The following is a 576716-nucleotide window of genomic DNA, read 5'->3' on the forward strand; positions in this document are numbered from 1 at the left end:
TTCAGATGGCAAACAAAAAAAGTTCCGTCAACGGGCATCGAACCCACGACCGCTCGGTCCGCAACAACAGGTGCCGGGCGCGCTATCCACTGTGCCATGGTCACAGACTCTAACGCACCTTTTATATCTACCACTCTCCCGGTCGGCGGGGTGGTGTTGCCCTCTGAGAGCGGTAAAGTAATTCGTCATTACTGTGGCATCTGCGATTAACACCTGCAACGCGTTACACGTCCGTCCTTCTCGGCACGTTTTCAAAAGAAGTTCAATTTTGCCAATGCCTTAACACACCGCGATGTGGCGACCTTAGCCCAAGCTCATAGCGTGACGCGCGCCTGCCTCACCTGGCTGTTACACCGCGTTCCCCGCTCACGCGCTCGCCCCGAGAAAAATCGCGGCCGGTGGGCTGCACGACGCGCTTTGCGTTTCCCTCTAGTCCGGCCGTGGTGTTCAATCACATTTTAACATGCCGCGGGATGGCGACCATGTTCTGCGTCCAATGTGCGACGCCCTTCTGGCTATCACACCTCGTTCTCTGATTATGCTTTCACCGTTACTACTACAGCTACCACAAGGTCTTGTGTAATCATTTAACATGGACGTTAGTCGTCGGGATGGACATCGATATACATTGTGCAAACTCTCTTATATCTCTGTACAGTAAACATTGTCACTTCTGTAAGGGCACGCTTTACTTTCGTGTTATTGCGATTCCTATGACGGAGGGATGAACCATCTTTTTTTTAAGCGCCTACATCGGTGGCGACCGCATCAAGGCGTATTGCCGCTCGCCAGAACTATTGCGAGCGGAAATGATGGCACAGAGCGCTGGCCTGCGGTTGGATAAATGTAACGTTAGGAGTGACCATGGATTTGCATCAAAAAGAAATTATTATTGGGTTTAGTTTTTCTGTAGTATGTTTTTTCACTGAACGCTGAATAGACTGACGATCTTAGACTTTTCCAGTTTTAAAACTGCAGTGCCCGGCAACGAATGCGCCAAACGCGACGGTGCTGGAGGAAACGCGTGGGGGACGCTCCAGGCGCAGTTGTTTGAAGAAATTGAACGAAAAAAAATGTAAGAGCGTCGATGTACACGTCGTCGCAACAAGAAAAAATTACACATAATCACCCCTACGGGCACCCATGATGGGATGCGAAAGCATCGCGGGGTGTGCGCATCGAGTTTCGGTTTGTCGTATGTTACTTATGTGACGGTGGTTCTCGAGGCGTTTGAATTACCGTTTGCCGGCGCTGACGTTTACGTTCGCCTTCCCGAGCCTTCCTCTGCTCCAAGTTGAGGGTAGGCCTTCATTTTATTGTATTTAGAATGTTTTAGGCTCAGGAACTTCGGACTGCGTGTCCCTATCGCTGCCGTTCTTGCTGCACTAATGTCTTAAGCTTTCAGTCTACGCAACCCGTAAGTAAAAAAGTAAAACAATGGGGTCTGGAAAAGTGTCAGAGGGTCCCTTTAAGAAACATTGTACTTTTTTTCGTTCGAAGAGGAGCGAATAAGCAAATAGTAAGCGGCGCGTTTCATTTCGTCTCTGCAGTAATGCAAAAAAAAAGAAGAGCTAAAAAGTGGTGAGCCTAAAGCGAGAGGATGGTACTTAAGTTGTCGTTTTTCTTCTCCTACCGAGCCGTGAAAGATCATGAGTCATTCCCATTCTGCAGCCCCTCACCACCCACTTCCAGTTTCTGACTACTTCGTTTCAAAAAATGCTCGTTCAACGGGATCCCATAGTTAGATCATTCCTCCATTCCTACGAAGCATAAACGTATGAATAATTCCGCACAGCCATAAACGTCAAATCCGCAGCCGTTTCTTTTTAAGTGGGTCGTAACTCATTTGTGTTATTGCCACAACCTAAGGCGGCGCACCACTAAAGGTACACTTTTAGCTAGCATTCGTGTTTCAGTTGTACGTTTACTGCATCTTTACAGAAAATTAAGATTAGTCCCCGCAATGACTGAGAACACCTCCCCCCCCCCCCCCCCCCGCCATGGGATGATCATGTACAGATAACAAAGATGTGCCTAACGAACGTCCACAAATAAAAATTATTTCTTTAAGCGAATGTTTTTTAGCTTATTATTTTCAGATGAATGAGACATATTCCTAATGTGAGCTTGAGATGCATTCGAGGGTGCTGACTAAGAACGCTGCTCCTGATGGTAGGGGTATTCTAGGCACTATAGTAAGGGTTATACGTAAAATGACACTCGCATGAATATCACACACACCATGCAGGATAAAGAGCAAAGAGCACGCATGCGGTCTAATTGAATAAGGTCACAGGTCGCATATTGAAAGCTGTCAACCTGACAGTTTACACGAACATTCAATCAAACAATCCAATTTTTCTAAATTAACGTATCACGTATTTTTCACTGAAAGCTCATTATTGAACTTCGTTGCAAGATAGTTCAAACTACAGATTCCAATGCGAATTCCACATGTCGGTAATCTCGAAGTTGTGAGCTGCGGGCTTACAGGTGCTGCCAGCAGCACCGCTGTGCGCCTCCCAAAGTAATTTGCCTCCGGGATAGATTGTTTAATTAAACGCCGTCACTTTCACAAAGGTGTCACAGGCAGCCCGCTTTGAAACAAGGTGGCGTTCAGGAGTTGCTGCCTCGAGATTGCCACTGGCGTACGGTGTTTAAACTCACTATATTCAACGCCTACGTTATCCTAAATGCAGACATAGAGTGCCGCTCAAGTAATAAGCATTATAAATGCTTTAGATTATCCATAATGAAAAAAAGAGGTGTGAGGCATATCAACATACTTACGGAAAGCGATATCCAATATGCCATTTGCTGTTTAAACTAAAAATAAGTTTGTTTATATATTGCAAATATAGTAACATCACAATGTTTCGCCGAACAAAATTACGGCGTACAACACTCTCATATATATGGAATCATTGTATGATACAAAAAAACAAAAGAAACTTAATTTTACTTGTGATAAATTACTAATGAGAACGTTTTCATACTAAAGCGGTAAAATACGTTTGCTTTCGCATTTTAATTGTGACGAATACATGTCTACAACGAATGCAAGCCGTAAAGTTTCCTTCGCGAAGTATACAATTAGTACAGAAATAATAAACAGATTTCAACGTAGAACGAAATAGAGAAAGACTACTACTTTGTAGAATCCTGACGCATAATGCTTAAGTGTTCGCGAAATGACAGATTTCCGTCGTGTGCTTTTACTTTCTCTTAATCATTTACAGCGTAAGTTGTGAGCCATGAAAGGCCTCGACAGCCCCACGCACTGCTCATTCTTCATGGCTCATATTTTTCTGCCAATATAGCCCGATACATCACTCCATGCGCTGGATCAAAACCAATATCGTAGTTATCCATCAACAATACCAGCAATGCCATCAACAATACCAGCTTCCGCGTGGGTGCCAACCGGCACGAGAAGTTCTCGTTGCACTAAAAAGCACGAACGGAGAACGATGTAAACAGAGCGCCGAATAACCCCGGCGAAGACAGAAAATAACATAGTTCCGGCTCCTTTCTCCGGGAAGTGCGAGCCTTCGTGAGGGCTGCTTATGATTCTAGGTGCGCAACAAGGCCAGTTGTTTGCACAAGTGGCTCGCAGGGCGTCGATAGCCCGTCGCCGGTGTTTGCCCGCGTGGCTATACGGCGCCAATGTACACAAGCACTGGCAGGTCTTCGAAGGAAACACGGCTCTGCAACCGGCACGGCAGGAGAATGTGCCGTCGCTTTCGTTCGATTCTCTCATTTACTGCTTTCTTTTACGCTTGCCATCAATGCTTCCGATTGCGGAGCCGTCCACTGTTTCTTTTCTCGATTACTACAAGCCTTTCACCCACACACAATGATCCGGCCGCCTACAGCAGTAGCCGTTGCTAGTGTTTTGGTGGGCGGCAGCGCTTGTACTTGCTCTCTTTCCATCTCTTTTTCTTTCCCTCTCTCTCTGCCTCACTCGCTCCGCAACGGCTACATTGATTGATTAGAATCGTTCTTGCCAGAACATGAGAATGCTTTCAGTTTCCAATCTAACGTCTTTGTTTTCTTTCTGTAGGTTTGTCCGGAACGGATCGAAATTATTCTCGATGCCTGAAGTACACTTCTCTGTCTTCTTCGTTGAGCGAGAAATCAGCCACTCGTGTGGTACGAAAACAAGCGACCGTGTGATATCTTGTCGCGTTTTATATCTGGTAATACTAGTGCTCGCTTACTGTTCTTAAGTCTCACTTCGCACTTTTACGTTAAGAGGCTAAAAGCATTACGTTGAAAGGACCTTAAGAGTTCGAAGTATACTGCCTATTCTATCTTTGAATAAGTTCACTGTTGCTTTAATTTTGCTGTCCACAATTTATCCGGGACAATAATTGGAATGATTTGCTAAGGTCATTCCTAGTTACAAACGAAGCTTCTGTTTCCTGTTCACTACGTTCAACCAAGTCTGCATGAGTGCTGTCGGCGCAGTGCGATACCAGTGTGGAACTCTTCAACCTTTACTATATCATAGAAATTGCTGATGACACTACCCCATGCTCTTGCGCTGCAAACATATTACACTTTTTCTATGCAGTTGACGCTTGATTGCACTGATTCTTTGACACTGATTGCATGTTGCCCCCCTGTTTCCAACTTCCCCAATTTTTCAGACGTATGATTTCAAATGCCGCTCACTTTTCTTAGTTATTAGTTTTTGGCAGTTTAAGAAAACACGGCCTGATTCCGTGACATAGGCACTTACATGCATTGTCATCCCTTAATTAGGCTGTTTTGATACTTGCGAGAGCTCCCCTACTTCTCTCAGAGCTCTAACTCGGACTTCAATGCTTGCACGTGTGAGTAATTACAGTAACATTAAAAGTTCTTTGCGCAGTTACTTTGTTCCGGGTGTAAACTTGCGTATTATTTCGTGAGCACCAGCCCCAATTTAACTGGTGAAACTTTGATTGCATCTAGATAGGCCTCGTTTTGTGTTTTCTTACTATCATTTTTCATTCAATATCGTTGCAATTATTGATGTCAGGAACTTGCGATCGCCACCTTGTACATCGTGTGGTACGGTGGTGTTTTCACAGAGAATCAAAACTATATTTAATTGCCTGGCCTTTCCCAGTTAGAGCTTTTGCAGGCCAATTTCTCGCTATTGCGCCCTGAGATGAAATTGTTCCTTACACAAACTCGATTTCTTCCCGCGAACTTTACCCATATATCTTCCATATTTACTTCTTGATTCAATGCTGTAGTTGTGTACCGCCCGTGACTTAATCTACTTTTTCGCGATATTCACAGTGAAGTCTTCATAATTACCGCATGCCATGTAAACGCCTTTCTTACTACTACCTAAAAATTGTTATAGTAGTGCGCCATTTCTCCATTATTGTGACTGGCACTAAGAGCGTTGTCTTCAAAAAAATCAAGCATATATCCCACATCGTTTTATTATCACGACTGTTACCATTTCAATGATGTGTTAGAATTCATCCTTCTTGCGCACTAATAGATCAGTTATCCTGCGCCGTAATCTCTATATCAGAAAGTACTTTGTATCGACAGACGTAGTCATTAGTCAGCGTTGTGCGACTTCGCCAGGTATTCTGACATCGCTAAGACCAATAATAACTTAAAAAAATGCCCGAACACTCCTTCAGAAGCCCTGCTAAGCGAGCTTGATTTGAGAGGTTTATAATGTTCAGCGCTGCAAAGTTCATTTTCTCGTGGCGCATTTGTACAAGCGTAACGGGGAATCAGTCAGCACAAGCCATAAGCAATTAGGGACACAGAAGAAGCCTTCCTTCTGCAGTGCACACAAATATGTAGTGACGGTGACCACAGCGATCTCAAGCTTTCTCGCAACATTCTAACGCGATAGAGGTAAAGAGCCCGTGCCACATAATGCGCGGCGGTGGCGTCTGTGTCGACGGCGTTGTCAGTGAGAAAAACAAAATTTCGATGGATGCAAAGAATAAAAACAGGGCTAGAAATTAAACAAAACCTAGAAATTCTGCGTGGTAGTCAAGTATTCGTCCACAGAGCTGTACCCAGAACTCGCCTGCATAGTATTTTTTGGTTCCTCCTAATGCTTGAAAGCCATGTCCGAAGCACCCTTTACAAGTATCTGCTGACATCCTTGTTTTGACAATGCCTGTAAAGCGTGCTTTGCGCAATGCTTTAGAGCAATAGAAGAAGCCAATTTTACCCATGCAGAACAGCTCAATTATATTAAGGCGAAAGCCTTAGGTGCCTAGGTTGGCGGTGATTTTGGCGACGACCTTGCGAAAACTGCTCTGTCCCAAGCATTTCCGATTCGCACAAAAAAAATGGTTTCTCGAACAGGAGTCGAACCCGGCCATTCTGCGTACCAGTCACGTATTCTACCACACATGAAAAATTCGGGAACAGGGTGTCAACACGGAGAGTTTACAACGGCCAATGTCACGCACGAGACGTTCCGTTCGTCACAGCCTCGCTTAGGTGTTCACTGAGAAGCGAAATATGGCAAGCGAATGAGAAGGTGATGCGAACAGGGCCCTATAATGCACTCTTTCAGGGGGAGCTTAAGTGTCCTTCAAGTCTTCTTTCTCAATTGAATTGGCAGAAATGTTCCTTAGACAGTATAATGCCCATAGCTAAGTCTCCTACTTTTATGGTCAAAGCTTTATATGGCTCCTTAAACACGAAAAGTGACCGTCGGCGTCGGCGGCGTCAACACGAGTGATGCATAAAATCATCATCACGTGATGACGTCACACTATGAGTCATCGTAACGTCCTAGGTCGCCAAAATGCATGACGCAATTATGACGTCATTACGACGTCAGAGCGTTACGCGACTTGATGACGTCATCTTCAAGTTGTCTTAAGAAAATGAATAACAGGCCGTGTGACTTTTATGCGGACGACTTTATGTAATTACATTTCTTCTACTCAGAGCGTTAGCTTCATATTCCGATAGATTGGGCTATATTCTCGTTGGTTTTGAAATCAGAGAATGGTGCATTAGTTCGGCCCGACCGGTAACGCATCCGGATTACGGAGGCACAATCAACGAAGACCTAAACAGACCGAGTCCGAAGGCGAGTCACTGTTAACGGGAGTCAAAGCAGGACAATGTTACATAAGCTCAACACCAAATCGGTGCCCGGGCCCGACGGAGTTACAGACAAAACACTCAGGAATCTCGACGATAAATCCATAAAGGAACTCGCGGATTACGTAAACGCGTGAGTCCACGTTATGTCGACGTCTCACACGTAGACGCACAATTTCACGTTGCTATTTCCGTCCGTCCACGCAAACAGATCTACCCTTCGCGGCATCATTCGGCATTCAAAGCTGTTGATTCAAATGGCCAGCCATACTTGACGAAACCCATACCCTGTGATAAGCAGACAAAAGCTACAGCACTCTTTCCAATCTTCCACTTTCTCACATTTGTCGCCTTCTCGACCACAACGATGGGCGTACGGAAAAGGCTGAGCTTGAAAACGGAACTCTAATGGAGTGGCATGAGTCGTATTCGTTGCGTCGCTCTTTTGCGGTCGTGGAAAAGACATACTCTGCTGTTCGCGTGCGCGCAAGGAGTCGTTTGCGGCTAGTCTTCTCGTTACGCGAAGCGTGAGAGATTGAGCGCCAACATTAAGCGACGAAGACTCGAGTATTGGAGCCGGGAATCATTTCGCGTTTCATGCGAAATACGCCCTCTCAGATTTTGTGTGCTGAACACTATTTGAAGCCCAAGAATGGTAATATTTGTCTGTTGTTTTTCTTCTTTTCGGTTTCCCGTTTTGATTTCTTTCAAGCCACTAAACTTCGGTGGTCGTGTCTGCGTACGGCACCTGACTTCTGGGTCGGCTATTCAGTTAACGCTGCTTTCTCTACTTCGCTTTCCTTTTGCCATCATCTCCATCTTTCTTGGCACTTGCTGCAATTGAGTAATTTTTAATATATTAAGATATCTTGCTTTGTCCGTTGGTTAGGAAGGCAATTAAGCGAGAGAGAGAGACAGAAAAAATGGTCGATTGGTTTAACAATACAAGGATGTGGTATTTTCAACGCTCTCGCGTTTGAATTGTCCCAGATTTAAATGTGAACGGCCTGTTCGCTTTCTTTCTTTAGACGGTTGCTTCGTGTGGTTTCTCGATAGATTTGTTAAATATGTAAAATAAAGTAAGCAATAGTTATAGTTGGCACAGCTTCAAAATTAAATGTCGTTGAGTTTTAATAAAACTATATTAGTAGCTTGTTTCAAATCCGAAGCATTTATTAGCGAACTAAAGACACTTTGACCGTTTCTATCTATCTATCTATTTAGTCGCCTACGTCTGGGTGCTTTGTGGTCGCGTCGTTAACATAGTACATGCCAAAAATGGCACAGGGTGGTGTAAGTGTATGACGAACATGACTGACAGGTCATGACATGGATAAGATGATATGCCTGTAGTGTACGTCAGGAAACCCTTTCCCACTGTTACGTGTGGCGCGTACCCGCAAACCACAGCCCGTGGATTGCGTGTATGCGGCGCAGGGGATTCACTATCTACGTCAACCTAGGAACGGCGACAATAGACCTTGGAAATCTTAACGCGACAGCGTCGAGGCGCTCGTGTCGCAGAAAATTCAGTGCCGTCGTCGGCGACGTTGTCGGTGAGTGAAAAATCTCGATAGGCGGAAAGAATGAAAATCACGATTCGAACCGGAATAGAACCCAGGCATTCGGCGTGGCAATCAAGTACTCTACCAAAGAGCCACGCCAGTGCTTGAAACAGCCTAGGAAAAAGACACAATACAGATGTCATATCGCGGCAACATCAATTGCGTCAGTTGTGTTGGCTATCCACTTTTATGGCAATGTAATATACTGCTGTGTGGAGCTATAGTCAAGCGTCGCTCTACCCTCGATAAATATTACGCCAATGATAGCTAATTATGAGATGCATGTTATCGCAACGTAGCTTACACTTCGTTTCGATAAACTAATGGCTGTGCTTTGAGTGAGTTCTGACGTTACGTCGGATCGTAAGCTACCCTTCGTGGTCCAAATAAAAAAGTCACAGTTTCATCGCAAGGGCGAAGCAATGAATGCGGTAGCAACAAATTGTAGTGTTATACGAAGTGAGCTTGGCAGCTAATTCTTTTGTATTCAATCTCGCGTAACTACAAAACGCTGGTGTAAGAGAATATACGGCCGCTCCAGGGAGATATGCTCTTTCCGCATAGTCACTTCGCGTTGAGAGCGCAGTACGTAGAAGGGGTATACGCGCCGCCAGCGATGGCTTCTGAGATAGCGCGCGCGCCAGCGATCGCGACCGCGCCCTTAAAATCGAAGTTCAATGTTGCTGCTCGAGTGACCCCCACCCCCTTGCCTCGCGTCTTTTCATGCTCGTTCAAGACGGGCGGGGCGTTTCCTCTCTGCTTCTATGGCAGGCCTCCCGAGCGGGGTAATGTTATCGCATGCGCCTTCCGAGCGACGGAAATGCCCCGGCTCGTTTGATCTCTGCTTCGGCCGCGTTCGTCGCCCCCGCTGACGCGCTTTTACCCGTGGTAGAGCATACGATGCGCTGGGGGATCTTATCAATTTGCACTTTATACGGGTCATGACGGCGACGGCGACGGCAAAAACCCGTCGAGACTGTCCATATAATTGCTATCGCAATAAAAAAAAGCGGCATAGGCACCTGCTCGCTGTCTTCTTCGCATGGAATTGATTCCCACCAGCGTGGGATCTACCAGAATTTCTAGTAAGGCACCAGTTTATAGAATGACAAAAAATTATGAAGTGCCGTTTCATACACTTAACACATATGAGAGAACCGCATGTTTGTTAAGGCGAAAGCCTTGCATGTCTCATACGAATGTGACCTCGAACAAAAAGACGGCGTGACAGAATGGTGGGTCTAAATTGTGAGACCATTATAAAAAGACAGGGCGTGCAAACACGGGCACAAGAAAGAAGTCAGGACACCACAAACGCCAACTAAACAACAGAATCGTTACATTGTCGAGAGTGTAAATGCACGCCAAAATTCAATGATTGCGCAGTTTTGTACCGACATAAGAATGAAGAAACGCGTCTGATGATTGAGGCATGGCATATCGAGAATAGTGGTAGCGCATGCTTGCGCCAACCGTCGATTCACTTGCATAAAGATGACATCAAATGCCTTAACAGTTATTATTCGCGTATGCCCCCACGCGTGCCGGATTGATAGGTTCGCCTATCGCATGGGCATGCACAGATAAGTTTTCGTGCCTTCTTTCTCTTCCGTCGTTGTGCATCTATTCAGTTGTTAGTCGGCGTTTGTGGTGTCCTGACTTCTTTCTTGTGTCCGCGTTTGCACGCCCTATCTTTTTAGAATGAATACTTACGAACTAGCTCAGCTCTCTGTTATTCTAAACTAAGTACCATGTAACCGTGCGAGCTGCGCGGTCACTCCGTCTTTGCAGCGTTCGCGTGATTAAAGAGAAAAGACTCGCACTAATGGTGCCAAGCCTAAAGGAAGAGCGGACCTGGACGGCCTTCCTTGTTTCTCTTTATTTTTGTATTTCTTTTTTCTTCTCTGTCTTTGTCTTTCTCTGTTTCTTGTATCTGTTTCTTTCTCTTTCTCGCTCTTTCTGTATTTCTTTCTCCCCTTTCTCTCTCTCTCTCTCTCTCTATTTGTCGCTTCCTCTTTCTTCGTTTCTCTTTCTTTCTCTCTCTGTCTATGTTTTTATATTTGTATGTCTTTATTCCCTTTATTTCTCTCTATTTTCCTCTTCCTCTTTCTTTTTATCGCTTTCTTTCTCTCTATTTACTATTTTTTTCTCTCACTCTTTTCCACGCGTTCGTTTTCGCTTGACGCTCGCACTTGCTCTACACGGTAGTGGAGCTTGCCCAATTCCTGTGGCGCATACCCACCTGAGGGTTTTGCACGACTGAGCACAAATTACCGATAGCTTAAGCAGCTTCACCGTAAAGAGAATGAAGAGAGCGCGTGCCGGTTCATGATGATGATGATACTTTTTAACGACAGAGAGCAAGCTACCGACAGTTTAAACAGCTTCGCTGTTAAAACTAAGAAGCGGGGCGTTTCCTTCAAGCGTGGCCCGAGGCGCTAACTGTGCGTTCACTTCGTCTTTACGGCGTTCGCGGGGCTCGGCTATAGAGTAACGCGGAAAGACAACGCCATGGAAGACGCTCAGCCGGTGCCTATAGTGGATTGTGTGGTAGGCCGAAGGGGTAAGCAGCGCTAGATAACGATGTGCAAGCACGAATGGAGCCAAGACGATCCGACCGGCTCGTCAGGTTGTGTGGCAAACGTTCCAACTTGTTTTTATTTAAAGAGATACAGAAAACGGGGAACAAAATTCTCGCTTTTTTTCTCGTTTCTACTCGGCGACGGCAGCAGCGTATACATTTTTCATGGACTTCTTTTTAAGAGAGTGAGCGTATTTCTCTGTTTTCATCCTGGAATAATTTTCTGGTAGATTCTCATCTCGTCATCCGATTCGAAATGTCACTTGTCATTCGACACAATAACCATAAACTAGAGAGAAAAAAAGCAGTAAACACGTCAGCAGCATTTGTACGACTTTGAAATGCATCCCATAGACCTTCAATTGCTTTGGTTATAAGTTACTTGGTGCCCCGTTACCGCAATATTCAACCTCTGTAGCAAGCACTCCATAAACTGGTCGTTATAGAGCCGCAACTTTGGGAAGGCATATTGCGTTACCGAGGCTGGCTGCGCTGAGTCTATGCAAAGGGCCATGCATTATTCATCAGGCGCCACTGACATTGTATGGCACGTCATTTCAAGCCAAGCCTTTGTGCTACGCCTGCCGTACGCAGTGTTTGGTAAAAGGGGAGATGAGACTCGCATACCGGCCAAATTGAAGGTGTTTGCCGTCATGAATTGCTTAGCTTTTCAAAAAGAGGGCTGCTAGCAAAGCGGATGCAAAATGGCAGCGCCATTTTGGTTTCGAGCTTCTTATATTTGAAGAGAAGTCTGAGCGCGAGCTAGTTGTCATTCCTATAGGACTAGGCGGCTTCAATTTAAAGTCAGTTTTCCGATGAACGAGTTATCAAGCCGGAATGCTGTTGTTCTGCTGTTTTCAGGCGGGATAAGTTTCTAAATCATCTCAGTCACTCACACGTGTATAGATCGTTCATTTTTTCGCTGATTCATTTGCAACACACACAGACACATACACGCACGCACCCGATCCAATACATGCGCGCACACGCACACACACCTGCATGCGCACATACATACATACGTACACACATACATACATACATACATACATACATACATACATACATACATACATACATACATACATACATACATACATACATACATACATACATACATACATACATACATACATACATACATACATACATACATACATACATACATACATACATACATACATACATAATTATCGGTCAACTGCCATTTAACTTTACTACGGGCACCAGAAGCACTTAGGAGAAAAAGTGGCATGTGCGCCATTACATATTCGCGGGACGTCTCAGAGTGTACTCAGGCTCTGGAAGCATTGTTTTTTTAGGCAAAGGCTCAGCGGCAACGCAACACGTCACTTTCGTGCACCAAGGCGTCATCAATAATAACGCAGTTTCCAAGCTTGGTCTGGGCGTAGCGGAAATGAGCCACGCTCGATAAAAGCACTCCTGAGTTCTATATTGATTCACCGTAGCAGGGTTATATATCCACTTTTCTGGCCCTCGTGAGCACTCTGCTTGACGGTATAGCACGCGCACAGGACTAAGATAATGTACATACAATCCATTCTATTTGTGTTTTGCATATAACATTATACGGGCAGCAACTCTGCACGCATTTTTTTATACCCAGGACCTTGTGTTTTGCCACTGAATGATGTTTCAGCCGTCGATTATTAAAGGATGGAAACATTTTCTAATGGTGTTCTTGCTTTGTGCCAAAGACAAATGTTAAGTCTGTCCATTAGTGTAAATTTTTATTCGAAAATACTGCTGGCCCAAGCGAGTGCAAGATGGAGCAAACGAACAATGTTCGCTGATTTAATGCGATGTGTTTGATAAGAATATAAAGATCCGCAATTGAAACCTTTCACATTGAGAACTCAATACATAGGATGTGATTCACGAAGGAATCGATGGAGTCAGAAAAAACGGCACTGTTTAGATGATGACTCCATTGAAAGGAGACTAACGGAAACAAGGAGAAATTGTGCCCCATCAGGAGACATATGGGTTGACTAATTGATTTTCTACGGGAAGGAATGCTTTAGAAGACATTAAAGTATGGCTTTTAGTTATGCCATGTACAGGTTAGAGCATTATGCTGTAAAGGGCGCACATCTATTGAACTTCTCAACTTGTGCTGAGGACTGCTTTACAAGCCGCGAAGGCGTGCCGTTGTGGTGTGGTCATTTTCCGATCAGCGCATTATCCTGTGAATATTGCACAGCCGGTCAACTGCTCAACGTATGGTGAAGACTGTCTTACGAGCAAAAAAGGTCTGCCGTTTTGGTTCGGCCATCCCTCGCGTACGATGTTGTCCTGTAACTGGTGCACAACCGCTGAGCTACAAAACGTGTGGTGAAGACTGTTTTACATGTAGGGAATGTTTTCTGTTTTAGTTTGACCATCTCCTGATTACAATACAGTTGATGCGTATATCGAACTCGCTAAAAAATGGAATTAGTTCGATATATCGTATAATATGATATAAAAGTATTAAGGAATTTAGCGTACTTCCGATGCGAATTTCGGTGCGGAAGTCGGCTTCCGACCTGCTTCACGAAAATGCAAGAATGGCAGCTTACGGCAACACGCGAGTATTTCTTTTTTGTTCTTATTTGTCCGCGGTTTGTGGTAGGAGCGGGGGTTATATGCAGGAATGAGTTGTGAGAGAGAAAAGGTTTATTATGGCAGAAAAGCTGAGAGGTCGGCCTGAAGCAATGTTCTGGCCTGCTACTCAGCAGTAGGAAAGGGGAGAGTGGTAGTATAGAGAATGGAGAGAAGATGCGGATGATGATGATGGAAAAAAGTGGCGACGAAGTAAGTCCTTGAATGTCCAAAAACTATTTACAGTCTCTCGTCGAGCTCTGTATCGCGCAAAAACATGTTCAGCGCTTTCAGAATATCGCGCTGATGACATGGTGGTGGTCCCAACAGAACTTTTTCTGAAACTTGTTGCTTCGATGACAACAAGACGGCCGCCATTGAATTTCTTTGCGTGAGGTATCGTGGGCAGACGCACAGGAGGTGTTCGATAGTCTCAGGAGTGCCACACATCTCGCAATTGGGACTGTCGGCACGGCCGATAAGGTGTAGGTAACGGCGAGTGAATGCCACACCTAGTCGTAGTCGGTGAAATAAGCTTGTAATACACCTTTTCATGGTTGGTGGGATTCTAACACTCATATTTGGGTCAAGTTCGTGAAGCCGGCGGTGGCGATGGCTTGGTAAAGACCAATATGCTGCTGTAGTCTCACTCAGGAGTGTGTACACTACGGTGTTAGTATCCGGTCGGGAAAAGGGGATAGCTAGTACTCTGGCGTTATCACGGGCCATCTTTGCCTCCGCATCGGCTTGCTCATTGCCCTGCAGACCGCAGTGCCCTGGAACCCACTGACACATGATACGGAATGAGTTGTAGGCGATAAAATATGGTATCGATGTAAACAGCGCCTCAACGTCGACGTAAGCGACGGTGTGTACTCGTCGGGCGCCAGAAGCCTGTTGTCTGCCTTGGCCCAAATGTTGGCGTTGTTTTTCAATATCATACTCAGCGTGCTTCTTAGGATGCTGTACGTAGCGGCGGCGTTTGACTGACACTCGTATCGGCACATGCTTGGCGCTTCCAGCGATCCCTCTGGACAGATGCCAGTCGCCAGTATGGGCCTGTTTACAAAACTGATCCATCGTGTGACTTCGATATGCCGCGATACGTTAACATACAAGAGGAAACATGCTTGCATCACATCAGATTAAACGTCGCCCACACTAATTACTTCAAGAGCAAAATTACACTGTTGGACTCACCATTGTGCGTTCAATGTAACGTCCCAGAAGACCTGAAACTGATTCTGTGTGAATGCAGGCGATACGCATCAGAGAGACGATCTCTGAAGGTGACCTCAGAGAGACGATCCTTGCACCTTAAACGTGCTTATAATTTAGACCTACTCTGGGCCCATGCCAAAGCAGCACCTGTGCGTTGCACGCCACGAAAGCGCTGCTGACTTCGGTATTTGGCCAATATGGCACCGTTCGACGTGGATGCACCCACGTCGACTCCTGTCGGGAACATCTCCATCCCGACAACTTACTTCGATGACCCTGACAAACTCGCATCGCATGGTCGTTTGTCACCTCACTAGCATCATTCAAGAAATTTAGGTCGATGACTACCCCCTATTGCTCACGCGGCATCGTGTTGGCGAGCGGCGTCCTGCTGGCTGGTTGCTTCGGCGGCGAAGGTACGACCACGTCGGTTCTGCTCCGTTGTGCGTATGGCAGCCAGTTGGGTTGTTACAACATGCTCAGCTTCAGCAATGCGAGAGGCACAGTACGTAGCTCGAGCCGTGAACGCGTGAAGACGTTCGGCTTCCCGCTGGCATGTATCCTGCTCCACCAAAGCAATCACTTGCGCGTCATTCGCCCGTCGGCGTCATTCGCTTTCTGCGGAAGTTTTCTTAGTCGGTGCTATTGGACTCGAAGCAGTAGGCGCTGGAGGAACAGTGCACGTGGAAGCTGCACTACGCTTGCGACGAGGCGTCACACGTTAGTACGAAGCGAAAAGCAAGGCACGTAACTACGTCGTCAGTGCCCACACAGGGTTTTACAGATAGCCTCCGCTGCGCTGAGACTACCGAAACGCTCACGGTAGGCGCTTGTTAGTATCATGACATGGCCTCCGAGATTTGACACACGGCTCCTATACGGCGGCCCTTTCTCTGCCAACCAAGAGCGCAGTGACAGGGGAGGAGGTGTGAAATTTAGAAGGCGCGTTTGTGAACCTTCATGCATGTGGTCCGGTAGCGCAGTGGAGAGAGCGCCCTGCTCTTATCGTCGCGGACCAAGATGTCGTGTGTTCGGTTTCCAGGTAAACCACGTCAACGTAAATTTTAGGGGCGAAGCTCCTTAAAGCGGCACCCGTTCGTCCCCGTCGTAGTGCGTAACCAGTCTTAACGCTAGTACCAGATCTTGACCTCCAAGGTGGTGCCGGTGGGAGATTTCTCCTGTGCGTTGTTGAACAATAAAAAACTCGCAGCGTGCGCGTTAACTTAAAAGCCGACTTCTGTCTCTCGTTCCCCGTTAGCAGCCATTGTTTACCTCCAAGGTAGTGCCTGGTGAGATTTCTCCTGTGCGTGATTAAACAATAAAAATTCACAGCGTACATGTAAACTTAAAGTGAACTGCAAGTCGATATGACTCTCATCGACCCTTTAGTATAAACCGGCCCGATCTCACGTCGTTGATGATGTACTGTGCGTGAAGCTGCGCGACGCCGCCGCCAAGATCCTGCCGTACGAGAGCTTCGCCCCACTCATCATCATTCACCCCGTGGATATGCTGTGGAATTTTTTCTTCTAGTTTTTCTTTGTCTATGTTCGCATGCATTTAAACCAATTCAGTGAAGTCTTGGTGGACCCCTGCATAAAATGATTTAGCGCGAAAAAATTGTGCACGATCAAGAGCACTCTAAGAAAAAAGAGAGTCAAAAGAGGGTCATGGAACCGTGACTCTCTTCGGGTGTCCATCTGACCCCTTTTGGAAGGTACAGGCAGAGAAAAAGAGTTCGCATTTGGGAAGGAGTCACTGGACCCTCCTGAAGCGCGTTTCGATTGGCTTCGGTATACGGAAGAGCCGCCGTATGCGCCATACATATCGCACGCTCGCCCTTTGGCGCCGTTGTGGCGCCTTGCTCGGCGACGCAGACGGGATTGGCGCCGGGGTGGCGCGTGGCGCGCCGCTCTCCTCTCTCAGTCGTCTCAGTCAGTCTCAGTCTCCTGGTCTATCGGAATGCGTTACGTGGTTGCGTAGGTTGCGCGTCTTCGGTGGTGTTGACGCCGGCTCGAGCCGTGCACGAAGTGACGCTTGGAGGGCGGAATATTCATGGAGCTGCGGATACCGACAACGGGCGCCAGTTAACGGTGAGTGTACTGCTTTCGTAGGTACTAATTATACAGCTTTAGCTGGGCGTCTGCAGCAGCTCTGCGGAACCTGCCAGCCATTTCCAACAGTAGCCTGTATCTGCGGGGCTGTTGCGGATGCCCAATTAAAGCTGTCAGTTAACGAGTTGCCACCGTTATGGGCGTTGCTGTACAAGCTCCCATAAAGTGAGCAATGGAAACAATAATCGAGGGTCATTTCTTGCTGATCGCACGTCGTGTCTGCACTACTGAAGGTGCAAGATGTCGTTTTGAGATGCACTTTAGTCTACTTCATAATAACATTTCCATCGACCTTGAGTGTGCAGCATGCTTCCACGCGTGGGAGCGTTAAAAAAAAAGCCTGTGTACAGAACGCTCAGACGCACTATATGTAATGGTTTTTGTTGGCTTAAAGACGGTAGTTTGAGGTGCAGATATAGTACGGTGGCTTCCAGAACGTACGCGGTAGTCATTCAAGTTGGACACGCCTCGCCGGTAAAGTGAAAAAGCTCTAGACTTTCGACGGCGCGCGTTGTTGCGGCCGCCGGCGCGCACTCTTTTCCATCGTTTCTGTTTGCTGTTTTCGTGGTTTGCATACACTGCGGTGACGTTGGGCGCTATAACAGAATCGAGTGAGCGTACGTGATTGTGGGAGTTATGTGCGCTAATTCTAGCATATGACATGTCTGATCTCGACGTAGGCGGCGTACGCACGCGCTGGGTGTCGTTCGGGGCCTAGTACACGCATCTGTTTATCTGAGTATTTAAGGATGGGTTACGTTTGTAAAACATGTGGTCAATAACCGCTCACGGCATGCCCCTGGCTGCCCGAAGGATGTGCTTTGTTGTTTTGTTGTTAGCCTTTATTATGTCTGTGTGAACCACTTATTGTGTAGGTTTTGCAAAGCTTTACTGCAATTTTATTTTCTCATCATAATATCACGTTCCGCTTTTCAGATACCGTTTTCCATGGTGCTCACGCTGGACAGAAGCGACAACCTAGCAAGCCACAAGTCTGATGCCTCAAGCCGTCACCACTTTTTGATTTATTCTTAATCACGAAGAATAAATATGGAAACATGACGGCGATTTCTGCTGTTCATTTAGCACCATACGACACTGTGCACATCACAGTCACACATTTTAGTTGGCTATACTCATAGAAGCATGTAAACGAGGAATACCCAAACTTCTTAATTGGAAATCACAGACCATCTTTTCGCGCTTTCTATATAACTTTGCTGGAAAATATGTGTTGTTTTGACGAGTTTTATTAAAATAATGCTAAAACTGAACTATTCTTTTTTTACAGTCGCTGGGCAGAACGGCAAGTATTATTGGACTTGCTTAAAATGAATACTCCGCTATTTTCAACAGTAGTCGCGCAAAAGTAGAGCAAGGATCAAATTAGTAGCTTAAAATACTTGTGGAGTCGCTTGATGCTTCGGTGTGGGTCCCTTGACCCCCCTAGGAGCGTTACCGGCAAGAGTCGTCTGACTCCCTATAAGTGGTAACATGATCCTCCCGATGAGAGTCTTTGCACTCTTTCTAGAGGATCAGGGGACTCTCCTAGAGCGAGCCGACCCTGACCCACCAAGAGAGTCACCATGACTATTTAAAGAGAGTCCTATACGTGGCAAGTCAGAACTCTCCGAAAAGAGTCACGCATGCTCTTTTTTTTCTTAGAGTGAGCGTTAGCTCTCATTGTCCAGGCGTGCTGTTCACTGATGAAAATTTTATGTTCAAAGGTAGCCCGCAAAATATGTCGTTCGCATTATCGACGTGAGAACGCTTTCTTGCGTTTCTAAAACCACGCTGGAAAGCAGAGCTTGGAAATAGAAGCCAGCGCTGTTTCTATGTGTCTATTTATAGGGAAAACTGAAAGATGTGAATAATGTTGACACACGGTGTATGCAACCACAAAAAATGATGCCGTTTTTTCTTTCAGCACAGCACACCCGCACGTCTTGAGAGAAATACAGAAAACTGGTCGCAATTTCTCATATATTGATGCGAATGTCGAATATGAGATTTATAATTTACAGAGAGCAGGGGTGCCCGCCTGTATCGACTGCATCTAGATATAGCGCACTCAAACGATATTCCGTACCGGTCGATATAGGCGTTTTCTGAACCTAACGAACTCACGCTGTCAAGGCAACCATAACGTTCAATAATTACCGCTATAGTGCCTTGAGCGAATAGCGTTTAAGCAACGTCTAAATTGTCATCTCAATCCACGCCATTGTGCGAAGCCCTTCAGGGGCCCGGCCTGTCGTATGCTGTCATCGTATGCTGTCATAGCTTGGCATAACGCAGGCAAAACCACGCATAGCACAGCCATCTGGAGCATGTTGAGCGCGCGCTCTCGCCAAGGAGGAGTCTTCTTCCTCTTGTTCTTCGAGCGCCTTGATGATGATAAGTGCAGATCACTTTAGGGGCCCGGGCTGTCGTATGTGTCGTCGCTTGGCGTAACGCAGGCAAAACCACGCATAGAAATAGAAAAAAAAAGAGGAAGCAAGCGAGAAATAGAAGAGAGAGAAAGAAAGAGAAAAAAAGAGGAAGAAAAATAGAATGAGCAAGAAAGAGAAAGAAATAGATAAAGAGAGAGGAAGAAATAAATGTAAACGGAGAAAGAAAAAAAGACAGAAGAAAAACGAAAAAAGAGAAAAAGAAGGAAAGAGAGAAGGAAAGAAGAAAAAACCGAAGAGATACAAAGAAGGCTGCCCAGCTCTGCACTTCCTTTAAGCTTTGATCCTTAGTGCGGAGCTGCTTTAATTTTTTTACTTTCCCGACGTGGGAGTAACCCGTTACGTGCTAGTTATCACCCCGAAGTACCTAAATAAAGTTATTACACTCCATTCCATCGCAGATATTGCTAAAATAGTCACCAAAAGGTGTGGCACCCAGACAAAGACTGCTTAGGAATGTTTTTACACAAAACGACCTATCTCCGCCGTAATAACACGTGATAAGGTCCTGTTTCAGTTAGTGCGTATTACCGCTACATAGTTTGGAAACACAGAAATAAACAAATAGTCAGGAAGCAAGAGATGGAGCCGAGCAGGCTGGTAGATACTAGAGCAAGGCACTTAAACGGGCAGTAGATAGTCGCACATTTCCAGAGAACGCAGTGAGGGTATATAATTCTTGAAACAGAGAAACCGCTTATCTACTAGACTCGGGGTCACAACCGACTGATGAAGACACATTGCCAAGCTACAAACGACGCTTCGAATAAGACAAGTCAGTCCGGTATTGTTTACAGAAGCGCGCTAATTTATAGCAGATAAAAAATTGAAACCAACAGAACCACAATAGCACAGTCGTTTAGTAATTCGTAAATTCATGAAAATACTTGTGAAAAAGAAATGCTACAAGCATGCGCGGCTTTAGAAGCCATATAATAACATTTTTGCTATATTCAGCAGCCGAATTCACAAAACTTCCCTTTCGTGAGCGCGTTGTTCCATTGGTCAGCCAGTTTCTATAATAATATCTCCCGCCTCGTGATTGGCTGAAATATTCACTTACGAAAATTTTTAGCGAAAGACAGTTTTGTGAACGCGGGCCTAGATCTATATAGTCACTCCACTCGTAATGTCCTATGTTATTGAAATTCTGCGTCTTCCTCGCAAAAAAGGAAATTACGATTCATATTCTTCAGATACGAAATCTTATTATCGTTTCTTTGTATTTGGATGATGAATGAAGCGGGAAAAGTCAGTAGGTTACTGTCGATTTCAGCGCTTCCGAAACGCCACGTGGGAAATAGCATTCATAATACGATGAAACATTAAGACGAATTTGCTTCCAACTTTATGAAAGTTAGCATCTTACTTCGTGAGAAAAAAAGAAAAGATCACCGAAGAACATAGCCAATCGCTCAAGCAAATGACTATCATCCGGAGCAAATGGGCGTTCCCGAAACACAATGAACAAGAAATATTACGTGCTCTCTAGTCGTTTCGAATGACTCGCAGATGGCCGCAGCATATTTTGAGAATGACTCGCACAATGCGAATGCATATTTTGATCGCACAAGAAGGAACTTGATTACCCGCTCGCAAAGTGCATCTCTAGCTACGTCTTGCTTCGTTCTTGCAGAAACAGTAGCAATCGGTGAAAGGACGGGAAATTTGATTCTTCGTTATTCTGCTTCGTGACCTACCCCGCGAACTCCTCCCCAGAAGAGCCAGAAACATTACACTGAAGTTATTTCGAAAAGAAAGCGGATGGAGGAATTCATTTTCTTTCTTTTTTTTTCAGTGAAATAAAGTAAGGAAAAGAAAGAGAGGAGCTGATGGGTACCTAGGCGGACCTGGCTCCTGCTGTTTCGCTAAGTTTTGCAAATTTTCTCTTTCTTCCGCTATTTCTTTCATTTGTCTGTCTTTTCTCTGCTTTTGTGCATGCATTTTTTGTCCCTATCTGCATTTCTTTCTTCATCTATCTATCTATTTCTATTTCTATCTTTCTTTGATTCTCTCTTCTTTGTCTTTCTGCATTTCGTTCTGTCTATTTCTCTTTTTATTTCTATGCCTTGGTTTACTCCCTCGCCCTCCTCACCCTCTAACCTGTCCTCCTCACCCTCAGTTCCCTTTCCCACCCCTTTGCTAGACTATACCATACAAGGCTATGCTGTGCTCTGCTAGTGTGTCTGAATAGCCGAGACACGAATTACATCAACAAGCACATAGAGGTAATAACAACAAATAGTGTTGATGAATAGTGAGAAAACGAGAAAGAGAGATAGATAGAGAAAAGGAGAAATCCTAAGGGGGAAAATTTCTTCGCGACGCGAGATTCGAACCCGCGTACAGACGAGCCGAAGGCGAGCGTGTTAACCCACTGTGCTATTCAGACTCTTTATTTTTTTTGCTTTATTGCCTGTTTCCGGACTCGAATTACATCAACAAGCACATAGAGGTAATAGCAACAAATAGTGTTGATGTAATTCGTGTCCGATTTCTTTCACGATGTTGACCTATTGTCTATTATTACGTACATAACGTCGGTGGCTTTTGTCGCTTCGCGATTTTACTCGTATCCATTTTGCTTTGCGTGCTTTTTGATTTCGTTTTTCTCTCTCAAACTTTTTTTTTCTTTTTTAAAGGCCTGCTGGACGTCTTTCGGCGGCGATTATCGTACTGCATTTGTGGCCAAGTGAGCGACTGCGTGCGCAGTTTGTTATTTTGTAGACCTAGTTCATTGCACACAAGTTCTAGGGCACCTAATACGTGCCAATTCACTATTGTATAATGATAAGCGTTTTCAGTTGTATGTGCACTACAGCCATGTGCCTTTGGTGATGTATAATCTTCTTTCTTAAACTACTGATAACCACTTAGTCGTGTGATACGCAAAGAAGCGGCTTATATATGTGCCCTGCGTGGCATCTGTAACCGTTCAATCTGTCGAAGGCAGGCACTCCTGCCGAAACGTTAGTAAAACTCATGTTTCGCACGTTCGTCGACCTCTTTTTCTACCGCATTTTCCACCGGATCGATTGAATTTCACCCCTCGATATATATATATATATATATTCTTTAAACGTTCAGGTATTTATGAGTGCAGTCGACATCAGTCTCCCTTCTACGGAGATTCGAGTCCAGCAGCGTCCCTATACGGTCTCGCTGGCCTCACATATCTCTCAAATTGTATTCGCTGAAAGCCTGTCATGTATAAAGTTCCATCAGACGTACGCTACACTGCCACACCGCCTTTCAGACTTCGGGAAAGATATGTGTACGGTGAATGCAGCCGAAGTTACATCTCCATGGTCTTGTCACTTCACCCTGTGGCTAGCGTTTATGACCAGGTGTTTCAACCGCAATCCGCCAGTTTTCCCCCTAACTCGGCATTACGATCTCTACGGGAGGTACAATGGGAGCACCCGGTTTCTATGACAGATCGCAGAATAAATGGAGTCGGGGGACACTTCTGGCTTTGTGCGATAGACCCGCGTGACCAGCGTGGAAGAAAACAGGAATGTCGTCACCTGCCTGCCACAAACTGTCAGGTAGTCTATGCACCACTGATTCGCTTGAGCCAGAGTTGAAAAGTTGGCGTTTCCAAGTTCTAACAGGGTGGCAGCGTAGCTGTGCGACAACGAGATAATGCGACGTTAGAGCTGAACTAGCTCACTGTATATACCTGCATTTGCACGATAACGCTTGAATGACAGGCGTTGTGTGCGCAAGGTTGTGTACCCACGAACCACGTGTATGGACGTAATCCTGCGAAAAAAAAAGTGACCAGGTAACACCTACTGTAAGCGTATGTGAATAGGATACATGCCTTTCGCAACCTTTCCGCAATATAAAACCGAGTTATAACTTTATGCACTATGTCACTGCATTTCTATTTCAAACATAACACTCGCTAACTCGTTGGAGGTTCGTTTGAATGTGGCCCAGTTGAGTGCTGTCTACAACAGTTCCAGAATAGCATCTCACGAACACCTCTTTGAGCTTCGCATGAATACGTGTAACGAAATTGCTCGTTATGTGAACGTTCTCGAAAGCAACGCGAAAAAAGGAATGGTGGTTTAAGCGGAATCATTATCATGGGAACAATCTACACTTAACTGTTCAAACAAATATAGAATGCAGAAGGACTATTTCGGTTACATTTGGGAATATTCCCATTTGTTGATCTGGGGCTTCGAATTTCTCACGTGTTCGGTATTGTTTCAGAACTTTGTCCATTTATCGATATGTCTGTAGCTGACTTCTATCACTCCACAACGTTGCCCAAAGGGCCATTGCCCTCACAGGCAACAAAATGAACTACAGGGCATTTCCGCTACATATATATGCGACTGGAACATGCCAAACATTAGAGATTCCCAGAAGGTAGAAGAAAAATATATTCTTCGGCATTACGTGTCAAAACTGCATGACTCAGTCATGGACTTCGAGCGACGTTGCTTTCCTTTAGAGTACGCTTAAATCTAAGCAAATTGGCGTTTTCGTTCCCATTTTTACGCCATCTAAATGTGGCCACAGGGGTGGAGACCAAGATAATCGATCCCCAGAGTGAGTATGTGTCCCCCCTCCACCCCCGAAAAAAAAAAGTTATCATATAGAATTTTTATGATGCTACGTTGCATGACACCGCGTCACACGTGCTCTTCAAGCTAGGCAGATGGACACTTTGGAGTATTACCATGAATGCACGTGCGAAGAGATGGAATAATTCCCTAACGGAATGGTCTGGATGCCGATTCGGAAAACAGTCATTTTGAGCAGCGGACAAACTCCCCCCAACTGAACGAAATTTGGGACAAGTGTAAGGTGTGGCCGCTATTTTTATTGCGATAGCAATTATATGAACACTCTCGACCGGTTTTCGCCGTCGCCGTCACCGTCATGCTCCGTATAAAGCCTAGATCGATAACATCGCCCCGTGCATCGTATGTTCATCGCACGCTCTAGTAAAAGCGCGCCTGAAGCAGAGGTGAAAAGAGCCGGCCGTCTCCGTCGCACGAAGGGCCCTTGCGATAACATCGCCCGCGTGCGACGCCTGTGGCGTCGATTGCTCGTCAAGCTGAGAGAAAACGACCCCCGAAGGAACCTGAAGGGGCGCCGCCAAGGGGGGGGGGGGGTTACGCGTCGTTCGAGCAGCGACTGCGAACTTTGCGCTTAAGGGCGCTTTCGCGAGTGCTGGCGCGCGCGCTATCTCGACAGCCATCAAGAGACTGCTCGTAAACTTGCTGTACTCTCAACGCTTACTTCGCGTTCAGAGGACTGACAGCACGAAAACCGCTTCGGTCCCTGGAACGGCCGTATTCCATTAAACCATCGTTTTGTTGAGTTACGCGAGATCGGATCCAAAAGAGTTAGCTGCCAGCCTTGCTTCGTATACCATTCCAATCTGTTGCTATCGCATTCATTGCTTCGCCCTTACGGCGAAACTGTTATTTTTTTAAATAACTCTTTCCATAATCTCCAAGGATTCCCAGCGTTGGCGCTTTCCAACGCACCCCGCATTTCGGAGGCCACGCGCAATCTTCGCAGTAGTGCCGCCATGTCACTCCGTGTGTCCAGGATGTAGAGCGAGACAGTAATCATGCAATATCTGGGGTTTACGTCCCAGAGCCACGAGCGAGAAAGTAACCCGGCTGCAGCATGCGCCTTATACATGACTATTTTCGACGACGGCAGCGCAGTGCACGCGTCGATACACTACGTCAACGATACAGCCGCATTAATGAAGACATTCATCGCGAGATGGGTTATTCGGCTAGAATTTTTTTTTCGCTCTGCTATAGAAAATGAGACGAGCAAACCTACAAAATTCTCGAACTTTGTATGAAAATAAGAGCTTGATTTCGGGAGATGTATTGAGTGATAATACTTCTAGGTAACGTCTGAAGCAGCCGACTCGGCACTCCAGTAAATTAAAGCACAGATCTGGGGATTGATTGAACCATATGCCAACGTTGCCTCCCCTCGTCCGAGTTATTTCATTGTTCTTTTTTTAATTCGGTGCTGGCTTTGCTCTCAACTCAAAAGGAGTTGCTGGCGTATTCAAGGGAACGAATTCTGCGTCCAGTCTGTTATGCCTAATTCCTTTCTAATGTTTTGATACTGTACGAAAATACAAAACCTTCAATGCACTGTATATGATTTTTCCAACCTTAGAGCTCACCTCCCTTGTCTCTTTAGTTCATTCTGTCGTTGTTTCTAATTATTGGGTTTAAATTACAGTCTTCGACATAGCGCACGTGTAGTCTTAGGACGTCAAACTGAAATGTGTACGAGAGTTTAGAATTACATTTCCATGGTATGCATCTTTAATAGGAGAGGTCTCTTCTGATTGGAAAGGAAAACCTATATCCCATAATATGATATTTTGTTTCTTTACTGAAGGGAAAATTACGATACCTTGATGCAGAAATCAGTTCGTCAATTGGGGAGAAAAAGCTGTTTCACAATCGCAATTCTTCAGGCAATTCTAGGGAAGATATTTCAGTCAGCTGACACACAGGAAAATGGGCAGGAAGTCGAGTGGCTGGGAAGAATAGGGGCAGTTGTATGGGTGCTACTCGATGAAAAGTCAAAAATGAGACGCAACAAAACAGTTATATTTGCTGGTGTGTGCTTGACAGGCCAATAATAGGAATGACAGCTGAAACTTTCGCAAACTGATGATTTTCTGGAACATGACCCTTTTGGAAGAACCAATCGCGAGTCCTAGAAACATATACGGGCAGGGATTGCGGGAAGGACTTCAGAAGAAATGGAAAACGCTGGCGATGAGGCACATGCGGCCGTTATCCGATAAAGATGGATTTTGACCTGTAACATTTCGGGGGTGAAGGACACATGCATCAGACGACACTAGTGGAAGAATTCCTATTAAAACTGCTGTTTTTACTTTCTCTCTTTTTTTTTGTTTTGCACGAACGCAGGCAAAAAACTCCGTTAAGTGCGAGCATCAAACAAGGAAAGAAAACAGAGTATAAAAGCTACAAATCAAGCTACCTAAGTATCTTCTCAACATTGTCCCGTAAGCTGAAACATTTCACGTAACACAACCTCCATTAGTTTCCGAAATATCCAAGCAAATGGTATACTTTCTGTGGCAGTAACTCGGCAATTATGACCAACAAAAATAAGTAAGAGATAGAGAACAGAATGAAGCTAGCTGCCTCGTTCTTTCTTTATTTTCTTCGTTTTTGTGTGTTTGTTTTAGAAAGCAGCTCTTAGGCGCCCGTTCCTACGTTGAGCTGCGTCGCCTTTGTTGGCTGGCGTAGGCGTAACCAATAGAGCGAACGAGGACGAAAGAGTGCGAACCCGGAGTCTCTCAATATCACGAGCCACTTGCCTCTGACCTCGCTTTCTTCCTCAGTCACGCGTGCTGGCCCCTCGGTCAGAGCTCGCCCTTGCAAAAATTGGTTTGACCATCCGGTCACCTATGATTCACCCAACAGTCACCCCGGTCACCTCCCTGTAGACTCCACCTTTCTGTAGACCTAGTCTGCAGAATGTCTGCAGACTGCAAGTAGACTTGTCTGTGTAACTTTTGTGCGAAGTGTATGTGGCTACATACACGCACGCACGCACGAACACACACACACAAACACATATATGTGCGTGCGTGTGTGTATGTGTGAGTATGTGTGTGTGTGTGTGTGTGTGTGCGTGTGCGTGCGTGCGTGTTACGTAGCAAAATGCCAGTTAACCTTTCCATTTGAAACAAGGCATTTCCCATACCCCATGTATTGCTGACTTCTGAGGAGGATTCGGCCTCAGGGTTCGAGAAAACCAAAAAACTGCAGATTCCACGCAATTTGCTAATCGATGTAATGCGAAGCAGCCAGCAAGGAGCTGCATACATCGTCTTGTTTGTCATTGAGGCTAATGAAGTCACTCATGTCGTAAGATCTAGTTTCCTATATATCGCGAGATTGTCATACATGCATGCATGTACAATCTGGTATATGCCATGCAATGAAACATATATTCTGCTACATATACATGATGCGTGACCTGCTATTTATCTTCGTCATGCACCCCTGTCATGCCATAGCAGTCAATCTTGGAATGTCGGAACGATCGAGCTTCACGCCAGAAAGCAACGAAGGCGCTGATGAAGTTTCTGCGAGCGACCCGCCTCGTTGAACGATTGTGACACTCCTGTGTGTGTGTGTGCGCGTTTGTGCTTCCCTCCCTCCCTATCCCATCCCTCTCTTTCTAACTTTTCTGTCTCCCCTTACCCCTTCCCCAGTGCAGGGTAGCAAACCAGATATGTTTTCTGGTTAACCTCCCTGCCTTTCCGCATTACATTTCTCTCTCTCTCTCTCTCTCTCCAGTTAACAAAACGGCTGCGAGGGCACCATGAGCGTGGCGTCTAAATCATACCCTACATGACACGCATGTCATGGTTTTCTTGTTACCACCTGTTATTTATGTTCGTCACACAGTCACGTCGCGCGATACCAATTTTGGTATATATCAAGCTAGCGAAACGGCCGCGACGGCACCATGAGCGTGGCACATAAGTCATGCTGTACATGACATGCGTGTCATGATTTGCACGTTAGGACCTGTCACTTATGGTCGTCATACACTCTTGTCACGCCATACCAATTTTGGTATATATCAAGTTAATGAAACGGCCGCTATAGCACCAAGACAGTGGCATGTAAACAATGTAGTTCATGACACGGATATCATGGTTTTCATGTTATGACCGGTCGTTTATATTTGTCATAAAGTCTTGTTACGCAATACCAATTTTGGTGTCCATCCTATTAACGAAACGGCCAGGAGAGCACAAACTCGTAGGCGGCTAGATAGATAGATAGATAGATAGATAGATAGATAGATAGATAGATAGATAGATAGATAGATAGATAGATAGATAGATAGATAGATAGATAGATAGATAGATAGATAGATAGATAGATAGATAGATAGATAGATAGATAGATAGATAGATAGATAGATAGATAGATAGATAGATAGATAGATAGATAGATAGATAGATAGATAGATAGATAGATAGATAGATAGATAGATAGATAGATAGATAGATAGATAGATACGCTCCAAGTCGCATAAGTTCGCTAAGAAATGCTTCCCATTTAAAACAAAAGCTATACTATATATGCCTTTTTTAACAATGGGCTCTCAGAATAGCTTCAGCCTTGCTGCAGAAATTCTAGAGACCAGGAGCCACCCAGGTGCGGAGTACGTGAGGACAAAGGACAACTTTCCGTCAGCCTCTGGCATTTTCCGCAGTAATGCTGCATTCTGCGGCTACTCAGGCTGTGCAGACTATCTGCAGAAAGGGTGTACCAGTTGCTACTCGGAGGTGATAGGGGGTGACAGAAAGTCTGTCACTTGTCTTCACGTGCTCCGCACCTGGGTGACTCATGATCTGTAGAACTTCTGCAGAAAGGCTGCAGCTTTTTTGGAGCACCATGCGACAATCTGCCAGCTGGTAATTGGAATTCGCTAATTAAAAAAAGCGGTGCGCATTTGACGGGTGTAGATTAACAGAGCTGTGTGTTTTACGGCCACCTAACGTCTGCCATAAATTTACATGTATTCTTTGAAGGTGTAAGTTTTAAAGTTTGAAGCATAGGAATTTTTCCACCGGCACTGAATGGCACGTAAAGACACCATGGTTATATGTGCCGGAGGGTCGTGTTAGGTTGTGAAGCGTGAGTGGTCAATGTGTGGTATTTATTTTGCTGCCGTAGCGTTTATGTTGTGGGCGTGTGTTGGTGGGTGTATGTGAGGCATTCTATCCTTCGATGCTGGATGTTCCTTGATTCGTAGGGCTAACGCAATAGGTAGCTTTTATTATTTTTATCCCCGACAGAACTTGTTGTGTGCACATAGTGTGCAGAAATGCTGCAGAAATTTTGCAGACGTTCTGCAGACATTCTGCAGGCATGCTGCGTCCTGCGCGGCTACAAATGCTCTGCAGACTTTCTGCAGAAAGAGTGTACCAACTGCCTACTGGGAGGTGATAGGGTCACAGGGGGCACAGAAAGTCTCACTTCTCTTCATGCATTCCGCATCCCGGGTGACTCATGGCCTGTAGAATTTCTGCAGATAGGCTGTAATTTTTTTTTGTAAGGGCGTGCGCATGCAGGGCGGGCACCTGCACTGCGGCTGGAGGAGGAGGAGGATAAAACTTTATTGTGAATATCCGGCGGCCTCGGTGGTGCTGATCCCACGCCTAGGCATCAACCAGGAGCCCTTGGGCCCTGTCGGCGTCCTCGGCCCGTCGGATTGCTCATTGCTGTTCTGGATCTTTGCTGAGGAGCACCGTCTCCGTGCTGCTCAGTAGTAATTCAGCGACCCTGTCGGACCGCCTTTTGACAGGCCCACAGGACGTGAGGTAGGACCGCCCTTTCCTTGCATAATTTGCACCTGTCGGTGTACTGATCTGGACGGGGCTGTCGGCGTTTAGGTTGGTTTGCGACGCCTGCAATGCACAGAGTGGTGTGCGTAGCACTCGAGCGCTGGCAGTTTCTGTGGCAATATGTAACAAATGTTATATAGCTACAACTGCGGATAGCCAAATCTTCAAACCCAGTTGGCTTTTCCCCAACAAGAAGCTGCGCTCAGAATTCGCATTAGGCAGTATCGTTATCGTCGGTGAAGTTTTTCTCGCAGTCTACTAACAAATGAATCCTCGTGTGACGCGAGTGATAGCTGCCGAACAGGAGGTCAGGGAGCGTATTACTTGCGTGAGCGATCTTATTTTCGGAAGCGTTGGGACGCAGTCACCCTGACGCCTGCTGCAAAATGAACCTGCAGTGCTGTAGATGAAAATGCAGAAACGTGTTCTAAGTCCTGATCGTTCGGTCACAGCGTGTTCTCCTCACTTTGTGCTTGTGTGTCATGGTCCTCACAATGTTACCTATACTAATCTCAGAAAAGGCAAACTAAAGCCTACCCTTCCGAACAACTATAGCAGCTGCTTACACTGTAGTTGTGTAGCTGCTTACACTGTATAGTTGTTCCAAACAACTATAGCAGCTGCTCACGCGAGGACGACAAGCAGCTCGATACTCACAGCGCGCCGCTAAAGCACAAAGAAGGACGACCGAAAAGAACGCACAGGTATACACAAGAAAAGCGTGAACTAACATCTGTCACAGTTGTTACGTCTGTGTGCTTGAGCAACGCGCTGCAAGTGTCGACAATGGAGAATCAGACGCCGGAGTTCTGTAGGCGCACATTTAATACAAATATACACAACAAATAATATGCCTTAAGGGCAAGTCGAAGTCTCAAATAAAAAAAATAATCAGACGCTCTTAGATATTATTTTTTCTTTAGAACTGCGGCGCGTGGAGTGACCCGCTGCGTCTCCTGCCACACGGGCGCGTCTGACGCAAGGTGTACCCGGGGTTCTTTTTTTTTTCGTTCCACATCACGAGTGGGTACAGAAAGGGGTCACATTGTCGTGCACGTATCAAGAGCAGTTTTCAAATTGAAAGAAAGTGTAGGAGCGTTGCGTGATAGAAAACACGCCCAAGCTCCTCCGAGATCTGCGTACCACAAGCGGTAAATGGTGCATAAAAATAGCTCGCCGTTATTTCGCCGGCGCATGCATGGCGTGTGGTTGAGTTGTCTAACGCAGTGCGCTGGAGAGCGAGGGGTCACTGGTTCGAATCCCCGGTCGTGTGCTTCGGAACTTTTTCTTGTGCGTTATTTTTCTTTGTGCCATATATATATATATATATATATATATATATATATATATATATATATCCGGGACATGACAGCAACGGCGACGGCAAAAATCCGCCGAGAGTGTCCATGTAGTTGCTATCGCAATAAAAGTGAGCTAACTTAATGTGTGATCCAGCTGTGCTGAAATACCTGCATCACACTGGACGGCATGAGCTTGTTCTTGTTGACCTAGTCAGTCTGGCTCACACCCACTGCGGGGAATTGCCCTAGAAATGGTTGGATTTTTCCAAATGATAGTGAAGGTTTACAATTCATCTATGTCCAAAATGGTAAAAATTGCTGCGTTGCTGTAATGAAATGTTATATTTGCATTTAAATTGCAAGTTATCAATAATGATTTATGTCAACGCCACAGAATTGAGCGAGAATTTTTTTAGACTTTGTAAGAAAGTACTCAATAGCGAAGCAAGCATCTCTGCGGCTGTACCGGTTCCAAAGAAGTACCGGTTCTGTTAATTCCCGGCCTAGATTTCGAAGAGAACTCTAATATACTTGATACTGGAATAGTAAAAGAGCGAAAATATAGAAAGAAGTAGTGACATTTTATCCTGATTAAAAGAAGAGCACGGAGAGGAGGCCACCAAGCCTGACCTGTTCAAATAAAAATTTGGGAGGGTACGCGGCAACGTAACTTCGAGATGGTGACATCCATGATTCTAGACCTGAAGAAATCACTACTACAGGATGAATATAAGGTGCCTATAATCTGAAGAAGCAGACAAATTAGGTCCTTCAGTCATTTTATTCCGTTTTAATATTTTTATGTAATTTTTTTCTCACTCTTCCTTTCTTTCTGTCCCCGATCCCCTTCCCCACGCAGAGTAGGAAGTCAGCGATTTATATACGCCGGCTAAATTCTCTGTCTTTCAATAAAGAGTTCTCTTTCCCTCTCTCTCAATGAAGTTTACTCCTTCACCCCTCTCTCTCTCTCTTTCTCTCTTTGAATGTTAACAGCCAAAATCTATCTACCGTGACGTGCGCTATTGGTAGCATTCAGCAATGGGGAACGGAGAATTCCCCTTCCCGCAGTCTTGTAATGAAGAATCCTGCTGTCATTTCCATAGATGCGACTTTGCCTTTTTTTACAATAGCGCACTGTCTTTGTTCCGCTTCGCTAGTTTCGCTTCGTGACTTTTTTTGTCGATGAATTTGACTATGAAGGAATGATACGTCTTTACTAAGCAAAAAAAAAAAAAGCACTTCCGCCGAGAGAAGCAGGCAAGTGTATCCCTGTGATGGAAAACATTACTGCTTATGTATTAAAGCAGCGTGGTGATTTTCAACCTGCCTAAAAATAAGAGAGCACGACTTCTCTCGGAACGCGGGGCGGAATACTGCGGTGAAAAAATGCGTAAACAGGACGTGGGTGCTCGAGCCGACGTTTCGACAAGTGGACTTGTCTTCTTCAAGGCTGGAACTGATTTCCTTAACTCCTTAAATATGCTTCGTTCCCCCTCCACCACAAGGGAAGTGAGGGCAACTGCCAGAGTGGGGCAGAGGAGGGGGAGAGACCGCCGTGACGAACTGGGGGAGTCATAAGGAAGGCGAAAAAAAAAAGAGAGGTGCTGCGGGTAACACGAGAATGCACTTTCGTGGTCGCGCTAAGTTTCATCCTTTTTTCTTCTTTCTTTTTTTCGTCTTGGTGCTGGCGCACAATATTTTGTATTCTGCGTGCTCGTTATTTTTTTCACTAGAGGGGCGATGTTTCTTGAGGTTGAACTTTTCAGAATTTATTAAGCGATGACGCCGAACAGCTGTTTTCAATTGCATGATTCCGCTCCAGGAGAAATTCGTGTTCGTGTGTGTTACCTATACCGCCTCTTTCAAATTTGCCCGCAGCGGAGTGTGACGCTGCAAGAAAGGGCTGCTGAAATCAAGGTTTTCATTGTTATGTTTCGTGTTTTTATTTTTCAGCTCGAACTTATACTAGTGGAACACTTACAAGCCCAGATAATAAATGAACAGACAACTGAAGGCAGCTTTGTACATTTTCATGATGCCACAGGCCACGCTGGGGCTTCTTTTTAGTATACTCGTAAGCAAACTGTTACCTTCACAAGCAAAACAGTTATTTAGAATACTTGTTTGATAACGTTGCATGAATTTTTGATACCGATTACAGAAACGGGTAAGATATGCACTAAGTTTATATTTATAGTGATTACAGGAAACGTTAAAAGTGATGTGTCAAGTTTGGTTTTGCAATGGGCTGATTAAATACGAGCTAATTTGAAAGTGCGAAGCCTTCATTATCGGTTTCTTTAGGAACACAGTATAACCGCTTACAATGGTTTCCAGCTGCCATAGAAGAGCGAACAGGGGCAGCAGTTTGAAGGAACTGGGAATAAAGATTACGGCTGACACGCACTGAAAGTTTGAAAGTTGAAACTAATCGCTAAGTAATCGTTTTCTCAATGTTTCCGCACTACAGATTCCGTAGTTCGCGTTAAGTTCATGCAAATTAAAAAATGATAATAAATCGGCGCTTAAGATTATTGCGTCCATGGCCTTGCTTGACCTTTGACGTGCAGGATAAGGAGTTAGCGAAAATAGCATCGTGTCTGTTGCTTTACGGTGGCAGGGTTTGCCACGTGAATTTTTTACTCGTCAATCAAAAGCGTAAGATTGAGTTGAACAAGAGCCATTTGCATGTATAAAATCTTCCACCCCCGCATGATAGCTTGCACTTCAGGCACTCGCGTTTGTCTTAGTTCGGTTCACTGTTTCTCATTACGTTGTTGCTTGCGCTGGTGGGCCTGTCTTCGTGAGAATTTAGCGTTCAATCAAGACACTCCGTCGCCCCTTCCTTCTCCTAAATCCTCAGGGTAGCGCATACTCGCAGGAATAATCTTAGCCTAAGGCTGGTTTCACTGATGGCCCGCCAAGCGTCTTCCGCACGAATCTGCCGGAAGCTGTAGCGATTAAGGCTGCGTCGTTATTTTGATGGGGTCATTCATATGGGAAACAAACAGCCCCTTTTAGAACTAATATATGGCTCTACATTTCACTTCTTGGGACTAAAGCGAACCTTAACGAAATGGCCAGCGAAATCAAGCGCAAACAAACTTCTTTAATGTAACGTTTTGCTGTTTTCATTAAGCGTTCGCTTTAGTTGTAGCGCTCTTGTGTGAATGCCAAGTCATCATTTGGAAAATTACAGAACAAGCCTGAGTAATCTGCCGACTTACAATGCGAACTTACAATGAGCCTTACTTTCCGAACTCATAATGGTCATTTACATGCGTCATTACATGCGTCGAGCACTGCGTCGGGTAAGCTTATAAATCTGGAGCAAGATTTTGATTTTTTGACTGACGTAGGTGATGTAGTGGGCGCGTTATACCAAATCTGCCCGTAAACAAAAATGTTCTTCCTCATTGGCCAAGACCGCAAGTTCCTTACCAACATTTCTCGAAAAATAAATCTCGATAAATTGTCGCTTGAGCAAACGTGAGCGAGCGAGTGAGCGAGAGATAGAGAGAAACAGCTTTATTTATCCCGTCTTGAGGGAAAGGGGCTGCGAGAAGGAGAGGTATTCTAGTAAATTTCGTCCGAACTTTGGGATAATTCGGACAGGTTCTTTGTGGCGAAGCAACGCCGGGCGCGAGATTCGCGATGGAGATCGCCATCGTCTTCGAAACGTTGCTCCGGAGGAAAACGCCTTCACCGTTGGACATTTTATAACGCAAAATTTATATGCAGAACTATTTACAAAGCAAATTGCAACAAAAAGAAGAACGACCCGCAGTGGGGCCTAAAGAAACAGTGCCGGTGTCCAGCCGGCAAGCTCCCGTAGTAGGCAATAGACGTCCAGGCTACCTCGGATTCTCCTTTTAGTCCCTCTCCTCGAAAGGTTCCGCGTTGCCTGCGGTCATCGACACCAGCCCAAACCGCGCAGGCAGTTCCGTTGAAGGAGAGGGGTATGAGTCTGTCCCGACGCACCTGCGGAGCTCGGGAATTTTTCAGCACATTTCAGCCCGGGAATGTGTGTATGGAAGATGGGAGGGGGGAGGGGGGGGGGGAATCACGTCGAGCGCCACCTTACAATCCCTCTCGCGGTTGGCCTCCTCTACCACCTAGAGCGAGAGCTTCCGTAGCAGAACGTAAAACCTTCATCCGCGTCAACTGAGACTTGCCACTGTGATTTCTAAGGAGCTTTGGTGCGCAAAAAAATAGTTTTTCTTTTTCGGCGAGCGGGTCATGTGCCCAGTGTGCAACACTGCTTCCCCACCTTTTGATTCTCCCGGGTATATTTTACATACACAAAAATGAAACACAAGAAATGCATGCCGTTTATTCAATGAAACGATGGCAGGACCACCGGTGCTCACTTGAAGCTGCCATTTCGACTCCGGTTCCGCGTCACACACGACTCGACAGCGTAGGCGTAGCGCGCGTAGGCATTTGCAATTTCAGAGAGATGCTGTTTCGGCATTGACTCGCGCCTACGTGTTGTCTAGCTTTCAGTGCAACAGAGTCATGACATACGATAGCGCAACTAACGAGGAGCAAATCACTATAGTGTGTGTGTGTGTGTGTGTGTGTGTGTGTGTGTGTGTGTGTGTGTGTGTGTGTGTGTGTGTGTGTGTGTGTGTGTGTGTGTGTGTGTGTGTGTGTGTGGTGTGTGTGTGTGTGTGTGTGTGTGTGTGTGTGTGTGTGTGTGTGTGTGTGTGTGTGTGTGTGTGTGTGTGTGTGTGTGTTGTGCAGGCGCGTGTTTGCGTCCGTCTGTGTGTCATCAGGCTTTCACACGAGCGACGAACGTGTACAGCGAGTTCGCACACGCCCCAGGAAGCGTCGTGCGGTGAAATAGGGCAAAATCAGAGTCACGACTCTCTGGCGCTTACACAAGGCGGCGTCAGTAAACAGGAAACAACCCAGGACGAATGCCTTTCCAGTTACCCCACCCGCTATGCCGACAGTTCTATACCAGTATGAAGCCACCGTGACATACATAAGCGCTGCTCTTCATTTATTCACACCATGCCGGTGCGCTAAAGTAATGCGCGTAGAGCACGCAGTGAAACACAAGCTGCTCGCACGGGCGTCGCGTCGTGTCGCGGACTCCGCTCTTCCGCGGAAAAGCGCTCACTTTGCCAGCAGTGTCAAAGCGCCAAACTATTGTATTTGCTCCTCTATCTACGTCGCCTACGCGCGCCAGTTTTCCCGAATCCGGCCTACCGGAAGCGGAAGCGTGCTGCCGACAGTGGTGGCACTGATGGTTTTACGCGACGAGAGGCGGGAACGTTGGCGTGGGCTTTCGTTCCCGCGAGGTTGCTTGACTGCTTTCGCCGAGCCCGAGTAGAAAACGTCGTCAACCGCGTTGTTTCGTGGTTGCTTCCACTAATTGCGAAATGCGCGCGTAAGCTTGCCGCGACACGCAGGATCACGACGAAAGGACAAAGGATTGAGAGATAAATGGAGGCGCGGTCCTGCGGCGTTCTCTTTAAGGATGTCGTCACAACAGTGTTCGTTTTGAATGTGCGTGCGGCACCGACGAGGGAGACAAGTCTACAGGGCGCGGTGCTCGCCTTAGTTTCCTTATTTTTCTAAAAAATTACTTCAGCGTATCTTCTGTGACCCTTTCCTTCTCCGGCGCTTCGTGCTCACTGAAGCGGGCAGTTAACACTGTTTTAATTATCCAGACAGCCGCATGCAACGTCGACATGCTACTCAGCGGCTCCCGTCCCGGCCGATGTGCGATACGACTTCGCTCTCTTCTGCCTACGCTTCGAGTTGCGAAAAGTGCGCTGGCAATCGCGCTTCGTTTCGTTTAAGTGTTCTGCTTGAAGAAGAATGCTTTGCTCGGGGCCAACCCCGATTCGTGCTTATGTATATACCAGGTGCCCCAGCTAACTAACTCTAGCCAGAGTTTAAACAATTGCCGACGCATTTTGTGATGATGCAACCAAATGCATAATGCTGACTATTGCATGCAGTATGCCACACTATCTTTTGTGTCCTGCTTAATTGCTTAATTAGGCGAGATTGATTAACTATCTTATTCGAGATTGATTAAGCAATGAAGCGGGGTTAAAAATTCTAATTAGAAAGTTGTAGATCAGTTTGCTATACATCCGATTAGGCAGTTTATAACTTTCTATCTATCAAGTATTTTTTTTTTATTAAATGTATTTTAGGAGAGGTTGGTGCCTAGGTATGACTCCGGCTGCTCCTCTGCTCTTACGTACTAATTCGCGTCATGAAGCTGTAAATATCAATAAAGTAATGCGAAATGCACGCACGAAAATGTCCATTCAGTGAAGCGATGTTCGCACGTCATAAACAATGTTCACGCGTCTAGAACAATGTTCACACACAAGAAACGTTCGCGCTTTACAGAAGAGTTAATGTTTCAGTACTTCACAGAAGATGATCACACAACAGTCACTCAACACTTGCCCGCATTTTAAACACAGCTGTCATGAAACACGAGAAACACACGAAAACAAGTATTGGTGTTTTTTTCTGCTTCCTGTAGATGCGCACGAAATACAAAAAGAATACTACGTTACATGCCCACTAGCGCGTCGTAATTGCAGTGCTGCCTGCAAACGACAATAGCATTCCGCCACGTGTTCAGCGGCTCAAAATGCGACAGGACAGCCACGATGGCGGTGGCTGTGCGATGACGAACCTGTTGCTTGCGGACGCACAAGCGATAACAGCTGCCTCCGCTTACCGCTGTCATGAACCGCCCCGAAGGAGGCATATCGTTTGTACGCGGAATGTTAGGGAACACTGCAGTGTGGTTCGCAAGGCGGCGTGTCACGTAGAATTTTATTGTATTTCGCGGGCATTCGCAGTAAGCGGAAAAACACGAACACTTAATATATACAAAGTTATAAAATGTCTAATCTGGCGTTTTGCCAACCGATCTGCAACTTTCTTATTTCATTATTCTTGCTCAAATAAACAATTAAGCTGAACACAAAAAGTTGTGTGACTTACACCAGGCAGTAATCAGAGACATGCATTTGATCGCGTCGTCATAAAAGGCGCCGGTACATTTTCAGACTTTGGCTAGGGTTAGCTGGGATGCCCTATATATATACATATATAGTTCTCATTTGTTAAACGATTCCACCACTCTCCGGGAACTTACACTGGAGTCTTCATTTGCTCAGTAAATATACGCATTTGTGTTATTTTGTCAGATTCAATCGACACAGGAGGCAGAGCGAGATTCCTCGTTTGAACATGCACTAAGAAGCTTTTTGTTTGTTTTGTTTGTTTGCCCCAAGGCGCCGCAGAGAGAGACAGTGAGCCATTCTTTTTTTCTTCTTCAGTCTCATTGCTTTCTTCATCGAGAGCAAAACACTCAGTTCGCTTTCTATGGCTCTATTCTCATGCACGGAGTAAAAAAGAAATAAAGCAAAGCGCCTAGCACCGTCGCTTGGAAAGGAATCGCTCGAGCGCGATCGCACGGGGGCGCTTCATTTCTAGCGCGATCAATTTCGACCGCTCAGGGTAACATCTACTTCACTCGTTTCATCGCCAGTGAAATCCGCGGCGCCATTGAAACGATGGTAAAATTGCCGAAAGCATATACAATGAAGGCTAAAGAAGACAGGAAAAAGCGTGCTCCTGAAATTGTGAGCTTAGGGAACGGAACGGATAGCCGAGTGCAAAAAATAGAAAATAAGGAGCGCGGAACAAGCGAAAGACACACCCAGTAGCGAATTAAGTCTCAGCACATGCTCGAAGACGAAAGCCTTGCTTTTTTTACACGTTCGAGCTGAAGGATCGAGACAAAATGCGAATGATAGTCTATGCAAAGAGAAACGTGAACCGGAGCAGGAGTATATATCGGAAATTATTCCTTTATATCCGTAAACTGACAAAGTAAATATCTGTAATGCTGTAAGGGAATATCGACACACTCTGTATCGACTCTTTATGTACATTCGGTTGCATGAGAGAAGATATCGGGTCCTTGCGACGATGATCATACACTGTCCGTTCAAGCGCTGCAGGAGATTCTTTGTGAAAGTGGTATTGTACAAACTGTTCACGCACGAATACAGCTCTGATTTGTTTTTCGTCGCCTATTCTGTATAGCATCGCATTGAAATATTAGCATTGTGAATGGTGATGAGTTCTCGTTATTTTGCGAATTGTGCCGCTCGTAGTTCTTGCCAGCTGTCGGAACGATGTAATATTGCCCGTTTGACAGATACAAATCCAATAAGAACGCAGCTGTGTGTTTGAACAAATAGCGTAGATTGATTTTTCATATTGGGTGCGTTCTGCAAACAGTAAACATTAGGACAGAACGACACCTTTTGCTCTACAAGCCGCTCTGAAGTCGGGTACCATGTTTGGTGCTCAAGGAAATCTGCTCGTAACAAGTTCTCGTTTGAGTTCTTATTATTTTGAGTTGTTCTTTATTTCTTCTTCGTTATTTTTTCTTTCAAATGTGAAAAGTTGTTTTTTATATAGCTTAATCGGTGGTGCTGTTTTCGTTTAACTAATGTTTACTACTGATATTCACTCTAGGTACAAAGGCCGGGGTCATCGCACTGTTTGTTCATCATGTGTCTAGTCTGGGTCGTTCTCTACACTGCTACGCGTATTTCGACATCCTACTGAGGACACAATCAGAAAACCCGTCCTCGACGAGTGCGTATTCTGAACCTCTCTGCAAACCTCTCTGCAAAGGTTTGTAGTGTGCACCTAAACTAAGCAAGAAGGGAGACAGAGACAGCGTTCGCTAAACGGCGACTCCAGACCACTCTATTTTTTGTTTTCCTTCAACTCGGCAAGCTTCTCGTCAACGTTAGCACTGTTTAGAAGTGGTATTGTAGCTTCCTCTGAGCAGCGAGAGATGCTAGACCATCAATGTTTTTTTTCTTTTCTTTTTTTTGGCACGAGATGCACCTGCTGTCAAATTATGTAGATGATGGTGCTTCTGGCATTGGACGGTTTAATACACACTGCGATAAAATGATGCGCGTAGTACATAAAAGAGGGTCGTCGCAGTATAAAGCTCTCAAGAGCAGCTGCAATAAACACTTTCTGCTGTGTCCTGTTTACTAAATACAAGAAAGCAGATAGAGAGGAAGAGAACTACATGTGTATTGTGTCAAGATGGTAAATAGGCGAGTTGGCCCTGCTGCAGGAAAAAGAAAATGGCTATTGTAATTTTGTGACACAGGCCATACCTGATGCTGCAAATTCAACCAGAAACTCGACCTTTCATTAAATTCTGTATGACTCTACGCGTTGGAAACTAACGCTGATTTCACGTTTTTATTTTAGCAGCTCCCCCATATGCCTCTATACGTTGCACCGCTTCCACCTTCATCTGCTTTTGCGACAGCGGCTTAGTTCAGACTGCAAAACTCGCAGCTTAGACGACTCTATAAAGCGGCTACGCGGAGCGATCAAATGTCGCATTTATGCCCAATTATATCAAACAGGCGCTATTACCCGTTGTTTTTTATGCTTAAAGCACGTATCGGAGCTGAGTCAGGCAACGAACTATGGAGCAGTATGGATGGTGAACGAGTGATGAGGCGTCAAGTAATAAAAAGAATAATAATAAATTCGCTTGAAGTTAACTTCAAGGGAAAGGAATTCCTTTCACCGTTTCTTTCGTCCTTGCTTTGCTTTATAATATTTCTAGATTCGACATGTAAACAAACCCTTGTTATGGGGTAACGATTGCTTTATTTCTTCTCTGAATATTACCAGTCTCCAAGTCCGAATGCGAAAAATACGTATAGTGCAATGTTTGTCGACGCAACTATTCGAAGCGTTATGTTCGTGTGAAAGGCCACTCCAGTTTAAAGAATAGATCAAATTACTTCGACTGGCAATTTTTATTAGCATTAAGAAGTGCAGATTAATTACCTCCCAGGGCTTCCTTAAAGTCCTAACTCATATTCATTGTCCGGATTTTTCCAATCACAGTGATTTATCGAGACAACTACATTTCTGAAATGTTTGGCATTTGTTCACTTGAGAAGCCAGAGAAATACCTTTGTTTTCTTGACCGTCAAACCTACCAGAGAGTGCAGCGAAAATTGTGTAAGCAGTTCATAAAAGTGCTTCTTAACTCCATTTATTACTAGCTATGAAGCGTGCCAAGTTGTGCAACTGTAAGTACAAAATCTCGCAACAACAACGCTTAAAATATGCGCAATTAAGGTGTTTGTTAAACCGCCTCTATCAGCCGCTTTACTTGGAGCTTAGGCTTGCGAAATCTACCCGATATATCTCCTGCTTGGCAGCTCAGAAAGCACGCAGTTAGGTAGTCTCTCCTAATGACTGTCATTCTTCGTACTCTGTTTCGCTTCCTTTAGAAGCAAGTTTATAAAGACCGCGTTTTAAAGCAAATACCTAAATAAAGGGCGATCAATAAATCCAGCAAGCTGTCTACGGAAAACAAACGCAGCAGCATACGTCTCGAGCTAATGAGCTGGACAACTTTGCGAGGAAAGTTTCGATTAATTGCCCCTTATTTTAGGAAAGGAACAGTAAGTTCCGATGGCCGCTTCAAATGGTGATGCAACCACCTTTAACTGTGGTAACTTTAATTTTGAGTGCAGTAAGTATGCGTGTGTTCATTAACTAAGATTCCATTAGGAGTGTGGACGTCAAGGAGGCTGTGGTGGATTACTAAGATAACAATGTTTCAAAAGGTGAGACGGAAGAAGCATTTATGAAACTGTCGTAACATCAAGAAATGTGTGGCGCTAAACTTAAAGGCAGCGGGACGACTTTCTTTTCGTTTTGTAGTATTTACGGGAATGCAAATGTTTAAAAGTTGAACAGTCGGTATGCGAGAAGATAAGTATGTATTTTGAGTAGTTTCCAAACTCATCATAATTGGCCCAGGGTTTCCCAATGCCGCGTGCATGTCACTCTCTCTCTCTTTCTCTGGACAACTGCAAAAACAAAATTTCTTCATCAGTGGCTCAAAAGGATTTAGATATATAAAAAGGGGGGCTTTTTCTCTCGGGCAAGTATTTACAGATAATATCGGTCGCAACAAAAAACTGACCTTCGATTTCTGCGCTTCCCTTAATCTATCAGGCGTACATGCCGGGAATCAGCGATGGCAGTTTAGGAGTCCCCTATACATTTGTGCATAAAAGGGTGCGTGCATGCATATGCAATGTGGCCGGGGTCAAGCCAAGAGAGCCGAAGCCATGCGTCGTGCTTTCAGTCACTGGGATGTGTTGTATCTCATTAGGAACACGAGTGGTTCGCAGCTTTCTTTTTTTTATTTTTAGGTGATTTATATCGCTCATTCGGTGACTTTCGACCTATCTACTAAAAGTCAGCTTTATGCGTCTCCTACCTTGGCTACCACATGCCCTTTAGGTTAGCTTGCTATGCTTCCAGAGGGTGTTCAAGGCCGAATAAAAGTAGACAAGAACTTCACTCTGAAGGCCTATACAACAGTTTGATGGAAACTTCAGCACGACGAAAGAATTGAAAAAAAAGCGTAAAAGAAATAAATGTCAAATTACCCTAACACTTCTTCCTGCGGACTGATAGCATAATATGCAAAGCCATAACAGTGTAAAATACAAAAGCAAAAATAACGGTAATGAAACGCCTTGCGACGTCTCTCCCTTCCTTTGGCAGAATTCTTTTGGTTCTAAGCGAAACATTATTTACCTGAATGTATGCTGTTGTAGCAGTTTGACTTCCTCCCAAAACGAAATATATTCATATTTATGATTTTACGTCCGTGTTTAGAAAGTACCCGTTGCTCTTGTTGACTGTCGTTACTTTACGGAATATTTCATTTGTAGTTTCTTTTCGTTTTCACGAGACAAAAGTATTCGCAGAAGCTCGTGTTACCTCTCTTGCTCTTACAATTGTTCCTTTATCACGTGGTAGAAACCTGACTCCCTAGCACACATTTTCGCTGGTTTTCTAGGGGAAAATGATGAGTCACCTAAGTGATAACGACAGCATAAACAGAAAGCGCTTTTTAGGGAAACATGAGCCAGATTCCAGCCAGGGCAATTTTGATTCCTTCGTACCACAGCTTCGGTCTTTCGTCTGAAGCACAAGCACGCAAGGCGGCTTAGTGCTGGGAAAATAAGTGTACATTTGTAGTGTCAGTGTTATGAAAATAAAAAAAAAAACACATTTGAGAAACATTTTGTACGAAAGCCGGCCTTAAGATGCATTAGTTCCGGGAAGCTGAAATAATGCGTTGACGAGCTCTGGAAACACTGCTTAGAGTTAAAAGTAAGCTCTCGAGGAAGAATTTTTCAGTGCTGCACTTACGCACTTGTAATGTATAACAGAATATAGGAATAGGATGTATTCCGTTCACAGCAAATTCCTTCGCAAACACAGAACCGTGTTTTTCTTTTATTAACAGATAAGGAATGCTTCAAAATTAACAAAAATTATTTTCTTCCTCAACCGAGTTTGCCGTAACACTGCACCTACGAAAGTCGAATTTCAGTAGAAATAGAATGAACCCACTAAAAAATAAAATTCAAGCAGAAATATTTCTACTGGGCAATCGCCAAATAGTGCGGATTCTGATTTAGAATTTCATTAGTTAACCAACACACGGCAGCGCTAGTCAACATTACAGTCAACGCCAACGGACATTAGCGGCCATGTTGCTGAGACTAGCCTATTTGGTATTGCTGCTAGTTGGGGCAGCTGTAATGAGATTCAGAGAAACAGACAAGCGGAAACATCCCGAACCTTACGCGCATATTTAAGAAAGTTAGCGTCTGAGATACGTTCGTGCAGATGAAAAGAAGTGAACACTTTTAAAACTAAGCGCATCCGACAGCCAGCGTTGATTGCGGGGCGTCGCTCGAAGCAAAAAAGCACAGAGTCGAGCCAGAAGAGAGAGAGAAAGAGAGATAGAAGGAAAGAAGCGCCGATTGGTGCAATAATGAGCGCATCGCGCCCAACTGTTGAAGCCAGTGTCGTGGGGATAACTTCTGGAGCTTTTTCGATTACGCTCAGCGGAATTCCCGGGTGGTTGTAATTTGATTTAGTGAAGACCTTCCTCACCTCCTAAGCGGCTGGCGTGGATCTCTGGCTCTTGCCCCTAATTGTCAGCTTGAGACGCGGATTAGGGGGTGCCTGTTGTTTCTCATCAATTGGTCCTTGAATACCTCATTGTACTTTTCGTTTTTTTTTTTTCCGGAAGGCATACAGAGTTGAGGGCTTTGTCTGACAGCTACCAACGCCAAATGGTTTCCCATTTTTCTTCTCTCGTTTTCTTCGTTTTGAGTTTCCTTCTCAATGAAGCTGCGGTACGGCCCCTTCGTGAAGATTTGAGGAAGCGGCCTGGCTGCTGAGGGGACGTCCACAGTTTTCCAACACCAGAACCTAATGTGAGTTCCTCCGCCTCAGAATTACAGCTACTGTTTTTCTTTGTTTTGCTTCAGTTTTACCCTCCAGACTATTAAGTGATAGGCTTGATAACTGGCGTGTTCAATATGAATGCCAGACTCTCCAAACGAAGTGCCTAGCCATGCCCTTTCACCTTTCTGAAGCGGAGTTTTGCCAATGGGGAATTTAATGGGAACACATATGTGAGCAATCTAAAACCGCTCACCATTCTTCCCGCGCCTACATAAGCGTAACATGTTTTTGTTTGGCATAAGATAAGACAAGCCACACGAAAACATAGGAATATACTGCAATCGTAGGTATCATTAAGGACATTTTCTTTAGGATGCGTAAGGTAACATAGCTCAAGCTCCCAAAGATTGCGATATTTCTGCAGTTTGAAAGTGCTAGCTCGATCGTTACTTCTTGTACAATGACTGGTTTATAGGCTGTTCGATGCCTCTGGTTCAGTACTACAAAAGCTAGTCCGATTTCGTCCATGTAGTTTATATTGTCAGTCATCATCATCATCATCATCATCATCATCATCGTCGTCATCCTGTCTACGCCCACTGCAGGGCAAAGGCCTCTTCCATGTTCCGCCAATCAACCCGGTCCTGTGCTTTCTGCTGCCACGTTATACCTACAAACTTCTTAATCTCATCTGCCCACCTAATTTTCTGTCTCCCCCTCACGCGTTTGCCATCTCTCTCACACGGTTGCCATCTCATATTGTCAGTACCCGTTTCTAAATGTGGCTAGTCTAACATTGCAGCGCTTGCATTGTATCCACAAGTTCGCCTACGTACTTCAATCACTTACAGCGTTGTTTCAACCCTTTCAACAGCGGTGTTTCAATCGCTTACAGCGTTGTTTCAAGCCTTCCCTTTCTGGGAAGAAAATATGCTGGACTGCCGACCAGTGTGCGCAGGGGCGTAGCCAAGGGGGGGGGTTGGGGGGGTTCAAAATTTTTCAGTTTTGCTTGCATATATAGGCACGCACACATACAAACGCACGCACGAACATACATAAAGTATGGTTGAACCCCCCCCCGAAAAAAATTTCTGGCTACGCCTCTGAGCTGAGTGTGCGCATGAAGTTCCGCTCATTTGAGGTAACCTGAATATCAGCCAAACGGGCCTGCCGCATTAACAACAGCAAACGAGCTCGAGCTTGCGATGCAGAGTTAGACTGCGCGACATTTTCCTACGAGAACTTATTCCTGCCGGTGCAAGCCATATAGACATGTCTAATATCCGAATACACGTGAAACGCAAAAGCTCCTGGGCACGTTGACCGTCGAAGGCGTGTTGTATGAAAAATGAAACTACATATTTGCTTCGCCTATACGTCTCCACCGTGCGCCGCGCTACACATAAATTATTCGATCGTATGATAATATAGTCCGCACGTGGGTCAATGGCTACAAGATGTAAAGTGGGTGTCTTGATAATTTTGGCAGATAAATGCAGGTAAGCTGGCAGCGCATATACTAAATATTATAGGCTATATATATACACGATAGAGGAAACGGTAGCAGTACCGTGTATCGATTATGACCGCAGTCATTGTGTATACGAATAAGAGGAAGAAGCACGCGTTCATTGAAATGGATCGAACACTAATTAAATGTGCATGCAAGCGGTGGATGTTTCCTTCCTTTTTTATTCTTTTTTTTTTGCGAAGTGGACGCGATACCTGAAAGCTGAACGTTCCAGCATAAGCCTGAGCGTTGCCTGTATGAGACACGCGGTACCCGACAAAATTATCTTAACGAGGAGCCGTACAATAATTTTTCGCTATGAGGAAAGATAAAATTTCGCCGTGGTCTCCATTTTGGCTTGCGTGGAAACCCACTAGCTGCTATGGTACGTTGAAATACACCGCTTTCGTGAATATCAAAATCGCGTGCGGGATGTAGGCAAATGATGCGCGTGATATCCGGGCGATTTATTCAGGAGTGTGGCGGATAATGCGAGGAACCAATACACGTACCATTGTGGAACGCGTTGAAAAATGATTGCTTTCACATGAAAGCATTGCGTGCGACAAACGTTCATAAATATCCCTGGGGGCTCTCAGCGAACGACGGACAGATAACTCTAGTGATGCTTGCTTTTTTTTTTTCTTTTCCATGCCACGTGCTCCTCAAAGGGAGGTCGAGGTGTACAAACAACGCGAAAGACTGTTTTTTTTTCTCTCGTTTTTCTTTTGTGGTAAGCATAGAAAAAATGGCCATGGTCCGGTGGGTACGGCCTCACACTGCTGAGCGCAGGCCACGATTTCAATCCCGTCCTTGGGGCCCGTACTTTGACGGTGTCCATATGCTCTTGTGCAGGTTGTAGAATAAAAAAGCATCTGAAATGACCCACTACGGCATGCCTCAGAATCAAGCCGTGATATTGCGCCCGTCAATACACGGAACTGAATTTTTAATACCTTAAATAAATGACGTCATCCTATCGTGTGACATATAAGTTACGGCTCAATGTTTATTGAGTGTGCCGAAAATAATGCGACTATTGTCCTGCAGAAATCTGAAATCCTTCTGATGAATCGAAACATTAGTCTTTTTTTTTTGTCCTCTGTCACTACTCAAGGATCTGAATTTTTCATGCCTTAAATAAATGCTGTCATACTATCGTGTCACGTATAAGTTACGGCTCAATGTCTATTGAGTGTGCCGGAAATTATTGCGGTCATTCTGCGGCACAAATCCATATTCTTTCTGACGAATTGAAAGATTACGTTATCTGCAGTAGGGTACGCATTTGGGCTTGGTGGTTCAAGATTAACAGTAGAAAACAGCGCTAAAAGACGGGGACGAAGAAAGGACACAAACCACGGCGCTGACTAACAACCAAGTGTGTTTTATTCGTCAAGTCCGCATATATGCACTCTGCCACAATCTCAAGGAAACAGATTTGTCTCTCTCTTCACACACACACACACACACACACACACACACACACACACACACACACACACACACACACACACACACACACACACACACACACACACACACACATATATATATATATATATATATATATATATATATATATATATATATATATATATATATATATATATAGGGGGAGGGGATATATATATATATATATATATATATATATATATATATATATATATATATATATATATATATAGGGCGAGAGGGGGAGGGGACGCGCATGCGCTGGCGCTTATCGCAGAGTTGCGCAGGAGAGAATGAGGCGCGCGAGAGGGGGGGAGCTTGGGACAGGAGAGAAGCGGGAGGAGGATGCGCATGCGCAGTAGGGTTGTGGACGCCGCACGGCGGAGGGAGGGACATAGCCCTGACCATAAGCTGCTTCACATCTAAAAAAATCGCCATGCCTTTGCGGAAAGCGCAGCACAGTCACAGCGAAAGCTGGAAGAGGGGCATTTCTAGAGCCCGTTATAAACTATCTTGTGGCTATTAATACAAGTACATTAGCAACGTACCCACTACACCACAAATCATAATTTTTGGGAAGTTGGGAAGCACCCATCACGACATAATTCGTTATTCTGCGGAGAAGCGAGGTACCATCTGTAAGGCATTATGTGCGTTTCGTTGATGCGGCGGTTGATGACGATGAAAAATTATGGCTGAGCCCTTTGTAATGGGTTGGAAGCTTTAAACGACCCACTAGTTACGTAATTCATATTGTATGACGCCCGCTCATTATTTAACTGTTCCACAAGGCTTTATAACATACGTTAACCGGAGAAACGGAGAGCGAAAGAGAGAGAGAGGGAATTATTTTATTGTGAACCTGAGGAAATGGATCATGAGAGCCTGATGGGCTTCCTTGGCAACCAATAGAAGTGCACTTGCGAGGAACCCACTACGCTATAAATTATCATAATGTTTGTGAAGTAGGGAAGCAGCCACTATGCAATTTTTTGTCATTCTGCGGAGAACCGTGGTACTCGCTAAACACCTGTAAGGCAATATGTGCACTTTGTTGATGCTGTGGCTGATGACGATGAAGAATTATCGCAGAGGTCTTTGTAATGGGTTGGAAGCATTCAACAACCCACTCGTTGCACAATTCGCATTGTGTGTCGCCTGGTTGTTATTTTACTCTTTTACCACACTACATTACATATGTTAATGTGGTTCCTTCCCATGACATGAATCCTGTATAGGCTCTTTTTGCAACGCAGTTTCAAGCACCGGCATGGCCCTGAGGTAGAACACTGGGCTCCCATGCAGAGGGCTCAGATTAGAACTTCATTCCATCCTGGAAATTTATTCTTCGAAGAATTATCGCAGAGGTCTTTGTTATGGGTTGGAAGCATTCAACAACCCACTCGTTGCGCAATTCGCATTGTGTGACGCCTGGTTACATTACATTATATTGCATTACATTATATTACATTACATATGTAACATTACATATGTTAATGTTGTTCCTTCCCATGACGTGAAGCCTGTATAGTGTCTTTTTTCAACGCAGTTTCAAGCACCGGCATGACCCTGAGGTCCCACGCAAAGGGTCCCCTGGGATCCCATGCAGAGGGCTCAGGTTCGAACCTCGTTCCATCCTGGAAATTTTTTATTTCCTTTTTTCTTATTTCGTGCGATAGCGGTTACGGACACCGGCGGCGGCGGGCAACTACGGCGCCAAAAACGGCCGTCGAAATGATCTTATAACAGCTTTCGCTGTAAAAACCCTAGCAACTTGAATGCTCGTATGTACAAGATACTGTACCGCCGGTTTCCTGCATAGTAACACGCACTCCGATATGTCGAACCCGCACGAACACTTCTCTCTGCCATCTGCGAACTTCCGTAGTTGCATATCGGACACATACAATGAGCATTTGTAAGAGTCATTAACGTAATCAGGGGTGTACGGCTGTCCTGGAAAGGTTTCAGTTAGGTATAGCTGCCCACTTGCGGGACGCCATAGTAAACCTAATGAAAACGTCTGCACGCCAACGGTCAGAATGCATTAACGCCGGGAGGAAGTTTTATGCAACTTCGTTAGCCGTGTTTACGGCGAGTAAGTGAAACTATTGAGCCGGATAATCAAACCATAACGAATGGAAATCAGTCATCTCGCAAGAACGCACTGAGATAGCAAATGCGTGCGCCTGTACAACTCCGTGGTATTTGCTCAACCAATGTAATTAGCCCGACGAGGCGAAGTAATTAGCCCGACGAGGAGAGGTGCATTTTCAGCCTGTTTTTGTACCTGCCGAGTGCGGCAAGCGAAAGAAAAATTATCTAAACGAAATTACAACTAAAAGGAACGTAGTGTGATGCGTAAACATGGGGGATAACTAACTCGGAAACCGTACTCAGTTAGCGCGTATACATTTTTTTAACACGAAAGTGTTTTATGCCGGGGTCCACCACGGCTCCACGGATGTATTTCCGTCACGGATATGATGTAAAATTTACACTGACAGATGGAAAAGAAAAACTAGAAGAAAAAGTTCCGTCGAAAATGTCGAACTTACGAACCCTCGCTCCGCAGCGCGCGGCGTGAAACGACTCGGCCATAGGCGGTCACGTCTTTGGCGATACTAACGGCAATCTATTTATGTACACCATTTGCCAGTGGCGGTACTCGGACATCGGTGGCACTTCAGCGTGTTTTCGTTATCACTAGCGAGGTGGCGCGAAGAGCTTTAAAAGAGCGCTTTAAAAGTCTTCGCCCCACGGGTTTAGATGAGCGCGCGCCTCTATACAGGACGTGGTAGCTCGTGAGCGTGCGCTTATCTCGGGATGGCGGTGGTTTGTACGTCTTGCGCTCTCACCGCATGTTTGCGTTGAAGTTGCGGAGAGCACGACGGTCCCTTCGCTAACTGAAGCGGTCGCTTTTGCGAAGGGAGCGCGCTGCTAATACACAAGAGTTACAACTGCGACAGTTCGCGCTCATCCTGTGTATACTTGTGAGCTCGTTTCGTGCGCCCTCCTTTGTGTTTGAGCAGCGCGCTTTAACTTTCGAGTGGTGACAGTTGTTAGTTCGCGCTCGTCCTGTGTATGTTCTTTCCATGAGTCTTTTCGGCTTGAAGAGCGCGTTGCAAGCGTCGAGGTGCTTGCTGTTCTTCGCGTGACATTACAGTTTGTTGCTATAGCATTCATTCCTTCTCCCTTGTGGCGAAGCAATGCAAACAAACACTCAACTACGTCTGTGATGACATGTTTCACTTTCGTGTTATACCGATTCCTATGACAGAGGGATCAGCCATGTTTTTTTTTTTTTGTCTGTGGCTAAACCTGCTTTGAATGATTTGTTGGAGTATTCCATGGAACTATACAAAATGAGTGTTGGCTATTAATTTTCTAACAAAAAGGTATTATTTTGACATCTTATAAGTTATAAGAACGAATCGCTATTGGCGAGTGATCACGTTGTAGAACGACACGCCTTTTTTTTTCTACCTCTCATAAAAAAATGATGTAGCAACACAATTGGAAACGGGTTCTCAACCGTTCTTACTGGTCTATCACTTGCGAATCGAAAACCTGTGTGTCATACGTGCGTTTGCAGAACACAGCGTACGCCTACAAAACACACTTATGGACTTAAGTTGATGCGCAAAAGAAGAATACGGAATACAGCGTCTTCGGGATTGAGGTGTATTGACGGCACTGAAAGTGAAATAAACAGCAATGTTTTGCCGAATGTCCTAATAACCGCATATCTGGCAGTGGCGTCGAACTTTCAGTGCGAGGCCGAACGTACGCCTGCGTACGGAAGGTCTCAAGAACTCGACGGACCCCGATTTACAAGAGTGAACAACTTGAGTGCTATGCCGCTTTGTGGGATATTTTCAACACGAAATGCCACCAAGTGCGCTTCAACAGAGGAATACAAACGTATATACCGCTTCGACCCTCTTCTTTCTTTGTATACCTATTTTACGTTTCAGAGAAGGTCTTCTTTCTCGTTCAGCATTTGCTGGAGCTGCATGGTGTGCAGAATACGGTATCTCCTTTTATTATCCAGAATGGCGAGTCAAGTGTCTACTGTCGAATCAACAGACTCCTGGGTCTCTTTCTTTTCGGCATGGCTGAGAAGGGCAGCACAGGAGCAGATAGCCAGACCGCTAAAAGACCAGAAGGGAGAATTGCCTCGTATTGGCCGGGTCTAATCGCGTAGGGTCAGCTTCTCCATTGTCGGTGGAGACCCTAAAAAGTAAACTACCAACAAAACAAAAGCCACGTGCACATCCCATTTTAACAGCGAAGCTGTTTAATCTGTCGGTAAATTGTGCTTCGTCGTACAAAAACTATCATCATGAACCGGCACGCGCTCTCTTCATTCTCCTTACGCTGAAGATGTTTAGGCTAGCGGTAACTTGTGCTCCGTCGTGCAAACATCTTCAGGTGGGTATTCGCCACAGGAATTGGGCAAGCTCCGCTGCCGTGTACAGCAGGTGCGAGTGTCAAACGAAAACGAACGCGTGAAAAAGAGAGATAAAAGAGATAGAAAATAAATAGTGAGAGAGAAAGAAAGCGACAGAAAGAAAGAGGAAGAGAAAAAGAAATAGAAATAAAGGGAATAGAGACATGAAAAGACAGAAAGACATAGACAGACAGAAAAAAAAAACAGAGAGAGACAAAGAGATATAAAGAAAGAGGATGCGATAAATAGAGATATATAGAGAGAAAGAAGGGGAATAAACAGAAAGACATAAAGACATATAGAAGGAGTGAGAAAGAGAAAGAAATAAATAGGGTGATAAAGAAAAATATAGGAACAAACAGATAGAAACACATAGAAAAAGGGATGGTTGATCCCTCCGCCATAGGAATCGGAATAACACGAAAGTATAGCGTGCCCTTACAGAAGTAACTGAATGCTTACTGTACATTGATACAAGAGAGTTTGTACAATGTATATTGATGTCTGGCAGCTATAGCACCGTTTAGCGTGGATGCATCGCGACCGACGCTGCAGCACGTCACATGGGAATGTCAGAGCAAACCTATGGAGGTACAGTCGCCTCTGATACTCACGATGCTCGGGGAGCCTTGGGAGGCCGTCCTCGCCCGAACGGACCTGAAGACCTAAAGGGGTCTCCTGGATCAAGCCGGGCGAGCAGCGGCGGCCACTGGTGTCCTGGAATGGGGAACCCACCCTTGAAATTTCTCCTCCTTTTATTTTTATTTAGTTTTCTTTCTCCTTCTCATTAATAAACGTTGCATCCTCCTCCTCCTCCACTTTGATGATTTGTGGTACATCTCCATCCCGACTACTAACGTCCATGTTAAATGCTTAAACAAACCCTTGTGCTAGCTGTAGTAGTTAACGGTCAAAGCGTAATCAGAGAACGAGGTGTGATAGCCAGAAGAGCGTCGCATATTGGACGCATAACTTGGTCACCATCCCGCGGCATGTTAAAATATGATTGAACACCACGGCCGAACTAGAGGGAAACGCAAGCGCGTCGTGCCGCCCCGGTAGCCAGGCCGCGTTTTCTTTTTTTCGGGGCGAGCGCGTGAACGAAGAACGCGGTGTTACAGCCAGGTGAGGCAGGCGCGCGTCGCAGAGCTATTTTTGGTTTAGATGAGGCGGACGCTTTCTCGCCGCTTGGGTTAAGATCGCCACATCTCGGTGTGTTAAGGCATTGACAAAATTGAACTTCTATTGAAAACGCACCGAATGGGACGGACGTGTAGGTGGTAATCGCGGAGGCCACAATAACGAAGAATTACTTTACCGCTCCCAGAGGGCAACACCTCCCCGCCGACTGGGAGAGTGGTAGGTATAAAAGGTGCGTTTGTAAAGCTTTTAGAGTCTGTGACCGTGGCGCAGTGGATAGCGTGCCCGGCATCTGTTGTTGTGGACCGAACGGTCTTGGGTCCGATGCCCGTTGGCGGAAATCTTTCTTTGCCATGTGATCGTGTACATTTTTTCGACGTCATTTCCGTGACGGAAATACGTCACTGAAGCCTTCGTGGACCCCGGCATAAAACACTTTCGTGTTAAAAAGAGATAGAAAACAGAGCGAAAGAAAAAGAGAAGAAGAGAAAAAAAGGGGGGAAAAGGGAAGGGCACTCAGCTCCGCTCTTCCTTCAGGCTAGGCACCACTACTTCGAAGCTGCCATAATTTTTTCTCTCTGTCTCACTCTCATTTCTCGTGACGCCTCTCCACGGTTTCGCATTCGCCAACCGCTCGCGCCACCATGTCAGCGCGTCCGCGTATGGTGGCCGGCGCGTCCTATTTCACTGCTGCTAGCGGCTTTTTTCCAGACGTTGTTGAGCTAAAGGACTAGGTTGAACACCATATAATTCCAAACAGTTCTTGTTGTCCGGTAGCATGAATAATGGTCTCAAACCGCCCTCGAAAGCGAAATTTGGGGTTAAATAGTGTTCGTAAAGGCGTCGATATTGAAAATTGGTATTTATAGGCACTTATAGGCATATGTGTGTGTGTGTGTGTGTGTGTGTGTGTGTGTGTGTGTGTGTGTGTGTGTGTGTGTGTGTGTGTGTGTGTGTGTGTGTGTGTTTGTGTGTGTGTGCTTTAGATGCGAAGTAGCTCTTTGACTAGCCTGTGTAACGCTGTCCCTCCGTCCGCACAAATGCGAGGCAACGCGCTTCCCTCGGCGCAGGTGTTGGAGCTGTGCCAAGTAGGTCACGCCGCAGCTGGGCCTTGACGTCACGCTCCCTTCGCACGCTTCCATCGCAGGTGAGCGCGTACATCACTCTCACCCTCACCCGCCGGAGCACCCGCAGCTGCCGGCTCCAACGCCCGCTCGCCTCTCGTGTCTGCGTTTCAAACAAACGCTTACACCAGTAAACACTACACCGAGTTTCGCTTCAAACGAATCTTCCAGCGCTCACCGCAGCACCCGCGTTAGCGCCGTTCAACCCGTGACGCCACCCGTGCGCAACGCTGCTGCTTCGCATCCCATCAGGGTTCCCTTCGGGGAGATGGTCCAATTTTGTTTTCTTAATGATTTTTGAATCTCTCTGATCTCTTTTCTAACCCCCCATTTCCCCACTTCAGTGCAGGGTAGCATACCGGATAATACTTTCTCGTTAACCTCCCCGTCTTCCTCTTCTCTCTCTCTCGACGTAAAAATTTTTGAAGAAGTTTCCCGTGTCCTCCTCAAACTGCGGTGCTCGCATTCCTCGCTGTACTTTATCGAGAAACATGCGCGCGTATGCGCAGGGAGAAAATATTGGCTCCCCCGGTCAATTTTCTCTTGAGCCGTGACCAGCGAAATTGCGGAGTGCGCTGCTTCTCAGTCGTCGCTACCATCATTCCGGTTGGCCCCGTCGTTCCACTCATCCGTGAAAAATGAGCCACGAGGAAAACCACTCATTGTTAGATCCCCATATAGTAACCACCGTAAGTAACAAGTATGTGCTCGCGTAGATCACTACATGCGAGAAAGGAGGGTTAGGGTATAAAAAAAAAAAAACTCACAGGGTCCCTATGCGTACCCCTAAGCCGACTCGAAGGAGAAAGCCACCTTCTTCCTTTATTTCTCAGTCGATGTATTGATCCTCCCCTGGCCCCTTCAGAAAGCTTCCTGCACCTAACGTGTTTTTGCACTGCCTCCAGGATCGGAGGCATTGCAAGCTTCCTGCACCTCACCTGCTTTTTCACTGCCTTCGTGATCGGCCCACCTTTGAGCAAGCGGAGATGTCACGGGGTGACGTCATAGTGACGCCATGAGGGCTTTCACAAATTTTTGCGCTCTGGGACGTCATGATGGTTACGCCATCACGTGATGATTTTTGCGTTAACTCTTGTTGACGCCGTAGACAGTCAATTTTCCCGTTTGATGAGCCATCTAAGGCTTTCGCCCTAATAAAATTATAGAGGAAGAAGCTCTCGCCTGCTCGTTGGCAGATCAATTCCATGCTCTCGAGAACTCTGAGAAATCGAAAATATAACAGGGCTGCTGAGGCGTAGGTTGTTCGCTCCCACGAGGGACGGAGGCGACCCAGACGGCCTCGCCTGGGTCTGCCGGGGGTGTGTCGAAGGTTGGTTGTTGTTTGATGCCTTCCTAACTATTCATCGAAGGAGGCACGCAAAAAACTGTACAATTGTTGCGATGAAACATTTGTGCCTTATTTCTGGAAGGTCCATTCCAGCATTTCGAGGGGGGGGCACATCACCGTACCGACAAGTAACGCCCATGATCATGATTTAACCCTAGCTGACGTCCTTAACATATACCTGCACACCGCATATGGTGAATTCCGCGCAAGGATGACATCAACAAGCGCATAATAAACGATGATACTCGATATACATTCATTTAGAGCGTCGTGAAACGCGAAGAGAAACGCGACACGCGTTGTATCTCCCCTCTAGCCTGCCCGTAATTCTCACAGGGATCTGTTAGAGGGAACACAGAAGCCCGTGGCAGCGCTCCGCGAAGCGCCACTGCCGGAGCCTGGCGAAGGGTTACGGCTAGGCGCAGTTATTGCGATAGGCCGAGGGCATGGCGCATCTTTAGCACTGCCATCAGTCCGCGTGAGTGTGGTCGGTGAAAAAAGGAACAGCACCATATTACGCCGATAGCGTTGATTGCGCCTGCGCTGCAGACCGCTGTCACGTGCTCCTGTGTTCTCCCTAACAATGGTTGCGCCAGTGCATTGGCGTTGTCTATTTTCATCTCCGTTTTGTCTGACTTCCCCCTACTTTATTTTTGAAGGTGGCCCACATTTGAATTATGCAAATATACCCTCGCTCAACAACCTACAGTATCGTCTTTGGATCGACAACCATTAGGCCCTATTTCTGCAGAGCCACAACTCATTAAAGACGTACGCTGAAGTGAGCTGCTTTTGCTATCGTGAATAGCATCCCGCAGTTATGGCTCTTTATGCGGTTCGATATGCCGAAGCATTCAGGATTTGCTTAGTGGAGACATAGCACCATGTTCCCCATGAAGCACCACCGCCTAATAGCGGTCATTCAGAGAAACAATCGAAGACTCAACCACACGTGCCCCCCCCCCCCCCCAAGTTTTGCAAGCAATATGAAAACATCTAAGAGCGTTTGACATTGCTGACACTGCGAACGCTTATACAGTGATCGAAACTAACTGTTCGAAAAGCAGTACAAAAATACATTTACGATTGGCGCGTTGATATATTTACTATCAGCGGTGTCATCATGCGGTAAAACTAGAGAATTAAAGAAAAATAACATGACCTGAGTGTCGACACGTGGCTTGCGTTCAAAGCACCGGGAATGTTTATACGGCGAACACTTACAGAGTAAAATAGGAAGTACCCGTTTGAAAGGGGCTAAAAAGAATGAATTGCGATTTGCCCGGTGATTTATTAAGTATATGCGGCGCCTTTATGAGGTAAAATGAGAAAAACGAAATAAAACATGGCCTGATTGTCTGCACGTGGCTTCTGTTCAAAACACATCGAACGCTTACAGAGCAATCAGAACTAACTGTTTGAAAGGTGCTACAGTAAATGAAGTGCAGTTTGCACGCTGATTTATTAACTATCAGCGCTCTCATCACGCTGTAAATGAAGAAAAGGAAACAAAACATGACCTGATTGCCTGCACGTGGCTTCTGTTCGAAGCACATCGAACGCTTGCACGTCGAACGTTTACAAAGCAATCAGAACTAACCATTTGAAAGGCGCTACAAAAAATCAATTGCGATTTGCACGTTAATTTATTAGGTATCTGCGGTGTCTTTATGCGCTTAAACGAGGAAAAAGAGATGACAAACACGGCTTAATTGTCTACACGTGGCTAGTGTTTAAGGCAGACTGAATGCGGCAGGGCGATATCGCGCGCCATAAACCCGCTATCATTTGCCGAGAATGAAACGAGGCACGCCGGGAGCTAGGGCGTCACGCCTTAAAGCCACGGGACGCCATTCTCGTGCCACAAAGCGCACGCGTTTCACTGGCAAGTAGGCGCCCGACGTAACACACTTATCTTCCTATATGTACCAGAACCGGAACAAAGGTGGAAGCTCGCCTACCATTGTTGTTGCGCCCGGCTTTTCGGAGATCGTCGGATGGACCACGTGTCACCGACGGCGCGCAGTGTGTACACTGAGTTTCCCATTATTGACCGCTTTTTCTACTTCCTCGCTCTCATATCCTTACAGAAGAAAAATATTTCCTCTGTTTCGCATTCTTACTGGGACGGACATTTTTTCTTTTTAAATTTTTTTTTGACTGCGGAGCTGTTAAAGCTTGTCGTTCCCCATTAACTGCTTGAGCGAGGAGGAACCACGTTAACAGAGGAGAGTCCAGACTAGCTATGCCAAGGCACGCAAAGCCACAAAATGAGCATGGTATGTATAGCAAGGCGGTGGAAATGGGATGTGAGAGTGAGGAGGGGAGAGTGTATAGCATGGCGTAGTCACCTTTAGCATGGTAAAGCAAGGGGTGGGAAAGGGAAGTGACGGTGAGGAGGAGAGAAAGGAGGAGGGCAACACCACCAGCTCCGACGTTTCCCTTATTCGCACAACTAGTGCGTAGCTGCCCATTGTCCTTCTTTTTTATTTTTTTCTGCTGCGAAGGTTTCAACGTGGCTCAATTGCGCGAAAGAACCACTGAAGCAGCTGAGTTATTTTTTTTTAATTGTTACCAGAAAAACAATGCAGATCGGACGTCCAAATGATGCTTGTTCTCATGAAAATGAGTAAGCTCGAATGACCGTGCTACGCTATCGCATATACGTATACATGTTAGGAGAGAAAGATGAAGAGAGAGATATATACAAATTTTATGCGGCACGTTGGGTATTCACGACGCGCGCACTGTTGAATGCCGTCGGCGTCGAACGCATTTGTATTGAAAGAAAATAGAGAACCTGCCTTGCAGTTACATCTAACTGCCCAGCAGTAAATGACAAGCGGCTAAAATTAGCATAATTTTCTCTACAAAGTCGTTTCCTGTACACCGCCATTACTTAAAAGAGCGGCAGAGAAATGACGCCTTCCAAGATAGTGAGCGCCCCCCTAGAGTACACTTTGCAAACACCTGTAATTTGGCCTTCCTGCAAAAATATTTTGTACACGAAACCTCTCGTTCCCAGACTGCTCTTTACGTTCTAAGCGCGTTCACCCCTCCACAATCGAGCAAAGTGCACGAGCACCTGAAATGCTCTTCCAGCATACTGCAGGAATGTCACGCCTCATCGTAAGTTTCCTTGTGTACAGAGAGAAAGGGAACCCGCCGAGATTATGGCGCTCGACTGCTGACCCGAAGGTCGCGGGATCAAATCCCGGCCTCAGCGGCCATCCTTTCGGTGGAGGCGAAAATACTATTGTCCCGTGTACTTGGATACAGGTGCACGTGAAAGAACGCCAGGTGGTCGAAATTTCCAGAGCCCTCCACTACGGTGTCCCTCATAACCTTATCGTGGTTTGGGGATGCGAAGCTCCAGGAATTATTAATATTATTAGAGGGAAAGTTAGAAACGCAAGAAACGAAAGGCAGGGATTAGTGGTGAATAAAAACACTGTCTGCTAGTCTGTGGTCAAAGCTGTTCATGCGGAAGCCTGACCTGCTCACGCATGCACTTTAACTGTTTTGCTGGCTGTCAATGCTTCATGCATTTGCGGGAGGCGTAATATACTAAATATATCAAGTGCTGTACAGAAACATCATTAAGGATGGATCACTGTACATGAGTAATGGTATCCGGCGACATCAGATATGCGTCTTTACTTGCGAAGTAGTCCTCATTGGCATTATAAATGGACACCACTGTTTACATAAGAACGTCGAAGTTTCTTATCTTGTATATTGCTGTTGTTGCAGGCAGACAGTGGTCAAATAGCAAAAAATTAATGCGTATATATTTGAGGGTATCTGTTGACTATGAGGCTTCAACATTTGCATTATTTACGGTCACGGTACCCAATAAAAAAAAGTATCACCGCATCTCCACGAAGGGAATGATGATGAGTGGGCGAAGCACTGGGATCGTTCGGGAAACGTAAATCACCCGTGACATTGACCACTCACGCATGTAAATGAGTGACAAAGCGGTGTACAGTTATATACGATGTTGATCGGTCATAAATGGTATGTCGTGTTGAGTTGTGGATTCCGTTTTCCCTTCATTATTACTGCTTTGTGGCCCGTGAAATGTAGAGCCAATGGTTCTTCAATCGGATCTAGCCTGAAGTTCGCGAAGACAAGGTCTATGCACACCCCCTGGTTGTTATTGGTTGTTTCCAGTCTTACAAAACGTATCGTAGAGCGTATCGAGACATCATATACTGCGCTAGCCAGTTGTTGTCCATGATGTCTCCGTTAAATTCACCGACTATTACGAGGGGCTTGTTCTTGTACTTTGATTCATAATCGCGCATTGCTAAGTCAATGTACGCGCTCTCGCCTCCGGAGTAGCAGCTTTTAATCGGCGTTGCCGTTTTGCCGCTGCTTCGCAAACTCTCGCCTCCAGGGTTGCTTGGTGTCTGCATCGGCGTTGCCTTTCGCGGGGAAGAGCGCGTTCACGTTCGGTTTTTTTCATTCATGGCAGAAAGAGAATGTGTGGTCTGGAACGCTCTTATATATGCATTTTGCACGAGCGCGTTCACGTTCGGTTTTTTCATCCATGGCAGAAAGAGAATGTGTGGTCTGGAACGCGCTCATGCGCCCTCTCGGCTATTTTCACTGCAGCGAGCATTGTGCTGTCATTTGCTTTGATTTATGGGCGCTTAAATGTCGGTGTTTTTACGGTGTTTTAGCCTTTTTTACTTTGTTCTTGTTAACCTTTTGTTGACCTTTTTGTTGTTCACAGATGTTTCGGTTTCGAATTTACACGGTGCTGTGCCGTGACGGACACACGGAAAGACGCCGGAAAAGCCTCGGCCTTAAGGTGCTTCACCCCTAAAATAAGATAAAATAAAATAAAGACAATGAAAGAAGCCTACTATTAAGCATGGACCCTCTATGTGTTTGTAAAAGTATTTTCTTGTTTTACTACTCAATCTCATTCTTTTCATGCACTATGAAAATATTCCTGAGCCCACCGACATCAAGATGTTTTTGTTCGTTCAGTGATTTTTCTTCAGCTTGTCATCACTTAACATCATTGAAAACAACGCAAAATTTTCTCTGTTCTCTTTGCCTTCGTGATATGTTCACTTCCAACATTTAGGCTATCTCTATTTCATTGTGTACAATCAAGAATAACTTGTTCTGTTTTGTTTCGTACTCATTTATGATGAGTGGTCATCATGGTGATCGAAACGCGATACTCGGAGTACGTGGCTGCCGGCGGTGAGGGTGACGGTGAGAGCGTTCGTGACTCATCGTGACTACATTCGGTATACAGTCGCTCAGTCTGCGGTTATCGGTGGATCTGGCGTAGTGTTGCAATCCTTCGTAACGCACGTCCACCCGCTGTAGCCGCTTCACGAACGCTCCCGCCATGACTCTCACTCTCACAGTCAGAAAGCCACACACTCCGAGTATCGCGTTTCAATAAATGAGCACCGTGCATAAATGTCTCTCAAATTCCTTGCTTCAATATGTTGCCCGCAGAAAGCACGCGTCAGGCTGCGCTCATATTTCGTAATGTAGAGTACCGTATTCATCGGTAAAATTATAATCGTTATTTTAGGCATATGATAGGTTTGCGACATATTTCCCATGGCAGGATTGCGCCGTTGTGCAGAGGCATTACCATGATCATTATAACAATAATAATAATAATAAACTTGTTGGTATTCTTCGTCATCGTCGTGTCATCGTTTTTATTTCTCTTTCTACGTAAAGTACCAACGTTGCCATGCCGTATTCCTCTTAGTGCACTTATGCGTAATTTTAGAGCCCAAATTCACAAGCCTCTCTCTACACTTTCCATGATTCTTTTACACTGGTACGCTGGTCTCATTGGTGTAGGCATAAAGGGTGACTCGAACCCCCCCCCCCCCTCCCCGCCCTCCTAACGAATTTTTTTTTTAATTTTGCATGTTGTGTATATATACAGGCACACATACAAACGCACGCATGCACAAACGCATATAAAAGGTAAATGGCATCCCCCACCCTCCACTCCCGCTTTTACAAAAATTTCTGGATTGGTGTGCTGATTTTCGGCCGATATCTTCGACTACGCTCAACTAGCAATGCACGCAGCACGAGTAGGGGCGCGCACACTGGCCAAAGGAAGAGAAAGAGTAACCGCCGGCCTCTTGGCTTCATTTCAGCGTTTTCCTTCACTAAGTGAATTAGTTTCCTAAGCAAAGCACCGTCCGCTTCATGGCCTATCCCCCGCACTGGGTTGAGCCAAAGTACTGAGGAACCAACCAACCAACCAACCAATCCCCCGTTGTGGGTGTGAGCTAAATGCAAGGAACAAGCAAGCAAGCAAGAAAGAAGAAGGATCGAAGGATGGGTGTGAGCCACCATAGTTGAAGGTGAACGAGAACAAGAACAAGGAGTGAGCAAGAATGGACGCCTCATCCAGCGTTGAGTCTGGCCTCGGCACCAGTGGTGGCGCAAGCTGCAGTGTACCGACGAGCGAGCTTGTCAACCGGCCAACTGGCGAGCGTACGCCTGCTAGCTCCAACCGCCCGCGATCGCGGTTCCCCGTTACGGAGGCAGTGGTGACCACGCATCACTACACCTTGGGCTGTGCCCTCGTCAGCACCTTAATCGTCATCGTGCTCTTCGCAATCACAGGCGCCGTCTGGTAAGTAAGCCAACGCACCCTTGTAAGCGAAGCTTTCATAACTCGCAGATTTCGGCGCAGCACTCGAAAAACTCGGCGCCCGCCAACGTACAGAAATGCGGTCCTCCAACGTGTGCCGGTCCCAAACGTATTTGTATGCGCTGGTTTTCAACTTTGCATGCTGTCTCGATTCTGGGCTTGTTGGCAATCAGCTGTTTGACATGGCAACCTGATCTTTCATCGAGGTCACCCGTGATTTCACGTTGCCACACTTCGTTGCGGCCTGGGTATGAACGCACGACCATCGTTGTTGCCTGTAGCAACAGAAGCGTTGCGTTGCTAAGCGCGTGGGTGAAGGTCGAATTCTCGGCATGGGGGAAGGAAAAGTTCGGAGGGTGCATTGCGCAATGCGAAAGTAAGAAAGAAAGAAGAAGAAAGAAGTAGGTCAGGCATGCACTCCCCAAGCTGCGTTTACCCCCATTTTGTTTATAGGGAAGGGACTCCTGATTATTTTTATTCCATCTTTTTGGTAAAGCTCTGTTGTCTCTACTGGAAATATCATGCGCAGTTGCGTGCCTCGGAGTGAGAATGTCGCCTAAGTCAATGTTAAGGAATAATTGCCCGCGGAACAGTTACGTACGGTAACGCAGGAGCTATGGTATTGTGCTGATTAGCGCGAGTTGGTGTTTTTGATAACGGGCTGTGAAAACTACACTTCTGCTTCTACTTCTGCTCGGGGAAAGAACCGCTGTGGCAGTCAACACGCATGGTGCCGGACCGCTAAGCTCGAGAGCGCGGGTTCGATTCCCGGTCACGGTGGCCGCATTTCGATGGGGGCGAAATGCAATGAACACTCGTGTGCTTAGATTTACCTGCACGTTAAAGAACCCCAGGTTGTCGAAATTTCCGCAGCTATCCACTACGGCGTCTCTCACAATCATATCGTGGTTTCTGAAACGTAAAACTCTTACAATTATTATATTACGTTCAGAGATAGGGTTTGCAAAAAAAAAAACAAAAAAATACATGCTTGTGTATCATTCTTTGCGCGAATATTTAAGAACATTTGGCTGTAGAAACGAGTGCAGTCTCCAACATTACGAATATCGTCGAAGCTCAGTATGCAGTTGCGAGATTGTAGTTTCGCAGTTCGTATTTAATTGATATTTAATATACATCCGCATACCCTATTCGTCATTTTCATTGAGCACTTGAGGATTGTGCATAATGCATTGTAGCATAAAAGGGCCGCGGGTGTGATTGACAGCTTGCAGATGTACGAATTCCTCTGAATGATTTTGACTCTGATGCCGCGGCCCTGATGCATTTAACCGTGATGTGACCCTGATGCATTTAACCGACCCTTATCCACATTAACGGGGTTGACGGTGGCTCGCTCACCTTCAATCAAAGTGCATCTTTCATCGTCTTAACTTTTAGTTCAACAAAACGACACGAGAAAGACCAAAGCACACAGCGCTACTCAGTTGAGAGCAGCGCTGTGTCCTGTCGTTTTTCTTGGGTCATTTTGTTGCGCTAGCCTGTCAACGCATCCCCAAGCCCGCATTTAGCCTACACTGTGCAGGTTCAGCGTTGAAAGTGTTAACGCTTGACGTTCACTGCGAAAAACTGACAGGTACCGCTACGTGGTGCGACCCGGAATCATGCTCGCGCACACCACGAGGTCGGGCGAGCCAGAGCCCAAGGTCCTGGTCATCGTGGTCGAAGCCACGGTCTCCAAGCGACCACTGGTGACCACGACACCTCGACTGGGCCGTCGCGGTCACGTACGCCGTTCCAGCGTGGCCGCTGTCTCTCTGACTCGGGAAGCTAGCGCAGGCTACGGAGGTGCCGCTACGGAGACGCCGACCACTACGGAGGCGCCGACCTCGCATGAGGATGATGGCGCGACTGAGCAAGTGTAACTGCGCTTGGATGAACCATCGTGAGCCGATGTCGTGGTGTCCGCTGGTGCGCTCTTTGTTGCACGCGAAGAGAATGCCACGGTGTAGCGCAGATTATCGCGTTGTCAGGTGTTGACTGTTGATTCCATATAGAAATTTTAGATGCTTGTAAAATATCAGAAGCGTTAGTAAAATGTATCTTGCATTCCATACGTGCGCTCGCTGTCTCCTCCTTCAGACATAGTGCTTTCTTAGGCTACTGTCCGCTTCCGTTATTCATTCCTCGAATGCGCACAAAATAGAATGAAATTACCTGAAATTTTGCATATCACTCGAGGCGTCTCTTGTATTGAATGATGTAGAATATACTACGAGGTATAGTATGCCTGTTGGAAAAACAGGCATGCCTTGCATTGCTGCGGACGGTGATGCGAATAGGGGTTCATTTCACCAGCATATTAGGGTATCCCTTGTAACCCACTACGTTGTTTCGGTACAGCATATCCTACAATATGCCTAATATATAGCAATCTTGCCGGAGAACCGAGCTTATGAATTCGGGTATGTTGAGCATAAACTTTGCTTTTGCGCTTTCCAATTCATAAAAAAAGATAGGTTATATACAGCTACATTTGTCATGACTTATGGTCTCTTTACGTTTGAATAGCACAGCACTGGCTTAAGCCCGCCAGTCGTAACTCCGCGAACAGCAAACACATAGCGAATGTATGTACCACAGGAACTGGGCCAGTCCTACAACTCACCACAGGTCCACCAACAAATGATGATGTCCGCGCGTAAAAACGTATGTGCCACGGAAATTGGGCAAAGTCCACTACTCACCAGCGGTACACTAAAAATTATGGTAACTCACAGACGGCAAACACCAGCGTATGTGCCACACATATTTGGTAAGCCCCCCTACTCAGGGCTGATCAACTGAGGATGAAGACCGGAACACACGGGCAACAAATGCCAGTTAAGATCGTGCACTAAACGCCAAGCGTATGCGACAAGTCAGACAAGACAACACATGTCACGGCAAAAAGACGCATGCTGCTCACTCCATTGCGGGTGAGCGCCAGAAAGAGGACATCACCATAATCATCATCATCATTATAATCATCATCACCATCAAATGGAAAACATTAAAGTAGCATAAGCTAAATTCAAAAGGGATTTTCTGCACCTTTCTGTACTTTTCATCGAAATTCTGTCTCTTTTTGTACCTTTCATCAAAATTATGTGTCACCTCTGTGCCTTGTGATACACGGCTTTGCTGGTCATTCACCTTCACATAGTGGAATGTCTCACGAATTTTTCGCAGTGGGTCATTGTCTTTGTGATGAAACAAGAAGAAGGGCGAGGGGAACACGAGACGAGCGTGAATAGCCGCCCAGGAAACGCCAAGGGCACGGTAAAGGCTTAAGCCACTCATTGTCTACCAAAGAGCAGGCGGCGGTACCACCACTGCGGGTATGGGCTCGGTGTACACCACTCGGGAGGGCATGGCCACCACACGCATGGGGACGAGCAGCTTGTACGGCCGCGCGCCTCCGGGCGCCAGCACAACGTCGGGAGGCAGCGGCGGCCGTCCCAAGGCGAGCGAGCTGTTCGCGCCCGTTGAGAGGACGAGCTCGACGTCAAGCCATGGCGAGCTGGTCGCGTGGTGCGTCGCCTGCGGCGCGTTTGTCTTCATACTGTTCGCCCTGGCCAGCGCGCAGGAGATCTACAGCCGCTTCGTGCACAGGCAGCATCAACAAGCGTCCTCCACGCGTCACAACTCGCTCGGAGACGCGGTCAGCCCGCGTCCCAGGATGAGAACGGCGGTCAACCTGACAGGAAACGGAGCTGCCAATCGCGCTGGTGTTGATCAAGAACTGGCGACGCTCGGGAAGCGTTCGCCCGCACGCTACAATGCCTCAAGCCGACGATAACCAGCGAACTCGTCGCTTTGGGCTTGTTCCCATTTTTATCTGTTAAGAAAAACTCGAACGGGACTCGTCCGTCAGCGGTGCAGTGGCTTTGAAGTTCTTGATAAGTTGCTGTTCATAGACTACAAATTCTAGAATACATTTGAAATCCAAGAATTCTGATCTGGGAAGCGGTTGTTTACAATAAAATGAGCTGCATGAAGATTATAGAGCGAAGCGGTGGCAAGCGGTGCCTACCAATAAATATCATCGCATTGAAATAGACCATTCATGCAGCAAGCAAGTGTCTGTCCCAAATTATGTGCCTGTATGGCTCTAGCCGAAACTGGTTAGAAGAAGAATATGATGGCGTTTAATTAAGAGGAAGAATCAGAGGTCGGCCTTTATGATACTGGGCAGGCTCAACAAGGTGAGCAAAGAGCCGCTCTAGCCTGCTTAGGCAGAACATGTGTCAGTCCGTGACACAAAGGTAAATGCAGTCTGGAGTTGCGTACAATATGTAAGACTTTCGGAATCAAGAAGGCGCAGATAATTTAGTCTTTATCTGGGGAAACACGCATTTGTATGTGCATGTCAGCACATGTATTATACACAATCGAAATCAGGGGGCTTTCTATGCTCGAAATTGCGTGACGCCAGTTTTCTGGATTCTGGAAGCTGCAGCGACACGTGCCTCGTGAGAGCCAAAGCAGATTAATCAGACTTACCGCCGCGAAATACAGTTTTGTCAACCTAGACCTAACCTGAGCTCGCGAGAAAACTGCTCGTTGTGGTAAGAAGCTTTACCGTCCTTTCGCCTAAGATATGTGCGTTGAAGTTTCTGAAGACTGTCATCAAGCTCAAAACCTGACTGTATGGTGCAAGATTTATAGTTACCCTCACAGCCGCGCGGAACCATCTATTGGGTTAGGTTTCCCATCGTCTAGAAATTTCATATTTCTTCACGAAAAGTAGCGTCACGCAGCAAGGAATGAACATATGCGAGTATTAACCTGCCTGGCGCCATATTAAAATTAAATGATTTGAGATGCACAAGATTATGACTAAAAGAGGAGGCGAAAGAAAAATTCGATCTTGCATAAAAAAAAGAAAAACACTTCAAGTAGAAGCGCGATAGTGTTTCTGAATAGCCTGAATAATTTATTTGTTCCAGTGTGTTCTATTCCCGCAACGTTGTTATGTATTCCAGTTGGTTTCTCAAATTTTGTATGTTAGATGATAATGATAACAACATTCTTCTACCGAAGTTACAAGTATTATGAAAGATAGGCAGGAATACGTTTGTATTTTGTCCTAGATAAGATTTATTAAGAAAAAAAAGCAATCATAATGAAATAAAATAATTCACGATACACTAGCACATCTTGCGTGAAGTAATCAATAAAAAGAATCTAAAAGTAGAAATAACCAGGATATAAGAGCGCCTGATGATACATATGTCATAGATCTCAGCCTTTTAGAATGTTTTGTTGTCATTTTAATTTTGTAATGTGTAGATGACCTGTTGATAGAAATGAAATAACATTGAAAGGGGACCTAATGAAAAGAAGAGAAAAAAGAAGTCAGCCGGCGCCCAGTCGTGTTTGCCGATACCTCATCGCATCAAGACACGGATGAAAAAGAGGGCACACGTCTTAATACTGACGACGCTTTTATCCTGACTGACACTCGCGTAGAAGTCGCACGTCCAAGGATCGACTTCAAGACATCGCCGAGCAGACGAGCTGCGTTAGTGCTACGGCTGGAACTTCCGAACCTCAAACGCTGACTGAAGGTGAACAGTCGGCGCCAGCAGCGGACACCCTCGTTCTGTTGCCATCAAGCCCGAGTAGAGCCGGGGTCGTGCAAAACGTGCAATGCCGTCACCACCCGTAACGGCGCCCCAGGGTCAAGAGGCGGAACGCTCGCGTCCAACCACTGCCTCTTCGTATGCAGAGCCAGAAAACGCTGCGGCCGCGACTAAAGACTCCGCAGCCGAGGAAAATGCGGCCGCTTTCTTTGAAACAACCAAAGATCACGAACGGGGAAGCGAACGCAGACGACGCGGGGGCCTGCAGTCTGCTGCGTTGAAGCCGTCGGCGCTACCGCGTTCGGCAACCCCAACTCCAGGAACGTCCACGCCTATCAGTATGATGGAAGAAAGCGTGGACAGGTCGGTGGACCGTCAGCGGTGGTCGCCCAAAAACTCGAAGCTCATGGCTGCTTGCTTCGCTGTCACCATTTTGATGCTCTTCGTGGTGTCTGCCATTGTTCTGTACAAGTAAGTCGTTACCTCGAGAAAAATAATTGCCCCGCAACAATGCACTCCCACGTGTTACTACTATGTGCCGTGGTAATTTGGCAGACGAGGTTTAGCGCTGCTAAGTTCGAGGGCGCGTGTTCGAGTCCAAGGGCGAGCGAGGTTGCAAATCACCCGTGTGCACAGATTCAGGTGTACGTAAAAGGAACTCCAGGTTTACTTTGACCGCCAGGTGGTCAACATTAATCCGGAGTCCCTTACCACGGACTGCCTCATCATTAGATCGTGGTTTTCCCACGTGAAACGCCAGCAATTCTTAATGATGTCTGAATACTGGCGCGTGCCACGTATCGTCAAGATTGTGAAGGAGAACGCTTTATAAAGACTATCTATCTATCTATCTATCTATCTATCTATCTATCTATCTATCTATCTATCTATCTATCTATCTATCTATCTATCTATCTATCTATCTATCTATCTATCTATCTATCTATCTATCTATCTATCTATCTATCTATCTATCTATCTATCTATCTATCTATCTATCTATCTATCTATCTATCTATCTATCTATCTATCTATCTATCTATCTATCTATCTATCTATCTATCTATCTTCTATCTATCTATCTATCTATCTATCTATCTATCTATCGATCTATCTATCTATCTATCTATCTATCTATTCTATCTATCTATCTATCTATCTATCTATCTTTATCTATCTATCTATCTATCTATCTATCTATCTATCTATCTATTCTATTCTATCTATCTCTCTATCTATACTATCTATCTATCTATCTATCTATCTACTATCTATCTATCTATCTATCTATCTATCTATCATCATCTATCTATCTATCTATCTATCTATCTATCTATCTATCTATCTATCTTCTATCTATCTATCTATCTATCTATCTATCTATCTATCTATCTATTGGATTTCCACTTCACAACTGTTCACAAAGTAGTCATTTGTCCATACTTGATAGTGACTTCAGTTGCATTCGTGTCTACACACAGGTACGTTGTGCAACCAGAGATGCTCGTGGCCGAAAGCAACAAATCGAAGAAGGCTCGCGTTGGAAGTGCGATCAAGATTAGTCGTCCGAGCGCTATGGAGAGGGACTGAGGTCTCCATTCCAGTTGGCGCGCCGAAAGTTTTGTGGGCAACTGCCACCGGCTCTATGAGAAAGCTGCAACCTTTTTGTGCATTTATTATTTCCTGATTTTTGTGGCGTTGGGGCGCGATGATTTTTTTACATTTGTGAGTACATGGCGAATATGTTGAGTACTAGACGAAGTCCACGGTGCTCCAACGCCTACGTCCATGGTTTTCTCTACCCGATTATCGCTTAAGTCTGTACTTAAGACACACTTAATTGGGTAGTCAATAGACAAATTTGTGTGATTACTACATATAGGCACGAATGAATTTAGAAATAAAAATTTTAGATTAGCATGGTAATATTGATTTTCAATTTATTTCCACTTATATCCACTCAAAATTTACGTTTGCCAACATTATTATCTTCGTTGCCTACAAGACCAGCGGCACTAACACCAAAATTAACGTTCGCACAACGCACTGATTCGCGCTCTCAGTTTGATTACAGACATTTTCGCGAATATGTTTTGTTACGCAGTGGAAACTACGTTGAACAAGAGCAATATATTCGGGAGTTGAGGCTTTACACAGGCGTAATATTTAGTAGTCACCATCACGTATCATAAAAGAACTTGAGAATATTAAAGAAGCACCGCGTCGCTACATAAGAATCTGTTGATTATTCTAGCACAGTCAACTTCAGAAGCGATTAAGTAACTTGAATTAGTGCTACTCGAGTTTTGCACTTCATATTCGTGGATATTCTCGGATCGGCCGTAAGCTGAAGACTTAGGGAACACGTCATTAAAACTAGCAATAACATATCGTAATGGTCATTTGGCAAGCGGTCTCAGCAGCTACCCAGGGAGACCATATAAGTCGCTGGAAGCGCTTTGGCAGTCTGCCATAGATTGGTTAATATTCAAATATATTCAGGTAAGCGTGATCTTTGTATGCTAAAATTCTTCTGGTTTAGATACTCCAACGAAAGCAGTTTACAAGACATTCATGTCTGTTTTTCGTCCCGTTATGGATTTATAGCTCATGATTCTATACCACTAACGATTTGGGGCATTTTAACAAAATTTTATTGTACTAAAGTCAATATTGTGCTTGACGTAGTCACCTCACCTTAACTTTCCCTGTCGAGCATAAAAAATTTCATCATAAAGCAAAAGTCTTTAGGCCTTATTTTATAGAGGTTTCTTGTGACACCTTATGCTATAAGTGAACATATGTCAAGACGTTGTTGCTAAATGTTACACAAGCTGAGCTGCCAAAAACAATCATTTCTCACAAACAGGAATCCGTGTATACCTCTCTGCCCTGAATTTTCTTCGAACGTCGTATATGACAGTGAGTGTGCGAATGGAGCCTATATGCCAACCGCATAAAGCACATTAAGGTACATGTGTTCTAATTTGTATACACGTGGCAAAAAAGAGAGAGAGATGAAAGAGCTCGCTTCAGAACTGGCAGAATTGACGGGGTTCCAACGTGACGGCATCCAAGTTACAGTGACAAACTTTGTAACAGTGACGAAGTTAATTTGAGCTTAGAAATTATCCTGTAGGGAAGCATGCACATTAGACGTGATTTCAGAGCAGTACACTGAACATTGTTATTTTACAGAAAGAAAGAAAGAAAGAAAGAAAGAAAGAAAGAAAGAAAGAAAGAAAGAAAGAAAGAAAGAAGAAAGAAAGAAAGAAAGAAAGAAAGAAAGAAAGAAAGAAAGAAAGAAAGAAAGGAAGAAAGAAAGAAAGAAAGAAAGAAAGAAAGAAAGAAAGAAAGAAATGACGGCTTTCTCAACTAACACGAAGTAAAACATTGGAGCAGGGAAGAGAAGACCTTGCGCTTCGGGTCAGAAGCAAACATGAAGGGAGGGTAAGCGGATCGGTGAACAGCAATCAATCTTCTTATGCCACGCGCGGCGCGCTCATCTAAGACAGCCGAAGTTTTGCATTTTCGGGTAATTTTCCCGGCTTCAACAGTCGTGCGCCCATATCGAAACTCATCCGTCATGTTGTTTCTCCTCCCTCCATTTACCGCTATATTTTTACACCCTATCCTAATGGTATTAGCACCCTCGCGTAGCTTCTACATCTAATAACCTTTGGTTAGGTCCGATGGGTGAAGCTCGCCTCGATCTTCAAAATCTTCTACGATGAAAACAAAATATTTAAGACAGCAAACATCGGCTGCTGTCGGCTATGACGTCGAGACCATTGACACTAATTTGGGCTGCCACCAAACCACAGAGTGCACTTGACGTGTATACTTTTATGTCATTTCCCCTTGCTTTTCATTTTCGCGCGTTGGTGAGAAAGTGCTGTTGTATTCACTTATGCAAATGGCAAGTCCTGGCTCTTCGATCCCCATGAGGGCGGGCGAAGGCGCTGCGGGGCCAGAGAAGATGCGATAAGCGGAAACATCCACACCACGCCAGCCTCTCAAGTTCTGGCGGCTTTTTTTGTTCTTTTTTTTTTTGCGTGTTTTGGTCAGAATCTAGTGGCCATATGAAAGGCCTCCCGTACCCACGATAGGTTCATGAGGGGCTAGCCGGTCACCTTGACTAATTCACGTGTGCGCGTATACTGGTGCGTAACAGAAAGTCCCTCGCGAACTTTTCAAGCCACCACGAAGAGAAGTATACTCTCGCATACGAATGTGACGGTATCAGATAATTATGTTCTTTTTGCAGCAAAGTTTTACATGGCTTGGCTCTGGCGGAACGCGTCCGCGGGCAAAAGGACGCGTAGAACAAGAATTTTTGGCGAGCCAATTAACTCCTCTAATCCAGCGTCTTTTTGTCGGAAAAAAAAAGATGGACATGGCGTAAAAGTGAAACATACAGGTGTATGACTTCGCCGACATGGCAGAATGACGGGAACAATTTTGCCTGAAGGCATAGGCGTGCGCAGGGTTCCCCTTCAGGGGGGGCGAAGGTTCGTCGCAGCGCCCCCTCCCCCTCCCAAATATGTCAATGTATGGCACTGACATTGCGCCCCATCCCCTCCCGAGTCGAAGCGCCCCCCCTCCCTATTATGTCAATGTGTGGGGCTGACTTTGCGCAGCCCCCCCCCCCTCTTAAGTGAATAGGGGGGCGGCCGCCCCCCCCCCTCCCCCGTGCGCACGCCTATGCCTGAAGGACAAGTCCACTTGCGTAAACATTTTCGAAATAACGGGGTTTCTTGTGCATTACGGGATTTCATTTTTGACAGCCGTTGGCAGCCGCTGATGAGATAATATGCGTCATGCACAAGAGAAACAGGGATCTATGAACGTATGTCGCTTTATTTGCTTACTATTAATGAGAGTATATAAATTCACTTTAGCAATATTCACTATACCAGGCCCACCGTACTCAGAGCTTCGCTATCTCCCACTTTCACACTTGTGGAAGGGCTCCGAGTTTTTGTTGTTTTGTGCATCAAAGGAGAAGGATTTCATACCGAATGCTGGCAGTTTTTCCTGAACGAAGTTTTCGGCCCTACTTTGAAGAAGTCGGACTTTCAGCGTCAATGTCTCAACCCTGCAATGAAGCAGCAAGCCACAGGTTGTGAAGTAATGCGATTGAATACGCGTCGACAGACTGCAAACCTGCTATAACGATCGGAGTCTGACGGTTGTCTAGCGTGGTTTTATAACGCGGAACTGTCTCAAAGTCATTACAGAGGTGCATATGCAAGCGTTACCATATTTCAGGTCGGCATAAACCATGGGCTACACTCACAGAATAGATCGAGTAAAAAGGGCGTCTTTTTGTCCCACAACAATAATCATAATTTATTTTGCCTTCCTTTCCTTGCATTACCGCCGCCCGCACGGCACTTTCTGGTCACGAACGGCACGCGCGCTATTAGCGTGACATATCATTCTTGGTGGGAAAGTGGCCAGCGCCGAGTTTTCAAGAAAGGAAACGCAAACAATCCAGATGAGGATTATTGTTGTGGTACAGAAAGGCGCCCTTATTACTCAATCTATTCTGTGTGTGTAAGGAAAAAGAGAATGTCGCAGTAACTGGCGCCTCCAGGCTTTTGATCGCCCAGTGTACTTAAGAGCTCGATATGCACAATGGAACAGTGCGTGTGTGTGAAGGCCTGGCGATTAGAGCGCAACGTTTGTCAGACTCACTTGGCACACTGCCCACTAACTTGTTCGGCGCTAATAAAATAGGCCGAATGTTTTCTTGTTTACGAACAAAACAATGCGTAATACATGGAGGAGACACCTTTCATCTTGCAAGATACATAAGTTCACAGGAGTCAAAGGTAAATGTAGGACAAAATTTGAAAACAACCGCTGCGCTTTTGGACAGGAACAAATGGGAGAAATAATCGAAAATATGACACCCTTTCCTCTCACAAACTCGCAACGTCACCACTTTCAGAAAGAGAAAGAGAATAAAGGGAGATGTTTGGAAAGAACATTCATCACTGTCAAATATGCGATACGCCAGGAAAAAGTTCTCTGTTGTAGTTCGCTCTGAATGAATGCCTTTATCTGCGCGTCAAAACTGCTCCGATGGCATCGATTTATGTCATATGGCTGGAAAAGTGACGGCCACAGAGCCCAGGCGCGGAATTATAGTGCGTTTTTTGTCTTTTTTTTTTAAGGTATACGAGTTTCACAAGGAGAGGATGGCTTATTTGTCAATGTATTTACGCAAGTATGCGTCATGCTATTAGATTCTATAAGTAACACTAGTGATGGCCAGTCGATTTCAAATAACTTTGAGTAGTGCATGATAATATTCGGGTAATAACGTTGTGTTGATTTCAGTTTTAAATACGAAATATCAAACTTTAGAATGAGAGTTTCATACCATCGTTAATAATAACATCTCTAGATGTAAGGGTACTGTGAAGCCGATGTACTGTGCACGGTAAGAATCTTCACTGAACGGAACTCTCGTAATGTTTCGCATTTGCAATAACCAAACAAAAAAGCTTTGCTTCACTTCTGTACACAATTTCTGTACACAAGGTACATAACTCTGTACACAAGGTGAAAATGTTTGAGGCCCGTGTACTTAGATTTAGGTGCACGTTAAAGAACCCCAGGCGGTCGAAATTTCCGGAGCCCTCCACTACGGCGTCTCTCATAATCAAATCGTGGTTTTGGGACGTTAAACCCCAGATATTATTATTATTATTATTATTATTATTATTATTATTATTATTATTATTATATTATTATTATTATTATTATTATTATTATTATTATTATTATTGTAGTGAGGAAGAGAAAGAAGAGCTTCCGCTTCTGTTGTTGCTGTGCGCGCGATCTACCTTCGTGTTCTGCGAGTGCTACCTCGACTGTTTAAGACGTTGCTGTCTCATAATAAATCGTCGTACGACATCTGGTGGAGGTTGCTGGAATCCCTGGCCTCAACCTGGAACTTCGCAACCGAACGTTGCCACCTGTTTCAAGCACTATGACCGACGCTGTCGACATTCAGCCTGAAGCCGTCGCCCCTTCCACCAGCTGCGGCGCCGTCCAGCGGCAACGGGACCCTCCAGTCTTTAGCGCAGCAGGTGAGACTGACGCAGAAGACTGGCTTTCAATCTATGAGCGCGTCAGCGAGCACAACAAATGGGATGACCCGGCCAAACTACGTGCCGTCATCTTCTATCTCGCTGACGTTGCGAACCTCTGGTTCCACAATCATGAGCGTCAACTACAGACCTGGTCCGCTTTCAAGACAGCGTTCACGGAAGTCTTCGGCCGACCCACCCTGAGAAAGCTCCGCGCTGAGCAACGTCTACGCCAGCGCGCTCAACTGCCTGGTGAGACGTACACCAGCTACATAGAGGATGTCGTGGACCTTTGTGCCCGCGTCGATTCCTCCATGAGCGAAGAGGACCAAGTGAAGCATGTCCTCAAAGGCATCGAGGACGACGCGTTCCAGATGCTCCTTGCGCGAAACCCTACTTCTGTCGCGGCCATCGTCACACTTTGCCAGAGCTTCGATGAGTTGCGCCGACAGCGGGTCCTTGCGCGCAGCGCTATTACACCTGCCAACTCGCTCTCGGGTCTCACGCTTGCCGCCAACCCGGCGTCTGATCTGTCACTCTCGGGCCAGATTAAGGACTTCATTCGTGAAGAGGTGGCGCGCCAACTGTCCATGCTTCCACTAGGCGATCGCCCTGTACAGCCTGCCACACCTCTGGCTGATCCCATCAGAAGGGCCATCCGCGAGGAGCTTGCCGAGTCGCTGCCCTTGGCTCAACCATTCGCTCCTGTAACAGCACCTCTGACCTATGCTGCAGTCGCAGCGCGACCTGCGCATCAAACCGTCGCGTTTCCTGCCGCGATGCGACCACGACCATCTCCACCTCCCTTGTCGCCCCAAGTTCCACCTCGCAGCCATTTTCAGAACCCCTGGCGCACACGTGACAACCGGCCCATATGCTTCGCTTGCGGTTTCGCCGGTCACGTCGCACGCTTCTGCAATCGTCGCATGCCTTCTGGTAATCCAACTGTTGCAGTACCTGGATACGGCTATTCGCATGATGATACCGGTAATGCCATGCGTTCCAACCCAGACTTTTCGCCGCTACCTCGACGTCCTTCCGCTAACCATCGATCACCCTCCCCACGTCGTCGCTCGCCTTCGCCCTTACGTCGTCGCCAGTCGCCAAGCGAGGGAAACTAGCAGCTGCAGTTCCGCAGGCACGAACTGCACGCTTCGCGACTTCTACAAGGCCTGCACAGTCGCCGCGCAATTTATTGGACGTTATCGTTGAAGGAACTGCCGCAACAGCGCTTATTGATACTGGGGCTGCCGTTTCTGTCATAGACGAGAAGCTTTGTAGAAAACTGCATAAGGTCACCACCCCGCTATCTGGCATGCTACTGCGCACGGCAAGTACGCAGCATGTAGCACCGCATGCTGCGTGCACCGCAAGAGTGGTCATTGACGGCGCTGTATACGTTGTCGAACTTTTCGTGCTCTCTTCATGCTCCCATGAAATCATCCTCGGTTGGGACTTCTTGTCGCAACATCGTGCCATCATAGACTGTGCTCGAGCCGAAGTGGCACTTTTCCCATTCTCTGGATCCGTATTGCCCGACCCTTCTGCAACCAAAGCCGCAAAGCTCACTGTTGTATCCGACACGGAAGTGCCGCCCGAAATGTCGGTCCTTGTGCCCGTATCTTGCTCCGCCGCGACAGACGCCACCGTACTTTTTACGCCGTCGCCTATTTTTCTGCGTCGGAAGGCTCTACCTCTCCCGTTTGCCGTTCTCGCCACTGCATCCGGATTATCATCTATGCTTGTCTGCAATCCGTTTAAGCACCCAGTAACCTTGCTGCGCGGAGAATCACTAGGTCGTGTTCAGCCCATTGACTCAATTCACATTATTGAGACTTCCGACAACACGCCCTGTTATCAGCTCGACGCCCTTACTTCCTCCGAGCATTGCACCTCACCATCACTGTCTTCGCCGTCGTCAGACGTTCTTGAAGCCGCCTTGGACGCCGATCTGCCGAGTCCATACCGCCGCCAAGTCCTCGCCCTCCTTCAAAACTTTCGGTCATCGTTTGATTGCGACCAACCATCCTTGGGACGTACGGCGAGCATCACTCACCGCATCCACACTGGTTCCCACCCTCCATTACGCCAGCGCCCATACCGCGTGTCGGCCGCCGAACGACGGGTAATTAGCGAGCAGGTCGACGATATGCTACAGCGTGGCGTCATTCGCCCCTCCGACAGTCCTTGGGCGTCTCCTGTGGTGCTAGTACGCAAGAAGGACGGGTCAATCCGCTTCTGTGTGGATTATCGTCGGCTGAATAAAATCACTCGCAAAGATGTATATCCGCTGCCTCGGATCGATGATGCCCTCGACTGCTTACAAGGCGCGGAGTACTTCTCATCTCTGGATCTTCGCTCGGGCTATTGGCAAGTGCCCATGGCTGAAAGTGACAGCGAAAAGACAGCTTTCGTCACGCCTGACGGTTTGTACGAATTTACCGTCATGCCTTTCGGCCTGTGCAACGCGCCCGCAACCTTCGAGCGTATGATGGATACCATCCTTCGCAACTACAAGTGGAAAACATGCCTCTGTTATCTCGATGACATCGTCGTGTTTTCGGCCGATTTTCCAACGCACCTCAATCGCTTGGGTGAGATACTGACCTGCCTCTCCTCCGCAGGCCTCCAACTGAACATCAAAAAGTGCCGTTTTGCTGCCCGGAAGTTAACAATATTAGGGCACGTCGTATCAAAGGATGGTGTTCTTCCTGACCCCGCCAAGCTTCGTGCGGTCGCAGATTTCCCCAAGCCCACTACTCTTAAGGCACTCCGCAGCTTCATAGGGCTCTGCTCTTATTTTCGGCGTTTTGTGCGCAATTTCGCAAGCATCATCGCGCCACTGACCAATCTGCTTACCGCAAGCAACGGCATCTCCGCGTGGTCAACCTCGTGTGACGAAGCCTTCGAGCAACTACGTCGCCTACTGATTTCACCACCGATCCTTCGTCATTACGACCCCACAGCCCCTACAGAAATACACACGGACGCCAGCGGCATCGGACTTGGTGCAATCCTAGCGCAACGGAAAGACGGCTACGACGAGTACGTTGTGGCGTATGCCAGTCGCACTTTAACGAAGGCAGAAAGAAACTACTCCGTCACAGAAAAGGAATGTTTAGCCATCATTTGGGCTCTCGTCAAATTTCGTCCATACCTCTATGGTCGCCCTTTCGACGTTGTTACCGACCACCATGCCCTTTGCTGGCTGTCCTCGTTAAAAGATCCGTCAGGACGGCTCGGGCGTTGGGCGCTTAGATTGCAAGAACACGACATCCGCGTTGTCTACCGATCGGGCAGGAAGCACTCTGACGCCGATGCGCTTTCCCGATCGCCGATGCCTGTTGATGTGGCCTCCGCATCAATGTCCTTTGCATCTTTATCCCCCATCAACGTCGCTAACATGCCGGTCGAGCAGCGAAAGGATCCATCCCTTTCAGCTATAATAACTTCCTCGACGACCCAAACACCACACCCTCTTCTCGAACGCTTCGTCGCCAAGCCGCTCACTTTGCTGTGCATGACAGCATTCTTTACCGGCGAAACTATTTACCCGACGGTCGCAAGTGGCTACTCGTGATTCCCCGGCACATGCGTTCTGAAATATGCGAATATTTTCATGCTGCTCCTCATAACGGTCACGCCGGTGAGCTGAAGACAGTATACTCGGCTACGACAACGTTTCTACTGGGCCGGAATGTATCGCTTCGTCCGCCAGTACGTTCGAGCTTGTACAGCATGTCAACGACGAAAAGTTCACCAACGGCCTACTGGCGAGTTACAACCGCTGCCCTGTCCGGCTCGTCCCTTTGATCGCGTCGGCATAGACCTATATGGTCCTCTTCCCTGCAGCTCCTCGGGTAACCGATGGATAATTGTAGGAGTCGATCACCTCACGCGCTACGCCGAGACCGCAGCACTTCCAGCCGCTACTTCGCGCGAAGTCGCATTCTTCATTTTGCGGAACTTCGTTCTTCGGCATGGAGCACCACGCGAACTGCTCAGTGACAGAGGGCGCGTGTTCCTTTCCGAAGTAATACAAGCCCTTCTCGCGGCATGCAACATCGTCCACCACAAGTCCACAGCCTACCATCCGCAAACGAACGGCTTGACGGAGAGGTTCAACCGTACTCTCGGCGACATGTTGACTATGTACGTCGCCTCGGATCATAGCAACTGGGACACTGTGTTGCCGTTTGTAACATACGCTTATAACACTGCCACACAAGCTACCACTGGCTTTTCGCCGTTCTTTCTACTATATGGACGAGAGCCCTCTTGCACAATGGACACCATGCTTCCGTACCGACCCGACACTTCCGAGTGCACAACGGTGTCTGAAGCGGCCAAATACGCAGAGGACTGTAGGCAGCTTGCGCGTACACTTACGACCGCCGCTCAAGGTCGCGAAAAGCTCCGGCATGACAACGAATTGTCTACACAACATTTTGCGACCGGTTCACTCGTCTGGTTGTCGGTCCCACCGCATAGCCCTGGACTTTCAACGAAGTTTCTTGCCCGTTATGATGGTCCTTACCGTATAATTGACCGCACATCCTCTGTCAACTACGTCGTTGAACCTGTGACGCCATCCCACGACCTCAGGCATCGCGGTCGTGACACGGTGCATGTCAGCCGACTCAAGCCATATTACGACCCTATGATCCTACCTGCGCCTTAGTCGCCAGGATGGCTCCTTTTCACTCCCGGGGCCATTGTAGTGAGGAAGAGAAAGAAGAGCTTCCGCTTCTGTTGTTGCTGTGCGCGCGATCTACCTTCGTGTTCTGCGAGTGCTACCTCGACTGTTTAAGACGTTGCTGTCTCATAATAAATCGTCGTACGACATTATTATTATTATTATTATTATTATTATTATTATTATTATTATTATTATTATTATTATTATTATTATTATTATTATTATTATTATGTACACAATTTTACATATTCAGCGGAAAACAAGAGCTGTATATTTGAAAAAGAAGGTAATTGTGGAAGCAAGTAGGGTAGGGCGGGGGAAAATGCGATAAAAATGTGAAAATAGCGAATATTTTATTTTATTTCGCTCGTTACCATAAAACATCAATGCAGGAAATTTCTTTTGGGTACAAGGTATGTGCTACATAAATATGGTGATGTTGCAACTGTTAAAAAGTTTAGTTTAAAAAGAAACAAAAAATGCACCAGATGTCTCATTTTGCCCCAACCTGCGAGGCAAAACGAGACAGTGTGAAAAAATTTTATCCTTTGAGTTCTTGCAGTAGAAGCACTTGAAATTCACTCCGTGGGCCCCCACGAAGTCTTCATGAGCCGAGTCATTGCACTCCACGCATTGAATCCAAAGAGAACCCGACGTTGTGTTGCTCCGAAACTCCTGAAAAGCATTCAGTGCATTCTTCATGTTGTTTTCCTCCCAGGAAACTCTAGATGATATTCTCTTGTACGTCCGCACCATCCTTAACAAAGAAATGTTATATATAATGAGCGTAAATAAATAGTTCCCTTTGTGGCTACACACTGCGCACAAACCGGCGCAGACACCGCCTCGTCATTAGCCAGCTCGGCGTGACCTGGCCGCATGCTGCACCACGCCTCCGATAAGGGACAGCGCCACCGCAGCATCACCGGAGGCCGACGTCACCGACGGCTGTTATAAACCCGAGCTGCTAAGCTCGGAGGTTATCATTCCTTCGCCACCCGACTAAGCGCAGCGTCGCTATGCTCGCCCCGCTGCTACTACTACGTTAATAACCAGTCGTTATGTTTTATGTTGGGATGCGTCCTTCCATCGACACGGCATCCCACACCTTAATAAGACACTCTCTAAGGCAATTCAATGCCTTTTTGTCGCGTTTTGCCCCTCTCACGTGCCCGAATTAAAAAACGTTTGCCTTTTGGCCCACGGCACCAAATGGACTAAGCTTTTGGGGGAATGTAGCTAGTAGTATAAAGTAACAATATAAATACTTACGTTGTTGTACTGACGCCGGAGTAGCTTCATGCACGGATCCGAAAATCTGGCCGAGCAGAATTTCGCCCCTTTTTGGCGGGTCACGAAGACACTGACATCAGCTGCGCAATTTTTCCGCCTGAACGCTGTGAGCAATCAACTTTTACACAAAAAACGTGGAAAACTACCGGCACCTAGCGCTGAAGTAGAAAAACAAAAAAAGGTACTTTTTGCATTAGCTGTAGAGGGCGGCAAAGTCAAAATGTCGCGTTTTCCCCCGCGTCTCATTTTGCCCTGCCTTACTCTAATACGAGGTACTTTAGAAATAGCAAACCTGAAGGTTTACACTCTGTGCGTACATACCATTTGGTCAGCTTAAACGAGGCACATATATAAAAAAAGGAAAGACAGGAAAACTCTGTGGGGCGCTATAGGAGGTATTCACTGAGCTCTTCCCGCCAGGCGGCTCTAGCGAGTGCGCCGCCATAGCCGTGGTCGTTCAGCGATCCGGCATATGACAGCCCGATGTTTCGCGGCGCTGCACCTCACTAAGCGGTTTTCTTAGAAAAATATTAACATAACACGTGCTGCCGAGAACTTTGGTGGTAGTCTGACGACGACGTTCGCTCGTGAGACCACGAGTATGGCGACTGCAGCGGTAGCGCCTCTTGCGGATGACGTTACGTGAATACCTCCTATTAATTGTTAGGTTCAGTACACGCATGGTTAGTCCACGTTGCCAGCTAACTCCAACCAGCTACGCTTAAAGTCACCGCGACACGCAGGAATTAATTTCAGAGACGTTGCTTTTTGCGTATGTGGCGTATACAGGCAGGCACTGCCATCTTGCCACTTAAATCTCGCAGATGAGTCATCACTCTTCTGGCTTGCTAGCATCTCGGTAATGATATCATCAGTAGCAACTAAAGTTTAAATTAATTTGCGATTTTTATTCCGCGACTAATTGGTTTCATGTTGAGGGTACTGCGTCGGGCATTCCATCATGGCACGACGTCTGAAGGCCGTCCAGTTTTCCCAACGACTAGCGCCAAGGATCACCGACGTACCGCAGTAGCGATCACTTGCTTTTTTTTTTCTATTTTCACAAGCACGCTCATCCCCTTCTCCTAGCTAGGTTTTCCTAGTTTCTCGTTTCAAGCTGATTTTTTTATTCGCGATGGACAATAAGTGTTCGCTACTTTTTTTCTTGCACCTAGAGGAGTCGCCTGTCGGCATACCGTTTGTTATCTGTTGTTGCTACGATGTTCAACTGCATTTTTAACACAGAACGTTAAGCCAATAGGACTTGAAACCGAATCTTCCCACTCACAGATTTCTCAGGCCGAGATTGCACATCTCGCTGGTGTGCAAAATAAGAAGAAAAAAAAGCAAATCTGTTTGTACACTAGCGCAGTCCTTGAAGTGCGCAGGCCAGGCTTTATTGACAGTTTATAGAGCTCCAGTGCGCCATTCCCCGTGCATGCAGTGCTCTCTCTCTTAATATCTATCTCTTTCCTTTCCTTCCCTTTTGGTTGCTTCGTTTATTCCAGAGTTGTGTGGCAAACCGGTGCTCGTCTGGACAACCTCTCTGCAATTCCTCTCCTTTTTTTTTGCTCTCTCGGACTCGTTTAACTACTTCGCTGAGAAACACGTCTGTCGTGGCTTTATGTAGTCTCTACATCTTCGTAGGATTGTTCACGTGCGTTTCCAGTTTGAACAATAATCAATTGAAAGCTAACGATGTACGTACGCATTTGCGTCGAAATAAACCCCAACGCGTAACTTCGTTGTAGCAAGCGCTTCTCGCAAAACAAACACTGCTACTCACGTGGCATTGGAAACACTATTCATTAGCAGAGCTGTATTAATAATCGTGCTATTGCAATAACGTAACTCATAATTATCGCCTATCAGGTGGAGTAGCATGGCGATCAACCTGACTAATAGATCCAACGCATCATTGAAGTTCTATCTTTCTCTAGCGCCATCTTCTTGACGTGTCACTGACGGCATGGTTATAGCAGTCACAGGGACGAGGGGCGGATAACGCACTCACTAACTTGCTCATGAAACTGACGCTATGCAGTAACTAATTAGGTCCTTGCACCGAAGCTCTAGTTACTATACTTTGACAGCGTTGTTGTGCCCGGTTCTGTCGCGGCATAGGCGGTTGTGAACGATGCTTCTTGCTGTTTTGATCTGGTGGCGAAGAAAAAAAAAGCTCGAAAGTGGAACGTTGTGTAGTATTGCTGCCTTCTTGTAAGGGGTGTCTTTAAACATAAACAAGGATGTTGATGATGTTTCGTTGGTGATTGTGTCCAAGTAGCTAAAATAGACCGATAGGTATATTGAATGAACTTTGTTTAATGTGGCCGTTATTGTAAAGCGAATACATAGACTAACGTGCACAAGGCGTTCACCGAAGCGTTTCAAGTTCGCTTAGTATGCCCGCAGGTGTATGAAAGATATACAGCACGTCTCGGCGCATGCAGTTAACCACCGCGTCACTTCCTTGGGTGCAGACTAACACTCCTTTTTCAGGGACAGAAGGGCCACGCAGCGCTCAGCAGATGTTTTCTAAAGCCATGGTTTTCTAAACAATGAAAATTCACAGCGTACATGTAGAAATTAAAGTGAGCTGCAAGTCGTCATAACTCATCGAACCTTTAGTATAAACGCGCCAGATCTCACGTCGGTGATGATGTACTGGGCAGATTTCACGGAAGATTCACGGTTTACCGATGAACCTCCGCAGCTTCGCCCACTCATCATCATTCACTCCGTGGATATGCTGTGATTTTTTTTTCTTCCGCAAATTGACAGAGTTTCAATAAAAAGGTGGCTTTTAGACGACGACCTTAGAAGCACATTTATTAAATTCAAAGTTTCTAGCATTTCGCCAAGTGGACATTTTATGCCTCCAAAAAATGTCATCTCTGAAATAAACATTCTTGCCTCTAATATGGTCACCCAACAAGTCACTGAATATTACGAAGAGATCGCCTAAATGGCAACACTACTTAGTGGAAAATTGAACTTTTTAATGAGCAAACTTAGCCTTATTTCTTCCAGTGCGAAGAGTGCTGCTACAGCCGTGCACTTTACCGAAATGTTCTGGTGTATGGAATGTTCGATGTGTCATGTTTTCATATTTCGTTGAGAAGAAAACGCGATGGTGGTAACCAATATTATTTTATTGTCCTTTATTCTCGTAATGTATGAACTTGATAACTAACGTGTCTACGCGCTTTGACTTCCTGATTTGAACAATTATTTTCAAGAAAACAATACATGAGAAACATGACGTCAGTCACAGCGCTCGATCTCGGCAGCCAATTACTGCGTTATTACTCGCTAGAAAGCACATACAGGATGACATTACGAATCTGAATATTCTTCTGAAGTTCGCAGCGCATCGGAATATCATCGTATGATTTTGATGCAATTATTGACATTACGTTATAATTATTAAGTTAGCGAAATAGATATCAAGACAGCACTGACATACGATTTGTTTGCTGCCGTTAAAATCTTCCGTGTTTTTGGATTTCGCGCGGAGTTTACAAAAGGAGTTCACAACGTGTAATCATTTTCTTCTTTGTCAGACCGACACAGCAGTCTAAGTCCGCTGCAGATGACAGCAATTCCAGAAGCCATCTATTTGAATAATTCCAACGTGATGTCTGGAATAAAGACGACTACTTGACGCCTTGGCCTCTGGCGTTCATCTGGCGCACTGTAAGCGCAGCTTGTAGCGCTATAGCACGTCCCGCGCATCGCACTGGCTTGTGAGTTTGTTGCTTTCAACGTACAGTCATCGCAGAGTGTGATCTGCATAGCCTGCTTAGCGACTATGGTGTTGAATTGAACGAGGGAGGGAAAGACGCAAGTGTTCCACTCTAAAGAGAACACTCCATTATGAGTTCCTCCTACGAAAACTCTGCATAGAAGCAATTCTCGTTCTGAGAAAACTGCCGCGGCATGTCGCGTCGTATTATTCAGGCAGTGGAGTGCCACCAAGAGTACCGGACGTGAATGCACCGTCATGTTTATTTACGACGCGCGTCAAAGCTATTTTCCCGCGCTATTCAGAGCGACGCTGGCTGACGCCCAAGTGACACTTCACGCGCTTCATCTCTCTAGAGGAGGAGGGGAAGAAGGTCAACGTCGATGTCGAGATTGGCTTCCCTAAGCTCAACGCGAGCTCTCGAAAACTCATGTTTGCATACACTTATGCGCGGCGAATTCAAACGACGCGTCTTCTCGAGCTCCATAAAGCCGCGTCGAAGTATGTTTATGTAAAAAGAAGGTCTCTAGAGAAAGTGGCCACATTGTCGTGCAAATCCAAGCATTCCTTAAGATAACCCGCCACTCAAAATAAATAAATAAATAAATAAATAAATAAATAAATAAATAAATAAATAAATAAAAAATGTTCCTCCTATCTCTCAATATTTTTTTTTTTTAGTGTACGCAGTGTGTGTACTTTGGATGTACATGTTGATCAATCTTAAGTTTTATGATCTTTTTGAAAGTAGGCGCTGGTAAGTACGTGAAGGCCACCTCTGCAAACGTTTCGTGGCCAGGCGGGCCTAGAATATGAGACAATAGTTATGGCTAGCAGCCGCCCAATTAGCCAATATTGAACAATGAACAGCAGTACGCGAGCTTGTTGGCAGCGAAAAGTTAATAATAATCATATATGGGGTTTTAGGCACCAAAACCGTGATATGATTATTCGGCACGCCGTAACGGAGAGCTCCGGAAATTTTGACCATCTGGAGTTCTTCAACGTGCACAGACATCGCACAGTACACGGGCCTCTAGCATTTCGCCTCCATCGAAATACGTACCTCATCGAACACGTGACTATCGGGTCAGGAGCCGAGCGCCCTAACCACTATGCCGCCGAGGTGGACAACGAACGCGAAATATCTGGCCTCAAATTTTAATTGCCGTTCGCATGATGACACATGCAAGACAGTGAGGAATGGCGTAACGATCCCTCCTGATTTGATGCCGCTGTTGCGTGCTACGTTCAGCCAGACAACGTAGTTTCTTGAACTCGTCAGCCGAGAGCAAGTGGAGAACAGTTACCATCTTTGCCTGTGCCCCTGCCCCGTTTTCATATTAAATGCCACCTCTCTTTGTTCGTGTAGCACGACATTTTGTAGCACTGACGCCATCAGCGCATCAACAGTCGCATCAACAGTCACTTCAACAACTCAACCATTTAGATTAGGCAAGTTCTTCCAACACCCGCCGCGTTGATCTAGTAGTTATGGTCCTCGACTGCTGACGCTAAGGCCACGGGATCGAATACCGGCCACTGCGGTCGCGTTTTCGGTGGAGGCGAACATGCTTAAGGGGCGTGTACTTTAAGTGCACGTTAAAGAACCCCAGGTGGTCAAAATTTTCGTAGTCCTCAATTACGGCGTCCATGATGATCATATCGTGGGTTTGGAGCATAAAAGCACGACTTATTATTATTAAATTTTTCCAACCTTAACTACCTTATGTCCTTGACAAACGAAAGCCCTGCATAAAAAAAAGACAGAAATAGAAACGGCGACGACGCGAACACTCGAACACGTTGCGTCCTTTTTTTAACGTTTTATTGCTTGAGAAAAAAAGATACTCGTGTTGTTAAGCTGTCGCCGATCGGTTACGCTGGAGGCGGCTGTGCGTCCGCCCATGCAGGGATCGCGTCTTCATTGTTTGACCTTGATGCCGGCTCTTCCATCAAGCGGCTCTCCACACTAAAAGCCTAATAACGATGCCCCAAGGATCGGCCTGTTTGCTTGACTAGCGTGTGCCTTTACGTCCCTAGGGTGCTCGTCCGGCTAGAATGAAAGAACGCTGCATCGGGCGGGGTCAGATGACGAAAGGGGGAGGCGACAAGAGAGGGAGAGGGTCGCTGCGGTCATCCTCGGACTCGCTCGTAAAAGGGGCGCCCGAGCTTCTTCCAGGTCATCGGAGAGTAGAGAAGCCAGAAGCCTCGAGAGACTATCCTCCATCCTGTTCATCATTATGTCCCTTTTATATATATCTTTTCTTTTTTAACATTACCTTCTCTCGTCTACAGCTGCTCAAATTTTTTTTCAGGGCCTTTTACGTAGGCATTCCCGCGGAGCAATTAATTTTAATGAGGTCTTTTCTCTACCGCGTGCAATAACTCCCCCGGCCGTGTTCCGACGTTGCCTTACAACCTTCGTCGCATACTCGTCATGTACTTTTATATTGTTTTTGATAGCTTTTGTCGCTACTGTGGGGTTCTTAGCGATAGCCTGAATACTGTTTCGATTTGCCGTATAGAGACGAGTTTGGGTTTCTACGCGGCTTCGCTTTACGATGTTTTCTTTTTTTTTTTCGTTTAAACTTCTCTTTTTCTCGTTCGAGTCGGCTACTATTCACGACGCTCGTAATCTCCTAATTTGTATCCTTTTGCAGCGAAGCAATCTTCATCTTTCATCTTAGTGTTTACTGAATATAAGATGGCGGAGAACGTGGAGCAATCAAATTCATTTGACTTTTTTTTTTTTCAATACGCGGATCAAAAGAAGGCGTTTCAGCAAGTTTTTCTTCTCTTGTGTCTAGGGACATAGAAGCAGCTCTCCAATAAATATTGAAACGTGTATCTAGGAAAGTACAATCTTCGTTTGCGGTTATAGTGTTCATTCATTCATTCATTCATTCATTCATTCATTCATTCATTCATTCATTCATTCATTCATTCATTCATTCATTCATTCATTCATTCATTCATTTTTTTAGTGTACATATCGTACATGTATTTAAATTTTTTTATTCATTCGAGAGATTGCACCTGATCTGAAGCCTTCGGAAAGCTGGAAATAGTTCTGTTCGCCATTGTCAACATTCTTCGTCGAATAACTGCATCTTTTACCGCTTTCATCACTACATTTGTGGCCAAGCGTACGAATTAAAAAAAAAAGGAAGTGGTTGACGTTAGGTGACCCTACTTAGCTCACCAAAATATTGGAAAGCTAGAGCACAAAAAGTTCGGGGACTTCAGCTACAATCTGAAATGACTCTTCTCATGCGAAACATTCGTCACATGTGAAAAAATAACGCTCACATTGGTCTGTCTTGAACCCGTAGATAGTATATGCAGTTCACTGCACGTAACTTGACAACAGCGCGTTCGGCATGATACGCAAGCGCAAAAAGACACAGTCTAAGCAAGCAGCCGTTGTAGTGTGCACTACATTGGACACAGCACGCATGAACGAGCAGTGTCTTCAAGAAAGGTAAGTGAAACCAATGAAGTGAAGCGAGAAAACAACAACAGAAAAAACCCCATAAAATCAAAAAGAGTACAGAGCGAGAAACCTGCGTTTCTTTAGAAGTGGAAATACGTGATAGTTTGCATCGGCGTAACGGTAAGTAGCAGGTGGGAGGACTGCGCGACAGTGTTCTTTTACGTTGGCCGCAGTGAATTCCTGATGACCGCGACAGCTTTGCGCAGCTTGAGCTTCGTTGCCATGGTAGCACTCGGTCACTCAACAAATAAAAAAACAAAGAAAGGGAAAGCGGAGAGCTATTTCACGAAGTACTTTCTGTGAATACTAAGCCACACCTGACACTTCCACTTAAGCTTGACTGCAGTACAAATTTATTCCTGGAACCAGCAAGGATACGAAAAGTCGCCCACGATCCAGCTGATGCTTAAGAGTGGCCAGCAGATTTTGCACATAGGCGTTTATAGCTCACTTTCTTCTTTCTCTTATTATGTCCCAATGATTTGCTATTTTTTATGTCGTTGCTTCATGCACCACCACTGCATTTTATTTGAATGGACCAAAAAAAACATTATTAGGACAACAACAACAAAACGCTAAGGAAGACTTGGCAGCACCAATGTCTGCTTTTCTCTAAAAAGAAAAAAAAGTGTTGAACGACTGTATACTGTCTTCGGCAATATACGGACGCACTTGAACCCCTTTGTTTTGCTTTCACTTTTTATAATGCGCGGCAAGCTACACTTGAAACAGTATGTTCGTTCTTCGTGACTTCTATTTTTCATTTACACACGCTGCGTTTTTGTGCAGTTCTGTCGTTTGCTCTGGGATCCCCGAGCGGGGCGTGTGTGAAGAAGGAGAATAATCCAGTGCTGATTGTTTATGCGAGGCCATCTGTCTTTTTCATGGTCCGGGATGAAACGGAAGCGTTTGCGCCGAAGGGCCACCGTCCTGCCTTCTTGCGTAGCTCGCCGATCTCCTCATATATGCGCATATGCGACCGCTCCTCCCTCTCCCCTCCGCCCTCCCCTCCCTCTTTCTGCTGCCCTAAGAGTGTACTGTGCCTGGCACTTCTCTGTAACGAAAGGAGAGCGATGAAAGAAAAGAATGCGTGAAAGGCGAAGAAAATGAATGCAGGGTGAAGATAACCGTAGTAGAGAATGGAGATGGCAAAAAAAAAAAGTGAATCGTACTGTTTTAGCTCCACACTTCCACTTTTTTTATATATCATACTTCAAGGTTCCCGTAAACACACCTTCGCATACCGTTATGCTGGCGTGATGAGGAGTCTTCCATGGCGCAGCTTTCAATCGCGAAAAAATTTAAAAAAAAAGCGATTGCACGCATGTGTGTCTTGGAGAGAGCGCTTGACCGGCAAAAGTGAAACTTTTGAAAACTTTAGGCTTCTCCGTACGAAAAGAACGCAGCAAAAACGCGGTCTTTGTTATCACGAGGATCGTGGTAATTTTGCATGACGATCGCGATGCCCAAGCTTTTTGTTTTGGCCTTTGAGAAGAAATGAATAGTCTTGTGAAAATAAGGGTTTTCAAACGAGAAATTAACACTGATTTCTACAGCTAGACAACTATCTCCCCCTCCATGCCACGGGCGTTGCTGACGAAACTAACTATTATGCGCGGGGTTTAGTGATGACAGCTGATGCGTACCACTTTTTATTATTACTATGATTAAAAAAAGAGTCACCGACTAAGATGAATAGCTTGACTACAAATATTGACGTTTTGGGCCCTACACGGCAACCTGGTTCAAAGTCTGAAACTTGAAATGGAATTCGTTCACTTGGGTCGGCGTCCGTTTTCTTTCTTTTTTTGTCTATTTCGTCTTTTTTCTTTTACTTCACATGACCCGACTAGACGAGATTTCTCCAGACTCTCGACTTCGTTCGATCAGGTTTTCCCTCAGACCTTCACCTCGCTCAACGTTCAGTGAAGCAAAATAGCGTACACGGGATCCGACTTTCACTACTAACTCCTTTTCTTCTCTATGCACGCAGGCACTGCGTAAAGGCACGCGCGTATGCTTCGGCCAACGAACGTCGGCACCATTTGTCGTCGGGTGGCGCTGTACGGCCGCCCATTAAGGAAACGCGTGACTAAAGACGCGCGAGCTTTATATCTCTCCATTCTTCCGCTACTTTGCGGTTAGGCGCGTGCCCGCGCGTGTCCATATATATCCAGACGCACGCACACTCGCGTACATGCTTTCTTATATACGGGAACCATACCACGCCGAGTATCTTGCGGGCTACAATGCTTCGTCTTTTCTCGGGCGGCAGCCTTTTCTCACGGCGCCCCAGGGAAAACCATCGCTGAAGGAAAATATGCCGCGCCGTCGTCGTCTCTGTCGGCGACGGCCGAAGCCCTCGCTTCGCGCAGTCGACGCCTCTGCCTCACTTTGTCTCCTTCCTCTTCTTCTTTTATTTTTCGTCGTCTCCTTTCTATTCTCCGAGCGCGCGCGCGTGCTCTTCTCGTAATTCGCGTGTATTTTATCGCTCGCCCCCTTTTTCCGGCTCGGTTCCTCTTCCCTTCCCTATCGCATCGTCGTAGCCCGCTCGCTACTAACTCAGTCGCCAAGCAGGCTGGAAAAGACGGCACGCGCATGCGCCTGTGTGCGCCTGAACGCACGTTCCCTTTCACTGCTGTGTTTCCGGCTCCGTCGTACGTATCTGTATTCTTCTATTGGGGCTCTCTACTTTTTTTTTCTTATAGAAGTCTTCCTTCTTCGAGGCAGTCAGTCCACGAGTATAAACCCGACTCTGCCGCCGTCGAGCCCGGCTGTGTCTCTCTCGAGACCAATGCATTTCGCTTAGGATCGGAGTATTACATTTCTTTCAATTACGGCGCGAGTGGCTTCCTTTCCATCGCTATCTAGACATTGGTACGGGTTATATGGAGATACAGAAATAAAAAAGTGAAGCGTACGCGTGTGCACGCGGAGAATGTTCCTTTGTCTGAGCTTTTAAGGCCGTTTCTCGATGCTCTCTTTTTGTTTTGCTAATCTTCGTTTTTCCTCAAATTCGACACGTTTGTTGTCGAAATTTTGCTTGTGTTCGCTCTGTAATATCCTTCGGGGTGTTGTTCTTCCATGCGAACTAACTTCTTTCGTGTTCGTCTCAGAAACACCGATATACAGGGTGGGTACCCTTTAATGCAACAGGCGGGTTCGTCTCAAGAGGTTCGGCACGGCGCCTGGCACAAGGGTCACGAATGCAAGACAGCGTCAGCACAGAAAAAGACCGAGCGCGCAACACGCGAACGTCATCGTCTTCACTTTCGCTGGCACAGAGCTGGCGCTGATGCGCACCGGTACAATACAAACAAAATGAAAATGGGCAACAAGAATACACTGTCTCCCTTATTTCGGATTTATTTGGATGTATCAAGTACGTCAAAAGGCTTATCTAAATTTTAACGCCGAGCAGTAAGCAATCGTTCCGCGTAGAACTGCTCCGAAGGATTTTTTAACGTTTAAAAAAAGGTCACAGTTTTGGCGCAAAGGAGAAGCAATGAACTCGATAGAAACAAATTAGAATGTCAGACGAAGAACGGCAGGCAGCTCGACACTTGCAAAGCGCCGCTCGAGCGCAAAGGACTGGCGAAAAGAACACACACAGGACGACTGCGAACTAACAACGGTCACATCTCGACACTTGCAGCGCACTGCTCAAACACAAGGAAGGACACTCGAAAAGAACGCACAGGTGCACGCAGGACGATCGCGAACTGACTGTTACTGTTCTTACTTCGTGTTTGAGCAGCGCGCTACAACCCAACGCTCCTCGACTTCTTTTTCTTTAAAAGTAAGGCATGTGGAGTGACCCCTCCTCGTCTCCTGCCGCGTGGTGGCGTTCGGCGCATCGTTTACTTAAACGTTTACTCGGCGTTCCACATCGTCAGTGGGTACGTAAATGGGCCACTTTTTAGTGCGCGTCTGAAGGAAACTGTCGGAGCGTTGCTTTAAAGCGCGCCCTTCGGGCACTCGCGCGGGTGATACTACACTGAAGCACCTCCGAGCTCTTCATGCCGTTAGCGTTAAATGGTGTATATAAATAGCTCGCCGTTATTATGCTAAACATGCGGTGGCGCGTGGCCGACTTGTTTAAAGCAGCGCGCTGCGGAGCGGGGGGTCGCAGGTTCGAATCCCGGTGGAGCGCTTCGGAAATTTTTTTCTTCTGATTTATTTTTCTTTGTGGCTTTGTTTATATATACATAGCTACTTATATCCGGGACAAGACGGTGATGGCAACGGCGACGGCAAAAACCAGCCGAGAGTGTGTATAATTGCTATCGCAATAAAAACTATCGTAAAAAATTCGGCAGATCCCACGTACCATGGGAATCGATGTTATGCGAAGCATGCGGAGGGAAGGTGACTTCATCAAGACTTCTGTTTGGGCGAGCTGGTTCATTGTAAAGCGAAGCGGCAATAGCGCGAACACACACCCACAAAAGAGACGACACGGACACACAAGCGCTGAGTGTCCAGCGCTCGTGTGTCCGTGTCGTCTCTCTTGTGGGTGTGTGTTCGCGCTGTTACACCTTTGCTGGAGGGAAGGTGACTGTGGTGTTTTTTTTTTATGAGCGAAACCTTACGAAATGACGTTAAAACATGTACAAATGTACGCACAGACATGTTGAACAACCGCGTAGGTTTTGCAGTGATATAAGCAGTTGTTTACAAATGCGTAACGATTCCAACAGCAACATGGGTGCTACCACCACCAGACGCAGTAAGCATATATGTAGCGCTTGTGCTGGCAAGCATCGAATCCCTGGATAGTGCTACGCAGACCAACTTCAGTGGATGGCGCTTAACCACAATTGACGTTAACCCGACGTGACACCTGTATCATAGGAGTACATTTGTGATGTTTATAAATTTAAATAGCCAGCCGTGCAACCACAATTGACGTTTCATCAACATTACGCCTGCGTAGGGCTTATTCCAAAGCAGTTACGAGACCTGGAGGGGCTCTGTGGTAGAATACTTGATTGCCACGCAGAATGCGTGGGTTCGATTCCTGCTGGGACCCTGATATTTATTATTTGCATTCGTCGGGTCAACGCTGCCGATTTCGGTTTTCTTAATCGCATTTAAAGGGACACTGACATAAAATTTCAAGCTCGAGATGTGTCCTTCATTCAATTGCTCGGTATGCATAAGTATTTTTGAATGAATTTGAGTGGCGTCCGTCACCTGGCAGTTATTTTATTTCGAGCGCAAAGAGCGTACGAAAGCTCAAAGGGGCTTTGGGCTTCCTGCGACATTGACACTACTGTGACGTGTTCGGTGTGGCGCATACCATCGTGAGTGACGATGCGCTAGTAGCGATGACGTCGACGAACCGAGTATTTTTATCGTGGCGCCGACGCCTGGAAACTCTCTCATTCTTCATGATTGATCTTCGTCGCGCCGCTTTGAATGATTTCGACGTGTGTTCTTCAGTCAGCATGTCGGGAAACCGTTGCGAGCTGCAGTGAAAATTGTGTTGTTGAAAGCACAGAAAAAGCGGAATTAGTGTGTCGTTTTGTTACACGTACGGTACACGCCAACACCACCGCAAGCTATCAATGTGGAGTAGCGTATAGATAAATATCATCGCTAAGAAGTAACACGCATCTAGTGTTAATAGTGAATTTTAGTTCGTGCGTGGACGTCCTTGCGCTAGCGTAATACCGGGTTGCTGCAGCCGTAACCGTGAGAGGCCGGATAGGTGGGGCCATCTGGCGGCGCGAAGAAGAACCTGGCAAGCACAGAATTGTTATTGTAGAAACCTATCGTATTCTATTTATCCGCTGGTGTGCATTCGCTATACCGATATTCCATAGACTCTTTTGCGTATACCGAAATGCCGTGCACGCTAAAATTCCCTAATAGAGCTAATCGAGACACACTAGCGAGTATGGCCCAAGCGTGCATCCCCGAGCACCACCTTGTTGCTGCTTGGAACGGCGTCCATTTTTGAATCATTGTTTTGCAAATGGTCGAAGCGAAAATAATTCGCGACGTCGCGTATCGCGGTGATTCTAAGTTCCATAATGTCGTCTTCAACACTAGTCGATACTTCTGAAGGCGACAACGGCGATGCTGGTGACAAGGCATGACTGAACGTGCGCGCCTAGCAGACGAAATGTTAGCTGAGCAGCTGATCCTCACGTCACTCCTTTCTGTGGACAAGTGGTCAACTGGGGCGCGGTCTAAAGTTGACTGCGAGGAAGCGCTGCCAGCGCTAAAAAATGGCGGGCTTGCCGGCTGTTTTGAATCGTGCTAGATACCGGTGATATAAATCAATAAAACAGATAGCTATTCGTCCCTCAGTTGCATTTTCGGTCGCGAATCGCTACTAGGGGGTAGATAACTACTCGTGGATGCAAAAATCTTGAGATGCGTAAATTTGATGTCAGTGCTCCTTTAAATTACCAATGTCTCTTGTCGCCGTTCCTGGGTAGCTATAAGCTGTCAATCACCTGTGGCGCATACCCGCATACCGCGGTCCGTGGTATATGGGTATGTGCCATACGTGCCTGGAGGAAAGTGTTTGACGACGTACGCCACGGGATTGTCACGTTATTCATTTCATGACCAGCCAGACATATTCGTTAAACCCTCTTACCCTGCCTTAGTAATTTTGGTCTATACCAAGTTAAGGAGGCGATCACGAGAGCACCCAGACGTAGGCGGATAGATAGATAGATAGATAGATAGATAGATAGATAGATAGATAGATAGATAGATAGATAGATAGATAGATAGATAGATAGATAGATAGATAGATAGATAGATAGATAGATAGATAGATAGATAGATAGATAGATAGATAGATAGATAGATAGATAGATAGATAGATAGATAGATAGATAGATAGATAGATAGATAGATAGATAGATATGCTCAAAGTGCCTTAGGTGCACTAAGAAATGCTTCGCATTTGAAACGCCAGGCCTGCGCGGAAAGCGCAGCAGACCGTCAGCGAAAGCTTGAAGAGCGGCATTTCCAGAGCTCGTTATAAACTCTGCTGGGGCTACTAATACAAGTACCCCACCCCCAAAAGTTTGCGGAACGCGAAATGTTCGAGAAAGCTATATTCCTGCTTTGTCTGACAACATAGCCTCCAAATAAGTGCTCCAGCCTGCAGTAGTGCCGGCGACCTATACAGCTACGCGCTAGGTTAGAAGCGCCGTGGACAAACAGAGCAGAAATTCGCATTTTCCGTGGAGCCCGCGTTCCGAAATCTTTTGTGGGCGGGTGTACACTAGCAACGTACCCACTACGCCACAAATCATCATTTTTGTGAAGTTGGGAAGCACCCACTACGCCATTATTCATCATTCGGCGACGGCTGATGACGATGAAGAATTCTGGCTGAGCCCTTTGTAATGGGTTGGAAGCTTTAAACGACCAACTAGTTACGTAATTCGCATTGTGTGACGCCCAGTCGTTATTTCACTCTCCCACAACGCTATATAACATACGTTAACGTGAGAAAGAGAGAGCAAAGGAACTTTATTGAGACCCCGAGGAAATGGATTATGGGGGCTTCCTTGGCAATCAATAGAAGTGCACTTGCGAGGAACCCACTACGCTATAAAGCATCATAATTTTTGTGATGTGACCTATAAGGCATTATGTGCACTTTGTTGATGCTGTGGCTGATGACGATGAAGAATTATGGCAGAGCCCTTTATAATGGGTTGGAAGCATTCAACAACCCACTCGTTGCGCAATTCGCATTTTGTGACGCCTGGTTGTTATTTTACTCTTCTACCGCGCTACATTGTGTGTTAATGTGGTTCCTTGCCGACGTGAAGCCTCTATAGGGTCTTTTTGCGAGAGAGTTTCAAGCACCGGCATGGCTCTGAGGTAGAATGCTGGTCTCCCACGCAGAGGGCGCAGGTTGGAACCCTGGTCCGGATATTTTTTCTTATGTCGTTTTTTTTTTCTGATTTCGCGCGATAGCGGTTAAGGGCGACGGCGGCAGTCAACTACGGCGCCAAAAACGGCCCTTGTTTTGTGATCTCATAACAGCTTTCGCTGTAAAACGAAAGTATGGAAGCAGGCTGGTTTCATCATTGCTTGCATCACAACGCAACGCCTGTTTCGCTTTCGCCACCTCTGTCTTTTCTTTCTTTTTCTTTTTTCTTGTTTTGCCGCATGGCAGCGCCTGTTAGATCCCTAAGCGTACGGCCGAGTCTCTAGTGGATTAAAGGGCTCTGCTTCACCGCACCGCACGACATGGCGATTTCAGTTCGCAGCGTGTTGTGGCGCAACTCAATAAGCAGATGCAGGAGTTCCTTGCCTATCATTTATCCTTATTCAAAATGTTGCGTTGATTGTAGCTGGAAGAGAATAAAAATGGTGTGAAAAAAAAGTATCATTTGCTTCTCTTCGCGATTGATTATTCTTTCTTATTCAATACGTATGGGAAAAGCGTAAGGGTCAGCAGGATGAAAAGAAAGAGATAGTATTTTTTTTTTTCTATCATAGACGCGTGCCCGCTTGCAGTTACGTCATGCTGCCACACAATGCCAGCAGGAAAAATCGCAGGCTGAAGTCATTGCAGCACTAATCTTATATATCTATTTTCATGGACTTTCCTGAAATTTTTCCATTCCATATATTCTTTTTTTTGTAGTTAAAGACACCATATAAAGGAAAAAAAAACTGTATAGAACTTCTTGCGTAGCAGAGGCGTATTGAATAGGCTAAGGTACTCCCGCTCCGCACCTTCTTTTCTGTTTGTTTTCCGCTCTTCTTTCAATCTTCTTTTCCCCTTTGCCCCTCCCCCCAGTGCAGGGTAGCAAACCAGATGTTGTAATGCTGGTTGACCTCCCTTCATTTCCCTCTTTTTTGTCTCTCTCTCTTCAGGCAATCGGGACAAGCAACAAAAAAGTTATTGTCTTTCTTTACTTTCCGGTTTCGCCGATGGCAGGAGACTTTTGTGACTCTCATTGTATGAGTGATTTAGGCATATCGTGCTGTGCGTTGCGTTGCTTATGGTATCATTCTAAAACAATATCCGAATGCATATCTCTTGTTCACCACAGATGGATGGAAAACTTTATCATGGTCCTCAAGGACGAACGCGAAGAATTTAGAAAGGTGAAGTGGTTTGTTCCTAAAATGAAAAAAAAAATCTCATATTTATGAGCCCCTGATCATTTGATAACCATGACAATTTAAAAAAGTGTCTATGATTGATTGCCTACTGTTAGTGCTGGTGCCCAAACGGATCTTGAAGTGAATACCAAATCTCCCTTTTTCCTCTATAGGATACCAAACCGGATGTGCGTCCCGTGAGCTTCTCCCCTTTTTAATTTCCTCGTCTGTCCCTCTCTGTTTTTGGAAATCGTAATTTTGCTTAATTGTTAAGCAAGCGCTTCGAGAACACCTCAGCCAGCCATCATGCCTCTCAACGCAGCTGGTGTGCCTAAAGGCGTCTGTCACCTCATGACGTGACACCGCAAATTGCTGAATATTTCCGTCCAAGATCTCGGCAGCCGTTTTACGATAGCACGTGGCACGCGACAAAAAACAAATTGTCGGCATTGCTTTAGACGAACGCTTGTCTCAACATTACATTTCTACGAGACTGCGTAGTATTTGGTTACATTGTGAAAATCACGCTTCCGTGTTATTTGCTTTACTCTTTCTTTCGCTGTTGGTTCTGCGTTTTCGCAAATTCGGATATGTTTCTGCATCGACAACATCCTCACTCCTTCAACTCCCGCATTAATGTTTATTGAAATAAACAAGAGCACCGAATTCTGCGTAAGCACTGCCAGAGCTCTGCCTTTTCATACAAAGTGTCATGGTCGCAGAAGAGAACATGATACAGCCGGCAGCATGCAGAACGCGTACATACACACATATCATAGAACCGAGAAGGCGGCTGGCACGTAGCCGGCGCGTGGCAGTCATGAAGTAAAACGCAAGACCAAAGCACGAAAAGAAAAAAAAAACAAACATTCCGTCAAACGAGCAGCGTGCCGGCAACAAAGGCAAGCAGCCGGCAAGGCACCGAGATTGCTGGCGGCGGCTGGTATATAGGCTTCATATTTTCGAGGAAATTTAGCGCCCTGACAACGAAAGCCTGTGCCCGGTATACGATGTCTGCAGCGTGTGCCGGTCCGTTATGTTTTGCACGGCGAAAGCGAAAGCGCCATCGTGTATGGGCATTGCCATGAACAAAAGAAAAAAAAAGGAGCATCGTTGCGGCACACATGGACGAATAAATCCAGGAAGAAAGAAAGCCGAAAGAAAAGAAAATATGACGCGGGTGGATAGGGAAACAAAAATACAAAAAAACAAGTCTTCCGAGCGAAAGAGGAAAAAAGAAGGGAGATTTGGTTAACGAAACCGAGACATAAGCGGCAGAAAAAGGTGCGTGAGAACCGCGGGAACGAGAGTCAAGCTGAACTGTAAATGCTGGGCAGCCATACAGGGTTGTGCGTTGGGAACATTCGAGAAGGCCTTCGCCAGAATTCAACTACCCTTCCTTTCCGGGGCGTGCGGCAAAGGACACAAGGGCCGCTTGCTCGAGGAAGACCCGAATGATTACGTCGTCATAAGAAGGAGAAGAAGACCACATCCTACTACCGTTCCCTTTCGTTCGATGTCTCTGTCTTTATACCTATCTGTCTTTCTATTTTACGTAATTTATTTTCGCGGCTTGTTATCCGTATTCGAACTTGTTTTCGGGGTTTCAGGGCCTCTTCTGTGCAACTACATACGTAAAGAGATCGGAAAGCGGCCCCTCGTTTCGTCTCTCCAGCGCCGCTTTATAGTCTTTGTTTGAGATCTTTGTACTCTATCGACTTTCGATTCAATCTGAGCGACTCTGGTGACGCTGGATGCAGATAAGAACCTGCAGGGTGGATGCCCGATTGAAAGAGGAGAAAGAAAATCCCGAAAGATCGGAAAAGACGAGCGACGGGTAAAATAAACCTGAGAGAGGTGAGGAGATGAGGTGACTGCAAAAAATAAAAAAAGGAGGAATAACGGAATCAAGCCGATGGCTCCGCCACCTCAAAGCGGCCTCGCGCGTCGCTTTCGCCGCTGCCTCACTCGAAGAGTTTGCTCGCGCGCGGTATAGGAGAAACGACATTCTATTTCCGAGCGCCTCTCTCGTCCGACGAAGGTGTCTCTCTCCTGGCCATTTCTTTCTCTTCTTCAATTTGAAGATGTTCTTTTGCTCTTTCTGTCTCAGCTCGTAATTTCTCTTCGACCTTACTTCTTTTCCCTCCTGGAAGCCCGAAGAAAATACTTCGGGCTCACGAACAGGTGGGATCTTCTTTTTTTTGTGCTTTTCTGTCTTCACGTTTCCTCGAGGTTTCTTTATCGGTTTTACTCTCCCCCGGTTTCTTCACTCTATTATAACCTCCTTTACTTTCTGAGCCGAGATATCGGGGGCCGCCTTCGATGAAAAAGTTGCGGCGCCGTGCAATTGCGTGGGGACGACGCTTGGGTGCTTGCCGATCGCCGTGGGCTATCGAGGATTTCAAGATAGATATTTAGTTTCCTTTTTTTATGTCTTGGCGCCAAACTTCTCACGTGTTCTACTGTAGGTCAACGACGTTCAGTTTAGGGAAGAAATGTGAAGACGCGGGAAGAGAAAGAATGTTTATTGAAAAGCAGAGCAATTAGCCGGTTTAAAAGCGATGAATGGAAAGTATATGCAGCGAAATTGTTTTCTTTTTAAGGCGAAATTCTTCGATGCCTCATCAAACGCGAAAATCGACCGTCGGCGTCGAAGGCGTCAGTGTCACTGTGAGCACGAGTGATGCAAAAAGTCATAATCGTGTGATGACGTCACAGATCGCCAAAATTTATTACGTCATCATGACGTCACTATGACGTCATATATTGACACCATTACACGACATCGTCGTTTGGACAAAGGTGGGCCGATGCCGGAAGCAGTGAAAAACGCCGTGAGATGCTGAAAGCTTGCAATGCATGCAGTCCCGGAGACAGTGAAAAACCACGTAAGATGTAGAAAGTTTTTAAGGGCGGTGGGGGGGGGGGGAGAATCAATGCAATTGACTGAGAAGAAAAGGAAGATGGCTTTCGCCTTCATGTCGTCTTAGGCGAACGCATAAGAGACTCTGAATTTTGCTGTCGGTAAGTGACAGAGGTTTCTGTCGACAGGGTTGAGAAGTTTAATATAATTTTCGCATCTGCGCTCTCCCATGGCCTCCCCATATGAGCCTCCTGGCACTAGTACTTTATGCGTGTTAACAATGTACACAGCTGATATATTACAAAAGAAAGGCACCGGAGCACCCGTGCACGTTTCTGTTTGCATTGGAAATGGATAGACAGTGGGGATTTGCGGAGATTAGTCAACTGTCCTCCCACGGAATCATTGTAAAAGTAGACGCCGTGCGGATGAGTCTGCAGTCGCTCTTTCAGTAGCCGCATTCCGCGACGCGGCGCTGACCATTGTGTTGGTCGACACTGCCGCGAGATTATTAAGCTGTTGGAGAAGTGGGCGTTTGACGGGCAATCAATCAATCAATCAATCAATCAATCAATCAATCAATCAATCAATCAATCAATCAATCAATCAATCAATCAATCAATCAATCAATCAATCAATCAATCAATCAATCAATCAATCAATCAATCAATCAATCAATCAATTTTATTATTACATAACATGTTGATTACGAGACATATGCAGTCGCGGGTCCCAAACTGTTAGACTGCAGCGGGATCCTCGTTCGGGATCATCCTTGATGATATTAGAGTTTATGCTTAGAAATGTGCCTTTGGTTGATGAATCGAGCCGGTTGATTTCAATAAAGTACATATGAAAACAAGCAGACGAAACATTTATGCCCCATCTTGATTAATTTGCGTTTGCTCTCGCTTTTGTCTATGTCTTTCGATCTCTCTGAACACATCGGAGGTACAACCTTTCTATCTCGATATGAATGACAACCGTTTATGTGCCGAAAGGTCCTTCGAAGCGCAATCAGTTCAATTTCTGTTCAGTAACACATTATCGTGCCTTAAGTTCAAGAGCTCTCGATTAGAAATGTGTTGCCGAAGATATTGTGTAGCTTGAAATCTGGGGGAAACAAATATATGGGCTTGCCCATGATAATTACTTGCATAGTGTTCATTGGACAGCATGCCTCTTTTGTCAGTGTAATACTCCTTTTAAAAGACCTCATAATCAGTGCTTAAGGCATACAAAATCACAGTTTCAACTTTTGCGTCGTTTCATGTCATCAGTAGGTTTTATCGTCATTTATCATGGCTGTTCAAGATTTAGTATGTGCACCAAGGACGGGCGCCACGTGTGCCTCGATGTCAAGCCCTGCCTTGTGTTTTTTGGTTTCCGGGCCTCTGTCAAGCTGCAGACCGCAGCTTTTAGCCCTGGAACCCATTCCAAATGTATTTGGAAAAAAATAAAGAATTTGAATTTGAATTTGAATTGAAATAAACGCCTTTTCTTCTCCCGTGTGACCCTCGTGCATATTGGAAAAAAAGAAAATCCCGCAATAACGCAAATAATCGATCAACATCATCGTGCCGTTTGACTCTTTAAAAACAAAGCCTAACCGAGAAATTTGAGTCTAAGTGACTTTTTAATTGATGGCATGGCTCTAGTGTACAGATGTTCCATTTGCACGGATTATGCGGAGCCCGACCCAACGTGTGCATCGGTGGATCGAACGAGTAAAACCAGGCAAGGGCCCATTTACCGGGTTCACCAGAAAGCGTCAATCCGTGGGGTGCCGCAAATTTGTAACCACGAACCTTCAAAAAAAAAAAAAAAAAAGAGAGGAGGAGAAGAGCTCGCGCGATTCAAACCAGGCCTCGTTAACTCGCTCCGTATGAACGCCCCGTTTCGGAGAGAGCGCAAAAACCAGTAGCGCAGCGGCGGTCGTACAGCGTGTAGCCGCAAATGAGACCAACCATCCCTTTCTTGCCCCTTTTGCGTTGGCCTAGGGTAAAGAACGACCACGTTACTCACTACTACCCTCCTTCCCGCATCCATTGGAAGCCTTTCCTCGGGACCCTCGCTTATTGCGGTTTGCGACGAAGCGACGAGCGGAGGATTTTTTGTGTGTGTGTGTGTGTGCCTGCCGACGCGAGATACCGCGCACGCCCGCGCTTCGCCGGCGTTGCGCGAAAAGCGGGCGAAATAACAGAAGCGGCAACCGCAGCGGCAAAGAACAAACAAACAAACGAAACGAAAAAAAAAAAGGAGTAAGAAAACGGCTCTCCGCGGGTGACGCGAAAGAAGAGCGGAGAAGCCAGCTAGCTGGGAGGGTTCGTGGCGTCGTCGACAGGCGGCGCCAGGCGGCGACGAACACCGGCTTTTCTCGCGATCCGCGCCGACAGGCAGGCCCGGACCATCGGCTCAAGCTGTGAGTGCCAGGTTGGAGCCCCGGTTGGAAGTCCGCGTGCTCCGAGTGGTGCGGAGCGCAGGTGTCCCGTATTATCTTTTTTCCCGCCGCATCACTCCGGTGTGCGTGCGCGGCGTGAGGAGCGCGGCGTGCTCGTGGTTCACAGGCGGGACGAGGCGTTGTCGTTTACCCGTAAGCGTGCTTCTCTGCGCGCAACTGAGGAAGCTGCGTTACCTCGAGGTGAGTGCACGTTTGTGTGCGTTCGTGACTTGTCACAGGTAGGGGCTGTCACCGAGTTGTTAGCTATTGTCATCGGTTGGCCACTGCGCTTTCTACGTCATCCTATTGCATCGTGACATGTCAGGCTGTATATGTGAGCCAACGACATCGGCAACAGTTGATGAAGGAGCAAGATTGTTATGTTGCGCCGCGTTTGAAACGAAGGTGCGATTAACCAAAGAGTACACAAGGTGCACGTGACTAGACCAGACCTACCTGTATCTTAGTTTAAAGCACTGACAAAGAACCGGCTCATTTCTTTACGGCATTTGGCTAGACGACATTCTGTTAACTTATTAAATGTGATAGTTACAGAATGTGCGGTTTTAAGCGGTTCTGTGCTTGACCATTTACTCTTTTGGCATTTCCTGCCGAACCGCGATGTAAGTCGTTTTGTCGTTGTTGTTGCTTTCTGCTTTAGGCGAAGTGTGGGATATCTCATAACATAGTATATATTTGGCGGTGAGGTATCTTGAAATATAACAAAATTTGTTTAGTGTTCTGAAAGCATTTTTTTCCATTTCTGTGAGAACACAGCAGCTCATTGACGCCACAATGTGAAACAGCATTACAACGTGAGTGAAGTCACATTTTGAATGCGAAGCATTTCTTAGCAAACTTTTGGCACTTTAAGCGTTGCTATCAATCTATCTAGCCGCCAACGTCTGGGTGCTTTCATGGTCGCCTCCTTAACTTGGTGTAGACCGAAATTGGCTTGAAGGGTAAGAGGATTTCACGAATATGACTGTCGGGCAATGACATGAATAACGTGAAAAACCTGTCGAGTGCGTCGTCAAACCCATTCCTCCGGACACATGTGGAACATACCCGTTTACCATGGGCTCCGGTGTTCGGGTATGCGCCACAGGTGATTGACAGTTTATATCTACCCAAGAACAGCGAGAACAGACAATGATAATTTAAATGCGAGGGCATTAAACAAAACCGACATGGCAGCGTTGACCCGACGGATGGAAAGATGAAAAATTACGATCCCAGCAGGAATCGAACCCAAGCATTCTGCGTGGCAGTCAGGTATTCAGCCACAGAGCCACGCCAGGTCTATAAACTGGTTTGGAAAAATAGCCTATGCAGGCGTAATGTCGGTGCAACGTCGATTGTGGTTGTTGTGCTGGCTATCTAATTTTAGAAGAAAGCAATAAACACTACGCATGTACTCCTGCGATACAGGCGTCACATCAAATTAACGTCGGTGGTTCCAGTGTTGGCTCTGCTTTTGTAGCAGTCTAATACATTTACACTCGTATTCCTATGATTCAGCAAGTTATATCGAAGCATTGCTCGACCCCGGAGGAATACATTAACAAAAGTTAAGTATGATACTTACATGATTGCACCATAAAGTGCACTTAGTTTCGATAACACTGGCGTATGTACTCTAACGTAAGGGCTGACATTACGTCGCACCATAAGTTACCCTTTAAACGCCAGTGTTGTCGACGTGCCTGGTAAGCCCACAATGTGCACACAGCTACTGCACTTACAAAAACACGTCGATCCACCTCGTAAGGCTTGGCTCAAAGCCATAAAATACAGCACAGAAGTACTCGTTGACTGCTTCGCATGAAACCGATTCCCACAACGCTTGGGATCTGCCGAATTTTGATGGTTGCTTATTAATGGAGATGTCGCTGCTCGCTTTTGCTCTGTTGTTCCGTTAGTTACTCTAACGTGTGAAGAGAGAACGGCATCTCTAGTAATCAGGGCTGCTGCGCCATTGAGAGTTGAGGAAAGTTCAAAGGTAACTTTATTTATTCATATTGTACTTACTAAAACTTGGGGTGGACTTTTATAACGGTAGACGTGAGGCCAAATTCGCGAAGCTTTTGTTTCGCATTTCTTCTGTTGCAATTGGCAGACTGCGTTCAGTGATCATATACACAGGCCCTGGTTATGGTACGTAAAATCTTAGAAATAAACTTGAATTTTGAATAGGTTAAGCGTAAGGACTAAGTTGCGTTCGCTGTGACGAACAAATGTAGAGCAAAAGATTTTTTGCGTACGGTCTCTTTCGTCTGTAAAGTACAACAACGTGGGCTGCGCCCGGTACTAATTGCGTGTACTCCATATGAATCTTATTAGACGTAGTCTACCATGTTTCTCCAATTAGCACAGGGCCGGGTTAATAGAAGAAACATGGGAGGGGCCTTTGTCCTGCAGTGGGCGTAGTCCGGCTGGTGATGAGATGTACTACTCAGGAACAAAGCAGCAGCAAATAAAGTACCTCAGCATGTCCCTGCATGCTCGAAATTTAGCACGCGATAGCTTGCTGCGCGACATCTCCTTGCGCCGCTATCTACAGATATCCTGCGTTCAAAAAACAGAAACGCTGTCATTCTGTCACATATAAGCGCTTAACGCCAAATGTCACTAAACCGATATCATTCGCAGCGAAGCCTTGTCTATTTGCTTCCCAGAAATACATGTTTTTCTTCCTGTCAAAATTCACCGTGTTTCGCAATTACCGTTCAGGCAAGAGCTATTCGCGAAGCGTCTAGGTTGGATTATGTGAAACTGCTTTAACTACTTCGCCAATTTATATCAACCGCGTAATAACGTTGTAAGCGCTTTCAGTGCGTCAACTCTCTTCATCTGTAAATAGAATATTCATTCCAAATATAAGGCGGTTCCTGTGATCTCACCAAGCAGAAGCGTTCAGTCTGCTTCCCGCCTTTTAACTTTAGTGCTGGAGGTGCTCCTCAATCCCTACATTCTATTCGTTACACGTTATTCCGGTGCTGCGCTAAAACCGAGCGGTGCGACTGTCCACCACGGAAACGCTGAACTCCAGCTGTTCCGATGTTACTAACTCTTACCGTTTCTACAATGTTCGCCGTACTGGGCAATCGTTTTCATTCCCTTCCATCTACTACAGCAATAGTAAATATAACTTTCCACCGGCTCGTATGCTTTTAGCTATCTACTAGTGCTCCTAAAACTGCTGCTCAAGTTTTCGCCAAATCGTTAACTGCTGTATTATTGAGAAAGAATCCGGGTGCTCGAATGCTTTGACTCGTTGCAAACGATATCCGCATGCAAAGTTTCGAGATGAGTTGCACGGAAATCACACATTCTGTTGTCATCTAGTCCCTCACTGAAAGGTACGCAGTTGCGCCATGTAATCAGCATGGGAGGTAATTTCAATGCAGTCCGGTCTGGCTATGAAACTGACGACCCAACAATGACTGCGTCTTCGTGACAGCGTGGCGCTCTGTCATTCGTTGGAGAAAAGGTGGATACACGCGGCTAGTGCGTCTGTGGCGCTTAAATTCACCACGTAACAAGACCCATTATTTCGAACTGCGACGTGAAGAAGAAAAGAATGTTTCTAGAGCGTCGACCGACGCACCAACGCGGAGCGTTAATTCTAACGCGCTACTCTCCTTGCCGTTCAATGTGTCATTGTTTTATTGCTAAAAACACAATTGCTTCGATTGCGAAAGCAGCGGACGGCGAAATGTATAATTACATTCCTCGTTCGGAGCTTGGCTAGGGGATGCATTTTCAGTTTGGCGCACTAAATGTTTATCCGGGAGTTTGTTGCAGCGCAAGAAGCACGATTATTTTGTATCCTTCGATGCCGCCGTGTTCAAAAACTTCCCAGTCCGGATCGTTAAGTCTGAGCATTCATGCACGCTCAGATAATGCCCAATCTTCTCGCTAACGCAGAAGAGCAAAGTCAACGAAGATGTTGCTCCCTGACAATGTCGTTCGCATTAGGCTGAGACTCAATCGACCAGGGGACGCGCGCTCCATCGCGCGCACAGGACGCAGCGTTGCGTGCTGCGTTAATTAGAAAATAGCTCGCAGCGATCGTATACTGTATTCACCAACATTAAACGCAGATAATATCGACCAATTAAATATTCTGACGGAACGTTATTCCGATGCCTTTTATGCAGCGCCTCATACGCTCGAAATTATTTTATCCGCGCTAAACACACTCTTTCAGATAAGAAAAGTCATGTTTGTTTCTTTCTGGCTCCTCGGCTTATAAAGATTGCGCTCTTTCATTATCAGTCTTACCTTTAATCAAATTCGTTTTTTAGAAACTCAATTTATATGACTGAGCAAATGCGTTAGGTACCAGAAAGGCGTGCGTGAGATAAGGAACATAAAAGCACGAACGAGCACGTGAAACACTGATTATCTGGGAAAGAAGGTGACTTTTTAAGGGCTAGTTTTTCTTTGTTAGACACAATATTAATGAGAACTAACAGACAATAATGCCAAAGAAAGTACAGGGGCTGATTAATAGGGATATAAATGTAAAGAAAGTAAAGTGGACGAAAGGATAACTTGCCGCCGGCAGGGACCGAACCTGCGACCTTCGAATAACGCGTCAGATGCTCTACTAATCAGCTACGGCGGCGGTCATCCCCCCATCCACTTTATAGGGTATATATGTGCATTTAAGCCTAGGAGTGTTAGTCAGCGCCGATCGCAGCCGTGGCGGCGATTGTGAAACACTCTTTTTCTGCCTTTCTGGCGTCACGTAGCACGTGATCTTTTGACGAGCTGGCAGCTGACCAATAATCCCTCGCATACTACCTCAAGGCACCAAGTCTGCCAGACCGAAATCCTCGCTATGAATGAAGGAAAGTAGATGACTTTTTAAGGGCTTGTTTTTCCTTGTTAGCCACAATATTAATGACAACCATCAGACAATAATGCCAAGGAAAGTACAGGAGGTGATATCTGTATTAATAGGGATTAAATGTAAAGAAAGTATAGTGGACGAAAAGATAACTTGCCGCCGGCAGGGACCAAATCTGCGACCTTCGATTATCTGGGATGATTTTATTGCGTGCAGTATTGCGAAAGCGCCAAGCGGGGCGGAATACCTCGATACACAAATACTGCTGTGAGCTGTACGCCGCCGCAAAAAACAACGGATTGCCAACGAAGCCAACCCTTCCAAGTTTTGCGAACTTAGAACAAGCCTTTCAGCTTCCCGAATCTTCGGAGCTGAAGCATGCAAACATCTACGTACCATTTTAGGTTGCTTGTTTCCTCATGAAATCTTTTAGCCGACATCATGACAGGGCGGAGAGTACCATGACAGGCTGGGAATCGTGTGAACATTACTAGCTTTCATTAAAAACACCAATCTCTCTTTCAAATTTATCGCCTTGAATGTGTTTTAAATGATCCAGTTCGCTTGTTTTTGCTTTACTCTTGGGTATGTAATGTGCACTGTAAAACGGGGCTGGCTTTGACTGTCACTGTCGCGTAACACATGTCCGTTTGTTTCATGATGTGAAGGTACGTGCATATACAAAAGTAACCGTTTTTCTAACTGCACGCTTTGAACGATTCCAGTAGACAACGGTCTTTGCGTGAGTTTCTACGACTAAGAACCCGTCATTATATCCGTCATAAAGCACATCTGAGAGTTTGACCGCTTGCCCTTTAAGCATTTTCATTGATTAGCTATGTTTTATGTTTAGTTTAAAGTTTCAGCCTTTGTTTTTAGTTTCATAGGTATTTACCACCGTGGTATTTACCTTAAAGATCCTGCCGCCCGGTTCTTGGACCATTCCCCTTTGTGGATGAGCGCCATCAGAGTGAAAACAACATCATCATCCTCGATGCAAGTTCAGTGACGTCTTGCGTGCGCACCAAAAATTAGAATACCTTTTTTTTTTAAATCGACGTGTGCCAGCATTAGCGTGTTCTTCGGAGAAGTCTGTCTCATTTTCGATATAACATCTCTCCTTGTTTCCTGGCAACACACGGATAACGTATGCCAGTTTTAGTGTTGTCAGTCCCGGAAGCCATTAGGCAAATTAAGGAACGGGAATATGTCATGACTATGCACTTTCATTCGCTAAAGGGTAAAAACAAGTCAGCTAAAAAAAAGCGTAACACAACTCACATGCAGAAGTTGTAACTACAAAAAAAGAAATAAAAACGAGAGCCAAGAATAATCGATGTGCAACGGATACTGCAGGGCAGGCTATGTGTTGCTCATCGGGAACGAAGCCGTGCACCGTAGCAGGCTTCCTTTAAAATCAATTCACTCCAGCCACTTAGGTATGCGCTGACACTAGGCTTTTTCGACACAGCGCTTTATCACAGGAGTATCGGAAATTAATTTACCCTTTAAACATTGTTTCGACTACTTCATTTCCCTTGCCTACAGAAACAGCTTCGTATGCTGCCCAGGTGTGTCTGTTTTTGTTGTGTGTATGATAGGCCGCGTTCTTTGTTGAAAAAACAAGTTTATTTTTCTTTGGCAGCTTCTGATCGTTTGCTTGAACGCTTTTGAGTAGCGCACAATATATCTTATTTGCAGGCGGGAACTAATAAATTTATTTTTATGGATAGGGAAAGAGATAAATATTAGCAATATGGCGTTTCTATTAGAATATACATTTGATTAAGCCTTTAAATTTGCAACGCAAAAGTATTGCTATCTTGTCGTTCTTCCTTGCTACATCTTCAAAACTTGAAGTATTAGGATATCGCACAACTTGTACCGGTACAAACTGTTGCAGAGTGACACAACAAAAGCTTTTTTTTTTTTTGCATACGCAGTGGTTGTAGTATTTTTGCCCTAAACTTTCGGGTAGAATAATGTTCAAAAAGCTATAACAATTTCATGCACCCCTTTTTCTCGAGTATATCCAGAATCATTGTCTGATGTCATCTGGTGATACTCTGTCTTGCTGATAACGCTGTTTTTTTTTTTAATAGTTCCGCACTTATGGATGGGGTCGTAGGCTATATTAGAGCCGGTTGTCTCAATGCACACCCAAAATGTTTCTATGGTCCACTTGCCTATAAATACATGTTACAAAGTTTGCTTTCTTTTTCATACATATAAACTTAGGACGTTCATCTAAAAAATTAACATATTTTTATAGAAATGCGATCTTGAACTACGTTTCTCTGAAAGCGAGGTAAGGGGAAAGAGCATCGTTCTCAAGGGCTTTTTCTCTATTTTTATCAGTTGACGCGGTAATTGCAAACCGTGAACTTCCACTGCTGGTTCTGTCACATCCATAAAAAAAGAACGTTATTATAATCTCTCCTGCACTTCTTCTTATCCCCCGTTTTTTCAGGCAATAGGTGCCCCTGGCACATCGCACAAACGATTCAAGATTATTGTGCTTAAGCGTACCTGTGCTTCTTTGTGCAGTGCAAAATGGAAGCACGCTCATTTTTAGCGTCTGTACATACAGAAGAATGAAAAAGGAAACACAAAAGCGATAGAGTTCCGCACTCGACTTCTGAAGCATTGTGCTCGTAGTTCACCGGTCGTGAACTTTCTCGCTTTTGCTGCGCATTTGGCCATGCGCAATCGCGACACTTCAATACGGGCTTCAGGAACCAAAAAAATAAATAATGAATAGGAAAAGCAGCAAAGGGCAAATTGAAACTGTTGCAAAAGCCCGAAGTGAAGTGAAGTTGGTAGCCGTCTAATGATCGAGCAAGCAGCCAGCTCATTAGGCTTAGGGTGCGGCACACGTAGCGAATTTCGAAACAGTTGCTCTATCCCGCGGGGTACTCGCCTTAAATTCTTTGGTTTCGATAGAGAAGGATCTGCTTGCACGTGTGTAAGCTTTGATACAATTTATTGGGCATATAACAGCAGAGAGCTTTCTGTATCTGTACATTTTCTAACATCTCGTGGCTAAAGTAGAAAATACGTTGAGGGCTTTCGAACAGGCAGCATTCAGTGAACTCGTCTAATTGTAGCATACAATATGGTAATATAGTACTCAATTCAAGAGAATAAAACAATTCGTATATATATATATATATATATACACGAAACACACTTTCGTGAGACGGTTCCCTGAGAGTAGTTGATATTTATACAAAAAGAAATGCCTTCCTTTCAACGTACGTTCACGGTTGCAAGGTGCCGAAGTTCGATAATAATGATTTTTGGGGTTCTGCGTCCCCAAACCACGCGGTGATTATGAGAGACGCCGTAGTGGAGGGCTCTAAATGTAGCCGCACGAACCTCTAGCATTTCGCCTTCATTTAAATGCGACCACGGCGGCCGCTATTCGATCCCACGACCTTCGGGTCAGCAGTCAAATACCATAACCACTAGACCACCGTGGCGGGTCTGTCCAAGTTCAATTTTACAGGGAAGAGCAAATTTTTTTTCGCTTTCCTTAAAGTTTTTTCCAGTTTAGAAATAACTTCGAAGTGCTAGGAGTGAAAAAAAAAGTCACAGTTTTGCCGCAAGGGCGAAGCAATGAATGCGATAGCAAGAAAAGCGGCCCGTGATGGACGCGCTGCTACGCTGCAGAAATATTTGCCCCCCGGCAGCAACTACCACGCGAGCACACAGCGGAAGGGCAAGGTTCTCCCTGCGCATATATTAGAAGAAGCGAGCGAGCTGGCCGACGATGTTTTAAATGCGCCCGGTGCGCTCCTCGCGCCATCTTGCTGGAATGAAGAAACGCTTATAAGCACCTGCCGTCTTAGAGTCCTGCCAGTGGTAAAGGGTGTGTATATAACGCTCGCCGTTAACTACCTGAAAGATCTGCGCTTTGTGGCGTATTGGTTAGCGCCATGTGCTGCTGAGAGAGAGGTCGCTGGTTCAATTCCGCGCTTCGGAAGCATTTTTATGAATATATATATATGTACGGTGCATGACGGCGGCGGCAAAAACCAGCCGAGACTGTCCATATAATTGTTATCGCAATAAAAGAGAAGAATATATGCTGACCCGTAAAGCAACGATAACAGGTACAGGCCCAGTTGCGTTTTCTGTTCTGTCGGTGTGCTTGCGCAGTTTGCTTTCCCTCATAAGTATTCTATATGTGGTAAAGCCACCTTTCTAGTGCATCATGAATAACTAATTGAACGAGTCGTTCGTTGTTTCAATTCATTTACAAAGTAACTATGAGCAACTACGGGCAGAATAACGTAGAATTGTTCCGTCTTGTTTTTGTTCCGTTCATGCTGACGTCACATTTGCGTCAACGCCAACAGGAGCACAGGTGGGAACCAGTAGCGTTTTCCGAAGGGGCCAATCAAACGCCCTCCCTGTTTACAAGATATCCCATTTTCTTTCTTGGAAAATGAGTATCATTGCCTGCTCTAACACAATTTATTATCTAACGGCTGACAAGACACGATAAGCGCGCAGAAGTGGAGAGGGTTTTGTGGGGCTGTGTTCTCAGAAATGAAGCGGGGGAGGAGGTTTGCTCCTGGGTCTCCGATTTGTTCTGCTCCCCATTGCTCATAGTGCGGAGGCTTGCGGCAAGGCGTTGAAAAAAAAAAAGACAACGTCAGCAAAGAATTTTTGGTGTCGTAAGGCAAAAAGTCGCCTCGAGGGTGTTATAACGCAGCTCAAAGTATTAGTTATAAGCAAAAAAAAAAAAAAAAACTCGGGGTTTATTATGCATTTCCCTAAGACGACTTGAAGGCGAAAGCGATCTTCGTTTTCTTCGCAGTAGATTGCACTGACCGCCTCCGGGATCGGAGGCATTGGGAGTTTTCTGCACCTCGCGTATTTTTAGCAATGCCTCCGAAATCGACCCACCTTCGAGCTGGCGACGATGTCACGTGATGACGTCATCATGGGACGTCACATCACATAACGTCATAGTAACTTCATGATGACGTTGCAAACATTGGGGACCTTTGACGTCATGATGACGTCGTAGGTGACGTCATTGCATAATGATTTTGTGCATCACCCGTGTTAACGCCCTCGGCCACTTGTCGCGTTTGATTACCCGTCTAAGGTTTTCGCGCTTATAAGTTCATTTTTGCGATCAGCTACGAGCAACCGCTGCCAGAGTGTTCTGCAGGCAGCCATCTTCGATTCTGTTTGGAAAGGGGCAATGCCCGGCTGTTCCGTGAAAGTGTAGGTCTGGTTCGGCATGTAAATGAGCTGTTCAATGCTTATAGGTCATTTGGACGTCGTGAACTCTCCCGGTTCTGTAACGTCGCTTGCGAGCAAAAATTTCTGACCACTTGCGAAGGACGAATGGTGAGGAATATGTAGTGTCATTATCATTTATTCTCTTATTTTGCATCTAATGATTCATAAGCAGCCATTCTTCCATGGAGCGTTTTCGGGGATTTAGTTGTATCACTTAACACACAAGCGCTGCGGGCCTAGATGGCCCGGAAGATGATTCTGGGCATGGCTCAGAATCAGGGAGCCAGTGAGAAATACGGAATACGGAACAGTGCTACAATATTCCGCCCTAGAACAGCGATGAGCATTCACTAGTATCACGGAAGTAAAAATAAATTTTAGAAAAATTGGCGAGGTCTTTGTAACACTACGTGACGACTCACATTTTTAGATAAAATATGGCTTTGATATTTAGGCCAGCTAAATTAGCGGGGTGACTTTTGTGAAGCGTTTGCGCTTTTCGTTAAAGGTGTCACGCGAGCATAAGAACACTGGAGTTATTATAACGGAATGACATTTAATTTAAGCATATGAGTAAGAATGCTGCTAAGGTTACACGGGACAAAGCGCAACGATAACACAGATAATGTTTATGCTTCTCAGGGCAACCGATGTGCTCGCGACACAACGGTCAACCTAACTCATGCAAGAAAAATGTTTCCGCAATCTCATGCACCGTCCTTTCTCTATACTTCGACAGCAGCTTTACTTCTGCAACATTTGGAGCACAGCCATAGTCCTTCGATTGTAGAGATAAATTTGATGGCATCCGGCCCTCCAGAGAAGCCAGTATGATCTATGAGGCGATTATTTAGACACTGCCTAGTCTGCCCAACTGAACACTGTGCGCAAAAAAAAAATTGCATAGCTGGCACCGGAGGCACAATGCTAAAAAGGCAGCGGAGCTGATGGCCACCTATGTAGTCCTGGATTTCGCTGTTTTGCTGTCTTGTAAATTTTCGCTTTCTTTCTTCCTATGTTTCTTTCTCCTTCTCTCTTCTTTCTGTTATTCACATGTCTTTTTTTTCTTTGTTTATTTCTATTGATTTATTTCTCTGTCTCGCTCTCAATTTCTCACTTGCTTCCTCCTTCTTTGTATATTTTTCTCTCTCTATCTCTCACTCTATTTCTTCCAGTCCGTTTTTCTCATTCTTTCTATGCTACGCTTTACTCACTCCCCTCCTCCTTTCCCTCCTCCTCAGCATCGCATCTATCTTCCTCACGCTTTCTTCCCTTTCCCACCTCCTTGCTACATTATACTATACAAGGCTATGCTATGCTCTGCTAGCGCGCCTGGATAGCCGAGTGGTTAGGACGCTCGCCTTCGAGTCGAGGTTCGAATCCAGCCTCGTGAAGAATGTTTTTCGCCAAGAATTTTTCTGTTTCTCTTCCTTTATATCTCGACGTTTCTTTCGCTCTCCCTCTTTCTTTCTCTCTCTCTCTGTACCCACCGGGGTTTTTACCGGGCACACCGGAGAAATCGGCGCGCGTGTTCTGGGAGCGAAGCAGAAGAGGACAAAGATGAAGAAGAGGATGTAGAGAGCGCGTGCCGGTTCGTGATGATGATCATTTCTGTTATCGACAGACAAATTACAGAGAGCTTCAACAGCTTCGCCGCTAAAAAGCGCAAAGTTGTGGGTGGCAATCTTCTGGTCATTCTGTTTGCTGCTATTGTATGTTCGACTCCCGTTATTTCCTTTAGTGCAGAACCTTCAGTGCTCCCATCCAAAGAATCTAAAGCCCTACCTAACTGATATTCACATCGAGATAAAGGACGTCGTTTAGGGACACTTTATTTTCTTTCATGACGCTTTATAGTGACGAGACTTAGCGCTGTTTAAAAAGTGGCCTCGTGAAACACAGGGTTACGCTGTAGAGACAGCCGTCGTCAAATGCAAGGAGTGCGGCTGCACTCGTGGTTGTTCGGAAACAAGTGTGCTAAGCACAAAAATGAGTGATAAAACGGTGCGTGAGTTTGTGGAAAACATTACATCGTGTGTAGGTCAAATGACGAGCTTGCCGTGAGGCTGTTTCTTGCACTGATCAGTATAGCAATTGATTACCTCGATTCGTACCTGCAATTTCTTGGCGTTTTTATGTCTCATATAGTGGTCTACTTACTGCCGCCCATCTAATAATGTTTTTTTTTTCGGGACACTACGTTCATGTCGTATTTTACGTCGTCGCATGCTGCTTTTACAAATAACCTAAAAGAAGTCATTTATGTGTTTTACCTACAATAATAAGACTTATAGCACATGTAAACGGAACTCTTGATTCGAATGCAGAGTTTAATGTACAAAAAATACCAGTGCATACATTTCATGTTACTTGTCGCTTACTTGGTTTCGGAGTCCCAAAGTAATTCGTTATTATCATAAGAACACACACTTGCTTTTCTTCTTACATTCTAACTCTTTTTTAGATGCCAAGTCAAGCCTTTCAATTTCATTTCTGCCGTGAAAAACAAGAGAATCAACACCCATGCCTACTTGCTTCAATTTTATTGCGTCAACGAACCATTCTTGTTCATGTAGGGGTAAGGACCAATCATTATGTGAAAGTTATGGTCACCACGCTGGATTTCTATTCCTACTTCATACAATGAACGGCAATTGTTGTGATATGGATTTATGTACAGAAGGACGGCGACCGGAATCTAATGGTTTGCCGAAGCTATTAGGCCAGTGAACAGAGCATATATGTTTTATGATTACTTGGTGAGGTTTTGTGAAATGTCGTATGGAGATTAAAGGAAGAACTGTAATGCCTTACGTAGTCAGTCCTTGTCGATGTCATAACCGAAATGAACAAGCACGATGTCGTGCTGTTTAGCCGAGTGTTTTCGCAAGCAACATTTAATTAAATGTACGAAATAATAACGGCGCGTAACTTATGCATAACGACTGCAAGATCAACGTGACATCAATACATAATCTTTCAAAACAACTTGTGCATTTCAGGTACAGCCACATTGCAATAGTGATTGAGGACTGAGCAATACTGTGACCTTGTACTGCTATGGAAGGATGTGTAAATGAAATAGTATGTTATGTACATCACTTACTATCGGACCACGAGTCGTCAAATATTTACATCGTCTTTGATTTTCACCGGCGTTCCTAGTGGACAAGCACCGACGGGTGCTTTCAGCAAAGCTTTCCGAGAAATTGATGACCTACTTCATTTTTTTTAAACATCACTATGCGTACATATATAATGTGAATATTGATTATATTGTTTTCACTGTTATGTTATGTCTTGACTGTTACGCTAGGTTGTATATTGTATGTACTGTGGGTTAATTGTGATTAGAAATTTGGACCCTATGTACTTTATGTTTATGAAGCCTATGTACTCCAAGAGCTAAGGAGTAGCCGGCGCCTTATTTGTGTGCCAACATCTCCTTACATCATGTCAATAAAAAAAAAACACCTACAAATCAGGTATGATCTAATCTACGAACACAGTACGGTTTATTGTGTAGAAAAGAAATAGCCACTGTAGCGAAGCGTTCGAACTCAGTAATGGGTCGTCCTCTCGAGCAACTTCTAGTGGGTCGCCCTCTTCTGCTCTTTTCGGATAGAACGCAGCTCGTGCTGAGAGTCGGCCCTGCCTTGACTGTCGCTGTCGTGTATCGTCGCCGAGTGCCCGCTAATAAACGCCTACATACCATGAATGTCTTTTCGAATAAATTGCGGCTGAAAGTCGTTTAAGTACTAAATCCTTGTTCCCCCAGCACACAATGCGGTTGCCGTAATGTAGTCCCGCTCACCGGTGTACAGGTAAGTTTCACGTACGTTGCAGCAGCTGCGCTATCGAAACTGAGACAGTAAAGTAAATAGCCTTCTTCACTGGTCGGAGAATTGCTGTTATGCTCTCACCACTGATGTAGAAGAGCCCATGAACAAATTGGCGGCGCGAATTTTGGGGGTCATGGGGAATACATTGGTGAAATGATTGCTCCTCCTTCTCATGACTCTGGGCACACCTTCGCACATTTTTCTGCTTTCTTTTTCGAGTTTTCCTCGATATGATACACATGACACGCACAAAAGAAAAGGTTTCGGTGAGGTGACATGAAAGTAGCAACGTGAATGATGGCACAGACTGCTCGCGCATCGCCGACCCCGAAAGAAAAATGGTTAGCTATAAAATATAACAATCCTTTTTTATATATAATGTCAGTTTTATTTAGCGGTTATGGAGGCACAATTATGGTGCTATCACAAAGGTAGATTGCGTTTGTAAACTCTAGCAGTTGTTTAGTGAGCTTATTGAACCCCGAGTACTACAGCTAAGACATAGAACCGCAAATACACTTCATGGTATTGGTCATATTTACTAGATAGTCCGCCTTTGTGCTCTTAAAAGGCTGTGCTGGCAACCTCCGTCGTACTATTGTGCTCTACCCACCTCTCTGTGATCTTGGTTATCTGCCATTCTGTCTGAACTTATGCTTTCTCCAGTGTTGTTTGAAGAAGCTGGATAACACTCTCGTTGATCGCAGCAGTCTTCCCGTACCGCCTAATGCTCAAGTCCTGCTTTGTGGCATGAATCTGTAAGATTTCCAAGCATTCCGGTATTCTTTTAACAGTGTCGCAGACACGTATGTGAATTGTGAACTACGGCCTATTGTGTAAACTCCTTCGCTTACTGAATGTTCACTTAATACCAGAAGGAGTTTCTTTCTGCGCTCCGCTGAATATATGCCGATCTGGCTAATTGCGAGTAATGCATAATTACGTACACGCAAATAGAAATCAGTCTTCGCGTAATTTGCCGACAAAGCACGCCACCTCTCTGTCCAATTAACAAAACGCACGTCACGACGCACGAAGCCGAATAAAGCCGCCGGAAATAGACTCGCCGAGTTCCCCCATCAGAGGCACTCACCGACGTGGACAGTGAAATCTCGTTTATGTTCCGATGGTCAACATTTCCGGCCCCCGCTGCCAAGGATTGGGGACAACTACGGTTGTGCGCGCCGAGGTCTGACAACATGCCACGCCGGCGTCAGATGATCGACTTCTAAACAGCGTGCGGTGGTGCATTTTCACATCGGTATGGTAGAGGCCTATGCGGCCCGGTGCACGTTCTGTCACTCCTTTTTGGTTTTGTCGTATGTGGTACACATTTCAAATGCGATGGCTAAGCTGGCAGCATGGATTGTGCGGCGCCAGACATAGAATGACGATGCACAAAGCTCTTGATTGAGGCAGCTCGCCTTAATCAAATTTCGTTCGTCAATATCCGCCAAACACTTCAGGTGTAAACACGTCGTGACAGCGATGTCCGTGCTTGTCAATTTTCAAAGATGCAGCGTGCGCGTATTCTGCATACTCAGGCTGCCTGGAGAAGACGAAGTGGTTCTGAGCCAGAACACTATTTCGTTCCGCTACAGTTCTTCAATTTTTCCCGTGTTATACTGGAAGACACCACTCCCGTTGCTTCGGCAATGGAAGTGGAACCTGCAGAGTGCCGACGCGACGTCACGACGTCGGCAGGAGCTGGCGCCAGGAAGAGAAATTGCCCCCAGAGTCAAGCCGGCAGTGAGGACACCGTGCTGTACTCGTGCTCAAGTGATGATACTTCTGACGAAGAAGGCTTCGAAAGAGTTTCCCACCGAAAGGCAAAAAGAAGAAACATCAGCGGAAGGTCGTCATCAAGTAAGTCAACTGTGATGCCACAACGTAGACCGTCAGCGCACACTATTCTATTTGTACCTGATACAAGTACGGACAATCTCAACCGGCTTAATCGGCAACGCATCTCTATGTCTCTGGAAGCTCTCATTCCAGGAGAGATAAAGGATATCAGAATCAATAAGCGAAAAAATGTCCTTGCAGTTGATGTTCACAACCGAAGCGCACTCGACGCTCTGATGAAAATAAAAACCCTCGGCGATGTTAACGTCCACTACGTCGTTCCACAGAGCAACGACACCACCGCTGGGGTTGTCTACGACATTGACGCAGCAATTATCGACAGCGACTTGCCGATTTTGATCCAGCCAGCGACAGATGGCGTTACCATACTACACACTCGACGCCTTGGCAGTTCGAATTGTGTGAGACTCGTCTTCAAAGGTGACTCCCTACCATCCCATGTTAAGGTAGGCCTCTTTCGGCATGCGGTACGGCCCTTCATACCCAAGCCCCTGCAATGCAGAAGATGTCAGAAGATCGGACACGTCAGCGCAGTATGTCGACATTCAGCAGTATGCCCACGGTGTTCCGAGTCACACGACTCTGACACTTGCCGTGCAACTGAGCTCAAGTGCCCCAATTGCCAGGGTCCTCACGCTGCATCCTCGAAAGAGTGCCCGCAGCTAAAGAAGGAGCAGCAGATATTGAGGAAGATGGTCCGTGACGGATCATCACACAGAGATGCTGCCACCGCCATAAGGCGTCGACGTCCACGTAAACGAAGGTCATCGTCTGGCATAAGGGAGAGGTCACGTCCTGCAACGACTCCTTCCACCCCTCCGCGTCCTCCTCCTCCAGCCAACCCAAATATAGACAAGACCATCCGTACGAAAAGCGGTTATGCCGCCGCGGCTTCGTCAGGTGAGGTATGGCCAGCACTACCGCAGACATGTCAAGCATCGGAGCCACAGCAGGGCATTTGCCCACTGAACTCTAATGTCGCAGCTGGTGACGAGATGCGAGAGAGAGACTCACAAGTGATCACCATGCTAAGGTCTCTCACGAATGTCATGCGCCTACTACTGACGAACATGGATACTCCGGCTGCTCGCAGCGCTCTACAGGTACTGGATGCTCTGACCCCAGTGCTTGAGACCATCGTTTGAAGTCATGGCCCACTCATCGATGTGTTTCCGCAGTGAAGTCAAGAAAGCGTCTCTTCTTCAATGGAATGCCCGTGGCCTCAAACCCAGAATATCTGACTTTAGGCCCTTCGTCTTCGAGAATCAGTTCCCGATTCTCGTAATTTGTGAACCGAACTTTCAGACCGTTCTCCGCATATCTGGTTATGAGGCATTCTTGTCATCGACCAGCGGTGAACGAAGCAAGGTTGTTGTGTATATTAGATGTGAACTTACATACGTGGAGCACCCAGTGCCACCGGACAATAGCAACCAGTACGTTTGCCTAACAGTGAAAACGAAGGAGATTACATTCACTCTTGTTGCAGTATATATTTCTCCTTCAAGCCACTTTGATTTCAAACGCCTGCACAACGTGTTAACATCAACGCCTGGTCCCTGGATTCTCACTGGAGATTTTAATGCCCATCATCCACTATGGGGCAGCGTGAAGATGGATTCTAGGGGAAGAAGATTGGCATTATTTGCGACACAGCACAATCTATGCTGCCTCAACGATGGTAGTCCGACATATCTGCGGGGAACTACATACAGCAGCTGCTTGGACTTGACCATGGTCTCTTGGCATTTGGAAAGACACGTAAAATGGTTCGCGGATATCGAATCTCATGGAAGTGACCATCTTCCTACTTATCTGAAGATAAAGGGACTATCCAAGGGCACCTCTACCGCTCTCCGACGAACTACTGACTGGTCGGCGTTCCGGCTGCACATGGAGGAAACCTGTGAAGGTACGCTTCCAACAGGTTTTGACAATGAAATTCGCAATGCCATAAAAGAGGCTACGCGCACCTTTCAGCCTTTTCCGAACTATAATGAATTTGAAGCCGAATTACAGCGCCTACGGGCGATTCGCAGACGCGCGGAAAGAAGGTACAGACGAACGAAATCAATACACGATCTCAGAGAGGCAAGACGGCTGCAAAAGAAGATTCAGCGCCGTATTGACGCACTTCAATCTAAAAGATGGAAGCTATTCTGTGAGTCCTTGGATCCACGTCAGCGTTTGTCTAAAATATGGAGGACCGTTCGCGGACTTCGTGATCTACCGCATCAGCGTTTCCCTTTCAAGTCTCTCGCTCTGAAGCAGGGTCGAAGAGAGATTGAGGTGGCTGAAGAATTCTGCGCGAAAGTAATTGGCACTCAGGCTACATGTGCACCTATACAATGCGCCACTCCTGCGTCCCGGGACTCCCGCATGGACCTCATGTACTCAATGGAGGAGCTTGAAGCGGCACTGGCAAGCTGCAGGCGCTCATCATCTCCGGGGCCTGACGGTGTGACATATTCAGCGCTCGGAAACCTTGGAGAGAAGGCGCGACGCATGCTGCTAAGTATGTACAACGAGTCCTGGAGGAAGGGTTTGGTGCCGCCAGAATGGAAGTGCAGCCGCTTGGTTCCGCTTCTTAAACCTGGCAAATCGCCGCTAGATCTGTCATCATACCGACCCATTGCTCTAGCCAGCTGCATTGGGAAGGTTATGGAAAGGATGGTGCTGACACGCTTGGAGTGGTATCTGGAATGGTACAGCGTTTACCCAGACTCCATGGCAGGCTTCCGACGTGGGCGCTCCTCTATTGACAACGTGATTGACTTAGTCACGTTTGTCCAACATCAGAAACGCCTGAAACGCCTCACAGCAGCATTGTTCCTCGATATAAAAGGAGCCTACGACAATATAACGCATGGCGCAATAATAGACGCGTTGACTGAAGTCGGAATTGGTGGCCGAACATTCGAGTGGATACGCAGCTATTTGACTGGTAGAAGTTTTTTCATGGTCACTGAGGAAGGCGCCACATCTTACCATCAGACAGGACGTGGAGTGCCACAAGGTGGTGTGTTAAGCCCGACACTATTCAACCTTGTGCTCGTTGGCCTCACGAAATGTTTGCCCAATACAGTCCATGTGTCTATATATGCAGACGACATCTGCATCTGGGCATCTGCAGTGACACGCCTACAAATACGAGCCCGGATACAAAAGGCAGCTACGCTGACCTCGTTGTACTTGAAAAATCAAAATCTAGAACTGTCACCCGAGAAGTGCTGCTTTGTCGCATTTACACGCAAGACAATGCGGCAGTACACAATAACGATCAATGGGCACGCAGTTGCCCACGACCGGAAGCACCGTTTTTTAGGCGTAATCATCGACCGCGATTATCATGGACGCCACACGTTTTGTACATGAAGAGACGGCTGACTACCATAGCGCATCTTCTCAAGTTTCTGGGTGGAAAGTCGTGGGGCACATCAGTAAGGTCTATGCTACAGCTCTACAATGCCTTATTTCTCGGTTTTGCGAGGTACAGTCTTCCTGTGATTGGAAATACCTGCAAAACAAATTTGAATGCACTCCAGGGCCTGCAAGCTCAAGCTTTAAGGACATGCCTCGGTCTTCCGAAATGTGCGTCTACAGCGGCAACAATCGTCATTGCAGGAGACCATCCTGTGTCAACGTACATAACCACTGATACCCTCAGGGCTCATATTCGACACCTTGCCCGGGTACCTTCGCACCATCTGGCATCTTTACCTGCACAAAGACCGCATACAACATTCAGCCGCATTATTGCTGACCATAGTACTTTTTTGCCATCGAACTATACGCCTGCAGCAAGACCATCCTCACCTATATGGTGCCTACATCGACCCGAAGTGCGCCTTACCATACCTGGAATTACGACGAAAAGAAGAATGTCATCGGTTGCCCTTAAACAGGCTGCACTACTGTATTTACATGAGGTGTACATCACTCACACCCATATTTACACTGATGGTTCAGTTATGACTGCAAGCTCAACCGCCGCCGTAATAATTCCTGCAAGAGCTACCACAATACAGCTCAAAATGTATCACGCAACCTCAACTACAGCTGCTGAACTAGTAGCGCTCCGTGCTGCTCTTCAATTTGTCATGGAGCAGTCACCTACTTCGTGGTCTATCTTCTGCGATAGCAAAGCAGCCCTCCAAAGTCTACCCTCTGCTTTGCGTCATGGCTCACATGAGCAGCTCGTCGGGGAAATTAGGCAAATCCACCATGCAGCAATAGAAAAAGGGCACCAAGTAATATTCCAGTGGCTGCCTAGTCACTGTGGAATTACGGGAAATGACCAAGCGGACGCAGCTGCCCGATCCGCTCACGACGGTGTCAGCAGTATCACCATTCCCCTCTCAAGATCGGACGCCGCAAAAGAGCTTCGTGTGCTAGCTCGTCGTATAACGTTGAACTTGTGGAAATCATCGACATTTACAAGTGCACGGCTGCATACCTTGGACCCTGATCTTCAATTACGCATCCCGTCCAGCTTATCACGACGTGACTCCACCTTGCTGGTCCGTCTATGGCTTGGGAGTGGCCTTCTCAAATGCATATTCCTTTATTATTGGAATGGCGGAGAGCCCGTCATGTGAAGTCTGCGGGTGCAGCGAAACAGTCGCGCACCTTCTTTGTGAGTGCACTCGCTTCAATTCCGAAAGAGCGGCCCTCTCAGCCGCACTAGGCCAGCTGGACAACCGCCCTCTCACGGAGAAGAAAATCCTAGGGCCCTGGCCTACCCGGTCTTCAGCACGAGCCGCTCTGAAGGCGTTGTTGCGGTTTCTCCAAGCAACCAGACTAAATGTCAAACTGTGACTGATGGAAGAAAATGACTGATGGAAGAAAAATGACTGATGTTGCTGTGTAGTACTTGGACTGCTGTTATGACTTCGTTTTGTTTGTTTGTTTTTTATTGTTGTTGTAGTATTTTTGTCGCATGCTGTCGTCAAAAACTCTTCTTCTTCTTCTCTTTCATTCTTTTACATCCCCTTTCCCCTCCCCACGTGCAGGGTAGCAAACCGGAGACTGCTTCTGGTTAACCTCCCTGTCTTTCCTTTCTCCCTCTTCTCTCTCTCTCTCAGGCTGCCTGGAAAGCAGCAAGACTTTTCTTAAAGCCTATAACTTCAAGATTATTGATATTATTCACACACGACATTGATTGTGGTCAAAAGTATGCGAAATTTGTTTAGACACGAGAAGAGCGGTAAAAGCCGCGTTCAATAGGAGGCAACAAAATAGCTTTGTACAGACGGGAGATTTAAATAATGTGTTACACTTTGTAGCGAACCCATTGAATTACATCTCGGTACGAAGTCTTTCAGCCCTGATTTGCTAGTTGACAAGTTCTTTTCTGTGTGTCGGGGAATAAAAACTTAACATTATTCGGCCATGATGAGCTAACAAGAAAGAGATGGAACAAACGTACCTTTTACAGGTATTATAAAGGCTGCAAATGCGTGGTTTTTTGTAAGGAACAAGAAAATGAAAAAAAAAATACAAAAGAAAAAGTACAAGGCAAGCAGAAGAAAATGGCGTTAACTAAATGTGAAATGCAGCTAAGAATGAAACATGGCATCTAGAGAAGCCATAATTCTTAAGTACTGCACGTATTCGTAGGAGAACGACTGGCTGAGGCATCTGCGGGAATACTGTCGTATAATCGATTAAAGTAAGCGCTGTTGCATACCAGGCTCATAGAGCATAGCACTGATGACAGCCGCTATCTCGATGTGTTAGTGCAATCACATATTTTAGGAGAGTGGTCTAATGCATACATTCATCTGTAGTTAGTGCAAACGTTAACCTAGATGGCAAGCAGACCACATGCCCATCGAAGGCTCCACAATCAGTCTGCCTGTACGTATACCTGCGATAACCATTTACGTCACTTCAACTCACTCCAAACCGCATTTATTTCTAGAGGGCCCGGAAACTTGTCCTCTCGGTGTACCTGAACGCAAGTTATATAGTTGGGCGGCCTCGTACGATGATAGATTGAGAGCATCTCAACAATGACAGAACATAAACCAGAGAGACAAACGCGACGACTCGCACCCAAGGCTTACTCCGTGTTTCTTTCATCGGCCGCGCTGTTTACGACGTGTCGCAACAACTTCTCCGAGTACCAAAGGAGTCGTACTGGTGCTGCAGTTCATCACCGTCTAGAATGGACGACGAAGGTGCGAGCCAATCGTATTCATTCCACCTCCCGCGCCTTATTCCTGTCTGGCGATGACAAAGTATGTTCCAGGATTGCTCAATCAAGAACGCGTACGAAACAATACCGAATTAACGAAACAAAACCTAACTGTGTTCTTTCAGAACCTTCAAGACCACATTCTCCAGCGATGCAGCTTTTTTTGTACAACCGCGGATGTCCCGAAGAGCCAACGCAGGGCCCAGACACCGAAAAATACACACAATAAAGGTCTATAAGTGCTACGAGCTACACGTTGATGACAAATATAGGCTGCGACGGTACACTTTTCTCGTTTTCTGTCCGTCGCCACTCGAAGCTCGCTACGCTCGCAATCAATTTAGTAGCGTCCCGGAGGTGGGCGCAGCGCTCCAATCAATGGCAGCCGCTGTGGGTAACTCCGCTGGACTTCTGCGTTAGCGGCTGCTGCAGCAACACAGCAGCACTGCAGCGGTGACGACGACGGCGGCGTTGACACTACGTAGAAAGGAGCAATCTCGGAACGTCGACGTTGCGTCCGCAGGAGCGCCCACGGGGTGCGTCGGCATGGAAGACGCCCGCGCGCGTGGTCTTCCTTAATTGGATGGGACAGGACGCTTTCCTCGTCCTCTTATTGCGTGCCTTCCACCCCAGCACTACTGCCGCTGCCCCCTCTGCGGCTGCTTTATATAGGCATGCCAGTTTTTCTTTAATTGCGCGTCTTCTCGTGTCCCAGTTTCCCGAACGCTGCACGCAACTATGCCACTCTGGACAAGATATTCCCCGGGGCTCCGCGGCTGGCCTTTGTTTTCTCTCCTGTGTCGAAACCTGACCTTCTTTTATTCCATTCATTTCCCGTTATACATTTGTGCTATGACCACGGGGTACTTTTTCTTTCTTTCGTATACCATTTCCCCCATATTCCGAAGAACTCTTTCAACGGAACCAGCGGGTGATTTGGGGAGCCCGGAGGTCGTTCTTTAATATTCTCCTTCTCTCCTTTTTCGCTCTCTTTATACACCAGTTTCAGCGACCTAATTCTGTTATTAAGCTGCTCTGAAATAAGTGGCAGGGGCAACAGTGGTCGCAGCTCCGTGCGTGAACGGGGAGCGCTAGGCGTTTGATAGCGAAGCTGCGCTTACATTTGGAGATAATTAGGTGCTAATTAAATTTCACCCACGTTGGCGTACTGCGCGCGCTCCCATTTGTCAGGGCGACCTGCGAATGCGGCACACAGAATAACGCAGACTGTGCGTTTGCTTGTCATGGCACTTTTTTTTTTTACGGCAGAAATGCAAATGCTGTTATCTTTTCGTCCAATTTGCTTTCTTCACATTTACGTCATAATTACTACAAATAACAACCCCTATACTTTCCTTGGCTTTCTTGTTTGTTAGTTCTAATTAATGTTGTGTCCAGCAGAGAAAAACGAGCCCTTGAAGTTTCCCTTCTTTCGTTCACTCTATGAAGGAGGCACCCGACATGCAACATGGTCCCTGTCAGCACCGTTAAGCGTTATACAGTCAGTTGAGGAAAATAGAAGGCTCAAGGTATATTTGCATTCGTCCGCGCACCTAAGGCGCTGCTAGTCTTGGCGTTTCCAGATGACAGAGGAAGGTATAGTTATCGTATTGACCTTCACGGATTAGCTCAAGCACACGGAGACAAAGAACAGGTGCAGAAGGACGAACGCAAATGAAGCAAGGACGAGGTATATCAAGTGTCTGTGAATTCGTTAATTACTCCGAGAAAACGCGTTACTTAGCGTGAAAACTGTTGCTTTTTTATATGTAGCCGGCGCATGAAGTTTCTTTTTTTATTGATATGATATGTAAGGAGATGTTGGCGCACAATTATGGCGCCGGCTACTCCTTAGCCCTTGAGTGAAACTTGAACACATATCTTAAAGTAGAACATACAAGGCAGTTCATGTAAAATAGAACACTCGGGCACACATATGCAAAAACACACTTATAGGCACATATCACAACAAAATGATAAAGAAATGTTCCAAAGACAGCGAATGAAGTCTCTGATAATGTCCGTCGTTAACATTTGGTCCGACCAGCACAAAACGGCAGAGCACACGTCTGGTCTTTAAGAAGATGTATTCGCTCGTGAGTACATAACAGTGGATACGTTATTCACTTCAGCACACACATATGATGGGTGTCATATGAGACTGCGCATAATAAGTACGACATGTGTTATACAAATGAAGTATATTTTGTCTCTTGCACAATGAAAACACACTTGACAACACTAGCCAGCTTAAACGCTCGTTTTTCGACTCGGCTGACGTGGTATATAAGATAGAGGCGAGATGTTTTCTTCTGTTCGTGTCCTCCTCTTTAAAGGGGCCATGACACCCAATTTTCGATCATGATCTGTGTTATGTGGATTAATCTTTGTGCATTCACAAATAAGCTGGCGAAATTTAAGCGCATTTGGTCGAGCCCTTAATTTATAATCGAATATCTTTATAAACACGCAAGCGGCCCGAGAGTCAGGCAACACTGGTGCACTCGCGAGCCGTGACGTAACAAGCAGCTAGCTATGCAAGTGTATGGATTGCAGCGAACGATATTGTTCCGTGGTAAGCTGCACGTGATAGCGGGGTATTTAGCTTTCTTCAGCTTGGCACGGAAATTCAACGATTTGCGGCGGCTGAAACTTTGGTAGAAGACGACGGCTCCGTTCCGTGCTGCACATGACGTCACACGCGCCATCGCAAAATGGCGGTCGCCGGCGGTGGGCGGGCTAGGCGGGCTTTACAGCTGGCGACTTCTAGGGCTTGTTTTGCACTGAAATATTCTTTTACGGCCCACTTTTGAAATCTGTATAGGCGTAATGGACCCTGTACTTCTAGTTTTCGCTGAAAACAACAAATCTTTGGGCGACCGTGTCATGGCCCCTTTAAGGCGCGTTCACACTTGGCCTCGAAAGAGGCAAAAGCGGCAAACCTCACGGGAAGTTCACTCGCTTTGTCGCCTAAGCGGCCGGAAAACCAGGCGGCGAGCCCGACTAAAAAAAATTGGTCCGAGACAGATTTTTCCGCCGCACGAAAGCGGATCACCTTTACGCTACACGGGAAGCCGAACTTTGGCTTCACTAGCTTAAACCGCGTGATGTAAACAACGGCCGGCCGCAAACTCAACATGGCGTCCAGGGCGTCGGCGGTAGCTCGCATCGGCGCAATTGCAAACTACCCGTGCAGCACGACAAAACTCACAGCCTCTCTACAAGGACGCGTTCCTCGAGAGCCTGGTTTGGATGAAGATTGCCGAGAAGACTGGAATTCGCGGAAGGGGAAGCAGCAGCGAGTCGGCGTGCCCGAACGTATCTCGCTTTTGCACAGCCGGGTGAATCCGCCGCCGCCGCTGCTGGCGTGCCCACTTTTGTAGTTTCTGCTGGTGTACCTGCCGAAACAACGGTCTGAAAAGGTGAAAGCTGTTCCTTTTCCGTGTTTTGAATGCATTACTTGAATTCGGTAAGAAATCGACTGCTTTGGAAAGGGGCAAAATAGAATTAATTCTCGAAGTGGCGAGGGCGGCGGCGGCATGCAGGAGGGGCAAAACTAATGTGAACATTTTCGACGCGCGCGAACAAGGTTTTCCGACCGCTGTGGCGTTTTCGCTTTCTCTTCGCCTCTCAAGTGTGAATGCGCCATTAAAGCGTAGGCCAGTCTGGTTTGCCGTAAACCGGACGCTGTGGAAAGAGTGTTGTAGTCTACACGGCTACTCAATTACGCTCCGTAGTTTACAGCGATGTGTAATAAATTATTAAACGAAGTACTGCTACAAGAGTTTACTCCTTACGTATTTGGTTTCTCGCCTTCGTAACAGCACCGAAGCGGTTTTCCCTATTGTGTTACTGTAACGACTGCCCCTGTACAATAGCGGTATACCTTATCGGGAGAAATATACTGAGAACGTTAAATAGCTAGTTGTAGCTTTTTGTGAACTATGAGAAATGAGTCTAATATTCCTCATGCCACATTATAGATCTGTCTTTTGCAAAAGTGAGTACACCGTAACAGGAACATTGCCTGTTACATTTTCTCATAAGAAAAATGTCTGAAATAAGATCAATGACTTCAGAGTACTTAAGTAAACTAAGTTATATCTCCAACTCATACTAATTCATAAGCGACTGACAACATTTACAGCGGTAAGAGAGCGTAGTTTCTTGCCACAGCTGTTCAATTAGAGTAAATGTTGCTTTATAAGAATCTTTCTTTCGAATCACTCACGCAAACGGTAGGACACAGTGTCCTTACAGAATACCATATACACTGCACAAGCATCCCGCTTTCGTATCAACATTTGACGTTGCAGAAGTAGTATAACTTGTTTGCCTTAGAAACACGAAGCGTGTGCATATATCTACGCGCAAGGCTACTAATGAAGCACTAGTGAACACGTAGAGCCAGCTCTCTAATATTATGTCGTGAGGTTGAAACGAGAGATGTGCATTACGTTTTAAGTGCTTTCGCGTGTTGCGTAAGATTCGACATTTCATCGATGCATAAAGGAAGCCTTCGGTAATCTTCGTGGGAGTTTCGGCTGAGAGCTAGTTTCAACAGTGTTTGAGGTTAGGGTAACTTCTACTCAACTACGCAGAACTCAAATTATGTGAAGAGTTTTTAATTATGAAGTAAGCAGACTTGTCCTAGATGTATTATAAATAAAACGTCTGCAAACTTCAAAGCTACTGAGTGCATTACCAGATTCGCGAGCGCAATCCTGAATCGTCAGGCGAAAAGTGAAAGATGAAGTCCCGTGTTTTAATCTCAAAAGTAATACTACATGTTTGGAGACCAAAAGCCACAGTTCTGAAAAAACTTTCTGTGAGACAGTTTTTCGTTTGTTTTTATTACAGCTAAGCATGTTCGCTTGCACGGATAGTAATTTTGTTTCTAAGGTTGTCGCGGCGTAGTTATGCAGAAGCTCGCTCCGTCATGCAGATACCAAACCTTATCGTCAGCGGCAGTGCTACAAGATACAACCAGAATTATAGTTCACCTTTGCGGGAGCTTGGCAATCTGTGCCCTCATATTGCCTTTGAACAGTGTGTATTAACATGAACACTACAATATCTAGCACGCTGTTTTATACGCTCACCTTTTGTTTGTTTTTTATTACGAGGCTATGTAGGGACGTGTTAACACATTCAAGCCCGACTATATCGAACTCGGGTAAATCGAATTATCCTTCATGTCGAACTATTTTTGACCAAGACAATGCTTTAACGTCAATGCATAGGAAAATTTAAGGCTAGATCAAACAAAAATAGCCGGAACGCTTGATAAATCGAACATCGCGCAGTGCGACACGCACAAACAAAATGGTTTTTCCTCAGAGAAGGGGACTATCCCGCATGCGTTTGTGAGAGTGAGCGGTGTGATTAGGCGGGCGCTACTCAGAGCGAGTAGGAACCATCACTTGCCGTCGCGTGCTTCCCTACCATGATTACTGGTCGTCACGGCCGTAGTGCGTGGTCGCCGTACTTCTCAGCTACCTTTGTTAGCGTAATCACGGCCGCAAAACGGAAGAACTTGGCTGTTCTCCACGAAGCTGGCGATAATCAACACAGTCGAACGTAGAGAAAACAAGTCTGACGTCACCGGTGCGCACAGAATCCCAAGAAACACGCTGAGAATGACAGTGAAAAACAGTGTCAACATTAAGGTCAAGACAATCGAGGCTTCCGGCGCCCGAGGTGTACGCACAACTGCGCTTGAAGATGTTGAGTCGTCCTTCACATCGACGCGGTACTTTGTCGCCTACAAACCGCCCCTGCATATAACCCGCGCCACCAACTACCCCCCAAACAACGAAAATATATTAAAAAAAAAAAAAACTTCCCTGCGTATTCTCGTAAGCGGCCTTTACTGCATTATCGTAAAACGGTGCCGTGAAGCCAACCTGCGCACCGAAATTCACATTTAAAATGCGGTAAACTCTTTAAAAGTTTTACATCAAGTTACAAGATATATCCAACTCATTCCCGTTTTTCAGCGAGTTTTATATATGCGGGTTCGACTGTATCAACTTACGTCATATTTGGGTTTTACAGGCACGTGACGTAACATATACACTAACTATTTAAAGAAGAGCCATGCGTTTTTTTTTTTTTTGGTAGCCTTGTAAAACTGCTTTTATTGTGTTTGTACTTTTCAATGCGTAAGGATTTGCAAGATTGCCAATTCGCAGGCCATTTAAAAGGTGATACATGCGAATCGGATCAGGTCATCGCAGCATATGGGAGACCATGGTGATTAAAGTGAACTCCGAGCTTCGCATAGTAGCTACCCCTTTTTTTATACCCAAGGAAACACATTTGAAAAGACTGCATTCCTTCTTGGTCACTAGCTCGTACGCTCAGTATCCGGTGGTTACGAGACACTGAAGCTAATTCTCTCGCGGTTAAATTATAATTTAGCGGCATAGGCTTCGACCCGACGGAGGAGCTAATCGGTCGCCAGGTTACCCCTGAAATAGCGCTCGCGAAGTGAAAGTCACGAGCTCTACGGTTCCCAATAACCGCGATTTCTGCCGAACAAATGGAGACGGATTCACGGTGTAAAGGAGTTACGTCAGCGCGCGTGACTAAATGCGATCGCTCTCTCCCGTTGTGACTCCTGTGCGCGAGTGTGGCTCACTGTGTAATCTTACCCGACTATGAAGCGCAGCGCCGGCACGTGGCGACACCCCGTGGCAAGAAGCGCATCTGATCCAAACGCCGCTCTTTATTAATGTCGAATATTGACCAATAGCATGCTATCTGCTCTTCGACGTCAAACAGCAAGTGCCGGCAGCTCAGAAGGGAGTGAGCACAGGCCTCTGCATGAGCAGAGGGCGCCTGAGAATCTGGCAACTTTGCGCTCCACATGTAAACTCTATTTGCCAATCACAGCTGCAGGATCTGACCGAGATGTTCACAGCAGTGTCCGCTTTTCGCGGGATGTGTTTTCTCACCAAGCCCGAGGGGTGGTTCATGACATCTCTAAATTAGCGCAAGATATGCGAGGCGAAAAGAAAGGCACGAACGGCACGAGTTCTAACTGCCCGACCTCAAATCAGAAAGCAAAGTGAGAATTGCTGGGTTGGCCTCTCCAGCTGGTTTCTCAGTTATCTTGAAATTCTTTTTTCATGGCCGCCTGAGCCTTCCTTTCCAACAGTCAACTAAGTCCATGACAGTTCAACGACAGCCCATGGCAGGCCGGCGATTTCAACCGAACTTCCTGGAAATGCAAAGACGAGGGCGTCCACGTTGTTTTCTCACTTGAAGTTAGCATAACTAACATTCGTTTCGTCACTGTTTATTTTATTTTTAGTCCCTTGTGTATCGAGCTGCTATAACTGTTTAGGAATTATGCACCAACTAGAACGGTAGACAAATGTCTGTTGAAACAATTCTTACATGTCGTCAACAGAAGACATCGCAGCTGAAGGCGACGAAGGCACTGCTGAGGTTTTTAAGAGAGACGGACTTGGACAAACGGCTGTGACAGAAATGTCGCGTACCACGCAAAAGTGACCGACTGTGACTGACTCTGTGTGTGCCGTGTCGTGTGCTATCTTTCTCACTCTCTCTTTCGTCTCCATCTTTAAATCTTCCCCACCCTGTTCCCATGTGTAGGGTTGCAAAATGGTTTTCCTAAACTGGTTAACCTACCTACATTTCCTTCTCTACTATTTCTTCTCTCTATGTACCAACTGGTTCAAACATCTGCCCTTCTGGAATCTTTACCTAATCAGCCAGCTTTTCTGTCCAAAGGATTGAAGAAACTCAACCAAAGAAATGCGACATTTTGCGACACCCGCAACTCTCGTTCTGCGCAAAGCCCTTCCGGATTTACAGCGCTAAGCCCGGCCCGCTGTAGGACCAACACTGCCACTGGCCTATAGAAACGAACGAGACCTCGCGCCAGCAACGCCCTGCACAAAGACGTCAAAGCGCCGCGCAACACGATCTCCGTCCAATTGGGAACAAACCGGAGCTGTCTATGCGTAGTGTATAGTGCGCTACCAGTGTTGACAACTGCATGTCGCGCTGAGCGCGAGCAGTGTTGACAACGAGACGCACTCGTCTCGGCGCTCTCATTACGGTACAGTACACATTCGCGCGCGCTAACTTGGCACGTTAGTGGGAGCCGAGAGCGCTAGAGCAAACAAGCACTGTCGGTGACGATCAGTGCCCGGAACCTCACGCCAAGCGTCGGTGCCCGTTTACCATACTACTACTATGTGCTGCAGGACGAGGAGAAGGAAAGGAACTATAAGAGGTACAGAGAGAAAGAGAGAGAGGGAGAAGGAGAGATAGAAGGGAAGCCCGTTGCCCATACTATACTACTGTCAGGCTATGTGCTGCTGGAAGCGGAGGAGGAAAGTGACTGTAAGAGGTAGAAAGAGAGAGAGAGAGAGTTACGGGGGGACGGAGCAGGCAACGGGCCGGTGGCCGTTGTGCCAGCTCCACTTCTTCGCTGGGAAGCGCGAGCGACGGCGCGCAGCCCGAGTGGGCTCTCGGAGCGCGGATGATGAATGGAGCGGACTGGGGCTCTGCTGATGCCGCCGGCTGCCGGAATCGCAGTGCTGCCGGCGCAATCTCTTTTTCTCCCTCCCCCGCCGAAGACAATCAGCCACCGCTGGGGTCCACCGAGTCGCAGAGGCCCTCCTTTCTACGAAGCGACCGAGTCAGCGTGCAAGGCACAAGGCACGCACAAAGCGTTCCGGCTTGGGTGCTTCTTCCACCAACGGCACCAGAAATAGCGGCCGTGGCGGCGACAGCTTCGGGCTGCTGCTTCCGCGCGTGGCACCCATCTCGCTCTGCGCTCGATAAAGTGCGCGGCCGCGTCTCGGTGGTTCCGAGGCGTGCGGCCCAAAGGCTCGTTACTGGTTTTGGCCCAGATTTCTCTAGAATCGCTGACGCGACTGCCAGGCTACGTCTTGCCTTATGTGTGTCGTATACTCCCGTTTGTTTTCATTCCCTGTGTGGCTGTCGCTTAGGCTGGATGACGGATGTAGTGAAAGAGCGGATTGGTTTCTTGAAACAAGAGAAGTGCAGAAGCTAGAAAGCGCTACAAGTTAGCTACTCCGTGCTGTTTCTCCTACTGCGATAGACAGAAGAGAAAAGAGAGACCGAGAGGGTAACCAGGCGCATGTCCGCTTTGATACCCTCTACTGGAGGAAGAGGATGAAGGCTAAAGAGAGAACTAAATCGGTTGAGCGCACACTGTTAAGTGCAGGCCAAGACTAAACCGTCACAGAGAGCAGTCAGCTTGAAACACTGTAGTAACGCCTCGTTGCTTTCTGCATCAGGGACTGAAACAATCTATACATCCTACATAATTCAAAAGAAAAAAAAAGAACGCTAAAATTTGTCCAAAATTTCAGAAATCCTCACACCAGACACAGTGACCATAGACGTACGCACGAATCTCATTGTATACATGAACATATCAATTGGCTCGATCACCTTCCTGTCCTTGGATACCCGTGAACTCCTTCTGTATTGGAGCTCTCCAGGCAGTACAAAAATGAAGCCACTGACGAAATTCACGCGCATTTAATGCCCTGTTTATCTCCTTCGTTTTACGTAGCCCAAATCGGGCGCACGAAATCAGCGGTAACTGTGGTCAACACACGGAAACACGCTTGTGCAATAGCAGGAGTGTAAAAAGGTACCTCAGATTGGCTGGTACACGTTTCAACAGGGAGGGTTGTTATTGTTAAAAGCAGCTTTAGCACCTTTGGTAAGTTATTTTTATAGTGTTGGTAGAACGTCATGAGCTGCCTCTTACAGAGAAGCCCCATGAGACACTCTATTAACCCCTTAAAGCTGAAACACAGCAACGCTGCAGCGGTTCTTGCGTGATGTACAGTTAAAGGATTTTACATGACTTTATTTTATCCTTTATATGCATTGCGGCAAATCCTCCAGAATATTATAAAAAAAAACATGAAATATATTTTCGGGACCTATCTTGGTGTTTTACATTCGTGGATGCTGAAAGCTCGGTGGATTCATAACTGCTGTGCTTTATTTATTAACGGCGATAATTTGAGGTTTGAACACTATCGCAAACGGAGACATGGAATCTTTCTTTTAATCACAAAACTGCCGGCTGAAGCACATAACATGATAGAAGTATGGGCGTAGTGTATAGTGTGTCTCACCGCTGTGTGACTCTTGTCTTGAGCCTGTCTAATAAGGCGATCGAGTGTGGTTTTTCGTGAAATGGTGTTGCAAAAACTAGCTGGATCACAATCTATAGCAGGTGCTCATCGCATTAAGAACGCCACACACCATATGCTGCACTATACGCAAACGCGGCCGAATGCACTTAAACGTTTACAACGCCCTGGACCTCACAAAAGCGATGAGCCTGTAGATCCATAAATTTACCTCTCAAAAATTATAAAAACAGCCTCGGTCATACGGGCCAGAATGGAGTTTAAATTAAGGGAGAATATGAAACGTATTATTTCTCCAATGCGACATCTGGTGCTTTGTATTTAATGTGATAAGGGTGATATAAACGATGGAACTTGTGTTTCTTGTAGAATATACTGTACTTGAAGTCCGGCAAAAGCGCAGTAAGAATTCACCTGTAAGACGCTTGCATTACCCCATGGCGATTTGGGAACGAAAAAGGAAATGAATGAATGAATGAATGAATGAATGAATGAATGAATGAATGAATGAATGAATGAATGAATGAATGAATGAATGAATGAATGAATGGACAACTTTATTTATCCCTGTTTAAAGAGAAGGGCGCAATGGCATGGAAGGTGAGGGGAGGAACTATATGAAGTAGGCCTTCTCTACCCTCTCAGCTCACTCCAGGATGGCCTCCTGAATTTCGGATGAGCTGCGCAAGGCAGCCTCCCACTGCTCCTCTCTAGAAATTGTTTCAGGAAAAGGGGAAGGGGGGGGGGGGGCTTAGGACACCTCCACATGATGTGATTTAAGACTACTGTTGAAGCAATGTTCATAGAAGTTGCGCAAGCTCTGAATATTCATTCATTTTTTTTTTCGTTCTTTCACTTTGCAGAAAAAGCCATAGAAGCAAGGGTACGAGACCATTGGGAAAAGGGAGTCATCGCCCTCGACTCCGTGCCGAAATAGACTCGCCCTGAGTGAATCTCTGCTTGCTCTTTACAGTATTTCCTTCCTGCATTCGCTATACGCCGTAAGAGTCCAACGTGGCACCGTGCAATGACAAGTGAAAAACTCCGATTTGCTACGGAGTAGTGGACTGAGAAGAAGACAGAAAAAAAATGTAGATATGGCGGTGCGAAAAGGGCGCTCGCCACGCCTCGAAAGAAAAACCTATGGTGGTTTGAAAAGATATCAGCTGCCAACTCGCGGCTGATATATGCAGCGAGCATCCCGAGGAAAATCCGCGAGCATTGCTACACCGAGCAGGATTTAGGGACAGATATATCAGAAAGCCAGTCGGGGTTCCTCCAAGGCATGTCGACTCCCATGTCGTCCCTTCGTCTGTTCGAAACTACATTTTGCTCCGTGTGAAGAAGCTCGCTGCGATCCAGTGTTCACTTTGTTCTCAACAAATGCTCCTGCCCCGACGGGTTGTTGAAGCTCATTTGTTGTGACTGCCGGGGACTGCACACAACCTTACAGGCTTCCAGACTTTATGCCGGCCACTGACCGGACACGGCGGAGACAGTGAATGACTTTGGTTCCCGCTGGAACTAGATTCGTGAGACAGTGATGTGCATTGAACCGTAGTGAAACCATATTGGTCTGACGCAATGGAGAGCAACGACAGGCGCTGCTGCTTCTTTCTTATACTACTGGCCTCACTCGCCGCCGGCTCATGTGAGTACACCTGACGTTTCTCGAGTAATGTTTCATTCGGCTCAAGCTTTCTAGGAGAGCTTGAAGGCTTCACAATGCAGTGGTGGTTCGGTGACATCTCGGCATTCGTTTTCGGGAAATCTGTACTGTGCAGCAGAATTCACGCACTTTCACACAAAAGTAAAACAGAGCTGACGATTTGTACAACATGCGTTCTGAATTTTCACCTCGTGGCGCACGTAACCGTACAAACGCCGTTGTCGCCTATTTACCGTTTTCTGTCAAAGTGCAGCATTCTCATGAGTTGTGCAAGGGAGATATATAGAGCGATTATGTAGTAATCCCTAGAAAATGAAACTTGCTCAAAACTGATTCCTTTCATGTGGCTGCATTAGTTTGCTGTACTAAAATGAATGATCAATAAAATTACACCATTTCTCGCTAAAGGGGACCATGAGGCGATGCGAAGCCGGAGCACTTTCACGATCGCATTCCGTTGGCGTTCGTTGGGCATGCTACCGACCTCGCATCGTGGAACGCGAAGAGGAACGCTACGCGCGTCTTGTCTTCCCTCTAGCCTGGCCGTCAATTCTCACAGGGCGAGCGGGGAACGCGGACGACAGGCGTGCGAGAGGGGGGCAGCGTAGGAGAGGAGAGAGAGGGGGAGGGGACGTGCATGCGCTGGCGCTCATCGCGGCATTGCGCAGGAGAGAATTTCGGCATGTCTAGCCCGCGTTCCACAGGAAGAGTGGAAAGGGGGAGGGGAGTTAGGAAGTGGAGGGGGGAGCGGGAGCGCAGAGGGAAAGAGGAGAGAGAAAGTGGAGAGAGAAAGTGGAGAGAGGGAAGGGGATGTGGACAGGAGGAGTGGTGAGGGGAGTGGAGAGGAGGTGTGTGGAGAGGGTACGCGCATGCGCAGTAAGGGTGGTCACGCCGCACACCACCACCACCACCGGTTTTAACTACGCTATAAGATGCTTCGCATCTAAAAAATACGTCACGTCTCCTAGCGTAATCTTCGTTTCATAGCCATCAAATAGTGCATTTAGCAACGTTTTTTTCATTGCCCAATTAACGTAGGCATAGCCAACGGACCACAACCTCTATCTATAGCTTCAGCAAGCTGTACGTAGCTCATGCAATACACGTAGCTCATGCAATAACGCAGGCGTGATGGCAGTATTTGCATTACAAAGCTGCAGTAAATTCCAGCATTGATGGTTCTAGAAAAATAAGAAAATGGAAGAAAGGTAAACAGGTATGCTTGAAATGAGGCCTGTATCTTTTTCATCAAAACGTAAACCTTCTTCTGGAGACTGAATCACAGTTTTACTTATATTAATGAGCACTAACAGACAATAATGCCAAGGAAAGTATAGGGGATGTTTTTTTAGTAGTAAATGTTAGTAAATGTGAAGAAAGAAAAGTGGACGAAAAGATAGCTTGCCGCGGGCAAGGACCGAACCTGCGACCTTCGAATAACGCGTCCGATGCTCTACCAACTGAGCCGCGGCGGCCATCCCTCCGTCCACTTTATAGGGTATATATGTATAGATTTAAACGTGGGAGCGTCAGTCAGCGCCGCCAGTAGCCATGACGGCGAGTGTGGAACACTCTTTTTGTTTGTTGGCGTCACGTGTAGCACGTGAACTTATTACGAGCTGGCAGCTGACCAATAATCCCTCGCATACTACCTGAAAGCATCAAGTCTGCCAGAACGAGACCGTTGCTATGAATGAAGGAAAGAAGTGTTAATTTTAAGGGCTCGTTTTCTTTGTTATACACAATATTAATGAGCACTAACAGACAATAATGCCAAGGAAAGTATAGGGGATATTTTTTTAGTAGTAAATGTAAGGTAAATGTGAAGAAAGAAAAGTGGACGAAAAGATAGCTTGCCGCGGGCAGGGACCGAACCTGCAACCTTCGAATAACGCGTCCGATGCTCTACCAACTGAGCTACCGCGGCGGCCATCCCTCCGTCCACTTTATAAGGTATATATGTACATTTAAACGTGGGAGCGTCAGTCAGCGCCGCCAACTAGTAGCCATGACGGCGAGTGTGGAACACTTTTTGTTTGTTGGCGTCACGTAGCACGTGAACTTATTACGAGCTGGCAGCTGACCAATAATCCCTCACATACTACCTGAAAGCATCAAGTCTGCCAGAACGAGACCCTTGCTATGAATGAAGGAAAGAAGTGTTAATTTTAAGGGCTCGTTTTCTTTGTTATACACAATATTAATGAGCACTAACAAACAATAATGCCAATGAAAGTATAGGGGATGTTTTTCTTTTTTTTTAGTAGTAAATGTAATGTAAATGTGAAGAAAGAAAAGTGGACGAAAAGATAGCTTACCGCGGAGGGATGGCCGCCGCGGTAGCTCAGTTGGTAGAGCATCGGACGCGTTATTCGAAGGTCGCAGGTACGGTCCCTGCCCGCGGCAAGCTATCTTTTCGTCCACTTTTCTTTCTTCACATTTACCTTACATTTACTACTAAAAAAAACATCCCCTATACTTTCCTTGGCATTATTGTCTGATAGTGCTCATTAATATTGTGTATAACAAAGAAAACGAGCCCTTAAAATTAACACTTCTTTCCTTCAGTTTTACTTATAGGCTTCCGAGGAAAATTAGTTTGTCAGGGAATACCTGAAACAAGCGTTCAGAATCAAGAAGCGTTTTTCTTTGTGTAAATATCACACGAAAAACCAATTAAGAAGGGAGATGCACTCGAGTAATTAGTTCCCAGTTTAATCTTAACCAAGGGCCTCCTTGATCATAATGCGATGCCGTCACGAAGACTAACTTATCGAGTAAAATTTAACGAATCGTTTGCACAGACTAAGAATGGTTTCACCCCTTCGCCTACTTCTTTAGAGACCTTGTTTCGCCTTGTGCTTCATCCCCCCCCCCCCCCCCCTTGGACTACTTACTTCGCAACGCGCGAGCATACACAGCCTCGCGTTTGGCTAATAACCCAGTGGATTAGCGTAGCGTCTGCTGAAACGACGACTCGCTTTAAAATTAGTCTTTTACGCCGGCAGCATCTAGCTGCAGCCAGCACAGTAGACAAAGAAGCAAAAAACACTGACCTATAGTGACGATGATAAGGGCGCGAGATGTCTGCAAAGTAGGCGGCGGGTTGCGTTCTCGCATTCTCCGAAAGCGGCATTTTCTCCGCCGTGAACATCTCAGCTTGCTGTCGGCGAAATCCCCGCCGAGGCGTCTGTAATGCGGTGAAGACGGCGACAACCACGAATTTCACTCGCGCGAGCGGCTGCACGTCTAATTGCAACGCATAAACCCACGCTACACGCGGTACACAAGGGTGGGTGGCATTCGGGGAACGCCGTGTGTTCTCATTTGCGTTTCCTCTTGACTCGCATTGCCCGGCACTCTAATAAAAAGAAAAGACAGAAAGGTATATACCTCTCTCTCTCTCTCTCTCCTTCAGCCTCTTTTGCGGAGGCCTAAAGCAATGTCTAAAGCGACGTCACCGAGGGGACGCGCTGGGGAAATCAACCGTAATGCGCTTCCCTCTCGGGAGCTCCTGTGGGGAAGTTTTTGGAATGCGCAAAACGCCTGACAAGCTCAAGCGAGCCCACTGAGAGTTTTTCTTGATGTCGTTTCGGAGAAGCCTCTTTTAGGCGTCTCTCTCTATCCTACGCACTCGGTCGGGAACGCGCTAGAGATGGGTTTGCTGAGCCGCTCCGCCATCACCGGCGATGTCAGCCGAGGGACTTTGAGAAATGACCACCTCAGGATGCGTATATACGCTCGGAGGCCTGAGAAAGTGGTGTGCGTGCGTGCGTGTGTGCGCGCTCTCGAGTACCAGGTTTCAGCGGTGCCTTTAGCGCGTCCCGTCTGTTTTCTCGGTCAAACCGGTGCATTCTTAACCTTTCGCTGCACCCGTTGAAGGATGTACTACGTTAAGCGCAGCGTGTCTTGGACGGAAAAATCGTCTTCGTAATCTCTCCCTAGGTGATCCAAAGCAGTCTGTGATATTCCGTCGGGCACTGACGAAGGCTAACACTTGCAGAACTTTATTGCCTATTCTTGCCCTTCCTCAAGGAATGTAGCAGCCATGTTAGTGTTAGTGTTTCTTGGGGAAGGAATAGCGTACAAGCAATGTCTGTTAATAAAACTGTCTCACCTGTATTTCCTCACAGTATGTGCCTAAAACATCTAACGTAACAATAATTGTCGGGGTTTTACGTCCCAAAACCTCGATATGATTATGAGAAATGCCATAATGGAGGGTTCCGGAAATTTCGACCACCCGAAGTTCTTTAACTTGCACCAAATGACATAACACCGGCATTTAGCATTTCGCCTCCACTAAAATGCGCCCGTCGCCGCCGGGATTCGATCCGAAGACATTCGGGTCGGCAGTCAAGCGCCATAACCACTAGACCACCGTGGTGGATGAAATGTCTAGTCCATGATGGTTTTGCGAGCTTCTGCATTCCAGAGCAGCGAGTAATCTCGAAGCCAACGCCGAAACACATACAGGACCGATCATAGTTCCTATTCCTTTGTTCCTCCGGATTTCGGTCAAGTCAAGGGTCAAGTTGTTGGAATGCCAACGTCAACTCCTTAAAGTTGGCATCCATCGTTGAACGTAAACTCGAAATCGAAAATTACTTCCGCGGGTTTAACGGTGCCTCCATCGGCGCGACCGCCGAGTTTTTGGGCACGGTGCCAATACGTGCGCTACAAAAATAGGCGCGCGAAAAGGCAGTGTAACAGCACGCGCTTCAGGCTTGCAACGCAAGAACGGAGGAGGAATAAACGTTTATTGCACGAAACTAGCCGGTGGCGCGTGGCCGAGTTGTAACGCAAGAAAGGGAAAAAAAAGGAGGGCATTGTTTTCCTGGACGCTGCAATTGGTCGGTCAGGGCTTCCGCCGTGCTGCGGGGAAGCGGCAGTGTCGCACAAGCCAAGCGGAGAGAAAGGCTAACGCTGACGTGCCAAGGACGCCGAAACAGCGAAGTCGCCGACGAGAGGGAGAGAGAATGCAAGCCACGTGCCCTCGAAAGGGCACTCGCAGTAGTGGGGCGGCTGTGGGAGGCAGTTTCGGAGGTTGACGGCGGTGCGCCCCGGAAAGCAGTGTCCCGGCATCTGTTCCTGACGTTCCCCTCCACGGGACGAGGGTTCGGCCCCTGTCGTGTCCCCTCTTCGCACTCCTCCCCCACCCTTCTCTCAAGCGTTTACCCCGCCAGGACGTGCTCTGCAGCCCGGGCCATTGTTTTGGGCCCGGTGAAAACCACCACCCCAGTTCTCCAGCGCCTCCAACAAACGCCACGCGACGCCTCCCGCCGCATTGTTTGCGGGCAGCCGCCGATAGCTTGCCGCTCGCTGGTGCGGTGGTTTCTCCTCTCGCATTCGCGGGGATTGAAGCTCCGAGCTCAAAAACGCTGACTCCGTGACGCCCGGTACTCTCGACGCAGCTGAGCTCGGCGTTTGGCGCCGACCGGGGTCGTCACGGAGACGTGGCGGCCCTAGAGAGAAGAGGGCTCTGGCCTGGGCTGGCTGTGTTTGCTTCTATGGCATTATTTTGATTTCCTGCACTGCGTTCAATGCCTCTTCTTCTAGAGAAGCTGGCTCTGCGAAGGACAGCGTGAAAAGCGGGAACCAACTTTCGGAAGGTTCTCCAACAGATGAGCCGGCTCATTGCGCAGGACGGAAGCACACCGTCAGTGCGTTTCATATAAACGAGGTTCGTTCTGGTGGAACCTTTGGCCAGCAGCTCACTAATGCGTAGGTATATTGCAAAGTGTAGCCGAGAATGTTGGTCAAGGTAGAACCTTTTAAAAGCTTGAGTGCTCGGTCTGCGCGAATGCCTCGTTTAGCATTGGAATCGGCGCTATCCAGCAGAGACCAGAACGTCTGCGTTTTATTAAAAATATTCTTGCTCTTGTCCACCTATTAACAATGGCTGACATCCACTCTGGGGGATTTCGACATTCCTTACTACCCAGAATTTCGCCAAACTCTCCGATTCACAATCATTTTTTAAATACAAGATTTCAATGGTGAGGCCAAGCTTAGTTATTTCCACACAGCTTAGTGTTTTCCTCGTGCTTCATGAAATTCGCGGGATGTCTCAGCGCTTATCAGCTGTTGATGCAATGAAGAGAATAGGTGTGATTGGTTACTGATACACAGGCGTTTTTGATATCGGTGTCGCTGGTGTGGCGTCCATTTATCTAGTTTCTGCTTTTTTTAATTTTACGGTATGGCAAACTCAAAGATAAACTTTATTTTAAACCTTAAGCAGCGCGAAAACTACGACAAAGTACTGCAAAAGGGCCTTCTTATATTTTTAATCTTGGAAGGTCTGTATTCAGTTCTATAGAGTCCTACCTCAAACATTTAAAACTTCTGATAAAATTAATTTTCTCTCATGCATGCTGCACAAAAACTCCTATTTCACAGCGAAAGGGATAGGTAACATCATTCGTATGTTGTGCATTCGGAATGCCCGCACGATCGTATTCGCCGAAGTTTTATCGCACACCGCTTTGGACCAGTTAAATTATACCTTTCTAGGCGAAGTACGTACATTTTTCAGGTGGGGGTGCTTGAACGCAACGGGAAAGAGAGAAAAAAGAGCTGGGTCCGAATTCGCCAAGCTTTTCTTTGGCAAGTGCACTCCGACGTGAGCAAGTGGAGTTCACTAATAAGGTCTCTAACATAAGGCTAGACTGATATTACAGTGAAACCTCTGTGATACGATCACAGTTGATACGAATTTTGGGGTGATACGCATTTTTCGTTGGTCGGCCGAGGCCCATTGGCCTGCAGTGTAATAGAGTACGGTTGTTGCGAACCGATTTACACCCAGCGACGTTTGATACGAACGTACGCTAACGCCCACCTACGACGAGGTGCTCTCCGCGCTGTGGCGGAAGACGCGCCAAGCACGTGCGAGCGCGGGAACGCAAGCGCGGGCATGCGCGCCGCACCGCCAAATCGTCAGAATCACAGTGCAAGAAAAACACCTTTCTTACGGTCAGAATAAACCTTCGGAGACGCGTCACGGCCTCTGAGATTGTGTGCGCGAATCTTTGAGGCTTTTATGTGCATCCGTGTGCCTTCGCGTTTAGATTACAGAGGACATTAGCGCCATGCTTTTTTTTCTAACGCGTCGACGTGGGCTGCTCTCGTTGTACTGTGTTGACACGTGCCTGCCTCTTGCATCAGACATCCGATGAAAGGTGGACGAGGACCGAAAGAAGGCGAGGACGGTCTTGGCGAAGGAGTCAGGCCTCACAACGTCAACATGCGCGACCGTTGAGTTCGCACTTGTGCGGGCACGGCCGTAAATCTCCCAAAAGACATCCCCAACAAATCCGCGAGGACAAAATCATAACAGAGGACCGTGGTTCTGTCATTTTGTGGCCTTGATCCATCGCGTCAAAGCGCTTTTTTTTTATTACTTTCGCTGCAATACTCCGGAGTCATGAAAAAAAGTATACTAAAATTTCGAAGGGGCTACTGCTGTCGCGGGTCACAACGCACCTGGTTCGTTAATTAAATACGCGCGTAAGGGCCGTAAATTTACGAGTGCTGGTATGATTGCCGACATCTAAAAACTTAACTGACAATTATTCAGGGTTCTTCCTGACATTGCTGCGGCCCTGAAAACCAATATATGAAAATGTACCCCAGCTTTCTTTTGTCACAAGCTAATTTTCCATGCTTTCTGGTGATACGAATTTTGGGTGATACGAATATTTTTGGTGGTCCCGTGAGATTCGTATCACCGAGGTTTCATTGTATTTTCTTGCGGTAATTTATAGCGTAACAGCGTTTTGTGAACATGAGCCTAGTTATTTGTTCTGATTCAAGCACGAGCCGTGGTGCCAAGAAGTATTCCAAGAAATGAATAACAAACAGACTCAGAGTGCCCTCTTAAAACCTACATGCGTGTATAGTCAAGCTCCTTCGCATCTTTTCCTTCTTACTTTTTCTCTCCATATCCAGTGCAAGGTAGTAGACGAGATAATTATCTCCCGGTTAACTTCCCTGCCTTTCCGCTTTACGTTTCTCTCACTCACTCTCTCTCACATCTTTCGTCGATCACCCAATTTCTCCGATGCGCATCGAACTTCTATGAGAGGCTTTACTTAGCTGGGTTATAGCCGGAAGTGAGCTGGAAACAGGAAGGTAATCGAGATTAGAAGTATAAACTAAGAGACAGGAAATACGTAACCGAGACTGAACAAACGACAGGAAGTGTGTAAAGCAAAAGAATTTGATGTTAGAGAGCAGCAGCCAGGAACGGCAGAAGAAAAACCAGGAGAGATTCACATAGCAAGCTGCGCTTAAATGCGTTTTCTTATTCCTGACATACCGCGACTTTCAAGCTTACTTTTTAAGGAATTAAAAAAAAAAAAACAAGAAGGGAAGAAACTTGATGATCCTGGAGATGCGCCGCCGCGCTGCGCAACAGAGACCTCGGCGACCAATTCTGGGCCGTCCAGAGTGCACGCGAAGCGGCATTGAGGCAAGATCTCGACGTCCCGTCGTGGGATGTCTGAACCCGGGTCTCTGAAACCCGTAGGGACTCTCAATGAAGTTATTTCCAACCATCCATTATGCTTCCTGCGATCGCGAGTGTCTATTCTTCTCGTCTCTCTCTCTCTCTATTTCGTTTATTTTTAGTTTTTTTTTAATGAGGTGTTCGGATATCATAGCTGGTCCCAGTGCGACACGCTAACACGTTGTATCGCTCTCGTGCCCAATCCTATTGTCCGTGGCTTCTGTCAAAGCTGACCAGTGCTCGCGAAGGCTGCTCCTCGTGAGCGAAAATAGGCCTGCAGAATGACGACGCCCGGAACAAGCAAGAGGCGGCGTCCTCGCGCGCCACACCGCCTTATGTGCAGCGCGATCGAGTTGAGCGTGCTGGCGTCGAGAGCGTCCCGCAACGCCCGAGGCTCGCAAATCCCGGTGATCGATGGAGCGCGCGTGTGAGCGGAGTAAATATTTGGGAGTGGTTTTATGGATCCGCGTGCATAAAGCGATAGGCGCCGGTCTGGCGCCGCCGGACAGCTGGACTGGTGTTGGGGGAGGGGGAGGGGGATCACATAGCGAATAGCGAGAGACTGTAAACTTACTGGCATCCTGCGTTGGGGGTGGTCGTGCCAGGGGGGGGGGGGGGGGAGCGTTTGGGGCGGAAGAATAACAATGGCTGTCCATTTACTGCGCAAACAGAGAGATATTTTGAACGCTTCCATGAATCATTGTGCGCGGGATCAAAAGAAAACAAAATATAACGGAAGTAATAAAGGCTAGCGGAAATATACGCCCGCAATTGAGAGACAAGGATAACGACAGAGAAAGGGAGGTGCCTGAGTGGAAAGCAGAAGAAAAGAAAATAAGAAAGAAGGAACGTTAAATTAACTTTTCTTCGGTATTAACGTGGGCGGTTGAGTATTGTAGAACTGGAACAAACTTTGAGTGACAAGTGGTGCAACCGCGCAATTTTGAAGAACAAATAAAATATTTCCTAAGTACTTAGAGAGTGCATTATTCAAAAGCAAGCTACGCACTCTTAATCAGGTTCCCACGTAAAGTACTGGGTATAGCCAGGAAGCTAGACTTGTTTGTCTAGTGTCCTGGCACTTTATCCGGGAATTGATGAAGCCGGCAAAAAGTACTGCAACGTATGGCATGCCTTTATAAAAAAATGATGGCTGATCCCTCCGTCATAGGAATCGGTATAGCAGGAAAGGGAAACGTGTCGTCACAGAAGTATATTGTTTATAGTGCATTGGTATATAAGAGCTCGTACAATGTCTACTGTTTGACAAATATAGCACCGCTTGATGTCGATGCATCTCATCTCACGGCGACGCCTAGTGGCATATCTCCGTACCGACGACTAACGTCCTGGATCATGATTTAACCCTTGCGGTAGCTGATGTTCTTAACATATACGTGGACACCGCATATGGGTGAATCCCGCTCAAAGATGCCATCAACGAGCACATAATAAACACTGATACTCGATATGCACTCCTTCAAAGCGTCGTGAAATGCGAAGTGAAACGCTACGCGCGTCGTGTCTTCCCTCTAGTCTGGCCGTTATACTTCTCACAGGGCGAGCGGGCAACGAGGTGCGACAGCCAGGCGAGCGTCGAAGAGCTATTTTTCGATACGGATGGGTGCTATGAGCGAGGCTTCGGCTAAAGCTGCCACCTTACGGTGTGTTAAAGCGTTGTCGAAATTCAATTTCTATTGGAAACCCGCCGAATGGGACGGTCCTAGCAACGGCGCGTTTTTTTTGTTTTTTTTTTTTGAGCCTGGTGGCACAGATGTCATCACCCCGTTATAAAGGGGACGCTCATAGCAGCCATCCATTAATCTAAGAGCACTGTGAGAGGAAAGTGTGAAAGATAAAAGGCGCGTTCATGTAGACTCCGTAATGTGTTTGGCGGTAGCTCAGTGGTCTAAACGCCCGCCAGCCATCATCACGGACCGCGAGGTCATGGGTTCTACTCCCGTCAACGGAACTTTTTCTAATAGTTTTTTTCATTGCCATCTGATGGCATTCATTTTGCTGACGTACTTCCGTGACGGAAATACGTCATGAAAGTCTTGGTGGACCCCGGCATAAAACACTTTCGTGTTAAAAAAATAAAGAAAAGGAAGCAAACGAAACCTATACTATAGTGCCTAGAATATACTTACTAGTGTGCCGACCGCGGGCGTCGCGGTGGCACGGAGAATGATGCCTTCCACCGGCGGCCATCAGACGGCGATAGCCGTAGGGACCATGCTATGCCGAGCGGCGTCTCATGCCGACGCGCGCTCCTGTGAGAGACAGCGACGGGCTGTCCCAGCCCGTTTTGCGCTGCGGGATGTTGGTTGGGGTGCAAAGCGTAATCGAAGGAATGTGATTTCGTAGCACTAACAAGCGATCGTACGCACAGTTGTCATAATACGCTGCGCGACACCGGCTGTTTCTTCGAAAAATACTATTACATGCGACACATGACCACAAATGCTAAATTCACGGCAATTTGTAGCTAATTACCATACATTTACTAATGGTCTGTTTATTTACCTAAGGACACATATTTTACTAATCATCTATTTAATCAAGTAGTGACACATGTTTTACTAATGATCGATTTAATCACCTAACGACACATATTTTAATAATTATCTATGTAATCACCTAACGACGCTCAGTGTAGCAATTATTGAAGTGTTTCTCACAAACGACAGCCGCCGGAGTTAGTCTTCGATTTGTGCTCTCTATATTATTCTCCCACTCGGCCAAACTTAATTAAACTTCCGTGTCCACAGGAGCGCTGAATAATGAGACCCGCTCGTTGTTTAAGCGGTAGCCACTCGTACAATATGGGACAAAACAGGTGCTGTTTTTAGGCCTCGTTTTCTGTGGCCACATCGTGGTTCTGTGAACAGAAACAAGTGCGAAGCGCGCGCACAGAAAAGAAACCTAGCAATGACATGCGAATACAACGAAAGCTACTGGCTCGAAAGCGACAACGCCCCACAAGTTTACCGCATTAACGGAATATTTCTTAACTCCGTGATGACAACCGACTGCGCTTACGAACGGGCATCCGAAGCGTAATTGAGCGACGCGCGTGCAACGCGCGCGCTTGGCTTGATGCGCCGCTCGGTTAGCATGGTTAGAGTACACTCTAGCAAGGTGCCTAAGAGTGTCGCCGTCTGGTGGCGTCCGGTGGAAGGCATCACCGTTGGTGCCAGCGTCTCCCATTGGAAACGCTCGGCGGTCGGCACATTAGTAAGTATATTCTAGGCACTATACCTATGCTCCGTCTCACATGCTGGTTGCAGCAGGATTGAAGCTACGAGGTGTAAATAAACCACGTGCTTGTGCAGCAAAACATAGTTGTTTTTGTTATTGCATTTATAATTGGAGAAGGTTAATAAAACAGCGTTTGTTTGGCCCGTCTACGTCACCGCAATACGTGATACGCTAACCGCGATTGGCATGTACACTCCATCTCACAAGCTGGTTGCAGCACTGTGGCTACGGGGCTGCTTAGCCAATAGGAAGAGTGAGCACTCAGCACGATGTAATCATCCGCGCCGCGTCGTCTGCTCGGCGCCCCATAGAGTCTGCGCTCACGCGTTCGGCGAGTAGAGCGAGCCCACGGCAGCAACCAACATGCGTAGAGCGGCAAAAAAAAAAAAGTGAAAAAAAATTGGGGGACCCTTAAGCTTCGCCTTTAAGAGTTGAACGCGATAGCGGAATCCGGCCCTTAGTGCGCACTTCAACCACTAAGTGCATATTTATTAATGTGTATTATTACACACACACACGCACACAGACACACACACACGCGCGCGCGCGAATGGTACAGGTTTTTTACCTAAAGCAAGAGTCGCATGGCCTCCAAGATATACACCGCGCGCTCGCCATCTCGGAGGCCATGAAGAGCCTCACAATGCCTCGCAGATGGCAGCACATTATCTAGAGTTTGCTGTTTGCTTGATCAATGCCTCTGCAAGCCGGCGTTAGCTTGATATGTTTTCCGCTAGATGTACATAGTTGTCCATTTTTGTTTGAAAGTTCGTGTGTTTTTAGCGGCGATGGTAGTTTGATGGCCTCCCAAATGCGCCTACAAATCGCCGAATGGGCTCGTTTTCGTCGTGACACCTGCCGAACAAAGTGCATTAGGAGACTCCTTCCACTACATGGCATTTATGTAGTCTTTTTTTCCGGAAGCAGCTGCAACTAACATCGTGGCCTTGTGGTAGGACACCTGCTTGCCACGAGAACGGCCCGGGTTCGATCCTCAATGGAACCGAAGATTTAATTTTATTTGCTTCTTTCTCGATTTTTCGGTCACGGACGATTTTTCGCTCACAACCAACGGGGCCGACGCCGACGGCGGAATTTCTGCGACACGAGCTCTCTAACGCTATCGCGTTAAAAAAAGAAAACGCGGCAACACGCTTTGGGCGAGTCAAGCGAGCACACAGTTGGGCAGCAACGCTATATAGCGCCGAAAGTCGCTGTCGTGAGCTGTTTGGCCCGTAAGTTCTAAACTGACGCTTCTGTTTGCGTTATATTTGCGTCTTGACGCTTCGACAGCAATGTATTCGTGTATATTTTCAACTGTTTCCTAGATTCATTTTCAAGTTTTTCGGGTACAAGGCTTAGCAGGCGTAGATGAACAAACAGCTAATCTCAATAACAAGGATGAAAAGTACCTGATACTTGGTTCGCAGCGTGAGATGACACAAAGCGACAGCCGATTCCACCGTTTATTCATTGTTGTCGGGAGAGTGGGCTAGTAGCAATCGCGAGTTCGGATCGAAGCGGGCGATCGCGTCTGCATGGGCGCTGCCATGTTGGTTCGTCATCACAATTATCGACAGTTACTGATACAATAATTAAATGCTTATAACCCACATGCGAATCGTGATTAGCGTTTCAAGTATTGCTGTGACGTAGCACGTTTCAAACAAACGTAGTTTCCCTAAGCTTCCCCAATTATAATGCGATTACAAATAGAACTATGTTTTACTGCGTGAGCATGCGGTTTGTTGACACCTCGTAGCTTCCACCCTGCGGCAACCAGCTTGTGAGATGGAGTATAAGTCATAAGCATTTAAATATTGTATTGGTAACTGCCGATAATTGCGATGACGAACCAACATGGCAGCACCCGCGCAGACGCGATCGCACGCTTCGATCCGAACTCGTGCTTCCTACTTGCCCACTGTCCTGACGGCAAGAAATAAACGGTGGAGTAGGCTATCGCTTCGTATCATCTCACGCTGAGAACCAAGTATCAGGTACATTTTGCCCTTATTATTGAGATTAGCTGTTTGTTCAATCATGCATACTAAGCCTTGTACCCGAGAAAACAGTGCAAAATAGATATAAATAGATTGATGTCGAAGCTTCAGGACGCATTTATAACGGAAACAGAAGCGTCGGTTTAGAATTTTAGGCCCGAACACACGTACGCGTTGACGCGCTGCAACGCGTACGTGTGTTCGGGCCTTTACGGGCCACACAGCTCACGACGGCGACTTCATAATATCGAGGCGCAAGGAACCAGCGCCGACGTGTGGCGCCATATTGTTGTTTTTTTATTTTCTTTTCGGAGCTGCCGTAGCTGTCCAACGCTAAAAGCCTTGTTTGCTACCGTGTGCTAGAATTCGTCGCCCAGAGCGTTTTTTGCGGCTCTGCTGTTGCTGCCCAACGCTAAGAGCGTTGGCTGCTGCCGTTGGCTAGGGAGCCTACTCGCCCAACGCGTGAGCGCCAACGCTATGGGGACGCCAAGGAGACGACGCGGCTTGGATGAATACATCATGAGGGGTGTTCGCTCTTCCTATTGGCTAAGCAGCCCCGTAGCGTCCACAGTGCTGCAACCAGCTTGTGAGATGGAGTATATAGGCACAGAAGCACTGCGAAAAAACGGCGATATTATTTTTTAACGCGATAGCGTTAAAGAGCTCGTATCGCAGAAATTCCGCCGTCGGCGTCGGCGTCGGAGCCGTTGGTTGTGAGCGAAAAATCATCTTGTCCCTGATCGAAAAATCGAAAAAGCTGCAAATGAAATAAATAATAAAAATGTTGGGTCCGAGTGAGAATCTAACCCAGGCCGTCTGCGTGGCAAGCAGGTGTTCTACCACACAGCCACGCCTCTGCTTGGAGCTGCACTGAAAGTAACTTTCATGCTTCCCAAAAGTACGCGTCCTGTATTCGGGTGTCACAGTACAAGATGTAATATCGCAGTAATATTGCGTTGTACAAGCGTACATTGCCATCGGGCGTCACACCATGTCAATATCATAACGACTTGGTGGTTTAAAGACAGCCACTCATTACAAAAGCCACACACATTACTGCGCGTATTCCCTTAAGACCACGTAGTGGGTGCATCGCAACTTCGAAAAAGTTTCTCGCGCATAATTGCTCCTAGAGTAAAGCATGCTACCCATTACATAAGGCACACATCTTAGTGCGCGCATTCTGTTAAACACTCGTAATGATCGAAGTGCGCACTGGGGGCAGGATATCGCTATCGCCTTCAACTCTTAAAGGCAAAGCTTAAGCGTCCCCCAATTTTATTCTACAACACACGCTTCGAGGGCCGCGTTTGTAAGCTGTATCTGTTTCTACGCACTCGATTTATTCCTATTTTCCTACCTTGCTTCTGTTTACGTCATCACCTCGAACAATCGCACCTGTTCTTCCTCCCGGTTTCGTAAGCTTCGCTATCTCTCCGTCGCCGTCACTATATAGTTCTGTCTCGAACAGACGTACTGATTAATAGGCGCACGCCGCTGGTTAAAATATGCAGTCGCGAGAAAGCGGCGTCCTGTAAACTGAGTCGAACATAACGACTGGTGATGTTACGAAATAGGAGGGAAGTCCGTGTCGTAAGCTTTAGTTGCGGCGACAAGGGATAGTCTTTGAATGTGTCGTAACGATAAGACGCCAGACTTGCGGAATGAAGTTACGTCGTCATAAGCGATCAAGTTTCTAAGCGAAGCTTGTTGAAAGTTACAGAGTTCGGTAGCGGCAGTGACGTCGGACGCCAAAAAACCGGCGCCTGCGAGAGTACAGAACAGCGGCCCTCGAAGGAGCGCCGGTCACGTTCGTGCGCCGTTTTGCAGTAAGTGATGCTCTCTCGACCGTGGGCTTGTCGGCGATCAGTCAATTGTTTCTGATAACGGCAATTCATCTTTTATCGAGGTGACTTGTAATTTCACGCTGCCAAATTCTATTGTTTCCTGTATGTGAACGCATGACCGTCGTTGTTGCCTGTAGCAACTGAAGCGATGTTGCGGCGCTAAGCACGTGGACGAATATCCTCTTTCCCGGCATGGAGGGGGGTGAAGCGCTAAAAGGGCGACGTGGACAAACAGCAGGCGCTTGTTCGCCTTCTTCCACGTCGCGCTTTTGGCGCTTCACCTACCTCGGTAATAATGCTACAAGAACTAACCCGAACTATCACCCGGCATGGAAGAAGGGTAAAGTTAGGAGGAAGCATTGCGCAGTGCGATAGAAAGAAACAACGTCCCTCATAATCATATCGTGGTTTTGGGACGTTGAACCCCAATATTTATTATAGAAAGACAGAAAAAATGGCGAAGCTTGCACTAAGTCGCGCAAGGCTTGAAATAGCGAAGCTGGACGATTCTGAAGTCTAACCTGGTTGCTTCTAGGTTGTTGCTAGGCTTTAGCTAGGTGATGTTAGGTTGTTTCTAGGTTGCTTCTCAGCGCAGAGAGGTTCGAGTTAAACCACACGCAGTCACAGACACGACACGGATAATCAAACTTCATAGGCAGAAACTCGCGCTGCAACCGAGCATTCGCACCTCCCATAGATCTACGGGCACGTCGTCGTTCGCGTAAGGTTTCCATCGCTTCGGGGTCTTCTGGCAGCCGCCGTTGCCTTTCCCGTTCCCTAGTATTATCTCGTTGTACGTACCGCTGCAGCACTCCGTACAGACGCTTCAGCGAAGCTGAAACGTGCGGCCACGGTTTTTATCACTGGCGTAATCCCTACGGTTTATTAATAATATCTGGGGTTTAACGTCCCAAAACCACGATTTGATTATGAGAGACGCCGTAGTGGAGGGCTCCGGAAATTTCGACCACCTGGGGTTCTTTAACGTCCCTACGGTTTATTAAAGCTTTTCTCAATTACTGATTACGTCTGTCTAGAAATATTAATTGGTGTTTGCCGCCCGTCTGTTACATTCTTCATTTTTAGTGGACCAGTGGTGAGTAGTGGGATTTTCACAATTTCTGGGGCACATACCCGTTCGTGATGAAGATAATTTTTGTACATATTTGTACACACCGAAGTTTTTACAGCCGGCTTAAACAACTTCGCTGTTAAAAAGTAGTAGGTCAAGCACGCACACGACAAGCATCGCTTGTCCCCATTTTACCGGTAGGGAAAGAGCTCCAGAATTTTTTGGTCAGGAAGGCGCAGAGGGATACTTTCTATCGTGAAGAAGTAAGGGACGTGAGAGTCAACACACGAAAAAATGTCCTGGCTGTCGACGTTGCGCATGAGACTGCACTGAGCACATTGCGCAAAATTATGGAACTTGATGGCATAAAAGTTCGCTCGTACATCCCACTAGCCAGTGGTACCACTACTGGTGTCATCTACGACGTGGACGTCTCCGTTTCCAGCACAGACTTGCCCAATCTGGTGAAGCCAACGATGGGATCCCTATAATACACATGTCGCGCATGGGCACTTCTCGCTGTTAAAACTAACATTCAAGGGTGAATCTCTGCCCTCGCATGTCAAGGTAGGCCACTTTCGGCATCCTGTACGACCGTTCATTCCAAGGCCACTCCAATGGCGCAAATGTATGAGGTTTGGACACGTGAGCGCCGTGTGTCAGAGCACAATCATTTGCTCGCGCTGCGCCGAACCACACGCTGCAGACTCTTGCGATGCCACGGTCCTCAAGTGCCGCAACTGCCTCGGGTCCCATGACGCTTCGTCAAATGAGTGCCCCAAGAAACAGAAGGAAAACGAAATCCTAAAGCAGATGGTGCGAGACCGCTCGTCTCGTCGGGAAGCTGTTGCTGTCGTCACAAAGCGACGCTCCCGACGCCGTAGAGGGTCAAGGAGCTCTGTGAAGCGCAGTTCACAGGTGACACCTTATCCTCTGCTTCCTAGACTAGACACACCCAAGTCGATTTCTGAGGACAAGACCGCACCAGAGCACATGGACACTGAAGCATGGCCGGCATTACCAAAGCTGCAGCCAGAGCCACAGCCAGAACAACAGCCACAGCCAAAGCCACAGCGCCATACACAGCGACTCTAATGTTCGCAGCAGACACAGACCGAGTCATCGACAGCCCTGGTTCCCCACGACTTGCCCGAGAAAGACAAGGACATTGCTGCGATGCTTCGCTCTCTTCTGAACACCATATTCATGCTTTTGAATAAGCTAAACACTCCGACAGCCCGAGCTGCCCTGCAACTGCTGGAGGTTCTCGATCCAGTGTTTTCAGCGCTGCAGTAATGACAAAGGCTCGCCCACGGCACTCTCAAAGGCCGCGATTCCCCAATGGAATGTCAGAGCGCTGATGTCATGTAGGTCAGAGAAGCTCCAGCCTCAGTGACTGATTGTACCCCTTCGCACGTGCAGTGCTGTCCTTCTCTCTCTTCCTCTTTCTATTCCCCGTTCCCTTATCCCCAGTGCAGGGTAGCAAACCGGACGTTCGTCTGGTTAACCTCCCTGCCTTTCCTCTTCTCTTTCTATCTCTCTCTCTTTCTATCTTGAAATCGGTATGCGTGTCTAGAGTTGCGGCAAGAGCGTCGTCCGGGAAACAAGCTTTCTGTTATCTTTGGGTATCGTGTTTAACAAATAAAATAAAATAAAATTCACGTGAAGGTTTCAGAGAGCGCGTTGCTCGCAATCCCCCTCCCCCCTTCCCCCCGGCCTTTCTTGCCTCCATTCCTGCCTGTTTTCTCAAATGACCTAACCTCCACTGCACTTCCAGCGCGAGCTCGGATATCTCGGTTACGTCCATCAACAGGCGCGAGTGGAAGTGTCTGACGAACTTCGGTAGAGGGAAAAAGATCACTATTGTTTTACCGGGCGAGTGTTGCCAAGGAGGTCGCAATATCTTGGGCAGCCACACCCGAGCGATTCTACGCCGCAGCACAAAGCCACAACGGTTCGATGAAGGGCATCGCAGCGTGCGTCGTTGCCGTTTTTCCCTGGATACGAGACATTCTCCAGCTGACAGAAAAGCGGTTACAAGGAATGGGCGAGCGGGGCGTAAGCTGTCGCTCCGGAAGACAGGCGGCCAGCGAGAAGGGGGTCGACAACAGTGCAACGCCCGGTGTATGTACCTACATACATATAAAGCCAGCCGAGAAGGCAATGAAGAATGGGAAACGAAGAAAGCCAGTGGAGCGATATCGTCTCGGACCAGGATAGGTCCCCCCACCGAATGACGGGAAATCGATGCGCTGGCTGTCGGCCGTCCGGTTAGAGGAGCAAGGGTCTTCTAAAAGCCACCGCGGCGAGTCGGAATGACGTGGGCGTTGCGGAACAGAACCGCTTGTCCACAGATCCAGAGCAGCTGTCCGCGTTTCTCCGCGTTGCTTGGCGGATCCGCAGAAGCCCTGCAGCGGAAACTGCAGCGGTTCGGAGGAGGAAAGGGACATGACCGGCGTCGTGCTCAATCCAGGAAGGAGGGGACAGATGCGGCCGCCGGAAGTCAGGAAAGGAAGGAAGTAGCCAGGTCCAGGAGGGAAAGAAGGAGGTGCGGGAGGACGGGAAGTCTGTGACCGGCTATGCTCTGAGGGCTTTGTATGCGTGTAGTATTCATCCTTTGTTTCTGCAAAATGCACGCCAGTCCTCGATTTCTTTGTGCACATGACTTTGTCCTATTGTAGTCTCACTCGTATATATGTATATGTGTACCCAGAGTTATATCCCGCAGGCGAAGGTTCGTTTCTTGTTTATTATGCTCAGGGATCGCATGCTGGGATTTGGGGAAGCGCTCCTTTTCGGAACAGCGCGCACGTGGAATGCGGCGTGACGTGTGAAGGCCTATAGGGTCTTTCGCTTGATGGTTCTTGTCGAGCTTGCCGATACGCACTGCCGTGGGATTGGCAGCACGAAAGACGAACAGTGGCACGCCGGACTTGAGTCCTTCGAATCTGTTGTTCGCGATGCTACAGATTTCAGCAGTGTAAGTATACAGCACCGGACACTTCAGGATTGTAGTACTGGGTGCTGTTAAAGTGTAACAAACGACTCAGCTACTTGCTAGTTCCCGCTTTCCTTCTGGGCAGCAAATGGTTGCACAGTAGCAAACTGCTGTACAGGTTTGACAGTATGCATGTGGGAGACTACAAATGGCACATGTGAAACCTTGTTAGCTTTGCCTCTTATATGTTCTCGCGTATTGAAGGCAGCAGTTATTTCCGTTGTATCGCAGTTGCTTTTTAGCATGGCCTGCAATGGTCAGCCTGCCCTCTAAAACAAAGGCGCCGATGCGTGGCTCGTGAAATCGCGGAGCCAAGATGCAGAACGCGATTGTTACAGAACGCCCACTACATTATTTCTGTGATGCGCACGGGATGTTGCAATAGAACTTCAGGTCGCCTGAAAGTTTATATGATAAAGTGGGGGAGCGCCCAGAAACAACATTCCTCCTCCGCATTTGTTACCTTATTTTCATCTGGCGGTTGCGTGAAAGGGGGCCGGCTGCTGGAGAGAAGTGTTGCATGTGCCTTCCACGCAGGCATCCACGCCGTTGAAGAAAATACATATATGAAAAATTGGCGCATGTGCGTGGCCATCCATACATGTCATCGCTACCTATGTGCTTCTTAAGGGCTCTGCTCACTACGAGATTGCGTAATGAAATAACAAGCCTTACCTTAATATTCTCGCACTATTCATTCAATGAAAAAAATATCTTTCTAAAAGTATTACAAATATTGCTTTCTGCGAAATTGCGCAATGAAACAACAAGTGTTATTTAAATATCGTAACACGTCATATGAATCATTTAATGAGACGGATATCTTTCAGCAGTGTTCAGCTCAGTAGCCTAGCCAGAGAAATTTTTTTTGTTTCGACCATACCTGAGGTATGTTAGTGTGTGTGTTTGTATGTGCGCGTGTATATATCGTCATGCCAAATTGAAATTTTTTCGAAGGGGGAAGGGGGGGTTGGACCCTCCCTCCCCGCTTTCTGGCTACGCCACTGGTTCAGATGTTCGCCTATATTTACAAACCTGGCAGACAGTTTCTGCACTGCCTCCTCTCATTTGTCGTTTGTTGATTGGGGTAGCATTTCCTGATGCCTGCTTTTACCACACCTAATTGGAATTGTCACAAGTCTATAATGTAGGTGCAGAGAAATGATTGCGCCCATTCTGTACGCTGTTTTCTTCACTTCAGTGGACAAAGAAAGGTCCTCAGCTTCAAACGTGACAGAATTTCGAACCGTTCGTTTACAGAAAGCATAAATCTTAGGCGTCCCTCCTCCCAGCCTTCAATGGACCGAACTTTTGTAAAAGCGCTAGCGTGATATTATAAAGGCGTCGGAAGCGAATGAGAAAACAATAGTATGCCGGCATATATTCTTTCTCTTCCTTCTCCTAGTCTTTCTCAGCTTACCTAATCATTCAGTGCAGAGTATAGCCAATCGAACAATAAACCTCATTAACCTATCTGCGTTTCACTTCTTGTTTTCCCCTTCAGTTTTTATTACAGACACGTGATTGTCGAGGAAATGGGATAAAGTTGGCAGTACCCTATTCTGTTAGGCGAAAACATCAGCTCAGCTCTTTAATTTTTCAGAACGTAGAAAAATAGAGTAGCCAAGGTTACTTGAGCCTCAACTTCTCCACAGCAAGCAATTTAGAACAGAACAGAACAGAACAGAACAGAACAGAACAGAACAGAACAGAACAGAACAGAACAGCCTGCTTCCATCGTACTATGTGCTTTTCACAGCGTGGCGAAATAAAAAGGAAGAAACTGAGGTTAACTGTAGTGAATCCTGAACGGTTTTTTTGCGTTTTCAGTGTTTAGCCTCCGGTCAAATGGCCGAGTTTCGAAAGAGAGCAATCAAGTTAGGCAGTTCGAGTATTGAACGCTTTAACTCATTACCACTTCATTGTTTCGTGCAGAATTCCCCGCTTCCTGAATGCGTTCCACAGCTTTCAAAGCTATACAATGGAACCCGGCAGAAAGGCGAGAAAAGAGGCGAAAGTCCCGGAAGTACCATAGAATTGTTTGCTTTTCTTCATCCAGACACCCACGTCATTCCAGCAACAAACATCTTGTAGTCAAGTGCGCTAACCACCACTACACTACAACGAACTGGCTTCCTATAGTGAAGCAACCACCCACACGCACATAAAGGAAGCTCCTGTGGACATAAAGATGTCTGAACATGGCTCGCATACTGTACTCCTTTTTTTTATTCACTTACCTTTAAACTTGGCAGTCATTGTTCCACCTGTAGTTTAGCTTAACCGTTACCTAGACATAGCGCGGTCGTCTTCCTTTGAATTGCAGCGGAATCCAGGAAATTACGGCGCAGGCTTTTGAAATGCGTTGCCTGACGATATTGTCAGTTTACTTCGTCGATGTCCTTTGAGGTGATAAAAAAATATCGAAAAGCGTTCTTCGTTGTAAGAAATCCAGTCATTTACTAGCATGCCGCTATGTTAGTTGTCTATATCTTTCTATTTCCCTTCCCCAGTAGCCAACCGGATGTTTTTCTGGTTAACCTCCCTGCCTTCACCTTTTCTATTTCCTTCCGTCATATGCTAATGAAACAGATCACATCAGTAATTCAACATAAAAGCTTACATACAGTACTCGTGAAGCTCTTGTGATCACAGACATGAAATACGCGGACTGACTTGAATAGAAGTGTTAAATTTGTGTACCCACTAACTTTAAAAAGAATGATGTATCTTACGTTTGAAAAAGAACAAACAATAAAGATAAATAACCTGCCAACCTGATCTCGGCTATCCGCTTGAGACCCTAATTGCGTGCGTTATACTTAATTTTGCGCGCTAGATATTCCCTTTGCTGTGCACGCCTGTATTGTGAACAGTTTACTGAAGCACAATCTTCATATCATCTTTACAAATTCTTACACGCTACCGATCAGGGTACTACAAAGCAGGACCGGAAGACAGGTGACAGGATAATTAGATTTTGTCACTTGTGTTTTCATAGGAAAGCGTATGTAGGAACCTTGCCCAGTCCTATCCCATCGACAGCATAGTTACTGCGTTAGCCGCAGGCGTAGATATTTGTCTTCTAGCTTAGAGTCCATAGCATTTACTTGAATTGTTGCTGAAAAACGGTATGTCTTCTTGATAGGACATTAATGCAAAACTTGTTAAGAACAAGGTAAAAGACGGCGCACTAATCACGGTTCTTTCTCAATAGATTTGTTTTTGACTTGGCATAGTACGAGGCATTCAGGCTAAGAATGCGCTTCGCCTTTCATAATGCGGCAACATTCTCGAGCTGTTTCGCCGAGCTTTCGCTTGTCGTCTGTTTGTCTGTTAGCCAAAAGCTCGACAGTCTGCATAACTGCGCAGCAAAACAAGAAACGATATCTCATCTTCTCACCATCGAAAGCACAATTCTTTTAATTAAATACACCTCTTTGCATGTTATTTTTCTACCAGGTTTCGTACTTGGAGCGCCTGCTTGATCGGTCTCGGCAGTGCAGCGCAAAGTAGTATTAGCACTGTGGTGTTCGTGAGTTTCGGGTTCAGTGCTGTGCGCGAGTTTCGGTTTAGGCCACAAGAGATTCCACCGCCAGAGGGCCGACCAGCAGCGCATGCGCCGAGGGCACGCTACCCTCTCCCGAAGAACAGACCCATTGTTTTCATGCATTATCAGTGTGCTTCTAATAAACGAACCTAACAGACGTATGTAGCAAGCACCATCTCCATTATCGGCCCACTGGTGTGGGTGCGCATATTCTGTAGGCAGAGAGAGAAATACAAGAGGGAAAGGCCTAGGTTTCCCGGAATTACATCTGGTTTGTTATCCTACACTGGGGGAGGGAAAGAAAGAAGGAAATAAAAGTGGAGAGATGAAGCACAGAAGAAGGCACAGACACAAAAAAATTAGGACAGCTTTCTGCTAGCGGTACCAAGCATGAAGGAACAGCGGAACTGGGCGGCCTTCCTTAGAAAATATAGGCTTAACTTGGATTGACAAGCAAGTGTGGCCACCTGGTGCACGCAGGTTGATATGTATCTTCATCTGCTTCTTCATTTAAAACGAAAGTGTTTTATGCCGGAGTCCACCAAGACTTCACTTACATCATTTCTGTCACTGCAGGGATGTCGGTAAAATGCACACGAACAAAAGGCAAAGAAAAACCAGAACTAAAAGTTTCATGCATTCGGATGACCTGGGAGTCGAACCCACGACTTTTCGGTCTGCGAGATAGGGGCCGGGTGCTCTACCCAATGGGTATACCGGCGCACATGTGCGAGGCTTCCGACAAATGCGCCTTATATCTCGCACACCTTTCTCTCGCATTGCTCTTGGTTGGCGGGCTGTGGTGTCGCCGTCTGGGACCGGTGAAGTGAAGTACTGCATCATGGCACTAACGAGCGCAGACAGGGAGCGCTTCCGTAGTTTGAACGCCACGGAGGCTTTCGATGCGTATGCGGTGATTTGGTTACGTGCCTTCCCTTTCGCGTCGTGTTAGCGTATGACGGCTCGTTGCCAGAGTAGTGCATCTTCCACATGCACCAACGGTGTTTCTCTGCCGACTACAACTTCGAGTGCGATAGCATCGTCTAAAAAAACTGCTGCAATAAGTGCCACAGAAAGGTAACGAGGTCGACGTGCGGATTTCGAGCATTGAGTGTTTTGGCGAAGCGAGAGACACGTCTGCGGGACCCGGAATGCCTTCGCGCGTTCCCGGCTCAAGCTACGGACTCCGCCTCTGGCATTCCTGAAGATCTATGTGGAATACGCATCAGCACAGGCGTAGGTTACCCTTTTACTGAGTTGCGCACACCTTGGCATTTCTCTCCTTAAATGATGACGCTTTGAATGAGTGCATATCGTTTACTAGGGTTTGTTATATGCTTGACGATGTCACCTTTACGCGGGATTCACCATATGCTGTGTCCAGGTGTATGTTAGCAACGTCAGCTACCGCAATGTTTTAATCATGACCGTGGACGTTAGTCGTAAGGATGCAGACGTGCCACTAGGCGTCAACGTGGATGCATCGACGTCAAACGGTGCTATAGCTGCCAAACACCAATAGACATTGTACAAGCTCTCGTATGACAATGTACAATGAACAATCAACTACTTTGGTGAAGACATGGTTCACTTTCGGGTTATACTGATTCCTGTGACGGAGGGATCAACCATGTTTTTGTTTTGCACATTTTGCCAAGCATGATGAAGCTCGAGAGGACCAAGTGAAGAATACATTAAAATGTCATCGTCGGCGTAAGCTGGTAGGGGGGGGGGGGGGGGGGAGTGAAAGAGAAGGGTTGTGTGGGAGCGTTGGCTCTGTCACATTTTGTCTAAAATAATTGCAATTTTCGTTCATCTGTCTATCTTGCTTTCTAATGAAAACTAACAGAGAAAAACGAGCCCTTAAAAGTAATCCTTTTTCCACCTTTCTTTCTGTGGCACGTATTTACTTTCTGTGTTCCCCTCCTCCTTTATTCCTCTTCATCCTTACATCACTCCTCCTCATCCTGACTTCGCTTTCTAACCCCCTTTGCTATACTATACTATGCGTGGCTATGCTATGAGCTGCTTGGCACATACCCGCTTTATGTGGCGCATACCTGTTCCTGTCCCTCTCACTTCCTCCTTTCCTTCCTTCTCACCTTCACACCACTCCTCCTCACCCACATTTTTCTATCCCACCTCGCAATATATGACGCATGTATATATATACATATTTTTTTTTTTTCGAGGTAGCGTCAAGCAGTGGCGTGGCTCTGTGGTAGAACACCGGCATGCCACGCAGACGGCCTAGGTTCGATTCCCGCTCCAAACCAAGACTTTTTAACAGCAAAGCTGTTTAAGGTATCGGTAACTTGTGCTCCGTCGTGCAAAACTCCTCAGGTGGGAATGCGCCACAGGAATTAGGCAAGCCCTACAAGCGAGTACAGCAGGTGTAAGCGTTAAACGAAAACTATGCTCGGCGAAGTGGAGCACGTGAGAGAGAGAAATAAAGTGATAGAAAGAGAAAATAGAGAAAGAGGAAAATAGAGAGGAATACAGGCAGAGATAGAAATAAAAGAGATAGAACAAACAGAGAGGGAGACAGAAAGAGAAGAATAATTCTTTTTTTATGCTATATGCTGGGAGCTGCTCGAGTTTTCTGGTGACGCGAACAGGCCTAACTGAAAGCTTAACACCTCCGTTGTAATAAATAAATGTGGGTGGGAGAAGTGAGGAACGCGAGCATTGTAGTCTGCCTCATAGGCCACTACTTCGTAAAAATCTAATGAAGCCTTCATAGACAGTTCTAGTCGGCATTCCATGACTGTCTGTTCCAACATGGCCCTGTCGTCAAGGCGGGCGAAGACGCCCGCTAACGACAGGCTGTTCGCGCTGTAGCGAGAACAGCGGCAAAGTATTCGATAGTATTCCCGCTGCCTCAGTGACTGCACGATGTCACTGTCATCCATGTTCATTCGGAAGGCAAAGAACTCGGCGAAAGCGACACCAAGACATAGTCGGCAAAGTACCGTCGTCTCGAGTCGAGAGAGTCCAGATGGGGATCGAAGTGGAAGAGACGGGTCCAGTCGGTGCAGGCGTGTGTGCTGAGAACTTGGTGTGTTCGATGAGGATTTTATAGCTTCCTTTACAAGCTCACGAATTTTCCTTGCCGGATCTGTTCTTGAGAACGGGATCGTTTTTGTACGCTAATTTCGTGTGCAGATCGAGCAGCGGCATAGGCATGTTCATTTCCCATTATGTCACAGAGGCTTGGGAGCCATTGTAGGCAGTACAGCAGAAAAATAAGCAGACTGGGGAGACAGTGTGATATGTTTTTCAAGGAATGTTATTGCATGACGCATCGACAGCCATTGGAGGTGGGTTCTATACTGTGTTTTCATTTAAAGTTGTCTTTTGTGTTATTGCTTTTTACCCCTCATTTCTAGTTTTCCTCACGGTACAAGTTAATTTCGATGCAGTCCATTGAATAAATTCACATTGAAAAGCTGCACTTGGTATACCATACCGCGATGTATTTAATCTTTGTTCATTATTGATACGTCCGAGGTGGTCGGACCTCAAGTGGACCTCAAGTAGGGAAACCACTGCGTTGGTTAATATACTGCGTAGGTTTTACTATGCACGGAGTATATTCTTCTCATTGAAGTATTATTCACTACGATTATGTAGCAAGACAGGTGCACTGCGCATGCGTGTTTCTGTTTTATATACTACCGACTATTTTTTGGAGAGTCGAAATGGCCTGTACTTTCGAAGCGCCATCCTCGAATGTATCTACTGGAACTTGGGGCAGCCTTTCAGGTGGCAACTCTAAATCCCCGGGAGAATTCTGAAGGAGCTCCTCTGGTGTATCACTGATGTCGACTTGAGAATTCGCTCGGCGACTTGTACTTCCTTATTTCTTTTCCATTCACGAGCCGTTGAAAGAACAGGAACAAGCAGTATAAAGCAACGTGCGCCCCGAAGTGCACGAAGACAGAGTCGGTGAAAAGTCCGGCTGTCAGGAGAAGTTGTCCGCCTTAGGTTTTGAATTAAACATTTGCAGCTGTTACTGGACACTGCCGTCGTTCGGCTTTCTTGTCCATTTTCCCCCCCTCAAACTCAAGAACCCTCTCAAAGCATTATGCCCATACCGACTTTTTGAAATAAGAAACATGTTCCCGCAATATCTTTTTTCTTTCTCAGAATCTCGCAGCAGTTGGTGCTGTTGTTATCGTCGTCGCCCACAGGAGTTCCACGAGGAAATGTCCCAGAGTATCCACTGAAACCATAAACAAACGGAGTCAGTGTACACCACGCTTTTTGGCTTTCAACGCCATTGACTAACTCTCGTGTCTTGCTGTCGCTTCGATGATTTAGAGATGTGAAAACTTTTAGGTGGTAGTCTTTCAACACTTAGACTTACGCATCGACAGTGAACAATCTTTATACTGTTCTCTATTTCTTGACCCAAAACATGACCCGCTGCGCTGCGAGCGATTTCATGATATAGACATGGCTTTGAATCTTTAATAGTTGCCGTTGATGTAGCGTCCACGCAGTTCCAGTTTGGGAAGCCTATCCCAGGGCAGCACACCCAAAAAGTTAAAGTTTAAAAACAGCGATGTCGTCGATCAGCATAGTATGCCATTTCTGGTCTGAATGTGGTAACGATAACATTAATTTAAATCACATGTCAGCATAAGCCCTCCCCGTCATTCGCAAACAGTTAAGCAAACAAAACAGGTCAACTGTTGGTAAAAAGACGAAGAATGTACAGTAATGATAACATTCTAAATAAAAATTCCGAAGGATTGTTGCAAAAGTGGCGTACCAATATTGGAAGTTCGTCTTCTTTAATTATAAATTCAATGTCTTCGTAAACTATTATCGTATATGTTGACGTTCCTGTTTAGCTTTAACATTAAGTGATACTGAATAAAGATGATTCCTGCTGGGATGCTGAGAAAGCAGACGACGTTATAATGAATACAAAAGCTTCTAATAGGAGAGTATATATTATTACGTATGCTGAGTTTATGCGCATTTTCTAAATTCAGACACAAGTATTTCGCGTGGTACACTTAGTAACGTGCAGCGCTTATTGTTCAAATTACTGTTAATACTCAGGTGCCTGCTGTGCATTCTTACTTTGGTAGAAATATCTTGCAAAATGCTGAACATTTAGAATAGTTTTGTGGTGTCTGGCCCAGAAACTTGCTGGCGCTCTACTTCACGTCTGTCACGTCACACGATACCTATGTTAAACCCCGCTGTCGGCAACCCTCTAGTTACCCATCCTTTGAACATAATGTGGTGGGGCAGATACCAGATATGATTTTCCGAAGTTTCAGTCGGTGCACCAGGCTGCTCTCGACATTCTTCATTCTTCGGTGTACACTGTGTGAACAGCTACCACGACTGAGACTGACACATTCTCCGCGCATCCTTGAATTCGCACGCATCGCGGCGCACGCGACCTTGGATCACGCGCGCGCTAATTCACGGACACACGCGCACGAGCGACCAATCCTGCGACCAAGCTTGCGTCTCTCTGGTTTCTGGCTCGAAACCACTGCACGGTCATTCGCAGGCTCGCAAGGCGGTAGCTGACGCGAAAGCTCAGAGTCCGCATCGCTTTGCCCGTGGGCTTCTATTCACGTTCACGGGTAACTCTGAATGGAACGTGTCGGCGGACCGATCTAACTTCGTCGCCGGGAAAGCGAATCCCAACTCCGTTGTGCGTAATGCGTAGAGCCGTAGAGCTGCATCACGCGGGCCATCCTTTCAACGCAAGCTGTACGCGATGCAATAGGGGCTGTACACCGTTCTTCTCTGTACGCGCTGTACGATCGGAGCATATCGACGCGTGCTCGACTATGAGCGAGACTTTGGCGCATTGATGTCGCCGGAATCGCGTCCAAGTAAACGTACAACGCGAAGCGACAGAAAGGTAAAGAAAGAGGACAACGTTCGCGCGAAATCTCGTTCCTGCCAGCGAACGCTGCATCTATTGTTGCGGCCAATTTCTGCTGCAGGCCACACTCTTCTCTTCGCGCACGGCTACCGCCAAAACCACCGCTTCTTCCGCTTAGGCAACGTTTTGTTGTTTTTATAACTTTATTTATCTCCCCTATACAGTAGCGATTCTGCACAATGGAGTTCTGTGTAGCAGCTCGGCTTCGCGGCCTTTTCTAGGCTCTTTTGTACGCGCCCGTGTTCGTCTGGCGAGCCGGCGCGCCAGGTCTGGTTGCGATTGACAATGCTCAGCCGAAAAAAATAATAACAATAAAAGGCTTTTGTCGCCGAACAGTGGTTTGTTACAAACAATCTAAATGTCGCTTCCTTTTGGCTAAAGCTGAAAGCAAGCTCCTCTATTTGTTTTGTTTTTTTGCAATTCTGTTGTATCCTGCACGGAACACGCTTTCTAAACTGCAATCTACTCGAAAAAAGAAAGGAAAGCCTCTTGGAATAACTTTACCCTTTTTGCTCCGCAGTACAAAGTTTTCTGGGGCCTAGATCTGAGCTAGTTGGTGCGGAAACATGTTAAGGCAGGTGAAGCGCAGATGACATGGAGGGTGAACAAATTGACATACGGGTTTTCAAGCGCAAAAAAAAAAAAGCCAGTTGGAAGTAGGGGTTTGTATACGCCTCAGTCTCTTCACCGTCGCTGTCTTCTGCACTTCACCTGCCTCGATGTGTTACAAGGTTTTGATTACTGCGGCACTTTGCAACCCCCTTAACGCAGCCGAGTGTTCTACGGAACACTCCCATTGAGGTGAAAGCTGAATTTAGTCAATTCGGTAATTGATAAAGGAGAAAGATAGAGCTGAAAACAGAGAAAAAGGCAAATAGAAACACAGAGTTGAACCAGGAAAAGTGGGAAATAACTATAATAAAATCGGGTTTGGAAATACATATATAAACATAAGTCGGCGCAGAAAATATTGAGGTGACACGCCACTGTCACCGCATAGTTTCACAGGCGGGTGCACCGCAGGAAGTGCAAAAGTGGCACGACTGGTTTGAGCGTCAGTTGTGACTAGACTCCTCATATCTAGTATTCTACTCAGCAAAACGCTAGCTCTTCAATATTTGTTGGGATTACTCTTCGTGACACTCGCATTTATGCTCTTGAGCTTCACTTTTGAACGTTTCATGTGATTATTACGCCATATTGTTTTTAAGGCAGCCTAATTTCTCAACATGCCCATTGTGGCAGCCATCTTACCTCGGACCAAATACAGAAAGGTTATTTTTCGTAGGAACAACTGTTTCTGATTTGTCGGCTGCCTTCAATAATATTATGTTCACTGCCCCCATTCGATGATTTTTTTTATTTGCGAGTTTTACTAGCGCAAGAAAATTTTGTGAATACGTGCTCAAGCCTCGTACAGCTTCCTGTTGTCAGGGGTACGATTGTGAAATGCCTCGTTTAGCGCTTATCTATATTTTTATTCCTATGCTGTTTATCTGAAAAACCAAGAAAGCAGTCATGTTGGTCACTGCCCATATTTGCTCTAAGTTTGGCAATTTTCGTAAATAAAATTAAAAAAAAAATGTTGACGGGCTAATGCCGTATCGCATTACATGGCATTTAGAATAATCTGTCCCGAGTACAATATCTCTGTAAGTAGTATTCTCACATTTTCGATCTTTAGCAACAGGGCAATGAGAGTAAGGTGTCTTTATAACTCATGGATATTGCGTTGCTCCTTCTTGCCTGTGATCAGACATGGGTTATTTCATGACCACCGCTTTCTATTACGTCACTGTCGTCGGTAGGGGTTGCGTGTACGTAACTTCGAGATAGCGATGGGGTTATTTGTGAAATCGCCTTTGAAGCAATGGGATAAGTTCAGCTAACGGCCTCGGATTCATGGCCTTTCGTAATGCGTCGTTTTTGTCGCGAGACATCTATTTACGACTCGTAATTTTTGTCCCGCAGTGTAAGCTACATTGAATCCGCAAGACAAATCCGCAAGAAAAATCTAAACCTGGCGCCTTCGCCATATTGTTTTCTTTTATATACAGGCAAGAAAGAGTATTTCGCTCCTATTTATTGTCTTTCTTTTTTCTTTATTTAAAAAGCTCGGTCTAGGGACAACAAAGAGCGCTTGTTTTTTGTTGAGCGGGAACCCGCCTGTTTTATACCTTCGGGGGATTTTGTTACGCAACGCTCACGCATGATAGCCTCGACCCGAAAACGGTCCCCGTTGCGCACCGCAAAAAAGATCAGGATTGTTCGTACCCGAGAAGATAGAAGATTGCGTGACCTTCTTTATTTTTGTTTCTATTTGCTCAGCTGTTGTACCCCGAAGCGTGAGCGTTTTGATGCTGCAAGCTGTCCGCCAATAGGCATTTTTTCTTCTCTTATTTGCTGACATCCTTTGGGCAAGCAAAATCCTGAACAGCACTAATGCCCAGGTTAGGAGCATTAAAGGTGATGCGAAGACACGGACGGGCCCACAAAGGGCACGTCGTGAGCCACAAGAGAATTCCTTGAGGATGAGAAAGGGTGTGTTTTGAGGGGCAAGGAGGTTGGGAGAAATCTGGGCTCCTATAGGTCAGGATTGTGATACAGAGAAACGCATCACATTCTTTCAGTCCTAGTACATCCAGCAAAAAACTAAGAAAAATATTAGTGCTTGTGATGTAGTGTGATATTCGCCGTTTGGTCGATTTCTGCAGCTTGTGGAAGGTCTCGCCATGTTGTACACGGACTGAAATTCTCCGCGCATCGTACGTCGTCACCGTGCTGCAAGATTTGTCACTAAATACCGTTTCTTGCTGCAAGATGCGTCCACAATTCCTGCAATTATTTTAACGTTGCTCAAGTATGTCTTCTATATAGCATTTAAGCTTTATAGAAAATTTCATAGCGCAAAATCGAGGTGTATATGCTTGAAAATGGAGGTTCGTTCGTCGCGATCAGGGTTCTGCATCTTAAAATGTGCACACGCACCAGGAATAATTGGGGAATGTGCGGTTACCCAAGCGTAAATAACTGACGCAATTTACTCGTGGGATTACAATTGACTATGAAATGCTGAGCTTACCCCAGGCGTTCAAATTTTAAAATGGCACTTATCTTAATTGCTTCCAGGTTTTTGCAATAATAAGTTAGATTTATAACTGCTGCGTTCGACAATGTTTTGATTTTTTCACTATCATTACTACAATGCAATATAAGCTATGTACGTACAGCGTAGGTTACAGAACGATGGAGCGTTTGACGTTGGCGAAATCATAGGTGTACTTAGGTGTCATAGAAATACATCTCGGTATAGTTTCTCGAAAACAGCTTGAGTAATAGCATGCCTGAGATTTCCTTGCCTATTTATCCACGCGGAAGAAAACGAAGTTTTGTACAAAAGAAATTGCGTTTATCTCTAACTTAGAGATACGGTATATTTGGAGAAGGTACAAAAAGATGACAAAGCGTAGGCTCATTCAGCTCAGTGATCAGCATCAACTTGCAATAAAAATATATGCTCTTATTTAACGTACCAAAACATTAAAGCGTGCTAAAAACTGCCGATACGTCTTATCCAAATAAAATTTATGATCCGATTGTGTTAGTTCATGGTTTAATATTGACCGCCCTAGGCTGCGATTATAGGTTGCGAGTTGTCCTATAGTTAAACGCTAAACGATCAAGAACGCGTCTGTGGAGTTTGATAGCGTTGTAGCCGCTAGGAACAAGGACTTTCTTTTACGAGGAACGTGTTCTCAATTTTTATGAACACCAGCCCGAAAACTCCAACGGCGATTCCTTCCCACCCACCTCTCCTTTTCCTTCTTTTTTTTAACGTTTACTGGCACTAGCCGGGCCTAGCTATCATTGTACTTTCCACCTATGGCAGAAGTTAACTCCGGCTTTGATATTTACTTCAGTTTTTTTTTTTCAACCGAAGATCAAAGTACGGGCTTATCAACGCAGGTAGAAGGGAATGCATTTTCGCATGTTGTTTTCACCAGTAAGTGTCCTGGTCTTTCACGTGCCGGCTCTAAGATAAAAAAAAAATCCAAGGAATGCGCTCATTCCTGCGCCTTCTTCGCATTCACTTTTAGGCGTTTCTTTTTGTCGATGCGCCTCACGTACAGCTAGTTTTCGTTGAGGGTGTGTCTTGGGTGCCATAAAAGGAGGGACGAGTTCTCGATCTTAGACCGACCGAGAGTTCTTTCCTTTGTCCGGCCGATCGGCCCATCGTATCCCGGCGTTTGAAGACCTGGTATTCGCCTTCAGGCGAGGAACAAAGCTAGTAGACCCGCTTTGCTTTGTTGCAGGTTTGGAGACTCCTGCGATCCGCGTCCGTAGCATACGTGCACGCTCACTAAACTAGGTACTTCGCGCATAGCGACGCTTTGCTCACTTTTTCCGTGTCCTTTCGATGCTATAGAGCCATTTCAGCTTACGTGCTTCTTTACTCATTTAAGTTATGACGACTAGGTCTGTTCATTTAAATTCCATGTCGTAGAATATTTTTCACCAGAGAACAGGCTACATTTCTGCTGGTTTTTCACATCCGGGCAGTCTCTTGCTGCACTGTCATTTCGAATGCGAAGGAGCGCCATACGAGCAGTAGCGTTACGTGTAATCCGAGATTTGTGGGCTGCCAAGTTGTGTGTCGGTATAGGCGCTTTTGTGGTATTAGACGTGGGTGTGCAAGTGTGCAAGCGGGTGTATGTTGGTTTGTTTGTGTGCCGGAGTATGTGCATGTGTGCGCGCTCGTATTGGATGTACGTATGTTTGCGTATACCAGATCGTTGACCTTATGGCTTAAAATTCTAATTATTCCAGAAAAAATGTGACAGAGTCAACGCCCCCCCCCCCCCCCCCCCGTTACCTCGGGACGATGGATTTTTATCTCTTTGACTTATTGGTCCACTCGATCTTCATCATGCTTCGCAAAATGGGCAAAAAACGATCACTTTGTATTGTCAGGCATTCTTAACTTCATACTACGAAAATTCCTCATTTTGCGATTCTTTTATTCAACCAATACCAAAATAATGCCTTCTGCTCTTTTAGAGTTTCTCACGATCTTACTGAAGACATTCTAGGTTATGTATAACCTAGTAATGCTGAAGAAAGTGCGCTTATTTTCTCTTAACCGATTTGTTCCTTTCTTCGTACACCAGTGAACTGTTCTAACTTTTTTTTTTACATTTATCTACGTCTTTTCTCCTTTTCTCGCTCCATCTAAATTCCTGGCAAAATTTACAAGCTTCTATAAGAACACGTCGAAGGGTGATCAGGCGGAGTACGCCCTCGTCGGTGGGAACGGGTGTGAGAAATTAAGCGTTTTTCATTCTTCGACTAGCAGTAAAGGCTCGCATTTTGATTTTGCGGCCCTCACTATTACACTTTCGTCGCCTACAGGCGTTTCCGTGGAGCCGCTCAGCCGAGGTGACAGCAAAGTAGATTACTCTGCGCAGCGGGTTCCGGGGATTGTGTTTTTCCTATTATATCGTTTCCGCTTGTTTTACGTATTTCTTTATTTTTAGATATATGTTCCAGCTTGAGGCTCTTATACAGACATTCTCATTAGTCTTGTGGCCTTTTGCAGTTCATTTTGTGAGAATTGTGTCTGCTCACTCACCTAAATTGTGCAACGTACACAAAGAACGCTATCGCTCTAAAAATCAGTGAACTTAGATTTAGCTGGTGTTGCACTGGTATACTTTATTGTATGGCCTTCTTCATGCAACGAAATACCTTACTTTGGTAACAATATGCTATTGTTTGGTGACCAACCCGCTGAGAAGAGTGTAGAGATCTGTTTGTTTCGTGTGTCGGGGTAAATGTGTATTGCGCATGAATGGCCTATCCCACGTCTTGACGCTTCCCCCCCCCCTCCCCTTCCCGCGCGTACTGTAATTTGGGGTACCATACTATCTGTATCACCACATAGACATCTCCGACCTCACCCACGCAGAGCCCCTCTTGTCATCATACGTTTTCTTGTTCAGCATAGCAATAATAAATAAATAAATAAATAAATAAATAAATAAATAAATAAATAAATAAATAAATAAATAAGCTAGTACCACTTTTGTTCCAATTACTCGTAATAGCATTACGTTTGGCGAATGGACCGACGCCCTACTCATTCAACAATTTTTAGCGTATTCGCAAAGGCAACGTGCTTGACGCAACAGCTTCCTGCGGCCACACGCCTCTTCCGTACAGCGACGTTTATGCGCCTGCGCAGACATTATTCGCGGCTCTTAACGGACGCTTTTATTACTCGTGACGCGCAGGGCGTGCAAGCTGGGGCCCCGCACATTTTTGTACCCGAGATGATCATGCAATCACGTTTTTTCCGAGAATGCGATGCATGTTGGATACTGGGGCTGAGGTTATAAATGTCGGCGTTTCGCCCGTATTCCGCGGGAATGGCGCTGGCTATGGCTGGTGCTTTCGCAAGATATTGCGAGAACGTTAGTGAAGTTCTGGTCATATAGGGTAGGGTGGCGCGACTTTCGCCGCACGGTCAGCGCCTCGTTTGTAATGTGCCGTTAAGAACAAAAGTTAGTGAAATCATTAAAATGATAATCTCGTCAGATCTTACGCAACGTGCTCGAACCTCTGTTTATCTCGTTACGATTCTCTATGTAGCGTGCACCTGTGAGAGATTTCTCATTTTGCGGAACAGGGCTGCCTGGCAGGGACGAAACTGCGATTACAATATTACGTTACGTCAGTCGAGCGTCAGTACTTAAGCACGGCGAACCGTCAAATGGTCTCGACGAGCGCATCGAATACGAACGTAATCCAATTTATGTTCAGCTCTTGTTACCTCGTACATTAACTACCTCATGCAACCATGGTTACCGCATTTAGTACTTTGGAGTACCTTGCATAAGTAACAACATGCCCATTTTTTATAATAACGAAGGAAAGGAAATAGTTAGAGGGGCTCGTTTTTTTTTATTAGAAACGACCATATGATGGGCAACAGCTGATAAAGCCAGAAAAAACGTAACCGGAAGGTTGTGGATTCGGTTCCCATCGGCGGCAAGACAATTTTCTTCCCATTTTATTTCCCTTGGTGTATCAATTTCCACAACGGAAGCAAATTACTTTTTTGCTCCACCTTCACTTTATTTTACGTCGTGACACTAAACTCTAATTCAACAGTAGAGACAACACTGCCTGTGATTGCCCTCGTTTCATTATCTGTGGTCTTCGCATCGTATCGCGTTCTATTATATATGTGATAACGTGGTAGCAGCCCCATTCTTATTGTTGTTGCAGTACTCCACTCAGTAGTCTGTCATTTCGCGCTCTACTGTTTCGAAAACCCACCACTGTGGTCTAGTGGTTATGGTGGTCGACTGTTGACCCGAAGGTCGCGGGATCGAATACCGGCCGCGGCGGCCGCATTTCGATGAAGGCGAAATGATAGAGACCCGTGTACTTCGATGTAGGTGCACGTTAAAAAAACACCAAATGATCGAAATTTTCGGAGCTCTCCACTACGGCGTCCCTCATAACCATATCGTGGTTTTGGGACGTAAAACCCCGGCGATTATTATTACTACAGTTTCGGAACGTCGAACCCCGCAAGTTAAATCAAAAGACAGAATGAGAGGGCATATTTCCACGAGACGCCGCTATTCAATTTATAAACAATGATCGACGCGCACATTCGTCGGCCTTGGCAAGACCGTCTTCGCACGTTGCACATTTTGCACGGAAATTTCGCATCGAGAGCCATCGCTGCATCGCACTTTCCGATAGTGCATCCGCGAAGGTCTAGGAACCGATGGGTCGAACATTTAAACGTAATTGCGAATTGTTCGCCCAGGCGCAGAACCCCGGGCCGCGCAGGTATTCCTACCTGCGCGCCTCGCCGAACGGCGAGCTTTCTGCAGAGAGCTCTGGCTGCACGAGCAAGGCCGCATCTAGCCGCCGGGTCCGGCGGACCGGTTTGCGCGATGAGATCGTTTAATTAATGGCCTGCAAGGTGCGGCCGAGCAGCCGTTTCTAACGAGTTGCCGACCTCTGGACCCGTCCGTACACTTCCCTCCTTTTTTCCTCCCCTGAAACAAACTGCGGGGCTCAGGAAATGAGCGCTTGGCGTTACATTCAGTTAGTTCAGCCTTGCGGACCCCACGCACGTTTGAATGAAACCCGGCGATTATGCATGGCGAAGAGTGGTGGCGGGAGGGGTTGACGCACCGGTGTCCTACATTCGAGTTGCGAATTACGGCTGCGTGGCAGGAAGGCTGCGTCCTATCGCCGGCGCAGATGACCTTCAGTTTCGGAGCGCTGGCCAGGTGTTGCGAGCGAATTGAATGTTTCTCAGGCCGGCTGCTCGTTAAAAGAAAGTAAATATGCATAGATATCTAGAGAACTTTACCGAATATAAATATTTGGTTATTTCTATCACTGCCAAAAGAATGGAAACACGCTTTCAGTTTTTGAATTGCACACGTGTTTAGCGCGGGACTCTGAAGCCTCTAAACTTTTCCAGCTCTTTTACTTCGACTATAACTATGTTCGGCCCTAAGATACGGTAACAGCGCCGTTTGCCTATTTTTATGCTAACCGTTAGCGTCGTATAATAACCAGGATTCTGTAGCCACCGAATTTATCTTTTTTACCCAACCTATATTTCAGTTCTTCAGGACTCAAGTAAAGTTCTTGTCATGTCTGTTTTCTCTTGGCCAATCGCAGTCATATTAAATCCATAGCGTTGTGGTCTGTTGTTTCTTCTGTTCGTCCTGGTTCTTTCGTGCATTTTATTCATTCAAGATGGAATCACACCAACTTGCCCAGTTAAACGTTCTAAAGCGTTAAAGAGCTCGTTTCGCAGAAATTCCGGTGTCGGCGTCGGCGGTTGTGAGCGAAAAAGCAGCGTTGTCCGTGAGCGAAAATTCGACATAGATGCAAATAAAGAAATAATCTTTGGTTCGAGTTGGAATCGAACCCATGAGTTCTGCGTGGCAAGCAGGTGTTTTTCCACAGAGCCATGCCCGTGCTCTAAGTAGCTTCGAAAAAAAAACAAACAAAACAATATGAATATGAATGTAATATTGTGTGGCAGAAGTGTAGAATTACGTCAGGCGTCAAAACATGAATTGCGCAACGAGTGGTTGGTTTAAACGCCCACCAATTACAAAGCCCGCAGGCATAATTAATTACCATTGTCAACAACAGCATCAACAACGTGCGCAGCTCCACAGGTGCGCGTGCTGCCTTACGGACACGTAGCGGGTACCTCGCCAACTCGCAAAAGGAACAATCATGTCGTAGTGGGTACTTCACAGCTGTACTTACAATAGGCAATCCAGGATAATTTGAAAGGGCCAATCTACAGGCGCACAGACGTTCCTTTCCTTGCGGCACAATTGAGGTGTCCGCCGAGAAACGAAGCCACCACGCTAGCGAATGAGAGGGCGATGTGAACAGGGTCCGATTACGCTGTCGCGTCTTGAAGGCGAAGCTCAAGCATCCTTCAAGTTTTTACCTTTCGCCAGCTCTTTATGTCGCAAGGGGAGTATTAATGGCACTCCAGTGACATGCTATCCATTCGGTGACAACCCAGAAATGAGGGGGAAAAAATGGAGCAGCTACGCACTAGTGATGCGAAGACTGAGGAAGCAGCGGAACTGGCGTCGTTGCCATCCTCCTTTCCCTCCTCCTCACCCTTACTTCCCTTTCCCACACCTTGCTTTACTATACAAGACATGGCTATGCTTCCTCTCTCTTTTTTGTGTCTGTTGCTATCTTTCTCTCTCTCTCTATCTATTTCTTTCTTTGTTTTTCTAATCTTTTTCTCTGTTTCTTCCTTCTCTCTCTCTCTCTCTAACTGTGTACTCCTTCTTTCGCCTTCTCTCTTTTTCTTCCCTTTCTTTCTGTCTATTTCTCTCTTTCTTTTTCGTTATCTGTCCCTCTCTCTGTACTCGTTCTCTCGGCCGTCGGAGTCATTGCATTCCAGAGTTATTCCAGAGTTGCATCAGAGTTACTGCCGGACAAATGGGCGCACGTGTTCTGGGAGCGAAGCAGAAGATGAAGAAGAGGAGGAAGAGAGCGCGTGAAAGTTCATGATGATGATAGCTCTTTTGCTGTCGCCACACGGAATAACGATAAGCTTAACAGCACACTCAGAGGTCCCTTATGCATTCGCATAAGACGACTCCGAGGCGAATGCAATCTGGTGTGGCTATCTTGCCGTGTATTTTATATCACGCGAACGTCGCTTTCCTTATTATTTTTTTGTAAAGCGAACGCCCCGAGGACGAAGTGAACGCGCAAAGCGCGCGCGTCGAGCTACGGGGCACGCAGGTGGTCACGCGACTTTAGGCCGATTAACGCGAACGCCGCTTTTTGCAATATTTTTTAGAAAGAAAGATAAAGGAAAGACAGGGAGGTTAACCAGAGCAAGCCTCCGGTTCACTACCCTGTACCTGTGAAGGGGAAAGGGGATGCAAAGGTATGAAAGAGACGGAGAAGTCCCGCGAAGCGCGCGTGTTGTCACGTGACTCTTTGTACCACACGCCGGCTTTCTGCCGATGGATCTTTCTCATGAGCCGTCGTGTATGACTTCAAGAGAAGAAGCGTAGCTTCAAATGGCAAACACATTACTCTCTTCGTGAATAAATGACATTTCCATAAGAGAAGCAATCATAGGGCAAAATCGCGAAACAAGCGGCGTAAAGACGGTGCACATTGACGGCGAACGAAACGAGGCTCCCCTGTTGCCGATAGAGGGTCCGCTTTATGTTAAATTCAAACGGACTCTCCGAGCCGGTCAAAAGGTATGGATAATAGAGCTTTTTTTGCTTTGCGACCTCTCAAATACCTCTATAAGCAAAGAGAACATTGATAGAAAACGCTGATGGGAAATGACCCTATTGAAACAGAACTCCGTGCTGAAAAATTCATGCGTATAGAGAGAAATCATCAACCGTAAGAAACAAGGGGAAATAGGAAACAAATATCTTAAAGCGACGTTTTCCATTTCAATAAAGAGAGGCTTCGTTTTTGAACAGGGGAATTGCTTTTGGGCTCCAGATGTTGGGGTGTTCTTGGAGAAGGTAAATTACCGACAACGTTCTAGGCTTTGCGGGACATGAGACTTATATTTCTATGCAGAAGTTTCGGCGGTCACAACATTTTTTCCCGAACTAGGCACACATGTTGCGTTTGATACAAATCGCTGTTTATTGCGAGTATGCTCTTAAACTTCTGTCCAGAGTTGGCTGATATGCGTGCAGGCCGATATACGTATGTGTATTGGTTTTGAACATTGATTGTGGTATATGTAGAAAAGATTCTGAGAGAACAGAGACAGGCGTTCGACCTGCACTGCGGTTGTCACTATGTAGTTGCGTGCGGTAAACGCTCTAAATTGGTGTTTTAATACGCACGCACGCGTACGAACGCACACTATTAGAGAGCGAGATAGAGCGCCATACTATCCTTAAAAATGCAAAAAATGCCGCGTTTTAATGGTCATGACCAACCGCTGATTTCGATAGTTATGTTCAGTATCACTTCTATAACTACCTTACATTCATAGACCATCGTAATAGGACGGCGCACTTATAGTAGTGATGCGTCTGTTGTGCTATTATTTTGCTGACTATATAGATTTTATTGAGGGGAAATCCTTAAGTGCCTCATCAGAAGAAAAACGCGGCGTGCGAAGCCGGAATCGAACGCAAGTATTCTGCGGGGATCGTCAAGTGTTCCACCACAGAACCACGCTAGTGTTTGGAACCGCTTTGGAAGAAGACCCCGTACAGCAGTCATGTCGGGGAAGGAGTAACAGCATGTATAACATCTTGCATAGTGAAGATGGGTATTATTAAAGGTAAAATGATACGCACAGGGGTGTCACAGGTATTACCGTGCCCGAAACTCTCACAACACGCAGTAGATAAGCTAAAATATTTCATAAGGACAGTATATTTGAGGAACGCTTAACGTAGCTTCGTTGCGCGACATGCACATGCTACATTACTCCATGGGCTAAGCACGTGTAGTACGAGAAATGTGATACTCTCCGTGGAAGCCTGTAGCAATCACAGAGTGCAAAGGGGATTCGCATCGAAGGCTCCTTTCATCGCACCACTCACGCAGTAGCTTGTTCTGATTCGTTTTAAACAGAAAAAAAAGAAAAACGATGCAAGAAGAAAACAAAAAAAGGAAAAAAAAGACCGGTTGTATCACTGAAAGTTCGGTGCTCTAATCTGCACGTCCGTGTCATGCAACGTGCTGTGGTCGGTTCTGCACACACGTCAGATAAAGATACAAACGATGGTGCCAGCAGCAGCGTTCAAGGGGAAACCAGAACAAGAGCCCAGAATCGTGGAAGCGAAACAACACCGCCGCGACCTATACGTACGATCCAAGAAGAATGCTCTCCCCTTTGATCTTTGTTTTTCTTTCTTTTCCATGGAAGCGTGGCCCTCTTCTTACGAGGCTGCTTATAATTCAAGCTCCGCAACACGGCCCGTTATTTACACAACCGGGCTGCTCGCGAACGTCGATGGGCGCTCGCCAGTGAAGCTATGCGTTTGTGTTTGCCCCCTTGCCTCTGCTGTACCGCCACATCATATACACACACGGTGCTCCGTGTGGCAGGTCTCCCTCTGCGTACAACGGGTCTTAACTCCGGCCCTCTGGTAGGAGGCGTATAGTTGGGCCACGGGAAGTTCTGGAGGAGGTGGTTGAAGCCATCGATGTGTTCCCGTCTCCTTTCTCCTTCCACTCCATCCTATTTTTCCGTCCTAAACGCTGCACCTGCCAGTCGCGTCGTTCGTGTTCTTGTTTTTTATTGTCTTGTTTTTTTTTGCGCACACTACATAGGTATATTTTTTTTGTCCAATATTTCTCCACCGCTTCCTGTTTTCCTTCTTTTTCTATTTCACACGGTTTGTGTTCAAGGAGTTCCGAGAGGCAACCCTAGGACGTTGAGCGACGCTCTCATCTCGCGCCTGTATGCACTTCGCCAGCGCTAAATCGGTGCAGCGAATAAGAAGCTACGACTTGATAATCTACAGCGAATCTTCAAGACAAGTTCACTAAGAGTTTTAACACGAAAGTGTTTTATGCCGGGGCTCACCACGGCTCCACTGACGTATTTCCGTCACGGATATGACGTTGTAAAGACTAACAGTGGGCAAAGAAAAAAAAACAGAAGAAAAAGTTCCGCCATTGGGAATCGAACTTACGACCCCTCGCTCCGCAGCGCGCAGCGCAAAACGATTCGGCCACGGACGGCATGCTCTTCGCCATGCTAACAGCGAGCTATTTATATACACCATTGGCCGGCGGCCGTACTCAAAGATCTGTGTTACATAGCGTGTTTTCGTCATCACTAGCCAGATGGCGCGAAGGGCTCGAATAGCGCGCTTTAAAGGTCGTCGCCGTTGCGACGAGCGGCCGCCTCTACAGGGCGTGGTCGCTAGTGCGCGCGCTGATCTCGTGATCGCGGTGGTTTGTACGTCTTGCGTTGAGAGCACGAAGGTCACTTGGCTCACTGCAGCGGCAGCTTTTGCGAAAGGAGCGCGGTGCTCGCGCAGAAATAAGTTACAAATGTGACAGTTAGTTCGCGATCATCCTGTGTATGTTCATTCCGTGCGTCCTTTCTGCTTAAGCAGCTCGTTGCAAGTTTCAAGCTGCTTGCCGTTCTTCGCGTGACATTACAATTTGTTGCTGTAGCATTCACTCCTTCACCCTTGGGGCGAAAGAATACACAACAAACGCTCAACTACGTCTGTGAAGACACGTTTGACTTTCGTGTTATACCGATTCCTATGACAAAGGGATCAGCCATGTTTTTCTCGCACTGTTTCTTCACAAATGTTTCTCGATAGGCTCGGGGTACACTGAGAAACCGTGGTAGACAATGACTTGAAGGCTATGCGTGTTACACCCAGTCATGACCTGCTCCTACGCGTGGGAACAAGTCTTCGTCCGTTTTACGGCACATTACACTGTCGCCACTCACGTAAGACTGAGTGCCAGAATGTTTTATTTATACCACTTGAGCTTATTCTTAATCCAGTCTTGCGTAGTATCATATAGTTGCTGTAGGGAACTGTTTAGTTTACAATGTACGAATTAAAAGTTTCCGTTGGACTGTCTCTTGCTAGTACCGCTATGCTTGACTGCATCGAGACACATTCTCTTTACTACGAGTGCTACATGCACTGTAGGTATCGCGCTTTTTGATTTAGGGACTATGAGCAGTCAGCGCCGTGAACAGCGCAAGGAATAAAGTTAATAACCATTCAAGGCTCTCCCAGTGCTGCACCGTTTTATCGCAGCCAGTAAAAACGTACTGTACGTAGTCCTCCTTGCCTGATTCTTGCCGCGTCCATCTCTCTTGTTTCATTTTTTCTTTCCTTCTTGGTTGCGGACGCTTCGGCGAAGGGCAGCCTGCCGCTCCTTTGATTGATTAGAATCGCTCTCGTCGGAACACGAGAATGCTCTCAGTTTGCCCCCTATTTCTCTCGCGCGCTTCTCGGAGGCCCCATGCGAACGTCGAACGCGGATATCCTTCTCCTTGGCATTCTTTTCTTTTTTTCGTTCTCGATCTCGCTCCCTTTACGAGATGCAGTAACTCGTGGGGCTAACGAGACGGAGCAGCAGCTCGTGTCGTTATGCTTTCTGTGTTGTTTCAGTCGCGCTCCGCCACCATTGCTGCGTGCATTGTAACGAAGTATATTCAGTGCCTGGCTCGCCATGTAGGATCCTTATCGCGTGCAAGATGTATTGCACTCCCCTCCCCTCCTTTACACCCCCCCCCCCACCCCCAAATGAAAGAGGGTCTGGCATTTTCGCTCCCCATGAATAATGCGCGATATGGCGCGCGCATTCGCGTATTTTCTGGTGTCGTTTGGGTTGTTTCAAAAGCGCGGCCGCATTCCTGCCCGTGTTTTAGTAGAGCATACGCCCGTACTTATTCGTCCTATGTGTGTTCCTTATATGGTCCGCAGCGGTGGTATAGTGGGTATACGGCGCTCGGCTGCTGCGCAGTTCGCGGGTTCGATCCTGGCCACGGTGGTCGCATTTCGATGTAGGCGGAATGCTAGAGCCCCGTGCACTCTGGGATGTCAGTGCACCTTAAGTAACTCCAGATAGTGGAAATTTTCGGAGCCCTCCAGCATACGGCGAGCCTCATTATTATACCGTCATTTTGGCGAGTGAGACCCCAGATATTATATCATGTTCCTTATATGGGTGGACGAAGATCATGAACATTATCGATTGTTCGAGAGTGGAACATGCTCGAGTGCTGTCTACAGTCATAATTAGACTAAGCGCGCAACGCGAAAACCAGTGTTCGTTTTGAAACATTGATAACGCTGGAATGTACGACGACCGCATGCATAAAAGCCGATGCGCTTCATCCTAACGAAGAGTTTCGAGCGCCAATGGGCGTGCTCGCTGATCGCATTGTACTGTGAGGGTTTCGTTTTGCTCGGCACAGGCTCGCCCAATAAATAGCTCAATCTGTAACGATTTGACTGCTGCGTTCTTCACTGTAACAATCACGTGACAATAAACAATGCAATACAATTTTATTTCTTCTCTACATTACAGTACAATACAAGTTTTCTTATGTTTGTTATATTCCATATTCGAAGTATTACATCCTATTTTCTTATAATAAGAAATATTTGTATGTCTTTTTTTAAGAACATAATACGTTAGCTATAAAATAGCAGTTTTCTACTTATTAGCCAGTCTTTAGAACAAAATACTAAAGGTGATTTCGTTCGTGTGTCCTCTCACGCCTTATACATGGCGCACGTTCTAAGCAGAAATTCTTTATATGAGGTTTTTCGTTAGTTTTATTTCTTCGTGTTACGAATGATGGATGCAGTACAGTGAGGGGCATCTATTTTCCCGGGACACAACCGTCGTCATGAAAGTGACAACAGGGAACCATTTCATCCTCAAGAGTACTCGTACACCCGACCACGCCCCTCAACGAACACCTCGTCTTTTTTACCAGCTCTAGGAGGTCTTGAATGACGCTTCATTAGAGCCTAATACATCGCATCGCAGCTGGCACCACGCCCTTTCGCGAGTGTAGATTACAGGCGCGCAGACACGCAAAAGGTAAGAACAAAGAAAAAGTGCTGCTCAAAGTACTGACTATGTGTTCACAGATGTCGCGTGCAAACGCAAGTATACACCGGCCGTGTAGGAAATCTTGCATACCCTCTTACTACCGGTGCAACCAGACCCTGATCAAGAATGCAGGAAGCCTGCGAAACGGGCGACACACCGTACAACCATTGTGGCGAAGCCTGGGTGTGCCGTTTACTGCGGCCCATTTCGCTAATTTCCCGCCCAAGACGTTTTCGCCTCAACGGCTCCCGCGCCAGGAGTGCTCGCAGTGCGGGCGCCAATGCGTAAACACGTACAAATGCAGCCGCAGATACGTACGCCACCCACACTCGCACACGCGCACACGGACCCACTCGAGCAAAGGGGAAGGCACGCAGCAGGGCGTGCTGTCTGAGAGGCACGCCCGACTCACTTGCTCCTTTTCATCCAAGATAACGCACGCAGTCTCGGCCTGCTTGCTTGCGTTGGGGAAGTAGTACTGTGACCTCCTAAGAGGTCACGGTGCCAGGTCTTAGCGTTACAGCCCGATGTCGTCGCCATATACAACACGCTTGAGTTGGGGACCACGAAACGATGCTGTGCTTTGTGATGCTTGTTTCTTGGCCCCTCCTCGCAAACCAGAGCTTACTGAGCGCGTGTTTGTGTTGGCCATCGATCAGGACCTTCTTTGCTGGTGGGGAAGGCAAAGAAGGCGAGAATGTAGAGCGGAAAGCGGGGGAGGAAAGGGGGGTTTCTTCTCTACGTCGTTTTGTGTATACACGAACGCGGCGAACGACTATAGCAGCGAGGTCGCATCGTTCCTCCCATTAATTAATGCGGCGAGCGTGCGACTTAATGAGACGTAGACTTTGGGGCGTGGTGTAGGTGCTGTAATTAGAATGGCCGCTCGCTAACAAGTGACGAGCACGATGCGGTGCGGTCGGATGTAGCTTCCGAGCCTTGCGCGGCAAACTCTGTCCCGTTCTCGAATGAGCGCTCGCTTCGTAGGATTACACGCTCCCCGCTAGGGTTAAATGGACACGTCGCTTTGTTGAGGCCGCCTGCGCTGCTCGACACGGCAGGCAATTGTGGTGTTTTGTAGCAAGTGGCAGGGTTTTATTTGAAGAAGTGTCGCGCTGAACTCGCAACGCACTCTCTTATGTCTCTATGTTCGGGAACTTTGACGCCGTGTTAAAGTAAGCTGGTTGATGTAGAGATCACACATACTGAGTGTGGCCATAATACAATGGTGTAAGCTGGATAATCCGTGTAGCCGGAAGATCACAGCATCTTTCGACATGCGCTACGTTAATCGCAATGTCCAACGTTTTGTTCCAGCTCATATGAAAGCTAATCTCGTGCGACAAGAAGCATTGTAGTGAAGTGGTTCTAGACAATTTTTTGTTAATGGGAATACTTGAATAACCCGCCCATGCAAATTGTCGTTTTTTTTATTCTTGTTTCAGTCTGCTTCCCTCGATACAAGCCAGTGGCGGTGAGAACTACGACAGTGATTTCATTCTTGGTGATGAATTGCTATGGCCGATGATCCATGCCACCGCGGTAGCTTGCCTCATTAATTTAGATCAAAGTGAGTTTCTTGCGAAGAGCTTGCAAGGGATTACTTCCAAGTTAATATCTCGTCCTTGCCGTCGAACTCTCTCAATCCTCGTGCTTTGTGATGCATCAAATGAGTTTTCTTTCACGGCGTGGTATTATCCGGCTTTTAAATAATTGAGACGTGTCTGCTTTGTACATGTATTAGGAAGACAGGGAAGAAGTTTACGCAACTTAAATCCGTTCGCTTGTTTTTATAGAGAACATAAGTGACCTGTCATGGTTTACGCAGGTATGCGCCTGGCGGCGACTGCTCGAGGTAGTCTAGCCAGGTGTATTCTGGCCAATCAGATACGTAACTGCGGACCCCTTGACTCGCGAACAGGGACACTTCATAATCGCTAAGAAGGTGCGCGAAGCAACATGTGATGAAAGCCATCTTACTGTACTAAACAGGCAGTCGAGGCATTTTTGTACGTAACAGCTGTCCTCACGTGTACGTGGTCGACAAGCCCCGTAATCAAACTCACGACCACGCGCTAATCAGCAGGAAAGCCATGACCACTGAGCGCACACGGCGTGTGGCTACAAAGCACTGCGTCATCCGCAAATATGTCAATCTCGTGATCACCCACACACCCGCACTTTAAGTTCAACTAAGCTACTGGCAATAGCGGCTCACTCGACAGCTCCTAACTGTACTGCTAACTGTACATCATAACAGCCACTGTGATGACGTCACTTGAAGTGGCGTAACGAAGGTGGTGTCATTTCATTCATTCACAGATGGGACAACACTGCGGGAAATATGCCCGCGGTGCATGAGTATGATGGCTGCCTATATGAAGTCGCAATGCAGCAGGGTGCATTCGTAATTAAAAGAACACCGAGTTCGAGCTTAGGGGTCAGAGGCAGGCAAGATGTGACTTCAGCGTCTCGCCTGTATACCTGCAAATAAACGCGACAATATTATCCCGGACAACCAGTTTGCTGAAGTCCCCTAGCATGTTCGCCAAAATTTTCTACATACCGTGTTGCGTCAACAATTGGTAAAGAACAGCTTTCTTGTTTGTAACATCGGCAGCTAACGTAACTCTAAGTGCACATTGAGCGGGTGATTCAATATTCTTTATAGAAAAAAGTGACATGAATGCTTGCGCAACCTATGTTTAAACAACACACAAGCGCTCACAGGACGATGGAGACTTGAAGGTACAATCAGTGGCGTAACGAGTAACATCGCTGGGGCCCTTTGCGATGCAGATCAATTATCTGCACAATAGCTATACAGGGTGTTTCAAGAAATGTTTCCAACCTTCTAAAAAAATCAGGAAAATGCGATATTTGCTCGGGGCTTTCAGAATTGCTTTTTCTGTAGCGGCAGGAATCTTAAGGTAGTTAAGGACATCATTTAGGACAGTAATTAAGAAAGTTACATTAACTAACTTTTTAATTAGTGGAGTTAGGTGATTGTGTCAAATGGGAGAATTGAAGTTCTTCGTGCGAGGAACCCATTCGAGCTTTAAGATTTCTAAAAAGCGTCCTCTAGTAATTGTTGTGGCGTAATGAAATTCAACCAAATGCAACGGCTTTCAACAGCGAAAGCATTCGAATTCGGTTGAATTTCATTACTTCGCAATTATTACTAGAGGCCGCGTTTCCGAAATCTCAATGTTGGGGTGGGTTTCTGGCACGAAGAACTTCAATTCCCCAATTTGACACAGTCACCTCACTCCAATAATTAAAAAGTTAATTAATTGAACTTTCTTAATTGCTCTCTGAAGTCATGTCTCTAACCATCTTAAGATGCCTAGCACTACAGAAAAAGTCATTCACTCATTTTGGACGTCTCAGAAGAATATGGCAGTTGCGTTCTTCCATGTTTCTGTTTAGGTTTCGCCATTGAATGTGGTTGAATTTCATTACTTCGTAATTATTACTAGATGCTACTTTTTCGAAATCTCAAAGTTGGGTTGGGTTTCTGACATGAAGAACTTTAATTCTCCCGTTTGACACAACCACCTAACTCCACAAATTAAATAGATTATTAATTTAACTTTTTAAATTACAGTCTGAAATAATTTGTTTAACCATCTTAAAATCCCTGCCACTACAGAAAAATCAATTGTGAAGGCAGCAATCAAACATCGCATTTTCCTGATTTTTTTAGAAGGATGGACACATTTCTTGAAACACCCTGTATATCAAATTGCTCTTTCATTACGAGCACTCACAGGAAAATACGAAATGTGTTATCTCACCACTTTGACTCTCTTCAAATCGAATACCTTTAGCACCTTGCAATAAAAATTAGTAGCTCATAAGCTTATCGACAGGCCCGTCATAATGAGATACTGAAAAGTGTGTGAAACTTTCAGGGGAAGGATAAATGATATGACAAGAAAGACAACTCACCAGCAACATGGAAAGATGGCTCCCATGTGTTCGCCTTTCTTCTCACGTCCTTGTGCGCTCCTCCAAAAGCTTTAATGTACCAGTAAGCTCAATGTTCTAATGTCCCACTATATTGGTAAGAATGAGTGCGAAAAGAAGGAGGTGATATCTCTATTCTATGATATTATAATAATACCTGTGGTTTTGCGTTCCAAAATCACAATATGATAATGAGGCCCGCCGTAGTTGAGGACTCCGGAAATTTCAACGACCATCCGGTGTACTTTAACGTGCACTGACATCGCACAGTACACGGGCCTCCAGCAATTCGCCTCCATTGAAAAGCAACTGCCGCAGCCGGGATCGAACCCGTGACATTCGGGTCAGTAGCGGAGCACCGAAACCACAGCGCACCGAGACGTACTATTCCATCATGCTTTGTGAGCGTGTATCTCCGCCTCACGGATAATAAGGGGCACTCTTTTCCGGGAAACTTGAACGAGTATCGTTATGTTCTCTTTAATGCCGAGTTGTTCTCTACGGGTGTAAAAAATAAAGGTTGGGGAATGAAAGAGGGAGGGGGAGGGGTTGCATGATGTGCATTACCGCAACAAAACTGACAGATAACGTTCGTGCCCGCACCTGAAATACTCCGGCCACAAGTACGGTCATACCGCGGATGACCGCTTAGCCAGCCTGATAGATATGGTCGACGCCCGAGCTGTAAAACGCCCACGTATATACTTCACGTTCATGGCAGTGGAAGGGGGAACAGCACCGTTTGATGCCCGGCGGGTGGGTTTTGGGGAGCGTTGGCTTTGAAACACCGCACGGCCCCCTCTTTTACAGCTGTTGTCGGGTATAAACAGCCAAAGACCATACGCTGGACGTCGAGGATAGTGCACCGGCCATGAAGTTTGAGTGCAACTTTCGGATGTGGCGGGAGGGCTCGTAAAGCGTCCAGCCGTTTTCCCGCCCTTAAACATGCTGGTCCTGCGAGCCGTAAAGCAAGAAACTCCTTACGCCTAAATGACGTGCCCTGCAGTTTCTCAAAACACCCGACAGACGCCGAGGGGTCACGTGGGGTCGTGCAAAGACATATAAAAAATGGGGATGCTGGAAAGTATAGGCATCCTCTATACGTCCTGGGGAACGAAAAGGTTCCCTTAGGCAAGCATGCTTCTTTCTTTCGTTCCCGCCATATTTTGATGATGTACTGCCCACTGAGGCTCTATAAGGTTCGGTGACTGCGAACACAAATTAGGAAATACTTCCCCTACAAAAGCTGAGGACACCCGACATCAAGAGTAACGGCGGCCGGCCGTAAGTCCTGCTTCTTTCACGGCAGCTGCCTGGAAGTGCCTATATGGGAAGCAGGAAGAAAGAAGGCTTTTAGAACGCAAACGTCCGCGACAAAAAGCCGGACAGCGTGAAACAACAGCAAACAAACAACGCAGCGAAACGATAAAAAAAAGCCTTTTTTTTTAGAGGTTACGAGTGGCACCTCGCAGTTTTGCCCAGTGCTGCTTCTTTTTTTTTCCGAGATGCTCCGCTTTGTTTCTGCCGACAGGCCCACACGCCCCGGAAGACTTTGCAACCATTTGAAATTCGAATTCCAGGATTGCTGCGCCGTATAACTCCGCCGGCCCCGTATATCGGGAGTGTGTTCCTTCGAGTTCCTCCTTCTCTAGCCTATACTTTATACTGGCGCGTCTGATTTCGAAAGCTTTGTTGCCAGCTATTCTGCTCCTTTGTCCGTCGTCTCGCGCATACGCGAACATTTGTGGTACTTTCTGTTCTCCTGTTTTTTTTGTTGTTGTTGTTGTTTATAGGCATACTGTTTTCCTTTGAGGCACTGTAGATACAACTGTGCCTCTATCTCTTTTATTCAAAGCACGCGTATACATCAACCTTATCCACTCCACTTAGATTACGCTAGTGCGAGTGTTTCATCTCCATCGCCACGTGTCCGGTGTTCCGCGAAATTCAAGCGATGAGTTTTAGTTCCTTTGTTTGCTTTGCTAATGCGACTTGTCGACCTTTCTGGCGAGCGGGTAGGCCCCTGCTGTCCTTACGGCGAATGAAATATTGCATCTCATTCTTCGACAACGTGGGGTCGCGGAACGCCTCCATAAATTCTGGTGCTCTCTTCGACGTCGGTATTCTCCAGTGCGCCGTTAGAACAACGCCCCAGTAGCATACTCGAGATTGAAGTTTTTGTAGCGTTCACCCTATACTACACAATGCAAAAGAAAGCGGTTGCTCGTCTTTCAAACAACACGTTACCTCGCCTTCTGTTTACGAAACGTGCGGTGCCAAGACCTAATAGACAGAACGGTGACAGGGTAAAAAAATCATGCCATATCCACGAAGTGAATGATGATTCCGTACAATTCGTCTACTGTCATATAAAGACGTCACACGTTGTTATAGTAGCGATCGTGGTCAGGTTGTTGTCAAACCACAAGCGGTCGCAGACATTGCAGCTGTGGCCGAACGTGTGGTCGAGGAAATCGGGCTTGAAGCACGCGTGGGCGCCACCAACTTCATGTAGCGACCGCTTTCGGCGCTTGGCCGCTGCATCCCGCGCCCATACCTCTTCGAGGTTCTCTCACCGCCGCTTCCGCGCTGCTTCGGCTTCGCGGGCTTGTATCTCGGGGTCCGCACGATGCTGATGTTTCTCTGCGGCCTCGCGAGCTCTCACCTCAGGGTCTTGGCGGCGAGCCCGTGCTGCTGCTGCCTTGTCTTCTGCGTTCATGTTATGAGTATCGAAGCGCACTGCTGGAGTGGAGCGAGCGCCGCATGCTACAGTTGGCTATGCTATATGTGGTTTTGCCTGCGTTAATATCTTCATCAAGGCGATCGAAGAACAAGAGGAAGAAGACTTTTCTTGAGCGCGAGCTGCGCCTGTAGCGGTCGCCTCTGGAACTAAGGTTACGCTTACGGCGCGGGACTTTGCACCAGCTTAAGAACCTGACGAGCTAGCTCCTAAAAAAAATTACACCATCTCCCACTAGATGGAACCATGTGGGGATGCGAAGCAGCGCATCGATCTACTTAAAGTTCCGTTCATCACGGGTACCTTGCCCGATGTTAACGCGTCCTTGCAAGTGGAGCACACCATGAATTCACTGTAGTTGATGTTGCTGTCACTCGTCCCGAACTCTTGTTGGAGCACGCCACGCGGGTTCATCGCGCGTCTGCAGAATCTCGTTCCCCGACGCCATCACGCGATTGCTGAGGGAGTGTAAGGGGGAGAGGCCACAGCGTCTTACCCAGCGCCTTACACAGGCCCGAACGCGCTAGCGCGTGCCAGCGCGTTCTGACTAGGATACAACGCGTTGGTTCATCGCGCGTCTGCAGAATCTCGTTCCCCGATGCCATCACATGATTGCCGAGAGAGTGTAAGTGGGAGAAGCCAAAGCGTCTTACCAAATTTTTCTAGAGGGTGTTGGTCTTACCCAGCCCCTTACACAGGCCCGAATGTGCTAGCGCGTGCCAGTACACATGGTTTTATCTGCGTTACTCCAACCTAGGACAGTATACGGCAGCCCGGGCCCTAAAGTGCTCTGCACGTATCATCATCAAGGTGGTCGAAGAACAAGAGGAAGAAGACTTCTGCTTGGCGTGAGCTCGCGCTCAGATGGCTATGCTAGGTGGGACGGTCGCCAATGGAACTATGGACACAGCCTAGCGCGAAAGCTGCTTCGCATCTAAAATAACAAAAGTCGCATATATCGTATCAATGCCGAAATACAAAACAGAGCACAGGACCACGGTGCGACTCAGGAGGAAGAAGATGCGCAGCAGGAAGGCAGGGGGATTATCCAGTAGGCTACCCTGCACTGCGGAAGGGGAAGTTCGAGAGGAGGAGAGAAGGGTCACTGTTGCAGCCGAAGTAACAGCTCTGCGTTTGATCTCACGGACGGCGAATCAGTGAAAGACAAGCTCTATTGTTGTCGTTCACCTAGCTTCCGTGGCTCACATCTACTGTGGGAGATTGGCCAAATCTTAGGCGGTTTTATGAACTTATGGGAAATTTATTAATAGGAAAACATAAAGAATGGATATGTTATAAATGAGAGGCTAAATTCAGAGTCCACAAAAGCAGATGCGCTAAATTTCTGTTCGTTGCTGCATTGGCATCCGTTACTTAACATTTTTTGAGCAAATCTATTGTGTCGATCCTTGTGTTGCACAACTCTCTTGAGACTTATACTTGCTTATTATTGATTATGTATTGATAATTACGACAACTAGGCCCAGCTGTGGAGCTGTCTGCTCGTCATATTCGTCCACACATGGTTATTGGCGCGACGTTTTTCTTGGAAGCCTGCCACCCTCGTTTTCGGGCCAGGGACATGAGCGAAGGAGTAAGGGCAAGTGCCCGTATCCACGAAAACGCCTTACACTAAAAATGCTCGTAAGCGAGCACGTCAGCCAATGCTCCTTCAGGACATAATATTAAGGAAGGCGGCCGACCAACCGCAAAAAGCATTTACAAAAGAGATGTTTTGTGAATTTTATACCTGACCTGTATAATTCTATATCGCTTTAACATTTTAAATATTTCCGAATTTAATGGTTGATCTCTCGAACAACATCGCAAGAAGCAAAAATACTAACGCGACTGTGTGAGAAAGAAAAGTCTTCGTCGAAGGTACAAAAAGAGTACAACACATGTAGGAACTGTTGTCACAAAACGCGTCCACGCTATAATTTGCTCGTAAAAGAAAATGTGAGCCAATCCTGATACCAGACACAAAACTTGCAAAGACGGCCCACCAGTGGCAAAACAGCGCTCATTTTCGCGAATTTTGCGTCACTTGTTCCTGAGAAAATGCAATGCTTCTCTTATTACGTTCGAAGCGATATCTCTGAGCGATCCGCTTTAGCTCATTCTTTATTTTGTCCCTTCTTTATATACGCGCAAAAAAACACAATAAAGTCGGACTGCAGAATACACAAAGAGATGTCATTCCATAGCGTGCATCTCAGATTTCAATTAATGGCAGCGCGGAAAATTAGCCTTGATTCGCATTCCCTTACTCACGTCTCGCTGACTTCGCTTCGCGCTTCTTGGCACTTGCTTCCACTCGCGTTTACACAACGCATACAAAAAAAAGAAGAAAAAAGCTGAAGTCAGGACTGAAAAAAGCCGTGGAGAAATCTTTGTCTTGGTTGGTGGCGGTTCTGTGGTCGCGCCAATGGCAACATGAGACGAAAGACGAAGCTTGTATTATGAGATCGAAAAAAAATGTTACTAAAGAGAGAGATAGATGGGGAGAGCGATACTCTAGCCAGCGCACACTCTTTCACGCACACTTTTTCTTAACATTTCCCGAGCTGCCGCTTCTCTTGTTCTTTCGAGACTCGCTCCAAGCGATGATGCTCGAACTAGGGACATGTGGAAGTGAGGATGAGGATGTGGAGGATGAAATAAGAAAAGGCGCGTGGCTTCTGCCGAGCGCATCGGCTGCTCCTTTGGCGAAGTTTTAATGAGGACCCTCTCGAAGGGCGGTCGTGCTTCTCAACACCGCCGCTGGTGCTTGCCGCTCGCGTTGCGTCAACCAACGCTCGAGGAGTGCTTCTAAGCGACTCTTAGTAGGAGCAAACGTCTGCCGCCGAAGTTATTTTCGTTTACTTCTTTCTCTCTTTTTAATTTTTTTTTCATCGGAGCCGCCGAGTACTTCTCTCATTCCGGCTCATTTCGCTCGCTTTATTTTTACCGACGAGAAGCGCGCGCGGCGAATACGCCGAGCCTGTACGCTGCTAGCGATGCCGGAATAAATTATGCAAATGACAAGAAAAGCTGTCGGGGAGGGACCCCTTCTACCATCACCCTCGCCCTCTTACCAGCCTGCTCGCAGACGACGCATTCAACGCTCTCAGCGCGTTTGAAAAACAAGCGCTGGCGAAGTAATACGCCAAGCGCAGAAATGAGGTGCGAAGACATAAAAGCAGAGGATCTAAAATTGAATCCCGGATCCTAATTGGCGTTTGAAAGCGGCGCAATTAAAAGGCGCGCGTACTCGTGTGTGTGCGTGTTTGTGCGCCGGCTTCGCGAATCGACAGTAGCGCTGCTTTGTGCCACGTGAGCTTTGCCGCGCTTCTGTGATGATGGTGACGGTGATGATGTGCGCACGGCGTGAAGCTCTTATCGTCATTCGTGTATTCGCCTTCTTTTTTTTTTTTCTCCTTCGCTGTGTACTTGAAACCGCCGGGCCTTTTGATGAGCCTACTTTCGAATAGCCCGGCTGTGACGTGCGTTTTCGTTGCGCGCAGCCTTTAAAACGCTTTCGTATTCTTTATCATACGGTGGCTCGCGAACACCAGCTCTGATGAGGGGACACAAAGCCGATTATCGCAGGCTGATTGCGCAATCAATTATGAAAGCGCCGTTATGTTTGCGCAATATGTCCCTCTTTCTTTTACGTCACTGGCTGGAAGAAAAAAGAATATTCTAAGCAGGGGTTACAGACGCGAGACAACTTTATCCCTGAGTGACTCCGCCCAGAGTGCAGCTCTTTCTGCCGCTTACATTAAAGTATGGCACATTTGTAACGCCGACGAGGGCTTCTTCTCATCTGCGTTCTCCTGAGGCGGAGTCTCAATGGAAAAGGAAAGGAATAGTATGTATGAGCTGAGAAATTCAACGCGAGTACATAATTGAGCCAATCATCACGGCACGACCAGTGCATGACCCTGAACAGTGCTCATGCGCGCCTTCAAGCATCAGTCCTCAAAAGAGCTTGCTATGTCTGAAAGCTTGTCATGTAATGTGGCCAGTGCCGTGCATGAATATGCTGCAGAATGCAGTGCAATGCATAAGGTTTTCGTTCACATTAGTGTCTCCAGCGTCGCTATAATGTAACGATAACAGTCCAACTAGCACGTGAACGATGATTTTATTACACGGATTAGGCGAAGCTTCATCCTTTTTACTTTGACTGCAGTTTAGCCAAAATATCATTGTCATCAAAATATTTTGTCATAAAGAATCTCGCGAAGATTTTTAAATGCTTATTGACTTCATATCGAAATGCACATATGCTTGGAAATTTTTAAAGTGAACTGTTATAACTGATGTAATAAGAATTTCTGAGAACAAACACATAAACATTACGCAAATCTATGGGCTAACATTATTCCCATAGAGTAAATTAACGTTGCCAGTGCCATAATTGGTTTTAGCGTATTTGAACGAACTTCTGTGGTTCAAAGTAAAGTGCATATATTTGCCACTGCCATCTTCTCCCCCCAAGAGAGAGAGAAAAACGCTACACTCGCTATCAAGACCACGACCTCGACGTTGTTTAGGTGCGACAACGACAGCCCTAAACATCCTGCATTTTCAATCAGTTTCTAAATAAACAGGCTCGCGCATGTTCAGTGCCTAACCGCTGCACTTTAATCAAGTCCCGCATAAAGTGCTAGATCTAGCCAGGAAACCGAAAACTTTTCGTCTGGTTTCCTGGCTACAAACATCATTTAACCAGGTCCTGATTAAACGTGTACCTCCACCAACGCCTTCGCTCACTGCATGCGCAGAAAAATAAAATAATATTTTCAGATTATTGCTTACTGACACGACGAAGCACAGGAAGAACTGCTACCATGTGTAGCGTTGGAAAGATAGTTGGAACACAAAACGGGTTCCTTTTTTTTCTTTTTTTGTGCTACACACAGGAAAAAAGAAAAAGACGTGCGAGTAGACGAAATAAAGCGATAAATATTGCCTCTTTTTGTCCCGAGCACAATAATCACCGAGCCAGTCCTGCAGCCCCTATCCAATTCATGTAAAGTCCGCCGTCCAATGCGCATTATAATTGTTCAGTGTCCATTCTTACACCGTGGTTCCTTCTTTCGCGCTCCTCCTCTCCGCCGTTCGTATTGCGTTTACCACTCCACCGAGGGATAGCAAACCGGGCCCTTTCGTGCTTAATCATTCCGCATCGTCTTTTCATATCTATCCCGAAAACGTCGTAAATAAATGCGCTGTCCACGCGGTCATTGTTCCGTTCCAGGTTGGTCGCATCTCAATCGAAAAAGCCACTGTCGCCATCAGTTGTATTTCCGCACCGAGTTGTGTCTTCCACGCGCGAACTTAACGACCTCATCTGCGGCGACCATCTCTTTCGGTGTGTTCAAGCGACGTATTCGTGAAGCGATCTTGACAAAACAGACTGACTGCCAGAACGTGCTCTGCGGCGCGACATTTCGCATAAGCGCCGGCCTATTCCGTGCCAAGGATGCTCATCAGCTCGCCATAAAAGAAACATCGATGTCTGGGTCATCAGCTCACCTCCCTCTCCTCCCCCCTCCTCCTTTCTCAATCGCACCCCCCCCCCCCCCGTCTTCTCTTTTCTTATCCTTCTTTCATTCAGCTGCGCCACCAAAAATAAGAAAGTACCGTTGCCTAAAGGTGGTACGAATCTTCGCGCGCTTTTTACTTTTCTGCGAAAAAGAAAGAAGCCAAGGAATAAAAACCTATGGAAGAAAATGCGACATGTTTGAGTTACACAATGGAAGCCGACAGTGTAACAAAACAACATTATTAAGCGCTCTTTATGATTCTCCCATCCTGTCGCCCGATAAGACTTTATCGGAACACGTTTTCTCCCGAAAGAAGACGGGGAATGATCGACGATAATAGTAGCGTTCAAAATGAAGACGATTATCGATTTTTGCTCGGGCCGTGTGCCAAGTTCGCAAAAAAGAAAGAATTAAGCAGATAAATGTTATAACACATCGGGGCAGCCTGACCGACACAATGAACCCCACATTTCCTTTTACCGCTGCTGCTCCTTTGTGGAGGTTATTGTCTTCGCTAAAAGCCTTTCTCGACAAAGGTGCTGCTTTTTGTGCTGAATTAATCGCGTTTGACGCGGAAGGCGAAATATTTTTCCTTATTCGGTGAACGAGTACGGGTTGAGTGAGTGCCGTCTTTCGTATGTGCGCGTAATCTTCAGTAGCGGCTTCCTATTATAGTCGGGGGGGGGGGGGGGGGGGTATTTGCTGTGTAGCCCACGAAGCCGGCGTAGGAAATGATCCGACCTTCGGCGCCACCTCCTTTCATTAGTTGTCGAACTCACTTGAATGTAATCTTATCCAGATAACAGACGGTTAGAATAAAAAAAAAAACGAGTAAAATGATTATCAATGCCATTGAGAAAGATACAGCAGCGATGTAGCATGTACTGGCTTGTGTTTAGATGAAAAATGATTGAACATGGGATGTCGCTGTAGCCAACGTTTCGTCAAGTGGTCTTTTCTTCTTCAAGGCAGAAACTGCCTTGAATAAATAATAATTATTGGGATTTAACATACCGAAACCACGATATCATTACGAGGGACGCCGTAGTGGAGGGCTCCGGAAATTTCGACCACCTAGTGTTTTGTTTATCGTGCACCTAAATGTAAGTACACCGGTCTCAAGTATTTTCGCCTCCATCAAAAATTCGGCCGCCGCGGCCGGGATTCGATCCCGTTACCTTCGGGTCATCAGTTGAGCAACGTAATCACTAGACCACCACGGCGGGTTAATGGTGCGCAGTAGACGATCGCGTTAATACACAAAAAGCGAACGTTTTTGCGCGAAAACGCTTCACATCTGTCAGCAAATAACAGTAGTACGAACTTATGAAGGGCATTCTCGAGTTTGGAAAGTGTTGCACTCGCAGAACCCGGCTATGGAATTGTGCTGCTAATCACGATATCGACTCCCAGCCACAGCGACCGAATGTCGATGTCGCGAAATTCAAGAACGCCCGTGTAATTTCATTTTTACGGGGCGCGTTTACGGAACACCAGATGTTCAAAATCAATCTGTGGCGAGATAGGCTAACTAAGTGCAATGACATCACAAAGACATACCAACAAGCCAGCAGCCCTTTCCCCACACCACGCGAAGACCTCAACAGGGCACAAGCAGGGGCCCTACGCCAATTACAAACAACAACCCCTCCCGAACCAGTTTTATATCAAGCGGACATTCCCCAAGATCCACAAAACAGACACATGTGCCCAATGCAAACAGGAAACAGCTACACTCAGACGCATGCTGTTGGGATGTCAGGCCCAATACAGAAACGAGCCTAACCCCGAGACCCCCTCGCGAATGTGGGCTGCCATGCTGCGCTAGTGTCAGATCTCGGCGACCAAATATGGGCCGTCCAGCGGACCCGCGATGCGGCGTTGAGGCAAGATCTTGACGAACCGTCTTGGGCCCTTATGAAAATGGTGATGTCCTGGAAGTGTACTGTATGGTTCCCCGAGGCAGCATGAGGACACAACCTGTATGTCTCCCAGATGTCGCGATTTGGCCGCTTACTTTCTGTGTCCTCCAAGTGTCCGTCCTGTATGTGTCCCATCTGTGACCGTCCTGTATGTATCCGATATGTAACCGTCCTTTATGTCTCCCAGATGTCGCGATTTGGCCGCTGACTTTCTGTCTCCTCAAAGTGTCCATCCTGTATGTGTCCTATAAGTAGCCACCTTTTACGCAGACCAGAAATTAGGCCATTGCATTGCCTGTATGATGCAGCATATTACGGCTGCTATAATTTGGATGTACACGCATACAAAACTCTGCAATATTACTCATTTATTATCATATACACTGTACAGGTTAGAGCACTTCATAGACAATATTCAAACTGGCAACGTACATATGTCGGCGGTTGAAGAAAAATAAGATTAACAGATCAGCCTTAACCCCATAACGCCTCAACACATGATTAACATTTTAAAAGGTTTAACTTGTTCTGCATCTTTTTTGGTAATGAAGAGTACATTCATTTCTGAAAAACGCAAAAACAAATGTTTTAAGAAACTCGTCATGACAGCAATTTATGACCAAGAGGCACTTCCCAAGGCATTATAAACACTATGGGCTTCTTAGATAAGCTTTGCACGCCTAAGTGTATCAGAGTGACTTGTTGGGCTTCATGGGTTAATTACAAATGTATGCAACCTTCTAGAGTGGAAGAAGTGGAACAATCATAACTTCACAACAAACTCAGAATACACAAATAAAAAATACTGCAATAAATGAGGAATGTGACAAACGTCAGTGCGCTACCCAGAGCTGCTCACAATAAATGCATGCTAAAATTAAATACTGCAATAAATTAGGAATGTGGCAAACACAACATCAGTGCACTACCAGAGATGCGTGGTTGGCACCAAAATGCCATACTTAGCATGCATAATTTAAAGCAAACTATAGCCCACACAAAAGTAGTACACTGTAAGTCACCCTTGACTGCTGAACCGAAGGTCACGCGATCAAATCCCGGCCGTGGTGGCCACATTTTCGATCGAGGAAGAAATGTTTGAGGCCCATCTACTTAGATTTAGGTGCACCTTATAGAACCCAGGTGGTCGAAATTTCAGGAGCCCTCCACTACGACATCCCTCATAATCATATTGCGGTTAAATCCAAACACTTATTATTACTATACTTCAAACAACTAAAGCAAGCAGACAAAATAGTGTAGTTTAAAAAATGTCGCCACCATTCACCTCCCAATGCCGAGACTTACATTTCAATATTTCAGAATGCCTTCTGTAAGTTATCATTAACAAAGTTAAATATGATTAGGCATCATAGCAGGACATCACATGATTGCACTTAGAAAATGAATTTCCGGAAGACAATGGAATATGTATGATTAGAAAAGCATTATTGCAGTTCCCCCTGCAATAATGCCCTCGTGGCGCTGCAGGTACTTGTACAAATAAAATAAAAAAATTGACTCTGATGAAAAAAAAAATATTACAAAATGTACGGTGAATATTAAGGTGAAAATAAAATAGTGAATTGATGCACTACTGCCTTATCATAAAATTGAAAGTTCAATTTTAAAAATGATAACTGCACATAAGATATGAATTAAAACATGACACACGAGTCGAGAAAGCCGCTCACTCAATAGATTTCGAAAAGACAAAATACAAAGCTAAGGAAGCAGCATTGACACATTCAGGATTGTGCTTTATGGTTGCATTAAAATTCAGCCCTGGGAAAAACATGAAAACCAACTTTGCAGGTAAGTTATGTGTCCATGGGGACACAAAGTAAGACATTACCGCTGTCAGCCGCCCAATTAACTAAGATTAAATCATGAAATTTTTAGTGACTACAGCAAGCGGGCATCTTTGTATTGAAAAGTTGGAGGCAGTCGTGTTTCTACACAGTTCCACTTGGAAGAATTCTTCTAGCATGCCTGTGCTGCGAGATATCCCGCTGCAAAGTTTAATTGTGGTTTGCATGACACAAGGCGGTGAGGATCAGCAAAATATTACTCCCTGGTGTGACGAGCAGTCACTGCTTGCTATCACCAGCCCGCAGGAAAAGGGTAACCGTTATCATGTTTGCCTATGCCTTCTACCCGCTGTAACATTAAACCTGGCACATCAGGGAGGAGCTTTGTGCCAGTGCTCAAGGTCCTGCATGTGTAATGATGCAAGCCGGAATTAAACTTTGCAGCAGGATATCTGAGCCCAGACATGCTAGAAGAATTCTTTGAAGTGGAATCGCGTAGAAATGCAGCTGGCTCAAACTTCTTAATACATACATGCCCGCTTGCTGCAGTCACTAAAAAAGTTCATTATTAAATCTCAGTTAATTGCACGGCTGACAGCGATAATTATTGTCCCACTTTGTGTCCCCCTGGATAATAACTTATCTGCAAAGGTGGCTTTGACGTGACTTACAGTGCGGACTTTTTTATAAGAAAAACAAAAAGCTTAATTTTGAACACCCTCTACATGTGAGCTACTTGAATACAGCAAACGGGTGGTTGAAGTGGCCACTCCGCTGTTCTCAGTGCAGTTCCCCTTGTACAGGAAACAGAAGCCATGCGCAGCTGCTGTACATCAGCAACGAACTTGTCCATGAGCCACCATTGATGACAGGCTTGTCCGGATTTCTTTCACACTCACTTTGTACAAGGAGCACGTATAGGCTGCAATGGAAACAACAAAATAACAATTTAGTGACACTAGTGTCTGTTAGCAAAGCTGAATTCCTCACACGTTCTTTTTTAATTGATCTGGAACATTGTTTGAGACAAGTTTAAAACAAGCAGGACGTACAGAAACCAGAGAAGTTACAAGAAAAACGTGTTTGATGCATTCTTGGTGAACACAGTCGCAACCTTATGAAAGTATATGGAATTTCCACATCGCAGATGTGTAAAAAATATGCTTGAATATTGCTCCTGCATAATGCAGGGTGCGCTAGGGTGTGCTTTCTCTACAGTACATTCGTACCCTGAAGCCTAAAATACAGAAGGAGTAGTCACGAAATGTTTCACAAGAGCTTAACGTACAGTATGCTCCGATCATGCTAGAATTGTGTTCTTAGTTCTGTGTGGGTATAGATGCAGTGCACGGCCACCATATTCAGTGGCACCTGACTCCACTCAGTGAGATATACATAAAAGGAATGCTCCGAAATAAATGCAATAAAATGCGTGTTGTGGAAGAACTTTTTATGCCTTTGATGTCGAGGATCTAACCTTACCATTTTAGCTTGCTCACGTACTAACGCAACGTTACAGCTCTTAGGAAAAGATGCCCCCTGTTTGCTGTATGTGTCAACCACGTGTAATTGAAAGTTCTGTGCGTGAGTAATATCATTGGCTGCTATCGGTAAATTCTGTTCTTGCAGCTAGCCAAACCTATGTGTGAGTATGCATTCACACAGGCACATTTGTATTCCTGTAGCTATATTATGATACTTATACGATGTGTTCCTTAAAGGGAATGCAATGCAATATGCACCATATGAATATTTTATTTATTGCACAAAAGCACAATAGCACTGCACATACATGACATTATGCACATTCATCATGTATCCATTGCAGGTAACATGTAAAATTAAATTATGTCTGCTTGCAAACACAGCTAACGTAGCTTTCTTCAGGCTGCTCACATTGGGATGATTATATAATGTCAGAAATTGGTTTCACTCTACTACTGTGTGCTGCTAAATTGCGGTCATTAGTTTCAATGATTCTGGTTGGCTAAAAAAGCAATACTCCTCACTAATGCATCACAGGCTGTCTAATGGCCATGTGGAGAAAAAGGTGGAAATGCTAAGACTTACAAGGCACCAATCTTGAACCACATGCCATCCCAATAAAGCATGCAGGCTTCTGCAACAATCTCTGGCAACCAGAATCCTGGAAGCTATTGACCACAATTTAGCAAATACACAATAAACATTCGATGAACCTTATTTCTGAAGTTGTATAATTGTTTCAATGCCAACAGCGTGAAAAGACACAGTCTAGGTTTTTTGTGTTCTCAGATACAATACATTGTCTAATTTTACATTTGAACAGCAACACATGCATGACTTATGCATGCATACCGTGAAGTATGTATAACATTATTGCGAGTTATGAGCAATAAATAAGATGTTCATATGTTACACATACCACGGATCCTTTTTAACATCTGTAGCGCATGCCTAGAGAATTTACTTTATCTGATAGACCGTTAAGCTTTTCATCTATCAGAAAATGTCACTGGAGGTGGTGGTACAAGCTGTTTATAATGTTCGTACCCGTACAAGTAAGTGTTTAGCGAAGTTTTAACGCCAAGGTGGGGCGAGGCGCATACAATTCTTAATAACCAGAACAAAATAACAAAAGCCAAACACGACAGAAACAAGCAGAACAAAAAGTTGTGCTCGAACGCGTGGACTGATGCTCGAATTAGCGCTTGCACTGTTTAGGTGCGACAATTCTGCCCCAAATAGACATGAAGGATTCGCTGGAGTACAGTTCAAGTTTAACGTACGGCTTAACACGCACGGGTGCCGGCCGCATCAGGCAACCTATGTTGCGGGTGAAAACATCGGCCGAATTTGACGAAACAGGCTGTATGAACACCTAAGCGTAAGTTCAAGCTTCGCGAGCCGTACCTAAGACGAAGCAACATGCTATTTCAAGATCACGGACACGCATCAACCCGAGTATCACGGCAGTTTTTAAAGATACGTGCCAGCGCGGATGCATACACATGCACACGTTTGACCACCCGCAAGGAGGAAAACACATCTCTCTGATAGTAGTCAAAACATTGCTGTTATAACGATCCTGTAGCTATTGAAAAGAGTACGCGCAGCATATGGAACTGCCGTAGAAGAGTTCAGTGCGCTAAAAAAGTGAGCATGAATTATTAACAGGTCCAAGCATACGCGCCTTAGGCACGATCGACGCTTACAGCTAACAAACGCCGTCTTCGCCCATCTATTAAGCCAAAATAGTAGTTTACCGCGAGCGGGGCCACCCTCCAACACCACTGCCGTCAGAGGAAGGCACCGCCACAACTCTGTTCAAATCCCCCGCCGAATCACAGCCGCGCATGCGCACTCTCCTTTACGCGTCAAACAAAAGAAAAAGCTCGCCCGCGCTTAAAATCACACAAACGTGCCTTGATCCTGGTGAAATGATAGACACAAACAAGCTCGCTACGTTAATAAAAGCTCATTTATCGTCTACTGGTTAAGAAAAACTTGGTTAACGGCGTTATTATCGCGCTCTCGGTGTTAACCGAGCGCTGACAGCAGCAACGTGGTACATACCTGGTGAGTGCTCCACGATATGAAGCAGCCGGTCTTCGCTTGAGTATAGCGCATCCTCGTAATAAGCAGCACCGCCAGAACACACAGGACGAGCACAAGGCGCAAGCACACTTCAAACAAGGGAAAAATTCACTCAAACTCGGCCTGCTCGGCCCTTCGCGACGCGGCGAGGCGACGCGCAGCAACCGCAAAACAAGAAAAAGTGATACCACGTGGTATCAGCCCCGCAGACGTATACCGCATTTGCGCATCGCGCTTTCTAACTAAAAACCTGAATTTATGCTTTCAAATATTAAAGAAAATTAGGTAAATATAATGTACATAAATAGTTGAGGCGTACAATGTCTTGACCTCGGAAAAAAAAAAAAGAAGTCGAAATCTAAGCGCGCGAAATTTGAAAAAATTTTGAACACGTGTGTCGTGAATTAATGTTATACAATTAGTGCAGATGTCTACACGCGAGACTGTTATGCAATGATTGCGCTTATGTCAAACTAAAAAAGTATCAAATACAACTTTTATCCAGTGCAACGACAAATATATATATATATATATATATATATATATATATATATATATATATATATATATATATATATATATATATATATATATATATATATATATATATATATATATATATATATATAATCAGGTCCATAGCCAGGGGGTGGGGCCCGGGCCCCCCCTCCTCCCCGAAATTTTGGTGAAGTAGGTGTTTTTCTGAAAACGTGAAAACGTCAAGGTTTTCATCAAGTGCCCCCCCCCCCCCCCGCGAGAAAAATTCCTGGCTACGGGTCTGATATATACATATATATATATATATATATATATGTTTTTTCCACAGCCAGGACTTTTTTCGGGGGGGGGGCTAGGCCGCCCCCCCCCCGAAATTTTGATGGAGGGGATGTTTATTATATATACCCCCGAAATCATCAAAACCATCAAAATTTCAGGGGGGGCTAGCCCCCCCCCCCCAAAAAAAATATATATATATATATATTTATGTGTGTGTGTGTGTGTGTTATAATGCAAAAATTTTGGGGGTGGGCTTCGGCACCCCCAAATCCCTCTCTGGCTACGGCACTGACAAAAAATGTTTTTGTACTACCACATGTTACCCACTTATGAGCTCGGGTGCTCCTGCAGGTAACATATAGTTCGCTGCCAGGTAACATCCTGCCGTAAACATAAAGGACACATCCTACAGGATACAAGAAGGAATCCTTCGATAGGACGAGGAAGGGTTTCGTAAACATAAAGTAGCGTCCTGCAGGTCACAAAAAGGAAGAGGAACCATAAAGGTCATGTAGGACGTCAATGGGAAACAGAAAGGACATTTCCCGGACATCACCATTTTCATACGGGGAGGCCTGAGCCTGGGTATATAATACCGGCAGGGCCTGTCAATAAAGTTATTTTCATCCATGCACCCATCCCCCAATACGACGTGGCTCATAATCATATCGTGGTTCGGGCACGAAAAACCCTCAAACACATAACTTTGCGACGCGAACATGAGTGGCATTGTATATAGCTGTATGACAATTGTATGACGACTGCATAGCTTCTGCTGCGATAAGGGCTTGGCGTTGCCAGCTGTATTCGTGTTGGCCAAAGTTTGTACGAATATATGCATAATAAACGGAGAACAAAGTGTCGAAACGTTTCTTTTTGCAAGCAGAATATTACATCTACGCATTTTGTCGCAAAGCGTATACACTAACGAAAAACAAGCAGCGCTACTTAGCAGTCGGCCCGGTTTTACTCGAGTGCCAACGCGGCGCAATATAAACACACGCATTATACATATATTAGATGGCGCTGCGGAACGTTGCACGCATACTTGAGAATCTGCGTAATGCGTGATACCTCCAAAATTTCGCTCCAAAATTGTTGCTCTTTCAAGAACCAAGCTCACATGAGGTGAGCACGCGGGTGCACCGCCACGCATCCGCGGCAATAAAGCCCACCATGTTGACAGCGTCGCAGTTACGACAAGCAAACGACCACCAACCTTATACATAGTCACGTGCACGTTTATAACCGCGCGCAACGAATGCAAAACTGCGTAACGCCGTGCGCTCACCCTCACAGTAGCACCATGCGCGACAACGTGGCGGACACGTTGTATCCCCCCAATCTTTCCAGGCCAATTTCAGTGTCTTTTTATTTAAAGAGGCTGCGCGCTCCTCCTCATCTTCCTGGCTCGGAGAATGCGTGTCGCGTAAACTCGGCCCGCGTATTTACGTCCCTCTAGAAACTGAGAAGGCGGCTGACGACGACGTGCATGTACTTCGGGACGAGCCGGATGTCTTTCTCTGGTCGCAAAGAATGCATAACTCCGTGGGTGCGCGCCTCCTCCGAGTGCTATATATACAGAAGAGAAGAGGCGACGAGCGGGGCATTTCGCCGGCCAAAAGCAAAGCGTGGCTTGCAGTAAAGCAGGATTGGTGACGACGACGATGGTGACAACGGCGACAACTTCGGGGGGTCTCTGTGCCGCGCTGTTTGCCGGAGCGAATGGGTTTCGGCGTATACTAACGGAAACAGGGGGCAGAGAGAACGGGGCTGATGGTGGCTGGGGCACGTCGACGACGACTCGTGGAGCGGACTCGAAAGTCAATGGCGCTGAAACACGCCCCGTGCGCGTGAGTCCGCGCCGGCGCGAGGCTCTGTTTGTGTATGTGAGAGCCTCCGGGGCGTTTTACGGGCTAAGGCCCTCTAAGTCGGCGCCTGCTTCACTGCCTGGCTTTCAGCGATTCCGGTCTAGCATCTTAGGCGATATATATATATATATATATATATATATTTTTTTTTTCTGCCGCTTCTTTTTGCGGATGGGATCCGCTCGTTTTGCTGCCGCTTTCCGAGTGAAATGTTCCGCTTTGGAGCGCAACAGTATATGTCTCTGAGCGAAGCTTCGCACGGACGTGAGGGAACTCTTAGCTCCTTACCCTCTCTCTGTTTTTTTTCTGGTTTGCTTCTTAGCTGACATAAGCACGAGGCGCGTGTGCCGTACTTGTGTGAAATGTGGCGATGACACGAGATTCCGCCATGAGATTCCGTCTGTCTAACGGAAACTTCTAGGCCGCTCTCGCGACGTGGAGGCTGGTTTCGTTTCGTGTTAGCTCTATAATGCTACCTTCCGAACAGAAAGCCTAATACTGCTTAGTTTTCCCTTATTTTGTCACGTGGTATGGGAGGGATGCAGTTGCTATATAGAAACAGTGACGGTGGTTACTTAGAATTTCAACTTTATTTTGGTAATTTAAGTCTCTCATCTGTACATGGCACTGCGTTCTACAGGTATATCGAGAAAAAGAGAGGTCGGAAAACGAACACCATTGACGTATGCCATGCACAAAAGAAAAACTTTATATACCTTATATGTTCTCGCTTTCTTTCTCTATTTCGCGAGACTGGCTACGCGAGTGATACCTGTGGCGTCGACTGTGACATGAAAAAGTAATAAGAAAGCGCCTCTCTGAGCAAGAGATAGTATTTCTTACTCGGAGGGTAGCTCGTTTATTAACGCCACCGCTCGCTTCTCGCCTCTCAGCGCATGACCACAGGTCGAGCACTTTACTCGTGATTAGAGAATTCTGGACGCACAGTGCAATAGTGCTGGTCATATCGCTGGCTTCATGCTGGAATATTCGTCACCAAAGCGTCGAGGTTGGGACAGAAACAGCACACTTGGGTGCGTTTACCGTCCTTATAACCAAACCGTTTGGCAACATTCTTGTGGTTTAACGCTCTATGTGCGTTTTTCAAAGAAAGCCTTATGCAACTTCCGTTGCAAAGCTTCTTTAGAAACCACAGTGAAGGACCCCGTAAAGTGCCACTCGGTCTTACAGCTCACCGGGTTGAGCGCCTTCGTCTAATGTGGACTTTCGCATGCTTTCGTAAGGTGCGTCTCACTTTTGATTGCTGATAATCGCTGCTTCCTTATCTGGAGTCCACAAAAATAATCTTTTTTTTTTCAGTCAGAACAATATTCTAATTTAGTCACACATGGTTTGTTATACGTTGCCGTCATCGGTGCAACTGAAGCGCTGTTACTGGCGACGCGTCAAGGCTTCCTTTGTGTGCACTTTGCATATATTGCTATCTTAAGGCGAAAGTCTTAGATGCCTCATCAAGCGCGAAAATTGAACGTCGGAGTCTACCGTTGTCTCACAGCGTCGACGTCAACTCCAGTGCTGCAAAAAATCATCATCATGCGATGACGGGACCATATATGACGTTATCATGACGTCACACAATGACGTCATCACATGACATCGTCGCTTGGTCAGAGGTGGGCCGATCACGGAGGCAATGCCAAGGGACGTGCAGAAGCTTTGCCCTGCCTCCGATCCTGGAGGCAGTGCAAAGCCACGTTACGCGCAGAAAGCTTTTGGAGGGGGCGGAGGAGGATAAGAGATGGCTTTCGCTTTCGCATAACCTTGGGCGAATGCGTGAGGAACCCTGTGAGTTTTTGTTAATGGTAATGTTGATACTGAATGATTGATCCCGTCTTTCGCAACTATAGCCATTTCTATTTTCCATGCAACAGTATACTGAGAATGGCCAGTGTCTTTAGATTGTCCATTCGAACTGGCCTGACACGATTTATATAGGTTCTCTGCTGTTATAAATAAATAAATTTCAATCTCTGAATTACGAGAGAACGTGTCTCCAAGGTCCGACCAGCGTCAGAGGCAACGTCGAGCGCCAAGCACATCAAGTAATACAAAAAAAGAGGGAACGTTAGTGCAAAAATAAATCAAGAAGAAAGACACTTTGTTCGGACAAGTCATTTAAGATCAGGCGCCCGGTGGACCGAGATTCGTGGCAAATCTTCGTTCTCTGGCATTCGGTTGGAGCGTCTCCGGTGCGGCAAGCGGAAATGCTTTCACGGTTGTAGCGGCAGTGCCCAAATAAATGAGTCTTCGTTTGGAAACCAAAGCCGCGTATTTGGGGTGCATCACGGCGCAATAAATCAACCGCAGGTTTGCCGCAGCGCCCCCGGGCTAACACATGGTGTCCCGGGCAAGCTTTGATTAAAAGGCAATGGCCCATGGACGAAGTAAATGCCACGCACGAAGAAAAGCTTCGCGCGCGCTTGATGCGACCGAGCCTCGCTATATAGTATAGTTTGGAGGGAAGACGCTGCCAATTCCGCTCGATGCGTTCTTCTTCCTGTCTTTGTAACCATTTTCTTCCTTTCCTTGCCTGGAATCTTTATTGTAGCTGCATAGCAAGCGGCTTAGAAAATAATGTGTTGTTCTTAACATACGCGTCGGAGGGTACGAGTTGTTTCGAAGAGCTTCCTTTTGGGGAAACGGCCCAATGGTGCGCACGGCACGTGGGCGGTAAAGAAGGGCCGGAAAGCTTCATGCTTCTCTTGCTTCGATGAGAAATCCAGGCTTTGCCGGGATAAGAAAAGGGCGAAGTTTATTTTGGTGTCCCTTTGAACTGGTAACAAATGACTACAGTGCTTTGCTCCAAAGGAGCCGGTGTTTGGTCCGTAGAGGGAGGAGAAGGATGGGAAAGGGGGGGGGGAGTGGACTGGTTGTCCGTTAATCGAAAGATTTATTCGGGAAAAGGAAATGCACGTCTGCGTTTCACTAAGTTCTCCGGTTTGACTACTTTAAGGAGAAGACCCTTTTTAACGCGATAGCATTACAGAGCTCGTTCCGCAGAAATTCCGGTGTCAGAGTCGGTGTCAGTGTCGGCCTCTTTGGTTGTGAGCGAAAAATGATCTTGTATAAAATAAATATAATAAAAAAAAACTTTAGGTTCGAGTGGGAATCAAACCCACGCCGTCTGCGTGGCAAGCAGGCGTTCTACCGCAGAGCCACTCCATTGCTTGGAACTGCACTGAAATTAACTTTATATCTTCACAAACATACGCGTTCTCTGTACAGGTGTCACAGTACGAGATGTAATATCGCAGTAAAACGGGGTACAAGCGTATTATGCCATCTGCATAAAGAGTTGGTGGTTCAAAGCCGGCCACCCATTACAAAAGGCTCACACAATACTGCACGTATTCCCTTACGAAAACGTAGTGGGTGCATCGCAACTTCGAAAAAGTATCGCGCGCGTAATTGCTGCTGGTTTAAAGCATGCCACCCATTGCAAAGGGCATACACATTAGTGCGTGCATTCTCTTACACACACGTAGTGGGTAGACTGTTGTAATAAAAGTGCTGTTAAAGAGGGCGGAAACCTTTACCTTTACTATAGGTTTGTCGAGTGTGTGTGTGTGAGACCGGGCGACTGAACACAATGACAAGCGAAACAGAGCACGATGAGGATGGGGCCGGATATCACTATCGCGTTCAACTCTTAAAGGCGAAGCTTAAGCGTCCCCCAATTTCTTATTGGAGGCGTTATTTTTACAGCAGCGGTAAGCTTGATAGTGTGCAAAGTAGAGCTGTAACGCGGAAAACCCCGTGAAAATTTTTCAGTTCGAGTATATTGATCTGCAGTGAATGTAAATTGATAGGTGAGCACGACAGCATACATACGACATTATTGAAGGCTTCTCCACAGATTGGCATCACATACTTATTCTGGCGACTTCCAACACCACTTTGAAGTTGGAATCTCTAATTTTCTCGGGGAAAGCATACTCGATTCTATAAAGTTATTTTTTAACGTTTCCATCCCAACATCGTGGTAAGCAGCGCGTGGTTGTCGGTTTTTTTAAGAAAGACGTAAACACGAAGGAAAATATTCGCCTTATCTTAATTTGCTGAGCCACTGTTATTTCAACTAGTGGCGCGAGACTAACTACCAGGTAGAAAATCATTACGAGGCCTTTTAGATATAATCACACAAAGTATGGGTGTGTGCGAAAAGGCAGATGCTGCTAATCGCTAAAACTAGCATAAAACTAAACACTTAAACATAGTCACCTGTAGCTGTTGGCTTCTTAGTTTTGCTAATTAAGTGGCGTCTGTGCCCCTAAGCTTCAGCTGACTCTGTTTTGTCCACTGTAATTTCGAACGGTCACCTTCACAAAGCATTTCGCTTTTAGGAATACAGCAACAAACGGGGCTTCGTGTGATAATTGCGCGACAAAGAGGCCCTTGTGCGTGAACTTAATTACAGGCAATGATCCCTCCTCTTTTTTGATCGAACGTGTACAAAAGGCTGAACGCTCGTTAAGCGTAACTCGTGTCGACGCATGAGATCTGGCGCGTGAGTTTTGCCTGTCATTCTCGTTTATCTTTCAGACAGCTTTCCACAGCTTATGGTAGCGAACCGGTTCCTATCTTCTGTATAGATAGATAGATAGATAGATAGATAGATAGATAGATAGATAGATAGATAGATAGATAGATAGATAGATAGATAGATAGATAGATAGATAGATAGATAGATAGATAGATAGATAGATAGATAGATAGATAGATAGATAGATAGATAGATAGATAGATAGATAGATAGATAGATAGATAGATAGATAGATAGATAGATAGATAGATAGTCTTTGAGTATCTCCATTTACGTTCCTTCTCCTCCCTCCCCCTTTTTTTGATTACATAAATCAAGTAAGACGATCAAGCATCTGGAACTATTCTCTCTGCTCATTCAAAATAATCAGTAGTTATTGAATAAGCATTCTAATTTAGTGAGGGCGTAGTAATAGTGACCTCGTTTGCGCTTTTCCTGCTTCAATCGCAGCCTGGTTAACCTCCCTGCCTTTTCTTCTCCTTTCTCTCTCTCCTTCCTTTTCAATGATTACAAAACAACGCTAAAAACACCGCAAAAGCAAACATCGAAGTATTTCAAGTCTAACTACCGAATCGCCGTCCCTATGGCGCAGCACCGACGTAGTTGACCAGGAGAAAGCCGCAATCGCTGCGAGCGCCAGATAAGGGAAAACAAAGGGGACTCGTCCCCTGCGGCGCTCGTTGCTGGTTCATTCTCCTTGTTTGTCAAAGGAGGCGGAAGAAGTCACGCGCGTGGAAAACACGACCGGATGAGGCTTCTCTCTCACGGGGCACCCCTTCCCAAAGGTTCTTTTTGTGGTTTGTAGCTTGGGTGGTTGAAATGGCGTACGCCGCCGAAATACCGCGTTTTTTCACCTAAACCTAAAAGGCTTCATGCACGTGCTAGGCCGCCTGCGTAATTTCTCTCGAAGGACACGTAGAGGCCAGACAAAGGGTTGGAAGCTTCGATGAAAAGGTCGACCGGAAATACTCATTCTGAAGCAGTTGCTCGGGGAAGAAAACAAAGACACAATAGAAAGAATCCGATGGGATGGCCCTTCGGTTGCAACGGATTTTCATAGAAGTGAGGAAAAGATAAAATAGGAACATAAGGAATAAAATGCGCACTCTCGGGTTTTTGGGGTTGTCGGGAAACAGGCTGAAAGGTTGATATTGTTATTCTATACGCTGTTCTGGAATGGTAGTCTGGATGCTGCAGAAAAGAAGATACTGGGAAGCTTTAATAAACAATAACGTCAACCACCATTGTTTCCCTGTTCTGGGCTACGATGGTTGGCCCTATGTTGCAAGAGCACAAGGGAAGAAATTATTGTTGTGAAGAGCCTCTCCCAAAGGTTGCGATTCGGGTCTGTTGGTTTGCGATTTGATTCGGCTTGTTGGTTTGCCAAGAATGCAACAACCCGCACAGCCTATGCGGCTAGCCTTGCTACGTATAGATTTGAGCCTTGTCTCATTAGAGCCCTTTTCTTTCTATAATGGATCAATTTTCATAAAATCATAAAGTTACACGGTTAATAGAACCAACAAATGATTGAACTTTGCGTTGAAGTTGTCAAAGGTCGGGAGAGAGCGAGAGAGGGGACCTTATTAAAACATCAATCAATGAATGTCACGAGTGAAGTGCACCTCCTCTGTCCCCCCTATCCGTCGGCCGGAACGCAATTGTTGAAAATATACGTCACAGAGAGCACGATCATTATCGGCAAATATTTAGCCATGATTAAAAAGAAGAATTCGCCACGTTACATCGCGCTCAAAGGAGGTTGATGAAAAAAAGTCACAGTTTCGCCGCAAGGCCGAAGCAATGAATGCGATAGCAAGAAACTAATGCTATATGAAGTGAGGCTCGTCAATGGATACTCTCAGTTTGAACAGCGCTCCTGTTGCAAAGGTGGCCGAAGCAGCGAAGGAAACTAGCGTGCTTCAAGTGTCGAGCTGTGACACTTGATAGTTCGCGCTCATCTTCTGTTTGTTCGTTTAGCGGCGTCCCTTGAGCTCGAGTGGCTTTCGTACGCTCAGTAACATGAGCGCGGACATCACGGTGAAAGCGTGAAACATCCCTCTTCCCCTCAGCACAAGAAAACCGCGCGAGCATACAGCGGAAGGGCAAGGTTCTCCCTGCGCAAGTATAAGAAGAAGCGAGCGAGCTCGCCGACGACTTTTAAATGCGCCTGTCGCGCTCCTAACGCCATCTCGCTGGTAATGAAGAAACGCTTATAAGCGCGGCCGTCTCTGAGTCCGTCCGGCAGTAAAGGGTGTGTATATAACGCTCGCCGTTACCTACGTGGAGGATCTGCGTTTCGTGGCGTAGTGGCTAGCGCCACTCGCTGAGGAGGAAGAGGGCCCTGGTTCGATTCCGCGCTTCAAAAGCATTTTCTGAATTATTTTAAATGCGACGCATTTCTTAGCGAACCTCTGGCACTTTGAGCGTTTCTATCTACGTATCTATCTATCTATCTATCTATCTAGCCGCCTACGTCTGGGTGCTCTCATGATCGCCTCCTTAACTTCGTGTAGACCAAAATTTGCATGGGAGGGTAAGAGGAGTTGACGAATATAATTGCCGGGTCATGACATGAATAACGTTAAAATCCTGTCGTGTACGTCGTCAAACACTTTCCACTAGACACGTGTGGCACACGTGTGGCACCATGGGCCGCGGTGTACGGGTATGTGCCACAGGTGATTGACAGTTTATATCTACCCAGGAACGGCGTGAACAGACATTGGTTACTTAAATGCTAAAGCGTTAAGGAAAACCAACATCGGCAGCGTTGACTCAATGAACGGAAATAACGTAAATTAGGATCCCAGCAGGAATCGAACCCAAGCATTCTGCGTGGCAATCAGGTATTCTACCACTGAGCCACGCCAGGTCTATAAAATGGTTTGGAAAAACAGCCTACGCAGGCGTAATATAGGTGCAACGTGAATTGTGGTTGTGGTGCTGGCTCTCTAATTTTACAAGAAAGCAATAAGCACTACATGATACTCCTACGATATGTACTCCTACGATAGAGGTGTCATATCAGATTAACGTCTGTAGTTCCAGTATTGACTCCGCTTTTATAGCAGTCTAATAAAGATTACGTTTGTATTCCTATGATTCAGCAAGCTATATTGAAGCATTGCTCGATCCCCGAGGAATACATTAACGAAAGTTACATATGATATCCACATCACCGCACCGTAAAGAGCACTTCGTCCACCAGAACGGCGCAGTGTCCTCTTCATTTCTTACGACGCTGGGCGATGGCCTCATGCTGACCGAGGATGATGCCAGATTGATTGACAGCCGCTTTGTAGACTACGCTACGTAGGCCACATACGCCCAGGTAGTCTACGAATACGACAAACACCATCCACTGATGTTGGTCTACGTAGCACTATCCAGGCCTACCAGCCTCGACGGCCTATACCTCACGAACGCGATGGGTGGCTTCAGGTTCCGACATGTCGCCGGCACTGTCGACAGACAATTTGTTGACGAAATGATCGAGGCATCCACGAATTCCAAGAGCTCTACTATACCACATACATCACTACACATGGAGCCCTCGTCACCACGATCACGACCGGATCCTATAACAAGTCATGACCAGCTGCTGGTGCTCACTGATCACGGTGATGATGCGCATGTTCAAGAACTGTCAAGAACTTCTTGCACACATGTACTACACGAGTTCGTGAAACGTGCGTGCGTTCTCGGGACACGTATAAGCACTACATATCAGCTTACCGCTTGTTGGTAATACCCACGTTACATACCCAACCGTAAACAACTGGTTATATAACACATATGCGCCTCTTCAACATATATATGTGTGCGTATAAAATTTAGAGAAATCATTAGCGTCATTTTGTAACGTGCCGCTCAGTAAAAAAAGTTACGCCACAGTCCCCTACCCGCCGCATGCTTCGCATAACATCGACTCCCACGGTACGTGGGATCTGCCGAATTTTTTTTCTTTGGGGCTTTTGTATATATATACATACTTATACATATACGGTGCATGACGGCGGCGACGGCGACGGCTAAATCCAACCGAGACTGTCCATATAATTGCTATCGCAATAAAAAAGATGGTTGATCCCTCTGTCATAGGAATCGGTATAACACGAAAGTGAAACGTGTCGTCACAGAAGTGATTGATTGCTTTAGTGCATTGGTATATCAGAGCTTGTATAATGTCTATTGCTGTTTGGAAGATGTAGCACCGCCTGATGTGGACGCACTCACGTTGACGCCTAGTGGCACATCTCCGTACCGGCGACTAACGCCCACGATCATGATTTAACGCTTGCGGTAGCTGAAGTTCTTAACATATACGTGGACACTGCATATGGTCCATCTCGCGCAAATATGGCATTAACATGCACATAATAAACACTGATACTCGATATGCACTCCTCCAAAGCGTCGCAGTTATTTCTCACAGGGTGAGCGCGGAACGCGGTGCGACTAAAGTCCCTGAAAAGGGACTTTAGGTGCGACAGCCAGGCGAGCGTCGGATAGCTATTCTTCGATATGGATGGATGCTATGAGTGAGGCTAGGGCGCAAGCCACCACCTCGCGGTGTGTTAAACGAAATTACACTTCTATTGGAAACGCGCCCAATGGGACGGTCGCAGCAACGGCGCGAATTTGTTTTTTTCGAGCCTGATGGCACACATGTCACAACCCCGTTATAAAAGGGACGCTCGTAGCATCCATCCATCCATCCATCTATGCAAGAGCACTGCGACAGGATAGTGTGAAAGATAAAAGGCGCGTTCATGTAGCCTCCGTCGTGTGTTCGGCGGTAGCTCAGTGGGCCAAACGCCCGCCAGCCATCGTCGCGGACCGAGAGGTCATGAGTTCGACTCCTGTGAACGGAACTTTTTCACAAGCTTTTTTTTTCTTTGCCATTTGATGGCATTCATTTTGCTGACGTATTTCCGTGACGGAAATACGTCATGAAAATCTTGGTGGACCCCGGCATAAAACAGTTTCGTGTTAAAAAAGTATGCGCATGTCTGAGTCAACAAAGCTGCGTTACGCGCCTCTTGGCCAATTTCAATTAGATTGGAGGGGAGGAGGAAGGGGCTGATGAAGAAAGGCAGGGACACCGCTGTGCCTGCACCGATGCAAAGCGTTTCAAACGCCTCAATTATCCGGTGCATTCATCGGTTTCATTCGGTCGGCATCCGGTTCTTTCGAATAAAAGATCCGCGCTCGCACCAATTATGCCATAGCTGCCCCATCTCGACTTCTCGAATGGTCTTTCAACACAACAGCGCTGACGCCTCCGTGCTCAGCGGGAGATCTACCACCGACTCGTTTGCTCCATCAAATGCGCATCTACGTGTTGATCCCAGCCGATTCGCTTTCGTGCGCGCTGAAAGCCGAGAAATGCGGTATAGACGTGTTCCAATGTGCCCCGAAGGAATGCCGCTCAATTGGTTCCCCCTTTCACTCGCAAAAGGGGCACTGCGTGCGCGCGCACGCGCGCGCTGAAAGCGGAGACGCAAAGGGGTTGGGGGGGGGGGGGGCGAGGTACAAATCATTAGCCTCCCTCCTAGAAATCATTAGGGAAGCTTGGAGCGGCAATCATGACGCGCGGGAGGAGCAGCGGGAGAATTGCCCTTTGGGAATGAAAGGGACAAGGGCCCGCGCAGTCGCCTTCGATTGCGGCGCCCGGCGCTCAAGGAGTCTCAGCATTGCCGAGTCAGACAGACTGCGCGGCGCTGATGGCCATCGCGCTGCGCCTAGCCAGTCTCAGTCTTGCGCGACTCCGGGGCACTAACTGTTTTCCATTGGCTTTCGCTCGCTCGCTGGCCCGCCGGGGTGATGCTCTTATTCCGCGGTTCGGCTAAGTGCGACTGCCGGAACGTCGAGGGCCGAGCTGTAACTTAATTGTCGCGAATAAAGCAAGCGCGCGTCGTCTTGTTTAGACGCATACCTCCGCCGAAAGCCTAGTCAAGGGCGTTGCAACACTCCCACCAGTCTCTGCCTGCTCTTTTCTTCTGGGTCTCGCTTCGCTTCTTCCATTTCGGCCTTTTCCGAGGGCGTACAGCGTTACCCGCGCGTAATACCTAACTGTGCACTCGGCTCTCTTCCTTTGCCTAATCAGCTCAGTGCACTGAGGCAGGGCCCTTTGCTTTGACTTGAGTGCATGGTCCCGTGCGAGACTTGAAAGGGGCGACTGACCGCGCCCTAAGCGCGAGGCAGGGCGCTGACTCCTAAGGCGTTCTTTTTTAATCACGCAGGAGTTGCGAAGAGGCGTAATGAGGAAAAGGAGCCGGCACAGCTCTTATAAGATGTCTGATATTTGCGCTGTCGCAGTGCTTCGGTTGCCCGCACTGGGTGGCATGGAATTCATTCTTTAACCTTTTCTCATTGCACAGGTACTCGGCGTTCTTCAGCATCACTTTTCCTGGCAAGCAATCGTTAGAAACACGCTATGAGACTGGTTTCGTATATTTTAGTTAATTGTGACGTCCTCTTGTGCCATCTACAGGCTGTTTAGGAGCACCTACACACTCTTTTAACACATCAGCAGTTAAACCATTCGAATAGAAACAGTTCCCCAGATAACCTACAAAAATTTCCGGCTTTCGTAATATTGTTTTCTTTCTTTCATTTCCTTATTATTTGGCAATAAATGAGAAACAGATATAGTGGATGCGACTAACAATGTAGTTATGTGAACTTTCACTAAAGGCACTAACTTAGGAATGCCTGATTGGGGGGTGATTTACTTAAATTTCTCACCTTGAGTTCCAGCGTTGTGGCGGTGGCCAAGGGCTTCGCCAGACGCACACATACGCAGTGACGGTGAAATACCTTTGGAGTTTCTTTGTTAAGCGATGAATCGCGGATATGATGCCTTGCAGTGCCGGCTGAGCTTCGATGCAGGCGAAATCCGTAAACGCTCATGTACACCTCAATTTATAAGCACGTTGCAGAACTCCTGGAAGCTAAAATCACCCCGAAGACTCCACTACATCTCTCACATAAAACCGGAGTTTACTTTGGCCCTTATATCCCAAAGTCATTCAATCAATCATATGGTGGATCCTTTCACTCGGTAGGTTCATGACCTCCACTGGTGCATTCGCTGTGGACGCCTACCGAGTCGGTTTTCGGCCAAATAGAGGTCAATGAACCATGCTTAGACTGTATGCACAAAGCAAACCGAAGTTGAAAAAAATATGTAATAACTAGTTTAACGTCTTACTTGCACTTCGTTTCGCTTACGACATGGATGACGCAATAATAATTAATAATTGTTCGGGTTTAACGTCCCCAAACCATGATATGATTGAGGGACACCGAGTGGAGGGCTCCGGAAATTTCGACCACCTGGAGTTCTTTAACGTGCACCTAAATTTAAACACACGGGCGTCAAGCACTTTCGCCTCCATAGAAAACGCCGCCGCCGCGGCCGGGATTCGATTCCGCGACCTTCGGGTCAGCACTCGAGCACCATAACCACTAGACCACCGTGGCGGGTAACACATGGGTGACATGAACAACATTTTGTCTTTCAGGAGCACGCTGCAGAACTTACGCTAGCAAACTGAGCGTACTAAATTTTTGGTGAACTTATTTAGTTAGCTGCAGCTATGTATTATGACATGATCTAGCTTACTGTCGGCCAGTGACAGCTTACTAAAACAAATAGGCATTTGCGTGAATACACACCTCGGAGTCACGTATAACATAACGCGCGATAGGCTTCACTCTACATTACTCAAGAGCCACTGCCATCAGTTACGTAACTTGCCATGGAAAGTAAAGCACTGCCTGTCTGAGCGAAGACAACGACCGAACGCTCGTCACCAATTGTTAAAATGAAGAATAAATTGAAATATGCCTGAATGCAAGAAAAGCCTAATTAACCATTTACACTGACGGTCGCCTTAAGGTACTATTCTTCGTCTGCAGGAGGGCATTAAAAGAAACGTGTTGTCGAAACGACCGTATTCATTTGCGATGGATCAGCGTGAATATCTCTGAAGTATGTTAAAGAAGAACTACAAGGAAAGAAACTCATCTAAAGCCTCGGAATGCCGTAGTCCACGTTATCGAACTTTCCATTCGTGGTCCTCCGTAATGCGCCGCGAGAGCTTCCGCTAACGACGCACCTAATTTTCTCCAACCTTTAAGCGGGCTCCGCTAATGCATCGCCAAGAAGCTGATTGCTCCGGTTGCAAATTCACCGAAGCGCCGAACACGCCAGAAGACCTTCAAGCTTCACGGCACCGGTTCTCGGGTAGAGAGCAGTGTTTTTTACGTCAAGTCGAGCCAAAAAGAAAGATCAGAAGAGAGAGAGAAAATGGAGTTGAGTGGTAGACGGAATGGAGAAAGCGTGTGCTTGTAGCGAAGAAAAAAAAAAGAAACAAAAAGAAGGCGTTGTGGATCGAGCTATCTACCTCTAAATTAGGTAAAAATGAGAACAAAGAAAACTCAAACGAGCGCAAATTATTTCGCGAGGCAACGTACTGGACCCTTTTAACAGTCATCGTAACTCGGCTTTTTGGTGGTGGTGCGACACTGACGTTGGCTGCTGCGGCATGGCGTCAAGGGTAGGTAAAGCTTAGAAAAGAAAGCTACAAAAAACAGAGATAGAAGAAATTTGATTTTTTTTTAAGACTCTAAGAACTCAAAAAAGAGAGAGAGAACGAGATGGTAAGGAGGGAAAGAGGGCAGCTGCACATAATTCGAACCACATTAATGGCCACCCAAGTCGTCCTTATGGAGGCGCCGCGAACCATGCAGAACGACGGGGTGCCGATTTCGGCGACAGCCTCTCAGAAAGCTATATGGCAACGGAAAAAAGCATCAGGGGAGTAGGAATAGAGAGGGGACCTAATGTTGCACGCTTCGTAATCCTGGTGGGCTTTATGACAGGTCACTGGCTCCCCTGGCTTTTCTGCGTGCAGGTAATTCGCTTAGACGTGTGCGAATACTGACTACAACCTCCTGGCACAATTACGCTAGACAATCTTTTTCGGATCATCATGGGTTTCTGTAAACTACCTTACTCGAATTGTTTCAATCAGAAAGAGAAACAATAGACTCCATCGGCAATAACGATGAGGACAACATCACGGCTGCTATGAGAAAAATTTATGCAGTTGCACTCAACGTGAAAGCTGCAGGAAGTGTGGAGCAGCCATTCGCCTGCCCTTCGGCGACGCTGGCGCTCCAAACGTGCAGCCTGCTGGGCTGCCGTCGCTGGAAAGGAAGCCTTCATTTGTGATGCAGTGGCGCCCTCTCCCCTCCTCCTTTCCCTCCTCACCCTCTATTCCCTTTGCCACCCCTTGTTATACTATACTGTAACATACTAGGCACGGCTGTGCTATTCTTTACCCTCCCCCTCTCCTCCTTTCCCTCATATACCTCCTTCTGACCCTCATTTCCCTTTCCCACCATCTTGCTATACTATGCTATAGATGACTCTGTTATGCATTACCTTCCCCTCTCCCCCTTTCTCTCCTCCTCGCCCTCACATCACCTCTCCTTAACCTCACTTCGCTTTCCCAACTCTTGCTATACTATATTACGCTAAGCTATACCGTACACGACAATGTTGTTTTGCCTTCTCTCCTCTTCTTTTCCCTCCTCCTCACGCTCACATGCCTTTCCCGCACCCTTGCTATACTATACGTGACTATGCTATACATGGCTTTGCTACGCATGGTTTTGCCTGCGTGACGCCAAGCGACGACATGAGATGACAGATGACACCATTCGACAGCCATGCGGGCTCGTGAAGTGCTCCGCGCTTAAAAATCTAGAAATACCGCGAGGTGTGCACATCATTATTTGATGCGAAGACGCGTACACAACGACACATGTAAAAAAGGACATGAAGGACATGCAGGGAGAGACCAAGCCGATACTGGCGGACGGCAAAGCGAGGCGAAGCAGTCTAGAGAGAGTGATGGCTCAAAGAAATGGGGGAGAGAGAGACGACGCATTCTCACTCTTAGTTGTCCCCAGTTCCGCTCACCAGGTTATCACTGCCGCGGTGACACACTTATATAAATATATAATTGTATATGTTGGCCGCTCAAATCTTCTCGACACACAGACGCCGTTAGAGCACGATGTATCCGTCGGTTTCCGAACCATTCCTGCAGCTTTGCTTTCCCGGATCACTCATTTTCGGACTGTCGAGTGAAATCGTCAGCGTAGATCAATAAGAAAACGAGTTACATAACAGGCTGAAAAGTAGTAAAGGAGCAAATAGAAGTCATATAGAGACATTTGTGGGAAAACAACGCGACAGAAAAAAGTGAAATTGGTGAGAGCCGAAACACGATGCTCGCCAGATATACGTAGAAAGAGGAAGAGGGGTAGGGGAGGGGAAGCATCCGCATAAGGTTACACAAAAGGAAACGCCGGGTACAATAGAAGCATAGAGGTGAAGAGAAAATGTGAAAGAAGTAGGCTGAGGGTAGTTGCAGGGACGGAAGTTTTGTGAGAGGCGGCGGAAAAGAAGAAAAAGCGTCGTCGGCTCCTTTCTAGTGCGACGGAAAAGAAGCAGCTTTGTGTCTCGCGTTCGCGATAAAGGAAACAAAAGAAGAGAGAGAGTCGCCTCGCCAGAAATGATACGCCGAACAGAGTGAATGAAGTGCCAAACTGGGCGAGAGGGGCCAGACAGTAGAAAAGGTCGCAAGGCAGAAAACAACGGAGAAGAAGACACGTAGAAAGGACGAAATCGAGTCTAGCCCCGGAGTGAAAGTCTTGGCTCCCAGCGATGACGCGAAGAAAGGTGTGGGGATGTGGGTGGCGCATCTATGACGCTCTCTTTATTCTTTTCCTTTTTTTTTCTTTTAAACTAAGAACAAGAAGAGAGCGAAAGGCCCGATCGCCATTGCCGTCTTCGTTGTCGCCATCATCATCAGCGTCATCGGCAGCTTTCCGCTTCGCTCTGCACTTTTTCCTCCGTCTTCATTTTCTCCAGTTCAAACGAAGGGAGGGAGAGTGAGACGTAAGGAAAAGAGGGAAAAAGGGGACACGCAGAAAGGAAGGGGGTTGATTGCAGATACTGTTCATAGAATCACTTCCACGCCTTCTTCCCCCACGTTCCTCGGTACCACGCCCTTTTATCCTCGATCCAGGGTTACATCCCCGGAGGCATGTTTGTCTCGTTAGTTAAAGGCAGCATGGCCTTTCGCGCCGCTTTTGAATCGGCGGGGGAAGAATCGAAAAGGAAGAAGCTCTCCGAGAAGTGGGAGAGGGTTGAGAAGAACGAAGGAGGACAGGAAGGCTGATGGCGAGAGTAGGAGGTTGCCGTCGTCCTCGGCCATGTCTGTTTCGTTCTCGCGTGATGAGAACGAAGGGTGCCGGCAAAAAAAAAAAAGAAAAGGGCCCTTGATGAGGAGCCAAATGGGGGACCGTGGGTTTTCTGCCGCGCCAGCGTCTTTCCCCGAGGTCTCGGCGGGAAGCGACGCTTGGCGATAGTGATAGTATCACCCACGTGGGAACGTAGCGTTTTTCTGCTGCCTTCTTTGCCTCCTTCTTTGGTTATATTAGTTTTTTTTCCCCTTCATTTCTTCGGTTCATGCAGCTTATTTCCTCGCTAGATCAGCGCTGACTCCCTCCTTGTCGTGGCTTCACCGAAAGGCGTAAACGAGCCGACGCTCGTGAGATAACGCGACTCTTAAATAGGAAATATGGGGACGCGGACAGCAACGGCGCTTCTAGGTTGGTGAATGCGTCGTTGTCGTCACAGTGAATTGCGAAACACCCAGTCTGTATCGCAATTTTTACTAATCGCCTACTTGATGTTCACAGCGAACTGTCTCAAAGCACGCCATCATCGCGCAAAATATACTTTTTCGACTTTTGTAACTAGTAGATGGAAACTTAGGCGATCGTTCCTGAAAGAGGAAAACAGAAGAAACCGTCAAGCAAACACACATTGTAGGAGCGTTCGAAAGCTGTATATGCATGGGCTATGAAGTTCAAGAACTTTGCAGTCCGTGCGTTATATCAGGGACGAGTTGCCAAAATAAATGTATTCTCTGGTCCGAAGCTGTGTACAAAGCTGCAAAAGGTGGTACAAAATAAAGGACGAAGGAATAAAAAATAAAGAAGTCACGTAGAGACCGTATACCGTACATCTGGAGGAAAAAAATACTGTCGTTTTAATGTAATCAGAGGCTAAATAAAAACCCAAAATTTTTAGACAAGGGGCTAAAATTCTACTCTCGTGATTTGCGTGCTTTGTATATAAATTAACATGTAAGATCCTCACTTTTTTTTATTACAGAGAAAGAAAGGTGAGAGAGGGTTATAAATGTTCCAACGTCCCGAATGAACAGCACAACGAAGGCGATCACGCATGAAAATTTTTCATATCACTTAGTTTTCTTTTTTTTTTATCTGCGGAGCCTATGTAGTAGGGCATGTAGAAAAAACGTCGCGACGTACCGAAGTTAAAGCGCCGAGTTTCGTTTAGAATTAATGATTCCAGCAGTTACGCAGGAACGTACTATTATTCCTGTCATTCACCACGCATTCCTAAGTTTTTTTCAAAATGCCTTCTGGCGTTTCACGGGGCTGCCTCGTAAGTTCTTTGAAAACCATCCCATTCCTTTCTGTTGCTGTGCATTCACGCATTGTGTGTTTTCGCAAGCTGCCTCCAGTGAAAGAGAACTCATTCAGTGCAGCGCATAAAGAATAGAAGTGAAGGGGGGAATGAAAATAAGGTGGAACGATTCATAAAAAAGAGCGTGGAGTCGAAGATTCTGCTTATTTATTTAGTTTGTCATTTCGCATAGTCTTTCTCTTCGTTTCTACTTCACAATGAATGTTTTTTCTTTCTTTTTTTGTTGTCGCTGCATTTCTGCTAAGAGGCCTTCTTGCTACGCTTCCTTAGCTGCGGGATGAATGCCTGAATAAAAGTGCAAGACACGATTTCAAGATGACTATGGCTATAGCGAACTACAGTACACACATAATTATGTCCCGAATGCATGCCTACGTTGCAAAACTTGGGATGATAAAATAAGACTCACGTGCAAAGAACACGTTTATTCTGCCCGTAATGAGCAAGAACTGACTGGAACGAATTGTTGCGCATTCCAGCATTCTCAATGACTAAGCAGATCGAACACACGCTTCTGTAGCTTTCATTTAACAGCGAAGCAGCTTAAGGGACCGCCCTGTTGTCGTCTCACGTCTCGCGTTGGCGTCACGAAGGTCCCACGTTTGATACACATAAGCCGAACATGCTGCAAGTTTGGAACGCGAGCGCTTGCTTGCCTGTGAACGCCAACGTCACTGAAGTTCTAATTCGTCTGTCCGAGCCGGCGAACGGAACGGCGAACGGTCCGAGCGGAACGCCAGCGTCGGGATACGCATCGCGCACCGAGCAGTAAACGGCAGAAAAAACAGTAGAAACGAGACAATGTAACAGAAAATAAATAATCGCTAAACAAATCAGATAATCACAAGAGAAGAACAGAAAAGGATATAAAATGTCACATAATCACGTGAAAATAACAGAATAGAGCAGGAAAGAGAAGATAAACAAAAGACAAACACAATGGAAACACAGGCGAATCAATGCTCCGCAGTACCTACAGCTCTCGCTTTAGGTGGAGCTGGCTTTTTCTTCGCATTTGAGAGCCAATGCGCGTTGGAATCTGCTTGAGCGCTGAAGGCCACGGGCTTCAGTATCACTGAACTTTCGTATTCTGTTCGTCCCTTCCATCTCGTACTTCGTCATTAACAATGTGCACGCGACAAAATGATCCATAAGGCCTGTCTGTAGGCGACTTCAATGCAGAACGTTGAAAGTGGATGATGGGGTAGACGTACGAAGACTGCATACACCCTCTGTATACGTTCAAAGGAAAGCATAAAGAAAGTTGGCATTCCGGTAAAATAAAAAAAAGAAACTAAATGAATAAAATGTGCTGAAATGCCTCGGGATGAGACGTCCGCGAAATGGACATTCATCTTCAATTCATGAAGGAAAAACTTTTTCGCCATTTTACTTCGTAGACTGACCTTTTTCCGAGTATTTCGGACAACGTTTGACATGCGAGTAGTTTACTTTTACTTGCCCGGGATTTTTTTTCTTGATCTCGTATATTGCCGTTATTTTTACAGACACAGACGTATATTATTCTTCCGGCAATGATTAGCAGCAGCGCCCTCATATTCCGCTATAGCTTCGCGTGACATCCACAAATGGAAGCGTGCCTACGCGCTCCGGGCCCCGTCGAGAGGGCACGCGGAAGATTTTATAATCTCGTTCGACCTCCCCTTTAGTCCGTACTTAACGGCAGAGAACAAGATTAGGAAAAAAAAAGCTGAAGCCGTGAGAAAGTAACGAGAGTGATGTCAGGTCCGTTCCCGTTGTCTCGAGTAGCTCGTATGACACTTAAAAGACGCAGCAACGACAGCTTGTCCGAGAAAGAGAAAAATAAAACGATAAAAAATTATTGGACAAAACAGACATGACCAGATACACGTGAGAGCGGATGGGAAGAGGAGGCTTACACCTAGCAAATGGCAAAGTACTGCGTACCGGATGGACAGCGAACCGCTGAAAAATAAAAATAAAAAAGCACTAATAAAATAAGTCTACAGTATTCGCTCACCGGCCGTCCCCCTCGCAAAGTCTATCGAATTTGAATTATGGTAATGCAGTGTCCGTCGGGCGTCAGTCTACCGCAAGCTAACGAAGAAAAAAAAAGAAATAGTAAGGTATATACGCCTACGTGTACAACTTTCGTGTTCTCGTCATCTGTTTCTGCTTCTCAGCGCGTGCTCTTCTTGGCTTCATCCTCCACGCCCTAATGCTTTCTAATGCACGAATTCGGCCTAGCGTGAGATTTGGCCCCTTCCCACCTTTTCAAGCGCCCGTGGCGTGAAGCAGAAATCACGCCATGCGATTCGTTGGTTGCTTTTTTTTTTTTGCTTGTCCGTCTCTTACTCTCTCTCTCCTTCGTTTTCATCTTTCTATTTTTTTTTTTCGACAAACTTTTTTCTATGCGACGTCTTCCTTGTTACTTTTTTGTTGGATTGCAAGGAGGGAAGCTTCTTGGCTCTGTGCTCTCCGTATCTCCTGCTGGTCCAATTTCTATTCGCTTCCATGTGTCTCCTATGTCACGTTGTTTCTGTGGCACTCGCGCTCGTGCCTTTGATCTTTTAAATACGTTCAGGAGACGGAAAGAGCCTCCTCCGGCTCCCTTCCAAACCACCGCGTGAAATGGTTTTGCCGGCCACCGTACGGCCCAACTGTAAGAGCTCATTTCCGTCGTACTTTTCCGACGTCCGGCCCCCTTCCGTGGTGGCCTGGGAAGGTAAAAGTGGAAAAAGCAAAAACAAAAAGCAATGTTTGAACGTACCGCGGAGTCCGGCGTAATTTATTTCGGAGAACTAATGGGGAAAGCTCCTTACAGGTTTTGTAGTGTGGGTGTTTGTGGGGCCGGGGGGGATGAAGGGGGAGGGGCTGGCGCTTGCATGGATTTACATGGCGAAGGCGCATGACGATATTAGTTACTCAAAACTAACTCAGAAGAAAGCACTCTCAACTTCTTGAATATTTGCTCTTCTAAGCCCACGGAGACATTAACGCACTCTTTACGTCATTAGTAGTTAAATAAACTCCTGGCAATTGTTTGAAAGAAACTATAACAGTGATGGATCGTGTGAGACGTCTGGGTTGGTGCGTACTCGGGTTATATGTGATTTGGCTTAGTAAATGTTAATTTTGTATTTGTTTTCAACACTTTTATACATTTTTATGCCTCTCCTTTCTTCACTCCCTCCCCCCACACGCGTACCAACTTTCGCGCATCAAATATAAAGCATAGTGCGATGGAAAATTACTGAAACTCTATTAGGCGTAATACGGTGTGGATTAATACGATTTCGGACATCAGCGGGAGAGTTAAACGCTAAAGCGGAACAGCGCATACTAGCTGCTTCTGCTCAAATAAAATTTGTCACAAGTGTGAGTTGCAGCTCGAACAGCTGAAATACAGCATTCACGCTGGGCCATGGCACTAGCCGCATGCACTTATTCTTATCGCTATACGAGACATTGCAGTGGAGGTTAGCTGTTGTTTACTTACTGTGACACTATTCGAAGTTTGGCATACCCTCCCCCAGTGCAGGGTAGCAAACCGGATGTTTATTTTCCGGTTAACCTCCCTGCCATTCCGCATTACATTGCTTTCCCTCCCTCTCTCTCTCTCTCTCTCTCTCTCTCTGGTCACTGGAGAGCCGGCAGTCGCAAAAATGTGGCGCACGCACGCAGACACATAAAACGAGAGACAGATATTTATCAGAAAAACATAAAAATAATAAGAAATATTAAAACGTTTTCGCAATCGCTTAGAATGAAATAAGCATCTCTTCGCAAAATAGCTATATTGTATATTTATGTGGCTCTACCACTCTCATCTAAGACACTGTCATCTCACCGGTTCAACGTACGTCAACCCGCAACAGTCACCAATGTGAACATCTGTGCACTTCCATACTTTGCCGAGGCATCAAGGGACCGAAATGTCTTATCCTTGCCTCTCCGACCCAACTTGTTTGAAATTTTGCTCGCGTGAATTTAAGTGACCTAAAGCCCACCTCTCACCCCTTATGATTGCCCGTCTTTCGTTCTTCCACAGCGAGTACCTTTGTAAGGCCCGCCCGCCAGCTTCAGCCGCTTCGCCCGGCACGCGAGTGCCGTGTTTTAAAACCATGGCAAGGAGCGCTCCGCCGGCGCCACCAACAACCACAGACTGAACGGTTGTCGACCGGATGCAGTCGCTATGTGTTACGAACGCTCGCGCCCTCACTATCACCTCACCGCCAGCAGCCATGCGCTCCGATTATGCGCTTCAGTCGCCGAAGACTGTACGCGTAGAAGAAACAAAAATGTTATGAAGAAGTATAACAAGAGCACGGGTTCGTTCTGAACGGCCTTTACTGAAGCGGGCTATCAAGGAATAGCAAGATCTCTCGAAGATAGTGCAATCGAAAGCTGGCTAATTCATTTGTTGTTCCTTGCGTCTCCTTGCACCGGTGAGTGTACTCTGGTCCGTAATAATGACGTCACGGTTACAGTAATATCTTGTCACTTTCGCGCTCTGTTCCTTTATGCGTGTTCACCAACTCCGCCGGTAAGTCCGTCCAGTTAAAGTGATCTGACAAGAACACAAGGCATTTTTTTTTTGTAAACTTCACCGAAGTACTCTTTCTTTTCGTCTGCAGGGGCTTCCACGTCCGGCCAGGGTCCTCGATTTATTCGAGAACCGCCGTCCCGGCTTCGCTTCCACAACAGCACGGGAGGCAGTGTCGAGTGTTCGGCCCGGGGTCATCCGATGCCGGAACTTCGTTGGCTCGCCCTGGACGATACCGGCGTAGTTCCCGGGACTCCCGCACTCGATCTACCGGGCCTGCGTCGAGTGCGCGCCGACGGCTCGCTAGAGTTCCTTCCGTTCCGTGCCGACGAGTACCGCCAGGACGTGCATTCGGCCACCTATCGCTGCATCGCCTCCAACCGCATCGGTGTGATCGGCAGCAGGGATGTCCACGTTCGCGCCGGTGAGTGAAACTTTGTAGATGACGTAGTCGCGTTAGGGGCAGCAGTGCTTGTCTACCTTATACTTTTACATGAAGGACGTGAGCACTATTATTTTTGCATAGTATTCTTGGTAAGAAAGTATCGAGCATCATGCTTTTAAGAAAGCAAACTAAACATGCCAGATGACGATTATTGTTGCGTCGCAGAAATAAACCCCAAAGAGTTTAACTGTTCTTTAGTGTCGGTGTCGGCGGATAGACGGCCTTTCTGAACGGCTGTAATCGGAACGACCTTCCTGTGAGTGTGTGTGTTTTTTTTATCCTGTGTGTACGTGCGTTCTTTTTCGTTTTTTTTTTCTCTTTCTCTGTCTACGCCCGCTCTCTTGCCCCTCTTTCCCCACCACAGTGCTGGTTAGCAAACGGGATGCAAATATCTGTTAACCTTCCGGCCTTCCTCTTCATTTCTCTCTGTCTCTCTAGTGTGCATGGTTGCCAAGTTTTAAAATTAACGTTGATGACTGTATGCACAACTCGATGCGTGTTCGTGTCGTTTCGTCACCGAGCAGTGTTGTTTTCCTTAGCTGTATATAATGTTTCGTGAACAACTCAACAATTTTGTGGCGTACTCCATTTGTTACTTTATGCATCAGCATATATCATGTTCCGCGCTTCGTATGCAGAAATAAATTGAGCACGCACTCTATTCTACAATCGGTTCATTTTAAGAAGAAAAATTGAATTCTGAGACCACGTCAGTCGCTAAATGTGTGCAACGTTTAACGCCGCGATGCAGCTCAGAAGCGTATCTCTTACATATCGTTCACCAATTCCTGCTTTTGACGGTAGGATGATTACCTTCCTTCTGCTTAGGCCTGATGCGGCCGCGCCATTTCCCACCTCGTCTGAGCGCTGACAAAGGGACGGGCTGGTGCAATACCACATACACGACCTGACACCTCTAGCACACCGACATTACGTGTGCCGTCGGCGCGAGTAGCGGGGAACGGAAGGACCGAGCGGTCACCGCGGGGGCTGTTGTGGTCCCCAACGCGCGTCTCTCGCGACCAGCTCTTCTTATCCTCGGGACCCGCGCGCGGGCGTCTCGCGTCTCGGACCTTTGCGGGTGCGTCGTCGTATATGGCTGGCTGGCAGCGCGTGTCACCGAGAAAATGAGATCCGCCTTCGCGACAAGTCCGAGCCAAATGTCGTCTTGTCCGCAGCGTCGGTCGTGCCAGGTTCCTGCCGCTCACCGCGCCGATTCCAGTCATCCTTGCTTTGTGTTTGGCGTCGCTTCTCGTTTTCCTTGAGGTTGCCCTTCCGGCTTGTCTTCTGGCTTGTCTTCTGGTCTGTCTTCTCGCTTGTGTTCTGGACTTGTCCGTTTTATATTTTATCTTCACTGCCTCCTGTCCTTTCCAACCTGCATTCGCAGCGGTTGCGTTCAGTCAAGAAGAAAATGGTGTCCGGAGAGCCCGAAGCCGTCCGCTATGGGTCGAAGAGCGAGCTGCTTGGCCTTACTTTAACCTAGACGCCGCTCTGCCACTCGCTGCTCCTCTTTCTTTCGCTTTCTCTTGCTGGTTGCTGGCTCCAATTCCTTCGTTCTTACACACCACAGCATTTTTTGGCTCCCGCCTCTCTTTTTTTTTTAATCTTTCCTACGGTTCACATTGCACGCAAGCGAATCCATGTTTCGCTACAGACCGTATTTACTTTTTCGTTCCCATTTCTTGTGGCGAGCTTGTGGCAGCGGGTTCAGCTATAGCTTGGAAGCGGATATTGCTAGTCTCGGAAGGGAGAAGTTTCGTTTCGCTGACAAGTGTGTGTACGAAGCTTGGCAGGGTTTGTTTTGGAAGAGCGGCCCGGCCGTGGTTTCGGTTGTGGTCAGAGGCGTCACGCTGAAATGGAGCTGAGGCAGAGAAAAGGGGAGGAGGGTGGGCTGGATGGTGGTGAGGAAGGAACGGGATGGCATCGGGAAAGAATTGACGGCGAGGGACAATTGATTGCGCCAACTTGGATGACGGTGCGTTTCTTGTCCGAGTCTTCAATTTTTTAATCTTCTTTTGCGTCTGCGTTTTGCGATCTTAAAGGCGGACCTCTAGCTGGCCCTTTCCGGGGACATGAATAGAACGCCTCGACGGCAATCAGAGTTTTGAGACAGGCGTTTTTTTCTTAAAGTTCACCGGCGGAGAAGTCCGTCTCTACGGGAACGCTTGCGGCATTTATTTTCTCAATTTACTAAGCAAACAAAAAATACATGTAAAGAAGAAATAATTCAACCTGTAAAGAAAAAAAATAACACGCATGTAACCATTTCTTTTCGAATTCTAGGCTGAACAATTGCACTGTTGAAAATACTTATGTGCCGCTTGTTTCGTGTGACGTAATGCACATTCGCAAGAGTGATGTCTTCGCTTCGAGCAAACTAAACGTTAAGTCATGACTTGAATTCAAGTTCGGGCCTCGGAGGCGGGGTTTGATGCCAGTAAGGTAATATGGCTTTTCACTGAAACTTTTGTTAGCGTTCGGGAACCTCAGGTGCTCCTAACAGATTATACAGATCTGTATACCCATGAGGGCAACAAAGAATACTTTGAAATGAAATGCCAAATTTACATTAAAATAAGTCGTAAGTCAGTTAGCTAACTATATCTGGCCCGTTAGCCGTTCAGGTAATCACCGAGGTATTCAAACTATATAAAAAAATAGTTATATCCTGACATCTATGTTGTGAAATTCCTCTCGGGAAGGAAGCGTAAGAACTCTCAATTTTGCATACGGTAATGACATTCTTATATTAGTCAAGCCACCAGCGTTCCGGTATTACTGCGTCATGTTCTTCACTGTGCAATTTGTTCCATGCTGGTTGTTAAACAAAACAACACGAATAGCAACTATGAAGTTTGTCGCCAACATAACTCGTGTATGTTAACCAACTTTACTGCCCTTAATTAGCGTTAACCAACCTTTTGCTCCTCATAAATATTCACTGCTTCAGATTTATGTATTCAAGTGCCTACTGGGCAGTCTAAGCGAACTTGCAAACAACCACATGCGTAATTAAGGAGTCGGAAACGGCTCCTCGACGTATCCACGAATAGCACCGTATGTGTCGCGATGGCACAATTACCAAGAACTTTAGTTTCCCAAGAAATCGTCTTTCAGCGTGCCCCCGTATTCAGATCGGACGCCTGCAGTTTTGGAATGTGTTCTCGCACACACTTTGTCACATGCGCTTTTCTGGTCACTCGATAAACGTGCACACAATTCACAAGTGCACTCATGCTGTAGGCGCGCATGCAGAACTTTAGTAGCGACAGCTGCGGACAATCCCGTGCGACTCATGGAAAGGCTATGACTTCGGCTCTCTACACATCCTTGCTGGCACAGCCCGAAATTGTTCACGCATAGACGCGTGCGTGTGTGTGTTTTTGGAAAAACCAGCGCGAACACGACGGAGACACAAGACGAGAAGGGCACAGGACGAGCGCCGTCTAACAACTGAAGTTTACTGAAATAAAACTGAACACACGAAATGCCAACACCATGCGTGAGCAGGAATTTTTAGGTCACGTGAAAGAAATTACTTAGCACGCGTGCCTTAACAAACAAATAAACTCGGCCACCTCTCTACCTTACTGCAGTATATGTGTTTGTGTGTTTGCAGGAGGGCGTGGGTGGGGGCAAGCCTATAAATTTCTCAGAGCTTCGCAATTATAACTTCACAAGACGCGAGTATCGGGTTGCTCGTTGTTGTATGTAAACAATAAGACTTTGGGGCAGAGTCTACCATTCAAGGTAGGGAAGTATTAGCGCTTTATAATGGTGACATGCGAATCTCTATTTACAGCATGCCTTGAGAGTATAGCCTCTTTCTGTACAATGATAACATGGTCTAGTTCGCCTAACAAAGCCTGAAGAACACAGTGTTTCCCAGTTGAACGATTGGCAGTGCAAAACATGCTTTCTGGCCTCTTTTACAATTGCGGGTTTCACATGTATCGGGGCAAAACTTCTTTGGAGAATGACAATATGCATCGTAGGTTTGCAAAACGACACTGGCATCGCTGCCGTTCTTAAATAAGACAGGCTTTATAGCGATGGACTAATTGCCCAATGGACAGCCACGCGTGTTCCACATGGATAGCACTTTTTCCTCCTTAGCTTTCATTTCTCTCTTTTCTTCCCTTAATTTTCTTCCCCCGAGAATAACGCCAATTTAACGCGATAGCTTTGAAGAGTTCGTTTCGCGGAAATTCCGGTGTCGGCGGCGGCGGCGTCGTTGGTTGTGAGCGAAAATTCTAGATAGATGCAAATACATGAATAATAAAAGTGTTCGCTCCGGGTGATAATCGAACCCAGGACTTGTGCCCACCAACAGGTGTTCCACCACGTTGCCACACCAGTGCTTGAAACTGCTGCATAAGAAAACGTTATAAGTATGTCATGTAGTGGCCGTAGTATTCTTAACGCACGTAATATTGCGTGGCAGAATTGTAGGACCTAACCAGGCGTCAAAACATGTGAATTGCGCAAAGAGTAGATGGTTTAAAGCTGCCCACCCATTACAAAGCGTGCAGCTGTGCAGCTGCACGTGGCACCTTATACGGACGCGTAGTGGGTACTTCGTCCATTAGCAAAAGGAAGAATTAATGCGTAGTGGGCACTTCGCAACTGTTCTCGCAGTAGGCATTCTAGGGTAGTTTGAAACGGCCATTGTTACGCGCACAAACGTTCCTTTCATTGCAGCACGGTTGAAGTCAATGCGCACGAGGCCCGATTGCGCTATCGCGTTCTACTCTTGAAGGCAAAGCTGAACCGCATCGTTGCCCTTCTTTCCTCCTCCTTATGACATACGCAAGAACAACAATGACAGAACCCTGCGCACGCCAAAGAACAAACCACATTAAAAAAAAATAACTCAGCGAAAATCAGTCCGTACTGAAAAAAAAATGCAATAAAGTTCAGGCCGAGTGATTGACTGACGCTAACTTGAAGCTCCTTTTCATTTACATTGAGCAATTTTACAAACCTTTTTGATAAAGCGGAGTCGTTTCTATGCGAACAGCGTTGCCGGGAATTAGTGGGCCGCAGGCAGTTGCCGCAGCGACGAAGCGCGCGTTCTTTTCGCGACCCAGCCCGGTTGGTTTGTTTGCCCTTATCACTGGGCCTCGGGGCTAACGCGACGAGTCGTCTTCCTCCTTCCACTCGTGCCAGCCAGAGTTGACTCGTTCTGGCGGAGCCCGGCGCTGCAACCGACGACGTCGCTATAGCGTCGAACTTTGGGAGCTTCCCGCCGCGCCTCTCGGGTGCACGGCTGCGCCATTTTTTTCTTTTTGTGTCGTTGTTGTTGTCGTCGTCGTTGTCATTGCTGGCTGTCTCGAACCACGCTCAGCTATACCGAGAATGTGGGTGGGAGGGCTGAGAACAAATAACGCGCCGTGTACACCACGCTCCATCCCTCGCTTTTGTTTTCGTGAGGCGCGCGGGTTAATAAAAGCACGCCTGCCTGAGCTGTCTGCCTGCCAGGCTAACGCTGAATGAACGCGACGCACTTTTTTGTTGCTGTCGTTGTTGCTTTCCTTGTTTGCACCTGCAAAAGAAAATAAAAAAAAAACTCTCTCGTCCTGTCGTCGGGTTCGCTGAGCCGTACGTTCCGTCGACAAGCTGTTGCTGTCCGACTCCTTGGATCCTCTTCCGCATCGATGACTCGGGATTCTGAGCGCGCGGCTCTCGTCTTTAAATTGAAGAAAACAAAACTTCTTGCTTTCGCCTGTATTTTATTTTGTCTTTGCGTTTACATTCTCAGCGACACCGGTACATGCAGGGACTCCCTCGTTTGCTTCAGCCTTTAGCAGCTGCGACGAGTTCTTCAGAGGGTATACGCTGACTTTCGCGAGCCGAGTTTCGCGTTGAACATTATTGCTCGTGAAGGCGTAGTAGGGAAACCCGGAAACAAAGTTCCAGCGGAAGGATATCCGAGAAGCGGCTGGACCAAGATTGCGGGATATTTTCACTCGGCTGCACCTTTTAAACCCTTACAAGCCTCACCACTGTCCCTTTACAGCTATTTACTCCGGCACTATGCGTTAGAAGAAGTACAAACGCGGACAGACACCCACAAGAGAGACGACACGTACACGCAGGCGCTGGCTGAGTATACGTGTCGTTTCTCTTGTGGGTGCCTGTTCGCGCTGGTGTTTCCTTCTTCCACGATGAGCCAACTTGACCAAAAAGAAATATTTGCGAAATGTGTGTTACGTTGGCTGTATAGCGAATATAGCGAATAGGGATGGCATCGAAGGCGGCAGAAAGTTCCAAGGAAAAGTTGTGAGATTCAGAAGCGCCATTTTACGTGCAGCAAGTCGTCCATTAGTGTCTCGTGCGAGAACAAAATGCCTGGCAACACGCCGTCGAATATGACGAAAGAAGGAATAAGAATAAAAATAACACGAACATTGTGTCTGCGCCGTTCACATGCACTCAAACGCATATTTTCTGAGAAAGATATATGTTCGCCCTTTTAGAAAATCAAGGACATGTACTGATGGTGATCCGAGATGCGAACGCCATAGCTGACAACTCTGTCCGAGCAGAGACTAAGATATTTAATCGCGAAGGGTCTTCGCGATTTCTACAGGCAAACGCTTCGGCTCGTAGCTAAACAAAACTGAATTGGGACAGCTTAAAACAATCCGCCAAGAATGTTATTGGTGTTTATGATGTTCTAAAATATTTATTCAGTATAACACAGATGGTTTAGTGTGAAAGGAAAGGGATAATTAGGGTTAAAAAGGCGATCAAAGAGTCGTTTATCCGGTTTCTTAACCTAGGAAAGCGGGCTGGGTGATGAACAAAAGAAGAAGGCTAAGGAACGAAAACACTGATGGTATCACTTAGTCTGGAGATAAGTGCATTGGGACTATCGAAGCTGCAGTCCCTCAGTGATGTCTGTTGACTTCAGGAGCCGCAGTGAGCGGCCAAGATACAAGTACTATTGCCACCGTGAATAATCCGGTATAGAAGAGACATCACGTAGTGTTGTGTCGAAGGCGCTGGTCATCAAATGCGGCGCGATACTCAATCGGTTGACGGACACCACTGTTCAGAAAATATTCATCGATGATTAGCGACATGTTAGTAACAGAACGACTGGGTAGAAACGTTGCATAGGAACTAGGGTAAAGAGAAAAAACGCATAACATTCGTAAAGATTAGTAGCACTCATTGTGCCCCCTTTCCCCCTACCGCCCATTTGTGATATCCTAGAGCAATGTATCGAATACGTTATGAAAAATGTAGAAATGAGATCAAGTGAGCAGCGTTAGGGCCAAGCGAGGCGGTGAGGACTCCCGGTGTATCGCTAAACTTTAATGACACAGAAAACGGCCCTCGCATGTGCGTTGAAATGCGTAATAGGTGCAGCGAGGGGCCAAAGGACGGATCGCGTGCGGCGACTGGTCCTGTTTCCCGTTTAGGAATTCAATTACAACCGCTCGGCATGCTTGTGGCGCTACTCCAGGGATCGCGGCTGCCTGCCACACGGCGGCACGGGAAAAAGGGGGGGGGGGTGAGGCTCCTGTCTGCGGTTGCCATGCAGCCTGCGCAGCAGCGAGGATCTCACGGGAAGTGGAGAGGCGGGAATTTCCCTGTGTCGCTGCCGCATTTCCTGCTCGTCGGCCCTCGCCGAGTGACGCCCCGCTTTCATCTCGTCTTCGGCTTGCTCCTCCGTGCTCTGGGGGGCCGACGCCGGTGGGTGCTAACTCCGCCAGGAGGCCTCCCTCGCGTGAGGTCCGACGCAATCAGGCCGAATGCGTGGCTCTTCCTAACTTATGACTTGGAGGAAAACGCGTGGCGCCCAATATTCCGTGGCAACTCCATGACTAAAGGAGGGGGGGGGGGGCACTCCGCTGTGCGGCCGGTAATTACGCGAGTGCGGCGCGTGGTCGCTGCGACCGCAAGATTATGTGACGTGCTTGGGGAGAAAACAAAGGCCTGCTTTTGATGAAACAGTGAATTTTGGCGTGATGTGGAGTAACTTTCGTTTGCCACTTAAAACGCGAGGTTAGATTAGTCGTGTAGGAAAACGGGGTCTGCCGCAAGTGAAAATCTAACATCACGACATCCAAGCGAGCAAGCATGAGCTTTCATGAACACTAAGTGTCCAACAACGCATAGGTTTTATCTTCTGTGGATTCAATGCTTTCTCATGAGATAGAGAGAAAGGTATAACGACGGTCAAATTTTATTTTTCTTTAAGTCCGAAATTTGTCACTTCAAATTTTTGGTGCAAATCGGGTTTGAAATCGGTTTCTACCATGTCACTGCAGGTGTCAACAATTCAGATCACGCCGTAGTTTTCCTATCTTTCATTATATTAGGGGGGTTCATTGACGATAAATACACACGTGTAGCGCAAGCATCTAGGAATGTTCATGGCATTGATTACTACAATGAAGTTAATGAAATAATAAGATACGGGGCGTGCAGGGCTGCTGAACTCGCGACGGTTCTGCTTGAAAGCCTAGCAGTCAGCTTCCGTTTCGAACAAAGTACACATCCCAGCTCAAGCATTCGTTGAAACCCCCCCTCCCCCTTCCGCCACCCTCATAAGTTATGATAACAAGCGCTGGAATAATCATATTATAGTGGCGTCTTGTTTAAACTCACAGATTCTGCAGCTTCTTGTGACAGTCTTGTGGCAATATGGCAATTTTAGTAACTTGAAAAACGCAGTGACGCTCGGAAGCTCAGTCATTTTTGTACCCTGTGTGAAAGTTCAGGACTTAAATGTAGAAATGTTTTGCAAGGACAACCTGAAATCATCACCGAAGAAAAATTTATGCAAGGACTACGGCACCCACTGTTTTTCGTACCTCAATGTTGTATAAATACGCATGGAATTTCCGACGAAGCTGATTGATTATTCGTGCTCAAGTATCCCATGAAGCTGGCATTCCGCATTACGCCGTTTAGAGCCAGTTTTAGTGCATTATACGTGCCTGTCTGGTGCAAATTGGGCTTATTCCCCTTCAGATGCAGCAGCATATAGCAAGCATATACCAAACTAAACCATACCCTCTTTTGCGAACCTTAAGCCTTATTTTTTCGCATCAAAAAGCTTATCCACCTGCTACCCAAGCGAAATTACTCAGAAGTACGCTATACCTAATGCTGGAAATGAATCCTTTTGTCGTTTATACCAAGAAACTGGTTTTGAAATGAATGGGGTCATAAGATTTCCAGGGTATAATATCAGCGTAAGCGAACGGATGAAAACACGACCACTTTTCTTACGTTTAACGCTTAACAAACGAAAGAAATCGGTGGAAATCAGCCGTGCGCATGAAATATCGCGGCTGCGACGAAATTGATTTTTCGATCGCGACCGCAAATTAATGCTCGTCGCAAGTCGCCAGATGGCATTAGTGTTAGAAACTAAGTCGTTCCCGAATACCGTCCGCAGCATTCGAGCTGGCGGACTTTTGAGCATGGCTGGCAGAAAGCCGTAAAGTAACAATAAAAAGAGATGCTTCTCAAGCAATTTCTCAAGTACTCTTATTAAAATATTGATTTCAGGAACAGGCAGACGAAAATCTGCGATCGTAACGTTGAAAGAAACAGAGAGAGCGTACAAAGAGAAGCGGCCCCACGCTGCATCGTGTTGAGGCAGGAAAAATCAGATTCGCCGGAAATTAAAGGACGAACTTTGGCTTTCGTCTATAGGTGAACGGATTCCGAAGCCTCATAATAGCCGGCGCCTATGGTGCTGAGATAAGATCCCTCGTAAAAGAAAGAAAAAATAAACCTAAAGCTAACAGAAACGCCAGGATATTAGCATGGCGAGCCGTTACCGCCCGTTATTTTTAGTTTCGGACGCGGTCGGCTTAGCAGTCTGCTAGCACTGATAATCTGATATTGCGCCGCTCGGAAACCAGTGCATGCCTTTTGTTTCTTTTCTTTTTCTTTCTCCCTTTCTGCAGTGCCCCAATTCCAACTGTGTCCTTTTTTTATTTTTCGTTTGTAGAGATAGTAGCCTTGAGCATGCAGCATATGGAGGCTTTGTGTCCAAGTTAGCGTCGTCACGACAAAGAATAGACCGCCGATGCTGCTCGCGTATTAGTACAGATATATCTTATGGTTCGTGGTAGCACACATTCATACATTCGCTGTAAGGCGCCCTCCCCTCCCCCCCCCCCCCCCCCCCCCCCCCCACATTCACTCGTTACGCGTGCTGCTAATGTACTACGTTCTAAAGTGCCGCAGAGTGTGTATTCTGCCGTATGATTTTATAAACGAAAGTTAGTAGCCGCCAAGACAAGAGCTTGCAGCATTTTTTAGAGGCCACAATGAAAGAGCGTGTTCTAACAATGATCTACAATAATGACTGCGGTTCACCTTATTGTGATGTCTATAGGATATTTGTTGATTCATTCAGATAAAGTAACAAAACGCATTATGCCTTGTCATTGTTTGCTTGCGGTGGCCATTCCTCTCTACTTTGTTTACAGTATGGGACAAAATGTTTTATGTTTCAATTTTTTCATTAGGTGATGCATATTTAAAGCACCAGTGCATGCGGCGAGGATGACAAGCTGTGGCGTAACCACAGGGGTGCTTTGGGGGTTTGAAGCTCCCCCCGCCCAAAATTCTAACACTTTTTATGTGCACACATACGAATTCACATATAAACACACGCACAAACATACATACCCTCCCCCCCCCCCCCCCCCCGAAAAGAATTTTCGGCTACACCTTTAGTGACAATGCACGTCGTAGATTTCGGAATGTTGTCGAAAAAACAAAGCCTGCAGATATTTGGGAATACAAGTTCCTATCGGAAGCACGAATAAGACCGTTACAAATGTTGCGGATGAGTCAGTATTTCTCACAGATGCCACCGTGTCGAAAGAAATATTGAGGTGCTTTGATCTCTTTGCGTTGTAGTACTCAGTATTGTCGTGGGTCAATACTCGCTGTGTCGTCAGGTAAACCTAATGCCTAAGGATATTCCAAAAGCATTTGACGCATTCTACGTCGTCACTGTTGCTACCGAAGTGGTACGAAAATCGCATAATGAAATTCCAACTGGAGATTGAAATTTCATTATGTTGTCCTATTCCACCGTGTAGGTAATTTGATCTAATTACAGAAAATGCGCCTGTAGTTTGAACTATCCAGGCATGCGAACTCGTCGCAAATAGCTGAACTTGGCAGTGCTCGGAATATCATATCGCAATGATGCGCGGAGTGGATTTTAAAAAAAATATATTGCGGCAGGTATACGCACCACTAGTGAGAAGACTGAGGAAGAGGCGGAGCTGCTGGCGCTGCCCTCACCTGTTCCCTCCTCATCCTCACTTCCCTTTCCCACCACTTGCTATACTATACTATACAAGACAGCTCCACTAACGTGAAATCTGGGGAGGTGCGAAGCACCGGTAATAGCAACGGGAGGCGTCCTCTCATTACTACAGACAGCGTGCAGCGCCCATTGCAGGCAGCGTCAATCGCTTATTCAACAGAGCTCTTCCCGAGCCAAGGCGCTGTCTTGTTTGCCATTCGGAGAAGCGCACGTGGCGTTGTCTCTCGCGGACGAGCGCGCGTTCTCGCGAGCTTTTCCTGAGCGAACGTGCCATCTTATATTCCACTTGCTTTGCGGTGACGGGCGACGACAGGCGACACCATGACGGGCTGTGACGACAGGAGACGCCGACAGCCCGAGCGCATAAGGTGCTTTGCACTTTAAAAAAAAACTGAAATTTTGAATGCCAATGACGATACTTTGTGACTTTAGTGAAATTATCGGGATAACAGCGCGAAAGGGACGAGGACAGAAAATCAATCAATTTTCGTATTACGTGTACGAAATACAACGAAAAGGATACAACGAAAATAGAGGACAAAAGAAAGAGCTGCTTTATCGCAGCTTGACTATTGGAATTTTCAGCTCTGCATCAAAGATGGTTCCTCATTTCAGCTTTAACCAGGAATTTCAAGAAACCTTATTGTGATCTTGTAGGGATAATGCATTTGAGACATAGATGTTGTTCTGTGAAAAAGGTTTTAGGGGCGAAGCTCCTTATAGCGGCACCCGTTCGTCCCTCGTAGCGTAGTATGTAACCAGTCTTACGCTTTGACCTGCAAGGTGGTGCCGGTGGGAGATTTTTCCTGTGCGTTGTTGAACAATAAAAAAATTCGCAGCGTTAGCTAAAAGCCGACTTCTTCTGTCTCTCATTCCCATTAGCAGCCATTCTTTACCTCCAAGGTAGTGCCTGGTGAGATTTCTCCTGTGCGTGATTAAACAATAAAAATTTTGTTCAAAACGCCGTTGATTGATGAAATAAACCAACAAAAGACGCCAGATGTTTTGTAAAAGCAAAACGAAAGAACGCCAGATGTTTCTAAAGCAAAACGAAAAGACGCCAGCTGCTTAACGAAAGACGCCAGATGTTTTCTAAGCAATGGTTTTCTAAACAATGAAAATTCACAGCGTACATGTAAAATTAAAGTGCGCTGCAAGTCGTCATAACTCATCAAACCTTTAGTATAAACGCGCCCGATCTCACGTCGGTGATAATGTACTGGGCAGAATTCACGGAAGATTCACGGTTTACCGATGAACCTCCGCAGCTTCGCCCACTCATCATCATTCACTCCGTGGATATGCTGTGATTTTTTTTATCTAACTGGTTTGTAGTAACGCGCGGAGCAGCGATTCTTTCATCTCCCAACGAACTACAGTAAAAACTCATGCGACTTGAAATTCAAGCAGGCTAGCACGTAACACGACCTTTCAGACATTCACACGACCTTTATATGCGATTTCGCCTGTTTTTTGACGCACCACTTCGCCTGAAATTTTGACGCACCAACTCCGACACATTCCTAGGAGGAATGGCCAATAGCGCCGATTGCTACGTACGTGATTGCTAAGAAATCGCAGAACTCCTTTCATACGGTGTCACAAGGCTTTACAAGTAGGACGCTTTTATTGCGAAACATTCGCAGTAAGGTTTCCACATCGTAGTTTGCTTGGATTACTGTACCGAACGCAAGTGTTTTGCAAAATCGATTTGAGCTGTTTTTATGCGACACTTTCAACTCCGTTCTTGATAGTTTTACTTCGGAATTGTCTAGATGCTTAGAGGACGTGTTGTCGGCATATATGACACCCGATAAAGTGTGTAATGAATCCAAATGACAAAATTGCATGAAGTAAAAAAGAAAACAAAAACGTAGACGAAGTAATTTTGGAGCCTGTAACCTGTCTGTATTCTTGTCGTCACCTGCCCTTTAACAGCTCGCTTTACGCCTGATATATGAGAAGTACCAAGGCTATGTACACGTATACACTGACGGATCCGTTTTGCCAAACAGCTCAACTGCAGCAGTTGTGATACCGATTAAAGCCACAACAATCAAATTCAAGACCTCCCACCTTACGACATCGACGGCAGCAGAGCTCGCAGCGCTTCGTGTCGCATTACATTTCATAAGTGATGAACGGGCACAAAAATGGACTATGTTCAGTGACTCCAACGCGGCACTAAAGTCTCTTCTGTCACCTTTACGACGCGGCCCGCACGAACAACTTGTATTTGAGATTGAAGAGACGCACCATTTAACTGAGAAAGGGCATGAAATAACTTTTCAGTGGCTTCCAATTCACTGTGGGATTATCGGCAATGAACGGGCCGATCAAGCTGCCCGTTCCGCCCATACTGAAAACGATCAACTCTTAATACCGCTCTCCAGAACTGACGCTGCACGGAAGCTCCGCGTGCTTGCTCGCCAACTCACCACGTCGCAGTGGAACGAGCCACACTTCCAGCACGCACGACTATATGCCCTAGACCCAACTCTTAGCCTTCGAATTCCCCCAGGACTTCGTCGAGGTGACGCTACCCTTCTGTGCAGGTTATGGTTGGGTGTCGCATTTACCTATGCGTACGCGTTCCGCATAGGAATGGCCGACACCGCAGCTTGTGACCACTGTGGTAGTGATGAAACGATTCACGATATTCTGTGCGACTATCCACAGTACTGTTCGCAGAGACGGTCGCTTTGCAACGCGCTTGATAAAATGGACGACTGAACTCTTTCGGAAGAAAGAATCCTGCGCCACCGACAGGGCTTTACGTCTCAGACGAAGGCTGTGCAGGCGCTAATGCGCTTTCTGCGTTCAACCGGGCTGTCAGAACGGCTGTGATAGGACGTCCTGCATGTGTGTGCATGTATGCATGTTTTGTTTTGTTTTTATTTTATCTCCCTCTTTCTCTGTCCTCTTTCAGACCCCTATATCCCCACCCCTGTGCAGGGTAGCAAACCGGTCGCTCGCACCAAGTTAACCTCCCTGCCTCTTCATCTATTTCTCCCTCTTGTGTGTGTGTGTGTGTGTGTGTGTGTGTGTGTGTGTGTGTGTGTGTGTGTGTGTGTGTGTGTGTGTGTGTGTGTGTGTGTGTGTGTGTGTGTGTGTGTGTGTGTGTGTGTGTGTGTGTGTGTGTGTGTGTGTGTGTGTGTGTGTGTGTGTGTGTGTGTGTGTGTGTGTGTGTGTGTGTGCGTGCGTGCGTTTTTTTGTAATGCTACACCATTGAGGGATTAGGTCGGCGCCCTTAGAGATGTCAGTTTGCTACCCTGAACTGGAAGAGGAGAAAAGGAGTAAACTGTTACTGTTTGTTTATTGAGTGATTCGTGTACCGAGTTCGCGTTCTGTAAAGTACACTCTGTGCAGGAAAGCGTTCTGTACGGGGTGTTCTCTGCATGCAGTTTGCGGCAAGAAGAGCAGGTGATCAAAGCAGCTGCAATATCTGCTTTCGACAGACTTTTCTCTCATCTACTTTATCTGTTACTTGCCCAATTAGGGATAGGGTGAGGGGTATTTTAAGAAGTTTCACGAATAAGCTTTGATACTAACGCGATAAGCGAGATATAGTCCAACGTCATCATAGCGTTTTCTACGCACCCCACTAGGCAGAAGAGAAAAACACCGCAAACAATCATAACAAAACGCAACCACTGGTAAAGAAGTATCTCTAGCTCACTTTCTTGTGTTCATTAGACCTCTTCGCAATACTTCGATGAGAATCGATCCCGCAAATAGCGTACACAGAAGAAGCGTAGTTTCTATGAGGAAGCAGCCGTCGGTGGGCGTGGTGTTAAAGGTACCGCGTTGATCCCCTAATGAATTTGCTGGGTAGTGGAAAGGACATGAGAGGAGGTTTTCTTTAAGAAGTGAAGTTCTACGTAAGGCGCCGCGGTTGTCGTCGAAGACGTTCTCCAAGACGGCCCAGAGGTCACGGCAATGGCTGTCTCATTAACCTCGCACAATAAACGCGTTAGATTACACGTCAATTAGGCAGCGCACGTCGTCATCTTCCTTTCAGGCGGCGAGCCTTTTTCTCGTAGTCTTTTTTGCCTTTCCTCGTCCGACGCACATTGAAGGCGGTTCGTTTTTGAGGGTGATGTTGATAGATTTAATTAGGCGGTTTGTCCTCGGCCGCGCCATGAAAAGAGCGAGTTGGTTAATGCCCTCCCCCTTTCTCTCTCGCTCTCTCCCTCCTCCACGCAAGCTGAAAGAAACGATCATTGCTGAAGAGATCTGCAAAGAAAAGTACAGTCGAAGAAAAAAAAAGCGAAGGAAATGATGTGCGAAAATTGTGACTGCCGACGTACTACGGGGGCACGTCTTTTCGAGCTGAAGTGAGATCATTACGCGTGGGGTAATGAGAAGAAAAACAAAGTATGCAAATGAGTAGGACCCCGTCAATTTTTTTTTCTTTTTCGCGAAAGTATGCGGCAGGTGCATTTGATTAATTAGCCTGTTATCGATTTTTTTATCGGGTTGTCACCCGAGCTCTTTGACCTCTCGAGACATGGTGGCACCCTAAGACGTCTGCCTAGTAATATTCAGAAGGAGGTTCTTCTACTGAAGCTTGAAGGGCGCACACTTCAAAAGGCCGTCACCTCTACAAGCTTGTTTGAAAATTGAGTGACCTCCGCTATAAATACGCACTGGTGTGCCACACCGACGTCAAAATGTTGGCTTTTTTTTAATCAATCAATTTGACAAACACGAGACAGCGAAGAGAGAGGCCAAGTAAAAATATGTGTGTAAGAACTGTCGACGCGGCAGCTAAGTAGGGCATATTTACGCTCCTCCCTCATCAATATGAAACCGAAGCTGCCCATATTTTATTACTCTCATGCTAATAAAGAAAAAGAAAGCGGGTATATTACCTTTGCGTTTCGTAATTTGTAATTTAAAGGCAAGTTTGGGCCTCTGCTCTTGGTGGACCCCGTGAGTAACAGATTCTTTACTAATGCTTACAGTTTTATGCAAACGCGTTTCCTGCTACTAACACTGCAGAGCAGACAAATAGCAATTTTTAATTTTATTCCCGGAGATGTTAGCCTGGTTTATCGCTTGGCTTGCTACTCCAGATGTCGGCTGGTGATTGGATGAATAGACAATGATCAAATATACACGTAAATAATGCGTACAGGCACAAACACGCTGCAGGAAACTGGGAAAACAAAACCTCCTCAAACACACAAAATTGAAAATTGGTGAGGGACAAACTTGTGTGATGTTGGAGGTACACCTTGAAATCTATTGGATAGTTTTTCGAGAGAATTTCAACCAAACCAGCCTGCCAAAATGTTCTCGAGTTAAAATAATTCTTTCGCTCGACAGATAAGAATAAACAAGCATAACATACTCCAGATGTACTCTAGGCTATAAAATATTCATTACGTAAGCTAAGGATTACGTCAATCATCCTTTATGAGATCGCCTTTCTTTGCAAATTTCACTCATTACGTTCTGTAGGTAGCAGGAGAAAGCTATTTTTGTCGACCTGCGGCCATTTTTTGATGTGGTTATCAAAGTTCGTCAAACAAAACCACCCCGCTGTGTAAGCATACCAGCATCACCAGCCACTACAATATTTAATTACCCCGCGTACACGCTGCATGTTCATTCCTTATATAGAATGGCTTACACTGCCACAGCTATCAACTCATGTGAAAAAGAGCACGTTCAGTACCAGATATGCTACTTCCATTATAAACAACGGCGGGAAAAAAATTACAGCACATAACTTCAGCTCGTAAATGCAAAGTGTGTTCGTGAATAGAGCTCTGTTGCAGTTTATAAAAACTGATAGTCACTGCAACCGCTTATGACTCTAAAGTTGTCGCGGTGGTATCTATGTGCGTATAATGTTCTGATTCTTTATTTTTCGTTGCTTTAGTTATCGGGTAATTAATTTATTCATTAACTTTTGTCATAAAAATATTACGACTTCCTCCATCCTACAAACTTTTCTGTCGCATGATAACATACTGACATGAACATTGCTAGCGTTCGCAACTTCCCTTTTACCTGCACCTCTCTCCCCCTGTGCAACGACAACCCGCCACGCTTACTCAGTGGTTACGTTGCTCGGCAGCTGCCCGTAGGATGCGGGTTCGATCCCGTCCACGGCGGGCAGATTTCAATGGATTCGAAATGCTAGAGGCCGGTTGTGATGTGGGATGCAGTACAGGTTAAAGAATGCCAGCTGGTCTAAATTATCCGGAGCCCTCCACTGGGGGCGGCGTCTCTCATAGGCTGAGTTAGTTTGGGATGTTAAACTCCGCAAACAAACCAACCGTTAATGCATGTCGTGGATCTATTTACTGCCCATATTCTTCCTTACTGAATTCATCCATCTGATTCTCTTAAGGTTTCAAAGAAGAGATTAACAGCGCAGACACGGGTCGAAGAAAAGAAACCACGAGGATGGGCGCTGTGCTCGTGTTTTCTTTCCTTCGTCCTGTTCTTCGCTGTTAATCCCTTCTTTGGTACATCTATCAACTAGCACGCCTTTTGTCGCTCGTTCAACTCTTAAAAGACAGAGAGAAATAGATGAAAAGGAAGAGGCAGGGAGGTTAACCTGGTGGGAGCGACCGGTTTGCTACCCTGCACAGGGGTGGAGATATAGGGGTCGGAAAGAGGACAGAGAAAGAGGGAGATAAAATAAAAACAAAACAAAACATGCACACATGCACACACATGCAGGACGTCCTATCACAGCCGTTCTGATAGTCCGGTTGAACGCAGAAACGTTCTTCCTGATTTTGAACTGCTAGTACATCACAAAAGGTGCTCCAAGAAAAACTCACTCCTGCCCTTGGACAGCCCTTCCACGGTGTGGAAATGGGAATGCCAATGTCACAACCGAGAAAAATTGATCGGAATGCCTGCTCACGAGAAACAAACTTCCGGTGTACGTTCTCCGAAGCCTCGGCTTCGCAGGAGAATGCGCTCATTCGCAGCGGAATCGAAGACAGAACGACGTGGATCCGACCATAAAGCTATCAGATGCTACCGGAGTCAGGTAAACGAACGCAACTGTTGGTCGTCTCCTAGTAGAGATTGCGAATGTGCTGGTGGGCGTCAGCTTACGCCTATCGCTCGCACTGCAGAACGTCGCGACGCAATCCAGACGGCGCGTGAGGAAAAGAAGTCACTTCAACTCCTTCAAGGCGCTCTTCTCTGAAGAAAACAAACAAAGCAACAACGTAAAAACAAAATACAAAAAGAAAACAAAGCAATAAAACGAAGATAACACCACATGCGGCCAAAGAAAGGGGAAAAAAAAGAGTAGCCAGGAAGCTTTAAGGGAATCGCACGACTGCTGTTGAACGTCCTTCCCGCTTCCTTATAAGCACAGAGCCATCGCTGAATCATGCCACGTCTCCTGGCTTTTTTCTCCTCTAGAGCGAGCTTTCTTTTTCTTTTTTTGCCTGTTGGTCTGCTTTGAACCGGGATAGCGTGAAGTCGGGCGGAATGAAAGAAGCTAGAAGAGGATCATGTTTACGTTTACCATTGTATGCGTCTTTTTTTTAATTTTTTTAACTTTTGTTTAGGGACGAACATTCCCCCTTCAAAAAATAAAATGAAATAGAAATAGAATGAGCGGAACCCGCCGGCAACGTTCTGCCTCAAAGTATAGCAGCGTCGTCCTCGTGGTTAGTTGTCAGTCGTCCAAGCGTGCAAGATTGAGCGCCAATGGTAGCGAGAGAAACAACTTAAGTGCTCCGCCACGCTGGCGTGTCGTGCTGATGCCGCGGTCTGTGCCTCGCGGCCTGCAATTGTAGTGGGTGGGGAGGCTGGGGATCTATGCTCGGCCGGCCTTGCAACAAACTGACAACGTCGGCAATCCTTTTCTTCCTCGTCTTCTTCTTCGTTTTTTCATCTCCGTAGCACGTTGGTTGCTTCACGCTTGAAGGGAAGTCGCTAAGCGACGTTTTTTTTTTTTCCTGGTTGCAGCTTGCGGCGCTGCTTTTAAGTAAAGGCGAGATGAATGTTATAAGTTTAATACTTCTTGCCCATACTTTGAATCTGTGTTCTCGCGTTTAAAAAAAAATTATCTGCCATTCATTCGTTACTCACTGTCAGTTACGCCATCTCTTCGCTTCCTGATTACGCAGACCATCGCGCTCAATCATTTTTTGATGAACGTGGAGTAACGAGAAACGGGGAGCGTTCTTCAAACTTTAAGGTTCGCAGTTACTTTCTACCACTATTTAATGTAGTTACTTTAGTTACGAAGGGTTCGAGGTGAGTTAAGTTCGTCAACTTGATAAGCTTGTTAAGAAAAAAAGAAACATGTCTACTGCCTTGCGCTTAATACGCCGTCTCCCTATCAAAGCTCTCGCAGAGGAGAAATGAGAAAATAAAAGTCTGTGATAAAGCGGGGTTCTCCGTTTTGAGGCAACGATATTCCTCACTATATATCTTCGTGTACTCTGAAGGGTAATTGAAATTTATGGAGGCAGTGATCCTGGTGCAAAGGGTGTACCTTCGTGAACTCTCGTCGCTACGTGTTGATTAAGTACTTATATGCATAGTTTCTGCGTTCGCGAAAAATTTTTCCACTCTTGACAGGCTCTCAATCACCTGTGGGGAAGGAACGAACGAGGATTTTTTAAGATTAAGGTAGGTAAATTGCAACGCACGAAAGAAAATAAAAAATGTTGACCGAGGTGGCACTTCTTCGGAGTCAGTTTTTTACACTGCTGTATAATTTCTATTTGAAATGAGCTTGGAAAGAAGGTGCTCGAAGAGTTATGAGTTCTACCTGTTTTCTTTAAAAATACTGAGTGTTGCTTTTTGAGTAAAGTCGAAGAGTGGGATTGAGTAGCTAAGATGGAGAAGGATCGCATGAGTTCAAGAGAGAGTAATGTTTGGCCGGTTACATAACTCTAGCGAACCAGACGTGATAGAAAAAATATAGACATCGCATGCCCTCTTATTTTTTAGTGGCACGGGCACCGAGTGACACTCTCGCTTCTCTTCCATATCCGGTCGAGTACGTACTTCCGCTTTTCAAAATATGCATAACAAGTCAGAAAAATAGAAATAAATGGTTGTGTTGCACGTTAAGAGTTATATTCAACACGTCTGACGTCGGAGCGTAGCTTTACTTAAGATAAGGGCCAATTAGTTGGCAGGGTAATTAACGAAAATTGATTCAGTTCATAGAAAGATTGTGAGCAGCTGGGATGACTGCGGCACCTGGCGGAGGAGATCTCAACCACGAGTTTCTTTCTGCGTGGCCTCTGAGATCCGTTTCCGCAGAGCGCGAAACGCAAAGCTAACCCAAGGAATGCACCAGGGTGCACGAGTGTTGGCGTGCGAGTGCCTCTACCGCACACCTAAGTCGAGGATTAGGGTAATCTCCAGAATTTTCGTTGGACAGCTTTCCCTGCAGATATTCAAGTAAATTGAATATAAATAGCAACAAGAGGAATCTTGAAGAAATGCGAATGGTGCCGACATAATTTTATGAATAGAAAGAAAATCGTGTAGAGGATAGGAACAAGCCCATCACACGTCTTCACGCATATCAATACAAGCAACTGTCGTTCCGTTATCATGTAAAGGTCGCACATTGCGCGTATTCGTATTGACGTGCACGCTAAAAAGGAAGAAGCTTACACTGGCTGTGTAAAGCTTAACCGCGAAGCTGGTCGATCTTGGGGGCTTAGCGTGACCTTCTTGGTCTTTCCTTGAAGTATACAGAGCAGAGTTGAACCACAGCCTGTCACAGACCATACAAGAATGTCCCAACGCCAGCGCCAAAAACTAAGCTTCAAACCTTGCTGTGGCACACCCGGTAGAAGCGAGGACATTTCGTCACTCGTACTCGGCTCGCGCCACGCCGGGCAAACTCGGCGCGGCGGCAGCGCGGATTGTCTCCGTCTGGGCGGGGCTTAGCGGCGGCTGCTCCTAGGCGCATTCGCGGCTAGGCAAGATCAAACCCAGGTGGTTCGCAGCTGTGGTTTGGTTATTAGAGAGATTTAGTTTCACGTACGTGGAATTCAGTACGTGTCTCTACTGCTCATGCGCCGTAAGTGGAGGCTGCCCACGCGTCTTGCGACGCGGACGCGTCGGCAGCCTCCACGCGCTTGCGTTGTGTGCTCTACGTGCATGAAACTCCTACGGGGCGCTCTCGCGAGATCACGAAGCTATTGAGAAAGGGTAGGTCGGCAGTTTTCAAGATGGTGGCACACCGAACGAACTCTCCGACTGGTGCTCCGCGCCTAAGGTTCTAGAAAAGTGACGACTTGGATGTGCTTCGTAACATGTGAGAGTGCAACCCAATCGAAACCAGGATTCAGTATTGGTTGAGATAGACTGAAATCGCCGTACGCCTGTCGACAGCCAGGAAAAAAGTGTTCAGCGCCCGCACCCGCTCGCACATGAAGTGCGCGATCGCGCAAACGGCAGCAGCTCTGATTTTTAGCTTCGCCTTATCACATCCTCCACGTCGTCCGTTGAGCCCCTACATACTGTTGTTCTGTCTCCGTTACGATGACGGGGTCTATACCAGCCCAAGAGAACTCAAAAATGTGGGTCACAGTGCACGCTGAGAGGCATTTTTCTGCTCGAATGTACGCGGCGACCGTTATGGCTGCCGTGCGTCTCTACGTGCGTGCCTGTGCGTGTGTCTTTTGCGCACTGAGCGTCCCACGCTGAACATGGGACCGAGCGTGTCCCGCTCATCGACAGCCTCTTTGCTTTTCCCCGAACATGACTGGCTAGGAAACGCTCAAAAAGCGCATTTCACATGAATAAACGGAATTCGTCTTCTGGCCTCCGTGTTGGTCGTGCGTCTTTCGACTACCGGCGGTCGTTCTGCCGCCGAAAACGCAGCACCATGCGACTATCTGCACCGCACGTCTTGCAACGAAAACACGCTTCTTCGGGTTGAATATTTCGCTGTAGTACTAGTATGTCGAAGCTCCGTGGCGCTGCGTCTGCGTACGTAAAACTATAAACATAGCGGAGGCTTGCCGCGGGACGTACTCGGAGTTCGCACGTTTGCGTACGCAAATAATCCACGCACGTGAAACTAAAACTGTATATTGATAAGCAACGGCGCGGAGCGTTTTTTGCGGATAACCGACGTCTTACCTCGCTCTTAAAAGCGTCAGGCAGATAAAGTTTTTTCGCGGCGTCTGTCTGCGTCATATCTCTCAGCTAAGCACTTGATATGGAACGGCAAATTCCGTTAGTAAAAGCAAAAAATGACTGTTCCTTCAAGGGGTCAGTAACTCCTAAAGTTCGCTATCTATCTATCTATCTATCTATCTATCTATCTATCTATCTATCTATCTATCTATCTATCTATCTATCTATCTATCTATCTATCTATCTATCTATCTATCTATCTATCTATCTATCTATCTATCTATCTATCTATCTATCTATCTATCTATCTATCTATCTATCTATCTATCTATCTATCTATCTATCTATCTATCTATCTGTCTGTCTGTCTGTCTGTCTGTCTGTCTGTCTGTCTGTCTGTCTGTCTGTCTGTCTGTCTGTCTGTCTGTCTGTCTGTCTGTCTGTCTGTCTGTCTGTCTGTCTGTCCGTCCGTCCGTCTGTCTGTCTGTCTGTCTGTCTGTCTGTCTGTCTGTCTGTCTGTCTGTCTGTCTGTCTGTCTGTCTGTCTGTCTGTCTGTCTGTCTGTCCAGTCAGTTATTACATTACGCGTCAACTCACTCGTACTAATTACATTTTACATAAAGATCTAATCGGAGTTTACACGTGCGTGTTTCCACTTTTACAATTCAGTTTTTTCCGCTGTAATATTCAACACTGAGGTGTCAGGTGATGATGAACAGGATAAACACGAGACATACAGATTGATATAAACCAAGAGCCTCAGTGCACCAGCCACTACGGTAGCAACTACCCTAAGCATTACTATCAACGAAATTCAAGAACTACCCTGCCGTCATCAACGTTACACATTTTGGCACAGAAAAATAAAAGAAAGCACCTACAGCAGTACACTCGGGCCAAAAGCATTGTCAACACGATAGTGCATCCAGTGTAATGCGCTTCGACTGGATGTCTATCTCGTTTGAAACAGGGGATGCCTCAGAATAAAGACACCCCGAGAACACTTCTCAGGAGGTGAAATATATTCTATTATGTTGCAGGCAAGCCGCCGCTCTTTGCAAAGGTTGATGCATTATTCATAACACCTAGATCACACATCGTGGCGGCGTGATTTCTAGGAAACCCAGGTTTCAACGTTTGCGGGGTGTTTGCTCCCATCCGCGCTTCAGCGCATTTCAGTTCTGTCTGATGTTTCCCGTCAGGCCGGTGTTAAAAAATTTACGCGCTTGCCACACCACGGGGATTGTAAACAACTGCCCAGCGCTTACAGTGGGGCGAGGGACGTAAGTACGACGACGCTCATCAAGAGGCTGCTATCGACGCGTGAATACAGCCATTGCAATCCGTTGCTGCGAAAGAGAGAGAGAGAAAGGTCTAGTGAAAGCCAGGGAGGATAACTAGAAGAATATTGTCCGGTTTGCTACCTTGGACGGGGGAGGGGGGGGGAGGCGGAGGAGGTAATGGTGGTAAGAAAGGAAACAAGGGAAAGGTAAAACACACACACACACACACACACACACACACACACACACACACACACACACACACACACACACACACACACACACACACACACACACACACACACACACACACACACACACACACACACACACACACACACACACACACGCGCGCGCGCGCGCGCGCGCGCACGCACGCACGCACGCAAGCACGTGCACTCGAACATAAGCACGGGAGAGAGTCATAATCTATCAGCGAGGCCATTTGACCACAGAAACTTGTCTCTGAACAAACAATTACCTATGTACTACCTACTCGACTAAGATATTACTTTTAGCACGATGCATCGAAGTCACTGCGACATAGTAGGCATATTGTGATTCGTGGACCACGTTCTGTTACCTGTTTACGTCACTATGCCCAAGTACTTACGTTTCAACAAAGCCTGAGTGTTACCTGCTCTTGCTAAAGTATTTGTTTTTCCCCGCGTCAAAGAACAAAAGTTCATTGTCTCGCGCGCACGTTTAAACAGGAAGCAAGAATAAGGAAGCTTTTATGCCCGGTATCTTCTTCCATACGTCTGAAAACCAATGTATTAATGATCTAACATTCTTCATTCACGACTCTTCTAGCATCGTTATGTAACAATAAAAAATATTGTTTGATGAGCCCTCACCTGAGACACCGCCATCACCATCGACGGAGGGCGGAATCGGACAGGGGTTAATGCCCTCGCTCCACGCCCCGCCCGGCAGAAACTGCCAGACTGACGTCAATTAAAGTTCATTCATTCATTCATTCATTCATTCATTCATTCATTCATTCATTCATGAAATGAAATGAAATGAAATGGAATTACTTTCTTGGCGCTTGTTATTTGTAGTAATAGGATATAAATGTGAAGAAAGTAAAGTGGACGAAAAGATAACTTGCCACCGGCAGGGAACAAGTCATGCTTCTTTCTTTCATTCATAGCGAGGGTCTCGTTCTGGCAGACTTGATGCCTTCAGGTAGTACGCGAGGGATTATTGGCCAGCTGCCAGCTCGTAAAGATCACGTGCTACGTGACGTCAGAAGGCATAAAACGAGTGTTCCACACTCGCCGCCATTGCAGCGATCGGCACTAACACTCCTAGGTTTAAATGAACATATATACCCCATAAAGTGAACGGGAGGATGACCGCCGCCGTCGCTCAGTGGTAAAGCATCGGACGCGTTCTTCGGGGGTCGCAGGTTCGGTCCCTGCCGGCGGCAACTTATCTTTTCGTCCACTTTACTTTCTTCACATTTATATCCTATTACTACAAATAACGTCCTCTATATTTTCCTTTGCATTATTTTCTGTTAGTTCTCATAATATTGTGTCTAACAGAGAAACACGAGGCCTTAGAAGTCATCTTTCTTTCTTGGCGCTTGTGATCTGCCTATAATAATTATTATTTTAAAAGCCGAAAGTAAGCAGTGAACTGAATCAAAGAAACTATAAATATGAGAGTGTCAGAACAATTCAATGTTTTTCTTTTACTGGCGTCTGTGGTTCATAGTGGCATGACCCGGTTCAGGAAACCAGAACAATAACGAAAATGCACTCGACAGCGCACAGCGATGAAGCGAAATCGTCGACGCATGGCGCCAATGCCGATGTTCGGATGGCTTTTTTTTTATCTGGCAAAATAAATTTTTGGTGAGCCCATATTGAGTCTCTAGTATGTTTTAAGACATCTTGAGAAATAACGAGATTACAAAGTGGCTCTGGACGCACTTGGTGAGACCATGCGCTCTCGATACTAAAGCTCCAGAACTTTTCAAGCATAAACTCGTCTTCTTTGCTGAGTCATGCAGTGTGGAGAAACTAAGCCGAGATAGCTAGCAGATCGTAACCTCGCTTCCGAAGAATAAAAAGAAAGACAAGAAGCGGCAACGAAGTTTCATGTTTTCTATAATCACTTTTTAACTTGGTCTACTCGCGCAGAAAATAAGACAAACTATCAATTGAGGCCATTTACCGCAAGACCGAAAGCCTGTTATAGAAGCGGGGATAGCGTTAACGCGTAATAGGAAAAACAAAGAACGATTTACTGAGAAGGCGTCTGTTCCTGCTTCCCCAAATTTTCGCTCCCCTTTCCCTGTGTGCAAGGATCTCTGGTGGGTGACCCTCCCGGCACCGTTTCTTCAAGACACGACCTTTCCTTTTCTTTCCTTTTTCTTTCCGGTCAGCCAGTCGGCCTAACCATAGGGTGTGTCTATTATTTCGCGTGTGCCGACCCGGGTCCCTCTTTGTTCCGGCACCGCGTTGGACGTGCTTCCTGTTCCGGTCGGATATCCGGGTAATTGGTCCTCGGGTCGTTTTCTTGTCCCGCCAGATAAGTCCCCTCGCGGTTTGTCGAAATCCGACTGATGATGCCTTGGGGCTTAAGGGCAGCACACCGCTTTTTCCTTTCTTCTTTTAGATAACATTTTGCTTCTCCGGTATTCTCCCCCACCTTCCTTTCCTATGCCTTTCCTTTTTGTTTTCCGCCTGGAACGATCTTGCTCCATTTCTTTATTTTTACTTTTATTGTCGTTCGCTTTACTTGATCCCTTTGCTACACTTTTCCACGTCTCAGCACGCCCATCCTACACACTCCCGACAACCAGTACGTGCGTGCCTTTTTTCGCTTTTATTTTATTTTAATTTTTTTTGCTCTCGTCGCCTTATGCTCTCTGATTCTAAGCCTTCTCTTCACTTCCCTACTTCAAGACCACTAGAATTTTTCTTGTTTCACTTTTCTCTAGCGCACATCTCGCTTTAATATTTAATTTATGTCTCTTTTTTTCTTGCCTAGTTCCTATCTCTTTCTGACACGTTCTTTTTCAGACGGCAAACCCGCCTTTAAGGCGATTCTGTCGACCCTTCTGTGTGGGAGACTGGCCGCGCTTTCAAACGCTTCCCTGACATACACACCCTTTTTTTTCTCTTCTATTCTCTTTTTTATTTCTTCGCGCAAGAAACCACGAGAGCTCGCTGCTTCTCGGCAAGACTAATGGTCAGAGATAAAAGTTACGAGCGACACGCGAGTGTCCTCCACCGAACGAGGAAAAGGGTAAGCCGGCGTAATAGGCGTAAAAAGTGTTGGCCGCGTCGCCCTGCCCGGGTTTGCCGAGACTCGGACACAGCAGCGTAATACCAGAGACGATCCGCTCATGGTATCAATGGTACGGTTGGATGTGGTAACCGTAAGCCCATTCCCCTTGTCACACTTGCTTCCTCTCGCGTTCTTTTGACCGAAAGGTGAAATAATACATTCTTGTTGCGCAGTGTTTTAACGGGAAGTGTTCTTTCCCCAGATCGGTAACTTCGCGACTACACTTCCACGCATCCTGTTTCCGGTAGCCACGTAATCGCTCTGGTAATGATTTTATCCGCTCCTGGCTGAAACTAACGTTGTAACTAGAGTAAGGAAAGTTGAACTAAACTAATTTTAACACCGCAATAATACGTATCTCTTCAATAAAACAATTAAGATAAGTTTTTAAGTGCACCTCTAAGTCGTAGTTGCGATACTTGTAAATATATAGTACATATATTCTTATATATATCGCGATGCCGACGGGCATTCACGAGGTAGATCTAGAAATATGTATTTGTCTGAAATTCAACTTGAATTTGTTATCATAAAAGGAACTTGTGCAAAAGGCTATGTAAAAGTTCTGTGGCGCTTCTTTTATATAACATAGGCCTCCCTGAAGAAAGGGAGAACAATTGACATGTATCAAGAATGCTTGGCAGATAATACCGTTTTCTTTCGAATCCTTTTGTTGAGGTAATGTAGACATTCCCTCGCCATGAAGCCTAGTGAAACCTAACCTTAACAAAACTTGAATCTTCTCTCTTATATCTCGAAGTCTGCCCAAACTTTAAAAATTTTCATCAGATCGTCGCTGTGTCAATCTTGGTTACCTTGGAATGCTGCAAAGTAGCAGAATAATCGCTAATTTCATATTATCCTATATAAATATGCTGATAGCAGTTTCTCGAACATTTTGCGAAGGAAAACAGTTTGCAGAGGCATTGAAGCAGACCCGAATACCAAATACGTAACCTTAGAACAAATACCGATGTTAGCATAATGCATTGCGGTACCTTTCTTGGACCTTTTGAAGGGTTCCCGAAACGTTTTTTTTTTATATATCATATCAGCTCTTTAGCTACCGCTTAACTGCAAAAAAAAAAAAAAGAACACCACGAGAAAATGCTACACTAAAGATGAAAAATGCCATGTTGATCCCAACTGAAAACAAATTTCCAGGAAACGCCGTGACTAAACATTTTCCTACGGTAAATGTGTACGCTTACGTATCACTAACATGACTCCCAAACGAGATGCTGCCTGGATATTTGGCCCATTTCCGACATCGTACTGGATAGCAACAGCATAGAGGCACGACAAGAAAGTCTGTTTATTATTAACAAGGGCTACCCATTCCCATATCTTGTTTACTCTGAATCAACATCACTCTGCGAGATAGCGGTATTCTAGGAGTGCGAGAACCATGGCATTTCGCTGAAACATTATTTTGCATTGAAGCCTTCCACCATTTCCCGGCATTTTTGAGACTACCACTAGTTATACCGATGTGGATATGCTCTTAAACTAGGCGGCTACTATAGGGATGGCTGGTTGCGTGTTGCTGAACGTAAGAAAGACACTTTCGATCAAAGGACCTCGACAGTTTTTTTTTTTTTTTAACTAGTTCTCCTGTAAAGGAGGCACCGCCACTAAAAGATTAGGTAAGCAACAGAGCCCGCTTTACGTTGAACTGATCATTTCGTCGCAGGTTCATGCGGGTATCGTGAGAATATTCGCTCATGCAAACAATTGTGTTTGCAATTATAGATAAATGATAGTCATTTTATATGGAGAGATATGGGGAATGACATTTCCAGGAATAACCTATCAAGTGGGACCCCGATGATTTCGAAAATTTCTTCGAAAAAGGTGTTTTCCTGTAGAGCGTGCACCGCCACTGAATATGTCATTGAGCAACAGAGCCCACTTTACGTCAAAGTGAGCGCTGTGTGATACGTTTGTGCAGAGCGGACAAATATTTTGTTGTTCGAACGCTGAAGTAATTGTGTTTGCATTCGTATCACAGTTATAGTTCATTTATGTGGGCCGATGATGAGGAATCAATGTTATGGAAATAATCGGAGTAGTTCAGACCGTGCTCACTGCGACACGCGGTATGACTCATGATCGGTTATGCCGAACGCAAGTGAAGTCGAGAACATCTCCCAGGCGGAACATAAACCTCTCAGTTTTTAAACCTTTCGAAAAATGCTTTAATACTGTAACGTTAGAACAATGGCAATTTCTTGTTGTCACGTTCACGCTGTTTATGCTATAACACGTGACACAATCATGAAGTGACCACTTTCTACATTTCGAGGCAAATTTCAGCTTTATGGAATGCCCGTTGTTGAAAATCTGGATAGTTGCTGGTTTCTAATAGGAATCATAAAAATTAAGCCAGTCTTAACGCTTTGTGAGAGGCACCTTAACCAACGCCTATAACTAAGACCTACATAACTAAACAGGAATTCAACTATTTAGAAGACCGCGTCATTTGCAATGAAGTTTAGGTAATTTGCAGCACTCCGATTCCATAAAGACGACGAACCTTGATGTTTTCTATCTCTGCTTGTCTGTGCAGCGCCCGTAATAATGTAATTAGCGTAAACCTACCTATTCAGAAACACGATATAGAGATCTGCAAAGAATGTGCACTTTTTATCATAATGAACTGAGGCCACGATATTCTGAATCTATTTGGATTATGAAAGCGCACATGAGAGGTACAGCTATGCGCTGCTCCTAAAATGTGTGACTGGTTCGAACACCACGTGCCGAAGGGCCGAAAGAGTGGTCGGAAAAAAAGTTCACACCATTTATGATGTAGTCCCTCTCAACGTAGTGTAATTGAAACAGAAGATCATTAGGCCGCGCTTACGAGCGGCTCTTTCTACACACACGGAGATATAGAACCAGAAATCTAGCTTTCACTTAGGCGGCGCTAACACTATACATCTTTCTTTTTATCCCACCTTATTTCTCAAGCACTTGCTATATAATTTACAGGCGGCCCAGTGTGGGCCATAAGTACCGGAACTTCAAACACGCAATCTGTTAGTCCTCAGAATATGCCGAATCACGCAACGGAGGCTCTGGAAACACGATACACCGCCTTCTCGCGTGACGGGAGAACGGCAAGTCAAAATCTTCTCTCATAGCAAGTGATGCCTGACTTGCCTCACCAGAAAAAAAAAAAGAAAAGAAAAGAACCATTGCGGTAGAAATGGCAAACGGCCATTCAGAAAGAACGGGACTGACTTGTGCTGCAGCAGTAACTTCGAAGATGCAGTAAGCGGGTTTTGTATACATATGTATAAACGCGTTCGTGACGCATAAAATTTGCCGAAGTCAAGCAGAGATATGAACGTTGCGGTGAGGTGAATGCTCGAGAAATCGCTTTCTCGTACACCTTTCCCCCTGTTGAGCCGCACGAAAAAGTGAAAAAATAAGCAAATCGTACACTCAGTGCATTTCGGAGTGAAACGTGAGAACACGTTCCTTCAAGCGCCGCTTCTGGAATGCGAAGTTACTCGTCTGCGATGGGCAGTTACGGTGCGGCAGCAAGAAACGACGATCATACGAACGCACAATCGAGGCATATGAAAAAAAAAAAAAAGCAAGTTCCACTGGAAACGTGCATCTTTATTTTTTAATGCTTTTTGAAGCATGGAATAAAGAAGTCGGGACGTAGAAACAAGGCGAGATATGACCGTGGTCCATCGATTACCATTGAAAATACTACGGTGAGAATGACTTTCTTTGTACGTGCCTCGAGCGTAAGACTGATCGTTACGTTAACGTTATATGTTGCCACAAATTACTGCGAATCGTTTTCACGGTGTTTTCATATACGACGGTGTGTGCCATTTGTGTAGTAGTAAACATAACACCTACCTCACTTGAACTTTCACATTCTTTTTTTTTACTCGTCACCGTGGTCAAGAGGGCTGTCGAAGCCAGAGGGTTCCTGGACTAAGGAGCCATCCCACCTCAGGGTGATACCAAGCATCGATCGGAACACTGTTTCGAGAATAAACGTTTATTTCTCTCCCTTCTTAACGATGCTCATACACTTCATGCACGGCGTTGAATTAAGGCGCACGCGGACGCGTGCACTTAAGGTATGAGAAAACAACTCCAGAGAATGAGTTATTTTAAGGTATGAGAAAACAACTCCAGAGAATGATTTATATCGTTATATTTACACATGAAATACAGAACTTTCGCAAATATATGACCGCCATTCGTGTTTGTGTTTTCGATTTTCCTTACGTTGCCTTAATTTTCCGTCTCTCTCTATCCCGTAGAATATGGCTGAGCAGTATTTTATCTTCGCAGCGACGTTGCCAGGAACAAACTAACCATCCCGTTTCTGCGGTACGCCCTGATTTACGCGAACGACCTTTGCAGCACAGAAGACGCTCGCGTGCGCGTACAGTGTCCACTTGTTTCTTTCCTTTCATATATCTGGGCCAACAGTAATATCATAAAACTTGCAGGTTATTCTCGCCTGTAGTGTTCCGCTGGCTGCAGCTCACAAAACTTAACGGCGCCAAAATACTGCCACGCATGCATGGTGAACTGCCGGGTGATAATAACAGTGCTCTCTAGGGATACATTTATTCTATTTCTCGCGAAGAAGGGTGTTCATTCTTTGTTGCTGCACATACTGCGTTATCACTAATAAATTATGTAAAGTGGCTTGTAAACAAGGCCAAACGGCCCTTCGTTCCAAGTGCTCCTATTTTACATGTGGGACATCTATCTGAACTTCTTGCATTGAAGCAAATAGCGTTTTAGTACTCTGCTCCGCTTAGAGCTTCCTCATTCTTGCGTTCATACATTTATGTTTATCAGTGCTACGCGATAAGGCTGCAGCGTTGTTAACAGCACGGTATTAAAATCTTCATCTGGTAGTGCCACAGTGGGCAAGGGAAACACGCAAGGTCTCAGATGGCCGTGACTTGACTGATCTTCTCGTTTTGCGAGCTCGAAGCCTAGAACTGTGCAATATTGTCATAATTAATTCCGCACTTACGTCAGAAACTTGCCGAACGACCTTCAAAGTGATCCTTTGGCGATTGCCGAGCGCCGACGTCCATGAAGCCTCTCTGCTTCCTTAATAAAATGCGCTTCATTCCGATCGACGGCAACCGTAACCGACTAGAACGATGGTAAAGAATATGAAAACCGAGAAAAGACGTCAGAACCCATATTTCCAGCGGAAGACAGCATGTACAAGTCTATACAAAAGGGCAAGTTCTAGTCGAAAGAAGCTTCGCGTGAGGAAAGGTAATGAACTGCCGCTTGTTTCCCGACAAAGCACCATCCGTTGGTGGCGCAGGCGCCAGAACATTAATAACACCAAAGGGGCGAGCGAGAATGCGATGCCTTCGGCGCCTCGAGCAAACAGCTCTGTGCAAACTTGCACCCTCTGTGCTGAAGGATAGCGTGGTTGTTTGTGTTCATGCATCGTCGGCACTCCGAGCTCTCAACTGCGCCTGACAGCTCAGCCTCGGGACATAACCTGCAGAGAGGCTTGTGAGCGAACGCTGTTTCTCTCGATCCTATAGTTCGCTGCCAGGCAGTTACTCTAGTGGCCGCGAAAGAGTTTTGCCCATGTCAGCTTTTGCAATTAGTTCTCCGTTCAGATGAGCTAAAGAGTGGATGTGAGTGAGTGAGTGAGTGAGTGAGTGAGTGAGTGAGTGAGTGAGTGAGTGAGTGAGTGAGTGAGTGAGTGAGTGAGTGAGTGAGTGAGTGAGTGAGTGAGTGAGTGAGTGAGTGAGTGAGTGAGTGAGTGAGTGAGTGAGTGAGTGAGTGAGTGAGTGGCGGGAACTCAGTTTACTACCACGCCCAGAAAAGCCACTGCTTGGATATCATGATTTATTGACTTAATGATTTAACGTTATGGCTTAATGTACCGTACAAAACTGAGCCCGTGGCTGATGAAGGGTAAAGTCGAGCTCCCACGACTTCAACTTTCGTGAATCGAGAATCGTTCAGTTTTCTGATGGCTCTATACGTTTTTGAAAGTTATATCAGGGACACAAAATAAAGGTATATTAGATCAGCACCAGGTGCCGTACAGATGTTAACTGCTTCACAGAAGTGCACACGCAGGCTTTAAAATCTGCATATTCAGGAGCTGTACAGGCCATCCTTGTTTTTAAATCATCGCGTCTTTTTTTTCTTTACAGCGAAGTAAAACGCCCGCAAATAGCAAGAATGGTGATAAAGAGCGTTACAAAATTAAAAGGAAAAACTGCGTACAGCTACAATATAAGAGCTTTAGCAGACAAGCGAAACGCCTGGTAGAGTGGTGCACCTATATTGATTTTGCCTTCCATAGCTGTTACATATGCCGAGCCAAAGCATTCAGGAATAATATGTGAAGCAAGACCCCTTACCCTGCTCGTAGCGGGCTCACAAAGTCACCAGCCACGCAATTTGTATTCATCAAAGCCACAGCTGTTCTGCAGCGTAGAGAAAAAGGGGCTCTATGTTCGTATCTTACCCGGGGGAAAAATAACGGGAAAGCCAACGCTCGAGCGAACTACGCGAAGGACGTATTTGGAAGCTTTCTTGGCTCCTTGAATTTTCCAAACTCTAGGACAGCACGCCTTGAGCTAAGTGCGAAAACATATTTAAAGAAATTGAGGAGCTTAAACGTGCCAGCAAAGATACAATCACAGCAGGGGGGGGGGGCTATGTTTAAGTGGTATCGGCGTTGATAAAAGGCGCCTTTTTAAAATGCGTCAAAAATCGGCCTAGGCCGTGATAGCTGTACGGTTAGCCCATTCCTGACTTTGGGAAATGTAGGCTACGCAGTAACAGCTGTTGCACAGCGATCTTTCATTTTCAAAAGCGCTTAAAGAAAATGGCTGACGCGTCAATGTATTTCGCAGTGACTTTGTTGAGGACATCTAAAAATGGGTGCTTGCATCAGTTTTAAATAGTGAGAGATGAGTGCATTATTGCTATTGTTAAATTACATAGTTTGCGTAGTTATGTAAATTACGTAAAATTAGCTAGCAGTATCTTGTGGATTGGCGAAACGTCCACTTAGATTGATCGTGTAATAGTTGCCGCAAATGAAAGAGTTTCGAACATTCTACCTTAGCACAAACTGCCCTTTGTAAAGCAAAACTGTTGAAACGAGACGCCCTGCAGCTCATGACTTTGGTAGAACCAAAATACACCCACTGGACCCTTGCATATAAAAAAAGGGAAAACGATGCAGTTTTGAGGATACTGCATGTACTATATGAAGTTTTGAGGATACTGCACGTACTATTTATTAGAAAAAAAAAGAAAACACATCATTGTAGTTTCAGCATTCTTTGTTCAACGGTATTTACGCAATATCAAAGCTTCGCGTCCATTTATGCGCCAACATTGAGTTTCTTTTTCTCTCGCTAATACTGCTGGCAGAGGCGCATAGCGGTATTGTCAAGAATATCAGTACGCAGTTGTATATTTCTATATGTTCCGAACTAACAGCTTTAGCCAAAGTGTCATACATTCTGACGCAGTCTCGAAAACGTTGCAAAATTATTCAGGACGTTGGGGACTCAGCAGGTAATCGATAGTGGCACCTCTTCTCCCGATTTCTGTTATCGCGTTTTCGCAGCGTGATATCTTATGTGAAGACGTCTTGGTGCAGCCGCTTTTCCTGTCTGTTATACCTTCGTCAAAAAGCACCCGCCACCTATTGCTATACTGAATATTATGGAGACTAAATAGTTGCCCTCACTGAGCACCAAACCACCTGTTTTGGGGGTTATTTGTGCACCGTGTGCACTGTCTGGATGCTTTACTGCAAGCAACATGTTAACGCTTCAATCCGTGCGACCGTGTGCGTACGTCTCCGTACATATCGTTACACATTGCGGGCATTCAAATCATTGGTGTCATTTAGGATCTCAGTGTTGTGACTGTCTGGCCGGGCATGGGCGGTGAAAGCTTTTGTGTGTGCGCGCGTATCACTCGTTCCCTCTTTACGCCTTGCCTTCTCTATTACTTTCTCCGCTTCCCCTCGTGTAGGGTAGCAAACAGGGTACAACCAGGTTAACCCCTCTGTTTTGCCTTTCTCTCTCTTTCTTTCTCTCTCTCTCTCAGTGTGGCGACAGTGTTACTTGAGCCCTCGCAAGGTTTTCGGCCACCCTGCTTTCTATAGTCGTACGTTCGCGATGAAGAACACGTTTGTCCCATATACAGTTATAAATTACATCTATTTATGTCGTGAAGTAAAGTAGGCTTTTTTTGTCCGGTTACACCGTGATTGCCACTCTCGCGGACTTCACTGAGAGCCGCTTTCACCAATGGAGATAAGGTTGGCCTTCTGACAGCCTATTCAAGAAGACCTGCTGGTCAAGCTTACTCAATCTATAGATATTTTTTTACCCCATATTGCCTATTAAGGCGACCGGTTTCACTTTTGTGTATTCCTACCGTTTTAGTGAGATTTTGTGGTATATGTTTATCTGGCGAACGTTATATGTACGAAGAACTGTTCGAAAACATACGGTCACTCATAACAACAATTCCTTGAGTTCGTCACATTTTGGATGTGGTTCAGTACGGTTCTCACCCGCATAGCACGCCTTGACACAGAGCAATAATTTCATACTAATTATATAATTAGCAGAATTGTGTAATACACATTCCAGACCAAGAAGAATGCCCGTACAAATTCGTTCACCTACTCATATTCTGCTACGTCGGTTTTGTTAGAATTCCATATTTTGGGAAAGTTAAGAAAGAATGTGAGAATATGGGGGATGTCAGGTACTTAGTTCACTCGCGCGTCCAGAAAACGCATTGAACTGACCAGTCCGTTAGAAAGGCGTCAAGCTGTGTTCAATAGACGAGTATAAATAAAGGAAATAACATTACGATGATATCACAATTGTCCCGCTTACGTAGTCACAAAATAAAGCACCTGAAAAAAAAGCAAGTACATAATACGATTGTAAGCCGAGCCATATTTTCGTCGGCAAAGCAGTTTTCACTGATGGCGCATAGCCCGGGGCCTGTCGATCACAGCTGGCCCTGTCGGCAGCCACCTTTTATGTGTACAAGTTAACTCGTTGTTTCTGCGTCGTTCTGCGGGGTCTGTAAGCCTAAAGCGCAGCAGCGGCATCTGCGCCACATTATATTGCCATGTCCTGCGCGGCCGAGATTTCTTTTTTCTGTAGCCGACGATTCGGGGCGGAGCGCCCTATGGATATCGACAGCGCCGAGCCATTGATCGTGCCGAATGGCGCGTGAAGAGAAACAACGCTCTGTGCCCCTTGTCGTGCGCTGTGTGCTGGCAGCCAAATGACTTCACTTCGCGATACGTTCCGCCTTTTCTATTTTTTTTTTTTACTGATGGAGGCGAAATACTCGCGTAAGCATTTCCCTAGTCGTTTATTTGCGATGCCTTTACTTTATTTATTTTTTTTTATAAAGAGAGAAGATGAAACGCAGCTGGCACGCTTTTCGCGTATGCTTTAAATTTTTGTAGGAGTAGTATTAGACGTCTGTAAACGAATCAATCGCAGTAGCACGTTTTGATGCATAAAACGTTTATTTTTCGTTTGTTTATCCCCTACCGAAAGCATAGCTTAATGAGAAAGAAAGTCAAGGTTTCACAATTTTACGTTGCTTCTTGGTGGCGAGAGTGTTGTTACTAATGGGATCTATACGATTTCTTACACCGCAAAAGTAGAAAAGAAGGGAGGTTGTTCTGATTCATGCACGTTAAATGAGAGAAGGGGGAAAGCAAAAGGGCGAAGGCAGGGATGTTAATCAAAAGCACATGCGGTTGGCTGCCCTACGCTGCGGGAATGGGAAAGGGGAGTAGAAAGATTAGAGAGAGAGAGAGAGAGGAGGGAAAGGAAGGAAGGAAATGATCAGTAAATGCGCTGACGCGTAGTTGTGGTGGCACTGTACGATAGTCGAGGGCGTTCACACAGGCACAATTACTATGGGACAAATTGTGCTGCTGATGTCGGCGAAACAATGTCAAAACCAGATGCTGGAGTCTTACGCACTAAAACCGCGATTTGATAAGGAGACGCGCGGCAGTGAGGGACTCTAGATTTTTTCTGACCACTTGAGGTATTTCGACGTGCACCTGAATATATGCAAAGGGCCGTTTCTGCACTTTACCCCCACTGAATTTCGGCCGCCGTGGTGATGTCAGTGGAAATCAGAGAAATGAGAAGCCTGTTAAGGACGCCTACATAGACTGACGTAGTCCATCAATGTAGTCAGTTTGGATTGGTGTTCTAAGCAAAGACCGTTCAAAGCTAGACCGTTGCATAAAAATAGTGCCAGTGCAAGAATTATTGAGCCTCAGATTATCGTAAGAACATACAGGAATGGACTCTCAGCCACTTCTGATTTTCTGAAGTGAATATAGTTTAAGATATATGATGATCGTAATGTGCAAACACTAAGAGGAATAATGCAAATGCTTAAACGTTATTAGAAGCGAGAATGTGGGGATCAAGAATACATAAATTGCAGCGTTTTTTCAGATATCTAGAAAGCATTACCTTTTAGCTAAGGTCGTGCAAAGCGTACGATAGATAACAAATGGCCTATCAGCTTGACACGAAGGGGGACAATGCAGTGAAGACACACAAAAAAACAGCCGGTATATCGAGCTGGCGAGATAAGAAAAAGTGCTTGAACACATTTATTTATATTGCTGCAGTAAAAAGCTGGCGTCAATTAATCAAAGGACTCTGACAAGGAACTGCAAACTAGTGCTAACTTATGTTCGTTGCTGCACTTTACAGCCAAATAGAGAAAATGCGTAAGAACGTCGCAAACGGAACTTCTATAAAGGTTTGAATACCACCCTTTCGGTTAAACGTCAAACTTCACTGTAGTGCATCAACATATGTAAATGAACAGCGTTTTAAACAAGTGATATTGCAAAATACCAGCCGCAATTCAGCAACTTTCCATTACCAATGCCAAAAAAGGTAGTCATTTTTAATGACATGCTGATTATGTCATTTTCATTAAAGGAGCACTGACATACGCATGTCAAGATTTTTGCACCCACGAGTAGTTAGTTACCCACCCCCTAGTAGCGATTCGCGACCGAAAATGCAACTGAGGGACGAATAGCTATTTGTTTTATTGATTTATATCGACGTCTAGCACGATTGAAAACGGCCTGCAAGCCCGCCATTTTTTAGCGCTGGCCGCGCTCCCTCGCGGTCAACTCCAGACCGCGCCCCCGTTTACCACTTGTTCACAGAAAGGAGTGACGTGAGGATCAGCTGCTCAGCTAACATTTCGTCTGCTAGGCGCGCACGTTCAGTCATGCCTTGTCACTAGCGTCACCGTCAAATGTATCGACCTTTGTTGAAGGCGACATTCTGGAACTTAGAATCACCGCGTTACGCGACGTCGCGAATCATTTTCGCGTCGACCCTTTGCAAAACAGCGATTCAGAAATGGTCGCCGCTCCAAGCAGCAACGAGCAGGTGCCCGGGGACGCACGCGTGGGCCACGCTCGCTGGTGTGTCACAATTAGCTCTATTAGAGAATTTTAGCGCGCACGGCATTTCGGTATACACAAAAGAGTCTATGGAATATCGGTATAGCGAATGAACACCAGTGGAGAAATAGAATACGATAGGTTTCTACAATAACAATTCTGTGCTTGCCTGGTTCTTCTTTGCGCCGCCAGATGGCCCCACCTGTCCGGCCTCTCACAGTTACGGCTGCAGTAACCCGGTATTCGCTAGCGCAAGGAAGTCCACGGACCAAGGGCGTAGCCAAGAGGGGGGGTGGGGTTCAAACCCCCCCCCCCCCCGAAATTTTTCAGTTTTGCTTGCGTATATAGGCACGCACACATACAAACGCACGCACGAACATACATAAAGTATGGTTGACCCCCCCCCCCCCCCGAAAAAAATTTCTGGCTACGCCCCTGCCACGGACGAACTAACATTCACTATTAACGCTACATGCGTGTTACTTGTTAGCGATGTTATTTATCTATAGGCTACTCCACTTCGATAGCTTGTGGTCGTGTTGGCGTGTACCGTACGTGTAATGAAACGCCACGCAATTACCGCTTTTTCCGCGCTTCGACGAGCAGGTCCGCTCTACGCAACGGTTGCCCGACATGCTGGCACGTAGTCGCTCCGATTGATCGCACTCGCGCTGTGGAGCACACGACAAATTAGTCGATGCGACACGATGAATCGCAAGCACGGATCGGGACAGCAAGGAGAGCCACTAGCTGGGAGTGAGAGCGTCGCCTGGCGTCGGCGCCACAATAAATACACTCAGATCGGCGACGTCACTGTTACTAGCGTAGCATCACTCAGGATGGTATTTGCGGAATGTATTACACCTTACACGTAGCACTAGTGTCGATGTCGCAGCGTGATCAATCTTCCGTCGAGCTTTTGAACGCTATTTGCCCTCGAAATAAAATTACTTCCACGCGACGGACGCCATTCAAATTTGGCCAAGAAGACCTATGCATACCGAGCAATCGAATGAATGGCACATCTCGACTTTAAAATTTGATGTCAGTGCTCCTTTAATGTATGCCATTAATCAGTAAATCTAATGCTTCTTCCTCATTAGAGGCAGGGTATTAGTCCTAATGAAAACTCTGGTACAACGCAGCAAAAACGTTACGACTAAACGCTGCAAATACCTGTGGTATTAGAGTAGAGTACGCTCTCGAAGGCACCTATTGAAAGCTGTTGAAATCCGGCGGGCCTTCCGGAATACTGCCGTCTTTGTTGCTGCCCATTGAGTTACATTGGTGTAATATTTTATAGATCTGCTTTTCTCTATCTATTTCTCGCTGTTTCCTTATTCTTTTCCTTCTTGCCTTTCTGAATGCCCTCACATAGGCGTGCGCACGGGGAGTGACCGCGCCCCCTATAGTCACCTAAGAGGAGTGCGCATAGTCTGCCCCGTACTATTACTCAGTAGGACCTGTCCCGACATTGTTATAAGAGATAGGTTATGGCCGCGCGGGTTTTGGACTATAATGACGGCCGACGACGTGTAATGTTGCATTCCAAGAACTGTTTGCTTCGCATCTTTACTGCCGGAAAGCCAGGGACCAAAGGCTGGCCATTGTGGGAGGCATGCCATCGCTTCATTCTCATTTTTTTTTCATCTATTGTGAAGCATGTTGTCTTTTGGACTCGACAAAGGGAGGGGAGGGGGGGGGGGCGCTGCGATAAACCTCCCCCCCCCCTCCCTCCTAATGGGGAACTCCGCGCACGCCTTACATCTTCCACAGTGCAGAGTAGAATACTGGATACTTATCTTCCAATTATGTTCCGCGCCTATTGCATTCAATCATTTTTCTCTCGCTGCAAGTTGTCAGGTACGGGACTTTTTACGGTAGATGATTTAGATTAGGCTGATGATAACAATGGTGATTGACCGGGAAGCTTTGGTACATGCGTTCACGCTTTCACGTTTGCTGCGAAGTTGAAAAACTCGCTGTTTTGTTGCTGTTTTTTTTTTTCAGTTGTGCAGCATCCGTACAAGCCACAGGTGTACGACGAGTTTGTCATCGCCGGCAACACAGCAGTTTTCCGCTGCAGTGTCCCGAGCTTCGTGCGAGATTTCCTGGATTTCTTCGCGTGGATACGAGATGATGGCACGGTCATCACCAGCAGCTTGGAAAAAGGTGCGTCAACTCTTCCTATCTATATTGTGAGCGCGACACAAGATTGCATGGTGGAATCGTACGCATTATGGCGGACGGACAGCTTATGCGCGATCTGCACGCGCAACCACTTCAGTTGAACTAGTTAACGGAGGTACTTGTTTGAGGTGTTTCGAAGGTGTGACCCGATATGTTTTACTTACTATTCTACCCTCTATAAACCCCGTCCCCCTCTCCTCCCCGTGTATCTCGCCGTTACACTATATTCAATGGCTTTACGTTACACTGTGCTAACATGTCCATGGTACTTCTTCGCGCCTACCTCCGTCCACCATCGATTTTTAGTACTGGACGCACGGTATTCGGTGCGTTTCAGGCTACTAACTACTTCACAGAGAACTCAAAGAACATCATGGCGTCGGTGAAAATTCTTCCGGCGTGTTTCTACATTGTTGCTGTCGTAATAAAAGCCGTAAATTCGCATTAACTAGTGCGGAACCTATGAGATTATGATCGAGGATGCATTGGTCATGTTTAAAGGGACGCAGTTTTTCTTATAGAACTGTAGACATTCGAAATAAGTCTCAACTCCACGCGTAGGTGCCACCGACTAGTCGGAATTGCAAGAGCAAACCCAAGCAAAGGTTTGCATTTGTGCTGTGTTTCTTCAACTTCAGAAATCTCGCTTTGAAGCTTTTCAGTACGTATAGGTCAAAATAAAATTGCCAAAAATTAATAGCATTGAACGTTTTTATTTCAAGCTGCTCCTAACTTCTCTTCACGTACACGGAGGAACAGTCAAGTTGTGCAATACCGTGATATCTCGAAACTCTACCTATGTGATTTCTGATTTGAAGTAGGAATCGCGAAATCCTATAGCCATATCAGAAATGCCAAACGATGTAAAACACCGTGTTGGCACGCTGTTAGCTGTCGTTTTGTACTATCACGGAAGCAACAGTGGAACCTCAGGAAATCAAGGGCGCTCGACGGCAGTGCACTTTCGATCGCCACTGGGAATAGCCAATGACCGGATCGGAAAGCGTATTTTTCTAACGTAGAAGGCTTCTGAATAATTTCTATCCCCGTGTTCAATGGAGTAATTTTGCTTTCAGATTTCTACGCGTACAGTTCAGATGGGAAGAAGCTGCGGAAGCGATGTTTCGTAACAAAGGGGAAAGCGATTTGGAATATCAATTCTCTCCACGGTTCGGAAGTGCTGTCTAAATGGCCGTTCCTTCGCACCGCAATGGCCTCCGGCTTCCGGCCAGCACTCCATGAGCCAAATGGGCCTCCGTTGAGCACCGCATTTGAAATGAGGCTATTTACATCAGCCGATTTGGCGCCTGTTGATTTGTGGGACTTCCTTACAACGATAACACGAAGCGGCGCTGTTCTGCGGCGGCAATTGTCCATGAAGGACGAAAGAAACGTAATACGTCTGGGCCTGTCGAAAGTGACGCAAGTGCTTTTACTTGCCAGAGAAGGCAGATCACTCCTGTGAAGTGGAGCTGTATGAAACCGAGAGGGTCAGGAGGAGGCGTACGCTGACCCACAGATGGCCATCGGTGCTTTTTAAGGCGAAAGCCTTAGATACCTCATCAAACGCGAGAATTGAACGTAGGCGGCGTCAACGCGAGTGATGCAAAAAATCATAACGCGATAACGTCACCATATGACGTCATCATGACGTCACAGATCGTCAAAATTTAAGACGTCATCATGACGTCACTATGAAGTCACATAACAAAATGTGACATGATGACGCCATCGCAAGACATCGTCGCTTGGTCAAAGGTGCACCGATCCCGGAGGCAGTGCTAAACCAGGTGAGGTACAGAAAGCTTGCAATGCCTTCGATCCTGGAGGCAGTGCAAAACCACGTTAGGTGCAGAAATCTATCGGAGGAGGAGGGGGGGGGGGGAAGGATTAGTACATCGACTGAGAAGAAAAAGAAGATGGACTTTGTCTTCGAGTCGTCTTAGGCAAATGCGTAAGGGACCCTCTGAGTTTTTGTCAGCCTCTGTGAGGCAGCCGTCACGAGCGGACGTGGTATTCGTTACATTTAGTCCATGGAGGAGCAGACGTGCCGACTCCCATTTCGCAAGTTGGTTCAATCACATAACTCTTCTATACCCAATATTTTACTTCCATACTCCCTTTCCCGTGGCGCCGCGCCGTGCTCACTTACGGGCTGCAGAAGATGGCGATGTGAATGACATGAGTTGCACACTTACGTAAGTCTGTCCTTAGCTAATTGAGCCTGCTGCTATGGAGAATTCTGGAATAGAAAAAATAGAGACATGTGGGAAAGAAAGAGTGGGTAACCACCGCAAGAAAGCTTCTATTTTGCTACCCTGATATAGAGTAAAGGGAAAGAGGGACAGAAAGAAGAGCCAGGATATGGAACAGATGTGCGAAAATAATCTATCTATCTATCTATCTATCTATCTATCTATCTATCTATCTATCTATCTATCTATCTATCTATCTATCTATCTATCTATCTATCTATCTATCTATCTATCTATCTATCTATCTATCTATCTATCTATCTATCTATCTATCTATCTATCTATCTATCTATCTATCTATCTATCTATCTATCTATCTATCTATCTATCTATCTATCTATCTATCTATCTATCTATCTATCATGTGTGTCGAACCATCCGTCCGTCTGCGCTTACTTTTATGCCTTACGTTTCATAGGCGATTTTACATTTTTCCTCGTTACTTCTTCCTGCGCAGTCTATACGCTTACTTCATTGCGCTTGTTTTTCGTTTACTTGCGGAAGTAGTGCCTCCTATTCCCAAAATCGTTTCCTGCTTTTCACTGCAAACGGAAGTGCCTAGTGGTCACGCCGGCATCTTGGTGCGAAGCGAGACGCGCTAGCGACGCACCCGCGACGCGTCAGAGGCGTGCGACGAAAAGCGCGAAAAAGCGATGCTTCCCGCTTCAGTGGCGGCCGTGGTTCTTAAGAGTGCGCACTCCACCGGAATGCTGATAGATGGCCGCAGATTTGTAAAGCAGCCTTGGACATGTCGGGCAAGACTGCGTTCAGCTCTCCAAAACGATCGTCCGAAAGAAAGAGAGAAGGCGTAATCGATCCAGAAAAGGTGCAAGAATCCCCGAAGGAAAAAAAGTATTCTGGGATATATTGTCATATATTTGTTTTCGTTTCTCAGCATTTTGCCGAATCAGCGGGTTCCTGATTCTTTGCGTTTTTTTTAATTTAAAGTGTCTGCTTGCTGTGTCACGTGGTATGATGAGCGGATTTTCCGACATCGCAATCTTTGTTTCTGCGCGTCGGTATACAAAGCTACGCGGAAGCTTGGGGATTGCGTAGATGCTTGTACATTCAGACTAGTGGTACTACATATACGGGTTGCTCTTGATGATTATAAGGACGAAGATAAATTTTCTTAAAGGGACCATTTTGAGCGCTGTAATCTATACCATACACTGGCACAACGACACGTTTACTGGCATGATATTTGTCCACTACGACATGCGCCCGCATTAGACTATCCTTGAAGGTCAAACTTTGTTACCATTGTCACTAAATTTTTTTTCAGAAAAGTCTGATCTTCCCACTTCTAAACCCAGTCAGCTTAAGGTCATTAGTTTGATCTAACTGCTTCAGCGTACCGGTACCTCAAGCATCTGTGAGCAACATGGTAGCGGGACGGTCACGTGATTTCATTGAAGGATTGGGATCATGTTTAAAGGGAAGCTGAAGAGGTTTTAGAATTCGATAAAACTTTGTGGTCACTGAGAACGGACATTATTGTCGACGATGTCGTAATTGTTTCCGCGGTTGTTGCAGCAGGAGCTTTAGAATACGCGAAGGAAACGTTTGTCTTGCTCCGCCCACGCGAGCGTGCCTAAAGTGTGGGCGCGGAAACCTACGTCATGTTCGGTTCCTTTGGCTGAGCCGTGCTGCACTCCGACGACCGATTCCCGCCACTCACTGATCCGAACTGCGAGAGCGCTGTCTATGTGACGAAGGCTCAAGTAAATATAGCGAAGCTGAAAGTTCTGCAACTGGATTACGATATCTGGAACAACGGCAAACATACGAGCGCTGCGTGAACAAGCATCTCTCGTATCTTCAACCGTGGCCTCCGTGACTAACCCGTGACGTGCCATTGGCATCGTGGAAGCTATGCTTCAGCAGTACTGCTGTTGCAGATAACGCGGCATACCGAGGATGACGTCACCGCGTTCGCTCCGCTTCTCAAGAAGCCCCGCGGCCACAGTCTCTGTTTTTTGCCAAAAAGGGCTGTTTGCGTTCAGCTTTGAAGAATAGACTGTTGGGTGAGTTGGTAATTCATGATAAATGAAAAAAGAGCGCGACAAAACGTAAGACAAGACGAAGAAGGATAAAACGTAAGACAAGACGAAGAAGATGCGCTTGTGCTGTAGCTTTCTTCGTCTTGTCATACGTTTTTTCACGCTGTTTTCTCATTCTTCATCTTTGAGAACTCTTAGATAGCTTTTCGAATTCAGCAGGGATCAAACTGTCCTTATACGCTCCAAAGTAATTTTTTTAAAAAAGTGCTTCAGCATCCTTTAAGTAGGTGCCTTCAACTGCCCTTTCGCATTGCTACGACTTCAGGAGAGGGCATCCGGCACTCTGTCGATAGACCTAAACAGCTGTGTCGTTGAGGCAGAAAACTTTGCCGCCACCCCTAGCCGTCGAGCTAACGACAAAACTTGTCCGCATAATTTGCGCTATTGACAGTGGTTGTTTTTCTCTTGGCTGCATCTTGTTTTCATCCACATGTATCTTGATGAAGGAACATGCGGCAGGAGTCTTGCACCTGAGGTTCATTCTCTTATCTCGTGCGCTTCGTTTCTTCTTACTTTATTTTTTATCTGGAGAAGTTCTTAACGCCTTTTTTATTGTGAACACAACACACGCTTCATTACATCGATTTCTAGCGTCTTATGCTGCTCTCAAAGCCGGGATAATCTTTGCATACTTCTACGAACGCCTTTTGAAAATGCTGATTTCTTTAGTGTACAAAGTATTCTTTGAATTTCCAGTCCATTAGGAGGAGGGGAAAAGGGTTCCAACAAAAAACCCTATCTTTTAGCATATTCTGTATATTCTGTATGGAGGTGAATGTTTTTAACAGTTCAGAAAGAGAATCCTAGTAATGACTCACTTTTGCAAAGTATTCGGTGAGAAAGTTGCATGCAATGTGTCGTTTATGCCAGAATCTCAATCGTCAAAATCAGTGTATCACCGCAGCGGTAGGCTAACTGGCCGCATATTTGGATAAGGTGGCGTGATTTCACACACATTTTTATGCACTGGTGCGCACAGGTTGTGTAGAATTTACTCAAAAGAGTGAAACTCGAATGTTTTGCTAATTTCACTGCTGTGTGGCGCTTAAAGCTCGTGCTGAGTTGTAGTTGAATAGAATGGCTTTATTAAAGTTATGGCCAAGCGCACTTACTCACGTGCTCCTAGACGAGAGTACGTTACTGTTCTAAACTGCAGAGAAAAGTATTTTTCTGCATCACGAAGGATGCACATTGCCACATTTTCTTAACTTGTTCTTTGACAGTCCTTATAAAAAAAGTAATTGCAGACCAGTTCTGCAGAATCCCGCAAGGTGGCGGAAGGGCTATAACATGGGAACATTGACGTTTCTCAACTAAGAAAGCTTTCTTTCTGCAAAATCTGCACGGACATGTCCTTGTAGCTTTGCTCTACAAAACAGGGGATTGTTAATTTTCTCTTCAAAAAGTTATTTGCGAAAATATCACTCAATTGTTACTGAGATGCAATTCTCGAAGTACCAGTAATCCCCTTTAGGTATTAATTGCTATCCTTATCTCCGGGTTTCTCTGCATTATACCGACATTGTATTATCTTCAGCGCGTCAAGTATTCTTTTTATTGCTTTTTTCATAATTGTCTGCTAAGATAGTAGAATTTATGGTGGCTATGCCACTAACATTATCATTGTGGATTTCAGTTGTCCTTTTATACTGCCCGAAATAAAATTCACCATGTACCCCTAGTCGATCAAGCCATCGTTTAAAAAATAACGTGATTCCCTCAACCAGCGAAGCATTTCAGGTCTTTCCATTACGGTGGGGAATGTAGGGTCTTACACAAATCATTCGACGTGTCTCCATCTAGCCAACGGCTGCCTTGTCCAATTCGTAAGTGATCAAGGGGAAAACGTCGTGCCAAATGCCACGGATGTAAAGGTTGTCTGAAAGAGCGAGTACATTTGAACGACAGATTAAAAAAAGAAGCTGAGGGCAGGGAGTGAAAGGGAAAGTGCAAGGATAACAAAGAGTTTCTGCAAACAGCATCGTGAGAGAGGCCAGGGTCGTCATCGAGACTTCCAGAGGATACCGCGTCGACTGGGAATCGATGGACGGCATCGTTTGCGCTGGAATTCGCACCCGCACGAAGGTTGGACCGATATAGTGACGAGTGGGCTGCAAAGGAGCGTAGGGCCATCGTCGGCCCTCCTTCACACCCTCGTCAGAACACAGCGGCAGACTCAGCGGAAGGCTGCTGCGGAGAGCATCCCTTCTTTCCTCCTCCTGCTGGCGCTGCCCATCCTCGCCAGCACCGCAGCATTGCAAGCGGGCCTCGCGCCGAAGGGAATACCTGAGAGAAGAACAGCTTGATTAATAAGGGCTGCGCCCTGGCCCCGCGCAGCCATTCCTCAGGGAAGGTCGCCGGAGCGATTGACTGACTCGGCTGCCAGAGCCCGGGCAACTCTGTTTTCCTCGACGCCTCTGCAGCTCCTCGGATCCTGACAAATCTTAGCAATGCACGGCATCAGTCTTTTTTTTTTCCTTCTTACCTTCGTTTTCTTCGCGGAACCTCTTTTCTTACCCTTCCTCCCATTAGGTACCTAGGAAACGCAGTTCCAGTTCGGAAGCAACTCGGCCGCTGTCGAAATGAAATACGCACACGTTGTTCGCTTGGCTCTGTCTCCTTCTCAACCTCGTCGGTGCTGTGTTTCGCTAGCTCGTTAATTCTTTGTTAGCGTTATCCGCTTCACCTGAGTGCTCGGCGCTGGCCGGAACTTTCTTGCGCGCAGTGCGGCACTCCTGTCTTTCGTATAATGCGACTTGTTCCTCTTCTTCCGCTGCCCCTGCTCGTAGTGAAAAACAAGTTCCGTTTGGCTGTGTTTCTTGCTAACTATACGGGGATCTTAATTGCTTTTCTAACACTCCCAACTCACACGCAGCTGTCATCTGTTCCTTTTTTTTTGTTTCCTTAAGGTACAAGTGAGACCTAAAAACCTTCATAGATGAAATAGTATCTTTTTCTTATTTCTCTTGGTAGAGTTGACATGTTAAAGTGGAGATGTCAAAGTTTTCTCTTTATTTTTATTTAAAGGTGAACCACAGTATGTGAAACTCTTCTGAATTAGAACAAATGTCAAAACAGTTTTATTTTGTTTTCTCATTTTACAAGACGGAAAACTGCTCTGGTAACCCATGTGTCCGCAAAGATATAATTTCAAACTTCAACATTTTATTATCTTTTTTTTTTAGAAGCAGCGTATACGTCATTTCATGGTGTGATAGTGCAGGTACTCGATTATCTTAACGGTTGACGAATCTTTGCGCTAACATGCGAAGAACCATTAATTAAGTTTAGTCTGTTCATATTTGGAACTTAATCTCTGCTGCGATAGATTTGTGTAAATGGTGCTTTCCTGAGCAGCCATTTATTTGTTTGTTTGCCGTCCTGTTACCTTTCACAATCTCCCTTTTTCGGCCGATATACACTGCTAGGTCTAATTAAAATTGATTGATTGATTGATTGATTGATTGATTGATTGATTGATTGATTGATTGATTGATTGATTGATTGATTGATTGATTGATTGATTGATTGATTGATTTCGCGTGTAATATGCAAAATGAAGGTAGCCTATCCCCGCTCTGCAAACTACACTTTGTAGAGTCCCAAATTTTTTATTGTTCACTCGATAGTGTATCACTTGGAGTGGTTTACATGGTGCATCATTCCCTCAATGCAACAGAAGCGTTCAAAATAACTTTTACTGGAACATCTAGAATGCAACGATTGATAGACCACGTTTTACTTATTAAAGAAAAAAAAGGAACCCGCTACGTTTGCCAGAAAGTGGCATTCCCTTCAATAGTGCACTGAGAAGAAATACTTTCTTCTTCCGCTTCCACCGAGCTCGCCAACGCCGCTGATGCCACAGCCGCCGCAGTAACACGCCAGCATGTCATATTCATAAATAAAAATTGGTGCTGATGCCCACAAAAATGCTTCGGGCATTTTCGAACTATTTTTGTGTGGGCGCTGTACCACAGCCTATCCCTTTAGTGCAATAGCCCCACAGAGTGTCAGCGTCGCGTATACAACACCATAACACCGAGCCCTTGCGTCAAATATTCACGATACGTACCAAAATCCTGTATATCTTGTACTGAATTCGCGTTAATAAACAAGTAGACCGGGCTAGTTGGTACAGATCCATCTTCGTAGGAAGCGCAAAGCTACACACAGGGACAGCAAGCGCTTATGTAAGCGCTTGTGTAGTGTCTTTCTTCCTTGCTGTCCCTGTGTGTGGTTTTGCGCTTCCTGCAAAGCTGAATTCACGAGTGTCCTTGAATCCTCCATAGAGACTCGTGCTAATGTTCAAATGAGTATCCTTCAATATTGCTTTTTGTAAGAAGCAACGTTCAATTTGATGGAACGTGTAGGAAAACCGCGTTCTTTGCTGGTTGAAACGAGATACCCATAAAGAAATGGTGCGAACGTTTCGCTTAAACCACGGATGGAACATGGTGGATCGTTATAGGAGCGCATGCTTAGAAATGCAGCCGCAAACCATATTCGTACCAGAAGGATTAAGGAACCTCGCATACCAAGAAGGCTTGGACAATAGCAAGAAAGTTTAAGGATAAAGGCAGGAAGTGTTTGCACAAAGTTAATGCACAGCCTCTATGACACATTTGCATTGAGCTTGAAGAGCGTACACTGTTTCATCGGTTCTCTCAAAGTTGTATTACACTCTAAGATCAGGCTGTGGCCTTAAAAAAAAAGACGGAAACGATGTATGCAGTACACGTGCTGGCATTCCCTTTCGTTTGTGGACATGCACAGCGTATGTTGCCGAAGTACCGCTGCGTATAAACGGAACGCAATCGTAGCGCTATAAGCTCGAGCTTCATGCAGCAAGTATTCATGAAGTATGCATAGTTAGTGGTTCGGGAGTGAAACTATTGGCTCTAAAAAGAAGCCTACAGTTGTACCTCGTCGTCGAAGTTAAACAGGTTGACATATGCTCGGCGCACGTATACATGGAACTGAACGCGAAATGGGGTGGAAAGCTGATTGCGAGCGACGGATACTCCGTCACTGTTACGAATCGGGCTGCCGGATATTTCAAATGCCAGCCGCGCTCGATAGCTCAGCCCCAAGCTATACCACTGCCGCTTTTCAATAGTTCATGAACGCGCGTTTCACAGCGAGGATACTGACAAGCATTGTGTTTCTCGCCAGCCGTGTGGCACTGATGCATAGAGTTGAGTGAACTTCTCGTGTGGTTTTGGCACGGTGAACGGGTAGGCAGGAGTTACGTGTTCTCTACTGAAGTGTCTGAGGGAATGTTTGCAACGTGAATTGTGTCAGCGTGTATGTGAGAAAGTGTTCGTGCGTAGTAGAGATAAGCTCATAGAAACTACTGCCCTCTCTCATTCAGTTGCAAGCTTGTTTTGGTGATGCAGTGGTTTACCATACCGCTGATTCATAGCTTCTAAAGTACTATGAAGTTGTTTGTTTAACACGAAATCGCACAATCGTTTAGCGGGCTCGTTTTCTGGAGACACTCACATTTTTATACATTACGGATGTGGCTGTTGTCGGATAAAAAAGGTTATGCAGGAAAAACAAGCAAATGGCTGATATCATGTACTTGCCATTCCCGCGTACCACCGGCTGCAAACGAAAATGTAAAAAAAAAGAAGACAGCGCACATAGCTAAATAATGAAAGGCTAATTTTTCATTTACACGTTTATTGCTTGAAGGTACACATTATAGCCACTTGGCCCACAAGGCGTGTACACATTGCAGCAACGTTGAAAATAGCTTTAGCTTAGAGTTACATTCTACGAAACTTGCAGCAAAATGTTAGGCCTTCAATTCAATTCAGTTCAATTGTTGATAAGCACATCTCACTCCTTCGGGGTCGAACAAAACTATAACTGACTTACCATAAAGAGGAATGTTAGGCTTTATATTATGTTCACACTGAACTTTAGTCGACAATAGGTCGCCCTGCGTTGAACGTATGACAAGGCACAACACATATAATATGGATTTGTGAGCTATCTACCGCGCAACGAGCGCCCTTATTCTCTGCCCTGAAAATTCATCAAGGGATGTCATCCTAAGAACTAAGACACGTCGCTGGTCAGTGGAATTACGCTTACTGCGAGTCTTACGGACCCAAAGTATTTATAAACTTGCTCACGAACACTTGTCCGAATGAGATCCCTTCATTTGCGGCTTGCTTGTGTAACTTTAGTGGGGGGTTTTGGGTAGGCTTCGAAACTTCGGAAAGCTTAAGTCGCGTGCCAGCACGCATAGTAGCCAGATGCCATCAGCCGAAGGGAACTAAATCTAACTAAACAGCGCATGTTTTACCACTGTAACACTGCACCCTACTATAAAGGGGCGGCAGCACTCCGAAGGCATCGTGCTGGCGAACCACGTTTCAAGGATATCAGAATTTGAAGAAACCGAGGGCCGTAATTATGTAGGAACCTCATACTACCGTAGCAAAAGAGAAAGCTGCTTGCAACAAACTGACAGCTTTGACGGCGCTTATAGAAAAACTTACATTGCACCCAGGTGATATATCTCTTTCGGCGTCCCTCTTTTGTAATCCCGCGAAAGGAAACCCATAAATTCCAACGGGAGATACGTGACGAGGAACTCAATTTTGTCCGGGCCTAGCACGAATGAATAAAATCTCTGAGGGTGTCGTCGTCTAATGCCGCCCACTCCACTTCAGAGCATCAGGCCGGGGTGGGGATGGCCTTTGATTAACTCATATTTCTCGCCTTCGCGGCGCCCCCCGATCTCTTCCCCTCTTTTTATGCCTCTACGAGTGGAGTCCGGTGCCTTCCCGCGAGCGCCCAACTTTCATTTTCATCTAGCACTGATTTATGGGTAATTTGCTTCGCATCGATCGATATTTGTCCTTAGCAAACTTTTCGCTTCTCTCTTTCATTCTTCGCTCGCTCCAAAGCCGGCGCTACGAGGCCCGTACCTCGGTGTTCTCCTACCTCGAAGCCCCTATAGCGTTGAGCCTAATCTTCGCCTTCGATATTTGTGTTAGTTTCTCGCTTCTTTCCAGAGAAGATCCCTTTAAGGTTTCCTAACTCCGGAGAGCACCATCTCTTTGATGATTTCGCGTTCTCGCTCCGATTTATCTTATACCGGCACTGCACCAAAATTTAATGCATACACGTGGCCGTTCTTTCCTTCTGCCGTTTGGGAACTTTGCCCCGTCCTCATCGCGCCGCTCATGCATCACCGGAAGTGAAAGACGCAAATGAAGAAATTCAGCAGATCTTACGCCTTGTGGAAATCGGTATCATGCGAAGCAGTCAGCGAGTAGTTCTATGCTGCATTTTTTGGCTTTGAGCCAAGCATGACGAGGTGGATCGACGTGTTTACATAAGTGTCATAAGGAATAAGACACGTTGACAACACTGGCGTTTAAAGGGTAACTTATGGTCTGAGGTAACCTCAGCATTCACGTAGAGAACATACGTCAGTGTTATCGAAACGACGTGCACTTTACGGTGCGTCAGAGTAGCAGCATCCCGCCTACGCTCTCGATGTAGTCAAACAGGCCAAACTTGTCAACTTTGCGACTCGTACTTACCTCATCCTCTCCCGCAGCCGAGGCCACTGCTATTAATCTCGCCATTCAAATGGCAGACAAACAGCGTATCTCTGCCTACGTGGTCTCAGACTCGCAGGCAGCTTATCGCATGTACCTCAAGGGCATATTACCAACAGGGTCATCCAGCTACTGAGAAGCGAACTCCTCTTTGATCACGGGATTGTCTGTTGTCCGGCCCATACGGGCCAGGATGGCAGTGAACTAGTTCATTGCCAAGCTCTAGTACTCAGCGGCCGAGCCCCAGGACCACCCGCCACTGAAGATGACAGAGATGATGGGGTAACACGGCGTGGCATTATAGGCAAACAAAGATTAGATCGCCGCATCGGGGCACCTCCTCACAAGGACCTCGACAGACACCAAGCGCGGGAGTGGCGCCGCCTTCAGACTAATACCTTTCTGAATCCGCATAAGCTTCACGTCATGTACCCAGAGAGATATCCCAACGCATGCCCGTGGTGCGGAGATATTCCAACACTCACACACATAACCTACCGCTGTCCCCAGCGGCCCGCTACAGCCGACACAGGACATACGGACCCAATACACACGTGGTCGTGGGAGGCGCGACTCGCTGAACGTACCACGGGAAGCCAACTGGCAAACCTAAGTCAGGCCTGCCGAGCCGCTATAGCCAGTGGAGCCTTGGAAGAAGGACCCCAACCGCAATGAAACGCTTTTTTTTCTCAATAAACGTTCTCTCTCTTTATGGTGCCATGATGTGAATATCTGCGTAACTTTCGTTAGCGTATTTATCCGTGTTCGTGCGACGCTTGAATTTAGCTTGCTGAATTATGCGAATACATATGTAATATTTATTAGACTGCTTTAAAAGCGGAGCCAACACTTGAACCACAGACGTTAACCTAACATCACGCCTGTATCGTGGGGGTACATATGTAGCGTTTATTGCTTCTTTATAAAATTAGATAGCCAACTCCACAACCACAACTGACGTAGCACCGACGTTACGCCTGCATAGGGTGTTTTTTTTCAAAGCAGCTCCTATACTTGGCGTGGCTTTGTGGTAGAATACCTGACTGCCACGCCGAATGCTTGGGTTCGATTCCTGCTGGGATCCCAGTTTCAAATTTTTGCATTCGTCGGGTCAACGCTGCCGATGCCGGTTTTTCTTAAAGTTCTCGCATTTAAATTACAAATGTCTGTTGTCGTCGTTCCTGGGTAGATATAAACTATCAGTCACCTGTGGCGCATACCCGTACACCGCGGCCCGTAGTAAACATGTGCCTCACGTGTCTGGAGGAAAGGGTTTGACGATGTACACGGCAAGATCTTCACGTTATTGATATCATGACCAGACAGTCATATTCGTGAAATCATCTTACCCTCCCATGGCAATTTTGGTCTACACCAAGTTAAGGGGGCGATAATGAGAGCGCCAGACGTAAGCGGCTAGATAGATAGATAGATAGATAGATAGATAGATAGATAGATAGATAGATAGATAGATAGATAGATAGATAGATAGATAGATAGATAGATAGATAGATAGATAGATAGATAGATAGATAGATAGATAGATAGATAGATAGATAGATAGATAGATAGATAGATAGATAGATAGATAGATAGATAGATAGATAGACGGATGGATGGATGGATGGATGGAAACGCGCAAAGTGCCTAGGGTTTGCTAAGAAATGCTTCGCATTTAAAACTTGTGATATCACGAAAGTGACCTTCGAAGAACGCGACATCTAAATTTTGCTTGTTGCATGATGGTACCGTTCCTTGTTCTTTGACATGAATTTTACATCATCCTCGTTCCGACAAATGCAGGCGGTGGAACTACATTTCATAATTCTGCTCGAGTTGTAAGCCCCTACTGCATGTGCATCTTTATGAAAGATCTCCGAAAGTGGATGGCCCGCGTTCAGCAGAGACAGCGCACTTTTACAGGCGAAATGGGTCGGCCTCTGCAAAAATAATATTTCGTTTCGTCATATGAGTGTTCCTTGCATAAGTTCTAAGCCCTCATAAAATGTCTCGGAAACGTACGCATGTGGGCGGCAGACTAGAAAAATTCATGAAAGCAAACACCACTGAGATCCGCTGCTTCGTGATACGCATGAAGATGAAATGCAATCAGGGATTTCAGTTAAGAAATGGAAGCGAGTATCTTAAAGTATCGGATTGCGTCAAATGCTGCCGATCGTTCGATAGACACCTTGTGCCCCGCCACGGTGGTCTAGTGGTTATGGCGCTCGACTGCTGACCCGAAGGTCGCGGGATCAAATCCCGGCCGCGGCGGCTGCATTTTCGATGGAGGCGAAAATGTTTGAGGCCCGTGTACTTAGATTTAGGTGCACGTTAAAGAACCCCAGGTGGTCGAAATTTCCGGAGCCCTCCACTACGGCGTCTCTCATAATCATATCGTGGTTTTGGGACGTTAAACCCCAGATATTATTATTATTATAGACACCTTGCTTAAGACATTTCAGCTTGCGTAACTATGGAAATGCTAGCTTCTAGCTTCGTGATTAAAAGACGCTACTGGTTGACCGAAGCTCTTGATTCTTAAAGAGTTCTCTAATTGACCAGTTCCTTCGCTACTCGATCGTTCTCTACGTTGATTGGTGGACGTTCGTCCCTCAGGACGAATGCGCACCAATCAGTTGGAATGCGCCGTCTTGGAATTAGGCGTTACTGCGCGAGCAAATGTGAATCTCTTACCGCCGCATAGCAACCGGTAATCGGAATCAAAAGAAAAGACACACTTCTCATTTCCTTTTCGTGTTATTACATTTCCTTTTCGTTTTATTACAGTCGCGTGTTTAACGTACTCCTGCATGCAAGCAAAACATTATCCCCGGAATCTAAATAACGCAAACCAAAGTTTTGTTACAAGACCCCGAGAATGAATTCTCGTGGCCTAGTAACCTTCACAGTGGTTTGTTTCATAGTGAAAAGTTGAGATATTTTGGTCTCTGCTTCTTCTTGTTTCCTTAGAATCACTTAGATCGAAAGCACTGCAGAGTTGATTCAACTTCTCCCCTCAAAGTGCACGGCGTCGAAGAGGATTCGGTATTCAAAACAACGCGAGGAGAAAAAAAAAGAATGAGAACAGGACCGAGGCTCTCGGTGGGCACATTCTCATTCGTGAGTGGGCCGCTCTGCTATGCGCTCGCAACTATTGAATCACGGGCTTCATCGCACAAAGCATCGGCTAGGGCCGAATCCAATCTCCGGCTGGTAGAATAAATCACTTCCGCTGTTCTCTTGGTTTCACTTCGTGGAACGTGCTGCGTTCTCCCACAATTTTTTTAGGGGTGCTCCACGTCGACGTTGGTTCAGTTATTTCTGTTCCGCTTTTCTTTCTTTTTGCTTCCACGTTCTGACTAGTCTGCCCTAAGCAATATAACGGCGAAAACACAACGTGGCTCAGTTTCGTTTGTATACTGAGAACAGCACAAAAGAAGAGACAAAAAAAAAACGGAAGGGTTGTCTAAGCATTTGCTTGACGCACTTTACAGCAAAACCTTCTCTTTGTTAGCCACAAAAGCATATTGCCTTGTGCAATCTGTGAACGTCCTGTTCTAGAATGAATGAAAAACTTTATTATTGCAAAGGAAATTCTCCCGGCGAAAGTGGAGTTCTCAGTCCAGGGCTCCTGTGGCCTTTGCCATCTTACAAGCTCTGCAAATCAGCTTGAGCTGCTCTTCAGCCTTCGAGCAGGACTGCGCAGCCTTCCACTGCTCCGGTGTTGGCGTGTTGTTTCTTGGCACCCCCTTTGAGTGTTGGCAGGTCCATGTAACGTGATAAAGCGCTGTGTGTTCCTCGCATAGCGGGCATTTGTTGTCGTATCTAGCCAGGTAGATTTTGTTAAGTAGACTGAGATTTGGGTATGTATTAGTCTGCAGCTGTCTCCAGGCAACTGACTGCTCTCTACTGAGGTCTTTGTGGAGAGGGTGGTAAATCCCCTCAGGGCTCTTTGGTGTTCACAAAAAGCACGCGCTTGACAGCACAGAAGAATACGGGAACCCTTTTTGAGCTGGTCTTGGTAAAGTCGATGGTGCAACAACAGCAACAACAATGACGACGACGACGACGACGACAACAACAACAACAACAACAACAACAACAACAACCAGGACAACGACGACGTTGTTTCTGAGCGCTTTTCATCCGCGACGATATACGTGCGAGAATTCCGGTGCTCATAAGCATACTCTCTGAGAGAGGCTGCCAACTCTATTAGCGGGAGTTAGTTTATCGTCCCATACATAACTCCGTTCTAAATAGTGTTGTGTCACACATTCGTGTTGTTGGAGCGCGATATAGGTTAACGCGCTTCGCCGGAAAGTACCAGAACACTCGGAGACCGGAGCTTAAGATGGGGCTCCAAAAGCGACTAAAAAAAAAAAAGAAGAAAAGAGGTTTTCCAAGATTTCTTTCGTTAGAAGAGCCATATTACTCGGCCGTACTATATCAAGTTTTCGACAAAGCGTTCATTTGTCTATATTAAATTACTCCTAAGAATAGTTAAATTTCACGAAACCGTTGTTCAAAGAGACCTCAGCTATTCGCATGTAAGGAAGCGTACCTTCGTATGTTTGTTAGGAATTAATGCACATAGGAATTAGTGCAGGAATTAGTATACATAGCTCAGAAGCATAAAAAATCAAATAAAGCGTGCCCGTACTGTGTGTTATAGAGAAGAGCAAAATCAGCAGTTCGTAAAGTCGATGCTTCTGAAAGCTCAAGGCGACAGCCGCAACCGCAATGCAGCATCCTGTTGGGTATAAGCGTGCTTACAACCTGCAAAATAGAATACACTAAGTTTGTTCTGGTTTGTTTTCCTTTGCAATTGCAAAACTGAAACTATACGGCCCGACATAGAACGCCACTCAATTTTTTTTGATCGATAGAGCCACGTTCCGGCGATCGCTCAAGCACGCTTGCGGGATCGGTTACGAGACCACTCTGTCATGCGAGCTCACTCTCATTCTCTTCCTTTCTTCTCTCGAGGATGCCGTAAATGCTTCGAAGATTATGAAAGCAACGAAGCTCGCTTGGTTTTGCGCTTATAAACCGATTTCGCGTTGCGGACATGGATGGCCGGCCAAATGCTTCGGAAGCCCCGCAGGCTGTGAGACTAGAGTTTACGAGCACGACAACAAAAAAAAATTCAAAAAGAAGAAGAAAAAAGAGTTTCGTTGGAGGCTTTCCCCGAAACGTTGCTCCGTATTCAGGTGACTGCGCCGTTCTTGGAACCAAGCCGTAAAAATGACAGCCGAGGGACCTCGAAGCGACAACCGCCTTGGTTCCGACACGCTTATGGCGTCACCCATCGTAACTGCTCCTCCACGAAAAGCAAAACACCCGAAAATTCGCTACTACGCACAAAAAGCACGGCTCTACCCGTATGCGCGTCGGGCACCGGTGCGACCATTTGCATGCATAAGAGATATGGCTGCGCGGCTGAGAACCGGCCTCCTCTTGGTGCAAGCCTGTCCCAATTTGAAACTCGCGGTGTGGCGTTTCACTTAATCTTGTTTTCCTGCTTGGAGACTGATGTCGTTTTTCTTCTAAGCTGTTCACTTGCAACTCGAGCGATATTAAATTTCCGTCCGCGATACGAAAGAAGACGACGCTAAGACCGCCTCAGCATTGGCACTGTCGCAGGTCCAGGCAGCTCTGCCGGGCGCACGTTGCGACCGGCAACCGCAGCCCGCGTCAGGACTGCGTTGCGAACGCGTCTACCGCTTAAAGCTCTATTGTAGAGAAGAGAGAGGAGAGGTCGAGGAAATGAAAAGGCGCAACTTCTGCGACCCTAATTGGGAGAACGGCTCAGCGCCTACTATTGTAGCAAGCAGTAAGTAAGACGACGCTTTGTGGCGGTATTCTCTCTCATGCAACAAACGAAACCCTTCACACTCTAGTGAGGGGACGACTGCGAACCGGAGTTCCTCGATGCGTTTACCGTTTCGTGCATAGCGTCTCCCGCCGTCGGGGCATTTGTTTCACGCTGCTGCTTTTGTGGCAGAGGTGCGCACAGAGTATCTTCTTTAATTCATATCTAGAATCACAAAACACAAAAGTCGAGCGGAGAAACATGCATCGAGGACATCTCAGAGCGTTTAACTGATATAGTGACTCTGGAATTGAAATGTAAAGTGTCTCAATATGGCCGCAGCGTCAGTTGGTGGGTGCGCGTCTTTGTGCACAGCGGGCTTCAGATGTACTATGCTACGTGGCCACACAAACGGAGAGGCACACTAAAATATAACAAAAGGAAGCATCTTGCTCGGCTTGCTCGCTAACGTTGACTCCCCCAATTGCGAATACTTTAGCTGTGTGCCGTCCTTTACACGCGTCTGTGTAGAGCGTCATAAACGTACATCTTTAGCATTATAGGTAATTGAATGGTGTTGAGCAGGATTGCATCGCGTAGCATACAGTGGTGTATAGTTGACTGCCTGCGCTAGAGTAAGTTCTTAGGGATTTGCGAGAACCGAAGTGCAGGGTCCTTTCATTTCCTATTTTGGAAATTTTAATATTTAGTCTGTAATACCTTAAGGACGTATAACAACCATACATTCAACTAACGTAACAAGATAGCTGGTATTTCTGGCGTTGCACCACCATACAAATTTCGAATCGGGCTGTTCTCAAGGAAGGACTTAATGCTGAGAAGGCTGCTCATTCTGAAGCCCACTCTACGGAAGCGCGACGCCCTCACGCGTCCGATCGTAAGAAATGTGAGCTGGAACACCGAATTTGTGTTTTTCTTGCAATGTACTTAGATGGATGTAGCGCATTAAAGTGCCAGAATTACCTTTCCGTCGAAACATTTAGTGTCGTGAGCACTTTTACGCTTGCCAACTGCGTTTAGCCACTCTGACCTTTAGAAGGTAATTTCAGTGTTCCAGCTCGTACTGCACACGACTGTACATATCGTCCTGCCTACGCAATGAACGACACCCTGGGGCAAACGTTTCAGCCACCCCCAGGCATTCTTGTACTAGGAATAACAAACACAACCTGACTAGTTGCGCAAGTTTGAACACCCAAGGTCTAGTATGGTTAGAACCTTCGGCCCACTTTGTCGAGTTTCACACCGCTGTTTGAACACCGCCTCGAGGATGCCGCTGAGCTCGGGAGTTGAAGCTCAATAATCTGTACCTCGGAAACGACAGCTCAACTGAGCAGTTCACTTACTTTTTCTCTCCATTTCCCTTTTTTAGAGTTTGGCGAACTTGGATTGACAAAATTGCTCACTTCGCTTCGGGGGTAAAAGTTACTCGCCCGCAGACTTCGTATTTCTCGTACGTCGTTGAAGCCGGAAGCGAAAGGCTTTGAAGCGGCAGCGCCGCGCGTTCGGGGTTTTGCGGCGCAGTACTTTGAGGCCAAACGCCTGAAGCGCTGTTTTCCATGTGCTCCGCTAATTGGGACTTGCTGCGGCATAATGAAAATTTTGCAACCCGTTCTACTATAGTGCCCCAAGCTGGGTAGATTGCACGGTTGTAGCTTCGCTCCTTTGCGTTTAGATACCCTGAATGCGCAGTTATTGCGTGCAGAAACGAAGGCATGGTGGATGACTAAAAACAAAACTTGCATGTCTGTTCACCCCTCTCCCCCATCTCCTCCTCCTACTTTACTCTTCACTGTTGAACGATGCAGTGGTGCGGAGCTTTAACAAGCATTCCAATTAGGCATGATATAGCCTAGCCTTTTTGAAGCTGCGTTTGCTGTTCTACCAGAAGTTTATTATTATACGTTGTTTAGGAGATGTTGGCGCTTTGATATAACGCCGGTACACAACTTTTTCACGGATAATGTGGTCACTGAAAATCACAGCCATGAAGATTAAAAATTAAAAAAGCTGCATAAAATCGTACCTATAAAGACAGCTTGCATAAGTCAGCTAAGCCATAAAACAATCACACCAGAACGAAGTCCATTCACATGGCGACACTAAATACGACACAAAATACAGTCTAGACACCTAAAACTAGAGTTCGCATAAAATGAGTACGCACGGAAACCTATATGTTAACCAATAACGCTACAAATAAAGCCCAACAGCTCTTACAGCGCTCTTTATGAAACTTGTCCCTAAGTATGACTCCACTTTTCTTACAATAGCACACACAGTTGCCTGTACAGTTTACTGTATTACATTAGAGAGGCGCCCGGATTGATTGTATGCTTGCGCAAGGAAATTCGGTCGATATTTCGTCTTTTTTTAGGGGAGCCCTTTATAATACCGTGCTCGGTCGTGGTAGGCTAGGCCAACACACACTATGCTACGTAAGCCATGTAACCTTTTCTTAAGCATTAGCTTCTAGCACATACTAATTTATCTCAGAGTTAACAAACCGTTATTGCCCCATGTTGGAGCGCACCTTAGGTCGTCAGGCAGCTTGCCTTTGTGAAGAGGTGGGATATTCAAAACACCTTGAGCGCCCCCATTGTGGTATACCTAAGCCTGCGCGGGTACCATGCAATATTGCAGCAATAAGTTCTCGATAATAATAGCTAGATATGCGTCTCTACAGGCGAAGAATACACCAGTGCGTAGGCGTGCGCAGGGTTCCCCATTAGGAGGCCGGGGGGGGGGGGGCAAGCTTTATCACAGCGCCCCCCCCCCCCTCGCTCCCTTTGTTCGAGTTAAAAAGGCGACATGCTTCACAATGGATGAAACATTGTGAAAATGAAGTAATGACGTCCTTCTCCCAAAGACCTGCCTTTGGTCCCTATCTTTCTCGGAGTAAAGATAGGAAGTAAGTAGTTCTTGTCATGCAACAGCAGGGGCCTTCAGCCACCATTATTGTGAATAACCTGCGTAGCATAACCCTGTTCTTGATGATGGGGCAGGTCCGACTAAGTAAACGTACGGGGCAAATTTGGCGCCTACCTTTAGGCGATAAAAAAAATGGGGGCGCCCCCCCTCCCCCGCCCCTCCTGGCGCTCGCCTATGCACCAGTGTCATTTGCATCCCACATTGCTACTAGTAATCTACCTATGAAGAGCAAGCGATGAAAGTATCTATGGTGGAGCCACACGTGAATATTTCATTTGTTTCTAAGCTTTATACTTCAATATCGTTCAATGACGCATATGATCTGCAGCCTTATCTATCATAACTACACGGATTCAGTACAGAATTCTTACTTGCGAGTTCCAAAGAAAAACTCAGAATAATAAACGAACCAAGTAAAACGACGCACGCACTGGCATTCAAAAAAAATCTAGAATTGTGTTTCTGTCATGGTTGCAACTCTGACGCGCGAATAATGCACATTTTTTGCTAAACCATAGCAAGCGCTTACTTGATGGAAAAGACACGGTCGTTTATTATTGTAGAAAATAAAACAAACAAAAGAAAAGAGAGCTATCGAGGTCATTCGTGCCACAATGGAAACAGTCTCTTTTTTTTTTCCTATTTGTATCAGTGAGTACACAGTACGCAAAAAGCAAGTTCGTGTACTACGTCTGCTAGAACATGTATCTATCTTCGAACGTGGCTAGGGACGTCCACATTGTAAACAGAAATGGGCGAAAGTGGCATACCATTCACGTTGTGTTGGTGTCTGTTCCTTCTGGGACGACTGATGGACTTTGCGTGTACCATGTTGAAAAGGTCTGCCTAGATGTCACGTACATCAAGCAACTGTACCGTCATTTTCTTCAACAAAAGTTTCAAGGTTTTCCTGTGGTGCCGCATAACGACCTCAACAAAGCGTGTTAAACGAAACTCTGGCATTATTTCTTCGATTAACATATGTTTCAACGAAAAGATGCGTGTTTAGAATGTACGAAACGTCATTTCACCAGAAGATACACGTCTTAAAAGGCGCATTGATTCACGAATAAAAGGAGAAGAGAGAGAGGGAATAAGAATAAAAGAAAGGCGGGGAGGTTAACCAGGGCTGAGCCCGGTAGGCAACCCTGCACTGGGAAAAGGGGGAGGGGGAAGGAAAGGTAGAGGGGAGGAGAGAAAAGTCACTCTTTCAGCCGACCGGTAACAGTTCCGCATCTGACATCACAAACGGCGAATCAGTCCGGTATCCTTGAGAAAACGCAACAGCGCTTTCGTTGCCTTTCGGAACTGTGAAGAGCAGCCCCGTGGTCCCAATATTTTCGCGACAGTGAAAGCGCTTCCGTCCATTTAAGAAGTTGTGCTGGCCGCTATTGGTTTCATGTATATAATTTAGATAAAGTCAATGAGTCGTACGCTCATGGTTCTCGGCAAGGTATTTTGAGTGTGTAAGGCAAAGCGTATTGTAACGAATTATTGAAACCAAACAAACTCTGAAGTTTCGTATGAGATGTAAACCTGCATTCAAATGTCTTATTTCCGCGTCAACGACTGCACCGGTGCACAGACATTTTTTTTTTCTTTTTGCGAGACACGACACCTGAGCCCACTTTTCATTGACATTGCTATTGTACGTACAACAATTGTAGGGTTCGCAAGTCGTGCGCGCAAGGACTGCCCGACGAATAGCGAAAAAAAAAATAATTAATTGGCGCTAAGCGCGTGTCCCAAGCATACGAACGCGTGAGGACGACGACTGTATTGAATGTCGAATCAGCGTTGCTACTGTAAAAGTCTGAATGTCTCTTTCATCGCTTCAATACGTCGACAGCGAGGCTAACACGGTTCTTTTATCGGAAGGCTCGCGACCAGTCGTGCGGAAGCCTGCTTGTTCCCTTACACGACGACAATCTGTCGAACAGGACACAAAGATAAAAAAAAGAAAACAAGACGGCAAATGATATGAGGGGAGGCAAGCGGTGCCTCATACGGAGGATATACTTTCCCTGTTTCGATCTAGTGATCTACAGGCACGTACCCGCCCCCTGCAAAAGGCACGACCCTATAGACGGACATTGATCACGCGTTCTATCTCTCACTCTCTCTCTTTTCTTGCTGACGTGATTAATGACAGCCGATGATCAGCGCGTTCGAATAAATCACCGGCCCATTAGCGCGTCAAGCCCAAGAAAAGGCCCACGTACACGCGTATAACGCCGCCTTTTCTTTCTTTCCTTTTGCCGTCACCGTCCGGCAAACCAGGGCTGGTGCCCGATTAGCGTCCCCAGAGCTGCCGCTACGACTGCAAACGGGAGGGGAGGAGATTTCCGCAAAAAGAGCGAGCGCAACACATTATTCCAGATTTCAGACAGCCCTCGTCGTTCGTGTTTGTTCTTTATTTTCTTTATTTGTTCGTTCTTGCCTCGCACTAGACGTCCGGGACCTTCGATCCCCGCCCCCCCTCCCCCCCCCCTCCACCCGTCGACGCCACGATTCCTAGGCCGACGTCGTACCGCAGCTTTCGCCGCTGCCGAATTAAGACAAAGCGAACTCGCACACGCGTTGCCCTCTTCTCCGATCCGTGGCTGACATTCGTGCCCGGCGTCCCGGACTGGAGATCGTGTCGTTCCTAGCTCACGCTCCGACACGCAGTTCAGCCCGTTTCCAAGCGGGAAATTGTTTGGGCGCTCCCGCGGACGGTAATTCATTACTGCAACGCCATCGTTATCTGCCTTTTTTCGCCCGCGCCTTCGCCCCTTTTCTGTTATTTTTATCTACTTTTTTTTAATACGTCCGCACATGTACCAGAAGATCCCGTCCCGTGAAAACCCTGTCGGTGCGACGTCTTTTTCCCTTTTTTTCGCCCTTTTTACTGTGTCACCAGATTAATGCTACGTCGGAGTCCTCGCGACTGTAATTGCGCAAGCGCGCAAGTTGCGAAAGAAACGATATAAAAGACACTGCCTATTCGTGGATGACGCGGATAGATGTTGAACTTCCGGCGATGGTCACCTTAGAGGGAAGGTAGCACGGAAATAAATCATAGATTCGGACAAATATAAATTTGGAAGTAATCGCGTAAGAACTTGTGGTCAACTTTACGAGCGAGGTCAGAAGCAGGGGGAGTCTTGGTAATGTCAGGAAACCTAGCTAAGGAGGTAAGATAATAATAGTTAATGGCTCGGGCAGACGTCGCAGCCACTGAGTTTTGCGTGTCTGATGTCTAGCAAAGAATTGTACCGAGCTGTGATCTGCACAGCTCGGTACCCTTTACCCTTTAATAATGTACCCTTTACCCGCTTTGATTTCTTTCAGTGGTACATCTCGTAGCTGAAGACGAAAACAGTGCACTTTCCAATCATGGCTTCAAATGGACCAAACAAGCTCACTCAGACACGTGTTAGCACAACGAAGTTTTTTTTTTTCCGTTAGGAAGGGGTTGGCCACTCCAAAATTGGCTGAGTCGATATGGTAACATTTCAACAAGGGTTATTTTTCTCCCAATGTCTTTAAGAAATATTCCCGTTCTTTGAGTAACCATTATGTTTTGTAACCCACCTTGTTCTGTGCAGTGAAGTTTTCTTGTTACCGTCTGAACTGTTGTCTGCGCTGGTCAGCTCTGGTAGCGCGTGGTCTTTCTCTCATCCTCGGCAAGTTCTAGCCTTGAGAGAGAGAGAGAGATAATAAACTGAGAGAAAGGCAGGAAGGTCAACTAGAATTCTAGCATCCGGTTTGCTACCCTGCACTAAGGAAAGGGGGAGCAAGGGAAAGAAAGATGGAAAAGAAAGAGGACAGAAAAGCAGAGGCGCGGTAAAAAAAAACACATATAAATAAAAGGAAGGTGTTGAGCGGGAGCACTATAGCCTATCCAATAGGCCACTGCAACGCAAGAAGTTTAATAAGGCCTTAATTGATTTCCGGTGTGAAGACAGTTCGGGTCGGTATTCTAGCACTGACTGCTCCGACAGGAGCCTGTCGTCAAGGCGGGCCAACACAGCAGCTAGCGGCAGTCAGTGCGCGCTGTAGCGAGGGCAGCGACAAAGAACGTGGTCTCTCTATTCAACACTGCCGTTCTTGAAAGATTCTAGCCTGGAAGTTTCAAGGTGAATACCACTAATAATTTCTGCAGTTTCAAACATCTCAGAAAAACATTTCTGTGTTCTTCACTTGTTCCGCTGTGAATGTATATCTGCCTTGGATTTCAACATTATTCAACAGCGTCTGCCTAAGTTAAATTACTGTACTTCATTCCAAACGCTCACATATTATCAACATCTCAGAAATGCGTTGTTTCTTCTATAAAGAGCGCTAACATTAAGTTTCGTAAATGTGTTATCCTTCACTAATCAGTATCTTTAGGAGACTAATGCATAAGAAATATCTATTAAACCACACTTAAGAAACATTCTATCACGTGATCACGGTGTCATCGGATGTGCCTATTTCGTGCGATGACGGCTTCATTGGAGAGAGTCACGAAGGTTACGCTGGTCTCAGTCTACCTTCTTACTGAAACCATTCATTCCTTAGCAATTCACGATCGAGCTAGATTGCCCTGCAGCTGAGACTTCATAACATCGCTTTTACTGACACCATCTATCACATGTTTCCGATTTTTTTCGAATTGAATTGATTATTTCTAGCTGAAATGAACTGTTGTGCTGGTGTATCATGCAGATGTAGTGTATGTTGATGCATGACATTCTGTGTAGGGAAACACGTAATGATCTGCTTTATTAATTTGGTAGTTTCGTCAAAGTGTATGACAATGTTGCGTTTGTACTGAGGGTTTGTCGATGTATACGACAATGTAAACAAAATGCCTGCGCCTCTGCTGCTGTATTTGCAAATACGGGGGCGAAAGACTCTCATCATCATCATAATAATCATCATCATGACTGCGCCCACTGCAGCGCAAAGGCCTCTCCCACGTTCCGAAAATCAACCCGGTCTTGTGCTGGCTGTTGCTACGTTATACCCGCAAACTTCTTAATACCATTTGCGCACCCAACTTTCTGTCTCCCCCTCGCGCGTTTGTGTTCTCTTGGAATCCAGTCTGTTACTCTTAATGACCAGCGGTTATCTCGCCTACGAGGTACATGCGCTGCCCATGCCCATTTCTTCTTCTTGATTCCCTCAAGGCATCCTTGAATGGCTTTTCCCTTCGCCTCCCATCACTTGTTTTGTGATCAATAAATAAATAAATAAATAAATAAATAAATAAATAAATAAATAAATAAATAAATAAATAAATAAATAAATAAATCAATTTGTTAGCGTAACCTACGGTTGTAATATCACTGCTGAACGTACAGTATGGTCCACTCTTAGAGGGAACACACGAGCGCGTGGCCGGCTGTCCGCGGAGCGCTAACTGCTGGCGAGATTTGTAAATGCAGCGCACGCGTATAGATTCATTACGGCGTTCGGGTGCGCACCGCTCTTACAAGTGTATGCGCATGCGCCGCATTTACAAATCTCGCCGCTAGTCAGCGCCGCGCGGGCTGTCAGCCACGCGCTCGCGTGTTCCCTGTAAGAGTGGACCGTACTGTACAGCGAACACCAGTGCTTCACATTAGCGCGTGTCTAATAGCACTTAGAGAAGTTCTTTGTGCGAAGCAGCCACCTTACACGAATCGTTGCGCACGTTACAGGTCGGTACAGTATTCTGCCCACTGGGGAGCTTTACGTGCGACACGTGGAGTCCGGAGATCGCCTGAGAAGCTATCGCTGCAAAACGAGGCACAAGCTGACCAACGAAGTCGTCACGAGCGCTTCGTCGGGCAGGCTCATCATTCAAGGTAAGTGCCGCACGGCACGCTCCATTACACCCGTGATAATTTGTACAAACTCTACTCTACTGCACCGTCTCTTGGGGGTCATGATAAGTCTCACCGGAAAGACTGAAGCGCCAGAGGAGGGGAGGGACGTAGACTGCTCTTGCCCTCAGCATGTTGTGAGAAGCGGTGGAAACGACGGCGATTTGGCCATTCACTGTGGAAAATGTGGCTGCCTACCGATTTTTCAAGAGACCGAGCTTTTGCGCAGATACAAAGATCAGACTTCACGTGAAATCTTTGAGGCATTCTCAATGAAATGTGAAGATGCAGCACGCGTTAGCTCGCCTTCGATAAGTTTAACTTACAAGGAGTGGAGCTACCTCTGTAACTAATCTTGTTTGATTAAACAAGTTTTGTCACTGGACGCATGCACCTCCAGTAGTTTTGATGACTGCGAGATGATGTCCATATGTCTTCAAGGTATATTAGTATGTTTTCACAATGAACCAAATCATTTAGATGTCAGTGCTTGTCCTGTGCCCTTTCTTGCTCGTTTCATTTTAACTAAGGACACGCAGCAACTGGCTCGCATTCAGGCGCTGTTATGTTATCTTGTGTTTGGGAACAGCGGACGAGGGAGAGGTAGTGCCAGCGCAGTAACCTGGTGATGCGAAGGATTTCAATGGCAAGAAATTGAATACTACCCTACTTCAAGGAACGCCTCACGCGAAGTCCGACTGTTTCCGCTTATCACGTGTATTCATAGGAATGTTTGACGAGAAAAGAAAGTAGCCTGCGTCACGAGCTTCCAAACCATACTTTTCAATATTGATACATATGTTTATGTTGAATGATCGCAACACTGAAAGAAGCCCATATCAAAGCAGGTCTAATAAATTACAGTGCCTTAATAAGGATGAATTAATATTGCCTAAACTACTAAGTGGTGACAATAAATTTCTCATTGCGCCAACCTTGCATATCATATAAAATTCAGTTTGAAAATATTCGTCACTGCAGAAGACGAGTGATTTCAGAAAAAAAAAATGTTCCGGATATTTCTTTACTGTAAAATATTTTTTTTATTTACTTGGCGTTGCAAAACGTATATAAATCTTTAAGTTTTCAATTGTAGTGTTCTTGTAATTCCTTAGAACCAGAGCATGCCTTAATTGACTCGTTTGCTTCAATGATGCAGAACCTCAAGGCGCCGCATCTCCCAAGATCACCGACAGCCACCCTTTTGTCCATGCTGTCGAGGGACAGGATTCTGTTGAACTGGCTTGCGCAGCTCAGGGCTATCCTGTTCCATCGTACCGGTAAGAGGAAGCCCACGTGACGTAGCTTTCCCAGCTAGGGCGTCCGGCGCGAATGCTTTTAATAGTGTGGCTACCGCTATCTATGAGCCCTGACACATCTAGCTACCACACAGTGAGGCCACCCTTACGGCATGACAACGATAGTGTAACTCTGTGGACTGAGAGACGTCAATAAAGGGCCCCTAAGGCACCCCGAGTTCGAAGACGAGAGAGTGGTTCCTTTCTCGCCTTCACTACATGCGCTTTCTACATGCGCTGTCTCCTCCTCGCCACTTATTTGTTCATAAAACAATTGCAAAATGTCAGCACTAAGCATTGAGTTTACCAGGATCTCGCGCTTTTTGACTACACACTGTTACCTCCGTTTGCGCAGTCGAAAACTCACAAAACGAAGTGCAATCAGTTGATTGCGGGCGATTTTTCATGCGAGACAAGGCAGAATGGGCGTACGACTCTATGGAAAAGCAGGGTGGGACACAATTCACAACTGATATCCTCGCATATTGACCGATCGGGAGCTCTCACCCTCTTGACGTCACGTGAACAAATTGCTGGCTTCACGAATTGTGCCGCAAAGACGGGAAACGCCGGGAGAGAATGACGCGCCCGTTCTTTGAATTTTGAGAAGTTGTTTAGGGGCCCTTTAACACATCTTGGTTTTCTTATAGTCGTAGTGGTTGCGTGTTGTATTTTCAGATGGGTTCATCCTGTATGTCGAAGTCGGCGATTCCTTCACCTATAGTTACAGCATGTTGCGCTTAACGCTTAACTATCGTGGAACTAAAACCGCTGCGTCGTTTTCCAGGAATTCCTGTCATTAATAGCAAAGCAGATAGCAGGAACCAGCTGTCTCACAGAGCGAAACTTTTCACCCGTTGGGGGAGAAAAAAGGCATACACTCAGTCACTCAGAAAGAGTGCGTTGAAGCATATGTAATTTAAGCTCCAGCTCTGTGAACACGTTCCCTACCTCAATTCGAGATTTTTCGAGACATACGGACAGTTTGACAGCCTACACTTTTGTAATCGAAGTTTCTTCAAAAGATAAAAAAAAATAGAGAGTAAGTGGAGAATATATGAACGTGCTTCCAACGTGAAATTAGAACTTGAATGCTTTTGTGGCTAACCTAAGAGCGGGATTATAGGTCTCTGCGCCAATCCCCAGAGAGGTCACCCAAGTAAAAAATTAAAAAATAAATGCTGGAAATTCTGTTTTTAAGAAACCTAATGTGCGGCCAACTGTGAAGCCGCTGCTTCAGACATCGTCCTTTTTTATTGTTACGTTGTGTCAAGCCGAAAGGGCCTAAAAAAAAACGAATTACGAAACAGGAAGTAATACTCAGCAACGTTAATAAGGAAGAACTTCCTTTTGCGATCGTCTACCAATTTGAAGGTCTGCGCGCTCAGATTCGGGTGGACGCATCTGTGTCTATGTTTTTCGGTCTTTTTTCTTTTTTCTTTTTTTCACGGAGTAAAAAGAATTCCATTCAGTTAGGGTAAGCCAGCAGGATCTGCTCGGATTTAGGAACGAGAGGTGAAGAGGAACAGGAGAAAGGTTTCGTGCTAAGAAAAGAATCAGCGAAGCGCGCTCGCGCGATTGCTATATTCTTAGTACTATCAATTTCGGCGCCCTCAGAGCCCACTCCAAGGTTCGCTTCATTGCTATAGCGAAATTTCATTCTTTAAAACGCACAAAAAACGAAGAGAACAACGTCCTGAGGCTGAAAACAAACAGAAGGAACTTAATTTTTTTTTTTTTTTTTTTTGCGACGAGGTGATATGAGACGTCTCAGCAGGCTGAAAGGGTTTCAGAGAGAGTGACAGTGAAAGGAAAAAATAAGGCCGCCTTCAGTAAAAAAAAAAAGGCAAAATAATTTAAGTATGTCAGGACAAAAACCTTCTCTTGGAGCCTGAGCTAACAGACAGTCAATTTCACTCATACCTAATAAGAAGAGACGAACTTATGCAATAAACTAAACGTGAAAGCTATACTACAATGATATTTTTCACTGCTCTCCGGACGCCAGATAGACTACGTAGAAATCGATGAGTGGAGGACTCGTTTCAAGTCACGTTTTGCTGGTTATTGTCCAGGTATATTGTCTCGCTTTGTATACATGCCTGAATGCTCATAGTTGTTTATAGCCGCTGTATCATAACAAAAATGTGTTTTGATAACGTTGTCATCGGGATTGTTGTGCTGGTCAACTCGGGCGTTAAATATCTGAGCTTATTATCATTGCTTTATGTTCTAGACGCCCTTGACGGACCATGATAGCTATAGTGATAAAAAGCATTCTACGGCACAACAAATTGTAGTTGCATTTGTCATGCGCGAATCCGTGCAGTTCCTACCGTTATCTAATCGCCTTGAAGAGTGCGGTTTGTGTCGTGGGTTACTTGTGTTCTCATTCATCGAATCGAAATTCGTTGCTGCAATACTGAAGACCTTTTTTTTTGTTAATGTCGTTCCTTATAAGAAATTTCGTGCGTTTAGAATGTTCAACTAACTTGCTGTTGGAATGGAATAAGTCAAGTATCATACGGGGTTCAAGCAGCGCCTATGCTGCTCAATGATGAACTTTTGTCTGGGTGCCTTCCTTTGCATTCAAGGCATTTTCTCGCACACCTTGCACAGTAAGAACGATGTATGTACGTGCCTTTTGTTTCGTTCACGGTGGGAAATGAAGGCGCAGTGATTCTTGTACATCAACCTCGACTAGCACTTCAACTATGACAATCGGTATCGAATCCACTCATTTAATTAATTCAACACCTGTGTTTCGATCTCCTCTTTCTGAACTCTCCAAGACATTTAAACTGCAATTTTATCTCCGACTAGGTGTTTAAGCAGGACGTTGTTAAAACTGTGCTTCTGCCCTGTGTTCTTGCTTGAACAGAATCTTCCTTAATCTTATCACCCTACTCGCTTTGGTCTTATATACAATACAGTTCGTTGCTTGCGTGCCATACCGGAAGCATGTGGCACTCACGAACGTTCCTGCCAACACTCATGCAGACGCGTGCACTTACACCATGAACAGCATTCAAAGACCAAATGTTCTCGCATATCTCCAGTAACGGTTGCTATGGAAATAAAGCCTCGATTGTTCGTCTCGGGTGCCCTCCCGTTTATGTACCGTTGTTCTCGTCGTAATATTAATCAACCTACGAAACGCGCTCTAAAATTGTCTCACCTAAATACCTCCATTATCTTCTTTCCCCCTTCGTGGTTCCTTGAGACAAAAGAACTCGCGCATGTGTGCGAAGAGAAGTCAAAGAATTGAAGAAGAAGAAGAAAAACACAACGGTAGTTAGGCAGCAAAGCTTCTTGTACAGCGTCGCTGCTCGGCTATATGGAAGCGCGCATACCGCCGGCCTAACGATGCGAGGCGCTTCCTTGCCGGCCAAGTTCGATTAATTATTCTCTATTCCACGGGAACGGAGACGGGGGGAGGGGGGGGGGTTCTAACGATGTCGTGTTTTCCGGTGCTTTGCTATTCCTTCTTCCATTTTCTTTCTTTCTTTCCTTTATAGTCTGCGCGTAATCAAGAACACGAGAAAAGAAATGTATGCTTCTAAGAAAACCTCTCTAAACGAAACAACGCTTGGAAGAAAATCAGAACTATGCGCAATAGCACCGAAAAATAAAAATGACAGACATATATACGCGGAGGTAAGGAAAGAAGTCCACTAGTGAAAAAAAAAATTGATAGAGAAAGATGAAAACTAGGAGCGCGGCCACGCGCGCACCGTGGAAAGTTGGTCCGACTACGTGATTTATGGAGAAGCATGCGGAAAGGGCTGGCCCTCTTCTCGCCGGCGAGTGGACGTGTGAGGAATATCTATATTGGACGCCGTGGGGGGAGGCCACGCCGCCATTCCACGGCAAGGCCCGAACCGAGAAGATATCGGGGTTAGAAAGGAAAGGAAACGAGAGAAGGATTGGGGTGGGGTTAGGGAAAAATTTGGGGACGCGAGAAGTCACTCGGGCTGGGGTGGGGTGCATGCGAGAAGGAGGCCGATGGCGAGAATCTACCCCTCCAGGTTTGGCCAGTTTCAATTTATCACCGGCCACCACCACGGCGGCTGCGGTGTCGACGGCCACAGACGCCCCTGGGGTTATGCCTCGGGGCCTCTGCACCACCTCCTCCTCCGTCGGGCTCCGGCTTTCCAATTTCCTTTCAATCGTAGCGCGTGAGGAGGCGCTGCAACGACTGCGACCACTACGACGTCGAGAGGTCATTCTTGACGCCAGCGTGCGCGCTGACCACTTCAAAGGGCGAGAAACCTTTGTGACGTTGTCGTTTGTTATACGGCCCCTTCCTACACGCTCTTCGTGGCGATCACGGCATTTTTTTTTTCTTTTGGCGTTTCACCCGCAGCCGCCAATTCCATTTTCACCTCTCTTTTTTTTTAATTTTTCAGTTTTGCTTGTCGTTAGAGGCTGCTCGCTTAAATTCGAATCGGAAGCGTTCCCGGCAAGCGGAGAAGAGCAGGATATGGGCGTTGATGGGACAAAGGTGCTCTTTCTTAGCCCCCGTCTGCATCGGAAGAAAGCGATTTCTTTTGTAAGGCCATACGGTAAACCTCCTGAATTGTGGCCCCGGATAGCCAGATTTTCATCATCGACGTTTTGAAACTACCGGTATATATATATATATTTCACTTCTCCACGTCTCTATACAGAGCTACGCAGATACTTTCCCGAATCACATAAAGACTGCTCTTTCGACAAATATTGTTGGCAAGACACTCGAATATGATGAGCGCGCCAAGCCTAGGCACGCTTCCGGTCAGACAACTTCGTGCGGACGGGTGAGGTCTGATTGTCCTCATGTTCGTAAGAGCACGCAGAGATACGTGGTCCTGGTTCTCCGCACAACTGGCTTCTCTGTGGTTCGTAGACGGGCGTCATTATGATTTTTCATACAAACGGGAACACGACTTGCATTTGCATGATCGCAGAGTAAGCACAAAACATGGGCGAAATGCCCAAAAGTCTTCGTTATTAACTGCGGTTTGCTATGAGCCGGTTCCCTTCGTCGTTATTAGGCCCAGCATCAGAATTTGTTGCAATTCTTTCTTAACGGAAAATTCTAGCGTAATAACTTTCCCTTTAAATACATACCCGTGTCACATATATATCAAATCATATTGCGCTGTTTTAGTTTTCTTCTGACCGACGTTGAAACTAAAAAAGTAATAATAATAAAATAAACTAGAACGAAAAGGAAATGAAGTTTTCTACAGTGGAGTGCATCCACGTCTAAAATCGAGCCTTCACTTTCCTTAGTAGTTAAGATTTCGAACTAAAATGCAATCATAAGGATCTTAAGACCTGCGCTGAATTAGAATCACTAATTAACTTTGAGAAGCTTTTGCGACAGGAGTGTCCCGCCAATGATACCAACGGGTATATGTACTTCAAATGTAAAATAGTGGCTCCATCCTAGTAAATTCTACGTGAAGAAAAGACAGCCCAGTTAGAGCGATCGCTTCAAAACGCTATTGTGCGTATAGAAATTTTGTATAACAGAAGTTTCTTATAAGCTTTGAAAATAACCTATGCAGGCTATTTTTCAGTCATTTCTTGAATATGTCGCCGTAGATGAAATCCGTCGACGTGCTTCGGAGACGGAGCTGTCAAAACTCTTGTTTCATATCAACGTCATCTTCAAAGGTACTCAGTCATCTAATGATACCGGAAGTACGTTTCACGTTCGAAGCATCTGGAATTCGTTTCACGCATCAAGGCTCAACTGTCGTGTGCTCGTCATGCAATGGTTGGCGTCTGTTTCTCCCGACGTTAGCGACTCAGCGTTTCGGTTCGGCTCAGGGTGGCTTTTGTTTCTTTGCGCGGAACTTAATCGCCAGATATCACCAGGCATATAACTCAGTGTCAACGAAAGTAAAGAAACATGTTCTTTATGTAAACCTTGGAATGACAGCATGCCGTAACAGGGACGACGTACCAGAGTAAATTAGAAGCCACGGCGCGCAAGCCAGCGGGATCACATAAGTAAGAATTCCAATCTTATATCCTCAGGTTTTAGTATCGTCGTGTCACACGATTAGTATTTTTCGGTCCCTAATGATTTTTTTCCCGCGTCGACAGCTTATACCTGTATTCTTGAAATTCTTGCTTTAAGCCAGCAATATTTCCGACGACCTGACAGCACGTTTAATAATGAATGATTGAGAGCTGCATGCTCAGGACTCGTGATAAATAAGCCGGTGCGCATGAAACGAAAATGTTACATATCCACTCTATATCTGCCGTGCACCTCTCCCGTTATTTTTTTTACAAAAAGCTGTACAAGATTTTCCTTTTCAATGCTTTGCTGGTACAGTGCCTATTAGTTTTTTGCACGCAGTGTCCTTGTTGAAATAAGAAATGTATTACACTTTTGATTTATATATGTCGATTGCTAAAAATCTTTATTAAAACGTGTTCTCGGAAAAATAACTTTTCGTGCAATAGCAAAGCATATAATTCTGTTTTAGCGCAAGACAGGAAAAAGTGCACAAATAACATTAATGTGTATGAGTGTCAAGCCTCAGCAGTAGGCGATAGGAAGAGACGATGAGTGTAGCACAGAAAAGGACAGCTGACAGGACAGGTAGGAATCCTCCTTCGCGATTTCGGTGCAAACTGGCAAGAAATGTAGAGCTCGGGTATGGCGTTGATAATATCGGTGTTCCCACGTGGCAGTCGGTGTGTTCAAGAAGTTGTAGAGCAAAGCTTTACCTGATTGTGGCTTTCGATACTTTCTCATGTGTATAAGTGCCAGTAATCATTGAACAGGCAATGCCATTCCGCGGAGCCTGCGGCATTCGCTGTTCTCATCGCTTCGAAACTTAGTCTTTCCCTGAACGTCTTTCTTGTTTTGATGAGAGCGAGTAGACATTTTCAATTACGTACGCAAAAAAAAAAAGTCATTGTCTGTTGATACCTTATGATTGCTCGTAAATGTACGGACCTTTGGTTTGCCTTCTTGTTCCCTCTCAATGCACGCATAATTTATGTGTATTCTCGTGTGCCGCATATATCTTGCCTTTATATTTCGTACACGTTCGAAAATAAACGTCGACAAATTTCACCGAACGTTTGTGCTGTCTTCTCGTCTTGTCCTTCTCGGTTCCTGGTGTCATTACTTCATTAGTTTACACACGAAACCAGTCAAAAAAAATTGCACTGGCTTAGCTCGGCTATGCCAGGATATACGTAGCGTTAGCAAAGGTTCAGCTAATTATTCCGAGCTTTCCAAATTGTCTAGGATTAGCTTGATTGTCATGCTTACTGCTGCTCTGATGACACACACACGGTATACGTATTATGTGGCACATGCATATTTATTTTTGCCCAACGTCAGGTTGCTTCTTCATTCTTCGTACGCTGAACCGCTAATTGCCAGGCAACTACTTCGGGATCCGGTGACATAAGCTTCTCGGCTCTTCTGCGCCGTTGAGCAGCATTTGCGCTCTCCTTCTCCATGGCATTACTCATCTGCAAACGCCAGTCAGAGGCACTGTCAAGCGGCACCAGCGCATTGTCAGACGGCGACTGCACAGCGAAGGCGAATAGCTGCGCGCGCCATGGCTACGACGTCACCCCTCTCGAGTGCACAGAGCAGCAGCGGCGAGTCGCGCGCGCCGGCGCCAGTCTGCCTGCGCGGCTTCGACGCCACTCCTCCCGCTCTCCGCCACCAGCAGCGGCGAGCCGCGCGCGGTGGTGGCGGAGAGCGCGTGAGATGCCGGCTCTGCACTGATCCTCGCGCATGCGCAGCACGGCTCATGAGGACCCACGCGAAATCGGCTCCGGCTAGGCAAGTGTATCTAACGCTACAAAATGTATTTTCCCATGTACAAGAACTTAAAACCGCTGTTCTCAGCACGCAGGCACTCAGTGTAGGAATTGAACGTTTGGGCAAACAAAAATGGTCACTTCAATCACTTGCAGGTGGTACAGAGAGCTCGGCGGTCGGCTGCTGGACCTGACGAGAGACCTGAGGACGACGCAGACCGAAGGGTCTCTCCTTCTATCAGCGCCGCTCGTGCGGGACAGCGGCAAGTATTTCTGCGTCGTCAACAACAGCGTAGGCGAGGAACAAGTCCGTACCACGCTTTCCGTTACCGGTGAGTTCGGTTTCTATTTCTCATATTTAGATATTCAGCCAATAATAAAAATTCTGGGTAATTAAACATCATTAAAGGGAACATAAAACATAAAACATAATTAAAGAGAACATAAAAATAGTCCGAGTATCTATAGGCTAATGGGAACAGTATGCGCTCGGTTCAATACGATTTAGACGCGCCTTTCATATTTAATCTCTTGACTAAAGTTACGTAGGACGACCTCTATAGTTTACAGTTACTCGACCTGGCCCAATTTAATGAAGTCCTCTCACATTTACCGCTAAATCGACACTCTACTTTCCGCAGAAGTGGTGAACCCAGAGCGAACGAGCCCATGTGACAGGCAGATTTTATTTCAAACACAGAGTTGAGCGTGGTAGCGGAGTGACACTGAAGCTTCGCAGTGTTTGAGAAGACGACGCGCATCTGCTGATGAGCCGCGAATTAAGAGAATGCATGTCGACTGTACCTGCCAACATGGATACGCTGATACACTGCATGATTGCACTTCTGCGAGATATATCCTTCTCTGTACCACTCACTTTTTTTCGTGCTTTTACCTAACGATCGAAACAACAATTTATACATGTAAGGGTTAGCTGAAATTAGGGTAGTTAACTAGTAAATAAAAATGAAACAGCTTATTACAATAGTGCGGTATAATCGTTGAATAAAAAACGCCAGGCCTGTGCGGAGCGCGCAGCACAGTCACAGCGAAAGCTGGAAGAGCGGCCTTTGTAGATCCCGTTCGAAACTCGCTCGGGGAAACTAATACAAGTACGCATGCAAGGTATCTATTACGCCACAAATCATATTTTTTTTTTGAAGTAGGGAAGCACCTACTACTATGTCATTGTTCGTCTTTCTGTCGAGTCACTGCGGCGTCATAGGGAACGAACACGCCGATAATGCCGCTCGGGCAGCTCATGAAAGCACACAGGAAGATACCATCCCACTTTCAAGGTCTGACGCTGCCAGCAGTCTTCGAAGGCTTGCACATGAGATAACGCTCGCTCTATGGTGCCTAACAAGCAGCCGAACCAACCGGACCAATCGTCAACGCCACCTGTCTTTGATGCATCTCTGTATGCCAAATGGACTCCGCCGAAGAGAGGCCACACTGCTTTATCGCTTATGGCTAGGCGTGGCATTTACGAAGTCCTATTCCTTTCGGATTGGAATGGCCGACAACGCTCTTTGCAATGCCTGTCGTTGCGAGGAGACGCTACACCACGTCCTGTGCGACTGTCCGGCATATAATGTTCAGAGACAGTCACTGGCGTCCGTTCTAGCGCGCCTAGACAGTGGCCAAATGTCTGTTGAAACAGTTCTTGCATGCCGTCAACAGAAGGCATCACAGCTGAAGGCGACGAAGGCACTGCTGAGGTTTTTAAGAGAGACGAACTTGAACAAGCGGCTGTGACAGAAATGTCGCGTACCACGCAAGAGTGACCTACTGATTCTGTGTGTGCAGTGTGATGTGCTATCTTTCTATCTTTCTCTCTCTCTTTCCTCTCCATCTTTAATCTCCCCCACCCTGTTTCCATGTGTATGGTAGCAAACCGGTTGTCCCATACTGGTTAACCTCCCTGCCTTTCCTTCTCTATTATTTCTTCTCTCTCTTTCTGTCGATAATCGAGGTACCCGCTACACGTCTGAAAGGCATTATGAGCACTTTGTTGATGTTGCACGTGTTTGATGACGATGAAGAATTATGGATGAGCACTTTGGAGGTGGCGGGAAGCTTCAAACCACACACTCGTTACGCAGTTAGCAATGAGTGACGCCTGGTTAATATTTTACTCTTCTGCCACGCTATATTATTCATGTTAACGCGATTCCTTGTCCGCCATCACGCCTGTATAGGGTCTTTTTGCAACTGAGTTTCAAGCACCAGCGTGGCCCTGTGGTAGAATACTCGACTGCCAGGCAGATGACCCGGGTTCAAATCCCACCCGATCCTGGATTTTTTTTTTCTTATTTCGCGCGATATTGGTTGCGGACACCGGTGGCGGCGGCGGCGACGGCGGCGGCGAACGACTACTCCACTGCCGTTGTGACATGATAACAGCTTTCGCTGTAAAAATTATTATGCTCTGTTTACGATGTATACCTAATCCTATAATGCCATATAGTCAGCTGTAAAAACGTATATGTCCTCACTGTAACCCACACAATTAGGCTACGATGAATATAGATGATGTTAATAGACAAACAAACGACAAAAGTAGCTATGGCGTTCCTATATGACACTACTGTTACTCCTTGTTTTTTATCCATCAAAAGCCATGAATGGTGCGCATTCTACCGCTATACACGTGATGATATTTTAATGTACATTTTGTACTTACATTCGCTAACAGCACCGTTGAAAGTCGAGCTGTTCCCGGCGGTTCAGACGGCTGACGTCGGTCAGCCGGCGGTCTTTAACTGCACGGTGACTGGACACCCTGTGCGGTCGCTCTTCTGGTACAAGGACCAGCGACCTCTGGAGGCCAACGCCCGGGTCTCGTTCCTCGCCACGGGCATGCTGCGCATAAGTGCCGTGCTCCGAGAGGACGCCGGCATGTATCAGTGCTACGCACATAACGAGGCCGATTCAGCGCAAGGGTCAGCGGAACTGCGGCTTGGAGGTAAGCAGGACATTCCCGTTGTTGCTGCATTAGCGGTAGGTGTCTCAAATTGCAAGCAGTGACTGTGTGTGTTGGCAGTAAAGTTGGTGCGAGATAGAGGTTTAGATCAGATGTAAAAGAGATATATAAAAGTAAAACAATGCTGAAACAAGTTAAAACTAATGAGATGTTAACAAATCAAAATTACATGATTCATGGCTTAATTAAATTGTTCATATACGCAATGCAACGATAACTGAAGCATTCTAATCAGGTGTAAAAGGTAGACCGCGGTAGGTTGAGTGCAGCCCAGGAGTGAGTCGGCTGTAACCAGAAGGAGTCAGCAAGACTTCCTCAAACAGGAAATCAAAACCGGATGTGAGCATAAGACCAGAAGTGGTAAATGAAAGTAAAAATTAGACGTGGCAATTAGAAGTGAAAATAAGAGCGCAATTGAGTACCTGGAAATTACGTGACAGACTGGGATCGTTTGACGGTAAGTAGGCCTGACACGGCAGTCGGGTCTCCGAGAGCGGGTTGATGCCCAAGAGCGCTACGCGCCTCTTGCCAACATGTGGCGTTTAGTCTTGCTACATCATCGCATCTACGCTCAGCAGGGCTCCTACAGCGCTTGATATCTGGATGATTTATCTAGATAGACTTCATAACAGCTTGATTTCGCCGAAACTTCACTGTAAGTGAACCCCCTTCTGCGATTTGTTCGTTCATTTTGCGTTCGAAGTAATTTAGTATCCAAATAACATTTATTTCAAATTCGTGACGTAGCTCGCCAACTGGCACCTGTAAAGCGTGCTTAACCTCAGGTATGGACTTGTTACAGCGAAGCAGCCGTAGTGTATCGTTTTTGCGGTTGTTTTGCCGCACCAATGTAGTGTATGAGGCAAAGCACTCTTTACAGGCGCAGGTTGGCGAGGTACGTCACAAATTCGAAATGGCTGGTGGAAAAGATTGATCGTGCCACTCTTTTTGAAGCAATCCTCTCCCTGTTCCACCATACACTCGAACAAGGGGTGAAATTGCACGGGCCTTCTACAGACGTGCGTATCTTGCCTAATTCGCCTCGGCGCCAACAAAAACAAGCTTTATTTTATCGATCAAAGGGACGTCCATGTTCTAAAATTACAGTGCCTTGTAGCGACGTTGCAATCTTGTATGTTGCAATACGTAATATTGTAACATTGAATTTCTTACGACGTATTACTATGTTTATCACCCAGCGTCTTTCAACGTGTAATTGAGCAATTAATTTCTGTTAGCCCGAGCGCGGCGTTGCTACAGTTCGAACAAGGCATTTGTCTCTCGGTCGCTGAAAAACGCGTCACCTGAAAATGTATTGCCTTGTGGCACTGTTGCAATATCATCTAAAAACAGGGCGTTTTTTTTTCCTCACCATATGTACACTTTAGGAATAGATTTCACTCAATAAATTTCTATGGCAACTTCTGCGCGAAGTTCCACAAGGAGGTACATGTACAATTGATTTCCCTTTATTACCTTGTTCAAAAAAGACATAGGCAATCTCTGCGCAACCTATATGAAGAAATATGCCATAAGCCATGCCAACTGCACGATACATGTGCGAATAAACTTCCGCTCCGGTTGCTCCCAGCATAAAAGCTTAGGATGTGACAAATGTGCAGATGCACCTAAGTGTGCGAAGAAAGGGAAGCAGTACGAAAATGCAACGGTGGGCATGAGCGTTTATTCATCCAGTAGTTAGTTGCAAGCACAGCGCTAAAACTTGACCCCGCTACTTACCTTCTCTCATAAGAGGGATCATATTTTCGACCGCGATATGACGTCATCTGTAAGTTATGTTGCTTTTCTACAACGAAGCTCCGACCTTACCGACTGAAGCAGCCACATTACATAAACTTATTTCACTCATTAAGAGACAAGGGGAGCAGCAGACTGGTGCTAAGTAGCTAACTAAGTAGCTAATTACTTACACAAGTAGTATAGGTTCCTATAATGCCGCAAAGCTTACCGCGTCCTATTTTTGGCTTAGTGGTTACGCATTGCAACACTGAGGTGGTTTCTACAGCCGCCCGATCGCTACACTGCAAACGCAAACTAGCCTAATTGGGCGTTTTAAGGGCTACAATCCTCCTTAATACTACCTTCATCTGGACAGTACTACCTTAGGGTGTAATGAGGTGGGTGTAATAAAGTTCTGCGTCCTCAATTTTACTTCGTTAAGAAATTATGTGGAAGAAAGGAGGTAAATTCACTATCTGACGCCATTCGTCGAATGGAGTTCAAGAACCAAAAAACTCCCATCTCATTTTCTCTGGCATGTTTTCTCTTTTTTTTTTTTCTTTTTCGAAGCTTTCCATAATGCCTTCAGTGCTGGCGGGCATGCATGCAGCTGTGCGGGGGAAAGAAGTAAAAGAAAGAGGCGGCATGCTTCAGCTCACTAAAAATCCCTTCCACAGATAGCCCAGAGAAAGAGATATACGAGACCCTCCGAACGGCTGGAGAGGAAACGAGGAAGCCCTTTGGCCTTGGCGGCCCGCCCCCGCCAGGTCAAAAGCAAGCCAGACGAGGCGCTATTGAAGTGAAATGGGACAAAGCTTCGCGCCGCATGCGCGCGCGAAGAAAAAAAAACAGAAAAAAAGAAAGAAACGTGAGGAGGGAGTCGTTCCCGCGGCGGCGCGATCGTCGTACCAGCGCCTCGTCGTAGCAAGGCCGGCTAGGCCTTGTGAACGCCACTTCTCAAGTGATCAGCTGTGTCGGTCGTGTGTGCGCGTTTTGTGCCTGCAGCCTCACTGTGTTCTCGCCGCTGGATGTGATATGCGTGGTTTGACGACAGTGCGACATGCTGCGCTGCGAGTGCGATAATCGCGACGGCCTGTCGACTCAAGCGAGCGTGCCGCTGTGCATTACCAAGCAGATGATGGGCACCCTGCGTGCTCGGCACAGTCAGGAACAAAAATGGTAAGTAATACTGATGTTCCCTCTCTTTGCGAGCCCTTATCGTCGCTTATGCACCTGTAGATGACCTTCTGCACATTGCGTCGATTGAAAAGTGCAATGAAAAGCAAAAAAAAAAAAGAAAGAAAAGAAAATCGGCATGTCAAGCTTGCGAAATGCCCGCCAGCGCACCATGAGCGTGGCATGTGACCCATGCCGTACATTACACGCATGTCATTCATTGTTTCCATGTTACCAGCCGTCATTTATGTACGTCATACAGTCACGTCACGCTATACCAATCTTGGTATGATATCAAGTTAATCTTGGTATGATATCAAGTTAGAGAACCGGACGTGAGTGCACCAGGCTCCATGCCGTAAATGACATACATGTCGTTATTTTCATGTTACTATATGTCATTTATGTTCGTCGCACAATCACGTCACGCTATATCAATTTAGGTGTATGTCAAGCTAGCGAACCGGCCGCGAGCGCACCATGAGCGTGGCGTGTGTACATGACATGCATGTCATTATTTTCATGTTGCCAGCTGTCATTTATGTTGGACGTACAGTCACACTGCACAATACCAATTTTGGTGTATATGAAGCAGGCGAAACGGCCACTAGCACCCCCGAGTCCATGTTGTCAAAATAACGCCATACATGACAAGCGTGTCATGATTTGCATGTTAGAAACTGTCGTTTATGTGCGTCATACACTCTTGTGACGCCATACCTATTTTGGTAAATATCAAGTTGACGAAACAGTCGCAAGAGAACCAAGAGAGTGACGTGTAAATCATGTCGTTAATGAAATGCATATCATGATTTTCAGGTTAAGACCCATCATTCATGTTCTTCATGCAGTCGTGTCATGCCACACGAATTTTGGCATACATCCCATTAACGAAACACCCACACGAGCTATGAGTCGTAGGTGGCTAGATAGATAGGTAGATAGATCCGTTCAAAGTTGTAGAAGTGTTTAACAAATGCTTCGCATTTAAGTCGTTAAACTCGGATAGCAATGATGTGGGATGCACGTTTTGGAACTTCTGTGAATATCACTCATGCTTCATACGACCAGTCAATCGACCCAGGAGTGCGCCCTGATAAAGTTGTTTGCACGATATAATTTTCTTGCCTGCGATAAAGCATGAATGAGGCATGATGCTTTCAGGGAATATACATTACAGCAAAAGGCCACGGTTATCACATTGTCACATGATGGAATGTGCATAAAGGACAACTTTGTTTTCGATTTATTCTTTTCTCCAACTTCATTTGTTTGTTTTAATCCTTCGTCATCGTGTCAATTTGCGCACATTGACATGTGACAAGACCGTGCGCTCTCATTTTGCAGCATCTACCTTGGATGCAGTCAACTACCCTGGACATCTTTCTCCCGCCATGCAACTGTGAGAACCCACCGAAGCACAGATTGTCAGGAAGTGAAAAGACTTTTCGGCAACAATGTTGCATTGCACACTCTGCCCGTCTCCTGAAATAGCATATTAAGGTACATAAGCACTGTGCCTTCATACATATGCATCAAGGAACAGTGAAATAGCATATCAAGGTACATTAACATCATTAGCTTGGATTCATTTAACTAGAACGAATAAATCATGTTAAAGCTATACAATGACGGCCATATCATGTGACAGACATCTGCTAAGTGCAGTGTGTATTGTGAAGCACATGCGTTTTATGGTATTGAATGAATGGATAAATGTTTATTCCAGCAAAATACAGGAAATGGGCCTCAAGTGAAAAGCGACAATGGTAGCTTGAGAAGTGTACAAGGCCCACTAGAGCAAAAAGAGAGACAGAGCAGCGGAAACGTGTGCACGTTCAAAGGCAAAACATATACGCATACAAAAAGAAACAGGAAAGACAAAGCAGAAGAAACGTGCACATTCAAAGGCAAAACACCTACGCCATCTGCAAAGTGACAAAATCAAAAAGGGTGAACATTTACGCTAGTGAAAACAATGAAAATCAGAAAACAGTGAAAACAGAAAAGAAGGAACAGCCATTCAACGGCATGGAAGGAATGCAACTTCATTGGTCACGTATCAACAGTGGAATTTACATGTGCATATTCTTAGCCATTAGGGGATGTGCAAGGCTAATTTAACCGCATTGATATAAGTCAGCTGTTGAGTCTGTTGAACCAGATTGTTGAATCATCTTGTTTATTCCCTCTCGTTAATTTGCTGTTTTGCATTATGTTGCCATAGTTTTCAAGGTCAATACATAGTATCATGACTGTTGACACAATTTGACAAGGTGAAAGCGCTGTTATTGTGCCCAGGCCTTAGTTTATCCTCACTAGAAGTGCGCTGTTTATTTTTGCCATGGTTCAGTGCCAAGTTGCCCAATCTTCACTCCTAAGCAGAGTAGGTGCGGTTAATCAAGACCTTGCTAATATTCACAACCCTTTTAAAGTGTACTTATAATGATAACTTTACTGACATCAAAAACTACCCACATAATGGTAAACATGGCGAGAGTACACTTCTGGTGGTGTTTCGCATTTTTTTTACATCCGTTTGTTTTTCGCCCTGTGCACACGAAGTGAAACGCTCACAAGGAAATACTTAGCAGCATCTCAATGTTGTATTTATTTCGTGTTTTGACAAAATGTCTGCGATAAGGATAGTCAAGTGCGAATCTTTGGTAAGACATTCATTTTTATGTGTACAGAAATCTTAGTGGACTTCTTTTTTTGTAATTTTCAGGAATACACTTCTGGCAAAGCAGCAAGTGTTGCTTGTCCACCAGTCTGTGTTCAAGACAAGTGTATTGTGGGCATGAGTGTCGGCAGGATTTTGTCTTGGGGGTGCAAGGCAGCGTAACGTGTCGGCCTGGTGAGCAGGAGAGCATTGGTGTAGCTTGCGTGGGGTCAAGTGCTGGTGTGTCTTGATGGCGGCAGGTGCCCTTTGTGCAAACCCCTGCCGACACCCATGATTGTGGGAACACCCTGATGTGCCTCACTTTACACTATGTCGAACAGCTCGTACATCTTACCACATTTAGGCCAACACTGGTATTGATGCAGATTGTTATGCGCAATGCTGCGTGAAACGTTTCTGATATCTTGTGCATTTGAAAATTTCGCAATGTTTAAAAAGACGCTGAGTGGACCCAGTGTTATTCAGCAAACATAAGTCTTAACAGGGGCAGTTGGGTGAGTTGGTGTATATTCATAGTTAAAGAGGGTGCAAAAAAAATAACAGCACAGAGAAATCAAGGGGACAGGATGACGCGCTACTAGCAACTGAAGTTTAATCGAAACCACAGAAAGATGTAAACACACAGTACGAAAAAATTACAAGACTAAACAATCACACATCCACAGTGGAATGAAGGGGGCAGACAGGACAATGCGCTACTAGTAACTGAAGTGTAATCAAAACCACAGAAAGATATAAACACACATGACTAAAAAAGCCAAGCACATGTTCAACTTCAGTTGTTAGTAGTGTGTCGTTCCGTCCCCTTTGTTGCTATGTGTTCTGATTTCGTTTTCACGTTTTCCTTACCTATGAACTGAACTCCTGACTGTTTCACAGTCTCTATATATGTGAGGTCAATATTTATTCATCCTCATGGCATATCAAGTCCTAGGATCCAATGTGCAAAGCGAGCAGTCACTATTTACAGGAATTTTTTTATTTAGTGCCTGTGATTGCCTAATTGCAAGTTGACGTCGCAGCCATGGTGCTTGGATTATTTTCAATGTGGTAATTATGCGTAAGCCATCAAGTGAGGAATTAAGGATGGACTTTTGAGTTACAGGTGTTACAGATGGCACTAGCTGGCATAAAAACATTGAAGCATGGCTGTACTTGTTATGCATATTAGAAGTATTGGTACATTGCAGTCATGTGATTATGCCGACAAGTTCCCAAGCACACTTCCAGAAATTTACGATGGCTTCCAGGTATCTGTGAGTAAATATGTGCAGCAACATATAAAGGCAACCTTGTAATTTTGTGGGCATTGCTGAATGCTTTTATGCACCTTGGTATGTGGACCTACAGTCAACACCACAGGTCTATTTTGGGCTTTTTTGTAGGAAACTCAACTCCAAAATCATGTGCGACATGTTTTGATGTCATAGGGCAAACTAATGCAAAAAAAAACTGTACAACTGCCTGTCTACACGGTTTCATATTTCCCAAAAGTGATGCTAGCCTTATTGTACTAATTTAATTAGTTGCCTTCGTGTGTAGGCTGACACCAAGTTCCTTGGGTAGCTTATTTTTTTGGATTGTACTCACATACTGGCACGGTGAAGTGCACACGTTAGTGCGCATCATGATGAGATTTTAGACCCTACTTTCGTATTGCTTTACTGCTGTGAATTATGTATAGTGCTTAGGCTGTACTGTATATGTTGTTCCACGTATTCAGTTTTGGGAGTAGGTTCTGTGCACGGCGATGGAAATATATACCTATATCCTTACATTGACACGAGAACTGCTGCTGTTTTGATTCCAATAAAATGTTGCAACAACTGGTTCTTGTATCAATTGAAGTATGACTACTTGCCTTGCATGCAAATTGAAGAAATGAATTTGTGCTTGCAAAACAAATTGCTGAAACACTGCCTGCCCAATGTAACTGCTTGTGTTTTATTACCAAACACATTGAACAGATGATTCACAGATTAGGACACATTGTAGAAGATAGGCAACAGAAAGTTAGACAGAAAGTCATCACTGTGTTCTAACGTAGATTGGGTGATCTTTTATCAATAGTAGCATAATTGAAGGTTGCTGTTGTATATATAAAGTTTAACGCAGTGTGCAGGTGGACGAGGGAGTGCACATATGATAGTTTTTCCAGTTTTCTGCATATTTGCTACAGTCCTCGTGTTTCTGTGTTACGATTGTGAAATTCTGAATTGCAAACAAGCCAACCTCTCTGCTGCTGCGGTGAAGTAATTCAACAGAACCATATTTTCTCAAGAACAGCTGTTCCATTGAGGAAGAGGGTAATGCTTTTTTTTAATGAGTACTGCATCATCTGTCTGAGGGGAGGGCCAAGTACACATGGACGTTCACAAGCAGGGGCGTAGACAAGGGGGGCGGGGGGGTTGGGAGGGTTCAAACCCCCCCCCCGAAATTTTTCTGTTTTGCTTGCTTATATGCTTATATAGGCACACACACATACAAACGCCCGCATGAACATACATAAAGTATGGTTGAACCCCCCCCCGAAAAAAATTTCTGGCTACGCCCCTGTTCACAAGAGAGAAGTGCAAGTACATTTTTTTGTGTTATGGGAGACCTGTCACTGGTAAACTGGGGAGGTTGTCCTTGACCTTGGGGCACGCGTTAGGCCTTCGCTTTAACGCGGTGGCGTGATGCTTACCAATAAAAGCTAATTAGTAAGAAATGTAGGTAGTATCCGAGTATGAAAGCAAATAAATACTGAATATGCGTTATAGAGAAGCACTGAATGCCGTGCTAAAGCGTGCATTGCGAATAAGCGCTAATTGCGGAAATGATAAGCGTTCAGCTGCTCAGAAGGCGCTGCTGCCCCTATAGCTGCGTGCAGCTCGCGGCTGTACGCGCGCATTCAACCTGCATTCAACGCACTTTGTGTAGGCGCGTTACAATGTCCTTGTAACTCTCGAATTTTCTGCGTGTGTAATTTTCATATGCGAACGCAGGCGGTCCACACTAAAGGGTGCATTGCGAATAAGCGCTAATTGCGGAAACAGATTTTTGTTCAGCTGCTCAGAGAGCTCAGAGCGCGCTGCTGCCCCTGCGTGCAGCTCGCGGCAGTACGCGCGCATTAAATGCACTTAATGTAGGCGCGTTACAATGTTCTTCTAAGTCGGGCATCTGCGTGTGTATCTTTCATATGAGAACGCAGGCGGTCTTCGAACCGCTCATAACAGCTGCCGCATTTGGACGCGCGCAGTTCGCGGCTGCAGAAATAACGAAAATTGCTCCACAGCATACGCTCATGGAATGCACATACGTTCGCTCATCTGAAGATACCTTTGTCACGCTGGTATTCACGAATTTAGCGCGAGAGAAGAGGGCACACGTTTATAATTTTTCTAGCGGCACGACACGGTGAACCGGAGAATTCGGAGCCGAGGGTGTTTACGTCGATCGGCTCGGCTTGCATGACGCCCCACAAATTATGTATTGACCTTCCGCAAGAGCAAACACACGCCGATGGTACAAGAACAGAAGTTCGAAGTTGTGCCGACGGGTTACCAGCCGCTTTGCACATACATTGGTACATATATAAGCCCACGAAAAAAGCAAGCTTTCTAGTGGTGGCGCTGTGGTGTAATGGTTATAGTGCTTGCTTTGAGTGCGTGTGGTCGCGAGTTCGATTCCTGTGTCGTGCGTACTTGTATGCAAATGTCATGTTTGTGCATGAATACTTTGGTGTCCGTTTTCTATTATGTCCTAGTGATGAATAGTAGCGGGAATTGGCCGGTAAACGTAATATAGTGCCTAAAATATACTTTTTTTTTATTTCGCGACCGCTCTAGGGCCTCGTATAAAAGGAGGTTTTAACAGCTCTCAAAAGAAGGAGAAAAACTCTCAATGCGCTCTGTTCAAGCCCCCAAAATGGCTTACATAAAAACACCAACTTTACCTCCAAAAGGAGGCTTTAAAAGCTCTCAAAAGAACCAGAAAAACTTCCAATGCGCTCCGTTCAAGCCCTCAAAATGAGTTCAATAAAAACACAAATTTACCTCCTTAGTTCCGTCTAATCACTGCCTTAAAGGATGTAAATAAAACCTCCTTTTGAACCTCTTTTCGAAGGGGGTTTTGCGTAGTACCTTTCGGATGCACGTTATGCGTCGAGCCCGAAACTCCCTAAAAGGCTCAAACCCGTTTGCAGTGTACGAGGCTAGTAAAAACATCTCTTTATATCACCCTGCCTGTGAAATTTGTGCAATCTCTCAACATTTGCCAGCGACTCCGCGTTCCTTTTCAGCCGTCAATTATTGCGTCATTAGATTCTCTGACGTTCGCTGTATTGCTAAGTTAATCACCCAGACTCTTTCGCTGTATAGTGGAGCAATTAGCTTCTGCAGCGTGTGTTTAAGCCGAGCTACGCGTTGCGACATTGCCAAGCGAAGCTCCCGTTTTTTTTTTTTATGTAATACTCGTTGTCGGGTTAATATCTCTCTAGTCCTTGCGCTTAATCAGATCGTTTTTCAATTTGCGCAATATTAATACGCCGCCGTCCGCACCTCATACTTAACACCAGAGCATCATATACATTGTGCTCCCTGACTAAGATGGATACTTGCCAGCGCAATGCAGAAAAATCAAAAACTAACCGAAGCGCATTTTTAGTCATTCTTTTTTAGCTCCGTTTTTATCGTGCTTTATTACTCACCGTTTGACGGCGCATATTTTTAGCAAGAGGCACTGACAGACCATGTGACCACATTAAACTTTTACGATGATCACCCAGCAGAATTACTCATTAATTTTTAAGATAAACTAATAAATATAGTAACCGTGCGACTTACACGGCTTTAAAACCAGATGGGCTTCATTTTCTGGCGTTTACGTAAGAACGCGAATGATCAAGATGGATATGGACGGGTAGCTTCAGCGTATCAGCGTAATTAACATCCCATTATTTATTTAATTTTCACTTTTCAGGGAGGATTGCGACAGCCTTCGTGGGAGTCTATCGTTATCACGCTAGTTACAGTAACTGTAATCCCGACTCAAACTTCGAGTCGTCTTCCCTGAGTGTGTCTGCGCAATCGTAGTGTCTGCCGCCTGAATACTTGAGAGCACCCATGTGTCCACCGGTGACCTCTTTGAAATAAGCAGTGAAAAAATATGTATAAATTAGAAAGCCCACCTATAATGGATTCCGGGCCTAGTCCATGCGAGTTGGTTTATTAAGATAGTGCTTATCGCAGTGTTGCTGAAAACAAAGCGAGAAGCCTCTAAGTAGATTACTCGAGAGATTAGCTGATGAAATGCAATTTGTGAGTGGCACAGGAAGTAATATTGCTACATCGCCGTCATCGAGTTCTCACTAAATTAGAAAAGCCTTCGGACAAACTCAAGTTTAAAATAATTTGTTTTATATGCACCTATAGTTGACGAAGAATGCACCTTGTAACGACGTTACATCTTCGGAGATGTTGTGCGAACAGGAGAACATTAAAACATGAAATGAAAAAAAAGAAAAAGATAGAAACAAGAATCCCACACAGCTTAGTAAAGAATTCAAGACATTGGTCAAAAATTGACAGTGAAAACCACACCATCTCCCGCGAAAGGGGATCATGAGGCGATGCGAAGCAGCGTTTCGGCATGTCGAGCCTGCGTTTCAGAGGGGAAGTGGAGTGGGGGAGGAGAGAGGGGTAGGGAAAAGGGGGAGGGGATGTGGAGAGGGAGAAAGTGGGAGAGGGGAGAGGAAGGAAAGAGGGCGAAGTGGGAGAGGGTTCGCGCATGCGCAGTAAGGGTGGTCACGCCACACACCACCACCACCACCGGTTTGAACTCCGCCATAAGATGTTTCGCATCTAATAATGCTGATATCAAAAGCCTAATACTTCAGATATCACGTGTAAAGCTTAATTCTGCAACAGATTTGTCAACGTTCCTTACTACTAGCACTAACCGCAGCATCATACTACCCTGTAATGTGTAGCTTTATGTCATGGCAATATTTTGCTTCGTATTCTAAAACTACCAACTTTGAGTCTTGGCAGTCCAACTTTCTGCACATTTTAAACCACCCTTAGGATACTCTACCGGAGAAGAATAGAGGTATACGAGAAACACGCAACGTGATTAAGAGCGCTTAAATAAAAAACCGTAGAAAAAATGGCAATCTGATATCGATGGCAGCTGTGCCATCTTGTGTAGAGCATCGTTTTATCGTATAATTATTTGCGGTGGCTCGTTTCCATTATTTTTTCTGGGAGTTCCCGCCATGAGAGTTTGTAGCGGGCAGTCGTGGGTGTTGCCTAGTTAGACTAAAAAGCACTGAAGAGAAGGGAACGCACACCATTCAAGCACGCTCCTTGCCATAATTACGAAGAAGATTGAGAAAATGTGCTATGCTGACTCCTTAATTTCTAACGCAACCAAGTCTAGGCAATATCTGGACAACATTCAATACATCTTATACTACTGTAAAGCTCTCCGAGTACTTGCCTAGAGGGCGCGATTGGCACAAACTAGACAGCTTCAGTTCTGGTTCAGAGACACTCCTACGCCAAGCTTTTATTTTTTTTTATTATGCGACACAATGTACCATGGTCACATTAAATGATATCTTGGTACTTTCAAGTAAAGCTGCCCTCTTCTCCCTTTGATAACAGTAGCAATGTAGACAATGCACGAACATAGAGTTCAGCATGCCCCCTGTACGCCCATTATACGCATAACACTTATGGAGTTAAGTTCAACATAAACTATCCTGTTAGTTACGAAACCGTATATTCCTTTTCCGGTTAACCTACCTGCTTTTCCGTATTACACTTCTCTCTCTCTCTCTGTCTCTCTCTATGGTATTTAACCTCTCAATATTGCACGATTAATGCCATTGGCAAAAGCTTCGGATTATTTGCCTCGACTTGAGCTCCTTAACGTGCACGTAAAGCAAAGCGCGCAATCACTTTTGTAGTTCACTAGCACTGGCGTGCGGCCGCTGTAACCGGGTATCAAACCAATGGCATATTGCGCAACATCACACTAAAGCTACTAAGACAACGCGGTGTGTAACAATGGCAAGAGACGGTGTACCGAACCGGCTTTGTACTCACGGATCTTATATATCTTAACAAGTGCAAAGGAGCAAACACACAAGGAATAGACACGTAAACAGGGACGGGCGCTAGACATACACTGAAAGTTTACTGAGAGTAAACTTTCGGTTAATGTCTAGCTCCCGTCCTGTTTACATATCTCTTCCATGTGTGTTTTCAGATGCGAAGCAGCTTTCGCGCTGGGCTGTGTCCGTAGTTCCATTGGCGACCGTCCCACATAGCACAGCCATCTGAGCGCGCGCTCGCGCCAAGGAGAAGTCTTCTTCCTCTTGTTCTTCGACCGCCTTGATGATGATACGTGCAAACCAATTTAGGGACCCGGGCTGCCGTATGCTTTCCTAGCTTGGCGTAACGCACACAAAACCATGTGTGCTGGCACGCGCTAGCGCGTTCGGTCCTGTGTAAGAGGCTGGGCAAGACGCTGTGGCCTCTCCCCCTTACACTCTCTCAGCAATCACGTGATGGCGTCGGGGAACGAGATTCTGCAGACGCGCGATGAACCCGCGTGGCGTGCTCCAACAAGAGTTCGGGACGAGTAGCAGCAACAGCAACTACAGTGATTCCACGGTGTGCTCCACATGCAAGGACGCGTTAACATCGGGCAAGGTGCCCGTGATGAACGGAATTAAGTCGCCCATGCGCTGCTTCGCATCCCCACATGGTTCCTTTTAATGGGAGATAGTGTAATTTTTTCCTTTACGCTTGTTAAGATGTAACAGCTCACTTTTCTTTCTCGCCTTACCCATTCGCCAGTGCACGGTAGCAAACCAGATATGTCTTCTGGTTAACCTCCCTACCTTTCCGCATTTCATTTCTCTCTCTCTCTCTATAAGCTCAGTTGCCACAAACTAGCCAAATCTATGCATTGAATAATTTGTATTCACTTGCAGATGTGGCGCCGTTCCTGACGTCCGTCTTCGACGAGCAGACGTTGCAGCCCGGGGAGTTGGTGTCTCTCCGCTGTTCGGCGGCCGGCAACCCGTTGCCGCAGGTCACCTGGACTCTGGACGACGCACCAGTGCCGGACTTCCATCGCTTTCGCGTGGGCGACTTCGTGACCGCCGACTCCGTGGTCGTGAGCTTTGTCAATATCACCGAGCTGAGAGTCGAGGACGGTGGTCTGTACGCCTGCGCCGCGGCGAATGCCGTCGGCGAAGCTCGGCACGGCGCCCGCGTGAACGTGCACGGCCCTCCCGTCATCCGACCCATGGGAAACGTCTCCGTCGTCGCCGGCACTACGCTAAGGGTGGTTTGCCCCGTCGCGGGCTACCCCATACACAGCGTCGTGTGGTTCAAAGGTGCGAATGGGAGAGTGTCTGTTGGTTGGCTGTTGTTTAGTAGCCTGGCGCAGTCCACCTCGGGGGATCGGCCATAAAATAAAACGGGCAGTAGCTTGTTTTAGAAATCAAATTGTATCATATTGTAAATATGTTTATAAATAGATCGTTTACAAAATAACTCATTGATATAATTAAGGGAAACAGAAGAAATAATAAGCTAATATGGTTGTAAAAGAAACGGAAAGTAGATAACCTTAACATTCAATTCGTTTTGTCTCACGTAGGAAATCACATACGGCATCGCAAACGTTCTTGTGGCTAAAACACAGTACGGTTGCACCAACTCGACAATACGGTCCTATGGTAATAATTAGAGTGGATAAAGCTGACAACCAAATTGGTCATTTAGACCGGTCGTGTCTCTGTCATATACTTAGCAATCACGTACAGTAAAACCCTACCTTATAATGCCATTTCCCGGTCTTTTCTATTTACGTCCGTGCGCCATTTTCGTTACAGTGTGAATGATGTTCTATACCACTACCCATCAGTCTGTCCTACTAAAACAGTCAGTGTTTCATAAGCTGCAACAACTGCTTCTTTTTTCTTTGCATGAACGTTACCTTGCCCTGTGGAGCCGGTGTTTACGCCGCTACATATTTGATAAGCAAGACATAAGTACACAAGGTTGTCACTCGCAACGTACTTAGTCTAGTGAGTACATTACAAGCGTTCGTTGCCGATGTTATTTTTAAGCTGCAGTGCCTCTGCAATGTCGACTGCTTGCTTTCTTTTCTATTTATGTTCACTATCTCTAGCCACGTTTATGATGTCTCGCAACACAATGGCAGTAGGGTATATGTGAATAAACAACAGATCATTCCTTAATTAAGACGAAGACAACGGAGGCAACTTCCCTCCATTCCTTTCTCCATAACTGTTGTACTGCTCACCTGCCACGAGTTAACGAGATCCGGGCGCATACGTTAGACGCAGGATTACACCGAAAGTTGTTCTCGCGAACATATCTGACTTGCATACGACGTAGGTCACACGACTTTCATACAACGTAGAGTCGGCGTTTGTGTTATCTTCACTTCGCTCTCGTGTCCGTGTTTGCACGCCCAGTCCTTCAACGCGAATACCTACCAACTACCTCAGCTCTCTGTTATTCTATACGTATGTTCCCGTTAACCCGCGTTATCCTTAGCCTCACGATATCTGCCACGTTGTCGCTTGTTTCTCTTTTGGTACGTGTTGACGCCAGCAGCTTTGCTGGGTGTAGACGTGGTGAAGCGTGCGTACGCCAGCAGCCTTGTTGGGTGAAGCTTCTTCACACCTTCCGGTTCGCAGGCGACGCCCAGCTGCCGACCAACCACCGACAGCAGATAGCGCAGAGCTCGCTAAGCGTACACAACGTGCAGCGGGCCTCTGATGAGGGAGAATACTCGTGCCTGGCCCGCAGCGGGAACCTCACCGCACGTGGCAACACCTTCGTCAGGGTCCGAGGTAATTACACTCTGCACAGCCCCCACCCTCCCCCACTCCAGGTTAGGGGTGGCCCTTCCCCCTCGCTGAGCCACGAACGCACGAAAGAAGAAACCTAAAAAACCACACGCGGCTCGTTGCCTACCACCACGTACCTCCGTGAATGTACTGACGTGGAAGGTTATTTCTTTTCTCTTCACTGCTCCCGCAATAAAGAAGAAGAAGAGAGAAAGACGTGAGAGATAAATTTCGAAGCAGCGCCGGCGCTCCGTAAATTATTCATTCCACGTAATTTCAAAGGGAGGCTCAGAATGTTTTCGTTGTTTCGTTCTTTATTTAGAACGTTATTAACGCCGCGTCTGTCCTCTTCAAAATTGCTCTCATCAACTAAGGGAAGCAAGAGATACGGCGTCCCCGCTTTGATACGACGCAGGTGCCCTAATTTATTGCGAAGGTGACGCGCCTTCCCTCCCCCGTGTGTTGTGCGACTCGTATAGTGGTAACAGATGTGGATTTTAGCATTTCGAGGCAGCAAGAAAAATGCTAATGCGCGGAACATTCTTTTTTTTTACCACGAAAGAAAGGGGGTTATACAGGCAGGCGTTTGGGTTTTTAATCTCAGCTGCTTTGTCCTCATTGTCGGTGACGCTCTTATGGTTCCGTTTTATCCTCCCTACGCGAACGCCAGTCGTCTATATACATCAAACCTATTTGCATACGAGAAGAGGAAGGATTGTGCAGGTTTTTCCTCGCTTCCTCTTAACGCTAACCCGGAGTTACTATGGGAACTTCCTATTAAGGCAGACGGGAGGTGGCACGTATTCCAGAATAAGAATAAAAGTGCATAGAAGAAAAAAAAATAATTTTATATGACGTGTTTTTTTGTTTGTTTTTGTTTTTAAGAGCAGGTACAAGACAAATATGTTAACAGTATGTGGCCGGAGCGTTATTGATAACAACGTTCTTAGCTATGTTTCATAAACCAATATTGCGCCGCTTGGACCCTTCGTTTATCTATATTTAAACCTAAGTGCGTCGCATACTGCTCAGTACCGGCAAAGGACAATTTAATGCAGACATATCTGAATTCATAATTGCTGTCTTAGAGGAATAGCGTAAGTGGCAGTATGTTACTAGCGCGCGAAGAAGCATTAAATGTTGCCGTCTTTTTCGACTGGTTTATTTTGCTGTCTTGAAGCTGTAGGTTGGGATATTAGGAACGTATGTCGTAACGTATACTTCTGACGGTTAATTTTATCTCCCTGGTGTTTTCTAACGTGCGCTATCCCATTATGTTAGCGTGGATAACCAGCTGCCACGTTCAGGAATAGATCGTCAGATGGCGCTTAACGTGGCGTCTTTGCCAGCCCGTGCATCTGCAGAAGGTAATCCCTGAGCTCTGCATCATTGTTGTTGGTATACTTTAGTTGATTAACGGAAGCTCGTGAGAGAAGAAGTAGAATTTATGTCTTAGCGAAGCGCAATTTAGGCACGTTTGCTTTCTCTTACTCCTACAGTTACCTTATCGCAGACGCTCTGAAGAACTCGACTGCCGACCCCAAGGTCGCGGGATCGAATCCCGGCCGCAGCCGCCGCGTTTTAGGTGCAGGCGAAAATGCTTGAGGCCCGTGTACTTAGATTTAGGCGCACGTTAAAGAACCCCAGGCGGTCGAAATTTCCGGAGCCCTGCACTACGCTGCCTCTCATAATCATATCTTGGTTTTGGGACGTTAAAACCGAACTATTATTACTGAGGCTCTGAAGAAATTATTGAATCGTCAATTCAACCAGAACTGCACAGGTTGAATGCCACAAACTAGATTTGAATGCAATGAAGCTTGGTAGATTACCGCCCTGGAGAGGCGTTGGTTCCGGGTTTATTGCCCGGACCAGTACGAATTTTTCGCCGACTAAGAGACTTTCTTTGTGAGAACTCCGTGTGGATTTCCTTGCGTCTTTGTCATTTTTTTTTCCTTTCGCGGATAGACAGCTGTCAAAAGCCCAAATTTTGCATTTAGTATTCGAGCCACTGCAGCGAATATCGGGATGCCATAGATCAGCCAGTTATGTCATTTTCCGCAGTACGAACTCCGACGCTTCTCCCCTCCCATTCTCTCTGGATGCTTTGGAACCATCTAAACATAGGTAGCAAATATTTCTTAACTGAGGGTGCGTCACTCACTGGCGCAAAACGTTAATTCCTCGCTGCTGCAATTTCGAAATGCACCTTCATGCGCCACTCTTAGGACAGTCTTCACTTGTGCTGTGCATCCTCTTGCGAGTTATACACGGAACAAAACGCAATGGTCCGCACCCTGAAAAAGGGTGCTCTTACCTACTATACATATAAAGACGCCCTTTTCCCCGGAGGGTATGCGGCAACGAGGAAGAGAGTGCAACGTCTGCTGACCACCTTCCTGTGAGAGACGGCACTAACCAGCAGCTGGTGACACAACCATGCTATCAACTCATGAGAGGCTCTGAAGAAATAACTGCCGGCTTCGTATGCCAGGCTAACCTCACCTATTGCAACACCACCACCACCGCCCACCATCATTTACTGCCTTTTCTTTTCCTGTGGGTCCGTTTTAGTTATGCACTGCATAGACAGCAAACCTGACGTTCGTTTTCTCCACCTCCCTAGCTCTTCTGTGTCTGCTTCCATACTCTTTCGTAGCTTTGAGTTTAAATCTTCAGAGCGTTCTTTCAGGCTTTCAGACGTACCCAAGTTTGCAGTCGCTTGAGCTAACGCTCACCGCCACTCTTTTCCGTTTACACATTATGCAAGCCCGCTTCGAGAAAACGCGTTCGACGCATACGAACCGGCATTGACTTTCAACAGGGTGCTGTGTATAGGCGCCGCGTTAACGGCAACAAACCTGCCAGTTGTTTGGATACGTCGGATTTTGCTAGACAGAATCTCGACAAAAGACGTGCCAACCCCGACCTGCTTGCATGCCGGCTACCCGACGTTTTCCATAAAACATCAGCCCGGTGCTTTCTTTTACCTAGTTTTTTTTTCCACGTCACAACCTTATCTATAAGCCCGGCGCGGCGATTAAAAAAACTACAAGCATAATGTGACAAGAAGGATAGGCGCTCGCAAAAATTCCCGACGCTTGGGATCCCCGCACACGCTTTCGTATCCAAGCGCGTGGCACGGTTAGGTACAGCAAACGCTCAGTATTCCGGTGCAGGCCAGCCTTAAACGACGGGAAAAATGGGGGCTTAATGCCTACGCTGCTGCCCAAGCGAGTAGAAGACGAGTCTTGAAGAAGGACGGGGGTTGCATGGAAGGGAGGGTCGGGGGTCTCAGGCGCCACAAGTTCTTTAAGAGGTTGCGTTCCTATGGGGAAAAAGAGAGGCCGTTTTGCCGCTCCGTTTGCCCGTTTCTTCTCCCTCTACAGCGACAACCCCTGGAGGCCCGCCTCGAGGCTTCTACGACGCCTTGTGGCTCGGGGATTTCGAAGCGAGCTCCGGTCGAGACGTGAAGACGTTGCCCCCTCTCCGCCATCTCCAAGCATACCCACATCCCCCCATACCGACCTCCTTCACACGTGGAATTACTCCTTTCCGTCCGGCCCCTTCCCGAATTCTTCCCGTATTCCCTTTTCGTCCCGCCACTCTTCTAGGAGCCCCGTCGCTCTTCAAACGGCGCTGTCCCTTTTCTTTTTTCTATGCCATGGTGAGAGTTAAGATCGGTTTCGAAGTCACGTTTTTCGTACGTGTGCGTGCTTTCGAACGAGTCCCGAGCGAGATCCGGAGAAAAAAGAAGCCGGTGTGATTTGCTCGGCGAAAGTGCTACGGCAGCCGCTGGGCAAGGAGACCGCCTACCGTATCGAGCCTACTTCGATTTGTTTGTAGAACGATCGAGTTTGCGTGGTAATGTTGCTTCAATGTAGAGACATAACCGGTGAGGAGAAGCAAAAGTCACACTTTCGTCCGAAAGACATCGATAGCGGTGATGAGAATTGATAGCAATAACAATGTATCAGACACCTGCATCAATCGAGGGGTGCTATACAGGATGGCCCGAGCTTCTCGGGCACACGAGCTTGCTCCGAGCTCGCATTACGGCGGTCATGACAGGAAGACAGTGCGGAGCACGCGATAGCAGCGTTCATAAAAACTGCTACAAGAAGGAGCATGGCGTCACAAACGCATGTGCGGCATTTGCGGCGGTTTTGAAAGGAACGCCGCGTGCGAACTCCTCAGCACCGCCACTCAGTCAACATTTTGAAAGTGCAGCGATGTCAGCGTGATTGTCGTGCTATCTTTTTGCCAACTAATCATCGCGCCTCCCATAGGCGTGTTCGTGGGCGTTTGTCCTCTTTCGGAAAATTCTTTCGTTCCACCTGCAGCATGGAAATTTCTACTCTCGAAGGCAACAAGGGCGCACACGCAGCACTCCGGTGCAGCCCGTTTCGCTTCTCTGGAATATTACAGATAAATATATGGACAGGTCACTGCTATACTTACATTACACGCCTGAAGATTTTTCTGTAGTAAGGAATCGGGAGAAACAATGTCTCCACGCCGCAAATCCCACCAGGGGCGCTTGCTTCGTGACTGTGAGTGGTACGTCGAGAGCGCGGTGAAATTGAATGCGAGACACCGTAGCCACGTCATGATATAACCTTTAGTTCTTCGTGCGTGTGTGCATAGTCTGCGCGATTAAGCTGATGGATGAATCGTGCCGTTCGCTAGCGTTGCGCCGTGAGCACTGCTCCTTGGCAAGAGCAAACGCGGTTGGCGGACCCGATATTCGCCGCGGACGTCTGTCAATCAAATTGATTGACGTGCGAACTCGGGCACAAACTCGTTGATTCTGAAAAGGCCCCAGTTCAACTCGTGACTGTCATAGTGTCGGCGTGCCTGTCAAGTGTTTCATGCGGTGGACGCTACTCAGCAGCTTCTTTGCATATAAAATAATTTGGTCTGCTTGCACTACTTGTGCAAGGCTGCGGCCATCGAAGGAGCTTGTGGTCACCTAGCTTCTTCCAGCTTATTACGTGGCTCGTCTACTCAGTATGCTTAATCTGCTTCGGAGTAATCACCGTGTCAGTTTGGTCTCAATACTGGTGCTATTGATTAGCTGGGCCTAATTACCATGGCAGTGAATAGTTATGTCTTAATTGGTCATGGTTTAATAACACGACAATATTAATCAGATTTCATTACCATGGTTTTAATTAGCACGAATGTCGTTAACATAATGCTAATTAGAGTAATCCCAATTACCGCGTACTTGTTGAGGAAGTTCCTGTTTAGCTTGGTTTGAATTACCGTACTCCTAATTAGCGTCGTGTTAACTTGCGTGGTCCTAATTAGCTCGGCCTTAACTAACGTGATATTGAATAGTCCTGTTTTGATTGTTAAGTTTTAATTACCACGACATTACTTACCCAGGTTTTATTCGCAAGGTCCTGAATAGTACAGAGGTAATTAGATTATCCTAATTAGCACTGTACTAATTAACACGATCTCGGTGAGTAATGTCTTCATTATCTTGGTTTTATTTACACGCTCCTAATTAGCGTCGCGTCAATTAGCATGATCTTAAGTAGTTCGTTCTTAGCTTTACACGGCTTCATTAGCATGGTCTTAGTAAGACATGGCTTAATTAGCTCGGTCTTAGCATGACGAAGAGGGTGCGCCGAGCAATGTGCTAGAATGAACAGGCCGAAAATGGTGATTATGCACGTGGCCTCGGCGATTAGCTCTAGCCGCGGTGTTGTAAGGCGCTCAGTCGGAAATAATCTCAGAGGCCATGGATCTGGTTATTCTAAAGGATACTTAGGGCAGACATCAAACGCTTGAAAATGGATTCAAACGGCCGGCGCACACATAAAAAAATTCACAGTTTCGCCGCAACGGCGAAGCAATGATTGCGATAGGAATCAGGGGCGTAGCCAGGGGGGGTTGGGGGGTTCAACCCTCCCCCCCTCCCCCGAAATTTTTCAGTTTTGCTTGCGTACACGCGCACATACAAACGCACTCACGAACATACATAGAGTATGGTCGAACCCCCCCCCCCCCCCCCCGAAAAAATTTTCTGGCTACGCCCCTGATAGCAATAAATTTTAATGTAACGCGAAGAACGGAAAGCAGCTCGAAACTGCCAGCGCATCGCTCGAGCCCAAAGGACGCACGAAAAGAACGCACAAAGGACGAGCGCGAACTAATGCCTCACAGCTCGACACTTGAAGCGCACTGCTCAAACATAAAGCAGGACGCACGAAACAAACGAACAGGTACACACAAGACGAGCGCGAACTAATTGTCACAGTTGTTACTTATTTCTGTTTGAACAGCGCGCTCCTTTCGCAAACGCGGCCGCTGCAGCGAGCGAAGCGAAGCACCCCACCGGCCGCCCCTCTTTTTTGGAGATAAGCGCACGAAAGCGACGACGCCCTGAAGAGCGAACAGCAACGGCTTGCGCAGGGCTGGGGCGACGATTGGCGCGCAACACGCGCGCACGTCGCGCCATCTATGTGGCCACTAAAAAAGCATGCTGAATTACATGGTGTATATAAATAGCTCGCCGTTAGCAGGCTGAGAGACGGTGCGGTCGTGGCCTAACGTCTAACGTGGCGGGCTGCGAAGCGAGTGGTCGCCCGTTCGATTCCGCGCGTCGGAAAGAATTTCTTAATTATTTTTCTTTGTGGCCTTTCTATATATACATACTTATACACATACGGTGAATGACGGCGACGGGGACGGACATTTTCCAGCCGAGACTGTCCATATAATTGATAAAAATATAGTTAGTAGAGCTTTCTGTCACTTTTCCTATATGGGCGCACTTCTGCATTCAGTGACGACAAACAAATGAAAGAAGGTGCCTCTAGTTTGAAGACACCACCCAACCTTCTCGACCGCCCTTGACGTGACGGCGCGTTCCATCGTAACCAAAGGAACGTAGCGCGCGCTGAGGGATGGATTTCACCTTTACAGTACTGTTAGCTCGTTCAAAAGGGGATGTCGCCAGAGCTCGGAAAGATTCCGAGTTTCACCAAACTCGGGCCATCCTGCATAGCACCCGAGGTCGCTAGTTTTATCGGCCACGTACTTATCAGTGAGCGTCAGCGTACGTATCAGTTAACAAGCGGGATGTCACGTTCGCACAGGGAACCACGAGCACGAGTTAGTCGCTGGTTTGAAAAAACAGTCGTTAGCAGTGCTGACGGTTAGCTGGCTCTCCCGCGGTCCATCTCATCAGGCTCCTTCCATGTAAATAAACTGAAAATATTTTTTGTACATTTCAGTGCCTCCCGTTATTGACAGCCAGATGCTTCCTGACGTGCTGACGGCGAACGAAGGCATGAACGTGAAAATGCTGTGCAGCGTGGTCCAAGGAGACCCGCCCATCACTTTGCGCTGGACACGCGGCGGTCGCACCGTGGCGCGCAGTGCGTCCGTGTCTCTGCAGAGCCTCGAGGACTCCTCCGTGCTGACGATGAAAGGCGTGTCCATGCGGGACTCCGGAAACTACACCTGCGAGGCGTCCAACAGGGCGCTGACAGTCAACAGGACTGTCTCCCTTGTCGTCAACGGTACGTTTACGTTAACCGCGTCTTCTTTGGTACAAGCCTTGTAGTTTACGTGTGTGTTCTAAAGATGCAAGTTTGTAATAAATCAGTGTTCAGACTTAACGTTGATATGAACGAAGGAAGCGAAATTTTTTCGAGGTGCTCGTTTCTTAGGCACAACCCAATGAATCCAACAGACGAGTGAGCCAGCGAAAGCACAGGGGACTTTAATTATTGTCTTTTAACAGTAGTGAAGTAATTGTGACGCAAGTTGAAATGAATTCAACTGGACGAAAAATCACCCTTTCCGTCGGTGGGGTCCGAACCCACAACCTTGGAATTGTACATCCTATGCTCTACCAATTGAACTACGACGAAAGGCGATCCCCCGTCCACTTCGTTGGATATTTCTGTACTTGTAATTCCTGGAAGTATTTGTGTGGTTTTCTTTTGGAAAGATCAATTCCTTTAAGATTTCGTTATTTCATGTGCCCAAAGAGAGCTTGAACAACGGACCGCGGTTCGCCAGGGTCTGTTGCGCTAGTGGTTGCGGTGCTCGGCTGCTGACCCGAACGAGGCGGGTTCGATCCCGGCCACGGCGGTGGCACTCCGATGAATGCGAAATGCCAGACGCTCGTGTACTGTGTAATGTCAGTGCACGTTAAAGAACACTAGATGGTTGAAAAATTTCCGAGGCCTTCCCCCACGGCGTGTAGTGTAGTGGTTTGGCACGTGAAATGTATTCTATTAAGAACGAACCGGGCTGCTATTCTGACAGATACAAAATGCACCAATTGCATTATTCTCACAATTAATTGTAACGGACACAACGTTTGAGTACCCTGGTTACTGTTCATATAAAAGCAGCCCATATCTCCGTCCTTCGTGAGGGACTTTTCGCTATATTTCCGCCGTAGGATCAACGCCCTCAGCCATAAAAATAGCCGCAATCATTGAAATGAAACCGCGTTTTCGAGCCGTCGCGCCAACGTCCCAGCGTATTTCTCTTTATCATTTGACGTTGCCGCCTTTGCACGCGTACGTATGCCCGGAGTTCTTCACAACTTCGGCTGACCGAGCAAGTGGCGCGACAAGATCCCCAGACAGATAGCACTCGTCGCGACTGCGGGACCAACGACGCACGGCGGGCGTTAGCCAGAGCTGAGCCGTACAAGAACAGCGTTTGCCCCTTCCCGCCTCCGAGCAGCTTCCCGGTCGTGGTCCACTGCGCGGCCAGTGTGGCGGACCGTAGAGAATGGAGGAGGCGAAGGCAGCAGAGGCTATCCTTCGGGAAGCCCAGCGAGGAGACACGTGGTTTGCAAAAGTGCGGTGATTTATCGACACAAATCTGAGCGCGTTCGTGCGAGACATGCCGCCGTCTGTTCGTTGGTGGAGCTACCGAGACTGCCGGTCCTACCCTCGCTCTCCTCTTCCTCCGAATTCCCTTCTCCTCACCCTTTTCGCCTCGCCGTCTCCCTTATTCTCCCATATTTCCCTGCCTCGTCCATCGCAATTTGTTTCGCCATTTTCTCAACCCTTCTCCACCGTTTGTTGCGCAAATCCCGCACGTATCCTCGAAGCCTTTCCGACTCCTCCATTCCAGTCCTCTCTTCCTGCAGTCTTCCCCTGCCCTCCCTAATCCACTCTCTCTCTCTCTTTTCCCAATCTTCCAAGCTTGCCTAAACACCTCTAGATTTCTTCCCCTCACTACCCCGTTCCCAAATCTCCTGGTCTTCAGTGGCGCTAAACCCCTCTTTCTCCACATCCACAGACTCAGCCACCCTTCTGCAGTCGACCCTCGCCCTTTCCCGCACTATTTCCCCATAGTTCCTTCTCTCGTCTGGCAAAGCAGTCGGTGTTGGTGGTTCGGGGCGACGAGCTTTTGTGGCCACGCAATCGATTGAAGCGCCAAAGTGGACGGCGGCGAGTTTTGCTCGGCGGCCGCCTAGCTCGCTCGATCTGCTCGCGTGTGCATGTGTGTGTGCGTGCGTGCGGCAGGATGCCAACAGCGCTCGCTCACTCGGCCGGAGCCGAGATAATGGTTCCTGGGTGCCGTCAGATAAACAAGGATGGACGAACGAATGCCACGCGGCGGAGGCTTCCCGAGTGGCATGGCATGCGGCCGGCCTATTTCTCTCCCTTCCTTTCAATCCTGCTTTTTTGTTGTTGTCTATTTGTTTTCACCACTCTTCTCATTTCCCTTCGTCGCTCGCCTGTCGAAATGGCTTTTATCTTCTTCTGACTTTTTTTCTTTCACTCCGGCTTCTTAGACGAAGAATAGTGTCCTCCGTCTTCGCGGGGCTGTAATGAGAAACGTTCGATTGGTGCTTACGAGATTAGGAGGGAGGCAGGACAGGATTTATAGCTTGTCTAAGGCGGTTCTGACCAAGAATTATGAACTTGCGCCCGGAAAAGAGTTATCCGTTTACACACAAAGAATCAAGAAAAGAGTGAAGAAGGCCTTGCTATTTTAATCCTTATAGTCCTTTTATTGTAATTTTTTTTGCTGCGCTAAAGCGTATTCATTTATAAACACCGGCGATGATGTGAGTAGCGTGTGCCTGTCCATGCACGGTTTTTTTTTTCTTGCAGGCTTGAGTTTTCGGTGAAGGACCATAAAATATGAATGGGCTGTAAAAACATATCGTAGCACTCAATTGGATTACAAGAGAGCCGAGCCTTAGAGCAGGACGTCACTAGAAGCCTTCGATAATCTTTCTTGTGCATTAGTGATGAATTTTATAAGTTAGGCGCACGTTTCCACGTGATATGCAGGCACTCGTAGAAATTGATTAGAAGTGGGCCACGCAACGGTAAATTTCACAATGGGGTTTGGAAGCCTCATAGAGTGGGACTAGTCTTCGGTCTTTCACTTGTTTCCCACGATCACTCTTTATCCCATTGTACCGAGGTAATGAGGTGTGCTGAGCCTTAAATGTTATTCACTATACTCTGTTCCAGAAGTTCCGTGCAGCAGAGCCAAGGCTACACGACCCTCGAGCGCAGGTTGTTGCGAAGCGAGAAGTAGTGCCCCATATACGTAGCCCGTTGTTTGTCCTCATGACTTTTGCAAGCGGTCTCGTCGGAGGATTTTTACTTGAAGGCTTCTCTGCGTGTTGTAGCTGTGATTTGTATGACGATTTTGTCGCATTTTCTGTATAAAACAATTTTTGTGGCTCCATGATACTGAAGAAATAGTTCTTGCATGTACGTGTTATAACATGCAAATGACGAAAATAATAACGCTGTTGTGGCTCGTATGTGTTATGTTTTTACTTATAAAGTACGAAGGAATGGTACGACACTGTCTAAACTTTTATGAGTAGTCCGCACAGTCCGAGCGTCCACAGCGCCGCGGAGGACCCAGTCTTGGGTTGTGATTAGTCCGCGGTGGCAGATTTGGTCACTCCTTAGTCAATATGGCGGCGCCTGGTTCACCTGTGCGATATCGTGCAAGTATCTCGAAGACGCGCGCTTTTACGGTGCCGAGGAGAATATTTAACCGCTTTCACAATTACAGCTCATCTCACTGCGCAGTTGCACAGTGTCCCGAGACGCTCTTGCCGCTTTCGCTGCAGCGCTCGCCGCTAGCAGACGACAGGGCGCGGAAGGATACACTTAGATGTGCTCGCCCTCCTGATTGGCTGAGAAGGCCTGTAGCTTCCACAGTGCTGCACGGAACTTCTGGAACAGAGTATATATACAAATTGCAGTTGCGGAAAGCAAGAATGTCTCGATATGTCGCTGCTGTTTGTAGCGCTCTCTCAATGTGCGCTTGTCCTCCAAACTAGAGTTCGAATAGTTACGCTGCAACTGCCTGTGAGACGTTCCTGCAGATGCCGCAGTAGTTTCATATATTTTGTGCTCCGGGCAATAACGAAAACTGCAATACCCCAGAGGCAAGAGACTGCGGATGTCGCTATGAGAGACAAGAACGATCATTGCATATGCAGGTGCGGCAGATGTGATGGCGAATGGATACCAATTACTACTACTTGGCTTCATTCCTGTAGGTTGGTTGGTTGGTTGCTCAAACTTTACTGTCCTGAGAGATGCGTGTTTTTAATAATTTTTTTTTCTAAGACAATCGAATTCTCAGCCATTTTCCCCTTTTGGACACGTCCTATGCTTAAGATGGAGAACAATCGTCGTCTTTTTTGTTAATGTAGAAACTGTCGACCGTTGCGCACGCTACCACTGTCACCGTGTTGCACTCTCAAAACTGTCAATTTTATTTCGGTGTTTTTTCCTTAATACTTCGCTATAGTTAACGCTGTGCGTTATTGTAACCAAGGTTGTAAAGGGTGATTGATGTACGACATAAATATTTGACTGTTCAATAGGGAAAAAAAAGAGGCGGGGGGTTGAGAGGAGTGGTGTTGTTGTGTGGATGGCTCTGAGTAATGTTGCGCCAGTTCTCTCCCAGTGCCGCCCATGTGGACAACTGAGCCTTCAAATGGCAACGTAGTCCTCGGAGGCATCGCAGCTTTGCACTGTGCCGCGGATGGATTCCCCACGCCTCGCATCGATTGGAAGAGGGCGCAAGGTGAGCGACACTAACCGCATAGTAAACGCGTCGTAATGCCATACTTTGAAAACGATGCAGCGGCAATACATGATAACTGGCGCGCCTCAGCGCAGAGCTAAAAGTAAGAGAGATAAGTAAGAGAGTAAGGTAGCCTTGTAAGATGAATACCATTTTGCTGCTCCGCACTTCCGCAGGTAAAGTGAAGTGTCGAGAAGTAAAAACGGCAAACCGTGATTTAAAAACCGTGTTGAAGTCTAGATTTTTCCATATTGGGTTTCTTCGGGCAATATCGCGTATCTTTAAAGCGGTTCGTAATTAAAAAAGAACAAATGCGGTGCAGAGGTACAGGACATATTCATGTGCTCTCGACTATATATTTCGATCAATATGTCTGAGAAATAAGCAAAAAAAAATGCAGAATCACGTCGGCTGCCACTCCGCTTCAATTCCGTTGCCTACTAAGCCAGTGGCAGTTATTATATCCTTCTTTACGCAATTTCAGGGTGAGAGTTCTTTTTGTTTTTCACATCAGCGAGATTACAAACACGAAGTACGGGAGGGTGCTTCTGAGCGGCGGCGTAGACAATGCCATTTCTATACTTCGTTCGATGAAGTACTGCGGTGGCGTGAGCTCAAGGCAACACGCAACGTGCACGACTCTGAAGCACAATGACGAGATGGCGTGTTTGCGAAGCCACACACGCCCCACGGATGATTTCTTCTGTGGCTACTCTAAAGTTTTCGCCTGCCCACACAGATGTAGTAACCACTGGCTGGGAGCTGTGTTTAGTTAGAGCGGTACGTGAAATGGGATTTTCGCCTCGTAGCAGCAGACTGAATGTGCATTTTCCTCATGCCATCTTACTACTGATTCGTATCCAGCGGTCTAGACGCTTATTCAGCGCGGGGATGAACCGGGTTCGGTTAGTTCTGCTTTCTCGTTGGCGCAAGCCGCTCGGTTGTCAGGTGCGCTGAGATGAATCGGTCACTGAATGCCGATTCCCATATCGTGGCTGTGCTCATAAAACGTTTCTTTATCAAAGGGCCCCTAAACAACCGCTGAAAATACAAAGAACGAGCTCGTGATACCCTCCTGGCGTTTTTCGTCTTTTTGTCACAATTCGTGACGCCAAGCAATATGTTCACGCGACGTCATGAGGAAATAAGCTTTCATTTGGCCCATATACGTCAAATATCAGTTGCGAATTGTCTCCTATCCTTCCTAGCCGTGCATTCGCACGTCCGCTCTGCCCTGTGTCTCATCAATACCGTGCGCGACCAAATTATTTCGCTTCGTTTTCAATTGCACAAGCGGAGATAACAGCGTGTAGCCGAAAAGGGCGAAATCCTAATAGGCTCAACGCTTAGTACTGGCATTGTCCACGTGTTTTATGAATAAATAAGTGGCGAGGAGGAGACAGCGGCTTTTGGAGAGCTAGTGAAAGCGAGAAAGAAGCCACCTTCTCGTCTTTGAACGCGGAGTGGTTTAGGTGCCCTGTAACATAGTTTCCTACAATACTTACTGTAGGGAACTCTGGCGCTAGTGTCTATGGGAGCTGCAACGCATGGCGCTTCAGCCAGCATGGGAATGATGGGTAGTAGACGGATTTGTATAAACTTCGTTCTTTCGGCTCCGTTTGGCTCCGCGTCGCCTGCATCCGCTTTGTCGCAAGACAAAGTTCAACAAACGTTCAACAGTTCCACTTCACCACTTAACATTTTAGGCTCACCAATTCAAATGTGGTCACGAAGTTCACAACGATCCATTCTTTTATCCGAAAGAAAACCAAAACAGAGCAATAAACAAAGCCACAAGTGCGCTCGAAGCCCGCAAGTACGAAGACTAGGCAAATCCGTGTACTACCCATCATTCCCATGGTGGCTGAACGATCGCAGCGCCAGAGTCCCCTCTAGTTAATTTTAGGAAACTCTATGCCCTGTAAGGCCCGTGCGCCCCTGGCACGCGGACCCTAATAACGTACAAGTCGGCCACAAAATAATGTGGACCACGCGAGCGCGTGCCGAAATAGCGGTCTGCGCCATCTAGTGGAGAGCCGTCTGCTGTCGAGATTATATCTGTGGCCGCGCATTCTTCACCAGAGCAGTGCTCTCGGCAGGAGACGACTAGCCCCTAGACGGCGCAGATATAATTTCGGCACGCGCTCGCGTGGTCCATATTATTTTGTGGCCGACTTCACTTCTACTTTCGCGTTGACTGTATGTTGTGGTGGTATGTTTCGTGATTCCTCGCAATAACACCTTTCATATGTAGTGGAGGAGGACGTTTAGGACAAAAGTCATGATTTCAAACCTGTAGATTTCCACGGTCATAAATCCTATTCTGCATAGCATAGTCCGAATTTCCTTATTGTAATGGAACGGCATACCCATGCGCGACACTTCGTTCTGTGGCGAGGCACTCTCACACACGTTGTCTGTGTCTGCAGCCCACGCCGAGCGGCAGGTGACTTAGCATGGTACCAGAGCGTGAGGACAATTGTCCAACGTAGTCGCACTGAACTCCCCCGGTCTTTGCCTTTGATCGCTTCAACCGTAACACTGAATTACAGAGTTGGCGCAGCACGTGCTGGTTATGTACGGCAGCTAATTCTCACTAGCTGCAAGACAACCACCACCAACAACAAGACTATCCGTTATTATATCTAATCACGAGGTCGTGAGTTCTATTTGCTTTTGTGAAGTCGGTATATTTATCCAAGCGGCATACATTACACTTACCTTGAAGCATCGGATAAGGCCACACTTGAGACCCTGCATCACAATGTTTCCCACAATGTATCGGTGGCGTTCTTTGAGGCACTCCGCTCAATCAGTCAATCTGTTGATTGTTCATAGAAGCATTGCCATTTTTGATTACACGCATTTAACTAGAAACTCAGACTTCTTTATCAAAATGACTCTACTTTATGCAAGGTGGCTGGTATTGACCCTGTAGTTAATGGTAGTTTACTTTTCTCGTCAACGTACTGGCGCTCTCACATAAATATGCAAGCTTGCTTTTTTACTCGTCTTTCACTGTTTTCTCTTTTGTATACTTAAGTTGAGCCACGAATCGATTCGGTTCACTGAATGCTACGCAAAGCGCTTACGCAAGCTTCTTGTTTTGCGAGAGGTCGGTAAAAACTTCCGAGAAAGTTTTGCGAGAACAAACAATACGCGTTAGAAACGGTTATGGAGTGCGGATATCTGTATTTTCTTCTGAGCACGTAATAAAGACCAGCGCAGAGATAGCACGGCGGCAAGCTCACATAATTTTCCGAGCCGCCTCGTGCGCCGTATACCATTAATCATTCGCAATATTTAGGCGGACTTCCGATCTCTCCTTCTATATCGGGCTCGAGAGAAAAGTATTACAGACATCGAGCAACGAAGCACTCTTACTTTTCATTCGAGAAATTTCATACCTCGGAATCAAAGATCCTTGAGAAAAGGGATGTCACGCTACGCTCGCTGAGTCAAACGCAATATGTAGCCTCCTCTCCATTCTTCCTTTTTTTATTGTTTTTAGTCCTTTCCGGCGCTCTCTCGTGGTCTCAGTATCTTCTATTTATCTGTCTTTTATTTTTTTCTGAAGCAGCAACCTCACGTTTCTTGCACCCCTTCATTTTCTTTTCCTTCCGGAAAAAGTGAGGGCGTAAGCGTTTCTTTGACTGTTCCGGCGCTTTGATTAGAGGAGCCGGAGAGAAAGGGAAGGAAGCCAGGAAAGGAGCAGTTGGGGAAGCGCGTGTACAGCAAACGAGCAGTCCCTTTCTCAGTGCCAGGATGTTCCTCGGATCAATGAGTGAAAGGAGGAGGTTAGGGGATGCAAGTGTGATAGGAAGGAAACAGGGAACGAGGGTCGAGAGTTAAGGAACACGAAGAGAGAGATAGGGAGGAAAGGGAGGGTGGCGACGATATCTCGTCGCCCGCACGCCTTCTTCCCCTTGAAGTCTCGTTGTTTGGGGCCCCTCCCATCTTCCGCTGTGCTGCGCTTGAGGCGCGAAAGATCAAACGAATTACGGGTGCGGCGTGTATGAATGTCGGTTTGCAGCGTTGGCGGCGTTGGTGCGATCGATGGTTTCCGGCATGTAACACCCACCCCCCCAACCCCTCCCCAGCTGCCCTACGCCCCCCCCCCCCCCGTCTTCTTCCAATATACCGAGGCACACTGAAGCTAGCCACTCGTTGGAGCCTTGTTTGGCGCTTGCCATATATGTACTACACAAACACACGGCCTTCCTCACGCCCAGACACACCCTCGAAGTACGCACGCACACACCCTTCAAGTACGCACACGTACGCAGATTAGCTATAGCTCTCCGGAGGACAAATCGATCACGTTCTGCCACGTATTCTCTGCTCGTGCTTTTCGATGCGTATTGAGAAATTCGTGCCACTCTGCGGACGCCGCTGCTGGCGATGATAAGCGGCGATGCGGGCGGGCGTGTGTCGCGTATGTACCGGAGTGCGAGGTGCGTGGGAGGAGAACGGAGGGGAGGGGAGGGGTGGTAGGGCTTCGTCGGCTCGAGAGCTGACTGCTCTTCTCGGTAAAATCTATATTGTCTAGGGTGTTAAATGAATGCGAATGCGCGGCAATCGATGAAAGCTCGGGCGAAATAAAAAAGAAGGCCTTCCGAGAAGACACGCAGCGCCGGGAAGTATAGAATGAGCTTTGAGGGTTTTGTTTCACTTCGTACTGGATTCATCGCTGGGATCGATGTATTCAGAACGGCGTTGCAGCCACCCCCCCCCCTTTTGCCGCATGCTCCCAACAGTGGTGCCGCGTCGATATTTGTAAATTATGTAGGCTCGCTAGAATGAGACTGGAAAGTTTCATTCTGCAGATAAGCATACTCGCTGAAAAAAAAAAAAGAAGGGCAACGTCAATTGTATAGGTCGAAGCACGCCGGTGCTTTATGCTTGTTCATTTTCGTCATTTTGCTAAGTACTACTTGTTGTATAATTGCTCTCTGTTTTCTCTGATATTAGACACCTGCTGTTGTTTTTCTGATGGCTGCCACGCGCTCGCACTACAGTCAACCGAAGGACATGGGCATCGATTCGTTGACCGTATATATCAGTGACCATTGGACTGGCCGATATTAAAACAAAGGGCACCTTGGGTGGGAGAACGTTTATCCTTCTATGGTAATGATAACAATGATGATGATTTCATTTATCTAGAAAGAAAAATAGGGAGAAGACACGGGCCCTTGCTAAATAGCGCGCGTCATGCCACTAGCAACGCCTGAGTGGGCTAATATGACAAGCTGATCAGGGTATTTGAGGTGGCATACAGACTCGCCAGCTCCAATACTCGAGTTCTGTGGTAACAGACTTCTCTCTATTTAGTTGACAGTGTGGCATTTATTTTCTTAAAACTCAGGTGGTAAAGCTTTAACCCTCAATGTTGTGTTTCACTATCTGATGCGAGTCACTTACCAACGAAGAATGCAGTAGGCTTTTGAAGAAAATGAGGCATTCGTTTCTGCCCACTACTGTTATGTGATTATCAACAAATATGTGTACCTCTCTTCATGCACTTCGTTACAGTCATATACATGTACGTGACGTCATATACTTGTTTACATATCTTTATTGTAGTAGTGCATAAAGCTGACGGGCTTACTCAGAATGTGACTCCTATGTGGTCAAACTGTACTTCTACGTGCCTGCCTCCACGAAATCCGTGCCTTTAGTCAATGAAAGCAAAAGAAACAAAAACAACAAGCCCAGAAACGGAAACGACATTACAGAGCAAATATCGTTGAGCCGTGTCTAAACAACCCGGCGTCAGCGTCGTGTCTCCTAATCTGGAAGCCTTGTAACCGGGGGAATTACCTCGAGAGTTCCTGAAAGCGAGAACGCCGCTGAGCCGCTTATGACGCCCGCAACGGCCTGTTGCCGGGTGACGTACGGCGGGCCATTCGCGTGCGCGTCCTATACCACAACGAGCCCGTGTTAACTTCCAGACTGGCGCGATATGCTTTTCCGTGTCGTCACCATCGTGGTGTCCACGTCCCACGCGAGGAAGGTGTGCACTCGGGACAACGTCGGCCGTGTCTGCATGCCGCTCGCATTAGGTGCTGGCGCGCAATAACCGACGCTGTAGATGGTCTCCATTAGCGACACTATATACGTGCGCATACCCAGCAGGCGGCTCGTCGGAACGTGTGGACACGAACAAGAAGGACGCGTGATGTCGAGCTGCCCGGCGGGCAGACCGGCTTGCAAAGGGCCCTACTCTTCCCTTTCTCATTACGCGACGTACAGTCGCAAATCGTTAACGCAAACAATGCGCGCACGCGCGCTCCTCCCACCCAACTGCGAGGACAGTTTTAATTAAAGAAGCTGTTTGCGCTGTCTCTCCCCACCTTCTCGTTGCCATACAGTTGTGTGTGTCACCGTGTGCCTTGAGCGAGGCAGACGAAAAAATACCGGGTCGTCGTCTGGTTCTTGTTTGCACTGCTCATGCGCAAACGCGGACGGGTGCATTCAGAGGTGTCCAGAGCAGAAAAGCGAAATGGAAAACGCGCTGACCGACCGCGTTTCGTATAAGAGCAGAGGTGGCGCTTAGGTAAGGGGGGTGGGTAGGGGGGAGCGAAGCGAGACATCAGCGTATAAGGACGATGAGTAAGAAAGGTGAGAGAAAATGTGCGTTTATGCATGCGGGCGGGTCCGTTGTTTACCTAACGTGGCTCCGAATCAGCATCTGGCTTCTGCAGGCAGCCGTGTCTTCTCTTCTTTATACCTCTCGGACGTCGTGTCCGCTCCCCCCCCCCCCCACCCCTTTTCATTCTTGTCTCCTTCTCTCCCTACCTTGTCTCTCAGGCTCTTTTATGTGTGGCTCGCATCGTAGTTCTAGTTTGTAGCTTCTGTTTAGCGAAGCGCGCATTCCAAACCTGACCGGACACGCGAGCCTGCTTCGTGCGCGAATGCGCGGTCACCGGAAAGGCGCTCCCACCTTTCGACATAGATGCGAAGTTGACTTTGCTCGGGCTGTCAGTAAAAGGCCTTCTCGAAGTCCGCCGACCTCTGGTGCAGTCCGTTTTGTTTGTAGCACCGTGACCTTTTATGCAGAGCTTGCCAGTATCCTCATGTAAATGTTCGTGTGGCGTTGAGCGTACAGCCAAACAGTGTGAGCCATGTGGGAACCAGTCAAACGTAGAACAAGTTATCCACTAATTGCGTTGCCTTTGTGCAGGTTGGTTCTACGTAAAAAGGGCGCTTGGCTGGCATCCTCATTTGTTTCTCAACGGTAGTCTAGTTTAGAATGCATGGGAGTTTTCTGCAGTGGGACCGCGCCTTCCAAGCACGAATGGACGCGAAGAGTTTGTAGCTCCCTTTCTCTGGTTGAATAACCTTGCAAGAAGAAAGTTGGAGGGAGACAGTGAGATAATCAGCGCTGTGCATGCTGTGATTGTTTAGTTACCCGTGCAGGAAAAACAGTATACGCTAAGTTGACTTACACTCGCACACGCTTAGACTACTCTGAAAGCATACTGGGTTTGACACAACTTTACACGGGCGCTCTTGTGTGAGAGCATGCGTCATCGCAGTGCCAAATCACCAGCCGGAAGAACTATTCTCGAAACAGTGCGCATGCGTGGCGGACGCAATTACAGCGGTGTCTGCGTGGCGACGCCTCCTAACAAGGCGGGTGTTTCACGAGTTAGCGCGTGGCTGTTAGTTTACGAACTGTCAAAATTAAAAAAAAAACTACGACTTACAGCAAGCGGCCAACTCGCCCATCTCACAAATTAATCCTGTAGTATGTGCGGACCTGCATTCGTTTGTATAGTTTTATTTCTTCAACATGCAGCGCCATAACCCAGAGAGGCAAAATAAATATAATCAAGTAAACGAAGATGACAGATTCTAAAGGCGCATTTTTGCACGTCTAAATCCACGACTTATGAATAGATGTGAACTATATTTGTCCCTTTACTTATCGAAAAACTGGCATTAGGTGTAAACACCAATCTGGCTAAGCGAAGATATCTATCGTTAAACTGTCGCAAAGCTCTCGTGGTTTTGAATGGAACTCTACTTGCTTTCCACACATCCACACCTTGTAACAACATTGAACTCTTGAGGTCGAGCTCGAATGCAGCAGAGTTTCTTGCACGAACATACATGCGAATTGTCAGCTACGTGTGTTTTGAGGTAAACTGCATTTCTAAAACGCCACTGAAAAGCTCGGGGCATGACTTTCTCTCAACCACCGGGTAGCGGACCAATAACTGTATTTGTCCTAGTAACGCTTTGTGGATAAAAATATTAGTAAACCATAGCCGCCGTGGTGGAGCTGTGGTTATGGTGCTTGGCTGCTGACCCGAAGGTCGCGCGTTCGATCCCGGCCACGCCGGTCGCATTTAGATGGAGGTGAAATGCTAGAGGCCCGTGTACTTTGCGATGTCATTGCAACGTTAAAGAACACCAGATGGTGGAAATTTCCGGAGCCCTCCACTACGGCGTCTCTCGTAATCGTATCTTGGTTTTAGGACGTAAAACCATAGATATTATTATTATTATTATTATTATTATTATTATTATTATTATTATTATTATTATTATTATTATTATTATTATTATTATTATTATTATTATTATGTGCCGCGTGCCATGTGCCACGTTAGTGAGCGTGAATAATTTGTTGTTCTACCTGATCTGCTGTCCTCCAGTATCTCAGTCTCTTTAAGCTCTTACTCTTCTATCCAGTGTCATTGCTCCCTTAATAGCCGTTTAATCATGTTTTCGTAGAAAGCTTCACAGCCACGTCATTAATATGTGTATTTCATAATCACATCAGCATCGAGTAAAGATAACGTGCATTAATAACCAGAACACGGCCCGGTAGCTTACTGCTTATGGCGTCACGCTTCTGAGCCCGAGGTCGTGGATTCAATCCCGGAAACGTCAGCGAAATTCGAAAACGCTCGATCGTGCAGTTCGATTTACGTGCAGGTTAAAGAACCCTCGTGGTAAAGAAGGAGGATTTATTGAGCTACTTGGCAATAATTTATTTTTCTGACGGAAAGTGCGCAAGAAACTAAACATGAAGCTCGACGGTAAAAATTATTCTCCTCTGCCCCACTATATGTAGCTCATAACAAGACTTTCAATACGGCACGCGAAACCCGGCTGTTGAAGGTTGTAAATTGCAGTATAGTTGCCATGTGGGTCGCTTGGTATACATACTCTTGAGGATGTGAACCAGCCAAAAGAGGAAACACGGAGGAGAGAAGTGACACACACAACGACTGGACTAACTTGTGTGGTTTATTCAAAACAATCATCTTCTAGGAAAACTAGTTGTTTGTGTGAATACCACTTCTCTCGTCTGTGTTTCGTCTTTTGATTGGTTCGAATCATCAAGAGGCTATAAGTTTGTGATGAGCGTATTTGACTGCGCAAATTTTATTTCTCGGACTATTGGACCTGTCTTTTCCTGAATCCCTGTATTTCTATTGCGAGTTTTTGACTTGCAAGTAGGACATATGCACTTTGTATTAGTGGCTGGATTCTCTCTCATTTTTTTAATTCAAATGATGAAATAGGAGAGGTTGGTGCCATTATAGTGGCACCGGCTACCCCTTCTCGCTTAGAAGACAAAATATGTAGTAACAAAAATATTAAGGGCACAAAATGCAATACAGTAGAACACATAGGAAAATACGCACAGCCGAACATCACATGGCAGTTCATATACGTCTAATAGTTTCATATGTATACAAGGGTTGTATGACAAGTTCAAATGGGAAAAGTCAGTTCACATGTATACGTTCAAACTCAAGTATTCTGTATTACTTGACATACACAGGAAAACACACTGACACAAATGATGACACATAAAATCAAACGCTCTATCACAAACATAACACAATTCCTTCAGTATGAAGCGGAAGTCGACATCGTGTGCAGTAGGTCAATATTTCCATTAACTTTTGCTCTTACTGTATTCGACTAGCATACGCGCCCAGTTTTTACGCTTTCTGCGCAACGATAACACCTTACTGGCATACCAAGTAACAACGATTCCTTTTTTTTATTATTTTGTTGCCGTTTTGTAGGTGTGAGCCCTATTAAATGCTCACTGTTTCTAAATCGCCTGACATTGACTTTCAGGCAGTGAACCACGGAACTTTCGTCTCGTTTCCGGGAGCTACCGAGTTCACGTGCACACCAACGGCACACTGGTTGTTCAAGACGCTGAGCTGGCCGATGGTGGTTACTACCTCTGCGAGGCTCACAATGGCATTGGCGTTGGCCTCAGCCGAGTGGTCACGCTAGCCGTGAACGGTAAGAGCGTCATCATACGTACCGGTTCGCGGGCAATTGAGGCACTCATATCGAAAGCGGGAGCTTGACATAAGTTATACCGGCACCAATCGTTGCGTTCAAGTTGTGTTCTTTGCACACTGCAGCTATTGAAGAAGAAGACGATGATGATGATTATGATATACTTCCAATATGGATCGACCAAGAATTGTTGTACCCTCGTTTTTCTTATAACGAATGTAACGACACCGAGGAATCACGAATCCAATACGGTCGCCATTACTGTTTATTTTCGTTTCTCTTCTTTTTCGCCCTCTAAGAACTGTACCCTTGCGTCTTCTTTTCCATCTTCTTCCTTACACTCCCCCCGTTGTTTGTCGTCACCCCTCCTGGGGTGATACCGAAGAACGTTGCTTGTAGCGGCGAATTCAAGCTGTCCGTCATTGAGGTAGCCAATGGTCTTTAGCACACCTTGCTGTACCGATATTTTTACGACTTTAAACGGTCCAAGAATTCTTGTGTCGCTACCGGGCAGACCCTTCCGCGCGAGCACAAGATCATTCAGTCCAATATCCGGCTTGTGTCCTTGGTGTCGCTTGTCGAATTGGAGTTTCATCGCCTTTCGGTATCTCCTTTGTGCCTGGTTGGTTTTTCGGTGTTCAAACAATTGCAGTTGATCATCGATTTTAAGTTCTTTGTCGGCTGGCAGTATTGGCACTTCGCCATAGGCAGCAAAATGCGGGCTGCAGCCAAGACTCGTAGTGTGTGTTCTGTTGTGGTGAGCCACAGCCGCTTCTAGGCAGCACTTCCATCCGCCTTTAAACGTTGGGTACATGGACATGAATTGCTTGATGTCACGTATAACCCTTTCCGCCATTCCATTGGCCTGCGGGTGAAATGGAGCGCAACGGCGTAGTGTAATGCCACGGCTATCTGCCCACTGCTGAAGTTTCTTGCTTAAAAATGCGGGTCCATTGTCAGATATCACGACTTTCAGCTGTGAGAATATCGCTCGGTCAAGCAAAGCGATAACGCTGTTCGTGTCTTCTCGTCCAGGACGTGCCGCTACCATTCTGGTGCACTGATCTATGGCAATCAAGAAAGACTGTGTCTTGCGAACACCGGAACTCTTCTTTTTCAGTTCCGCAAAGTCCACGTGGACGACTTCAAAGGGTTTGTCCGAATGGTTTGGCAAGACGAGCTCGTCTGGTCGAGGCCTGTATTTCGCTTTATTCACTTGACACAAGTGGCACGACTTGACATAGGCTTCGACGTCTTTTTTCATGTTTGTCCATGTGAACCGTCTGAGAAGCTTGTTGTACGTTCGCCAGAAGCCATCATGACCACCTGATTCGGGGCTGTCGTGATATAAGTGAAGCACTTTCGGAATCAGTGTGTCTGGTACGACGAACTTGCCATCCTTGAAGTGTAGACTTTCATACCCTTCCCATAGTCTCGTCAAGTTAACTGTTCCATGCGGGATCTCGACCGCCAACCGAGACAGGGCGTCGGCGTCAGTAAGATGGCTACCTTCACGGTGGAAGACGTCAAAATCGTACTGTTGAAGTTCATTGACCCATCGGGCCAATTTTCCCCTGGGCTCCGACATATTCAACAGGTGCGTTAATGCTTGGTGATCCGTATATAAGGAAAACTTTCTTCCGTCGATGTATGATCGGAAGTAGCGCACAGCCATTAAAACAGCAAGAGCCTCCTTCTCAGTTGTGGAATAATTCTGCTGGGTAGGGTTGAAGGTGTAGGAGTAGTATCCTATAACCCTAAGCTGTTGAGTTTGAGGTGAACTGAGGTCTCTTTGGTACAGGACTGCCCCTGTACCATAATTGGAAGCGTCCGTATTCATCTCGAAAGGTAAACTATAGTCCGGTAGCGTAAGGATAGGGTCCGATGATATACGACGTACAAGTTCTTGATAAACCCTTTCGCAATCTTCGGTCCAAACAAAAGGCACTTGTTTCTTCGTGAGCTCCGTCAAGCACTTCGTCATCTTGGAGAAATCTTTAATAAAACTCCTGAAGTGGCCTGCTAGTCCAAGAAAAACTCGAAGTGAGTGAATGTCATGTGGCTTCGTGAGCTTTGCGATCCTTTGAACGGACTCCTGTTTGGTGCTCTTGGTGGTTCCGTCGAACACTCTTCCAAGGAAAACCACTTTCGACTTAAAGAACTCGCTTTTCTTCTCATTGATCTTGAGATCCGCGTCACTAAGTGCTTGTAACACTTTCCCGAGATGTCCAGAGTGCTCCTCTTTTGATCTTGAGTACACTATAATGTCGTCAATATAAACGTTGCAGAAGACTCCCAAGTGTGGCTTCAAAACACTGTTCATCATCTTCTGAAACCAAGCTGGAGAATTTTTCCAGCCAAATGGCAGCCGGTTGTACTCATACACGTCAAATGGCGTAATGAATGTCGAGAACTTCTTCGTTTCTTCTTGCAGAGGTACTTGCCAGAAGCCTTTGCAAAGGTCGAGACGCGAAAACACTTTGCAGCCTCCGGTTTCATTGATTATTTCGTCAATATGCGGCATTGGAAAGGGAAAAAGGTCAGTCTGCTTGTTTATCTGCCTGTAATCGGTGCAGAGACGAAATGTTCCGTCCTCTTTTGGTGCAATAGTTATCGGTGAAGCAAAAGGAGACGTAGAAGGGCGTATGACACCGGCATCAAGCATTTTCTGTAGCTCTGCCTTCAGCCACAACTTCTTTTCTCTGGACATGTTGTAAGCCTTCCGCTTCACTATGGTCGTATCTCGGAGCTCAAATGGTACTTCAAACTTAGTGGTCGCCTTCGGGTATCCACCTACACAAAGTAACTCAGGATACATGCGAGTGACGTCTTCTGCGGCGGTGGGCTTGCGAGGGTTTTCGGCAACGGCTGTAAAGGTAGTCAGCAGGCGGTCATCATGTGTGGTAACTTGTCCATCCCAATAAAGATTCAAACGCAATTCTTGCATTACCGGGCGGGACAAAAGAAGTTGATACTTCACTCCGTGAAGGGCCAGTGCTTTCACAGTCGTACTCTTGCCCTGACACGTAATCAAGATCTCTGTCCATTCATCATACAGTTGTTTCCGGCCATCATAGCCGTACACGATGACGGGACAATCTTTTCTTATAGTTAGCTGGGGAATCGCGTCCTTGTTAACGACAGTGATTGACGCTCCACTGTCAACTAGAGCTTTCACATACTTCCCATTTACTTGCGCAGGCACGTATATTAGCTTGGCGCGGTCCGTGAGAAAAATCTTTTCGTATCCTTGGGACGAAGGGTCGTCAGAACATCCTTTGGTAAATTTCCTTTTCTTCGTCTGCCTTGTGTTTTTCGTAGACGGCTCGGGTTCGCTGAATGGGTCTGGCCATCCAGGTGCTGGAAACATTTCAGCGGTGGTCACTTCGCTTGCCGAAGACTGTCGCTGTTGAACGAACAACAGCTTCATAATCTGCAGTAGCTCCTCAGGCGTTCGTGGTGTTCCAAGCTGAACATGGCGCTGCATGCATTCAGGAAGTCCCAACGTGATGAGGCACACAAGTGACGAGTCGGAGAGTGCAGAGTCCGCCGCATGCAATAGCCTCCACTTCTCAAAAAAGTAGTTCGTAACAGGACCAGAGAGGTACCTCAAGGCTATTGCACGGTCCCAACTTCGAAACTTGCTTTCACAGAATGTCGCTAGAAAGCTCTGCCTCCAGTCCGCCCAACGATGTCCTGCCTTCTCTGTTGCTCGGATGTCATGCCAGGTCTTCGCAACGCCTCCCAGGTAGAATCGCATGTGCATTATTTTGTCACGATCGTGATTCCAAAAATTTTGATCGCATGCGTATTCGTAGAAGTCAAGCCAGGCCTGAGCACTCATTGATGATGATCCATCGTAGATCTCTGGCTTAGTTACTTCCAAAGGTGGTTTCAGAGATCGGCCAACTCCTGTCTGCATTAAAAGCTCCAACAGTTGTTGTTGCCGCTTGCTATTTTGTTCCTGCAACTTGATTACATCTTGGAAAATATCTTTGCCTCTTAACGGGCTGTCTCTTTCAGCAATCTCCTCTTTTGTCAGTCCGGCTTCGTGTAGTCTATCTTCGCTATGAAGCCGACCAGTATGCGCGATGGCCGCTTTAAGTTCCTCGCGATTCATATCTTCTTTCAAGAATTGGCGATATGTCGCCGAACAGTCAGTGCTCACGCGAACAGATCGACTTTCCACCATAGACGCAGCATGCAACGCTCACCGTCTTGACACATCTTGCAGCGACGTCGACGCGCATGGTCGTCGGAAAATCGGAGCTGTTCAGGCGCGCCCAGGATCCTGTCGACTGCGCCAAAATTGTAACGACACCGAGGAATCACGAATCCAATACGGTCGCCATTACTGTTTATTTTCGTTTCTCTTCTTTTTCGCCCTCTAAGAACTGTACCCTTGCGTCTTCTTTTCCATCTTCTTCCTTACAACGAATGGAAGAGAAAGGAAGCCGAGGACGGCAGCGATAAAGATGGAGCGACGAAATTAAGATCTTCGCAGGGATGAAATGCAATTAGCTCGCGCAAGTATGGTTAATTGGAGATTGATTATTGAGATAGGTGTTTGTCCTGCAGCGGACAAAAAAAAAAAGGCTCAGAATGGTGACGATGACCTTCGCCTTACAGGCCTCCGTTTCGTAATTATCTGTATTTCGCATTGAACAGTGTGCGGCACTCACCATTCCCGAATATATTGATAATATCAGTACATACAACACCTTAAAATGCACGCTTTAGTCGATTTGAGAAGCTCGTAGCGTGTGACATGTTCTTATATATATATATATATATATATATATATATATATATATATATATATATATATATATATATATATATTGTTGAAGGTTGTCATCAACCACCCCTTGGGCTTTGTGAGAAAACATATCCCGCGGATAACAGACACTGCTATGAACATCTCAGCCAAATGTTGCAGTCGTCCGTGACAAACAGTTTACGAGGCGGAGCGCGAAGTCGACATTTTCTCAGGCGCACTCTTTTTCTTACCGAGGTCTGTACTCACTCTCTTCGGAGATGCCAGCGCCTGCTGTTCGACGCCGAACAGCAGACAGAATGCTAATGCCCAACAGCCGACGCAAATCAAGAGCGTTGTTTCGATGATTTGCGCTTCTTGTCACGGCGTGTCGCCACGTGCCGGCGCCGCGCTCCATATTCTGCTAACATTACACAGTGTGCCAGACTCGCGCCGAGGAATCACAACGGTTTCATCACATGCGCTCAAGGTCACGACGCGCGCTCGCGTCACTTTCCTCGGGCTAACCCTCCCTCTGTAGCTTCCAGCGCGCTCGTCTGGACGACAAGCCCTTGTAACTCCGCTCGTTCTTGACGGTTTCGAGAAACTTTGAGGGCAATCGCTTCGCGAGGCAATAAACTCCGATACCGAGGTAAATCGATGATTACTTGGAGAAGTGGTTCATGACCCCATTAATATAGATTTCATGAAGCATTGCCTCTTGCAGATTTCCTTGTTCCACCTCTTCAGATGCACTTTGTTAAGAAATAGATATCAGTAGCGCGAGTAATTTCAACGCCCAGAAAGCTGATTAGAATATTTAAACATTACCTTTTACTTTATTTATTTAAAGCATATGCGGATATTTGCGAAACCGAAGCCTAGCTTAAGGATGTCAAGTTTCAGATAGCAGTTTCCCAAATGCGTGTGTCATGTTGTTTCGGATGATCTTAACTGAAATACCTATGCATAGTGAGACTTAATAGAACTTGTTGACAGGCTAGATGGCTATGCCAACGCGTTTTTATCTGAATCAGGGGACGTATATCTCGAGAGTGGTGCTTGCATAAGGGTTTTTATTAGGCAGAAATGATTTCACTGCTTCACGCCTTCAAATCGCATTCGGACATGTGCGATAACGTAAATAATAAGAGCTGACTAATCATTTTTACTTCGTTACTGAGACATTTCGACTTGTTGTACAAGTAAAACCCATCTCTTCTGGTGAATTGTGGGCACAGGAGCCCAATCGTTATTTATGGTCTAAGCGATTAACGAAAATGAAAATGTGTTACCTAAAAAACAATCAATGCATATGTAAAACTTCAAGAGCGAGCATTAGAGTATTTCGCCGTAAGTCGTAAACGCAGATTATTCAGCAGTTTTATATCCTAATGTGGCGATGTCTTTAGCAGTGCGTACTTATTGCTTTTACCTGTTTTTCGCTGACTGTAGTGCCCCCCAGCTTTCCTTCGAAGTTTACAAGCCAGAACGTCAAAAGGGGCCAAGAAACGGTGCTGCGCTGTGAAGCCACAGGTGACCCCGACATGACCATCACGTGGGAGAAGGACAAACACCCGTTGGACCTCACTGCAGAAAAGAGGTGCGCTCGCCACTGTTGGGCTCCTTGCAAAGCAACTTCCTTGCAGAGCTTCCTCTCCAGGAAAGAATGTGTCGCGAGAGCGACACATTCTTTCCTGGAGAGGAAGCTTTGCCGCCAATCTTCTCCTCCTACTCCTGATGAAGATCAAAGCAAATTTAGTCAGTAATGAGTGAATTGAAGTTAATTAGGCATGGTTCATAGTTAAAGTTAACTACATCGAAATAAAGTGAAAATGATGGATTAGAGTTAATTAGTCACTGGCTTTTAGTGACAGCGACATTAGTGTTACTTAATTAGAGATAGTTAATTAGTGAACATTAGACGTCGATATAAAGTGCCCTGCAGAATAATAGCTACACCGGACGGCTTTCGTGTCGTCTTTGGCGAATGCACCAGGGACCGTGCGAGTACTTTGGCGACCCTTTTCCTGTCACACATCACATGTTAATGTAACATTAAGCATCAGGCTCAAGAGATACAGCATAGGGCTGAAGCATCAGTGTGATGCGACGTATGGCCGTTCACGGACCGTTATGGGAGTGATAAAATATTGCGGCACAAAGGTGACAAACTGTGTGTTAAGCATTGGTAAGGCTGGTGTTTCAGAAAATAGTTTTGATGCTGGCTTTCTCAATATTCAATATTTCGCGCAAGACGCGACTTTTCCCGCAGGGATCGTCGGACAAGAAAGGGTTAAAAATGAATAAGTTGTAAACATAAAAATGAAAGAAAATTTTTATCGACAAAACTGCACGACGAGATCTAAAGCGGGAAGCATTGTGTAAATGGTTAAGGAAGCCAGCTGGTGCATTTTTTTTAAAGATTGCTTCTGAACAGCCCCATTTTAAGACGTGGCGTTCAGAATGTAAAATATGTATAGGGAAAACGGGCCATGCAGTAATGTGGCCATTCATGCCTTCAGCGAGCATGCACAGCGGCGTGAAATTGAGCTCACCATAGCAACGCGCGTCTGTTCCAGAATTTAGCGCTCACTTGTCTCGGTATACCTGGGTGTCATGCTTATACTCATGATAAAAGCTTTTACATTCACTGCCTCTTTCCCCTTTTTAATGCATACTATATATTCCGTCCTGTAGCTAAAGCATTCGCGTCTTAGGAACTTAGCCCGGCCTCTTGAGATATTAAAACAGTTTTACTCCGCAGAACATTCTCGCGTTATTATTTACGCGCATTAAGATAAAAATAACATACCTTTCTTAAAAATATTTCAAAGGATGATCAGACACTTCCGCGATATCGTTCGACAACCTCCGTTATAACTAGCAGTGCACATGAGCGTAGTGTTGATTTAGCTTCTGCGCCGTTTTTTTAATTGCCGCTTGAAGATTCAGACGTGTTACAGAAGAGCGTCGCTAATATTCAACGCCAGCTACAGGAGGACTGTCTCCTAGACTAGTGTGCTTTGCCACGTAGGCAAACTAGAAACAAACAAAAAAAAATAGAAAAGGACTGGCAAAACTGACAAAAAAGGGTTTCCAGGTTGTATTATTCTATATGCAGATGTTGAAGGAAATACCAGCAAAAATGAGGGTTCATTTCGTAACGCAACTCAAGGCATATCTTTGTCGGCAATGTGAGGAAGCCGGCAGATTACATGTGCTAATTATGCTAATTAGACCGCACTAATAGAACAAGAAGAAACATTAGATAAGGAAAGGCAGGGAGGTTAACCAGTTTAGGAAAACCAGTTTGCTGCCCTACGCATAGGAACAGGGTGGGGAGATTTGAAGGTGGAGAAGAAAATAAGTTAGTTTGTCAGTTATATTCCTACTGAAGCGTTGAAATATGTCATTCCAATAATTCTGTATGTTTTCCTTACGGCACCCATATACACCAGATTATTTCTACTCTCGCACCCACGTATAGAGCAAGTGCACATATTCTTGACCTCAGCCATCCTTAGTCGGCGTGGCCAGCGCTAGGGGCTGCGGGTTTGGTTGCGCCATAACTGATGGCGAGCCAACACTCGCGGCCGGCGCGGCCAGAATGCGATAATGACAGTCCGAGTATTATCACGGTCCTCCGTTCCATGTGATCAGCAGCCCCCCACTAAAAATGGCTGCACTCTGCAAGCTAGGAAAATTCTAGTCTACAGAGTCAATATATTTTTCATATATTTCCGCAAGAATCTTACGAAAACATATAGAACTATTGCAATGGCAAGAGGAATGTTTCAATAAGAATGCGTACCTTAAAGGGCCCCTAAACCACCCAGCGGTCGAAATTTAGTTGAGGTGAGGAAGTCGTGCTCGAGTTTACAACGAACACGTAGCCGTGAGAATTTTTCGAAACGGTGCCGTAATAGCGGAGTTACACGCGTTTGATGATCGAAACGCGACGATCGCTTCTTTCCCTCTTTCCTACGTTACCCTCTTCCAAAACCGCTTTGCCCTGCTCGCTGAATGCCCCTCCTCATCTCACGTGGCATACGTCACCGCTGACGCGCTGTTCGAGACAGCGTCTACTTCCGGTTGCCGCGACTCCGGCGACTCCGACGCTCCAGCTCGCCGTCAACTCTGTGTGGTATCTGGGTGCACTGTTCGTTGACTAACCGCTGTTGCTGCCGTGCCGGCCCGTGCCCCTACGAATCGTGCCGGTATGGACCCTGTGTTGCGCGCACGCCTTCAAAGGATCGCCAACGTGATGGGACCCGTACGGGGACACGCCGTGCCAGACCACCTCGGCTCGAGATGAGTTCACGGAGCTCATCAAACCGCAAGGCGTGGATGTGTAATTACGCTAGCGACTTGGCGGTTGCGTTTTAGTCTGTCCGGCATTAAAGAAAGCGTCGCGTAAAACGAAATAAAATGTCCCCAAGCTGGCGCCAGGTCAAGTGGCGCCAGCTATGGAGGATTAGAAACAACTAACAAACGTGTAATCTATGTCCTCCGAGCATTCGAAAGCGCCCTTCTCGACTCGCTAAGCCTACAGCATCGATTATTTGAGTATGGCTCTCCAAAACGGGGCTGAATCGGTACGAATACTTTGCTGTCGAAGCTTAAGGACATGAATCTAAAGCAAATGGAAGCATCAGTTCGGAGCTTACACGCTACAGAGCACACGGCGGCCACTTGATAGACTCGAGGTGGACGACAACCGCTTTTGGCACTGCGGCCATGTTTTTCGGAGGCTCGCCGGCGTAGCTTGCCGTGCAAGTTGGACTGCTGTCGCGCGTGCGGCGACGGCCGACGTTCTGCGGCACCGCGCCGTTGCGGCAGGCTTGCCGCTAGCGTGAGCGGGCCCTTACGGGCCGCAGATGTCGATTCGCAAGCGGCAACACGACTAGGGTTGCCACCTTTTACCGAAAAAAAAACCAGCCCTTCGGGGGAGGGGGGGGGCGGAGTTAACAGGAGATTAAAATAATGTTGAACAATAGACGCTATGTCAATTGTCAATCCTTCGGCATGCAGTGCCATTTAATGTAACATTGCTTTCATTGAGCCAAATAAACCTAATGCACAAACAAAAGCAGCACACTGAGCTAACCAACTAGCCTAATTGCTGACATAAAAGTACCCGTGATTGGAATGACGCTTCGCTTATTAGTCTGAATGTGCTGCACTGAAAAGGAACCACAATGCTTCGTCCATAAAAGAGCTATTCTTTGCGTCTGAATCCAACAGGCCAGTGGCATTATAGACACAAAGGAACGTTAAAATGTGCATATGCCACAAAAATGTGGGATATTCATGTACCATTACGCGCAATAATATGTTCTATTCCAATGATCGCTAGACTTGAAAGGATCCCAGAAAGTGGTTGACTAATAGCGTAAGAGTTTGGTGATTGACGATAAATATTTACCGTCGTAGTTGTTAAACTACGCGGTCGGGGACTGACCGGCGGTCAGTCCCCGACCGCGCAGGTGGAATTCCTCAGTCAACACGTGTGGTCAACACGGAGAAGAGTAAAAAAAAAAAAATACTCAGGATACGATGAGCAAAAAACCGGCCGATGTTGGCCGGTCTTAGGTGCGGACCGGCGACCGGCCCCTTGTCTAAAAAACCGGCCCGGCCGGTCTAAAACCGGGCAGGTGGCCACCCTAAACACGACCAAGAACAGCAAGGTGCGCACGAACAGCTGTTTGCACAGTAACCGGAAGTCGTCGGTTGTCGTTCGGCCAATCGCAAGCATCGAAACTGATAACGTCATAGTTTCACTGGTGATGTCACACATGTCAGTGGCGGGAATGGCGGGGACCGGAAAGGAGAAGCTATTGTTTTTCGACATTGTGGCGCGCCCGCGACCTGTAGCGCTGCGGCGTGTGGCATCGTTGATCGCGACGGCATTCTGCAGGCGATGCGCTTGTTTACTTGAAATGTTTGGGAGAATGTCGGAGGGGGTTTAGGGGCCCTTTAAGAATAAATTCGGAGCTTCTGCTAAGCGTGGATAAGCTTTAGAACATTCTTAAAAAAGTAACAGTCAAGTGTTACAAGCTAGCTGCACTACGTTTAGTTACCAGCCACGATGGTCTAGCAGTTACGGTGCTCGACTGCTGACCCGAAGGTTGCGGGATTGAATCCCGGCCGCGGCGACCGCATTTCGATTGTGGTGAAATGCTAAAGAACTGTGTACTTAGATTCAGTGCACGTTAAAGCACACCACGAGGTAAAAATTTCCGGAGCCCTCCACAACGGCATCCCTCATAATTATACCGTGGTTTTGGAACGTTAAACCACAACAGTTATTATTACGTTCAGCAAACTCAGGCAAAAGAAAGGAAAAAAAAATACAGGCATACCTTGCATTAATGGTGGACCTCCCGAGAATGGTTAAAAAGAAGTTGTAAGGATTGTTATAAGTTTTTTCTAAAATTTGCAACTGGAACGATGAATGAAGAGCTCGATACAGGACAATATGACTGAAAGAAAAAAAATAAATACGCAACTAACTAGAAGAAGCTTTTTTTTTTATGCAGCGTCTGAAGACATAGCTCGGCTGTACGCAGTCCGGTTTTTTCTTTATGTTTCTTTGACGCCTGCAAGCTACCAGGCGTCATTTCTTGCACAGCGTGCTTCACATTTTTTTTTTTTTTTTTACCAGCATACTCCGTCCCATTCTCAGCGAACGGCATCAGCCTCCGGGCCACTCGCGCCATCCAACGGAGCCGCACCCGACTTTGAGTGGGTGTGCCATTCGCGCTCCTCGCTAGGAGGCGCAGTAGCTGCAGTGATTCTTGGGATTCAGGCAGATTTCTCAGTCCGCTTTCATTCTCTTTTTCTTTATCTCATGGTATTTTATCAGTACAGCACCGAACAAGTATATACTTGGAATACTTTATAAATTTGTTGGCTGAAAGCTCCCATTTTTGCTATATGCTAACTGCCACATTTCTTCCATCTGATTTTCTTCAACGAGCAGCTACTTGCTAACAAAACGTAGAACTAATTATGGCAGACTTGCAACCAATTTTTTGAACCGTGCTAATTTGGAATTCCTCAGTGCACATCTTGAAATGCTAGCTTACTTTTAATGTCTTACTTTTAAGTATTCAAATCAAGCAGACGAGAAATTTAGCATTTGGAGCAGTCGTTTCAGCGGTATGGTTTTAGTAATAGTTACTTTGTGTCATTTCAATATTCTTTTTTGTGATGATTGGGGACTCACACAATGCGGTGTCAGTTGTGTGTGCGTATAACTGCTCTATATTTAATACGCTACTCAACTCTTGCTTGAGGCCTCCTCTAATGCGAGAGGTCTTAGAGTGTTGACTATGGAAGCTTTTTCGGTATGTTTGTATAACCCTGAAATCTAACCTTATTATGCGCGATAAACTGAAATTGAACTGTAAATGAACCTACTATGGGTGCAATTCTAATAAGCTGTCTCGATGTCTCAGCGGTAAGAACCTTTTTGAATCCCGGAAATGTGGTCACGTGCTCCATTCCCTGCCAGTTCAGGTGCATTAAGGATGAGGTCCAAAAGTAATGACTCTCATGTCTCATTATTTCTCTCCACATTCCGCATTCTTAGATGGTAAAAACTATGCGGAGTTCGAGCATCATGACGTACAGTATTTCCCTGCATCGCTTTCGACGATAAAAACGAAAATATAGCAACTGCTCGATGATAACAATCGATAAGTGCACTATGGCACAGCGTGAAGCATAGCATAGCGATGTTTTTTCTTATCAATGTTCATGTGCCTGTGTTGTTACAGTTAGGGTCAATGGTTATTGTGGAGCCATTTGTGCTCAATCGTTTAGGGGGTTGGTGTAGGAATATTTTGTTATGAAATTCGAGGCTCTCGTTACTTGTTTATTGTAATTCCCGTGGCTCTAAAGCTCGACTTTTGAATATAACGCATTTCTGGTTGTCTCCATTCACGCCTGACGTTGGGTGCATTTAAGCAGTGCCAGATAGAGTACAATCATGATGCACCCGGAGGAAGCGCCGCCGACCCGCAGCCTGCCGTACGGTATGCGCCTTATCCTGATAACGAGTGCTATTGTCACAAAGCCATCTTTACGGGAAGTCGAAGCGAAAGCATTGCTAGAAAATTGCAAACGGCGCACGTCAAGTTTCCGACCAACTCAACTTTCGTGCACATTAACGAGAATTTCGTTTACAAGCATGGTTGCGCGTGAACAGATTTTGCCATATTCGTTTATTGAACGGGTTTTCTATATTTATTTTCTGGCATTTTCACTCTTTTTTTTAATTCTTTTAGTGGAGTGACCGGAATCGTGCTCGAAATTCTGAACTCGGACAGCGAACTTTAGGCTTATATGTTAAGACTACCGAACTACTTACGGTAACCTGTTCCTGATTTATTTTTCTATTGAAATTGCATTGTTCCCTTGAGGTCATTCCGGTTTTTTCGTTAGAGCAGAAAAATAGCCAGCACATTTTCGAGATTTCCCCATGTCCTGACATGCATGAATGAATAAGTACGTGAACCTGATTTAAAGTGCAAAGAGAACGCGTGATTATAATAGAGCTATATTAAGGCGTAACTTCATCGCCGCTTTTAACGGACCAGTGGTATTGGAAACATATTTTAAGCACGTAAAAATATACTCGAAGGCCCAGCGCCAACTTCCAGTGCTGTTTCCGTGATATTTTCGTAAACGAAGCCAAAATAAGAATAATAAATAAAGTTGTCCCAATCTCCCAAGTCGGCCAAAGCCAAAATAAGCGTCTCACTGATCGCTTATTGCCTGCCAGGTACACCCTACTCAGTGACTCATCAACAGGAAAACTGACGTCAACGCTCACGATCAAGTCGGCCGAAAGAAGAGACGGGGCTCTCTATACCTGCATTGTGAGGAACCCTTACGGATCGGACGAGACGAACGTGCAGCTTCTGGTGCAAGGTGCAGATCGCTTTGTTGTTGTTTTTTGTGCTTTTTTTCGTTTAGCCTTTTCTTGATGACACCAAATTTATTCGCTACAGCAGTATTGATATCTTTCTTTGTATATAGTTTCAAAACATGGGCTGCTGAGCTTCCTTGAACTCAGCATCCCAACGCCGTAGTCACTAAGCTGTTGTCGCCAGGGTAGCCCTGTCATTGTCTATGTGGCCCTGTCATACGTTAACCCCCATACATGAATTATTGTAATAGTGATGGCAAGTAATTTTAGAAAAAAAAAAGAAATGGTCAACCAGAAAGACATCAGGGGTTGCGTAAAATGCTGAGAAATCGGAAACATGTTTGCAGGTTTGTTTTATTTACTGCTCTATAAAATTTCTGAACAACCACATCATCCAGCATTACTTTGCATAGCCCAATTTGAAGCAGTTTGCATCAGGAGTGAATACCATGTGGCCCAGTTTGTTTTTGAAGCAGGCTCTTCATCTTGAACATCCTGAAACGTTGCGCAAAAAAAAGCGACACGACACAAAACCAAATCGGATGCACCACAGCGCTGACTCGCTAATTTTATTCAATGTACATGCGCAGTTACATACTGACAACCTATCGGCCATGGGACCACTCTTCACAAAAGACGACAAAAAAATTAAGCCGCTTCGCTCTAGCGGTGCCAAGCCTAAGGAATAGAGCAGCTGGGCGTACTTCCTTGTTTCTCTTTATTTATCTATTTATTCTTTTCTCTATTTCTTTGTCTTCTTTTCTATCTCTTTTTCTCTCTGTCGCTTTCTCTTTCTTTCTATCTCTCTGTATCTATTTTTTCTCACTCTTTTTTTAAGGCCCGTGTACTTAGATTTAGGTGCACGTTGAAGAACTCCAGGAGGTCAACATTTCCGGAGCCCTCCGCTACCGCGTCCCTCATAATCATATCGTGGTTTTGGGACGTTAAACCCCGACAATGATTATTTCTCGCTCTTTCGATCTTTTTGGGGATAGAACACGCGAGAGGAGCATGTGGGGAGCGAAGCAGAAGATGCAGGAGAGGACGAAGAGAGCGAACGCATTTCACAATGATGATAGTTTTCTGTGGGATCCACGCGGATAAACGAAAAGCTTGACGGCTCCGTTGTAAAAGCATACATCTTGGTTCCGAAAAGATTCGAATAAAATTCAATTGCGAGTCAGGGCTGTGATGTTTCCTGTTCTCTTGTCCGCGTTGTCGCGTGTGCGCGTTGTTTCAAGACGTTCAAGAACCATTACCGACTATAGTTCGCGTGTCAATTCACTCTACATTATATTTTATTTTTCACTGTGGTCATTGTTTTGTCAGAATTTCTGAACACTTAGGATGAATTTGTTTTCTGATAACGCGTTGGAGTTCTCTAAACGCCCCAAACATAAGCCTTTCGAAACATACTCTTTTTTCCCACGGTGAATCGTAAACTTGAACATCTATTATTGTGCAGAGCCCCCGTCATCTCCTGCGGATGTGCGCGCCATGAAGATATCGAGCCGGTCGATAGAGATATCTTGGTCTCCTTCGTACAATGGAAACAGCCCCATTCGGAAGTACCACGTACACTTTACAAACACGACAAGTAAGTTTGTTTGGCCATTTACTCCATTTAAAGGGACCAACAATCAATTTTCATGGTACCTGTTTTATTTAGAACAACGAAAACCTTACCAGTCAGAGTACCTAATCACGAAATAGTAACGCGGAAAACGCCGTGAAATATTTATAATCAAAGTTTTTTTCGATCTGCGGCGGCAATGAAGTCGTATACATACAACACATGCTGCATACAGTGGGATGTGAGCGCGACAGCAGTTAGTGCTTGTGGCGTGGTGGTTTTCCGCGCATTGCGCCGTGGCTCGACATGTTGCATTGGTTGCCGCGAAGGCAGCGCCGCTTCTCGGCGTACAAGTCCTTTTACCTCGTAAGCAGCAGAGAATAGGGCAGAGATGGATAAAAAAAACATGGTTGATCCCTCCGTCATAGGAATCCGAATAACACGAAAGCAAAGCGTGCCCTTAGAGAAGTAAATGAATGTTTTCTGTACATTGATATAGGAGAGTTTGCACAATCTATATTGATGTCTGGCAGCTAATGACACTGTTTAACGTGTATGCACCCACTTTGATGATTGGTGGTACATCTCCATCCCGACGACTGACGTCCATGTTAAATGATTTAACAAACCCTTGTGGTTAACTCTAGTAGTTAATAGTGAAAGCGTAATCAGAGAACGAGGTGTGATAGCCAGAAGAGCGTCGCATATTGGCATGTTAAACTGTGATTGAACACCACGGTCGGATTAGAGGGAAACGCAAAGCGCGTCGTGCCGCCCCGGTAGCCCGGCCGCGAGTTTTCTCGGGGCGAGCGCGTGAGCGGGGAACGCGGTGTTACAGCCAGGTGAGGCAGGCGCGCGTCGCAGAGCTATTTTAGGGGCGAAGCTCCTTAAGGCGGCACCCGCTCGTCTCTCGTAGTCGTAGTAGTGCGTAACCAGTCGTAACGCTAGTACCAGATCTTGACCTCCAAGGTGGTGCCGGTGGGAGATTTTTCCTGTGCGTTGTTGAACAATAAAAAATTCGCAGCGTGCGCGTTAACTAAAAGCCGAATTCTTCTGTCTCTCATTCCCCATTAGCAGCCATTGGCATGTTCCAGTAGGAAACGTTAGTAGGAGTAGAAGTGTAGGTGTTAGCTAAAAGCCGACTTCTTCTGTCTCTTATTCCCATTAGCAGCCATTGTTTACCTCCAAGGTAGTGCCTGGTGAGATTTCTCCTGTGCGTGATTAAACAATAAAAATTTTGTTCAAAACGCCGTTGATTGATGAAATAAACCAACGAAAGACGCCAGATGTTTTCTAAAAGCAAAACGAAAGAACGCCAGATGTTTCTAAAGCAACACGAAAAGACGCCAGCTGCTTAACGAAAGACGCCAGATGTTTTCTAAAGCAAAGGTTTTCTAAAAAAAATGAAAATTCACAGCGTACATGTAAAATTAAAGTGAGCTGCAAGTCGTCATAACTCATCGAACCTTTAGCATAAACGCGCCCGATCTCACGTCGGTGATGATGTACTGGGCAGAATTCACGGAAGATTCACGGTTTACCGATGAACCTCCGCAGCTTCGCCCACTCATCATCATTCACTCCGTGGATATGCTGTGATTTTTTGGTTTGGATTACCGTGATGCTATGAGCGAGGCCGACGCTTTTACGACGCTTTGGCTAATATCGCCACCTCGCAGTGTGTTAAGGCATTGACAAAAATGAAATTCTGTTCAAAACGCGCCGAAGGCGGAGGCCATAGTAATGACGAATTACTTTACCTTACCGCTCCCAGAGGGCAACACCACCACGCCGACCGAGAGAGTGGTAGATATAAAAGGCGCGTTTGTAACGCCTCTACAGTATGTGACCGTGGCGCAGTGGATAGCGTGCCCGGCATCTGTTGTTGCGGACCGAGCAGTCGTGGGTTCGATGCCCGTTGACGGAACCGTTTTTTGTTTGCCATCTGATCGTGTAAACTTTTTCGACGTCATTTCCGTGACGGAAATACGTGACTGAAGTCTTAGTGGACCCCGGCATAAAACACTTTCATGTTAATAATATGCATACTTTATTTTTTAACATTAATTATGCTGCGTATGAAAGCATGGGATTGCGTACAGCAAAGTGAACGACTCCAAAATTCAGCTTCAAGGCTCTTCCGCTAGGCTGCGCGATATACCGTTTTTCCTTTTTTTTTTGTGAATTTAAAATATAAATTTACTCATATCGCGAAAATGATGCTTGAATCTGTCACCATATTTCACTGTCCTCATTTCCACCAGGATCTAATCACATGTTCTGGCCAGCTGTTGGTCTCTCTAATGTTCTCCATGATACAGGAAATTTGTAGCTTTCATGTACGTCAATGGTGCTCTCCAGACTCAAAGTCAGTATCTGCGATTACACTTATAGAGTGCGTATTCTAAAACGGACGACGCACTCTCTCAATGAAATCTCATTAGCTGGAACACAAAGGGCCTCAGAGCGGAGTTCGCAAAATGTGATAACGCTTTTGTCTCTGCAGGCTGGGACATTCCAGGCGCGACCTCACACCTTTCGGTTCCCGGCACCGAAAACAGGGGCATTGTTTACAAGCTGCTGCCAATGACAACCTACAGGATAAAGGTGGTCGCGGAAAATGCTTTGGGGCACAGCGCGCCCAGTGATACGCTAGAAGTGACCACCAGTGAAGAGGGTATGGAATACTTCGTTTAGCATTTTACTTGCAGCGAAGCTTCATAAACTGCAGATTTGAAGCGCTTTCAGGATAAGGTATATAACCCGCTGCGTGCAAGACGACGGAAGCTTTATTAAGCTGAATGTACATAAGCTGTTGAATAGACAAATCTCATTGTCGTGGGAAAATCATTGTTAAGCGCTCTGCAATCAGTTTTATTACCATCACAACGACCAATAATGACCAAATATCTCATCTGAAACTTGTTGTTCCCGACTAATTTTTTATTGTGACATAGACTTGCCATTAAGGCATAGTAATTTTTGTGTGTATGTGTATTAGATGCATGCCGTAGGATCTGTGTTGTGCATGAAGTTAAAGGGACCGACAACCAATTTTCATGGTGCCTATTTTCTTCAGCGCAAGGGAAAGCTCACCAGTCAGAGTGTCTATTCACGGAATGGTCACGTGGAAAACGCCGCGAAACATTTGCAACCAGAAGTTTTCCATCTGCGGCGAATATGAAGTCATATACACACGAGACAATATATGTTCGAAACAGTGAGCGCAAGAGCTGTTCGTGTTCGAGCGCTGTGAGTTACTGCACATGCGTGCACTCTGCGCGCATGCGCCGCGGCTCGACATGATCCACTTGCGGCCGCGGAGGCAGCGCCGCTTCTCACCGTGCAGCTCTTTTTACCTCGTAAGCAGCACAGAATTGAGTGGGGCTGGATAATAATATACATACTCTAACTGTGATGACTAATTATGGCACGCATGACAGCATCAGACTACGTACAGCAAAGTGATCGACTTCATAATCCAGCTTCAAGGCTCTTCCGCTAGTCTGCGCGACATACCGGTTTTTGGTGCGCTTACACGCGATTTAAAAATGTAAATCTTACTCACAACGTGAAGAGGATGCTGGAATCTGTCGCTATATTTTACGGTCTTTTCATTTATACAAGGATATAATCCCACATTCTGGCCATTTGTCGGTCCCTTTAAGCAGAGTCCTGTGGAATGTGTTCTCATGTATCCAGCGGTCATAGCTGGTCGCGTCACTGTAGCGAAGGCTGGCTTGCAGAAGTTCTAAGCGATGTAACATGAGGAGATCATGAACCTGAAACAGGGGAGATGATGCTCGACGCGACATTTTTGAAGATTGTACGATGCTGCTGCATAAGCATGATGATAAAGCGAATGTGGTTGCCTATTTTTGCGCCACATTTTTTTCTAATTATTTGTACTTATATGTACAATTACTAATTTTTGTTCTGTTTTGCAGCCCCCGGTGGTCCACCACTGCACGTAAAAGTTGAAGCCACCGGTTCCCAATCATTGAAAGTGACGTGGGAGGTATGTTGACACAGGTCCTCCTAATATGCACTTCATTTTGTTGGCGGCTTTAATTCTTCTCGGTTAACTTTATTTGCAACCAACGCCACGATGGCCTTTCTGTAGCGTGCACTACAGAAAGTGTGCCGGCAGCAGATTAATGACAAAAATACCCCAAATTTGCATTGAAAACGCTGTTATCGGGTCATACATTAAATCAACTGCCTAAGTAATCCGCTAACAAGAGCGAAAAAGGTACGTTGTGAGCTTTTCGCACCCCATCATAATCGCGATGGCAAATATTCTAGCTAAAGCCAATCAAGCTCACGTAGAAATATTTTTAAAAATATATGTTATGACTTAGGGGTAAAAAGTGGATGTTCTGTATTCCTTTCCGTGGTAAATTATTCATACCTTATGGTGAACTGTTCACATCAACGCATCTTGTCCTCTTATTGAACCGGAATACATTAACCAATATCTGTTTCATTTCAATTCCCTGTCACACTTGGGAACATTTCTGCTCGACATTCTGATACAGTACTAAGCACTCTTATGATAACAGCGTTATACGTAGCCACCAGCGAATCAGCAGGCATTTTTTACAAATAATTGGTCACCTTCTCTATTAAAGTGTATTTTATCTTAGTGTAGTTATTTCTGCGGTGTCATTATCACTTACGCCGGTGTCACACGGTTCACCCGCGATTAAGCCCGATCATAATCAAACTGCTCAACACTGATTGACCCTCTTCTGCAGCTTGCGTAAAGGAATCAATCATGATCAAGAAATTCGATGCGGATGAGGCCCGAACGCGATCAAAAGTGACCCTTTGGCACCGGTGTTATACGTGTTCAAAGGTATTAGTTCTAACGAAAAACAATTCCGTATCGTTACTTTTATATGCGCTTCATTGCATGACAGAATCTTTTTTTTTTTTTGGGGGGGGGGGATACATCTCCAACTCGTCCGTTTCAATAGTATTACATTTTTTTTTCTTTTTTCACGCGCTTAGCCACCTCGCAAAGAGCTCCAGCACGGCAAAATACAAGGCTACTACATCGGCTACAAGGAGAAAGACCGTGACGACACCGAGTTCCAGTACAAAAATGTGGAAGCCCTAGAGACTGGCGGTTCGCGCCGTCACCACATGAGTCACCTGACGAACCTCAAGCGAAAGACCACCTACGTAGTCAAGGTACAGGCATACAACAGCGAAGGGGCGGGGCCTATGTCGGACGACGCGAGCGCCACCACGCTCGAAGCAGGTGAGGTGCAAAGTTTCCCCGTGCGTAATAAAAGCGAAGACGAAATGGATTAGTTGACACCATTCCCGATGTATCAGTTGTTAACGCAACACTAATCGTGATTTAACTTGGTCACATACTTGGAATGTTATAAATATCTTACAGGAAAATTGTTCTTCTTGAAACGGGAGAATGGTCCTAGTCGCGGATAATGTTCAATATATGGACTAGAGATGAAAGTTTACTCGAATGCGATCGACAGAAAAGGAGAACGGGTTCTAAAATTGTGTACGGATACACGAGGCAGCGTCCAGTCTGCCCAACGTAGAAGCGGCCGCAGCTCAGAGGGATGTTATAAACGACTCCCTTGACGCAAGTGGTAACGGTCGTCTGGTGTTTTTTCTCGCATGCTTTTTTCAAAGGTTCTTCCTGGTTGACCTTCCTGCATAAGGCGTTGAGCTTTCCCGGAGCCGAGAAGACAAGTGGAACTCCAGCCCTGCCTGCTGCCTTGTGGGATACTCTGCGGGATACTCCATGGATAATCTGTGGGATACTCCATGTACATATGGAATGACAGCCACCTTTGAGTTGTCGATCTCAGTGGTCTTGCCGGGTCTTTTCCTTCTTCTAATCTCCACTAGAATCTCCACACCACACACTCGTTACCACTTGCGTCAAGGGAGTCGTTTATAACATCCCTCCGAGCTGCGGCCGCTCCTACGTTGGGCAGACTGGATGCTGCCTTAATGATCGCCTCAGGGAGCACGCAAACAATGTCAAGCAAAGGCAAGGCAGCAACTTGGCGCTACATTGCAGACCATGTAATTGCATTCCAAATTTTCATCAAGCCACCGTCATCAGAAAGCGTCCCGACCAGCGCACGCGCGAGATTATTGAAGCATTCACCATTATCAAGGGGGGCCTTAGTTCACCGTTCATCCAGTTACGTGACGAGGAACTCTCATATCTGCAAGATTAACGCTTTAAAAATCCTGTAACCCCTAGTCATCATTTTATCATGTTTGTCAGGTTTTTTTGTATTTTTCTGCCTTTATATTTCACGTTCGCGCAATAAATCTTTGTTGGAAGTCAGCGCCTGTGTAGCGTGGTATCTTTCATGTCCCGTTTGTGCGCTGTTTTGGAACAACTATGTGTACGTACCGACAAGCCCGCTTAGCCCCCGTATTGAAGTTCCCTTGCTTCGTTCATTCATAGCGATGGTCTCGTTCAAAAAACTTGGTGCCTATATGACCTGCTATATGACGTCATCAGGCAAAAAAAGAGTTCCACACTCGCCGTAATGGCTACGAGCGGGGCTGTCTAACGCCCCCAGGTTTCATGCACATAAATACCCGATAATGTGGACGAGGGGACGACCGCTGCCGTAGCTTAATTTGCAAGTGCATCGTGCGCGTAATCCGAACGTTGCAGATTCGGTCCTTGCCGGCGGCAAGTTGTCCTTTGGTCCATTTTACTTTCATATCTGTATCACAATTATTACGCTACACTTAAAACAGTACACTTAAAGTCCCCTATACCTTCCTTGGCTTATTTTTTGCTGGTTTTCATTAAGTATGAGTCATACTTGCCGTGTCTTCGCTCTCCAATACGTCTTGTCAATTGTGACATTTACTATGCAGCTCATTTCACCTCAACCATCAATCAGTTTAAGCTCTCTCGAGAGCAGTGACGTCTCCCAAGTTCTGATCTTGAGATGACAGCGATATAGAAGCAACCTATTATCCCCTAAAACTACTTCTTCACATTTCGCTTTATTACAATGTGGGTACGATGATCGGGAACCAAAACCATTACCTCGCACTAAAGAACATGAGCTGATATTCGTCCCTTTCCCCTTGCCAAGTGCAGGGTAGCGAACCAGAGACTTCCTGTCGTTAACCTCTGTGTTTTTCCTTTCCCTGTCTCTCTCTGATAATCGCTGAAGCGTCATGGTGGATGTAAATTAAGTGCTACTTGTAAGGCCCTTCGTATATGTTATTACTGATGTGTTGTAAGCGTGACGTGCTTCCCTTCGTGTACATACAGGCAGTGCTTACCGTACATAGGCTTTTACTTTTATCTGCACTGAACACGGTTTTTCCTGAGAAGGCTAGTCAACGCTTATTGACAGGTATTATTGGCCTTCTTATAGTTTCTTTTTTTCTGTATACTTTCTCATTATGCCGTTGGGTGAGAAGTTAAGAAATATTTGACGTAGCTTCTTGTCCTTCTCTGCCAGTGCCACCGACATCGCCGGCGCTCATATTCAAGACCAGCACAACCAATTCGGTCACCGTTGAATGGGAACGTTATCAGGATGACATGACAGTAAGAGGTGAGCTATGAATATGTTACAAGCACAGAAAGGACATGAGAGTTTTACGTCCTTTCTCAAAACAATCTCAGCACAGTAAAAGAATAACGATGACATACTTCAAATTGTTTACTCGGTTAGAGATATTGAATACGCTAGGAGCGTGCCAGAGTATAACAGGTAGCAAGCTGTCGCAAATAATGCAAATTCTGGTTTTCGTAATAAGGGAGCAGTATTGAGCCATGAGCCGTGCTCTGGTGCCCGAGGCCACGCTCGAAAAAGATCAAAACTCAATACGCGATGTTGTTAAAAGGGCGCGCTGTCGGCGTAGGGACACGTGGGTTTGGTTCGCTCACACCAGCGTCAGTTCCTTGCTTCCATGTCGTAATTTTGCGTCTCATATTACCGCAATATTTGTCCGCATTTTCCACAGAAGTGGCAACATTAAAATGTAGCAACTGCTGCGCAATCAAAACGTGCAAGAGGCTGTGCTCACGAAGGGTCAGGTGCCGGTATGATTAACGAAATAACGTTGGCACACTTGCAAGCGACAGGTATAATTCACTTAGCCTGTTTCGAGTTTGTACTTTCGTACTTAGCGCGCACATGGGGGTTGTGCTCTTTTGTCCCACCATCGAAATAGATGTCGCTTTCCTCGCGCCGTTCGTCGATCGATTCACGGTGGAAGCTTTCACCCACGTCGTGTAGGTGGCGGCTCCAGTCTTTCTCGCCATCCACACTGGTAGTTTTTCGTATTTGTTCGCGTCGCTCTTACGAACTTAAACAAGCAACATTAGAAATTGTAGGTTTTCTAATATTTGCCTTATTTATAAAGCGCGCACACAAATTTCATATGGTAGCACATTTAATTTACTTCCTTTAGTAAATTCTGCATTCGCACTTAGCTCTCACGCTAGTGGTTTTTCGTCGAACTAGATGACGCTCTAGTCGCGATAATTATTGATTGGCTTACCATATGCCACTGTTAGTAGATGGCGCCTCCGGTCCTTTGCGGTGGCTCTCTGCGTTCGTACTAACATCCGGAGGAAACACACATTTTTGCGTAGATTACGTAGATTTAGTGGCCCGTTATACAACTATCGGCGCGTAACTGGCCATAAGAAAAGTTTTTCTAGACAATCGATTGTGTAACATCAGGAAGTTTAATTAGGAACGATCAGTACAGCGCTCATGCAAGAAAAACAAATTATTTACGCAAAGATTGCGTGCACGACGTAAATTTTAAGTAAAAACCATAAGAAACGTTCTATCGGTTCACTTTGTCATACCAGTGCTTCGTAAAAATATATTCCAAAGAAATATTTTTTTTAGTTTGTCTGGCTTGAAGATTTTGCTGTTTTGCTGGTACGAGAAAAGCTGGAGCTATACCATCGTAATACGAGACTAAGAGAAAATATCAACTGGCATTACACGAAGAACCCTGAACAGATAAAATATCTCCATCTTACGCTTGAACTACTATGTTTTATTTTGAGGTAATTTTTATTCGAACAAAAATAATTGTGTTGCGCAAAAGCGGACAGGACTTTATTAGGAACACTTTTATTATTAGGTGTTCATTCTTCTGCAAGTGCCGCTGTTTCATGTATGAGATAACAATGACGTAGAAAAAAACACGCGATGTCACATGTGTAAACGAGTTTGGAAGCACGTGGGCTTCGTCATGTGTAATGAAGTGTAAGGGATCTGTACTGTGGATTGTTAACGACCACGACACGCTTCCTTTAAACATTAGCGTTCCTGATGTATAAGAAAACTTCACGAAACGACTTCCGTTATTTTTGAAAATTCGTATCTGCGAATCAGATTTAGTATCTATGACATGCCACTAACCTTTATTTTGCAATAATTAGACACTTACATCGGGAGTATGCCCCTTCGGCAATACTTCTATTATTTAGGTTTCTTTAACGGCGAAATTTCGGCTTCTTTAACCGACGGATTGGTTTATTTATTGCAATATTCGCTTCAGTCCGGAACTACGGTAGGTTGGTAGTAAATAGGAGTGATACAAAACTCTTATACCGCGGTTATATTATTGAATTAAAGTCAAGGTACCAAGGCTCGTTTTTTCTGCGTGTCTAATCAGTCATACTAAGCATCGAACAGCTAAATGTAGTTTAGCGTACGGTCATTCATGTCGTGTTTCTTCAAGAAGAAGAATTGAAACTCATCAGGGTACATTCAATAGTTAATTGTTGGCAGTTGTATTGCGAAAAAGCCATAACCCATTACTTGAAAGAATGTATTATCGACAAAAACGCAGCTCTTGTGAATACCATTAAACACTGCTGTACATCCATACATTTATGAAAGGGACCGTTTGTAAAGGTCTACTCTGCACACTAAATGTGGAACAAAGCTATCGTGGACAATCGTAGAGGTTAAGTTTATCCGAGAAAAAGCTGTTCGTGCTTTTTCTTCTTCTTCTGGAAATTGTTTTCTAGAACAATGGTAGAAGCAAGTGACGTACATGTTCACTACGACTCGAGAGCTTATAGTGCCTTCAACTAAAATACTCTCTCTCTCTCTCGTTGTTTTCTCTCTTTTAATTGCTATTGCCATACAGATTACGTGCTCCACTACCAAGCCGAAGGTGGCGAATGGCAGCAAAAGGCCATCAGCACTAGCTCGAACAAGTTCACCCTGGAGGGACTCAAATGTGGTTCGCTCTACAGTTTCTACATGACCGCAACCAATAGCCTCGGCACTGCAGAACCACGTGACATCATTTACGGCAGAACCAGAGGCGCAGGTGGGTCATTCACTTGTCTACATACAGTGCCGCATCCGTGAATGTCGCATAATACTATTGCTAGGTAACCGTAAGGAAACTGCTCTGTTCATTGAGATGGTTTGTATAGTTCACGTAGTATGTTACGAAACAAAGCCCAGAAAAGCACAGTTAATTAGTCATTCATTATTGCCTTTTCTTTATTAAGGGAGATGAGGGTCTTGAAAAAAGCTTTTTTTATTTATTATCCTATCTTAATGAAAATTGGCATGCATGTGTATCACTGAATGGAGATTCCAAATCTGCAAACATATTTAAGATATTTCATTCAGAAAGGAAATTTCCACATTTTAATTAGGTAATTCCTTACGGGTCGTTATGGTAACTTAGAAAAGAAAAAGTTGCTTTTCAAGACTACGTGGTTCTTCTAAAAGGTCCACCTCACAGGCTAAAGCAAATTAGATGTGAAAACTGCTGTTTCTCTTATCAGAAATAATTTTCAAACTTTGAAGGTAACAGTTAGCTTCCAGTAATTATCTGGTACTTATCAAATAATTACAAGTGCGTCAATGTTCAGAAAAAAGCAAAACCTTTAGCCTGTACTTCAGGTGCTGCTGAAAAAAATGATACCAACTTTGTCTAAATATGTTCATACAAACCTCCTCAAAACTTCCGTAAGGTCGATTCACTTCACAAAAATAACAAAGCTGAGAAAATCGATTGTCAAGATTTAAAAACATTTTAAATTTGATCTATTGAGCATCTAAGAAAAAGAAAGGCCATTTTTCCATAACAAAGTATTTTTCCAGAGCATAATTTGGACTACCAATGGTTTGAAATAGTCATTTCCAGAATTTGACAATATTTACGATTTTTTGCTATTTTAAGACCCTCGTCCCCCCTTAAGACGTAATTATCTTCTCATTTTACACTACAAATCGACGCCAATATATTTTGTATCTATTTTTGCCGTGCTTGATGTCCGCTAACTTCAGAAGCGTTTTTATTGCCAATTAGAGTACTAGTAGTGTTTTCCGTAGTTTTCAAACCGCTGCGTAAGCGAATAGATTCATAAGCTGCAGTTTCATTGCTATATACTACCGTAAAATAACAGCGCAAAAGACGACGGACGAACACACAGAGACAAACGAGCGCTGACTCGGGAGACTTTTCTGTTTGACGTGGTACGATTGCATGCGAGAACGACACACAGCAACCGCAATGAGCGATACTGTTCGAGAAGGGTCAGAAGGAACATAGTTGCAAGAGCCCACAAACTAGAGATGAACTTCCCAATGGCAGTAAATCGGGCTATTTGGCTGCTCATGATCGTTTGCGTCTGTGTGTTCTTCCATCGTCTTTTGCGCTGTTATTTTACGATCATGAGCAACCTCAACCCTTACTGAATATCTCTGAATTTTTTTTAGGTTGTTGTTTTAGTTTTAGTAACCACCTAGCCCGATTTACCGCCATTGTGAACTTCATCTCTAGTTTTGCGGGCTCTTGCAACTATGTTCCATCTGACCCTTCTCGAACAGTATCGCTCATTGCGGTTGCTGTGTGTCGTTCTCGCATGCTCTCGTACCACGTCAAACAGAAAAGTCTCCCGAGTCAGCGCTCGTTTGTCTCTGTGTGTTCGTCCGTAGTCTTTTGCGCTGTTATTTTACGATCATGAGCAACCAACTAGCCCGAATTACCGCCATTGCGCTTTGTACTACCCTTCCTGAATATCTCTCATTTTTTTAGGTTTTTGTTTTAGTTTCTAGATTATCCAATAGGATTTCGCTTTGCGACTGATGACATAAAACGGAACAAAATATACCATAGGAAATGTGGTAATGTCACACATTGGCTTTCGCAGTTACTTCTCCAGAGCGGTGTCATCTACTATGTACTATGCGGGGATTGCGGGGCGACTAACCTCGGCGAAACGGGCAGGAAAAGTTCAACGAGTCTAAAAGAACACAAAGGGGATGTTGCTAAAGCCGCCCATTCAACGCGTTCTAAGACGGAGCTTGTAGAAAGCTGGAAAAGATAGGCGAGTTGGAATCGGTGCATAATTAAAAAAAACAACAGCGCGAGGACGACGGAGAAGGCACTGAAAAAGGAGGATACAGGACAAGCGCTGTCCTGTGTCACAGCGCTTGTCCTATGTCCTCCTTCTTCCGTGTGTTCTCCGTTGTCCTTGCGCTGGTTTTTTCATGTGAGGGTATTCTGAAACATTGCTGAACGACAAGGCATGCCTTCGACCTAATCAATGCGATGACTCTGGTTCGCGGACGAAGGTGAGGGGAAGAAAAAGCTCCTTAAATCGTGGTTCATTCACTGTGACGCATCTGCTTGCAACAAGAACCGCGGCCCCCTACCGGACGTTTACAAGGACGTACGTGGCTAGTGGACTGGTCGACATTTGCTCCTCAGTGCATACTGAGGACGCCTCCTGTACAGGGGGCGAAACGTCTGTCATTTTGTTAATGATTGTTGTGTTAAGTCGGAGTAAACCTTTTACAATCGCGTCTATAATGCAATAGGTAAAGGGTGGCTCTACTGACGATGCCTCTGTTCCACTTTTCAGCGCCGGTTTCTTCGAAACGAGAGAACTTCATTGAGGTGAACGCTACCTCGGCGACACTCAGGCTAGACATGTGGCAGTCTGGTGGCTGTCCGATTCTCCACTTCGCCGTGCAACTTAGGCCCATTGCCCCTGCCGGACAACCGCAGCAGCAGCAATCGTGGAAGCTTGTGTCTGACGTCATTCCCGGCCACCAGAGGCACTTCGAATTGCGCCACCTATCGCCCGGTAGGGAATACGAGGTCCGTGTCAGCGCTCACTCGGACGCCGGCACCACTGAGGCCGACTACTCCATAAGGACGCTCAACAGGTCGCACATGGGTCAGTGTCATCATCATCATCAGCATCATAATCACCATCATCATCATCGTAAATCTCAATTCAGTTAAGTTCAAGACTGTGGAACAGCGATATTCTCAACGAACTGCTCTGGGGGCGTTACCCTTGTTTGTTACGTAAAAGTGTGTAGTATCAAAGTATAAGTACTCAGTGAGCAAGTATTTCTGCCTGTTAGTGCTTCATTCGTGTCTGGATTATTGTGTACTGAAGTGTCTTTTTTCCGCGTCATTAAACGTGCGTCTTTCGTGCTGGTATTAGTTATTTTTTTAACAGTGTTTTATCTCTACATTGTTGCATCGGAAAACTCTGCTTGACCTCGTTGTCCCCCGCATCCTAATTTTCTCAAGAACACCAATAATGTTATCTAGGGCAGGCTTCAGTAATGCCGCAAAGTGGGAATATACCAATGCAGTCTTCCACAGCTCCCGGCATCAGCCACGTATTGCTTTCAAATTGGCTTTCGGAAAAGCGCGATAATCTATATTTTGGAAGCCATCCGCTCTCTTCATCGTTCTTCTTCTTCTTGCGCTGTTTGCTGTGCTACAACATTACACCAATAAACCCGGCTGACAGCCAATTTGCTGAACGATTTCACCCCGCACTTGTACCTAGCAGAAGTGGAAATGCGTAACTAAGAGATTACGTGTACTTCGCATGATAAGTTTGATCTTGTTTAATGCAGCCGGGGTCAGCTCTACCCATGGATCATCCGGGGTCCAGGCAGGAGATGGTAGCGACGTGCCACTGTACCGGAACCTGTCCATTCTACTTCCGGTCAGCGTATCTGTGCTCGTGCTCATCGTCGTCATCGCATTGGTCATGGTGTGCTTCCGGCGACAGAACGACGCCTACAGCGCCGCCAGTGCCGCCGACGAGAATCACATGGGTGAGCAGTCGTTGGTTTAAACATATTCAACGCCATTACGGCCTTACCGTTCATTAACAGCCATCCTAAACCAGTCTTACATTATCGCACCTAATAAATTAGACATGTTGAATCTATCACATTCAACACTTATGTAAGCTGGATAGTTCCTCTTGAAAGTGATCATTTTACCTAAGCGCGGTGATATCGCCGTGGTTGTCTTCGTCTTTTAATCTGCATGCGCAGCTATTCATTATTTTTAATGACGACGCTCTACTGCAGCGAAATGGGAACACAGTGCAAATATCTTAATCATTTCTTTAATCTTGCGTAGACGAACACCGAGTTTGATGAAAGAGCATTATCAAGCAGCAGTTGCGTTGCGCGCTGATTTTTCAAAAGCCTTGCATTGAATTCGAATGTAGTCGATGACGCTTATCACTAAGCCTTAAACATGATTTGTCAATATTTGTCCTTGGAGACTAGCAGGTGCGGCATTTTGGCGTTGTATTTTCAGAAAAACCTAACGTAACCTCCGTTCTGAATGTAAGGCATTGCCAAATTAACCGGTTAGGTTGCCACGACGTTCTTTCTGCGCAAGCATCGCCCTGACAGAACGCTGTCATGCGCTGGTTGCATCTGACTCTCGGTCGCCGTCTGACGTTGTTGCCGCGCCAAGCCGGGCTGCGCCTCTGGGAGTAGTTCGCGCATCAAATATTCACGGCACTTCGTTCGAATCGAGCAGCACGTTTCAAAATGGAACGACAATCTCAAGTAGCTCGGCGCGGTGGAAACGCGTCTCTCAAATATTTAGGGCTACACGCTTCTCCTACAAAACTATACGGCAGCAGGCACGAGGAGACAAAAAAAATCGATGCATTACGTATAGGATTGCTCATCACGCTTTTCTCTTCTGCCAAGCCTGGCGGCTGTGCGTCGTAGACTTTAACTCACGTTCGACGTTCGTTCAGTCACTTAAGCTGTTGCTGAGCATAGGAAACAAAAGTGTCACGCTTCCCTCGAAGCACTCGGCTCTCTGATTCAAGAAAGCGAATGCAAAGTGGCGATCATATACTCGAGCAAGAGCCCAGGTACGCGTATAGAAAGATTACGAGAAACATTTATAGGAGAGCGAAAAGCATTCGCCGACGCGGCTGGGCTTCTTTCTGGCGCTCGAAGCAAGCGACATCTTCGGCAATGTCGCATCCCCAAAAGCCAGTTACGTTCGTTGCAGGCGCGGCGCCGCGGGGCACGTCTCGTCTAGTTGACGTGCCCTGTATTCGCTTGGTGAGTCGAGCGCACGAAGCATTCGCGACGCCGTTGCGTAAACCGCCGCTGCGAGCCTAAATTTGATTCTGTGCTCGCACTCGCTGCAGACAAGAGGGCACTGCGCAATCGCTATATGAAAAGTTTCCAAGCTGAACGTCAGCTATAAGAATGCCTGCGACTCAAGCATCCCGACAGCTCTGCAGTGAGTGGATTTTTTTATTATTATTATTATTTATTTTCGCTTGAGAACAATGGCGGTGTGCGCGTCTGGGACAGGTACGAAACTGGTTTAGGCCCTTTCGCAGCTCTCTAACGGAGTTATTGGCGTCTCGAGTAACGTGCGAGGGTGCGGCGTACACGCAGATCGGTGTTGCTGAAACTTGGAAACTTCGTAATGCGGTTTTCGGAAGCCTTTGTCCATTATACAGCCTGATTTCATTTTCTCTCCGGATGCAGCGTAACGGTACTTCCACTAAAGCTACCCTTAATTGGCAAAACTCTCCGTGTTGGTAATCGTTCATTTTCTTTTCTTGTTTTAGAAAGAGAATGATTACGTTAAAGTAGTGGCCTTACACGGTAGCAAAGTTGATTTCACGCTCTCCATGCGGCGTCACAGTCCGGTACAACCGTATTAGGGCAGCCCTTAAAGGTCTCAACCTCTTTCTTCAATCATTTGATAAAACCCTGTATGAAAAATATGCGACCGTATAAGAATATTGGTTGAGAGTGGTGTTATCATACGGCTCACTTGACGCGGTACTCTCCAAAAATCCGCTTGCGAGCGTGCACGCCTACGTGCATACAGCTGTACGTATACAGTAATTCAACACACACGCAAAAAAAAAAAGTTACGTACACGTAGTTTGGCATAACAAAACATCCGTTAACACTGTTCCAAGGCAACAGGTTAACCCGTCCGATGTAGGTAGACGTACGTGAAATTGTGGTTTAACGTTTCGCACGGATCAACGTACTGTTCTATTTAATACATCTTGAAAAACTACACCACAGTCGCATTTGTGTTCCATTTTGGCAGACGAAGTATAATGTGAAAATAATAGCATAGCTTTCCCGCTTGTTTCAATTGTTCGATAAAAGGCAACAGCTTTTTAGCATTGAACGTAGAAGTGTAGGTCCGATCGCTTTTTCATGCTGGGCGACAACGACTATGCGGTTGTTTAGAAAGTAACGAAGCTCATTGTTTTTTTTAATTACATAAGGATTTAAATGTATACGAAAGAAGAAAAAACTGAATAATTTATTGGGAAAAAGGCTGGTCTTTACCCTTAAAAAGTCAGACCCAAGTCGTGGAAAAAGGATTCAAACAGCTGAGCACTCACTAAACTAGCAAAACTGTTTCACTTTGTAGCATCTCTGGCACATTGCTCCACTGCCACTAGATTGCCATCCTTGTGATGTTATTTGGAGGTGATAGCCGACGTTGAGGCAATTAGCGACCATTACTATTACAGGCGTGTAATTAGCTAAAGATATTGTTTTGTATATTAAGATCGTTATTATGAAGAGGGACATAACCAGTGGCCTGAGTTAACGTGAAAGAAAAACGGTTAGATCAGTGCACAATTATTGTCGCGGAAACACAGTAATAGAACGTCTTCGATGGTGAACTGTTTATTGATGCAAACAAGAACAAAAGAAAGGGGCGCTCTAAAACTGCTTCGGCGAGGAATACAAAGGGAGCTGGGTAGCGTTAAAGGAAAACCGAGCCGGTCGTTTTGAATCCTATGATCGCAACTGGCCCCAAACCAGGGTGCATATTCGCTCTGATGTGCGCGCCGAGAAGGGGCCCTCTCCCCTACCTCTCTCCCCCAAATCACCGTCTCCTGGTCATAATATCTTTTAATGGAAGCACATTCGTTAGCTACAGACCACTGTTCTGATGTTGCCGCCGTCATCGCCTCCTTTAATGGTCATCGGACCTTTAAAGGAAACAGGAAACAGCGGCGACCACGGAGTGAGGAGAGCAGAGGGAGGCGCGCGCGCGTACGCGCGCACACACACACACACACACACACACACACACACACACACACACACACACACACACACACACACACACACACACACACACACACACACACACACACACACACACACCAAGTTGCAAATATATTGATACCGAGAAGTGCGCGAAGCATCCTATGAAAACGAATTGTCGTTACAAGCGGCATGCTTCAGCCTCATGACGAAGGTGTACGTCAAAGAACACCACGACGGCACTTCTGCTGATGTAAACGCTTATGCTTTTAAACCTTCTACTTGATTAATTGGCCCATAATCCAAGCTTAAGAATAACATGGCAAAAAACGCCAGGCCTGCGCGGTTGTAAAGTGTGATCATGAATTCTCATGTAACCATAATAATTGTTGGGGTTTTACGTCACAAAATCGCGTTATGGTTATGAGAGACGGCGTGGTGGAGGGCTCCGGAAACTTCGATCATCTGGGGCTCTTTAACGCGCGCCTAAATCAAAGCACACGGGCCTCTAGCCTTTCGCCTCCATCGAAACGTGGCCGCTGCTGCCGGGATTCGACCCCGCCACCTTCGGGTCAGCAGTAAAGCATTGCAGCCACTAAGCCACCGTGGCGGGTAATTCTCATGTGTCCTAGTTGCAAGCACAAGTTTTCGCTGACCGTTCTCAATGCATGCGCAGACGACCCGCTGCGCAAGTGCCAAGGCAGCACGGACTCGATGAGCATGACCGAGTTCTGCGCCAAGAAGGAGCGGCTGCAGCAGCAAGACGCCTACGGGAAGGCCACCTCCTACTACGCCTCGCCAGCCCGGAAACCCGTCCCTGTCGCATCGGGATCGAGGAGAGGTGAATGCGCTAAGTCATGTCTCATCGTGACTATGTTCCGTGTGAGGTAGAGTACTGTGTTTAAATATTTGGCGTAGATGGTTAAACATTACCTATATGAGACAACATTCCCCCTCAAGTGGCATCAGGGAAGATATCCTGTATTTCACTGCAATAAACATTAATTCATACTCGGGATAGGTTAGCTCGAGATGGACTGAAACATTTGGCTTCTGTAATAAGCAATTTGTCATTTGTAGCAAGAGTAGAAATTTCGCGAGCGTTAAAAGGACGCTGTAAGGCGGAACGAGGAACAGAAAATACAGAAATACAGTGGTTCCACTTATCATAGAGTTTGGCACCTCTCGTGGGGTGCATGTAATGGTTGATTTCCAGAAACCGCAAGAAAATGAGGTCACATGAAAATTAGGTCACCTTGTTCGTTCTATATAGCAAGTGGTTGAAACTGATAAAACAATAAAAAATAACAGTCTTGTATGGGGCGCAGAAAACTAGCATAGCCTTATCACAAAATAACCTATTAATTGACGCTGGCTTCATATTTTTCGCTAAGCAACGTCCCTTAAATCTTGTTGAAGTTCTGACAAACCCATCAAAATATCCCTGCAAGGACAGCTCCGCAAGTACGATTCAAGGCAGATTTGCTATGCAAACAAGATTACTGTTGAGTAGTCCGTCTCAAACCTAGCCGGCACAGTTCATATTTACAAGGGGAAACGTAGTTACGATTTCTTGTGAGCTTGAGGTAAACAGCGTTGTATTCTTTTGTATACGCGTAAAATGCAAAGTGTTAAGATGTGTTAGTGCTATTTGTTTAATTGTTTTACTGATATTCTTAGGGACGAGTTGTGGCGTGAAGTAGCACGGACACGATGCAACTGCGTTTCAACACTTGCGCACGCAATTGACTTCTTAGCCGTGAAACTGGACTGGCTTCAATTCCGGACAGAATTATAACACACCCAAGGAAAATGCGCAACGCACAGAACGAGACATGTTCGGCAATCTTGCCTACCATGAAGTTAAGAGAGAGAGAGAGAGAAAGAATAGAACTGTATTCTGAGCAAGCACGTTGTGCGACCAAGGTGGCGGCTTCCCTATTCGAACTAGCCGCGGGCCATTACGATCTCTCGTGTCCAAGCCAATGTCAAACCTTGTTTTGTTGCGACTGGCCCGCTGCAAGAGCCGACCAGCGGGTAGCGTTATGCTCAGTGGAGATGTCGAACCGCAGGCCCGCGGACGTCAGGAGCAGAGCGCCGAGGGAGAGAGCGCTCGTCATTGAGGAACTTAGCAGAAGTTTGTTTACATCTTGTTAGGTGACGACAGAAATATGTGTCGAGCGGGAGCTCGGCGGCTCGTTAAATACAGTTGGTATCCCTAGTTGGGGAAGTGCCTTAAACAGAAATGTCCAATCACAGTACGAGTGACCGTTTGAAGGGAACCTCCCTTCAACCCCCATGGTCTAGCCTTCCCAAGTGCGACCACGTAAAGGGACACTAAAGGCAAATATTACGTCGACGTTGATTGTTGAAATAGCGTTCCAGAAACCTGGTAGTGCTTGTTTCGTGCCAAGAAAATGCTTATTTTGACAGAAAATTATGTTTTAGTGGTCCGTACGGCTTCAGCGCACTTCAAATGACCTGCCTGAATGGGCCTTCTGACGTAACAGTTGCCGTGCCCAACGTTGCCCGCATTTACTGCCCGGCCGCCGACGCTACGGCTTCTTGCGCAACAGCAGCCATCATCTTTGCCAAGACGCAGCCACGGGCCACTCCGAAGCTGTATAGTTCACTGTAACGGAGCTTAGTTTGACCAGCAGCAGCAGTAGAGTGTGATCAGTGCGCAAATGACAAGAGCCAAGCACACGCAGCAGTACGCGATACCGAAACTACCACTGCGACGCGCAGCTCGGCGAAAACGGAACTTTTGAAGCCCTCGCACCGTTCTCCATAGTAACGCCAAGAGGTTCTTTTTTCCACGAATCAAACAGAAACGAACGAGCAGCATTTTATTACGTCTTGTGATACACGGATGGTTCTTTTTTTTGTGGCAACTAGTTTTATTACTTGTGGTTAACTGTACTCGGGACTCTTAACGTCATCGGGATCATTTCTAAAATCTCCCACTCGTGGCGCACATCGTGCCCTACATTTACCTTAATTTCTCGACTACTAGAGCACTTCTGTTGATACTATTAACGTTACAGACGTTCTCACACATTGACCATTCACTCTGTCAGAAATTGTTATTTGCCTTTTGTGTCCCTTCAAACCTCTCTCTATATCCGCTACGAGTGAAGGGAGTGGGGTGTTCGTCCCTTCTTGAAGCTGTCAAGTTTTGATTTTTACGGACAGTTGGAACAAAGCGTTGCCATGGCTTTGTAACAGTCAGTATACTGTGAGGCGTAGACTGAAGCATGAACACGTCGAAAAAGACTTAAAGGGGCCCTGAAACGCTTTTCCGTCTGCATTCTGCAGCGCTGGATTGCGTGTAGTGCTCAATACTGGGATGAACGCAAAAATAATTATCCAAATTGGTGCACGGTAACGATAGTTATTAGCCCTCATACTTCAAAACCCCAGTAGACAACGAGAAAAAACGTTCTATTTCGCATTTCGCTCTCCCGCTGACGTGAAAGGCCGGTTCCAATCACCGCCATTGTGCAGTGCTCCTAGCGTCGTTTTGCAATTGTTTTGAAATTTGCATATTTAAAAACAGAAATCATATTGTATCTGAGGAAGTGTAAGGAGTGCTTTCATAATTTTTAGCGCACAATAGTTTGGCCTGTCTGGGACCACATGAATACTACGTGCGACTTGTCGCGTCAAACCAATCAAAACGCCCTGCCAATGTCTTCCCTCCCACGTGATGAAGCGCCACTTCCGACCACAAAAGAAAAAGAAAAGCCGTTGCGTGTTGCTCTAGTACAAAAACAATGTGGTTTCTCCGTTGAAATAAAATTATAACAGCTTTGTTTTTGGCGTGTCCACTCACGCAACGATATCGGTGCATTCCACAGTTAGAGAAGTGATGAAAGCTACACGCCTAATATGTGTCGCAGGGCCCCTTTAAGGTTTGGTGGCTTTGTGAGTTTACACACATTTCTGACATTGATGCAATTTTAGCTACCAAGTTTAGAATAATGCGGTAGTAACTGCGTTCACAAACTGGTTACATAATGATTGACTCTAGTCAATTCCTGAAACAATATGTTATAAATGTCTGACCAGTTTCTTATTCCCGTTGACGTTCGAATCCGCGCTCAGTGACACTAGACACGCTCGAATGAAACGAAAAAAATAAATAAATTGGGGCAAAACTGAATCATTAGTTTAAATCTGTAGCTTATTTAGAAATCATTTTGTAAGAACGTTTATTTTCTTCATTAAATTTCAAGGAAATATTCAACTGTCTTGAACCACGTATTTCTTTTTGATCCTAGTTTGCACCGCTTTCCATCGTTACCGAAATCGATTCACTGGAAATGCTTTCATTTGTTTTCGCTTTACATAATATACCTTATGAAGCTCTACTTCGCAGGTTCACGTGAACGCCGCCAAGGCGCATAAAGAATTATTGATTCAAATATTCTTTTACCGACAAACAAGAAGTGGTGTTTTTACTTTACGGTCGAAGAGCCAGCTTCTCCAGGTGCCTGAAAACCTTCATTAGTGTCAAGTCTGAGACCGCTTTCATCAATCTCTTTCGCTCTTTCGTTGCTGCTCGGAACAACCTCTTCCATCTTCTAGTGATTTGCACTCCCCGTGTAAAGGTAATCTTCGTTTAAGAAAAGCATAGAAATGGAAACTTTCCATAGAGCATCTCCCCGCAGTTTACTCTGCGACTGCTTCCAGGTGCTATTCGTAAGAGCTGAAGTGTAAATTTCTACTTGCAGTGATGTATCACGGACGAAAGTGTGACGTCGTCATCGTGTTTTGAGAAAATTAGAGGCTGTTAGTGCGTTTATTGATGCTTAGCATAGCCATCGCTACATTTAAAGTTTTTCACTGCGACTTGTGCAAGAGTACCGTAACTCAACTAGTGTTACAAATGAAGCAGATGGTCCGCTACACATTAAACAGCTAATATTGCCTATGTACACCATAGTACTTGTTACACGAGCACTAAGCGCTCCGACTCAGAAAGCAGCTGCCAAAATAAAGCTTTTGCGGAGCGCGTCTCTCAGACTGCATGCATGCTTCTGAGCACACATACTTTTTTTTTCATTTGTTTCAGCGGCGCGTAGTTTTCTGCCTTTGCTACCTTTTCGTCTCACCCGTTCGTCTAACGAAGTTGTTTTGTTGATTTCCTGTTCTATGCTTTTTTTATTTGCTTTCGGCACACCAAACTTACTTTTCGTTGAACGTCGTTTACAACCATTCGGGTGTCCACCAATCCCACCACTCCCAAGATCTCCCTCCTTTCCGGTGGCCTCCTTCATTTTCATTAATGAGCACCTTTGATGTCAGTCGGCATATTGGCACTATTCTTAATATATCATTATCAGCACTCATCGCGGCATGAACGTCTGTACTAAATTAGCGCAAATTCTACCATGTCCTTGTGCTATGCGTGCACTTTCAAGGCGACCTGGGAGTCAGAGTAGGCACTGTGAGAGAGCGTCAGAACAAACACCCTGTGCGCACGCCTCTGGTATTACGTCCCAAAACCACGATTACGAGAAACGCCTATTATTTTTCGATCAGTTGGGGTTCTTCAGCGTGCCCACTGAACGTACCTTCGATCACCACCTGAACGCATCTTCTTCCTTCTTTCTCCTCGCAGGGCGCCGAGGGGAGGAGGGCCACGAGTACGCCGAGCCTTACGCCGCGCTGCAGGCCCAGCAGCAGCGACTACTGGCGGACGCCGACTGCGCTGCCGCAGTGGCGATAGCATACCGGGTGAGTAGCGCACATTTGCATAACCATGAAGCTTGCTTTCAAAACCCCCGGCAGGCGTTATCCGGGAGCCCAGCCTGCAATGTTCGATGCAATTACGTTCTGCCGATGAATGCCCCCGAAAGGCGGATAGGCGGGTCTCTGCACCGTGTGATACTGGCCATTGTAGCGTTTGCAACGCGCACTGCGCCTGAGCGAATATATTGAGGTGCGTTCGAATGCACAGACCCCTTCGCGCCCTTTTACGCGAGGTGTTCTGAATATAGGCTATAAACACGAACTTCTTTGTCGCTCGGCACAAAAGAAATAAAGGGGTCAGTGAATGACGGGAATTGCTATCACTTTACCAGTTTGTTGTGATGCGCAAAGCTTTGTTTTTCCTGATACGCGGCCAGAATGCGTCTTGTGAACCGCACCTTGTCCTGCGGAAAGGTCAACTTGTTGCTACAGTAACCGACGAAACAATTGCAGCTGTAGTAATTATCTATGCATGAATAAATTTACGAAGCATGAAACAAAAGGCACTTGCCCACGCTGTCGTAGGTGTATTGTACCTGCAGCGATAGCCTGAGCATGCAGCAGTGTAGCGTCATGTTAGGAGAAGTAAGTGACGTATGAAAAACACACAGGTCTTATTTTTGCTTTTAATGCTTTAGCACTCTTTGGCTAGGTCTTCAAAAAAAAACATGGACGTGCGCGCACGTGTATGTGTGTTTGTGTGTGCGCGTGCGTGCGTGCGTGCGTCTTCGTGTGTGTGTGTGCGTGTGTGTGTGTGTGTGTGTGTGCGTGCGTGCGTGCATCGTCTAATGGTGGCTAACTAATGTCTAATGTCGGCCCGTGTTGAATAACATTGCCTGGTGTTTCCATATGATGGTTAAATTCTGAAGTTATAAATCATGATGCTTCCGCCCTATCTGACGATTCTTCAGTGGGAAGTTTCTGCTGCATATTTTCCCTCTGTGTGCATGGCCACCTATAACCAAATCGGGGCAATACTTTGCAGCAGATGGAAGTGATGGAAAAAAAACGTATGTGTTGTTTCTTTCATTTTTCGTGTGGCACGAGAGAAATAAATTTCAAATTGACATATGAAATCTTAACTTATTCATTCTATTCCTTCTTTTCAGGCACGCTGCGATGCTGCCCCTTACGCAACAATCAAGCGCAGTCCACCTAGGTCTCATATAGCGGGTTACTGTCAAGGTACGAGCAATTTCGCAATGTCTTCAACGAATATGTACTAATAGATGATACTGCGGTTTATTTTCGAAGCTTGTAGGTTAATATAAATATAAAAACACACACTTTTTTTCGTGTTTTTCATAGGGATCAATTACCCAAGGGCTTTTTTTAACGCGAAAGTGTTTTGTGCCGGGGTCCACTAGGACTTCAGTGACGTATTTCCGTCACGGAAATGACGTCGAAACAATTCACATGATCAGATGGCAAAGAAAAATAGTTCCATCAACGGGCATCGAACCTACGACCTCTCGGTCCGCAACAACAGATGCCGGGCACGCTCTCTACTGCGCCACGGTCACAGACTCTGGAGGCTTTACAAACGCGCCTTTTATATCTACCACTCTCCGATCAGCGGGGCGATGTTGCCCTCTGGGAGCGGTTAAGTAAAGTAATTCGCCATTACTGTGGCCTCCGCGATTAGCACCTGCAACACGGTACACGTCCGTCCCATTCGGCGCGTTTTCAATAGAAGTTCAGTTTTGTCAATGCCTTAACACATCACGAGGTGGCGATCTTAGCTCAAGCGTCGTAAAAGCGTCGGCCTCGCTCATAGCATCACGCTTATCCAAACCAAAAAATAGCTCTGCAACGGGCGCCTGCCTCACCTGGCTGTAGCACCGCGTTCCCCGCTCACGCGCTCGCCCCGAGAAAAATCGTGGCCGGGCCACCGGGGCGGCACGACGCGCTTTGCGTTTCCCTCTAGTCCGGCCGTGGTGTTCAATCACATTTCGGGATGGCGACCAAGTTCTGCGTCAAATTTGCGACGCTGTTCTGGCTGTCACACCTCCTTCTCTGATTACGCTTTCATCGTTAACTACTACAGCTACCACAAGGGTTGGTTTTTAACACACCCTTGTGGTGGCTGTAGTGGTTACAGCTAGTTGTGGTAGCTGTAGCAGTTAAATGGACGTTAGTCGTCGGGATGGAGATGTACCACCGATCATCAAAGTTGGTGCATGCACGTTAAAGGTGGCTATAGCTGCCAGACTTCAATATACATTGTACAAACTCTCTTATATTAATGTACAGTAAGCATTCAGTTACTTCTGTAAGGGCACGCTTTACTTTCGTGTTATTACGATTGCTATGACGGAGGGATCAACCACCTTTTTTCGGCTAGGAAGTAGTAGCCTCTCGCCTCTCAGAACACTTAGCCGATAGTCTAGTTCCTTTGGATCCCTTTAAAATTGGCATTACGGCGGCTAGTATGTTCGAGTAACTTCGAAGTTGTGTTTGGGGCGAGCCAGTTCTGTGCAAGGGTGAAGACCCGTACAAGCAAGTTGGCGTTGTCACGTACGAACCAGTTTTTTTTTTCTTTTTTTAGGTCTGCAACGCTTACCAAACGCAACCGTTTACTACGTTACTTACAGTAATAGCACAAGAGACGTGCACGTGTCTAAATCTTTGTCGACTGATGTCCAAAAAGAAAAAGAAATTTGGAAGTATTAATTGCAGGGTTACAAAAGAACTTGCTTGCAGCGGACCCTTTGGTTAAAACTGATTCGCCCAGTGTGCGCAATATGCAAAATTTGAAAACTTATTTCTGAAATTATTCAAGAAGACATTGAGTTGTTATTCATGGAAGTACAGGACTGAAACATTTGGAGAGAAATAACTAGAAGGTAAAGAAACTTGGTTAGGGATGCTAAGGAATACATAGAGCTGTTCTATCGAGGTGCGGTTTTATAAAAGTAATGCAACGTACTTGACATGTGCCGGCTGTGAAAAATGGATGATTATATTAATGGCTAGTGATAGATAGGGACGTTAAACACGGCCATGGCGGCAGAGCCCGAGCCTAGAAAATTCGGAAACATAGACAATAATTGCATCAATTTCTTTCAAGTTGCGACTGCAAACCGAAAACATTTTCCTAAAACATGCAAATTACTGCGCAATATATTGGAGGGCTCAGAAAAATACCCTATGAGATAATATAACACTTACCGTTTTGATAGCCGATGCTTGCCGATTCTTCTTGGCCGGCAGACACTAATATCATATTCGGCTTTATTGCATTGTTATTAAAATACATTTGGGTGTTTATGGTGCGCAGAGATATCTTGACAATGGGATACCTCAAGCAATGGTGCGGTGCAATGCTTGGTCTAAGCCAACAAGGGTGAAGAGATGGTAAGCGATCGTTATCACGTTGTCACTACGGTAATATTGTCGTAATGACCATTGCCGTTGTGAAGAACATTCGAATATGTAAGCTTTTGTTTACTTTTACGATAAAAAGTTTAGTTGTTTCTCTGGTGATGTTTTTATTCGAGTCTCTATATAAGATAAAGAGAGAGAAGAGAAGAAAACGGGAGAGAGGAAAGACAGGGATGTTAACCAGTTTGGCATAACCGGTATGCTACCCTGTACAGGGGGAAGGGATGGGGGAGATCGAAAGAAGAGTAAAGAAAGAGAGAAAGAGAGGGGAACACACACGCACACACATAACGTCACAGCGCAGAGCGGCAGTCTTGTGCGGTATGCGGCATCATTAAAAAGTCTACAGCCGCTCGTGTAAGTCTGTTGTCCTTAGGAATTTGAGCAATGCCTTGGTTGCTTGAACTCTCGATGACTTCTCAGGATGACATTGGAGAATCGTGTCTAGTGTCAACGGTCTGTTGTGAAGATGAGCGAGAGCGAATACCAGGGATCGTCTCTGCGCAGCGTAGCGAGGGCAGTCGCAGAAGATATGTTGCAAGGTCTCCTCGGTGCCGCAGGCGTCGCAAAGAGCGTTGCCGGCCATCCCTATTCGAAACGAATATGACTTCGTGAAAGCCACTCTTAGCCATAAGCGGCATAGCAGAGTGGTCTCTCTTCGGCGGAGTCCAGATGGTGTTTGAAGTCGCCGCAACTCGTTTAGGTGGTGTTGCCGGTAGTTTTGGCTTCTTGACGTATTCAGTGTTGAGTGCGAAATATTCTTTGCGATCCTTTGAAGCATGGCAGCAGCATCAGACCTTGAAAGGGGTATAGCCTCTTCCTTGTCTCCTTGCAAAGCTGACCGAGCAGCATTATCGGCATGTTCGTTGCCAAGCACGCCACAGTGACTTGGCAACCATTGAAATGTCACTTGGTGTCCCTTCTCGAATGACGTATGAATGAGGTGTCTTATCTCGAATACCAGTTGTTCATATGGTCCACGCCGCAGGGCTGACAAGAGAGATTGTAGGGCTGCTTTGGAGTCACTAAAATTGACCATCGCTGCGGTTGTTCGCGATTGATAACACAAAGTGCAGCGCGAAGAGCTGTCAGTTCAGCAGCCGTTGATGTTGTTGGGTGGTCGGTCCTAAAGCTAACAGTTACACCTTTCGCTGGGACAACTACTGCCCCGGACGAATCACGGATGGTCGTTGAGCCGTCGGTGTAAACATGTATGTGGTCGGTGTATTTCTCGTGCAGTAGAAGCAGAGATAGCTGTTTCAGGACAGGCGATGACAAATCAGATTTTTTCTTGATTCCTGGTACACTGAGATGCACTGCAGGACGAATTAAACACCAAGGTGGAATCGATGGTTTGGATGCGGGGCTGAAGCCTGACGGTAGGTTGGCGGAGTAGCTCCAGATTGTCGCGCAGTATGATGCTAGCGGTCTTTCTGAGGGCAGTGTTGCCAGGTGGTGGTTAGGAGCTCGAGCAAAATGCCTTATGTGGGCTCTCAAGGCTTCTAACGCAATGTGCGTTTGTATTGGTATATCCTTGGCGATGGCAATAGTCGCCTCTGTTGGTGCACATTTGGGCAGACCTAGGCAAACTCTGAGTGCCTGAGCTTGTGCAGCCTGTAGAACGCGAAGATTTGTCTTGCAGGTGTTGGTTAGTACAGGCAGACTATATCTCAGAAACCCAAGAAAGAGTGCTCTGTATAATTCTAACATTGCATCTACTGACATGCCCCAGTTTTTCCCTCCCAGGAACTTGAGCAGCTGGGCAATGGCCGTCAGGCGCTTCTTCAAATAGGCCACGTGTGGGCTCCAATTGAGGTTTCTGTCAATAATTATGCCGAGAAATTTGTAGGTTCTGGCATAGGAAATCGACTGCCCGTCAATAGAAATGGCATATGGTGTCATTGGTTTGCGCGTGAACGCCACCAATGCACATTTCTCCGGGGATATTCTGAGGCCTTGTTTGCTAAGGTAGTGCGCTGTCAATGTTGCAGCCTTTTGAAGTCTCGCACGTATTTGAAGTCGTGTAACGGCTGAGGTCCAGACACATATGTCGTCTGCGTATATAGAGATCTTGATCGTACTTGGTAGGGATTCGACAAGTTGAATGAGTGCGAGATTGAATAGTATGGGACTGAGTACTCCGCCTTGAGGAACGCCTCGGCAGGTATAGCGTAGTGTGGTGGGGCCGTCTTCGGTGGACACAAAGAATGACCTTGCAGACAGGTAGCTACCAATCCATCGAAGAACTCGACCACCAAGGCCAACCACTTCAAGCGCATCGACAATAGCCTCGTGTAGAACATTATCATAGGCGCCTTTCACATCCAAAAACAACGCTGCAGATAGTCGCTTACGTGATCTCTGCTGTTGAACGTACGTAACGAGATCAAGAACATTGTCTATGCATGAACGGTCACGTCGGAAGCCAGCCATAGAGTTTGGATAGATCTTGTAGTGTTCTAGATACCACTCCAGGCGGCCATATATCATTCGTTCCATTATCTTCCCCACGCAGCTGGCCAATGCAATAGGGCGATACGAGGCAAGGTCAAGTGGGGACTTGCCTTGCTTCAGAAGTGGTACTAATCGGCTTGTCTTCCATTCGTCGGGAACGTTACCCTCTTGCCACGAGTTGTTGTAGAGTCGCAGTAGTTCTCCCTGCGCGGCCTCACCAAGATTGCACAAGGCTCGGTACGATATGCCATCTGGCCCCGGAGGTGAAGAACGCCTGCATGAAGCCAGTGCTGCCTCGAGTTCCTCCATTGTAAAAGGAAGGTCCATTCGGCTATCACGGGAACAAGGGATGGCACATCCGGCAACGGGATCTGGACGAACCGCTTGGTCAGCGATCCTCGCGCAAAAATCTTCTGCAACTTCGATGTCTTGTCGCTTTTGAAAGAGTGCCAGCGCCTTGAAGGGAAAGCGCTGTTCAGGATGACAGCGCAAACCACGCACCGTCCTCCAGATTTGAGAGAGGGGCTTGCGAGGGTCTAATGTCTGGCAAAACGTTGTCCACCGTTGGGAGGCCAATCTGTCCATACGACGCTGGATTTTCTTTTGCATTCGCCTGGCTGTCCTGAGGTCATGTATGGACTTGGTACGCCGATATCGTCGTTCCGCACGACGGCGAAGCGCTCGAAGTCGTTCCAATTCTGTATCGAAATCGTTTCGCTTAGAAGGAATCACGATCGGGCGCGTTGCGTCTTGTATTGTGCTCTTGATTGCTTGCTCTAGCCCAGTGGGCAGGCCCGCTTGGCAAACATTTTCCATATCAGACTGGAAAGTGGTCCAGTTAGTCATTCTGATGGTCTTCTGTAGACAAGACTTGGAGAGCCCTTTGATGTGAAGATAGGTAGGAATGTGATCACTCCCGTGTGTCTCAATGTCCGAGAACCATTTAACACATCTGGTGAGGGAGCTGGAGACGAAAGTAAGATCAAGGCAGCTACCGTACGTCACACCTCGAAGAAACGTTGGGCTGCCATCATTCAGGAGAGAAAGGCCATGATTCGAGGCGAAACTTGCCAATCGTCGTCCTCTTGCGTTTGTCCTTGTGCTTCCCCATGCCAGATGATGCGCATTAAAATCTCCTATAATGACCCATGGAGCAGGACATACAGTCAGTATATGTTCTAATCTTCGTGAATTAAAAGTACTCGATGGCGATATATAAACGCCTATTAAAGTAAGCAGGAGTTTGTTCTTTTTAACAGTCAAACACACATACTGATTGTCGTCATCAGGCGCAGTTGGCTGTAGCAAATAAGTGAGTTCACGCCGAACATAAACGATGATTTGCTGCATGCCCCATTTGTCGAGGACATGACAGCTTCGTACCCCGATAATCTGACAGGTTTCGATATGTTGGGCTCGCAAATGACGATGATGGGGAAACCGTTAGTGTTCACAAATTGACGAAAATCAGAAAGGCGTGATTTGAGCCCTCTCGCATTCCACTGGATGACGGACGCTGTCTTGACTTCCGATCGAAAAGAAGAGTGGTTGGTAGCCATGGCTCTACTCAAGAGATTCAAGCACTGGGCTCAAAGCGTCCAGTACTTTGAGTGCACTCCGTGCAGGCGTTGTCCCCATGTCCAATAACACCTCTCGAATGGCGCCCATGAGGGAACGAAGCATAGAGATCACTTGACGATGTGCCCTAGGTACGTCATCAGCGGCGGGTGAAGTCTCCAGAGGGCGCGTCACCTCCTGAGGTTCCTTGGCAAGTAAGCTGTTCGGAAGCGCAGGCCATTCCTTTGGGGAAAGATTCCTATCCGCTGGTGTCTTTGAGCTGATTGGCCCTTTCGTAGTTTGACCTATGTGGTGCCGCATTGGAGTGGGCGCTGTCGTTTCGTGCATGGGCCTTTTTTGAGGTCGAACGATGGCGCCGCCGCCTGCTTCGGCAGCCTCTCTGTGGGTCGAGTTATCTCTCGCCATTTGTTTGAGAACAGCACGCTCCTTCTTGATGCGAGGACAGTCTATCGAAGAGGCAGCGTGAGAGCCATTACAGTTGGCGCACTTCAGAACAGTGGAGCGGCAGGTCTTTTCATGCTCCAAAGTACCCTATTCGTAAGAATTAGTTATTCCAAGACCGCAACCAATTTCAGTGCTGAAATTTTTCATCCCTGGAAAGAGTCAAACATTATGAAGCACTGAAAAATATTATCCGGAAAGGGCAGAAGCTCAGAGGAAAATGGAAACTTAATGCGATGAGTATGCGTGAAGACGGGGTGTTGTTGGAGCTGACGTTTCGACAAGGGGACTTGTTCTCTTCAAGACAAGTCTTGAAGAAGACAACTCCGCTTGACGAAACCTTGAAGAAGACAAGTTCGCTTGCCGAAACGTCGGCTCCAGCGACACCTGATGTTCACAAATCCTCATCTCTTAAAAATATTATGTTATCCATAGTCTAACGCATTATATATCAGAGGGCCCGCCATGTAAAAGCTGAAGTCGCGTAATTTGAGAAGCATCATCGAGAGCCTTCGGATGAATTTAAGTATGCTTTCCACCGTACATATAAAATATGACTACCTTTGCGTGCTATGAATGCTTTGTTTCTTTCAGTAATTAAAGCGTCTTATGCACCAGTTTTCCAATTAAGCGTACTAACTTCCTGCTAAGTGAATTGTGCAAACCTGTATGAGTCGGTGCGATATAATCAATTAAAGTACAGGAAAATTAGGTTATTTTGACGACGCACAGATCTAGCACATACAAACTGCACTGTATCGCGCAAATATTTAAAAATGTGTCTTGCACGCACGTTCTTCGCTATTCCTGTGCAGATCGAGTCCTCATCATCCCGGCCAGTTCTGTTCTCCTAACACACGATGAAGACGAAGGCGAAGACGGGCGGCTTCTTCGTCGTCTTGTATATCAGCGAGCAATCCTACGGACGCCTCGCACGGTTGAGAACTCGTGCCGATATCTGTGTTACCGACAAAACCTCTTCCGCGTCACGGTACAAAGGACGGCGCATATTGTGTGTCTACATCAACGTCTGTGGTATCCCATTATGACAAGTGCTGCCGCAGGCTTGGAAGGATCGGGACAGTGTGCTGTTGTAGTTTAATACATGACGCGTAAATGCCGTTGGGTGATGTTGGTTATCAGTTTGATGTCGCTGGTTGCCATAATTATATCATTATTGTCGTCGACATTCGTTTTTTCGCCATTGTTTTCGTCATCACTGCTCAGGACAGCTGCCGTGCCCTCATTACAGGCGGTACGTACGAATCTCATACCGATGCCGATGATCGCTATTAATTGCGAAAACCAGACTCACCCCACACTAGGCATTAATGGAAGAAATGGTGTGGCGGCTAAAAGTGGTCTGTACGCATTCCCACGGTTTGATAACATTAACGTTTTACTCGTACAGCAGGTTTTCGAAACGTAAGAATACTAGGAGTGCAGAGGACATGATATTCTACGAGTACATGAAGTGCAAATTTGGCATACCAGGTGCGCAAAAGGCATGATAAATCGCAATACGCATACAACTTACGCGTAGGAGTGCTGTCACATACAAGCACGAGCAATGCATCCACTGGCGCGTCACTATACGGTGGTACTTGCGGGAATATGACGTTTCCTTTTATTGTGTGAACGCTGTTATATCCGAAAATTTGTTGGATGGCTCCCATTGGGAAGGGCGTAAATATCCTAAGCACTGTTACTGTTGCACAGATTCACGGCTCCCCTTGTTGTCGCCTCTATGTGGCTGTCGTTGCAATGCGTTAGTAAAAGAAACCATGTTTCTGTGTCCTAAATACGAGAACTTCGTTGGGCTGTTATAAGAGTTACGCTTCTCCCAAAGACGTTAGAACGGAGGGTGAATATGTGATGTCATCAGTAATCGCGCTTCGTGTGAACCTAAAGCAACAACAATATGAATCTTTCCATCGATGTACTGCACTTCGCATAACACCTTTACATAACTTGAAATGGTACTATATGCAGAGAGAAAAAAAAAGAAGAAGAAATGGCACAAGCAAGGAATAACTGGATGTCACACTGCTATACAATTTTCATCCGACGTGCTAATTTAGTTTATCTCTTACAATAATTACGTTCCAAGTACTGACCTTCATTAGAAGCGATCGTACTAGCTACTTTAATTGCATTATGGAGCCTTAATGCGGAATCTGCTTGAGAGCCCAACGCAGTTTTAATAATAATTGTTGGGGTTTAACGTCCCAAAACCACGATATTATTATGAAGGACGCCGTAGTGGAGGGCTCCGGAAATTTCGATCACCTGAGGTTCTTTAACGTGCACCTAAATCTAAGCACACGGGCCTCAAGCGTTTTCGCCTCCATCGAAAACGTGGCCACCGCGGCCGGGATTCGGCCCCGCGACCTGTGGGTCAGCAGTCGAGCACCATAACCACTAGACCACCGTGGCGGGTCACCGTGCACTTTTACGACGCCTCCATAATATCGAAGGCATTGCTAAAAAGTCAATGAAGGTCTTGCGTGTGGAAGGGCAATCATATCCTGTATGACAATGTTTAAGATTTCTCTTACAGTCGTATAGACAGATGACGTCGTAATTTGTATGTATAGGACTCTGAACAAATAAGAAAATGTTATTAATTATGTTTGCACTGAAATTTTTGAGTCACAGATTTATTCCAAAACTATATTAATCTTATTTTTATGCGCTTCGCTGCAGTAAGCTGTGGGGAAGCAAATAAATTCAACGTGAAACACTCGGTTTTCTCCTAAAAATAAAAGAGCTGCGTGGATCGAGAAAGCGGTGTGAATCATTTTTTTCACGTGGTTCACTGCTGTTGGTTGGTTGTTTGGTTGGTCGAACTTCATTAAACTGTCCTGAGAGACGCAACTAGCGCGCAGTGGGCTCCTCCCACGTTGGGACGGGTTAGTTATGAAAAAACCCGTAAACAGGGGGCGGGTGCTCGAGCCGACGTTTCGACAAGTGGTCCTGCCTTCTTCAAGCCTGGAACTGATTTCCTGATTTCACAGGCTTCCATCTTACCCATCCTGTCGTTTTTTGGACTGCTGTTAGTTGCAGTAGGAGTAAATAAACGCGACAAAAAGCCTTCGTTTCTTCCTAACAAAGACATAAATGTGTAACTTGAAAACAGCCTAAGGCCAAGAAACGTGGCGTCACGTTTACTTCAGGCTGCCGTTTTCACCTATGCGCTGGCGCATATACCATATACAGTATAGAGCGTAAGCATAAACAACCTAAAGAAATTTGATTATTGTGTTTACTAAACCGCCCGTTGGAAGTTGTTGTTAATGGACATGCTTTACCGTAGCGCTGGTGAACTTTATGTCCGTTTCTGTATGTTTATTCGCATTTTTTTTACATACTTCGCAGCAACGGCCCTTTAATAAGTGGTTTTGTGCCTTGTTGACCACGTTGGCGTTATCGAAACATATTTTGCGTAGATTGTTATTTAATGATGTGTTTGTGTTTCTTGTGGTCCAAGTTTGAACCTTCAATCTGTGCGTTTGGAATGGCGCTTAACTGCTGCAAATGTTTACAGTGCATATCACGGAACATGTCTTTATTAACATGACCTGCAAATGATTAAACATTGCTGTCCCATCTTGGCCCATAGAGGCAAAAGCATGCTTTTTTTTTATTCCATCTGTCTGAAAGCTAGTTTCTTTTTTCAGGTTAACATTCTGATAAAGCTGATAAAAAAAAAAAAACTTAATTAATTGGTAGGTATGCTTTGCTTATTGCACTTTGCAGTGGGCCAGGCTTTAACAATAAATAGATTCTCCAATGGCAGCTTTCAACGGTTCCAATACTTACCCCGTGCGCTCAACTGTCCGGCCTACTCCCATGTAACCAGCACAAGCTGGTTAATATACCTGCGTCCAAGTGAAGTCGAGTAGCTTAAGTAAGAACGGAACGAAATGTATCAACAGAAATTTGCGCTGACGATGGCACTAATAGCCTAATGGGTACTGTCATTCCTAATTATGTTTGCGATTACGTACAATATGAACTTCAAGAAAAAGCTTTGCCGTATATTTAGAAAATAATGATTAAGTGAAGGTCTCCAGATTTGTCGGAATATAGGTCATCTTCATTAAAATAAAGTTTTTTTCTCATCTGTTTCGTTTGAGGCGATGCGGTCATCGGCACTCATGATATCTTCGTGCACACTATCACGTCATCTTATAGCAGTTTCAACCAGTGAGCACACACCAAAAAAATGCGATAGAGCTGGTTTGAACATTCCAATGTCTTTGCAAGCGTTCAATTAGTCTCATGTGATTACGGTTTTATATCTGTCACCAGCGTTGCTTTCTTTGTCACCACGTGAAACATAGTCTGCACATCAAAATGCACATGCATGAATGACAGCGGGGCGCGAGAGTCAGTTTGGTCGCGATCTTGAAATGGGTGCTACTAACCCTGAGAAGAAGAAGAGGAACCACCTGGATTCATCCTCAGTGGAGTACGGCGTGTACAGTAAACTGCTCGAAAGTTCTGTCAATAAAGTAATTTTTTAATCTCAGGAGTGGCGTTCCAATGTTGTCCCAGTTTATCCTACCGAGGTATAGATTAGAGGAGAGTGAAAAATAATAGCAGCTCTTTTTTTTTTCACGAACAAGTTGCTGATACCCACTGAATAAGTACCGGAGTGGTAGCAGCACTTTGTAAGGCAAAAAGGAAAAAAAAGTCACAGTTTCGCCGCAACGGCGAAGCAATGAATGCGATAGCAACAAATTCGAATGTAACGCGAAGAACGGAAAGCAGCTCGAAATTGCCAGCGCGTCGCTCAAGCCCAAAAGACGCACGAAAAGAACGCACACAGGACGAGCGCGAGCTATCACGCGTCACAGCACGATACTTGAAGCGCACTGATGAAACAAAGCAACACGCATGAAACGAACAGGCAGGTACACACAGGACGAGCGCGAACTAAATGTCGCAGTTGTACTTATTTCTCTTTGAACCGCACGCTGCTTTTGCAAACGCGGCCTCTGCAGCGAGCGAAGTTACCCTTGTACGCTCTGTGACTTCAGCGCGGACGTCGCGGGGAAAGCACAAGACATACAACACCCCGCTCCACTCCCCCCCCCCCCCCCCCCCGCGCCCTCCTTTCCTGGAGATAAGCGCACGAAGGCGACCACGCCCTGTAGGGCGCAGAGCATCGGCGTTCGCAGGAGCGAGGCAACAACCTTTAAAGCGCGGGTTCTTCGCGCCATCTCGCTGGTGTGTAAGAAAGCACGCTGAAGTAAATGGTGTATTAAATAGCTCACCATTAGCATGCTGAAAGACGGTACTCTTCGTGGCCTAGCCGTCTGACGCCGTGTGCCGCGGAGCGTGAGGTTGGCCGTTCGATTCCAAGCGTCGGAAAGTATTTGTTTCTGTATTATTTTTCTTTGTGGCTTATATATATTATACTGCGCATGACGGCAGCGACGGCGACGGTAAAAACTAGCCGAGACTGTCCATATAATTGCTATCGCAATAAAACACCATATATTAGCGGTGCCTTCTCGCATGTAGCGCGAAGGCAAGATAACCGCTGGTCATTAGCGGTAACCGACTGGATTCCAAGAGCAGGCAAGCGTGCGAGGGGGAGACAGAAAATCAGATGGGCAGATGAGATTAAGAGGCCGCAGCAAGCACAGGACCGGCTTAATTGTAGAAACATAGAAGGGGCATTTGCCCTGCCATGGGCGTTGTCAGGCTGATGGTGACATGTTCGTAGGTTATAAATAACAAGAAATTAGAGTATTTACACTGACAATAATTACACTAACAATTTCATTTTGGCTAGTGCCGCATAACAGCACGCGGTGTGTGATATATCAATGAATCCTGTTGAAATCGACATCTGAATCTGCGCCGAAGTTCACGCAGCATCCTCATTTCCTAATAGCGCTTATCAGGTAAGTATTCGGTTTTATCAGGTAAGCCATGGTTCAAGAAAGACGGAAGGGTAGTTGATTGCACTGGCAATATCACAGTATCCTTTTACGATTAACTGCACTCTATTGTCGTAAACGTTCACTCTTCGATCATTCCTGACTGAGAGCTTTCATGCGGCCGTAATTTCGGATAACTCCGATCAGAGAGTTTTTTAGCGCAGTTTGCAAAATGTATATCTAAGTACAAAGCATATATGAGCGCGAAAGACCTGTAAGAAAACCACGTAGAACAGGGGTATTTTTATAGGGTTGTAAGCGACTTGAATTTTCAGAGAGGTTGGTCACATGGCAATTAGATCAGCATTTACTTATACCACTTTATTTGGTTAAAATATCACGTGAGGTAAAGATATGCGAAGAAATCTGTAGATTGCAACGCGGCTGGCTTTAAGGCGCGTTCACATCGAACGCAGAGCACGCAAGCGGATTTTCAAAGCGGAGAGGCAGCGAGGCCGCGGGGCTTGCCTTCTGGCCCGCTCCGCCGCGCGGGCGAAGCAATCCACCAATGGATGGATGGATGGATGGATGCTATGAGCGTCCCCTTTATAACGGGGCAGTGACATGTCTGCCACTAGGCTCGAAGAAAAAAAACTTTCTTGTTTCAAGTTGGCTTAATACCTTATCTACACTGATTAAATCTATGTTATTTTACCAAAAAAATATAAATTCACTGTCCATCTCTCTGCCTCTTAAAAGGCAGAATGACCTTATTTCCCCCGGTATTTATTTTGTACTTTATCTCTACTTTTCTGCCACCAATACGCTAACCGTCTCTTACTTATTTCTATCGCGGACAGTGTTGAGCTTTCCATTGTTATCCCTAAAACCCAAGGCTTCATGTAGACTCGTGCCCACTCGTGCCCAATCTACGGCGGACGTGTCGCCATCTTGCGGCACTACGTAATACTGCGCGCACGCTTCTCGGGCCTCCATTGGCTGCGGCCTAAGCGGCCAACTTTTCCGTGCAGAGAAAGTTGGTCCGGGAGCGATCCGAGCAAGCGGCCACGGCTTTTCAGCTTTTGCGGATAATCCGCGTCCGCTTTCCGGATCCGCGCTCGGTGTGAGTGTGCCTTTACATGGTTAACGCGATTCACGCAACCAGCGTCTTCGAAATAACACGAACGATATTCTTTACCTGGTCTACCCAGCAGGAAAAGCACATCGTGAATTAGGAGCCCTGATGGCCAGTCTTTTCGGTCATGCCGTTTGTGGCTTCCATTATAACAGCAGCAGTTACACAGTACAGTTGTTGGTTTTAGCGCGCAGCACTCGATACCCTGTCTGATCACGGGACGTCACACTCTGGAATTAAGCTACTGGCCTCCGAAACAACTACAACCTCGATCTCCGAGGCAATGGTCGAGCATTTTTGTTGCTTTCAAAGCACCACCGCCTAGACTACATAAATCGAAACTTGGTTTCCTATTTGAATCTGAACTTTCTAAGACACGAAATATGCTGTATTCGTGCACTGTAAAAAATAAAATAAAGATAATACACTTAACTGAAACAGTGACGCATTTTACTCAACACTGTTAGTCCGGGCAAGCGCTTTGTAAGTAAAACTGCGAATTTTTGGGGATTCAAAATTTTTTAATAGTTTGGGATAATAAATGCAGAAGCAGCGGTTAAAAAGTTACGTCAGGTTGTCGTGGCGGTCATACATGCATCCCGAAAAACGAAATGCTTTTATCGCTATGCGCGCAGGCAAATGGTTCTTTGATTACGAAACCTGTAACTTCGCAAGCTGAAATTTCCACACACTGGACAAACAACCCTACCCTGCTTCGAAACTTTCAGCGATCAAGAGTTTCAGCCACGTGAGCTACGACAAAATGTTTTGGCCTTCTTTTACTTTGGCGGCAAAAAAAAAAGAAAAAAGAAAGCCTTAGTCTTTTGAACAAGCTTGTATTTGCAGCGTCCGTCCAACAATCCAAATGGCCTGTTCAAACAAGGACTTCTTTTGTAAAACGCCGCCCGCGGCGTACTCAGATGTGATTATCAAGCCTGCGTCAAACAAGAAGACTGCCTGCATTCTCTTGGTAAGTGTTCTTTCTTTTTTTTTCTGTTTTGCATTACGCGCTGCATTTCCAGCGTATCCGTATGTTGCGTTGAATGCATCAAGTTATGTTTTCCAGCATCGTAGAACGTGTTGCAAAAGTCTAAAGACGCTTACGCTCGCCTCTGTTGTGTATCACCTTGTGCATGATAGAATCATGGCACATTGTAGCACATTCGTAGCAACGGTCATTCATTTTTTTTATTGAGCGCAGAATCGCTACCACATTTGTAAACACGATTTTGCCTGCTGGACGACGTAGCGCCTTCCATGGGGGGTACGCTCTTAGAAAAAAAGTAGGGATGTGCCAATAGTGAAAGTTCACCTCGAATCGAATTCGAATCGAATAGTGCCGATTAGTGGCCAAACAATTGAGGGACGCTTAAGCTTCGCCTTTAAGAGTTGAACGCGATAGCGATATCCTGCCACTAGTGCGCACTTCGAACACTACTAGTGTTTAACAGAATGCGCGCACCAAAGTGTGTGTATTATGTAATGGGTAGCACGCTTTAAACCAGGAGCAAATATGCGCGAGAAACTTTTTCGAAGTTGCGATGCACCCACTACGTGGTCTTAAGGGAATACGCGCAGTAATGTGTGTGCCTTTTGTAATAGGTGGCTGTCTTTAAACCACCAAGTCGTTATGATGTTGACATGGTGTGACGCTCGATGGCAATGTACGCTTGTACACGCAATATTACTGCGATATCACATCTCGTACTGTGACCCCTGTATACAGGACGCGTTTGTTTGCGAAGCATGACAGTTGCTTTCAGTACAGTTCCAAGCAGGAGCGTGGCTGTGTGGTAGAACACCTGCTTGCCACGCAGACGGCCTGGGTTCGATTGTCACTCGGACCCAGCATTTTTATTATTTATTTTATTCGCAGCTTTTTCGATTTTTCAGTCACGGACAAGATGATGATTTTTCGCTCACAACCAACGGGGCCGACACCGACGCCGACGGCGGAATTTCTGCGATACGAGCTCTTTAACGCTATCGCGTAAAAATATTGAATGTCGAATCGAATATCGAATAGTATATTTACACGAAATGTGTACCGCCAGTTACGGCAAGACAAAGCAAAGGAAAAAAACAGGGGCTCTACGGCGTTCCGACAGCTTTGTTGAGCACTTGTTCGAGAGTGGCTTTTGTCTGAGTTTTTATGGGCGCGCAAGCATGTTGATAGAAGAGCCGCCATTCCAGTCAGCAGCGCCACTTCAAACCTCCTAACAGAGGGGGGTACGGTGGCTAGTTTTTCTTCCCCATGGTCGCGCAATATGGCTCATCTGACAACGGTAATGTTGTGCTTCATCGCCACGGGTGCTCCGGGCTCAAAAGTCTCGGGCGGCCGTTCACAGCAGCATTTTACCTGCGTGCCGAAACGATGGAAGTTTCTGAACGAATGGTTCGCTGTGGCAGTGGCTACTGCGCAGCGTGAACAAATTTTCACATGCAAAGCCAATGACCGAGGGTTTCGCAGGCCAAAGTCAGGACGTTTTACGGCGCTTGCGGCATACGCGACCGAACTACGCAAGGGGTCCGTGCCTTCGTTTCGCGAACCAAGTTGTGAAGAGCTTGACAGTTTTCTCATGTGTTTTTCTACACGTTCGGAAATGACATAATTTCCTTTAAGAAAAGCATGCGCTCGCTTTTGAACCGGAATGTCAGTGAATGTCTTAACGAGAGGCATATAGGCCTTTCGTTAAAACTTTCACTGACATCCTAGTTTTTTCGTATACTGTAACGACGTTAGCGTTAGCTTTTGCCACACCACCCTAACCAAGTTGCACCAGTGGCCTTTTAGATATACCATTGTCACATTTTAGATATTCGTCCTGTCGAGTTATTCGAAACTTCGAATACTAGCTATTCGAAAGTCGAATCGAATTATTCGGTTAGGTACTATTCGATACGAATTCGAAACTCCAATATTCGCACACCCTTAAAAAAATCACAGCATATCCACGTGGTGAATGATGATGAGTGGGGCGAAGCAAACTAGCGCTGCAGCACGGCGATGGCATTGGCGCGAGCGTGTTCCTTCTTGATGGAAGGTATTGTGACTAGATTGTTTGAGAACCACAAACTGTTGCACACACCGCAACTATGGCCGAAACTGTTATGAAGGAAGTCCCGCTGGAAGCGCGCGTCGGCGCCTTCGGGCAGAGCCCGCCTGATGCGTTTTGCAGCCACTTCACGTGCTCGCACAGCCTCGGGCTCTGCCTGCCGGCACGCGCGCTTTCTCGCCGTTTCACGGTCCTTCACATTAGCCGCGAGGCCGCAGCCGTGCAGCTTCGGCCTCGCGGGCTAGAACGGCGGGGTCTTCGCGCCGCAGCCGTGCAGCTTGTCGAGCAGCTTCGGCCTCGCGGGCTAGAACGGCGGGGTCTTCTCGCCGCAGCCGTGCAGCTTGTCGAGCAGCTTCGGCTTCGCGGGCTCGAACGGCGGAATCTGCTTCGCGGCGTCGACGTGCAGCTTCGGCCTCGCGGGCTCTCACCTCAGGATTCTGTCTGCGAGCGCGCGCTGCCGCCGCCTTCCGTGCCCTCCGTTCCGCAGCCTTGTCTTTCATCTGGCGACTCCGAGCTAAAGAGAAAGCGTGCCAAGAGGGAGCCTCATGGCGCGTTTCTTCTGAAATGTTGTCTTCGGGTGTCGTTGAAAACATGAGACGTAGAAAAGAAGAAAGAACGCCACACAGGCGAACACGCAACGAGAGTGTCACTCGTCAACGTCGTCTTCTTGTTCTACTGCATACCAGAACGCGCGCAGTAAAGAAGAAAGAATGCCACTCAGGCGAACGCGCACGAGAGTCTCACTCGTCAACGTCGTCTTCTTCTTATACTGCATACCAGAACGCGCGCTTCTCAAGAGATAGAGAGAGAGAGAGAGAGAGAGAAAATCTTTTATTTTCGAAACCCAAGTCCGGGTCTGAGCTCTAGGGCGAGGCTGTACTGACCTCCCCTAAGATGGTTAGTATGTGGTTAAGGAGAGTTGCCCACGAGGAGGTGGTTTCGCCCAGATTCGCAACCCAGGCCTCCCATGTAAGTATGTTAGAGCAGAGTGAATAGAGGTGGCTACTACAACGCTACAAACAAACGGAGGATGGACAGACCCTCGGCATAAGGAGCTTCGCCCCTAAAAGCTCTGAAAAATATGATGAATAACATGTCATAAAAGAAGCATTGGAATCGGCGGCTGGCACAATGCAACACTTCTGCCGCCTTCATGTAGAAAGCTCGGCATTACTTTTTTTTCTTTTGTTAGCTCATGGCTCTTAGCGAAGCTTATCGCTTCATCAAAGCGATACAAAGTAGCGCATTTCACAAGGTCCTAGCTCAGGCCAACTGCCTGTGTCGCAAAACGTTCTCGCGCAATAAGACACTGCGCATAAAGCAAGGGGGTTATATATACGTCCTGCAGAAAACCCAAATGGGTGACACGGCCATGTAGAAGGAGCGTCGAAGTTTCTTGCCTGTAGGAAGGAGACAAGATAACGACAGCCATATGAAACGCCACAAAGGAAGGTGCATATTATATTTCCTACCGCTTTCCATTTTCTTTCTGTATTCGTTTCGCTTCGCGAAGTACCCGCTGCAAAGCTCCGAGACAAAGTGTTCCAAGACCGAACGCAACAAGACCATCGTTAGCCTTACGCGCCGAGAGCCTCGGCTCGTTTAACTCTTCGGGCCTCTATCTCTCTCTCGTTTATTTCTTTCTTGTTTTCTCATTGTCCCCGTCTACCAAACACAGGCACTCGTTCGCGCTCTTGCGTTATGCCACCGAGTTTGATGGCCCGCCTTATCTTTCTTTTATCTTTCTCCCTTTATTTCTCCTTTTATATCTCGTTTTATTTTATTTCGGTGCTCGCACTTAGAGGGTGTCAGAGTTGGCGAAGTAAGGGGGGTGGGGAATTGAGGGAAGGGGGATTCCCTCTCTTTCTTTTATATCGTTCTGCGTTTAAAAGGGCTGCCGAACGAAGAGTGGGCGAAACACAGCGAGGAGAGCTGAGAGGGGTGAGGGGGCAGGAAAGGGGGAGGGAGGACTGGGATCTCAAGGGTGACGCAGATTTTTGAACGGCGAGGAGAAATCATGTACCCCTCATTAAACCGTCGAGACGCCGCCTGGGTTGGGAGCGAAAATAAAAATGGAGGCGGCATCGTGCGACGCCACAGACGCTCCCAAGGAGAGCCCAGAGAAATAAAAGAACAAACTAAGAAGCGTGTTCGCGATGGCCGGCAGTGTGAAGCTGTGCAGAGCCTCGTTTTTCTTTACGGCCAAGGGTCGTTTCTCCGAAGCGTCGTCCACGCTCTGTGTTGTTCGGGACGCAGAAACGACGAGGAGGCGAAGAGTATGGCGTCCTTTTGTTTGACAGCTCCGCCGAGAAGAGTTGCGCCATGCCGTCTCTCTTTCCAACGAGAGGCTTCGTTTTCTTAGCGCGCCCCCTTTACTTCCCAACGATACGCTTCTTCAGTTCCTTATTTTCCCTGCTCTTTCGTTTTGTTCTTTCTTTTTTCGCGTTCTTAGGGGGTTCGATATCTACACCACAGTTCAAGAAGTGAAACGCCTATGCTAGCTGGCATCCGCCCCAATTGGTGGTCCCAGCAGCTCTTTCCGGTCCCGTTGTTTCAGCCCTTATTTCTTTTCCAAAATTTCTTTCGTTCACTGCTTGTTTGTAACATGTCTGTTGCGCGCTCATTATCGACGCCGTTCTCCATTTCGCAGATTCTGTGCAATAGAGCAAATATACTACGAACTTGGAGAAAAGCCATGTATCCATGACAGTAAGTAGGACGACGCTTCAACACGACTGAAAAATCATCTCCTTAAGTGTGCGCTTAATAGGATAACGGGAAAACGAGATGGGCGTTAACGGGACATAGTCCGATGGCAGTAACGTTCACCTAAACAAAAACTGGCAACGGAGAAGTAGTTGTAGTGCCGCCTGGCGTTTCAACGTATTCTTCATTTTTTTTTGGAACAGGCGAAGCCGAGTTTTCGGTTGACTGCACTGAATTAGTGGCGGGGAGTACCGAGGCGAACGGATCGGTAGCCATTTATTCTATGGGCGGGAGTGACACGTCGCGTCTTTGCCGCGGGCTACTCAGTTCGAATCTCTCTCTTGGCCTCAATTCGTCACAAATTTTTCGGGACAGCCTTCGACTCGAAGGAAGAAAAACGAGAAGAAGGAATAAAAAAGTGGCGTGACGCCAAGTGTTTTAAGCCATGATACTCAAGCGAGAGTTACTTTCACACCAATCATTTATCGCGTGGCGCAAGCCTTCGTATATAGTGTGCTCTTTGGCTCAGTTCATTCAGAGTGACGTCGTCTTTTTCGTTCCCTCCTCTTTTTTTTTTAAACATATCGTATCACAGTAGCTTCGTTCTGATTACCAAGGAGGAATTCTAATGGGACGCTACTCAAATGAACATTATGACAAGCTTGACCAGTACATTACAGTTTGTAAATATCGAAAAGCTCAACTTTACCAAGGGCGAGGACTTGAGGAGGAGGAAATGGAAATGAACGAAAGGCAAGAAGGTGAACCAGGCGCTCGTCCGGTTTGCTGCCCTACACTGTGTGAAAGGGGTTATGGGAATTAAAAGATAGAAAGTGGTGAGGATACCAAAAACGCGCGCGAGGTTTAGCAACACTGCTGTGTTCCATGCACGTCGAAAAAAAGATTGCCTCGTATATTGAGTCTGAGAGCATTAGATGCAGCACACAGGAGGAGCAGTGTAGGTGGCGAATCCATAATTACGTCCACACACTAATTATTCGTGGCATGAATTTTACGTCGTCTAGTTGGTATTAGTCCAATAACTTATTATCTATGATTTCGGTATTCTTATTCCTTTTTTAACAACACAGTAGCGTTAGACGTGTTGGCACAATGTATAAAGTCAATTACCTCGTCTTGCTTCTTCGCTTGCTTGTTGCGGTATAAGCACATGAAACCTGCATCTTCAGTGAGTTCTTCATTGTTCAGTACGTCACAAATGGTGCTCCTTTAGTCTTTCTCTTCTTCTCATAGGTAAGATATGCTACATGGCGATTCTTGTTGGAACAGACGTTGGTTTTGTGTGCGTGTTACAGGTGTTTACGCAAGCCTACAATGGGAGAGCCAGAAAAGGTCAGGCATATCGGTAGACTGAAGAGAGAAATATGAAGAAAAAAAGCGACTGTAAGAAAGTTAACTAGAACAAATATCCAGTTTGCTTCAGCACACAGGGACGTTGGGGAAGAGACCAAAACATTATAATGAAAGAGAAAGGTTAAAAGGTAGAGCATGCGCACGGTTGCTGCTGTTCACTAGACCAAGCGATGCTTTTTTTTTGTCTTAGAAACTGCAATAAAATATTTGTCGCCCTCTACTGCCGTTGCTTATATATTCGGAACCAATAGAATAAACTCTGAAAGCACACGAAAAAGCAAAGTAAGTGTTCGCAGGACGACATTGTTAGAGCAAGATAAATCCATGCAGTTGCCCATGACGTAGAAGCTGCAGGAAGTGCGGAGCAGTGATTCGCCTGCCATTCGGCCACGCTGGCGTTCCGAACGTGCAGTCTGCTTGGCGTCCATGGCGAGAAAGGAAACCTTCATTTGGTGATGTAGTAGCGTCCTCTCCCATCCTCCTTTCCTCACTTTCACTTCTCTTTCGCACCCCATTGCTGTACTTCACAATACACGGCTATGCTATCCATTACCCTCCCCTCCTCCTCACCCTCACATCTCTTTTCCACTCCCTTGCTATAGTATACACTACACACGGCTATCCTATGCTTTACAATCCCCGTCCTCCTTACCCTCCTCCTCACCGTCACTACCCTTTCCCGCCCCTCGCTATTCTATGCTACACATGGCTATGCTATGCTTTACCCTCTCCCCTCTTCATTTCTCTTCTTCTCACCCTCACTTCCCCTTCGCGCCACCTTGCTACACTGTACTACACATGGCTATGCTATGCAGCTCTATGCTATACATGGTTTTGCCTGCGGGACGCCAAGCTACGACATGAGATGACAGCAGACAGATGACAGGAGACGTGAGACAACATCCCGGGCCTCTAATGTGCTCCGCACTTAAAGGGACACAATTATTACGCACTCATGTCTTTACCGTAAACACGAGGGCATTGCACGGTCAATACGTATACTTTCTAAGAAGCTCGTCACTCGACGACGCCACCGAGGTTGAGGCTAGACGGGTGGATTCGAATGCGTGCGCTAGTGAGATTTCGCGTGTCGTTCGAAAGCAAAGGAGCGCTGTTCCTGCAAAAAACATAGACGTTCGGCGGTTGCTTCTCGCCCCCGCATCACGGTTCGTGGGTTACACCGTGACTTCGAAAGGTCGCGGCGCACTAAGGAAGCAAAAGCGGGGCATAGCGAGCGCTGCTATAGACGTCGTTTTATCATCCCTGAAAGGTGCCGAGTGCTTCCCAGGTTAGCCTCCCGCGTTTCTGACACTGATGGATCGCTCGCGCCAAATTTCCGCGGCGGCGCCGAAGTGCATGCGATGCTGCCGCGGAGGAGCTATTGCACTTGGCAGGCTTCAACATCCTTAGCCGCGAGAGAGCTTGGCACGCGATATATCGCAATGTCTAGCAGAAGCCTGAATTTTGAGAGTGTTTGGGTTGGAATCCTTTTCATAAAAAAAAGATGTTCGACACCGCGCCCGCCACTGCCACGATCAGCTTCTAATCCCTTCTTTTTTCCCTTGATGTTGTCACGTCTTAGACGATAAGAAAATATTGCGATACCACGGTGATGCCGCTTGAAAGGAAGGCACGCATCTATCATCTTCTACAAGTGAAGATTCGCTAAATTTAAATTAAAGAGCCAGAAATTTTGACATTTGTCCTACATGTCCGTCTTCTGCTGTACATGGGTTATTGAGGAAGACATTGCGGTAGAAAATTCCTTCGCTGCTGCGTGTCTTCGTCAAAGAATTTTATTATGACAATGACTCGTATTTGTTCCTACTTGTTTCTTATTGTGATTTACCTTGCCAATATCCTCACGTAAGGCTTCTAAAGAAATTGAAAGAAATGAGGATGTCGCGACACAGCGCAGTTCAGTAAACATCCAACTGTTATTTCCCAACCGGTCGTTGGCACTTCTCTCGCGTAAGCGCGTGTTTCGGCGCGCCGAGCACACGTTGTGTTAACAGAACTGACGTTACTGTCGAACTGGAACGAGATAAGCAGTAGCGCACACTTAATAAACCTAATGCACGAAGCAAACTCAATCACCATGCGCTCTCCTAACTCTCTATTGCATGGCGTCCCATATTTGGCACATATCGATTAACATTTCTTATTGCGGGCGTAAGAGACCCAGTTGAGAATGTGACGCAGGCAGAATAATTCCCATAGTTATATATATACCTATATATGCACATAATATAACAAAAGTGCTGACATCCCCTGTGCAGTATGAAAAACAGACGTGAAATAGATTTCACAGTGCACGTGCAAGTCCGGCACGCGAACAAAAGCGATTTCTTTTTTTTTTCTCGCAACCATTATTGCGCTGCAGAAACAGGAAAAAGATATTTTGGCACATCTCGTGGCCTGAAAAATTCATGGTCGTTATTACTTTTCACAATTCCTTTGCCCACTGCTGTGTATTGCCGGGAGTCGGTATGTGTCATATTTGGCACAGTATGCATTTCAGCGCGGAAATGCACAATATGCTTTCACCTATGTTGTGCTGCACAATACAAATACAAACAAAGCATAGCCTCTGAGATCATGCAGCACAGCTCTGTTTGTGCAGCCTTTAGGTCCTGGTAGGAGCTGTTGGGATGCTTCCCGAAATTCTGAGGTGCCAGCAACAGTACCTAGTAACTTTTTTTTTACATTATTAGCGTGGGTACATAAAAAAAAATGTCTGCGGTGTGACCAATGCGTCAATATTTAGCTTTTTTGACTTCCTCAGAAACTGACGCTCTTGACTGCAAGTCAGTGGTTGGCTATTCGGGCAGGAAAGTATAGCAAGGCGGCACCATGAGAACAGGCAAACGTGTAAGCGGCCATCTTGCACATAGAAGTCGGCAGTCAGATGCAGTAAGTGAAGCGTTCAGTTATGCCTGAACACAGAAAACAATTGCTTTCCTTTACTCCACACATAACGTAAAGAAGACCACAAACAGTGGGATGTTTTTCAACCATGACAACAATATCGTTCACCCATCTGCGTGGTGTGCCATATTTGGCACACACCGGTAAATTCATTGCTACAGTCACCATGAATCTGAAAATTTTTTGCAGATGTTCTTGTTCGCCTAATATATGATAATAGTTGAGAAAATAATTTTTTAGATAATTATTTCATAATTTGTTCAATTGAGGGCTAATGTCGAGGAGGAATCGCCTGGACGAAACGGTCTCTCCAAACAAGGGCTGCGTCTGCCGCTGTTTAACCGCTTCATGATGGTCTTACAACCAACGCAATTGTAGCGCAGGCGCATCTTCTTGTACATTTCTAGAGCTGTTTTCCAAAATGACATATTGTAACGCGGCGCCGGAAGAGCGCGAAAGAGAACGAAGAAGTAGAATGGGCGCGAGGGATTTGGTGATCGGCATCATCTGACCGTTTCTTGTCTTTTGCCTGCCGCTTCATTGAGCTAATTGTAAATAAACCCATATCATCCGTAACAGTTTTGGTGGAGGTGCGGGGTAACCGACGCCCTGGACAACGCTGTCGCAGACGACCTTCGAAGAAGCCGACGCCTAGCCGGACTACCTCCGGAACACACAGACATGACCGACGCCCGCGAAGGCACGTCGGCCGGCAACGCCACCGAGCAAAGCAACGACCGACCAAGACAACCTAGCTACTGGGCACCTGAGCCACGCATATTCTCAGGTAGGACCGATGAAGACGTGGACGATTGGTTAAAGCACTACGAAAGAGTGAGCCGCTATCACGAGTGGAGTACGTCGGCGAAACTCGTGAACATGGCATTCTTTCTGGCCGAGACCGCCCTGCTTTGGTTCGAGAACCATGAGCACGTGCTGACCACTTGACCGAAGAATGGGCCGGTGTACGGACGCTTCATCGCATCCGACAGCGGTTCTACTGGCCTCGGCTGTGGAAGACGACGAAGCACTACGTCGCCAGTTGTGATGTATGCCAACGCCACAAGCAACCGACTGCTCTTCCTGCAGGTACACTGCAACAAGTTACGCCACCGACTTCGCCTTTCGAAAAAGTCGGCATAGATTTGCTCGGCCCTTTCCCCAAGTCTTCCACCGGACGCCGCCGGATTATCGTCTGCGTGGATTATCTAACACGTTACACCGAGACGATGGCACTTGCTTCAGACTGATGTGTCCTGGTTCCTACTGCATTCGATTATCCTCCGTCACGGAGCTCCCCGTGTGGTAATAAGTGATCGTGGCCGACAGTTCACCGCTGACGTTGTCGAAGAACTACAACGGCTCTGTGGGTGCCACTATCGGCATTTCACGCCTTACCACCCGCAAACCAACGGGCTGACTGAGCGCACCAATCGTACCATCATTAACATGCTTTCAATGTATGTCTCAGCGGACCATAAGAACTAGGATGCCGTACTACCTTTCATAACGTATGCCTTTAACACCGCCAAACACGAAGCAACAGGTTATACACCTTTCTTTCTGCTCTACGCTCGCCATACTCAAAGTTTCCTCGACACCGTGCTTCTTTTCTCGACTAACGAAAACGCAAGTGTCGCGCAGACCTTGTGTCGCGCTGAAGAAGCACGTCGACTGGCCCGGCTCAGAACTCTCTCGTCCCATTCCCGTGCTAAGGCCCGTTACGACGCAAGACATTTGCCAGTCACCTTTGAAACAGGTGATCTCGTGTGGCTGTGGACACCAGTAAGAAAGCAGGGACTTTGCCAAAAGCTTCTTTTTAAGTACACCGGCCCATTCGTCGTCGTCAAAGGTTTGAGCGACGTCACCTACGTCATCGCAAAAGTGACAGCTGGCAACCGCCGTTCACGCAAGACGCAACTTGTGCATGTTGCACGACTGAAGCCCTGCACTCAGCGAGCCCTTTGACTTGCTCGGGGAGCTTCGTCTGGCCCCGAGGAAAATGTAACGCGGCGCTGGAAGAGCGCGAAAGAGAACGAAGAAGTAGAATGGGCGCGAGGGATTTGGTGATCGGCATCATCTCACCGTCCCTTGTCTTTTGCCTGCCGCTTCATTGAGCTCATTGTAAATAAACCCATATCATCCGTAACGGTTTGATCAAAGTGTGCCGTCATTCATTGCGCACACACATGCGAGGAGATTCATTATATTCAACGCGCAATTCGGCACAAGTCTTTAATTACTGCAAGTCAGTTCTGCAGAAACCCGCAAGGGGGCTGAAGGGTTGTGAGAAGGAAAACTGACAACCACCCATTTGCAGCACGAAGCCACGGGGAAATCCGTGCGGATTTCTGAGGAAGAAAGCATCTTAGTTGAAGAAAAATTCGCTCTGGTTCGGGGTTCGAGCCCGGGACCAACGTCTTTCCAGAGCGCTCGCTTTACACTTCCGCCACCCTGCGGGTTTCTGCAGAACTTTTTCGCAATATTCTGTGTCCACGGGCTTCGAGTTGTCAATCAATTCGCCCTCGCAATGCTAATTGCTAGCTTCCTGGGTTTGCTGAATTGGTAGAGCGACCGCCCTGGAAAGGCGTTGGTCTCGGACTTGAATCCAGGACAAGAGCGAGTTTTCATTCAACTAAGAAGCTTTCGCTCTGAGAAATTCGTATGAATTTCCTTGTGGCTTCTTGCTACGAACCGTTGGTTGTCAGCTTTCCCTTTCGCAAGTCCTTAATTAGCTCAGGCCTATTTTGTCACGAAGAGACGCAACGAGAGCTCGCAACATTTTCCCAAAACTCCATTACCTTGCCATGCCGCGGTTTCTTTCACTTATTTTACTCACGAGCAGTTCATTAAGCTTTCAAGAGCCGCCGGCATATATAAATCACCTAACCGCGGCAATAGTAACACGGTTCTGTTATCCGCGAGTGTTGTTGTGGATGTTAAATGAGAACAGATGCGTGCTAGTTGCCTTGCTAAGAAATGTGAGGGTGCATGTTGGCGAGCGGAAGGCCAGGGGATTTCGTTGTTGCAATTTTCGCTCCAACATTTCGTTTACCATCAACGCACATATGCGCACTTAGAAGTCGGTAGTACTCGTCGTAAATTATTCTGCCTAGTTTAGTTTCTTGTTGCTCGTACTAAGAGTTCGCAGATAACTCACACTAAGGCAGGCGTCGCCAGTGTTCTTACAATCCTCGTTACTCCCGATCAACGCAGAGTGAATCGTGAGGACAGATAAAATTAAAACGATAAAAACGATTCGTTGAGTAAAGCATAGTGTCTGGCGGGCTTCCTTCAATTGCCAGACGGCACGCTATCTCATCACGGACTTAGGAAAGCACGAAACGAGATGCAGCGAGAGCCAGTTAGCGGGCGGCGATGTCCCTCGAAGGAGATCGCTCCAAATGAGCTTCCTTCGATTGCCTTCGCTCGCAGCGGGTCCGTAATTATTATATTCGGAGATCTGCTGATTGCCGGTGAGAAGACAGGTTCGCCTTGTTTCTTAATGACTCCCCTCGTTCTCTGCGGTGTCTGCTCCCGCTTGTTAGCGAAACGGATACACAGGACCGTTCCTAATTTCGGGAGGATCGCTTACACGGCAATCTATCTTTGCCACGGCGGCGGCGGTCGGTCGCGTAACAATTCCAGGCTTGCCTCGCGATGCCCGTTTGGTTGGTGCTTTATCACCGGATAGCTCGGTCTGACGCGAGAACCTTCGTGCCTTCTCGGTATGGAGTCGCTCGCAAAACGCGCCCACCTTCCTTCTTCGGCGTGTTTCAGCTTATACACGCAGTGCGGTTGAGCCTGGCTGTAAGTGAGTGTTCAGTCTGTTCATTCTTCTTCGTACCCTTCCTCTTTTGCATGACACTCGATCTTCGTGTCCCTGTCTTGTTCGCTGAGCATTAACGCGGCGAGAGCAACTGTTTGGACGTGGCTTAGTGTAGGAAATTGAATTATCATGCTCTTGCGTCGGGTAAGATGACTCCGTTTGACGACGTCGTCAGAGTGAACTAGTTTGGGTGGCGAGAGGGTCTTTCTTCTCGAGTCTTTGAAAGCGTTTATATCGTTTTCAGGTTGTCTGACAACAGTAAGCGTCATTAATCTTCAATACGCTTCTATTATTTAGCTATCTATCGTCGTTACTGTACAGTCAGCAAGGCTATATCACTCGATGCTCTTCCCGTACCATCCGTGACCTGTGAGTATACTGAAAGCGCCACGTTAAAGAAACGTAATGCAAGGAAGATAGATGATCGTCATCGTTGGAAAAGGAGATAAGCTTTAAAGGGTGAATTTTTTTAGAACGCATACACGCGATAACTACTGTTGTTTTTTTTTTTTTTCGTAAGATGGTAAGACATGCGGAATCTTGAGTCCGAGTCAGAAAGAAGCATGAAAAAGCAAACGAAGGGCATAAAGTTGCCATCACATGAATGGCGCACTTGTTGCAGGTCACAACCATAAAAAGGCAACTGGCAAAGAACCCGTAGAGTATAACGTGAATTACTTGTGGCATTTAACTTTAGCGCCGAAGCGGCAAGCTAAGGTTATATGAAGGTAGACGGCAACACAGCTTACCAGCGATAGGCGCCGATAAACCGACATCCCCATCACGTACACGTTGTTCACTGCCAACCGTGCCACAGCTACCTCCACATTCATGAGTTTTATGTATACATGTCCAATACCTAACACAATGGCGATTAGTGTTCTAAACTAACAGACAAAACCACGACAAGGCGATCTTTGCTTATTGAGTTTCAGACGGCCTACAGGCATAATTCCCGTGAAAACGTGCCCTGTTGACAGCATCGTTAGACATGAAAACCCTGGAAATGTTAACCGCCGCAGTCGAGACCGTGTTATTGCACGGCGCTACTGTGCTTGGCTGCAAACTAGCATGGCATATACGCTTTATCAGCAAGAACTTCCCTTCGCACGCGCGTAGCTTACATTTTATTCTTGTGGCCTGCTCTCCTTCTTCCATATATATACGCAGATTCATGTTTCGTGTAGTTTTATTTTGTCAGTGGCCCGCGGTCTTCCTCGCGTATACACGTGGCATCAGGAATTAAGCGCTAAGCCAAAGGGTAGATATATAATGTAATAAAGACAGGCTCGGGGCCCGCTCGGAAAATATTGCTGCTCGAGAGCACGAGGCCTGGCGATATGCCGCCGATTTGCATGCACCGTGAAATTAGCCAGGAGGCTCCCATTAACGTGATGCGAGTATCTCTTTCTTGTCAAACGCTGCGCTTGGCGATTCCCCGTGGTATAGTAGCGCCGGGGGGAGGTCCGAAATAACTAATAAATAACTCATTTGCATAAATAATTGAGCTCCCCCCGCTGTACGTGGCCACGTTGCATGGCCCGGCAACGTAATAGTTGTGCGCAGAAAGATTGTACTTGATTGTGTGCAGCCGGCTACAAGAGCATTGAAAAAGCGAGGGCAAGCGAAGCTAAAGAAAAGAAACAGAGGAAGATAAGAAAGATAGAAACAAGAAAGGAAGCCAGCCATTCTCCGTTTCTTGCAGCTGCCGCTGTCTTTTACATCTACTGCACGTCCCAACGAAACAAACGAAACATTCATGATGGAACGACAGGAGCAAGAGATAGCGATGGAATAAATGAAAACGCAAAGAAAGAACGATGCACGGATACGCATTTGTACCAAATTAGGCCTGGCGCGGCCCGCACTGACGAAAAGGGCAGAACAGAACCACACGATAGAGTACTCCACCTTGCTTGTTTGAAAAACCAAATTTGCACGGTACAATGCGCATCTAACAGGCTGAGTGCCTCGCTTATTTTTATTGCTCAGCTAGGTGGACTGACGTTGGTTCTCTCTACAGTCTCTCTCTTTCCTGCTCGGACTCTTACGCCGGCTTTTCTTTGATTTGGGCGCCATACAGAGACTTCGTTTGCGCGGTTACCTAGCTTACGTTTTTATTTTGTTCGAGGGAGTAAGTGAATTTTATTAGGAGAAACGAGTGCCGGCTGCGGCCCGTCTGGTCCACATTGCGAGGCAAGCAGCGCGGATGTACGCAGGAATGCGTCCCAAACGAACACGGGCAAACCGACTGCAGGCTTCCAGGCCTCTCGGAAGACGTGGGCACTCAAGAGGCGCAACCGCGCTGTTCTGTCCATTACTTTGCGTGACTGCTAGTTTCTCTCGGTCAGCTTTAACGGCATACGCAGCCGAGGCCAGTTTTTCTCTCTACGCGTGTTGTAATTTAATTGTCTCCAGCCCGCCTCAAAAGTTCGTACTTAACGGTTGGTTTGGCAGAGCACTTGTTGCGAAATAAACACGCAGATCTAAAAGTGAAAATGTATATATATTTCTTGTGATGCGGGAATTGTATAAAGGAAAGTTAAAAAGAATATTGGTGGTCGTACTTGATCGTACAGCTAAACATAAAGCGTATATTTTCCCGTTGGATCATCTATTCTTTAATCCTAATTTTTGGTCAGTTGGACGGAGTATCATACTACTCTGTAATTTTTGCAACATGAATTGCAGATTGTTATTACACGATGTAGAAATAATAAATTATTAGATTACACAAATGACCACTAGAGTGTCCGGACATTTTAAAACAAATTAACGAGTTGTGTAATCTAACCATGATGCGCACCTTATTTGAGCTCTAGTTAAAGTCGTCATTATCTGCTCATTTATTTCGGATATTTTAGGTTAAAACGAATATCGGTTCTGTTATTTAAAAGCCTTGAAAAAGACTTTCCGTGTATACTTTATTTTGTGGGGAGATGCAAACATTTTCATCTTTTCTAAATCAATAAATTTCAAGATGTACCGTATTTGCCCAATTATAACGTGCATTTCCCCCCTTCTAAATGTAGCCTTCAAATTTGTGGGTGCATTACAATCGGGGTTGTGTTAGAATCGTGCAAATACGTCATTACCACAAAAGTATTGCATTGCGGGTTTCTTCTATAGGCCTTCTAAATGTAATATATCTTCTGCACTCAGTATACATTGTAACACGTCATGATCTGTTTACTCACGTAGATATTAAATAGAAAGTTGTTAACTGAGCTGTTGTCAGCAGCCGTGAACATGTCACATGCAGGGTTTACTGTTCATTTCTACTGAATTCACCACCGGTCGCCTTTTGAGAGACCCGTTGCCCAACGCAGTAATGTATATTACGCATATTGCTGGTATTCAGCCATATTTTAACACGAAAGTGTTTTCTTTCTTATCATATTTTACTTCCCTTAGCCCTTTCCGCAGCACAGGGTACCCAGCCGGTCTGAGAACTGGCTAATCTTCATATCTTTCCATTTCTCTTTTCCTCCTCCTCCTCCTCCTCCCCCTCCTCCTCCCCCTCCTCCTCCTCCTCCTCCTTTATGTCGGGGTCCACCAAGACTTCACTGACGTATTTCCGTCACGGATATGACGTTGGTAAAATGTACACTAACGGATGATGAAGAAAAACTATAAGAAAAAGTTTCATTTACGCGAATCACCTGGGAATCAAACCCACGACCTCTCGGTCCGCGACGATACATGCTGGGCACTCTATCCACCAGTGTTGCGGAGTTGTCACTGCGGAATTGGAATGACTCCGGAATCATTCCACATTTTCGCGACACCGGAATGAAATGGGTATGGAATGGGGACAACGCTTGGAGGAATGGAATGGGAATGGAATTAAGCGCCTTTTGCACGGAATGGAATGGGAATGAAATTACGTCTTTTTCCGAAAATAGAGCACGTTTCGTCTACGCGCTGTTTTTCAAACTTCAAACATTAATAAGTCAGAGCCTCGAATTTAACAATTTAACAACGAGACATTGTACAACTGCGCACAGGCGAACACAGAAAGTTCTCCTCTCCACATTCATGTTTGCGAGGCGCACTTGACAAGCGTGAGTGCTGACGAGCAGTGCGGCCCAGTGTTTCGTATTCGATGCAAAAGCACAAGGTGCCCGAGCGGTGCACTGTTCCAGCTAATACCAGCAGATCTAGAGGGTTTTATTTCCCATTAACCAAATCTTAGTTTTCTCTATTTCACGACCGCTCCAGAGGCGTGGCAAAACTGCTTGGCCTTCTTGAACACTACTTGTGTCCGCATAAAAATGCGCTATATGGTCATTTTAGCATTAACACATTTAAGCTTAAACAATATTAAAACACCATTCATTCAAACATGCTGACCATGCAAATACTATAGATAGTGGGAGAACTGCCCCAATGGGAATTAGTAGGGTGGTTGTACTGCACGACATATGTCACCAAGCTACTATTGCTCGACCTTGGTAACGTGTTTTGCGTACTTTTGCAGCTGTTAATGCATCTGATGACATCAGCTTTATGGAGCGTTCATTCTTAACTCGCTAAAACTATCAAGATGCCTTTCCTACGTTGAGGAATTACAGAAATGGAATTAAACTGCCCGGCCATTCCCGGAGTGGGAATGGGCCAAGTTTTTTTATTCCCAGGAAATGAAAGGAATGGAATTGCGACAAGTTCTAATTCCCCGGAATGGAACTGGAATGAAATGGAGGCGCCCATTCCGCAACTGCGCCATCAACGCACATGTGGAAGGCTGCACAAACGAACCTTATATCTCTCACTCATTCTTTCTCGCGCGGAGCTCTTGGTTTACGAGGCGGCGTCGCCGTCTGTGAGCGGTAAAGTGAAGCACTGCGTCATGACACTAACGAGCGTCGATAGGGAGCGATTCGGTGAAGACCTCCGTGGTGAAGACACAGTTCGGGCGCCTCGATGCCAGCGAAGGAACGCTGGCCGCGCTGGCATCGAGAATGCGCGCTAGACGTTAAGTTACGTGCTTTGCCCTTTGCTTCGTGTTATCGTGCGGCGGCTCGTTCTTAGAGTACTGCAACTTCCACATGCACCAACGGAGTTTCTTCGCCGCCTACTGCGTCGAGTACAATAGCACCGACTAATAGAACTGCAGCAATTAGCGCCGAAGAAAGGCAACGACATCCACGGGCACATATAGAGCCTTGCTGTAGCGAGACACACGCCAGCGGAACGCCTGCGCTCGTTCACGGCTCAAGCTACGAACCTCTGCGTCTCCGAAGTGCACTGTGGTAGTGTATGCATCAACACAGTCACAGGTTACTCTATTACTGGGGAGCACGCGCCTTGCCGTTTCTCTCCTCAATTGACGACGCTTTGAAGGGGTGCATATCGAGTACCACTGTTTATGTGCTTGATCTTTGCGCGGGATTCACCATATGCTATATCCAAGCATATGTTATCAGTTTCAGCTACCACAAGGGTCAAATCATGATAATGGGCGTTAATCGTCGGGATGGAGATGCGACACTAGGCGTCAACGTGGGTGCATCCACCTCGAACGGTGCTATAGCTGTCAAACACCAATATACCTTATACAAGCTCTCATATTTCAATGCACAATAAACAATCAACAGCTTCTGTGAAGATACGTTTCACTTTTGTGTTATACCGATTCCCACGACGAATGGATCAGCCATGCATGTTTTTTTCTTTATCAATGGCAGTTTTGCACTGCCACCATGATGCCTTGTGATAGAAGACTAGATTGTCGTTGTGGCAACCTTTCATTTCCGGCGCGTTAGCCCGACCTCGCTTGTGCGGCTTCCTTGGGTGGCTCCTGCTGTGCTGTCGGCATGTTCATCATTCCTGCAAGCGAGAATGCGGCGAATAAATATTCATCGACTGTCATTTATATGCTCACACAGCGTACACAGCACGTCTCCATGATGCCATGGTCTTGTACAATCATCATCACAACAACAACACAACAACCACAAATGAACAATAATACAGCCACGACGTCCATCGCGTTGTAATTGAGCCGAATGTAGACTAACTTCCGTGCAATGACGGTGCCTAGAGTGTACCCTGTACACTATAACACTAATGCACTTATAATTATAGGTCACAATATACCTTTTAGTTTAAATGACGGCTAAGAATGCATATTTTTGTGATTTCATGTTAGGAATAATGGCAACGCATATTATAAAATTTCCATTTGCAACATGAATTTACATTGAGCCCGAGATATCACGTACGTGCTGTAACTAGATGCTGCAGTCACCTAAAGTTTATAGTAATATGTTCAGGATGTAATGCACCTTAAACTGGCATCGGCTACTCCATTTCACAGAGTAGTCCACAGATGTGAAAATAGAAATCATAAGACTGCTGTTAACCAACTCATATGCATAAGTAAAACACCTAGTCTTAACGTGAAGTCACATTAAGAAAAACTAGGAAAGAGTGCACAAAAAAAAACCCACAGATGCTCGAGATATAATCGCATAACCGCGCTAAAGCTGGGACATTTAAGAAAAAAATGGCATAAGTTAGTATGAAGGTACTACATGAAGCGGAGCACAGAATACGACAAATTCATGTCAAATGAATCATTTCCTGCAAACTTTACTTCAGTTATTAAACCAACTTGTAACCTTCAGGAAAATAAGCGAGGTACACCGGTTACCACGTAAGTGGAGAAATTTGCACCTTGATCAAGATGCAATGTTTACAAAGCGTGTTCAAACGCTATGGTACCAAGTATCATATATTAATAAAATACAGAAGTGCCAAATCTCACAAGAGTACCTTGGATTAAAGTTGTGCTCTAATAGATTCTAGCACGCAGTCGATGCGCAGTAGTGGTTTAGTTTTTCGCAAAGTATTGCAAAAGATGCATGTAACACGAATGCCACCCAAGATTTAGAACACCAACTCGACTGTGTTCGTAAGCTCAATTTCCGAGCTTCGAAGCAAACGCTTTCCCGTACAAGCAATGTTTACCACTCTGAACGCAGTAATTCAACTGCGTGTTTTATAGCACACCCTAATGCTGATGGTATCATTGTGCACCAGCTTCTATGAGGTGCTGATTGCGAATGAGGTGGTGTTCACCTTAAATGTGGACGACTCTGTACATACATCAACGTTTTAAAATCATTTGGCATTATTCATTCACCAGTTCTTTCGTGGCTTCCTTTTTTCCCCAAATTGTACACTCGTTTCAAATAATGGTAAGCTAATGGCGATCTTATATTGTATGCCATGCTTGAGAAATATCAAAAGCACAACTTGAAGCTTACCCATAAACTGTCGTGGAACTTGCATGAACTCCACTAGAAGACACAGATGACACGTCAGAGATGAGTGAAATCGTTCGCTATTCAATGAAGCGACGTACGTGTAGCAGGACAAGGAGAACAAGATCAAATTTTGCATAATGTTGTGAACCGGCCATGCTCTTCGTTCACACCTATAATGCTTCGATTATTCAACGGAGTATTACATAAAATATAAACACAGTTGTCTTACAACAGCATCATGCGAAGACACTCGGAAAACACAAAGTTGTTTGTTTCCTCACCTTTCCCATTTCATAACTCCTCTCTCGTTATTTCGGCGGCTGTTTGTTTAAAAAACAATCGTGCGACAAGTAATCTAGGCCAGTTATCATTAAAATGCTCTCAAGCATTTTTGCTGCTGCTACCACTAGCGAATGTTACAAAATAAATCTCAGTAGTTGCGTGCACTATGGTATTCTTCTGAAGAGAAAGGAATAAAGAGGAAACCTTGTCCACTCTATATTTATATCACGATTCCTTGATACCCGGGGAACGCTTGGGCGAGTTTCTATGTATCTCCGCACAGGAACCAGCAAAGCAAATGAGGTAATTAGGCGCTTAAAGTGCGCCATTATGCAGGTTCACGTCTTAATAAGACCATCGTGGGGCCCGTCCGTTCCGCTCACTGATCGCGGAATTCGCTGGCAGGTTGATTAGACTCTGTACGCAGCGTTTATCCGAAGTTAACTCAGTTTGCAACGCCCGGGCAATATTGAAGTTTACTACGAACGTCTGTATTCATTTTCCTATATTTTGTTTCTTTCCTACGCACAATACTTAGAAGTCTTTTTTTCCTAGGATAACTGAGGTGTCGCAACAGAAATATCAGGAAAGATTATGTTGATAGAGAGAGTACAGAGAACCTTCTTGTGGAGTTAATAGCTAATATGAAGAAAAAATTATGAGCGTGCTACCACAGTCCGTAGAATCCTTAAATTGGCGTTTAATTGATAGAATGAATAAGAATAGACGAGCTACCTTTATCGGTGGACCAAATAATAATGAAGCGCCTTTCCTGTTTTTCCTTTTCGTAGTCAACTTTTTGTGTCTTTTAGAAGTTGTACCTGATACGCAAGGCGGCAGCCATCGTAAATCACGGCACGTGTCGGCTAATTTGAAATGCCCCCCCCCCCCTCTCTCTCCTGCGACGCGATAGACTTGAATTCATCAAAAACTTGGCGTCTGTACGCTTTGTTCTTTTCTTTTTTTGGGAGGGGGGTGGAGGGGGGGGGGGCTTGGAAGGGAGTGACTAATATTTGAACTTTGTTGTTCGTCTAAAAGGCCACTCGCCATATTTGGACATTACAAACGAGAGACGCATGGCATGTAGATCGCGTGGTGGCGATCATATTTCGGTGAGCACCTCGTGGGGCCCTGAATATTCGATGATGGACATCTAGAATGACGAGCGAATTTCGTGACTTCTAAAAAATGGGTGTGCAATAAATTGTCATGCACTAAAACTTTGTAATATAAACGACTGCCCTCAACTCAATAATTAAAAAGGTAATTAACGAAGCTTTGTTAATTAGTCGTGACAGTGTCATTCCATCTGAGGCAAAGTATGTCCGCCTTGACGTAGCGTTCGTGTGGGAAAACGACAGGAGCCTTAGTCTCATAGGAACCTGTATAGTCCAAAAAAAAATAATGAATCATGACGAGTAGGCGAGGCCCTGGGCATCGTATGGGTGAGTAACCGTACGTTACCCGAGCGTTGCCCCATATAATGTAAATTGAGTGGCATAATGTGACATAAAGAGTCGACGACAAAGCTAGGTCCTAAGGTAGGTAATGCCTACGTTGAAGTCACCGACTAGTATAAAGGGTTTGTGCTTGTAGGTGTTTTATATTGTTCTGTCACAATTATTATTGATGTTCGTCTATTGTAAACCTTTCTTTTTATTCACGTACACGCATATATGTTTCGATTAGAGCAACGGTTTTCTAAATACCGTGACAGCCGACAGTGAGAGTCGACGACAAAGCTAGGTCCTAAGGTCCATAATGTGCACGTTGAAGTCGCCGTCTAGTATAAAGGGTTTGTGCTTGCAGGTGTTTTGTATTGTTTCGTCGCAGTTATGATTGATATATTAGTCTATCGTCTATCGTTAAACCTGATGTTTCGTTTTTAGACGGTGCTGTGCCGTGAGCACGGACAACAACGCACAACGGACAAGCCTCGGCCTTAAGGTACTTCGCTCCTAAAAAAAAAACGGCCTGTATATACGAAGTCAATCTAGCTGGAACCGAACTTATGACATGCAGTACTTACTTGGAATCTTCTGAACTGAAAAGTTGGGAAAAAAATTATTCCTGAGTCGGTTAGTGTGAAGTGGTACCTGATGGCTATTATATTAATTTCGAATATTGAGTATGTCGCTTAAATATACGCATAGAACTGTGAAATTTATTCTACGATATTATCGAAGACGTCTTTAGCTTATGAAGCTCGAAGCAGAGTAAGCCGCTGAGAATTTTTCGACCATTTCCACGATCCCATTGAGATTGCCTGTTAGAGAATATTAATGAAAGCCACACTGAAGGCAATTGAAGACAACGAAGGCAATTTTAGTAATTATGATATTGAAAACTTGGGAGTGTTAGAGCCCCTCGTTAAAACAGTACAAATAACCTCCCCTATGCCTTCCTTGGCTGCATTGTCTGCTGGTTTTCATTAAGGTTGTGTGAAATGAAGAAACGAGCCCTTAAATTATCTTCCTTCTGTGAGAGAATATGTTTTCGTATAATCGAAAGCATATTCGAATAAGTCGAATAAGTTAAATATCATCGAATAAGTTAAAGATTTCTGCATTTACCAGGTTCTACTTTGCGATCTGACGGAATTTTTGTTAGAACGTTTGACAAAGTTTCACATTCAAGTTTGCCGAAACTCTCGAATGTTGCCGAAACTCTCGAACTGTAAGAATCTAGCGCCCAATGAAGCCGCCTTGAGCGGCACAAAGTCGTGGGATTATCGGCAATGAACGGGCCGATCAAGCTGCCCGTTCAGCCCATACACAGGACCGCGACCTGTCGATACCTCTTTCTAGGACAGACGCTGCTCGGAAGCTCCGCCTGCTCGCTCGCCAACGCACCATGTCAAATTGGAATGAGCCACATTTCATGCATGCACGACTACACTCCTTTGCTCCCACGTTAAGCCTTCGACTACCATCAAGACTTCGCCGAGGTGACGCTACCGTTCTGTGTAGATTATGACTGGGCGTCGCGTTTACCCATGCGTATGCGTTCCGCATAGGGATGGCCGACACCACCACCTGTGAACACTGCGGCGACGAAGAAACAATTGGACATGTTCTGTGTGACTGTCCGGAGTATAGCACACAGAGACAATCTCTTTGACATGCTTTCAACAAGTTAGCCGACCAGCCTCTATCAGAAGAAAGACTACTACGCCATCGTCCGGACATAATGTCGCAGAAGAAGGCTTTACAAGCACTACTAGCCTTCCTGCGATCCACTGGCCTGTCAGAGCGCCTCTGAGCGGAACGCTCTCGTGTGTGTATGTGGTTGTGATTGTTTTTTTTCCCTTATTTTCTCTCTCTCGCTTTCAACCCCCTATTCCCCAACCCCAGTGCAGGGTAGCATACTGGATACAAACTTCTGGTTAACCTCCCTGCCTTCCTCTGCTCTTTCTCTCTCTCTCTCTCTCTCGTACCAGCGGCGAGCAATCAGTAATAACTCGTGCACGTTTTTTTTTTAGGCCCAAGTAAAATTATAGTTTAGCACAAATAAAACGTCTGGTGCGCACGCTCAGCGGTATCCCATTTCTAAAGTTCTTAAAGTGTCCTTCGTTTACTATTATATTACCAGATATTACGCAAAATCTGTTCTCTTAAACCTTCGTTTCGGTATTTTGTAGCATAGAGATTCAAAAAAATTAATCATGAAGATAAACAAATCTAGGATAAGCGTTAAGTAACAATTGTGTCTCAAGACTTTCATAAAACAATGCAACGGGCCAAGCCAATAAAATAATTTTAATAATTCCGGTAATTTGAGCCCCCCCCCCCTCGTACTATGTTGTAAGAAAGAACTAGCAATAATTACGCTTCATCATTAAGCTATGTGGGTCACCAGAAGAGCTAAAAGTGCAAGTAAAAGGCTTTGCTGCTGTTGTTCTCGTTTTCTTATGCCTTATTACTTTTTGGGAAAATGTAGCGTTAGCGTTTAGTGGGTTATTTCATATTCATTAGCTACGAATAATTCAACATTCATTAGGTACGAATAAAGGAAGTAGCGCTAAGCCGGCAGTAAATACGCACTTTATACGGAAACATTTATAAATTAGTTCATTGAGCAGCGTTCATTTTGGAACTGATGTGAATGAGTAGACAACAAAGTTCATACTAGTGTTGTCCTTTTCTTTGTTCGTACATGTGTCGAAGAAAAAAACAACGAAAAATGAGAATTTCCTCTACAGCACCGAATATGAAATAAAATGTAGGCAGGCACAGCATAAATAATACTCGTAATTGCTGTATAAATATCAAGTAAACATTTTTCCCAATGCAAAAGCGCTAAATAAGCAAGAATTATGAAGTAAAACTACTACATTTCAAAACGATGTCTCAAGTATGTCTCAAATGAAATGAAACGAATGCAGTTACATACATGCTTTCATTGCTTCGCCCAAGCCAGGAATTCCCTGAGCTGTAGACAACCCTGGGATGCATACCGCCAATGCGAACACTGGAAATGCAACGTGAAGTTCTAAAATATGTGTCTGACAATTTACTGCAACTATGTCAATGGAAATTGATGAATGACACCTATAGTTGCTGCGATTTGTTTTATCTAGCTCTAACTTTGAAACTCCCCTATCCTTTTCCCCAGTCTAGGTTAGCATACCAGCTTTTCTAGACTGATTGCCATCCCTGCCTTTCCTCTAACATGTTCCTTCCTGACTACAACTCGCCACTTCTGACCTGACTATTAGTAGTGTCATTTGTTTATTGTTTATCTACCCTTAGCTGCATCAAGATATCCCATAAACTTTTGTAACTCGGTAAATAACAACCGCGATGCATTAAGATATCCCTGCACCGCCAGCTGAAGTCAATAAGCTTAATAATGTAGCTTAGTAAAACATGTTGTTGGGCTAGCTGGTTATCAAAACGTAAGGACGCAACCCGAGGTTGCGTCCTTACCTTTTGATCAAGTTTAATAATGTTAACTGAGATTGTGGACATTTAAAGGAACATTCAAAGTGTTCGACTTTTCGCCAATATATAAATAACTCATTGAGAACTCGAAAGGAAAGATGTAAACTTAAATTGTTTGTTTTGTGTAACGTTATACGCGGCGATGTGGCCGATGGTATATCATTGAACGCGCTATCAGCATCCCGGCAATGAATGCTATTTGGAAGTGCATTGTGCAAGCTCTAACGCGCTGATTTAGAGCTTGAAATGTATGTTGTGATAGAAAAATATGCTTACGTAGTGCTCATACAGTCAGAAAGAAGCCTACATTTATCGAAAGTTTTGTTCACTTCTCTGATTCGGGGGAAACCGCAGGCATGGTGAACGGGCTCGCAGAGATGTCGCACGCGCCATCGAAATGGGCTAGTTTCTGCTTGACTGCTGCAGCAACTCAATGACTTTAATCCCCTTAACGACAAAAAAGTGTGGCCTGTCACGCTTTTCGTGCTACAGCCACGAAATGAGTTCTTTGACGCGTATAGACTTTGGAGCACTTGTTTGGGAAACCATCGCGTGTTAAGTTAGCGCCTTCCCGTCGCATTCGCATACAGCTGCGCAGGAGGCAATTAACGTCGGCACAAGTTGACGTTAAACATAGCAGAGATTAAGAGAGAGGGAACGGAGAAGGTACTCACGCATCGTCAAAACGGAGCACCTCGCGCAGAATCCAATCGCCATTTTTGCCAGCGTTTTCTAGACCTCTACGCAGCAGCGTAGTTGCCTATACCCCTGCACGCGTTCGAGAGTCGGATTCAGCGAGAGCACGTCGTCGGACCCCGCGAATGATCGACGTTCAGCCTGTCGCGCAGCTCATGTGCTTTCTCTCATCTGCGCTCTTTATTTCCTTCGCAGGGCGTGACGTGATTTCTAGCGGCCATACGCTTCGCCGGAACAGACCAGAGAGCTATGCAGGAGATGGGCTGTAGGGAGGGAGGGGGGAATACACTTCTGTTTCACGCTCTCAATCAGCATACGTTCTCTGCCCAACCGCTTCCGCAAGGCGCTGCACGTCAACGAGAAGGCCAGTTTGAGAGAGGGTGTAGACAAGCGTTTCTTGGCACGTATACTCTCGCCTTCTAATCACCCTCACCCTCTTGCCTTATATACGTTCGTATTGGCCGGACGTTTCCCCTCCCGTTGGCCTCCTGTTGTTTCTGTCGGCGGCTCGGCTTTGTGTTGCTCGAGGCTGTGATTGCTACAACTCGAACGAACTGAGGAAACCCGTGCGTTCAGGAGGTCCGAGCATTTCGTGAGCCCGATGTCAGATGGAAGCTGTACGTCTCCCGTTACGGGGCATGCTTTGTTCCGTGTTTTCTTCTCTTGCCGCTGCTCCTTGTTATTCGCATGTTTATCGGACTACGCGCCGCCATTTTTGCTTACGGAATAGAAATCGTTTGTTTCCCCGACTTTGATAAAGCCTGTCGCGCTAGTTTATGGCTCGGTTAACTCGATAAAATATGCTATTCGTAGAAGACGGCGAGCGGAACACGACACCTGAAGTGGGAAGCTGAAGTAAGCGTTCGACTCAAAGACTGCTGTTTTTTTCTTCTTTTATGAAATAAGGAAGCGATCTCCTGACACATGCCAAGCGGTTAACGCGACACGACGCTGACATGTGTCGCGCCTAGTTAGCTGGGCATAATCAGGAGTGGCTGCGTCCGACTCGCGATGTTTCGATTCCATTGAGAGCGATGTCAAAGTTGTTTACGGGTCGGTTTCTCGTGCGTACTCTGCAGAAAGGTGTTGTACATTATGGGTTCATGGCTGTAAACAAGATGTGGTAGCAATATACTGCGTCATAACTGTCTTTTTCAATAAAGGAGAATAACACACGGCGCTTGACCTGTGCTTCAAGAAGGTGCCGAGCGACAGTCACTGGAAACGAAGTGGTGGAAGTTGTTGGACAGTTTGACAGTTGATTTTTTTACGTCCTTTTGGGAGTCCACCAGGGTTTACGGCGCTCGGCTGCTGATCCGAATGGTTCTGGCCGCGACGGTCGCATTCTGATGGAGGCGAAATGCGAGACTCCCGTGTACTATGCGAACTCAGTGCACCTTAAAGAACCCCGGGTGGTCGAAGTTACCCGGAGCCTTCCGCCACAGCATCCCTCATTATACAATTGTGGTTTCGGCACGTAAAACCCCAGAGATTACTACTATAATTATCATGTTTGGCGTAATATCGTGTACACAAGTGAGTGGAAAATTATGTCCTCGCTTTTCAAGCATTTCTCGTTTTCACGCTCAATTTCATCGATTGTGATGTCGTATTAACGTCCTGCATTTCCCGTACCCGTCATCGATAGCGGACAGACTTGAAGTTTCAGAAAGATTTTCGCTAACCATTATACAAATCTCCTAGCCTCAGCCTATAATTTAGGGCAGCTATAGGAGCACTTAGTCATTTGTAGACTGTTTACTTGTAGTACTTCCCGGATCAAGATACCATTGTTGTTTTACAGCGAAAGCTGTTATGAGATCATTTCAACGGCCGTGTGTGGCGCCGTAGTTGTCCACCGCTGCCGCCGCCGCCGGTGTCCGTAACCGCTATCGCGCAAAATAAGAAAAACAAACGAAATAAGAACAAAAATTACAGCATATCCACGGAGTTAGTGATGATGAGTGGGCGAAGCTGCGGAGGTTCATCGGTAAACCGTGAATCTTCCGTGAATTCTGCCCAGTACATCATCACCGACGTGAGATCGGGCGCGTTTATACTAAAGGTTCGATGAGTTATGACGACTTGCAGCTCACTTTAATTTTACATGTACGCTGTGAATTTTTATTGTTTAGAAAACCATTGCTTTAGAAAACATCTGGCGTCTTTCGTTAACCAGCTGGCGTCTTTTCGTTTTGCTTTAGAAACATCTGGCGTTCTTTCGTTTTGCTTTTACAAAACATCTGGCGTCTTTCGTTGGTTTATTTCATCAATCAACGGCGTTTTGAACAAAAGTTTTATTGTTTAATCACGCACAGGAGAAATCTCACCAGGCACTACCTTGGAGGTAAACAATGGCTGCTAATGGGAATGAGAGACAGAAGAAGTCGGCTTTTAGCTAACTCTTACACTTCTACTTCTACTAACGTTTCCTACTGGAACATGCCAATGGCTGCTAATGGGGAATGAGAGACAGAATAATTCGGCTTTTAGTTAACGCGCACGCTGCGAATTTTTTATTGTTCAACAACGCACAGGAAAAATCTCCCACCAGCACCACCTTGGAGGTCAAAGCGTAAGACTGGTTACGCACTACGACTACTACGACTACGACTACGAGGGACGAACGGGTGCCGCCTTAAGGAGCTTCGCCCCTAAAAATATAGAAGGCTTGGGAACGAAGTTCGACTAAAACGCGTTCTTGGGCTAGTTGGTGCATGGTCTGACAAAAATTTGGAGGCACAAAGGAACAAGGACAAGAAATGACAGGACTGGTGCCAAACTAACAACTGTTTTATTGGAAAGAACATTGCATTCCAGGTAGCTTCACGCGCATGCGCGAGTCACATTGACAATCACAGTAACAGAATGACAACCTAATTCGGGTTATCAAAACTTGTCTAAAAAGTGCAATTCGTTGCGATATAAGTTCAAGGAAGGCACACTAACACATTGAGCACCCTTCTTATTTATGCAAAAAGCCTCCAACAATTCTCTGGCCACCTGGTTTCGACTTTTTCCAAGCACCCTGGTTTCAAAAAACCGGGGCGCGCATGCGCAGGACTTGCAGTGCGAAGGCAAGTGTAAACCAGATACACTGTTAAGGGAGGTTTCATGTTCCTTTAATCGAACATTTAAACATCGACCAGTCTGGCCGATGTATGTCCTACCACAACTGAGGGGTATTTCGTAAACCACCCCAACTACGCATGGGCAATACGGTTTTACATGCTGTAAATTTTTGTCAAACGAAGTTCGAATCTCGGCCCTCTGCGTGGGAGTCCAGAATTCTACCGCAGAGCCATGCCGGTCCTTGAAACTCCTTTGCAAAAAGAGCCTGTACAGGCTTGCTTCATGTCAGGAAGGAACCACATTAACATATATAATATAGCGTGGTAGAAGAGTAAAGTAACAACAAGGTCTACACACGACGCGAATTCTGCGACCAGGCGCACACAATGCGAATTGCGCAACGAGTGGGTTCGAACCCATTACAAAGAGCTCTGCCATAGTTCTTCATCATCATCAGGCACAGCATCAACAAAGTGCACATAATGCCTTACAGGTGTTTAGCAAGTACCATGGTTCTCCGCAGAATGACGAAAGATGGTATAGTGGCTCCTTCCCTATACTTCACAAAAAGTATCTTTATTTATAGCGTAGTCGCTTCCTCGCAAGTGCACTTGTATTGGTTGCCAAGGAAGCCCATAAGACCACGATCCATTTCCTCCTGGTCTCAATACACTTCTTTCTCTCTCTCTCTCTTTCTCACGTTAACGTATGTTTTATAGCGTGGTGGGAAAGTGAAAAAGCGACCGGGCGTCACACAATGCGAATTACGTAACTAGTCGGTCGTTTAAAGCTTCCAACCCATTACAAGAGGCCCAGCCATAATTATTCATTGTCATCAGTCGTCGCATCAACAGAGTGCCCATAATGCCTTACAGATGTGTAGCTGGTACCTCACTTCTCCGCAGAATGGCGAATAATGGCGTAGTAGGTGCTTCCCAATTTCACAAAAATTATGATTTATGGCGTAGTGGGTACCTTGCTAGTGTACTTGTATTACTAACCCCAAGAGAGTTTACAATGGGCTCTAGAAATGCCGCTACTCCAGCTTTCACTGTGACTATGCTGCGCTTTCCGCGCAGGCCTGGTGTTTTTTTTAGGGCCGAAGCTCCTAAAGCCGTGAGTCTGTCCTTCATCTGTGACCGGTTTGTAACCACCCAGTTGGGGCCACCTCTAGCTCGTGAAAAGCGCGCGTTCTGGTATGCAGTAGAAGAAGAAGACGATGTTGACGAGTGAGACTCTCGTGCGTGTTCGCCTGTGTGGCATTCTTTCTTCTTTACTGCGCGCGCTCTAGTATGCAGTAGAAGAAGAAGACGACGTTTCAGAAGTAACGCGCCATGAGGCTCTCTCTTGGCACGCTTTCTCTTTAGCTCGGAGTCGCCAGATGGAATACAAGGCTGCGGAACGGAGGGCACGGAAGGCGGCGGCAGCGCGCGCAACCAGTACAAGAACCGCTCTCACTTCATTTCACGGACCATAAAGCCGTCATAATGAAGGGACCTTGCAATCCATCCAACAGTAAAGAAATGAAAGAACAAACGAAGAAACGAAAGAACAAACGAATTAAATAAAAGTTGATTTGTATATACGCACACAGTCTCACGTCTTTCTTAATGATGTAATGGGCGAACTTTCACTGGAGGGTTACGGTTTTACCTATGATCTCCCCCTCTCGAGCTTCGCCCACTTATCATCATTCATTCCGTGGATATGGCGTGATTTTTTTCTTTTGCGTTAACAATATCACTCAACAAGATTTCATAAAGAACGCCAGGTATTTCGTCAAATACGTTTAGTTATTCTCAAGAACAGCGTAGTGGACATAATATGTACTTTTGTGCGTGTAAATTATTGTTGCTGCTTGCACATCTACATTGCCGTACTTTATGATAATCACCTATAGTGTCAACAGTAGCACATGTTTTTCTTTCTTTAAAAATATGCTTTGAAGAACATGCTCTTAGTGCAGAATTATGCATCGAGACGCGGGCAAGCATATTTACGTTGATTTACTTCAATTTTACGATTGTGGGTTAAGACGCTAAGTGAGTATGTCCCTAAATAATTTCGCAGAACGCCTTCTCTAGCCACAGTGTCTAACAACGAATGCCATCTTGTATCAATTTTGTTCGAAAAAAAGTTTTAGTATTCGTGCGATAACCGTGGTGCTGAGAGCACACGCGCCGGAATCACCACTACCACGAATGCACTTTAACGACTAGTATGTTCTGGACGTAGGCGGTCATTTTGAACACATATGTGCTTTAGATTTCCGCATTTTCACATGGGCTATCGCAATATGAGTGGTGTGAGCTCTTAATAAATTTTTTGAACTTTCCAAAGAAATAGTACCTCATCAAAGGCGCAAGTCCTTCGAAGCACACGACGCTGATCTCGAATAGGAAAAAAAAGCTGCGTGCTATTAGCTCAAGAGTAGTTAATTAGGTAATTACACCGTCACGTACAGGGTATCAGGCCTAATGCGTCGTTTTCTCCGCTGAGGGTTACGCTTAGTAACGTTATCGCAGAAGGCAGCCACATCAAAGTGGCCAGAACGTAACAAGTCGTTGCATCGCTACAAGAGGTCCGGCATAGCGGAGCGCAGGGAAATTGATCCAACTAAGAGCCTAGGAGCCAGCTAAATCGTGAAAGAAGGAGACAAGTGAGATGGTTTCCAGTGACTGGCCATCGTAGACAAAGGATGCTGCAACAATACCCGAATGCAGATCCTCATTAATCGCGAGCCGCCGTCCTTGAAAGGACACGCAATTACGCCGTTGAGAACCTGGTCGAAGGACCAAGCTTTCGGGACTAAAGGGGGCGCGAAGAAAAAGATCGCCGCCACGTGCCGTAATTGAGACGTAAACCGCTCGCTTCTGTTCTCGAGTGTCGGACAAGAGGTTTACGCAAGAGGAAAGGAAATGAACAAAGGTTGTCGCTCTAGATCCGGTGATCTCCTAGGTAACTTCGATTGCCCGGACGTAAAAGGTCGCAGTTGGGCGTCTGATCCTATACTTTCTCGACAGTGTAAACGTTCTTGACCTTAATTAGTAGACAGTACTGCGCGCCTCTGCATAGGAAATGGAAGAGACTGCAGCCTAAGCAACAATTCTCTTAACAAAGGAGCTGTCTAAGCTCGAGGTTAATCCCTGCGGAGAGTAACGCAGCTCCTAGGGGGTGTGAGCCATAGAAATTGGGCGAGCCATACTACTAGCCTCCGGTTCACTAAAAACGAAGAAAAACGACAAGTTGGGCCAGTTGGTTGGGATTCATTTTTTTTTTTCACTCGGTTACAGCGCAGCACACGAGAACAAAAATGCGTTGTCCGTTTTCCTTCTATTGTCCTCGTGTGTGCTGCACTGTAACCGAGTAAAAAAAATGAATCTCTCTATAACAAACCTAGCGAGTACGTGCCTGGCAACTCCTAGCGGCTAAGTGCCACAGAAATTGGGCAAACTTCACTACTCACCTCCGATCCACTAGAAATGAAGAAGCTGTCTATAACAAACCTAGCGAGTACGTGCCTGGCAGCTCCTAGCTCTTAAGTGCCACAGAAATTGGGCAAGCCCCGCTACTCACCTCCGGTCCACTAGTAAGTAAGAAACTGTCTACAACTACAATGTTCGGCGATGGCTAAAGTCGCGCGCTTCCCGGAAGAGGAGACTACCCGTCGGCAGCGTCAACGGTAATTGGCGTGTGAACGGCAACGACAACGTCGTTTTGATCCAGAAGCCCGCGCAAGAGTTGCCGGAGCCAAGCGCAAGCTCATGGCAGAAGGTCCACAGCTTAGAGTGAGATAAACTGAGGTTATACGTGAACGGCTTGCGTCGTATCCTGAGTTTAACACGAGGCGAGACGACGCACGACGCCGTTGTGAATTTTAAATTTGCGCAGCTTCACTGACTGAACGTCGCTAAGACTACTTAAACGGTCCACATGGTGCAAAACTGTTATAGAGCAAAGTCAAGCAATGAAACAACTATAAGATGCACAAAGGTCCGCTGTTTAACAAGTCTTCGCGTCGTTCAGTCAGAGAGGCTGCTTCGATTTTTTTTATTTCTTCTGTAAGCGTAAGAAATAGAAACATGAGTACCGTTAGTTAGAAAGCAATGGAACGTGCATACGGCGTTAGGAAATACAGAACTTGTGTAGCCACGACAGGCATCGTTGACACGTCCCTGTAAATTCTCGATTCTCAGGACACTTGCCCCCAAGTAAACTATTTGGCAACATTGATATCGACCGTCTGTCGTTACATAGAAACAAAGTTATTCAAACCAAGTCATTGAAAGCAAGAACGTACGTGAGGTAAATAACGTTCTCAGCGTTCCTATGTGCTCGCTGAGCAATGCAGCATTGCGATAGCGACGTAATCATGAACGGTGTCCCCAAGCATTGCAGCGATTACGCAAATAAAAGACAAAAGCATGCTCCTAGTTATGTGGATTACCTGAAAACAAAACTCTATAGATAGTGCAACAAGATTAGGTTAAGTTTGTGCTAAGCACACAGCATAATAACCACTATAACTAGCATGTGCCAAAACAGGACCGGCACCGAGATGTCATAAAAACACCCGAATTTCGACATTTCAAGCAATTTAACCCTCCCACCTCTTCCCATCTGCATCGCTAAACGAGCGGTACATTTCCAGCTCGCATTTCGCTTTCACGACGGTGGGAAATATATCCCTGATAGATTTTTTATATTCAGTCCAGCTAAAATGAAATTTAGTTTACAAATTATGGTTAAAAACGAGCAAGGGTGGCTTTCAACCGAGCTCAACCATGAACTGTTAATGGAGCGCTTGCGAATGAGTAGATTGCGCAATAATATATATTAGAAGTCTTACTATGAAACATAATTAACGCTTATTCATCGCACACGCACACTCTTGGTACCTGTAAGAGAGGCTTACGTAATATCATTCTAAGTTATTTAATGTACGTATGCTGCGCTTGCATTGCGTAAGTAAAGTATCAAAAGCACAAAAGACTTTAAGCTCTCGCTCCACATGCCCTTTTTACAGTTTTTCGATAAAAAATTCACCGACGATTACGATACTGTCTAATGCGAATTCTGAGCGCAGCTGTTTAGGTGTTTTGTTTTTGCGAAAAGTTGAGACAAACAATTTGAGAGAGACATGTATGTATGCACATTTGCATAGCCCTGTTTGATCGCATTGAGCATCTTCACACCCAGATGTCTCAGTGCCTGCATGTAATCTATGTCGACAATTGCTTGCTCTGCCCGGTTCAGATTGGACATACCTTGGTTGACCTCATTCGCATATTCTACCACGTAAGCAGCACACGCGTAGTGTCAAGCACTATCTAAAGATCCATGTTTGAATCTAGGATGGACGCCACCCATGGGTTAAAGTAATTCACCCACCTCTGTTGCACGGTGCGGAGTAGCATGAGGGTGGGACGAGGAGTACCCACTCGGAGAACCGAAGTGTACTCTGCCTTGTCCATGACGCCGTTATTTTCCCATAACTGCGCCATTGAATCATACTTGGTCGTTTCCGGGGCCTATAATGCACGGCTTGGTACTTGTTTCGGAGGCTCTCGATGTGTTTCTTCTGCACAGCGACGGCGAAAGAGCGCCTTCGACCAATGCACGTCTTCTTCTTTGCTTGCCCTATTCCTATGGCACATACTTCGTTTTCGTCGGACACGGTAGTGTGGTTTGCCCAATTCCTGTGGCACGTACTCGTTCGCCCGGTTACGCCACCGACGGTGACAGCAACGGCGACACCGCTTAACTCAGGGACAGGCGCCTACGAGCTGCGCTCTAAAACTAGCGAAGTAACATATCGCAAGTGCCACTGCTTGAGAAACGCAAATTATCATGAGCGATTGTTACTTTTCAGTGCGCTCACATAAAATTACAGCAATAAAACAAAACAGTGAGATGATAGAGGAGCATCAAATGCGTTGCACAACTCACACGTCTTTCAAACCTATTCAAGCTTTTCGAGCATGCGTGTGTGTTTCTCCTCCACATTACATTTCGAATCAGTAAGGTTGTTCCCACTCCGCGATGCACAAGTGGCATTACGTAACGCGTAAGACCTAAGCTTCCAGAGAAAACTTCACACGAGTGCGAGATAGCGCACTACGAGGCTTCACTCGCGATGAGCGTTAATATAAGCGCCTCGTCTTGATTTAGCAAGGTAAGAGAAAACGAAGCGAACAACTTGCGAAAGATTCAGGACCGTATAATTAAAAAAAAAGATATCTGAAGGTTGCGCGAAACATGAAGATACAAACTCTACTGCAAGGCAATAAGATTAAATGCGTTTTGACCAGCTGCTTCGAAGTTTCTTATCCGTGCGGTTATACACTCCAAACCCACACCTGAGTAAGAGTTTCGCATGATCTTTTCTTCTTTGCATGTTCGTTTTCTCGGAGCTATTTTCTTCCGCCCTGGGGCTTTCAATCTCCATCGAATTCCAGCGGTGATAGCGTTATGCACTCCCTGGCGAATTTCTGTTTGGGGCAGCTGTCAAAAATGCGGCGGACGCCTCCCGAGCGACATCAGTGAGGCTTTTTTGCTGAACTGCGCCGGCACAGTGGTGCGTCTCGAAGAAGAAGAAGGGGATTTCCCGCGGTCTGGCGCGGACACGCGCCAATGCGTCGCGTAGTGTATTGGTGACCGCACTATGTCGATGGTAAACAGGGAAGCAACCGAAAACTTCGATCAAGACGCCGTCGTCTTCTTGGAAAAGCCGCAACATCTCTTTTCGTCGCTAACTTTTTATACGCATTCAGTCTATATATATTTCTCTTTTTCTGTCACTGCCTTTCTACATTGCTTTTTCTTCTTGTATGAGTGTGGGCTGATCTCTTCGAAGCCACACTTTTCTTTTCTTTTTTTTGTTTGCCATGTGCCAGTGAGATGTCTTCCCGACTTGATAGCGACACACAGGTGCCTCTTCGAAAACTGCCCGCCCAATGCTCCCACGCCTTGATGGCTCCACTATTTACCTGGCTTCTCGGCAGCTCCCGGATGGTCACTCGCACCTGTCACTTCAACGTTTGGATCCGCTCGGGTGTCTGCGCGCGGGAGTGTAAATATACGGAAGCTTGCGTCGAAACTGTTTTCGGGATTTTCGTTTTTTATGTTTACGTTCAGTCACTGTGAGTCTGAACTTCTGGAACGGCTGTTATGTAGTCTGGTAAAAGGTGAGCAACTGACTGGGTTTTGGAAAAACAAAAAGAAAGTTGGTGTGGGCGGGAAATGTTTGGGGCTGCATCTCTTCTTCGCGTGATTTTCATCGCGCAGATGGTGTAGCTGAGGCAGAGAGACGTTTGCGACAGGCTTGTTGCGAGAAAACGAATGAAAAATAACACACACACACACACACACACACACACACACACACACACACACACACACACACACACACACACACGCACACGCACACACACACACACACACACGCACGCACGCACGCGCGCGCGCGCACATACACACACACACACACACACACACACACACACACACACACACACACACACACACACACACACACACACACACACACACACACACACACACACACTGGCTATAGTTATCAAAGTTGTGCCAGCTGAAAGAGGGCAAGAACAATACGATGATTATGTAAAATAATGCGATGAAAGTTGTAAATTTCCAAGCATTAGATTCTACATTCTGGCGCAGGACTATAGCAGCTGGAGGTATATAAATGCAGTCTTCATCTTGTAGGCGACTTAAACTTATGATGAGCATGAGCACAAGGTTTCTCAACCAGAATAGGCGCTCACACAGATCGAAGATGATAACGTCGCTTTACAGTTTCTTCAGCAGTCCCAATAACTTCTACGGGTAAGGTAAATATTTATAAATATTACGTTTTTCTTACACTTGCAACAACACAGAGAGTAAATATCGTTACTTTCTACACAGTTGCACAACTTGTATTCCAACTTGTGTAATGCACGTCATGAACAGAGCACATAACCAAACGCTCATTTTTGTGCTGGATTGTGTTTTGTGGAGTGTTGCGACATTGCCCCTCACACAAAGATTATTTTTATTACCTTCTTATCTCTCTACCTCAATCTTCCTCGCTCCCCGGTGCAGGGTGGCAAGCCCGATTTTCAGTTTTGGTTGCCATTCCTTGTGCGTTCTTTTTCTTTCGTATTTTCTATCTCTATATACAAACCCTGCACTCTAAGAAAAAAAAGTATCATTTGACGCTTTTTTTTTAGAGTTCTGGCGTGCCACGTATATAACTTTCGTTAAACATACACGTGAATTCTCTCTCTTTAGAGATCGTCATTCTCTCGTAAAAGAGTCGTGGGATCCGAAAGGGAGTTAATGTGTATCTTTAAAGATTAGAACCATATATACATGGCAAGTCAGGACTCACCGAAACGGTAACACATACTCTTTTTATTTCTTAGAGTGTGCGCAAAGATCACAACACATCGTGTACTCTAAGAAAAAAGAAAGAATACGTGTTACTCTTTTCGGTGAGTCCTGACTTGTCACGTATATATGGCTATCTTTTACTCTTTCGTGACCATGGGAAAATCGGCTACATTTTGTATGCTTTAGTAATTATTTTTTGTTATGAGTAATATGATAGATAGAGTGAGTTATTACATATTATTTTAAAGATAACTGATTGTACTTTTCAGTCGTATTACTTTAAAAACTTAATATTAGGGTAAAATATGCAAGAATATTTATGAAAAGCAAGAGTTATTGAACATGCATAGAGCATTGTTTCTGCTGTGCTCCCAACTAAACATGAGAGAAACTAAAACGAGAACATAATCTGAAGTATATATATATATATATATATATATATATATATATATATATATATATATATATATATATATATATATATATATATATATACACACAAAATGTTTCCTCAACAGTTTTCTATATTAGAGGAAAGTTTCAATAATCTAGTTCAAAAAGCGTATGAGTTACTTTTTTTTTGTCTGCCCAATGAAAACGGCATTGGTCCATCAGGTTGCCCGGTTATATTTTTTACCTCTGGAAGTTTTGCAGACAAAGTGATAAAATGAACATAATATAGAAGAGTATTAAGTTTTCTATTGATTCACAGGCAGGCATTTTAGCAAATTATGTTAAATAGCGGCACATAAAAAATTCAGATACCAATAGGTAGGACCACAACACGGCACCACAACATACTAACGTATGTCTTCATCGCACACAATAAAAATATTCTAAACTTGTAAGTTTCAAAAAAAGTCTTCACATTTCAATGTCTGACACTATCGAAACAGGTGGAACCATGTCTGAAATCTCTAAGATGTAAAAAAAAAAAAAAATTTCTAAGGTTGGTGTGCCACTAGGCAAAACAGGCGTTACAAGCGGCATTTGTCCGGCCGTCAAGTTCCTTGATCGCATAGCACTTTTAGGGGCGAAGCTCCTTATAGCGGCACCCGTTCGTCCCCGTCGTAGTAGTGTGTAACCAGTCTTAAAAACGGAGGAGGCGTGCACACATGAAGGCTCCCTAAAGACAATACGCTGCGACAGTACGTGATATGTATCGCCCTCTCCTCTCCTACGCTTCCCCCTCTTTCTCCTCTCCTACGGTCCCTCTAGTCCGGCCGTGGTGTTCAATAACTAACAGGCCGCGGGATGGCGACTTTAGCCTAAGTCCTGCGTCTAATCAACCACGCACTTCTGGCTGTCACACCGATATTTTTCTTGTTATGCTCTCACCTACAACAGCTACCACAAGGGTTTGTTTAATCATTGATCAGGAACGTCAGTAGTCGGGATAAAGATGTACCACCAAGCGTCAACGTGGGTGCATCCACGTTAAAGGGTGCTATAGCTGCCAAACACCAATAGACATTGTGCAAGCTGTCTTATATCAATGAACAGTAAACATTAAACTACTTCTGTAAGGACACATTCTATTTTCATGGTATACCGATTCCTATGAGCGAGGGATCAACCATGTTTTTTTTTTAAACAAGAAAGTGTTTTATGCCGGGGTCCACCAATATTATCATGACGAATTTCCGTGACGGAAATACGTCAGCAAAATGAGCGCCATCAAATGGCAAATAAAAAAAGCTATAAAAAAAGTTCTGTTGACAGGAGTCGAACCCACGGCTGGCGGGCGTTAAGCCCACTGAGCTACCACAAAAAACATTAACGGAGACTACATGAACGCGCCTTTTATCTTTCACACTTTCCTCTCACAGTGCTATTGCATGGATAGATGGATGGATACTATGAGCGTCCCCTTTACAACAGGGTGGTGACATGTGTGCCGCCAGGATCGAAAAACAAAACAAAAACACGAGCCGCTGCTGCGACCGTCCCATTCGGCGCGTTTCCAATAGAAGTGTAATTTCATATAACACAACGCGAGGTGGTGGCTTCAGCCCAAGACTCGCTCATAGCGTACATCTATATAGAAAAAAAAAGCTCTCCGATGCTCGCCTGGAGGAGGAGGAGAAAGACTTTATTTATCCCATAAGGGAAGGGTGCGGTGGTGGAGGGAGCAGAGGAGCCTACCCGGCGTAGGTCTCCGCTACCCTCTTGGCCCAATCCAGGATCTGGTCCTGGACCTCGGGCGCCGAGCTGCACATAGCAGCCTCCCACTGCTCCTTACTACTAATGTTTAGTGAGTTAGGTGGTGGGTTCAGAGTACAACCCCACATGATATGATCGAGATTGGCTCTTTGTTGGCAGAAAATGCATAAAGGGGAGGGATATATCGCAGGGTGTATAAGATGGCGAAAAGAGGGGGTAGGGAACGTACGGGTCTGTAACTGGCGCCAAAGTATTTCGTGGTGGCGAGTAGCTCCCCGGTGTAAGGGGGGGTATACTGTGCGCTGAAGGCGGTAGTGGTTTGTTATAGCTTTCGCAACGCGTTCCCCGCTCGCCCTGTGAGCGTTAACTGCCAGGCTAGAGGGAAGACACAACGCGCATAGCGTTACTCTTCGCGTTTCACGACGCTTTGGAGGAGTGCATACCGAGCATCAGTGTTTATTATGTGCTTGTTGATGCCATATTTGCGCGGGATTCACCCCCCCCCCCCATATGTGGTGTCCAGGTATATTTAGGTATATATGTTAAGAACTTCAGCTACCGCAAGGGTTAAATCATGATCATGGGCGTTAGTGGTCGATACGGAGATGTGCCACTAGGCGTCAACGTGAAGGCGGGCACATCAGGCGGCGCTACATCTGCGAAACAACAATAGACATTATACAAGCTCTGATATACCAATGCACTAGAGCAATCAACTACTTTTGTGACGACACGTTTCACTTTCGTGTTATACCGATTCCTATGACAGAGGGATCAACCATCTTTTTGTATTTTCTCCGCTTCGTCAATTTGTAGGAATCGTTCTGAATGTACTTGTTTTGGGGACGTGTTGTCGTGGAAGCTCGACAGTAGTCATATAGAGCAGCAGAAAACTGAAATTCACCATCTCTGTGGCCCTATCTCTTTCTCAAAAACCATCATATCTGGCATAAGACTGCTTGTACGGGATTTCCAACCACTCATACTAATTCTTGTTAACACAAATCCGTTTATTACTTTCGCTGTGAAAAAGGTGGCCAAAACGCCGATTTTCCTTGTGACACATATCGCTTCACTGCTCAACACTACTCTGAGGACACGGCCGGGTACCTTTCTTGGGCTGAACCTTACTCTCTACTGGCTGAAGATGATGTCACCAAATCTTCACCATATACTGTTGAGACACTACAAACAGAAGGTATATATATAGGGCCAATATCCTGGGGGAATTTCCATCGGAGTGAAAAATCGACGTGCCTGAAAGCGTAACGCACTGATCAACACCTGACTACGATCCAGGCTCGTTCTATGGGGTTTTTACTGTCCGGACTATATTTCCATGGCGCGCTGGCGGGCTAGTTGGTTGTTCATGCTAAGTTTCTACAGCGCGACTAGACGCGGACGTAGAGGAACACGCAAACGCACACACAGCTCTGATTTGATGATTTCCATGATTTGAAATCATCCTCAGAGTCCCTTCTGCTAGAAACGGCAGAAAAATTGCTTGCAGACGCAACAGAATCGAACAAGGAACAACATTTCTGAGGGGTTCTCGCTTCCAGGTCGTCTGCGATTTTCGCGAACGAACCAAGCGAACCGCTATCTTTGAGTCGCTGTTAAAAATCGCCGCCGCTCAGGAAAAAAAACAAACTAACTATATACGTAGGAAACGAAACATTAGTGCTTACAGAATGTGCTAGATGGTGTATTTAGTTGCTAGGAGCACCCGTATCTTTAAGTCCTCGCTCGGCGCGTTCGGGTCACCGGTGAGCCACGTTCTATAGGCGCGGTCACGAAAGAGTTAGACCACAGAGCTAGACTCTTTCGGGTCCCGCGACTCTCCGACGAGAGAATGATAATATCCAAAGAGAGAGAGTTCACCTAACGAGAGTCATATACGTGGTAAAGTCAGGACTCACAAGAAAAGCGTCATATGACTCGTTCTTTTTTCTTAGAGTGTGTGTTCCCTGGGAGCTCTTTCTGGTTACACAAACACCACCTGAAGGACGTGAGTCGTTGAACTTTTAGCAACTTCGGGAGCTTCACAGCATTAACGCTACCGCAACAAAAGATAAATAGTACGAACTTCGAGCGCCGCGCACACTCGCTATTTCACTTGTCGAGTGGTCAGAAATGAAATGATAAAATATCGTCTCTGGAAGCACTCTGCGCCCTCCGTTCTCGCGCGTCTCTGCGCTACATTAGAGTAAGAACGAGCGAGATAGCGAGACGTAAAATGGAATTAGCGAGAAAGAAGCGCGCACGTACCTACCCTTCTTCGTTATCGTTATCTTTTTTTTTTTCTTTTCGTTATCACTCGGCAGAAGCAGTAAGGGTGCGAACGCGATAATATTTCACTCGCGCCTGGTCACCGTCCGAAAAGGCGGCGTGCCCGGATTTCGTCGTTTTCTTAAAGTGGCTTGGCTTGCCTCGTGGAGGCTGGATAACGCCGAAGCTTCTGCTGCAGGAAAAGGCAAGCGTCAGGCCACGGTGGCTCATTCCCGCAAGGGAGAAGGCAATGGCGGCAATAGTGGCTGCGGCTTGCACGCAACGCGAGAACTCGATCCCGGAAATGCTTTGGGGAACGCTTGGTCCCTAAACCTCCGCCAGCCCAGAGCCTGCCTTCGCTCCTCGCCAGATGTAGCTTTTTTCTTTCCTTGCTTAGAGCACGATTCCATTCCCCACTTTCTTTTTATTTCGTCCTCTTCTCATCGCTTTCCAGTCGACCAAGCTCCGGCTTTTTCCGTTTCACCTCTTCTTCATTTTTACATCGTTTATCCTGCTTTTATCCATACAAACACGTTACTTTCGCCGCTCCTTATTTCGCTTCCTTATTTCGAACGGTTGTTGTTCATCTTTCCCTAAAGCTGTGGCTTCTCTGATGCCTTTCGCCGATTATCTTTATTTCTGTCTGTCGTGTGTTTCTTTGCTAGTCGGCAGATCCTGTTGCTTCCTTTTTCTTCTTCTTCTTCTCCGACCTAACCTACTCTTCACCGCGTTTCTGGCCGGCCTGCCGCTATCTGGACTCCTCCGCGCAAGCCACACTACATCCCCAAAGCTTCTCGGCCTCAGTCCTATCCATCCCACGCCGACACTCCCTTTCGCAGGCTCGTGCTGGTTTACGGGGCCTCGCGGATGTGAGCCTGCCGCACTTCTTTGTGCTCTCTGTAGAGGATTACGACTCTCACTACGTCATGTACTAGCGCTCTCTCTCACTCTATTTCTTTTGCTCATCGCTTGGCACTGCACCCGGGCTTTGTCGTGTAGCAGAAAAGCAGTGTCTTTAGTGACGCTCCCTCCTACACGTATTCTTTGTTTTTTTTCTATCCCTGTATTCGCCTTTTTTATTTGTCTTCGTCCATCTGAATGACCGGGAAAAAGGCCGCGCGCCGAAACAAGTCACACACACACGCACACACACTGCGTCGCTCGCAGTTCCCAGTGAATGCTGGTTGTCTTGGGTATCGTCGTCTCTGTCGGGATAACTGTGCAGACAGAAATAAAAACTAAAAGAAAGAGGAAAGTGTGGGCCGCGAGGAATGTGGGAAGAAATCGGGATCCGAGAAGCTATCGGATAATCAAGGCCTATCCTCTCTCCGCTTATAGTGCGCGCGCCGGAGAAGATAGCCAGGCAGAAAGGATGGAACAAGGAAGGACAACACGAGTTCCCGGTTTCCCTCTTTCTATCCGGTCTGGTTTCGTCGCATATCCAGCAGAGCCTAAAGCAGAGCCCTATCGGGGTTTTTTCTCGAGAATCCATGCTTTGCGGCTGGTTTTGTAGGAGGCCGTGTTTTATACGCCGTCTATCCCACGCTCCTATCATGTCTGCCAGGACAGTTCTTTTTTTATTATAGGAGACAATGCCAAGTTATTTCGAATAAATCTCCGCACACACGCTTCACCCGTGATGTCGAAATTCCCGGACGTTCTCAGCATCTAAACTGGTAACTAAAAGATGAGCGGAAATGCTCGTACAGCTATATACCTCAGGAAAGCTATTAAGAATCGGTATGTCATTCATCTGTTCACAGCCGTTGTTAACCACGGGCGACATACTGGGACTGTGATTCAAGGGTAATTCAGGAATCGCAATTTGATGCAAGTGTTTTTAATACAGGTAATATTTGTAATTAACCCGAATTAATAATGAAACCGCGTTGTGATTATGTCATATTTTCAGCAATTTTATAGAAGATAAATACAAACTTTATTCTATTTTTATCTTACCTATGTCCATTTTCATTCAGATCAATTCAAGCCTTTTCGCATGTCTTTCCGAAGAGACAGACTGTAATAATAGGAATCGGTATAACACGAAAGTTAAACGTGTCTTCACAGAAGTAGTGCTTATTGTGTAGTGATATATGAGAGCTTGTACAATGTCTATTCGTGTTTGGCAGCTATAGCACCGTTTGACGTGGATGGACCCATGTTGACAGCATGTCTCTATCGCGACGACTAACGCCCATGATCATTATTAAACCGTTGTGGTAGCTGACGATGTGAACATATATTTGGACACAACGAATCGTGAATCCCGCGTAAGGATGATATCAACAAGCTCATAACCAACACTGGTACCCAGTATGCGCTTCTTCAAAGCGTCGTCAATTAAGGAGAGAAACGGCACGGTGTGCGCTTTCTAGCAATGGGTAGCCGACGCCTGTGCTCATGCATACATAACACACACTGCGCTTCAGCAACACGGGAGGTAGAGGTTCGTAGCCTGAGCCGCAAACGCGTACGTTCCGCTGGCCTCTGTCTCGCAGGCGCGGCTCCCGCTCCACCAAGGCAGGACATTCGCCCGTCGAAATCGCGTCCTTTCTGCAACGCATACTGCAGCAGTTTTGTTAGTCAGTGCTCTCACAACTGAAGCAGTCGGCCGCGGAGAAATCCCGTTGCTGCACGTGGAAGCTGCACTACTCCGATGAGCCGACGCACGCTAACACGAAGCCAAAGGCAAAGAACGTAACTGCGTCAAGCGTGCCTCGGCGACGCCAGCGCGGCCAGTCTACCTCTCTGGTATCGAGACGCTTTAACCATTACCTCCGATATCGCGTGCAATCTCGGAGGAAACGCTAGTAAGTGTCGATCGTGAAGCATTACTTCTTTTCACACCTCACAGACGGCGGCACCGCCCCGCTCCGCCCGCCGTGAAAGAGAATGTGTGAAAGATATAAGGCGCGTTCGCGCCGTGTCTGGCATCTCCCGAGTTAGCTTACTCGGTAGAGCGTCGGGCGCTTGCCGTCGCGGCCGCAACGTCGTGGGTTCGATTCCCAGCGGTGTATATTTTTCTTAGTTTTTTCTTTCTCACCCGTTGGCGTCCATTTTATAACGTCATATCCGTGACGGATGTACTTGGTGGACCCCGGCATAAAACACTTTCGTGTTAAAAAGTGATACCAGCAAGAGGCTTTGCACACACTATTATTATGCGCAGTTTGACACATCCAAGAAAGCCGTAATAATAATATATTCTCAGATGTATGGAATTTCTGAGGTTTCTGTTGCACAGTTATGTTTGTCGTACTGACATTACTGTTTAAAACCCGGCACGAAAAAGTATTATCTTTACAAAATATAAATAAAGACATCACCTAGCTTCCTTACATGACTAATCATGATGCTTAATATCTATTCAGCTGGCTTTGGGCGGTGGAAAAAAATGTGCAGTCTGAACTCGACTACGGCCAACGTTAACCAGGAAAATGTCGATTCCTTACTCTGGTCTACAAACACATGCCGTAACGAGTATTACTATAATTCTAATATCAAAACTGTAACAGGAAGCGCATGGTTTTCGATTAATGCACTTTTCCACGCCACATTTCTGCAATATTTTGAAGGGAAACAAGCTTTATTATTTCAATAATTAGACCTACTAATTTTTTAGATCATCTGTGTCGCCTGTGCTCGTATCCCGACAAATTTGAAGCATTCAGACTGTCCGTTCAGCAAAGGCGATGTCCGCACTACAACAGATATTCCCGACTGCAATTAACTAATAGCCTGCCTCGAATAATTTTGTTGATTATTCTTTTAAATTTTCGACGCAACGCAAGGCTGGCCAAGCCACCTCGCGTTGCGTCGGCAAATTTTTCTAGGACTAATGAAAGGCCACCGGTGGTTCCCCTGCTACTAGTAAGGAAAAAGAAATCCAAAAAAACTCATGCTATACCTGCTATTGACCGCTAAGTCCCATCAATCATAGAGCATTGTTGGCGTGTGGGGCCCCTTTATCTCCAGCGTATTCGGATCTCATTAAACCGGGCGCCTTACTATACGCCATGCAGAATGGTCGTGCTTGGCGGTAATTAGGCCAGTTCAACTCACTCTCGACCTTCCTTTCCGGCTATACGGCATTCTTATATTTCGCTTCATCTAATATATTTCTGAAATCTTTTTGCTCGACCTTGTCTCTTGCTGACCAAGATTTCTTTCTCGAGAAATTCTTCACGGCTACCCAACTTTCACTCGCCTCACGCCCAACGTTAATATGTTCGTGGTGCCTTTGTAATGCGTCAATCCCACGGCCCGCTGTCTTCGGAACTTCTGGGCACCATTAATCATTGCTCTCGCGTCATCGATTTTTGCCAGCCGCCGCACCTTTTTCTGATGATGACGGCACCGATATATGACAGGTAGAGGCGGGCCCGCACCCTCCCACCTCGCATGACCTGTTGTTCGTTCGCAGCGTTCGGGTTTCGTGCTTCTTCCATATTCAGGCCTTCTGCTGTGTGTGTTGGTCCCTGAGGCTCCACCGTTGTCTACAAGCTCGCCAACAACAGAACAAGTGCGCAGAAAAGCGCGCAGGAAGAATAATTACAATTTCCTTGTTTGGAACGTTTCATGAGTTCATCCTTGAGAAGCGCGAAAGAAACACAGGGACTAAGAAGAGATACACAACGGACAAGCGCTTTGTCCTGTGTATCTCTTCCCAGTCCCTGTGTTTATTTCGCGCTTCTCAATGAGAACCGTTTCCAACTAGGTCAAATAGCTGTGCTACTACAGTTCGTTTCATGAGTGGCATAAGAGCACTCATAATGAAAAAAAAAGAAGCGACAATGTAATATGTGATTAGTTCCAATACTCGCCATAAGCGGCAAAACGGGGAGCTTCAAGGAAAACAGAAATCTCAAGTTTCATTCCACGTTGCTGGGACCATGACAGAAACACGAAGACAACATAGAAATAAAGAACTCTGTCGGCTACGTGGTTTTCTATACAACATAACGACTCTATTTTACTTATTTTTCGCTCTTTTTCTTTGCAGCAGTAAACGTTACGGCATATGGTAAACAAAAAATATATAACCTGTTTCCTCGATAATGTTCAGGAGCGGCCGGTGCAGAAGTCCATGCGTACAGCCCCTTACACCAGGCGGTCCCCCTTACTGGCGGGCGGTGCCGCGAAGGAGGCAGGTGCTGGCCTCGCCAAGGCCCTGACAGGCGCCCACTATACGACCCATATTAGTTTGCCCCTCCCGCCATTCTCCCCCCCTGCCCCCCCCCCCCTTTTTAACACGAAAGTGTTTTATGCCGGGGTCCACCACGGCTCCACTGACGCATTTCCGTCGCGGATATGACGTTCTAAAATATAAAGACTAACATATGGCAAAGAACTAGAAGAAAAATGTTCCGTCACCGGGAGTCGAACCTACGACCCCTCGATCCCCAGCGCGCAACGCGAAACGACTCCGCCACAGACGGCGCGTTCTCCGACACACTAACGGCGTGCTATTTATATACACCATTTGCCGGTGGCTGTACTCAGAGATGGCGGTACATCAACGTGTTTTCGTTATCACTAGCGAAATGGCGCGAAGGGCTCGAACGGCGGAATGGCGCGCGTCGCCTCACGCGTTGAGATGAGCGGGCGCCTCTACAGGGCGTGGTCTTGTAAGTCTTGCGCTGTCACCGCAAGTTTGCGCTGAAGTTACAGAGAGCACGAAGGTCGCTTCGCTCACTGCAGCGGCCGCTTTTGCGAAAGCAGCGCGCTGCTCACCAACAAATAAAATACAACTGTGACAGTTCGCGCTCATCCTGTATACTTGTGCGTTCGTTTCGTGCGTCCTCATTTGTATTTAACCAGCGCGCTTTAACTGTCGAGCTGTGACAGTTGTTAGTTCGCACTGATCCTGTGTATGCTCGTTCCGCGCGTCCTTTCTGCTTGAGCAGCGCGTCGCAAGTTTCGAACTGCTTGCCGTTCTTCACGTGACATTACAACTTGTTGCTACAGCATTCATTCCTTCACCCTCGGGGCAAAACAATCCACAACAAACGCTCAACTACGTCTGTGAAGACACGTTTTACTTTCGTGTTATACCGATTCCTATGACAGAGAGATCAACCATGTTTTTTTCAAATAGGGTCTTTTTTTTTCATTTAAGACGAAAACATGCGTCTAAAAGCCGAACCATATGATGCGTTTTTGCCGGCGTTTTCCCGGCGTTTCGTACGCCGGCGTCCCTCGACGTCGACGCTACCGGTGACAGTGGCCGAAACGTCCACCTCTGGACGGTCCAGACATCACGGGCGGCAGCGTCGACGCCGGAAGCAGTGCGATGGACGCAGAACCAATCAGCGTGCGGTTGGCAGGGACTTCCGCTACGTAACGGCGTCGTCGCTGCTGCAAAAATGGCTGCCACCCGCCTCAGATCTAATTAGTCGTCGCCGTGCGTTGTGTGGCCCTTAAGTTCTCAACTGATGCTTGTATTTGACTTAACTTGTTCCCTAGAAGCTTCGACAGCAAAGCGCACGTGATATCTTTGAACTCTTTCCGAGAGCCGTACTCAAGTTCATCGGTAGGCTTAGCAGGAATGAGTGTATTGGCCGAATACCTGGCCTCAAAGATGTGCGGCAGCTTCAAGCTGAGAGGCCATATATTACGAGTTTGTGGTTCTTCTCAATGCTAATGGCTGGCGCTACAAGTCAAATAAAAAAAAAAGACTTTTCGGCGGCACTGTGACTCGTTTTTTGCACCACAGAACTGCAAATGAGGCATAAAAGCTATAATCAGGAATATATCTTGTTGGTCCATTGACGGAAACTGTACACTGCTTTACGAGGTGTCAGGTTCATTCCCTCTGGTCACACTGTGCGACGCTGAGTTAACGCTCACCATATGGTTTGCCGCCCTCTCTGGCGGCGTTGATGCGACGACGCCGAGGGACGCAACGTCAGAAAACGCCGGCCAAAACGCTCTATATGGTTCGGCCTTAAGAACAATACAGACGTCGAGAGCCGCTTGTGGCCTGAATGTCCAACGAGACGGAATGTGCAACGAGACTGAATGTCCAATAGTGGACATTCAGTCTCGTTGGACATTCCGTCTCGTTGAACATTCCGTCTCGTTGAACATTCCGTCTCCTTGGACATACAGTCTCGGTTGGACATTCCATCTCGTTCGACATTCCGTCCCGGTCACAAATTTCGCTTTTCCGTTTGGCAGTGTCTAGCGTTACGTCTAGAAGTAACGATAGGAGCCGTTGCAGTTACGTCTGAACGCCCCAGTGACGCGGGCACACCACGGACGCTGGCACGGACGGGATGTCTAAACAGCGCGTGACGGAGACCCTGCCAACCGGCCATTGAGCGTTAGCGAAATGGCCGCACTCGCGAAGCGAGGGCGAAGCCACGATTAGTTTACCGCGCCCGAAGGGTGCAGAGGGCCTTCACTCAGCAACAGGAACATAATGTACTCTATCTATCTTAACCCAATGAAGGAGTTGTCTGAAAAATTTTAAACTAGGACGCGTTTATCTCATCTCCATTGGACATTCCGTCTCGGTGGGACGTTCCGTCTCGGTTGGACATTCCGTCTCGTTGGACATTCCGTCTCGAGTTGACATTCAGTCTCGTTGGACTCAGTCTCGTTGGACATTCAGGATCTGAATCGTCGAGAGCCTAGTCCTGTCGTTTCTCGGCGTCTTCGTAATTGTGCGCTTTTCAAAATGCAAGTCAACCAACTAGACCGGGGGCCCATTCTGCTGGACCAAACCAAATGCATGAAAAGCTTGGTGCCCCGTAAGCATTGAACTTACTCGCGCCACACGGGCCGGCCGAAGTTTGCAATTGTCTCACACCATGCGGAACCAATCGCGTGCCGTCATTATCACTTGAAGCTCGTTTGCGTCCGGAGGCTGCTGTCTGTTCTCCTCGCCTTCTATCGCCAAGAGACCACGTGCTAACGCCGGCACCATACACCATCCCCCACATACTCCTTTCTTTTAGCGCGGCTACAGATTTTCCAACACCTTTCACGGAGACCGTTACCTTAACGACGCCAGAAATCCACGGCAGGCGCCGATGCGCAAGAAGGCTTTCTCGGCCTGAACCTCAAGCGTGCTTAGGGGACCCCGCAGAGAAGCGAAAAGCTAAACTGAAGAAGAGGGGAAAAAACTTGAAATGCGCGTAGCCTCAAGACATTCTTTCGAAGGGGCCTTATCCGGCGCTGAGCCGCCGGAATCCCGAAGTTTTAGACAATGCCGAAGCATGCGTTTGGCGTCGTGAAGCAGGCTTATACGTTGGCGACGTTCTTAGCCCAAGCCTATACTGGGCTCTGTAGGGGCAGGAAGAAAACTACGACCGGAGGCTTTCAGCGTGATGCTAATGAGGGTGCCCGCGTAATGGATGCCCGGATACCGGTAGAGCATGGCCACGGAAGTTAAGCCTAGCCGGCGCGGTGCGTTTTACGGCCGTGGATGGAATCCGTAAACGCTGATCTATATGGCTACTTCCAGTGAATGGCGGCCCTTCTCCGCGTTGCTTATCCGTTTTACAGGTGTGCTCCGGATTACGCGGCCAACTTTCAGTAATTGATGTTTTCGCCTTTGGGAATAAGGAACTTTCACTGTCAGAGACGCAGATGGTGTTAAGGCTCTCCGGGTATTGCTTGTCCATTCTATGCTATACTCAAACGTGCACAACAAAGTAAGAAGTAAGCACGTTGTTCTCCATACATTGTATTGCGGGTGCATATTCCGAGGGAACGGGTTGACCACAAAGGTTTCCCGTACCTCCCTGGATAAGGTGATTTCCCGTTCAGCAAGCATTCTGGGAGCCATGCCAGCCTCGTCTAGGATGCGTTTCCCTGCCCTGGTTGACGACAGCCTGACCACCTGGGCGGTGACCTGCGCTTCGATCACTTCATCAATGTCGTTGTGCATGCCGAGTTGTCTTAATTTGTCAGAGCATGTGGTTACTGGTAACCCCAGTACTTTTTGATGCTCTTACGGATGAGAGTGTTTAGCTTATTTTTTTCCGTTCTAGTCCAGTTGAGGGCCTATGCTACATATTTAATCTGGCTCGTTAGGAAGGCATGATAAATCCGAAGTAGGTTGGCTTCACCTAGTCCCTTTCTGCGTCCTGATACTCTAGCAACAAGTCTCAGCATGCTTTCGGTTTTGGCCGTGATGTGCGTCAGGGTTTTGGCGTTAAATCCTCTCGCGTCCATCAGTAGTCCGAGGATTCTAATTGAATCTACTCGTGGAATGCGCTGTCCATTTCTTGCAAAAAGGGCAATGGGAATTTTATCCAGGTGTGGAAGTCTCTTAACGCCTAGCCTGGCCGGCCTGTACAGTAACAGTTCTGATTTCTTTGGAGAGAGTTGGAGGCCTGTGCCTTCCAGGTAGGACTCTGTTTCGTCTAGGGCTGATTGCAGCGCGTTTTCTATTTCTTTTTTTAACTGCGAGACCACCTTGCCATAAAAGCTGATTTAAAATATTCATAGAGACACGATAGTCATAGAGGCATTAAACTTCGTACTGAAGACATGTGCACAACAAGGGTTGCATCCTCCCCCCGCACCTACTGAAGGCGCATGTAAGTTTATCGGCAGGGTTCCGTGTTTTCGGTGTTTATTTTTCTTGAAAGTCGGCGCGTGTTTATCGCAGTTTATATTTTTGGCAGTAATTCGGCGTTTATCGGAGTTTATTTCTCGTAAAGCCCCAATTCTCCGGAATTCAGAGTTTTGCATTATTCTAGAAAGCTCAAAATCTTAGATCAATTTATATCTGAAAGCTAAAACATCAAAACACACGAAGCACATTTTTTTCTAGAAGGTTTGAATGCAAAAAAAAACATATACGCACAAGCGAAATACTTGGACACATAACACCTGTATTTATGCGTATAACAACCTTATGCTCAAAGCTTATTGTAAAACACGCAGGCATACTTTGCGAGGTTGCTGTCAGCGATCGAAGCTCGCTCCTTTGGAGTGACGACTCTCAGCTTTGAAAATGCCCTTTCAACGTTAGCGCTGGAAACAGCAAGCGCCAGAAGACGCAGCGCGCAGCGAGAAAGCACTGGCCACTATTGGCCGCGAGATCGAGCGGAGTCGCCGCCTGGAGGCTACTGGCTGAAGCGCGCCTGGTGTGGATTGCTCCCTGCGTCGTCTGCTAGCCACGTCGTGTTTGCATGTGCGCGTACGTCCTGCACATTCCCAAAGGGCGGTTTGTTCTGTTTTGTTAGCGCGAGTTTAACTGCTCGTACGTATACCTAACATTGTGTACAGAAGCAAATGGGCTTGCTCGGATGCATGCGCATTGTAAGAAGATCAGTGAGTGCGACTTTCGAGAGGACTGTGTATTGGTGTCGTACCCTTCGTTCGCCAGAATCATTTCAGTGTTGGTGCCGCTTTCTGGTTCAAGCACGTCGTAAAGCGCGCTTGGCATAGTCCCAAACATGACGAACATTAAATAGTGTGTGAATGCAGCGTTTCAGCGACTCCGTGGTAAACAAAAACGAGGCTCATGCACTTTCGCGTTGTTGTTAGGTGTATAACTGCGGCATTGTAGTTCATGATGAGCTTTACTTGCGCTTAAGATGTCCTTTTATTTTACAGTTGTGGTCCCGCTACAGCGAAATATTTTTATCGAGTGAAGTCTGAGACTTCGGTACTCAAACTGTCCCTAAAAAAAACAGACAATGGAATGACACGGCAGTGATAAAACGGTGTTACCGCGCACAATTTCAACTTGGGGCGAAATTTACGTAGAAGCACCCGTGTTCTTAGCCCGACGGCGTGCCTTACATTTATGTCGTATAATTTCACGCAAAACCTCTTTTTTTTACATCATATTGAGCGTTTGTGTGGAGTTGTTATAAATTGATGGAAGGCAGCGGACATTAAAATAAAAAAAAGGCACTTATTCCACAAAATAACCAGACTTTTGTTGCATCACTGTCGTGCACGTAATCAATCGATGAAAGCTCTGTGCTGACCTCTTACCTGGGTATGCGTATTCGCGTGAACAGTGCTATTGAACTCTTGCACAGGAATATGGGCTGGTATACAAATGAACAAGAAGTAAACACTTAAGTAGTTGAGTCGTGCTACAGCAGTGCGTAGTACACAGAACACAAGCTAAACACGTACAGAGAAAACAACCAAAAATGTAGTACGTAAGCGCAGACTGTCATGCAGGGCGAGCATCCCTTTCATCAGCAGATTGCGCTTCTCTTACTAGTAATAGTAACGTTGGATGATCTTTGTGCATCGATTCAACAACGAAGAGCGTATATATTACCAATAAGCTGCAATCCATGCATTTTACTCGCCGACAATCGGCTCAAGCCGCTCACAACGAAGCGCCCCTGTGTGCATTTGTATACGCGCCTCCGGCCGCCTCTCCACACTAACGCGGCAACGCTGCTGTCACCTATAGGTCGATCTCGCGGCCAATACATTGTGAAGTCTCCAAAACGGCAGGGGTTCAACAATTAATGTTAGATATATCATAACACTTAAAAATCGCAATATCACTCAGGAGCTGGCTCATGTCATCAGTTTCAAGAAGCACTAATTGAAAAACAGGCGCATAGGTTTCGAACGCGCCGGGCAGCTCATGCTTCACATTTGGATTCACAATTTAAACACAGTACCTAAACGATTCTTTAGTGTATTGGAGTTGAACGCGCAGGTTCCTCTCAGATGTCTCCACTTTTCGCCGACAACAGCGTGTATCCGTGAAAATCTGCGTCAATCGTTAAGCGGTCAGTCTCCTCAAGGAGGGCCAACAGACTTGTGAGATCTGATGCGAGGACCTCGGTTGGATCACGCCATTGACTGGTGAGTGCGTGCAAACGAACCCCCAGTATGAGATAAACTTTGTGTAGCAGGGTACTCTCTGCCTCAAGTTCCTTAATGATTGAGAGCAGGGCACACGGATGGGTCTTCAGAAACCTCATCTTAAAGAGAAAGTCGTGCACAGCTTCAGGCGATGAAATAAGACTCTTGAGCTTCTCACACTTCGTTTCCTTGGCTTCGTCTCTTCTCAAGAAAGACAACATGGCGCGCCAGTAGTCCAAAATATCTTCTAGAGATTCATAAAAAGAGAACCACCTCGACGGATATACGGTTTTCGGTGACTTGATGGACATGGCCACGGCCAAGCACAAAAGACCAAACTTACGGCGCAGCTCTCGCGACGACTTCAACAGGGCAGGAAAGTGCACAATAAAATCGTGAACTACGTTAAACGAGCTTGTCTTGATTCCATCCTCCAGAGCGTCGTTGAGTAGGTGGCACGGATCTTTGAAGGGAAGCGCCTTGAATTCGGGGTTGGAGAGTTGCAAGTCTTTGTGAAGGTTCTGCACGTAGGAAGCTGAGTCGAAGCACAATACATCCACGACACCTAATACAGCTACGCGCGGTAAACTTTAAATCGGTCAAACCAGAAGATGTATCAATGAGCGCCTAGAACTTGCCCTTTCGATAAAGAACGGAACCAGGTCATATTGGCACTTGAAATCGGAGTTTATCGGATAAATTCGAATTGTTTAAAATTTTACCGGCGAATGTTTATCGGATTTTTTCGGATAAAACCGAAAACACCGAGCCCTATTTATCGGCCATTGCAGCACGTCACCTGATGTATAAGCGCTTCTAAACGCCCCGTCCATCTGTGAGGGGTAGAGCAATATTGCTTCTCAGTGAAACAGGTCAGCGTCGATCTGCTTCAATCTGTAGCTATTAAATGAAGCTTCTTTTGTTACGCTCAACTAAAGATCTGTCAACCTGAGTTTGTACCTTTGAATATATGCTTCCATTTGTCAGTGAAATACGTATGAAATCTAAAGAAATATGCGTTTTCATTTTGTTTGGAATATTTTTGCTGATACAAAAACAAAACTTGAGGAGCCGTACAATCCAGGCACATTGAAATCTCTTTCTTCTGCACAAAGAATCCTACACGCAAATAGTGGATGAAAAAAATACAGAGGAAAGTGAACAGGGCGGAATTGGCTAGCAATGCGTTGCAGAAATGCTCCGACAAGGGAATATAGAAAAGAAAAACAGCAATTCTACGAATACAAAAACATCATAGCTGTAACGCCCCCGGCGAATCTTGCAACAGAGCCATGACTTTTACAGCGCCAGGCGTTAACCTTCACAGCTTCTTTTTTTCTTTCTTTTTTTTTTGCTTTTACACAATGAGCGACTCACTGTGTCGCAAGCTATTACAGCCCAATTTCGCTACTTTGCGACCTCACATATAATGTCAGACCTCGCAAAAGTAGCCGCACTGGAGCGCGAACGGGGCAACGCAGCCGTAACCGCACTCTTATATATAACCGAATCCGAGCCATCGCACACAGCAGGCCTGAACTTCCAGAAGCTTTAGAAAAGCACGCTCGAACACTTTCCAAAGAGTGCGGATCACGAATAAAGCTGAGCGAGCCAACAAAAGAGAACACCGTGGCGTCTGAGGCAGTGGTGCTTGACTCCGGAGTACTTCTTCCCGCTCGCCCGCGGCGTCTCAGTTGGCCGAGAAACAACAGGCGGCACACCATTTTCTGTAGAAAACTGGCCTTCTCCGGCAAAAAGCATAACCATCGCGGCTATAGAAAGTGCGAAGCAAACCACCGAAGCACTAACTGAACCACAAAAGAGGGCAGATAAAAAAAAAATACAGCGGTGGCAAAACAGCCCCGCAGTGCGAAACGCAGCAAAACCAAAAACAACGAAATAAAAATAAAAGATGGGCAAACACAGACCTCCTACGAGCAAGAACCTTGCGGCTCTATATAGCCGCGAAGTGGCCCTAATTCGGAGAAACCACGCAGCAGCCGCAGCGGCTTTTGCGCGAGAAGCTCACGTCTCTTTGGCCGCAAAGAGAGCTCTGTGTGATTGCGATAAGGGGTGGGGTCGGCGGTGAGAGCTGCCGACAATGCCGTACGAAGGGAAAGGGTCGAAAGAAATGGTGAGTGCACAAAGTAGGAGACAACAATATCGTGTAATGATGTAAAAAATGTACAAGGACGCGCACACCATTTTGTATGGCTTGTCGTATTTAACGCTTCTCGCAGGATGCTTTTCAGCCGCCGCCTCGTCCGAAAGCTCGCCATCTTCATAAGTGTTTACTAAAGCACTGGGAAAGTTCCATCTCCCTGCTCGCGGACGCTGAAATTGTAGGCTCTCCTCTATTGTCTGGTGAGTGGACGTGCGGAAATCATCCCTGCCAGGCGAAAAGCCGAGGTCTCGTGAAAGAGCGGCGCATGTGGCTGCGCGTATGAGACCGAATTCATCGCGGAGCAGCATCCCCGGCCAACCACCTACCTTCATTCGCAAATTGATTGCGTTGCTCCAGTCAAACGCCGCCGCCGCCGCTTCGCTTGAGAGCGCCTCGGCAATCATCGTTGTTTCAGCGTACTCTTCTATTCCGCTGACTCCTTCGTGTTTGCGTTAAGACAAAAAAAAAAAAAACACCGCATCAGCAGAAGGGCAGTGAAGGCATAAAGGTGCGTTATGTGACCGCAGCAGCAATAAAGAAATTGAAACCATCAGCTGCCCACATATGCTGCTGATGGCGCAAAAGTGTACACCCCCTCGCTAGATATTGTGTTCGTTTGCTTAACCTTCGTATCACTGTTCCCGTGGTAGAGTGAGTTCGCACCTTCTTTCATTCATCACTGTTCGCCTCCTCGACGTTTCGTGTATACACGTATATGTAAACGTACTTAGCTCATCGGGGCGTGTTAAATGCACTTCATTCTTTTCTACCTGCCGGGCTGACTACAGACTAGAGGCACGTTCTGCAAAATATTTGATTTAGGCCCGCGTATTGGTGCGTATTTTTTCGCACATGGGGAGCCGGAACGTCTCTTTACATTTGGTTGGGAACAAGGCTCCCGTCAGGAAAGCCGAAACGTCTCTTTTTTTTAAATAGATTTTTTTGTTCAAGAGTCGGCGTTCTGCTTTTTTTTTTCTGTTCTTCTCCCGTGACTTTGCGACCAGATGTGCTTCTGTCAGCACCTCGACTTCGAGCATTATCTGTCTTGCATTATCTTTCCTTATTCACGAAAGTAATGAAGTTCATCGCAGGCAGTCAAGCGGCGCTGTCGCTTAAGGAATATTACAGTATTTAAGGGGACATATTTTATTTGGCACTGTTTGCTTACTTTTACATTTGTCTCTACAGGAACCCTTCTTTTGCAGCAGGAGTTATCTTTGCGCAATTAACTCGTTGGCATGCCAAAACTGCTTGCCTTTCGTCTTCGGTTGGATTAGGTAATTATTGTCAGTCTTCGCTGCTTGTGCAAAAGTACAATGCAATCACAACTGTTTGTGCAGTTTTGACTCTCGGTTCGTACCTTCAGAGCTAGTGCTGGAGACGGCTGTTATACACTATAAGAAAAAAAGAAGCGTCCTTTCACTATTTTTTGCGAGTACTGACCTGCCACATGTATGACTGTCTTTAGAGAGACACGTGAACTCTCTCCGGAGGTAATTATGCTCTCGTCGGAGAGTCGTTGGACGCAAACAAGAGTTAACGTTATATTCAAAGAGAGTCACATACGTGCCAAGTCGGGGCTCACCGAAAAGAGCAAAACATACAATTTTTTGTCTTTATAGAGTCTACACGCTTCGGCTCTTAACTGCTGCGAAGGTCATAGGTTCATACATTGCTCCGCGTCAAGAAGTGATAAATATTGCCATGATCAAACACATAGATTGATGAGAAGTTCCTCAGAAGTGACGGGATGTACCTTGAAAGATGGATGAAGCAAGGAGCTAGAATAACGAAAAAAAAAAAGAGATTACGTACGTCTAGACTGGCGGGAAGTAAATTGAGTAGCTACGAAACCGCAACAAAAAAAAAACTTGGTATTTCTTAAAATCAAAAACCTGGTGTGCGATGCATCTCCATAGAGAGGTGTTCTACTCGCGAAAATATCGAGTCTATGATAAGCTACCCCTCCATGCCTGGGCCGCTAGGTAGGTTCCGAATGCAGTTTGCTTTTGTAAGACATATGACGGCCGAGTGAAAAATGCGCTGTTTGTGTCTTATCAGATGGATGGGCTTGTAGAGATCGATGTTTCCAACTCAAGCATATCCTTCTTTTCACGTCACAAGCAGCTTTGGGTGACCAAGGCGCAAAACTGAAGAACGAGTGCCGCCTTAGGCGAAATCGAACAAGGAAGCTGAGACACCGTCATCTAGGTTCGTGTTCTTCGTTCTGTGTGATGATGATGTCAACTCTTTACGCCGACTTCTTGGTCTATGCAACTGCACCACCAATAACACTGCATCGCTCGCTGACGACACGTTATGATAGACGGCATTTTCAAAGAGATACAACTACAACGTGTGCTTGTTTATTTATGACAAAGTGATCTGTGATCGATTATTCTCGGACAACACGGTGAAGAAGGAAGCGTTTTTTTACTGTTGCTTTACGCCGTACTTTTTTTCATTTTCCTCGCAGCAAGCCGCGTCCTCTATGTCAGAGTAGATGGAAAGGGGGTTGACGGAAAGGAGATGGCGGTGACGAGAATTCGCCCCCCCCCCTCCCTCCAAACGCGGTCGGATTATCCTATATATATATATATATATATATATATATACGCATATGGGATGCTCTCTCACTGCCAAAAGAAAGGTTTGTTGCTGAGTTGCCACTTCCGCTTATAATAAGCGGATCTGGGCTTCTTTGTTCGCCTTGTAGCTTGTAGAATTTTCCAGTCTATTGTCGGGCTTTTCGGGCTTATTTGCATTTTTCCAGCAGATATAGTTATTTTAGTGATGATCACGTTCCCAATAGCGCATTTGCCCCTCACTAATAGCGCGTTTGTCGATTACTTTATGTAGCTGAGTGTTGAAGTCAAACATAGGTTGGGGGAATGAACATGCGACGTTAATCATGCACTGGAAAACGTGCATTCAACTGATTGGAGACTACCCTAGCGACAATGTTAAAATTAAATATGTGCTTTCCTTCATAGTTGCGCATATTTTCGCGGTACAAAATAATTAAAGTGATTTTTTTCAACACCGCTTCGTACTTGAGTGATATTTTTTATTAGTGGCGTAGCTCCTCTTAGTCTAACCTTGTCCCATGTCAGGCGTAACCGCGGCAGTATCTCCCGAACAGTATAATAGATGGCGCTGTCACATAGAGATGCATGCAAACTGCAGTTGGGGGACGATAAACTAGATGGCGCTGTCCCATAGACATAGAAAAAATAAATTAAAATAAATAAAAGATAAAAATAAAAATAAAAAATAAAAAATAAAATAATAATAATAATAAAAATAAATAACATCAAAAATAAAAATACAAAAATAAAAAAGAAAGAAAAACGGAAAAGGGGAAAATAATCAAAGCGGCGTATCGCTTTGATTACTGCTGGGCGAAACCACTGAACATTTCACAGTGTACACATGATTGCTTCAGGAGCTTCGCCAAAGCTCTTCATCATTCACCCGTGGATATGCTGATTTTTTAAAATAAAAATACTTTCAAGATTGGGGAAATTAAATAAATTTCTGCTTCTTTTGGGCTTCGCAAAAGTCGCACCGCTTTTTTTCGGCTTCTTTTGTGATGAATATTTGCTTGTTTGCTCAGTAGCATCTGACAACTCTGGTTTGTAGACTCGGCAAGCTGTTCGAGGACAGCTTTTATTCTATAATCTGGTCATCTGGGTCTGTAATTATACAGCATTGCAAATTAGATTAAACAATTTTAATTCACTTTCAATTCCGTTTTTAACCTGCAAGATTAACGATGTAGAAAGGCGTTGCCTTATGTATGAAGAGGTAGCCGTCACCAAGCAATGGGGGCGACTACTTCCTCATTTATTTTTTCTCAATAAAAAAGAAAAAAAAACACCGTTGCTGCGGTTGTGTTTTGTCTTTGGAGATAAAAACCAATCGGCCTAAATACCACCGCGTGTCTGAATTCTGGAGTCCTTCAGCGAGCCATTTCGACTTTATAGCCTATACCACTTGAATCGATTTCATTCTCTTATCTAGGTCTCAACTGAAATTGTTCCACCCTATAGAAGAAAGAACAACAACAAAAAAATTAAGTACGGCTTGAAAGACATAAAGCCCTCTTTGCAAGTTTTCTTCGTGTGCTTGTGTGCCAACATGCAGCCGTCAGTTTCAGCGCACCACTCGGTTAGTGTTAGTCGATGGAAATCAATTGAGGGCCGCTCATTATAGAACAGAAGATACTGCTTCCGGCAACACGCAGATTGTTCTTCAATAATTGCTCTGTTTACCTTTATTAACCTAGATTGGAAAGCAAAGCCAGAATATTCTCGGATGTGGCGCATTCGATATGAGTGTGCGGTGTAAGCAGCTTCAAATAAAATTCTAAAAATTCGCGTCTTTTTTTCTTCTTTTAATTCATGAGAACAGAGGGAATGACGGTTCGTAGGAAGGGGGCTAATCTCCAAAACGCAAGGTACAGATAACAACGTACCCCGTCGACAATATTATTAACAATGTTGCATTCGTATAGGCGCGTGTATAGTTTATAACATTTTAGTTGCTATAGATTGTCGTTATCTATTCAGATTAGTTTAAGTGAGCCATTTCTGTAAACAAACTAAGACTGCTAAGTTTTGCCTACCGCTGGTCTTATGCATTGCGCTGTTTTTATTTAGTTTGATTATGAGCCTAAATGAGTATTTGTTCACGCGTAACGAGCACCAAAAAAATGTGCTGTACGCCCATAACATTGATGTTATCATCGATGTTATCATCGATGTTATCATCCATGTTATCATCCATGTACGCTCATAGTACGCGAGTATTGAACTCTGTCGTAGCTATGCTATAGCTGAAGGTGGCATAAGAAGTCATCCGCAGACAAGCGCAGACAAAAGAAAGGACAAGAACTTTGTCTTGTCCTCTTTCACTCATTTTACATAAATTTCCGCTCTTGCTAAGTCAAGGCAAGCTTTATCTAAGATAAAGCTCAGAAAGGTGTAGAAGCTTGATTACGTAAGCAACTTTGCTATGGCAAAGCACTGGGCGTTGATCGGTGGCCTTCGGTACGTTGCTCATGAAGTTGCAGGCACCCCCAAAATTTTATTGATAATAATTTGTTTGCGCGATTTGACACTCAGAGGTATTCTAAAAATTGGGTCGTATTAGGAATATATAACTCAGAAAGAGGGGAGGCTGTCAGCATGGCGTCTTTAAAATAAGAACAAAAGTTAATTTGAATAGAGTTGGGATATTAGGGCACGCCAAACCGCTTGGAAACGAAAGCTCTGCGACTTCGTGCCATATTCCAACCTGAATGTTTAGATATTTGACCTCGAATGTCTTAAGGAATCACTGTTTGCCATGCTTAACTTCGAGAATACTTTACGTTATGTGTCTGGGTAGTTAAGAAAGAGGCAGCCAACTCCGTCGTCTGTGAAGAGGCCTTTGTGTTGACGTTTCCACATGGCGCAATAACTGCGTACACTATGTTTAATAAAGTGCTTGCAATATTTCGTCGATGTTTGTTCACAATGCGTTGTAATGCTCCTTGGCTATTGGGCGATATTAGGAGACATGCTTTTGATCATTGATGTACAGAACGATATGTCAACTAAGCCGCTTAAGTATATATATGTAATGCCCTTAATTTTGCAGTTGCCCAAATGACAATAGTTTGTATTCTCCGACAATGCTTCCTGCAGTTCTAGTTTGCCCTTTATTCTTTCTTTATTTATAACTGTACGGGATGCTCCCCTGTAAACGTTAGCAAATATAGTAACAGAAACTAAAACAACTGAAACATGCTATTTGGACATCAATATGATGTTCTGTCATTTGTCCTCTTCCGTCGATAGCCCCATTTTTGGGCACTAATTACAGGGGTAATTAAAAAAACATATCTTAAAGGAGTACTGACACAAAAATTTTGCACCTTGTTTTTTTTTTTGTTGCAATAGATAGCTTATGATCCACTTATCACGGCTGCAAACCTCGTTTTCGCGAGTGCGCGACGGTTATTTATTTAGAGACGTTATTAGAGCGCCCAGTCACAGTTTCGGTTTCAAAGAGCACCGATCTAGGCAGCGTCCTCCGGAAGCCGGGAAAACACAGCTGGCCACGTGAACACGCAAAATTGTGACGTAGGCTGCGCGCGAGCGTGTGCAACGTTTATAGAACTTTTATAGTACGTTTATAGAACGTTTATAGAACGTTTATAGTAGTTCCAGAAACGTTGAGCGTGTGTGCAGTGGGCGCCAAACCAGGTCAAGTGGCGCCAGCTATGGAGGATTAGAAACAACTAACAAACGCGTAATCTATGTCCTCCGAGCATTCGGAAGCGCCCATCTCGACTCGCTAAGCTTACAGCATCGATTATTTGACTATGGCTCTCAAGAACGGCGCCGAATCGGGACGAATACATTGCTGTCGAAGCTTAAGGACATGAATCTAAAGCAAATGGAAGCATCAGTTCGGAACTTACACGTTACAGAGCGCACGGCGGCCACTTGATAGATTCGAAGTGGACGACAACCGCTTTTGGCAGCGCTGCCATGTTTTTTGGAGGCGCGAATGCCTCGCCGGCGAAGCTTGCCGTGCAAGTTGGACAGCTCTCGCGCGTGCGGCGACGGCCGACGTTCTGCGGCACCGCGCCGTTGCGGCAGGCTTGCCGCTAGCGTGAGCGGGCCATAACATCTGCCAACGGGCACGACGAGCGAACAGCGGAAGAGAACACAACCAGCACACGCAAAGCCGCAGGCACGGAGGAAGAAATGGCAGGTAGCACGGCACAAGCGCAAGGGCACAACCAGCCACCAGCCAACACAAACTCGTAACGTAGATTTCTTTACACATCCGCCGCGTTGATGTCGGCGTCGCGAAGCGCTCGCATCTCGCTCAGTCGCGCGGCATGCACTTTAAAATTGATTTTAAATATGTTTTAGGCTATATTGGCCCTTGATATTTCGTAGACGTTGTGTACGGCTCCACATACATCTATTTCACTCATTATCTCGCCTTCGAAATTTTGTGTCAGTGCTCCTTTAACTATTAAACAAACAGCAGCTTCGATAGAGTTAGCTGTTAAACCTGCAGCATGCAGAAACTCTCTTCATATCACTTGATTCCCTTGATAAATAGAATAGCTCAGAAGTGTACCATTTCTGTGTTCCAAATTTTTTTATTAGCCATAACTTCACTGCCCGACGTCAAAGATCAAACAGTGAGTACACAATTTCACTTATTCGCAGCGTCTGTTCGGTCCGTGACCTGGGCGGGTCTAAAACATCCTGCGTACACAGACTCTTCTGGAAGTACACGTACCGGTAATGGACAAATATCCTCACGCTGCAGCTGCGTGGTCAGCGGCTTGCGGAAGGAAATGAATCACCGGCCTCAGATGACAGCGGAAGCGTGCGTTTGCCTCGAAGCGGAAGTTGAGGTCGTCTACTTCCTGTCAGGTATAATATTACTCTTATCTGCCTGCCAACGTGCTTGCGTTTTTATTCGCTCCTCTGGCAAGCTGTAGCATTCACAACCAACGTCCTCCAAATGCACGAGACATTTATGTTTTCAATAGCATCCCAAAAGGACCGTACATATGAGCGGCGCTGTTCACAGACGGAAAGATGGCGCTTTAGCTTTTCCACGTACTTTGTTTATACTTACATAGTTGAAGCTTTCCGTCGTTTCCAGCACTGATATTCCTACACGCTATTCTATGTATGATAGTGTTGATTACAAATTTGCAAAAGCTTTCGTGTATTTCTGATTTAGCATTATGCTATGGCTGTCCTCACTTTGTTTACAAGGGAGCACATATTTCACGTCCTCTGTCATGTCTGCTGTAGACGCGCTTTTTTGTTAAAGCAAGCAAACAAACAAGCCCAAAGCAACAAATAAGATCGTTCAAAATCCTGCGAACATCCTGCTTTGCTCAGACGCAATTAGTTTATGAAGCGAAAACGGCAGCGTTAATCTTTTGCTGCTCTAGCGTTCTAAATTACCGACCACACGCTAAACAATGCTGGTAAATTACTGCAAGCTTTCCAAACATTTTTTTTTTCATTTTTTTTTCACAGACAGCTGCTGGTTGCGCTACATGCATTAGAATGCCCTACTTCGTGCAAAAAACAAACGCGAGTACTTCTCGCGCGTTTAACTACCTTTACGTTCCAGCTATAAATCATTCTCATAATTATAACCTCTAAGTTTGGGGGCTTTCGGAAACCTCTTGTTGCTTTGGCTAGCGTCTTTAGCGCGTGTGCTATGTTTCGGCACTTGAAACGTCAACATAAAACAGAAAAAAATTAACATGTGTTCATGTGTTTGTAAGCTGTTGCGGCACTGCCAGGCTTTTGATATTTCTGACAAGCTTCCCGACTTGCTTCTCAAGGCGAAGCTTGAATGATTTTGGATATAAAACAAATATCCACATGTACGGGGTTACAGCTAACTCTGTTACTGGTTTTAAAAGCACGTTCTGTTGCTCCAGCGCCGTAACGACGTGAAACTTTTGGCACTAGTGGCGCTGTTCACAAGTAGTGATTTGTAATGGTGACGTGCAAAATGCGAAAGTACAATTATTTTTTCCTCCCTTTCTCTCGAACGATTAACAAATAAGCGTTGATCAAGTGCGTTCAGCGCTGACTCCTCCACGGCATGGGGTAGTCCAGGAATATGGGGAATAGGTATTCAACTTGGAACAACCTGATGTATAGTGGCGAAGACGAGTCTGTTTGTCGGAATACAGGCTACAGTGTCATTACCTGTTTCACCGCTGTGAATCGCCCCAGGTCTCCATCTCCCTCTCGACCTCGCTCCTGCCCTGGATTTACAAACTATGGCTTTTGGAAGAAGTCCTAAACTTGTTGCAGGAATTACCTAGTTGAAACGATTCTTTCAACTACTTTGAGTAATGTGTTTTTACCAATTTATAGCCACTGGTTTACCATAGTATCGCAGCTACTTTCGTTTTTGATGTTTCCCGTCAGTTTGTTTGCCCGTCAGTTTGTTTGGACGAAACATGACGTCATTTACGCGCTTTCCTGCCTTAGCTAACGGAACTGCGCAAAAAAGGAATTCGCAACATGTTTAAATCGTCGGTTCGTGTGATTTCATTACTTCACTCTTAAAATTACAGTCCGAGGTGATACCTGTTCATTTTTTCATTTTTATCTTTTTTTGCATATGCCCTTTAAAAACCTCGAAGAAATTAACATTCTTGAGCAGGGTGTGTAGCTGGAGACACTTGTCTTTCGATGGCATGACCACTTGTCGAAACATTGGCTCCAGCAACACACCCTGTTCAAGAATGTTCACCTCTCCAAGCTTCCATCCTCTCCTACACTTCTGCCTCGTCAAAACCTCGACGTTCTATCTTCCTTATCTGCACGTATTAATTTCATTGCGTGTCGATTGTTTCCTGAAATCTTACATTGCTGTCAACTCCTTAGACTGATGTCCCTTCGTCTAAATACTGCTAAGGCGGCGGCTGAAAATAAAGGTAATTCTCATCCTTAAATATTCAGAAAAGAAAAGTTCAGTCTGCAGTAATTTTTTACGATGATAGATATGGTTATAAACACGCATAAACGAGTCCCAAAACCGCTGGCTAAACAAAAGAAATGTTAAAGATTAAACCATACATAAAAAAAGGAAGGAAACGTCACGGGAGCAATTACGACATGCTCTGGAATGCGGGTCATTTTTCTCTGGCCATCTTAAGCGGTGCTCACGAGCACTTTTCGGAACGCGTCCGCGCAGGCATCCATCATGTCAACGAGCGCGGAAAGACAGCGCCTTTTCCCTCCCCCACCTTCTCCGCTGCCTCCCCTATTTCTTTTACCTTGCACATTAGGGCCTTGTTCAAGGCTTCGATGCACGGTTGGCGTGCGGCCTCGAATCATGAGTGGCATTGAGCAAACCTAACCCAATTGTCTTGTTAGCCGCCGCACGTAACCTCAAAACTTCTCTTGGAAAGTTTTGATGCGTGCGGTTAACGAACGTACATTAATGAGAAGGTAAGTTACGTTAAAGCGGGCTTTCGCAGGACCAAGTTACGAAATTCGGGCTGCCTCTTTCGAGGTAAATCACGCACATCTATACCACATGTACTGTTTCTTTTAATGTGCTGATAAAGACGCGGCGTGGGTTACGGCCACCTGGCGGATATTGCGTGTGTGCACCTTTTGTAATGTTCAGTACCTTTGCAGTTACGAAGCGAAGTGAAGGCACTAAAACAGAGAACCTGAAAAATATCTATCTATCTATCTATCTATCAGCGTTTCGGCCGGCATCCGCCCAAAATTCAGGAAGACATTCATCTCTCTCTCTCCCTATATATATATATATATATATATATATATATATATATATATATATATATATATATATATATATATATATATATATATATATATATATCAGAGAGAGAGAAGTAGTGCCATTGCTTTCTTTGTCTTCCATCTGCAAGCATCGTAAATCATTCATATATCCTTGTAGGTTATATGCATAAGACTGACCCGGTGTACTTTATTAATGTTGATGTTTGTTTGCGTTTTTGCGTTTCGATATTGCCTGCGAGGTCTGCTGCTCGTGCATACGAAAAATCGCTTACAAATGAAGTTGCGATGCGTGATGTGGAAAGAAATGATCGCATTGTAGCACACGTTGCACAGGACGAAAACGAACGTAATTGTTCGCATCGTTGTTGATTGTATATGAGTTATTTACATGCTTGATCGAAGATGCTCCAAATGCACATTCGATAATTCAGATGTGAAGCGTCTTTTCCCTGTTGATTCTTGAAAGCTACTTTACGTCACTATAGCGTTAGTCTTCTTAACAGAGCTGTTAAGTGAATGCGCTAACTTGCAGAGTAAGCTAAGCTGATTTTCTATATTACTGATGCTATTTGAGGAATCTTCCTTGAATGTAAGCTTAACTGCTTACGCAAAACTTCTATCGGCACGAAAAAATAAGATGCAAGAGCTCGTGTGCTGATTAAAAAGCAATGACGCTGCGCAATCACCCAGTGTTTACACGAAGATAAGCCGCCAGAAGAGAGAAAAGAAAAGAGGATATTGCGGTACTTGACGTGAAGGACTATCGTGTTTATTACTAACAAAACATGAAATCCAATCTTTTGAAGCAGGCCTCCCCAATCTGACCACACACTAACCACATTTCTTTAGCGGTTATAAAAATCGCATTTGCCCGTGCTGCGGGCACTTAAACAAGTAAGAAAAAAATATTGAACTTTACGCCCATCGCATCACGAAAAGGTTGTTTACCCTTCGTTGTTTATCGTGATTTTTATGGTGTAATTACAGACACAGCGTTGTTGAAAAATAAGCTAAGTTTTTCTTACTAAGGAGTATTAGGGTGATGTGTGCAGCCGCGCTTCTTGCTCAATATTTATGCTGCATGAGAACAGAGTTTTTATAATATCAACAAGACACGTAAAGAGGCTGAAATCGCATGGCATATTTCTGAATAGATTATACGTGATGAAAGTTAAATAAATAATAATGTCACGGTTGAATGTGGTTAAACCAAGCTCGTGATAGCAGCAACTGCCGCGGAAAGCATGCCGCGGAAAGCATGCCGCGGCAGTGGCTCGCGCGTCAGCGCAATCGCACGGCAAGAAGCGGAACACTTTCCCCATTTCTTTCCATATTGCCGGCGCCTAGGTCACGTGACAAAAGTTGGCGTCTCTCGCCGACCGACGAAGAGGGGTAGCCGGGAGATGAGAACAAACCGGCACTGCGCATGGCCGTTGCTATGTAGCCGCATTTGAGAAAGTAAGAGGAGGAAGTTGACGTTGACTGAACTTCAAGGTCAAAACCACACGTAAGGTCGTTTTCTGTGTTTGTGGAGAGGGGTGTCGAGCTACCACTCTAAGAAACCTCACATGGTCCCTTGTATGCATTGGCCTGAGATTATTCGAAATCAAAGGCCGCCGTGTGTGGTTATCAACTACCGTGCACTTCATATGAAATGAACTCCGCTTTATAAAGTATTTTTCATTCGCACAAACACCGCAAAGACGAAGTGAGCGCGCAGCTCGCGATCCCTTCGACTTCTTTGTCGGTTCAATTTGCTCACGCTAACTTTTCTTTCAAGGTCACGCTCGCATGAGAAACTTCGGCACAGATTTCCCAAAGCGTGAAAACAGTCTTTTAAATTTACGTTAGAACGTGCAAAAGATCCTTGCTTAGTTTCAAATTATTGGAAGCCAAGAACACAGCCTTTCGATCATAACCTGCGTGGTATACATACAGAACGCTTCCGTGTCATATTTGTTCGAATAAAAAAACTTTCCTCTTATCCAGATACTGGGCCTGTTAATAGCGAAGGCGGTTCGCCAGCGGAAGATACACTTATGAAGAGTTTTGTGAATTCGGGACATGAAGTGTTATGGACTCAGTCCCTCTTACAATTCTGTCAGGTATGCTATGTTTTGGCCTGAAAAAATAAAAATAAGTCGTGTATGCGGAACCTAGTTGAACAAACATAAAATGAGTGATAACTCGCCTTATAACACACGTTTACTTTCGCTAACTATTTTACTTACCATATCTTTTTTTTTATACATTTATTTTAGGAGATGTTGTTTCCTATATGTGGCGCTGGCTACTCCTGTTCCCTTGTATAATACTTATCGTCGTAAAGTAGTGGACGAACACTCACGCACTGTCACAAGTAAGAAGTGTGTGCCAGAAAAAAAAAGAAGACGACGACGAAGCTGGCCAGCTGTTCGAATCGGAACGAGCACGTGCTTGGAAGATTACTGAGACCGCGAGGCACGTGAAATGAGCTGAAAAGGAGGAAGAAGACTGGTGAGCTGGCATTGACTTCAATGCCGTGTGTAATTTCATGCAAAACACTAAACGTGTACCTTTTTAATCTTCCTTCAAAAACGCTCTTAATTAAAATGCGGGTCAATATATCTAATCTCACCAAATTGTTCTGATCAGGTTAATACGGCTGTCTGAAATACGAGCGCAATAGCATAATTTTTGAAGTATTAATTTGATGTCTTATTTATTGTTACCATTTCTACTCTTAATTTTTTTTAACCATTTTACATTCTTCGAATAAGATTTTAAGCTTCAACTACACATTCTTGGCCCATCCCCCAGAGTGGGTACGTGCCATAGAAAAGTAGGCAAAACAAACAAACAAACAAGCATTGACTGGGTGGACCCAATCTCCTGCATTGGGTATGAGCCATGCACAGAGGACAACAACAACAACGACTAAGCAGCGCAAGGTTGCATCGCCAGCAGACGCACCGGCAACGGGAGCGGCGGGCGTTCGGGTCTGCAGCCGGTGACGCGGGCGTCCCGAGGTGTGCACGGCGTACTCAAACGGCGTTCGAGCAAGGCACCTCGGCGATGCAGTGGCGGCGCCCCGCAAGTACGAGCGTCCCTGACGCAAACCCCCTTCAGGTGCCAGCCACCGAAGACAATCGCCGGAGAGCCACGTCAACGGTGGGACACCATGCCGGGCGAAGGAGCCGAACACGACGTTATACCTAACGGGTCTAAAGGCTGCATGCGTCAGCGATACGACGACCTGCACGCACAGGTGACGGACGACGCATCGGACAGTAGACTGGATCCAGAGGTCGGCGAGGGACACAAGAAATTACCGAACGAGGACGACTACTGACCGGACATTGACGACGAACCGCGTCCGCACAAGCAAGTAAGAACTGTCTTGCACAATAGCAGTTCTAGAGTTGCTGGACAAGGAATAGCTATAGGATAGTTCAGTTATATTGCTTGTTGATGTAGTTTTTGTACATTTGTACATTTTCCGAGTATAGTGCCTTTTGTTTGATAAATGTATTGTTCTGACAATGCGGTCGAGACTGAGTCTATCGCCCTTGACCACTCGAATCCATGACGCGCACTTAGTACCAGTACTTCAATACAAACAAAGGTTCGCTCAACAGAAAAATTCACAAACCACATATATTCTCACAAACGAAAATGTCCCCGCATGACACAAAAATACTCCTAGATGTTCTCGCAGCAGATGATCGGGCACTTGCATGTTATCTGCAAATACCGCACTCTAACTACAACAGTCATGTTTGCAGGAACAAATGCTGCCCAAACTGAAAAATACAAGAAACACGTATATTACAGTCGTATCGCGCTTTTTTTAGTTACCTTAACAGATTGTTCTTATTGATTATAACACTTTTTTTTTTACTTTCAAGTTAGTTGGAAACGGCATATGCAAAATTAAGCTCGTTTCTTTATACACGATCAATTTGCGAAAAACATCCTCTGTACATTAGCATATTCAAAATTCACGTATGCAGCGAGCACTGCCATTGCATAAGAGACATGAAAAATTACGAAAATGTCTGTGGCATGTTGTAGTGTCGAAGAAAGAGGAAAGGCTTCATTAAATTAACCGCGTGCGCCCGTGCACCTCTAACACGGCGAAATAAAGTAAAAAATATTGATGTATCACTGTCCTTACGAGAAAAAAAAGATAATGTCTTCACACTTCTAAATAATGTTAACTCTTTCGAAACAACCAAATTAAGTTAAGCTTAAAAATCTGAGCCAAGCTCTGGCAGCCGACATTTCAAAAATTGTAATATAAAAACAGGCGCGTTATTTAAACTTTTTTTCTTCAGGTTTTCGTAATGCAGGGCTAATGAACGTTCGGTTCAGCAAATATTTTTTTCTTTTTTCTATAACTGCGCTATGCCTCGGCATGCTGTGGGAGGTGTCGCGTGCCCCTACCAAATTAGGGCACAAATCAATAGTAGTTTCTTTATTATTCTACTTTATTCTCAGGACCATGGCACAAGTACGAACTGTCGTGTTATCTTGATTTTTGTTAATCTTCCGTAAGTTTTGCCTGCTCCTACTTTCACCTGTCGCCCCGAGAAAATTAGTCCAATCCATAATTTTTCCAGCTGTCGCTGCAGGTTTTCTTTGTGCGTAGTTGTTTTCATATTACTTCGAAAGAAATGAACGTGAGTCATGGGATTACTTTATCATTGTCATGATGCTGGAGCGAACTTTAATAACGGGTCTGTGCGGCTTGAAGTTTTAATGAGGTGTAAGGTGTGCAGTGGAAACACCTATCAAAAAAAAAGAAAAGAAAAAGATGGTAGGGAACTACTGATTGAGCGAAGCGTATGTTGTCTTGCGCACTTTATTTCCTTCGAGTTCGTAAGACTGCTATCGCTTCGAGGCGATCAAGGTTGAAATTTTCTGTCCTCGAGTGAAAGCATTATGATTGTTGTCATGACAACCACGTTGGTATGGACGGCAAAATAAGTAGGTTCTCCTTATCACAAGTTGAAGTTCAGCATGCTGAGGGACAGTTTCTGTTGCTATGATAACGACCGATGTTGACGTTCCTGAAAAATGTTCATTTCCATTACTACAATAGGGAACAGAAATACCGAAATCCTAGGAGTCCTCCGACGAAGGTCAAGACTTTTCTATTGTAATATTAGAATAACATCAGATGAAAAGCGGCATTTTCTTTTCATTCCGCGAAACATGAAACAGGGGATTCTCATACAGTTCCATTCCTCGCCACTGTAGCAGTGCTCTTTGAGATAATCGATCGACCCAGATTTTTTTTTTATCTAAGGCTAAGCACGATCGTGAGCGTCGTGCATATACTTAGTCTACTTGATGAAAGAAAGAAGGAGCCCTTCGCGCAATTCGGAAATGGTAATATCGACGATTCCAGGCCTAAATATTCAAAGTAATCTGTCCCTCGTCGTGCTTCTGCTTCAAAAAAAAAAAAGAAAATACGGAAGAAAGGAAAAAGCGAACCAAGAAATGCGGGGCTATTCTCGCGTCAATCTCTTCCTCAGTCTTTCTCGACCTGAAGAGACCACGTCTCCTCGAAGTCGTTGCGCGTTTCCGGGCGTTACTCGTCTGAACCATACCCAAAACCTGGCGCGGAAATTTTTTATATTTCTTGCTGCCTGCCTCCGACGAGCGCTGACAACGACATAAATTTTCTGCCTACACACGTGCCTCACTCCTGACGAATTGGCGACAAATTGCCGCATGGAAAGTCCCCGCGGACTTACGGAGGGTGAAAAGGAAGCGAGAAGATGGCGGAACAAAGAGCGTGCGGTCCCGCTGTCTGACTCGTGGCGTAGCCTCGTTAAACCGAATCCCGCCGCCAACCGCTGCGATTGGCTGCAACAGAAAGGCACCATGAGGTGACGGCGGATTTCTTTTTCGAAGTCTTCTTGTCACTGGAGAGAAGAACGACGGGCTCGCGAGCGACAGGAGACAAGGACGAACAATTTATTTCATCGCTACGTTATTCTTTATTTCTTTTTTCTTCTCTCGTACAGTCCATATACCTGTGGCTTTCTAAGAAGTCTTCGTTGGCACCGGCAGTGACAGGGCCGCGGGCTTTCCGGGCGCCCATTGGCACCACCACCGTCGCGTCTTCCGACGCACTTCCTCCATCTAATCACGGAAGGAAACCAGCAGTGCCCCACCCTCTCCACTTTCTCAGTTATCGATCCGAAGATAGTGCGAGAGAATGAAAAAGAGAGAGGGTGTCTGAGCAAGGGCAAGCATTCGCTTTTTCCTCCCTGATACTGCTTCATCTTATATCACCTTCGTCTTCTTCCGGGCCCGGTCATCTCTTTCAGTCTCGGTGCTATCGTAGACTTGGCGATTTTTTTTTCCTTTTCGCGTCTTATCTTTTAGCGCTGGCTAACCCCCCTCCTCCTCGTTTCTTCCGCATCCGCTTCCCGTTCTTCTTAGCACTCCCCGGCTTCGTGTGTGTTAGCGCGTGGGTATGTGCGTCTGTACAGGCACCGAAGAGAGTGCGGTTTCTTGCGCACATAGTTATACGTACGTATAGCCCCCCTGCTGCGTGTCTTTGACGATTTCTAGCACGACCAGTCGCTCGTCGTCTCCTTCCGCGCTGCGATGCTTCCCTCTTCGCCGCAAAGAGCCCTTCCGGTGTCACTTTTCCTGAAGGATCCCGGCTGCCCGTCCAAATTATTGGTCTGCTCAGGGATCTGACGTTTATCACGGCATCAAAGGCGCGTGTCCTCCCTGTAGCCATGGCTCCCCCCCCCCCTCTCTCTCTCTCTCTCTCTCTCTCTCTCTCTCTCTCTGTAGTTCCGCGTCAGCTGAAGGCTCCTGCCCGCTTTGTGGATCACCTTCGCTCAGGCTGAGCGATGACGACCGCAGTAGTGTTGGACGTTTGCTCCGGGATAGGAGGGATGAAGAGTGCAATAAAGCAATGCCCCCTCGTTTTCCGCATCTCCCATCTAAAGATGTGAGCTGAATTCTCTGCTTTCTTGAGGGCACAATGGAGCGTTATTTGAGGGTGCTGCTGAAGGGTTAACGACAACTTACTGGCACATTGTAGCACCGAAACATATTCACACAACAAGAAACACAGGAAGACGGGACAGGCGCTTCTTGTGTTTCTTCTTGTGTTAATGCGCCTGAGCGCTACAGTATGTCAGTTAGTAAACAACATGCCCAGCAATGTTTCTGCAGTTACGACAAGGCTATGACCAAAGCATTTGGCCTAAGTGGTATATTTTTAGAGGGTCCTACAAATGCATGGTGTCTTGCAACCAAGTCCTCTTTTAGCTCTTGGTGTTACCCGCCGCGGTGGTCTAGCTGTTATGGCGCTTGACTGCTGACCCGAAGGTCGCGGCATCGAATCCCTGCTGCGGCGGCCGCATTTCGATGGAAGCAAAGTACTAGAGGCCCGCGTGCTTTGATTTAAGGCTAGGTGACGTCGTTTGTGTCACTTTCAACTTACTTCTTCCCGCACTCTACTGTACGCACCCATCTATGTTTTACGTGTTCCTGCTAACAAAAAAAAATTGAATTTTTTTGGGCTATTAGTGAAAACAATTCCTGTCTCCTGTCTGTCGGCTCTGCCCTTCAAGCCCAATAAGGCTTTGGCAAGCCAATTTTGCATTGATGCATTGTCTTGGTGTTAATAAATTATTATTATTATTATTATTATTATTATTATTATTATTATTATTATTATTATTATTATTATTATTATTATTATTATTATTATTATTATTATTATTATTATTATTATTATTAGCAGCAGCATGCGTAATTTTATTCCCCAATACACACATAAACAACGTAAATATCCCCACTGGTTCTCATCTGAACTTATCAGTGCACTGAAGCATAAAGATCGCGCACACAGGAAATCTAAATGTTCTCCATCGAGCGAGTGGAAGGAAGAGTTCAGCTTTTTTCGAACTCTCGCTAAACGCCTATATAAACGGGATCATAGTTCGTATATTGAATTCTTAGAAAAAAGCGCTTCTGACAGGCCAGCTGAGTTTTGGAAGTATGTACGTAAACGGTCCAGCAAAAGCGGAGAGTCTTTCAGACTACTAGACTCAAATGGGGTAGAAGTGCATGCCGTCGCTGACTGTTTTGCCGCACATTTCTCATCCGTTTATAAGGCCTCAGACTCTAGCACTGATATCAGACAGCCTAAGGCAGTTCGCTCACCCACTGCTTTGTCGCTGGATGAAAATCTTATCTGCGAATGCATTAAGTGCTTAAAACCATCCTTATCATGTGGCCCAGATGGCATCCCCTCCGCCATACTAAAACCTTATAGTAGTATATTTGTCCCAGTACTGACTACGATATTTAATAACTGCCTGGACACTTCCACATTTCCTAGCATGTGGAAAACTGCTCGTGTTTTCCCAGTATTTAAGTCGGGCTCTAAAACAGATGTTTCTAATTATCGCCCGATTTCTCTACTATGTGCCACATCAAAGATCTTCGAGCTGGCTCTTCACAAAATATTGTCTTTTAGTGTTAAAAGCTCATTGATTCCTAATCAACATGGTTTTCTCGCTGGCCGCTCAACTACCACAAATCTTGCTAGTTTCATGACGCAGATCTCCACACCTATTTCTCAGAGAGGACAGGTTGACGTACTCTACTGTGACCTGAGCAAGGCTTTTGACGTAGTCAGCCACACACTGATTATGGTTAAACTTGCGCAATTTGATGTTGACTTGTCGGTTGTGAATCTCCTGCAGAGCTATCTGCTCAATAGATATTGTTATGTAGCGGTAAATGGCCAAACGTCTTCTTTGTATAAAGTGACTAGTGGGGTCCCTCAAGGGTCAGTATTAGGCCCACTCCTATTTTTAATTTACGTTAATGATGTTTCTTTTGCCATTCGTAATTCTTCTTTCCTCTTGTATGCCGATGACATCAAGATTTTTAAGGAAATTCATTCAGTTAACGACTGTCGCTTGCTGCAGTCAGATTTGCGCTCTTTTTCCGAATGGTGCAACGCTAATAACCTTTCTCTGAATGCCTCGAAGACAAAATTCATGTCTATCACTCGCAAAACATCTAGCGTGTCATTTCAATACTCTGTCAATTCTGTGTCCTTATGCAAGGTTTATGAGATCAGTGATCTTGGTGTTGTTGTTGATAGCACGTTAAACTTTTCTGCTCACGCTAAGCGTGTTGCTTTGCGGGGTCTTCGCACCCTAGGCTGTGTTTGCAGATTGTCTAGAGAATTCCGTTCTCCTATGCCCTTCCGAAAATTGTACACCGCGCTATGTCTTCCTCAACTGGAGTATGCGTCCGTGATATGGAATGGCATTGCTCAATCCAGCGGTAACACCATTGAACGAGTCCAGAAAAAATTCCTTAGCATATATAACCATCGCTTTGCTAAAAAATCTCGTTCAGATGCTGCTGAATTATTATCACTGCCATCACTTCACTGCCGACGAAATCGTTCTGATCTCTTGTTTCTTTACAAGCTAGTCCACGGTATCATATCCTGCCCTGTACTTCTCAATTGTGTTAATTTTCGAATTCCGCGTAAGTTAACCAGAGAGAACAGACCGTTTCATGTACCCGCCTGCTTCTTCCAACACTCTACCGTTCACAGAATACAAAGTCTCTATAATGTTAATTTTCTTGATCTTGACATTTTTCATAGTCCACAATCATTGTTTTTATCCGAGCTTTGTACTGTTTTGACATAGTATGGCACAATGTACAAAGTCTTCCCTTCTCCGTCTTTCCGCATAGTTGTATATATGCAATCTAATTTTTCATTCCCCTTCTATATTTCTCGTGTTGTCTTATTTTACTCCTCCCCTTTTGTCTTCATTTCTCTTTGTCTACGTGTATTTGCTCTTTTTATTTCTGAAGACTGTCTGTATTGTATAGTTTATTTTTATTGTTTTTTTTTTGCGTGCGCCTGCACAAAGACCTTACGGTTGTTCCTGGGCACGTTAAATAAATGATTGATTGATTGATTGATTGATTGATTGATTGATTGATTACTATTATTATTATGTTCTCCATCCAGCGAGTGGAAGGAAGAGTTCAGCTTTTTTCGAACTCTCTCTAAACGCCTATATAAACGGGATCATAGTTCGTACATTGAATTCTTAGAAAAAAGCGCCTCTGACAGGCCGGCTGAGTTTTGGAAGTATGTACGTAAACGGTCTAGCAAAAGCGGAGAGTCCTTCAGACTACTAGACTCAAATGGGGTAGAAGTGCATGCCGTCGCTGACTGTTTTGCCACACATTTCTCATCCGTTTATAAGGCCTCAGACTCCAGCACTGATATCAGACAACAGCCCAAGGCAGTTAGCTCATCCAGTGCTTTGTCGCTGGATGAAAATCTTATCAGCGAATGCATTAAGCGCTTAAAACCATCCTTATCATGTGGCCCAGATGGCATCCCCTCCGCCATAATAAAAGCATATGGTACTATATTTGTCCCAGTACTGACTACGATATTTAATAACTGCCTGGACACTTCCACATTTCCTAGCATGTGGAAAACTGCTCGTGTTCTCCCAGTATTTAAGTCGGGCTCTAAGACAGATGTTTCTAATTATCGCCCGATTTCTCTACTATGTGCCACATCAAAGATCTTCGAACTGGCTCTTCACAAAATATTGTCTTTTAGTGTGAAAAAAATCACAGCATATCCACGGAGTGAATGATGATGAGTGGGCGAAGCTGCGGAGGTTCATCGGTAAACCGTGAATCTTCCGTGAATTCTGCCCAGTACATCAACACCGACGTGAGATCGGGCGCGTTTATACTAAAGGTTCGATGAGTTATGACGACTTGCAGCTCACTTTAATTTTACATGTACGCTGTGAATTTTCATTGTTTAGAAAACCATTGCTTTAGAAAACACCTTGCGTCTTTCGTTAAGCAGCTGGCGTCTTTTTCGTTTTGCTTTAGAAACATCTGGCGTTCTTTCGTTTTGTTTTTACAAAACATCTGGCGTCTTTCGTTGGTTTATTTCATCAATCAACGGCGTTTTGAACAAAATTTTTATTGTTTAATCACGCACAGGAGAAATCTCACCAGGCACTACCTTGGAGGTAAACAATGGCTGCTAATGGGAATGAGAGACAGAAGAAGTCGGCTTTTAGCTAACACTTACACTTATACAGAGACAGAAGAATTCGGCTTTTAGTTAACGCGCACGCTGCGAATTTTTTATTGTTCAACAACGCACAGGAGAAATCTCCCACCGGCACCACCTTGGAGGTCAAAGGGTAAGACTTGTTACTCACTACTACGAGCACGACGAGGGACGAACGGGTGCCGCCTTAAGGAGCTTCGCCCCTAAAACTCATTGATTGCAAATCAACATGGTTTTCTTGCTGGCCGCTCAACTACCACAAATCTTGCTAGTTTCATGACGCAGATCTCCACACCTATTTCTCAGAGAGGACAGGTTGACGTAATCTACTGTGACCTGAGCAAGGCTTTTGACGTAGTCAGCCACACACTGATTATGGTTAAACTTGCGAACTTTGACGTTGACTTGTCGATTGTGAATCTCTTGCACAGCTATCTGCTCAATAGATCGTGTTATGTTGCCGTAAATGGCCAAACCTCTTCTTTGTATAAAGTGACTAGTGGGGTCCCTCAAGGGTCGGTATTAGGCCCACTCCTATTTTTAATTTACGTTAATGATGTTTCTTTTGCCATTCGTAATTCTTCTTTCCTCTTGTATGCCGATGACATCAAGATATTTAAGGAAATTCATTCAGTTAACGACTGTCGCTTGGTGCAGTCAGATTTGTTTTCTTTTTCTGAATGGTGCAACGGCAATAACCTTTCTCTAAATACCTCAAAGACAAAATTCATGTCTATCACTCGCAAAACATCTAGCGTATCAGTTCAATACTTTGTCAATTCTGTGCCGTTATGCAAGGTTTATGAAATCAGTGATCTTGGTGGTGTTGTTGACAGCGCGTTAAACTTTTCTTCTCACGTTAAGCGTGCTGCTATGCGGGGCCTTCGTTCTCTCGGATGTGTTTGTAGAATATCTCGAGAATTCAGATCTCCCATGGCCCTACACAAATTGTACACGGCAATATGTCTTCCGCAACTTGAGTATGCGTCCGTGATATGGAATGGCATTGCTCAATCCAGCGGTAACACCATTGAACGAGTCCAGAAAAAATTCCTCAGCATATATAACCATCGCTTTGCTAAAAATGACTCTGGATCTCGTTCAAGTACTGCTGAATCATTATCACTGACATCACTTCACTGCCGACGAAATCGTTCTGATCTCTTATTTCTCTACAAGCTAGTCCACGGTATCATATCCTGCCCTGTACTTCTCAATTGTGTTAATTTTCGAATTCCGCGTAAGTTAACCAGAGAGAACAGACCGTTTCATGTACCCGCCTGCTTCTTCCAACACTCTACCGTTCACAGAATACAAAGTCTTTATAATATTAATTTTCTTGATCTTGACGTTTTTCATAGTCCACAATCATTGTTTTTATCCAAGCTTTGCACTGTTTTCACATAGTATGGCACAATGTACAAAGTCTTCCCTTCTCCGTCTTTCCGCATAGTTGTATATGTGCAATCTAATTTTTTATTTCCCTTCAATATTTCTCATATTGTATTATTTTACTCCTACCCTTTTGTGTTCATTTCTCTTTGTCTACGTGTTTTTGCTCTTTTTATTTCCGAAGACTGTGTATTGTATTGTTTATTTTTATTGATTTTTTTTTTGCGTGCGCCTGCACAAAGACCTCACGGTTGTTCCTGGGCACGTTAAATAAATGATTGATTGATTGATTATTATTATTATTATTATTATTATTATTATTATTATTATTATTATTATTATTATTATTATTATTATTATTATTATTATTATTATTATTATTATTATTATTAAGGTGCACGTTAAATAACCCCAAGTAGTCGACATTTCCGGAGGCCTCCACTACGGCATCTCTCATGATCATATCGTAGTTTTGGGACGTGAAACCCCGACAGTTATTATTATTAGTTCGTGGACTTGCAACTTTCGCTAAGAAACGTCACAAATTCTCTTCTATCCCATCTCAACGGAAGGTCTATTGAATTCAGGAGAATGCAAGCAATACCAAGCGGAATTCGTGTAACAGTTTCTGTAAGGGCACAATCGCACACATCATCAACGCGGCTGCTTTGCTGCCTGAACTCATTTTGCACACAGCGCATAGAGAATGAGCCATTAGGCGAGCTTTCATTCGCAAAATCGGTATCGCTATAAGAAACAACAAATAATGACGCGAAATAGATGCGTGATACTTTCTGTGTTGTTCTCGTTCGTACGCTTACGAACACGCAGCACGCTTGGACAACGTTCCATTTAACGATTGCTGCGTGTGGTGTACGACATAACCGATATCCGTGCCATTTCCTAACAAAACACAAAAGCCTAGCGTAGAGTTTCCCAAACTTCAGTACGAGGCTCGCTCACATTACTAATTGGTTACAGAGACGGTTCGTCCGAGTTCCAAGGTGACCTGATGCAAATATACACAAAGCCATCACGTCATGCAACTGTAACGATACAAGTCTATTTTTTTTAAGTGAAGTTGGTAAACTGTTTACCAGAAGGCCCACCCGCAGATTTAATAAATGTATTTCCCTTAGTTAACGCGCCTGCGCTAACGAGAACACTCGTGCGACGAAGTGGCGAAATGTTCATAACTAAGCCAATCCGTGCGCAGAATCGTGTGTAATATACATTCATTCTCCAAGGACGGGGCTTGCCAAAAACAATTCGGGCTCCCTGTGTCGACATAAACTACGGGCCGCATCGTAGACGAGCCCGCGGCAGCTGCTTTGCTCGGTTCATTCGCCGTCACGTGAGACAAACTGTGGTGTATTGGAATTCCCCTAGCGACCACTACGTAAGCGCCGCCCATGAAGGAGCACACTCGGTGCTCGAAAGATAACGGGGTCGTGAAAAGAAGACGCGCAATGCGCGATGTTGCGCAAGTCCCCCCGGAGAAGCGTGTTCGGGGGGGGGGGGGGGTCGAGCCGACGCTTAGGGGGGGGGGAGGGGCGAAGTGCAGCCTTTCCTTCTTCTTAGACCCAGGGAGGTGGGTGAGTTCCTGCGTCAACAGTCGATCGCGGTGAGCCCTGTTGGCGAGTGCCGCGAGGTCTTCGGAGACCTTTTGGACGCCGCGTTTTCGGAGGGAAGGAGCTCGGGGTAATTCTCACCTCTGTAATGCTTGGCGCGCAGGATTCCTTTGTTTCCTCCGTCGGATCGCTCTCCCGGGCTAACAACGGGCCTTTGTTCTTTCCTTCTAGATCGTTTACTTCTCCGTATACTGTCCGCTGTAATTGGCTCTACTCTTTCAATTTAATTCTTTGTTTTTGAACATGTCGTTCCATCGCCGTCCATATTGTGTTGTGTACTTCTCGTTTTTTGTATGTTGTTTTTGTTCTCTTGTATTCCCTTTTTTATCGTAGTTCCTTTCGTATTACTTTTCTTTCATAATACTTTCTTATATATGCCGTCTTTCCGGTTGCTTTCCTACCTGCGTTCTTACTTGATTCCCGATTTCATCTTTCATGCCTTTGTAATCGATTCGTGCTTTCACAATTGCTTATTTTTGTTTCTTTCTTCCATCTGTGTATTTCCTCGTTACTTTCTTAGATTAAGCTCTTTCCTCTGTCCTGTTCTTCGTCATTTCTTTTACTTTTTTTTTGCTTGTTCCCGTGTAATCCCATTATTTCCTTCCTTCCTTCTTTTTGCCAGCATGCTTTTTCTCCGTCCACGTGTGCTTTCTCGCACCGTGTGCCCAGTGGCTCCCTCTGGGCAGACGGCTGCCTCTGACCTTCTTTGTTCCCGGGACCAAAGGAACCGGAGGCGAAAGTCGATCTCGTACACCGGCGTACCGTCTTTCCTTTTTGTCCAGGGCAAGTGTGATGGAGAAATAGAAACAACAAGAATCTGAAAAAAAAAAAACAGGCAGAAAGGCGGGCCAGGTGCCCTTCAGCGTACGTCGCCTCGGCTCCCGCATTACCTGTGCGTTGGTGTTGTCTTTGACCGTTCTTTCTGGTCGTCGTCCGGTCCGTATACGGCAAGGATGCGACTTGCACGATGGATGACCACTCTTCGGGCTCGGCACCTTCGTGCATCGAGAATCATCTTGTTTGGCGAACGGCGGATTAAGTAATCAGATCAGCCTTCGCGTGGTAGCCTTAGCCGTCCCTACCTGTTTGAGCAAAGATATAGTATGTACGGCTTTCGCGGCGACTGGAGAAGGTCTTATTGTCGCCGCGGTAGTGAGAGATAAGTACATGCGTAAGTGTTACGGTGTCGAGTGCACTTAGGCGTTGGCTGCTGTGTGAAGCAAGGTTGAGACAAAGGAAAGTCAAGGAAAAGGGATCACAAGCTGGTGCCCGAGAAATGAAATTTTCATGACCCCGGCAACAGCCACTTCTGAGTCCATTATTAGTTCTCCTGATTCCGGAATTCTACTTTGATTTGTACAAGCATACCTAGTCGTAGTTCTACATGACGTGTAGTCCATAGAGCGGGTAACCGGTGCTTTGTTACAGTCAGCGAGGCTGAGTGGAAGGTCTGAGAGGTTAGGTTGTGTATAAACGAGGAGATGTGAACTCATGGGGTAGAGCTGTCTCACGAAGAACAGGATGTAATTAATTACAGATTAGGAGATAGGCTTTCATAGTGGAATAGCATAACGATGATGATGATGATAGTTGTTGTTCAGCTGGTGGTAGAACTTGGGGTAAGGATGATGATTATGGAATTATACTGTAACCATGTTGTTAGAAAAATTTGGGGCTCGCCTTCTGAAGTCATCAGTAATAAAGAAGCAAAAAATAAAGCAGCCTCCGAGTTCAGGAAATTGCTTATTCTTATTAACTGGTGAATTATTTGTCAGTATTATAGTGTATCTAAACCGTGTTGCAGGAAAATAAAGAATGAAAAGGGGATTGGGGGGGGGGGGGTGCCCGTTACTCAAATAAAACCCAGCAAATATTGCTCACAGTGCAGCAAAGCAGCAGCCAGCAATTTCTTGATTAATTACGATTAACTAGTTAATTTTATTTAATTATATTACTCGAGAAGTACAAAACGGTGAATGGCTCATATGCAGGCACTGTTAAGACGTCTAACGGCGATATTTCGGTCATGGTACTAATTGTGCGCCAATTTGTATCGGCCAATTAATTAGGAGAAGAAATCATTTGCACGTGTTCACAAAGGAGTTATTACATTAGAACTCTTCTAGTAAAAAAATAGGTGCCAGATTATTGTCGGAAAAATTAATAAGAAAGGCTGACGACGAATAGTGAACAGCTCTTGTTAGGTAAAAGCTTTCTGGGTTCTTGCTCTGATTAATCGTGCGCACACATTTCAAGACTCTTCCTCATTACACTAACACTGTTCGTGCGAACTATTTCTCAGACACTGCTGATGTTGCACATGTCATTAGCGAAGGCTGACAGCAATCACACGAATAACTTACGAACAAAGGGCGTCACGAATTCAGCCCCCGATGCGCATACGCGCTGCATCAAAACATTTTTGTTTCCTACCCCAGTTAACGTACTCGCCTAGAAATAGACTGCCAAGATGACCAGAAACCACGGCTCATTGATCCTCAGTTCCACTCATTTCGAACAGAAGCGGCCAATTGCGGTAGACACGGCTATATTGAGACAACGAGCGCGAGAAGGCGTGGCGACGCCTAAGATGCCTGAAAAGAGGCGGCAGTTAACACGGGCGCTTGGTGCGTGCGCTCGGGTGTCAACCTATCCATCACCGGAAAAGCCAGAACGATTGTAACGTGTCAGGCGTGGGGGAGGCGCCCGTGGCGACAGACGTGTCGAACAAGGCTCTCTTCAGGCTGAGCCCTAAAGTCGTGCGCTCTCTCGCTCCGGCTTCTTTCCTCGCCGAAAGCGGTGCTGTTCTTGAAGACAGGCTGGCTGGCGACACACGGGAAGGTATACTCTGCGGGCGTTTGGTGCTCGCCACCCGAGTGAGCCCCCATTTCTCTCGCTTAGCGAGTCAGTTCGCCGGGACGAGCCGAGAAAACACCGTTGGAATCCTTCGTCCACCGGACAGGATGTCACGGGAGGAAGAAATACAAGGAACAAAGAAACACACAAGTCGCGACAAATACCTAAAGAAGGAAGAAGAGGAGCGCTAGACAGGCAGTGGTAAGGTGAAGAAAGCGCAGGAAGGAGCTTCGTCTCATCAATCTCGATTTGATCCGCTTCGAGGGATTTCAAGAAAAACGCCGCTGGCAGCAGTTCTCGGGATTAAGGCACCGCGTTTCTTTCTCTGCTCTCTTCCCAGCGTGCTCTCTTTCTTCTTCTTTGCTTGCTTTAGTTCTCGCTTTGATTCTCGAACGCTTCTCGTGTTTAGGGAGAGGAGGGGTGGGGAAAGGGGAGCCTCCAGACATCACGTTTGCCTCGCTTCCGGTCTCTCCCCTTACCTCCTCCGATGCTCTCTACGTTTGACGTCGTGTCCTTTTTGCAGATTCTGTTCGCGTCGTTCGAATTTCTCCTCTACTTACACCTTTCGCCGTTCCGTCACTGACCGCTCGAAGCACCGATCGGGGAGAGCGCTCGGCTTGCCATATACGGCTGCCTTACAAGACGCCCTCGTAGCCACGCTGCCTTGAAAGCTCGCCTACACATTCATACCACTACCCTTCGCCTACGGGGCGCTTTTACAACTTTCGATGTGCGGTTCCCGACAAAAAAGCCTCGCTCGTCGAGGAGCGTTTGAGAGGCGTGGAGATGCCGGAGGTGGCGAAGCAAGAAAGATGGTTTTCTCGTTTGGGCTGCCGAGCGTTCGCCTCCCTCCACCCCTCCTTCAAGGGGCAGGAGCGAACGTCCCGGGATCTGGAAGGTGAGGCTTCACGGCTCGAGAGGTGTGTCGTGAGGAGAAGCAGGCAGCAAAAAGAAGTGTGGCTAAAGACCCGGCGAGCGGGCTTCTCTAGCGTTTTCGGAATGAGGTTGTACATCGTAGTTAAAAGATGGGAGCCATCCTTGAGCAGGGATTGGTGTGTCGGGGAAGAGAGGAAAGATGAGAGAGAGAAAGAACACGGGGCGAGTTGTATTTGCAGGTGCACCGCGGCGGACCTTCCTTCGGTCTTCCACGTTTCCCGCCCGATTGACGCGCTTTGGACTTTCGCTTTCGCACGTTTTGCTGCTTCTCCTTTTGCGAACATTTTTCGGCACCGAATGAACGTGACCAAAAGACTAAGCTTCGAGTGGTGGTTGAGCGGCTCAATAAAAGCGACGACATCGTTCGCCGCGTTCGCTCTTTACAGTTCGGTTCATCCTTTGCGATGGGCCCTCGGTTGAATTGGATGAAGTGCCGGGATTATTTACTTTGCTGATAGGCTCCGGACAGATCCCGCACTGCTTCGTCTTCGTCTCACTCTCCGCTGGCGCTCTCCAAACGATTTGAGCGGCTTTTCTCAAGTGTTTCCAACTGAAGTTACAAGATTGCCTCGTATTACTTTTTGTGCTTCGCGAACTGTGCTTACGCTCTGTTTAAATGGGCAATGACGAAACGAAAAAAGACGCCTGTTCGTTGTTTCGTAACTCGCTGAAGCCGGCTTTGAGATATGAGCTTTTGTACCGGCAACGAGATATCTGAAAATATTTTCTCCTAGAACATATCGCCCTATCAATCTTGAGAGACGGCGCCGTTACATGTGGCTCGGGGAGCAACGGGATATCGCGATCTTATCTTCGGTTAAACGTATGCAATGCGCATTATTTCAGAAGCCATTATCGTTAGATGTAATCCGTACATGTAACTGAAACTTCTTACATTTGATTGTTTGTCACGTTCTTTCAAGCATAAGCGACCTGTTATGAAAGTGTTTTCTTCACTATCGTTATTCTCGGCAAAGTTCATCATGGGTGGTTTTGTCGTCTTGATGGATTCCTCCACGTGTCAACCCTATGCCCTCATGATTTATTCATCTGCGTTGCATAAACACATGTGTTATAACATGGTCTTCGATTTCGCCTGCAACGCTCTACGAAATAAATTTATGCTCTGGGAAAAGGCGCTCCTGAATATAAGAGGCTTATCTGCACAACTACTTGCTGAAGCTACAGCAATAAAACGGTAAAATTTTATGTCGATCAATAATGGCAAAAAGCCTGCGGAAAGAGACCGGCAGGTGGTGGAGTAATACGCACAGCAATAAAAAGCTACCGCAAAGCAATTCATTCAATTTTACCAAGTCAGTTTCCGACTGAGGAGGCTGAGTGGATAAGACGTTGTGTACCTTCTTGCGAGGTTCGCGGGTTCGATGTCCGCACACCACCACTATCTTGTGGCTGGAAGCGGAATGCTCATGCGTTCGTATTGAATTCAAGCGCTCGTAGATACAGATGTAGATCCTAAATATTTTGGTTCACACCCACTCTGGGGGACTGGCCAAGTAATAAAGACGAAACCTTTAAAATACTTGAAATATATGAAGCAGCTCGTTTCAAAAAATTATTTCCTTTCCCTCTTATGTGCTTTCATGTCGACTCAGTAGAAGCTTCGTTAAATGCTACACGGGTCATAACGTGAAACGACCATCACGTTACGGAAACCCGTCGACATAAATTAACGTCACAGGCGTTGTTAGAAGTGAACTGAAGGACCAAAAGTAAGAACTATGAGATACATTATCTTGAACTTAACGAATTCTCTTATTCGTATGGAGAAATCAGGGTAAAAAAAAAAAAGTGTTAGCCCTTTTTTGCAGAGATCACAGCAATCTTCTACAGAAGGCAATGACAGGCCCGAATTGATGATACTGCTGTAAACATTATTTTGTTCACGAATTCTGTATACTCTCTAATCTTCCTACACTCTAAGAAAAGAAAAAAACTGTAAGCGCTACTCTTTTCGGGTCCTGGCTTGCTCTTTTCGAGCCCTGACTTGCCACGTATATGAATCTCGTTAAAAGGACCCGGTAACACTCTTTCGAATGGCGCGACTCTCCTAAGACAGCATAATTATCTCCAAAAAGTGTTTACGTCTCTCTTTAAAGAGAGTCATATACGTGGCAATTCGGGATTCACACAAAAAAATATTGTCAAATGACTCTTTTGTTTTGTTTTTCTGAGTGTACTTCCCCAGGCCTGGTTCACCAGTGTAAGGTATAAAGCCTGATCTTCAGTTCTGGTTAACACCCCGACCTTCTCGCATCTCTCTCGAGTACACGTTACTATCGGTGCGTCGACGCAGCAGAGCTCACTTTTTTTCTCTCTCTCTTTTTGAAAGCACCGAAACGCGCGAAACGCGAAGTGATTATTCCCGAAAGTAGGACGCACAAGGGCTTCAGCTGCCTACGCACGTAGCTTGAAACTCAGTGCCTTCGAGCTCTCGTTCTTATTCTTATTCTCCTTCAATCTTCTTTGCACGGCGGAACGTGACAGCATAAAAAAAAGAGTGCGCAATCTCTTCGGTGCATCACTCTCTTCGTACAGCACTATTCACGAAAGCGAGACGTGCCAAAGGAATAAATACTGCCGCCTCCGACGAATGAGTACCCTCGCTTTCGAGATTTACAACTGATTCCAGCCGAAATGCAAAGAAAGAAAATTCTTTTAAGAAAATCGTGCGAATAGAAGAAACAAAGGAAACGGATAGCAAATACCCATGTAAGGTGCCAGGAGAGCCGGAAAAGTATGTATGTACTATAGCACTGGGTATTCTCCAGCAGAGTTATAGCGGTGAAAAAAAAACAAGAAAATAAATATTTCTGCTAAGATAGAGTCGGAGAAGATAAACTGGATAAAGTCATCAGGAGCCGAATTCAGTCTTAGATTCGAGGCGTAGTAGCTTCGTTACCTCCCCGTTTCCCGTCTTAGGAGCCACCGTCGCACACCACGATTCCCGCTCGCTCGCTACGCGAAGTGGCCTCTCAGAGAGGGAACCCAGGAGGTATAAATTAATAGCTTATTCCTTTTCTTTTCTTTATAAGCCGCGTAACAGGCCGCGAAGGGCGATGTGCGATCCATTGTTCGGGAGACTTCGGTCTAAAACCTCCTCTCTATGCGAACGCGCTCGGCTGCTTATTGCATTGTCTCCACAGTATAGTAACTCGTATAGTTCGACGCTTTCTTTTCGTTTCTTTCTTTTCTAAACTGGCACAAAAAGAAAACTGCTTCTTAGCTCCCTGAATGGAGGCGAGAAGAATACTTTCGAGACGGTGCCTCTTCTAGCGCGACGACCTGCTTTTGCCGACGTTTCATAGCGAGCATGCGCGACCCACCCCCGTTTTCACTCTATATACAGCAGTAGTTGTCGGCCCATGGAACCGGAGTGAACGAGGCACGTTTTTCGCCCTTGCTTCTTTTTTTGTCGAATCCCGGCCGTGAATCAGAACCGTTCGAGCGCGCAGATCGAGCATTCAAAAAGGCTGCGGTTTTTGTTTCTCTCTCACGCGTTGAACTGTCGAGCGAAGGGAAAGCAAACTGTGGTTTGGATGAGGTCGTGCCAAGGGAACTCGCTCTGATCATCGAGCGCTGAGAGGGAGTCCGCAAACGCGGATGATTCAGCGGCATCCGTAGAACTCGTGCCGCGATGTGACCGCGCGTATTAAGGCGAAAGCCTTAGATGCCTCATGAAACGCGAAAACTGACCGTCGGCGTCGGCGGCGTCAACGCGAGTGATGCAAACAGTTATCATCCCCTGATGGCGTCATATATAACAGATAGCCAAAATTTGTGCCGTCACCATGACGTCACTAAACGTCGCATAACGTGACGTAACATGATGACGTCATCGCATGAGATCGACGCTTGGTCAAAGGTGGGCCGATCACGGAGGCAGTGGAAAACCAGGTGAGGTGCAAAAAGCTTGCAATGCCTTCGATCCTGGAAGCAGTGCAAAACCACATTAGGTGCAGAAAGCTAATAAAGCGAACATAATGCGGTGGCAATATGTTCCTTACCTCGAGGCGCCGTAGCGTGCCGTCTTGCGCAATCGCACAGCCACTATATCCCAAGAAACGCTGTCTCCGGGCGGATTAGCGCTGCTTTTATTTGCCGGTCGTGGTATTTCGCAAGTGACTCGGGCTGGAGCAGCGCCACATTTCGTGGAATGTTCTAGGAACCGCACCGCACTAACTTTTCTTGCGTGCAAAAGATGATCGGGAATCTGCCAACCGCGAACGTCCCAATCGCTGCGGAGCACACATCTTCCAGTCTTGTTTATCGAGGTCAGCAGTGAATCGGACAGCAACGGCGCTTTCAAGCGAAGAAGAAAGAAAAACAAAACAGTAATAGCGATAATAATAAAAGGACAGCAAACGACAGTTCTCTTGTATTTACTATACGAGATGGGGCTGTTTATACTCGCGTCATCCGCTTTTCCTTGCTCTCACGACTGTGGGCACTTTGGGCCAAGAAGAAGCGTAATAAAGGGACGGAGGGGCATAAAAGTTGCCTTGGCAGAGATCATCGTATCATATCTCGAAGAGGTCGTCTGGAAGCTTGCGTAATCGCCAGCACGCCCAACCAGAGGTGATCATTTATTTGCGCTTACACTATACACCCTTTCCACCCAACTGCGCTCCCTACACTGCTTCCCTAGCAGCACCCGTCCCCCGGCTGAGGTCACAGAGCATTAGCGTAAGAGGTGGGAGCCATGACAGAAAATAGTAGTCTCATACATGAGCCTGGCTAATGGCAAAGCGCCGGGACCCGTTTACGTGTAACGGCGCCGACTGATTCATTCAGCCTCCTGATGAAAGCGAGTCGGCGTTGCTTATGATCTTTAGGTTCCTAGCGTTAACCTCTCTCCCTACTTCCGCTTGTGTGTGTGTGTGTGTGTTGTGTGTGTGTGTGTGTGTGTGCGCGTGTATGTGTGTGTGTGTGTGTGTGTGTGCGTGCGTGCGTGCGTGCGTGCGCGCGCGCGTGCGTGTGTGTGTGTGTGTGTGTGTGTGTGTGTGTGTGTGTGTGTGTGTGTGTGTGTGTGTGTGTGTGTGTGTGTGTGTGTGTGTGTGTGTGTGTGTGTGTGTGTGTTTTTGTCGCTGTAGGCCTTGCACCAATTTCCTTAAGATGCCCGAAAGGATGTAGTACATTTTCCCGCTTAATGAATCAGGAACGCTTAAGGGGGTATATTTTGACGGTAAAAAATAATCTTATGTCACGCCGTGTGAGCGTGTTACGTGTCGTCGGAGCGTGGTTTCTGGCTCTAGGCTAGTGGTTTGATTCTGCGTGCCTGATCTTGTGGTTTGACATGCCACAGATTTTTCGCGTGATGTAATTGGCGTGCCGGTTAATTGCGCCAGCAGGATAAAATTCTAGAATTTATTCATTGTTGGCTGCTCTCGTCGCGTGTTGCGCTCTTTGAAACGTTGATATTTTATACATACATTTATTATCAATCGTCTTCATATCATCTTGATATCAAGTGTTCAAAAGCGACTAGTCGCGGCTACCATGACCGGTTTTCTTGGAAACATCATTGTACTAGAACATTTGCGACAAACTCAGCCCCTCCTGGCCGCGGTGGCTGCATTTTCGACGGAGGCGGAAATGTTTGAGGCCCGTGTACTTAGATTTAGGTGCACGTTAAAGAACCTCAGGTGGTTGAAATTTCCGGAGCCCTCCACTACGGCCTCTCTCATAGTCATATCGTGTTCTTGGAACGTTAAACCCCACATAATAGGATATTATTATTATTATTAAACTCAGCCCAATGATCTGCCATTCACTGGTGTGAATGGCAGGTCATGGCGATTCGTTACATTTTAATTGCACACTGGCTAACAGTTGTAACGATTTTACTTGCGCCATTTCGTTAAAGCAATACAGCGATTTGAACGTCTAAAGACCCATTCGCAGATCAGAGGCAGTCTTGGAAAACTGCTATCACATGACAGCCTTGTGATACCTAATCGCCACGAGATCGGGCTATAGGTGACAGCACCGTCGCCGCGTTTGTGTGGATAGGCGGTCGGCGGCGTGTATACAAATGTACGTGGCGGCGCTTCGCTGTAGGCGGTTTTAGTCGATTGTCGGCGAATAAAGCGCGTTGACTGCAGCCTAATGGTCATGTATGCGCCCTCCATTGCCACAACAATGCACGAAACCGGCCTCACGTTCCCATTACGTTTGAGAGAAGCGCAATCTGCCAATCAATGGGTTTCTGGCCTGCGGTCTCACTCGTGTTTTGCACTGTGCTCGATGTTTTTTCTTGCTTTATTTGTACGTGTTTAAATTGTGCTTCGCCTATACCACAACATAAAAATTGTTACGCGACCGAGCCAATTAAGTATTTACTTCTTGCTATAGCGGCTACAAAAAAAAAAAGAGCCTGTATTTCTGCGTAATTAGATGAAGTAGAACTTTGTGCCCTCTGCTTTTCTGTTTGCATGAATACGCGTACTGCCATAGAAATGTGTGGCTTCAGGTCTTTTTTACCGCTAACTGGCCTCTGCAGACGCTATAGTTCATGCTTCGCGGTGTCACAAGGATTTGCAAATCGCCAACACTTCACGAGATGGTGACACTGATGGTGTCACTGAGTTTAGGACGACGCCAAATGCATTATGTGATGTGCTTGAACGACAAAGTGGTACTCACATTGAAATGAGTTTGGCGAATTGGCGGTAGGATGGTTAGACCTAGCGCCATACCGACACGTACATGCACTCACTTATTAGAATGCATACAAGTCTCGTAAGGTGAAATGCTTATGTATATCGTGTAGGCATACGTACGGTACAGGCATTTGATACTGTGCTAGCACAACGGAGTTAGCTGTAATCTGAGGACGGGCATGACGTACGCACACATGCGAACACGGTGTGTGTAGCAGACGACGCCAGGAGCCATCCACACCACGGGGTTTTGTCCACTCACCGCTAGGTGCCGACTCTGCTCGATCTCGCAGCCAATAGTGTTGCTGGCTTTTGCCGAGATACATCAGCCGCTCGCACGTTGTTGCTACGCTCTATCTGCATTTTTGAAAGGAAGCCCGAAAGGAAGCGGGGACGTGTAGAGAATTCATTATCAGTAACCTTTTCAAAGTGCGGGTATGTTGATACTTCGAAGGTGCGAACACTGAAAAAGGATACGTTTACAAGGTAAGCAAGTGACAAGTGTGTCAAGTTTCCTGCGTCGTTTTGTACAAGGCAAGTTTCGGTGCAAAAGCAAAAAACAAAAAATAAAATAACATACAAATCGAGTTTCGTTAAAGAGTAGAATAACGTAAAATAGTAAGCGTGAAGCTTGTTGAGAGTGACGGAGAAGCTCTATGCGACAGCGGTAACAATATTACCACTAATGTATGTGACACCCCTTATAAAACGATCACTTCGTTCGCACGTTACTCGAGCACCTGCGAAAGTGCCTTCAAGCGAGAAAGAAATGCGGTGACACATTTTTAGCCTAGGGGAAAGCATGTCGAAAGGCAGCGCCGATAAATTTTATGTTAAAAGCGCCCCAGTTCTCAGCACGTGTTTCTTGTTTCGTTGGTTTGAGGATTGTAACGCGCGAACGAGACCGATGGGCTGTTCATAATACATTTGTACAAGATGCAAAAGGAGCGCCGCTGCCCGTACAGTTCGCCGAAGGGCGATTTGTCTTTAAAACACCACTCGTGTCGAAGCCACGTGCGATCTCTGAGACTTTTTTGGCACTCAAGGCATTCAGGGCGCGGCGACCAATGAGCACTGACATGGCTGTCGCGCTTTCGCCTTTGTCATACCTAAGTGCACTCATAGCTGGAAATGGCTCGAGAATGCGTGTGAAACTTTTTTACTGGAATCTTTCAAAGATTTTGTCACGAATTCTCTGGTCACCTCCGTGTCTTGTGCAATACAATACGTAGCCTTTACATTCGCTGTCATGGTATCCAAATGAAACCAAATCGAATTGTAACACGCCTAAAAAAAGCCAATTTTGCGCGATTGCTTTACAGCAGCATTACGGAGGAGGAAGGAAATAAATGAAAGGCAGGGAGGTCAAGCAGACGCGCGTCCGGTTTGCTACCCTACACTGGGGGAAAGGGATGAAGGGATTAAAAGAAAGATAGAATAAAACACTGTCAGAGTACATGGGCACCTGCCCGTTGCACAGCTACAAGCGGTGGCATTACAATTTCGTTTTCACTTAAGAACGAAACTAAAAAAAAAAGACATGGATCTTCGGCTCATGATTGCTTGTTTCCCTGTAGTTATACATTCAAGCAATGCAAGCTCCTGCGAAAGGGCATCGTACCACATCTGCTTGCCAACATGGGTGCGCTGGAAGATGTGGCCGGATGGCTGATTCGCAGGAGCAACAACTCATTCTACCACCAACATAAATACTTGCTCTCGCTCAAGATGCAAGACTCGCAAACACCTTCAAAATGACGCTGTAGTTAAAAGCACCGGAAGTGATTACGTCAACCATATAAAACCTAGTGTCATGCACTAGTTGAAACGCTATTTACATGCTCGAATGTTCAGTTTCTAACAAGCAGTACATTGGCGAAGCAGGACAGAGTGTTAATGCTAGATCAAACGCTCACTGCGCAGACAGGGCTAAGAAAATGTTGAAAGCAGTGGCACAGCGTTTTCACTGCCAGCCGACAACTTCGATGAGCTAAAAACTTTGTATACTTCAGTCAAACTTCCACTTTTCGAGAGACAGAAAATATAGAAAGTCGTATTTTATTCCCAAGTTTAATATACTCCAGCCAATAGGTAACAACATTTCGATGGGAGCTCTTGAATTTATCCGATATGGTAGGTACACAACGACAACTAGTCAGGCTTAATCATCTTGCCTATGCAATTTTAACCGCTATGATCGGGAAATCTGCATCTTTAGCTACTGCTCAAGTGGGATGCTTTCTCTCTCTCTCTCTCTCTTTTTTTTTGAGAAATGCAGTGGCACGCTTAGCATTTTTCCTGAACGCCATCTTATTCACGACTCAGCCGAATGCCCCCACCCCTCTCCTTTGAACACGAACGAAACCCCCACACAAGACGTGTGCCACGCGCTCCCCTCCCCTCCCCACCCCCACACTCACCTTGTTTTCTGTCTTTTATTAATGGGTCACCCATTAAATCCCCCATCTGACACTCTAACCTATCTCAACATCCCCCATGTGTCTCCCCCCCACCCCCCAACCCTTCATTTATTTGCGCTTTCTTTCTTTCCATCACCAACTTAGGTGGTTGGGGAAGAAGGCGCAAAGCGTACAGATGCACACAGCTAAGGGAGGCAGTTGCTACTTCGAAGAACACAAGACCACTTCTCCAAACGTCGGCTCTAGCGACAACCCCTGTTCAAGGATATTTCATGTCTTCAAGCTTCCATATTCGCCTGACAAGCTTCCAAAAGACGAAGAACGCACCCGTCATGACTACAGCATACGTAACAGGAAAATACCAGTACCACATACTCGCACAGACTACGGTAGAGCCAGACTTGAATATTGCATGCCAGCACTTTACCACTCCTTAAAAACCCATATTAATATTAGTGCCCCATTCCGTGTGTTCAAATCAAATGTGCGTGATTATTTGATGAAGCCATAAATATTTTTGTTTGCTCAAAACTAAATAATATTTAATGTTCTGTGTGTCATACAGAAAGAGTGTTCTGATGTTCATTGTATATATAGTTATTTTTATATTTTCTTTGTATTATGCTGTTTGTTTTGCTTACAAATGTACATCTGTGTGACATCCACTGCATGTGCTGCCCTCTGTAGGCCCACAGGTCCTGTCAAGCTGTTTTGCACAGCTTTTTGCCTGGGGGACCCCCAACAAGTGTGTTGGAAATACAGCACCAAATCCAGAATCCACTTGGATTCTGGATTCTGAACGTCTACCTGATTTGGATTTCTTTCATGACAGTAATTCTGGTGAAAAGCTGTCAAAGGTGTTATTTCTGAAGGAAAAGTGGCAAATGTTTTGCTTTCGTTTCGCCCAGAACTGTGTTGAAAATATGGAGTGTTAGTGAACCTTCAAATCATTGAATTGCAAATGGGCTCATTTGTTACTGTAATTTGTCTAGCGTCCATGCTGACACTGCAGTATAGCTCGGAATCCGATCTCGAAGTTATCACAAAAAATTTTAACGCCGTTCTTGTTTAAACAACTTCTGAACTTCTATAAGCCGACCTTAATGAACCATTCACGGGGCACTCGGATTATCTACGCCTATTGAAATGCAAATAGAGTTCTTTATTGAGCTCCCGTAGCAGTAGCAGGCTGCGTTGAAACGGCGTTGTAGGCTTAAAATTACCATTCGCAAATGCCGATAGAATTGACTTTCCTGCGCTCTTTTGTGCGCCAAATAAATTAGGCTTCTATGGTAACGAGATTAAAGTTTGTTTAGGCCACTTCTTTCGTCGCGTTTCGTGTTCAGCGATCCGTGAAGAAATAAAAACGAAAAAAAAACCCCGATAATTTCGTTTGAGCTGGTCTTGTGAAATCGGCCACGTGACTTGATTCGCTGACTGTCACAATGTAACTGCTGACCACAGACTGCTAGCTGAAGGTGATTGAGCTCAAAGCTGATGAAGGTGATTGAGCAAATCGGACCAACATCGGCAAAAATCTGGGGAAATAATATTGCCACAGGCGCAAGGACTGTTTTGCCAAATCCTAAATTATTTTCATAGGTACTTATAGGCATCAGTGTGAACGCTGTAAGCTCACTCCATCTAAAAAAAACGTTTATTTCTCTACGTGCACATGTAAAGCAAGAGTGCAACCATTAAAACAATTACTTTAGAGATCTCTTAACGAAAAACAAGTGGATTGTTTCGTAATAATTTCGCCGCATTATCTAGTGTAGCCACGTTATTCAGCTATTCTAATATTAATTATCTATCGACTGAAGTTGCAGAAAAGCTAACGACAGTGTATGAGTATAGTAATCAAGCAGATAGAGTACGCACTGAAAATGCGTCTCAACATATTCTTCTTTCCTTATGCAACGTGGCTTCATGACAGTAAGGTTCTTCTTGCCAAGAAGCTGCACCTAAAGAAAAACTCTGTAATGCCGTGAAGCCACAACCCGCGCATATATACCTCTATATGTTGATCGTTGCCTATCTACGTGGTTGATCCGCACTGACAGCACTTGATCTTGACGTGTTGTTTTTCATCAGTTTTTCATCATTTGGACCACTCTACTATGAGATATGAAAGTTGGTGTGTGAAACAGTAGAGGTGTTTGTCACACTGTCTGATTCATTGTACACAGCAGAAGCCTTTTTCGTTGAACTAAGAATAGCTCAACAATCAGTGTCACTGCATGAGAGGGAAGAGCTGTTTTTGTCAAGATACACATTTTAGATTAGAAAAAAAAAAAAACGAGCATCACGCAGTTTGAAATGTGCTGCATGCTGTGCGTTATAGAATCAAACTTACACCGGGAAACTTTTTTCTGTAGTAAGTTTAAGCGGGAACGCCAAATTACTTCCGTCGCAGCTTCATTTCACACTTTCCTCAAATAAGCAATCAGTAGTGCTACTATAATAGGTACGGTGCTTTTGGCTGTCAGATACTTAAGAAGAAGAAGAAGAATGTTGTTATTTTTATTGAAATGATTTACAAAAATTGCTGCGAGAACATCCGGATCCGTAGCCGATATGGCTACGGATCCGGCAATATATAGGACGTATGTTTACATAAAGGGTGAGTGGGACATAAACTTATACGAAGTTGAATTAAATCAACTTCCCGAGTAGGATAAATGGATCACTTAATTAGACATATAACTGGGTCGTTTTGCTGCTGTCAATACTGACGCATTATTTTTAGCTAAAAGAAACGATCTATGATAACGTTGCCATAGCAGTCAGTTTCCAACCATATTGCGACTATGCCTTCTGTCGGCTACCAAGGGCCGGTAAATTTAACTGGGAGGCGTTGTAAAAAAATTTTTAAAAAAAGAAGAAACTCTCAGACGTAGTTTAAAACAATGACATCGGCTCCGACGGTTACTAAGACGATGACTAAGACAAAAAGAAGCAGGAGGTGGCCATAATCCTTGACGTCGGCGTTCCTGTGTCTTGGTGTATTCCTTGGGTTACCTTGTGTTTCGAGCACTGCCGAGGCGGATCTCAGGAAGGAAGGAAGGAAGGAAGGAAGGAAGGAAGGAAGGAAGGAAGGAAGGAAGGAAGGAAGGAAGGAAGGAAGGAAGGAAGGAAGGAAGGAAGGAAGGAAGGAAGGAAGGAAGGAAGGAAGGAAGGAAGGAAGGAAGGAAGGAAGGAAGGAAGGAAGGAAGGAAGGAAGGAAGGAAGGAAGGAAGGACGGAATAGGAGAGAAAGGAAAGGCAGCGATGTTAACCAGTCTAGAAGGACCGGTATGCTACCCTACACTGGGGGAAGGGATGGGGGAGATATAAAGATAGAGAGAGAGGGAAGGAGAGCACGCACGCACAAAAAGTCACACACATCTCACAGTCATGCTAACGTCGTTTATAGGCGATGCGCAAAGCGCCGACGACGCCATCTGCCGCCACGGCTCAGAACCGTCTGCGGGTTCGGGCGAACAGTGTTCCCGCAAGCGTGTACGCGAGTGCACGGATGGATGTGTTTTTCATCGTGATTTAACGACTCTGTCGGGCTTCAGCAATGTCGGAAAATAACGGCTGTGCTGTCGCCTACTCAAACACATACAAAAACTCGCCAGGAACGAACTTTTACAAGTTTCCGGTGCTAGTTCATGAGCGAGAGCGACGGCGGCGGTGGATTGCGGCTGTCCGAAGCAGAAGGTAAGCAATCGCGCTTTGTTTACGGCAGTGTTAGAACGATTACCGTGTTTTTATTTTTTCATTTACGCCGCTAAGTCTTCAGCGAAAGCTACTACGTTTACACTTGGTCGCCTCGCCTGCATTGTAGACGCTACAATGCACCTGAGGTTGTTATTAGTGATAAGACGCGATGCCTAGGCTCTCTTGAAAAAAAACAAATGGCGCGAAGCGCAATGCCAAAGAATGTGGGGCAGGTGAAGGCTCCTTTACAAAAGCGCCGTGGAATCACATGTGTGCTGCACGAAATCGGCTGCATTCTAGCTATTGATGGCACTGGAATGCGATCACCGGTGCTGAATGTTCGCTGCGCGCTCGCCTCAACGCTTATTTGCTTTATCGTGCTGCAGTTTATCGCAAGTTTATCATGCTAGTTCCAAAGTTTTATCAATGCTGACCCTTCGCGTGGCTGCACCTGTGAAATCCATGCGCTGGTGCGACAGCGCTCCCTCAAAATCTACTATATAAACACATGGCACATAAACGAAGCTACTGTGTCGAGAAAAAACGTTGGTTCATGCGTGAACGTATGCAGGCAGTGGTGATCGGGACGTCATAAAGAAAGTTGTGTACTTACGGTGAGCTCCACTTCGTAGGGAAGCTTGTTGACGCTTTTCTGTGGCAAATACTTGGCGCGTATGGTGACAATAGGGAGTTTTCGAATAGGGGCCCCAAGCGTTTTGGGGCCCCAAAGAAATAGCGTCGAGGCCACTGCGCATGCGCAAGACCCAAACAGCGTTTGGGTTTTGCGTTGGGGACGCTATTTCTCGAATTTATCGGGAGCCCCAAATCCTGCCCCTAACGCTTTGCGTCAAGCAAACATGACGGCCCCCATTGAAACGACGGCTTTTGGCCAAGACTAGAGTGTCCTAGAATTGGGGGAGTGTCCAAAGCGCCGCAGACCCTATTCGAAAACTCTTAGCTCCTGCTTGACCGAAAGCGAGCACACGCAAAGGGCTTTGGGGACCCTATTTGAAAACTCCCTATTGTCATCGCACACAGCTGTGACATCGGACACATGTCCACTAGCGGCTCATTTGCGCACACTATCGCTGCAAAAGTGATTTGGGACGCGCACAAACGGCAAATCGCACGCGCGCACTTCCGTCAAGCTTGCAGTGAAAGGAGGCGTCTGCTACGCGACCCGCTTGCGGTTCCAACGGCCGCCGCTGCGCGGCTTTCAGTGGCGCCCCTATAGGCACTGCGCATCGCGGATAACCGCCGGTGCAAGTCTGATGCCTTCAAGAAGTTGAGCACTGCCTTCGTCGCCTTCAACCGCGATGACCTCTTAGGACGACATTCCAGAATGGTTTCCGCCGTCATCGGTCTGGGATCTATACGAGGAAGAGCGACTGCGAGTGATTTTCTCTGCGCATTGTAGCGAGGACAGTCGTAGAAGATGGCGGATCTCAGGAGGAGGAGGAAGGAAATGAAGGAAAGGCAGGAAGGTTAACCAGACGCGCGTCCGGTTTGCTACCCTACGCTGGGGGGAAGGGATGAAGGGATTAAAAGAAAGAAAGAAGAGGGAAGAAGGCACTGTCAGGGTACATATGCACCTGTCCATTGAATGCCTACAAGCGGTCGTTTAAGCCGGTCGATTTTAAAAACAGCAGTAATGCTCGCGTCGCTTTGCTGGCCTGCGATGCGTAGGGCCACGATCCGAGGATCTTCTCTTCGGAAAACGGTCTGTCGTCTAACTTGTTCAGCGCATCGCGCAGAACGTTTCGTTCGTTAGAAGCAAGCACGTGGTTAAAATCTGCTTCGCCAGGTGCCGCAACGATCGCAGCTGCTCAAAAGAATAAACTCAGTCTATTAATTTTGATTGATTATCCTGGCAGTTCATTGGTACTTATCCTAAGTAAACTTATGCTCCGGTATCATATGTATCCAATATAACTCTAACCTTGTGCCAGAACCATCCATTTCGTATCAATCCTATCTTTTAAAGCACATTTTCTGAGTATTCTTAAAACCAGAAGTAAGTGCTCGACCGGAAGTGCTTGAAAGAGAAACAACAATGCCACCCTATGTTCCAAAACGTAGGTTAAGACCACGAACAGCGGCAACAAAGACGAGATTCATTGTGATGTGGCTGTTACTATTAAAGCATGATGACGACGATGACAATGCACGCAACGCCACAGAAGGGGTCTGTGGATCCCGTTTCGATATCCGGTTCATTCCTAGGGTACATTCTTTGTGCCTTCTTCATATGCAGATAAAAAAAAGAGTGATAAGTGTGCCCTGAGACCAATGACAATGCAGACAATGGCGCAAATGGGGTCTGTGGATCTCGTTTCAATTTCTGGTTCAGTCCTAGGGTACATTCTTTGTGCCTTCTTTTATGCAGGAAAAAGTAGAATGGTAAGTTTTCCCTGAGACCAGTTCTGGTGGGGCTTACGTCTATGTCGGACTGCGATCAAAATGGTTGAGATGACGGCAGCAACGGACGTTAGGAGGGTTGAGTGGACTGCTCATAACACCCATCACTGCAAAATAAAATCCGCTCGGAAGACGATTCTAGGTTAATATATACGCTCGCAATATATGCTTTTCGAGCCAGAGTTGGCGTGAAGTGGAAGAGTTTCTGAAATGATCGTGGTACAGCAAAAAAAGCGAAATACACGAAGTCTAATGGGCGTGAAGAACATCCGCGCCCACTCGAGACGCAGAGGTGTGCTGGCCAACCCCGCGACCTACTTCGCTCTTTGGCACGCCTTAGTTTCCCTGCCTACATCAGCCACACCTACATATCATAGACCATGCTGTTCTCACGCACTTGATTGAAAAACCATTTGAGTGGCTCGCTAGCTTCTTTTTCGTTTCCTTTCGAGAACGTCAGTCTCGCAAAGAAAGCTATTTCGATCTCCGGCGTGTCTGTTAATTTCGCTAACGCTGTATACCGCAGACGCTCGAGTAAAAGCTGCACTGCTCTAAGGTCTCCATTCACAACTAAGGCTCCAGACATAAAAAAGTAAACAACACGCGCCGCCTCATCATGTCAATTATTGGGATTAATATGAGCGAGTAGCGTTCAATTAATTTGGTAAACATCTTGCGATCTCCGTCAAACTAAATACAGTGCAAGAGCCGACGAACAACCTCATTCCATAACAGTGTTGGGCGTTCTTTTTGTTTTTGTTTTCTTTTTTTGTGCATTGTCCGCCGCGGTGGAGCAGTGGTCACGGTGTCCGGATGCCGACCCGATGGTCGCGGGTTCGATCCCGGCTGTGGCGGTCGCATTTGGATGGAGGCGAAGTGGAAGAGGGCCGTGTACTGGGCGATATCAGTGCACATTAAAGAGCGCCAGTTGATCGAAATTTCCGGAGCACTCCATTGCGTCGTTCCTCATAATCATATCGTGGTTTTATGACGTAAAACCCCAGATATTATTTTTATTTTTGTGCAAAACTACAATGGTCGCAAGCACGTTGTAAAACCCCTAAACAGGGGCTTTTGATCCATTGGAAATAAATCAAATAAATGAAAAAGCCACGCATAGCACAGAGGACGAATGTGTATGCAAGTACTGCAGAGCCAAGCTTTAGCAGCGTTTAGACACCGAGAGCAGTGATGACTAGACGGGCAGCAAGCATACGATGTTCGTGCGTTTTCTTTCTTTTCTCTTGCCTTCCACACTATTTCTCCTTCTAGCAAAACTAGAGCTGGTCACATGACAATCGCTATTATCATGAATGAACAGGCCCCTATCAGTTATCTCGCACATCAAAAATCCTTCACGACGAGGTGTGTTGGCAGCGTAATTGCAAGCTTTGCACCGCGACAATGCACAAGATGAAACCGACGGGAAACCGTTGCTGTTAGTCATCGCTAACTGAAATACCGGATAGCGTTCCCTTGAAACCATTCATACGCACGGCAGTTAAGCGGGTACGCTAGTCTGCTTTAGGTGGCACACGGACAACTGTCTTAGTCGTCGCCACTTTGGTTATCTTCCAGTCGATTAACTTTCGCGGAAAGCTTTCTCCTAACTGATTGACTGCTCAATTGCCTCAGCATTTGCGAAATTCGCTTTCCGTCCATACACAGCATGTACACATGCGAACGTTTTCTATGTTCATGACTTTGTGGAGAATGCATAGTACGTTCTACCAAATTTACCTCTGTACCTGTGGCGTTGATTTTCCTTTAAATTTTCTGTAGAGATATCGAAATGCATGATTTGAATGCGGTTTTTTTTTCAGTTTTTTTATGCTGGGGCTAAATGAAACATTACCTTGCACAACCCAAATAGCACAACCACATAGAGCACTGCACGGGCCGATTTTTCTGGCCCGGGCCCGGCCCGGCCCGTAAACGCCATGCTCCGGCCCGCCCGAGCCCGGCCCGGTGTTTTGAAATGTGGCCCGTACCCGGCCCGGGCCGTTTCAGCTAGTTATGCCTTGAGCATAAAGGAGACACTGTCCAAACTTCGGTTATTGTGAAGATACCTGCCGCACACAAGATAGTTTGCAAATTTTGAAGCGATTTCTCAGATAGAAGTGCATTTCATTCGTGCATAGCCAGTGCCTAAGCGAAACGAGGTTCCCGCCATCTTTTACGTGAAAAAATTTGTTTTCGTTGCGAAGTTATTTAAAACGAAACACTCGTGTTAGACGCGTGTGCAGTAACGGTGTGTTGAATAAAGAGTGGTTTAAATAAAACTAATCAGTCTGTGTGTGTTTGTGTGTGTGTTGGTAATTCCCAGAATCCTGGATCTCTTCTCTAGCCTCATCACTCCAGTTGTGAGCCACACTCGGCGAAACGAGTGTCGCTATGGTCTGGCGCCTCACCACTAGTAATGGGAAAATCGACAATGGCGTTCGCCCTGTGATAAGAGTCGCTGCGCATCTTGCACTTTAACTGCACAAAAAACAGCTCCTGAGATATTAATGACTCACAAGTCGCGTTCACCAGTCTTTGTAGTCACGCAGGCGGAAACAGGCTCGGCAGGCATGCGAGCGTAGCTGCATACTCGAAATGTTTCCCTAGATACAAACGCGCACATCTAATATACACTAATCTAGGCAGTTTACCATTGCTTTCCTTGCACGGTACCCGAGTACGTCTTTCATTGACTATAATGGTGGAAACTTATATTAGGCGTTTCTTGAAATTACGTGTAGCATACCGATAGAGCAAAATTGTAGATGTATTGTACTGTGCAATTTCTCTGCACGCCAATGCACTCCGGGTGGTTTAAATTACCCGGAGCGCTCAACGACGGCGTCTCATATAGCCTGGGTCGCTTCGGGAAGTTAAACCCCACAAAACAACAAAAACAAATCCAAACAACGTACACACGCAATTATACAGATACGTATGAGACCCGGGCTTAATACGGGCCTGGCTCAGGCCCGAGCCCGACCCGAGCCCGAAGATCACGGGCCCGAGCCCGGCCCGGGCCCGATCCAACAATCCCTTACCCGGCCCGGCCTGGGCCCCTGCAGTGCTCCACAACCACATTACCATTTCTGTCCGCCTACACGCAATAGAGGGCGCTCTGCACAGTGCGCCCTATTCTTTACTATTTAGCACTCAGCTTTGTACCGGATACCATTCTGGACATTGTAAATCGCTGTTAACAGCCGAATTACTGTAAAGGGAGTATAGAAACCAATTTAGAGAGGCGGCTTAGCAGACCTGCGGGCCTATCACAGCCGACAAGATGGCATATTCAACAGCGTTCACTATCAAATCATCGGTGTAAGCATACACTGACCCAGTCACCAACATATTAGGATGACTACTTGTTCGGCGGTATTCGTCAACGTATCTTGGACCCACCCTCCTATCATTGCCCCTGAGCTTTCGAAAATGGCTTTACCGCAGTAACACCATTACCGCGGTGAAGCCAGCTTTCATAAAAAAAAATTATAGCCTTTTCTTTACGCGCCCATAGAAATTTGGAAATAACTGCCCCTTTTAATAGCTCAGCTTCTATTCAGCCTGAGAGACGAATCACGTGTACCCTCGGTTATAAGTCAGCCGTGTTTCTCCTGGCTGCTTAACGGCGGGCAAAAGCACAGCGTTTCACTTTCTTTTCTCATTCTTCGTTTTCTTTTGTTCAGTAATGTTTATTTCAGTTCTTCTTGGTCACGGTTGAAAGGCTCTTAAGTTTTTTTACACCTTTTAGTTTTCTTTTGTCGCACGTCACAATAGAGTAATACGCTGAACCAAGAAGAACTGCCGGAACCTGTCTTTTAAACTGCTATCAAGATGTTGCTGCTAGTTTCAATGAGACGTGGAACTTGTGCCAAGGTTTTGGCTGAATTTCACTGTAATATTTTTTTTGTTCCACTTTCTCCGTGGCCAAAGTTTAACATTGATTTACGTTCGATCATAAAATGTGCCCGTAAGTCGACGCTTTAAACACGGTCGCTACGAAGTTACGCCGCCGCCAACCAAGTTGGCGCAGTTTTCATTTTCGTCGAGCGAATTAAACGACCGTGTCTAAGCTCTTGCTTGGACTCTCTGGGCTGCTCTGTGACATCTTCCACTTTTTTTTCTGTTCTCTAGAAAAAAAATCTGGAAAGAAGCGTTGGACGTCCAAGTCTTTCAGCGAGGCAGCCACTTCATTTTGATCTTTCTTGTTTGCATTGTGATGTCTGCTTTTTTTTTCACCCCTTCTCCGTGTTCGCTTTTATGTCTCAGCGTGTGCTCGCGCCAGAAAGAACCTGATAGCGACGTGCGCTCCTTTTGTACTTGAACTACGTCACTAAGCGAAATTCTCGCTCCAACATAGCGAAATTACAACGCCTCCGTTTCTTTTCTCTTTTCGACCGAGCCCTCGTTCCGCCATTTTTGCTCACTCACTCACGCTCCGTCCCATTGAAATACATGTATATACATTTTTTGTTCGCGCTGGTCTCGTTTCCCTCCAGCTCTCTCGCTGATAGCAAAAGGACACACAGTGCTACCGTTGCTGTTCTACACAACAACGCGAACCCCTTGTCCCGCTCCTCTCGGCTCCTTTTTCTATCTCGCAGTTCTCAACCGTGGCAGTCTCCTGCCAGCCCCTCGGGCTCAGCCTCACGCTCGCTCTCACTGTATCTCTTCGTTTTTCTCGCTTTGCCTGGTTACATTGCTCACGTGTTCTCCCTTCTTCTTCTTGATCACATGGTTTGACGTTTTCGTTCGCAATCATTTCTTCTCCTGTGGGTCATACTCAACGCTCTTCAGTGAAACCCATTTGCTCCTTTTCTTGGGGCGTTATTATTTTTTTTTTGTCGCAAGTCATAGCACTTTAGATGCTTCTACCTTTAGCGTCCTCTACTTTCTGCGTCTTTTCAAACTAGTTTGCCGCGACAATTCTATTTTCCGCTCTCCCATCCTCCGTATTAAACGGTTGATAGAAACGCAAAACGTGTAAGTCCGGTGTAACGTCCGAGCAACTTGAGCAAATGAAACCACTGTGTTTCCTTCTTGGACGGTACATCGAAAGCGCCTGCCAGTACGGCTTTTCTTTCTGGTGCCCTGGGGCGGCTCCTGGAACGGCCCGTTCAGGAGGTTTAAAAGTGGCGTATCAGGCGAAAAATGAAGGTTTTTTTTTTTATGTTCGTGCTTCTTTTTTTTTTTAAGGAGTAATGTGTCTCAGCCGGTTTCCGAACCACGCGGATCGCTTTGAGGTGTTTAGATTAGTTTTGTTTTATTGCTTTAACTAAGAAGATCTGGCATTTATATATTTTCTCGCGATCGCAAGCGATATGTTCATTTAAATGAATTATTACCGAAATATATCGATTGCCAGAAGCTGGTTTAACTTATCGGCATAAAACTGTGAATTAGCAGATCACTTGAAAAACGTTAGAGAGAAAATATGTCACGCGAGCACACCGTCCATGTAATTTCTGCGGCAACAAGTCTGAAATTTACAAGTGGTGGGCCCATTGATTTTGTGTGACTTTGGACTTGAACGTCTGCCCTTTTCTCTTTTTATTTGTAGAACATGAAATGTCCTTTATGTTCTTCTTCCATATTTGCGGAATGTTGGGATTCAGGGCTATCTTTCATTTGCTAATAATTACCCTTCGTCATTATTGCAACTTTTCTGGCATAATAATTTTGACTGCTTTTTTTTATGCTTCACATTACGTTTCTGTGCGGTAACCAAGAAAACCCCATAATGCATGCTAACAGTCCACAATATCCTAGCATGTCTGCATCGAATGCGGCTTAGTGAAGCGTCGTAGCGAGGGTATCTTACTTTCCAAGCGCACTGCGTAATTCCATCGGTCACCGATGGTCTCACGATACACCACTGCTAGGTTTCGCAGACAGGCATATATATATATATATATATATATATATATATATATATATATATATATATATATATATATATATTCCGTCTATTAGGACCTCTGAGAGGAGCTTCAGCGTGATCCACCGAGAGTCATGTGGGAGGAAAAGAACGAACAAGATGGAAAGGAGGAAGGAAGGGGAAAGGGCGAGAGAGAGGAAGAGTGCTCTCTGGCGCACTGTGGGGCTCCTTTTCGCCACGAGGGAGCACTCTTGGCGTGTTTCGGAAGACCACGTGACGCGGCCTCCTCTTCGTAACGGGAAAGAGGGAGGGATTCGAGACCGGAGCCCCTCGCAGAAGCAGACGACGTTCGCGGTCGTCTGCTACGGCACGCGGTGTTTGAACTCCAAGGACAGCGAGCGCCGCAAGCCGCGTGTCACCGGCGTCAACTGTCGCAGCCAGCCCGCTCTCTTCCGCGTTATCCTCAACATGACACTTAACTGAAGGCTCAAGCGCGGGCTCTCCCATTCCTGCTGCTTCTTTCTTTTTTGCTGATTTCGTCGTTCTCAGCCTGTCTCCACCCACCTATCTTTGACGTTTCGGGAAGAAAATGCGTGCTGCTTTGCACAGCAGCGAGACTGTGACGTGCTCTTCGTCAACGCTTCTCGCCTGCAAATAAACTCTGCGAGCCACTTGAGTTCCACTGGTGGATTAACTGCATTGGCGTCGCTGGTCTTTGGAGTCTGTGAACAACAACAACAACAACAAAAACGTGATTGTCAGCTAACGGACGAACTAGCTCGGTGATGAGACTTTGCGTGTAGCGTCCTCAGAAGGAAGCCGCTGTGTTGCAAGTTGGAAGGAATGGGACCACCGCTATTCGCCATCAAGGACTGTAAGCCACCATCGAAACTTCTTTACGTCGTCTGGTTTCTAGCCGGTGAGTCTGTTCAAGTTTCAAGAGTCTGTTCTTCAAATGAATGTTCTTGGTGCGAGCACTGCGTGTTCCATTCATGAACGCATGGAACTACTGGGTCCACAAGCAAATTGTGCATGTATGAATCAGTAGAGCTAACGTAGTTTTGTACGCTATATATCAAATAATTTTGGCTCTAATCTTTCGCAACGCTAAGTTCATCTTCAGCTTGTGGCAAAGCTTTCGCCTATTAATATGACAACTTATAGCAGTACCCTTGCTTAAAACTTGTTTCCCGGCCGCCCCCTTATAACGGCCATCAACGTAAAATCATTACCATCATTTTCTCTTCCATTCTAATGTACGAATTTGCAGCTACTGCACTGAGATACTGCACATAAACAACCAATAAGAAACATAAAACTCCGCATTCAATGTTATTGATAGTAGAACAGCAACTGAACGCTGGTTGACTCAGTAATTGGGGAAATTACATTGGTTGTGATAAGCTCATAGTGGACAGTAGCCGCAACAAATAACAAAGATCATATAGCAATTCGCTAGTTATTCGCACGCTGACTTTCCTCGAAGATACTTGTTGCGATGGTCTTCCGAGAATTTCTCAACGGCCCGTTTTCCAGCAAGAACACTGACAAAATAATGTGGTCAAGTGAAATGAGATATGCATGGTTCTGTATCCACTCATCGGTATTCCCTAAACAGCCAAGAAACGCCACCCAAAATCTAATATAAGACATCCGAATTGGTGGCGTAACTGCTGGTTAAATGTACACCGAAAGTAGGTCATTAATCGCGTTATATTTGGTGAATTATTCTGTAGCATCAACACAGTTTTCCGAGCTGTCTACAAACGACTCGGCATCGCCAGCGTATGTTTGTTTAGTTAGATAGAAGAACCTATAGGTGAGCTAGCGGTGCTGCTCCAAGTAAATCAATGCACGGCTATGAATACCACGTAAATAACCGAACTAATATAACAATGCACAGTTTACTCATGAACAGTTGCGGCACTAAGCTATCAGCTAGTTCGGGCTATGTTGACCAATTGTCCCTCTTTATACTTGAAAGTTCGATGAGTTACGCATGCATATGCTGTATTTTCCCCACTAAAAGTCTTCAGAACAATGCTTGCTACTGCTGGATTGTGATCTCCACTGATTACATTGTTTATCATAATCTCATCTCTTTCTTTATTTAATGCGATTGTATTAAGGACGTACCTCGAAAAGTTTCCAAGTTTCCCTCTCAAGGAAAAAAGAAGTCAGCTTTGTCCAAAGGCGAACCACTGGAAGCGATATCAATGTACAGCGTTGCGCCTACGGCATCTCAGAGCACTGTCGTGGTGGGGATCGCACCAGCGACAATAGAGGTGTCACATCTACTAACCCGCGAGACTGAATGAAACGTCAGCATCCGCAGAGATTATTAGACTAATTTAGTGCGTTAATAGTTATGTCTACTTCTGTCTCTTACTAATTGTTTAACAAATTTTCTTCAAGCTTGTATTTGTACTCGCATTGCATCTGTACTAAAACCCCCTATGTTATACCCTCAACTCGAGGGTCTCTAGAGTCAAAATAAATAAATAAATAAATAAATAAATAAATAAATAAATAAATAAATGAATAAATAAATAAATAAATAAATAAATAAATAAATAAATAAATTTAGCTTGACGTTCACTACAATGTGGCGTGTCCGCTGCGGTGGTACAGTGCATGGGTATGGTGCTCGGCTGCTGACCCGAAAGTCGCGGGTTCGATCCCTGCCGCGGCGGTTTAAATGGAGGCGAATACTAGAGGCCCATGTACTGTGCGATGTCAGTTCACGCTAAAGAACACCAGACGGTCAAACATTTCCTGAGCCCTCCACTACAGCGTGCCTCATATTGATGTCGTTGTTTTGGCACGTGAAACCTCAGATATGAATAACGTTATTATTAGTAGATGCGAGAACACTCCTTTTGCTTCACAAGGTGTGGGTTCGAGCTAGTTTGTACTCCATGATCAACACTTTTTGCGCAAAATTTTCTCAGACAACGGACGAAACAGACACGGACGGGCGCAAAGCCGACTGAACGGAGCGACATGCGCGACCACATAGCTTGCCTCGCCTTTAGAGCGAAACGCAGTTTTTGACTCTGGAGGGTTCTCCATACACCGAGCGGTGATGCGTTGTCAAAAGCAGTACAGCGAGACAACGCTAATGTCATAGCTGAAGCTTCAACCATGTCTCTAGCGCCAAGATTATCGGAATAAAATACGAGAGGATACCGCATACGCTATAGCACAGCGCCTCAAAACGCTACCTGTCACGGGAATAGAACACGGGAAAATTGGCCCATGAAGCACGCTCAGATGCTTCGAAGAACAACCTTGCTTGGCTCTAGCAAAGAGGATTAAACTCTGAACAAGAGAAAAGTACGCAGCGATCGTAGACTGATATTTAGAGCATTGAGCTGCTTTGCTGGCAGACGGACGTTTGATCCCGCCATAGATCACGGATTAATTTATGCTGTTATAGACAGACTTCGTCTTATTTAACGTAAAATTCTAGCTGCGTGGAGAGAGAGGATACACAAACTTTAATGCTGTACTGGAGTTGTTAGCCCGGTCGATCACCTGACTTTCTACTCCATGTGCCTGTTTAGAATCCTAGTATGTACAGGGATTACGTAGACGCACAGGTATCAAATGCGATCACACACACTGACAAACACGAGAGAGTAGCCTTTAATTCGGTAATTTTCTGCCACTGGCATTCACGTTCCCTGTAATGTCTGATCTGATCTTGTGAATGGTTATATGAAGGTGTTTAGGAAAAGCGCACCGCCGACTTCAAGGCGTTCAAAGCGAGTTCGAACGTAAGCAAAATGTTTAAGGTTAACTGAGTTCTAAGCCAGCATAAATGCTTTAGTATATATAGTCATACAGCTTAACTATATATATGACTGCTGCAGTTGACACTTGAGAGGCGTAACGCGAATTTTCTGATGGAATGGCCAGCAGGCTTGGCCTGACGGTCCCGACGTGGGAGTCACCCGCTGCGCGCTGACGCGTGCCTTGCGCAGGATCCAAAAACGTTTTTCAACCAACCAACCAACCTCGTGTTATTGATTATATTCATGAGCACCATATCCAGTGATATCAATATGAACGCTGTGCTTGACGCCGCAGTGCCCTTTCTCGTGCTTACTGCAATGTACTTTCGGCCCAAAGTTTTCTTCGTACTCCAATGCTTCTGTTTTATTCGAATGGCATTCAAGACAGACCTAATGACCTGATTATACTTCCAATTTCAGTTCGTTGAAGGAAGGCACAAGTTACGAGCGCATACCACTGAAAACTTAAACGATGCGCACATGTCGGCTAATTATTATCCAGGTATGAGTTAACTTTATTTGTATATCTCCTGATAACTGCTTTCACAACGTGAAGTGCGCATAGTACAGAACTTCCAACATTTAACTATGTACGATTTCCAAGGCCGCGGTATCTTTTTACAGCTTGAACGTTTTGAGGGAGCCATATACGTAATATGTACTCGACATAACTCTTTTTTGCACCGGGTAACGAACATGTCGATCATTTGGGGTCATGCTTTCGGTACCTTTCCTAATTATTCGGTGCTGCTAAAAAGACACAGAATGTTAAACACATGACATACCTTCAGTAGCGGTCTCGTTCAAGTACGCAGTGTCGTGCATGCATTCAGCATTCTTTAAAATGTACAGATGCCTTCTCCATCACTGATCCGATGGTACGCATCGCAAACAACGCTGTCCTTCTCGTAGTTCGCGTTAAGTCAGTCGGGATGCGTGACAAAATGCAGCATATATGAAACAGATTTCTTTCGCGTTTGAAAGCCTTTACTCCAAAGGCAAGAAAAAAAAAAAGAACACGCGCTTGATCGTTTCACAATCAAGGTTAACCGCATCAAGCTTTGGTTAAACAGCCTCCTTGAGTAATCTGTATGCTCAACGCAGCTTTCTGGGGTTTCATTTTAGAACTGAGCGTGGCATAATCCCCATGTGAAGGCTTTCTTCAAGCTCGCGCGAATGAAACGCGGCGTGACCAGGCTCATCGAACCTTACTTTCTTATAAAGTACCAATTTGGCCTCGCGCTTATAGATATTTTTCCATATGACCACTTACTTGTGTTTACGTCTGAGTTATTTGTTTTGTTTTGTTTTCTTTCCTATTTTCTTTCCTCTGTCTTTCTCCCTTATCTTACTTTGCCCTATGTTTCCCCATTTCCAAATGAGCAGGCAGGCGTTGTGCCCCTTTAGGTGGTAGTTGTCAGCCTGTTCCCTCCCTATTTCCTCTGTGTCTTCATGTTGTCTATGTATTCAAACCAAATAAATAAATAAATAAGGCTCAGCTTGTCTCGCAGATATTCGCTGATTTTCGAAAAAAAAAATGTTCTACAGCTAGGCTTATTCACAATAGTAGATCAGAGCAAATTATTGTGTTTGAGATATTCTGAGTAAAGACTACAAGCCATGCGAACACATTTTACGAAATAAAATTTTGGTGAGTTCATACCCCCCATCACATCCGACATCGCGATTGGCTGGCATCTGCCTTTTACAGCTTTTGTGAATTGTTGTGCAACAGGAAGTTTATTGTTTGTATTTGTCTCTATGTGAATACCGAGATCGATAAATACTGAGGAGGGTCCAACTTTGAGAAATAGATTAGTAGGCTATTCTGGAGAAGGCGAAGTGCGCGAAGCTATCTGATACAAGATAGAGTACAATATCCAGACCTCTAACTCCACATTTATAAGTTTTGCTAAGAACGGCACTGATTAATTTCTTATGTCTTATGGTTTCGTAATTTGTTCATTATCGACGTACAAGCCCCCCTCTTTTTTTTCTTGGTGTTTCATGTAATATACGAAAGCGAACATTTTCCGACGATTACGACACTCCCTGATGCGAAATGTGTGCGCAGCTGTTCGCGTGTTTTCATTTGGCGATGTATTGAGGCAAAGAATACGAAAGAGGCATGTTATGTAGGTAAAGCTACAAAGTGCTCTTTATTTTTAGCTTTTATTATGTTTTAAATATTTCTTTATTTCTTGCCTTTTCATAACTTTTTATTTTCTTCTGATCTTTCTTGTTATTGTTATTTTTGTGTTTTTTGTTCCTTTCTGCTTCAGCGGCATGAACGGCAGTTGCACGCAAACGCTTTATTTTTATTTTTTATTAGTTAGATTATTTTTTTATATTCTTGTTGTTTATATTTATTTATGTTTACTTTGTGTTTCGGCGACGAAGGTTTCATAGCAATGTAGCCGACCTCGGCAAAAGAAGAAGCGCGTCGCGTAACTCGAAGCGCGCGAGACGGGCGCACGGCGAGAGCCGAGGGACGACGCTCAACGCAGGAAAGGGCGCCTGACGCTCAAAAAAAAAGGAGAGAAAGAGAAAAAGGATGCTTAGGGCACCGTACCCTTCAATACAATTCTGTTCTCTTTCTCCTACGAGACATTATACTTTATCTTTTCGATTCGCTGTCCTAACGTCCCTCGTTCCCGGAAAGAGTTATTCGCCACGTTTCGAAGAACAAAGCTAGTGGCGAGCGGCGGCAGAATAAAGGCCCACGCAGGTGCAAGATACTGCCTTTGCTCTGATCGCCTTAAAATGAGCCCTTCGGCTTCCATCAGAAAGAGAGAAGTCGTCGGAACTGTGCTGTTTTCGCAATGGACAGTAGAGACTGCCTAAGACAATCATTTGACTTTCGGCGTTTGCGGCTGACTTTAGAAGGCACGCGGATGACTCTAAGCAATCGGACCTTTTTTTCTGAGTGGACTGTCGACGTAATGCTAATGTGCAGTGGCCCAGTAGACGTTCTCGTCTTGTAAAACGTTTCCATTTTAATCGTACCCTGCGCAACACTCTATCGCGTCGTTTATCTACTGAGGTATCGCTTTCAGTTGCGAAATTCAAAGACAAAACTTGTACTCTTACTTGGATCAAATCATTTTATTCACACTGCACTTGCGTTGCCACGGTGGAGCAGCTGTTGCGTAGTTGAGTTATCTATCATCATTATTTGGGTAGCTCAAAAATATGAATCCACGCTTTTTTTTTTACTCGAAGAATCGACCTTCTGTCTTCAAAAACAGCAGTAGTTTGATCTAAAGGTTGACTAGGGCTAACGGACTGATCTGCTGGCGCTTTCCGTGATCGTTACTGGTCGTTCGAGAAAAAAAAATGAAGCCGAAATTCGGGGGAATTATCGTGGCGCAAAGCATTGCGCGATTCTAACGTTATGGCACGGTACACCGACGCGTTCGTAGTTGGCAGGAACGATGCCTCCGTGGCGAAATTGTTCACCGGGTCTGACGGAGTGCTATCAGGCGATTTCTGATCGCATGTGTGGAAATACCTCTATGGGGCCGTGGAAAGGCGATTGGAGGAGGCTGCAGGTGTGGACCGATACTGGTTACAGCGCAATACCGAAAGGCAGTTTATTCGAGAGAGACTGACCAAAGAGACACAGCAAATCACAGAACCCGAGAAAGCAGGGAAAGAGTGATTTGCTCTATCAAATGAACTTGTGCTACTTGTCAGGTATATTTGTAGCTTGGGAATATGCAGGCATGGTTTGTCATTTTACTGTGTGTTTATGCAGGCCACAATGTTTGCAACTAACACAACTGTGTAGGTATAGATAAGACAGCGCTATATATAAAGTGATTCAAGTTTTGTTGTTGTCATCAGCAGTTAAGTACAGTGCACTTAAGTCCCAGCGACTTACTGTCCATAATATTTATTGCGTGTCTGCCTTGTCATTGCACAATTCATTTGCCGAACTTATTAACAAAAAATAAGTTTTAAGGCTGATCGAAAAACAAGTGAGATCTCGCGAGACTCGACGACAGTGGCCGAGATTTCGCGAGAACTCGCGAGACCTAGTGTAGAAATTGCAGTATTATACTGTACACATGAATTCCTGCGTACTATCATGAATTCCTGCGTACGATAGTACTGCGTACTATCGCGAGCAGTACGAGTGGGAACACTCAAGCGCGTGCAAAATGGTTTCAAATCCTCGATACGATCGACAGAGTCGATCGTATTGCGCTGTTAAAAATGTAGTGGAGATGGTGACGTTTTTACGCAAACTGTTGTTGCTCACGCCACGCGTCTTGTTTTTATGACGCGCGGAACGTTTGGCACAGATAACAGCTTCACATAGAGCGCTCGTTGTAGCGCTCACGCGCAGCAAAGAGCAGTGGTGTTTTTCTTAGGCCTATTTTTCTATGTCTTAATCTCGTGTGTGGCACGCTCACGCAAGCACACAAAAGCGAATTGAAATGAATCAGCTGCCGTTTTGTATACACGCTAGCACGGCGGGAGCACCAATAGTTAGCGGAATCCCGGCAACCTTTCGACTTCGTTTCCGACATCGGCCACCGCGAATCACTACACGTCGGGTTATAATAATATAATAATTGTTGGGGTTTAAACTCCCGAAACCACGATATGATTATGAGAGACGCCGTAGCGGAGGGCTCCGGAAATTTTGACCACCTACACCACGTCGGGTTCGAGGCTATTTGCCATGCTCTCGCGTGTAACCGCTCATATTGGTGTTGATAGTAAATTTCTGTACGACTCTTCACGCCATAAAATTAGCAGCGGCATTGCGCTGCATTGCTCACGGCGTTCCGTATTATTCTGATACTGTTGATGCTAGCGTTAATACCACATATACGCTTTGTAGGATGGTGGAGAGATGAGAGGAGCGAAAAGACAGAGAGGTCAACCGGAAGATGCATCCGCTTTACAGCGCTGCACCGAGGGGTGGGAGAAGGAACTATAAAGATTAGAAGGAAGAAGTGAAAGATATTTAAAGCACACGCGTGTGCGCAATCACAGCTCAGGTCAAATACGAAAAGAGAAAGAGAGAGAGAGAACGAAAAATCACAGCATATCCACGGAGTGAATGATGATGAGTGGGCGAAGCTGCGGAGGTTCATCGGTAAACCGTGAATCTTCAGTGAATTCTGCCCAGTACATCATCACCGACGTGAGATCGGGCGCGTTTATACTAAAGGTTCGATGAGTTATGACGACTTGCAGCTCACTTTAATTTTACATGTACGCTGTGAATTTTCATTGTTTAGAAAACCATTGCTTTAGAAACATCTGGCGTTCTTTCGTTTTGCTTTTACAAAACATCTGGCGTCTTTCGTTGGTTTATTTCATCAATCAACGGCGTTTTGAACAAAATTTTTATTGTTTAATCACGCACAGTAGAAATCTCACCGGGCAATACCTTGGAGGTAAACAATGGCTGCTAATGGGAATGAGAGACAGAAGAAGTCGGCTTATAGCTAACACTTACACTTCTACTTCTACTAACGTTTCCTACTGGAACATGCCGATGGCTGCTAATGGGGAATGAGAGACAGAAGAATTCGGCTTTTAGTTAACGCGCACGCTGCGAATTTTTTATTGTTCAACAACGCACAGGAAAAATCTCCCACCGGCACCACCTTGGAGGTCAAGATCTGGTACTAGCGTTACGACTGGTTACGCACTACGACTACGACAACTACGAGGGACGAACGGGTGCCGCCTTAAGGAGCTTCGCCCCTAAAAACTGGACGACGTCATAGAAGCATATGTACCATTATGTGCTTAAACATCTAATCCACGTAAGAAATCACTGTGATGCTGTACTCACTTCCAACAATCCTTCGTCTATAAGTCCCCCGAACCATGTCTTATCACTATATTAACACGAAAGTGTTTATGTCGGGGTCCACCAAGACTTCAGTGACGTATTTCCGTCACGGAAATGACGTCGAAAATATGCACACGATCAGATGACAAAGAAAAAAAGTTCCGTCAAAGGGCATCGAACCCACGACCGCTCGGTCCGCAAAACAGATGCCCGGTGCGCTATCCACTGCGCCACGCTCACAGACTCGAGATGCTTTACAAACGCGCCTTTTATGTCTACCATTCTCCCGGTCGGCGGGGTGGTAATGCCTTCTGAGAGCGGCAAAGCAGAATAATTCGTCATTAATGTGGCTTCCGCGATTAGTACCTGCAACGCGTGACACGTTCGTCTCATTCGGCGCGTTTTCAATAGAAGTGCAATTTTGTCAATGCCTTAACACACCGCGAGGTGGAGACCTTAACGCAAGTGTCGTAAAAGCGTCGGCCTCTCTCATAGCATCACGCTAATCAAACCAAAAAAATCACAGCATATCCACGGAGTGAATGATGATGAGTGGGCGAAGCTGCGGAGGTTCATCGGTAAACCGTGAATCTTCCGTGAATTCTGCCCAGTACATCATCACCGACGTGAGATCGGGCGCGTTTATACTAAAGGTTCGATGAGAGTTATGACGACTTGCAGCTCACTTTAATTTTACATGCACGCTGTGAATTTTCATTGTTTAGAAAACCATTGCTTTAGAAAACATCTGGCGTCTTTCGTTAAGCAGCTGGCGTCTTTTCGTTTTGCTTTAGAAACATCTGGCGTTCTTTCGTTGGTTTATTTCATCAATCAACGGCGCTTTGAACAAAGTTTTTATTGTTTAACCACGCACAGGAGAAATCTGACCAGGCACTACCTTGGAGGTAAACAATGGCAACTAATGGTAATGAGAGACAGAAGAAGTCGGCTTTTAGCTAACACTTACACTTCTACTTCTACTAACGTTTCTTACTGGAACATGCCAATGGCTGCTAATGGGGAATGAGAGACAGAAGAATTCGGCTTTTAGTTAATGCGCACGCTGCAAATTTTTTATTGTTCAATAACGCACAGGAAAAATCTCCCACCGGCACCACCTTGGAGGTCAAGATCTGGTACTAGCGTTACGACTAGTTATGCACTACGACTACGAGGGACGAACAAGTGCCGCTTTAAGGAGCTTCGCCCCTAAAATAGCTATGCGACGCGCGCCTGCCTCACCTGGCTGTAACACCGCGTTCCCCGCCTACGCGCTCGCCCCGAGAAAAATTGCGGCCGGGCTACCGCGGCGGCACGACGCGCTTTGCGTTTCCCTCAAGTGCCGCCATGGTGTTCAATCACATTTTAACGTGCCGCAGGATGCCGACCAAGTTCTGCGTCTAATATGCGACACTCTTCTGGCTATCACAGCTCGTTCTCTGATTACGCTTTCACCGTTAACTACTACAGCTACCACAAGGGTTTGTTTAATCATTTAACATGGACGTTAGTCATCGGCATGGAGATGTACCACCAAGCATCAAAGTGGGTGCATCCGCGTTAAACGGGGCTATAGCTGCCAGACATTGTGCAAACTCTCTTATATCAACGTACAGTAAACATTCAGTTGCTTCTATAAGGGCACGCTTTACTTTCGTGTTATTCCAATTCCTATGACGGAGGGATGAACCATGTTTTTTTTTTTCTGATATCTTGTAACAGTCGTTTTTTATTTTAATATGCAGGTTCATGTACTGTGATCGTGAATTAATTGGCAGTTGCGTTTAAGGGCAGCACTTGATGTTATTCCAAATATTGAGCGTATGTGACGTATATGTACGACATTAGCACTGGTCGCATTATTTTGCATTCCGATAAAAGCGAGGAAATAGGGCAATTATACTGTAGAGAAATCTGCAGTAGCACGCTGAGGAAGGTACACTGCGAGTGATCCGTAATGCTTAACTGGGAAACTCGTTATCAAATTGATCTTGTATGTACTTTCGTTTCCAACACCCAAGAGTTTTTCACATAGTTTAGTAATGACTTTAGTTCAACTTTTAAGCTTGGCGCTGGTGCTGCTATTCGGGTTCTCGTTTTAAAAACACCGGGTGTCATCGCAGGCTCTTCTGAAAAAAATAAGGTACAAAAGAAGGCGTCAGTAAAAAAGCTAAATGACGCAAGATTTTCTTCGACGCAAGTCAAGGCGAAAGTCTTCAAAAGCGCATCAGACCGCAAGCGTTCGACGTTGAAAACTCGGGCGCTTCCCCCCTTCCGCAGTGTGCGCGGACGCTGCATTAAATGAGTTGTTGCGTTGTGTCGCTTCCATTGCCGGCCACAGCTGCGGGCAACAAACAAGGTGTAAATAACAAGAACAAACAAAAAAGAGAGGGACCTAGGCTCGCTCGCGTACAAGACAAATTCGACAAAGAAACAAAAAAACGAAGGAGAACGAAGGCAAGTACAGGTCCAGTGTAAAGACGACAGCCACGAGAGTCCACGCACATTTGCGCCAGCAAGAGCACCGACCATGCCAAAGGAAACACCAAAGAGAAAGGGGTTGGGGGCAGCTGCGTTCGCGAGGCCCTTCGCTTGTCAGCGCTGCTGGCGAATTCGTGCGGCGCTAATCGAAATTAACGAGCGTCCATGGTGCCTGAACGCATGACTGTGGCTAACCAGCCACATATTTAGGACCTCGCCCACCCTCCCTCACTTTTTTGCTCACTCCCATCATGTCCCATTCCCAGTACCTCAGCTCTGCAGTTTCTTAACGTCTACTTGGATGATCAGAGCCTGGCAAAGGCAAATGCCGCTGAACAAGCTGGAAAACGAAAAAAAGAGGGCAACGTTTTGTGGAAGAGAGCGCGGGAAGAAGATGCGCAAGCAAAAATTGAGACAGCGAGAGAGGGAGGAAGGGAAAATGACGGACATTAGACGAAGTCACGAGCTGTTGCTTGAGGGCACGTAAGCGTTTAAGAGGCGAACGCTGTTATTTTAACCCGCGTCGCCGCTCGGCCAGAGAAGATGTGCGGTCGTCCGCGCCGCTGAGAGAAAAAGCGGGTCGAGAAAGGAAAAGACGCTGACGGTGGAAGCTGCTGTCCTTAGCGCTATTAGGACCAGCGGCGGCGGTTGGGACGAGTCGTTTAGCAAGCGAGCCGCTGCGGCGGCGCGCTTCCCTAAATAAATAAGGCGCCTAAGTGAACGTCGCCGGGCCGCACAGATTGAGATTTCGCGCGTGCGCTAAAGAGGCTCGCCTACATGAGAAGCATAATGAAATGTTTAGCAGTCGCCGAGAGACGAATGCCTTACACGTCCAGTCGGAGTGCGTCTCCGACTCGCCTTTAGGCGAAGCTTTGTTGAAGTTTTAGCAAGCACGAGGGTGCCCGGTGGTGTTCCTCATTTAAGGCTCGCGGGATCTCCCTGCCAAGGCGTTGGTGGCTCGAAGTGCGCAACTGGTGGATCACGCGGCTTTCCGAAGCCCGAAAAAAGAATTTCCTGTCCTTGAACTCTTGAACTGTGGAAAACGCGAAAAAAAAAGGACGCGGAAGAGTCACGCAGCAACAGAGCTCTGAGCTTGAACTCATACGCTCAGCTGTTGATTCTAACTATCTGGAATACGATTAAACGGCGCGTGTTAAGAGTGGTGACCACCGGCTTGTTTCGCGTTCTCGTAAAATAAGCTATGAACGCGAGGCATTATATATGAAAAGTAAAGTAGGGTTTCGGAAGCATCCCCGTGGTCAAGTATCAAAAGAAGTCATTTTTGATTTATCGAGCCAAAAATTCGATAAAGAAGACAGCTAACAATGTAAAGCAGGACACACGAGATACCACATAAAGTTACATTCAAGACGACATATTACACAAAACTCGAAGTAATTATAAAAGTTTACAGACTGGGTGAAGCCTCTCGTATTTTCGTACGTAATACCACTACTGGTTAACGTTAGGTAATATCGGTTGTTCGTTGTTATAACACTGTAATCAAGTAATACAGGTATACTGTTATCTCTCGGCCACACTACCTCGAATAGTTTTCGGACTGCGACATCTTCCCTCAGGGCCACAAGCATGATTGTGGCGTTTCTTTTGTTCGTTCATTTAATTGCTTCTTACCAATAATTGCCTGTGCTACGATTAATTCTTGCATTTAAGATGCATAATAATGCTCTTTATTAGTATCTAGTATAAAGTTCTGGCGTGACTCACAGCTACTCTCGCGAGTGCACTAGTCATTTCGAAGCCATCTTCTTTCGCGGATACCTCGTTTCATTTTTTCGTTCCCGCAAAGATTCTATTACAGCCGTACATACTTCTTGGCTGCATCCCTACATGTGGTTGTGGTTGTTCTTCATTAACAGTCATATCGCAGCACTGCTTCACGTTTCTTCGTAATAGGCCTACGTTCCTTAGCGACGAGTGCAAACCGCAACACTTGCGCTTTCTCACAATAGGCGTCGTAACCGACTTTCGCGACAACTCCATTACGGCTCGCCGACTGTGGCTGCACGCGAACAAATGGGTGCGTGGTCGCGTTAGTGGAGCACTTCATCATTCACAAGCGGCCGCGTGGCTTCACTTAGGCGACGAGCTCGCAAGACCGCGAGGCATACTTTCGTTCCATCTTCCGTGTATACATCACGGCGAAATGCATGCTGCCTTCTGCGAATGCACGCACACGCTTTGTGCAGAACGCTTTCCCTAATCGCGTAAGTTCCGTCTCGAATGCATAACATTCCCGACGACATCGCTCGTACTTCTTCAGTATTCACAGTCCTTTTTCTCACGTTCATCGTTGCTACCTACGCAGTTCGTGTTTTCCGGGTGGGCCGTGTATGAGGAAGGATGGCGGCGTATTTGGGTACACTAAGAAGCAACGAAGGAAACAGAAAGGCAAGGAAGTTAATCAGAAATACGTCCGGTTGGCTACTCTACGCTGGGGCAGTGGGAAAAGGACATAAAAAGATGAGAAAGAGAGGAGCGAAGGGAAGAAGGAAATGAGCAGCGAATGCGCTGACCCATACGTGTGGCTTGCGCTACAATACTCAATGGCGTTCACACAGGCTCGTCGTCTTCAAAAAGAACAAACGTGCTTTAACTGCCTTGTGGGCCGACGTGCGATGGGAAGGGTGCTCCAGCAGCACCTGCACGGAGAGCGGTAGTCGTCGCAGAACGTCAGAAGGCGCTTGTCTTTCAGAGCATTTTGAAGGCAGGGGGATAGACCATGGTATGCGTTTTCTTCGATGCCGCAGACCTCGCATGTAGCACTGTCGGTCGCTCCGAGCAATGTTTTGTATGCCACCCCAATCGAAGCCGATAAAGAAGCGATGCTCCACGTCGACTGATGCGCTAGCGTACGGGCGAAGCGTCTAGATTGCACCAGGAAGCAGTACTCAACATTTTACAGAAACTTCGATAAGAGCGACGATTAAATTAACGTGCTGCAAGTCAATAATTGGCTGTAATGTCTCGTGTAACCTGACCTAATCGTCTTACCACGAGTACTCGCCATGGCCAAAATGGAATTCGATACCGCGCGTTAGAACCTAATTGTTCTGCACACGAAGTCACGGTTTTCTTTCAATATCCGCTATTTTTCTCGTTTCTTGTTGATTCAACTTTCACTGCACGATTGTCTACTTACCAATCCACTAGTTAGTTAGTTATTTTTTTAACTTGGAGATATTTTGAAGAAACTCAACAGGTATGTGTGGTACGCGTTCGCTTTACTGAAAGCATCGAATACTTTTAATGAAATTTGTGGTCAAAGCATTTATCCTTCTTTTTTTTTTCTTTTTGCTGCACAATGGGAGAAGCAGCAGATTTACTTGTTCGTATACGTCGTGGGAGCCTGGCATCCCAAATTATAACTTCAATATCGTCTTGATATTAGGAGTTAGAAATTTAGATTTAGATTTCGAAAAGAAAACGAGACATCAAGACAAAAGAAAACGAGGCACTTAGCTCCCTGTTTAGCTGCGCTAAATATTGGAAAATTGATCTAATAAACTGTTGTAAGTTTAGCGCTATGTGTGTTTCCTTCCTGTGTCCCCTTCGTATTTTCGCGCTGTGTGTTCCACTACGCTAAATATTCGCACGAAACAGCCATCCCGTGAAGGAATTCTTCGGGATATGGTTCCCGTCTAATACATGTGGCGTACACGACCAAGTCAAACAAGCAGCTTACCGATGTCATTAAAAAGGCATGAAATCACTTTATTGCTTATTACTTGTAGCAATCAAAACTTTAAAGACACTTCAGAAAAAAAGCCGAGAACCGTACAGGGAGTGATGAAGTTAACGGTAGGCGTTAACGTTAATAAAGATTGATAACGTTAGCTTAGACACCATTTGAAAAAAAAGACGATGACAGTATAAACAGAGAGCAAACATGGGTGTCTGACATTCAAGTTGAGATTTTAAAAAGGAAGTTCTGAAGAAACATTTCGGCGAAATGTTGGTTTTTCTAAATGTCTCAAAGGGGAGCTGAGGCAGACCAAGGAGAATAAGCTTCCAACAACATTTTAAATGCGAAGCATTTCTTAGCGAACTTCTGCGAGTTTGAGCGTATCTAGCTGTCTATTTATCTATCTAGCCGCCTACGACTTTGTGCTCTCCTGGCCGTTTCGTTATTTTTTTATTGAGTACCTGCTGCACCATAAGTCATTACACCGGGGTGGGTACAGTTAACATAAACATACCGCAAAAGAACATTCATTAAAGCATGGAAGAAGTCATGAACAAATACAGGCAGTGTAATTCCGGCGGGAGAACTTTTCGCAATCTGTGAACAAGGTTTCCGTCTTAGTGCCGGAACGTCAAGTTCTCAAGAGACATGTGTATCAATTTTTTTCACTTGTATCGGCTTTGGCTCTGTTTAAGTTTTACTTTCTTTCAAAAGGAAGATGCAGTCGGGCAAGCCAAGCAATGCGTGCAGGAGATAACCACTGGTCTATCTGCGCAACAACACTCTGTGTGCCAAGTGCAGGAAATAACGCAGCTAGTAGACGCCTTGCCGGCAAAAGCGCCACGCAACATCTTCGCTGGCCGTCATTTTTTTTTCGGTTAATTCATATACTCCTCAAGAGATCGGCTCACGCATTTCGTTTCGCAATATCGCACTATTTAGCTTGCACTATATAGCTTGCGTTGACTCGCATAGGCGTGGATGAAAAACGAATCTTCTCGTGCACTCCTCTCCACCACTCCTCACTACAACCTCGCCAAGACCCGCGGCGCGGTTTCATGGGGTATAGACGAGCATCAGTGATCACAGCCTCGGGTATGGTTGTAACCGCGGTCCCTGCCCAGCGCTGTACGCAGTAAACAACTCGGAACACTCCTACTTGTCCAGCAGAGGCAGCAAACGAAAAAGAAAGTCGTTCGTAAGCTGGTGGATGCCGAGCGCGTCCCCGCACCTCTCCAGGCGATGGCCGGCCGAAGAGTCCCGGCGTATATATATTGGCCCTAATAACGCCCCGAGACCACACGCACGGGTATAAGGCCCGTCGGGGGTTAAGCGAAAGCAATACGACGCGGATACAAATGATGTGGGCGGTGCAGGCGCGCGCGACCACTGATCTCTGTTTACTTATTTATTTATTCAACGCATTGAGATTCCGTCCGTTTCCATCCTCGCTTCCTTTTTTATTTCGCGAAACCACGCGTGCGCGCACTTCTTGGACCAGCAGCAATATATCTATGTCGCTCGCTCATACGGCATCGAATGAGTGAAAGAGAGAAACAAATGTACCTCCTCCGTTCCTGGTTCTTTTCTTTATTTCTTTTTATGGATACCACGTCCTCCCTTCGTCTCGGTTCTTCCAATAGTCTGAGGAGCACGCGTAAGAACCATATCGCCATTCAGCGATGGTTCGTTTGAACGGGCCAACGCTAAGGACTGCGGCATCTCTATATTGCTCATTATTTTCTTCTTTTCTTTTCTTTTTGAACTCATCTATAGCGCCCCAATTCTGTGCCGCGTTTATTTCTTTCCTTCGGTCATTACAAATCTTGTTCGAATTTCGCCATGTCTCTCCTTCATTAAAAGAAGGATCGTAAAGCGCCCTCTTTTTGCCCTCATCATTTTTAAATCATTTTTTACGAGTCGACCTCTGGTGTTGCATACGTAAGTTCGTCGGGCCATCTTTCCAGCGTTTCACTGTTTGACTCGCCATCTTTCGAATGTTTGAATAACAAGCGAGTTCGTGTATTCCTTGAATGCGTCTTCTCGTTATTTCCGGCTCAGACGGCGCAAAGTGAGAGAAGAAACTATCGAGCGATCGAAGTTTTTTTTTTTTTGTCTTTTCGCGCGCGCGTGGGTTATACGCGAATATTCAAATTACCTAATGCGACTGATACTTTTGTTTCCAACCAACGTATTTCGATTCGCGGGACTTGATATTCGAGTTTCTCGAATATTCGATAGCGGCCGCATGTCGGGGTTCGTTATCACCGCTCGAACTCACCCGTTATGGAGGACAACGGTATGTGCATACGCTCCACTGGTTGTGCCACGTGCACCACTTTAAACGAGGGGCAAATGTAATGACACGCCGGCAGTGTGCTCACGTATAATACTTCCGAGTCGAGCGCACTTCGCGATAACTTCGCTCGATTTGAAGGAAATACACTAGAGTGAAGTAATGAGAGACGGCCAAGGATTTTCTACGCCAGATCGAATAAGAAAATAAGCGTGCGAAAAAACAAAGTTTGGAGAGGCAGAGCTGCAAATCTCGCAGCAAGTCGAGTAATGCTCCTAGCGTTGGTCACCCTTGCAATTAACAGTGCAACTATGGTCTAGTAACAGTGTACGGGATATTATAAAATGAGGCGGTGCGTTTGTGACGTTGCGCATTGCGGAAGCACGAAACACGAAGGTCAAGTTCGGGTTTGTTTTGCTGGTTGAGAGAAAGGTTTCCATCATGACGAACTCAAACTCGCTTGTTAAAAAGCGAATATGAGATGCAGAGATTCTTAATACAAAATTAAGACTTCCAGAAAAAAAAATACTGAACTCTAGCTACTGTATTTGAAGCGGAATATGTAAAGGTAAGAATCTTTCAAAATACTGCCAAGATTTTATAAGTTTAGCAAAGCACTGAAGAGCAAACTTGACAAACCGCTAGCTTCGTATTTCCCAATGCACTTTGGTTCCCTTTTGTAAGCAGTGTCGGTACATATGGAGCGAACGAGCTCTGTATGCAACTGTATAGATCGCGTAATATTACCGCAATATTTGCGCGAAATATATAAACGTTCGAAAATGATACTGGCAAATTTGTATTTAAATTAATAGCGGTGCATAATGAACACATTTTGCCCGCCTTAGTTGCCCGCCCTAGGCGTCTCAGTATGCCATGCTTACCAAACTGCGGTACCGTTTCGTTTTTCTTGTTCTCGAGTTACAGAACTGTACAAGATTGATGATTCAGTCTTTCAAAACGCTTTCTTATTTCCAACGCATTTCGCACAGCAGGCGATGGTCTAAATAAAAGAAAATCTATTCGCTACAGTCGGGTGATTCTTTCCTTTAACCTAACTTATGTAAACCTCATAAATAATTAAAACTTCTTCTCGGGCTAGTTGGTGTTGTATCCCAGACGTCAGAAGTGCTAGCTGCTGTTCAAGGTTGTATTGATAATTACGGTGTGGTCCAATTTCAGAATTCTGCAGAAATGACTGTGCTCAATTTTATGAAAATATTAGAGTTTTACCTGAAATCAACGTTTGTGTCTTTTAAAGGGAAACTTTATGTACAACGCCAAGGTTTTTGCATCGGTTCTTGTGTTGCACCGGTGCTCTGCAACATTTTTTGGCGTCTTTTGACTTAGTGTACTTGACGACAAGGTATTCTTGAAGGGTTTTAGATACGTTGGTGATTTTTTGATCATTTTAAAGACTAACACGAATTTTTCTCTGGATCACTGCGAATTTTTCCCTGGCTTGAACTTCACTCATGAACTGCCATCAGATGGTTTCATACAGTTTTTAGATTTGAAATTACATCTTAGAGAATACCATGTTTTTTGGCAATACAACCCACGTGCGCAAAAAGATTTGTTGCCTTATGATTCGGCGCACTCTAAGTTAGTGAAAAGGGGTATTGCGAAGCTTTGCCTCGAGTCTGCTCTGGTGAAGTCGTGTACGCACACAATGCAGGACAGCTTTCAGGTTCAATTAGCCAGGCTACGGGCGGCTGGTTATCCGTGCGCGGTCGTTGGTGCAGTTTCCCAAAACATCTTGAAGAAGATGAGAGGCGTGAAACCGCAAATTGCCAGTGAAGCACGAGAGAGGCGGGGACCTGAAGTAGTTCCGTATATCCACAGGATATCCCACAACCTTAAGAAGGTCGCCAGCAAGCACGGCGTTTCTGCTGTGTTCTGCGCCCCTCGGAAACTGGGTGGCCTGTGCGCACGCGTATGCAATGAAAAAGAGAAGCATGGATGCAAAAAGAACCATGCCAGGCCGTACGTGAGGTGCGCAATAGGCGTGGTGTATGCCATACCACTATCATGTGAGAAGACCTACATAGGTCAAACCGGGAGGTGCATCAACGATCGTGCGCGGGAACGTGAGCTGTCGTTGAAAAATGGTAGTAATGCGCATTTACCGGTCCATTGTTCAGCCTGCACGTGTGCACCGCGGCTAAGCGAGATCAAGATTCTGGGTAGGGGTGGTGATACCTTGGGAAGGGAGTTGCTGGAAGCTTTTTATATCAAGAGCAAGGGCACAGAGTGTATTAGTGACACGTCTATACATTTGTACGGCAACGAGTTCAGACAATTCAGGTCGATGATTGATTAGCTATGCTACGACTGCGCGCATGCGTTTTAGGTGATCTGTCTTTTCCGTGTTTTTTTTTTTTTTCCTAAATAAAGCCAGTTGATGTTTAGCGCTTGCTCTGTGCACTGTCTTCTTCTCTTCTTCTCCTCTTCTCAGCCAGTTCGTTCTTTTTCTTCCTGTTCGCGCTAAAAATATGACGTCTCATAAATTAAACTGCAATGAACGACAGCAAGAAAAACTTTCTCTCTTTTGTTCTTATATATACGCCCCGCGTGTTTTTGAAACACAGTGTGCATGTTTGTACACGCTTCCACTCTCTATACTACCACTCTCCCCTTTCCTACTGCTGAGTAGCAGGCTAGAACATTGATTCAGGCCGACCTCTCAGATTTTCTGCCATAATAAACCTTTTCTCTCTCTCTCCTGAGTGGACAACTAGCCCTCATTTAACTGCATCTTGCTGCGTGCTGCTGCGGAGGATCACTTCGCTGGAGACACTACAACATTCGACGATCGTCCGACGCGCCGCGTTCCAGGACCAACGTCAAGAGTGTTGTTTTTCTTTGCTCGAAACGAATATAACCAAAAGCAAATTGTGCATGTATTTTGAGCCTAAGATTTAGTTTTTCTTAATGCAAAAATGAAGCATGCCTGATTGCGGAATAATTAGATGTACAATTATGCGCTAATTTTTAATAATTACTGAAACTCGCACAGAACAACATATTGCCTCAATTTCGTCCTCGAGATGTAATATCTAGTGCCTTGGAATTGTGTTACGTGAATTGACACATTTTGAGGCATCCCATCATAATTTGCACCTGAAGGGGATATGACCTGACGACGTCGAGCTTTTTTTAAAAAGTGAAGAGACATTTGGTATTCGCTTACCCATTCAAAACATACTTTTAATTCGCGTTCTATTACCCTCGACGGTTGACCCGAAGGTCGCGGGACCGAATCCCAACCACGGCAGCCGCATTTAGATAGAGGCAATATGCTAGACGAATTACAGCTCATGATTACTGAACTGGATACGGAAAGTAGAAGAGTAGGTCTGAAAATTAATATGCATAAAACTAAAGTAATGTGGAACAATCTTGGCAGAGAACAGCGCTTTGCGATAGGTGGCGAGACGCTGGAAGTTGTAAAGGAGTACGTCTACTTAGGACAGGTAGTAACCGCAGAGCCGAACCATGAGAGTGAAATAACTAGGAGAATAAGGATGGGATGGGCCTCATTCGGCAAGCACTATCAAATCATGAATGGTAGTCTACCACTATCTCTCAAGAGGAAGGTATATAACAGCTGCATCTTACCGGTACTTACCTACGGAGCAGAAACCTGGAGACTTACAAAGAGGGTTCAACTTAAATTGAGGACGACGCAGCGAGCGATGGAAAGGAAAATGATAGGTGTAACCTTAAGAGACAGGAAGAGAGCAGAGTGGGTCAGGGAACAAACGGGGGTTAAGGATATCATAGTTGAAATTAAGAAGAAGAAATGGATATGGGCCGGCCACGTAGCACGTCGGCAGGATAACCGGTGGTCATTAAGGGTAACTGACTGGATTCCAAGAGATGGCAAACGCGTGAGGGGGAGACAAAAAATTAGGTGGGTAGATGAGATTAAGAAGTTTGCAGGTGTAAAGTGGAAGCAGAAAGCACAGGACCGGGTTGATTGGCGGAACATGGGAGAGGCCTTTGCCCTGCAGTGGGCGTAGACAGGCTGATGATGATGATAATATGCTAGAGGCCCGTGTGCTTGGTATTAGGTGCACGTCAAATAATACCAGGTAATCGAAATTTCCGAAGCCCTCCACTACGGCATCTCTCATAATCACACCGTGGTTTTGGGACGTAAATCCCCAATAATCTTTCATTAGCACGCTACGCTAGTGCACGCCCTGAAGGACCTGAATAAAGTTATTCGTGCTATTCTAAAGTAACGCTGTTCTAGCTACCCCATTTCCCGGTTTATTTTTGTTACGTTATCTATAGCACGCACTGCGGGAGCCATAAATGGAAATCTAAATGGACACGCATAAATGCTTTCAGCAACTGAACGAAAAGGGTTAACTGGAAATATAAGGCACGCAAAACCGGTCTGCCTCGTCATAATGCCAGCACTAAGGTAACACAAAGGTCGTTTTATACAGCGAGCAGCGTATGTGCGAAAGAACTGCAGCGCGAGTCAGAAGCCGAGATGCTCATTTACCGAAGGCGCGTTTGTTTTCGGGGGGTGAAAGCCCTCGCAGCGCGCCGCTCAAACACGTTGAAAAACCTCTGTCTACACACGTTCGCGGTGCTAACTCCACTCATTAATTAAACTCCGCGCGCCCTGCGAAATCCCAAAGTTTGCGCTGAGGTCGTAATTTGTAACCGAGGCTTTTAGTGCACTGTCTTGTACCGCGACTGTTTCCGGGTGCCCTTTATGGCTGAGGCAACGCTGCGAAGCTAGCGAGCGGTTTACGCACTTTATTTTGTTTTCCCGCCAGATATGTCGTTTACGTTTTTAGAGTTGAGTATCTTCTGTCGTAATTATTTATCCGCGGTCGGCATTTTCTGAGCTTATTTCGCGAACGTTAAGATAAGTGTTAGGAGGCTCTGCAGAACGTACGTGACAGCATGAACTGTCAATTAGCAGTTAGATGTCTCGGCGATAACTGTCATAAATGATACAATAATTTCGAGCCGTTCCCTTTTCGGAAAAATGAGGGCAAGCGAAGCTTCGCGTGTTGGTTTCTGACTTACTATTTTTTAACACGAAAGTGTTTTATGCCGGGGTCCACCAAGTACATTCGTTACGGATATGACGTTGATAAATTGGACGCCAACGCGCGAGAAAGAGAAAAAAAAAGAGAGAAGAATCGAACCCACGACCTTGCGGCCGCGACGTTAAGCGCCCTGCGCTCAGCCGACTATGCTACCTTGGCAGGGGCTGTACACTTCACGAACGTGCTTTATATTTTTCTCACATTCTGTCTCGCTCGGTGCTCTCTGTTGGCGGTGTAGGTAGGCGGTGCGGAGCGGGGCGAGGCGGTGTCGCCGTCTGCCAGAGGAGAAAAGAAGTAATGCATCATGATCGACACTTACTAGCTCTTACTCCGAGATTGCGCGCGATATCGGAGGTCATGGTTAAAGCATCTCGATACCAGCGAGAGACACTGGCCGCACTGGCGTCGCCGAAGCACCCTAGACGCAGTTACGTTCTTTGCCATTCGCTTCGTGTTAGCGTGCGCCGGCTCATCGGAGTAGCGCAGCTTCCACATGCACCAACGGGATTTCTTCGCCGCCGACTGCTTCGATTGCGAGACAACCGACTGCAGAAAGGACACGATTTCGACGGGCGAATGTCGTGCCTTCGTGTAGCGAGACAGAGGCCAGCGGGGCGCATGCGTTTGCGGCTCAAGCTACGAACCTCTGCCTCCCGTGTTGCTGAAGCGCAGTGTGGTAGTGTATGCATGAACACACGCGTCGGTAACCCATTATTAGTAAGCGCACGCCGTGCCGTTTCTCTCCTTAACTTACGACGTTTTGAAGAAGTGCATATTGGGTACCAGTGCTGATTATGAGCTTGTTGATGTCATCTTTAGGCGGGATTCACGATTCGCCGTGTCCAAATATATGTTCGCTACTTCTGCTACCAAAACGGTTTAATCATGATCATGGGCGTTAGTCGTCGCGATGGAGACATGCGACTAGGCGTCGACATGGGTGCATCCACGTCAAACGGTGCTATAGCTGCCAAACACGAATAGATATTGTAGAAGCTCTCATATATCACTTCACAATAAGCACTACTTCTGTGAAGACACGTTTCACTTTCGCGTTATACCGATTCCTATATGACGGAGGGATCAGCCATGTTTCCTTTCTTTCTTTCTTTCTTTCTTTCTTTCTTTCTTTCTTTCTTTCTTTCTTTCTTTCTTTCTTTCTTTCTTTCTTTCTTTCTTTCTTTCTTTCTTTCTTTCTTTCTTTCTTTCTTTCTTTCTTTCTTTCTTTCTTTCTTTCTTCCTACAGCCGGAGTCCTGTACACTCGCCGGTGACGGGTTTTTCGCGAATTATCTCGCCGCTGCCAACGAAATCTGCAACACATAAAAGCGCCGCTAAAAAGCTGGCCGGCGTAAGTTGCACTTCGGGAAATTTTTTGCATTTATTAAATCACGCTAATTGCATTTGTAAAATTGTGTGCCCTTTAGCTGCAGTTCAGAGATCTTTCTATCTTTCTCTCTCTATTTCCCCTCCATCTTTAAATCTCCCCCACCTTGTTCCCATGTGTAGGGTAGCAAACCGGTTTTCCTAAACTGGTTAACCTCCCTGCCTTTCCTTCTTTATTATTTCTTCTCTCTCTTGACATTAAACTGCTTATGTTATTGCCCCGTATTCTACACTGTTTTCCAAGTCGTCTTACACAAATTCTAAAATGGCGTGCAAATTTAGAGCAGTTGTGTTAAGTCTTAACGTGGAACCGCAATTCATAGCAAGTACATTTAGAAAGATTGTTTTTTGATATGCTGGCGTCTAGGTGCCGACTAGACTATTCATCGTTAACGAAGCCGTAGCCGTAGTTAATGACACCGTAATAAAGCGGCAACCGCGCCGATGGCCGACGACTTGTGTTAGTATGGCTTGGTTAATTTGTGCCGATGCCATTTAGAACATGGGCACGTGTAGCAGAGCATATGTACGCTTCTGCGAAGACCAATTGGCAAGCTCGTCCTGTTTACCTAAAACTTCGCGCTTGTTAACGACGGTATTCGAATCTGCCACTGACTTTCAATGAGCCGCCGGGAAAGCAACCACGACATCCAGGAAACGTACATCGCAAAAACTCTCAACGAAAAAACTGGAACGCATACAACATTCATGCAAGCCCCGAGGTACACGCACAAATCCAATTTTCTCCCCACAGGACGGAGAAACAAACAGAAAGTGCGAACAGCGCCACGTGGACTAAAAAACGGGTGGCAATACATTGCGTGACGGGACTCGCTCACGCGTCGTGTCCGCCTAACACGCAGTCGGCAAGCCAACGAACCAACGGGGCGAGCTGATTATACGCGCCCCTCACGTATTCAGACGTCTCGTCTCAATACCTAACGCGGTTAGGGGACGAAAGATCTATAAGTCTGAACAAACAAGCATACTTATGTGACCCTTCTGCCCTACGGGTCTATACCGTTCACTCAAACATGCTCATCGACGAGCATGCGCACGAGTAACGCACACGTGGGTTACTCGTGTAAACAAACACAAACGCGCGCACACAAGAACACACATAGATAATATACATACAGGCGTGGTCCATTCAGGCACATTTATTTTACTGTATTGAAGAGAGAGAGCGAGAAGAATAAAAGAAAGGCAGGGAGGTTAACCAGGGCTGAGCCCGGTAGGCTACCCTGCACTGGGGAAGGGGGGAGAGGGAAGCAAGGTTAGAAGGGAAGAGAAAAAGTCATCGTTTCCATTGACGTAAGAACACTTCCGCGCTTGACATAACATAATGCAAATAATACAGGTGCGCCAACAAACAGATATCGCAACCGTGGCCACACGGGCACGCGTACACTTTATACGCACAAACGAGCACACACACAGACGCAACGCACACAGAGCGGAACGACAAACACAGAAGCACATATACACGGAGAGGATGGGACAGGCTAGGACAAACCCATATGCCATCGCTGACACGCATACGCATGGTGAGCACTCAACGCACACGCATAACATTTAGGGAGAAAGAAGAACGCATGCACACACGAACCGTTATTTTTTCTATCTCTCTCCTTCTGTCAGCTTCCTATTGCATCGAGTGACACACAACTCGATGTGACACCAACATAGCCACGAAGTTAGCGTCGCGACGCGACCGGTCGAACGACGGGTACGTTCGGACACGCCCGCGGGCGTGTATGTATAACGCGCATCGGGCACGAACGACGCAGCCTGCGTGTATACGGACGCACAGAAAATGCGCGTGGCCTCTGCCGCGTCCGAGTCGGCGCGGCGATGCCTCGTCGTGATCCTCGCGGCTTCGTGACGACCCGAGAGTGAAAAGAGGGTTCGGCCCGCGCACATTACCAGCGGGACAGCCTTCCTGACTGGCAAGCCATTTGGGACTCACAGCCCGGAGACGTTAATTGCGGATCCATCGGACACAGGCACCCCCCCCCCCTTCGACTTTGCAAACCGTCCTTGCACTGGGCTTCAGTGCAATCGATTCGCCCCCCCCCCTCCCCTTCGCTACTGCCGTGTGCACGCGCCATCGCAAGACATGGTATACGTATATGTGTGGTTTGCGTTCTCTTTCCTCTTTGTGTAGCTTTATCTCCTTTTTGCCAACACTTCTCTTTTCTATCCGTACTACGGTGGCCCTTCTTAAACACAAACGCTCTCACACACTCACAGACAGCCTTCATGGCACAGTAGACAGAAAGAGCGCAAGCAGAAGGCTGAGAGCAGTACCACAGAGGGTTCCCGTCGAAGGTGTCGGGCCAGCTCCCTTGTGGTATCGTCCTGCGGGAAAGTTTTTGTTTCTGTGCAGCCGAGAGAAAAAGGAAGGGGGCGGGGGGCTCCTTGTGGAAATGGGCCCCGGCGTTTGCCACCGAAAGGTCGTAAGGGGCCCGCCGAAAGGACCAATTTGGGACTCTCTACGAATTAGGAGTGATTAGGCCTTCCAGTGGGGGGGGGGAGTGAGTGCGCTACCGCTGCCGGCGAGTCGCACGTCTGGCGGTCTGCCAGTGACGTTGACTAGTGATGAGAATGGCTCGTCCGAGAAGAAGGAGCCAAGTGGAGAATGTTCTTGCTGAGGCTCTCCCCTCGCCCCCCCCCCCCTCTTTTTTTTTGTCATCATAAGCACTCTCTTTCGCTAATGAGTTATAAACTATTCTTTCGCTGTCTGATAGAAGCCAATCGGTTAGTGTTAAGGGTAAAGAAAGCAGTAGAGAGTTTTTAAACAGGGAATAACTGTTGAAAAGGGCACCTTGATCGTATTACGGTCGTCAATGTGGATTCTAAGCAATGTGCAAATGCACAAAAGATAATGAAAAGGGCTCGCGAAGTACGGCATACTGAGGCTGCGATGACTGCAACGTCGGTTTGTCAGCGGCCACATGCGTCACGGATGACTTTGCACGCTCTCATTTGTGAAAGGGACCTTTCTGTTTGTCACACAAACATTGCGGCGCCTTCCATTAGAACATCTCGAGTTTTCTGCTTTGTGCCATCAAGGTTGGTTAACTCCGTCTATAATGCTGCGGTCAGCAACAAAAACGATAAAATGTTGGCCCTAGTCCGTTGATGAAAATTAGGCAACACCGCATTTTCGGAGGATTGTTTGCGCTCTCGAGGGCATTTACATCTGTCGATTACATGACTCCCGGTAGCATCAACTGTATAAGTTATGTGTTGTACAAGCCTGATATTCGGAAGGTTAAATATATTATGAGCAAAGTTGCTATCCAACCGGAGGCATACTCTGCTAAATTTTTTCCTTTTTTTTTTGTGCGTCGACTCTAATAGGAGTGGCACTTCGGCCACCTTATCATCAGAATCAGTCATTCCATAGATCGCGTAATTGGAAATAACTGAAAGCGTACATTGTAAGTCTTGCATTCGGATGGATACAAACACTCCCTTTTTTAAATATCATTCCACGTCGCCAATACCAGTGGAAGTGATTTCGCACTCCCAAATCAGCTGCGCCTCTTTTCGAACATGCAAACCCAGGCGGAGGAACACTCTGTCTCCAGTCTCTACAAGGAGACAACAAAGGCTGCGTTTCATTTCAATCACCAGTTAGTAAAAAAGACTCCACAACATCAGCTGCGACCGGATTTCTGCTCATTTTTTAAATTGACGTCCATTTTCGTTGCCGACGTAGATAAACGAATCGGACGTTCGCGCCACGTTCTGAACACAGCCGTGAAAATGCCAGACAATATTAGCTAATTAAGCTTAATTTGGCAGTGACAGAGTGAGAAGCCATGCAGGTAAGTAGCAACGTGCACGTTCGAGACAAAATAAGGTGAGGGGGGAGGAGAGGGGGGGGGGGGGAATTGGCGAAATTTGCACTAAGTCGCGCAAGCCTTGAAACAGCAAAACTGAGCGATTCTGAAGTCTAACCTTGTTGCTTCTAGGTTGTTGCTAGGCTTTAGCTAGGTTAGGCACTACACCGATGTCCGAACTCCAGAATCGAACGTTCGCACTTCTCACAGAACGACCCTTTCTTTATCTCTGCTATTTTTCTTTCTCTTTCTCTCTTTCTGCCCCGCCACGGTGGTCTAGTGGTTATGGCGCTCGACTGCTGACCCGAAGGTCGCGGTATCGAATCCCGGCCGCGGCGGCTGCATTTTCGATGGAGGCGAAAATGTTTGAGGCCCGTGCGCTTAGATTAAGTGCACGTTAAAGAACCCCAGGTGGTCGAAATTTCCGGAGCCCTCTACTACGGCGTCCCTCATAATCCTATCGTGGTTTTCGGACGTTAAACCCCAGATATTATTATCTTTCTTGCTTTCTAAATCTTCCTCTGTATTTCTATCTTTTTATGTCTCTATCCCCAATACGACTCTCAGTTTTTCTCTCTTTCTCTTTCTTTCTGTAGCTTTCTCTCTGTCTCACGCTTAGTGAATCAGTGGTGAGTAGTGGGATTTGCCCAATTACTGTGGAACATGCCCGTTCATGATCATGATAGTTTTCTGACAGGCCGCACAAATTACGGATCGCTTTAACCGCTCCGCTGTTAAAAATAAGAAAACGCGTCGGCTACCGATTTGTGTGGCACGGTTAGCGCCTCACCCGCACAAAACCAAACGTCGACGCCGCTGGACAGAGCCCTCGGTCGGCCTAACCTAAAGAATGAGCGAATTTCGTCCGAATGAGGACGAACGCACCAATAAGGGGCATCAGTCGGCGCGAACTTGCCGTCTCATCGAGCGCCCGAGAAAGGTCCAAGTCGAGAGGCTCCACGAATTAGGACTGATTAGGCTGCTTTTTTTTTTCTTCCATAGCATAAGAGAGAGAGAGGGGGTAGGGGGAGAGAGAGAGGAGACGGTTCCCGCTGACACTCCGCTAACGAGGAGTCTGTCTGACCCTGGCTCAGTTCGCGCAGTGTTCATTGGTGCTGAGACCACCGGCCCATGAAGACGTACCGCGGGAGGGGATTTCGGGTCCCGAAGGGCTCCCTCTACAAGGGCCATTACTGGTGGCAAAGTCGGCCATGCATTATTTCCACGTCGCCGTTGCCGACACTTGCCCCCCACGCACCCCGTGATATCGGCCAGTCAGTCCGGGAGCCGCCGCAGCGGCCGTGATAATGTTCTGGAAAACAGCCAGTGCTGCGCAACTTGTCGGAGTGAATTACGGGGAAAATGCGACCTCGAAGCGGTTGGAGAGCCGTATAAGTTTGCCGGAAAGCGGAAGCGCTAAGCATGCGCTCGAATGAAATGCACATATATACCCCATAAAGTGGAGTGGAGGATGACCGCCGCCGTAGCTCATTGGTAGAGCATCGGACGCGTTATTCGAAGGTCGCAGGTTCGGTCCCTGCCGGCGGCAAGTTATCTTTTCGTCCACTTTACTTTCTTCACATTTATATTCCAAATACTACAGATAACACCCCCCCTAACATAGAAAACGAGCCCTTAAGAGTCATCTTGGTTCCCGTGAAGAGTATTAACGATACGTTTGCAGTCGTTTCATGTCATCGTATCACGACGATTTTACGTTGGCAGCTGCCACACTGGGCTGTTAAGCGTACGTTTTCTTATTAAGGCGAAAACCTTAGATGCCTCATCAAACGCAAAGATTGACCGGCGGCGTCAACACGAGTGATGCAAAAAATCATCACGTGATCCCGTAACCATATGACGTCATCATGACATCACAGATGGCCAAAGTTTTTGATGTCATCATAAAGTCACTATGACGTCATCACATGAAATCGATCCTTGGTCAAAGGCGGGCCGATCATGGGGGCAATGCAAAACCATGTGAGGTGCAGAAATATTGCAATACCTCCATTCCCGGGGGCAGTGCAAAACCATGTTAAGTGCAGAAAGCCTCCGGAGTGGGGCGCGGAAGGTGAACACATCGACTGAGAAAAAAAAAAGATGGCTATCACCTTCGAGTCGTCTTTAGAAAATTGTGAGCTCCTTTTTTTTTTGTACGCCATGACGTGAAATTAACCAGGTCGTGAAACGTCGAATGCACCAAGCCCACCGTTTTCATGTGTATGCGTCTACCATACCACTGTTAGTTTAGTTGTTAAACATCGAAAACGGCAAAGTTAACAGCCCAATATGGCGGCGCCAAAACCCATCCATAAAATAGTTTATAGTAAGACAACCGAAGAATGCACAAATCAGGGCAGTATACAAGTGCGCTTGTGTGCCTCACGTCTACTTGTTTCGTCGTCTCGTGCGCTAAATGTTTCATTCATATCATACCGACGGGCCAAATAATCACATTTGCGCGAAGTGGCACAGTGTGTTATCTCTTAATTAAGCAGAGCTATTGTGATGCTCTGTAATCATGAAAACACCCTGGCAGATACACAGTCCGTTCAAGCTGCGGAGTTATGAGGGACGCCGGAAGCAACGCTGCTGGTGACAGACCTTCATCGTGCGCGTTATGAGACCAATACAAAACTTTCGGTGTTTTTTGAGCTCCCCATTTAACGACGTAGCATTTGCTTCGACGTAGCATTTACCCTATGTTCGTCACAGACCAATGTGTACTCGATTACAGCAAGACCTTTGTCGCTTAATCGGTGAAGGTCGCAAACGTGCGCATGGACCAAGCTGTTTGAAGTTCTCTTATGAAACAATCCTAATAGTTTGAAAGACAGCTGCAAACTGGTTGTTAGTTAAATTCTGGCCCGTTTTGGCCAGGATTTATTGGATATTACTCTGCAGGAATTTTCTTTCAACGTACCGTCGCGATGGAGATTATTTACCTCGAACGACTCGTTCCAATTTAATCAAATATATGTTACTGTGGCAAGTCTTGTACGGGCACACTCAAATGACTGTGCGTCTTAAGTAAGACAAGCCGACTCGATTACCCCAATACAGAAGTGTGATCTCAAGAGGTTGACGCAACGCGAGCATTCTGACGCGTGCGTTGTCTTGCTTTCTGCCAGTGAACATTCTTCGTCGAATTCTTACCGCTGTCAAGTTCGCACTTTGCAAAAAAGACGCCTCATGTATCCGTAGCGCCATCATTGCTGTCGCCCGTAAGAGTCTTTTGAATCTGATTACAGGAGCGACGCCAATATCGTTGCACAATCTCGAACGTAAGAGAGCAGCGATTACTCTTGGATGAACCGGGATGGAGAATAATTAATTGAAATACGTCATTTCCATAGAGTCTGTTAATTACATGCGTGGATTCTTTAAGACTGGGAAGTCGCGTGATAGATTTTACATTTTCAAGTCAGAAATGAGAAAAATGGTAGCCGACACAATTGTCCAGGTCAATAAAAAAAGAACTCAGGTACTTTATGGGACATTTCGGGGACCTAGTTGGTGCATACTGACAAGTATTACTCAGCGCAATAAAAACACGGCACACAAGGAAGGTACACAAGATAGCGCCCGTCTCTTGTGTGCCGTGCTTTTATTGCGCTAAGTAATTTTTGGCAGATACTTTACTCGTCAGATCAGATTCGACGAGCAACGACAGTGCTTGCCAAGAAAATATTCGATTCGAGTGTGGCAAGTCTTTCAAGACATAAGTTGACCCAACAAAAAGATAGATATTAAACTCTGGCTGTGAGGTCAATGTTTCATTTTCCTCGATAATGCAACGTCGATATATAAAATTAAGGAGCTGTTCGCCTATCGGGAAAACGCGGACAAGCGATGCTTGGCGTGTGCGCGCCTGACCCTGCTATCTATCTATCTATCTATCTATCTATCTATCTATCTATCTATCTATCTATCTATCTATCTATCTATCTATCTATCTATCTATCTATCTATCTATCTATCTATCTATCTATCTATCTATCTATCTATCTATCTATCTATCTATCTATCTATCTATCTATCTATCTATCTATCTATCTATCTATCTATCTATCTATCTATCTATCTATGCGTATGGCAAATGCGAGCAATGGCGTTCCCTCTGTTCATCTTCCGAAGGCCGGTGGAATTCAATCCACTACAGTATACTTTTTCTTATCTCGCCACTTTACGCGAAGATCTCAAAATTTATGTCACTGTACTTTTAGTGTAACCTGAACAAAACGACGCAAGATTTCAATCAAGTAAGGACGACGTATACTCGGCCATATTCCCGCAGAGACGTTAACTCAAGTCACTAGACCGGGCAGGGCTCAACCTTGATATGTTTGACTCTCCAGTACGGTCTAGAACCCCGCCACACGACCTCCGGAAGTTCAGTTTTCCGAGTTCAGCGATAAGGGATGCTACGATTGGGAGCCGCCGATAAGAAATCGGGAAAGCCGTACGAGAGAAAGAAGCAACCACCGAGGTCCCAACTGTCCCGCAAGCCGGAGAAGCTCAAAAGATAAGGACGGATCGTCTATACTGGCTGAACTACCCTCGGAGTACATAAGAAAGGAACGAGAACAACGAAATGTCTCCGTCCCTGCTTTCGACATACCCCGAACTTTCGTTCGCTCTGCGGCGACGCGCTAAATTTGCTCCGGGCAAAGACTCTGTAATCGCGGTTCCGATGATCTTTGACTCTCGAAGACCGTTTATCTTTTGGGCGGAAGAAAAATACATACATTACAAAAAGGGGGCGGTAAGAAAAGCTTCGTCTTCAGCGCAGGCATCCCAGCGTCCATTTTCAGTACCACCCTCTTCCCGCTTCTCCTCTAAGGAAAGCACACGCCATTAAGAAATCGAAGACCGACGCTCGCCGCTTCTGCAGTCGCGATTAGCTTCCAGAGAAGCAGCTATGGAGTTGCTTTCTTTCGTTCTTCCCGTCTGTCCTAGCTTCTTTTTTTTTCCCGAACAGCCCGAGGCTACGTGGTATCTGTTTCGCTTTCAGGTTTACTCGTATTTGCGCCGAGACACTTCATTCTTAAGCACTTTAACGTTCAGCTGTACTCGGTGTCTTCTCGGCGTTCTTCGACGCCGCGGCGCGAGCACTCCCGTTCCCTTTGTCTACTGGAGAGCTTCGTGAACGATATCTGGGATCCCGAATTCGCCCCGCTGAGTGCCGCCCGTTTTCTTTGGGACTCACGCTATAGTCGCTGCAGTGCTTATTTAGAGAAAAAGAGAGTGCCGCAGTGCGGCGTCGAGGTGTACACGCTGCAACTAATATTAAACCACGAAATGTTATTCGCCCATGACAGTGTTGTTGTGTCGTCCACTTCCCGGAAAAAGATGTTTCGACAGCGAACCTGGTGGTGCTTTTACTAACCGTGGTACTTTATTAATGCCCTTCTCGTCCCAGTTTCTAAACATAAAAGGTTCGGTTCATCCCGCACTAACACTAACGCGGTAAACATTGATTCCCGAATCAATGTTTAGCGAAACTTTTCGTTGACTTCGGCGCGAACGTTAATGGAAACGTTAGGCTAGAATGACGCTAACGACGGAAGTGTACACAGTTTCTGAAATAACATGAGACCACACATCAACGTAATGCTAATAACGAAAATGTATTGTACTGTTTATTGGAACTTGGCGCGATCAGTCGAATGTTCTCATGCACGTTGTTTTGCTCTAGTGTTGCTTGTCGATTCGGCAGGCACATCGGTATTAAGTGAAATGTGACCTAATTTTAGTGATTGGTGTAATCGGTTACTCGTTTACCTTGTTTGTCAATATCTGATATCTAATATCTCTTGATTATTATTTCTCAGTATATGATGTCAAGAAAAACGTCAGTTTCAATTATCACGCGGCTAGGATACATTTGCTCTAGCATTTACTTACCTTCAGAAAAAAAAATGTTGTAATACAGGTACAGCAATTTATCCTGACAATATTAAGGACGTTACCTCGACACGTTTCATCAAGTGCTCATAATAATATAACTAAAACAAAGCATACATTCAAGCGCCTAGAAGGTATCCACTGACGAATGAAGGTAAATAAACTGAGAGGTAATTAAACTGGGATCTCCTCCTGCTTTTCTTGCTTAAGACAATATTTGGATAAGCGGGCTGAACGCCTAAAGATTGCCCGTCTCGTGCTTTTCTTCTCACGATATTGACGTGGCTCTCAATTTTTACAACGCGCATTGTTTCAGTGTTTCTAGCCTTCTACCGCAAATTGAAAGAATACCTTGTACTGACGGAAGCTGGCTTAGTTGAAGCACCCGTAATCTGCCGAAAGAGATACTACAAGTGGGCCATGGTTCCCGCCTGGATGATTAACGTAGCTTACTCGCCACCGCTTTCCGTACGTTGATATTCACAGTACAAAGTGGAGGCACATTTCGCTCCGGGAGGCGAAGTTATACGATTTGATATTACCACGAACACTATTATCTTTCAATAGCCACAAATAAGAAAGGATCTTGAAAAGCGCGCCAAGCGATATTGTTCTCAACTCAAGCAGTGTACGTTGGCATATAGTATACGCGGATGCGGAATTTCGCGAACACGGTCTGTTGAACACGAGCGTTAAGTACGACGGAATTCAACGTATCAACGTATCAGCCGAGTATCACAGCCGACTCATTCATTCGCGCGTTTTTTGTCAGTGCCGTGGTATTCATTGCCGCCGTGGGTGTGTAAACGAGTTGCTTGTCTCAAAACGAGTAGCCCGTAATAAACGGAGGTAGAATTTTAAGTCATGCGTCTTTACCAACCTTGAAATTTGCTGCACTTGTCAAACCTGTTGTTGGTCTCACTCACTAACGAGCAGGACTCAATAACGAGTAGCATTAACTCATTAATACCCGCTACAATATCTGTACATTAGTGCCTTCTAAAAGCCCTTACGTACCTACCTCCGTGAGACCTACGGCAGTTTACGGTAGCGTTTTGTGTGCCGTAGTACAACTGAGGAACTGATGCGCCGCTGTGGTATACAGCGGTTACAGTGCTCGACTGGTGTCCCGAAGGTCGCGGGTTCGATCCCGGCCGTGGCGGTCGCATTTTGATGGAGACTAGAGGCTCGTGCACTGTGCGATGTGCATGCACTTTATACTACACCAAATGGTCGAAATTTCCGGAGCCTTGCACTACGGCGTGCCTCATAATTATATCATGGTTGTAAATAACGAGGACCCGTGGTCGTAGATCAGGTAGTACGTCTTTACTTCATGAAGGCTAGCTCCCTCGAAGGAGTCATTGTTGCAGGTGGGCAACCTGTCGGCAACTTCTTCCTTTCCACGCTTCATCAGTTGCTCACTGGACACAAACTGTTCATCAACTTCAACCTCATTATTCATGCCACAGCTTCCACCGTTTTCACGACTGCCGCCTGTACTTTCGAGAATGGCTATCGCTTGATCCTCTTTCGCTTCTTTATCCCTCTTCGGAATACTGCCACAGTTCTCCAATGGCTGTTCCTCTCTTGTCCAATTAACAGCGTGCAACGTTTGCTCAGGAGGACCTTCCACGCACATCATCGTCGCTTGATCACTGCCAAAAAAGACATCCTCTCTCGGTGGCTCCATATTTCTGCAGGTCATCACCGCCGATTCGATGTTATTCTCTTTTTCATCCCTTTGTGGACTCGCAGACAATCCGCTTTTGTGGTTGGAACCTGAGCCTTCGAAACTTGTCATGTCTCTCTGCATGCCTTCGGAGATGCTGTCACAGTCGTCGGCGATTTTACACAAACCAGCTCGGCTGTGGTTTCCTCTGTCACGTCCGGCATAAGCAAAAGGCAGGTAGCACGTGTCATGTAGGTGAACAGACTGTTCGCGTTCAGACAGGAAATACTGCCCATCAGCGATTGCATACAGGACCTTCTCATGGTATTCAGCAGAATCCTCGAGTTCCTTGTCAAGTGCTTCGTCTTCAATAACGTCGAGGATATTTCTGTCTAACTGGCGGAGTTCAGCTTCCTTGCTCTTCAAAACGTTGACGTGCTTCATGACACGGCGCGCTTCGGCATCGGGATTCTGCAGCAGTTCTGTCAGGAGCGTAATAATCCGAGAGACGCTGACCCTGAGAGTTCCACGCACCTTCCGAAGACGCTCGGCCGAAGTCATCGTAGTCCGGATATGACCACTCCCGGGTTTCACGGCACCAAATTCGGTGGTGATGCCGTGCAGAAACATTGAGCAATCGAACCAGGATCCAATAATCGAGGTCTCTTTTGGCGGTGGTGAAGCGGCGACGACGTGCGTGAAAGATGAACTTCTTGAACAATCACTTGACTCTGTTGATCCAGCACAGCTATTAGACTACTGGACAGACGTGTCCGAAGAAGTTGAACATTTTGGCAGCATTTTGAAGAGCATTGTAGAACCACGAGAAGAAGATCAATCGATGACTAATGTCGAAGGCAGCCTAGTGGTAAATCAACCAAATAGTGGAAGCAGTGCCGTGAAGGTCAAGGCCGAAGGTGAACAGGATTCTGTCAGCGGCCAACTGAGGAAGCATGCAAATGAAGAACCTTCCAACCGCCTTCCCACCAGCAATGATGGCTCCTTCGATCTCCTTGGCGGGGAAGCTAGCAGTCCTACTGCGTTTCCTGTGGCGTCTTCGTCGTTGGATGCACAGCCTGGAGGTCAGGAAGGTGTTCCACTCATCTTCGAGGAACTGAATGAGGTTCTGACCAAACAAGGGGATGTTCGTCTAGAAAAGGAAGTGAAAGCGCTGCGTCTGTCTCCGGAAGTGAAGTGCAGTGCCCTGCGGACGTCGCCGAAGCGAACTCGTCATCGCGTGAGCCGAGTGCGCAAGCACATCAACCGGCTTGTTCCCAGGCAGCAGAAGGAGAGCCAGGCGCAGAAAATCGCCACTGATGTGATGAGCCTATCGGAAGGAAATGCGTTCATGCCGGCATCCGTCTCGAAATTCGGGATGTCGCAAAGTTCGTGCCGCAAAAACAAAGATCGCCGCAGGTGTCCAGGCTCTTCGTGGAGGACGCAACGCCATTACGCTGCCGTAAAACGTGGGCAGGAGAACCTGAATGTGGACACCACCAGCGCCGTGCCGGGATGGAAACGGCGGAGATGGAAACGCGCACATCATTTCCATGCCACATCATCGCGCTATCGCCCGGACCAGGCTTCAGCGTAGATTCATGTTGGAGACGCGGGAATGGTGGAAGAGGAGGACATTCCTTCGAGTGACAGCACTGTATTCCGGGCGAGATGCAATGGACAGAGCTCGCTCGTTTTCGTTCGTCTTGAACCGGACCACGTTGTGCATGTTGTCAGAAACGCAACGACCTATGTCACTTTCGTCCCGTCCCCCTCGGAGGATGTTGAAAATAAAGAAGTGGGGCAGGGCAAGGTGTGGGGCAGGGGCAGGGGCAAAGGCGAGAGACAAAGAGGAGGGAAGAGAACGAAGTGGGATTCGGAGCTAGCCCTTGCACAGTAAAGACGTCTATGACCACGGGTCCTCGTTATTTATAATGGTCTTGGCACGTAAAACTCCAATAATTATTGTTGGTACCTGTGAGACTGAAAGACAAAATGCTCGCGAGTACTCTCTCTTCCTTTTTTTATTCACTTACAATTCTCGATGAATGCGATCGAGGTAGGTCAGTATACCATTATGTTTTGTACATGCGGGATTTCTGCAAAGCATTTTTGCCTATATTTCTTCAGCCAGGTGTTGGGACCGTCGAAAAAAAATTGCGCGAAATAAAGCCACCTGTATCACACTTAAGCGAAAGCTACGTTTCCGCGCAATTAGCTAATGAGGCAAATTACCTGGCCTTGTTATAAAACGTCAAATTTTAACCTAGCCTTAAAAGTCAAGCCCATTCTTGCTAAAGTGTAAAGATTTTTTCTTTTTACTTTTTTTCCCCCCTCTCAAGTTTGTTGCCATCTTTAGAGGGTCACAGGTCTGTTCGATTTGTCTGCATCGTTTGAACCAGTTTTGTGAGTGCCGTGCACGGTGTCACACTAGCTGATCTCGTGCAAGTGCACTGCGGCACCTGTTGGCCACATGAACGCCAAGTAGACCGGCAGCCAACGCCTTCTGTATTTCTTATTCTCGAATATTCGACGAAAATCCGGAAGACCAGTGGGAGGCGCTGCTGACGTCCGAGAACCCTGAGGACCAGCTCCGGTTGGTGGACAGGGCTCGAGCGTCAGCTGCAAGCCATGGCTACCTGGAATGAGGAAGTCACCCACCTCTGGGCGAAGAGCACGCGTGCCTGGTCCCTCAATAAAGTTTAATTCTCTCTCTCTCGCGTAGAACATAAGCCTCAAATAGAGCGCAAGCTTTTGGGCTTTTAAGATATTCGTAGACATCTCTGACTGAATTCCCAGAGGATCGTCATTCCGAAAAGCTGCTTCCTATTGGCCATTCGCTCTGGCTAATATAATGTTCAAGTTCTTGATTGGCTTGCACCTCCTCTTGCGGAAAGCTTGAACTGATTACATTTTTTCCGAATATTAGCTTTGATTCACTGCAAAAGATTACATCATACGTACATTTCCTTCCATATTCACAGAAGACAAGGTATATAATCGTATCGGATTATGTAGGAAATGGGTGATGTAAGACACTTGTACTTTCTTGTTTCACATATAAGGGTGCATTACGCATTTACATTACGCGAGTGCATGCAACTTCAGAGATAAAGGCCTTCCAGTGCCTGCTAGTAATAAGGTTCCCGCAACAGTTCATGATTACGTAAGAACCCAGACCGGTCCGTTATGTCTTAACTTGCATAGTGCGCTAGTCTGTCCCGCGATATTAAAGACTTATCGATTCTTATTCCCAAGATATGTTCATTATAGACCTTACAACGTCTTGTTTCCGAGTGCGGATAAAGACCGCCACGTAAGACCCGAAGCAACATCAGCGGAAGGCGAAACCGGAGCGGTGTTCAGAAATGTCGCACTCTGTCACTAAACGAAAAAAGGTGTTGAAATCAAGACAACGTAACATCATTTTACATTAGGGCGAAAGTCTTCGATGCCTCATCAAACGCGAAAACTGGCCTTGGCGTCAACAGGAGTGATTCGAAAAATCATCATCACTTCATGGCGTCAACATATGACGTTACCATGACGTCACAGATCACCATAATTTGACACGTAACCATGAAATCAGCATGACGTCATATAACGTGACGTCACATGATGACGTCGTCACATGACATCGTCGCTTGGTCAAAGGCGGGCCGATCACGGAGGCAGTGCAAAACAATGTGAGGTTCAGAAAGCTTGCAATGCCTGCGATCCTGGAGGCAGTTCAAAACCACGTTAGGTGCAGAAGGCTTTCGGAGGGGGGCGAGGGAGGATGAACACATCGACTGCGAAGAAGAAAAAAAGAAAGATGGCTTTCGCCTTCGAGTCGTCTTAGGCGAATGCATTAGGAAACCCATGAGTTCTTTTTTTTTCTATTCCTCTTTTTAATGTAGTCAAGACTCAAGACATATAATGCGGAGTCGAACTTAACACATTGCGCAGACATGCTGAATAAGTCTTAAAAATGTTACATAGTTATTCGTGTTGCTCACGTAACTTGCTACTTCCACCCCGTTGCTTCCGCGATTACAGAGCGAATTAAAACGCGAACTCGAGCACCGGATTACGATAATCTCGCTCTCGCGTTTTCTGCGGTTCGTAATTCTAAATGTGTGTCGCGTACTTCAGTAAGCCCGTCTATTTCATCTCGCGAGGTGGTTCGGTATTGACGAAAAAAATATGCATTTCCACCGCTTCGTTCCGACTTTCACGCGTAAATTTTGGAATGTGAACGTCTAAGCCAGCCGGAAAGCGTTATACCGACAAGCAGCCGTAACCTTTAGTTCGTGCGGCGGATTTCGCTCAATTCATTTGAATCTCATTGCTGCAAAGAGAAACTGACTCACGGGAACAAAAACTACGTGATGTGCGTTCCTTCGATAGATACATTTTTGCTTGAGTTTCGTTCGTCTTGTGCTTAAGAAAGTGCCTCCGCGGCACCGGAGGAGTGGTATACGCGTCAGAGAAGGTAGAAATTGTGCCATTCCGTGCTGCGTGGCTTCTGCCGCGACGACGAGAAATGTAATTTCGCGGCGGAAGACGAGACGACTGTTCTTGCCTACACTTCCGCGCGCTCGACCTTCTTCTTCGTTCCGTTTCCTCCTCGTGGCTTTTCGGCTTCCATTTCGCTTTCATCCTCGCTAAAGCCAGCCTACGTTTTTCGTCATCGTCTCTCAAGGTGAACAGATTGAAAAAGGCGAACACCGCCGCCACCGCCGCCGCCCTCGTCGTCTTTCCGAAATCGAAAACCTCGCAACATTCAGGCCGTTTAATACGATGACACGTGAAGCAATTTCTTCGTTTTTTTTTTTTCTATAGCTGCGACTTGCTTTCGGAGACATATTTATTGCGTCGCGAAGAACATCTGGCGGTGAGGAAAAAATGGGGGGGGGGGGGGGGGATTCAGCCAGTTCCACGCCGTGAAAGCCGTGGGACAGCGAAGCTGTCAGTGCGCGAATGTATGTGATTGGCTAGCAAGACCACGTGGCGCCACTATCATCATCATCCCAAGCATCATCAACATCATTCTTTCGTTTTATTTAATTCTTTATTCACTCCCTTCTCTGGTCACGCGATCAGCCTGACGCCCACTACTACCGCCACTACTACTACTACTACTACTACTACTACTACTACTACTACTACTACTACTACAATATATGACTTCTACTGCTACTACTACTACTACTACTACTACTACTACCATGACTACCACTGCTACTACTACTGCTACTACTACTACTGCAACTACCACCCCCATGACTACTACTGCTACTACTACTACTGCTACTACCACCATGACTACTACTGCTACTACTACTACCACTACTACTACCATGACTACTACTGCTACTACTATTACTACTACTACTACTACTACTACCACTACTACTAGTACCACCACCATGACGACTACTGCTACTACTACTACTGCCACTACTACTACTACCACTACCACCACCATGACTACTACTACTACTACTACTACCACCACCACCATGACTACTACTACTATACTACTACTACTACTACTACTACTACTACTACTACTACTACCGCCACCATGACTACTACTACTACTACTACCACCACATGACTACAACTACTACTGCGATCCACTGGCCTGTCAGAGCGCCTCTGAGCGGAACGCTCTCGTGGACTGTGGGGTTGTGATTGTTTTTTTTTCCTTATTATTTATTTTCTCTCTCTCGCTTTCAACCCCCTATTCCCCAACCCCAGTGCAGGGTAGCATACCGGATACAAACTTCTGGTGAACCTCTCTGCCTTCCTCTGCTCTTTCTCTCTCTCTCTCGCAACCACCACCACCACCACCACTACTACTACTACTACTACTACTACTACTACTACTACTACTGCTACTACTACTGTCCCCGCCACGGTGGTCTAGTGGTTATGGCGCTGGCCTGCTGGCCCGAAGGTCGCGGGACCGAATCCTGGCCGCGGCTGCTGCATTTTCGATGGAGGCGAAAATGTATGAGGCCCGTGTACTTAAAAGAGTGGTGACAGAAAATTTGTGAACCTCTGTTTTTTGCTCTTAATCAATGTCTACATGACTCCATAATAGCGGCAACGAAGCACATTTGCCCTAGCGCGAGACGAATGTTTAATTATATGCTCGTATGTTACGACCGGAGGCAGTTTCGATTTCGAACAGCACTCGATGGCCCCGTGACGTAGCCGGCCTACTAGATCAGGTGACCGCGAGAGCCAGTGATGTCACTGGCCAGCTTCTGCCATGTTATCAGCGCTGCAGTTTTGTCTGCTGTGTTGAGCAGGTGTAGAGCGTTGCGAGTGCTTGTTTCCTCGATTGTCAAACTACGTTGCTTATCTAGTGCGTCGACGGACGAAAGAGCTGGGAGGAGTGTAAAAATCGGTAAGAAAAGCTCGATTCATTTTGCGAATCTCGCCGGTAGCTGCGATTTTGTTCTTGTCGTCGTCGTCCAACTGAGGCGACGTTTTCCGCCAGGCTTGGAGTAGCCGCAGCATTAGACGTGGTGAAACATTTTCGCTCCGATCATTCGTAAAGTAGCAGGATGAGAAGTGACGAAGGAAGCAGTAAAATCACAACATTGGCGCTCTGTAACAGTGTGTATGCGTAACATGCAAGTGACGTGATGTACGCTTTACTGACTCGTATTTATATCCGGCAACGCCGTGTTCTCAAGGCGTACCAATCCCAAGTACCCACGTCGGAGGGCCGAAGCACTTATCTGTCCACTACGCAATATGATCCCGGCAGCAGAGAGCTTTAGTTCGTCTGTGGACTTCCTAACGTTTGCGGGTACCTGGTTACCGGAGCTGATGAGCTTTAGTTCGTCTGTGGACTTCCTAACGTTTGCGGGTACCTGGTTACCGGAGCTGTTGAGCTGTTGACGGCTGCAGCAGTAGCAGCAACTGCGCAAAGCCCCTTGATTTTGAAAGTAGCGACACTTTCCTCCGCGCGCGCGTTTTCCTCCCCAATTCTCCTCGGATTTCTCCCCTCCTCTGGCCGGCGCGGTGCGCACGGCACGCTGAACCCTGCGCTGGCTCGCCGCCGCCGCATTAGAATCACTGCGCGCGCTTGTTTATTAGGTCCCTTGAAGCATTAAATGAGAATCTGTCCCTTCAAAGCCGTAGTTACGAAAGTGGGCCTCCGATAGAACATAATGACAGATACATTTTTAAAGATGCTGCGATAAATAGAAGCGGATGCGCTTCAAAGAAAAAAAAAATGAGTACACCAACTGGCGACAGAGCGGTTTACTTCACCGTCGCCGCTTCGACTGTCCGTAACGCGGAGGTGCATTAAGCGCATATAATGTAAGCAGCATAAAGTATAGTCGAGAATTTCGTTCCTAATTGTTGTCTTGATGAGCTCAAAGAAGGTAGCCAAGAAGAAATGTGGTGGTTTACTTAAATTCAATTGGTCGAAATAAGTGGCCGCGAAGCCTTTCTATGCCAATGCCGCTGTCAGACACGTACGCACGTACATATATACACACGCGATACAGGCACGCACGCGTGCACATACAGACACATACACACTCACATACACACGCACATATACACACGCGCGCACACGCAAAACACGCGCATGCATACCCACGCACGTACACACGCACAATACAGACACGCATGCACACACATACACACGCACAACACAGACACGAACGAAGGCACATACACACACACGCGATACAGACACGCACGCACATACATACATACGCACGCGACACAGGCACGCACGTACGCCCGTGCATACATACACACGTACATACACAGACACGGGATACACGCACCCACATACATACACACGCGGGTACAGTCCCGATAGACACGCACGCACACACATACACATGCATGAATATACACAAGCGCACGCAAGTGCAGGCGCACACATACACACAGAGATACGTGCGCACAGGCACATACACACGCGCCAATACAGACATGCGCAAACGCACGCAGGAGCATAGATGCCCACACATTTACGTGCGCGCACGCACACACAGGCGCGAAGACGTACACAAACGCACGCACACGATGGCGCACACATACATAAACCTACGAACACGCAGGCGCACACATGCACTGACAGACGCACCTACACACGCAAGCGCACACATACAAACACGCATGCACCCGCACACACACGCCTGGAGGGTTCAGGTCTAGAGAGTTCATGGCGTGCGCTGGAAACTAAAAGCGCGCGAAGTTTGCTTGTGCGCGCTTTTCGTGACGTCAGGGTCACCTGACTGGGAGGGGTCGCGCGTCGCAGCCACTCAGCGTTGCGGATGCGCCGGCTCCACGAAAGAGAGGGTGAAAAAAGAGAAGGTTGACGGCGCGGCGAGGGCGCGGCGGCGTGGATAAAACAGCGCCGCTACTTTCCAATATCAAGGGGTTTTACAACTGCGGAGCCCGTAGCGACATCTTGTGGCGTTTTGTCCAACTACAATAATTTTTTTTTCATTTTTTTCCGTTGCATTGCTGTTCTTGTCGGGAAAAAAGCAATGAGAATACTGTCAGTTGCTAATTATCTCACTGCTAATGCATTGCACCGAATCAGTAAGCGGGTAAGTCGCTGCGATGTTATATTGTAGGTCTCTCGTTAGGCTATGCATCATCAGGTGTCGCTACCAGCGTTGTCCGTCTCGTACACGCCTCTGGTAACCCGACCAGAACTCGTGACGTAAGTGGTATCCGCTCGATGACCCCATCGTCTTTTGCTTCTATCTCCGATTCGGCACTTTCACGTGCTTCAAAACTCAATTAAAATACTGTTTAGGCTGTATTTGTGGCTGATATTGTACAGATGGCACCTATATGCACCCATTAGTGTGACAACAGTCAAATTGTGTGCGAATTTTCGTGTCACCACTCCTTTAAATTAAGGTGCACGTTAAAGAACCCCAGGTGGTCGAAATTTCCGGAGCCATCTACTACGGTGTTCTTCATAATCACATCGTGGTTGTGGGACGTTAAACCTCAGATATTACTACTGCTACTACTACTACTACTACTACTACTACTACTACTACTACTACTACTACTACTACTACTACTACTACTACTACTACTACTACTACTACGACTACTACGACTACTACTACTACTATCATAGAGTTTCCTACAATTACCTAGAGGGAACTCTGGCGCTGCAGGCGATCGTTCAGCCACCACGGGAATGATGGGTAGCACACGGATTTGCTTAATCCTCGTGCTTACGGCTTCAAACGCACTTGTGGATTTGTTTACTGATGTGTTTTGGCGTTCGTTCCGGATAAAAGAATAGACCGTTGTCAACTTCGTGACCAGATTTGAATAGATGAGCCTACAAAGGTTAAACTGGTGAAGTGGAACTGCTGACTTCTGCTGAACTTCGCTTTGCGACAAAGCGGATGCAGGCGACGCTGAGCCAAACGGAGCCGAAAGAACGAAGTTTAGACAAATCCGTGTACTACCCATCTTTCCCATGCTGGCTGAAGCGCCATGCGTTGCAGCTCCCATAGACACTAGCGCCAGCGTTCCCTGTAGTAAGTATTGTAGGAAATGGCTACCCCTGCTACTGTTACCACAACCACCACCACTACTACTACTACTACTACTACTACTACTTACTACTACTACTACTTACTACTACTACTACTACTACTACTACTACTACTACTACTACTACTACTACTACTACTACTACTACTACTACTACTACTACTACTACTACTACTACTACTACTACTACTACGATAATGACGACGACGACAATTGCAGCGGCGGCGGCCCAGGGTAGACTAAACTTCGCTGTAAATGTTGTAGCTTTCGTTTCGTACGTATCGGGATGCGCCAGCGCGGTGGCTCAGTGGTCGCGGTGCTCGGCTGCTGACCCCGAAGGACGCGGGTTCGACCCCTACCGCGGCGGTCGCAGTGCGATAGAGGCGAAATGCTAGAGTCCCGTGTACTGTGCGATGTCAGTGCACGTTGAAGAATCCCAGGTGGTCCAAATTATCCGAAGCCCTCCGTCACGGCGGCTCTCGTAGCCTGATTCGCTTCGGGACGTGAAATCCCATAAACCATACCCGTGAATGCGGGCTACAGTGTTTTAACTATATGAAAGGGGATTGGATGGAGGGGTCCAGCTTTCTTAGACGCAACCACATGTAGCCACTGCATAAGGAAGTCAAGAAAAGCATAGCCATATTATTTGTAGTTGTTGTGCTGAAGTCTGGCAGTTATGAGATAAAGCGAAAGATAAATGGACTCATTTTTTATCTCATGATTAATACACTTCAATTAACGACTACAAACAACGCACCCAATGCGGCATAGTGATTTGTCTAATTCTTTAAACCACGGAAAAACGGTGTTTCGCAGAGATTTCTATTATTCATTCTGTGCAAAAAATGAGGCTAAGCTCTGTGCCCCGAGAAAGAAACTTGGTAAGAGCCAGCGTCTTTATCTTACCAAGAAAAAAAATGACAAAATAGGAGTTGAATAGAAAAGTTTAAGTAAACAGGCGTTGACGAATGATTTCACTATTATCGCAAGCGTAATATGCCAGTGAGAGAACCTTTTCAATAAATGCATGACACTATGTATTTTATGCAAAAATGCATGCGTTCTAAAGGAAGACGCTTTGAAAGTATCAGGGCTCATGGCACTTTAGTTTAGCATGATTGTCTTTGTATTGAATATTCGTTTCGTAAAATATACGTTGAAGGTTGGATGTTCCAAACTTTGGGTGCTGTAAAATAAAAAGAATGAAGAAAAAAAAGTGTATTCTTGAAGTTGCATTGAACTGAAGGCTAACGATGTGCATAATCTAAAATAGGTTTAATTTTATGTAATATTGCCTAATTCTAAGACGTAACTTTTTGTAATTGACCTAGCTTGTTCATGAATTATGTTTTTTTATGAATTTTGAGATTATGCATAGTATATATTAACGGCTTCCTCCAGAAATATTGATACTCTGTCCGAATTGATGACGTAGATCATACGTTTATTAAATCATGACAACTAAGTCAATAATGGATAGTGGTCGTCCAATGAGAAACATATCACCTTTTTTATATTTTGGAATAAACTCTCGGTGAATTTAGCATCACATTTCTTTCCCTGCATGAAGACTTGTGATAATTCGTAATTCGAACAAAAGCACACATAACGGTTGCAATATTTCAGTCTAGCGGCCTTGATAGCCCAGCCATCATTTTCTGTTCAGAGTTAAATGTAAATGGTTTTCCTTTTATTTTTCGCTTCCACCACGACTCATCGTGGCTGATGAATTTTCGTACGAATTCTGACAGATTTTTCGTCATTTTCATTTGTTTTATTGCGACAGTAATTGTGCGGACAGTCGAGTCGCATTTAGGCCGTTGCCGTCGCCGTAATGTTACGTATAGAGTCCAACTAGATAAAACATACGACGTGCGTCGTATGATGTGCAAGCGAAAGTTTGCGAAGGCTGCAAACGGGCGTGGCTGAAGCAGGGATAAAACGCGCCAGCCGGTTCCGTCAGGCGAATGAGCATGGAGGGGTGCCAAGGGAGGGGGAGGGGGAGTGTTGCTGCGGCGCTCGGGCAGCAACTGCTCACTCTGATAAAAATGGCGTGGTTGCGCGCGCTATCTCGCCTTCGATCAGTAGATAGCTCATACCCTTGTGTGTGCTGCCCTCTAACCGCTTACTTAGCGTTGAAGCGACAGACATCACGAAAACCGCTTAGTTCCCTGGAGCGGACGTATTCCCTTATGACAGCGTTTTGGAGAGTTACGCCAGATCGGGTCCTAACGGAGTTAGGTGTTAGCCTTACTTCGCACAGCATTCCGGTTTGTTGCAATCGCATTCATTGCTTCACCCTGGCGGCGAAACTGCCACCTTTTTCTTCTCGTGAACGAGAAGCAAAAAAGTAAACGCAGACAGCTAAACAAAGTTTACCTTTATGCACTTGCAGAGCAGCTGCACGGTATCTGCCTGATTCCATGTTCTTACCTACTACGCAGAACTGTTACGTGCCAGAATCCCAAGCGAGCCTTCCTCCTGTCCTGCTGGCCCTTGTTGCTCTGTGCGAAGCACTAAATCTGTCCCAACGACCACCGGAGTGGCCGTGACACTCCTTTTTCGTACAGGCTCTCTGCCCTGACTGACATATTCCCTGTCGCGGCTGCAAAGAACAGCGCAGCCATCAAACGGCATTTCTCAGCCTGCAGCCGAACGAAGGGTATAAAGCCGAAGGACAAAGTTGCAGCAAGGCTATCGCGACTCCATGATATCTTGCTACATGCGAGGACAAAAGCTGCACCTGTTTTGTGCAGTGTTATTAGTTAGGTGCAGCGCTGACTAAACGCTCAGTGAGCAAGAAGAGATCGCGAATGCACTGAATCAGGGTCTCACTTGTCTCAGTGGTTCTCAGTACAGGTTTGTTTTATTTACGATTTTTTATGTGTTTGCTCATGGAGAACTTGCGATGTGACATTGCAAAATTTCGCGATGCCGCGTAGTAAGCGAAAGCTTTGAAACTAAAAGCGGTAGCAAAATGCGCTCACTCACTTACAGTTCTTGCTCTCGAGCTCCAATCTAACGTTCACAGCAACTTCAATCCCATTAGCTGTCCTGGTGAGCTGGTACCCGTGCAATGGTCCAGTAAGAAGTGCCAGCTCTATAGCAGCAAACCGTCTGCCCTTCCTGGGCGGTCATTACAAGTGAACTACTCAATGGCTCCGCTGTATCGCTCCCTGTCGACTTAATGACTGGCTCTAGTTCTTTGTTCCGAAAGCTCAATTTGCTCTCAGGAAGCGTGTAGCGTGTAAAGCGTGTAGTCAGGAATACACGCACAAAAAAATGAAACACTGGCGAATGCTTAGATTTCTGACATTGCCATTACGATTGGTATTTTGCGAGTGGTACAAGTGCACAGTAAAAAGAAGTCTTTTCGTTAATATCGTTTTTGAGCGGATATGGAAGATAATGAGGACGTTGGACATATTATTAACGAGACCGGCCGGCAGACAGTGGAAACAGGACTATTCGCGAATGAAAAACTTTATGAATGCCCTCGGGTCTCTAGGCCTACGCAATAATTACTACGCCTGTTTTGATATCATTCCGTGATCTACGGGTCGTTATAAAAGCTTTACTAACTAACGAAAACTAAACACTGCAGTAAACTTTAAGTTCAACGCAAAGACGTCGTTCTCGGAGTCATTAGCAGTTGCCGTTTTCGACTCATTCGCTTCGCCTGCACCTTAGGCTTTCTCGCTGCGCTTCGCTGCACGCATTTGGCCGAGGAGTCCGGACATGGCCATTGGTCACAGTGGCCGCTTCGCGACGGTGCTCCGTATCCGAATGGCTGCTCCCAAAGCAGTACGTGATCGAAGGTTCTGCTAAAGAACACCAGCGGCGTTCCTCCAGCCACCCTCCTCGGCTGTACCTTCAAGTCCCGGACGCATGCTTCTCTGTCAGGCACTCTCGCGCGCTCGAGGGCAAATAGAAACAGATCTGCCACGGGCCTTGGATCGAATCCGTCTCACGCACCCGCCCTGGGAGAGACTGCACAGAACAGAGGAAAGTGAGAGTGAGAGAGACAGCGAGAGAGGGAACTGCGACCTGGGTTCTGTTCCGCAGGCAGCCAGCAAGACCTCTCCCATCTCCTTTTTGGCCTCCGCCAACTCCTCGCGGCTGAAACGCCTCCTGCCTAACGTGGGCACGGAAATCTGTCAGAATTAGGAGTTTCGCCGCCGTTGCCGCTTCGCCAAAGCAGGCTCAGAATCGACCAAGCGCGAGGGGAGGCTATGCGCGAGAACACCGGCGCACACACAGCACGCACAGACATACGCAATCGCTGCTTCGAACGAAGAATCTCTCGCCCTCCGTGCAAGGTATGCGTAAAAGAAGCAACGTGTGTAAGCCAGGTCAATAATGGCAGCTGCGTTCGCAGCAGTGTGTTCGTTGTTTTTTTTCTCAGCCTAATTTCTTGTCTGACTGTTTAAAGTTTTATCGCTTTGCGCCAGTCGAACTAAATGCGTACAGCATCGATTCGTGTTGGCGATGGGGGACAGGTCTTAACGCCGCTATGTATAGATCTATTGCGCCAGAAAACGACTCTTACAGCGCCGGCATGTCAGGGTCTTTTGTCGATATTGGCTAATGTTACGGCGAGTAGCGAAATGAGGATGAGGTGCTGCTCGACGTCCGCCTACGTATGCTGACACATTCGCAGGTCACTTCAAACATCGCTAAAGCTAGGCCTGGCAGAGCCCAGAGACTTGATCGGTCTGGTCATTAATGTATCATCCGTCACGAAGTCGTTGTCTTACTGATTACCATTGTAAGCATTTTTTTATTTATCGTCTCGATACTGCGATTCGCGCTGGTCTGGACAAATCAAATGCATCTATCGAGCCAGTTGCCCATGACTAAATGGCAGGAACAAGACGCAATAGTGTTTACTTAGCGTAATGAAAATGTTTGTGGTAGCCATGACGGCTTAACACTGTCATCACAAAAAATGACCGACCAGAGTTTGAACAGGGCAACAACGTTTACTGAATAAATGTCCACAACGAGCATAGATCGTTCATGATATTGCGAAGTTAGAATAATGTTAATATAACAGACAGGAGTCGTTAGCATAGAAGGCAGTTACTGCTTGTTGTTTACAAGTTACCATTAAGTGTGCAATGCCCGTTCAACTTATCTTTAAGACACAACTGGTAAGCCCAAGACAACCATTAACGTAAACCGGCGTAGAATATGGCTATGCTTTACGATCAGGGTCCCAGGGTCCCAGAAAATGCGAAGCCTTCGCTAACTCGAATATTTTATGCGCACGTTACCAATGTGGTTGTTCCAGCTTACAGTTTCATCAAAAATAAGTTCCAATAAGGTATCGTATATACAAGTCGTGTGTATTGGTTTGTTGGGGAGCAGATGCTCTATAGTTAAAAAAAATATGTAGACGTATAACGTCATCAACTTATTGCAATGCGTAGGTCAAATGGGAGCAACTATTTAGAAAAATAGAATATTATCTGAGGGGAGAGAAACGCAGTCGTGGGTCACATATGGTAAGGTTATGTAATGAGGTTAAGCAATTGAAGCATTGACGGATGTATAAACTAGTTGGTTGGCGCAAATCAGGTGTAATTATAGGCCTCTGGATGATGCCTTCGTCCCAAGGACATAACAAATGATGGTGTTCGTGATGATGATGATTTTAAAGAAGCGCTTCCTTTGACTAGTTTCATTCAGCAGGATGACGTCACACATTACGCCTTTTGGCATTCCTTGCGTTGATGGTGAGACGTCCTTTGAGCGAGTATTCAGCTTTACAGCGGGTCTCCCGACACACTCCCGCTATTCACGCGAAATCTTCTTGTCGTCATTAGCCCGATGATTTTTTTCTCGCATTAAAATGTTCAATCTTTCCCGTCTCATTATATAGACGCTGTTCGTAGCCTTTTACTTGATTTGAGATGGTGCCGTTACTTTCTTCTCCCCGGTTTTCACTGATCCTTGGTTGTTAAAGCAAAGCAAAAACACGGCACATTTCTCCATATAGGAGATAGCGAGCCTCTGAGGAGTCGGAACAGGCGTCAGTAATAACGCCCCCATCTGCCGCTCTCGCATTATTCACACTCCTCCAATATGCATGAATACGTTCTCTCACTATCTTTAGGCGACGCCTCTTTTTTTATCTTTTTTTCGTCTTTTTTTATACGTGTTGTCGGTAAGGGCTATCTGCGCAAAATAAAACAACGCCAAACGCTTGCACGACACATTGCTTTACGACTGTGATGCAGTCGCTTCCATTTTATGGCGAAGGCGCTCCGAGTTTTGAATTTTATGGGCGAGACGGCACGGCATACCTTCGGTGCGCTGTTAGCGAAGCCATATTCCGAGAATCTTTCGGCACTGTCGTATCTTAGGAGCAGCACGTTAGTTGAGACGAGCTCCGACGCACAATCACCGCAATGCGTCAAAGACGTGCTTAGTGGGGTAAGAAAAAGGCGGCAAAAATTTTTTTTGAAGTTCGTTCTTTTCTTTTTAACTAAAAGTACAGATTGACTATATTTGTGGTATATCACTGCTGATGTATTGTGGCGCCGTATCGTATACTCATTTTCACGAACGGTTTTCGGTATGCTGAAGTTTCAACGGAATTAGGTCATTAATCTGGAAAATTACTCCCGTTGAAAACAGAAACGTGTACACGGTCGATTCATTGAAGGGAAACCTGACGCTGACTTCAGTGTAACGCGAAGCTATAACTCTGCGCAGATAACTCAACATCTGTGATTAAAAACAGCCTGAAGGCATTCCGAGTTTTCATTCGGTGTCGACTGCCTCCATATCAGTTATGCCACAGTGCGCTATTACATTCATGGCTCCCCAAGAAGAAGAATAAGAGATAAATATGTAAGGAATAATAGAGATAAAACACGCTGTCATCTCGTTGTTTTTCAACGAAGACTGCTCACCTCAGGATACGGTTGTCCAAATACCCTCGTTGGATGCACAGCGCAACAGGTTCTCATGTTCACTAACTATACTCGCACATAGTGCGCTAGGCCTCTTGCAATGATTCGCGCTTTTTTTTCTGCTCTCCAAAACCCCCTGCTGTCCTGTCCACTCTCCTTACACTCTTTTGCGCAATCATAATCATCATCAGCACCACACCGCCACCACTATTGTCCTTATCATCACCGTCGTCGTCGTTTTTATTGTTGTTGTTGTCGTTGTTGTTGTTGCTTTGCCGACGAATGGCCACGAACGCTCTAGCAAATGTAAAACATGTTAAAAAAAAGAAATTAGGATAATCATTCTCCGGCAGTTGCGAACGATAGTGGTTGCTGTCGAAAAGCCTAGTCTCCATTAATCTGTAGAGCGATATTAGATGTTGTGGGAGCTCAATAAAATCGCGCACTGGTAGCGGTTTACGTACTTCCGATACTGCTACTGCTGTGGACGAAAGTTGGAGTGGGACGATGCAGGCGCTCATGCTTCCAGGAAGCGGTCCTCTAGAGAGTGTAATGAACTCGCGATGAGCAGCAATCCAATCATGGAAGCAGCCCGGATTACTTGCCGCGCACCGCGGGAGTGTCCGCAGCCTCTGTACTTATTGTCCGGTAAAGTGAGATGTCGTCGTTAGACGGTATTTCTGGCGTGTGTTCGCGTGTCCTCACATGAGCGAGCGCGCGTTGACCCGAAGTACAAGTGCGCGTGCCTTCTATATAAACGGAATTTGGCGTGCGCGACAAAAAGGGCGTTGTGTGGCGGGATTCATGGTATGTTTCTAAGTAGAAAGCCTTAGATGCCTCATCAAGCGCAAAAATTGACCGGCGACGCCGGCGGCGTTGGCGTCAACGCGAGTGCTACAAAAAAAACGTGGCTAATCCCTCTGTCGTAGGAATCGGCATAACACGAAAGTAAAACGTTTCTTCACATACGTAGTTGAGCGTTTGTTGTGCATTGTTTCGCCCCGATGGCGAAGGAATGAATGCTAATTTGGCAATAATGTCACACAAAGAACGGCAAACAGCTCGAAACTTCCGGCGTGCTGCTCAAGCAGAAAGGAACGCACGGAACGAACATACACAGGATGAGCGCGAACTAACAACTGTCACAGCTCGACAGTTAAAGCGCTCTGGTCAAATACAAAGGAGGACGCACGAAACGAACGCACAAGTATACACAGGATGAGCGCGAACTGTCTCAGTTGTAATTTATTTGTTTGTGAGCAGCGCGCTCCTTTCGCAAAAGCAGCCGCTGCAGTGAGCGAAGTGATCTTCGTGCTCTCTGTAACTTCAACGCAAACTTACGGTGAGGGCGCAAGACATACAAGATAAGCGCGCGCGCAGGAGCGATCACGCCCTGTAGAGGCACACGCTCATCTCAACGCGTGGGGCGACTACCTTTAAAGCGCGCTCTTCGAGCCCTTCGCGCCATCCCGCTAGTGATAACGAAAACACGCTGATGTACCCCGATCTCTGAGTACCGCCACCGGCAAATGGTGTATATAAATAATGAGAGCAGCATTTCGGGCTAGTTGGTGATCCATGACGTCAAAGAAATTGCGCGACGAAAACCCGGACAGAAGACAAGTACAAACACAGCGCGAACTGCAACTGCCACAGGTGCTCTGTTGTGCGATCCGCTAGACGAAGGTACTCCTGAAGCACACGGCGTGCTGTGGGAGGACCAGCGGTGCTGTGAATCTGTACCGAAAGGTACTGCCTGTAGAGCCTTGCCTGGTGGTTCGACACCGTGTTCCACTGTTCCACTGTCCGTGTTTTCATCGCGCAATTTCTTTGACATATATAAATAGCACGCCGTTAGTATGACGGAGGACGTGCCGTCTGTGGCGGAGTCGTTTCGCGCTGCGCGCTGGGGATCGAGCGGGCCGTAAGTTCGACTCCCGGTGGTGAAACTTTTTCTTCTAGTTTTTTCTTTGCCATATGTTAGTCTTTATATTTACAACGTCATATCCGTGACGAAAATGCGTCAGTGGAGCCGTGGTGGACACCGGCATAAAACATTTTCGCGTTAAAAATTATCATCACGAGATGAAATCCCCATATGATTTCAATGGGACGTCACAGATTGACATAATTTGTGACATCATAATGACGTCAGTGTGACGTCACATGACGACGTCATCACACGACATCGTCGCTTGGTCAAAGGTGGGCAGAACACAGATGCAGTGCAAAACCAGATGAGGTGCAGAAAGCTTTCGAAGGGGGGCGGAAGAGAACCAATGCATCGACTGAAAAAAAAAGATGGCTTTCGCCTTCGAGTCATCTTAGGCGATTGTATAAAGAACCCTGTGTTTTTTTTTATTTAGATGTCAAGAATGTTAAGGTAAGCTGCGTTATAGAGCTCGCTATCCTAAAGCCGGTAAATTGTTATTTAACTAACAAACAGAGAAAAGAAAAAAACAAAGAGTAAAAAGCAGTACGCCCACATAACATCGCCAACGTACAAAGAATATACCTAGGCACCAACCATTTCTTAAACACATTTAAATAAAAAAAAAGTCACAGTTTCGCCGCAAGGGCGAAGCAATGAATGCGATAGCAAGGAACTAATGCTATACGAAGTGAGGCTCGCCAATGGATACTCTCAGTTTGAACAGCGCTTCTGTTGCAAAGGCGGCCCGAAGCAGCGAAGGAAACTAGCGTGCTTCAAGTGTCGAGCTGTGACACTTGATAGTTCGCGCTCATCTTCTGTTTGTTCGTTTGGCGGCGTCCCTGAGCTCGAGTGACATTCGTACGCGCCGTAACATGAGCGCGGACATCACGGGTGAAAGCGTGAAACATTCCTCTACCCCTCGCCACGAGAAAACCGCGCGAGCAGACAGCGGAAGGGCAAGCTTCTCCCATGCGCAAATATAAGAAGAAGCGAGCGAGCTCGCCGACGACTTTTAAATGCGCCCGTCGGGCTCCTAGCGCCACCTCGCTGGTAATGAAGAAACGCTTATTATCGCCTGCTGTCTCTGAGTCCGTCCAGCGCTAAATGGTGTGTATATAACGCTCGCCGTTAGCTACGTGGACGATCTGCGTTTCGTGGCGTAGTGGATAGCGCCGCTCGCTGCGGATCAAGAGGTCCCTGGTTCGATTCCGCGCTTTGGAAGCATTTTTCTGAGTTATTTTTCTTTGGGGCCTTTATATATATGTACATACTTATACATATACGGTGCATGACGGCGGCGACGGCGACGGCAAAATCCAGCCGAGACTGTCCATATAATTGCTATCGCAATAAAATATCCTGAGGGCACTTCGAAGCAGAGAACGATGCCGACAGAGTGCATAAGAGTATTTTTCGTGTACTTGAAAACAGGATGACAGCGATATTCGTCAGTTAACTTGAGAGTACTCTTATGCAACACTTACGAAAATACATCTGGAAGCGTATGTTATCACAAGACTCTCGTCAAATTACCTTTACGTTCGGCAGCATTGCTATTGGTTATATGAAGTGCTTCTTGAATATCTGCCTTTATTTACAGCGTTTATTGAGTGGCAGCTATCTTCTAGGTTGTATACCATGTAAATGCATGCACCTGATCAATTTTCGCATGAAGCTGAAGCGTAAGAACCTCTTAGCGTTAACCTTAAAGGCTCTTCCGTGGTTCATTAAACGATCGTTAACTATTACTGAATAGATTCTTAAAGAGATAGCATTAATTTACTGCAGGCACGAGGCTTATTTTCTAGCTGCTACATTGTACTCGTGAAGGGAAATCAGGGAGAAAAAGCATTGAGTCTGATAATTAGGAAGTAGATGCCCCAAAATAACGGCCCTCTTATAATCAGTGTTGTTAAGTTCGTCCTGCTTACCCAACCATGTAATCAAACGGAGTATGACACGTAGCAGAGAGAAAAGAAACGGACATTCAGCAATAACATGTTGTAACCATGCACGCGCGGAGTTCAATCATAGTTTATGCGACGGCTTATGAAAGCACGATGCTTGAGTTACGGATGAATCTGCGTCGTAATTTTTTTGCTGTCCGTGCTGAGAATGGTTCACATTTGCATAAACAGCGTCTGCTCATGAGAAATTTCCTTCATCCGCGTTTATCCAGAGAAAAGGTGAGTTGTGTTTTCCCCGTCATGAGCTAACCCGGCCTCAGAAACGCTTGGAAAAGCAAGAACGGCGCAGCCACAGCTTACTGAATAAGCGGATAAAACCTGAGGTTACCAGACATTAAGGGTGCACAGTGATAGAGTGCTACACAGGTCTAATGAGCTCTGCACAATTTTTGTCACTACTGCGTAGACGGAGCGTGCAGAGGTGTTTTGCCTATTTTATTGTTACATGAAGAGACGCAGACTAGAGGCCGTAAACAAGTGTATTTGCAGGAGAGTACTCCGGCACTTCACCCTAATGCAGCGGCACACAACAGTCTCCAAATCGTCGTCGTCTTCTTCAGCATCTGATTCGTCTTTTGATGGCTGTCCGCAGCATTACCCCCGGCGGTAAAAGCACCGTCACGGAGCTTTTAAAATTAGGGGTCAGATACACTGGAGTAGGCCTTGAGTCTACTGACGTGCACGAGGTCACTTGACGGTGCGGCAAGGGGTGCAGGAGGATTCACCAGAGTAATATCGTAGGTTACGGGTGTTACTTGGCGGATGACGCGACAGGGCCCTGTGTATCTAGACAGGAAATTCTCCGAAAGTCCCACATGACGAGAAGGGGACCAGATCAGCACGAGCGAGCCAGGCGAGAACTGTACGTCGCGGTGGCGGGCATCGTAGTAATGTCACTGTGTGTTTTGCGAGGCAGTCAGCCGAGTACGGTCAAGTTGGCGCGCATGATCCGCAAGTGCTATGGCATAACGTGCTTCCCCGGTAGTTGGGGTGGCAGCCAAAGGAAGAACAGTATCAAGTGGCAAGGTGGGTTCGCGACCGTACAGTAGATAAAACGGCGAAAATTCGGCAGTGGCGTGTCGAAAAGAATTGTATGCGAACGTGACGTAAGGGAGAGAAATGTCCCAGTCATGGTGGTCATTCGACACGTACATCGACAGCATATTCGTTAGGGTTCTGTTGAACCGCTCCGTGAGACCGTTCGTTTGCGGATGGTATGCGGTGGTCAGTTTGTGCTGAGTGGCGGAGGCACGCAGAATGTCGGCGATAACTCCAGAGAGAAAGTTACGGCCACGGTCAGTGAGCAACTGTCGTGGAGCACCATGGAGCAAGGTGATGTCACGTAAGAGCAAGTCCGCGACGTCGGTGGCGCAGCTGGTGGGAAGAGCCCGTGTTAAAGGGGTGGTGCCATCAAGTTTCGAGGCTATAATAAGCCTGTTGTGGGTTTCCTCTGTATGCAAGGACACTCCACACGAAGGGTCGGACGCAGCAAACGTTTAGAATATATTTTAATTCACTTCCAAAGTGTGCCTAAATGCCCATTCTCCCAATCGAAACCCATGGCTAGCGCGCCAACTCTGACGTAGCTGTATAGGAAAGGCAACGAAAGTTGTAGTGACGTCACACCAGATATGCCGTAGTGACGTGAGTGACCTCCGGATCTCCGCCACCTTCGCAACGTACGTACCGGCTGTAGTGAACTACAATATATTCTAGTTCACTATAGTACCGGCAAAGCTTCGGTTGCTACATCACTCGCCGAGTTTCGATCTCTTCCTGGCTAAGGCATCACAGCCTTGTGTGGTCACGTGACCCCGCCTCCTATATGTCTACGTCACTGCCCAACCTCGGCGCCCAGAAACCGAAACCGAAAGTTGTCCACATCAAAAGGCGATAATAAATTATTTAGCGAGAATATATGATTCTTGGGGCGTGCATCATGCTTCCTGGAGCTATAGGAAACGCTTACAGCAAAGAACGCGCAAGCCACAAACATGGTGGCACCACCCCTTTAAGGCATATCGGGAGGCGTAATCAGTCGCCACGGCTACCCATTTGTTCCCGGTGGATGACGTAGGAAAGGGTCCGAGATCAAGTCCAACGCGGAAGAACGGCTCTACGGGAACGTCGATTGGTTGGAGATGACCAGCAGGGAACATCTGTGGCGTTTTGCGACGTTGAAACTAATCACAGGCAGAAAAGTAACGTCGAACTCAACAGAGGAGACGGGGCCAATAAAAGCGACGGCGGATGCGGTCGTACGTGCGCGATACAGCTAGTTGGCCTGCAGTGGGAGCGTCATGAAGTTCAAAAAGGACAGTTCGACGTAATTGTCTCGGTACGACAAGAAGAAGTTCCGGCCCGTCTGGATTGAAGTTACGACGGTATAGGACACCATCCTGGAGGACGAATTGGCGCACTGAAGCATGATTGGCGATGCCTGCAGCGGTGTGTGAGTGCTCGCAGCGAAAGGTCGCGTTGCTGCTCGTCTCCGATGTTGTCGAAAGGAGACAGAGAAAAGATGCCATTGAGTGCGTCGTGGTCGGTGTCATCGGCCTCGTCTACCGGATAACGGGACAAGCAATCGGCGTCCATGTGCAGGCGGCCAAACTTGTAGATGACAGAATAAGAATATTCTTGAAGGCGTAACGCCGAACGACCAAGTCGTCCGGTAGGGTTCTTCAGTGAGGACAACCAGCAGAGCGCGTGGTGGTCCGTTACGACTGAAAAGGGTCGGCCGTATAAGTATGGGCGGCATTTCGCAACCGCCCGAACTAGGGCCAGACACTCAAGCTCCGTGATAGAGTAGTTGCGCTCCGAAGTTGTGAAGAGCCTGCTGGCGCAGGCGATGGCGCGATCAGTACTGTGCTGTCATTGTGCTAGTACTGCGCCTATGCCGTGCCCACTGGCGTCGGTACGAATTTCAGTCGGCGCAGAAGGATCAAAGTGGGCCAGAACGGGTGGCGTTGTAAGCAGCCGGGTCAAATGAGCGAACGCGGAAGTGTCGGTGTCGCCCCATATAAATGGCACTTCTTTTTTCAAAAATTGGGGGACGCTTAAGCTTCGCCTTTAAGAGCTGAACGCGATAGCGATATTCTGTTCCTACTGCGCATTTCGAACACTACGAGGGTTTAACAGAATGCGCCCACTAAGGCGTGTGCCTTATGTAATGGGTAGCATGCTTTAAACCAGGAGCAATTATGCGCGAGAAACTTCTTCGAAGTTGCGATGCACCCACTACGTGGTCTTAAGGGAATACGCGCACTAATGTGTGCGCCTTTTGTAATGGGTGGCTGTCTTTAAACCACGAAGTCGTTATGATATTGGCATGGTGTGACGCCCTATGGCAATGTACACTTGTACCACGCAATACTGCTGCGATATTACATCTCGTACTGTGACACCTGTATACAGGACGCGTATTTTTGGGAAGCATGGAAGCTACTTTCAGTGCAGTTCCAAGCAGAGGCGTGGCTGTGTGCAGACATTCCTTGAGCACTGCACACAGCCACGCCTCTGCTTGCAGTAGGACGGACAACATTTGATGTTATTTATTCTATGTGTTTGTGATGTGCTTATGTCTGGAAACAGGCAATAAAGCAAAAAAAAAATAATAAGGCGTGGCTGTGTGGTAGAACACCTGCTTGCCACGCAGACGGCCTGGGTTCGATTCTCATTCGGACCCAACATTTTTATTATTTATTTTATTTGCAGCTTTTTCGATTTTTCGGTCACGGACAAGATGATGATTTTTCGCTCACAACCAACGGCCCCGACGCCGACAGCGCAATTTCTGCGATACGAGCTCTTTAACGCTATCGCGTTAAAAAAGGTCAGTAAGTGGTCCTGCTACGTACACGAAATTTTTCACAAAGCGGCGGAAGTACGAGCATAAACCAATGAAGCTGCGTACATCTTTAACACACTTAGGAACAGGGAAATTCATAAAAGCGCGGATTTGCCTGGGTTCGGCTGTACTCCATTGGAATCAACGAGGTGGCCAAGCACTGTAATGTGGCGACGACCAAAGTGGCACTTCGATGCGTTAAGTTGCAAACCGGCTCGGCGAAAAACTTGCAGAATTGCAGGTAGGCGTTCTAGATGAGTCGCGAAAGTGGGGGAAAACACAATAACGTCGTCCAGGTAGCTCACACATGTGCACCACTTGAATCCTTGAAGGAGGGAGTCCACCATACGTTCAAATGTGGCCGGCGCGTTGCGTAATTCGAATCGCATCACCTCTAACTGATAAAGACCACCAAGTGTGATATAGGCGGTTTTCTCGCGGTCCAGATCGCCGACAGCGATCTGCCAATAGCCAGAGCGCAGGCCGATAGACGAAAAGTAGCGAGCACCATGTAGTCAGTCAAGGGCGTCGTCAATACGAGGTAAGGGGTCAACGCCTTTTTTGTTACTTTATTAAGATGCCGGTAGTTCACGTACAATTGCCACGAGCCGTCTTTCTATTTCACTAAGACAACGAGTGACGCCCATAGGCTGCATGAGGGTTCGATGATGTTCTTAGTGAGCATCTTCTGAACTTCTGCTTGAATCACTTGACGCGCTGCGGGTGACACTCGATAAGGACGCCTATGAATAGGAACGGCATCGCCAGTATTTATGCGATGTTTCACGGTCGTAGTTTGTGCCAAAGAACGGTCGTGAAGATCAAAACTATCGCGGTACGAAAAGAGAACGTGGTAGAGGTCGTCAGCATTCTTTGGCGGCAGATCTGGCGCAATCGTTCTCTTCAGGTCGTCGAGAACAGATACGGTGGACTGCGGGGGGTCGGTGTGATCGGTAGTACCATCCTCCAACGTAACTGATGCTATCGAGGGATCGTCGAAGGCGCTGATATGTGCCAAGGATATCCCTCGTGGCAGCACTTGCGTTGTTAAGCCAAAGTTGACCACTTGCAAACATGTGCGGTTGGATGTAATAGATAAAACTGAACGAGGTACTGTAACTCCTTGATGGAGAAGAACATCCTTGACAGGAGTCGCAATGTACTCGCCGTCGGGCACTGGTGGGGATGGTACTAAGTCAACGTAGATCAGAGCTGTGGGTGGTAAGTGAACGAAGTCTGCGGCGGCTTAGGCGAACGGGAGGCGGCGCAGGCTGATCTAAAAGAGGAAGGCCAAGGCGGAGAGTACCAGTAGAGCAGTCTATGAGGGCCGAATGAGCAGAAAGAAAGTCCAAGCCTAGAATGACGTCGTAAGGGCAGTGGGCGAGTACGGTGAAAACAACGATGGTAGAGCGATCGGCGATGTCGACTCGAGCTTTACACATGCCAACTGCACAAGCTTTTCCGCCGTCGGCGATGACACCGACAACTGGCATAGAGGCTGGTGTTATAACTTTTTTCAGTCGAGTGCGAAGATTAGCGCTCACCACAGATAAATTGGCTTCCATGTCGATTAGAGCACGAACAGGAACACCATCGATGTGTACTTCAATGATGTTCATATTGGTCGAAAGGATCAGGAGAGGATTTGGCAGCGTAGGGAGCAATGCAGCGGCACCTCCTGATGCTGCACCATCTAGTTCTCCGGTTGGGAGCATGCGTTGAAGCTTGGTGAACTGGAGCGACGGGGCTGGGGTGGGGCTGCCGGCGTAGGGGCGAAGGTGAGCGTGAGTACGGGCGGCTAGGAGCAATAGGTTCAGTGGCAGCATGATCTGTACGTGCTATAGAGGGACGGTAAGAGCCATTGGCGCGGTGGTAGCCAGTGTACGTGTGCTGCGCAGGAGAGTTTCAGCGATTGCGACAATGCCGAGTGATGTGTCCAATCCGGTGGCAGATAAAATAGATGTGCCTGTCGTCAGCAATGCGCCATTCAGCGTTGCAGAAACGTGGTTGGAACTGAGGCGGTGAATGTGGTGCAGTCGGAGGATACGGCCGAGAGTCCACGTGATTTACCGAGCAGACATAGTGGAGTCTCAACAATAGACCATATTCATACTATCAATCAGGTGATAGAGAAATGCGCGGAATACAACCAACCCCTATACATAGCCTTCATAGATTACGAGAAGGCATTTGACTCGGTGGAGACATCAGCAGTCATGCAGGCACTGCGGAATCAGGGCATCGACGAAGCCTACATAAACATAATGGAAGAAATCTACAGCGGCTCCACGGCCACTATAGTCCTCCATAAAGAAAGCGAGAGAATCCCAATAAAGAAGGGCGTACGGCAGGGAGACACGATCTCTCCAATGTTATTCACCGCGTGTTTACAGGAGGTTTTCAGAGCCCTAGATTGGGAAGAATTAGGGATAAGAGTTAATGGAGAGTATCTCAGTAACCTGCGATTCGCTGATGACATTGCATTGATGAGTAACGCGGGAGACGATTACAGCTCATGATTACTGAACTGGATACGGAAAGTAGAAGAGTAGGTCTGAAAATTAATATGCATAAAACTAAAGTAATGTGGAACAATCTTGGCAGAGAACAGCGCTTTGCGATAGGTGGAGAGACACTGGAAGTTGTAAAGGAGTACGTCTACTTAGGACATGTAGTAACCGCGGAGCCGAACCATGAGAGTGAAATAACTAGAAGAATAAGGATGGAATGGGGCTCATTCGGCAACCATTCTCAAATCATGAATGGTAATCTACCACTATCCCTCAAGAGAAAGGTATATAACAGCTGCATCTTACCGGTACTTACCTACGGAGCAGAAACCTGGAGACTTACAAAGAGGGTTCAACTTAAATTGAGGATGACGCAGCGAGCGATGGAAAGGAAAATGATAGGTGTAACCTTAAGAGAGAGGAAGAGAGCAGAGTGGGTCAGGGAACAAACGGGGGTTAAGGACATCATAGTTGAAATCAAGAAGAAGAAATGGATATGGGCCGGGCACGTAGCACGTCGGCAGGATAACCGGTGGTCGTTAAGGGTAACTGACGGGATTCCAAGAGATGGTAAACGCGTGAGGAGGAGACAGGAAATTAGGTGGGTAGATGAGATTAAGAAGTTTGTAGGTATAACGTGGCAGCAGAAAGCACATGACCGGGTTGATTGGCGGAACATGGGAGAGGCCTTTGCCCGGCAGTGGGCGTAGACAGGCTGATGATGAATTAGATAGTGGAGTCCCATGTTGGCGATCTCCTGACGAACAACTGCTTGGATCATCGAAACCGGAACTGCAGGGCTGGGCTTGCAGGTAGTCGGATAACCAGCTTCGATTTCTCGTCGCACAATTCGGATAACATTGGCATTGTCGCTTGTAGAACGGGGAACATCGGCACAGGACAACGTCGGCGCGGTGTTACGCAAGCGAGCAAACTTCTGAATAATGCGCTTGCTTTTAGCGAGTTCCAGGCGCCGGTATTCTTTGATGAGTGCATCAACAGTGCACACGTTATTGAAGACGAGCAGGTTGCAAGCATCATCAGCGATACCTTTGAGAATGTGAGCAACCTTGTCCTGTTCCGTCATGTGTGAGTCAACTGCACGGCAGAGAGCCAAGGCGTCTTAGATGTACATCACGTATACGGCTCTGTTGACGTCTGCGCGCGGGTCGACAACGCCTTTTTCGCCGCGAGCTGGTGACCATCAGGGTTGCCGAACATCTCTCGTATCTTGTCTTTGAATATATCCTAACTGCAAGCTCAGTATCATGCGTCTCATACCAGACTCGCGGGGTGCCGTCGAGGTAGAATAGCACATTGGCAAGCATGAGAGTAGGGTCCCACCGGTTACTTGTGCTGACGCGTTCGTAAAGGCTGAGCCACTTGTCGACGTCTTGCCCATTGTCGCCAGAGAAAACACTAGGGTCGCGAGGAGCGGTGGCGTTGGTGTAGGTCTTTTTGGCGGCAGGTGTTGGAGCCAGAGTGGCTGACGCATTTTCCAGAGCCATGTTGGAAGGCCTAAGGTGGCGTCCGCTGCGAAGCTTCGGGACAAAGGGAGGTACCCAGCACCTCCACCAAAATGTTACGTGAAGAGAGAGAGACTAGAGGCTGTAAACAAGTGTATTTACAGAAGAGTACTCCGGCACTTTACCCTGAGGCAGCGGCACACAACAGTCTCCAAATCGTCGTCGGCTTCTTCAGCATATTCATCTTTGGATGGCTGTCCGCAGCAATATCTTATCTCCTGCTGTTTTTCCAAGTTCTGTGTCATCTTTTACACAGACAGTTTTCCGCTTTTTAACATTAAAGTGCTTCATACTCTAAATCGACCTTTGTCCCCAACCTTCATCTTGTTTTAAGCGAAGCTTTTTCGGTGTCGGCGGCGGCATAGTTCGCGAAAAATCCAGAAATCGCGGCTCCAAATATCAAGAATCGCGCCTCCAAAAAGTACGGAAATGCGGGTGTAGACAAATAGACGCTCGGAGTGCGCTGGTGACATGCGTATTTGAATGCTTCGTTTTCGAATAATTGATGCTCGCTCGGCCTCAGGCTTTTCAGGCTATCAGCCGTTTCTCATATGGCATTCGGGTCTTTTATCGAGGTCGCTTGTCAACTCACGCTGCCAACTTTCAAGGTTACTTTCACTGTTGATTTCATTGTTTCACGCATGACCATCGTTGTTGCCTGTAGCGGCGAAATTTTGGTGCTGTCGAGCACGTGGGTGCAGGTCAACTTCCTGGCATGGAGGAAGTAAAAAGTTGGGAGGGAGCATTGCTCAATGGGATAGATAGATAGATAGATAGATAGATAGATAGATAGATAGATAGATAGATAGATAGATAGATAGATAGATAGATAGATAGATAGATAGATAGATAGATAGATAGATAGATAGATAGATAGATAGACAGACAGACAGACAGACAGACAGACAGACAGACAGACAGACAGACAGACAGACAGACAGACAGACAGACAGACAGACAGACAGACAGACAGACAGACAGACAGATAGATAGATAGATAGATAGATAGATAGATAGATAGATAGATAGATAGATAGATAGATAGATAGATAGATAGATAGATAGATAGATAGATAGATAGATAGATAGATAGATAGATAGATAGATAGATAGATAGCAGGGTCAGGCGCGCACACGCCAAGCGTCGCTTGCCCCCCTTTTCCCGATAGACGAAGGGCTCCTTAATTTTTTATATCGATGTTGCATCGTCGGGGAAAATGAAACATTGACCTCGCAGTCGTAGTTTAATATCTATGTTTTTGTTGCGTCAACTTATGTTTGTAAAGACTTGCCACACTCGAATCGAATAATTTCTGGCAAGCCCGGTCGTTGCTCGTCGAATCTGATCTGACGAGTAAAGTACCTGCCAAAAATTACTTAGTGCAATAAAAACACGGCACACAAGCAAGCGCGGCACACAAGGGACAAGCGCTTTCTTGTGTACCTTCCTTGTGTGCCGTGTTTTTATTGCGCTGAGTAATTTTTGCCGGTATGCACCAACTAGGCCCCCGAAATGTCCTATAAAGTGCCTGAGTTTTTTTCTTTTATTGACCTGGGCAATTGTGTCGGCTACCATTTTTCTCACTTCTAACTTGAAAATTTAAAATCTATCACGCGACTTCACAGTGTTAAAGAATCCACGCATGTAATTAACAGACTCGTTGGAAATGGCGTATTATAATCTAAGTATTCTCCATCCCCGTTCATCCTAGAGTAATCGCTGCTCTCTTATATTCGAGAATGTGCAATGATATTGGCGTCGCTCTTGCAATCAGATTCGAAAGAGTCTTTCGGGCGACAGCAATGATGGAACTGCGGATACATGAGGCGTCTTCTTTGAAAAGCGCGAACTTGACAGCGGTAATAATTCGACGAAGAGTGTTCACTGGCAAGAAGCAAGACAACGCACGCGTGAGGATGTCCGCGTTGCGTCAACCTCTTCAGATAACACTTCTGTATTGGGGTAATCGAGTCGGCTTGTCTTACTTAAGACGCACAGTCATTTGAGTGTGCCCGTACAAGACTCGCCATAATAACATATATTTGATTAAATTGGAACGAGTCGTTCGAGGTGAATGATCTCCATCGCGACGGTACGTTGAAAGAAATATCTCCAGAGTACTACCCAATAAATCCTGGCGCAAACGGGCCAGAATTTGACTAACAACCAGCTTGCAGCTGCCTTTCAAACTGTTAGGAATGTTTCATAAGAGAACTCGGAACAGCTTGGTCTAGGTACAGCTTTTTATGAACATTACCAGACCTTTCAAAACGGTCTTTTCTTTGCTACAAATGTAACCAGAGGTTCAAAGATCACGTAAAAAGTAAGCTCAGTAATAATTGCGTGCTCTTACCATGCACGACTGCACACAATTGGTCGTACTACAGAGCAGTGCGGCACGAAGCACTGCTTCCCAATGCCAACGACAGCGCCGCATGCGTTTAGTATGTATAGATAGCCACATATACACACCAGTGTTATCAACTACAATTCCACGAACTTTTCCCGCACTTTGGCTAACATTGGTATTCAGTACCTCTATATTTCGTGACGCTCAAACAATGAAGACGAAGGGTGGGTTTATCGCACAGCGGCTACTTTCCTCTTTAGTGCTCGCCGCACAAACATATGCCAAGTATTACGTGTGTAACCGTTTTCGCAACAGCCCCTTTGATGCTTGGAGATATTTATATATAAAAGGATCCGTAACGACCGTTTGGCAACAGTGCGTCCTCCATTCGGGCTTTATTGCTACCTATAAATCTGCGGCGTGCAGGAGCGCACCACCTTCGTGTAGTCACTGAAGTGGCTCCTATAGATCTCACTGGCACAGCGGGAGATATGTAGCCTACACATCGCGCGTTGTTTATGTAATGCCGAAACAGCCTAAACGATCCTGCGCTGCCTTCACACCTCACCTATTCGTGCTACGGCGATCCGCGTGAAACATTGTAAATGTTCGGCGAGCCGTAACTATAGCAACGATCCGCGCAACCTTTGTTCCAAGACCCCGATCCGATCGCGTAACGCTACCGCTAAAGCCGGAGGCAAACACACCCCTGCAGAAAGCCGTACACCGTAGCTGCAAGATCAAAAGAAAACTGAACGGAGAGCAGTGAAAATAAAAGTGGCGCAAACGCTCTCGTCTACGCAACGGGAACGAAATATCGGACATCGGTTGTCGTGCTCCGTATGCGTGCGATTGTCGTGCGATGGCTTATGTATGCCTAGCGCTCTACGGTTGTCTTTTTTTTTTTTTTCAGGATTCTAAAAACGGACGTTGAAAAGTCCGGCAGGCGGACAAATGGCATTGTTTCGCAGCCGCGACATTACATAAACGCAGGCGCGAAAACGCTGCGAAAAATGGGTGAATCGGGTAAAAACGTAGAGAGCGACGTGAAGAAGGGTGGTACGTTATGAGGCGCGCCTCGGGAGGAGTCGCTGTGGCGCCCATATTTTACGAGCGCGCGTCCGCGTGTGTTTCTGTGTGTGTTCTCGTTCTATGCGTGTGGTTATGTGTGTCCAGGTCTGTTCTGCGTGGCACGACTGAGTGCGTGCGTATGAAACTACGAGGAAGTGAGCGCGAGAGAGAGAGAGGCGGAAAAGGGAAGATGGGAGTAAATGTTTGATTCGAAAGACGCAAAGAGACATCCCTCAATGAAGATAAGAACGCCTGGCCGACTCTTCTGTCTGCGACAAGCCGCAGACCGTGTGTGAGTGGGGGCGACCCGTCGCCGCCAGCCATCTCTCTTCCGCGATATTTGGCCGGTTGACTTTCGTTTTCTTTTTAGTTTGTCCTTCCGCTCTGGGAGATTTACTTCGCCCGGCGTATCTTTCCGGTGGTTACATTAAGCCTGCGATCAATAAAACGAAAAGGAAATGAGGAGAACGAGGCGCATGCGCGACGGAGTCAATCTATTATGAATATGGCGTTGACATTGCGTTCAAAGCGCCGGAATGACAGCACTGGCAGACGTGACGCTCGCTGCTCCGAGATGTATTATTAAAGAACACGCTTTCCTTCACCTGTTTCTCTAGTGACGTTATGATGCCTTTATTTTTTCAATGTTCTGTTCCTCTTTGACCTTTACGACGTGCAAGCGTTTTGCTTGTTCTCTCTATATCGTGTGTTTTTAACGGGACAGGCGCAGTGACGCAATGAAAAAAAAAAAAGAGAGAGAATGTTGTACTGAGGCACATTGCGTCATTCCATCTTTTCAGTAGTGCCAGATACAGTTGGTTTGAGAGCTTTATTATTTTTTTTACAAATACTATCTCTAAGAGCCGCAGCTATTTTAAAACACACAATTTATAAGAATTTTTCTCCTATTCGAAAAGGTAGTCGCGACGTATTTTTTTTTCTTTTTCTCCTGAAATATAAGTCAGAAGAATTGGTCAGGACTCCATCTTAGAAATTTTTTTAACCTTGAATTATAGCCGCATAGAAAAGTCGCAAACCTCGCTGACACCTGTCAAATGCAGGAGCTCTAGTCTCTAAAAGAATCGGCCCTCTCTTTTATTAATCCCAGAGTTCAAATTTTTCCAGTGCTGTGCGACTGTCACGCGAAAAGCGTGTGCTTGCTCAAGCTGCGCTGATAGAAAAGCTGTTATGTTTCAAGGCAAGCTGCAGTCATTTTTTTAAAAAAAGAACAAAGTACGAAAAGCAACATAGGTGACAAAAAAAAAAAAAGAGCGAAAGGGTTGGAGTTCTTACATTGCACGACAGGGTTACCATAGATATGTGTTTTTTTTTCTTTTTTTTATTCACGCCAGTATCTTTTTATGAAAGCTTCCTTTCTTGCACATCAGTGTGGCGCCGCATAGATCTTTTGCAACAAGCAGTATGCCATTAGCAAAATTATGCATTTGAAGGTATCCCTCATTGTGAGTGAGGCGATCTTCAGCTTGGAGTCGACGCGGAATATGGGAAACTAGCGTTTACTACTTGAGCAGCTGTGTTGTGTGCTTTGCGAAATGTCAGCGTAGCTCTCTTAAAGGCATCACGTGCCAGTGTCAAGCTTCGTACAGTACTACAAAAAACAACTGTCAAAGCAATCTCACAGCGCTTGCACGCCGCTTATTAACATCAGAAGAGTAATTGTATCCTCGTTTCATTTACGTACGTAGCGACAGGAGACCTATAGTTGGAGGACACAATATATGCGGTCTTTTTTGAAGACTCATACCACCGATAGTTTCAAAACTGCAAGTGGAAGTGCCAAAAGTTGGAAGACGCTTGAGCTGTAAAACGCGATAGCGTGATCGGGCCCCGCGCCGTACCTCAACGATGCCACGAGGAAAGGAACTTCTGTGCGCGTAACACCGGTCGTGTGAAGATGCATGCTTACTGCAAGTTTAGTTGCGAAGTGCCCACTACGCCATAACTCATTTTATTGCGAACCAGCGAAGTACCCACTACGCGTTCGTAAGGCAATTCGAGCAGCTGCACACTTTGTTGATTGCTGGTGATGATGATTAATTACGCCTGAGCGCTATCTGATTGGTGGGTTTTGAAACCACCGATTCGTTTCGCAATTCACAAGATGTGACGCCTGGCGCGATCGTACCCTTCTACCACACAATATTACGTATTTCCGGGACTCCCCGCCCTACAAGAGGCCTGTATAACTTTTTTTTCCCAAAGCAGTATGCACCACTGGCGTGGATCTGTGGTAAAACACCTGGCTGCCACACAGAAGGCTGGGTTAGATACCCACTCGAATTGCACATTTTTATTATTTATTTATTTGCATATATCTCGATTTTTCACTCTTGGTAGGCGCCAATTTTTCGCTCACAACCAGCGACACCGACGGTGAACACCGGTAATTCTACGACACGTGCTCCTTAACGCTAATGCATTAATATAGTTAGTTTCCAAATGACTCTCAAATGACCGCTTATCTCGTACCGATTTCTAATGGAGGATATCAATCGAGATCCCTGCATTGCATGTATTCCTGACTATACTGAAAGGCTGCGAATGAGAGAGAGAGAGAGAGAGAGATCACAATCTTTAATAATATTCCCGGAGATTCGTTCACTACACTAGATAGCTTCAATTCAGTCTTTCGATTCCCCTGCCGTGTAATTCCAGTGGTATTATGAATGCGGCGAGCGGCTGTTTTGTGTTGCAAAAGAATCACCCTCGCCTGACGAGTTTTCGTCGAACTTTGGACCAACGTATTCTGCCTATATATCGTAGCAGCGACTCCCCATTTTCTTTTATTATTAAATTCATATAAGGGGAAGTTGGCGCCAGTGCGTGGCACCGGCTACTCCTCTTGCATAACAATCGCTTTCCAAAGTAAAGAGCAAACGCAAAACTACACATCTAGGCACATAGAAGAACACTCAGGCACTAAGTCCCAGTTCTTGAATGCGTGTGACTTTTCGTCAAGACTTGCGCGCAAAGGATAACGCTTTCATCGAGAACATAGCACGAAAAAAAACTCTATATATGATTGGACGACTGAGAACAAAGGGCGCTGGTAACAAATTTTTGACTAAGCCCAAGGCGCAAAGTCCCAACGCGAATATAAGGCTAGTATAGGGCGCGGGGCCACAAAAGGTCTCCTCTAGTTAACGAGCGAGCCTATAGCGCGGTTCGGGTCTGCCGAGCGTTGTCGTCGCCGTCTCCGATGTCGTCCTCCCACTGCGGCCTCCGGCGAAAAGCCCAGGGGACGCCGTCTCGCGCTCCCCGAACAAAGATTTACGGGCACCTAATGATCACATCGTCCTCTCGCTTCGCAGGGCTAGTTGCACGCCGTCCAAGCGCACGCTTTAAAACGAACGCTTTGCGTAGTGGCGTCGGCGGCTTGATGGCGGGAAAATGTTGCGCCGCCGCTGAAGCCGGCGAATGCGCGCCAGTGGTTAAAATGGTCTCACCATCCTCCTCATCCTCTGCTTCGTTTCATCCTCCTCCTCTTCATCCTCCTCTCTGCTCCAGCGTATCTTCTGACGACACTATAACGCGTAGAAACAGGCCAGCTCTTACGCGTATATTTTCGCGGGTCTCGGTGCAGCAACGTGCTTCCAACATCTCTTTGCGAGCACGCTCCTCGTTAGCGTCGTTGTCGTCGAGGTCCCCGGGGTCACGGTTTGGAGCGATTTAAAAAAAAAGGGGGGGGGGGGGGGAATGAGGAGGCTGACTACCCTGCGAAATGTGGAGAAAAAGAAAGAAATTATGAACAGACAACTAAAAAAAAAGGAGGAACGGCCCATTTTATCGGCTATGAAACACCGCTAAGTGCGATCTAAACTGATACGAGGCGTGCTCTTCTCTTTGCGGCTTTGCTTTTTGTATCGAAGACATTTCGAGACCTTTCAGCCCAAGAAGTGAATGCGAGAGGCAGCTACGATGGGGATGAAGTTCTCGTGAAGTAGGTTGCTTTAGATTCTCGTTTACAAGAGTTGCAAAGTCATTAGGAATGAACTCATTTGCTATCTGGAACGGCGATCGCTGCCAGTTTCAATACCGCTGTTTGTCGTTTGCAGTGCAAGAGGGACACGACCGACGCATTTGGTTTGGCTGCATAATGGTTAGAAAATAATGTATCTAATCTAGGGGTCTGCAGTGCAAGGGGTCTGGTGGAGGAAGGGGTCTGTTCTGGACGTGTAAGAGGGGGGAGGGGGAGGGAGGAGGCGTGAGGGTCGTTGATATCATCTTTGATACATACACTGAGGTTTCGTCGAGACACAGGCACCTGTGTCCCCTTAAAGAAGGATAGTGACGTCGTAATGCCTGAGTATGGGCATCACCTCATCCTAGTAGTGCACATGTAATAGCCCTACACTGATCACCCTATAGCGTAACAAATCATCTCCATTTCAAGTTCAGGGCGAATTGCCTGTCGTAGCACGCGTAGCTTTCACTTAATATAGGCTGCCCTCGTACTGTCTAAAACAGGAGTCTCAAACTCATCTCAGCTCACCTCAGGGCCGCAGTGCCGCAATTTAGACCCGTAAGGGCCTGGAGGGGAAGAAAGAAGTTAGAGTGGGGGGGGAAGGGGGGGGGGGGAGACCTTGCCATTTCAAACATATCGATACCGATCACCAGTACAACTAAAATCAGGAGGACGCGGATTCTGAAACGTAGTGTTTGTTCCACGGTGAGCGCGCGCGGTTCCTCGCGAAAAAACCTGCTTGAGGCCAGTCACGTTGGTGTATCCTTTTCGATTAAACCGTTATTAATCGTAATAGGAGAGGAAACAATGCGAGTACCATTCAGCAAAGTCATAAAACTTTATTTCTTGTGAAGCGAAATATCACGGCTACAATTCTAAACACGCTGACTTGTTGTCAGGAAACAATTGGCTGCGATGAGAGGAGAAATTCCCGCATTTCTGCAACACATTTATATGTAATCATCGAATGATTTATGGCGCGGCCAGTTGGATTTATGGCAACATTTTTCGAGAGAAGAGCGAGCGATTTCCGGCTGACTTTGAGAATTAATATTGAATTCCAGGCCGCGTGCTGCGCTATGTTTGGCTCACACGTTCTCAGGAGCCTCGGCCGTCGTTCGGCAGCGTTTTCTGACCATGCTTGCAAGTCCCCTTTAAAGGGTTGCAGGGCCCCTTTAATTTCTTGTCGGAAGACGATCCTCATGTTCTATCGCAGATGTTCATCGTCTACCAGACTTGTTCCCCTTCAGAAGGCAGAACAGGTTCTCGAACATGTATGTACTTCCGGACATGGCAATGATCATAGCACAGGCGGAGAGTTTTCATTTTACCGGAGGGGGCGGGGGTCCAACTTACTCTTCCACATTTCTCTCTCACTCTCCATATATATATATATATATATATATATATATATATAGAGAGAGAGAGAGAGAGAGAGAGAGAGGAGTCCCACATCCAAATTAAAGAAATCAATCTAACTTTAGTGCCAGCGATATTATAATGAAGATCTGTAAGTGGAAGACCCTAGATTTATTTCTCAATTTACAGAAAGACATCGATCCACAAAGCGAAAAAGGTCGCGTAGGCTGCTATTCATTGACTGCATCGCGTAAAATCGATTCACGTAATGCGTGGGGTCTGCCGAATTTTTTTAGATGCGAAGTATCTTAAGGCGGAGCTCAATCCGGTGGTGGTGGTAGTGGTGGTGGTAGTGGTGGTGGTGTGCGGCGTGACCACCCTTACTGCGCATGCGCATAACTTCTCCACTCACACTCTCCCCTTCCCCTCTCCACTTTTCCTCTCCCCTCCCCCTTCCCATACCCCTCTCCCCTCCCCCTTTCCACTCTTCCTCTGAAACGCGGGCTAGACAAGCCGAAATTCTCTCCTGCGCAACGCCGCGATGAGCTCGAGCGCATGCGCGTCCCCTCGCCTTCTCTCTCCTCTCCTACGCTGCCCCCCTCTCGCCCGCCTGTCGACCGCGTTCCCCGCTCGCCCTGTGAGAATTAACGGCCAGGCTAGATGGAAGATACGACGCGCGTAGCGTCCCTCTTTGCGTTCCACGACGCGAGTTCGGTAGCATGCCCAACGAACGCCAACGGAACGCGATCGTGCAAGTGCTCCGGCTTCGCATCGCCTCATGATCCCCTTTAGCGGGAGATGGTGTAATTTTTTATTATTAGGCTTTACTT

General features: G+C 46.2%; 2 protein-coding genes and 1 long non-coding RNA gene across 3 annotated transcripts in view; 2 read left to right on the plus strand and 1 right to left on the minus strand.

Annotated features, from left to right (window-relative positions):
- Positions 1-102665: 102665 nt before the first annotated feature.
- Positions 102666-394003, plus strand: LOC119382786 (Down syndrome cell adhesion molecule-like protein Dscam2). The gene is made up of 28 exons (XM_037650632.2): positions 102666-102889; positions 135754-136541; positions 225844-226176; positions 266704-266865; positions 293230-293376; positions 294554-294674; positions 302637-302812; positions 305179-305448; positions 319050-319457; positions 320793-320948; positions 328196-328483; positions 332886-333005; positions 343116-343289; positions 349501-349648; positions 356837-356985; positions 358449-358580; positions 361063-361233; positions 362504-362574; positions 363570-363822; positions 366041-366136; positions 368706-368891; positions 371446-371763; positions 372464-372667; positions 376590-376754; positions 381540-381655; positions 382780-382855; positions 384951-385027; positions 390343-394003. Exons 2-27 carry the CDS (start codon positions 136475-136477, stop codon positions 384959-384961), a joined length of 4518 nt encoding a protein of 1505 aa, XP_037506560.1. The 5' UTR covers positions 102666-102889; positions 135754-136474; the 3' UTR covers positions 384962-385027; positions 390343-394003.
- Positions 394004-416182: 22179 nt separating this feature from the next.
- LOC119381152 (uncharacterized) lies at positions 416183-423885 on the minus strand. The gene is made up of 4 exons (XR_007415256.1): positions 423620-423885; positions 422395-422472; positions 417721-417753; positions 416183-416278 (listed from the first exon to the last, which is right to left on the minus strand). It is a non-coding gene; the product is annotated as an uncharacterized LOC119381152 (long non-coding RNA).
- A 79832-nt stretch (positions 423886-503717) lies between these two features.
- LOC119381547 (Down syndrome cell adhesion molecule-like protein Dscam2) overlaps positions 503718-576716 on the plus strand; it is a 381434-nt gene continuing 308435 nt past the window's right edge. Inside the window, 1 exon segment of the mRNA XM_049412821.1 lies at positions 503718-503788. The gene's annotated coding sequence lies outside the window, so the exon portion shown is untranslated.

The sequence above is a fragment of the Rhipicephalus sanguineus genome, chromosome 2 (assembly GCF_013339695.2).
Source record: "Rhipicephalus sanguineus isolate Rsan-2018 chromosome 2, BIME_Rsan_1.4, whole genome shotgun sequence".
NCBI classification, from domain to species: domain Eukaryota; kingdom Metazoa; phylum Arthropoda; class Arachnida; order Ixodida; family Ixodidae; genus Rhipicephalus; species Rhipicephalus sanguineus.

Bases quoted from the DNA above. Each gene is read 5' to 3' on its own strand.
- LOC119382786 (XM_037650632.2), top strand. From the start codon at position 136,475: ATGGAGAGCAACGACAGGCGCTGCTGCTTCTTTCTTATACTACTGGCC. The intron at 333,006-343,115 runs GTGAGCGACACT...ATTGACTTTCAG, and splicing joins CGATTGGAAGAGGGCGCAAG to GCAGTGAACCACGGAACTTT. The intron at 349,649-356,836 runs GTGCGCTCGCCA...ATTGCCTGCCAG, and splicing joins GACCTCACTGCAGAAAAGAG to GTACACCCTACTCAGTGACT.